General features: G+C 44.0%; 4 protein-coding genes and 2 long non-coding RNA genes across 7 annotated transcripts; 5 read left to right on the top strand and 1 right to left on the bottom strand.

Moving 5' to 3' along the window:
* The first annotated feature begins 76,002 nt into the window (after positions 1-76,002).
* On the top strand, positions 76,003-373,363 carry LOC121570264 (ribonuclease 3-like). The gene is given in 32 exon segments (XM_045221557.1): positions 76,003-76,463; positions 76,781-77,031; positions 152,790-152,853; positions 153,015-153,312; positions 153,626-153,767; positions 154,297-154,469; positions 158,085-158,165; positions 158,294-158,380; positions 158,666-158,756; positions 166,107-166,177; positions 168,097-168,178; positions 168,408-168,542; positions 169,554-169,698; positions 175,261-175,369; positions 187,491-187,589; positions 188,816-188,923; positions 234,308-234,350; positions 234,353-234,445; positions 234,562-234,623; positions 235,262-235,320; positions 243,143-243,146; positions 244,107-244,209; positions 300,082-300,185; positions 300,752-300,796; positions 322,399-322,556; positions 327,544-327,669; positions 327,999-328,012; positions 331,793-331,875; positions 343,400-343,503; positions 360,840-360,932; positions 362,260-362,307; positions 372,695-373,363. Coding segments are annotated over 32 exon segments (3,684 nt in total). The 3' UTR covers positions 372,843-373,363.
* Positions 373,364-378,000: 4,637 nt separating this feature from the next.
* LOC121569821 (cadherin-6-like) lies at positions 378,001-453,153 on the bottom strand. Of its 2 annotated transcripts, none has more exons than XM_041881040.2 (12): positions 452,916-453,153; positions 418,080-418,524; positions 394,187-394,481; positions 392,959-393,078; positions 391,330-391,497; positions 388,593-388,780; positions 384,540-384,793; positions 383,065-383,201; positions 382,321-382,442; positions 382,029-382,146; positions 381,538-381,789; positions 378,001-380,933 (listed from the first exon to the last, which is right to left on the bottom strand). In XM_041881040.2, the coding sequence occupies exons 2-12, from the start codon at positions 418,323-418,325 to the stop codon at positions 380,419-380,421; spliced, it is 2,415 nt and encodes an 804-aa protein (XP_041736974.2). In that variant the 5' UTR covers positions 418,326-418,524; positions 452,916-453,153; the 3' UTR covers positions 378,001-380,418. The 2 variants fall into 2 exon arrangements, with proteins under 2 accessions (XP_041736974.2, XP_045077378.1); XM_045221443.1 differs by lacking the exon at positions 452,916-453,153 and adding an exon at positions 435,106-435,220.
* A 19,645-nt stretch (positions 453,154-472,798) lies between these two features.
* LOC121569822 lies at positions 472,799-481,370 on the top strand. Its single transcript, XR_006001393.2, has 3 exons — positions 472,799-473,003; positions 480,729-480,804; positions 480,889-481,370. It is a non-coding gene; the product is annotated as an uncharacterized LOC121569822 (long non-coding RNA).
* A 20,387-nt stretch (positions 481,371-501,757) lies between these two features.
* Positions 501,758-503,722, top strand: LOC121570607. The gene is made up of 4 exons (XR_006001489.2): positions 501,758-501,999; positions 502,975-503,063; positions 503,315-503,461; positions 503,583-503,722. It is a non-coding gene; the product is annotated as an uncharacterized LOC121570607 (long non-coding RNA).
* Positions 503,723-504,107: 385 nt separating this feature from the next.
* On the top strand, positions 504,108-505,202 carry LOC121569820. Its single transcript, XM_045221558.1, has 5 exons — positions 504,108-504,188; positions 504,279-504,390; positions 504,479-504,702; positions 504,794-504,965; positions 505,099-505,202. The coding sequence occupies exons 1-5, from the start codon at positions 504,123-504,125 to the stop codon at positions 505,200-505,202; spliced, it is 678 nt and encodes a 225-aa protein (XP_045077493.1). The 5' UTR covers positions 504,108-504,122.
* On the top strand, positions 505,173-508,235 carry LOC121569819. Its single transcript, XM_041881037.2, has 2 exons — positions 505,173-505,225; positions 505,353-508,235. Exon 2 carries the CDS (start codon positions 506,531-506,533, stop codon positions 508,118-508,120), a length of 1,590 nt encoding a protein of 529 aa, XP_041736971.1. The 5' UTR covers positions 505,173-505,225; positions 505,353-506,530; the 3' UTR covers positions 508,121-508,235.
* The last annotated feature ends 40,802 nt before the right edge of the window (positions 508,236-549,037 follow it).

Raw genomic sequence — 549,037 nt, forward strand, 5'->3', positions numbered from 1 at the left:
CCAACAAGTGAGTCAGCCAGTCACTCACTCGTCCTATGACATGACATCCTCCCAGCAGCTAAGCAAATGTCTAGGTTACCTTTTAGTCTTGATTGCAGCAAAAACAAATCTAGACTATTTCGCCCTCTGGTTGGTATTATCATCGGAACAACTTAGTCCTACTTTATGAGCAGACTAATGCCAATTTATCTATTTGACAATCATTCCATACGACCTAATTTACCATGGCAAATCTACTGTGGCAATTTACCCGACACGTTGTATGAATAGAAAACTAATGTTGATGTTGTATCCTTCTCTTATTTTATTTGTTTCCAATCTATGTAATACATTAAATACACCTTTAAATTAAAATGGGCTGATATGGTCATTTCTTATCAAGATTGGGGTAAAATATCCATGGACAGCCCATATTTGAAATGTGTAACTAAATCAAGTAAATTGTGATTTAATAATATTATTAATGATCAAATGAAAATGTAGTATAAAGTTATTTCATATGGCATATATTATATTATTTTGCCATTTAATATAGGACTACTACCTCTATATTCTTATGCTCAAATAAGTATTTTACATTCATCAGCCTTACAGTTTCCAATGCTCCTGATAGGTATTTCTTAGGGGGCGGGAGTAGATAATCTAGACCAGCTGTCTGGTATTATAATCACTTGACACGATAACAACGAGAGATCAACTTCTGCTGGTTTATCTTTGGTGGTTTTTTGTTATGATCATAGTTTTTCCCACAGGTGCATGTCATCTCCCGTTAGTAGCGTTTTAAGAAATCCAGCGTTAACCTGCAGTAGCGCGTTAAGTTCTGCCTGTTTGTTGCAATTGAGCTGTTATGACTGACTTGTGGTCATTGCCCTCACTAGTTCAATTGTATTGCCATTCCCAGCCTTAACTACATTCGTTCGTTTTTGTCCAAAAAATATTGAGTGAGTATGCAGGTTTCCATTGACCCAGGTTTATTCGACAAAAGCAATGTCACAAAAATATTTTACACGTGTTTAATGGAAAAGGCAGAACCCCTTACAAAAATGAATTTGTTGCTGCACACTTCCTGCAAGTTTGTGGCAAATTTGCTGCAAACTAAATAGTGTGCCACAATGTTACCAGAAGCTTGCAAACGTTTGCCACTTAGTGTTGAATCTGCGACAAACCTTTGGCAACAAAAATATTTATTGGCACTAGTGGCAAACAGTTTACCAGAAGCCAATCAAGAGGATTAGAATCATCTGTTGGAAAATAGAAACCAAGCAATCTAGCTAGCTACAGTACCTATTTTTTTATATTTTTTGTAGGGGGTAGATCAGCTTTAATATTGCAGATAGATTGTAACTTCCATCAATGTAATTGTCTGCATCACTTCCAATCCCCCATATGTTTTTTTTCTTCTCACAAATATATATATATATATATATATATATATATATATATATATATATATATATATATATATATATATATATATATACTGTATGTACATAAACTCAATTGGAGTAAACTAGTGAACAACAATGCTTAAGTCTCTATTTTTTTTTTACATACAGTGAGGGAAAAAAGTATTTGATCCCCTGCTGATTTTGTACGTTTGCCCACTGACAAAGAAATGATCAGTCTATAATTTTAATGATATGTTTATTTGAACAGTGAGAGACAGAATAACAACAACAAAATCCAGAAAAACGCATGTCAAAAATGTTATAAATTGATTTACATTTTAATGAGGGAAATAAGTATTTGACCCCCTCTCAATCAGAAAGATTTCTGCCTCCCAGGTGTCTTTTAAACAGGTAACGAGCTGAGATTAGGAACATACTCTTAAAGGGAGTGCTCCTAATCTCAGCTTGTTACAGAAGCAATCAATCAATCAGATTCCAAACTCTCCACCATGGCCAAGACCAAAGAGCTCTCCAAGGATGTCAGGGACAAGATTGTAGACCTACACAAGGCTGGAATGGGCTACAACACCATCGCCAAGCAGCTTGGTGAGAAGGTGACAACAGTTGGTGTGATTATTCGGAAATGGAAGAAACACAAAATAACTGTCAATCTCCCTCGGCTTGGGGCACCATGCAAGATCTCACCTCGTGGAGTTGCAATGATCATGAGAACGGTGAGGAATCAGAACTACACAGGAGGATATTGTCAATGATTTCAAGGCAGCTGGGACCATAGTCGCCAAGAAAACAATTGGTAACAAACTACGCCGTGAAGGACTGAAATCCTGCAGCGCCTGCAAGGTCCCCCTGCTCAAGAAAGAACATATACAGGCCCGTCTGAAGTTTGCCAATGAACATCTGAATGATTCAGAAGAGAACTGGGTGAAAGTGTTGTGGTCAGATAAGACCAAAATCGAGCTCTTTGCCATCAACTCAACTCGCCATGTTTGGAGGAGGAGGAATGTTGCCTATGACCCCAAGAACACCATCCCCACCGTCAAACATGGAGGTGGAAACATTACGCTTTGGGGGTCATAGGACAACTTCACCGCATCAAAGGGACGATGGACAGGGCCATGTACCGTCAAATCTTGGGTGAGAACCTCCTTCCCTCAGCCAGGGCATTGAAAATGGGTCGTGGATGGGTATTCCAGCATGACAATGACCCAAAACACACGGCCAAGGCAACAAAGGAGTGGCTCAAGAAGAAGCACATTAAGGACCTGGAGTGGCCTAACCAGTCTCCAGACCTTAATCCCTTAGAAAATCTGTGGATGGAGCTGAAGGTTTGAGTTGCCAAACGTCAGCCTCGAAACCTTAATGACTTGGAGAAGATCTGCAAAGAGGAGTGGGACAAAATCCCTCCTGAGATGTGTGTAAACCTGGTGGCCAACTACAAGAAACGTCTGACCTCTGTGATTGCCAACAAGGGTTTTGCCACCAAGTACTAAGTCATGTTTTGCAGAGGGGTCAAATACTTATTTCCCTCATTAAAATGCAAATCAATTCATAACATTTTTGACATGCGTTTTTCTGGATTTATTTGTTGTTATTCTGTCTCTCACTGTTCAAATAAACCTACCATTAAAATTATAGACTGATAATTTCTTTGTCAGTGGGCAAACTTACAAAATCAGCAGGGGATCAAATACTTTTTCCCTCACTGTGTGTGTATATATATATATATATATATATATATATATATATATATATATATATATATATATATATATATATATATACACTACCGTTCAAAAGTTTGGGGTCACTTAGAAATGTCCTTGTTTTTTAAAGAAAAGCATTTTTTGGCCATTAAAATAACATCATATTGCCATTGGAACACAGGACTGATGGTTGCTGATAATGGGCCTCTGTACGCCTATGTAGATATTCCATTAAAATCAGCCGTTTCCAGCTACAATAGCCATTTACAACATTAACAATGTCTACACTGTATTTCTGATCAATTTAATGTTATTTTAATAGACAAAAAAATTGCTTTTCTTTCGAAAACAAGGACATTTCTAAGTGACCCCAAACTTTTGAACGGTAGTGTATGTTGTGGAATTGTTAGATATTACTTGTTAGATATTACTGCACTGTCGGAGCTAGAAGCACAAACATCTGCTAAACACGTGTATGTGACAAATCCAATTTGATTTGATTTATTATATCAACATTTTTGCATAAACGAGTTTCCACCGCCATTTCTCTCATAATTTATTTTAACAAATCACAAAGATCCCACCATGTCGAACGAACAAATGTCTGTAGGCATTTATAAAATTGTACCGGCATTTCATGTTTTCATCAGCCCGGTCGTGACTTCTTTAATGTCAGGTAATTCATCCGCAAGAAATGGTTGGATGGAACGATGGTTAATGTTGTGTTAATGAAACTCTGAGCCCTAGCCCCAAATGAATGGAAGATGTATGCATCAAACAGGGATTGGGTGTGGATTGATGTTAATGGCTATAAAATATACAAAATAAATTGTGTGTGGTGGCATTGTCAGTGTGGCTCCATGCTTTGCACAAGTCCTCATATTCTATAACCAAATGATTTCTCTAACAGGTTGGGACTGCCATGGTTGAGTACCTGCACCAGGCGGAGGTGACCAGACCCTACCCATTGTGTGTTGGCTCTTGGGGACTGCTCACAGGTGTTTACAGTCATTAGTGGACCGGCATTGGAGCAAGGTACACTGCTTGGGGAACTGGATGTGTGCTTCAAGTCCTACTTTGTGTTTGATATCAACTTTCCCACTGTGCCCCAGCATGGGAATTCCTACAGACCACAGTGTATCAGCTGCCAGGAACAGAATCCTCCGCAGTAAGACCGTTGCAAGAATGCCTTCTTTCCACTGAACAATAATAAATAAATATCTGCTCTTGTATGTAGTGTGAGAAGTAACAGGAGGAAGCACATCCCTCCGGCTGATGTGATCCTGTGAATTAATAGATCAATGGATGGATGAGCCATGAGTGTCTCATTCCAATGCTAATATGCTCTGAAGGCACTATTTATAGCTCTGTTAAATTTACTTTTCGTTTTTTAATACATTTGTGCCTGCTTTTTGCCTACAGTACGGTATGTGGCTCGTTTGCCTTTAGTTCAACTACTGAAGTGCGTTCTGGTACGCTTTCATTCTATCACAACAATTTATTTTAAATATAAATGTTACATTTTGGAGATGGTGGGAAAGTGCTTTATGAATGAAATACAGTTAAGTAATGCATCATTAGTCTATGTCCTTAGTAGAGTGACCTTCAAACGTAATATTTTACACTTGTTCTGTGTAACAATGTTTTAACTCGACCCAAATGTAGACCATTACTGTATGTTTGTGTGTGTGTGTGTGTGCTTGCGCGCTGTCACCTAAGATAGCCGAAGTGTGTCAGTGAATGTGAATATCTATTGATTAGCTCTGGCACTGTCTGACAGATCTGTGTTAATACCACTTAAGACAGACAGGGTCATACGCACACATGCTTTGTTTTTCTCAGATTGCAATCTGTGTGCACATCAAGTTCAACTGAGGCTTGTGTCTGATGTTTGGTTCATGAAATAATATAAATACATTCCAATAATTAATCCTATCTTATGAAATCTTATCTTGTGAAATAATACATATTTAGACAATATGGCCTTGTTTTAATGTGCTATTTAACTCTTTAGAACCCATAGCGGCCGTCGACTGCCTTTCTTTAAATTACTATAGCGGCCGCGAACTGCCTTGTTTTTCTAACATTAATATGTGTCAATATCGCAAAATGAACTTGCTAACAACCTGTTGTCGTATTCGCGTGGCTGTAGTCATCAACCAGAAACTTGAATCAGGGTATGCTTGTCATTTTACTTTTCAGTGTTTTTTTTTACTTCATTACTCAAAATGATGGCTCCGAAGCGGACTCAACTTTTCACTGTGAAAGAGGCTGTATCGCTGTGTTGGTTGGTGATACAGATTCGGACACGTCTTTGCACTTTGAAAAGTGATGATGTCGAGGTAAGTGAAATAAGTAAACAGAAGATATACATTTAGTGTTGCCGATGTTTGATGTTGTGAAACTTCGGGAATAGCGCTCAGATTAGCAAGTCCTGTCATGTCATGTCATGTCATGATGACTTGGTTGGTACAGGCAAGCACATCAGTGGTGGAGCTCAAATGATTGCTCTCTGTCTCATGGAAATAGTTGCAGTGTTTAGCTGTAAATAGTCAGCTATCTAGTTGGTTGTTTTGTATTGTTTCTACCGATGTAATTCATATGGAAACGGGCAATGCTGCTTGCTAAAGTTAGCTAGCAAGCTAGTTAGTATTTCAGGCAAGAAAAGTTGTGTGTAGCGGTAAATTTGAGCTATGCTCACAAAGCGTCAACCTCAGCTGTCACTTTCACTAGCTAACCATACAGACAACCAGCTAACTAGCCACCGAGAGGAAGGCTAGAGTAATTTGTGTTAATGTGTTGGGCTTAGGTTATGGTTTGTGATGTTTGCTAGGTGCAGATATTCATAGGCTATACATTGGCTCGTTTTCCTATTATTTTCCTATCATGTTAGGGTAGATGCCCACGCAGTGGAGCTCATATGATGAGTTGGATATCTGTTTACATAGCAAGCTAACAAGTTGTGTCCTGTTTCTACCGATGAGAGAGAGAGAGAGAGAGAGAGAGAGAGAGAGAGAAGAGAGAGAGAGAGAGAGAGAGAGAGAGAGAGAGAGAGAGAGAGAGAGAGAGAGAGAGAGAGAGAGAGAGAGAGAGAGAGAGAGAGAGAGAGAGAGAGAGAGAGAGAGAGAGAGAGAGAGAGAGAGAGAGAGAGAGAGAGAGAGAGAGAGAGAGAGAGAGAGAGAGAGAGAGAGAGAGAGAGAGAGAGAGAGAGAGAGAGAGAGAGAGAGAGAGAGAGAGAGAGAGAGAGAGAGAGAGAGAGAGAGAGAGAGAGAGAGAGAGAGAGAGAGAGAGAGAGAGAGAGAGAGAGAGAGAGAGAGAGAGAGAGAGAGAGAGAGAGAGAGAGAGAGAGAGAGAGAGAGAGAGAGAGAGAGAGAGAGAGAGAGAGAGAGAGAGAGAGAGAGAGAGAGAGAGAGAGAGAGAGAGAGAGAGAGAGAGAGAGAGAGATTCAGAAGTGGTAGGAACTTATAAATGATATGTTCCAGAGCTTGTAATGGATTACAACAAGTAAATGGGCAGGGTTGACCATCTTGACCAACTGAGGAGCTATTACAATGTTGGACGCACAGGCAGGAAATGGTGGAAGTATGTGTTTTGGGGGATGCTCAACATTGCCATCATAAATGTATACATTGTGTGGGGGATCCTGCAAAGGCCCCTTCCCAGAAACTGCTGGCGCTGGTCCCTGAAGGCATTCAAAATGCAGCTTGTGCATTCACTTTGTGATATGGCTACAGTGGCAGGAAGAGGGGAGCCAAGAGTTTGGCACCAGGGCGTGTGGACCGAGTTGTAACTCATTTGAAAGCAGGTAAAGTTTGAAGGGCACAAGAGAGGGTGTGTGGTGTGCATCCAGAGTGGATGCAGGGCATAGAGTGGGAGATATGTAGAAAACTCCTTTGGGTGCTCTACGTGTTATGTGCCACTTTGGAGCCGTGCTTCCAGAAGTTCCATGACATGTTTGTAGGCTAAATGACAGTGTGAAATATGAATTTGTCCTCTAAATCTTTTATTGTTTCTGAACAGTTGTGTTTTGTATCTTCTCTCTTTATCGGTCTCTATCTAATACTTGTTGCATTCACTGAATTGTTGTCAAAGTTGGCTACTATTTCAACATTTTATGTCAGGCCTAGTCTGTACTAAATCTTATTGAAAGAGGTCTACATTTTGAAATAATCTCTGAATAGTTGTTTGCATTTTTACATTGTTACAGAAGTAAGAATCGTTGTCAATCAAATAGTCTACTTTGTGTGGGTTCTGAAATACTTTCTGAATATTGTTCACTGGTCACATTTTGGATTTCCCAAAAAAATGTATATGTAAATAATATTGATAATGTATTATACTTGGTACTTTTTGAGTGAGTCATTTAGTCAAATTTACTACAATTTATTGGGGTCTAACGGGTTTAAAAATGTATATAATCTTGTACATTCTCTAACGTGATGTATGTTCTGAAATGCAGGCAATATAAATTAATTATTTGAAATTCAACATTGTATCTTGATTGTGTGTGTAGGAAAGGGAGGGGGTGGGATCGTAGAGAAGGCAGACACATGCAAGCAAATTCCGATGACATTAAAAATAAACCAAGGATTACATAAATTACCCAGTTGCTGGGTCAATCTCTCAACCCAATGTCCTGGGTTTATGTCACAACCCAACACACTGGGTTGTTTTAACCCAGCAATATAGTCTAATTTACCCAGCATTTGGGTCAAGCGCTCAACCCAAGGTGCCAGGTTAGAAACTCAACCCAAACCTGCTGGGTTGAATTTACCCAATGCTGTGTTTGTCCAAAATTTACCCAGCGCTGGGTTGTCGAAATTACCTAAATTGTGTTGTTTTTAACCCAGTATTTTTTTGAGTAACAATAATTAATTTTGGAAAAATAATATGAATTGCCATATTAGGCATAACTCAATTTCTAACTTTTTAAGATGCCAAAATATAATTGTTTTCAGTGTCCTAATGTTGTTTTGTTTTCTGATTGTTTCAGTGCATGCATTCAACAAGCTTTGGACGATGGACTTCTACAGAGCCGCCATCTGAAAAGTTCACTTCAAAAAAGGCAATAGTTCTGAACTGGGTTTGATTTAGTTTTTGTTGTTAATTATTAACATTTTGATAATTATCTTTTAAACTTCCGTTTGTTAATCTATTGCTCAGTTATCACCTGGGTCATGTAAATAATTATTTAGTTGTCCCTTTAAACATCCTAAGGTCAACATCCCCATAGTGTTCACATTTCTCTCATGTAAATGTTGTATCTACATAAAAATATTAAATAAACAATTTTTTTGGCAAATATCCAGTCTTTGGTATTTTCTTCAATACCATGCTGATGATTTCAAGTTGTAATGGAAATATGTTGTTTAGTATATTTACTACTTTTTTTCCCTCTGAAGTAAGTTCATTTCAAGTTATGTGATTTGGTTTAACACACATTAACCAAAAACCTGATCTAATTTGTGTATTCATACGGAGTTTGCAGAAAACAGAATGTTCTCCACAAGTTTCCCAGAAGTTCACAAGTTGCCGCAAATTTCCTGCAACCGTTTGCCACAAAACAAATGTGAAAATATGAGCTTGCCGCACATTTGTGGCAAATTGGGCAAAGGTTTGCCACAACTGTTTGCCAGAAGCCTATTTATTTAGTAATGGTATAGGAGAAACTTTCTAAAAGATCTATAACATTTCTATCCGTTCGACAGGGGTGGATTCTTCTTTTGTCTAACTTTATTGGGACAAATGATGATGGAAACTGTGTTTTTTGAATAAATGATGATTGCTGAATCATTTTGAAGTATGGGGGCACGTGATGTCACCGTGTAACTATAAAGCTCCATCCCACATTTAATTCTAAATGCCTACTGCTTGCAAAATAAAACAATTAAACTATACAAATATTTATTTGCAGGACAAGGATTGTCCTGACTTTCAAGAATGAATGAATGAACCTTGCTTTTCTGGTTGGCTGGCTAGATTCACCATCCAATTATTTCAGATCTACAGGAGTGCAAGTTGCACCATGGCACGGACATGGCGATACGTTGGAAAATGAGAGTTGGCTTTCGTGGGCTATACCTGAGACATGAAACAGATAGGTGGGAGGGCATACAGGCTGTCGCCAATTTATTAATGCGCAATTTGCCTAAATGGGTAATGGAAACACTGCAACCACAGAAATGTTATTAGACATTGTAGGTTTTTGCTTTTTTGTTTGGTGTGACGTCATTACGTCCAGCTGTTTTTATCGACACAAGATAGTTAAATGGAAACTTACCCTAGCAGGCAATTGTCACATCTATTTTCTATGCCAACTTTATAAATGTCGACAAAGAAATCACTGGACAAGTTAATGGAAACATACAGTAGCTACTGAAACAGAAACATCCCAAATGGCTGGAGGCAGCAAACAATGTACCAGACCAGTTGTAATTTACAACCTGATAGCAATATTTGTTGGACTACTAAGAAATGTATTGGTGACTTGTATTAATCATGCATTGAACTGCATCCATCTATTCTGGTTTTGTAGAATAAACTGGTAATTTAATATTTTTAACTGATATGATTGTCTCATGTTTCATATCTAAAAAGTAGTTAAATTGCTGTCAGTTCCACTTTAAAGGGTAGGAAGTATGAGTTTTTACTCACCAAAGTAACAACACAGTGTGGTCAAAGACTAAGTAACTTAGTTGTAGTCACGATCTGGTTAACTATAACTATTTTTTTGGGGTTATTACATATTTATTAACTTATTTCAGGATATCTTCTAAACTACCCACAACACACTATTTCTCAACGTCATATGGATAATCTACTCTTTGCTACCGAGTTTGCATCCTACCTCAGTAGCTAGTTCAAGTTGGCTAATGTTAGCCACTAGCCATGCTAGCATGTAATTAAATTCCATACCAAGTGTTGGCGGTGGTGAGGTACAATCCACCAATCACGAGGAAGTGTGATGGGGAACGTGCAACCATGCAGTATCCTCATGCTCTTCACTAGTGGAAACCCGTTAGCACAGAAGGCTCTGGTGCCTTCTTGTCTTGGCCTCAAAGCGAAAGAGAAAATCATACCTTCTTGCTCTAATTGTGTAGTTTACCATCAGATGGGCCCCAGCCATCAATATGTAAGTCTCCGCTCTCTCTTTGCTTTTGATCTGCGGTTATGTTTTATTTGTGTTGTGTTAGTGTTCTAGCTGGTCTCCAGTTGTTGGGCTCTGGCTTGCCTATCATAACCGTGGAGGTTGGCTAGGCTAATAGCTAGCTGGCTAAATAGCTAACGCTAGCAGGCTGGCTAACTTGCTGGCTAAGATAACTGCATATAGCTAACATTCTTTGAAAACTGGTTAGATGGCGTTATGTATTTCCAAAACGTTGGTTTACTTTAATGTAGCTGTAAATATTGTTTTACTGTCTTTTTTTGCAATTTATGAATGTGTTAATCAATGCATTTCTCTGAGCTATAGAAGTAAAGGCCAAATTCAATAATTTATCAAATAATTTTTTATATATTTTTTTACTGATACCTAAAGGGTTCCTAAAATTAAAAATGAAATAGCTAAATGGTCCATAGTATGACCATCTACTATGGATCCCCCAACGGCTCAAAGAATAGCCAATAATTATACAGCCATCTGGTGAACAGGAAATGCATATGAAACACTATCAGGGTAGGTTTGGTTTCTTATTGAAGGCACTCCAAACCACAATGATGGTTAGTTGGTCTTTCATTTTATATTACAATGGTACAAAGCACCCATAAACCAACAACACATGTCAAGGAATACTTGAAATGTACAGGACCATTCTTGTAAAACTATGGGCCCTATGGTATAGTTAATTGGAAAGGAAAAACTCATGGCCATCTGTGACATTCAATTGTTTTCTCTTGCTTTTCTGTATTGGATATCCAAGTCCAACCCATCCCTGCAAGAAACAGCTCAGAATTCAGTTATACCATGGAGGGACAAAAATCTCATATCCCTGCTTACATTCTCTTGTTGCGAGTGGAATTTAGTGGCAGAGCTGAAGCCTCAATTCGGGGTAGGAAAAGTTGAGCACATTGTTGTGTGATGGGTTACTGATGCCAGGATGAGATTGTGGACTGGGACTAACTCTCCTGAGTGGCGCAGTGGTCTAAGGCACTGCATCACAGTGCTAGCTGTGCCACTAGAGATCCTGGTTTGAATCCAGGCTCTGTCGCAGCCGGCCGCGACCGGGAGACTCATGGGCGGCGCACAATTGGTCCAGGGTAGGGGAGGGAATGGGCAGCAGGGATGTAGCTCAGTTGATAGAGCATGGTGTTTGCAACACCAGGGTTGTGGGTTCGATTCCCATGGGGGGCCAGTATGAAGAGAAAAAAAAAAAAATGTGTATTCACTAACTGTAAGTCGCTCTGGATAAGAGTGTCTGCTAAATGACAAAAATGTAAATGACTAGAGTAATCCCAGGTCACCTTCACACTAGACACATATCCTGCCCTCTCTCTCGTTGTCTTTGTGCTATATCTTTCTCGTTCTCCTCTCCTCTGTCCGTCTCTCTGGCATTCTCTCCCCTCCTCTCTCTCTATCCACCTCTTTTTTTCTTCTCTTGGACTTCTGTATCCCTGCATTGTCAGACAGATGTTTCTCTCTCCCTCAGATCCTTGATCCAAGTGTCATTAAAAAAGAACATACAAAAACAACAATTTGTTTGCAGTTGAATATAGTGTTGTCAATGTAATATCTGTGATGAAAGATTCCTTTAATGAGTGGGGGGTGAAAGAAAATATTAAAAGTTTTTAAAAGTTGGCAAAAGCATTTTTGAAGCGAGAGGAGTTCTTTCAAATTCAAATTAAGCTACAGTATGTATTCATTTTAAGTGGCTCGTCTCTTCTCAAATGGTGGCATTAATGTTTAATGAGTAAAACACCAGGGTGTGCAGCCAGGCAGCTGTGTGAGACTGAGGCATGGCAGGGTGGTTAGGCACTGAAGTCATATTTCAGAGTTTGCGTCCTAAATGGCACCCTATAAAAGGGTTCAATTTGAGATGCACACTTTGATACCCATGCATGCAGGCAGGTAGGGAGGAGCAGGAGACTGGGTCAAAGCCAACATAGACAAATATGGAACCCACAGCCCCGTTTAGAAAGAGACATGCCCTTCTTTCCTTCCTGCCCAGTGGAGTTGACTACCCAGTAAGAGCCTGAATGACATCAGAGAAAGATCATTCAGTTTATCAATATGGTTCAAATAAAGTTATTTGAATTTAATGGAACTGGTCATTGCTGCTCTATAGTTACTCTAAGGTAGTTTATATTTGTCCAAGAAGTCCTGGAAAAGTAGCATACCACATTGCCCTCTACTGTTGAATCTTTGATACAGCACTCGTTTTCCTCATTTTTCCCCTTTTATCAGATAGAACATTCGATGAAAATATGTACACTACAAAACCTAGTGTTTAGGATCTGAAAACATAACTAAAGATTTTTTAAACACGTCAAGGCATTTAGAATTTCAATGAAAAAGCATCAGTGTTTACATTGTAAACAAGTTTATTCAGCACAATGTGTTTAGGTGTAGTCCCGTGTAGCTCAATTGGTGGGCATGGTGCTTGCAATGCCAGGGTTGTGGGTTCGATTCCCATGGGGGACCAGTATGAAAAAAAAGAATGGAAATATATGCACTCAATACTGTAAGTCACTCTGGATAAGAGTGTCTGCTAAATGACGTAAATGTAAAATGTGTTAAACACTGGGGGTGTGCTTTTAACACTTTGGGGTAAAAAGCCATATTTGCCTATTTCTAGATATACCTTTCGAGTGAATGTGAGATATACCCATGACTGTGTTTGCTAGTGACAGAGACATGGTTGTTGCATTCAATATTCCTGAAGCCTTCACCAAGTGACTACCTAAGTGAATGTGTTTCAATTAAAAGTAAACCCTTTATGACCACATATTTGACATTTCATGAGGCGTTTAGTTATGGCCTAGTTGTCCTCGACATTGCAGTCTGAAAATCCTGGCTCATGGGCCACATCAGACCCGCAAGTCACAATACGCTGGTTTGTGAAGTGATTAGTAATTCCTTTCTGAATCCAGCCAGAGAGAATATCCAAGAATTTGAATATTTTATCACCCATAACCTGCTTTCAGAATGTCTGCAGACTTAACAAGCAAGACTACCTAAACCATCTTAACTGGAATAACCATCTCAGTAATGGGTGCAATAAGTCCAACCCATTACAGATTGGAGTGGTTTAGAAAAATGTAAGTCATTTATCTTTGTATTGTATAAGATCAATTAATCAATCAATGTGCAAGATATTAAAACAAACTATTCTAAAAATCAACTTACAACAAAGCATGCTGGGAAATATGATAATGACTCCACTCCCACATCATTTATACTTAGCGTTAAAGGAAATGAACTCAACACAGTCAAGTAACAACAACACAACGCGATTTAAAAAATATTTATTGACTCACATGTCCTGTTCAGTTGTGCCAAGTCTGCACAGAACTGCCAGGACCTCGGATCACTGGAGACAAGATGTTTTATCCTGTATCTCTCGACACATTCACTAAAATAGTCATGGCCTCCACCTTCCAGCTGTCTGCTGGACCCTATTCTAATTAAACTACTGAAAGAGCTACTTCCTGTATTTGTATTTCTTAATGATCCGCATTAGCTGCTACCAAGGCAGCAGCTACTCTTCCTGGGGTTCAGCTAAATTAAGGCAGTTTAAAAACATTACAATACATTCACAGATTTCACAACACACTGTGTGCCCTCAGGCCCCTACTCCACTATTACCACATATCTACAGTACAAAATCCATGCGAACGTGTGTGTATAGCGCGTATGTTATCGTGTGTGTGTATGCATGTGTCTGTGCCTATATTTGTGTTGCTTCACAGTCCCCGCTGTCCAAGCCTTGGGGCACACACTTTCTAGTAGGCTTAAATTGAAAGTATGGCAAATAGGAGTGGCAATATCGTCCGATATTATCCTCAATAATTTTCCATCCAAGTTGTCAGACCCCGGTGGCTTGTCATTGTTGATAGAAAACAATAATTCAAATCAATCAAATTGTGTTTGTCACATGCGCCGAATACAACAGGTATTACAGTGAAATGCTTACTTACAAGCCCTTAACCAACAATGCAGTTTTAAGAAAGAACACCAAAAAAATAAAATAATAATAATAATAATAATAATAATAAGCGTTATTAAAGTGACTATGCATAGATAATAAACAGAGAGTAGCAGCAGCATAAAAGAGGGGTGGGGGGGGGGCAATGCAAATAGTCTGGGTAGCCATTTGATTAGATGTTCAGGAGTCTTATGGCTTGTGGGTAGAAGCTGTTTAGAAGCCTCTTGGACCTAGACTTGGCGCTCCGGTACCGCTTGTCGTGCGGTAGAAGAGAGAACGGTCTATGACTAGGGTGGCTGGAGTCTTTGACAATTTTTAGGGCCTTCCTCTGAGAGCGCCTGGTATAGAGGTCCTGGATGGCAGGAAGCTTGGCCCCAGTGATGTACTGGGCTGTACGCACTACCCTCTGTATTGCCTTGCAGTCGGAGGCCGAGCAGTTGCCATACCAGGCAGTGATGCAACCAGTCAGGATGCTCTCGATGGTGCAGCTGTAGAACCTTTTGAGGATCTGAGGATCCATGCCAAATATTTTCAGTCTCCTTAGGGGGAATAGGTTTTGTCGTGCCCTCTTCACGACTGTCTTGGTGTGCTTGGACCATGTTAGTTTGTTGGTGATGTGGACACCAAGGAACTTGAAGCTCTCAACCTGTTCCACTACAGCCCCATCGATGAGAATGGGGGCGTGCTCGGTCCTCTTCTTTTTCCTGTTGTCCACAATCATCTCCTTTGTCTTGATCACGTTGAGGGAGAGGTTGTTGTCCTGGCACCACACGGCCAGGTCTCTGACCTCCCTATAGGCTGTCTTGTCGTTGTTGGTGATCAGGCCTACCACTGTTGTGTCATCAGCAAACTTAATGATGGTGTTGGCGTCGTGCCTGGCCTTGCAGTCATGAGTGAACAGGGAGTACAGTGTCCTCATGCTTCTAGACCTTAGTGCCGCTTTAAACAATTGATCACCACATTCTTTTAGAGAGATTGGAAACCTTAATTGGCCTACGTGGACAGGTTCTTGCCTGGTTTAGATCTTATCTGTCGGAAAGATATACATTTGTCTCTATGGATGGTTTGTCCTCTGACAAATTAATGGTACATTTCAGTGTTACTCCACTATTGTTTTTACTGTATACAGTACCAGTCAAAGGTTTGGACACACCTACTCATTCAAGGGTTTTTCTTTATTTTTACTATTTTCTACATTATGGAATAATAGTGAAGACATCAAAACTGTAAAATAACACATGAAATCATGTAGTAAACCAAAAAAGTGTTAAACAAATCAAAATATATTTTATATTTTAGATACTTCAAAGTAGCCACCCTTTGCCTTGATGACAGCTTTGCACACTCTTGGCATCTATACTCTACTTGTGTAAGTTGAGTCACTAACGTGATCTTCCTGTCCGGTTTTTCACCCCCTCGGGCTCGTGCAGTGGGGGAGATCTTTGTGGGCTATACTCTGCCTTGTGTCAGGGTAGTGAGTTAGTGGTCTGTTTATTGCTTTCGTGGTATGGGGGCTGTGTCTCGTCTCAGTCCCGAGTATCTATACTGCAACAGTCTATGTGCCGGGGGGGCTAGAGTCAGTTTGTCCTATCTGGTGTAATTCTCCTGTCTTATTTGGTGTCCCGTGTGATCTTAGGTATGCTTCCTCTAATTCTCTCTCTCTCTCTCACACCTGCTGTCCTGACCTCTGAGTGCTCGGCTATGAAAAGCCAACTGACATTTACTCCTGAGGTGCTGACTTGTTGCATCCTCTATAACCACTGTCATTATTATTTGAGCCTGCTGGTCATCTATGAACGTTTGAACATCTTGAAGAATGATCTGGCCTTATTGGCCATGTACTCATATAATCTCCACCCGGCACAGCCAGAAGAGAACTGGCCACCTCTCAGAGCCTGGTTCCTCTCTAGGTTTCTTCCTAAAGTCCTGTCTTTCTAGGGAGTTTTTCCTAGCAACCGTGCTTCTACATCTGCATTGCTTTCTCTTTGGGGTTTTAGGCTGGATTTCGTATAAGCACTTTGTGACAACTGCTGATATAAAAAGGGATTTATAAATACATTTGATTGATTGATTGATTGATTCTGTTGTGCTGAAATGTTGGTAAGGTGACAGACATTCCTAACCCTAATCTGAATAAAATGCAATCTAAACAGGATGATGGAAAAGTAAACACTAGTGTTTAAAATCTGGTTGGAAACTGACTGGGAAAAGCTGACTATTACATTTGACTATCATGTTTAATCTTGCATTCTAAATGCCTGTGTTTAAGATGAGAACACTTATTGGTAAATCTAAATGCGTAATGTTTAAGTTTTAATGTAGAGTGATTGTATGTCTCTTTGAAGGCATAGTTCTTGGAGAGCAAAAATATAACTGTCACGCCCTGGCTCTGGGGACTCTTCATGTTGAGCCAGGGTGTTAGTTTCTATGTTTAGTTTTCTAGGTTTATGTTCAAGATCGTGTGGATCTATGTTGGCCAGGTTGGTTCCCAATCAGAGGCAGCTGATTCTTGTTGTCTCTGATTGGGAACCATACTTAGGCAGCCTGTTTGGCACAGTTAATTGTGGGATATTGTTCCGGAGAGGTTTGTGTTTGTTAACCTTAGGACTTCACGTATCGTTTTGTTATTGTTATAATAGTACTCATTAAAAGATGTACGCATATCACGCTGCACCTTGGTCCGTTGCTTACGACGATCGTGACAATAACAAATAATGGGTAGAGTGAGAAGGCAAATTTAAAGTGTATAACTGAGCACCATCTTGTGGAAGTTACGTTGAAGTTCAATCATAGCTGTGGAGTTAAATCACAGATTGTAATTGTGTGATCCAGTATACATCTCTATGCACATTACTGAGTGACACATGCCCAGAATAATTTCAAATTGCTTGCCTCAGAAAAGGGACGTTGTAACTACTCGAAGAATGTTGTCACATGGCTTGCAAGTCAGTGAAATTACAAATGGCATCCTATTCCCTATATAGTGCACTACTACAGGGCTCTGGTCAAAAGTAGTGCACTATGTAGAGGATAGGGTGCCATTTGGGATGCACACATACAACTCCCTATGGAACTCCATACTGTCTCAGAAGTCTTTTCCCAATCCGTCCCTATGGGAACTGCCAACCTTCTGAGGGGTTCAGAAGGATGACCCTTATCTACCCATAATCCCGTTGGGTTCATGAGTAATAATGAAAGCTTAGCTACTCTCTAACACACTCCTATCTGAAAACGTTTCAGAGCTCAAGAGATTTACTTTTGTTAGGGGAAATGTAGAACAGAAACGTGAAAATGTGTTCCAGATGTTATCTTAGCTCATTGGTCACCATAGCAGTACCCACCCGTAGTCTGTGCTCCAGCAGGTATATCTCACTGGTCATTCCCAAAGCCAACACCTCCTTTGGCCGCCATTCCTTCCAGTTCTCTGCTGCCAATGACTGGAACGAATTGCAAAAATCTCTGAAGCTGGAGACTCTTATCTCCCTCACTAACTTTAAGCATCTGTTGTCAGAGCACCTTACCGATCACTGCACCTGTACACAGCCCATCTGAAATTAGCCCACCCAACTACCTCATCCCTATATTGTTATTTATTTTGCTCTTTTGCACCCCAGTATCTCTATTTGCACATAATCTCTTGCACATCTATCATTCCAGTTTTAATACTATTGTAATTATTTTTGCACTATAGCCTATTTATTGCCTTACCTCCATAACTTAATACATTTGCACACACTGTATATATATTTTCTGTTGTATTTTTGACTTTATGTTTTTTTACCCCATATGTAACTCTGTCTTGTTTTTATTGCACTGCTTTGCTTTATCTTGGCCAGGTCGCAGTTGTAAATGAGAACCTGTTCTCAACTGGCTTACCTGGTTAAATAAAGGTGAAATAAAAAAATAAAAAAAATAATTCAAGGATCTCTTAGTCGTTCCTTGGCATGGTACATAGTAAAAGATACTCAAGGAAAGGAGTGATGTAATAGAAACCTTAACTTTAATTATGTAACATGTAAAATGCAGCCCCTACAGATTCCTGAACCAGTACTCATTCAAATAGCGTCTCAGACTAGTGCTGATCTAGGATCAGTTTTGCCCTTCTACATCATAATGAGTAAGATGGGGAACCTGATTCTAGAACAGAATTGATGATGGTATAGACAACGAAACGTATGTGAGCATGAAATTAAGTATATGTTTTACACCACTGCCTACTTGGTTTGTCCTTTTAATGGTTTGAGTACTAGTACCTGCTGAACTCTACATGAATAGCTGATCACACAGGAACTCCAAATCAGTGATAAAACATCTGTCAAGCACTGAGATCACTATGCAGGGCTCAAAACTAAATGGACAACTGCTAGGTAGAACAAAGGCAAACACAAAGCCCAAGTCCTTGTAAATTCCAAATGGCACCCTATTCCCTATATAGTGCACTACATTATATACGGAGTGGGGTGCCATTTCGGACGCACATTGTTTACCAAGTAAACTGCAGTACAGTACACAATGTGGTTGGAAATACAGGCATAATGAATTGTTTTGTTTTCACTGTTTAGTATTCTTCTTAGGTATCCATTGGAGGCAACACAATTTGATTAGATGACATTTCAGTGAGGTAATGTGATGCAGTATTTAATTTACCTCCACTTCATTGTGACCTAGACACTCACATTCTTAAATTTTTTTATTATGGTAGTATTTTATGCAATTACCCTAAAACAAAAACATGCCCCAACACAGAGTGAGATGGAGGACATTTATCAATGGCCTATGTTCCTTATAGGCACGAAGGGCTTAAGTATGTAAAGTGTTAGTCCAATGTTTCATGAGCTGAAATAAAAAAATCCCTGAAATCTTCCATGTGCACAAAAAAGCACATTTTCTCATATGTTGTGCACAAATTTGTTTACTTCCCTGTTAGTGAATGTTTATCCTTTGCCAAGATAATCCATCCACCTGACAGGTGTGGCATATCAAGAAGCTGATTAAACAGCATGATCATTACACAGGTGCACCTTGTGCTGGGGACAATAAAAGGCCACTATAAAATGTGCAGTTTTGTCACACAACACAATGCCACAGCCCAGGACCTCCACTTCCGTATTTTTCACCTGCATAATCGTCTGAGACCAGCCACCCGGACAGCTGATGAACTGAGGAGTATTTCTGTCTGTAATAAAGCTCTTTTGTGGAAGACAAAAAAGTAATTCTGATTGGCTGGGCCTGGCTCCCCAGTGGGAGGGCCTGGGTCACCAAGTGGGTGGGCCTATACCCTCCCAGGCCCATCCATGGCTGCGACCCTACCCAGTCATGTGAAATCCATAGATTAGGGCCTAATGTATTTATTTTAATTTACTGATTTCCTTATATGAACTGTAAATTGTTAAATTTTTGTTCAGTATATATTACATAACATCCCAAAAATCCAAGAGTAAGAAATTGAGGCAAACCATTTTACATTTTAGATTTACATTTTAGTCATTTAGCAGACGCTCTTATCCAGAGCGACTTAGAGTAAGTGAGTGCATACATTTTCATACTGGCCCCCCGTGGGAATCGGGGTGGTCCTCTGTAGCTCCTCTGTAGCTCAATTGGTAAAGAATGGCGCTTGTAATGCCAGGGTAGTGGGTTCGATCCCCGGGACCACCCATACGTAAAAATTTATGCACACATGACTGTAAGTCGCTTTGGATAAAAGCATCTGCTAAATAGCATATTATTATTATTATATTATTAATCGAACCCACAACCCTGGCGTTGCAAGCGCCATGCTGTACCAACTGAGCTACCCAAAATGTGGGTTTCCAAAGTCAACCAGCAGATGTTTGACTCTCACACAAGAGAGTGAAAATTACTTTATTTATTTGACTTTCCCACATAACAAAATGTTACAGTTTACTATAGAATTCTGTAGTAAACTGTAGTATACTATACTATACACTGTAGTATCCCTCGATCATGTGTAGTACTTAGTATATACATTTGTAGTATACCTTAGAACAATATAGTAAATACTGCAGTATTATCCACAACAAAACACTGTAATAAATACAACAGAAATGTCCGCAAAAACACTACAGTCCGCAAAATACTACATAAACAAACTATAGTAAATACTACAGTATTTAATTTGCATATACCCTGACCATTCCCCTCCCCCACATCCCCATTTGTGCCACCCATAAGTGAGAAACCTACATGCCAAGTATAGACCATATATTGTGTTCCCTATAGGTTTTCTCAAAGAGAAATCCCCCCCACTTCTATGTCAAAGATAATAAAACAAAAACATTTTAGTAAATACTACAGTAAATGATAAATTAAAATACAGTCTGCAAAATATTACAGTATCATATACTACAGTCCACAAAAACACTACAGTAATTACTATAGTATTTACTCCTCTTTTTTACTACAATATTTATACTATAGTAAACTGTACATTTTTTATTTATGTTCTTTTACTAGGCAAGTCAGTTAAGAACAAATTCTTATTTACAATGACGGCCTACACCGGATGACGCTGGGCCAATTGTGTGCCGCCCTATGGGACTCCCAATCACGGATGTGATACAGCCTGGAATCGAACCAGGGGGTCTGTAGTGACGCCTCAAGCACTGAGATGCAGTGCCTTAGACCGCTGCGCCACTCTACAGTATACTACAGTACATACTACAGTATTCAGACTTCAGTCTGTAAAAATACTACAGTGAATACTATAGGAGTCCTACCATAGTATACACCAGGGTTCGGCAACCTTTTTTGAGTAGAGTGCAAATTTCAATTCATTCTACGATTTCTACCAATCTGCGTGCCAGTTATGATTTTCATATGTGCATTACAACTAATTGTGTCTATTGAATATCTAATTGCCCACAAACTGAACAATTCCATAGCTCGCTAAACAGAGGCGCTGTCCATTAGCAGCAAGGGCTTGAGCTTGGTGAATGATAGTGACATTTAACCACGGGGTGGCCAATCTTATCTTCAATCAGCTTTCCCCACCATAGCGGGGGCACCGTCAGTTGTAATAGCGAATATGTTTTTAATATCGACACCTCTCTCCTCAAAATGATCTGTGAAGGCTTTTGCTACATCTACCCCTTTAGTAGTACCATGCATGGCTTTTAGACAAAGCAGCTCCTCACTTACCTGCTCTGAGCCACAGTATCTTGCAACAACTGCCAGACGTGGAATGTCATTCACATCCACACGCATCAAGAGCCACACAGGTCTTTTAACGCTACAGTTGGCTGCTCCTTTACTTTTTCAACCATCTCAGTAACACGCTTTTCAACAGTTCTGGCAGACACAGGCATGTTGTTTATCTTAGAGATCATTGTGTCTTTGTTAGACAATCCGTCAAATAAAGCCGTCAAACTACTGAGGAAGGCCACCTTGATATATTCCCCATCAGTAAATGGTTTTCCATGTTTAGCAATGCACTGCGCAACTTTGTAGCTCCCCTCTGTAGCTTGATTTTTGACTGCATGTAGATTTGTAAACATACTGCTTTGCTTTTCATTCCTGGACATGGCCCTCTTGATTCCTTCAGCCTTGTCCACCTCATCCTTGAAGTTTTTCTCATGTCTCATTTCAAAATGACGCCATACACTTGTCTGACAAACAACAGTTTTACAACAGAGAGCGCAAACAGACCGGTCCTTCAGTAAAACGAATCCATATTCCTTTGTCCAAGAAGCAAAAAATGATCTGCCATATTTTTATTTGCTGCATTTTGCGCCCTGAAGTTTTTTAAATAACAAAAGAAGGCTTGCTAACTGCTAGCCATGTGAAAACGAATCTCTCATCTTCAGCGCTGCCTTGGTTTGAATTTGGCGGGAGAGGCGGGTCGTCTTGCACTGAACAAATAATATGAAACTCCTGCAAAATCATGAAAGCCCATTGGCTAATCAGAATTGACATACCTTGGGAACAACAACTTTGCAGTGAATACCAATGTAATTTCCAAACCAACGCATGCAATTTCTTTTTTTCTTTTTTTTTACTGCCCAAAATAAGTGAGATAATAAACGTCAAGCCAAGGCTTAGCACGCCACACAAAAAAAAAAAAAATATATATATATATATATATATATTTATTTTTTATTTTTTTTCTGGGGGGGTGGCTTGCCAAGCCTTGGCATGCCGAGACAAATACCCTCGCGAGCAAAGACTGCTGTCACGATCGTAGAAAGGAGCGGACCAATACGCAGCGCGTGGAGTGAACATGATGACTTTATTTATAAAGCAACCACGACAAAACAACAAATGACGATAATGAAGTCCTCAGTGACATGACTGAACACGGAACATGGAACAATAACCCACAAAACACAGGAGAAAACACACAGAATATATATGGCTCCCAATCAGAGATAACGAGCCGACAGCTGACACTCGTTACCTCCGATTGGGAGTCATTAACCAATCACCAAAAACACAAACAAATGAAACTCACCCAACCCAACACCACCAAATGAAATACACCCTGGCTCTAACACACAGTCCTTGGAGCCAGAGTGTGACAGTACCCCCCCCTAAAGGTGCGCACTCCGGGCGCACCAGCATACAGTCTAGGGAGGGTCTGGGTGGGCGTCTGTCCCCGGTGGCGGCTCTGGCCCCGGTCGTGATCCCCACCCCACCGCAGTCACAACCTGCTTCGGTAGCCTCCTCCCAATGACCACCCTCCAACTAACCCCACCTGGACTAAGGGGCAACACCGGACTAAGGGGCAGCATCGGACTAAGGGGCAGTACCGGACTACGGGGCAGTACCGGACTAAGGGGCAGTACCGGACTAAGGGGCAGTACCAGGCTAAGGGACAGCACCATGATAAGGGACAGCACCAGGATAAGGAGCAACACCGAGCTAAGGGGCAGCACCTGACTAAATGGCGGATCCTGGCTGGCTGGCTCATGGCTGGCTGACGGATCTGGCTGCTCATGGCTGGCTGACGGATCTGGCTGCTCATGGCTGGCTGACAGATCTGGCTGCTCATGGCCGACTGACGGATCTGGCTGATCCTGTCTGGCAGAAGGCTCTGGCTGATCCTGTCTGGCAGAAGGCTCTGGCTGATCCTGTCTGGCAGAAGGCTCTGGCTGATCCTGTCTGGCAGAAGGCTCTGGCTGATCCTGTCTGGCGGAAGGCTCTGGCTGATCCTGTCTGGCGGAAGGCTCTGGCTGATCCTGTCTGGCAGACGGCTCTGGCTGATCCTGTCTGGCGGAAGGCTCTGACGGCGTTGGGCAGACGGGCAGTTCAGACGGCGTTGGGCAGACGGACAGTTCAGGCCCCGTTGGGCAGACGGCAGACTCTGGCCGTCTGAGGCGCATCGTAGGCCTGGTGCGTGGTGCCAGAACAGGAGGTACCGGGCTGAGGACACGCATCTCAGGGCTAGTGCGGGGAGAAGCAACAGGGCATGCTGGACCCTGGGGGACGCACCGTAGGCCTGATGCGTGGTGCCGGAACTGGAGGTACCGGGCTGAGGACACGCATCTCAGGGCTAGTGCGGGAAGCAGCAACAGGGCATGCTTGGCCCTGGGGACGCACCGTAGGCCTGATGCGTGGTGCCGGAACTGGAGGTACCGGGCTGAGGACACGCATCTCAGGGCTAGTGCGGGGAGTCGGAACAGGGCATGCTGGACCCTGGGGACTCACCTCACGCCTAGTGCGGAGAGCAGGGACAGGCCGGGCGGGGCTGGCGACGCGCACCGTATCCCTGGTGCGAGTGGCCGGAACAGGCCGGGCCGGGCTGGCGAAGCGCACCGTATCCCTGGTGCGTGGAGTAGGAACAGGCCGGGCTGGGCTGGCGAAGCGCACCGTATCCCTGGTGCGTGGAGTAGGAACAGGCCGGGCTGGGCTGGCGAGCGCACCGTATCCCTGGTGCGTGGAGTAGGAACAGGCCGGGCTGAGCTGGCGACGCGCACCGTACACTTGGTGCGTATGGCAGGAACAGGCCGAACCGGGCTGGCGACGCGCACCTTACACTTAGTGCGAGGGACCGGAACAGGCCGTACCGTACGGGGAACACACACTACTGGCTGCACCTCGGGACTAGGAACGGGCCGGACCGAACTGGTTACACACCCCAGTACCTCACGCCGTGCCTCAACACCTTCCTTCCCTGCTTTACCCAGTAGCCCCCTTGACCTGGTAGCCCACTGAATCCGTCCCTTCTCTGCCTCCGTCAGCCCCCTTAACCTGGCAGCCCTCTGACTCTGCCTTGTGGCAGCCTCCTGCTGCTCCGTCGCCCAAGCCATGTGCCCCCCCCAAAAAATGTCTTGGGGTTGCCTCTCTTCCACGGGCTTCCAGCCTCGCCTTCGCGCTGCCTCCTCGTACCACCTCCTCTCGGCTTTGGCTGCCTCCAGCTCTTCACGAGGGCGGTGATATTCCTCCGGTTGTGCCCAAGGACCCTTTCCAGCCCGAATCTCCTCCCATGTCCAAAAATCCTTAGGAGGCGTCCATAACTCCTGTGTCCAGACCCTTTGCTCCTGGACGCGCTGCTTGGTCCTTTTTTGGTGGGTTATTCTGTCACGATCGTAGAAAGGAGCGGACCAATACGCAGCGCGTGGAGTGAACATGATGACTTTATTTATAAAGCAACCACGACAAAACAACAAATGACGATAATGAAGTCCTCAGTGACATGACTGAACACGGAACATGGAACAATAACCCACAAAACACAGGAGAAAACACACAGAATATATATGGCTCCCAATCAGAGATAACGAGCCGACAGCTGACACTCGTTACCTCCGATTGGGAGTCATTAACCAATCACCAAAAACACAAACAAATGAAACTCACCCAACCCAACACCACCAAATGAAATACACCCTGGCTCTAACACACAGTCCTTGGAGCCAGAGTGTGACAACTGCCTTAAGTTGCCGACCCCTGGTATGCACTATAGTATTTTTTCATGTTGGTGTAGTGTTATGTAGTTATGTTATTCAAGCATTTACAGTGGGGAAAAATAGTATTTAGTCAGCCACCAATTGTGCAAGTTCTCCCACTTAAAAAGATGAGAGAGGCCTGTCATTTTCATCATAGGTACACGTCAACTATGACAGACAAAATGAGAAAAAAAATCCAGAAAATCACATTGTAGGATTTTTAATGAATTTATTTGCAAATTATGGTGGGAAATAAGTATTTGGTCAATAACAAAAGTTTCTCAATACTTTGTTATATACCCTTTGTTGGCAATGACACAGGTCAAACGTTTTCTGTAAGTCTTCACAAGGTTTTCACACACTGTTGCTGGTATTTTGGCCCATTCCTCCATGCAGATCTCCTCTAGAGCAGTGATGTTTTGGGGCTGTCGCTGGGCAACACAGACTTTCAACTCCCTCCAAAGATTTTCTATGGGGTTGAGATCTTGAGACTAGCTAGGCCACTCCAGGACCTTGAAATGCTTCTTACGAAGCCACTCCTTCGTTGCCCGGGCGGTGTGTTTGGGATCATTGTCATGCTGAAAGACCCAGCCACGTTTCATCTTCAATGCCCTTGCTGATGGAAGGAGGTTTTCACTCAAAATCTCATGATACATGGCCCCATAAATTCTTTCCTTTACACAGATCAGTCGTCCTTGTCCCTTTGCAGAAAAACAGCCCCAAAGCATGATGTTTCCACCCCCATGCTTCACAGTAGGTATGGTGTTCTTTGGATGCAACTCAGCATTCTTTGTCCTCCAAACACGACGAGTTGAGTTTTTACCAAAAAGTTCTATTTTGGTTTCATCTGACCATATGACATTCTCCCAATCCTCTTATGGATCATCCAAATGCACTCTAGCAAACTTCAGACGGGCCTGGACATGTACTGGCTTAAGCAGGGGGACACGTCTGGCACTGCAGGATTTGAGTCCCTGGCGGCGTAGTGTGTTACTGATGGTAGGCTTTGTTACTTTGGTCCCAGCACTCTGCAGGTCATTCACTAGGTCCCCCCCGTGTGGTTCTGGGATTTTTGCTCACCGTTCTTGTAATCATTTTGACCCCACGAGGTGAGATCTTGCATGGAGCCCCAGATCGAAGGAGATTATCAGTGGTCTTGTATGTCTTCCATTTCCTAATAATTGCTCCCACAGTTGATTTCTTCAAACCAAGCTGCTTACCTATTGCAGATTCAGTCTTCCCAGCCTGGTGCAGGTCTACAATTTTGTTTCTGGTGTCCTTTGACAGCTCTTTGGTCTTGGCCATAGTGGAGTTTGGAGTGTGACTGTTTGAGGTTGTGAACGGGTGTCTTTTATACTGATAACAAGTTCAAACAGGTGCCATTAATACAGGTAACGAGTGGAGGACAGAGGAGCCTCTTAAAGAAGAAGTTACAGGTCTGTGAGAGCCAGAAATCTTGCTTGTTTGTAGGTGACCAAATACTTATTTTCCACCATAATTTGCAAATAAATTAATTAAAAATCCCACAATTTGTCTGTCATAGTTGACGTGTACCTATGATGAAAATTGCAGGCCTCTCTCATCTTTTTAAGTGGGAGAACTTGCACAATTGGTGGCTGACTAAATACTTTTTTTCCCCACTGTATGTAATTTGAGAGAGATACAATTACGTTATTGACACATTGAATTAACAAGTCAGGTAATAACAATAAATCAGATGCATAATATGCTCTAGTTTGTGCTAATTCCCAGTATGAGTTCATGATGGGTTTTATTAACCTTTATTTAAACAGGAAGTCATATGGAGACCAAGTCTCTTTTTCAAATGAGCCCTGCACCATACAAACACACATCAATACAAAACACAATAAAATACTAAATAAAAAAAGCACAATCTTCGCTTAGCATTCCCCACTAATGTTTTAAATTCCCTAAATGGCAACAGGCATTCAAACCTGAGCCTCCCCTGAAACACATTCCACATATTTGGAGCATAAAAGCTAAAAGCAGCTTTCTTAAATCAGAAGCCACCCTTGGAACCTCTAGCGCTATCCAGTCTTGTGCTCTTGTACTGTATTCTACTGTTTTGACCTTGACGAGTGTCGTCAGATACATCAACATTTCTGCAGGAGCGCTTTGTAATAAACCAAAGGGAATGCTGTTCTCTTCTTACATACAGAGAGGCCCAACCCACCTTTTGATACAATACACAATGGTGAGTTCTAAAATTATCATCAGTAATGAATCTAAGGGCACAATGGAAAACAGCATCTATAGGTTTAAGTGTGGAAGCTGCTGTGTGCATGTAGATTATATCCCCCTAATCTAAAACAGACATAAAAGTGGCCAGGACAACATCCTTTCTGTTATCAAAGACAAACATGCTCAAATTGTGATCTTCAATGTCTGTACCACCTCAGTAACATGTTTAAATGCCAATTTATATCATCTAGCCAGATACCAAGATACGTTTATTTAGATTTAACTGTGGGGTTCTATTTTCTCATAATTGGATCTGTATGTAAGGAATGCATTAATGATAAGCATAGGTTTGTACTATACTGATATAAATTGTTTCACATAACAGGCTGTGATTCATGTAAGGAACGTTAGGGGGTAAGACAGATAAGACTTCTTACAGATACGAACACTGCCTCTTTGTTGTCTGTGAACCGTTGTCTGTGAACCGTCCTTGGACGTAGGAACGTACAGTCTTTTGGGTGCTAACTCCACAGGTTGTTATGATAAAAACGTATGCCTGGCAACAGTGTGCAACAAGGGAGCGCCAAGAGGCTGGGACCAGCCGGTGCGCCAACGGATAGGCTGAGTAAGTCTAAACCACGCTCAGTCTCTACTCTGATTGGCCAATCAGTGGGAAAGTGGGAAATATCTCTGTCAGAGTATTTGAAGAAGAACCTGTAACAATGGATTAGTTCTCTGTCTGCCCTGCGTGGTATTTCAGTGAGCCCATATACGAACCATCATACTTATCATACATACATTTTGCATATAATAAATTTAGCTTGGATTGAATATCTCTTGATTATGTTTTCTCTTATTCCAATACCAGATTTGAATTACGCAATTTCTAACAATTGGTGACCTCCGACTGTGATCTGGTAGCGGAACTTCGCTGGAATTCACCCAGCCTATTGGACATTGCTGTCGTCGAACGGTGTGTTTCACAAAGTGCCCGGGCTTCTAAAAACAGGTAAGCAGACACCTATTGTTATGTAACTAAAGTTCTGCACATTGGCTTTATCCAAATTAATTTTTTTGAAGCACCTGTTTGATGTAAGTGAACCCTATTGTACTATAAATAACGATTACAGTATACTATTTCAATTTCATAATATACTATGCAAATGTTTGATAATTCTGATGGTTAAACCCATGGGATAGTAGAGGTGGCTGTGTGCCCCATAGTAGAGGTGGCTGTGTGCCCCATAGTAGAGGTGGCTGTGTGCCCCATAGTAGAAGGAGGCTGTGTGCCCCATAGTAGAAGGAGGCTGTGTGCCCCATAGTAGAAGGAGGCTGTGTGCCCCATAGTAGAGGAGGCTGTGTGCCCCATAGTAGAAGGAGGCTGTGTGCCCCGTAGTAGAGGTGGCTGTGTGCCCCGTAGTAGAGGTGGCTGTGTGCCCCGTAGTAGAGGTGGCTCTGTGCCCCGTAGTAGAGGTGGCTGTGTGCCCCGTAGTAGAGGTGGCTGTGTGCCCCGTAATAGAGGTGGCTGTGTGCCCCGTAATAGAGGAGGCTGTGTGCCCCATTGTATACCTTTGCTATCTGTGTGTCCTAAAAAACGTTAGTTGTGTGACAAAGAATTACGATTGTGTGTCGAGTGTAAGTGTGTCATTTATGACTGTGTGACATATTTGACTGTGTGATAGGATTATGACTGTGTATTGTGAGTGAGTGTGATAACTGTGTACTATTTTTGCTGTTTCATAACTGTATACTATGTTTAACTGTGTAATAACTGTGTACCATTTTGGCTGAGAATACAAACAATATTATAAAACAGTAAATAATGAGAATTTCAATTAGGAAATAAAGTTTAAATTGTGCAAACGTTAACAAAAGACACCCATAGGAGGTACTTTAAATAGATAGGCAGTGCGACGCTATGGCACATATCAGTTCAGACTAGATATGACTAGGTTCAAAGGAGACACTTAAAATTATTTAAGACAGGGGTGACGTATGCATGAGAGTGTGAATGATAAACCTGTATACCTTGATAGAAAACTATTTGGGAATCAAAGACGTCTGTGCCTGTCCAAACTGTATAATTTGGGGATAACTGTTGGGTTTGTGGTTGCTTAAACCGTATAACCTGTTAATAACAATTGGGACCATAAAGGTAAAGATAATGAATAACCAGTATGACTAAACTGAAACGTTTGAACTGATATAGCTGAACTGTAACGTTGGTGTTTGAAATAGCATGATACTGGTTTTAAATAATTAAGTTGAAGCAATTTGGTTTATTCTTTAATTTAACGTTTGATGTTTGACCCTGCAAAATACTGGTTAAATAATTAGACCAAAATAATTCGGTTTATCGTTGAAATATAAATATGCACCAACTTTAACTAATTAGGTGGGAATGATTTGATTTAAATAAATAGACTAAAGTACCTTAAATAACGGCAGGATATTGAAAACACTAAAACAAAAAACAGCTCCTCAAAAGAGCCTACTCCCACTGGACACGGAAAGTAGAGTTGCGAGGGGAGGGGCTGGAGACAGCGAAAGTGTGGCTTTTGGAGCAATGATAGACTCGGAGTTGGCTGGGAACACCACGGGGCATTGTTTGAGAGGTGCCTGTGGGTTTCTGACGATATATATGTATGAACTTGCTCACCCGAACGTAGACGTACGTCATGGGTGAGAAAGTAGAGAATATTTACATTTGCATTTTTGGTAATTTGGCAGACGCTCTTGTCCAGAGCGACTTGCAGGAGCGATTGGGGTTGAGTGCCTTGCTCGAGGGCACATCAGCAGATTTTTCGCCTGGTCGGCTCGGGGATTGGAACCGGCGACCTCTCGGTTCTTGGCGTGGCACTATTGGTTACTGGGCTACCTGCCGCCCCATATGAGTTTAAGGTTGTGCCGTTGTTTGATCATGTGATAAGGTTTAATGGGTAATCGGACGATAACGAATGTGGTTATGGAAGTAATGTATCAATAGTGGAGAGCCAATAGGGGGCTCCATTGAACTATTATGGTTTATTTGGCATTTCAATGGCATAAGGGGAAATCTGTATGTATGAGGGGAATTCAATTATGTATTATTATAGTATTATGGACACTCCGTAATAAATAAACTGAACCAAACAAGACTTTACTACAGCAATAGAGGATGGTTAATGTTGTTACGTTAGTTTTTAAACCCGATGATAGAGGTAAATGCAGAACGCTGTTAGAGAATGTGTTCTATTTTTCCTACTAGGGTGTTTGAGATGAGAGGGCTGGCTAGACGGGGAGGGATGACGTGGCTGGTTGTGCGACATGAAAGTATTTACTTTGAAAGCATCGCAGATGGTGTGGAGTGACTGGCGATGTATGTAGAGGGTTCCTGGTTCGAACACAGGTAGGGACAGTGGGTAAAGCTTTCACATTGGGGCTATAGACCTATGTGGATTGTGAAATGTGAAAGGTTGAATTAGATAGCTTAAGTAGAAGTATTCTAAAAAGGTCTATGAAAATATATTACAAGGTCCCCATGCACTTTCCCCGAAGGAGCAAGGGGAGGGTGAGAGATAGTTCAAATGTTAGGAACATCATTAAATGTATGCTTATCAACGATAGCAAGTATTTGTTTTATTAATTAGGGCCTAATCAGAGAGAACAGTTAAAGAAATTGAATAGCGAACTGACATGGGTTAGTGGGAAAATATAAATATTTGGTACATTTTAGAACGATAATTTATTTTGGTTACGGGGATGCAAGTGGCATTGGCTGTTGTGCTGGGGGAATAGCGCCAGCCTGTGGTGGGTTATGGATTTGTTATACAAACAAACTTGTATTTTAAACTAAAGTGATGGAATAGGCTACAATTATAACATTATCAGAAAAAAGGCACAATTTAATGTGAAATAGTTATTACAATTATTATTGATAGTTATTAAAGTTATTATCATTGATCCAGTAATGATAGAAGGACAGTAGAGTAAAGGCAGGGGATTAAATCTCATTTAGGGAAGTTATATTAGGGAGAAAATACCATTAACTTAGGGAACATTTGATGTAACCGTGATTGTATTGGCTAAAAACGGAAATATGACATTTACAGGGGGGACAGGAACAATAGAAGGGGAGACAGATTTTCCTAGGGGGTTGAACAAATAATTGATAATAGATCATTTGAGATGAGATCACATGTAGCAGAGTTAGGGTAATCAATTAAATAATCATTGTATACTCGAGGAATTTTGAGTGGTTTTATGGATTAGTTATGAGGAATTAGATTGATACAAACAATTATTGATGGGTTAAGACTGGGGATATCTGTATCATGTTTTGTGTGTACTACCATCTTTAGATTATAACCAGGAGAAAGAGATTAGCTCATCTCATTGGAATGTTTCCCAGGGCTAGGGGGAGCAGTAGTGAAGTTAGGCAGTATTTAGGTCATAAAAGTGAGCTACCAAATTAAGTGAGGCCTGGCTATTTGTGGTTGTTGTTTTTCAAATTGGGTTTTCATCAGGTCAAGGGTGATAGGTCTTAGAGGAGCACGCACAGTGAATTTTATGGAGTTTTTTAGGTTTTGGCTGAGTTTGTGGTATATATGATTTCTTATGAGAATGAATGTCATGAGGACTTAATGAACACTTGGGATAACTAACATTTATGAAATATTTAGAATAATGGTAATGTTTGGTATACTATGGGATGGAACAGTTCGTTGAATAATTTCAATTGCCTCTGAACTCTGTTTTAACCTTCTGGTGTTAATTAATCATCCACACTAGTAAATTCTAAAGGCATGAGAGGAGGACTTTAAGATAGTTTATTTTACTAAGTTGAGGGTAATTTATAGTACTGTGAAAAGTGTGAAGAAGATTATAATTTGGTAATAATATATATGATTTAAACCATAAAATAACAGAAGAGAGAGTGGAGGGATGGCAATTGGACAATGAATTACCAATATTACCTAAGTGATTGTTTAGGTAGGTGGTAATATTGACACATGGGCAAATCATGTGTCAAATGGGGGATGGATGGTATGGTAGGAGATGGTAGGATTAAATAATAAATATATACGAAGGAGATGACAAAATACTTTTTAAAAAAACAACAAGATTAGAAATTGAGAGCTGAACATGTATGTGTGAAGATAGTTTATTAACCACACCCGTATGTCAGAGGTTTTGTGCCCCACAGGTGAACTAAAGGAGAAGGTGACCAACTTTATCTAACCAGGAGACTGGTGAGTATCCAGTCCCTAAAAGAAGAAAAACTGGAAGCAGGCCTGTTGGGAAGGGCCCTACCAAGTCCTATTAGATCCACCTGGGTGCATGTCACACACTGCAAAGAGGTAAACCCAGTTACACCTGACGAACAAACACAGAGTTAGGAGAAAACACCGATCACCACTAGGGCTCGGGGGTTGGCTCCTTAATGAAGATTCCCTTACCCTGTCTGATCATCCCTTTGTGAGTTCGATAGAAGGTAAAGCAATGGGTTGGCCTCTGGCGTCTGACATGTTCTCAGGGCGAGGGTGGGGATTCACAGGTCTCCTGACGGTAGGTAGCTGTCTGATTGTGGGGGCCATATTCCTAACACACTCAAACCCTCCTGATCAGCCAGAAGTAGTAGTTAACCTAACACAAGTTGATAAAATAATACCTGAGCACAGTCTACGAAGGCATAGGAGACAGCTAGACGTAGGGAAAGGGGAAGTACTAGGGACTTTAGGGAAGGACATCACCATATGTATGTCACCATGTACATCCTGGGACTATGTAGTTGCTCTGCCAAGCGGGGGGGATATGTCAATCTCCATACACAGTTTAGGGACAGGTGTAGTATTGTGAAAGTAGGGAATTACCAGAAAATGGCAGTGCGACCCATATAAGGGTAGGTACTGTCTGAAAGTCTGAATTACGCTAAAACAGGTTACAGACCTGAACAAGTGAGATATCCTCTTCAACTGGGTCACCATATAGAGTAAACCTCTCTGAGGGAGGTAGTGAGACCGGGGCTGTGGTGAAGATAGTGCAAACTATAGACCTGAAGGAAGTAGTACAGGTGAAGACAGGGTGTAGAAATCTTGACCTGTGGTTGGAATGGATTCAGTATACGGCAAGAACTATGTCTAAAGAGGACTGTTATGCCTGTGGGACAGCCAAACCAGGGTTAACAACTACTCCGTTCCCCTTGACAGGCTTTGACTCTCTGTCAGGTTTATCCTCCATGCAAGCCACCTGGGAATGTGGTGAAAGAGTCTTGTAGTAACTTGCACTATCTGTATCCCCCGATAACAAAGTCATCCCGACCTAGGTTGCCTCTGTTTGAAGTCACAGGGGATTCTTATTGTTTTTCTAGGACTAGTAGGATAGTATACAGGGTAGGGCATCTTAGCTCCTGCTCCCACACAGAGAATATCACAACTAAAGAGACCATGACTAATCTCTCCTCTTTGTTGCAGCCAGAGGATTTTAGGAACCAAAACCAGGCACGTGCTGACATCTGATGGTTGTGTGGTGATAACAGATTGTGAACTCACCTACATACGCAAACAATCAAACGTGTCAGAGACTGGTGAGTTGTCACGTGGAAAGTGGGGCCTCCTCCCGGGATCCTTTGATTAAAGGATATATATTGATGGGATAGGAGTACCTCGAGGGGTTCCAGAAGAATTCAAAGCTAGGAATCAGATCGCAGCTGGGTTTGAATCAAGTATTTTCTGGTGGTCAACAATTTAAAAAAACGTCGATTGGATAAATTATATTTACTATAACCAGCAAAGATTTATATACCACACTCGTGATGCAATAAAGGGATTAGCTGAGTAGACAGCGACAACTAGCTTAATGACATGGCAGAATAGAATAGTTTTAGATATGCTTTTGGCTGAGCGGGACGGGGTTTGTGTTCTGTTTGGATCTATGTGCTGTACTTTCATCCCCAAACAACACAGCACCGGACGGGTCCGTGACCAAAGCGCTTCAGGGACTCACCACGCTGACGAATGAACTGGCTGAGAACTCTGGTATTGATAGTTCCCTAAACGGTTGGTTTGATAACATATTTGGTAAATGGAAAACTATTCTTGTAACTATTCTGGGTGAAGTTATAGCTTCTATGGGTATACTTGTTCTTTGTGGATGTTGTCTTATTCCCTGTGTCTGAGGGTTGGTGAGAAAAGGAGATTGAGAAGGCGGTTTCCCAACAGATGGTGAGATACGGCCCAATCCCGGACTCCGACCTAAGGAATGAAGGATATGACCTACCAGGCTTGGTGGAGTGACACCCTAGAGGGTGTCTAAAGGGGGCCAAAATGTACTTCCCTGTTCGTGTTTTATGTTTTAATAATCTTGTGTTTTGTGTTCTATTAATCCTGTGTTTTATGCTTTATTAATCAAGTTAACCATTGTGATTGTTTATTCCTCCTGATGTGAAGGTAAAGGATTCCTGGGTGGCTGGTAGCCAACTCAGTACATGTTAGGTGTAGGGGAGGATGGAAGGTTTTTAACATTTATTTTCTTTTAGAATAAAATTTTAGTGTGAATCAATTTTTGTTATGCTGTTATCCTCATGCTTACTTATGTGTTGTTCAACTATGTTATTTGGAGTGACACCATAATGGGTGTCAAAAGGGGAATCCAAATCTCCCTGAAATTTCATATTTTGGGTTTTCTTATTTTGGGTTCACACCCAGTGGGTGTGAAAAGGGGGATTGTGGGGTTCTATTGTCTCATAATTGGATCTGTATGTGATGAATAGCTTAGAAGGAATGCATTAATGATAAGCATAGGTTTGTACTGTACTGATATAAATTGTTTCACATAACAAGCTGTGATTCATGTGTGGAACGTTAGGGGGTAGGATGAGACAAAATGCTAGACTACACTGCTTCTTTGTGATCTGTGAACCGTCCAAGGACATGGGTACTGCAAAAAAGTGTTGACTCTACAGGTTGTTATGATAACAACTTATGCCTGGCAACAGTGTGCAACACTGGAGCGCCAAGAGGCTGGGACCAGCCGGTGCGCCAACGGATAGGCTGAGTAAGTCTAAACCACACTCAGTCTCTACTCTGATTGGCCAGCAGGGAGTGGGAAATATCTCTGTCAGAGTATTTGAAGAAGAACCTGTAACAATGGATTAGTTCTCTGTCTGCCCTGCGTGGTATTTCAGTGAGCCCGTATACGAACCATCATACCTTTCATACATACATTTTGCATATAATAAATTTAGCTTGGATTGAATATCTCTTGATTATGTTTTCTCTTATTCCAATACCAGATTTGAATTACGCAATTTCTAACATAACCCATCCACCCTCTTCTGAGGACATATTTCTTGCTTGTTTGTTTTTTACAGCTTTTTTGCTATATTTTACATATACATTTTGCATACACATTTTACATACATGGTACTTTTATATAAAGCAATCACATAACAATAATACATTACATAAACTCTTTAATCCCACCCTTCAGCCACTCTCAGCCCATCCCACCTACCACCATATACCATCCTCGTTTGGTTTCCATGTGCCATATATTTTTCAATTGTGCTGTGATGTTTTACATACATTTGAACCATTCTAATCGTATAGTATCCACAGATTGTGAGCTAAAGATGAAAACCTTTCCTACGAGTATTATTATATGACTATGGCGCTCAATTTGTGTTCGGTTCAGGCTAGTAATTTAAGTCAGACCTAGAAAATAGCATGTATTTTGTTTGGTTTGCATTAAGTACTAACTTAAGATCCAATAATGACTTCTGTAGCACTTGGAAATCAGACTGAAAATGTGAAAAGGCTTGGTTTACAGATGGTACAACAGAGTATAATACTGTATCATCAGCATAAAATGATTATAAAAATTGTTCACAGTATTTCCAATGCTATGTTTATACATTGTAAACAATAGTGGCCCCCAGAATCGAAGCCTGGGGTACCACTTTATACACTTCAAGGAATTCAGTTACTGAGATAGTTCTGAAACCACATAGCGTCAGTGCCCAGGCCTTTTGAGGACAACTTACTCAATAAAATAAAATGATAAACTGTGTCAAAAGCCCTTGACAAGTCCACAATATCATTTAGAACGAATGTTATTGCAGTAATACTACTGTGCCCTGGTCTAAACCCCGACTGAATATAATTATCAGATAAAAAGGAACAAAGTTGTACATTTACCAAAGATTCAAGAATGGAAATGAGCTGATAATGATCAAGAACACTGGTGTCCCAACTCTTATTTATCTGTTGTTCCATGTAGTGAATCTGTTATTCATTGCGTTTGTATGGGTTAATAGCAGTAAGGCCAAATAAAAAATAAAATATATATTTTTTAAATACCTCAAGGGGTCTTCAAATTCTAAATCAAATAGCAAAATGATCCTTGGTATGACCCTCTTAAAACAATTCCACATAGCTTAGTAGAACCCCACCCGGCTTATTTTATTTATTTTACCTTTATTTAACTAGGCAAGTCAGTTAAGAACAAATTCTTATTTAAAATGACGGCCTACACCGGCCAAACTCGGACGATGCCGCCCTATGGGACTCCCAATCACGGCCGGTTGTGATACATCCTGGAATCGAACTAGGGAGTTAGACCACTGCGCCACTCGGGAGACTAAGGCACTGCATCAAAGTGCTAGCTGTGCCACTAGAGATCCTGGTTCAAATCCAGGCTCTGTCGTCCGCAACTGGGAGACCCATGGGGCGGCACACAAGTCATCCAGGGTAGGGGAGGGAATGGCCGGCAGGGATGTAGTTCAGTTGGCAGAGCATGGTGTTTGCAATGCCAGGGTTGTGGGTTTGATTCCCATGGGGGGCCAGTAAAACTGTAAGTTGCTCTGGATAAGAGTGTCTGCTAAATGACTCAAATGTAAATGTCTGTAGTGATGCATTGAGATGCAGTGCCTTAGACTGCTGCGCCACTCGGGAGACAGGGCTTAGACTGTAATGGGTTAATGTTTAGGCTGTCACAATATATTATTTATACTGTAGCCTTTTCCTCAGCAACAAATTTCCCATATAACTTGTCATGAAGAAAACGTGTTTTCTGAGTGACATTTAACTTGGTAATTGGTTTTGCATCCACCATTAGTTTGCCTTTTGGACTGACATCATGTTATTTTTCCTGCATGTCGTTATCAGTCAAAGGATGTGTCCCAAATGGCACCCCATTCCCTATATAGAGCACTACTTTTGACTAGAGCCCTTTGGATCCTAGCAAGGTTGGGGTCAATTCCTCAAATTCCATTCCAAGGAGGGTTCTTGTTCAATTCCAATTAAATTCAAATTCAGACAGTCTAAATTCCAATTAATTCCAATTCCAATCCAGGGTTGATCAGTGGTGTAAAGTACTTAAGTAAAAATACTTTAAAGTACGACTTAAGTCGTTTTTTGCGGTGTCTGTACTTTACTTTACTATTTATATTTTTGGCAACTTTTACTTTTACTTCACTACATTCTTAAAGAAAATAATGTACTTCTTACTACATACATTTTCTCTGACACCAAAAAGTACTCATTACATTTTAAATGCTTAGCTGGACAGGAAAACAGTCAAGGATGATCAATGCAAAGGGTCTGAATACATTTGTAAATAAGGTATCTGTTTTTTATTTTTAATGAATTGGCAAACATTTCTAAAAAACAGTTTTTGCTTTGTCATTATGGGGTAGTGTGTGTAGATTGATAAAAAAATAAAGTAATCAATTGGATGTAACATATTGTTTTTGTGGAAAAAGTCAAGGGGTCTGAATACTTTCCGAATGCACTGTAAGCAATTTGAAATGATTTATACTTTTACTTTTGATGTTTAAGTATATTTTAGAAATTACGTTTTCTTTTGACACTTAAGTATATTTAAAACCAAATGCTTTTAGACTTACTCAACTAGTAATTTACTGGGTGACTTTCACTTTTACTTGAGTAATTTTCTATTAAGGTACTGTATCTTTACTTTTACTCAAGTATGACAAATTGGGTACTTTTTCCACCACTGGGGATGATTATATTTTACAATTCCAATAATAAATAAAATATTTGGCTGCAATTCCAATTAAATTCCAAGTAAGTTATCCACTTCAACTTCCACTGCTACTCTGACGATACCCATGTATCGATACCCCAAACCGGACAACATCTCAGCCGTTGCAAAACATCGCAGCTGCCTAGATGACATCAGGGCATGGATGAAAGAGTACTTCCTCCAGCTGAACAGCTGCAAGACTGAGGCTATGCATGTTGGGACACCCAAGCTGGTCACCAGTGCTGGAAACATCTGCCCTACAATTGATGGTCAAGGCATCAATCTGTCCTCTCATCTCCAAACAGGGAGTCACGTTTGATCCTTCTCTTTCCTTTGATGCCTGTTATGATGAGTTTCTCAGGTATCAAAGAATCAAGGATGCAAGGATATACTTAAACATTCTGTGGAGATTTCATACCAAGTATTTATTGAATCACGAGCTCGTGGGTTCATCTAACAAACGGACATGGCTTTGCCCTTCGTCAGTTGAACTACCTAACAAAGGAAACAATCTCCTTTATATGCCCTTGGTCATCTTGCTTTCACATACATCTGATAAGTCTCCATGGGCACTCCCTGTCTTTGATGTTCATCACTCTTTACCCCAAGTCACTATCCTAAACATCACTAATCTCCTTTGACATAATGGAATGTAGACTTCATGGCCCCAAACCACTCATCTCTTAACGCTTCCTCTGTCCTCACAACACTATGACATGACATCATTACGATCCTTTTTTTTTTGTGGTAAGTGACATGACTTAACCCAAACAATGCACATATAACTTTATATAAAATACAATATTCTCCAATCAGTAGTCCATACACCTCTGACTAGATCCTAAACTATGCTAGATAACTGAGAATTGATCCCTTCCACCTTTCATACCTGAATCCAACTCGATTCTCCATTTATTTAATCAACAAAGGTATAAATTCTCAGTCATCTATCTTATGCGATATCAAACCTCTCAAACCTCTATAAACTCAGTCTGAGTAAAACATAAACACATAATTAACTACTATGTATTCATGCTAATAATCTATGTAGTCAAAACCTTATTTTATATATATATAAGGAAAAAATCCCACATAGACATCCCCGCTTTTAAAATGACCCCTTTTTCTATACATGCTAATAAAACATACATAGAAATAAATTGTTAACATAATGACATCAACAATACATAACAATTATATATACTCATTACTAAATTACATGGATATGATAATCTATACACATTAATATAAAAATAACAAAAACATCCATCTTCATCATCCATGTGCTGTCAGAGGAACCCCAAGTTTCTGCATGGTCAGAAGGGGCTCTATCTGATCCACTGAGATATTCATCTGTCCATGATACAATCCTGTAAACCTTAAATTCCATGTTATACACTTCCAACTTAACATTCCCATACCTCAATCAACATTATCAATGGAATCTAAACTGGAACAAGATGACAAAGAAGAAGAATTATTCCTTTCCCTCCTTGCATTAACATTAACTGACACATCTCTAACTGTAATCACAGGCATGTTAATAATCGTTTGTACAGATCTTAAAATCAATCCCCAGAAATGTGAAAAAAACATCCCATAACTATGGCTACAATAACTACTATGGCCACTAGAGGACCTGGAATGCTTGGCATCCATGTTCCTATGGAATTACCACTAAAAAACCTTGAAAAAACTTCAACAGCATTCAAATTACCATATCATCCTCATCTTAATATAATATCATCCAATGCCCTGTGATTATCAATTACCCATTCCAATGATTAACATCTCAGACCCAATTCTTAAATCCCATGATTGTTAAAATAAACAATATTCAACTCCGACTTTGTTCTCCTATTATTCCTTAAATACAACATACACATTATAACACTCTATTATCACTCCCTGTTAAATCATCACATACCTAAACTATTCCTGCTTTAATAATTCAACCAAATTCAAATCATATGAAAATATCATAACCCCCTGATAATAACCAACTAAGTACTTGCCTATCAACATAAATATGTACTACTCTAAACATCCATATCAATATCACCCAATACTTCAAATCTATATCATTACTAATATGTTAATACTTTAACCAAATTAATCAACATATTCATTATTTCATTCACAATCCTCACCTTAACTTCCATTACAACTTCCAGAATGTATACTTATATTATCATACATTATAAACATCCATAATTCAATTATGACCTTCCTCATCCTGATAATAAATACAGATCATTATCTCAATGCATTCTTAATACTATCAATTTAGCAGTGTATATACCTACTACCCAACTTATCAAATTTAGATAAATCCAATTTTATTATGAACAAGCAACCACTTTATTCCACCCAGCACTTAAATCTTCTGGCGTCTCTTCATTATGTTCTTCAGACAGCTTCATATTTCAAAATGACTTGCCGATTACAATGTCACAACTACAATGTCTCATTCTATTCACCACCAACTCCACAACCTCAATGTCTTCTCCATTTGCCAACCATTATACCAACAACATGAGAAATGTTGCATTTGAACAGATCTTTCTCCATTCTCACTCAATGGTGGACTCCTTTCCCACTCCTTCGATATAAAACATGAGAAAATCCTTTGATATCTTCGATTGATTGTTGTAGACCAGTTGCATGTAGAAATTGTATTTTACAAAAACGTCTTCAATGCCTCTGATATTCATCTTCAGCCGGTTCATAGTTTGTTACATTTACTTATTTATAGGTACACACCATTCTATGCCAAATTATCCCTTATTATGCATCAAGATACCATCTTTATTTACCTCACTAGAAGACAAAAACACAACAATTTCATTGATTTCATTTCTAAACCAATAAATCCAAATAAACATTCATCATATGAAAAATTATTATGCTTTAACAATTATTCATAATACCAATTCCTAATATACTTCCCAATTTCTATTATATAAACTCTATAAATACATATAACCGAATGGAATGACAACCAGTTGATTCCTGAAAATCTGAAAAATCTTGAAATTATTGGAGGTCTATAGCTCTGTTCCTCCACTGAGGTAATCAGCCATAACCCACATCTCATCTGACATCGTCTTCCATCACCTGATAATTGTCATCAACCGTATCTCTAATCATCAGTTTCCTCGTAGCAATCCATTTCATTGGTTGACATGATACCTGTTCAATCTCCCCTCTATCCATACCTCCTTTGGTGTAGACTGTGTGATGCTGCATGAGCCTTCTTCCTTCACTAGTTCTATGATCATGCAGAGTCCTTCTCCATTTATCACCATCTCACTGTGGACTGTGTCCTTCTATCAGCGTACCAATATTCCCTGCTTCCAAAAACACACAAACAAAACAAAACAATGCTCCTCCTTTGGGTTAGAAAAGTCCTACAATGGTACATACAGATCTAGGAATCTCTCTTTTACTTGCCCCTCCATCAAGGTAGCCATCAACACCTATTACTAACCTTCCCACTTGGGTGTTGTCCATCAATGACTTCATTAATCCTTTACCACCACATAGTCTCCAAATTGCAGAAAATGTTCAGATTCTCCTGGTAGTTCTGTCAGAGAAGCCTTCAGCTTTTCTAAAGAAAGTCTGAATAACATTGTTAGTTGAGACACAGCATGCTACTTCATCCTTTCTTCTTATCATTCCTGATAAGCCTTTTAGATTAGGAAGTGCACATTCTTGCAGCTTGTTATGGTCACTAATGTCATAGAAAGGCCTCCTCTAAATTCTGCCTTATGCCACAAATACATTTTCCCCTAAAACATTTTATCTAACCCATAACACATTACTTACTACTGCTCATATTCTTAATACAATATGCAAATATACCAATAAATACTCATACCATCATACTACCCCCTTTTTTTAACATGAGTCACAACGTGATTCATGCTTTCAAAAACAAAACACCAACATTGTTTATTAAATCATAATAAAAATGAAATATAAAAGACAACCTTTGATAATACCTCAATTTACTTCTATCCCGTAAAGTAATCCAAGATTAGTATAATCAACTATCAACAGGTATCCCTCATTCAGGATAGCTCCCTCTCTCTTTAGTTATTTTATGGTTAGATTCATATATATTATTACCAAATTATAAACCACTTCACAATAGTCAGTTTTAATTAATTACCCTCAACTCAATAAAATGAACTATCTTAAATTCCTCAGCCCTTGTTTCTAGGATTACTAGTGTGGATGATCAGATCACACCAGAAAGTCAGAACAGAGTTCAGAGGTAATTGAAATCATTCAACAAATTGTTCCATCAAATAGTATACTAATCATTACCAACATTAAAAACATTTCATAAATGTTATGTACCCCAAGTGTACAGAAAATCCTTATGACATTTATTCTCATAAGAAATCATGTACACCTAAAACTCAGTCTAAAAATAAAAACTCCATAACATTCACTGTGTGTGCTCCTTTAAGACATATCACCTTTGACCTGTTGAAAGTCCTAACACTCAAAATAACCTTTTATAACATCATACTAGGTGTGTTGTGTGTTTATTTGAAAAACCCATTTGGAAAACAAATAAAACAAACATGGCCTTATTTAATTTTTTAGCTCCCTATGACAACCTAAAAATAAGACTACCTAATTTAACTAACTAGTTCCACCTAGCCTACAGACTCTTGAAACATCCCAATGAGATATAAAGAAATCCCCATGTTCCTGGAAGAGAAAGTATACATTTCGTTAACATATAATCAACAATCCAAAGAAAGTAATTACACACAAAACATGATACATATATCCACAGTCCTATCTCATCAATAATAATTTGTATCAATCTCCCCCTCATAACTACTCCATAAAAAGATTATATAAAACCTTTCACAAAATTAAAACCACTCAAAATTCCTCTGAGTTTACAATGATTATGTTGAATTGATTACCCTTCAGGTCATATCCTCTTTACATCTCACCATGATTATTGAACCCTTACATCTGCTCCTTGTGATCCCATATCAAATAAAGCATTATCGTTTACAGTATCAACAGCCTAGGAAATATCAGTTACCCCTGTTATTGTTCCTAACTTCCCTCTAAATGTCAAATTCCATACATTATCCAATACAATCACGTACTCCTCTTAAGTAAGACTAGATATCTTATCCCCAGCATCGATTAAAAAATGGTTTGATATGTTGTGTCTTACTTTACCCCTAACATAATATTATAGGAGACTTCCATCAATCCTGGAAGAGAAAACTCCCACTTAGAAGACACTAGATAATAACACGTTTCATTAAGTTAACTACACCTTCCACTATAAACCTATAACCCCTTTCTAGTAATTTAATCATCACAAACTGTTGCATTGATGTTATTAAAATATAAACCGATTGTTTCATAATCCAAAACCCACAAAAATATGTCTACTTAATCCATCAGGCCAACAGCAATAACTATCTCCCATCGTTCAACGTACTATAAACAGCCTATCGTTATCTGAAGTAATGAACCGTCGTCATAACTCACCGCTGTTTAAACAAACTATATAATGTCATAATAAAATGATCAATTATCAAATATCGTTCCTTATTCAACTATCTAGACATGTTCTTCATTAGTAAATCGTCTCCACAAAGCAATACTACCTAATAACATATTCTCATTCTCCTAAATATAAATAATTACTTCTATTAAACAATCCCATTCAACATCAATTCAACCTGTCTCATCACCCAATTAACTTACTTACTTTTTAAACCCTCTACAATATCTATCATACTCTACCACTAATTTTCCTCATAACGGTACCTCAACAGATGACAAATTAATTTAAAGTTATAGTCAAAACAAATAAAAGATCAAATTCAAAGCTATGCAACTTTAATTACTATGTTATCCTATCCGACATGGATTGGTAGGACAACATCTTTCCTATAATGTTATCAATGAAACCAGTAATTCACGTCAATAGCATCAATGTAAAATATTTGCTTTCTGTCCCTTCCTGGGCTCGAACCAGGGACCCTCTACACATAGACAACATTCACCATCGACACACCATACAAAATCTGCGATTCTTGCAAAGCAACTACTTCCAGTTCATAGAGCAAGTGACGTCACCTAATGAAAACCGCACTAGCTCTCACCACTAACTAGCTAGCCATTTTACATCAAACATTCAACCCCCTATGACTTCCTACAAAACACGCGATCCTTGTACACCTAACGTAACCCATAATGTCCCTTACAGCGCTCTCACGTTTCAGCAAGCCCCAATGGTTAACACCTGCAGACAAAAATTTAAATTCTTCAATTTTTACTAGCAGACCTAATAAAACACACTTTCAAACAGCGTTCTGCATTTACCTCTGTAGTACCTAAATAATGATGCTAATTATGCTGTGAGAACAAGGAATCCGCTGACACTGTCCTCGATTATAATAGTTTATTTACATTGAAGATTTCAGCGCCAATTTACAGACTTCTGCAGACATCTGGAGAACAACCGACCCAATCTCTAATATGTTGTTACTACCCGTCCTTTGTTTCAACCATGGTATTTATATCCTATGCCCTATGTAACATAATATGGGTGTTTTCCCTTAAACCAATCCCAGGAGGCCACCTAACAGACTTCCTCTAACACACCATTTGCAAACATCAACAAAGTCATAAACTGTTTAGACACTACATATTTCTCCCCTTCGAGACTAATTAAGTCTCGAAAACAAAAAGAATAGGATTATGACAAATAACAATTTTTCTTATTGAGTAACTTTAACAATAAACCAAAATGTATGGAGATTAAACACATTTTTCTATGGAGTGTAAATACATTTCTATGAAATATGAACAAATCTTTATGGAGTGTGAGAGCGAAAAACCTGTCTGGCAGCTTTCTTTCCAAATATCCATCAATCAATCAAGACAGTAAAATTCTCTCACGGCCCCTCTGCCCCAGGTGACCACCTAAGTACTCCAGATCAGTTCATAAATATTTATCAATGCATTTTAAACTATGATACAATTGAATACACATGAAAGCCTCAGAAAACAAAATACAATCAAAAAATGTCCACATTTAGGCTGGTCGACCCATCGGACCCTCCTGTGGATTCTCTCTGTCCCTGCCTAGACCCAATATCCCTAAGCATCCACGAAATAAACAAAAACATCTGAGATCCCCACATGTACCCAACAACAGAAACCATCATTCTTCAAAAATTAATACAGAAAGAATATGACACAAATTATGTATTACACATGCAAATATGTCTATATATCATTGCAGACACTGGAATGTAGTCCACTACACTGCATCTCCTCAGCAGTGTCGACTTTCAATGAAACGTAGATGATGGAATCTGAACATTTCCACACCTTCCTTGTTCCACTTCCTCCAGTCCATTCATATTGTCCATGTTTGAGTATTTGAATCCCCTCTACACATTCCCCCATATGCTTCTGGAAGAAAAGAAAAGACCAAACAGTATCTTTTGCAAAACAACACATGCAAATTAAAACATCAATATCAACAATAATATAAAAATGATATATAAAGTGAATCACATTCCATTTCCCCCCTTTGATTCATAACAAAATACTAAATATCACAATAATGTTTAAAAACATGTGAAAAATGATCGGATATTCAAAATGGATATCTATCCATCAATACTCCATCCAGTCCCACTTGTTCATCTCCATCTAGATCAGTAACAGTTAACAACGGCATCTGAGTGTTTTCTCCAGGCATCACATCTCCAACCCATCTCAATATCATAGCCTTCGCAAAAGTCAATAACAAAGTACAAAAGGCAAACATCACACACGACGCTATAAGAGCTGCTACTAAAATCTGAACTATCACTGCTCCCACTGGGCCTAACTGATCTTGCAACCAAGCCTTCACTGACCATCCAGCTCCTTCAGATCTACCAAACGCATCCCTTATATTCTTCAATGCATCTATAACACTAGTGACATTATCAGAACTATCGGGGATCAAAGTATAACAATCATCCCCCGTCAAGTTCATAGCCAAACATAATCCACCTTGTTTTGCTAAAATATAGTCAAGAGCCATGTCATGTTTCAACAGCGTCAGTCTGTGACTTCTTTGAGTATTTGACAGAAGGTTAAACCCTCTTATCGTTTCATTTGCAAAACCCTGTCAAGTATAGGTAATATTATCAATGTGATCTGCCAAAAATGTTACACCATACCATGGAAAAAGTCCAAGTCCCCACTTCTCTCCTAGACTTATCCTCCAATGGTAGGCTTCCAGACTATGAAATTTCGCCATGTCTCTTTTCACCCTATTTCCAAACCTAGAATCAGATTTATCTGTGTCCGGTGCTTCCCCTCTTCTAATGGTAAAAACCTAATATGGAAGCTTCAACGTCGACATGTAACAACATCCTGTCCATCCATAGTGTAAGAATATATATATTCTTTCTCACCACAAACCCCCTAAATTTCTCTAAAATTTCCAATAGTCACATTGTAACGATCCCGGCAGTCTGAGTCGGGTCCTGTCTGGTGACTAGGTTTTCTGTTCGTGATCTCCAGTTTCCCGAGGGTTCGGGAACGCTCCGGGGAGCTCTCTTGATTTCCGCACCTGCATCCCATCAGCAATCTGCACACCTGGTCCTGATCATCACCCTTCTTAGGCTCTGGCCTAACATCCAGTTCCTGCCGGATCGTTAGCCATGAACAGTATGTTTGTCAGTGTATCAGCCTTGGAGTGTCTAGCGTTAGTTTTGTTGTTTTGCACCTTGTTGGCTTGCCGTGTACTTACCTCCGTTTTGTTTCTATCTGCAGTCAATCTCCCGAACCTTCACCCAACCCCTGCCTGGTTGTCGGCGGCTGCCGAGCCATTCTTGGATCTACCACTGCACCTCCACCTACTCATCCCCGCCGTCCGCTCTGTCCCCTGGATTATTCTACATCGTTTTGGAATCTGTTAAATAAATACTCACCTTCGTTTCAACTCACCTTGTCCTGGTCTGCTTCTGGGTTCTGGCTTAGTAAACCGTGACAGAACGATCCGGCCAGTAATGAACCCAGCGGACCTGGACTCTGTTCGCCATGCCATTACCCATCAGGAGAAGATGTTGGGCCATCATAGCACGGAGCTACAGGAGATCGCGTTGGCAGTTCGGAACCTTTCTACCGTCTGACGGAGGTCCAGAACCAGCGCAAGTTTCCGGTGGAGGATCCACTACCGGTTTCACCCATCTCGCCTGCCGCGTCTGGAGCTGTGTCCTGCCGTGAGCCCAAGGTTCCGACGCGGATAAATATGAGGGGGAGCTGGGAAGATGCCGTTCTTTCCTTATGCAGTGTGGGTTAGTGTTCGATCTACAGCCCTACTCTTATGCCACAGACAAGGCTAGGATAGCCTTTGTGATTGAGTTGCTGCGTGGTCGAGCGCTGGAGTGGGCTTCAGCCGTTTGGGAACGACAAGACCCCTGCATGGCTTCATACCAGGGGTTCACGGCCGAGATGAGGAAGCTCTTCGACCATTCCGTCCGAGGGAGGGACGAGCTAGGCGCCTGTTTTCGCTTCACCAAGGAACTCGCAGCGTGGCCGACTTCGTGATCGAGTTCAAGACGTTGGCTGTGGAGAGTGGGTGGAATGAGGAGTCTCTGCAAGCGGCCTTTACCAGGGTCTGTCGGAGCAGCTCAAGGATGAGTTGATCTCCTATCCGGAGCCTAGTGACCTGGACAGCTTGGTAGCCTTGTCTATTCGGGTGGATAATCGAGTCCGAGAGCGAAGGAGGGAGAAGCAATGGGGTCCGCCCAATCGATCAGCTTCTCAGTTCCCAGTCGGGTCGGGTGGTGGACCAGAACACGTCGATCATTCTCCACCACAAAGGATTAGTGGAGAGGTCCTCTCTCCCGATTCTGAACCCATGCAAGTGGGGGCGGCACGGGTTAACCAAGGAGGAGCGTCAACATAGACGTAAGACCAACTGCTGCCTCTACTGTGGTAGCTCGGGACATTACATCTCCACTTGTTCCCGGCGGTCGTCAAACTGCCCGGCTCGCTAAAGTTGGGAGGACTTTTAGCGAGCCAGTTTCAACCTCTCAGTACCTCTGTCAGACCCCGTTCCCGGCTACCCTTGTGAACAGGAATCAGAGCTTAGCGATTAACGCTTTTATCGATTCAGGTGCCGATGGAAGCTTTCTTGATGCCGAAGTTGGTGGAACAGCTGGGGCTTTCCAAGGAGCAATTGCCGGAAGCCATTGAAGCGACCACTCTGAACGGCAGTAGTCTGGCACGTATCGCGATGAGGACTGAACCGGTTAAGATGCTGTTGTCGGGGAATCATTCGGAGATGATTTCATTCTTCATTCTGCCGTCTTCCCATGTTCCTCTGGTCCTTGGATACCCCTGGCTGAAGGAACACAATCCCACGTTCGATTGGGTGACGGGCAAGGTAACGAGTTGGAGCCTTGATTGTCATGCTAACTGTCTCAAGACTGCCTGTCCCCATTCGGTTCCCAGTCAGGTGATTGAGGCTAAACCCCCAGATTTGTCCCTGGTTCCCGAGACATATCACGATTTGGGGGAAGTGTTCAGTAAGCAGAAGGCTCTGTCACTCCCTCCCCACCGACCATATGATTGTGCCATCAACCTGTTCCCTGGAGCTGTCTACCCCAAGGGAAGGTTATACAGTATCTCCCGCCCTGAACGTGAGGCTTTGGAGACCTACATCAAGGAGTCCCTAGCTGCTGGTCTCGTTCGTTCCTCGTCATCACCCCTGGGGGCAGGATTCTTCTTTGTGGGTAAGAAGGATGGCTCTCTTCGACCGTGTATTGATTATCGGGGGTTGAATGACATCACGGTCAAGAACAAGTATCCCCTGCCCTTGATGAGTTCTGCCTTCGACTCCTTACAGGGTGCTACGGTGTTCACTAAGCTAGACCCTACGCAATGCGTATCACATGGTCCGGATCAGAGAGGGGGACGAGTGGTTGACGGGTTTCAATACACCGATGGGTCACTCGAGTATCAGGTGATGCCGTTTGGACTGACCAATGCTCCAGCGGTATTCCAGAGTATGGTGAACGACGTCCTGAGAGATATGATCGGTCTCTTTGTGTTTGTTTACCTGGATGACATTCTGATCTTCTCGAAGGAACCTTCCGACCACGTCCAGCATGTCCGGCAGGTTCTGCAGCGATTGTTGGAGAATCGCCTGTTCGTGAAGGCCGAGAAGTGCGAGTTTCACGCCCACACGACATCCTTTCCGGGTACATCATCTCCAGGGGAGAGATTAGGATGGACCAGGAGAAGGTTAGAGCGGTTCTGGAATGGGCCCAGCCCGGTACGAGATTGCAGCTCCAGAGATTTTTGGGGTTTGCGAATTTCTACCGCAGATTCATCCGGGATTACAGCCGGTGGCCGCTCCGTTAACTGCCTTGACTTCCAGTATCAGGACCTTCAAGTGGAATCCGAGGCGGATCGAGCGTTTCTGGATTTGAAGAGGCGATTCACCAACGCACCGATTCTCTCTCAACCGGACACGGCCCGTCAGTTCGTCGTTGAAGTGGGACGCGTCTGATGTGGGAGTTGGCGCCATCCTGTCGCAGCGATGCTCCACGGACAGTAAACTCCATCCCTGCGCCTACTACTCGCCGCCCTTTCGCCTGCGGAGAGGAATTACGATGTGGGTAACCGGGAGCTTCTCGCGGTGAAACTTGCCTTGGAGGAGTGGCGCCACTGGTTGGAGGGGGCGGAGCAACCGTTTATTGTCTGGACTGACCACAAGAATCTTGCTTACGTGCAATCGGCTAAACGCCTCAACTCCCGTCAGGCCAGGTGGGCGTTGTTTTTCGGACGATTCAAGTTTTCCTGACGCTCCGACCTGGATCTAAGAACGGCAAGGCGGACGCCTTGTCCCGGATGTTCTCCAAGACGGAGGAGAGTGGGTCCAAGACCGAGACAATTCTCCCCCGGAACTGCGCCGTGGGAGCAGTTATGTGGAAGATTGAGGAGGAGGTGCTGGCGGCCCTTCGGACTCAGCCCGGTCCCGGTAACGGTCCACCCGGTCGGTTGTTTGTGCCTGAGTCGGTTCGTCCTGCTGTCCTCAAATGGTCCCACGCCAGCAAGATGGCTTGTCACCCTGGCGTGGCTCGGACAATGGCGTTTCTTCGCAGACGTTTTTGGTGGCCTGCCATGGCCGAGGATACTCAGGGTTTTGTTGCTGCCTGTCCAGTGTGTGCGCAGAATAAGAGTACCAATCGGCCCAGCTCTGGACTACTTCACCCCCTTCCTATTCCCCGGCGACCATGGTCGCATCTGGCCCTGGACTTCGTCACTGGGTTGCCCGCTTCTGAGGGGAACACGGTCGTTCTGACTATCGTGGACAGATTCAGCAAGTTCGCCCACTTTGTGCCAATTGCCAAGCTTCCCTCTGCCTCGGAGACGTCCGAGATCCTGGTTAGGGAGGTTTTCAGGGTCCACGGTTTGCCCAGTGATATCGTTTCCGACCGTGGCCCTCAGTTTACCTCTGCTGTCTGGAAGTCCTTCTGTTCGGCCATTGGAGCTACAGTCAGTCTCACATCTGGTTTTCACCCCCAATCCAATGGTCAGGCGGAGAGAGCCAACCAGAAGATGGAATCCACGCTCACGCTGTCTGGTCTCTTCCAACCCCACCTCCTGGGTCTCTCAGTTGCCTTGGGTTGAGTATGCCCACAATACTCTCCCCTACATCTGCCACTGGGATGTCTCCCTTCCAGTGCCTGTATGGCTACCAACCTCCCCTGTTCCCTTCTCAGGAGAAGGAGCTCTCAGTGCCTTCTGTTCAGGCCCATATTCGTCGTTGCCACCGGACCTGGCATCGGGCCAGAAAGGCACTCCTTAGAGTTTCGGACCGGTATCAGCTCCAGGCGAATCGTCGCGGATCCCCGCTCCCACCTATACCATCGGAGATAGGGTTTGGTTGGCCACACGGGATCTTCCGTTACGGACTGAGTCTAGGAAGTTGTTACCGAAGTTCATTGGTCCGTTTGTGGTGGAGAAGGTGATCAATCCAGTGGCAGTTCGACTCAAACTACCGAGGACGCTCAGAGTCCATCCCACCTTTCATGTCTCCTGCCTCAAGCCTGTCTTCCTCAGTCCTCTGTTGCCTCCTCCGCCTCCTCCTCCTCCTCCTCGGATGATCGGAGGTGGTCCTGCCTACACGGTGCGTCGCATCATGGATTCCAGACGGCGGGGCCGGGGTTTCCAGTATCTCGTGGACTGGGAGGGGTATGGTCCTGAAGAGAGGAGTTGGATTCCGCGGCGACAGGTCCTAGATGCTGACCTCATCAGTGACTTCTACCGCCTCCATCCTGGCGCTCCGGGGAGTCCGCCCGGTGGCGTTCGTCGGAGGGGGGGTACTGTAACGATCCCGGCAGTCTGAGTCGGGTCCTGTCTGGTGACTAGGTTTTCTGTTCGTGATCTCCAGTTTCCCGAGGGTTCGGGAACGCTCCGGGGAGCTCTCTTGATTTCCGCACCTGCATCCCATCAGCAATCTGCACACCTGGTCCTGATCATCACCCTTCTTAGGCTCTGGCCTAACATCCAGTTCCTGCCGGATCGTTAGCCATGAACAGTATGTTTGTCAGTGTATCAGCCTTGGAGTGTCTAGCGTTAGTTTTGTTGTTTTGCACCTTGTTGGCTTGCCGTGTACTTACCTCCGTTTTGTTTCTATCTGCAGTCAATCTCCCGGAACCTTCACCCAACCCCTGCCTGGTTGTCGGCGGCTGCCGAGCCATTCTTGGATCTACCACTGCACCTCCACCTACTCATCCCCGCCGTCCGCTCTGTCCCCTGGATTATTCTACATCGTTTTTGGAATCTGTTAAATAAATACTCACCTTCGTTTCAACTCACCTTGTCCTGGTCTGCTTCTGGGTTCTGGCTTAGTAAACCGTGACACACATTGCCATGCAAAAGCTGATCTTTCACCATCAAAGTCCTTCTCTTCTTACTAAATGGAACATAAAAAGTTACATTATATTTCTCATTACTAACCTTATGTTCATGCTTACCCAAAGTCATCATATAATCATCACCATCTGATATTCCCCTAAACATACCTTTCCATCATATGTTTTATTTGAACAAAAACAGCTTTTAGCCCTCATGGGTTTCACCTCGAATGCTTCAGGAATCGCTCTTAACTGATTTTCCTTCCGATCTAACAAATTCACATAGGGTAATTCATTTAACCAAGAACACTTAAACCTAGGCCTAAACAAATGCTTCGACAACGACATTATTATATCTGTTAATGATTGTTGCTGATACAACAGCCATGATAAAGCATAAGATTGACACGTACTTGATAGAGGTTGAGCCACCGTCTCTAAGATTGAACCCCATGTGCCTGGTGCTGGAATTCTCAACGGACATGGAGCCTCAAGATTCCTCACTGATCTTACAGAATGAGTTAACTGCTGGAACCATAGATTCCTACCTGCCCATCCATCTTTAATTTGCAAAACAGAAGAATCAAATCCATATGCCTTCCATTTAGTTTCTCTCTTCCCTAACGAGTGGTATTGATCAGATATATCTTCTTGTCTTTCATCAAATCAAAGAACTCATCCTGTACCTCCATGACAGTATTCTCCACTATTTCAGATGAATCTACATCATTCTCTACTACCATCTGCTCTCCTATTTCAACACTATCCTTACTACCATTCACAGCACTCTCCATCCTTATCCTAAACTCCTGAGTCACTCTTACTACATCCTTTAGTTTCAGAAAAGTTGTTGTTGTTGTCTGTTTCACATTACCTACATTTGTTATTGCCATCGTAACATTAATCTCTTTCAAAGTTACTGTTAAACTAGTTGCTTTAGTTGATTTATTAACACTCTTAATTATTTCCAGTGGGAAAGTGACAGATATCCTCTGTGTATTATTTACTGTTGGAGTGGCTACTGTAATATACTTCTCCTGAACTCTAAATTTCCCTTCACCACTGTTCTCTCTCGTGCACGTACATGGAAGCTGAGCTGACTGTCCAAGAGTTACTTCAACCCTAGTTTTCATAACTTTTTTTAGTCTGACTTTTTCCCCTAACTTTTCAAAAACCATTTCACTGATTTATCCACAAAACTCTCCCCCTCTAATTTGAGGATATTTGATCGGGAAGACCCCACCTGCTTATGACTTCTTTACACAAGAACTTGGCAAACGATTGAGCATATTTTCGCTTAGTTGGACATCCTATGCACCTCTTGGTGTAGGAATGTAACCAAGAATAACAGTCACACCCCTGTAAACATTATTTTTCAGACAGATTGTGCACCTGCCTATGACATAGTCAATCTGTTCAAGCAAATATGGTTCCCAAAAACCATACTCCTTTGTGATCTTTCTCCTAACCTCCCCCCTTGCAACATTAGCTAACCCATAGCTTCCTAAATCATCAGACCTAATAAGTCTAGAGGCGCTACTATCAACCCCTCATGGTTTCTCCAAAGACCAGTAGCATATTTCAATGGATACTGATTCTTCCAAGGACGTCTTGCTCCTCGTCGAAGTTCAACTTTCACCGGTTGGGCTGATTTCACAAGTCCAATATCGGTACTGTGTTGAGACCACAAACATTCTGGAACTTGTTGCAACATCTCCTCTTTCATAGGGTCTGAATCCATCTTCACACTGCAAATAGATTCATGTGTCATCCGTACAGCTTGTGGCTCTCCTTGTCCCTGAGCCGAAATCATTATTTTGAGAAATCGCTGATCTTCACTCCTCCAAATCGCCAAATTCTCTTTCATCGGTACGAAAACAGCTTTCTCTGCTTCTGTCATCATTTCTCCTATTTGCTTCTGCTCATAGCCTTCAGAAACCAACAAGGTCACATGTGGCACACTCTTCTCAATCTCCAATTCTTTATCCAGATAATCATCTGTGTTTATCTTAATAGCTGCTCCTTGTGGTCCTAAAATTATGCAACATGAGCTGAGTTGAACTTTCTTTGGTTGATGACTCAACCATTCCTCTGAGTTCGATTGGGAAGCATTCTTGAAATACTTGAGCATACAATGAAATGGATATTCTGGAAGCCTCGCATCTGGCATATTTGCCACAATAAATTTCTCCCATATCTTAGCCTGCTTCAAAAAATCTTCACTGAGATTTCCAATCCAGAATACTGTAGAAGAATCCATCTCTGTCATCATCAACAATTGGTAAACCTTTTCCTTTGGCACTTCTACCAGACAGCCGTCTGGTGTACATTTAATTGTACAGTTCAACTTACACAATGCATCTCTTCCCAACAATGCAATAGGTGTATGTTCTGATACCAGTATGGGTATTGTAATTTTCTGATTTTTATAGCAGAGCTCAATTGGTTCGGTAAGAGGAATCAGCTGTTTCACTCCCTCAAATCCGATTGTCCTAATTTGTTGATTGGACATAGGGAGATGTGTAGCATCTTCAGGCCGAACACAGGTAAAAGCAGCTCCACTATCCGCCATCACTTCCAATGGTCGGTTGTTTATTTTCACCTCAATTGTTTGATCTTTTTCCGGTCCTGATGCTACCAGCTGACACCCCCCTTTCAGATCTTCTGGGCACCCCTAGAATCCTTGCTCCGGGCCCCTATAGGGGTTCACCGGTCCTCCAGATGATCTTGACTGGCCCCTGTATCTTCCTCTAAAATTCCCTCTGATGTTTCCTCCTGGCCCATTACACTCACGGGCAAAGTGACCAACCTGTCCACAATTATAACACACTTCTGAAGATTGCTGGAAGTATGGCTTAAATCTTCCTCCTCTTCCTCTTCCTAAGTCTTCTCGTCCTCTTCCTCTCCAATTCTGTGTCTGTCCAGAGACTGGCTGTGGATATGAAACAACTGGTACCGCTATTGGTGGCTGGTACAATTGCGGTTGGAACTGGTCCGGTTGAAGCTGTGGCAGTGATTGTTGATTTGGTGCACACTGATTCTGCATAACCAAAGCTTGTTTCTTCTCCTTCTTATTCTCCACCAGTTGTATTTGATTGAGTTTTCTGAGAGTTTCTTGGTCCTGTTCTTTCTGGTTGTGTTCCTTTTTCCTGTACAGATCCACTTGATGGGCTATATGATCTGTATAGACACCTTTTGTCATGCTTCCAAGTCCAACCACCTCTGCCAGTTTGCTCCTTACTGGTGAGGGCAGTCCCATCTGCAGTTTAGCTCTCAAAATTGACTGCTCAATTTGACTCACATCTGGATCATTTCCGGTAAAATTTCTCCACACTTGATGAACTCTTGACACATAGGCTCTCGGATTTTCTTGTTGTCCTAGTGGGTCAATCAGAATGTTGTCAGGATGCACATTTGTTGGAAACGTATCTTTCACTGCTCTCCACAGCCGATTTCTACTTGCAGCCAACAATTCAGGGTCATTCACCGCAGTCCCCACATATCTATCAAGTCCAGCTCACTGAAAAATGTATTCCATATCTGGAATCCCAAGGAGATTAGCCAAAAGTATCTTAATGACCGGTGAACCCCTATATCCAGGCTCTGTCGTAGCCGGCCGTGACCGGGAGACCCATGGGGCGGCGCACAATTGGCCCAGCGTCGTCCAGGGTAGGGGAGGGAATGGCAGGCAGGGATGTTGGTAGAGCATGGCGTTTGCAACGCCAGGATTGTGGGTTCGATTCCCGCGGGGGGCCAGTATGAACAAAAATAATAATAATATGTATGCACTCACTAACTGTAAGTCGCTCTGGATAAGAGCATCTGCTAAATGACTAAAATGTAAATGTAAATGTAAATGTCTCCTATGGCAGACTGTGTTCCCACCGTAATTTCTTCCAATTTTGAAATCCAAGGATATGCTCCATCTTGAAGGGTAGGCAGCTTCTCAAATATATCTGACATATCGGTAATCTGCAAAAGCTTATACTCTAGGTTCTGTCCTCGAATTATCACTGGCATCATATTTTTACTTGTGCTCTCTTTCCTTGGCCTCAATGTATACTTCTTCTCCAATTCTTGGGATCCTTTTCTCAGCAGTTTTTTCTTCTGTATCTTCAGCTTCTTGAGTTGTTCTTCCAGTTCTCTTACTTCTTCTAAATTATTCGCCTTATCCAGGCATGATACACATCGGTCTATATCTCTTTCTATTTCTTTTGTGCTAATCATTGTAGAATAAAATCCTCTTGAATATGAAGCACCTTTAATCTCCAAATCTTTATCGCTGTCTTCATCTTTACTTTCATCAGAACTCGAATATCTTGTATCCTCCTTCAAACATCCATCACCCCTTCTTTCCGCTCTGGCCAACTTCCGTCTGATCACAGGGTCTTATCCACCCATGATTTCTTCTGAATCACTCTGATCATCATCATCATCATCATCTTCAAGTTCCATCCTCCTGAACCTCACTCCACCCTTAGTTTCCAGACATCTGTCAAGAGTTGCTGTAGGTAGGTGTGGTGTGGAATCAGGCGCAGGACGCAGAAGTATATCCAAACAAAGTCTTTAGTAGAATCAACACAAAATAATCCAAGAACAGCCCGGAGGCGAGAAAAGCGAGCACAGGCGTAACCAAACGGGCGCACTAAACATGTGCGTAAATCTCTCCTAAAAACAACAAGGAGGCAAACTACTAAATAGCGCACCAAAAATAGGTAGCGCAGCAACACGACAAGGAAACAATTACACACAACACCTAACTAACAACAAGGAACTAAATAGGGTGCTTAATGAGACATAACACAAAACAGGTGTGACAAACAGACAAAACCAATCAAACAAGAAACATAGAACGGTGGCAGCTAGTACTCCGGAGACGACGACCGCCGAAACCTGCCCGAACAAGGAGGAGGGGCCGCCTCGGCCGAAACCGTGACAGTACGGCTCCAGCCATGCGCCGCCCCCGGCCTCGGGGACGACCAGGAGGACGCGGAGCAGGGCGCGTAGGATGACCACGATGGAATTCGGTCAGCAGGGACGGATCCAGAATGTCCCTCCTCGGCACCCAGCACCGCTCCTCCGGACCGCACCCTCCCACTCCACGAGATATTGGAGACCCCCATCCGGCGTCTCGAATCCAGGATGGTCCGAACAGTGTACGCCGGAGCCCCCTCGATGTCCAACGGGGGCGGAGGAGTCTCCTCAATCTCAAAGTCCTGGAGTGGACCAGCTACCACCGGCCTGAGGAGAGACACATGGAACGAGGGGTTAATATTCTTGTAATCAATGGGCAGTTGTAACCTGTAACACACCTCGTTCAATCTCCTCAGGACTTTAAAAGGCCCCACAAACCGCCGACCCAGCTTCCGGCAGGGCAGGCGGAGGGGCAGGATTCTGGTTGAGAGCCAGACTCGATCTCCAGGTGCGTACACTGGCCCCTCACTGCATTGTAGGTCGGCGCTCGTCTTCTGTCGACGGATGGCTCGCTGCAGATGGACGTGTGCAGCGTTCCACGTCTCCTCCGAGCGCCGCACCCACTCATCCACAGCAGGGGCCTCGATCTGGCTCTCATGCCAAGGTGCCAGAACCGGCTGGTACCCTAACACACACTGGAAAGGGGTTAGTCTAGTGGAGGAGTGGCGGAGAGAGTTCTGTGCCATCTCGGCCCAGGGCACATATCTCGCCCACTCCTCCGGCCGGCCCTGACAATATGACCTCAGAAACCTACCCACATCCTGGTTGACTCGTTCGACCTGCCCATTACTCTCCGGGTGGTAACCCGAGGTAAGGCTCACCGAGACCCCCAACCGTTCCATAAAGGCTCTCCAGACTCTGGAGGTAAACTGGGGGGCCTCGATCGGACACTATATCCTCGGGTACCCGTGAATGCCGGAAGACGTGAGTAAATAGAGCCTCAGCGGTCTGTAGGGCAGTAGGAAGACCCGGCATGGGAAGGAGACGACAGGCCTTCGAGAACCGATCCACAACGACCAGGATGGTGGTATTCCCTTGTGAGGAGGGAAGGTCGGTAACAAAATCCACCGAGAGGTGAGACCAGGGTCGCTGTGGAACGGGCAGGGGTTGTAATTTAACCCTGGGCAAGTGTCTGGGCGCCTTACACTGGGCACACACTGAGCAGGAGGAGACATAAACCCTCACATCCCTGGCTAACGTTGGCCACCTGTACTTCGTACTAAGGCAGTGCACTGTCCGGCCAATACCTGGATGTCCAGAGGAGGGTGACGTGTGAGCCCAATAAATCAGCCGATCCCGGACCTCGAGCGGGACGTACGTCCGACCCACCGGACACTGTGGAGGGCTAGGATCGGTGCGTAATGCCCGCTCGATCTCCGCATCGACTTCCCACACCACCGGTGCCACCAGACAAGACTCCGGTAGTATGGGAATGGGCTCCACGCACCTCTCCTCCGTGTCATACCGCCGGGACAGGGCATCTGCCTTCCCGTTCTGGGACCCAGGGATGTAAGTGATCTTGAACACAAACCGGGCGAGAAACATAGTCCATCGAGCCTGGCGAGGATTCAGTCTCCTAGCTGCCCGAATGTATTCCAGGTTACGGTGGTCGGTCAGAATGAGGAAAGGGTGTTGAGCCCCTCAAGCCAATGACTCCACACCTTTAGGGCCTGTACTACGGCTAACAGCTCCCTGTCCCCCTACGTCATAATTCCGCTCCGCCTGACTGAGCTTCTTAGAATAAAAAGCACAGGGGCGGAGCTTAGGTGGTGTGCCGGACCGTTGTAGAAAGAACTGCCCCGATACTGGCCTCAGACGCGTCCACCTCTACTTGGAAGGGTAAAGCGGGATCCGGGTGCGCCAGCACCGGAGCCGAGGTAAACAGGTCCTTCAGTCTCCTAAAGGCCCTGTCCGCCTCAGCCGACCACTGCAAGCGCACCGGACCCCCCTTCAGAAGAGACGTTAGGGAGCTGCCACCTGTCCAAAACCCCGGATAAACCTCCGGTAGTAATTCGCAAAACCCAAGAACCGCTGCACCTCTTTAACTGTAGTTGGGGTTTGCCAATTACGCACGGCAGACACTCGGTCCACCTCCATTCTCACCCCTGACGCAGACAACTGGTAACCCAAAAAGGAAACTGACTCCTGAAAGAACAGACATTTCTCGGCTTTGACATACAGGTCATGCTCCAACAGTCTCCTCAATACCCTGCGCACCAGGGCTACATGCTCGGCCCGAGTAGAACTGTACACAAGAATATCATCTATGTACACCACTACTCCCTGCGCCTGCATGTCCCGGAAAATCTCATCTACAAACGATTGGAAGACTGATGGAGCATTCATTAACCCATATGGCATGACGAGATACTCGTAATGGCCGGAGGTAGTACTAAATGCTGTCTTCCACTCATCGCCCTCCCTAATGCGCACCAAGTTATATGCGCTCCTGAGGTCCAATTTTGTGAAGAACCGTGCCCCGTGTAATGACTCCGTCATGGTCGCAATCAGCGGGAGTGGATAACTATATTTCACAGTCACCTGATTGAGACCGCGGTAATCAATACACGGACGCAAACCTCCATCCTTTTTCTTCACAAAAAGAAGCTCGAGGACGCGGGAGAAGTGGAAGGCCGTATGTATCCCTGTCTCAGAGACTCGGCAATGTAAGTCTCCATTGCCCTTTTCTCCTCCTGTGACAAAGGATACACATGGCTCCGCGGGAGCGCAGCTCCTATCTGGAGGTCTATCGCACAATACCCCTGTCTATGAGGCGGCAACCGTGCCGCTCTGGTCTTACTAAACACGAGTGCCAAATCCTCATACACAGGCGGAATGTGCAGTGCTGGCATCTGGTTCGGGCTCTCCACCGAGGTCGCCCCTACGGAAACACCCAGACATAGCCCCTCACACTGAGCAGACCACCCTTTAAGAGCCTTCTCTCGCCACGAAATCGTAGGATCATGGGTAATCAACCAGGGAAGCCCCAGTACCACCGGATACGCAGGAGAGTCGATCAGATAGAGTTGAATCGTCTCCTCATGACCCCCCTGCGTCATCATCCTAAGTGGCGCTGTGACCTCCCCAATCAACCCAGATCCTAACGGACGACTATCTAAGGCATGTACAGGGAAGGGCTTATCGACTGGAAGGAGGGGAATCCCTAACTTAACACAGAATTTACGATCTACAAAATTCCCAGCTGCGCCTGAATCGACTAGCGCCTTATGCTGGGAACGAGGTGCAACCTGTGGGAAACAAACAGGTACAGTGGGGGAAAAAAGTATTTAGTCAGCCACCAATTGTGCAAGTTCTCCCACTTAAAAAGATGAGAGAGGCCTGTAATTTTTATCATAGGTACACGTCAACTATGACAGACAAAATGAGAAAAAAAAATCCAGAAAATCACATTGTAGGATTTTTAATGAATTTATTTGCAAATTATGGTGGAAAATAAGTATTTGGTCAATAACAAAAGTTTCTCAATACTTTGTTATATACCCTTTGTTGGCAATGACACAGGTCAAACGTTTTCTGTAAGTCTTCAGAAGGTTTTCACACACTGTTGCTGGTATTTTGGCCCATTCCTCCATGCAGATCTCCTCTAGAGCAGTGATGTTTTGGGGCTTTCGCTGGGCAACACAGACTTTCAACTCCCTCCAAAGATTTTCTATGGGGTTGAGATCTGGAGACTGGCTAGGCCACTCCAGGACCTTGAAATGCTTCTTACGAAGCCACTCCTTCGTTGCCCGGGCTGTGTGTTTGGGATCATTGTCATGCTGAAAGACCCAGCCACGTTTCATCTTCAATGCCCTTGCTGATGGAAGGAGGTTTTCAATCAAAATCTCACGATACATGGCCCCATTCATTCTTTCCTTTTCACGGATCAGTCGTCCTGGTCCCTTTGCAGAAAAACAGCCCCAAAGCATGATGTTTCCACCCCCATGCTTCACAGCAGGTATGGTGTTCTTTGGATGCAACTCAGCATTCTTTGTCCTCCAAACACGATGAGTTGAGTTTTTACCAAAAAGTTATATTTTGGTTTCATCTGACCATATGACATTCTCCCAATCCTCTTCTGGATCATCCAAATGCACTCTAGCAAACTTTAGACGGGCCTGGACATGTACTGGCTTAAGCAGGGGGACACGTCTGGCACTGCAGGATTTGAGTCCCTGGCGGCGTAGTGTGTTACTGATGGTAGGCTTTGTTACTTTGGTCCCAGCTCTCTGCAGGTCATTCACTAGGTCCCCCCGTGTGGTTCTGGGATTTTTGCTCACCGTTCTTGTGATAATTTTGACCCCACTGGGTGAGATCTTGCGTGGAGCCCCAGATCGAGGGAGATTATCAGGGGTCTTGTATGTCTTCCATTTCCTAATAATTGCTCCCACAGTTGATTTCTTCAACCAAGCTGCTTACCTATTGCAGATTCAGTCTTCCCAGCCTGGTGCAGGTCTAACATTTTGTTTCTGGTGTCCTTTGACAGCTCTTTGGTCTTGGCCATAGTGGAGTTTGGAGTGTGACTGTTTGAGGTTTTGGACAGGTGTCTTTTATACTGATAACAAGTTCAAACAGGTGCCATTAATACAGGTAACGAGTGGAGGACAGAGGAGCCTCTTAAAGAAGAAGTTACAGGTCTGTGAGAGCCAGAAATCTTGCTTGTTTGTAGGTGACCAAATACTTATTTTCCACCATAATTTGCAAATAAATTCATAAAAAATCCTACAATGTGATTTTCTGGGAAAAAAATTCTCAATTTGTCTGTCATAGTTGACGTGTACCTATAATTAAAATTACAGGCCTCTCTCATCTTTTTAAGTGGGAGAACTTGCACAATTGGTGGCTGACTAAATACTTTTTTTCCCCACTGTAATGTAATGTGTACGACAGAAAGCTCTGGGTAAGTAGGGCGCCTACTCACCTGGGAGGACTCCCCAATGTGTGACCTGCCATCTCTCTCACCAGGGGACCCTCCCCAGCACCTAGCCGCGGTGTGCCCTCCGCGGCCACAGTTGGTGCAGGAGACTGCCCCCTTCGGGCTCCTTCCTCTCCTCCCTCTAGCGCCAGCACCTCCAAGCTCCATCGGGCTCGGCTCGGAGGCGCTGGAGGGTGGAATGGGAGGCCCCCACCTGGGACGTCCGCGGGTCGCGAGCAGGGTGTCCAGCCGAATGGCCATGTCCACCAACTGGTCAAATGTTAGTGTAGTATCCCTGCACGCTAACTCTCTGCGGACGTCCTCCCGAAGGCTACATCTAAAGTGGTCTATGAGGGCCCTCTCATTCCAACCTGCATCTGCCGCCAGAGTCCGAACTCCAGCGCAAACTCTTGAGCGCTCCTCATCCCCCTGTCGGAGGTGGAATAGACGCTCCCCCGCCGCCTTCCCCTCTGGTGGATGGTCGAAGACAGCACGGAAGCGGCGGGAGAACTCCGCATAGGTGACTGTGGCGGCGTCTATTCCCCTCCATTCGGCGTTGGCCCACTCCAACGCCTTGCCGGTGAGACAGGAGATGAGGGCGGAAACGCTCTCGTATCCCGAGGGCGCCGGGTGTATGGTGGCAAGGTAGAGCTCCACTTGTAATAGGGAACCCCTGACACCCGGCAGCGGTGCCGTCGTACGCCCTCGGGAGCGAGAGCCGAATCCCACTGGGTTCCGGTAGTTGGACGGGCGGGCTGTCCGATGGTGATGGTGCGATAGGTGGGGGTGTGGGTACCCCGCTTGTCTCCCATCGATGGAGGGTGTTCATGACGCGGTCCAAGGCGTGCCCGATCTGGTTGATTCGATCCTCTTGACCACGAAGACGCTCCTCCATGATGTCGGTGGGTGCTCCTGCTGATTCCATATGTGGTGTGTAATTCTGTCAAGAGTTGCTGTAGGTAGGTGTGGTGTGGAATCAGGCGCAGGACGCAGAAGTATATCCAAACAAAGTCTTTAGTAGAATCAACACAAAATAATCCAAGAACAGCCCGGAGGCGAGAAAAGCGAGCACAGGTGTAACCAAACGGGCGCACTAAACATGTGCGTAAATCTCTCCTAAAAACAACAAGGAGGCAAACTACTAAATAGCGCACCAAAAATAGGTAGCGCAGCAACACGACAAGGAAACAATTACACACAACACCTAACTAACAACAAGGAACTAAATAGGGTGCTTAATGAGACATAACACAAAACAGGTGTGACAAACAGACAAAACCAATCAAACAAGAAACATAGAACGGTGGCAGCTAGTACTCCGGAGACGACGACCGCCGAAACCTGCCCGAACAAGGAGGAGGGGCCGCCTCGGCCGAAACCGTGACAACATCTCAATTTCTTCTTACTTTTGGAGTTTGGATTCATCTTTATGGTCGTTTCTGCTTGTCCTCTCTCTATTATTCGTTCATCTTCATATCTGATGCAATAATCACCCTCCTGGATGATCATTGGAATCTGAGGATAGACCTCCTTAAACTCTACTTCTTTCTCGTAAGGTGGGGGTCTTTTTGCTGAATCCGTATGTGAGAAAGGTGTATTGACTTCTGCCATTAGTTTTTCTGTCACCTTCACCTCTTTTACAATTTTCTCTATACCTCTGTTTCTTTTATCGTTGGCATCTTTCATCAGTTTTTGTCCTTCATTTTCAAACAGCTTAAGAACACCCAGCTCTCTTTGTCTCTTTTCTTTACGTTGTTCCCTTTTTTTCCCCTTCTTTTGAGCTGCCTTATAAATTGACACAAGGACTTTCGTTATGTTGATGACGTCAGGGTTAAGAGTCCCTTCCACTGGCCATGGTTGTTCAATGTCAGGCCAACGTTTATTCCATTTTCCAGATAACCTTGCAATACCATTAACTAGAGGTTTACTATTTTCTACTACATCAACAAGAGTAATTACTTTCATAGTTTTTATGTCCTTTTTCCCCATTGTAACAACTCTTTTATATTCCTTTATTGTGAGTTATTTTATTATTTTAGACTATGTAGCTTATGGTTCCCTCCCTTATTTAAAAAAAAATAAATAATTAATTAATTAATTATTAATCAATCAATATATATATATATATATTTTTAATTAATTTATTTATTTTACCAAATTATTAATTAGTGGCAATCTTACCACATCCGATCAGGAAAAGTAAAGGAAAGTAGTCAACTTCAGAGCAATCCAAAAAAGAAAGACCTGTAATCCAGCAACCAATTGCTTAATAAGCACCCAATGACCTTAATTTTACAGAATAATGTCAATGCTGGATTTCCAACACAACTCTAATCAAACCAACTCATGCACAAAAAACTCCAATATGCAATTCTCAATTACATCAATTGATCAGTCTGTTGCCAAGTCCCTGTCAAATTGTCACAACATGAAATATGCTAGGCACACAAAATATCATGTATGGGAAGGTAAGTTTTGTAAACAGAACAGTACTGGCCTTAATTTGACTGGATCCGTTGCAGCCCACACTGTCACGTGAGGCACTCGTCAGCACCTTCTCTCTCTCTCTTTCTCCTCCTTATCGTCTCTCATATCACAGGAGAACAAAGGAACAGACAAGAATTTAGTATTTTATGCACTCACTGGGTTATTTCAACCATGCAATACTCCTCTAGTCATACTGATTTTCACACTCGCGCTAAGAAATAAGCAAACAGTTTAACTCAGGAATATTATAAATAGCTCAATAACATTTTATTTTATTTATTTTTAATCCGTCAACATATCTCTCATTTATCAATTCAATAGATCTCAATCAAATAGTTTCATCATTAAGCAACAGCCGATTTAACAAACAGAATACCTTATTCATGTGTAAGTCTCCCCCTTCTTCTCTGTCTGCATGTCACAGCAGCTCAGTGCAGGCAGGGGATTGGCATATTTGCTCTACGTAACTCTAAACTCATAAAATCCAACACATGCGCAGTTCATTCACCAGTGCGATTTCAGAGTGAGAAGAGCTCCCAAGCAGCTTTCTCCAAGCTAAACAACAGAAAGTAGACAGACCAGCTGTCCCTCCATTATTTCCCCAACACAGACAAACAGTAACACTTAACAGAACTCATAAACCAACACAAAACATAGAACACAAATCCTACTTTGAAGTTTCTTAACTTCACTTATCCTAATCTGCAGATTTATAGTTATTTTCTTATCCATTACAAAATATCTCTATACACTCTTTAAACTCCTCCCTGTAGGCTCATGATCTTCTAACAGTTATTAAACGTTCTCTTTTTATAGAGACTCATAAGATTTTAACCTTAACGTCCTTCCAGGTGGCTCATATATAGTTAACAATTATTAACGTTCTCACCAACGGAGGCTCATAAGATTTTAACCTTAACTTACATATTTCTTTACAAAAACAAAAACCCCTGTTCTCAACCAAAACATATATATGTATATATCTCTAACATAAATCTTATCCTAACATGAGTCGACACACAGTTTAAACACAACAGACGTCTTTATTATTATTATTTTTATTTTTTTTATTCCCACACACACTCATGCTCTCTTCCACACACACACACACACACACACACAATTCAATAGGCTTTTATCTGTTCCTACGGACCTCTAAAGCATGCTACCATCGTTCCTTATTTCTCATTGTTCCTTCCTAAATTTATGCTACCTCGAGTTTGCGGATATCCAAATGAGAGGTTAAATCGAACATATACCTCGTCAACTATAAGTCGAGGGGTAACTTGCAACCGAATGTATCTACCACAAACACCAGTCCCCGGAACTGACCTCAAAAATCAACCTAGTGAGTTTTCAGGATTTTCGGCATATCCTAATGATCGCCTCGTTTGAGGGCTTGCCATAGATCAACGACGTCCTAATTTGTATACATTTTTCCTTGGCCTTATTCCTTCATTGTATTCTTTTTAAAATTTTATTCAAGCAAAATATCCCTGTGTCCAGTATTATCAATACCTATAGACACTCCCCCCTGTTTTAGAAATTTAGAACGGACTCTTATCCCACAGCAAATAACAGCAAAGTGCACACATAAGTCTTTCAAACGGTACATCTCCCCAGCGCACACACCCACATAAGCAAACGAACCGACCAGCGCACAAAATTTTGAAAAATCTCACCTTATGTGCCGGGGTCTTGAGCGGGAGTCACTTCGTAGCTCATGAATGGAACGCTGGAGAGACGCAACACGTCCCAAAATTCCTCATCGCCATTCTGTGGTACCTAAATAATGATGCTAATTATGCTGTGAGAAAAAGGAATCCGCTGACACTGTCCTCGATTATAATAGTTTATTTACATTGAAGATTTCAGCGCCAATTTACATACTTCTGCAGACATCTGGAGAACAACCGGCTCAATCTCTAATATATTGTTACTACCCGTCCTTTGTTTCAACCATGGTATTTATATCCTATGCCCTATGTAACATAATATGGGTGTTTTCCCATAAACCAATCCCAGGAGGCCACCTAACAGACTTCCTCTAACACACCATTTGCAAACATCAACAAAGTCATAAACTGTTTAGACACTACACCTCTATCATAGGGTTTAAAAACGAACTTAACAACATTAACCATCCTAAATTGTGTTTGGTTCAGTTGATCTATTACCATATAAGACATTCACTTCTCCATGCGTTGTAAACTATCCTATTTCTCATGTAATCAACCAAAATCATAGCCACGTAATGAAACCATCACTCCACCATTATCAGAATGAATGAGATCTATTCAACTATCCTTTCTAAGTAGGCTACAAGTAACACCAAACACTTGTTGTAGTTTCCATCATATGTTGAAATCATCCATTTATCACGATCCAATTTATTTATAGACATATTCCACCATTCTCACTTGTATAATCTAGCAAAACCTTATTCAATGCCCAAAAAATAATTACTATCACGCACTCTACTCTCCATACCCGTTAACATTTGTACATTTTAGTCATTTAGCTGACGCTCCTATACCGAGCGACCTACAATTAGTGAGCTCATACATTTTTATACTTATACTAGCCCCCCTTGGGAATCGAACACACAACCCTGGCATTGCAAGCACCATTCTCCACCAACCGAGCTACAGGAGTCCTGCTATTTAAACCACACACGCTTCAAATCATACATTCAACATCACCAAACCAAATACTCCGCCTAACCCATTCAATCAACACATCAGCAGTGGAATTTACACTCATAAATGCAGATTGTTACTCCATGCCATTGAAATTTAATTAGATTCCACAAATAGCGCCATTACAATGATTTCTCATCTTAACCTCTGATATAAAATGAAGTTCCCTCACTTTACTACGTTAGCTCTACCATGATAATTAGTTCAATTGAACCCTATATTGGCTTTGTACTATATTATACACAGTCTAAAACAACATTACTTATGGTCAATTTATTCCACTATCACATGATCCAACAACGGTATAAACTTAGAAAATCCATATTAATTACTAATTTTTTCTACGTTTGGGTGAACAAGTTAATATATAATTATTATTCCAATTATTATTTTATGAAATCTCTAATAATCACCTACCCATACGTAAAATGGATCATATTTTCACATTTGTCACCAACTCCATATAGACCATTAGAAACTTCTAGATAATCACATCAAAGAATACTTCAGTTAGTTTAACAATCCTCATTCAACCCAAATCAGCCTCTCCTACATTCTCTCAGCAGGACCAAAAAAACAGACTGTATTTTGCAAGGACACTGCCATTCCTGTCCCAGAAAACAGACTTTCCACTACTCTCTAAAATAACATCAAGCTCTATTTACCCCTTTTAACTACTCTCCTGAGGATATTCATTATCACCCATGCAATGTTAGTAACATTCAATGTTAGTAATTAAATAATTGCATCAAATATTCACTTCTGATAATGTTTTTAAAATGTAGTTCGCCTTTAAATGTCATTTTGGTGCTATGATTCAATATGTTACATGTCATTGGTTCCATCTCCTGGTCGTTTTGAGTATTACAAAGGAATTTATTCTCCCTTCTGTTTATGACGATTTACCACATCAAAGGTCGGTAACCTATTCCTCTCTTTTATAATGTCTTTCACAATACGGGACTAAAAACCCACTACCTATATAATGTACCGTACATTAAGAGTGTCTTCCGCCCACTCTCTTTATAATATAATGTTTTAAATCATATTAAAGGTGCTCTGCGCCTAATCTCTCTTTATAATATAATGTTTTAAATCATATTAAAGGTGCCCTGCGCCTTATCTCTCACTATTCTGTTGCATTTACTCCTTACTTCGACCACACTCTAATTTGAATCATAGCACCATGTAATAGTCAAATTATATATTCCTCTTTACAACCCTTTACATAATTCAATACCACTCATCGTCCCCCTTCAAAACTATTGAATTTTAAAGTTTGTTATTTTTACATAATTCAAAAAATGAAAGTCTGCTTACCTGTTAGTTGAGCTGTGAACTGCATCCTGTTCGTTTAGACGCCAATCTGTTATGATGACTTTCTCAGGTATCAAAGAATCAAGGATGCAAGGATATACTTAGACATTCTGTGGAGATTTTATACCAAGTATTTATTGAATCACGAGCTCGTGGGTTCATCTATCAAACGGACATGGCTTTGCCCTTCGTCAGTTGAACTACCTAACAAAGGAAACAATCTCCTTTATATGCCCTTGGTCATCTTCCTTTCACATACTTCTGATAAGTCTCCATGGGCACTCCCTGTCTTTGATGTTCATCACTCTTTACCCCAAGTCACTATCCTAAACATCACTCATGCTATCCTAAACATCACTAATCTCCTTTGACATAATGGAATGTAGACTTCATGGCCCCAAACCACTCATCTCTTACAGTGGGGAAAAAAAGTATTTAGTCAGCCACCAATTGTGCAAGTTCTCCCACTTAAAAAGATGAGAGAGGCCTGTAATTTTCATCATAGGTACACGTCAACTATGACAGACAAAATGAGATTTTCTTTTTACAGAAAATCACATTGTAGTATTTTTAATGAATTTATTTGCAAATTATGGTGGAAAATAAGTATTTGGTCAATAACAAAAGTTTCTCAATACTTTGTTATATACCCTTTGTTGGCAATGACACAGGTCAAACGTTTTCTGTAAGTCTTCACAAGGTTTTCACACACTGTTGCTGGTATTTTGGCCCATTCCTCCATGCAGATCTCCTCTAGAGCAGTGATGTTTTGGTGCTGTCACTGGGCAACACGGACTTTCAACTCCCTCCAAAGATTTTCTATGGGGTTGAGATCTGGAGACTGGCTAGGCCACTCCAGGACCTTGAAATGCTTCTTACGAAGCCACTCCTTCGTTGCCCGGGCGGTGTGTTTGGGATCATTGTCATGCTGAAAGACCCAGCCACGTTTCATCTTCAATGCCCTTGCTGATGGAAGGAGGTTTTCACTCAAAATCTCACGATACATGGCCCCATTCATTCTTTCCTTTACACAGATCAGTCGTCCTGGTCCCTTTGCAGAAAAACAGCCCAAAAGTATGATGTTTCCACCCCCATGCTTCACAGTAGGTATGGTGTTCTTTGGATGCAACTCAGCATTCTTTGTCCTCCAAACACGACGAGTTGAGTTTTTACCAAAAAGTTCTATTTTGGTTTCATCTGACCATATGACATTCTCCCAATCCTCTTCTGGATCATCCAAATGCACTCTAGCAAACTTCAGACGTGCCTGGACATGTACTGGCTTAAGCAGGGGGACACGTCTGGCACTGCAGGATTTGAGTCCCTGGTGGCGTAGTGTTACTGATGGTAGGCTTTGTTACTTTGGTCCCAGCTCTCTGCAGGTCATTCACTAGGTCCCCCCTTGTGGTTCTGGGATTTTTGCTCACCGTTCATGTGATCATTTTGACCCCACGGGGTGAGATCTTGCGTGGAGCCCCAGATCGAGGGAGATTATCAGTGGTCTTGTATGTCTTCCATTTCCTAATAATTGCTCCCACAGTTGATTTCTTCAAACCAAGCTGCTTACCTATTGCGGATTCAGTCTTCCCAGCCTGGTGCAGGTCTACAATTTAGTTTCTGGTGTCCTTTGACAGCTCTTTGGTCTTGGCCATAGTGGAGTTTGGAGTGTGACTGTTTGAGGTTGCGGACAGGTGTCTTTTATACTGATAACAAGTTCAAACAGGTGCCATTAATACAGGTAACGAGTGGAGGACAGAGGAGCCTCTTAAAGAAGAAGTTACAGGTCTGTGAGAGCCAGAAATCTTGCTTGTTTGTAGGTGACCAAATACTTATTTTCCACCATAATTTGCAAATAAATTCATTAAAAATCCTACAATGTGATTTTCAGGATTTTCTTTCTCAATTTGTCTGTCATGGTTGACGTGTACCTATGATGAAAATTACAGGCCTCTCTCATCTTTTTAAGTGGGAGAGCTTGCACAATTGGTGGCTGACTAATAACTTTTTTTCCCCACTGTATCAATCTAAGCAACCCATGGCCATAGTGAAATTATTTTAGTCAGTAATGCAGAACCTATGTCTACTGATATGACAAGTGAATCCGGCAAATATCCCAATTACAATGGTTTGTAGTCTTAACATCTGGCACATAACACAATTACCAGAAAATAGCCTTACAGGTCGTCCAAGTGTTTCTTTGCAAAGATCTCACATGCTCAAAAGGAATAAATTATCAGTCAACGAATTAAATCTACATTTATTAATTTGGAAACAGATCTAACGAGTTTAATCAAATGGATTATGTTTTCTCTGGTGACATAATACAATTCCTTTACTACAAATCAGCTTATCATAATCCACTCCCAGTGGAACAACAACTTTAGCTACCCGGACCCTGCCGCTTAGTCATATGATCCTCCCAGAATCTTATAGACTAGTCACTACTCCCTAAACTAACATCCCGCTCTCAACATCATCCCGCGATATTCTATGATGGGCAGTGTTGTACAGAACCCCAAGATAACATTATATCAAAGCTTATTGTCCAAATTTATATCAAATTATCACACACACTTCTATATCTTGAGTGTGACTCATTTTCCACATTCATACCACTCATAACACATTCACACAATGTTGTTCTCAAACACGTTTAATCACTATTTGTATAACCTGCAGGAATATTTTCTTCTATAAAAGGGCCCAAATTTGGAATGTTAACCCTATCACATTTCTCATTTTACTATGGTCAATTTTACCATAATCCTAAATCACCTCTAAGTTTTCCAAATATAATGTCCGAAACACACCCTAAATGATTTTCCACACTCAGTTATTCAATGAATGCAAGATTGGGCACGCCCTCTCCCCACCAGAGACAGAAGCTATAAGCGACCTCAAATATAGTCCCTTTCCTGACACTTCCTCAACACATAAAAGGCTATTATTTGCAGGATTTCTTGTTATTTTCTGATCACCCATACAGATGAGCAGCCGCCCGTTCTGAAATGAATCAGACAGAATGACCAGCAGAAGAAACAATTGAATCAGACGAATTGAACAAAAACATCAGATGAACAATCAAGTGACTTCGACAAATTGAATGCACGAATTGAGTCATACCAGTTGACCAAGATAAAAGAGTTGCTTTCGCAAACTCAAGCAGGTCCAATAATCCAGTCTTGTACAAAAAGAGTCAGAGAAAACAATCGAATCAAACAAATTGATCAAGCTGACCAAATGAGCTACCTGAATGAGACAGATGAAACATTAAATCTAATCAAAACTGAATGAATCAGTCGCTCAATAAAACCATTCACCCACACGAGATGAGCAGACCTACTCTATTTAACGCTTTCTCTATATTTTGAAGCCCTGGTGGCTATTTCACAACTGTTCACCTACTCTGGATGACCAGCGCTATTTCCAATTATTATATCACTTACTCAGGATGACCTACTTCTTTACCTGATTGGCCCTGTCTAATTATTGCAGCACCACCATAGGATGATGCACCGCCTACCTGAGCAGCCTCTAATGCACTTCACGTTAGAGCGGTAACCATAGGCAACCTATTCACTCACACAGTACTTCTGGAATTCTAATTTTAGCTCTCCAAAACTGTATTCATAGGCACCTGTCTATGCAGTCCTCTAGTGTTATATTTTCTTAATATACCTAGAGCGATATTCACAGGATTTTTTAACTTACTTTCAATTATCAACAATCAATAACGCATGCATGCTTATTTTTCATTCCAGCAAAAACTCTGTACTTTTCCTAAATTTAGCCCTTAATACTGGAGAGACCCCCGGTACCTGACCTTCAGAATCAGCTTGAGCGAATCACACAATTTCTATGTTAAAAGTAAGAACGTTGCTTACCTATATTAACAGTGGCCACTGTATTTTTGTGTGTGATTGGTCCAGCCTCCTCCAGATGGCGCATCACCCCTGTGGTCTCTTTTCCCAGTCCCTCCGTGATCGCCAATTATGTCGTATATATTTATCACTATACTTATTAAAAATCTAAGTTCTTCCAGAGTTTTTGTAGAATCAAGATAGACTTTATTACACAAAGCAACAGACCCGAGCTGGTCTGCAGAGCAACTGCCTTCCCAACAATCAGCCCTCAGTTTATATACAATTCTATTCCTGCTCATTTTACATACTTTTTAGTTCCTCCACCATTGTTTCCAAGCTTTCATCTTTTGACCACTCCGCCCACTCTCTTAATTTATGATAGTGGCGAAATCTGACTTCTCCTCCTCCTATGTATTCACTCTCCTCCTTCTATGTATCTAGTTTAGAAACAATAGTGGCAGAACCAAGCTTTCTCATGTAAAAAATAACAGAGACATCTATGTTTAACATATGATCTACTGAAAAATACCAAAGATTTACTATGTTTAATATATAGTCTACAGAACAACACTCAATAAAACACACCACTGGAGGAAAATGCACATATTTTCTTATTTGCATGAAATTCGGTGTACAATTGGATCCTAGCTATTGATGTCAAATTGTTTTATACATCTCCCGTTTGGCATATCTCTGGTAATGCGGTTCACAGCAGCACTGACGGATGTGTTAACATGACAACTGCGTCAGCGTTTTGAGTGACCCTTTCCCCCCCTTTTGTTCCATGCTGGCTGAAGACCTAGCTAGCCAGTAACTAGTTAACACCAGACACAGATGAAAGGGGAGACATATAAGTATCTTTACCATGAATAGTGTAAACTTGTAATTATATTTGCTGACACCCTACTGTCAAATTTTGGCACCAGTAGAGTAGCTATCTAGCTATATAAACCATGCCATTCTGCAAACACGCCTTTTCTGATGTTGGTTACAAGGCAGTACTTATTTAAATTAGGTAACAGAATATCATGTTACCATTGGTGTATTAAAATGAGCGTTAAGGTGATGTCACCCTATCCCCTTAATAATCCTGCCTCCTGAATTAATGTGTTTGACATGGGGGAGGGGACCAGTAACTTTATGATCAAACTTTAGAAATGTAGAAGCAACAGTCATTTTTCATACTTTGGTGATCATACTTTGACCTGATTTCATCCAAATATCATCACATTTCTTGAAAAACACAATTTTGACTGTTCTTGACCTTTAAAAGGTCACAAGCAATAGACATTCTGTAATTTGTCCCTGTGGGGGAACCCTTTTGGGTGCCATGTAGGATCCTTTGATTTGTCCCTGTAGTGGAACCCCTTTGAGTTCCATTTAGAAACCTCTCACAAAGAACCCTCTGGTTCCAGGTAGAACCAATGACAGGTTCTACATGTGCTTATGGCACACACAGTTAAAAATTACCTGTATTTTGACAGTACATTACCAGCTACTGAGTTGCAGTAAAAATACAGGTGTTATTGTTGTAATATGACTTGCTGTTATTTACCTTACCTTCACTGCACTTTGAAATGTTGGTGGGGGCATGTGCTGGTGGGTGCTCATCATCATATTTGGGGGCATGGCTTAAAATATGTTGTTTTTGTGCCAACCTTTAGTGGAAGTGTTGTACCATTAAAAAAAAAATATCGTTATGTTGATGAATGTTGAGGGAGTGCATGAGACAAAAGAGTGTGTAGTTATGTTGGAAGAAGTGGAGTGTTACAATTGTGGGAGTGGCCATGCTGCTGGAGATCAGAAATGTCCTGTGTGAGTGAGACAGATTGACATTTCCAGGATGAGAGCAGTGCAGAAAGTGTCATATGATTTGGCAGTGAGGAAAGTAGAGGATGATGGGCAAAAGGTGAGGGAGTCTTAGAGTATCCCTGTGAGTAGTAGGCCAGTACAGAGTGACCTGAATAGTTTGTGTGTTAGTAAGGTTGGCTTCTTGCCATTTATTGCTATGGTCATTAATTGTACTGCACATATGATAAGGAAATCCCACAAGATTGATTGGTAGTAGCAGCAGCAGAGTAGTTTTTGGGTATCAGACATTTTAGTGCAGAAGAACTAGAGTGGGTTTTGAGAGAAGGGGTTCCAGCCTTCCAGGCCGACGGCCTGGTATAGGATCTGTTCGGTCCAAAGTAGTGCGAAGCGGTGGTGGGGTGTGTTGGGGATAGTGGAATATATGTATATAGGGTTAGATGGCGGTGCAATTTCCTTTTTTTCCCCATTTCCTTTTTTTTGTAAACAAACAAACAAACTGTGAAAGGCAGAAATACACAACATAGTGTCTAGTCTGCGGGAAAGACACACAAAGAAGAAGAGCACCTAATTTGTGTACTCCCAGTTCTACAATCTTTGGAAGAGCTTGTGACAATCAAAAGCTGCACTGTTAAGAGGTACATTTGCATTTTCCAGTAAATTAATGGGAGTTGGTCATCGGGAGTTAATGTTTAATTTTCAGTAACGTACTGTCTGCTTGCTGTAAGTAGTTATTGTAAAATTCACAGTATCTTATTGTGGCTGATTTCTGTCACGCTCACTGACTTGATGGTGTGTCAGGAAGGTCAGGTTGCTGCCAACCAAGAGGTTGAGGGCAGGTGGGTCTGGGTCCCAAGTGTGCTCACCATAAAGAATGGTAAGTATATAAAAAAATATAAACGCAACATGCAACAATTTCAAAGTTTTTACATAGTTACAGTTCATATAACAAAATCAATTAGGCCCTAATCTATGGATTTCACATGACTGGGCATAGGCCCACCCACATGGGAGCCAAGCCCACCCACTGGAGAGCCAGGCCCAGCCAATTAGAAATCGTTTTTCCCCACAAAAGGACTTTATTACAGACAGAAATACTCCTCGGTTTCATCAGCTGTCCGGGTGGCTTGTCTCAGAATGTCCCACCGGTAAAGAAGTTGGATGTGGAGGTCCTGGGCTGGCGTGGTTACACTTGGTCTGCGGTTGTGAGGTCGATTGGACGTACTACCAAATTCTCTAAAATGAGTGGGAGCCAGTTTTTAGAGAGCCCATACAATCGGAAAAACCTCACAACCCCTGTTCTCAGACAATGACGACCCAAACTGGACAAAAGTTACCAAACAGAAAAGACCAGACAAACAACAGACTAACAAGAGATCAGGTAGGGGGTTCTGGAGGATAAATACAGTAGTCAAGCACTCCTTCTCCAGATGCTACCTGGAGTGGAGAACCTTGAAAGAGCTATTTGACTCCCCGATAGAATAGTGGGAAATGGTCAAGGCCAGGACCAAGGGCTACTTCGGATGAATAGAGCTGAGGAAAGCTTGGGAAATCAGGGTCAGTTTTGAATGCCACAACAAGGCCCTCCAACGTCTTAGCCTCCTCCAGCTAGAGGGGTGGGACATGGCCCGAGAGCTGGCCAAAACCAAAGAACAACTTTCCACCCTCTATCAGGAAGAACAGAAGAAGATCCAGCACAAGTCAAAACTCCAGGGTCTGGAGGAGGAGGAGAAATGCACCCGCTTCTTCTTTTGCAGGGCACGGCAAAAACCCATCCTGTCCCTGTACAACAACCAAAGGGACTCTGTGACCAACAGTGATGACATCCTGCGGGTGGCCAGAGAGTTCTACGGTAGGCTGTATGCCATCAAGCCTACCGACGAGGCTCTCATGGCCACCTTTCTAGATGGTCTTTCAGAGTCACCGAGGGTGGAAGAGCGACAACCCAACTTATGTGCTGAGGAGCTCAACCGGGCCCTGCACTACCTGAACACAAAGCACAATGACCGGACGGGATCCGAGAAGAGTTCTATCAGACCTTCTGGGATCACCTTAAGGACGACATGGCGATGGTCTTCAGAGCAGTATAGACAGAAAACAGGCTGGGTGGGTCCATGCGACAGAGTACGGTTTCTGTCTCCTCATCAACCTCCTCTCCATCAGCTACAAAATCATGACCAAGGCCCTCAGTAATAGCTCCAGACCAGACCTGCAGGTCCATCAATAACAACAGCCTACACTGGGAAAAGGCATTTGACAGGGTTAGCCATGGCTTCCTGTAGAGGGTTCTAACCAAGATGAACTTCCCCCAACACCTCATCCACTGGACCGATCTCTGCTACCAGAATATCACAAGCAGAGTTCTGGTAAACAACCCCCTCACAGACCCATTCCCCATCAGATTCGGCATAGGCCAAGGTTGCCCCTTAGCCCCTCTGCCGTACGTCATATACCTAGAACTTTTCCTCCAGAAGATCAGGTCAACACCAGAAATCCCTGTCTACCAGATGCCAGGGGCCCAGGGAGAGAGGCTCAAAGTGGTGGCGTACATGGACGACATCACCATCGTCGGCATAAATAGTCACTCCATCGCCACAGCAACAAAGGTGGTGGACGACTATCGTGCAACCACTGGCGCCCTCGTCAACAGGGGTAAGAGTGAACTTGTTGTTGTCACAGAACTGGCATGAGACTCTCACCACCTCTTTCCCTGTCAAAACTGAGTGTAAGGTAAATGTCTGCATACTAGACCTGGGGAAACACTGGGGAAGTGCTTGGGCTCTTATCGAAGAGAGAATTTTGTCCGGCTCAGTAAAGCCTCAAACATAAATTGTCCGCAATAGTGAAATGGGCTTCTTCTATGTGAATTAATGAGAAGGCGGAACACACCTCAATTCAAATTGTTAGAGAATTAATGGAAATTGACAAGTTGAAACATAACCTCTAGATAATTAGCAGGCAGTGTGTCTTGGTTTGAACTGTCCTGTTGCGTAACAATCACATGTTGGAACAGTGAGTGGATTCTGACATCACGCGCATAAAAAAACTCACGCTTGGGCAACCATTAGAGATATTTGGAATGCATATCCAATTAGAATCTGTTCTTTTTCCTGCAGTCTGAATATCCAAAAAGCACATGGAATCTGATATTTCAAGCCACATTTCAAACCACCTTCGCAGGTGGTTTTAAGAGAGATACAAATCAGATTTCTGGCCATGTGACTTGTCCTGAACGGTCAAATCTGATTGATTTGCCCTCAAGTGGTTTTTAGACTGTTATTTAGCATATATTGTTGCTTGCTAGCTACTCTGTTGACAGTTTGACAAGAAATGTGGCATGTGGTAGCTAATTAGCTTGTTAATTGTTTACAAAAAAATTAGTGAATGTGCTAGAAAGCTAAATAGCAACTTCAGTTGAAGTCGGAAGTTTACATACACCTCAGCCAAATACATGTAAACTCAGTTTTTCACAATTCCTGACATTTAATCCTAGTAAAAAATCCCTGTTTTAGGTCAGTTAGGATCACCATCTTATTTTAAGAATTTGAAATGTCAGAATAATAGCAGAGAGAATGATTTATTTCAGCTTTAATTTCTTTCATCACATTCCCAGTGGGTCAGAAGTTTACATACACTCAATTAGTATTTGGTAGCGTTGCCTTTAAATTGTTTAACTTGGGTCAAACGTTTCGGGTAGCCTTCCACAAGCTTCCCACAATAAGTTGGGTGAATTTTGGCCCATTCCTCCTGACAGAGCTGGTGTAACTGAGTCAGGTTTGTAGGCCTCCTTGCTCGCACATGCTTTTTCAGTTCTGCCCACAAATGTTCTATAGGATTGAGGTCAGGGCTTTGTGATGGCCACTCCAATACCTTGAATTTGTTGTCCTTAAGCCATTTTGCCACAACTTTGGAAGTATGCTTGGGGTCATTGTCCATTTGGAAGACCCATTTGCGACCAAGCTTTAACTTCCTGATCGATGTCTTGAGATGTTGCTTCAATATATCCACATAATTTTCCTTCCTCATGATGCCATCTATTTTGTGAAGTGCACCAGTCCCTCCTGCAGCAAAGCATCCCACAGCATGATGCTGCCACCCCCGTGTTTCGCGGTTGGGATGGTGTTCTTCAGCTTGCAAGCAACCCCCTTTTTCCTACAAACATAACAATGGTCATTATGGCCAAACAGTTCTATTTTTGTTGTTTCATCAGACCAGAGGACATTTCTCCAAAAAGTACAATCTTTGTCCCCTTTTGCAGTTGCAAACCGTAGTCTGGCTTTGTTATGGCGGTTTTGGAGCAGTGGCTTCTTCCTTGCTGAGCGGGCCTTTCAGGTTATGTCGATATAGGACTCGTTTTACTGTGGATATAGATCATTTTGTACCTGTTTCCTCCAGCATCTTCACAGGATCCTTGGCTGTTGTTCCGGGATTGATTAGCACTTTTTGCACCAAAGTACGTTCATCTCTAGGAGACAGAACGCGTCTCCTTCCTGAGCGGTATGACGGCTGCGTGATCCCATGGTGTTTATACTTGCCTACTATTGTTTGTACAGATTAACATAGTACCTTCAGGCGTTTGGAAATTGCTCCCAAGGATGTATCAGAGTTGTGGAGGTCTACAATTATTTTTCTGAGGTCTTGGCTGATTTCTTTTCATTTTCCCATGATGTAAAGCAAAGAGGCACTGAGTTTGAAGGTAGGCCTTGAAATACATCCACAGGTACACCTCCAATTGACTCAATTGATGTCAATTAGCCTATCAGAAACTTCTAAATCCGTGACATCGTTTTCTGGAATTTTTCAAGCTGTTTAAAGGCACAGTGAACTTAATGTATGTAAACTTCTGACCCACTGGAATTGTGATACAGTGAATTATAAGTGAAATAATCTGTCTGTAAACAATTGTTGGAAAGATTACTTGTGTCATGCACAAAGTAGATGTCCTAACCGACTTGCCAAAACTATAGTTTGTTAACAAGAAGTTTGTGGAGTGGTTGAAAAACAAGTTTTAATGACTCCAACCTAATTGTATGTAAACTTCCGACTTCAACTTTAGCTAGCTAGTTGACTGCCTTGGCTAGCCAAAAAGGACTTGTTTTGAAAGTTGGATCATCTTATCATTTAAAGCTTTAAAAGTGTTCTTACACTATGGTTTTGAACATTCAAAGCAACTGGGAAACGTCTATGGCAGGCATTGTTGTCACCTTAGCTTGCTCCATAACTTCTGAGTGATAGGAAGCACGAGCACCACCACCAATCAGTCTACACAACTGTGCACACACTCGTCGTAACTATGACAACTAGCATAGCCATGTCAGCAAACTGCAACCGATTTGGTCACTTGTAACTTGCTGTTTAAACTGTCAGTATTAAAAAACGGATCAAAAAAATATTAATAATTTGAGCATTGCAGTGTGAACAAGGCTTTAGACCAGGGGTGTCAAACGTCCGGCCCGCGGGCCGGATCAGGCCCGCAAATGGGTTTAATCCGGCCCGCGAGATGATTTTGTAAAGTATAAAAATGAGCTATAATTTTTCAATAAAATAAACTGCTGTTCCAATTGTGTCCACTGGATGGCGCAATAGCAATTGTGTTAAGCAAGCAAACTGTTTATACCGGGGCAGAGCAAATAGGTCAAGCAAGTGCAGCCAGTCCGGATGAGCTACTTTGTTTTGCCCGCGATATTTATTACGGCTTCTACTTTTAACATTATGTGCTTTGGCACCCTCATTGCCCCAATATGTCTCTGTCAAAAAAGAGAAAAGTGGACGCAGAGTGCAGAGTGTTCCAAGAAAAATTGTCATCCTTCTATTTATTCACGGAATTGAATGGAAAGCTGTATGTTTGGTGTGTTCACAGCATGTTGCAGTGCTGAAAGAATATAACCTTCGTCGCGACTATGTGAGTCTTCATGCCGACAAATATGACAACTTTCAAGGACAGCGGAGAAGAGAGAAGGTGAATGAACTGTTGGTGGGTCTGAAGAAACAGCAGTCTGTGTTTACTCACAGCCGAGACATCAGTGACGCTGCAGTGAAAGCTAGCTACCTCATTGCTAATGAAATCGCAGTGGCTTCAAAACCATTTAGTGAGGGTGAATTTGTAAAAACCTGCATGATGAAGGCAGCAGAGATTGTGTGCCCTGAAAAGCACCAGGCTTTTGCAAATATCAGCCTGACAAGAAACACAGTTGCAGACAGGATTTCCGATCTTTCAGTGGATTTGGACAGCCAGTTGAAGCAAAAAGTAAAGTCATTTATTGCGTTTTCGGTTGCAATTGATGAAAGCACGGACATTACAGATGTTGCACAACTGGCCATTTTCATCCGCGGAGTTGATGACACATTGACCGTCACCGAGGAGTTCGTGGAGTTGGTGCCGATGACAGATACAACGACAGCAGCTGATATTTTCACTGCACTCGTCGGCGCACTGGACAGGGTCGGAGTGGACTGGTCCCACGCTGTCAGCCTGGCTACAGATGGTGCGCCCTCAATTATCGGGAAAAAAGCAGGCGTTGTGACAAAGTTCAGAGAGAAAGCGCAATCTGCAAATGGAGGACGTGATTTTTGGACTTTTCACTGTATTTTGCACCAGGAGGCTTTGTGTTGCAAGTCATTAAAGATGGATAACGTCATGAATAAAACAAAGCTGCGCTCAAGGCTCACGCACAAGCACTTGAATCACATCCTGAAGTTGGCTGCCACTCAGGATGTGACGCCTGATATTGATGTGCTGGTGAAAGCTAAAAGATGCCAGGTATCAGGAGTCAAATAAACTATGCAACCCCACTTAAAGTGCTGCATGAGACACCCTGATATAGTTCTGTGATCTGTGATATACTTCTGTGAATCACTGAGGCATTGTGTGTTTGTGTGTTGTTTGTCCTCAGAATTTCAAATAACTTGAGGTGTTTTATGATTAATAGTGATGTTGTGCTTTTGGACACACTGTCCTCAGGCTCCAGCTTTATGTTTTTATGTTTTTATGTTGATGTGCTATTGTTTTTAATTGATTTTATTTTATTTGTATATTTAACCTATTCTTGACTCTGTGGTTCTTGCACTTGTTTGGGGAACAGGATTTCATTATTTGTATCTACATTTCTGCCTGAGAAAAGACACCCGGATATAGTTCTGTGATCTGTGAAACAGTTATGTGAATCACTGAGGCATTGTGTGTTTGTGTGTTCTTTTTCTTTAGAATTTTCAAATAAACTTCAGGTGTTTTATGATTAATAGTGATGTTGTGCTTGTACTATTTTGGACACACTGTCCTCAGGCTCCAGCTTTATGTTTTATGTTGATAGTATTAAAACAAAGAAAACAATCTGAAATTGTTGTTTTTAAGTTATATATACCATGATTTTACCGGTCCGGCCCACTTGGGAATAGATTTTCCTCCATGTGGCCCCTGAGCTAAAATGAGTTTGACACCCCTGCTTTAGACCCTTCTTGAACCTTCTTCCTGGCCCTCATCGACAGCACACTTCAGAAGTTCAATCACAGGTGGATATACAGTGGGGAAAAAAAGTATTTAGTCAGCCACCAATTGTGCAAGTTCTCCCACTTAAAAAGATGAGAGAGCCCTGTAATTTTCATCATAGGTACAAGTCAACTAGGACAGACAAAATGAGGAAAAAAATTCCAGAAAATCACATTGTAGGATTTTTTATGAATTTATTTGCAAATTATGGTGGAAAATAAGTATTTGGTCAATAACAAAAGTTTCTCAATAGTTTGTTATATACCCTTTGTTGGCAATGACACAGGTCAAATGTTTTCTGTAAGTCTTCACAAGGTTGTCACACACTGTTGCTGGTATTTTGGCCCATTCCTCCATGCAGATCTCCTCTAGAGCAGTGCTGTTTTGGGGCTGTCGCTGGGCAACACAGACTTTCAACTCCCCTCCAAAGATTTTCTATGGGGTTGAGATCTGGAGACTGGCTAGGCCACTCCAGGACCTTGAAATGCTTGCGTCGAAGCCACTCCTTCGTTGCCCGGGCGGTGTGTTTGGGATCATTGTCATGCTGAAAGAACCAGCCACGTTTCATCTTCAATGCCCTTGCTGACGGAAGGAGGTTTTCACTCAAAATCTCACGATACATGGCCCCATTCATTCTTTCCTTTACACGGATCAGTCGTCCTGGTCCCTTTGCAGAAAAACAGCCCCAAAGCATGATGTTTCCACCCCCATGCTTCACAGTAGGTATGGTGTTCTTTGGATGCAACTCAGCATTTTTGTCCTCCAAACACGACGAGTTGAGTTTTTACCAAAAAGTTGTATTTTGGTTTCATATGACATTCTCCCAATCCTCTTCTGGATCATCCAAATGCACTCTAGCAAACTTCAGACGGGCCTGGACATGTACTGGCTTAAGCAGGGGGACACGTCTTGCACTGCAGGATTTGAGGCCCTGGCGGCGTAGTGTGTTACTGATGGTATGCTTTGTTACTTTGGTCCCAGCTCTCTGCAGGTCATTCACTAGGTCCCCCCCGTGTGGTTCTGGGATTTTTGCTCACCGTTCTTGTGATCATTTTGACCCCACGGGGTGAGATCTTGCGTGGAGCCCCAGATCGAGGGAGATTATCAGTGGTCTTGTATGTCTTCCATTTCCTAATAATTGCTCCCACAGTTGATTTCTTCAAACCAAGCTGCTTACCTATTGCAGATTCAGTCTTCCCAGCCTGGTGCAGGTCTACAATTTTGTTTCTGGTGTCCTTTGACAGCTCTTTGGTCTTCGCCATAGTGGAGTCTGGAGTGTGACTGTTTGAGATTGTGAACAGGTGTCTTTTATACTGATAACAAGTTCAAACAGGTGCCATTAATACAGGTAACAAGTGGAGGACAGAGGAGCCTCTTAAAGAAGAAGTTACAGGTCTGTGAGAGCCAGAAATCTTGCTTGTTTGTAGGTGACCAAATACTTATTTTCCACCATAATTTGCAAATAAATTCATTAAAAATCCTACAATGTGATTTTCTGGATTTTTTTTCTCAATTTGTCTGTCATAGTTGACGTGTACCTATGATGAAAATTACAGGCCTCTCTCATCTTTTTAAGTGGGAGAACTTGCACAATTGGTGGCTGACTAAATACTTTTTTTCCCCACTGTACATTGATGACATTGCAGAATGGATACGGGTGGGGCAGCTCTTCAGCCTTCAACATGTCCCGCCGGACACTTCAATCCGGCCCGTGAGACATTTTTTAAATGTATTAAATATGATTATATTTGAGTTACGATTTTTGCCCTAAAATTGCGTATTCCATGATATACAAACTACCTCCAATAGATGGCGCTGTAGCCTGGCAGCGTACTCTGTATTTGGGCCTACAGTCAGATTCAAAATGTGCTCAGTCATCATAGCCACTTCATTGCTTGATGACTTTGCCCCAACCAGGGGCTCTGACTTATATGACAGGGTGTCTGCCTGCTTGGAAAAAATGAATCTACCGTGGAGCAAACGGACAAACGTCACAACAGATGGATCACCAAATCTAACCGGTAAAAACATTGGCCTACTAAAAAGATTACAAGACAAAGTAAAAGAAGGAAGCCCTAACTAGGAGGAATTGATATTTATTCACTGTATTATTAATCAGGAAGCCCTGTGTAAAAGTGTGTTAAAGCTGGATAATGTTGTCAAAGTGGTTGTAAAACGTGTCAACTTTATACAGGCAAGGGGGCTTCCTGATGGGGACATCAGTTCATTCAATTTGATTTGATTTGATTTAACCATCATCAGTTCATTCAGCTGCTCAATGACACAGAGGCAGAGCACCAGGACTTGTTATACCATTCAAATGTGCGCTGGCTAAGCCTGGGAAAAGTATTTTGCCATGTGTGGGAACTGAGAGGGGAGATAGGTATGTTCCTTGATACGGTTGGTAAAGCTGACGACTTCTCCGAGTTGAAAGAAACAGACTGGCTGGGTGACTTTGCTTTCTGTGTGGACATATTGGGGCATATGAACAATCTAAATGTGAAACTGTAGGGAAATAGTGTTTTTATTCCAACGTGAAAGCATTCAAGGCCAAACGTATGTGGTCCTCCAGACAAATGAGCAGCCAGTCTCTTGCTCCTTTTCCGACACTGGCCGCACTGAACGCGCCCACATTGCAGTGCCGCACTGAGACATACAGTAGCACTTTGATCGACCTGCATGCTGAGTTGTCCCACCGCTTCTCAGACTTCACCAAGATTGAGACTGAGCTGGAGCTTGTATCATGCCCCCTGTCTTTCAACAGTGAGAAAGCACCATCATACACACAATTGGAGCTAATCGACATCCAATGTGACAGTGCTTTGAAGAAGAAGTACAAAACAGCAACAATAGACCAGTTCTATGGCTCACTGAATGAAACAAAGTTTCCAAACAATAAAAAGCACGCCCAAAGGATGCTTGTTTTATTTGGGTCCACATATGTGTATGAACAAATCCCATCACAGGTCAAATTTAACAAATTACCACTTTTCAGCTTTTCTGAGAATCTCTACATCAAAGATGACACCAGACTTTGATGCCCTTGCCAAGAGAGGTGACCTGACCCATTGTTCTTATTAAGACTTGAATAACAGTGACTGGGGTAGGCTAGGATTATGCTTTTTCATGGTGATGGTTATGCAGTGAGAATTATCCAGTAAAGCGCTTGGATACAGGTAATAATTAATCAGTCATATTTTTGAATAGTTTTTTTTACACATCTGCTGTTACATTTTGCATTATGATATGATGGCGCCGGAGAAGATGGCTGCCGATTTACAGCCCTCTAACCAATTGTACAATGATGTGTGTTTTTTCGCGTTATTTGTCATTAATTCTGTACATAATGTTTCTGCCATCGTCTCTTATAACCAAAAAGAGCTTCTGGATATCAGGACAGCGATTACTCACCTCGTATTGGACGAAGATTTTTTCTTCAACGAGGCAGCCGCGAAGGATATCCTACAGACACCCGACAAGGCCCAAATAATAAGGAAGTCTCTAGGTTTTGCTCGCCTGAGGTAGAGTACCTTATGATAAGCTGTAGACCACACTATTTACCAAGAGAGTTTTCCTCTATATTTTTCATAGCTGTCTATTTACCACCACAAACCAATGCTGGCATTAAGATTGCACTCAATGAGCTGTATAAGGCCATAACTAAACAGGAAAACGCTCATCCAGAGGCAGCGCTCCTAGTGGCCGGGGACTTTAATGCAGGGAAACGTAAATCCGTTCTACCTAATTTCTACCAGCATGTTAAATGTGCAACCAGAGGGGGAAAAAAACTGTACACCACCTTTACCCACACACAGAGACGCAAACAGAGCTCTTCCTCACCCTCCATTTGGCAAATCTGACCATAACTCTATCCTCCTGATTCCTGCTTATAAGCAAAAATTAAAGCAGGAAGCACCAGTGACTCGGTTAATAAAAAAAGTGGTCAGATAACGCAGATGCTAAGCTACAGGACTGTTTTGCTAGCACAGACTGGAACATGTTCCGGGATTCTTCAGATAGCATTGAGGAGTACGCCACATCAGTCACTGGCTTCATCAATAAGTGCATCGATGACGTAGTCCCTACAGTGACCGTACGTACATACCCCAACCAGAAGCCATGGATTACAGGCAACATCCGCACTGAGCTAAAGGGTAGAGCTGCCGCTTTCAAGGAGTGGGACTCTAACCCGGACGCTTATAAGAAATCCCGCTATGCCCTCCCTGCCACATCAAACAGGCAAAGAGTCAATACAGGACTGAGATTGAATTGTACTACAGCGGCTCTGACGCTCGTTGGATGTGGCAGGGCTTGAAAACTACTACAGACTACAAAGGGAAGCACAGCCGCGAGCTGCCCAGTGACACAAGCCTACCAGACGAGCTAAACCACTTCTATGCTCGCTTCGAGGCAAGCAACACTGAAGCATGCATGAGAGCACCAGCTGTTCCGGATGACTATGTGATCACGCTCTCCGTAGCCAATGTGAGTAAGACTTTTAAGCAGGTCAACATTCACAAGGACGCAGGGCCAGACGGATTACCAGGACGTGTACTCCGAGCATGTGCTGACGAACTGGCAAGTGTCTTCACCGACATTTTCAACATGTCCCTGACTGAGTCTGTAATACCAACATCTTTCAAGCAGACCACCATAGTCCCCCTGCCCAAGGACACTAAGATAACCTGTCTAAATGACAACCGACCCGTAGAACTGACGTCTGTAGCCATGAAGTGCTTTGAAAGGCTGGTTATGGCTCACATCAACACTATTATCCCAGAAACCCTAGACCCACTCCAATTTGCATACCGCCCCAACAGATCCACAGATGATGCAATCTCTATTACACTCCACACTGCCCTTTCCCACCTGGACAAGAGGAACACCTACATGAGAATGCTATTCATTGACTACAGTTCAGCGTTCAACACCAGTGCCCTCAAAGCTCATCACTAAGCTAAGGATCCTGGGACTAAACACCTCCCTCTGCAACTGGATCCTGGACTTCCTGACGTGCCGCCCCCAGGTGGTAAGGGTAGGTAACAACACATCTGCCATGCTGATCCTCAACACGGGGGCCCCTCAGGGGTGCGTGCTCAGTCCCCTCCTGTACTCCCTGTTCACCCATGACTGCATGGCCAGGCACGACTCCAACACCATCATTAAGTTTTCCGACGACACAACAGTGGTAGGCCTGATCACCAACAACGATGAGACAGCCTATAGGGAGGAGGTCAGGGACCTGGCCGTGTGGTGCCAGGATAACAACCTCTCCCTCAACGTGACCAAGACAAAGGAGATGATTGTGGACTACAGGAAAAAAAAGAGGACTAAGCACGCCCCCATTCTCATCGACGGGGCAGTAATGGAACAGGTTGAGAGCTTCAAGTTCCTTGGTGTCCATATCACCAACAAACTATCATGGTCCAAACACACCAAGACAGTCGTGAAGATGGCACGACAAAGATTATTCCCCCTCAGGAGACTGAAAAGATTTGGCATGGGTCCTCAGATACTCATAAAGTTATACAGCTGCACCATCGAGAGCATTTTGACTGGTTGCATCACCGCCTGGTATGGCAACTGCTCAGCCTCCGACCGCAAGGCACTACAGAGGGTAGTGCGTACGGCCCAGTACATCACTGGGGCCAAGCTTCCTGCCATCCAGGACCTCTATACCAGGCGGTGTCAGAGGAAGGCCCTCAAAATTGTCAAAGACTCCAGCCACCCTAGTCATAGACTGTTCTCTCTGCTACCGCACGGCAAGCGGTACTGGAGCGCCAAGTCTAGGTCCAAAAGTCTTCTCAACAGCTTCTACCCCCAAGCCATAAGACTCCTGAACAGCTAATCATGGCTACCCGGACTATTTGCACCCCCACCCCATCTTTGTATGCTGCTGCTACTCTGTTAATTATTTATGCATAGTCACTTTAACTGTACCCACATGTACATATTACCTCAACGACCTCAACTAGCCGGTGCCCCCGCACATTGACTCTGCACCGTTACCCCCCTGTATATAGCCTCACTACTGTTATTTTATTTTATTAATGCTCTTTTTTTCTCAACACTTTTTTGTTGTTGTTTAATTTTACTTTTTTATTAAGGAAATAATGCATTGTTGGTTAATGGCTGTAAGTAAGCATTTCACGGTAATGTCTACACCTGTTGTATTCGACGCATGTGGCAAATAAAATTGTATTTGATTTGATGTCTCAGTCATATAATATATATATTTAAGTTTGCATATTGTGACTGTAAGTTTGATTGTACTTTACAAGGGTAGAGATGTAGGATCTGTGTGTGTGTTTGACTGTGTCTGTGATGTTATAAATTATATCAATTTTGTGAAAATGTTGTGAAAAACACAAAAAAACAAGGGTAGAGATGGTACAAGCGTAGAATTGTTCTGCAAGCATATGTACACCTACAGAGCACTAGTAGTTGCGTGTCACTGTGAAAATGAATAAAGGCTTCACATGTTTTGTCACGCATATAGTATGTGGCCCTTCACTTGGTTTTAAAAACTCAATGTGGCCCTTGAGCCAAACGGTTTGCAACCCCTGTCCTAGGTCAATGAGCACTCCATGCAGTTCAACCCAAACAAGTGCAAAGTCCTGCATGTTTGCTTCACAAACAACTCACCCCATTTGGAACCCCTGTATAGAAATGGACACTCTGCAAACATCTGATATTTAACTGCTGGGACCCTGGCTCCGGGATGTCCAGTTGGAACTGCAGATGGAGTCCTTGGTGAAAAAGGGGAACCAGAAGCTCTTCGTGGTTCTCTGTGGCTCAGTTGGTAGAGCATTGGGCATTCAACGCCAGGATCATAGGTTCGATTACCACTGGGGCCACCCATATGGAGAATGTATGCACAGATGCTTTGGATAAACCTGTCAGCTAAATGGCATATATATATTACTTTATATATGTTTCTGCTGCACCGTCTCGAGTGTTTCAGTGTCAACAGACCCGGCCTGGTGACCATCTACACCACCAACTTTAGGCCTGTACTACAATACAGCGTCCCGGCATGGCACTCCTATCTCACATCAACCATGACTGCACAATTGGAGTGAACACAGAAGCGAGCATGCTGGAATATCCTTGGACCAACTGAGCTAATTGATCAGTTCAGTGATTGCCTAAATTCAACACACCTGGTCTTCCAGGTCAGTTAAATCAAAAACAGGACAAGGGTTGCCTACCCCTGCTCTACATGAATGTCAACTCTAAACAACATCCACAACAATAGTTCCCTAAATGTATGTTGCACATATGTTTATTTTAATTTTTATGTATCATGCAATTCAGAGTTCAATTGTATTCTGCCATGTGAATTAATTAAATTCATTTAAATATGTAATATCGAATTGGGATGTGGGGACACAAAGGATGATGACATTAGTACAATAGACTGACTTGAGGAGTTTAGTGTGCTAGATTGGGGCTTTACAATTGAAAGTGTCGTAAATTAGTGTGTATACGGTTTATTTGGCGTCTATTTGGTGGTTGTAATAAGAAGCTCCAGGGCCAAATCTAATGGCAGGGTATCACAGTATGGTCAGGCATAGATAGCAGAAGGTTATGCTAAGACAAACTCAGATTGAGGAGTACATTCAAACAGAGCACACGACACCCATGTGCATAACACTTCTCACCTCTTCACCCTGATAGCTGATGTAAGGTGAACATTCTGGCGCAATATGGTTGCTATACATCACCAAGTGGGTGCTACACATTGGTGGTGGATAAGGTGTATGTAAAGTGCTTTGAAAGGTCCTTCTGATTTAAACATTTATTTCACGTCTGCAGAAATAGTTTTCTTCAGACCTAGCGGTAATCATTTTTTTTTGTTAATTATCTGATTGTAGTCCCAGTCCTTCCTCAAAGATGGTCCAAAGCAGAGAAGACTAAGGGAGACGGCCCATGCAGTTTCCCAGATACAGGTATGCAGCAGTGGAGGCTGCTGAGGGGAGGACGGCTCATAATAATGGCTGGAACGGAGTAAATGGAATGGCATCAAACATATGTAAACCACGTGTTTAATGTATTTGATACCATTTTACTGATTCCGCTCCTGCCATTACCGTGAGCCCGTCCTCCCCAATTAAGTTGTCACCAACCTCCTGTGGTATGCAGTGTCCCGTTCATATTTATTTGCAGGATGCAATGTCATGAACTACACCAGGGTTTACCATACTTTTCCACGACATCCACCCATTTCACAGCTGATTAAATACCCCCACTCGCATTTAGCTTTAACATGAATAAATAGCTTATTTAGGAGTTGGAAGGATTAACCTAAAACATTCATTGATTGCTTAGTGTATTTAGGTGCACTGGGTTGTGACTATTATAACTTTCTTAAATATGAATTTTTATATATGTTTAAAATTGGGTATTTTGGTATTTTATTAGGATCCACATTAGCTGTTGCAAAAGCAGCAGCTACTCTTCCTGGGGTCCACACAAAACATGAAACATGACATAATACAGAACATTAATAGACAACAGCTCAAGGACAGCACTACATTATTATTATTATTTTTAAATTTTTTTAAAGGCACACGTAGCCTACATATCAATACATACACACAAACTATCTAGGTCAAATAGGGGAGAGGCGTTGTGCCATAAGGTGTTGCTTTATCTGTTTTTTTAAACCAGGTTTGCTGTTCACTTGAGCAATATGAAATGGAACGGAGTTCCATGCAATAATGGCTCTATAGAATACTGTATGTTTTCTTGATTTTTTTCTGGATTTGGGACTGTGAAAAGACCCCTGGTGGCTCGTCTGGAGGGGTAAGTGTGTGTGAAAGAGCTGTGTGTAAGTTGACTATGCAAACAATTTGGGATTTTCAACACATCAATGTGTATGTCCATTACATGAAACGCTAATACAAATCCATTTAAATTACAGGTTGTAATGAAACAAAATAGGAAAAACGCCAAGGGGGCTGAATACTTTTGCAAGGCACTGTATATGTCTATTTCGGATTTTGATAGACAACGATGCACTGAATTCATATCACGCAGATGGCAGTGCCATGATTTGTGTTTTAAATGTTTTATGACGTTTGCCAAAGACAAGTAGGGCTCAAGAAGATGGGCACGCATGTGCTCCATCCATGCGCATAAATTGCCTAAATGCTGCATCGCAATATGATGCAAGCACAAAAGCCTACCAGAGAGAATAAAGTTCATACACTTATTTTCAAGATTTTTATATAGTCAATGTCAACCTATTACGGTAGACCTAGACACGCCAATGAACTCCGCTATGAAGATCGGCGATTTGCACATTATGTCTATGGGCCTATACCTCTGCATTTGAAAGTAAGTTAAGCATATGAAAAGCTTGACTGATTTCTCTGTTACAATTCAATGAAAAACTGTAGGCTTTTTAGAAGTACGCTAGGTTTTTTTTCACCTTTATTTAACCAGGTAAGCCAGTTGAGAACAAGTTCTCATTTACAACTGCGACCTGGCCAAGATAAAGCAAAGCAGTGCGATAAAAACAACAACACAGAGTTACATATGGGGTAAACAAAACAAAGTCAAAAATACAAAGAGAAAATATATATACAGTGTGTGCGAATGTAGTAAGTTATGGAGGTAAGGCAATAAATAGGCCATAGTGCTAAATAGTTACAATTTCGTATTAACACTGGAATGATAGATGTGCAAAAGATGATGTGCAAATAGAGATACTGGGGTGCAAATTAGCAAAATAAATAACAATATGGGGATGAGGTAGTTGGGTGGGCTAATTTCAGAATGGCTGTGTACGGGTGCAGTGATCGGTAAGCTGCTCTGACAACTGACGCTTAAAGTTAGTGAGGGAGTTAAGAGTCTCCAGCTTCAGAGATTTTTGCAGTTCGTTCCAGTCATTGGTAGCAGAGAACTGGAAGGAATGGAGGCCAAAGGAGGTGTTGGCTTTGAAGATGACCAGTGAGATATACCTGCTGGAGCGCAGACTACGGGTGGGTGTTGCTATGGTGACCAGTGAGCTAAGGTATGACGGGGATTTGCCTAGCAGTGATTTATAGATGACCTGGAGCCAGTGGGTTTGGCGAAGAATATGTAGTGAGGACCAGCCAACAAGAGCGTACATGTCACAATGGTGGGTAGTAAATCGGGCTTTGGTGACAAAACGGATGGCACTGTGATAGACTACATCCAATTTGCTGAGTAGAGTGTTGGAGGCTATTTTGTAAATGACATCGCCGATGTCAAGGATCGGTAGGATAGTCAGTTTTACGAGGGCATGTTTGGCAGCGTGAGTGAAGGAGGCTTTGTTGCAAAATAGGAAGACAATTCTAGATCTAACTTGTGATTGGAGATGCTTAATGTGAGTCTGGAAGGAGATTTTACAGTCTAACCAGACACCTAGGTATTTGTAGTTGTCCACATACTCTAGGTCAGACCCGCCGAGAGTAGTGATTCTAGTCGGGTGGGCGGGTGCAAGCAGTGTTCGGTTGAAGAGCATGCTTTTAGTTTTACTAGTGTTTAAGAGCAGTTGGAGGCTACGGAAGGAGTGTTGTATGGCGTTGAAGCTCGTTTGGAGGTTTGTTAACACAGTGTCCAATGAAGGGCCAGATGTATACAAAATGGTGTCGTCCGCATAGAGGTGGATCCGAGCTTCACCAGCAGCAAGAGCAACATCATTGATATACACAGAGAATAGAGTCGGCCTGAGAATTGAACCCCGTGGCACCCCCATAGAGACGGCCAGAGGTCCAGACAACAGACCCTCCGATTTGACACATTGAACTCTATCTGAGAAGTAGTTGGTGAACCAGGTGATGCAGTCATTATGGAAACCAAGGCTATTTAGTCTGCCAATAAGAATGCGGTGGTTGACAGAGTCGAAAGTTTGGCCAGGTCAATGAAGACGGCTGCGCAGTACTGTCTTTTATCGATCGCGGTTATAATATCGTTTAGGACCTTGAGCGTGGCTGAGGTGCACCCATGACCAGCTCGGAAACCGGATGGCATAGCAGAGAATGTACGGTGGGATTCGAAATGGTCGGTGATCTGTTTGTTAACTTGGCTTTCAAAATACTTTCGAAAGGCAGGGCAGGATGGATATAGGTCTGTAACAGTTTGGATCTAGAGTGTCACCCCCTTTGAAGAGGGGGATGACCGCGGCAGCTTTCCAATCTCTGGGGATCTCAGACGTTACGAAAGAGAGGTTGAACAGGCTAGTAATAAGGGTTGCGACAATTTCGGCGGCTAATTTTAGAAAGAAAGGGTCCAGATTGTCTAGCCCAGCTGATTTATAGGGGTCCAGATTTTTAAGCTCTTTCAGGACATCAGCTGTCTGAATTTGTGTGGGGGGGGGGGGCAATTTGCAGCGGAGGGTGCAGAGCTGGTGGCCGGGGTAGTGGTAGCCAGGTGGAAAGCATGGCCAGCCGTAGCAAAATGCTTGTTGAAATTCTCGATTATTGTAGATTTATCGGTGGTGACAGTGTTTCCTAGCCTCAGTGCAGTGGGCAGTTGGGAGTAGGTGCTCTTATTTTCCATGGACTTTACAGTGTCCCAAAACTTTTTTGAGTTAGTGCTACAGGATGCAAATTTCTGTTTGAAAAAGCTAGCCTTTGCTTTCCTAACTAATTGTGTATATTGGTTCCTGACTTCCCTGAAAAGTTGCATATCGCGGGGGCTGTTCGATGCTAATGCAGTACGCCACAGGATGTTTTTGTGCTGGTAAAGGGCAGTCAAGTCTGAGGAGAACTAGGGGCTATACATTGGGGAAAAAAAGTATTTAGTCAGCCACCAATTGTGCAAGTTCTCCCACTTAAAAATATGAGAGAGGCCTGTAATTTTCATCATAGGTACACGTCAACTATGACAGACAAATTGAGAGAAAAAAAATCCAGAAAATCACATTGTAGGATTTTTTATGAATTTATTTGCAAATGATGGTGGAAAATAAGTATTTGGTCACCTACAAACAAGCAAGATTTCTGGCTCTCACAGACCTGTAACTTCTTCTTTAAGAGGCTCCTCTGTCCTCCACTCGTTACCTGTATTAATGGCACCTGTTTGAACTTGTTATCAGTATAAAAGACACCTGTCCACAACCTCAAACAGTCACACTCCAAACTCCACTATGGCCAAGACCAAAGAGCTGTCAAAGGACACCAGAAACAAAATTATAGACCTGCACCAGGCTGGGAAGACTGAATCTGCAATAGGTAAGCAGCTTGGTTTGAAGAAATCAACTGTGGGAGCAATTATTAGGAAATGGAAGACATACAAGACCACTGATAATCTCCCTTGATCTGGGGCTCCACGCAAGATCTCACCCCGTTGGGTCAAAATGATCACAAGAACGGTGAGCAAAAAACCCAGAACCACACGGGGGGACCTAGTGAATGACATGCAGAGAGCTGGGACCAAAGTAACAAGGCCTACCATCAGTAACACACTACGCCGCCAGGGACTCAAATCCTGCAGTGCCAGACGTGTCCCCCTGCTTAAGCCAGTACATGTCCAGGCCCGTCTAAAGTTTGCTAGAATGCATTTGGATGATCCAGAAGAGGATTGGGAGAATGTCATATGGTCAGATGAAACCAAAATAGAACTTTTTGGTAAAAACTCAAATCGTCGTGTTTGGAGGACAAAGAATGCTGAGTTGCATCCAAAGAACACCATACCTGCTGTGAAGCATGGGGGTGGAAACATCATGCTTTGGGGCTGTTTTTCTGCAAAGGGACCAGGATGACTGATCCGTGTAAAGGAAAGAATGAATGGGGCCATGTATTGTGAGATTTCTCATTCCATCAGCAAGGGCATTGAAGATGAAACGTGGCTGGGTCTTTCAGCATGACAATGATCCCAAACACACCGCCCGGGCAACGAAGGAGTGTCTTCGTAAGAAGCATTTCAAGGTCCTGGAGTGGCCTAGCCAGTCTCCAGATCTCAACCCCATAGAAAATCTTTGGAGGGAGTTGAAAGTCCGTGTTGCCCAGCGACAGCCCCAAAACATCACTGCTCTAGAGGAGATCTGCATGGAGGAATGGGGCAAAATACCAGCAACAGTGTGTGAAAACCTTGTGAAGACTTATAGAAAACGTTTGACCTGTGTCATTGCCAACAAAGGGTATATAAAAAAGTATTGAGCAACTTTTGTTATTGACCAAATACTTATTTTCCACCATAATTTGCAAATAAATTCATTAAAAATCCTACAATGTGATTTTCTGGATTAATTTTTATCATTTTGTCTGTCATAGTTGACGTGTACCTATGATGAAAATTACAGGCCTCTCTCATCTTTTTAAGTGGGAGAACATGCACAATTGGTGGCTGACTAAATACTTTTTTCCCCCACTGTATTTAACAGTCTGATGGCTGTTTTTCATTCTCTCGGTCCCATCTTTGATGTACCTGAGGTCTAGAATTTAGGGAATGATTTTTACCAAATACAATGCTCTTAGTTTTAGAGATGTTCAGGACCAGTTTATTACTGGCCACCCATTCCAAAACAGACTGCAACTCTTTGTTAATTGTTTCAGTGACTTCTTTAGCTGTGGTTGCTGATGCGTATATGGTTGAATCATCAGCAGACATGGTTTGTTTAATTGCAGCGGCAGGTCATTGGTAAAAATAGAAAAGAGTAGAGGGCCTAGAGAGCTGCCCTGCGGTACACCACACTTTAAATGTTTGACATTAGAGAAGCTTCCATTAAAGAAAACCCTTTGAGTTCTATTGGAAAGATAGCTCTGAATCCACGATATGGCAGAGGTTGAAAAGCCATAAAACAAACGTTTTTTCAACAACAATAATATCAACTGCTGCACTGAAATCTAACCGTACAGCTACCACAATCTTCTTATTAACAATTTCTTTCAACCAATCATCAGTCATTTGTGTCAGTGCAGTAAATGTTGAGTGCCCTTCTCTATAAGCATTCTGAAAGTCTGTTGTTAATTTGTTTACAGAGAAATAGCATTGTATTTGGTAAAATACAATTTTTTCCAACAGTTTGCTAAGAGCTGGCAGCAAGCTTATAGGTCTGCTGTTTGAACCAGGAAAGGCCGCTTTACCACTCTTGGGTGGCTGAATTACTTTGGCTTCCCTCCAGGCCTGAGGACAAAGACTTTCCTCTAGGCTCATATTAAACATACAGTGGGGAAAAAAAGTATTTAGTCAGCCACCAATTGTGCAAGTTCTCCCACTTAAAAAGATGAGAGAGGCCTGTAATTTTCATCATAGGTACACGTCAACTATGACAGACAAAATGAGGAAAAAAAATCCAGAAAATCACATTGTATGATTTTTAATGAATTTATTTGCAAATTATGGTGGAAAATAAGTATTTGGTCAATAACAAAAGTTTCTCAATACTTTGTTATATACCCTTTGTTGGCAATGACACAGGTCAAACGTTTTCTGTAAGTCTTCACAAGGTTTTCACACACTGTTGCTGGTATTTTGGCCCATTCCTCCATGCAGATCTCCTCTAGAGCAGTGATGTTTTGGGGCTGTCGCTGGCCAACACGGACTTTCAACTCCCTCCAAAGATTTTCTATGGGGTTGAGATCTGGAGACTGGCTAGGCCATTCCAGGACCTTGAAATGCTTCTTACGAAGCCACTCCTTCGTTGCCCGGGCGGTGTGTTTGGGATCATTGTCATACTGAAAGACCCAGCCACGTTTCATCTTCAATGCCCTTGCTGATGGAAGGAGGTTTTCACTCAAAATCTCACGATACATGGCCCCATTCATTCTTTCCTTTACCCGAATCAGTCGTCCTGGTCCCTTTGCAGAAAAACAGCCCCAAAGCATGATGTTTCCACCCCCATGCTTCACAGTAGGTATGGTGTTCTTTGGATGCAACTCAGCATTCTTTGTCCTCCAAACACGACGAGTTGAGTTTTTACCAAAAAGTTATATTTTGGTTTCATCTGACCATATGACATTCTCCCAATCCTCTTCTGGATCATCCAAATGCACTCTAGCACGGGCCTGGACATGTACTGGCTTAAGCAGGGGGGACACGTCTGGCACTGCAGGATTTAAGTCCCTGGCGGCATAGTGTGTTACTGATGGTAGGCTTTGTTACTTTGGTCCCAGCTCTCTGCAGGTCATTCACTAGGTCCCCCCGTGTGGTTCTGGGATTTTTGCTCACCGGTCTTGTGATAATTTTGACCCCACGGGGTGAGATCTTTCGTGGAGCCCCAGATCGAGGGAGATTATCAGTGGTCTTGTATGCCTTCCATTTCCTAATAATTGCTCCCACAGTTGATTTCTTCAAACCAAGCTGCTTACCTATTGCAGATTCAGTCTTCCCAGCCTGGTGCAGATCTACAATATTGTTTCTGGTGTCCTTTGACAGCTCTTTGGTCTTGGCCATAGTGGAGTTTGGAGTGTGACTGTTTGAGCTTGTGGGCAGGTGTCTTTTATACTGATAACAAGTTCAAACAGGTGCCATTAATACAGGTAACGAGTGGAGGACAGAGGAGCCTCTTAAAGAAGAAGTTAAAGGTCTGTGAGAGCCAGAAATCTTGCTTGTTTGTAGGTGACCAAATACTTATTTTCCACCATAATTTGCAAATAAATTCATTAAAAATCCTACTATGTGATTTTCTGGAATTTTTTTCCTCAATTTGTCTGTCATAGTTGACGTGTACCTATGATGAAAATTACAGGCCTCTCTCATCTTTTTAAGTGGGAGAACTTGCACAATTGGTGGCTGACTAAATACTTTTTTCCCCCACTGTATGACAGATAGGAGTGGCTATAGAGTCTACCATCCTCAGTAGCTTTCCATCGAAGTTGTCAATGCCAGGAGGTTTGTCATTATTTATCGATAACAATAATATTTCCACCTCTCCCACACTAACTTTGCAAAATTCAAACGTGCAATGCTTTTCTTTCATTATTTGTTTTTTTTATGCATGAATACGATGGCTCACTGTTCGTTTTTCACATTTCCTGCCTAAGTTTGCACACTTTGCCAATGAAGTAATCACCATTGTGATGAATAAGCCATCTGATTCGATGAAAGATGGAGTTGAATTGGTCTTTCTGCCCATAATTTCATTTAAAGTACTCAAAAGTTTTTTTCCATCATTCTTTATATCATTGATCTTGGCTTGATAATACAGTATATTCTTATTTTTGTTGAGTTTAGTCACATAATTTCTCAAATAGTGGAATGAAAAAAATAACTTGTTTAAAAAAATTCTAAAAAATCCATAACGGAAAAGTGATGCGTGCATATGTATTCACCCCCTTTGCTATGAAGCCCCTAAATAAGATCTGGTGCAATCAATTACCTCCAGAAGTCACATTATTAGTTAAATAAAGTCCACCTGTGTGCAATCTAAGTGTCACATGATCTTTCACATGATCTCAGTATATATACACCTGTTCTGAAAGGCCCCAGAGTCTGCAACACCACTAAGCAAGGGGCACCACCAAGCAAGCAGCACCATGAAAACCAAGGAGCTCTCCAAACAGGTCAGGGACAAAGTTGTGGAGAAGTACAGATCAGGGTTGGGTTATAAAAAAATATCAGAAACTTTGAACATTCCACGGAGCACCTTTAAATCCATTATTAAAAAATGGAAAGAATATGGCACCACAACAAACCTGCCAAGAGAGGGCCGCCCACCAAAACTCACAGACCAGGCAAGGAGGGCATTAATCAGAGAGGCAACAAAGAGACCAAAGATAACCCAGAAGGAGCTGCAAAGCTCCACAGCGGAGATTGGAGTATCTGTCCACAGGACCACTTTAAGCCGTACACTCCACAGAGTTGGGCTTTACGGAAGAGTGGCCAGATAAAAAACATTGCTTAAAGGAAAAAATAAGCAAACACGTTTGGTGTTCACCAAAAGCCATGTGGGAGACTCCCCAAACATATGGAAGAAGTTACTCTGGTCAGATGAGACTAAAATTGAGCTTTTTGGCCATCAAGGAAGACGTTATGTATGGCGCAAACCCAACACCTCTTATCACCCTGAGAACACCATCCCCACAGTAAAGCATGGTGGTGGCAGCATCATGCTGTTGGGAAGTTTTTCATCAGCAGAGACTGGGAAATTGGTCAGAATTGAAGGAATGATGGATGGCACTAAATACAGGGAAATTCTTGAGGGAAACCTGTTTCAGTCTTCCAGTGATTTTACATTTTCATTTTAGTCATTTAGCAGACGCTCTTATCCAGAGCAACTTACAGTTTGTGAATACATATTTTTTTTATACTGGCCCCCCGTGGGAATTGAACCCACAACCCTGGCGTTGCAAACGCCATGCTCTATCAACTGAGCTACATCCCTGCCGGCCATTCCCTCCCCTACCCTGGGCCAATTGTGCGCCGCCCATGAGTCTCCCGGTCGCGGCCGGCAGCGACAGAGCCTGGATTCGAACCAGGATCTCTAGTGGCACAGTTAGCACTGCGATGCAGTGCCTTAGACCACTGCGCCACCCAGGATTTGAGACTGGGATGGAGGTTCACCTTCCAGCAGGACAATGACCCTAAGCATACTGCTAAAGCAAAACTTGAGTGGTTTAAGGGGAAACATTTAAATGTCTTGGAATGGCCTAGTCAAAGCCTACACCTCAATCCAATTGAGAATCTGTGGTATGACTTAAAGATTGCTGTACACCAGCGGAACCCATCCAACTCTAAGGAGCTGGAGCAGTTTTGCCTTGAAGAATGGGCAAAAATCCCAGTGGCTAGATGTGCCAAGCTTATAGAGACATACCCGAAGAGACTTGCAGCTGTAAATTCATGTGTCTCTCAGGCCGGTGGTGGCTGGTCCACTCCAGGACTCTGAAGTGCGGGAGGTCCCTACGCCCACTCTGAACATCGAGGGGGCCCCGGCGTACTCCGTCCGTTCCATCCTGGATTTGAGGCGTCGGGTGGGGGGCCTTCAGTACCTCGTGTGGGAGGGGTACGGTCCGGAGGAGTGGGGCTAGGTCCCGGTGAGGGATATCCTCGATCCCTCCCTGTTGCGGGATTTCCACCGTCCCAGAGGCCAGTGTCAGCATGCTGCTGGAGCTGTTTATTACACACACCTGGTTCATATCCCCTGATACAAACCCCCAAAAAATCAATTTTAATTCCAGGTTGTAAGGCAACAAAATAGGAAAAATGCCAAGGGGTGTGAATACTTTCGCAAGCCACTGTATAGGACCTATGCTTTCTCAGCAATTTATGGTAAGTTTGCATAGGCTAATGCGCCTGCATGGGTATGTAATAGGGGGTTTAATACCCACATACAGTGCCTTCGGAAGGTATTCAAACCCCTTGACTTTTTCCACATTTTGTTACGTTACAGCCTTATTCTAAATTGATTAAATATTACTTTTTTTCTCAGCAAACTACACACAATACCCCATAATGACAAAGAAAAAACAGGTTTTTAGGATTCTTTTCAAATTTATAAAAAAATTAAAAAAGAAATACCTTATTTACATAAGTATTCAGACCCTTTGCTATGAGACTCAAAATTAGGTGGATCCTGTTTCCATTGATCATCCTTCAGATGTTTCTACAACTTGATTGGAGTCCACCTGTGGTCAATTCAATTGATTGGACATGATTTGGAAAGGCACACACCTGTCTATATAAAGGTCCCACAGTTGACAGTGCATGTCAGAGCAAAAACCAAGCCATGAGGTCGAGGGAATTGTCCTTAAAGCTCAGACAGGATTGTGTCGAGGCACACGTCTTGTGAAGGGTCCCAAAAAATGTATGTACCATTGAAAGTCCTGAAGAACACAGTGGCCTCCATCATTCAAAAATGGAAGAAGTTTGGAACCACCAAGACATTCTAGAGCTGGCCACCCGGCCAAACTGAGCAATCTGGGGAGAAGGGCCTGTGTCAGGGAGGTGAGCAAGAACCCGATGGTCACTCTGACAGAGCTCTAGAATTCCTCTGTGGAGATGGGAGAACCTTTCAGAAGGACAACCATCTCTGCAGCACTCCACCAATCAGGCCTTTATGGTAGAGTGGCCAGACGGAAGCCACTCCTTAGTAAAAGGCACGACAGCCCGCTTGGAGTTTGCCAAAAGGCACCTAAAGAATCTCAGACCATGACAAACAAGATTCTCTGGTCTGATGAAACCAATATTTAACTCTTTGGCCTGAATGTCAAGTGTCACGTCTGGAGGAAACCTGGCACCATCCCTATGGTGAAGCATCATGCTGTGGGGATGTTTTTCAGCAGCAGTTACTTGGAGACTAGTCAGGATCGAGGCAAAGATTAACAGAGCAAAGTACAGAGAGATCCTTGAAGAAAACCTGCTCCAGAGTGCTCAGGACCTCAGACTGGGGCGAAGGTTCACCTTCCAACAGGACAACGACCCTAAGCACACAGCCAAGACAACGCAGGAGTGGCTTCGGGACAAGTCTCTGAATGCCATTGAGTGGCCCAGCCTGAGCCCGGACTTGAACGCGATCGAACATCTCTGGAGAGACCTGAAAATAGCTGTACAGCAACGCTCCCCATCCAACCTAACAGAGCTTGAGAGGATCTGCAGAGAAGAATGGGAGAAACTTCCCAAATACAGATGTGCCAAGCTTGTAGCGGCATACCCAAGAATATTCAAGTCTGTAATTGCTGCCAAAGGTGCTTCAACAAAGTACTGAATAAAGGGTCTGAATACTTATGTAAATGTCATATTTCAGGTTTTTGCTTTGTCATTATGGGATATTGTGTGTAGATTGATGAGGGGAAAAAAACAATTTAATCAATTTTAGAATAAGGCTGTAACGTAACAAAATGTGGAAAAAGTCAATTTCAATCACGTTGTAAAGCTGAACATCTGCCTAAAGCTCTCTACAACCCTTAAAATAAGCTTTCCAGTCGTGAGCTGTTGACAATGGTCCAGATTTATAAAGCAAGAAGTAGTGATAACAATGCAAATTTTTCATCAATGTACACTTTCCAATCAATACAGTATAAGTACATCAAATTGAATTTTAAGAACAATATATGAAACAGACTAAAGAGCAGAAATATTCAACCGTAAACTTGATGCTGCTCTGTAGCTGCCATGTTGGGTTCATTGCCTTTCCACTGACAAAAAAAAAAAGACTATGAAACTGGGCATTGGAGGTGACATTTTGGATGTGACATATTGACAAATTCAGAAATGTCCTTGTTTCCTAAGAAGTTTAACTTACCACGCTTGGCATGGGATCCAACGTACAAGTACCTCTTGGAAGCCCTTTGACAGAGGGCAAGAAGTACAATATCATTTAAAAAAAATTATCAACAGTATTTGGCAAAATCAGAAAATAAGTGCATTGAGCCTACAACTAATTTACGGCCCTGCAACATTGACATCACTGCCTAAATACTGTCCATGTAAAGGTAATGAAAATAATCCTTGTCAGGGACAATTTAAGGATATTTTATTTGTATGGTTGTGGTGTAGATCCATTTACTCCTTTGTACTTCTTTAAAAGTACAGCCATATAGAAATACATGGTCAGACAGTAGGCCGCAGAGACTTTGAATACATGTGACTTGTGTACAATCTTTCCAGTTTTTCCATACTGTGTGTTGAGTTTGTGTATTTGTATGCTGACATCATGAAATCAATTTCCATGTACACTGAGTATACAAAACATCAATAACACCTGCTCTTTCCATGACAGACTGACCAGGTGAAAGCTATGATCCCTTATTGATGTCACTTGTTAAATCCACTTCAATCAGTGTAGATGAAGGGGAGGAGGTAGGTTAAAGAAGGATTTTTAAGCCTTGAGACAATTGAGACATGGATTGTGTATGTGTGCCATTCAGTGAGTGAATGGGAAAGAATAACCACTTTCCATGTCCTTTGAGAGGATACATTGGGTTCAGATTAAAGACAAGGATAACTGAAAATTAAGAATAAATTAAGGATAAATATTTTTCACTCAAAAGTTGAAATGCATTCCAAAGAAGGCCAGCATGGGCGAACGTTAACAGTGAATTTATCTTTTGTTTTAATTATTTTTTAAATATATCCTAAAGAGTTTTGAACTTTATATATGAATATGCAAATGTTATGTGGCTCTATCTCTGCCTTTAAAGGTAGACTCCGCTCGATGATGTAGATGTACAAAGTAAACAGCAGAAATGGGTCAATTTCTGAACAATTAAGAGCATTGAACCTCAATATCTTCACTTCTGGTCATGGCAACTTCATATCACTAAGTCTACCTTTAATTATTCAATGTAATGATATCAGCAAGTTCTACACTGTATATTCTTTTGTCATTATGTCACCTAGGAGGGAGAATGGCGAAGCGGTATTGTCACGGTTTCGGCCGAGGCTGCTCCTCCTCCTTGTTCGGGCAGGCTTCGGCGGTCGTCGTCTCCGGAGTACTAGCTGCCACCGTTCTATGTTTCATGTTCGTTTGGTTTTGTCTCTTTGTAACACCTGTCCCTTGTTTGTGTTTGATTGTGTTCCCTATTTAGTTTCGTTTGTTTGGGTCAGGTGTTATGCGTGATTGTATTTGTCAGCTTGCCTCCGAGGAGTTTGTCTCTCTCGTTTGTTGTATTTTTCGAGAGTTCGCACTGCGTGCGCTTTTTTCTTGTTTTCCGCACTGTGTGTTGTGCGTAATTGTTCGCGCCGCCCGGTTGGGTTAGCGACTCTTTTCCTGTATTGGATTTACTAAAGTCTGTTGAAGTCATCCTTGTTCCTGCGCTTGATTCCCTACACTCATCCACACACAGCACTCTGACAGGTATATACAGTATGTGGGCCAAAAGGAGGAGGTATCAGAAGAAAACGGTGCAAGGTACAGTATTATGTGACCGGAATATGAAATGAATACATACAGTGGGGGAAAAAAAGTATTTAGTCAGCCACCAATTGTGCAAGTTCTCCCACTTAAAAAGATGAGAGAGGCCTGTAATTTTCATCATAGGTACACGTCAACTATGACAGACAAAATGAGAAATAAAATTCCAGAAAATCACATAGTAGGATTTTTAATGAATTTATTTGCAAATTATGGTGGAAAATAAGTATTTGGTCAATAACAAAAGTTTCTCAATACTTTGTTATATACCCTTTGTTGTCAATGACACAGGTCAAACGTTTTCTGTAAGTCTTCACAAGGTTTTCACACACTGTTGCTGGTATTTTGGCCCATTCCTCCATGCAGATCTCCTCTAGAGCAGTGATGTTTTGGGGCTGTCGCTGGGCGCCCTCGGGACACGAGAGCGTCTCAGCCCTCATCTCCTGTCTCACCGGCAAGGCGTTGGAGTGGGCCAACGCCGAATGGAGGAGAATGGACGCCGCTACCACTACCTATGCAGAGTTCTCCCGCCGCTTCCGTGCTGTGTTTGACCATCCACCAGAGGGGAAGGCGGCGGGGGAGCGTCTGTTCTACCTCCGACAGGGGATGAGGAGCGCCCAGGACTTTGCCTTGGAATTCCGGACTCTAGCGGCCGATGCAGAGTGGAATGAGCGGGCCCTTATAGACCACTTCCGTTGCAGCCTCCGGGAGGACGTCCAGCGAGAGTTGGCGTGCAGGGACACCTCGTTGACCTTTGACCAACTTGTCGACATGGCCATTCGGCTGGATACCCTGCTCGCCACCCGTGGACGTCCCGGGTGGGGTTCGCCCATTCCACTCTCCAGCACCTCCGAGCCGAGCCCTATGGAGCTCGGGGGTGCTGGCGCTAGAGAACGGAGGAGTAGGAACCCGAGGGGGGCCGTTCCCTGCACTAACTGTGGCCGTGGAGGGCACACCGCGGCTAGGTGTTGGGGAGGGTCCCCCGGTGGAGGAGAAGGCAGGTCATGCATTGGGGGGTCCCCCCAGGTGAGTAGGCGCCCTAATTACCCAGAGCTTTCTGTCGTTCACCTAACCTTGCCTGTTTGTTTTCCACAGGTTGCACCTCGTTCCCAGCATAAGGCGCTGGTAGATTCAGGCGCAGCTGGGAATTTTGTAGATCGCCAGTTTTGTATAGAGTTAGGGATTCCCCTCCTTCCAGTTGATAAGCCTTTCCCTGTTCATGCCCTAGATAGCCGTCCGTTAGGGTCTGGGTTGATTAGGGAGTTCACAGCACCCCTTCAAATGATGGCGCAGGAGGGTCATGAGGAGACGATTCAGCTCTATCTGATTGACTCTCCTGCGTATCCGGTAGTGCTGGGCCTTCCCTGGTTGATGACCCATGACCCTACTATTATGTGGCGAGAGAAAGCTCTTAAAGGGTGGTCTGCCCAGTGTGAGGGGCGGTGTCTGGGTGTTTCCATAGGGGCGACCTCGGTGGAAAGTCCGAATCTAATGACAGCACTGCATATTCCCCCAGTATGAGGATTTGAAACTGGTGTTTAGTAAAACTAGGGTGGCGCAGCTGCCGCCTCATAGACGGGGGATTGTGCGATAGATCTCCAGTCAGGAGCAGCTCTCCCGCGGAGCCATGTGTATCCCTTGTCTCAAGAGGAGAGGAAGGCAATGGAGACGTACATCGCTGAGTCTCTGAGACAGGGATACATACGGGCCTCCACTTCACCCGCTTCCTCTAGTTTCTTTTTTGTGAAGAAAAAGGATGGAGGTCTGCGCCCGTGTATTGATTACCGCGGTCTCAATCAGATTACGGTGAAGTACAGCTATCCGCTTCCTCTGATTGCGACTATGACGGAGTCACTGCACGGTGCGCAGTTCTTTACAAAATTGGATCTCAGGAGCGCATATAATTTGGTGCGCATTAGAGAGGGCGATGAATGGAAGACAGCGTTTAGCACGACTTCCGGACACTACGAGTATCTAGTCATGCCATATGGGTTAATGAATGCTCCCTCAGTCTTCCAATCCTTCGTCGATGAGATTTTCCGGGACATGCAGGGACAGGGAGTAGTCGTGTACATCGACGACATTCTGGTGTACAGTCCTACCCGAGCAGAGCATGTAGCCCTGGTGCGCCGAGTATTGAGGAGGCTGTTGGAGCATGACCTATATGTCAAGGCAGAGAAATGTCTGTTTTTTCAGAAGTCGGTCTCCTTTCTGGGTTACCAGTTGTCTGCGTCAGGGGTGAAGATGGAGGTAGACCGGGTGTCAGCTGTGCGTAATTGGCAGACCCCAACCACTGTGAAGGAGGTGCAACAGTTCTTGGGTTTTGCAAATTATTACCGGAGGTTTATCCGGGGGTTTTGGACAGGTGGCAGCTCCCATAACGTCTCTGTTAAAGGGGGGGTCCGGTGCGCTTGCGGTGGTCAGCTGAGGCGGACAGGGCTTTTGGGAGACTGAAGGACCTGTTTACCTCGGCGCCGGTGTTGGCGCATCCGGATCCCTCTTTACCTTTCCAGGTAGAGGTGGACGCGTCAGAGGCCGGTATAGGGGCCGTTCTTTCCCAACGTTCTGGCACACCACCTAAACTCCGTCCCTGTGCGTTTTATTCTAAAAGCTCAGTCCGGCGGAGCGGAATTATGACGTAGGAGACAGGGAGCTGTTAGCCGTGGTACAGGCCCTAAAGGTGTGGCGGCATTGGCTCGAGGGGGCTCAACACCCTTTCCTAATTCTAACTGACCATCGTAACCTGGAGTACATCCGGGCAGCTAGGAGACTGAATCCTCGCCAGGCCCGCTGGACTATGTTTCTAGCCCGGTTTGTGTTTAAAATCACGTACATCCCTGGGTCCCAGAACGGGAAGGCAGATGCTCTGTCTCGGCGGTATGACGCGGAGGAGAGGTCCGTTGAGCCCACGCCCATACTACCAGAGTCTTGTCTGGTTGCACCGGTGGTGTGGGAGGTTGATGCCGAGATCGAGCGGGCGTTACGCACCGACCCAAGTCCTCCACAGTGTCCAGTGGGTCGGACGTACGTTCCGCTCGAGGTACGCGATCGCCTCATTTGTTGGGCTCATACGTCCCCCTCCTCTGGCCATCCGGGTATCGGCCGGACAGTGCACTGCCTTAGCACGAAGTACTGGTGGCCAACGTTAGCTAGGGATGTGAGGATTTATGTCTCCTCCTGTTCGGTGTGTGCCCAGTGTAAGGCGCCCAGACATTTGCCCAGGGGTAAGCTACAACCCCTGCCTATTCCACAACGACCCTGGTCCCACCTCTCGGTGGATTTTGTTACCGACCTTCCCCCCTCACAGGGGAATACTACCATCCTGGTCGTTGTGGATCGGTTCTCGAAGGCCTGTCGTCTCCTTCCCATGCCGGGTCTACCCACTGCCCTACAGACCGCTGAGGCTCTGTTTACCCATGTCTTCCGGCATTACGGGGTACCCGAGGATATAGTGTCTGACCGAGGCCCCCAGTTCACCTCCAGAGTGTGGAGAGCGTTTATGGAACGGTTGGGGGTTTCGGTAAGCCTTACCTCGGGTTACCACCCGGAGAGTAATGGGCAGGTTGAACGTGTTAACCAGGAGGTGGGTAGGTTTCTGAGGTCTTATTGCCAGGGCCGGCCGGAGGAGTGGGCGAGATACGTTCCGTGGGCCGAAATGGCACAGAACTCTCTCCGCCACTCCTCCACCCAACTAACCCCTTTCCAGTGTGTGTTAGGGTACCAGCCGGTTCTGGCACCTTGGCACGAGAGCCAGATCGAGGCCCCTGCGGTGGATGAATGGGTACGGCGCTCGGAGGAAACATGGAACGCTGCCCACGTACATCTGCAGCGGGCCATCCGTCGGCAGAAAACGAGCGCCGATCTCCACCGCAGTGAGGGGCCTGTGTACGCACCTGGAGATCGAGTCTGGCTCTCGACCAGAAACCTGCCCCTCCGCCTGCCCTGCCGGAAGCTGGGTCGGCGGTTTGTGGGGCCATTCAAAGTCCTGAGGAGGTTGAACGAGGTGTGTTACAGGTTAGAACTGCCTATTGACTATAGGAATATTAACCCCTCGTTCCATGTGTCTCTCCTCAGGCCGGTGGTAGCTGGTCCACTCCAGGAGTATGAGATAGAGGAGACTCCTCCGCCCCGTTGGACATCGAGGGGGCTCCGGCGTACACCGTGAGGTCCATCCTTGATTCGAGACGCCGGATGGGGGTCTTCAATATCTCGTGGAGTGGGAGGGGTACGGCCCGGAGGAGCGGTGCTGGGTGCCAAGGAGGGACATATTGGACCAGTCCCTGCTGACCGAGTTCCATCGGGGGTCATCCTGCGCGCCCTGCTCCGCGTCGTCCGGGTCGTCCCCCGAGCCCCGGGTCGGCGCACGGCTGGAGCCGCGCGTCAAGGGGGGGTACTGTCACGGTTTCGGCCGAGGCTGCTCCTCCTCCTTGTTCGGGCAGGCTTCGGCGGTCGTCGTCTCCGGAGTACTAGCTGCCACCGTTCTATGTTTCATGTTCGTTTGGTTTTGTCTCTTTGTAACACCTGTCCTTTCTTTGTGTTTGATTGTGTTCCCTATTTAGTTTCGTTTGTTTGGGTCAGGTGTTATGCGTGATTGTATTTGTCAGCTTGCCTCCGAGGAGTTTGTCTCTCTCGTTTGTTGTATTTTTCGAGAGTTCGCACTGCGTGCGCTTTTTCTTGTTTTCCGCACTGTGTGTTGTGCGTAATTGTTCGCGCCGCCCGGTTGGGTTAGCGACTCTTTTCCTGTATTGGATTTACTAAAGTCTGTTGAAGTCATCCTTGTTCCTGCGCTTGATTCCCTACACTCATCCACACACAGCACTCTGACAGGTATATACAGTATGTGGGCCAAAAGGAGGAGGTATCAGAAGAAAACGGTGCAAGGTACAGTATTATGTGACCGGAATATGAAATGAATACATACAGTGGGGGAAAAAAGTATTTAGTCAGCCACCAATTGTGCAAGTTCTCCCACTTAAAAAGATGAGAGAGGCCTGTAATTTTCATCATAGGTACACGTCAACTATGACAGACAAAATGAGAAATAAAATTCCAGAAAATCACATAGTAGGATTTTTAATGAATTTATTTGCAAATTATGGTGGAAAATAAGTATTTGGTCAATAACAAAAGTTTCTCAATACTTTGTTATATACCCTTTGTTGTCAATGACACAGGTCAAACGTTTTCTGTAAGTCTTCACAAGGTTTTCACACACTGTTGCTGGTATTTTGGCCCATTCCTCCATGCAGATCTCCTCTAGAGCAGTGATGTTTTGGGGCTGTCGCTGGGCAACACGGACTTTCAACTCCCTCCAAAGATTTTCTATGGGGTTGAGATCTGGAGACTGGCTAGGCCACTCCAGGACCTTGAAATGCTTCTTACGAAGCCACTCCTTCGTTGCCCGGGCGGTGTGTTTGGGAACATTGTCATGCTGAAAGACCCAGCCACGTTTCATCTTCAATGCCCTTGCTGATGGAAGGAGGTTTTCACTCAAAATCTCACGATACATGGCCCCATTCATTCTTTCCTTTACACGGATCAGTCGTCCTGGTCCCTTTGCAGAAAAACAGCCCCAAAGCATGATGTTTCCACCCCCATGCTTCACAGTAGGTATGGTGCAACTCAGCATTCTTTGTCCTCCAAACACGACAAGATGAGTTTTTACCAAAAAGTTATATTTTGGTTTCATCTGACCATATGACATTCTCCAAATCCTCTTCTGGATCATCCAAATGCACTCTAGCAAACTTCAGACGGGCCTGGACATGTACTGGCTTAAGCAGGGGGACACGTCTGGCACTGCAGAATTTGAGTCCCTGGCGGCGTAGTGTGTTACTGATGGTAGGCTTTGTTACTTTGGGCCCAGCTCTCTGCAGGTCATTCACTAGGTCCCCCCGTGTGGTTCTGGGATTTTTGCTCACCGTTCTTGTGATCATTTTGACCCCATGGGGTGAGAACTTGCGTGGAGCCCCAGATCGAGGGAGATTATCAGTGGTCTTGTATGTCTTCCATTTCCTAATAATTGCTCCCACAGTTGATTTCTTCAAACCAAGCTGCTTACCTATTGCAGATTCAGTCTTCCCAGCCTGGTGCAGGTCTACAATTTTGTTTCTGGTGTCCTTTGACAGCTCTTTGGTCTTGGCCATAGTGGAGTTTGGAGTGTGACTGTTTGAGGTTGTGGACAGGTGTCTTTTATACTGATAACAAGTTCAAACAGGTGCCATTAATACAGGTAATGAGTGGAGGACAGAGGAGCCTCTTAAAGAAGAAGTTACAGGTCTGTGAGAGCCAGAAATCTTGCTTGTTTGTAGGTGACCAAATACTTATTTTCCACCATCATTTGCAAATAAATTCATAAAAAATCCTACAATGTGATTTTCTGGATTTTTTTTCCTCAATTTGTCTGTCATAGTTGACGTGTACCTATGATGAAAATTACAGGCCTCTCTCATCTTTTTAAGTGGGAGAACTTGCACAATTGGTGGCTGACTAAATACTTTTTTTCCCCACTGTATGTCCTGATTCTCTACCCTTCACCCAGAAGTGTTGACTTGTTCACACCCCCTCATGCATTTGAAAGTGTTGGATTGATGAAAGAATGTCTTGAGGAATTTTCCTTACACCACTCCATACCTTTAAAATCATAATCATATATGAGTGTAAATCTCTTCCCAACTATTTTGCAATCTATATGGGACGGCTGTCAATCCTTTGGTCCTTAAATTAAACTGGTATACTTTTTAATATATCACAATTTTCTTTAACCAATTATGGTCTTTAATGCAGGGCTGACAGACATAGTTTTTCCCCCTTCCACTTTCATCTTCCATTTTTGCGGTAATGCTGCAATTATTTGGTTGTAATTTTGGGTAGAGCAGACATTTCCATATGTTTTTGTTAGTCCTACCTATGATTTAATTTAAGAAGATTGTACTTTTTTTTCTATTAAAAAAATAATGTTTTTTAATCAATTAGTATATTTGAGTTTAACCACAATATTTGTTCCATTATATTTGTTCCATTATCTGGAGGATTATATTTAAATTGCAACCAACTTTCTATGGTTTGTTTTAGAAATAGTGATATTTGGGAGATGAATTCCTTTTCAAATAACTGAAAGTGAGAGGTTGTAATCTGAATAAAGGGAAAACGGCCATTCTTGAACATGGGGCGAGACAATCTTACTAATTTGCTAGAGAACCAGTTTAGCTTTTAGTGATAGATCTAATGCTTTAATATTAAATAATTTATTTCCTCCAAATACATATTCATTATATAAAAAGGCCTGTTTAATTTAGTCTGACTTGCCGTTCCAAATAAAATGGAATATTTTTTTCTCACATAATTGAAAAAACTGTTAGCTAGGCGTAGGCAAGACCATAAGCAAATAGGTAAACTGGGATAATACTAAAGAGTTAATCCGGGTGATTTTTCCACAAATAGACAGGTATTTACCTTTCCATGGTAGCAAGATCTCATCTATTTTTGCTAACTTTCTATTAAAATGTATTGGAGTGAGTTCATATATTTCATTTGGGATATGTATTCAGATTATATCCATATCACCATCAGACCATTTTATTGGTAAACTACATGGTAATGTTAAGATTGTTTCTATAGACTTTGCACAGTAAGTAGTCAACGCCCCGAGTGAGGTCAGAGAGCGTGTCAGGTTGACGGGACCGCCCCTTTTTGAGCAGAGTGTATAAATGGTGGGTGAAGAAATTAACATACCAGACCAGAAAAACGTAAAGCAGCCGCTACACGTTTAAAATGGTTGGAACTCTGAATTGCAACACGGGGTGGAGAAGGAAAACTCACTTCCCGGACAATCACTGGTACAGCTGATTAGCTGTCCTAAGTAAAGTAACTTCGAAAGTGAATTTAAGTAGGCCCATCCTATTACTCTGCTCAAACCATCCTGTTACGCTATGCCCATCACCCCACTGGGAATCATTGATATGGCTGGCTAGCCTATCTTAAAATAAGTAATTTCAAGAGCGAATGGAAGGAAAATCTATTCTGTAGTCTTTTCAGGACTACATGACAAGTCACCAGACACCGGACAACTACAGAGTTGAACAACAGTAGAAGACTTGTTGGAACTTTTTGGACAATCAGAGACTTACAAGCGTGCCGCGAGAAGGCCTAACTCCCTGTCCAGGGCGGTCCTGTCCACCGAGAGAGATACACGGCGAACCAGGCATTTCACGAAATACATTCATGATTTCTTACTCAAAGAGGGCGGCGGTTCGTGTGCAAAGTATATGGTTACTATAGAGGAGAGTAGTTTCCGAATGTGGCAATGTTAAGTGTCTCTCTTCCTCTCTTCTTTAACAAGCATCAATGTTGTTGTGATTCAGCTAGGGACCTGTTTTCATCGTATTAAGTTTCCAGTCAATAACCGGTACAGTGTATGTGTGTTTATCCTGTGTTCCCATTTAATTAGCTAGTAAATAAATAATAAAACCAATTTGTGAAGGACTGAATCATAAGTAAGGCTCTGGTTTGTGCAGAAGCAAGGAGCTTAATTCTGCCGGAATGATGATATGATACGAGGTTATGATTAATAAGTTGACTGTTTATAGATGTGATAGGTAAATACCTTTTAGAGTTTAATTCGGGAGATGGTGACTCTTTAAAGAACCATTCTCGTGACGCCCCAGATACTAATGAGTTAATTGTTACATGATTAATTTACATCGGGTAACAATTAAACATAGTTAGTTAATTATAGATAACAGTCTTCAGATTAATGTTAAAGTCACATCACAACACTAGATAATGTGTGATAAACAAACGGAGAGGTCTACTGGTTTTCATCAAGCTGTCCGCACAAGAGGAAGCTTCTCACTGTAACCAGTGCCTGTAATCTGGTTCAGTTTATTAATAATCAACCTACCAGGGTGTTTACAAATACTACAGGAACTATATCATCCACCATGTATTGATAACATTTTTACTAATACTGTAGATCTTTGTTCTAAAGCTGTATCCATAGCCATTGGATGCAGTGATCACAATATAGTGGCTATATCCAGGAAAGCCAAGGTTCCAAAAGCTGGGCCTAAAATAGTGTATAGGAGCTCATACAACATATTTTGCTGTGACTCTTATGTGGATGATGTAAAACATATTTGTTGGTTTATTAGCCACTCCTTTTGCCCCATCTCTTTCATCCGTTCAGTTTTTAAATTCCTCATCAATCCAGGGAGCCTCAAAATTTCTAACAGTAAGTTTCTTAATTAACAGGTGCATGTTTATCAATATATGGAATTCTAGGTGCACATCTGACTGGATGACTTACTGCAAATTGAGAAATTATGTGACTAAACTCAACAAAAAGAAGAATAAACTGTATTATGAAGCCAATATCAATGATATAGAATGATGGAAAACAAACTTTGGAGTACTTGAATTAAATTATGGGCAGAAAGACAAATTCAAATCCATCTTTCATCGAATCAGATGGCTTATTCATCACAAAACTATGTGATGCTGCCAATTATTATAATGATTACTTAATTGGCAAAGTGAGCAAACTTAGGCAGGAAATGCCAACAATGAACAGTGAGTTATTTATTCATGCTTAAAAAATGAAAATGAAATAAAAGCATTGCAAGTTTGAATTTTGTCAAGTTAGTGTGGGCAAGGTGGAAAATGTATTGTTATCGATCAATAATGACAAACCTCCTGGCATTGACAATGTAGATGGAAAGCTACAGAGGATGGCAGCTGACTCTATAGCCACTCCTATATGTCATATATTTCATCTGAGCCTAGAGGAAATGTTTGTTCGAAGGCCTGGAGGGAACCCAAAGTAATTCCGCTACCCAAGAATGGTAAAGCGGTCTTTACTGGTTCTAACAGCCGACCTATCAGCTTGCTGCCAGCTCTTACCAAACTGAAGGAAAGAATTGTGTTTGAGCAAATACATTGCTAATTCTCTGTAAACAAATTAACAACAGACTTTCAGCATGTTTACAGAGAAGGGCACTCAACATGTACTGCACTGACATAAATGACTGATGATTGCCTGAAAGAAATTGATAATAAGAAAATTGTGGGAGCTGAATTGTTAGATTTCAGTGTAGCCTTTGATATTATTGACCATAAACTGTTGTTGAAAAAACATACAGTACCAGTGAAAAGTTTGGACACACCTACTCATTCCAGGCTTTTCTTTATTTTTACTAGTGTGCAAAGATGTCATCAAGGCAAAGTGTGGCTACTTTGAAGAATCTAAAATAAAAATATATATTTTTTGGCTACTACATGATTCCATATGTGTTATTTCATCGTTTTGATGTCTTCACCATTATTCTACAATGTAGAAAATATTAAAAAATAAAGACAAACTCTTGAATGAGTGTGTCAAAACTTTTGACTGGTAGTGTGTGTGTGTACAGTGGGGGGGAAAAGTATTCAGTCAGCCACCAATTGTGCAAGTTCTCCCACTTAAAAATATGAGAGAGGTCTGTAATTTTCATCATAGGTACACGTCAACTATGACAGACAAATTGAGCATTTTTTTCCAGAAAATCACATTGTAGGATTTTTAATTTAAAAAAAATCTAATTATGGTGGAAAATAAGTATTTGGTCACCTACAAACAAGCAATATTTCTGGCTCTCACAGACCTGTAACTTCTTCTTTAAGAGGCTCCTCTGTCCTCCACTCGTTACCTGTATTAATGGCACCTTTTTGAACTTGTTATCAGTATAAAAGACACCTGTCCACAACCTCAAAGAGTCACACTCCAAACTCCACTATGGCCAAGACCAAAGAGCTGTCAAAGGACACCAGAAACAAAATTGTAGACCTAAACCAGGCTGGGAAGACTGAATCTGCAATAGGTAAGCAGCTTGGTTTGAAGAAATCAACTGTGGGAGCAATTATTAGGAAATGGAAGACATACAAGACCACTGATAATCTCCCTCGATCTGGGGCTCCACGCAAGATCTCACCCCGTGGGGTCAAAATGATCACAAGAACGGTGAGTAAAAATCCCAGAACCACACGGGGGGACCTAGTGAATGACCTGCAGAGAGCTGGGACCAAAGTAACAAAGCCTACCATCAGTAACACACTACGCCACCAGGGACTCAAATCCTGCAGTGCCAGACGTGTCCCCCTGCTTAAGCCAGTACATGTCCAGGCCCGTCTAAAGTTTGCCAGAGTGCATTTGGATGATCCAGAAGAGGATTGGGAGAATGTCATATGGTCAGATGAAACCAAAATATAACTTTTTGGTAAACACTCAACTCGTCGTGTTTGGAGGACAATGAATGCTGAGTTGCATCCAAAGAACACCATACCTACTGTGAAGCATGGGGGTGGAAACATCATGCTTTGGGGCTGTTTTTCTGCAACGGGACCAGGACGACTGATCCGTGTAAAGGAAAGAATGAATGGGGCCATGTATCGTGAGATTTTGAGTGAAAACCTCCTTCCATCAGCAAGGGCATTGAAGATGAAACGTGGCTGGGTCTTTCAGCATGACAATGATCCCAAACACACCGCCCGGGCAACGAAGGAGTGGCTTCGTAAGAAGCATTTCAAGGTGCTGGAGTGGCCTAGCCAGTCTCCAGATCTCAACCCCATAGAAAATCTTTGGAGGGAGTTGAAAGTCCATGTTGCCCAGCGACAGCCCCAAAACGTCACTGCTCTAGAGGAGATCTGCATGGAGGAATGGGTCAAAATACCAGCAACAGTGTGTGAAAACCTTGTGAAGACTTATAGAAAACGTTTGACCTGTGTCATTGCCAACAAAGGGTATATAACAAAGTATTGAGAAACTTTTGTTATTGACCAAATACTTATTTTCCACCATAATTTGCAATTAAATTAATTAAAAATCCTACAATATGATTTTCTGGAAAAAAAAATCTCATTTTGTCTGTCATAGTTGACGTGTTCCTATGATGAAAATTACAGGCCTCTCTCATCTTTTTAAGTGGGAGAACTTGCACAATTGGTGGCTGACTAAATACTTTTTTCCCCCACTGTATATATATATATATATATATATATATATATATATATATATATATATATATATATACACACACACACAGTGGGGAGAACAAGTATTTGATACACTGCCGATTTTGCAGGTTTTCCTACTTACAAAGCATGTAGAGGTCTGTAATTTTTATCATAGGTACACTTCAACTGTGAGAAACGGAATCTAAAACAAAAATCCAGAAAATCACATTGTATGATTTTTAAGTAATTAATTTGCATTTTAATGCATGACATAAGTATTTGGTACATCAGAAAAGCAGAACTTAATATTTGGTACAGAAACCTTTGTTTGCAATTACAGAGATCATATGTTTCCTGTAGGTCTTGACCAGGTTTGCACACACTGCAGCAGGGATTTTGGCCCACTCCTCCATACAGACCTTCTCCAGATCCTTCAGGTTTCGGGGCTGTCGCTGGGCAATATGGACTTTCAGCTCTCTCCAAAGATTTTCTATTGGGTTCAGGTCTGGAGACTGGCTAGGCCACTCCAGGACCTTGAGATGCTTCTTACGGAGCCACTCCTTAGTTGCCCTAGCTGTGTGTTTCAGGTCGTTGTCATGCTGGAAGACCCAGCCACGACCCATCTTCAATGCTCTTACTGAGGGAAGGAGGTTGTTGGCCAAGATCACGGGATACATGGCCCCATCCATCCTCCCCTCAAAACGGTGCAGTCGTCCTGTCCCCTTTGCAGAAAAGCATCACCAAATAATGATTTTTCCACCTCCATGCTTCACGGTTGGGATGGTGTTCTTGGGGTTGTACTCATCCTTCTTCTTCCTCCAAACACGGCAAGTGGAGTTTAGACCAAAAAGCTATATTTTTGTCTCATCAGACCACATGACCTTCTCCCATTCCTCCTCTGGATCATCCAGATGGTCATTGGCAAACTTCAGACGGGCCTGGACATGTGCTGGCTTGAGCAGGGGGACCTTGCGTGCTCTGCAGGATTTTAATCCATGACGGCGTAGTGTGTTACTAATGGTTTTCTTTGAGACGGTGGTCCCAGCTCTCTTCAGGTCATTGACCAGGACCTGCCGTGTAGTTCTGGGCTGATCCCTCACCTTCCTCATGATCATTGATGCCCCACGAGGTGAGATCTTGCATGGAGCCCCAGACCGAGCGTGATTGACCGTCATCTTGAACTTCTTCCATTTTCTAATAATTGCGCCAACAGTTGTTGCCTTCTCACCAAGCTGCTTGCCTATTGTCCTGTAGCCCATCCCAGCCTTGTGCAGGTCTACAATTTTATCCCTGATGTCCTTACATAGCTCTCTGGTCTTGGCCATTGTGGAGAGGTTGGAGTCTGTTTGATTGAGTGTGTGGACAGGTGTCTTTTATACAGGTAACGAGTTTAAACAGGTGCAGTTAATACAGGTAATGAGTGGAGAACAGGAGGGCTTCTTAAAGAAAAACTAACAGGTCTGTGAGAGCCGGAATTCTTACTGGTTGGTAGGTGATCAAATACTTATTTCATGCAATAAAATTTTCTGGATTTTTGTTTTAGATTCCGTTTCTCACAGATGAAGTGTACCTATGATACAAATTACAGACCTCTACATGCTTTGTAAGTAGGAAAACCTGCAAAATCGGCAGTGTATCAAATACTTGTTCTCCCCACTGTATATATATACACACACTACCATTCAAAAGTTTGGGGTCACTTAGACATTTCCTTGTTTTCGAAAGAAAAGCAATTTTTATGTGGTTGACATAACTCTGCCTAGAATGTCAGCATCCCGGAGTCGCCTCTTCACTGTTGACGTTGAGACTGGTGTTTTGCGGGTACTATTTAATGAAGCTGCCAGTTGAGGACCTGTGAGGTGCCTGTTTCTCAAACTAGAAACTCTAATGTATTTGTCCTCTTGCTCAGTTGTGCACCGGGGCCTCCCACTCCTCTTTCTATTCTGGTTAGAGACAGTTTGCGCTGTTCTGTGAAGGGAGTAGATCTTCAGTTTCTTGGCCATTTCTCGTATAGAATAGCCTTAATTTCTAGGAACAAGAATAGACTGACGTGTTTCAGAAGAAAGTTATTTGTTTCTGGCCATTTTGAGCCTGTAATCGAACCCACAATTGCTGATGCTCCAGATACTCAACTAGTCTCAAGAAGGCCAGTTTTATTGCTTCTTTATTCAGCACAACATTTTCAGCTGTGCTAACATAATTGCAAAAGGGTTTTCTAATGATCAATTAGCCTTTTAAAATGATAAACTTGGATTAGCAAACACAACGTGCCAATGGAACACAGGACTGATGGTTGCTGATAATGGGCCTCTGTACGCCTATGTACAATTGAAGTCGGAAGTTTACATACACCTTAGCCAAATACATTTAAACTCAGTTTTTCATAATTCCTGACATTTAATCCTAGTAAAAATTCCCTGTCTTAGGTCAGTTACGATCACCACTTTTATTTTAAGAATGTGAAATGTCAGAATAATAGTAGAGAGAATGATTTATTTCAGCTTTTATTTCTTTCATCACATTCCCAGTGGGTCAGAAATTTACAAACACTCAATTAGTATTTGGTAGCATTGCCTTTAAATTGTTTAACTTGGGTCAAATGTTTCGGGTAGCCTTCCAAAAGCTTCCCACAATAAGTTGGGTGAATTTTGGCCCATTCCTCCCGACAGAGCTTGTGTAACTGAGTCAGATTTGTTGGCCTCCTTGCTCGCACAGTAATTTTCAGTTCTGCCCACACATTTTCTATAGGTTTGAGGTCAGGGCTTTGTGATGGCCACTCCAAGACCTTGACTTTGTTGTCCTTAAGCCATTTTGCCACAACTTTGGAAGTATGCTTGGGGTCATTGTCCATTTGGAAGACCAATTTGCGACCAAGCTTTAACTTCCTGACTGATGTCTTGAGATGTTGCTTCAGTATATACACATCATTTTCCTTCCTCATGATGGCATCTTGTGAAGTGCATCAGTCCCTCCTGCAGCAAAGCACCTGTAGTATCTGAGGAATTTATGACTTTGCTAATGGTTTCAAGTGGTTTTAGAGGATGTTGACTAAGCTTAAAGGGAGCATCTGGGGAGTAGTTCTATAGGGGCACCCTAAAGCCGAGGAAGTCTGTTAGGTGGCCTCCTGGGATTGGTTGGTAGGAATAACCACCCATATTATGTTACATAGGGCATAGGATATAAATACCACAGTTAAGACAAAGGAGGACAGAATAATCATATTTGAGATCGGGCGATTATTCTCCAGATATCGGTAGATATCTGTAAATTGATGCTGGAATACTCTGATGTAATAAATCTTTATAATCAAAGTACAGCGTCAGCGGATTTCCTGGGTCTCACAGCATAATTAGCAACGTTTTCTCGACACCACACACCCCTACAGCATGATGCTGCCACCCCCGTGCTTCACGTTTGGGATGGGGTTCTTCGGCTTGCAAGCAACCCCCTTTTTCCTCCTAACATAACGATGGTCATTATGGCCAAACATTTATATTTTTGTTTCATCAGACCAGAGGACATTTCTCCAAAAAGTACGATCTTTGTCCCCATGTGCAGTTGCAAACTGAAGTCTGGCTTTTCTATGACAGTTTTGGAGCAATGGCTTCTTCCTTGCTGAGCGGCCTTTCAGGTTATGTTGATATAGGGCTTGTTTTACTGTGGATATAGATAATTGTGTACCTGTTTCCTCCAGCATCTTCACAAGGTCCTTTGCTGTTGTTCTGGGATTGATTTGCACTTTTCGCACCAAAGTACGTTCATCTCTAGGAGACAGAACGCGTCTCCTTCCTGAGCGGTATGACGGCTGAATGGTCCCATGGTGTTTATATTTGCGTACTATTGTTTGTACAGATGAACGTGGTACCTTCAGGCGTTTGGAAATTGCTCCCGAGGATGAACCAGACTTGTAGAGGTCTACAATTATTTTTCTGAGGTCTTGGCTGATTTCTTTTGATTTTCCCATGATGTCAAACAAAGAGGCACTGAGTTTGAAGGTAGGCCTTGAAATACATCCACAGGTACACCTCAAATTGACTCAAATGATGTCAATTAGCCTATCAGAAGCTTCTAAAGCCATGACATCATTTTCTGGAAATTTCCAAGCTGTTTAAAGGCACAGTCAAGTTAGTGTATGTAAAGTTCTGACCCACTAGTATTGTGATACAGTGAATTATAAGTGAAATAATCTGTCTGTAAACAATTGTTGGAAAAAATGACTTGTGTCATGCACAAAGTAGATGTCCTAACCGACTTGCCAAAACTATATTTTGTTGAAAAGAAATTTGTGGAGTGGTTGAAAAACAAGTTAATGTCTCCAACCTAAGTGTATGTAAACTTCCGACTTCAACTGTAGATATTCCATTAAAAATCAGCCGTTTCCAGCTACAATAGCCATTTACAACATTAACAATGTCTACACTGTATTTCTGATCAATTTGCTGTGATTTTAATGGACAAACAATTTGCTTTTCTTTCGAAAACAAGGACATTTGTAAGTGACCCCAAACTTTTGAATGTATATACACTGCTCAAAAAAATAAAGGGAACACTTAAACAACACAATGTATCTCCAAGTCAATCACACTTCTGTGAAATCAAACTGTCCACTTAGGAAGCAACACTGATTGACAATACATTTCACAATCTGTTTTGCAAATGGAATAGACAACAGGTGGAAATTATAGGCAATTAGCAAGACACCCCCAATAAAGAAGTGGTTCTGCAGGTGGTGACCACAGACCACTTCTCAGTTCCTATGCTTCCTGCCTGATGTTTTGGTCACTTTTGAATGCTGGCGGTGCTTTCACTCTAGTGGTGGCATGAGATGGAGTCTACAACCCACACAAGTGGCTCAGGTAGTGCAGCTCATCCAGGAGTGGCAAGAAGGTTTGCTGTGTCTGTCAGCGTAGTGTCCAGAGCATGGAGGCGCTACCAGGAGACAGGCCAGTACATCAGGAGACGTGGAGGAGGCCGTAGGAGGGCAACAACCCAGCAGCAGGACCGCTACCTCCGCATTTGTGCAAGGAGGAGCAGGAGGAGCACTGCCAGAGCCCTGCAAAATGACCTCCAGCAGGCCACAAATGTGCATGTGTCTGCTCAAACGGTCAGAAACAGACTCCATGAGGGTGGTATGAGGGCCCGACGTCCACAGGTGGGGGGTTGTGCTTACAGCCCAACACCGTGCAGGACGTTTGGCATTTGCCAGAGAACACCAAGATTGGCAAATTCGCCACTGGCGCCCTGTGCTCTTCACAGATGAAAGAAGGTTCACACTAAGCACATGTGACAGACGTGACAGAGTCTGGAGACGCCATGGAGAACGTTCTGCTGCCTGCAACATCCTCCAGCATGACCGGTTTGGCGGTGGGTCAGTCATGGTGTGGGGTGGCATTTCTTTGGGGGGCCGCACAGCCCTCCATGTGCTCGCCAGAGGTAGCCTGACTGCCATTAGGTACCGAGATGAGATCCTCAGACCCCTTGTGAGACCATATGCTGGTGCGGTTGGCCCTGGGTTCCTCCTAATGCAATACAATGCTAGACCTCATGTGGCTGGAGTGTGTCAGCAGTTCCTGCAAGAGGAAGGCATTGATGCTATGGACTGGCCCGCCCGTTCCCCAGACCTGAATCCAATTGAGCACATCTGGGACATACATTTACATTACATTTTAGTCATTTAGCAGACGCTCTTATCCAGAGCGACTTACAGGAGCAATTAGGGTTAAGTGCCTTGCTCAAGGGCACATTAACGTCATTTAGCAGACGCTCTTAGCCAGAGCGACTCACAAATTGGTGCGTTCACCCTATAGCCAGTGGGATAACCACTTTACAATTTGGGGGGGGGGGGATAGAAGGATTACTTTATCCTATCCCAGGTATTCCTTAAAGAGGTGGGGTTTCAAATGTCTCCGGAAGGTGGTGAGTGACTCCGCTGTCCTGGCGTCGTGAGGGAGCTTGTTCCACCATTGGGGTGCCAGAGCAGCGAACAGTTTTGACTGGGCTGAGCGGGAACTATGCTTCCGCAGAGGAAGGGGAGCCAGCAGGCCAGAGGTGGATGAACGCAATGCCCTCGTTTGGGTGTAGGGACTGATCAGAGCCTGAAGGTACAGAGGTGCCGTTCCCCTCACTGCTCCATAGGCAAGCACCATGGTCTTGTAGCGGATGCGAGCTTCAACTGGAAGCCAGTGGAGTGTGCGGAGGAGGGGGTGACGTGAGAGAACTTGGGAAGGTTGAACACCAGACGGGCTGCGGCATTCTGGATGAGTTGTAGGGGTTTAATGGCACAGGCAGGGAGGCCAGCCAACAGCGAGTTGCAGTAGTCCAGCCGGGAGATGACAAGTGCCTGGATTAGGACCTGTGCCGCTTCCTGTGTAAGGCAGGGTCGTACTCTCCGGATGTTGTAGAGCATGAACCTGCAGGAGCGGGTCACCGCCTTGATGTTGGCGGAGAACGACAGGGTGTTGTCCAGGGTCACGCCTAGGCTCGTCGCACTCTGGGAGGAGGACACAGCGGAGTTGTCAACCGTGATGGCGAGATCATGGAACGGGCAGTCCTTCCCCGGGAGGAAGAGCAGCTCCGTCTTGCCAGGGTTCAGCTTGAGGTGGTGATCCGTCATCCATACTGATATGTCTGCCAGACATGCAGAGATGCGATTCGCCACCTGGTTATCAGAAGGGGGAAAGGAGAAGATTAGTTGTGTATCGTCAGCGTAGCAATGATAGGAAAGGCCATGTGAGGATATGACAGAGCCAAGTGACTTGGTGTATAGGGAGAAAAGGAGAGGGCCTAGAACTGAGCCCTGGGGGACACCAGTGGTGAGAGCACGTGGTGCGGAGACAGCTTCTCGCCACGCCACTTGGTAGGAGCGACCGGTCAGGTAGGACGCAATCCAGGAGTGAGCCGCGCCGGAGATGCCCAGCTCGGAGAGGGTGGAGAGGAGGATCTGATGGTTCACAGTATCAAAGGCAGCAGACAGGTCTAGAAGGACAAGAGCAGAGGAGAGAGAGTTAGCTTTAGCATCATGTCTCGCTCCATCCACCAACGCCACGTTGCACCACAGACTGTTCAGGAGTTGGCGGATGCTTTAGTCCAGGTCTGGGAGGAGATCCCTCAGGAGACCATCCGCCACCTCATCAGGAGCATGCCCAGGCGTTGTAGGGAGGTCATACAGGCACGTGGAGGCCACACACACTACTGAGCCTCATTTTGACTTGTTTTAAGGACATTACATCAAAGTTGGATCAGCCTGTAGTGTGGTTTTCCACTTTCATCTTGAGGGTGACTCCAAATCCAGACCTCCATGGGTTGATACATTTGATTTCCATTGATTATTTTTGTGTGATTTTGTTGTCAGCACATTCAACTATGTAAAGAAAAAAGTATTTAATAAGATTATTTCATTCATTCAGATCTAGGATGTGTTGTTTAAGTGTTCCCTTAATTTTTTTGAGCAGTGTATATATATATATATATATGCCCACTTGCCCATCAGCACAGGCATCATGACCCCCAGCACGGCCTGTAAATTTGAAACCCTCTCCCTCTTTTTTCCCCGCTCTCTCTTCTCTCCACTTTTTCCGCTGTAGGATGCAAAGATGAAGAAAGTAGTACATGCAAGAGGGTGTTGTTGATGACAACGGACAAAGGAAAAAATCAGAGACCCAAGCCAGCCGTCAGCCACTGGCATATGAGGTTGACATATGAGGTGTGCCACAAATGCACTGGCTGGCTAGCCTACATATACCTTTTCATTCAAAAATATATATATCAAATCACATTTTATTTGCCACATGCGCAGAATACAACAGGTGTAGACATTACCGTGAAATGCTTACTTACAGCCCTTAACCAACAATGCATTTATTTTTGAATAAAAAAGTCAAATAAAGCAACAACATCAAAAGAGTTTTGAGAAAAGAAGAGCAGAAGTAAAATATAAAACAGTAGGGAGGCTATATACAGGGGGGTATCGGTGCAGAGTCAATGTATGGGGGCACCGGCTAGTTGAGGTAATATGTACATGTGGGTAGAGTTAAAGTGACTATGCATAAATAATTAACAGAGTAGCAGCAGCGTAAAAAGATGGGGTGGGGGTGGGGGGGCAGTGCAAATATTCTGGGTTAGCTGTTCAGGAGTATTTTGGTTTGGGGGTAGAAGCTGTTGAGAAGCCTTTTGGACCTAGACTTGGCGCTCCGGTACAGCTTGCCATGCGGTAGCAGAGAGAACAGTCTATGACTAGGGTGGCTGGAGTCTTTGACAATTTTGAGGGCCTTCCTCTGACACCGCCTGGTATAGAGGTCCTGGATGGAAGGAAGCTTGGCCCCAGTGATGTACTGGGCCGTACACACTACCCTCTGTAGTTCCTTGCGGTCGGAGGCCGAGCAGTTGCCATACCAGGCAGTGATGCAACCAGTCAGAATGCTCTCGATGGTGCAGCTTTAAAACTTTTTGAGTATCTGAGGACCCATGCCAAATCTTTTCAGTCTCCTGAGGGGGAATAGGCTTTGTCGTGCCCTCTTCATGACTGTCTTGGTGTGTTTGGACCATGATAGTTTGTTGGTGATTTGGACACCAAGGAACTTGAAGCTCTCAACCTGTTCCACTACAGCCCAGTCGATGAGAATGGGGGCGTGCTCAGCCCTCTTTTTTTTTTCCTGTAGTCCACAATCATCTCCTTTGTCTTGGTCACGTTGAGGGAGAGGTTGTTATCCTGGCACCACACGGCCAGGTCTCTGACCTCCTCCCTATAGGCTGTCTTATCGTTGTCGGTGATCAGGCCTACCACTGTTGTGTCGTCGGCAAACTTCAATGATGGTGTTGGAGTCGTGCCTGGCAATGCAGTCATGGGTGAACAGGGAGTAAAAGAGGGGACTGAGCACGCACCCCTGAGGGGCCCCCGTGTTGAGAATCAGCGTGGCAGATGTGTTGTTACCTACCCTTACCACCTGGGGGTGGCCCGTCAGGAAGTCCAGGATCCAGTTGCAGAGGAAGGTGTTTACCCCAGGATTCTTAGCTTAGTGATGAGCTTTGAGGGCACTATGGTGTTGAATGCTGAGCTGTAGTCAATGAATAGCATTCTCACGTAGGTGTTCCTCTTGTCCAGGTGGGAAAGGGCAGTATGGAGTGCAATAGAGATTGCATCATCTGTGGATCTGTTGGGGCGGTATGCGAATTGGAGTGGGTCTATGGTTTCTGGGATAATGGTGTTGATGTGAGCCAAGACCAGCCTTTCAAAGCACTTCATGGCTACAGACGTCAGTGCTACGGGTCGGTAGTCATTTAGGGTACGGGGACTATGGTGGTCTGCTTAAACATGTTGATATTACAGACTCAGTCAGGGACATGTTGAAAATGTCAGTGAATACACTTGCCAGTTGGTCAGCACATGCTCGGAGTACACGTCCTGGTAATCCGTCTGGCCCTGCGGCCTTGTTAATGTTGACCTGCTTAAAAGTCTTACTCACATCGGCTACAGAGAGCGTGATCACATAGTCATCCGGAACAGCTGGTGCTCTCATGCATGTTTCAGTGTTGCTTGCCTCGAAGCGAGCATAGAAGTAGTTTAGCTTGTCTGGTAGGCTTGTGTCACTGGGCAGCTCGCGGCTGTGCTTCCCTTTGTAGTCTGTAATAGTTTTCAAGCCCTGCCACATCCGACGAGCGTCAGAGCCGGTGTAGTACGATTCAATCTTAGTCCTGTATTGACTCTTTGCCTGTTTGATGGTATGTCGGAGGGCATAGCAGGATTTCTTCTAAGCGTCCGGGTTAGAGTCCCGCTCCTTGAAAGCGGCAGCTCTACCCTTTAGCTCAGCGCGGATGTTGCCTGTAATCCATGGCTTCTGGTTGGGGTATGTACGTACGGTCACTGTGGGGACGACGTCATTGATGCACTTATTGATGAAGCCAGTGACTGATGTGGTGTACTCCTCAATGCTATCTGAAGAATCCCGGAACATGTTCCAGTCTATGCTAGCAAAACAGTCCTGTAGCTTAGCATCTGCGTCATCTGACCACTTTTTTATTAACCGAGTCACTGTTGCTTCCTGCTTTAGTTTTTGCTTATAAGCAGGAATCAGGAGGATAGAGTTATGGTCAGATTTGCCAGATGGAGGGCGAGGGAGAGCTTTGTATGTGTCTCTGTATGTGGAGTAAAGGTGGTCTAGAGTTATTTTTCCTCTGGTTGCACATTTAACGTGCTGGTAGAAATTAGGTAGAGCGGATTTAAGTTTCCCAACATTAAAGTCCCCGGACACTAGGAGTGCTCCCTCTGGATGAGCGTTTTCCTGTTTACTTATGGCCTTATACAGCTCATTGAGTGCAATCTTAATGCCACCATTGGTTTGTGGTGGTATATAGACAGCTATGAAAAATATAGATGAAAACTGTCTTGGTAAATAGGGTGGTCTACAGCTTATCATAAGATACTCTACCTCAGGCGAGCAAAACCTTGAGACTTCCTTAGTATTTGATTTTGTGCACCAGCTGTTGTTTACAAATATACACAGACCGCCACCCCTTGTCTTACCGGAGTAAGCCGTTCTATCCTGCCGATGTAGCGTATATCCTGTCAGCTGTATGTTGTCCGTGTCATCGTTCAGCCACGACTCGGTGAAACATAAGATATTACAGTTTTTAATGTCCCGTTGGTAGGATAACCATAATCGTAGGCCATCTAATTTGTTTGAAATGATTGAACATTGGCTAATAGGATTGATGGAAGAGGCAGTTTACTCGCTCGCCGTCGGATCCTTACAAGGCACCCCGACCTACGTCCACGGTATCTCTGTCTCTTTCTCCTGCGAATGACGGGGATTTGGGCCTTGTCGGGTGCTGTAGGATATCCTTTGCGTCCGACTCGTTGAAGAAAAAATATTTGTCCAATACGAGGTGAGTAATCGCTGTCCTGATATCCAGAAGCTCTTTTTGGTTATAAGAGACGATGGCAGAAACATTATGTACAGAATAAATTACAAATAACGCGAAAAAACACACATAATAGTACAATTGGTTAGAGGGCTGTAAAACGGCAGCCATCTTCTCAGGCGCCATCTCTATTTATTTATTTTTCCCCTTTATTATTTTCCACTAACCCTACCACCCCTCCCCTAATTGGAGTAAACTAATGAACAACAACACTTAGGCTTCTACATACTATATACATTTTACGGACACAATCTTTTGTTTGTTTTTACTCCTATCCTTCCGCTACCCTCAGCCCCTCCCATCTATTTCTGAAGACCATCCAGTTTGATTTCTATTTGCCATATATTTTTAACTGTGTTGTTTCACAAAAGTTTGGAACATTTTACAGACAGTATATTTTACATTAGTTAGGTAGCTACTGTGTGTGTTTGCTTATCCAGAAGGGCTGGGGCGGTCCTATGTAAAACAATAGACCATGATTAGTTCAATTTGAAATGGGGATATCCAACCAGCGTAGGGTGCCGCCTTGAAGTCTGATGGCACACCATCTTTGTGCTGACACATCAAAGCAGCCGTTCCAGACTCTCAAGTCAGGAAGAGTTCTAGAGCTGGTGTCAGCCAGACTAACGTGGCAAATGCATGGCCAGGATAAAAAGACACACCTATGCAAAGCTGCTAAACCAGCCTTGAGTAAGGGGAAGGTAGGATATGCTTGGTTTTTAATGAAATTAAACAAAATGGGGGGGGGGGACCAATCCTTTTTTTAATGTTTCTAAATACAAGATTCACTGGCACAAAAGGCACATCTCTCGCTCCATGGGCACTGTGGATAGGCTGCACTTCTGCTCTCAAAATCCATGTCATTACCAACAGAGTTACCGTTAAGACCTACTTTTGGTGGGTCTTAAAACATCCCTTTAGCGCTGCATAGAATTGTCACTTTTGCGCTTGTATTTAAGAACACACCTCAAATATTGCCACCCCTCCCACCTCAGCGCAACCGAGCTGATGTTAGACAGGTAAATTGCCAAAATTGCCGTAAGGCGTGGAAAATGGCAGCCCGCCAGTTTTTACATGACAAAATTGTAAACTAACGTGCGTCTGACACTTGTGCCTCAGCGCCAGCCGAAGATAGAGCCCAAAGTGTTTTCAAATGTTTTATGCTTCCTTTTATCCTGCTCAAAAGCCAGCACCCCTTTCATTTCTGCTTGCAGGGGGATGCAAGGAGTATGCAATTGAGATTCTCCCTGCTTTTGAGAGACAGAGAGAGAGAGAGAGAGAGAGAGAGAGAGAATAAGGGCCATGACTCACTCCTACTCTCAGTGAGATTGTCATTGTCTCATACTCTCTGTGAATTTCCCAAGGAGCCCGACAAACACTTCAGATAAAGGGCTTGGCTTTGTTCTACTGTGGGTGGAGGTGCACTACTCATTAGCTGGATTGGATTTGGATAGAGATTATGTGAATACTAACAGGAAGATGTGTTTTTGCCCTCTTTCCCTTTTTTCATTTCTCTTGAAGTGACTGATCTATTATTCTGCTATCCACACACAGTACATCTTTGGTTGCATAACTTGGGTTGTGTCCCATGGCACCCTAATTGTTAGTGCACTACTTTTGACCAGAGCATGGGCCCTGGTCAAAAGTAGTGCACTGCATAGGGAATAGGGTGCCATTTTGGACGCATACCTGAAATCTTTGAACGCCTGTATTTTGTGCAAATTCACCAAATAGTTTGTTGTTGCACCTCCTGTAGATAAAACGTCAAAGCCAGTCTTACAGAGAAACACAATGCCCCGTCAACAGACTCCTATCAACAAAGACTCCTATAGCACTACTACTATAGAACACAGAAATAAACTAAGACTTCCAAACTAATGTCAACTCAAGCCTCTGAGAGCGAACTCTTCTCATTTGCACGGTGTGTTAGTGCAGAAGTACAGAGCCTGCTTCCCAAATGGCACCCCATTCCTTTTATAGTACACTACTTTCAACCAGGGCCCATAGCTATGTTCAAAAGTAGTGCACTCTATAGGGAATAAGGCCTCCTTCTCAAAACCCATTGGATGAGAAAGCCAGAAGTCCCTCCTCTCTGACCTTCTCCTCCAATGGGTTTTGAGAAAGAGCCGATGAGTATGCAATTGAGATTCTCCCAGAGAAACAAACATAATATGTACTGTATGTACTGTATATGCATGCACTATACCGTGAGTAATGGTCCGGAGTGGACAATTAATATTAGTTTGCACGGTTTGCACTTTTTTACCAACAGCCATTTTGCACTATTTATTGGGATTTGACAGACATGATGTTTTAAAGTAACATATGTAGGCTACATTAGCTTAAAACCTACTCTATTTGGTCCCAACTGAGTTTTTTAAAAGTATACTTTTTCTTCCTTCACTCTATTTACTTGTGTAAAAAACAATTTGCTGCTGCACACGAATGAGGCCAAAGAGTTGGTATAAGGTGCCTCTTGAAATGACAGTACAGTTTCTCCCACAGCTGGTACCCTCTAATCCATTTTCTGTTTGTTTCAAGCTCAAGTGAATAAGAGGAGGAGGGATGTCTTCTAAGGCCATAGGAGGGGAAAAGATAGGAAAAAAAACTTGTGATGACGGTCATTTTCCATTTGCCTCTGCCTCAGAAGGATAGCTCCAATTCGCTTCAGAGAACATCTCTTTCATTAGATAAAAGGAGATAAAAGTGCACTCCAACAACGGTTGCTATTCAACTCTCAAACACTTCCACCAGTCGAATGTAAGTACTGCACACTACCTGGGGGCATTGTTGTTTGGTCTCACACAGCACGTATTTTCCATGGCATAATACACTTTCAAGAGCCATGCCATCTTTCACAAAAACACTATGTCCTCTAATTAACAAATAATTAATTTGTCATTTTAGGCCAATCATGTTTTCACTGAATAACATCTTCATCAGTCAGAAAAGTTACATACTTTTAAGCATGGACATGCGGGCACTCTGGTCAGGCACTTGAATGGCCACTGTTCTCTTGTTCTAAACTACAACACTGATCCAAATACCCTTAATTTTGTACTCCTAATTATTCTTACACCTCTGAAGAGTCACTTCCACTCTAGTCACTTCCACGCCAGTCGGAAGAGCTACAGTTTTAACTCTGAACACTCAAAAGTAGCTTTATCTCCCGACTGTTTGATAATGGGAACATGGTGTGTTAACACCACTCAAAGGAGACTAACGATCCTGACTGCCAATGTCTCCAGCCTGAGACATGCCCCCCACTTTCAAGACAATTTCACCACTAAAGACATTGACAGAGGCTGCAAGTTACCCATCATTATCATATTTCCCATCATGCTCTATTGCTGTTAAAGTTTTTGAATTGTTGGTTTCAATATCTGTTTTTTGCATGTACATTGATGGATTACTTAATCAATTAATGTATCTAATGCTAGACAAAGATAAATAACATATATTTTTCTAAACTAATCCAATCTGTTAGTTGGACTTACTACACCCGTTACTGAAATGTTTGTTCCAGTTTAAATGGTTTAGGTAGTGTCATTGATTCATCTTTTTAACGCTGGCAGTCATTCTGAATGCAGATTGTAGGATTCCATAATAGGAATTAAACATCACTTACAAACCAGCATAATGTGAGTTGATGGTGGTTTTGCTTTAGCTTATGCTGGTCACCAGTGTCCAAAATAATGCGAAGGCTGGCCACAGCAAAAACACAATGAAGGCTGGTCACCTGCGAAAACACAACGAAGGTTGGTCTGCCAGCATAACTGGCTAGACCAGCTTGACCAGCATCCTACTAGCTTAGGCCAACATTGACCAGCTTGAAATGTATGCTTGTGTATACTGTTTTTTTCAGCAGGGTATCTAGACAATCAAAACACCATTGTTACCATTGTTTATTCATGATTATCCATATTTTCTCCTCCCACTGTCAGAAGCACTTCTGGGTCATCCAACGTTGATGGATTCTTCCAAATTGCTCCCAAGGAAAGACCATTTAGATGCACATTTTATTTGTATATCTTACATTGATTTACAAATAACTAGGCATATATATTGCCTTCTTTAAAAAGGGGCAATCTGCAGTTGCTACACCCATTTTTGGACTTACAGTATCTCACAAAAGTGAGTACACCCCTCACATTTTTGTAAATATTTGAGTATCTCTTTTCATGTGACAACACTGAAGAAATGACACTTTGCTACAATGTAAAGTAGTGAGTGTACAGCTTGCATAACAGTGTACATTTGCTGTCCCCTCAAAAGAACACATTAATGTCTCAACCGCTGGCAACAAAAGTGAGTACACCCCTAAGTGAAAATGTCCAAATTGGGCCCAATTAGCCATTTTCCCTCCCCGGTGTCATGTGACCCGTTACTGTTACAAGGTCTCAGGTGTGAATGGGGAGCAGATGTGTTAAATTTGGTGTCATCGCTCTCACACTCCCTCATACCAGTCACTGGAAGTTCAACATGGCACCTCATGGCAAAGAACTCTCTGAGGATCTGAAAAAAATCATTGTTGCTCTACATAATGATGGCCTGGGCTATAAGAAGATTGCCAAGACCCTGAAACTGAGCTGCAGCACAGTGGCCAAGACCATACAGCGGCTTAACAGGACAGGTTCCACTCAGAACAGGCCTCGCCATGGTCGACCAAAGAAGTTGAGTGCACGTGCTCAGCGTCATATCCAGAGGTTGTCTTTGGGAAATAGACGTATGAGTGCTGTCAGCATTGCTGCAGAGGTTGAAGGGGTGGGGGTCAGCCTGTCAGTGCTCAGACCATACGCCGCACACTGCATCCAATTGGTCTGCATGGCTGTCATCCCAGAAGGAAGCCTCTTCTAAAGATGATGCACAAGAAAGCCCGCAAACAGTTTGCTGAAGACAAGCAGACTAAGGACATGGATTACTGGAACCATGTCCTGTGGTCTGATGAGACCAAGAAACTTATTTTGTTCAGATGGTGTCAAGCGTGTGTGGCGCCAACCAGGTGAGGAGTACAAAGACAAGTGTGTCTTGCCTACAGTCAAGCATGGTGGTGGGAGTGTCATGGTCTGGGGCTGGATGAGTGCTGCCGACACTGGGGAACTACAGTTCATTGAGGGAACCATGAATACCAACATGTACTGTGACATACTGAAGCAGAGCATGATCCCCTCCCTTCGGAGACTGGGCCGCAGGGCAGTATTCCAACATGATAACGATCCCAAACACACCTCCAAGACGACCACTGCCTTGCTAAAGAAGCTGAGGGTAAAGGTGATGGACTGGCATGTCTCCAGACCTAAACCCTATTGAGCATCTGTGGGGCATCCTCAAACGGAAGGTGGAGGAGAGCAAGGTCTCTAACATCCACCAGCTCCGTGATGTCATCATGAAGGAGTGGAAGAGGACTCCAGTGGCAACCTGTGAAGCTCTGGTGAACTCCATTCCCAAGAGGGTTAAGGCAGTGCTGGAAAATGATAGTGGCCACACAAAATATTGACACTTTGTGCCCAATTTGGACATTTTCACTTAGGGGTGTACTCACTTTTGTTGCCAGCGGTTTAGACATTAATGGCTGTGTGTTGTGTTATTTTGAGGGGACAGCAAATGTACACTGTTATACAAGCTGTACACTCACTACTTTACATTGTAGCAAAGTGTCATTTCTTCAGTGTGGTCACATGTAAAGATATACTCAAATATTTACAAAAATGTGAGGGGTGTACTTACTTTTGTGAGAGACTGTACATATTAATGATATGTACCTATTGATTCTTGATAACATTTAAATGCCTCATGAGCTTAGTTCAACTGTCGTACCCCATCAGGGTTCAACTGTCGTGCCCCATCAGCTTCAAGCTGCCTCTAACAGAGCAGAGAAGCTGGTGGGAGACATAGTGGAGGAGACCAATCGCTATGCCTTGGAGCTACAGGAGATGAGAGCCAGGAGTGAGGGGGAAGCTCGCTAAATGGGCGACAACACATCCACCACGCGGACCATCAATACGGGGTCCCCTCAAGGGTGTGTGCTTAGTCCCCTTCTGCACATCCTGTTCACCCGCGAATGCGTGGCCGCGCACGATCATCAAGTTTGCTGACGACACAACGGTGGTAGGACTGATCACAGACAACGATGAGGCAGCCTATAGGGAGGAGATCAGAGACCTGGCAGTGTGATGACAGGACAACAACCTTTCCCTCAATGTCAGCAAGACAAAGGAGCTTATCGTGGACTACAGAAAATGGAGGGGCGAGCACGCCCCCATCCACATCGATGGGGCTGTAGTGGAGCAGGTGTCCACATTACTAAATAATTAACATGGTCCACAAACACCCACACAGTTTTGAAGAGGGCACGACAGAGCCTATTCCCCCTCTGGAGGCTGAAAAGATTTGGCATGGGCCCTCAGATCCTCAAAAAGTTATACAGCTGCACCATTGAGAGCATCTTGACTGGCTGCATCACTGCTTGGTACGGCAACCGCAAGGCACCCGACTGCAAGGCGCTACAGAGGGTGTGTGAGTATGGCCCAGTATATCACTAGGGCCATGCTGCCTGCCATCCAAGACATCTATACCAGGCGGTGTCAGAGGAAGGCCCAACATTCTTTCAAAGACTCCGGCCACCGAAGCCATAGACTGTTCTCTCTGCTTTTTTTCGCACAGCAAGCGGTACCAGTGCACCAAGTCTGGAACCAACGGGACCCTGAAATGCTTCTACCCCCAAGCCATGACTACTAAACAAGACTGCTAAATAGCTAATCAAATGGCTACCTCCGGCTACCTGCATTTAACCTTTTTTGCTCTTGCACTGACTCTATGCACACACAGTGGACTCTATCCACACACTCACACATACTTACACTGACACCCCAAACACACACACACACACACACACACAGACACACATTCTCACTCACCACATACGCTGCTGCTACTGTCTATTATCTATCCTGTTGCCTAGTCACTTTAACCCTACCTACCTATAGTGAGGGGAAAAAAGTATTTGATCCCCTGCTGATTTTGTACGTTTGCCCACTGACAAAGAAATGACCAGTCTATCATTTTAATGGTAGGTTTATTTCAACAGTGAGAGACAGAATAACAACAAAAAAATCCAGAAAAGCGCATGTCAGAAATAAGTATTTGACACCCTCTCAATCAGAAAGATTTCTGGCTCCCAGGTGTCTTTTATATAGGTAACGAGCTGAGATTAGGAGCACACTCTTAAAGGGAGTGCTCCTAATCTCAGCTTGTTACCTGTATAAAAGACACCTGTCCACAGAAGCAATCAATCAATCAGATTCCAAACTCTCCACCATGGCCAAGACCAAAGAGCTCTCCAAGGATGTCAGGGACAAGATTGTAGACCTACACAAGGCTGGAATGGGCTACAAGACCATCGCCAAGCAGCTTGGTGAGAAGGTGACAACAGTTGGTGTGATTATTCACAAATGGAAGAAACACAAAAGACCTGTCAATCTCCCTCGGCCTGGGGCTCCATGCAAGATCTCACCTCGTGGAGTTGCAATGATCATGAGAATGGTGAGGAATCAGCCCAGAACTACACAGGAGGATCTTGTCAATGATCTCAAGGCAGCTGGGACCATAGTCACCAAGAAAACAATTGGTAACACACTACGCCGCGAAGGACTGAAATCCTGCAGCGCCCGCAAGGTCCCCCTGCTCAAGAAAGCACATATACATGCCCGTCTGAAGTTTGCCAATGAACATCTGAATGATTCAGAGGAGAACTGGGTGAAAGTGTTGTGGTCAGATGAAACCAAAATGGAGCTCTTTGGCATCAACTCAACTTGCCGTGTTTGGAGGAGGAGGAATGCTGCCTATGACCCCAAGAACACCATCCCCACCGTCAAACATGGCAATTTCCTGTAGTCCACGATCAGCTCCTTGGTCTTGCTGACATTGAGGGAGAGGTTGATGCTCTGGCACCACACTGCCAGGTCACTGACTTCCTCCCTGTAGGCTGACTCATTGTCGCTGGTGATCAGGCCTACCACTGTCATGTCGTCAGCAAACTTGATAATGGTGTTGGAGTCATTCATGGCCACACAGTCGTGGGTGAACAAGGAGGACAGACACCCCTGTGGGGCCCCTGTGTTAAGGGTCAGCGTGGTGGAGGTCATGTTGCCTATGCTCACCACCTAGGTTCGGCCCGTCAGGAAGTCCAGGATCCAGTTGCAGAGGGAGCTGTTTAGTTCCAGGGTCGTAAGCTTGGTGATGAGCTTGGATGAGACAATGGTGTTGAATACTGAGCTGTTGTCAATTAACAGCATTCTCACATGGGTATTCCTCTTACAGTGGGGAAAATAAGTATTTAGTCAGCCACCAATTGTGCAAGTTCTCCCACTTAAAAAGATGAGAGAGGCCTGTAAAATTGAGGAAAAAAATTCCAGAAAATTTTTGATTGGCGAACCCTCACCGTGGGTAAAACGTTGCAGATGCATTTTCTAATGAAGCCGGTGACGGAGGTGGTTAGCTCATCTGTGTTATCGGCGGAGTCTCGAAACATACTCCAATCAGCGCTAGCAAAGCAGTCCTGTAGCATACCCTCTGACTCTGGTGACCATTTCTCACCGTAGCGAATCACGGTTGCTTCCTGTTTCAGCTTCTGCTTGTAAACAGGAAGCAAGAGTATGGAGTCATGATCTGATTTTTACGAATGGCGAATGAGGGAGGGCCTTGTATGCTTGCTTTTGGGTAGAATAGCAGTGGTCTAGGATTTTATCGCCCCTAGTGGTGTTGGAGATGTGTTGATGGAAGTTGGGCATCACAGGTCTTAGTGACGTCGAATTAAAATCGCAGGCTACCAGAAAGGCAGCCTCTGGGTGTAGGGTTTCCTGCTTGTTTATAACCTTGTACAGTTCATGAAGCACCAGCTTGTTATTGTCCTGAGGTAGAATGTATACAGCAGTTACAATAACAGCTGAAACCTCCCCCGGAGGTAGAAGGGTCGGCATTTGACCATTAGATATTCCAAGACGGGTAAACAGTGGGTTGAAACTTCCACCGCGCTGGAATTAGCACACCAGGTGGAGTTGATGAAGAGGCAAACCCCTACCCCCTTGAGTTCTCTGACTCCACTGTCCTGTCCACCCGGTGAATGGAGAATCCATCGAGTTGGATAGCTGTGGGGGGTACCTTGTCTGAGAGCCATGTTTCTAAAGCAAAGAACATTGCAGTTCTGAGAGTCCCGTTGGTAACAAATCCATGATCGGAAGTCATCCATCTAATTATCAAGTGACTGTACATTAGCCAGTAGAATGGAGGGAAGAGGAGGCCGGATTTCCCTGCGCCTTAATCTCACCAGGATCCCACCTCTATTGCCTCTGTAACGCGTTTCCTTTTGGCTAGACTGAAAATTGGGTTAGAATTACAGAGAGAGCCCAGGGCAGATGAGTCGCAAGTAGAAGCCGGAATTGGGGTAAGTAACTGCCGATCTGATGTTCAAGAGTTCTTGTCGGTTGTAAGAAATAATAGCAGATACGTTTTGTGAAAATAGAGTAAAAATTTTATAATCACAAAATAGAAAAGTTGAGACAGAGCTTGCAAAACGGCGGCCATCCAGTACGGCGCCATCTTGATCAGGGATGAGCAGACAGTATTTGTCCAGGACATTATAGTCTACACAGGGTCCACCACTGACATCCAACATTATGAGGAGCTTGGGGTGTCCAGGTCCGTGGTGATGACTATGCTGGCTTCTCATCTCGGGAAGGGCCACCCTTTGTATGTGGACAATTGGTACAGCAGCCCCATACTCTTCCAGCATCTGCTCTCCAACAGCACATGTGCCTGTGGCACAGTTCGGTCGAACAGGAAGGGGATAACGGCATTCGGAAGCTGGAAGATGATGAGGGGGAGGTGGAGTCCCAGCTAGCACATTTGGTTCCTTGGAAGTTGTGGGAACGCATGCGTTTGATTTCCTATTGGTTCTGAGAACGAAGCCATATGTTTCTGACCAGTGACATGGAAAGTATTTTAAACGTTCTGAGAAAATGTTGCCTGTTCTGGGAACTTTCTGTAAATTGTTGGTTTGCAGGGAGGTTCTGAGAATGTTTTACTAAGGTTCCCTGAAAGTTTTCCTGGGAGGTGTTATTAACGTTCTGAGAATGTAAATCATAGGTTATTTGAAGGTAATTAAATAACTTTCTGAGAACGTTTCAATAAGACTTTTAATAACACTGCTAGCTTAGGTTAACAGTTTTTAACTCCAAGCACAGATAGGACACATGGAAATGCATTTGCTTAGGCATTAATCATGCAAACACATTTATTTTGTATTGTGGCACAGCGTCAGTGAGATTTGAACCTATACTCTTCTGTTACCATGGAATTAGTCCACTGCGTCACCAGGATGGAGCAAGCAGGCCATGCTTTTCTAACTCATACAAAACTGTTCATTTTAGTCTATTCAAACAGCCCTCATGTCAAAGGAAACAAGCAGTCATTAAAATCAGGTGTGGCCAATTAGTGGGCGTTGCCAACACACCTGTACACACTTAACAAGCTTTAACAAGTTTTTCAATAACATTCTTACAACAATCTTTGAACATTACTTTTTTCTTATGGTTTTTATGGAAAGTTTTCTGAAATGTTCTGAGAACATGCCTTTAAATTGAGCCATGAGGAAGCCTGCAGAAAACGTTATGCTGAAAGTACTGACATTTATGATGACGATATGCCATCATCCAGTTGACCAACTGTCTTGTGTCTGTGTGCATGTGTGTATCCAACTTCATTAGGTTTTGTTAAATAATATACTGTATATACAGTATATTATGTATTGCTATCCCCATAGATATGATGATGGAAGATGATTTACACAATTTGAAGAAAACCAAGCAGGCATTAACCTTGTAAACCTTAAAATACACAATATGTTTTATCCATGCTGTTTCGTGAAATTATTATCCCAATCTCCCCAGTAGCAGGGTTAGTGCTTGCCTTATATCATGGCTTCTCTAAGTGCGTGGGCAAATGCCCAAGGTCCATCACATAGATATTTCCAGCTGCAAACACACTGCTTGACAGTACAGTTGGGTGCAGCACTCAGGCAGGGAAACAGGTTGAGTGCAAATATTTAGTAAATGCTCATTTTAGCCTTTAGCAATAAGTGCAACAGTAATGGATTAAGTGTTATGGGTACAGTATGTAATCCTAGGTTCCAGAAAGGTATCCATGTTAGGTAGTCTAATTATCCCCCCAAGCATCCCTGTACCCCAAAACCCCTAGTCACTCAAACACACCTCTCTCGTACGTCTACAGTGCGTCAACAAATATGTCTCTGTAAATTAGAAGGTAATAATACATAAGTAATAGTTGACCATAACAAGATGTAAGCATTTAGCGGTATATGTTTGCCTGTTAGTCTCTTATAGTCAGTAGTCTCTCCACTCTCCCTTTTTTCTTTAGAATCTTTTTCTAAACCTGCCTGTGCTGTGCCTGTAGTCCTCTGCTACATTCTAGTGGTGAAACTTCATAAATATGCCACAGAGCATTAAATACATGTTTCACTTTTTGAATGTACTAGTAGGGCATATGAGTCACCATTCAGAAGAGTCTAGCTTTTTGGGGGAATTTAGAGCTTTTCTGTTGCAGAAATTATTTGTCTTTACTGCCCTGTTTTATTGCATAAAATTTCAGTTATATCACTATAATTCAATTGAGGGTGTTTTCAAGAGCTCAGCCAAAATGTCCCATCTAACTTTAGATTATTACTTTATCCGATAACCCCAAGCTGCCTTGCTATTTTCAGTGCCTGGAATAACCGAGGATACTAAATTCTGGAATAATGAATATTCATGAAATTACTGATAGCCATCCCTCTACTCTAATGCCAGTTCCTTCTATTACTTATGCCTGTACTTCATCTATGACGGTTAATATAATATGCCATTTAGCAGACGCTTTTATCCAAAGCGACTTACAGTCATGTGTGCATACATTTTTACGTATGGGTGGTCCCGGGGATCGAACCCACAACCCTGGCATTACAAGCGCCATGTTCTACCAATTGAGCTACAGAGGACCACAGTGGTTGGTGGTCAGTGGAAGGGGGATGCTGGCTGGTACTGGATTTATACTGACAAAAGCACATTATGACACAGTAGGCTGAGTCCTATCACATAGTAAGACTCAGGAAGAACATTGTGGTAAGGAAAACATTACTTTATTCACATGATAAAAATATTTGTGTCAAGATCTATATCTGTCACTACTTTTACATGTGTGCATGTATGTGTGTATTGGCATCTGAACCAAGTACTATTGTATCCGGACCTTATTATTAATAATTTTAGGTAAACACAAATTATTTGACATAGATCATTAAACAAGATGATTTGGTTATTTCGCTGTAGTGGACAGGTGCTTGTATCCATCAGATGAGTGTGGGTTGGGTTAGGCTATCTGAGAGGTCTCGTCTCGGTAGGTCTGTGACGATTATGGAATTTAGGGTAATGATTAATGTCATGCAAATGGTAATGGTTATTGTCATAATTGTTTTGAGCTTGTAATGCATTATAGTGCATCTGAAAAATCACTACGACATGCCTAATGAATACAACACAGCTTTGGTGATACCCCAGTCTCAAAAACAAATAGTTTTGAACGCTTGCAACTTTTGGAATTGAAGCTTCTCCTCCCGACCGTGCCAATCTGCTTGTATAATTATTACCAACTATACCCATTTCAATTAAAAATGAAAAACTGCTATTGGGTCAACTTTACCTACTTGAATATAAAGTTGAATCCCCCTTCTCTCTAAAAGTATTCATCCCCCTTGCGTTTTCCTATTTTGTTGCTTTACAACCTATAATTTAAATGGATTTGTATTTTAATTTCATCTAATGGACATACAAAAAATAGTCCAAATTGGTGAAGTGAAATGTAAAAATAATGGAAAAGTGGTGCGTGCATATGTATTCACCCCCTTTGCTATGAAGCCCCTAAATAAGATCTGGTGCAACCAATTACCTTCAGAAGTCACATAATTAGTTAAATAAAGTCCACCTGTGTGCAATCTAAGTGTCACATGATCTCAGTATGTATATACCTGTTCTGAAAGGCCACTAAGCAAGGGCCACCATCAAGCAAGCGGCACCATGAAGACCAAGGAGCTCTCCAAACAGGTCAGGGACAAAGTTGTGGAGAAGTACAGATCAGGGTTGGGTTATAAAAAAATATCTGAAACTTTGAACATCCCACGGAGCACCATTAAATCCATTATAAAAAAATGGAAAGAATATGGCACCACAACAAACCTGCCAAGAGTGGGCTGCCCACCAAAACTCATGGACCAGGCAAGGAGGGCATTAATCAGAGAGGCAACAAAGACAACCCTGAAGGAGCTGCAAAGCTCCACAGCGGAGATTGGAGTATCTGTCCATAGGACCACTTTAAGCCGTAGATTCCACAGAGCTGGGCTTTACGGAAGAGTGGCCAAAAAAAACACGTTTGGTGTTCGCTAAAAGGCATGTGGGAGACTCCCAAAACATATGGAAGAAGGTACACTGGTCAGATGAAACTAAAATTGAGCTTTTTGGCCATCAAGGAAAACACTATGTTTGGCGCAAACGCAACACCTCTCATAACCCCGAGAACACCATCCCCACAGTGAAGCATGGTGGTAGCAGCATCATTCTGTGGGGATGTTTTTCATCGGCAGGGACTGGGAAACTGGTCAGAATTTAAGGAATGATGGATGGCGCTACATACAGGGAAATTCTTGAGGGAAACCTGTTTCAGTCTTCCAGAGATTTGAGACTGGGACAGAGGTTCACCTTCCAGCAGGACAATGACCCTAAGCATACTGCTAAAGCAACACTCGAGTGGTTTAAGGGGAAACATTTAAATGTCTTGGAATGGCCTAGTCAAAGCCCAGACCTCAATCCAATTGAGAATCTGTGGTATGACTTAAAGATTGCTGTATACCAGTGGAACCCATCCAACTTGAAGGAGCTGGAGCAGTTTTGCCTTGAAGAATGGGCAAAAATCCCAGTGGCTAGATGTGCCAAGCTTATAGAGACATACCCAAAGAGACTTGCAGCTGTAATTGCTGCAAAAGGTGTCTCTACAAAGTATTGACTTTGGGGGGGTGAAGTTATGCACGCTCAAGTGTTCTGTTTTCTTGTCTTATGTCTTGTTTGTTTCACAATAAAACATATTTTGCATCTTCAAAGTGGTAGTGTGTGTTGTGTAAATCAAATGATACAAACCCCCCAAACATCAATTTTAATTCCAGGTTGTAAGGCAACAAAATAGGAAAAATGCAAATTAGGGTTAAGTGTCTTGCTCAAGGGCACATCCACCGATTTTTCATCTTGTCGGCTCGGGTATTCGAACCAGCAACCTTTCGGTTACTGGCCCAACGCTATGTAGGAAATAAAAAAAGGGGCTAAATTAACAACAAAAAAGAAATCGTCAAAAAAGAAAAGAAAACCTCAGTCATTCAAAATACACTCAGAGCCCTACTCAGATCCGGTGACCGCTCCAGCCAGGACGGAACCGCTCCAGCCAGCATGCATGCAGCTCCTCACCAGTTACATCAGGGTTTCCCAAACTCGGTCCTCGGGACCCCAAGGGGTGCACTACACAGCTGATTAAAATACTAAACATTAATCTTTGATAATTTGAATCAGCTGTGCAGTGTTAGGGCAAAAACCAAAACGTGCACCCCTTGGAGTTTGGGAAACGGTGTGTTGCATCCTTCAATCCCAAGAAGCATTCAGCTGCGGATATGATGATATTGATCTTTCTTGAGTTCTTATCCAATCCTGCAGTGCAGTTTCACCTTTCTTACAACGAGGGTATCTGGATCCTGCACCTTGCGAACGGCGCCCACAGCACTGGACTGCGGTGTCTCCTCAGTAACCGAACCACTAGAACTTTAACTTTTTCCGCTGCGTCGGCATATTATACACGCTGAACAGCTATTACCCTAGCAATCTCTGCCTCCTTCACCCTTACAGGGCCAAGGTCTAGACTTTCCCTCCAAAATCTTTGTTTTGATCTTAGTGGTTCTTCTGGTTATTTTTCTTCTTCCTCTGTGGATTTTAAATGGTGGTTGACAACCAACTTTAAAGGTGCATTACCGCCACCAACTGGACAGGAGTTTGGACCAGAGACAGGTAAGGTCTCTAGACCAGGGTTCCAAAGCCCTGTTCCTGGAGAGCTACTCTCCTGTAGGTTTTTTCTCTAACCCCAGTTGTAACTAACCTGATCCAGTTCATCAACCAGCTAATTATTAGAATCAGGTGCGCTAGATTAGGGTTGGAGAGAACCTACAGGACGGTAGCTCTCCAGGAACAGGGTTGGAGAGCCCTGCTCTAGACCCTACCCATGAATCCTGTCTCCCTAAGGAAACAAAATACATAATTAAATACATCTTTGAAGGTTTTCTTAACAGTTTAAATAAACTTTGCTCTTCAATACCTTTAATCCTTAAATCTAAAAACAAACTGTCCCATTCCCTCCCATACTGCTGGGACTGAAACAAAATGTGTTCCACTGTCTCCATCTTCTCCTGGCAGTGATCACACTTCCCAGTTGGATGTTTGTGCACCAGTCTCAGTGTTGTGATTACGTTCTCCTCCTTTCTCTCTCGACCTGAGGACTGCCCCCACCTTTTCCTGGATCTAATGCTGCGTTCATAACCAAGTGGGAAGGTGAAAATTATTAGTTGTGAAGTCATAAATGCCAGTTGGATGCATTCACGTGCTTTGAACTCATTGTAAAATGCTGATTGGCTACTGGCCAACAAGCTGCGTCAACCATAAACTAAAAGTACAGCTATCATGCTTGTAAACAAATTATAGTAATCAAAAACTATATTAATAGATTTATTTTTATAAATCATGTTTTGTTGTTGCATTAAACTGCAGAAAATGCTGTTATCGCGGTCATTTCCTTAGTAGGTGACGTCAGAGTTCAGCATGTGGGAGAAGTCAGAGCTCAGGGATGATAAGACGACTTTACCACTACTAATTACCACTTGGATTTTTCCCAGTCGTATGTGGTAAATACTACCTTCCTACTTGGTTATGAACGCAGGGTTTTATACAGGTGTCTTCACTTTCACTCATTAACCATGTTTAAATCAAACCATTTCATGCCGATAAATTACCTGACGCATTAAAAAATCGAAGACTGGGCTGATAGAAACATGAAATGCCAGTAAAATTTTATAAATGTCGAAAGACAATTTGTTCATTCAACATGGTGGGATCTTTTTTGTGTCTGTAAAATTAATTATGCGAGAAATAGCGGTGGAAACACCTTTATGCGCAAATATTAACATTTGTGTATTTGTGTTAGTCATCCTGTATCTTATTTGTCACATAAACAAAGCATACAGAGCCTATTTTGAGCTGAGTATCACTTCTCAGACAACTCGTTGCTGCTGGAGTGAAACATGCTTTTACAGTGCCTTCGGAAAGTATTCAGACCCCTTGAGTTTTTCCACATTTTGTTACGTTACAGCCTTACTCTAAACTGGATTAAATAAATAAAACATTCAGCAATCTACACACAATACCCCAAAATGACAAAGGGAAAACAGGTTTTTAGAAATTTGTGCACATTTATAACAAATAAAAAAAGAGACCTTATTTACATAAGTATTCAGACCCTTTGCTATGAGACTCGAAATTGAGCTTAGGTGCATCCTGTTTCCATTGATCATCCTTGAGATGTTTCTACAACTTGATTGGAGTCCACCTGTGGTAAATTCAATTGATTGGACATTATTTGGCAAGGTACACACCTGTCTATATAAAAGGTCCCACAGTTGTCAGTGCAGGTCAGAGCAAAAACCAAGCCATGAGGTCGAAGGAATTGTCCGTAGAGCTCCGAGACAGGATTATGTCGAGGCACAGATCTGGGGAAGAGTACAAAAACATTTCTGCATCATTGAAGTCCCAAAGAACACAGTGGACTCCATCATTCTTAAATGGAAGAAGTTTGGAACCACCAAGACTCTTCCTAGAGCTAGCCGACCGGTCAAACCGAGCAATCGTGGGAGAAGGGCCTTGGTCAGGGAGGTGACCAAGAACCTGATGGTCAATCTGACAGAGCTCTAGAGTTCCTCTGTGGAGATGGGAGAACCTTCCAGAATGACAAGCATCTCTGCAGCACTCCACCAATCAGGCCTTTATGGTAGAGTGGCCAGACGGAAGGCACGCCTCAGTAAAAGGCACATGACAGCCTGCTTGGAGTTTGCCAAAAGGCACCTAAAGACTCTCAGACCATGAGAAACAAGATTCTCTGGTCTGATGAAACCAAGACTGAAATATTTGGCCTGAATGCCAAGTGTCACGTCTGGAGGAAACCTGGCACTATCCCAACGGTGAAGTATGGTGGTGGCAGCATCATGCTGTGGGGAAGTCAGTATCGAGGAAAACCTGCTCCAGAGCGCACAGGACCTCAGACTGGGGTGAAGGTTCACCTTCCAACAGGACAACGACCCTAAGCACACAGCCAAGACAGGAGGGGCTTCAGGACAAGTCTCAATGTTCTGGAGTGGCCCAGCCAGAGTCCGGACTTGAACCCGATTGAATATCTCTGGAGAGACCTGAAAAATAGCTGTGCAGCAATGCTCCCCATCCAACCTGATAGTGCTTGAGAGGATCTGCAGAAAGGAATGAGAGAAACTCCCCAAATACAGGTGTGCCAAGCTTGTAGCGTTATAACCAAGAAGACTCAGGGTTTGTAATCGCTGCCAAAGGTGCTTCAACAAAGTACTGATTAAAAGGCCTGAATACTTATGTAAATGTGATCTCAGTAATATATTTGCTAACATTTCTAAAAACCTGTTTTTGCTTTGTCATGATGGGGTATTGTGTATAGATTGATGAGAAAAAATAACCAATACAACATGTGGAAAAAGACAAGGGGTCTGAATACTTTCCAAATGCACTGTATACTTAATTGTTTGAAACCTGAATGTTTTACGTCATATTATGAGGCATGTCTTACCTTGCTTCAAAGTAGTCTAGGCAAAATCCGACCATAGAAACGTGGAGGCAATTATTTTATAATGACTTCTTCATATGCCATTGAAACCAGCATTTCTCTCCTGTTCTATTGGTTTTCATATCAACTTTCTTTCGTTGTGCAGAAGCCAAAAGGCACAATCCTAGTCACATAGCAACCCATCATAGTTGCTGCATCTTTAGATTCCCCCTTTTCTAAGTTTCTAACAGAGATTTTCATCTCTGTCACATATGGAACAACTCGAATCAGGTGTGCTGTTTAGAATGGTATTTTCCCGTGAATTGCATTTTGGCAAATCTTTGAAAATGATGTTTTATTGGCTGCTTCATTATAGGAGTTGCATGTTCTGTAAAGATGAATTACCATAATCTAAATGTAATTTCTGTCATTCTGAGCAGCGTGGGTGGATGCCTTAATGGGTTACGCACACAATGCATATGGGTCTGGTAGATTTCTCAAATGGCTATTTAATTAAGATCTTCCTAGTCATGTTGTCCGGCGCCACATTTTCCTAACGGAAACCCTGGTCTGGGAGTGGTCTGAGTGGGGAGGGGAAAACTGAAAACTAGCTGTTATTGGCAGGAGGAGGTTTGGAACGCTCTTTGTTATTGGTCTATTAAAACTCATACCGCCTGGTAATGTCACCAGGCAAGCAAAAACTCCAACCAATGCAAAACTTGCTGACTAGTAGGTCCTATGTAGATTGTATTTTCAACCAGCAACTATCAGGAAATAGCACTGATAAAATGTTTTCACACTTTTACAGTGTTCCTTTCATCAGCTGTTGTACAATATCATACAAAAACACAGGAAAGATTACATTTTTATCACACTTGGCCTTTAACCACTGTTCTTATTAACCCATTGGCCTCTGCTTTGCTGATTGTCATTTCCATGTCAATATTAGAACATTTAAGAGCTTGCTTGGCGAGAACATCCACCTCCTCATCCCTCTACCCCCACATGTGCTGGCACCTAGAGGAACCTCTCAAATACCCCCATCTGTCTCACCCTAAACAGGCACTGCAAAATCTCATATAACACATCACATTGTCTGCTCAGTGACACAAATTGACTTAAACCAGAAATTATGGCCTCTCTGTTTTAACCAATGATATGTATTAATCCTATATGACTGACAGTGGGTGCTGTTTTGAAGCCACCGCGCAGCCATTTTAGTACTCCTCCACCTGTAAATTTTTTGGGGAAGCTATAGAACTGCATTTATTAAAAGGCCCAGTGCAATCAAAAACATGATTTTCCAGTGTTTGATATTTCCACACTATGCGGTTGGAATAATCCTGTGAAATTGTGAAAATGATGATGCCCTTTTAGTGTAAGAGCTAGGGTTGAATATTTTCCCAGTAGTTTACAAATGTTCCATCCCGAGAATAAATCACTTTTCTCCCAAGTAACCCAGTATTTCCCGCCAAAACCGGAAGTGTCATTCAAAAGCATATAAATAGCCTATGTCTGGATTTGATTAGAGCTTTGATCGAAAATACAAGCCTGATGCTACCTTAGCCTGATAAGCCATCAATTACATAAATTTTATGAGCCGAACATTAATTACATTTTATGAGCCCAAGCCCAAAAATTGCCAAATGATTGTGCCGTTAGCCAATAGATATGATATATAGGAGACTGCGCATTACGCACAACAGAAAAACAGAAAATCCCATAGATGTACCTAGCTATATGCTCTCTTGGGTAAATAAATGAAACAAGCTCCAGTAGGCTACTCTTTTTGAGTGTGAACTGTATTACTGTACTCTGTTGTATTATATGGACTGGAATGACACACCTCATTCAAACTTTATTTTTTTTATTTCACCTTTATTTAACCAGGTAAACCAGTTGAGAACAAGTTCTCATTTACAACTGCGACCTGGCCAAGATAAAGCAAAGCAGTGCGATAAAAACAACAACACAGAGTTACATATGGGGTAAAACAAAACAAAGTCAAAAATACAACAGAAATACATATATATACAGTGTGTGCAAATGTAGCAAGTTATGGAGGTAAGGCAATAAATAGGCTATAGTGCAAAATAATTACAATTAGTATTAACACTGGAATGATAGATGTGCAAGAGATGATGTGCAAATAGAGATACTGGGGTACAAATGAGCAAAATAAATAACAATATAGGGATGAGGTAGTTGGGCGGGCTAATTTCAGATGGGCTGTGTACAGGTGCAGTGATCGGTAAGGTGCTCTGACAACTGATGCTTAAAGTTAGTGAGGGAGATAAGTGTCTCCAGCTTCAGAGATTTTTGCAATTTGTTCCAGTCATTGGCAGCAGAGAACTGGAAGGAATTGCGGCCAAAGGAGGTGTCGGCTTTGGGGATGACCAGTGAGATATACCTGCTGGAGCGCAGACTACGGGTGGGTGTTGCTATGGTGACCAATGAGCTAAGATAAGGCAGGGATTTGCCTAGCAGTGATTTATAGATGGCCTGGAGCCAGTGGGTTTGGCGACGAATATGTAGTGAGGACCAGCCAACAAGAGCGTACAGGTCACAGTGGTGGGTATTATATGGGGCTTTGGAGACAAAACGGATGGCACTGTGATAGACTACATCCAATTTGCTGAGTAGAGTGTTGGAGGCTATTTTGTAAATGACATCGCCGAAGTCAAGGATCGGTAGGATAGTCAGTTTTATGAGGGCATGTTTGGCAGCATGAGTGAAGGAGGCTTTGTTGCGAAATAGGAAACCGATTCTAGATTTAACTTTGGATTGGAGATTCTTAATGTGAGTCTGGAAGGAGAGTTTACAGTCTAACCAGACACCTAGATATTTGTAGTTGTCCACATACTCTAGGTCAGACCCGTCGAGAGTAGTGATTCTAGTCGGGTGGGCGGGTGCAAGCAGCGTTCAGTTGAAGATCATGCATTTAGTTTTACTAGTGTTTAAGAGCAGTTGGAGGCTACTGAAGGAGTGTTGTATGGCATTGAAGCTCGTTTGGAGGTTTGTTAACACAGTGTCCAATGAAGGGCCAGATGTATACAAAATGGTGTCGTCTGCGTAGAGGTGGATCTGAGAGTCACCAGCAGCAAGAGTGACGTCATTGATATACACAGAGAAAAGAGTCGGCCCAAGAATTGAACCCTGTGGCACCCCCATAGAGACTGCCATAGGTCCAGACAACAGGCCCTCCGATTTGACACATTGAACTCTATCTGAGAAGTAGTTGGTGAACCAGGCGAGGCAGTCATTTGAGAAACCAAGGCTATTTAGTCTGCCAATAAGAATGCGGTGGTTGACAGAGTCGAAAGCCTTGGCCAGGTCAATGAAAACAGCTGCACAGTACTGTCTATTATCGATCGCGGTTATAATATCGTTTAGGACCTTGAGCGTGGCTGAAGTGCACCCATGACCATCTCGGAAACCGGATTGCATAGCGGAGAAGGTACGGTGGGATTCGAAATGGTCGTTGATCTGTTTGTTGACTTGGCTTTCAAAAAACTTTTGAAAGGCAGGGCAGGATGGATATGGGTCTGTAACAGTTTGGATCTAGAGTGTCACCCCCTTTGAAGAGGGGGATGACCGCGGCAGCTTTCCAATCTCTGGGGATCTCAGACGTTACGAAAGAGAGGTTGAACAGGCTAGTAATAGGGGTTGCGACAATTTCGGCGGCTAGTTTTAGAAAGAAAGGGTCCAGATTGTCTAGCCCAGAAGATTTGTAGGGGTCCAGATTTTGCAGCTCTTTCAGAACATCAGCTGTCTGGATTTGTGTGAAGGAGAAGCGGGGGGCATGGGCAAGTTGCAGCGGAGGGTGCAGAGCTGGTGGCCAGGGTAGTGGTAGCCAGGTGGAAAGCATGGCCAGCCGTAGCAAAATGCTTATTGAAATTCTCGATTATTGTAGATTTATCGGTGGTGATAGTGTTTCCTAGCCTCAGTGCAGTGGGCAGCTGGGAGGAAGTGCTCTTATTTTCCATGGACTTTACAGTGTCCCAAAACTTTTTGGAGTTAGTGCTACAGGAAGCAAATTTCTGTTTGAAAAAGTTAGCCTTTGCTTTCCAAACTGCTTGTGTATATTGGTTCCTAACTTCCCTGAAAAGTTGCATATCGCGGGGGCTATTTGATGCTAATGCAGTACGCCACAGGATGTTTTTGTGCTGGTCAAGGGCAGTCAAGTCTGAGGAGAACCAGGGGCTATATCTGTTCTTAGTTCTGTATTTTTTGAATGGGGCATGTTTATTTAAGATTGAGAGGAAATTAGTTTTAAAGAACAACCAGGCATCCTCTACTGACGGAATGAGATCTATATCCATCCAGGATACCTGGGCCAGGTCAATTAGGAAGGCCTGCTCGCTGAAGTGTTTTTGGGAGTGTTTGACAGTGATGAGGGGTGGTCGTTTGACCGCGGACCCGTTACGGACGCAGGCAATAAGGCAGTGATCGCTGAGATCCTGGTTGAAGACAGCGGAGGTGTATTTAGAGGGTAAGTTAGTCAGGATGATATCTATGAGGGTACCCATGTTTACGGATTTAGGGTTGTACCTGGTAGGTTCGTTGATAATTTGTGTGAGATTGAGGGCATCTAGTTTAGATTGTAGGATGGCCGGGGTGTTAAGCATATCCCAGTTTAGGTCACCAAGCAGTACGAACTCTGAGGATAGATGAGGTGCAATTAATTCACATATGGTGTCCAGGGCACAGCTGGGGGCTAAGGGGGGTCTGTAGCAAGCGGCAACAGTGAGAAATTTATTTCTGGAAAGGTGGATTTTTAGAAGTAGAAGCTCAAACTGTTTGGGCACAGACCTGGATAGTATGATGGAGCTCTGCAGGCTATCTCTACGGTAGATTGCAACTCCACCCCCTTTGGCAGTTCTATCTAGACTGAATATGTTATAGTTGGGGATGGAAATTTCAGAATTTTTGGTGGCCTTCCTAAGCCAGGATTCAGACACTGCTAGAACATCAGGGTTGGCGGAGTGTGCTAACACAGTGAATAACTCAAACTTAGGAAGGAGGCTTCTGATATTTACGTGCAGAAAACCAATACTTTTACGGTTACAGAAGTCAACAAATGATAGCTCCTGGGGAGTAGGAGTGATACTGGGGGCTGCAGGGCCTGGGTTAGCCTCTACATCACCAGAGGAACAGAGGAGGACTAGAATAAGGATACGACTAAAGGCTTTAAGAACTGGTCTTCTAGTGCGTTGGGTACATAGAATAAAGGGGCAGTTCTCCGGGCGTTGTAGAAAAGATTCAGGGCATTATGTACAGAAAAGGATATGGAAGGATATGAGTACAGTTCAGGTAACCCTAAGCGTTGGGTAACAATGAAAGAGATAGCGTCACTGGAGGCACCGATTGAGCCGGTCTCGGCGTGTATGGGGGGTGGAACAAAGGAACTATTTGAGGCAGTTTGAGAGGGACTAGGGGGTTCTACAGTGAAATTGTATAATAAGAACTAACCCAAACAGCAATAGGCAAGGCATAATTGACATGGGAGAGAGGCATAAAGCAGTCACAGGTGTTATTAGAGAGAGCTAAGACAACAACTGGAAATAGCGATAACGTTTGGGCTAAGGCTAAACAGAATAAACAGGACAGGGTACCGTGTAAAGGAACAGTCCAGCAGGCATCAGCTGTGCAGCTGAGTGATCATAAGGTCCAGTGAACAGCAATATGTGAGTCCGAGAGCAGTTCAAATTGGTGCTTCAGCACAGCTAGCAGGGAGCACAGTTGTAGTTTGCGTGTGCTAGCGGGCCGGGGCTGGCAGATGGATCTTCGTGGTCGTCGCAACGGGAAGCCTGTTGAAACCACATCAGACTATTTTGTAGAATCTATAATAGAATCCTTTCCACGTTGGGTGAGGCGGGTTGCAGGAAAGTATATTTAGTTAAAGAATGAAAAGTAAAAATTGAGAAATATATACAAAATAGACCAAAAAAAAAAAGAAACGGGATATTTACACAGGGACAATGAATAAAAGCGACCGCACTGCTACGCCTTCTTGGATCTATGAAACCATGATAAAGCTCAGAGAACATGCTATTCTGGTGCAGCACATGCGGCCTACAAAGTTACACACATGGGCAAGTGAATTTGATTTTAATTTCAAAATATAATAGGGCCTATTTGTATAAGTAGTAGGCTGACACATACACGTTTCATAATATTTCCCCCAATGTTATTAGCCTACCTCTTTCTCTCTCAACTGTTGCCTCATTCCTTCATCGCTTTCAACAGTTAAATTAAATAAGTTGCGTTGTACTTATCTTCATAATTCTAATGACATGCTTGAATAATATAGGATTATAATTAGATGCAGACAGCTATCACTTCTCTTCACAAAGATTTAATGGTTATGAGTCTGAATAAATAACTGCTATAGCCTACCGCCATCGCGCGTTCTCTCTTCTTTCAAACTACCTGTGAGTTCTATTGGCTGCTGTATTTAACATTCAGAAAACAAGAGCTTGCGTCCCTCTTCGAATTGTCTATTGGTATTAGAAATGCAAAGAAAAATGTCCAGCAACCTATTCTAGTCTAGCTTTTCCTGCATGGGACTCGAAGAGCTATGCAGAGAGAGGCCAGCAGAGCACAGGTGGATGCGTATTGCGCAAGAGACAGAGGCTTGTTAGAAGCTTATTATGCATAACCAATCATGCATTAGCTAAATATAAAGCTAATACTGCATTGAATGTATTACCTGAAAGAGGTAGGCTAGGACATAGACACACACACACACATCTTGAATAGGATTAACTTTTTGGATGAGAGAGAGAGGAAGATTGCTCGCGCTTGCTCTGATTTAAAGCAACAGTGATAGGCTGTTTCAAAACTCTGCAGCTGCAATAAATAAATACATCTTTACAAAAAAAAAATGAAGGTGACCCCTGACAGCCAGATGGAAATGTGTAAATTAGATGTGCATTTGGTCCTTATAATACTGTAGCACAGGCTATGCTGCAGCAGATGTACGCCTACCTGTCACAATAATAAAAGTTACCATGATGAGATGATAAGTCTGTTTGCAACAAGCTAATTAAGGAAAACTGTAAAAAATGAATACATTTTAGTCATTTAGCAGACGCTTTTATCCAGAGCGACTTACAGTTAAGTGAGTGCATACATTTTCATACTGGCCCCCCGTGGGAATCGAACCCACAACCCTGGCGTTGCAAACACCATGCTCTACCAACTGAGCTACAACCCTGCCGGCCATTCCCTCCCCTACCCTGGACGATGCTGGCTAATTGTACGCTGCCCCATGGGTCTCACGGTTGCGGCCGGCTACGACAGAGTCTGGATTCGAACCAGGATCTCTAGTGGCACACCTAACACTGCGATGCAGTGCCTTACACCACTGCACCACTCAGGAGACTCATACAAAGCGTTATGTTTGGGGCAAACACGACACATCACTGAGTACAACTCTTCATATTCTCAAGCGTCGTGGTGGCTGCACCATGTTATGGGTATGCTTGTCATCGGCAAGGACTAGGGAGTTTTTTGGGGGATAAAAAGAAACGGAATAGAGCTAAGCACATGCAAAATCCTAGAGAAAAACCTGATTCAGTCTGCATTCCAACAGACACTGTGAGACAAATTCACCTTTCAGCAGGACAATAACCTAAAACACAAGGACAAATATACACTGGAGTCACTTACCAACACGGCATTGAATGTTCCTGAGTGGCCTAGTTACAGTTTTGACTTAAATCGTCTTGAAAATCTATGGCAAGACTTGAAAAATATTGTGCAACGCTCTTAGAGACTTACCCAGAAAGACTCACAGCTGTAAACGATGCTAAAGGTGATTGTAACATGTATTGAGTCAGGGGTGTGAATACTTATGTAAATTAGATATTATCTGTATTTCATTTTCAATGAATTTGCTAAATTTTCTAAAACACATGTTTTCACTTTATCATCATGGGTATTCTGTGTAGATGGGTGAACAATATTTAATCAATTTCTAATTCAGGCTGTAACACACCAAAATGTGGAATAAGTCAAGGGGTATGAATACTTTCTGAAGGCACTGTACAGGTCCGTCCCCATGCCCAACCTATATGGCCGGTTTCCCGGACACAGATTAAGCCTAGTGTTGGACTAAAAAGCATGGTCAATGGAGAATCTGTTGAAATTGCTTTTTAGTCCAGGACTAAGCTCAGTCTGTCTGGGAAACTGCCCCATAATGTCCTTGTGTATTACCTTACTGTGTTACTGTACCAGGCTTTCAATACCCAATCTGTGTGTCTGTGTGTGTGCTCTCAGGGAGAGGCATCGGAGACAGTCGGAGGTCTCACTCACCTGACAGACACAGGAAGAGACCTAGAAGGTAATGGATCATGCTCACACTGACTCTATGGAAACCATTGTTGTATTTCACTCTCTCTCTCTCGATTACTCTCTAGGCCTATCTCGCTCTACTCTCTCTCTTTCGCTTTATTTCCCAATGTGACCATTTCCCACTCCCTTTGTGTGTTTCTTTCCCTGCAGTTGTTCAGAAAGCAGAGAAAGGAAGCGTGGTCGCTGGGAGGAGGAGAGTGACCGGAGGTCTGACGGGTCGGGGATGAGCAGAGAGGGAGAGCGCAGCTACACCTCCATCCGGAGCCAAGACACAGAGACAGAGGCCTCCATGGACCGAGACAGGGACAGAGACCAGGAGAGGGACAGGGAGAGAGAGAGGGAGAAAGGGGAAGGTGATGAGAAAGAGGAGGATGAGTTGCTGAAGCCTGCGTGGATCCACCGTATCCATGCTGAGAACTACTACTCCAGCGATCCCATGGACCAAGTGGTAGGAGGCTAATCCAGGCTTTTCTCTACTGTCTTTGCTAGTTTGACAAAAACATTGATAGGTTCATTCAGTATGAAAATGTAACAAAACCGTCCCAGATTTAGATTTTCCTGATACAGCATGCACCAGAAATGTATCTGGAAAATGTCTGAGGATACAAGGCAGCCAAATTCTTTGGCAAAAGCTCTGATTGGATTGGTCAAAAGACCACATAGTGGCAAAAGATCAGAATTGGGCTGCCTGTGTAAACGCAGCCATAGTGGTGCCAAGTTCCATGCTTGAAACTCTGTGTGACCCTGTTTGGTTGCCGTAGGGTGACTCAACGGTGGTGGGGACCAGTAAGCTAAGGGACCTGTACGAACGCTTTGAGGAAGAGCTGGTCAAGAGACAGGAGTGCGCTCAGTCAGCCCAGCCCAAATGGGACCCTCCCAAGACCAAGCTAGATGAGGAGCCCGGTACTGTATTGATATCAGATTGTGTCCCCAAAGGTATTTCAACTCTAACACTGGTTATGTAACAGGGGATTGTGAAAATGACAGTGTGTTGTGTTGAAGTAAAGACATTGCCGCTGTCATGGTTGTTGTAAACGGTGTGTATAACTTGACTTGGCATGTCTGAGATTGATAAATATGATTAGGACTTTAGATGTTTCAGACAACTAAGAGTTAAAAAGAAAGATTCATTAGCTACAACATGTTTAGTGCATTAAGACTGACACAGTAGCAATTACTGTCTTAGCTGTGAGTTCAGCCCTCTCTGTGTGTGGACTAGCCACTGACAACGCTAAAGAGAAACCCTGTGCACAGCAGTGTGTCTAGATCCAGGTGCTGGTTTTAGCAGGAACAACCAGTATTAAAAAACAAGTGTAAAAACCATACACTAGAGAAGACGGGCGACTGAAAGTGAGGTGTTATGGTGGTTGTGTTGAGACCTCTCTGTGCAATAGCCACTGACAGTGTCCTGGTTGTTGTGTGTCTGTTCCAGAGGAGTGTCACAGCCACAGCAGCAGTGAGTCAGACTGTGAGTCTGACGGGGGAGGCAGTACCTGCTCCAGTAGCTATGACTCTGACTTGTTTGACGTGATTGCTGAGATCAAGAGGAAGAAGGCCCATCCAGACCGTCTGCATGACGCGCTGTGGTACAACAACCCAGGACAGGTCAGCACCACATACCTTAAGCATCTCCGAATAGGACTGCTGGTCTAGGATCAGGTCTTCCCTGCCCATATAACTTTTGTGATCTAAAAGGCAAAACTGATCATAAATTAGCGCTTCTACTCTAAGACACTTGATACAACACAGACCCTGGTCCTTGAGCGCTATGGGGGTGCAGGGTTTCATTCCAGCCCTGCAGCCCTGATTCAAATGCATTGCTGGAATTAAAGCCTGTACACCCAGTTGAAGAAGTGTATTCTAACACAAAAACTAGTGTTGAAAGAGACAATATTACTCCAAAATACTTGTAATGGCATTTATTTTTAAACAACACCCACGACAGGACGACTATGATTTAAATTATGTGGTATTGGAAACACAGTGCATACAGTTGAAGTCGGAGGTTTACATACACCTTAGCCAAATACATTTAAACTCAGTTTTTCACAATTCCTGACATTTAAATCTAGTAGAAATTCCCTGGCCTAGGTCAGTTAGAATCACCACTTTTATTTTAAGAATGTGAAATGTCAGAATAATAGTAGAGAGAATGATTTATATCAGCTTTTATTTCTTTCATCACATTCCCAGTGGGTAAGAAGTTTACATACACTCAATTAGTATTTGGTAGCATTGCCTTTAAATTGTTTAACTTGGGTCAAACGTTTCGGGTAGCCTTCCACAAGCTTCCCACAATAAATTGGGTGAATTTTGGCCCATTCATCCTGACAGAGCTGGTGTAACTGAGTCAGGTTTGTAGGCCTCCTTGCTCGCACACGCTTTTTCAGTTTTGCCCACAAATGTTCTATAGGATTGAGGTCAGGGCTTTGTGATGGCCACTCTAATACCTTGACTTTGTTGTCCTTAAGCCATTTTGCCACAACTTTGGAAGTATGCTTGGGGTCATTGTCCATTTGGAAGACCCATTTGCGACCAAGCTTTAACTTCCTGACTGATGTCTTGAGATGTTGCTTCAATATATCCACATAAGTTTCCTTCATCATGATGCCATCTATTTTGTGAAGTGCACCAGTCCCTCCTGCAGCAAAGCACCCCCACAGCATGATGCTGCCACCCCCGTGCTTCACGGTAGGGATGGTGTTCTTCGGCTTGCAAGTTACTGCCTTTTTCCTCCAAACATAACAATGGTCATTATGGCAAAACAGTTATATTTTTGTTTCATCAGACCAGAGGACATTTCTCCAAAAAGTACAATCTTTGTCCCCATGTGCAGTTGCAAACCATAGTCTGGCTTTTTTATGGCGGTTTTGGAGCAGTGGCTTCTTCCTTGCTGAGCGGCCTTTCAGGTTATGTCGATATAGGACTCGTTTTACTGTGGGGATATAGATACTTTTGTACCTGTTTCCTCCAGCATCTTCATAAGGTCATTTGCTGTTGTTCTGGGATTGATTTGCACTTTTCGCACCAAAGTACGTTCATCTCTAGGAGACAGAACGCGTCTCCTTCCTGAACGGTATGACGGTTGCGTGGTCCCATGGTGTTTATACTTGCGTACTATTGTTTGTACAGATGAATGTGGTACCTTCAGGCATTTGGAAATTGCTCCCAAGGATGAACCAGACTTGTGGAGGTCTACAATATTTTGTCTGAGGTCTTGGCTGATATCTTTTGATTTCCCCATGATGTCAAGCAAAGAGGCACAGAGTTTGAAGGTAGGCCTTGAAATATATCCACAGGTACACCTCCAATTGACTCAAATGATGTCAATTAGACTATCAGAAGCTTCTAAAGCCATGACATCATTTTCTGGAATATTCCAAGCTGTTTAAAGGCACAGTCAACTTAGTGTATGTAAACTTCTGACCCACTGGAATTGTGATACAGTGAATTATAAGTGAAATAATCTGTCTGTAAACAATTGTTGGAAAAATTACTTGTGTCATGCACAAAGTAGATGTCCTAACCAACTTGCCAAAACTATAGTTTTTTAACAAGAAATGTGTGGAGTGGTTGAAAAACAAGTTTTAATGACTCCAACCTAAGTGTATGTAAACCTCCGACTTCAACTGTATGTGCGAATGCATGTCATTCAATCCTGTATCTGTTTATAGCAAACTTGTTTTGAAATACAGTTGAAGTCAGAAGTTAGGTACACTTAGGTTGGAGTCATTAAAACTTGTTTTTCAACCACTCCACACATTTCTTGTTAACAAACTATTGTTTTGCACTTTGTGCATGACACAAGTAATTTTTCCAACAATTGTTTACAGACAGATTATTTCACTTATAATTCACTGTATCACAATTCCAGTGGGTCAGAAGTTTACATACACTAAGTCTCTCCTAGCGAAGAACGTACTTTGGTGCTAAAAGTGCAAATCAATCCCAGAACAACAGCAAAAGACCTTGTGAAGATTCTGGAAGAAACAGGTACAAAAATATCTATATCAACAGTAAAGCGAGTCCTATATCGACATAACCTGAAAGGCCGCTCAGCAAGGAAGAAGCCACTGCTCCAAAACCGCCATAAAAAAGACAGACTACGGTTTGCAACTGCACATGGGGACAAAGATTGTACTTTTTGGAGAAATGTCCTCTGGTCTAATGAAATAAAATAGAACTGTTTGGCCATAATGACCATCATTATGTTTGGAGGAAAAAGGGGGTTGCTTGCAAGCCGAAGAACACCATCCCAACCGTGAAGCACGGGGGTGGCAGCATCATGCTGTGGGGGTGCTTTGCTGCAGGAGGGACTGGTGCACTTCACAAAATAGATGGTATCATGAGGAAGGAAACTTATGTGGATATATTGAAGCAACATCTCAAGACATCAGTCAGGAAGTTAAAGCTTGGCCGCAAATGGGTCTTCCAAATGGACAATGACCCCAAGCATACTTCCAAAGTTGTGGCAAAATGGCTTAAGGACAACAAAGTCAAGGTATTGGAGTGGCCATCACAAAGCCCTGACCTCAATTATATAGAAAATGTGTGGGCAAAACTGAAAAAGTGTGTGCGAGCAAGGAGGCCTACAAACCTGACTCAGTTACACCAGCTCTGTCAGGAGGAATGGGCCAAAATTCACCCAACTTATTGTGGGAAGCTTGTGGAAGGCTACCCGAAACGTTTGACCCAAGTTAAACAATTTAAAGGCAATGCTACCAAATACTAATTGAGTGTATGTAAACTTCTGACCCACTGGGAATGTGATGAAATAAATACAAGTTGAAATAAATCATTCTCTCTACTATTATTCTGACATTTCACATTCTTAAAATAAAGTGGTGATCCTAACTGACCTAAGACAGGGCATTTTCACTAGGATTAAATATCAGGAATTGTGAGAAACTGAGTTTAAATGTATTTGGCTAAGGTGTATGTAAACTTCCGACTTCAACTGTAAGTGTATTTTAAGTGATTATTTCTGTTTTGTTAACAACACCACTTTTGAGTGCTGTCAAAATGTCACCTCTTCTGGATGTATGCCACAACTCCCTTTATCACCTTTGAAAAATATGTCCCCTATTTTCGTTTATTAGTGAATATTTGGAAATGTTCTAAAATGTTTTACTGTTACGGTTTGGACGAGTGCATATATGGTATGATTTGGTAGTTGATGATCAGTGTATGTCCGTCTGGCCTGTGTTGGTGTGTGTGCAGATGAACGATGGGCCATTGTGTAAGTGCAGTGCTAAGTCCAGACGCACAGGGATATGCCACAGCATCTACCCTGGAGAGGAGGTACACACACACTACACTCTATACTAGAATGTTTTGCATTGATTCACAATAAAAGACTAGTAAGATTACGCTACAGACTATTAAACCTAGTCTTTCTACCACCTCTCTCTCTCACTCCCTCCCCCCAGTCTGTGAAGGAATGTCGCCCGATGAACAACAACTCTGGAAAGCTCTACCACTACAGAATCACTGAGTCTCCGCCTACTAACTTCCTGGTGAGTATACATCTGTGTTTCTCTCTCCCTCTTCATCCCTCTCACTCTTCTGTTTTAGTTTTTTTCCTAAACACATGACCCTACCTGGAAAGACTGGGCCCTAGTTAAAGTCTATGTAGGCTATATGACTAAGACCTTGAGTTTTTCCTGGTAAGGTGACATGGTAAGGAAAAACTTTGGGCCCTATTTGGACTTAAAACCAAGGCCATAGGATTAAGGATTTATCCTAAAGTTACATCCGACTTTGTGCTGACATTTCTGCTGTTTATGTGTTTGTTTTCCCAGACGGACAGGCCTACAGTGATTGAGCACGATGACCATGAGTACCTGTTTGAAGGTTTCTCTCTCTTCTCCCACATGCATCTCACTATTGTAAGCACCATGCCATGGAATCATTCTCTCTATCTCTCTCGCTCTCTCTCTCTCGCTCTCTCTCTCTCTCTCGATGCCTGTTGTTTTAAAGCATATGCGTACAGGGTTCTAGACTAACTTTTCTCACTGGTGGCACTGGTCCTAACAACTTTTTCAGTTGTTTTTACCAATCTAACTCCATAACAACATATTGGTAATCCTTTATTTCAATGGTACATCTCTATTGATAAACTGGGTAAGTCAAGATGTAGCCTATGCCTATTCACAATTTGATTTTAATGGGGCTACAGATGAAAAACAATCTGTTTTCTTTCCGTTTGGGACTTATTGTATTGTACTGATCAACAACAGTTGCGTAGAAGAAGCAAGCTATTATGTTATAAAAGTGCATGCTGTCTCTTAAGACCTAATGACCTCATTCACACACACAGTGAGAGAGACAGAAGAGACCTGAGGCGCGGGAGACGACGTGAATAAAAGTTTTTGGCAATGACTATGGTTTTTGGTGGCAATCAGCTTTGAAACCAGCAAATATTTCCCTATGGTTTGCATTAGGGATGTTAACTGTTAATCGGTTAGCTGCTGAAAATCTATTTGACCGGTCATGCTTATTGGTCTATAGGTTAATTTGCATAATATAGTGGAATTAAATTGGTGCATGTGTATTTCCGTTAGTCATCATGCATCCTATTTATCACAAGCGCACAGCATACAGAGCCTAGTTTGAGGAGCAGAATGGCATTATCACCTGTCACAGAGCTAGAGCAGCTCCTCAAAAAGCTGGTACTGGAGTGAAACGTGTTTTTATAAGCCCAGTCATTGCGCAACAACTAACAATTCTAAATGCAATCGCGTGTTAAAAATGCTTTTTGATGGTGACGATTAAAAATAGCTACTATTTATATTTCTTAATATCAACTGGTAATTAAAGCACGCCTCCCATTCGCCATTCGAGTGCATAGGTTATAGTCAACGGTAGGCAGGCTATCAGTGTGTCACCCATCACTTTACAATGTGAGCTTGAAGCAGTATAATTGTTTGAAACCTGAACATTTTACTTTACTTCAAATAATGAGGAATGTCTTACCTTGCTTCAAAGTAGCCTAGCCAAAATCCAACCATAGAAATGCGGAGGCAATTATTTTATATAGACTTCCTCATGCCTTTAACCAGCATTTCTCTCCTGTTCTATTGGTTTTCATATCAACTTTCTTTCGTTGTCCAGAAGTCAAAGGCACAATCCTAGTCATATTAGCAACCCATCCTAGTCATTGCTATTAGATTCACCCTCTTTCTAAGTTTCTAACAAGAGATTTTCATCTCTGTCACATGGAACCACTCGCATTAGGTGCACTGTTTAGAGCTGTGTTTTCCCGCAAATTGACGGTTTATTAGCTGCTTCATTACAGCAGTTGCATGCTCAATGATAGGCTATAGCCTTTTGACCGTAAGACGATAGGCTTGCTATTGTTGCATGTTTTCATTAAGCTCTTAATTAAACATTTCCGTTCCTTGTATGCATGCATAGTATTTTCTGTTGGTCATGTCATTTTACTGTTTGGGAACATTTTTATAGTTTGTTGACTGGTCATTGAGAGTCGGTTAGTCGGCAGCAAAATTGGCCGAAATGTGTATCCCTAGTTATCACAAACAAAGTTCTAGGGTAGTGAATTGATGTTAGCTTCGGTTGTAAGCTAGCAAGGAATCTTCTTATCTAGGAAGTTATCTTCTTGCATTGTAAAGTGTTCTAGCCTGTAATGGACATTTTTGTTTTGCGAACAGTAATTAACAGTTATAACATTTCTTCATGCCGTGTTGCATTATTCAAGTGTGTTAACTTCTGTGCAGCATGAGTGGGGAGCTAACATGATGCAGCCCAGACTCCCAGTGAGTGCAGTGGTTCCTCAGTACAGGGTAGAGCAGGGATGGGCCACGGGCCGCCCCTTTTGAAGGCCCTCAGATCAAATATATATATATATATATATATATATATATATATATATATATATATATATATATATATATATATATATATATATATATATATATATATATTGAAACTCAGTCGGTCACAACTTACTGTTGGAAGTTAGAACAGTAAAATACACAAGGTACATTTTCGAAATTTGGTTGCGCGTCGGCAGTTCTTCTGTTATGTCAGTCACTGATAGTCACTCAATTAGCCCATGTTAGCAAAACAATTTTGTATTGGTAAGTTAGTCTAGCGGCCAGCTATCTAAACTTAGTAATCATTTTTACATTTACATTTTAGTAATTTAGCAGACGCTCTTATCCAGAGCGACTTACAGTTAGTGAGTGCATACATTTTTCATACTATGTGTGGCGATTACTGGCCTCCGTGATCCGCTGCGAAACCATGCAGGCATTTTTTCCTGGGAGCTGGTTTCTAGCTGTATACGTCCTGTCCTGTATGTCTGTTTTATTTAAGCTTTACAAGTGTTCAGTTGTCATTGTATTTGTCCCATTTTTTGTTGTTGTTAAAGTCACTTTTACCTTGTAAAGTTTTTAATTGTGAATTAAAATTAAAAACATGGATTTTTACTTTAGAGATTATGTGGTCCGTTTTGTTTTGTTTTTGTTTTATCATTCAGCAAGTAGTCCAAGTCATCCATAGTTCTGTTACTCCGGCAGTGTTGATGCTGATGGGAAGGAAAAAATTATATTCCTGAAATGTATTGAAATCACTTATTAGCGCAAGTGTCAATGGCCTTTCCAAAACATGAGAGGTAGGTAATATATTGGCCATGGTCTCACCTGAGAGAGAGATGGTAGGTCACAGTAGGTTGGTGTCACCTTAATTGGGGAGAGGGGCTCATAGTAATGGCTGGAGCGGAATTAGTGGAATGGTAACAAATACATCCAGGTGTTTGATGCCATTCCATTTGCTCCATTCCGGCCATTATTATGAGCCGTCCTCCCTCAGCAGCCTCCCTTGTGGTAGGTAATATACCTGCCATGTTCTCACCAAGCCCTTTGCACTCATGGCCGGGGGGCCCCCAGTGATTTTGTTAGTCAGTGTCACTCAGATATTATATTAAGAACTGCAAACCCTATAGCAACATGTGTAGAATTGCAGATAATGAATTATACAATTTCAAAATCCTATGTCCGCCCCATGGCAAAATGTGTAGAATTGCAGGAAATTAACTCAAAAAATGGTTTCTCTCTGCTGTCAAGAGGGAGCTGAAATGTTTTGCTCGCACTGTTGGGGTGGGGGGGTATGCAGACCTGCGAGCAACTGCAGCCCCTCATGATGAGTTCAGATTTTCGGTTGCCCCCACCCCATCAAAGTTGCCTATCCCTGGGCTAGAGCTAGCAATGAGTAAGTGGAGCAGGCACGGTCCGCTCACTCTATAAGGGGATATCGGCTGCGCTGATAGACAGGCTGATAGAGAGGGATGTAACAATTCACCCGATACGTATCGGTCCGTGATTTAAATGTTTAAGATAAGACTGCATCGGTCTGCGGACCCCAAACCGATCCAAATGTAGCATGCATCGGTCAGAAAATCAATCAAAATGTTATGAATCGCCAAATCATATTTTTGGGGGGCTCATATTACTTTCTACCTTCTGAAAATACTTAATCTTTGTGACAAGTGATGCATCCTCTCCTTCAGTGTCAAACTAAGCATGTAACTGTGTTAACAGTCATTGATCTAGAAGTAATTTTGCATGCTGAACAACCCCAGGCAATATCAGAAGCCTAGTCAAACTGCGCACTGTGCCAGCTTCTCATTCTGACCAATGTGAGGTAGGCGGCCTGTTCCTGATCTTGCACATCTGCGCGGCACGTTCATCATTCAAATGCTAAGATGGCTAGTGCGATATTGTGTTATACTGGAATAAAAGTAAGCTACCGGAGACAGAACTATCATCTGGCTATACCTGCTGAACGGGGCTTACATTACATTTTATTTTGATTGTTCAGGTTCACCATCAGCAATAGTTTTGGTAGTTTTGCTTTAAACAATCAGTGTATATGGTCATTTTTAGATATACAGGGTGAAGCTGATAATTTCATAACTAGGACAGCAATCACTTTGTGGGGCGTACTGCATTGCCAAAGCGGGAGGAGAAAATAAACTTACAAAAAACTTCCAAATGGTAAAAAACATTTCATTTTGAGATGGGGATGGTGAAATCCAAAGTTGTGCTATGTATTCATTGGCTATGTCATAGCTAATTTGTAAACACTAAATATTGATACATTACTAGCTCAAACACTTAATCTGCAAAAAGTTAATCAGTGGGTGATGGTGTTGTCAGAATCAAAGTGGGGGGACAGAAAACAGGCTACATTGCCCCTCCTAATCTGATGGTGGTAGATGCCTAGTCTCCCTTATGGCTCAGATCAGGTGCCTACATAGTACATTTACCATAGACCAGTGTTTTTCAAACCTCTCTTCGTGGACCCCCAGACATTTCACAATTTTGTTGCATCCCTGAACTAGCTCACCTGATTTACCTAGTCAACGGCTTCATGATTAGTTGACAAGTATAATCAGGTGTGCTAGCTCTGTAGGTCAGCTGGTAGAGCACGGTGCTTGTAATGCCAAGGTAGTGGGTTCGATCCCCGGGACCATCCATACACAAAAAAATGTATGCACGCATGACTGTAAGTCGCTTTGGATAAAAGCTTCTGCTAAATGGCATATTATTATTATATTATCAAATACATGGAATGGCTGGGGGTCCCCGATGAGAGGTTTGACAACGACTGCCAGACATAGATCGCGCGTGCTCGCACACATGTCAGCTCCGACAGATCCAGCTCAGAAAGGCCTAACTCATGAGCTCCATCAGCAGCAGATTTTAATTTAGAATGGAAAATGAATATGTTTATGCAACAAATGTTCGCATCGAGTCGTACTCCAATCATACCGAATCGTTTTAATACTAAATTGTTCCTGTATTGTATCGGAGCACATGTATCTTAATGTGCATCGAATCGTCTTGAAAGGGAAAGATGCACATCCCTAATAGACAGACTTGATTCGCTCTCAATCAGTAGATGATGTGAGACACATTTCACATAAGGACCGAAAGTAACAACAATTTTAGTACCAAACTGTTTTTCATTTTCTAGTATCGAAAAAGTACCGAAGTTTCGGTATACCATGCAACACTAAACTAACGTGACCAGATCATTTTTTGCACTGGCACCCTAGCAACCAAAAAAAAATTGGTGTAGCACTGCCAAGTCAAAGGGTCGCAAATGCAAGTGTTTTGGTCGCAGTCTCGAACCCTGTGCATAGCTCAACACTTTTCTGTTCCCTCTCCTCTCTCTCTCCCTCGCTCTCCATCTCCTCTCTCTCCTCCATCATGTTCTCCCTCATGTCCTCCAATGGGACAACCTGTGCCGTGTCATCTGTGTGTGTGTGCTGCGTAATATGGATATGCTCTCCGTCCCAACAGGCAGGTTTATAAAGCAAAGCACATTAATATTTCACAACCAGCGATTTAGTGTTTGGCTTAAAACACCAACTTCAAATCCGCCCTTCGCTTCGGTCCTCTCCTTTGTTCCAGAGTCAACCTCAGATAAACTTAGCTTGTGTCCCAAATGGCACCCTATTCCCAATATAGTGCACTACTTTTGACCAGTGCCCATATATGGTGCACTGCTTTTCACCAGAGCCCTATGGGCCCTGTTCAAAAGTAGTGCACTATATAAGGAATAGGGTGCCATTTGGGAATGCACACTATTGTTCCGTCCCAGCCACACTGCTGATGGTGACCTTGTGTTTAAAGTCCTATCCCTCCCTCTCTACTTTTGAAGGCCCATCAGTATCTGTCAAATATTACAGAGGTTGGGACTTTAAAGGCCTCCTAAGTAAAGACAGAGGATCCCTCGATAGTCTCCCTCGCCACCTCCCGAGTGGCGCTGTGGTCTAAGGCACTGCATCACAGTGCTAGCTGTGCCACTAGAGATCCTGGTTCGAATCCAGGCTCTGTCGTAGCCGGCCTTGACCGGGAGACCCATGGGGTGGCGCACAATAGGCCCAGCGTCGTCCAGGGTAGGGGAGGGAATGGCCGGCAGGGATGTAGCTCATTTGGTAGAGCATGGCATTTGCAATGCCAGGGTTGTGGGTTCGATTCCCACGGGGGGCCAGTATGGAAATTAAAAAATAATGTATGCACTCACTAACTGGAAGTTGCTCTGGATAAGAGCGTCTGGTAAATGATGTAAATATAATGTAAATGTCTCTTGCGGTGTGACGTTCACTGCGGTCATGTGGGTCGTACTGGGGTATGGATAAAAAATATCCCTCAGTGTGCCATTGGTACCAGTCAAATAAGCCCCAAGGTTGCCTTGTTAAATCTTGTTCATTCTCTTAAATTAAATACCATGACTGTTTTCTCATTAGCTGGGAATTTAGTTTGAAATGTCTGATACAACGTACTTGGACGGGAGCTATAATCTAGTTATAATGAAAATGTTGTTTAACTATGTGTGTTGTGCACTGCTTTCAAAGGGGAAAAATTGCTTCCTTACCTCGCGCATTCCCGCTTGTTTGAATTCCGTTGAAAACTTTGCAGTGTGGACCTAATAGCAGTTTATAAAGTGTGAGGTGTGCCTCCCCAGGGGGGCGCCAGAGAGTTTCAGGGAGGCTTGATAGGGAAGCCAAGGTAAACTGCCATGAACTGTATTATATACATCAGTAAAGGACGGCAAATCGATGGCAGGCAAAGCCTGGCTGAATCAAGGCTATGAACGAGAGAGTTTTGTGTCTGTGTGTTAGAATAGTTGTGTGTGTGTGTATGTGTTTGAATAATGAAGCGAAATTCACAGTTTGTCAATCTTTTCATTTTGAAAAGAATCCAGCATGGATTAAACCCAGATTATCACAGGATAATTTAAACAACCCCTGGAAAAACCTTCATTACCAGGGGCGCGGTGATTAGAGAATCCCAAGCACAGCGATATTAGCCCCTGCTAGTTAGCCAGAGGGGTGGGCACCGCTGCATGTTGTACGGCGGGCAGCCAGGTTAATCCTACAAAATGGACACTCGCTCAGACAACAAAGAGCATGTAACTGGAAGATTAAACACAGAAGAGCGGGCTTATCTCCTTAAAGAGATTGGAGTCACTTAATGTTCAAAAGCCCTGGGTGAAGAGATGTTGGGTATGTGTTCAGTGTGTTTGTCCGGTGTGTGCACGTTACTCTGTGTGTTCGATGTGTGTGTTTTTTTGGGCTGCAGACCCTGCTTATGGAGATGAGGTTTTAATGAGTTTCCTTGAAGCTGTAACCTCTGTTTAACACCATGGTAATGACTGTTCCTCTTTTCTTCCCTCACTCCCTCTCGCTCTTCCTCTGTTTCATCATCCCAGATTCATTGTGCAGAGTGATTTGTTTCAACATAGATTACACCATTCACTTTATTGAAGAGATGACACCAGAGGTCAGTAAAGCCCCTCATCTCTTTTATGTCTGTCTGTCTGTGTGTGTGTGTTTAGTGTTTTCTTCTCCAAACGGTCGCCTATCGCTGTCTGTGAACACATCCAAAGCCCATGTAACCTACAGTACATTCAGAAAGTATTCAGACCCCTTGACTTTTTCCACATTGTGTTACATTACAGCCTTATTCTAAAATTGATTAAATTGTTGTTTTTTCTCGTCGATCTGCACACAATACTCCAAAACCAAAACAGGTATTTATAAATGTTTGCAAATGTAGAAAATAAAAAAAAACTGAAATATCACATTTACGTAAGTATTCAGATCCTTTACTCAGTACTTTTTTTAAGCACTTTTGGCAGCGATTACAGCCTTTAGTCATCTTGGGTATGATGCTAAAAGCTTGGCACACTTGTATTTGGGGCGTTTCTCCCATTCTTCTCTGCAGATCCTCTCAAGCTCTGTCAGGTTGGGTTGGGAGCGTCGCAGCACAACTATTTACAGGTCTCTCCAGAGATGTTCGATCTGGTTCAAGTCCGGGCTCTGGCAGGGTCACTCAAGGACATTCAGAGACTTGTCCCGAAGCCACTCTTGCGTTGTCTTGGCTGTGTGCTTAGGGTCGTTGTCCTGTTGGAAGGTGAACCTTTGCCCCCAGTCTGAGTTCCTGAGCGCTCTGGAGCAGGTTTTCATCAAGGTACTCCCAGTCCCTGCTGCTTAAAAACATCCCCACAGCATGATGCTGCCACCACTATGCTTAAACATAGGGATGGTGCCAGGATTCCTCCAGACATGACGCTTGGCATTCAGGCCAAAGAGTTCAATCTTGGTTTCATCAGACCAGAGAATCTTGTTTCTCATGGTCTGAGAGTCCTTTAGGTGCCTTTTGGCAAACTCCAAGCGGGATGACATGTGCCTTTTACTGAAGAGTGGCTTCCGTCTGGCCACTCTACCATAAAGGCCTAATTGGTGGAGTGCTGCAGAGATGCTTTTCCTTCTGGAATGTTCTCCCATCTCCACAGAGGAACTCTGGAACTCTGTCAGAGTGGCCATCGAATTCTTGGTCACCCCACTGACCAAGGCCCTTCTCCCCCGATTGCTCAGTTTGACCGGGCGTCCAGCTCTAGGAAGAGTCTTGGTGGTTCCAAACTTATTCCGTTTAAGAATGATGGAGGCCACTGTGTTCTTGGGGACCTTCAATGCTGCATAAATGTTTTTGGTACCCCTTCCCCAGATCTGTGCCTCAACACAATCCTGTCTCTGAGCTCTGCGGACAATTCCTTCGACCTCATGGCTTGGTTTTTGCTTTGACATGCACTCTCAACTTTGGGACCTTATCTAGACAGGTGTGTGCCTTTCCAAATCATGTCCAATCTATTGAGTTTACCACAGGTGGACTCCAATCAAGTTTTAGAAACAGCTCAAGGATGATCAATGGAAACAGGATGCACCTGAGCTCAATTTCGAGTCTCAAAGCAAAGGGTCTGAATACTTATGTAAATAAGGTATTTCTGTATTTTATTTTTAATAAATGTGCAAAGCAAAAACAGGTTATTTTGTATAAATTGATGAGGATTCATTAATAAAAAAAATCGATTTTAGAACAAGGCTGTAATGTAACAAGAATGCACTGTATATGCTATAATACCAGGTGGTTCAAGATCCAAAGCCTCTTAAGCAGTAAAAAAGTAGAGGCTGTTTTAACCTACACCAACTGAATGGACTGATAAGGAAGCTTTGGAAGCCAAGTTTAGAGAACTGAATTTGACTATCAGGTCACATCTTCCACATTTTAAGATGCTCATGTTTGTGCGGCTGTGTGTCTCTGTGGTGTGTGTGTGTGTGCGTGTCTATCTATCCATGCGAGTGTGTGTGCGTGCGTGAGATAGTATTAACACTTTTTCCCCCCCCTATGTCCATGTTCAGAACTTCTGTGTGAGAGGACTGGAGCTGTTCTCCTCCTATCTATTCCAGGATATACTGGAGCTCTATGACTGGAACCTCAAAGGTGAACAACACACCATACTATCCCCTAGCCTCTACCCTTCACCCCCTAGACCCTAACCCCTAGCCTCTAGGCACTTCCCAGTATTCCCTACCTACTGCCTGTTCCAGGATTTACTAGATCTTTATGACTAAACAACACATTACCCCCTATCCCCCAGCCCCTACCCCTAGACACTTCCTTAGCCCCTACCTATTCCCTATCCCCTACCTCCTACTTCTTTACCCACTAGGCACTAGATCTGAGAGGGATGGGAAGGTGTTTTCAGTGTCTTTCTTCTTTCCCCATGGAGGTCCAGAGTGGGACAATCAATCTCCTGGATGTCAGAAGTTCCACTTCATGCCTCGCTTTGTCTGCTTCTTACCTGGTGAGTCACTGTCCTTCCCGTCTCGATCTGTCCTCTACTCAGAGCACTCTGTCTCTCTCTGCTGGAAAATGTTGGTATCTGCTACTGTGTTTGAGTGGTATGTGCTTTGTCTGTGTGAGACACTATGCACACATGAGTTATTCTCGTAATGCATTTCTAAGATTGAGAGGCATAGCTGTAGGTTTTCTCTGTGTGTGTGTGTGTGTCAGTCTGTGTGAACACTTGTAAATGGAGGTCAAGTAATGTTCTATTCATGTCTATTAACCTGAGTGTGTATTTGACCCTGTTCATGTTCTCTCTCTGTTTATCTCTCTGATCGTTTTCGTGCCTCGTCTCGTCTGTATGTCTGTTTGTATCTGTGTCTGTCAGTCTTGTTTCTCCTGTGTGAATGTGTTTGTCTTTCTCTTTTCATGCTGTCTGTCTCTCTGTCTCTGTGTGTCTAGATGGTGGTTAGGATTTATTTCACTGTAGCTTTCAGTGAAAAACAACGGAGAAAAGCGGCCTGTCCGCTGTTTACCTCTGCCATGTGCATATGTGTCATTATGATTTTAAAAAATAAATAATTTACTCTCCGGATATCCCCCAAATATGTCATGATATTATGCTAATAGAAAGTAAAATGCCCATCCGTAGTAAGGACAAGGCTATGTACCAAATGGCACCCTATTCCGTATATACATGTAGTGCACTACTTTTGACCAAGGCCAATAGGGTGCCTGTGTGTGATTGACAGAACGCTAAATTGGCAGGGTTTGCACTTTTGAGTGGAAATGTTCTTGAATTCAGATGCTCTTTTTGTAACATAATAACATGTCACTGTACTTACAAAGTCTGAGACAATCTGGGGCCATATCAAGCATCTCAGAATAGGAGTTCTGATCTAGGATCAGCCTCCCCCAACCCCCGGTCCGTCAATGTAATCTTATACATTTTGAGCTAAAAGGCAAAACTGCTCTTAAATCAACACTCCTACTCTGAGACACTTCATATATATGAGCCCTGGTGTCATAGTCATTGTGTTGTTGTTTCAGAAGCCCAGCTCGGTGCGTATTGACCAGCTGGACAGAGAGCAGTTCAACCCGGAGGTCATCTTCTTCCCCATCATCGTCCACTTTGGGATCCGGCCAACCCAGCTCAGCTACGCCGGGGATCCCCAGTAAGATCCTCCCTTTACCCCTCAAACCCCAACCGCCCCCCACCACCCAGCAACTATACTTCCCTTGTCCCGCTACCCACCACCTCCGGCCCAGCTCAGCTACACTGGGGATCCCCAGTAAGACCCCAACCACCCAGGATCTAGAGCTATACTCTCCCCAGCCTCTCATCCCTGGCCACAAACACTACTGCATAGTCCCCTTCCTTAGACACACTCCTTCCCCTCCCCTCTACTCCTTGCCCCACACTCCTTATTTAAAGCATCTCTCAAAGGACGGGTTGATGGTGGCACTCTTCTATGTTTGTTGAGAGGGAGGCAGAGAAAGAGTGGCGTGACATTTTCACATGCGCCGTCACGGGTCCTAAGGTTCCGCCTGGCATTGTTGCTGTGGGAACGACACTGTCTGTCTCGTGAATAGCATTGACATGCAGACACACACAGACACACAGACAGTTTGGAGGTGGAGGAGAGGGAATACTGTACTGTGCCTGTGCATAATTACCAAAAGTATATTAAATTATCCTCTTCCATCGTCTCCAAGGTGTAGAGAGAAGCAACAACAACCAAAACAAAGCGCCAATCAAAAGTGAAACTCAACTAGTTTATTTTTGTTCACTGTGTCTGTTATAATCTGTTTGTTATCTGTATCCTGTCACATACTTCAAGGAGATCCCAAATGGCACTCTATTCCTTTTATAGTGCGCTACTTTTGACCAGAGCCCTGATTTTAAAAGTAATGCAGTATGAAGGGAATAGCGTGCCATTTGGGATACATACTTAGATGCCGATGACGAGGGATAGAAGGCTTTATAGACGGTAAACAGGAGATCTCGTTATTATGAAGCCCCATCGTTAGTGTGTTTGTGCTCAGATCTTTGTCCTTTGAGTAATGCTGTTTTTTGTCTGCCGGAATATTAGGAATGTCCTTCCCTCCGCGTCCGCCTGTCTCCCCGCGGTCACGCACGCACACTCTCACAATACACACACACACACTCCCCTTGGCTATGTCAAACCTCTCAGATCCACAGACGACACATTTATTGATGGACGGGGACATCATTAACAGGATGTCGCATACGTGGAAATGAAATAAGATGGAAAGCACTGGAACGTTCCTGCGACATAATGATGAGGGCAGAGCTGTCTTTAATTGCATTGATGGCAATGCCACTGAGAGGGGAGGGAGGGAAGGGGAGAGAGGACACGGACACCGCTGCATACGTTAAGCTGCCCCTTCCTGTTCCCTTACTTTAGAAATTAATGTTTAGGGTTGTTCTAACCCCAGTATCTCTATAGAGGGCCGCAGGGAGAGGGAGTGAAAAAGAAAGAAGAGAGAGAGAGACGAGGGAGAAATGGATAGTGGTGAATGAGTGTTTACTAGAGAGCGACGGCAGGCAGACACACACACACACACACACACACACACCAGAATGTGGTACCCTGAGAGCACAGAGCGGATCTTCTGAAAGGTCATGTGAGCAGGTTGGGGAGGGAGGCCTCCCAGGCTGCAGCTTTACCCTGCTCTCCTCTCCGCAGCCTCGACCTGTGCCAGACCATACGCATGCCGTTAGGCCAGCGGTGAGCCGATAATCATGGCGGTAAAGCCATCTGCCTCTCTCCACACCGTTCACTAATGAAGTCTCCCTATTAAACTACTTTAATTCTAATTCCCCTCATCTCCTCCATTCCTCTCGCTCTACTGCGGGTTGCTCTCTTGCTTTCTCTCTCTCTATACCACAGGTTTCGCTCTCTCTCTTGTTCTCTCTCTTGTTCTCTCTCTGGCTCTCTGTCTGGCTCTTTCTCTCTCTCTCTCTCTCTCTCTCTCTCTCTCTCTCTCTCTCTGGCTCTCTCTCTCCTTGCCGAGCCGCATACCAGTCATATAATTGAATAACTTTGGCACTCAATGAGGAAAGAGCTTTAATGGAGTGGCGCGGTCAGAGACGGAGATAATCACTCTATTATTACTAGAGTCTGGCAGTCCGGGGGGGGTTTCAATGGTCCGACACTGTGTCACCTTCCCCAAATCGATGTCCTTTTCAAATGCAAACAAAAGTCTAATAGAATAAATTGTAATTGGGGCATTTGGAGAGAAGTCGCTTCTCTTGTCACACACACGTAAACTGCAGTATTTTGCAGAAGAGTGACTAGTGAGTGAAGTAGTGTTACAAACACCAACCACCACTCATAAACTATTTTGTGTTTACTTCCTGGTGGTTGAAGGTGGCATCTCTGGTCGAAAACAGGAGGAAACCAGGCCACACACACACACACACACACACACACAGACACATACATAACAGACTAATGTAGGAATGTACTGTCAACTATGCCTCTGTCTATCCCTGTTCTCAGCACAGGCTATACAAACGCCTCACACCGCGTGGCTGCTGCCTCTCTAACTTGGTGGTCCCTGCACGCACGACCCACGTGGAGTTCCAGGTCTCCGGCAGCCTCTGGAGCTGCCGTTCTGCGGCCAACAAGGCAGAGTTCATCTCAGCCTATGCTACCCTCAAGTCCCTCGACTTCTTGGCGCTGACGGAAACATGTATTACCACTGAGAACACTGCTACTCCTACTGCTCTCTCCTCGTCTGACCATGTGTTCTCGCATACCCCGAGAGCATCTGGTCAGCGGGGTGGTGGCACAGGAATCCTCATCTCTCCCAAGTGGACATTCTCTCTTTTTCCCCTGACCCATCTGTCTATCTCCTCATTGGAATTCCATGCTGTCACAGTCACTAGCCCATTCAAGCTTAACATCCTTGTCATTTATTGCCCTCCAGGTTCCCTTGGAGAGTTCATCAATGAGCTTGACGCCTTGATAAGTTTCTTTCCTGAGGATGGCTCACCCCTCACAGTTCTGGGTGACTTCTACCTCCCTATGTCTACCTTTGACTCATTTCTCTCTGCCTCCTTCTTTCCACTCCTCTCCTCTTTCGACCTCACCCTCTCACCGTCCCCCCCCTACTCACAAGGCAGGCAATACGCTTGACCTCATCTTTACTAGATGCTGTGCTTCTACTAATCTCACTGCAACTCCCCTCCAAGTCTCCGACCACTACTTTGTATCCTGTTCTCTCTCGCTCTCCTCCAACACTACTCACTCTGCCCCTACTCAGATGGTAATGCGCCGTCGCAACCTTCGCTCTCTCTCTCCCGCTACTCTCTCCTCTTCCATCCTATCATCTCTTCCCTCTGCTCAATCCTTCTCCCTCCAATCTCCTGATTCTGCCTCCTCAACCCTCCTCTCCTCCCTTTCTGCATCCTTTGACTCTCTATGTCCCCTATCCTCCCGGCCGGCTCGGTCCTCCCCTCCTGCTCTGTGGCTTGACGACTCATTGCGAGCTCACAGAACAGGGCTCCGGGCAACTGAGCGGAAATGGAGGAAAACTAGACTCCCTGCGGACCTGGCATCTTTTCACTCCCTCCTCTCTACATTTTCTTCATCTGTTTCTGCTGCTAAAGCCACTTTCTACCACTCTAAATTCCAAGCATCTGCCTCTAACCCTAGGAAGCTCTTTGCCACATTCTCCTCCCTGCTGAATCCCCCCCTCCCTCTCGGTGGATGACTTCGTCAACCATTTTGAAAAGAAGGTTGACGACATCCGATCCTCGTTTGTTAAGTCAAATGACACTGCTGGTCCTGCTCACACTGCCCTACCCTACGCTTTGACTGCTTTCTCCCTCTCTCTCCAGATGAAATCTTGCGACTTGTGACGGCCGGCCGCCCAACAACCTGCCTGCTTGACCCTATCCCCTCCTCTCTTCTCCAGACCATCTCCGGTGACCTTCTCCCTTACCTCACCTCGCTCATCAACTCATCCTTGACCGCTGGCTATGTCCCTTCCGTCTTCAAGAGAGCGAGAGTTGCACCCCTTCTAAAAAAAACAACACTCGATCAACAACACTCGATCACCTTCTTTCTTTTCTCTCCAAAACTCTTGAGCGTGCCGTCTTTAGCCAACTCTCTTGCTATCTCTCTCAGAATGACCTTCTTGATCCAAACCAGTCAGGTTTCAAGACTGGTCATTCAACTGAGACTGCTCTTTTCTGTGTCACGGAGGCTCTTCACACTGCTAAAGCTAACTCTCTCTTCTCTGCTCTTGTCCTTCTAGACCTGTCTGCTGCCTCTGATACTGTGAACCATCAGATCCTCCTCTCCACCCTCTCCGAGATGGGCATCTCCGGCACGGCTCACTCTTGGATTGCGTCCTACCTGACTGGTTGCTCCTACCAAAGGGCGTGGCGAGAATCTGTCTCCGCACCACGTGCTCTCACCACTGGTGTCCCCCAGGGCTCAGTTCTAGGCCCTCTCCTATTCTCGCTATACACCAAGTCACTTGGCTCTGTCATATCCTCACATGGCCTCTCCTATCATTGCTACGCAGACGACACACAACTAATCTTCTCCTTTCCCCCTTCTGATAACCAGGTGGTGAATCGCATCTCTGCATGTCTGGCAGACATATCAGTGTGGATGACAGATCACCACCTCAAGCTGAACCTCGGCAAGACGGAGCTGCTCTTCCTCCCGGGGAAGGACTGCCCGTTCCATGATCTCGCCATCACGGTTGACAACTCCGTTGTGTCCTCCTCCCAGAGTGCGAAGAGCCTTGGCGTGACCCTCGACAACACCCTGTCGTTCTCCGCTAACATCAAGGCGGTGACCCGATCCTGTAGGTTCATGCTCTACAACATTCGGAGAGTACGACCCTGCCTTACACAGGAAGCGGCACAGGTCCTAATCCAGGCACTTGTCATCTCCCGTCTGGATTACTGCAACTCGCTGTTGGCTGGGCTCCCTGCCTGTGCCATTAAACCCCTACAACTCATCCAGAATGCCGCAGCCCGTCTGGTGTTCAACCTTCCCAAGTTCTCTCACGTCACCCCGCTCCTCCGCACACTCCACTGGCTTCCAGTTGAAGCTTGCATCTGCTACAAGACCATGACGCTTGCCTACGGAGCTGTGAGGGGAACGGCACCTCCGTACCTTCAGGCTCTGATCAGTCCCTACACCCAAACGAGGGCATTGCGTTCATCCACCTCTGGCCTGCTGGCCCCCCTACCTCTGCAGAAGCACAGTTTCCGCTCAGCCCAGTCAAAACTGTCTGCTGCTCTGGCACCCCAATGGTGGAACAAGCTCCCTCACAACGCCAGGACAGCGGAGTCACTCACCACCTTCTGGAGACACTTGAAACCCCACCTCTTTAAGGAATACCTGGGATAAGATAAAGTAATCCTTCTACCCCCCCTTACCCCACCCCCAAAAAAATAAAAAATAAAACATATTGTAAAGTGGTTATCCCACTGGCTATAAGGTGAATGCACCAATTTGTAAGTCGCTCTGGATAAGAGCGTCTGCTAAATGACGTAAATGTAAATGTTAAATTATGTTGTTTAATAATGGTGAGCTCCATTGGAATATGAATGTGTTGTTCTGAGAGACTTCTGACTTCTTTCTCTCTCTTTCACAATCTCTCGCACTCTCCCACTCTCCCCCCTCTCTCTCTCTCTCTCACACTCACTCACTCACTCACTCACTGACTGACTGACTGACTGTCAGGTACCAGAAGCTGTGGAAAAGCTATGTGAAACTATGCCACCTGCTGGCGAACAGCCCCAAGGTCAAGCAGATAGACAAACAGAAGCTAACACAGAGGGAGGTGGGTACCGCACACAATACAGCACAGTACATCTCACTGCCCACCTGGCCTCGTAATAATTAAGTATGACACATGCCAGCTTCATACAATTGAATGTCCTAGGATCATAAGGCTGAAACATGTCGCAGTGTAATTACTAGAACCATCTAACACCAGATTGTAGCCATGTGCTGCAGAGCTGAGGTCCTGATCCCTACACTGCCTGTAGCTTCTTTTCACCCTTGCTGATCCTTCTTAGGCTACTGCTATTAGTCTCTCCTCACAGCTGCTATATCTCCGGAGCGCAATGTGTCTGGCTAGTAATTTACTCCTTATTAAAGATCAAATCCGCATTAGAGGAAACAGCACCACTGTTCGCCCCCAGTGACTTTGTTTTTGTTTTGTTGATAAAAACGGAGGAGAGGAGCATTCTAGCTAGACTAGCTTTAAACCCTTGGAGCACTTTGAGCCACTATAGTGCTTGTTTATCCTTTTAGCTTTGGTTGCTCTTACTGCCTTTGTTGGTCCTACATGTTGTTATTGTCTGCAGTAGCTGCTGTCGAGGCTGTTTCAGCTCCAGGTCAGTCAGTGGATGTGTTTGAGTCTTAAGTGTGTGTGTGTGTATAGTATTTTATTAGTATCCCCACATAAAACAAAAAAACATGACATAAAATGAATAGACAACTACAGTGGGGGAAAAAAGTATTTAGTCAGCCACCAATTGTGCAAGTTCTCCCACTTAAAAAGATGAGAGAGGCCTGTAATTTCCATCATAGGTACACATCAACTATGACAGACAAATTGAGAAAAGAAAATCCAGAAAATCACATTGTAGGATTTTTTATGAATTTATTTGCAAATTATGGTGGAAAATAAGTATTTGGTCACCTAAAAACAAGCAAGATATCTGGCTCTCACAGACCTGTAACTTCTTCTTTAAGAGGCTCCTCTGTCCTCCACTCGTTACCTGTATTAATGGCACCTGTTTGAACTTGTTATCAGTATAAAAGACACATGTCCACAACCTCAAACAGTCACACTCCAAACTCCACTATGGCCAAGACCAAAGAGCTGTCAAAGGACACCAGAAACAAAATTGTAGACCTGCACCAGGCTGGGAAGACTGAATCTGCAATAGGTAAGCAGCTTGGTTTGAAGAAATCAACTGTGGGAGCAATTATTAGGAAATGGAAGACATACAAGACCACTGATAATCTCCCTCGATCTGGGGCTCCATGCAAGATCTCACCCCGTGGGGTCAAAATGATCACAAGAACGGTGAGCAAAAATCCCAGAACCACACGGGGGGACCTAGTGAATGACCTGCAGAGAGCTGGGACCAAAGTAACAAAGCCTACCATCAGTAACACACTACGCCGCCAGGGACTCAAATCCTGCAGTGCCAGACGTGTCCCCCTGCTTAAGCCAGTACATGTCCAGGCCCGTCTGAAGTTTGCTAGAGTGCATTTGGATGATCCAGAAGAGGATTGGGAGAATGTCAGATGGTCAGATGAAACCAAAATAGAACTTTTTGGTAAAAACTCAACTCGTCGTGTTTGGAGGACAAAGAATGCTGAGTTGCATCCAAAGAACACCATACCTACTGTGAAGCATGGGGGTGGAAACATTATGCTTTGGGGCTGTTTTTCTGCAAAGGGACCAGGACGACTGATCCGTGTAAAGGAAAGAATGAATGGGGCCATGTATCGTGAGATTTTGAGTGAAAACCTCCTTCCATCAGTAATAATAATAATAATAATATGCCATTTAGCAGACGCTTTTATCCAAAGCGACTTACAGTCATGTGTGCATACATTTTTTTTTTTTTGTGTATGGGTGGTCCCGGGGATCGAACCCACTACCTTGGCGTTACAAGCGCCGTGCTCTACTAGCTGAGCTACAGAGGACCACACAGAGGACCACACAGGTCAAACGTTTTCTGTAAGTCCAGCAAGGGCATTGAAGATGAAACGTGGCTGGGTCTTTCAGCATGACAATGATCCCAAACACACCGCCCGGGCAACGAAGGAGTGGCTTCGTAAGAAGCATTTCAAGGTCCTGGAGTGGCCTAGCCAGTCTCCAGATCTCAACCCCATAGAAAATCTTTGGAGGGAGTTGAAAGTCCGTGTTGCCCAGCGACAGCCCCAAAACATCACTGCTCTAGAGGAGATCTGCATGGAGGAATGGGCCAAAATACCAGCAACAGTGTGTGAAAACCTTGTGAAGACTTACAGAAAACGTTTGACCTGTGTCATTGCCAACAAAGGGTATATAACAAAGTATTGAGAAACTTTTGTTATTGACCAAATACTTATTTTCCACCATAATTTGCAAATAAATTCATAAAAAATCCTACAATGTGATTTTCTGGATTTTTTTCTCTCATTTTGTCTGTCATAGTTGACTTGTACCTATGATGAAAATTACAGGCCTCTCTCAACTTTTTAAGTGGGAGAACTTGCACAATTGGTGGCTGACTAAATACTTTTTTTCCCCACTGTACATCAAAAGGACAGAACTACATACATTAAAAATAATTATACATGCTTTCATACATTTATGCCTTCATAATCATGTGATTCATAGATGCTACTGAATGCAAGTGCAACACACGAAAATGGAAATGCAAGGAGATGCATTGCAAATAGGCTGACCACTTTTCGCCTTTTGTTACTGTTACCACACGCTATGGGTTTCATTAGGTAAAATGCAACATTCATGAACATGAAATAACCAGGCCTTGAATCTTGAGCCTTTTTACAGTCTATCACCCTTAACAGGTTAGCGAAGATATAGTGTAGCGTGTTACAGTCTACCACCCATGAAGGGTTATCTGAGGTATTGTGCTAGGCTTTGGACCTGCTCATAAAATGAACAAGGTCCCAATTTATTTATTTTATTTTTTTGTCTTCTTTTTTTAGGGGGTAGATCAGCTTTAATATTGCAGATAGATTGTAACTTCCATCAATGTAATTGTCTCATCACTTCCAATCCCCCATATGTTTTTTTTTTCTTCTTTTTTTCCCGCATATATAATACTTATTTCCCTCATTAAAATGCAAATCAATTTATAACATTTTTGACATGCGTTTTTCTGTATTTTTTTGTTGTTATTCTGTCTCTCACTGTTCAAATAAACTTACCATTAAAATTATAGACTGATCATGTCTTTGTCAGTGGGCAAATATACAAAATCAGCAGGGGATACTTTTTTCCCTCACTGTATATACATACATATCCTTTAAATATATATATAGATTTCCCTTTATTATTTTCCAACCCCACCATCCCTTCCCTAATTGGAGTAAACTAGTGAACAACAATGCTTAGGCCTCTACTTCATGCTTATACATACTATATACATTTTATGGACACAGTCAATAATTATATTTTGTTTGTTTTTACTCCTGAACTTCCTCCGATCATTTTCATGATGTCCATCTGGTATGCTTCTATATGCCATATCTTTCTAACTGTGCTCTTTCACGAAAGCTCACAATATATAACCTATATACTTATTATGGACACAGCATGTCTTACACTAGTTATCTTGTTGTTATTAGCTGTTGTTATTAGTGCCATCCTTCAGCTCCATTCAACACCTCCCATCTATCTCTTAACACCATCCATATTGGATTTCTATTTGCCATATATTTTTCAACTGTACTGTGATGTTTTACAAAAGTTCTGAACCTTTCTATTCTCATTGTTTCTACAGTTTGTGAATTGAATTTTTTTTTGTTGCTAAAAGTATTATTATATTATTGATCGATTGACTATGAATTTTCAGATCACCCAGTAGTGCTATCTGCAGGGTCAGAAATATTGCAATCCTTCAGCCATTCCTGGACCTGTGTCCAGAAACAAGCTACAAATGGACAGTACCAAAACAAATGATCTAATGATTCCATCTCTTCACAGATCTGCAGAGCTGGGAAGATTGTATCCCCCATACAAATAACATTCTATTGGTAGCAAGAATTTTATATAATAATTTAAATTGAAAAATTCTAAGTTTTGAATCCGGCGTCGTTTTGCGTATCAGTTCATAAACACTATGCCATGGAATCGGTATGTCAAAAATCTCTTCCCAACTATTTTGCAATCTATATGGGACGGCTGCAAACCTTTTGGTACTTAAATGAAACTGGTAAACTTTTTTTATTTATTAGAATTTTCTTTAACCAATTATGTTCTTTAATGCAAGGCCGACTGACAAGTTCCTTACTTTTTCCTCCTTCCACTTTCCTCTTCCATTTTTGCAGTAATGCTGCAATTATTTGGTTGCAATTTTGGGTAGAGCAGACATTTCCATATGTTTTTGTTAGCTGCATTTGCGACATAACTCCACCATTCCTACCGATAATATCATTTACGAAGATTATACCTTTTTTAAACATTTTCAAAAAAAAAACTATGTTTTTTTAAATCAATTAGTATATTTGAGTTTAACCACAATATTTGTTGCAATATTTGTTCTGTCATTACTGGAGGATTAAATTGAAATTGCAACCAATTTCTATGAATTGTTTTAGAAATAGTGATATTTGGGAGATTATTTCCTTTTCAAATACCTGAAAGTGAGGGGATGTAATCTGAATAAAGGGAAAAAGTCCCTTCTTGAACATTGGGTGAGACAATCTTACTAGTTTGCTAGAGAACCAGTTCAGATTTAAGTATACTTTTTGAATGACTGAAGCTTTTAGTGATAGGTCTAATGCTTTAATATTTAATAATTTCTGTCCTCCTAATTCATATTCATTATATAAATAGGCCCGTTTAATTTTGTCTGGCTTGCCGTTCCAAATAAAATTGAATATTTTTTTTCTCATATAATTTTAAAAAACTGTTCGCTAGGCGTAGGCAAGACCATAAGCAAATAGGTAAACTGGGATAATACTAAAGAGTTCATCAGGGTGATTTTCCACAAATTGATAGGTATTTACCTTTCCATGGTAGCAAGATCTTATCTATTTTTGCTAACTTTCTATTCCATTTTTTTGGAGTGAGATCATTTATTTCATTTCGGATATGTATTCTGAGTATATCCACATCACCATCAGACCATTTTATTGGTAAACTACATGGTAATGCAAAACATTTTTTTTTTTTTTGTGATCCAATACATAATATAGTAAATGTATCATAATTTGGTTGTAATCCAGAGAGGTTGGAACATGTATCTAGATCCTCTATGAGGCTGTGGAGGGAATCAAGTTGTGGATTTAAATGAAAACATGAATCACCAGCGTACAATGACACCTTTGTTTTTAAACCCTGGATTTCTAATCCCTTGATATTATTGTTGGATCTGATTTTAATAGCTAACATCTCGATGGCAATAATATATGCCGATAGTGGACAACCTTGTTTCACTCCTCTTGACAGTTTAAAACTTTCTGAGAAATAGCCATTATTTACTATTTTACACCTAGGGTTACTATACATGATTTTAACCCAATTAATAAGAGATTGTCCAGTCGTACTTTATCAAATGCCTTTTCGAAGTCTGCTATGAATAGTAGGCCTGGTTTCCCAGATTTTTCATAGTATTGTATTGTTTCCAGTACTTGCCTTATATTATCTCCAATGTATCACCCATGTAAAAAAACCTGTCTGATTAGAATGAATAATGTCCGACAATACCTTTTTAATTCTATGCGCTATACATTTTGCTCGAATTTTTGCATCACAACACTGAAGTATAAGGGGCCGCCAATTTTTTTAATGGACTGGATCTTTATATTTTCCACTTGTATCCTGTTTCAGTAATAATGAAATCAGACCTTCTTGAGTGTCTGATAATCTACCATTTACATAGGAGTGGTTAAAACATGCTAATGACGGTCCTTTGAGTATATCAAAAAAGGTTTGGTATACCTCGACTGGTATGCCATCCAACCCTGGAGTTTTCCCTGACTTAAAGTCTTTAATTGCATCCAGAAGTTCCTCATCTGTAATTTCACCTTCACCTGAGTCTTTCTGTATGGCTGTTAATTTTACATTATCAATAGAAAAAAAATCTCTACAATTTGCTTCAGTTAGAGGAGATGAAGGCGACTGAAATGAGAACATATGCTTAAAATACTTTGTTTCCTCCTTCAAAATATAATTTAGTGAATCATGGGTGACTCCGTCATTTGTAACCAGTTTCAATAAATTATTTTTGGTAGCATTCCTATGTTGAAGATTAAAAATGAATTTGGTGCATTCTTCCCTATATTCTGTCCAGTTTGCTTTATTTTTATAATATGTAACACTTGATCTTTCTTGAATAAGTTTCTCCATTTCTTTTAGTTTTTCCTCTAATTTATTCTGAGCCTCTATGTTACAATATTTATTGCTATCTATCTGTTCTGTTAGACCTTCTATTTCCTTTGTTAGTGTGGACTCTTTTGACCTAAATTGCTTTTGTATTCGAGATGAGTACTGAATTGCATGGCCTCTAAAGGCACATTTAAGGTGTCCCATACAATAAGGGGATTTGCTGTACCTAAGTTATGTCGGAAAAAATCTGTTATAAATTCCTCTGTCCTAGTTAAAAACAAGTTATATCCTCGCCCGCGTGGAAATTCAGTAAGAGTAATGTATATGCCAATTATATGATGGTCCGACCACATTCTGTCCCCTATCAACACTTTTTAAACTTTTGGTCAAGACGACTAGCTTGATTGAGTCTCCGCCATGAATATCTCACTAGATCAGGATATTTAAGCCTCCATATATAATAATAATATAATATGCCATTTAGCAGACGCTTTTATCCAAAGCGACTTACAGTCATGCGTGCATACATTTTTTTTGTGTATGGGTGGTCCCGGGGATCGAACCCACTACCTTGGCGTTACAAGCGTGTTACAAGCGCCGTGCTCTACCATATCTACTAGTTCTAATGTATCCATGACAATCACGATTACCTTAAGAGCATGAGGGTGATTGTTTGTAGTGTGATTTCCTTTACGGTCCATTGAGCTATTTAAAACGGTATTATAATCTCCCACCATAATAATACAAGGTCCCATTAATCAGATTGAGTTGTTACGCTCCTGCTCATATAAAATGAACCAGAATCAGATGGGAGTTTCACCTAAGGTCCTTGGCTCCCACTAATGCGTTCAACTCAGCCACAGACATGAACGTAGCAACCTTGAATTGTGTGGAGTTTCCTCCCTCTAAAGTTGAAACTTAATGGTTTCCAACCTCAGGAACTTGTCTTACGTTTTGTGTGTGTTTGTGTGCCCTGAGCTCACAGTCAATTAGCCTGTTTCCCAGGTAGCGCTGGCTAGGGGCTCTGGCATCGTCGCTAATGATTACTGATATTCCCACTGTCAACCCACAGAGCAATTAGTTCAACACACACCAAGCCATCACAGCTCCAAGGGCTAGCCATGTCAGCGAGTCAGCTATAACAATTCAGCAACACTCTTATTATCCTCAACCCCCTGGGAACATCATTAGTAGTGTGTGGTTTTGTGTACGTGTGTGAGCATGTGTGTGTGTGAGTGTCGTTTGTGTCACTTGTTCATCCACAGGCCCAGTAAACGTTCATCTGTTGTTTTGTGCTGAACCAAGTGTAAAATGAACGCTGTGCCCTTAAATTGGAGAGAGAGGCCTTTCATCCCATCAGAGAAAGAAGGGCTTTGTTAGTGTTAGTGGTGGTTGATGGTTGGTGCTCTAGTTCTGTGACTGCCAGTATGGCCCTTTAATATGTGCATCCCAATGGCACCCTATTTTCTACATAGTGCACTACTTTTGACCAGGTGCCATTTGGGACGTAGCTACTGTAGGGTAAGTGAGGAGTGGAGGCTGCAGTGTAGGGGGCTCTCTCCCCAGAGACAAGCCCAGATGGTGCCTCCGTCTGCATCTAGAGAGACTGCTTTGTGTTCCACCCCAGATGGAGGATCCACGGCCCCCGGCTGGCCGCTTTGATTCGCTTCAAACACCGCTGCCTGTCAACACACACACGTAGCGATGCCAACACACATGCAAATGTAGGAACGTATGTAGTGACGCCAACAACTGCATGCAGACATTCAGAATCTAATCCATAATCACTGGTTATCTCTTGCTCACGCGCGCACACACACATCACACCACACATCAGGCTGGTGAGGGGAGGATGGCTCATAATAATGGCTGGAATGGAGTGAATGGAGTGGTATTTGCTACCTTTCCATTGATTCTGTTCCAGCCATTACTATGAGCATGTCCTGCCCAATTAAGGTGCCGCCAGCCACCTGTGACACACACACACACAGACATATACAGTTAAAGTCGGAAGTTAACAAACACCTTAGCCAAATACATTTAAACTCAGTTTTTCACCATTCCTGACATTTAATCCTAATAAAAATTCCCTGTTTTAGGTCAGATAGGATCACCACTTTATTTTAAGAATGTGAAATGTCAGAATAATAGTAGAGAGAATTATTTATTTCAGCTTTTATTTCTTTCATCACATTCCCAGTGGGTCAGATGTTTACATACACTCAATTAGTATTTGGTAGCATTGCCTTTAAATTGCCTTTAAAACTTGGGTCAAATGTTTCGGGTAGCCTTCCACAAGCTTCCCACAATAAGTTGAGTGAATTTTGGCCCATTCCTCTCTAGCAGATCTCCTTCGCCTCCTCGACTGGGTCAAGCCGGGTGAGGAAGAGAAGGGCTTGACATGGAAGCAGAAGGGCGAAAGGCTGGCGAGGGACATGGAGACCTGGTCCACGGGTAGGAGAGACGCCCAGAAATTTTTTAGGGGGGGCTAACGCCGTGGACGACGGGCCAGCAGGAGACCGCGGCAGAGCGGCCCAGCGGGTTGGCAGAGGAGGCCGCCAGGTTACGGGGGCCACTGGTCGAAGAGGGGATGGAAGGTGTAGAGGCACGGCGAGATGTACTGGGGTGTGTTACCAGTCCGGTCCGGCCCATTCCAGATCCCTGCGTAGGACCAGTGGTGTGTGTCCCCAGTACGGTCCGGCCTGTTCCTGCTCCCCGTACCAGGCCAATGGTGTGCGTCGTCAGCCCGGCTCGGCCCGTTCCTGCTCCCCGCACCAAGTCAGTGGTGCGCTTCGTCAGCCCGGCTCGCCCGTTCCTGCTCCCCGCACCAAGTCAGTGGTGCGCTTCAGTCAGCCCGGCTCGGCCCGTTCCTGCTCCCCGCACCAAGTCAGTGGTGCGCTCGTCAGCCCGGCTCGGCCCGTTCCTGCTCCCCGCACCAAGTCAGTGGTGCGCTCGCCAGCCCGGCTCGGGCCCGTTCCTGCTCCCCGCACCAAGTCAGTGGTGCGCCCGTCAGCCCGGCTCGGCCCGTTCCTGCTCCCCGCACCAAGTCAGGGGTGCGTTTGCGTCAGCCCGGCTCGGGCCGTTCATGCTCCCCACACCAAGCCAGTGGTGTGCGTGCGTCAGTCCGGCACAGCCCGTGCCTGTTCCACTGGTGCCTGGTTCAGCACGGGTCAGCTGCTTCACGCCGGAGCTAGAGCAATCCGCTCCACCAGTGTGCAGTCCAGCTCCGGTCAGCAGGGCCAGACTGGACCAGGGGTACTTTGGGGGGTTAGAGAGCGAGTGGGGATCATGCCCGGAGCCGGATCCGCCGCCAAGGCGGAGTGCCCACCCGGTCCCTCCCCTGTGGTATTTGGTTGGCGCGGTCGGAGTCCGCGCCTTTAGGGGGGGGTACTGTCACGCCCTGGCTCTGGGGACTCTAGTATGTTGAGCCAGGGTGTGAGTTTTCATGTGTGTTGGTTCTAGTTGTTGTATATCTATGTTGGCCAGGGTGTCTCCCAATCGGAGACGGCTGTAGCTTGTTGTCTCTGATTGGGAGTCATACTTAGGTAGCCGTTAGGCATTCATTCATTGTGGTTTCTTGTTCCGTGTTGGTTTGTGTATGTAACCAGGGACGTCACGTTTTCGTTTTGTTGTTTTGATCGTGTGATCATTATATAAATAAATATGTTCGCATTCAACGCTGCGCCTTGGTCCTCCTCTGTTCCCGACGAGCGTGACACCTCCTGACAGAGCTGGTGTAACTGAGTCAGGTTTGTAGGCCTCCTTGCTCGCACACACTTTTTCAGTTCTGCCCACAAATGTTCTATAGGATTGAGGTCAGGGCTTTGTGATGGCCACTCCAATACCTTGACTTTGTTGTCCTTAAGCCATTTTGCCACAACTTTAGAAGTGTGCTTGGGGTCATTGTCCATTTGGAAGACCGATTTGCGACCAAGCTTTAACTTCCTGACTGATGTCTTGAGATGTTGCTTCAATATATCCACATCATTTTCCTTCCTCATGATGCCATCTATTTTGTGAAGCGCACCAGTCCCTCCTGCAGCAAAGCACTCCCACAGCATGATGCTGCCACCCCCGTGCTTCACGGTTGGGATGGTGTTCTTCGGCTTGCAAGCTACTGCCTTTTTCCTCCAAACATAACGATGGTCATTATGGCAAAACAGTTATATTTTGGTTTCATCAGACCAGAGGACATTTCTCCAAAAAGTACGATCTTTGTCCCCATGTGCAGTTGAAAACCGTAGTCTGGCTCTTTTATGGCGGTTTTGGAGCAGTGTCTTGTTCCTTGCTGAGCGGCCTTTCAGGTTATGTCGATATAGGACTCATTTTACTGTGGATATAGATACTTTTTTACCTCTTTCCTCCAGCATCTTCACAAGGTCCTTTGCTGCTGTTCTGGGAATTATTTGCACTTTTCGCACCGAAGTACGTTCTTCTCTAGGAGACAGAACACGTCTCCTTCCTGAGTGGTATGACGGCTGCGTGGTCCCATGGTGTTTATACTTGCGTACTATTGTTTGTACAGATGAACGTGGTACCTTCAGGCGTTTGGAAATTGCTCCCAAGGATGAACAAGACTTGTGGAGGTCTACTATATCTTGGCTGATTTCTTTTGATTTTCCCATGATGTCAAACAAAGAGGCACTGAGTTTGAAGGTAGGCCTTAAAATACATCCACAGGTACACCTCAAATTGACTCAAATTATGTCAATTAGCCTATCAGAAGCTTCTAAAGCCATGACATAATTTTCTGGAATTGTCCAAGCTGTTTAAAGGCACAGTCAACTTATTGTATGTAAACTTCCGACTTCAACTGTATACTGTATGTGGTTGTCCACAGAGGGCCACTGGTGTGTCTGTGTGTGTGTGTGTGACCATATTCCTTTGATGCGCAGGAGTAGGGTGGCATTAATATTTATTAATGTCTTTGTTCTTATGTCCTCGCTGCCGACTCAAAATCATGCCATTCCATTTCAGACTGAATCATGGGTAATTTAGGCACCGTGGCAGAGATACCATAGACACATGTCCTAATTCTGATTTGTAGATGCTGTCTTTCTCAGCCCAGACAAGGGCTGTGTCCCAAATGGCACGCTATGGGCCCTATTTCCTACATAGTGCACGACTTTTGTCAAATATATAGGGGCATTTGGTCCGCACCTGTCTCTGGTGCTAACCAGACCTCATCTCTCTGGTGTTGTTACCAGTTGTCTGCTCTGCTGCAGGGCTGACACTGTGTACACTTTAGCCCTATAACGAGAGATTTCTGGGTTTCTACACACCCAAGTGTGTGTGTGCGTGCATGTGCTCTGTGTTTCTGTGTGTGTGTCGGAGCCAGCGTTAGCTGCAGGTCCTAATGAACAGCCTGATGCCTCTGGGCACGCTGCCTGGGATTGGAGTCCAGGCTCCGACACACACACATACATATACACACTCACACACCCTCAGCCGCCATGCTGCCCAATTCAAATGCCTCAATTAGCCATGTCTAGTGGAGCTGTCTACTGCTTTCACTGTTATTGTGTCTGTTATGAGACACAGGGGGTCGGAGCACTACCTGGAGAGAGGGGAGGAAGGAAAGAAAGCTGTGTGTGTGTGTAAACCTCTGTATGTGTGTGTTCGTACTTTGTGTGTCTGCTCTCCGTGTGTGTGTGTTCATTCTGTATGTACCTGTTTGTGCGTGTCTCTGTGTATGCATATATCACTCTCTGTTCCTGTATCTGTAACTGTGTGTGACGTAAAGATGGTTGGCTGTCCCCTATAGCAGCAGCACTAACCCAGTAGATCAATAATGTACGTGTGTTTGTCAGGAAGCTCTTCAGAAGATCAGACACACAAACACATACCAAGCTTAATAATGTACGTGTATTGTTCTCTCAGGAAGCAGAAGATTCGACAGAAGAACACCATGCGCCGGGAGGTGACCGTTGAGCTCAGCAGCCAGAGCTTCTGGAAGACTGGCATCCGCTCTGACGTCTGTCAGGTAGGCAGGAGAGACGCTACGCTGCCACACCGCACCCACGCTAACACACACTTAGGCAGAGACGCAGAAAACCTATGCACAGGCACACACGCTCACGCAACACACAAATGCACGGACATGCACACAGACACAGAGACACACAAGTATGCACACTGTACGCACATACACACACTGTACCCACACTCTCACAGACACACATACCGAAAATATACATGCGCACACACACATGCTGATGTTGTCTGAGCCACTAAGCCAGCCAGGCAGGCAGGAAGGCTGTAGCCTAGTCTGATGAGTTGAGACACGGTCTTGCTTTGTTAATTGGCTGGTTAACGAGGCCTTGGAGTAGTGTGGCCATGCCCTGTGGTAGGGTGTGGGCAGGCGATGGCCGGGGGTGGGCTGACAGATGGGGCTGTGTGGGTTAGCAGTTAGCGCAGAGAGAGAGATGCAGCTCATTTGACTGACCTGTAGGAACCCTGGGCCCCCTGCAAGGCCCCCGGTAACACTAATTAAAACCTGCAGCTCAGCTTGCTCTTACGTGGTGGCGCGGGGTTAATGGGTCTTCCACCCGCTACACAACGCTCCTCACACTGTTCTCCAGTCCGGCTTGATAAGACTCCCGCTAATGATAGCTCACGTTTGTTAGTCTTTCTCTCATTTACTTGCTAAGTCTCTCTCACTCTCCAGCTCGGTCTCACTCTCTTTAACTCCCTATCTCTCTCTAGTTTTCTCTCCCTTTCTCAATCTCACTGACTCTGCATCTCTCCTCTCGATTTCTTTCTCTCTCCCTCACTCCTTTCCTCCTTTCTCTCTTTCTTTCTTTGTTTGACTCTTTTGAGAGATGTGACTCAGTGACAAAAACAGGAAAAAGTTTGTCTGTTAGTTTCTGCAGAGGCACATTTGTGTCAACATGTTGAAATAGTGGTCCTGATTCGTCCGTGTCAAATTGTGAATTTCCCTCACAACTCTCATTTCTCTTCACAGTGAGAACACACACATTTATTGGGCTTTTGATTATTGAATCTCCCTCTCAGTCGGAGCGCCACTTAATAAATAATGACCAGCTGATTGATTTTACATGTTCTCTCGCTCGCTCTCCTTTCCTTCATTCAGTCTCTCTCCATCTCCCTCCCTCCACCCATCTCTCGCTCGCTCTCTCGCTTTCTCTCTCTATGTCTCTCTCTCTCTTTCTCTCTCCCCTCTCTGTCTCCCTCCATCTCTCTCCACAGCATGCCATGATGTTGCCAGTGTTGACCCACCACATTCGCTACCACCAGTGTCTGAAGCACCTGGACAAGCTGATTGGCTATGTCTTCAAGGAGTGCTGCCTACTACAGGTGAGACACACAAACGCATACGCACACACACAGCCAGCCAATGTAGTCTTCCAGAGAAATGTAACCACTCTCAAATGAGTAGACCGATGCAAGGACTGTTATCAAAATTGTAGTTTTAACCATATTTTGAGGCTTTATATGGTTTGTTTACAAACATTGGAGTAAAACAAGCTTATATTTTGGGTTCTGATGGGGTACACAGTTGATCTAAGCTCACGAGGCATTTATAAGTTATATTTAAGCACTAAGGCACGAGGGGTTGTGGTATATGGCCAATATACCACGGCGAAGGGATGTCCTTTTGCACGATGCAACGCGTCGTGCCTGGATACAGCCGTTAGCCATGGTATATTGGCCATACCCCACAAACCCCCGAGGTGCCTTATTGCTATTATAAACTGGTTACCAACGTAATTAGAGCAGTAAAAATAAATGTTTTGTCACTTGCTGAGTGAGTAGTCATGCTGTACTTCGCTCCGCAGGTAATATGACACATTACATTACAATGGAACGATTTGATTAGTGTAATGTTAGCTAGCTACATAGTTGTATTTATATCAAAGATAAAGGTGTAGTATAGAGAAACTATCGAGGTTAGCTAGCCAGCTACATTCGTTCACAGCGACGCCGTTTTTCAAACAAAGTCAACACCGCAGCCATTGCTAGCTAGCCAACACTACCAGCTAGCAGTACTGTAGCAACTAAATACAATATCCTTTTAGCCAGCTACATTCGTTCGCAGCGACGCCGTTTTTCAAACAAAGTCGACACTGCAGCCATTGCTAGCTAGCCAACGCTACCAGCTAGCAGTACTGTAGCAACTAAATACAATATAATTTTAGCCAGCTACATTCGTTCGCAGCGACGCCGTTTTTCAAACAAAGTCAACACCGCAGCCATTGCTAGCTAGCCAACGCTACCAGCTAGCAGTACTGTAGCAACTAATTACAATATCATTTTAGCCAGCTACATTCGTTCGCAGCGACGCCGTTTTTTCAAACATAGTCAACACCACAGCCATTGCTAGCTAGCCAACACTACCAGCTAGCAGTACTGTAGCAGCTAAATACAATATAGTTTTAGTCAATGAGAATTTTGCAACATAAAGCTTCCCTTTCTGAACATTCGAGATGTGTAGTCCACTTGTGTAGCTAGCATGACTGACTCTGTGCTAGCTAGCCAACGTTTAATTATTGCTGCGTTATGAAAGGAACTAGACACGGACACGAATGATCTGTTTAGTGTGTTAACACACTATTGGTAGTTTGTTGTAACCAAGTATTGGTGCTAAACCGTGTGTTGTTGGATGCTAGCATGCTAGGTAGCTATGGCGTCATAGGATACGGTGCCCTGGGCGGTTTTCATGGAAGAATACTGTACCAAGTTAGCTAGCTGAATAAAGTAAGTTAGAGTCTATTCCTAGAAACATTGAACCGCTGTAGTTTACAACAATTATAATTTCTAAAGTGGAAGTTGGGAGAGTTATATTCGGGTGTTTCAGTGAAACAATTATGGTTTCTGAGGTGGAAGTTGGGAGAGTTATATTTGGGAGTTGTGGTGAGGGGAGGCCCCGCTCTCTCCTTTCCCCCAGATGTTTAGTTCATTTCATTCCGATCTCCTCTGCATTATTGTAGCCATTTGCTGCAGCCTGTCAACTATGCCTCTGCCTATCCCTGTTCTCTCCTCTCCGCACAGGCTACACAAACGCCTCACACCGCGTGGCTGCTGCCTCTCTAACCTGGTGGTCCCTGCACGCACCACCCACCTGGAGTTCCAGGTCTCAGGCAGCCTCTGGAACTGCCGTTCTGCTGCCAACAAGGCAGGGTTCATCCCAGCCTATGCTACCCTCCAGTCCCTCGACTTCTTGGCGCTGACGGAAACATGGATTACCACTGAAAAGACTGCTACTCCTACTGCTCTCTCCTCGTCTGACCATGTGTTCTCGCATACCCCGAGAGCATCTGGTCAGCGGGGTGGTGGCACAGGAATCCTCATCTCTCCCAAGTGGACATTCTCAATTTTTCCCCTAACCCATCTATCTATCTCCTCATTTGAATTCCATGCTGTCACAGTCACTAGCCCATTTAAGCTTAATATCCTTGTCATCTATCGCCCTCCAGGTTCCCTTGGAGAGTTCATCAATGAGGTTGATGCCTTGATAAGTTCCTTTCCTGAGGATGGCTCACCCCTCACAGTTCTGGGGGATTTCAACCTCCCTACGTCTACATTTGACTCATTTCTCTCTGCCTCCTTCTTTCCACTCCTCTCCTCTTTTGACCTCACCCTCTCACCGTCCCCCCCCTACTCACAAGGCAGGCAATACGCTTGACCACATCTTTACTAGATGCTGTTCTTCTACTAATCTCACTGCAACTCCCCTCCATGTCTCCGACCACTACTTTGTATCCTTTTCTCTCTCGCTCTCCTCCAACACTACTCACTCTGCCCCTATACAGATGGTAATGCGCCGCCGCAACCTTCGCTCTATCTCTCCCGCTACTCTCTCCTCTTCCATCCTATCATCTCTTCCATCTGCTCAATCCTTCTCCCTCCAATCTCCTGATTCTGCCTCCTCAACCCTTTGACTCTCTATGTCCCCTATCGTCCCGGCCGGCTCGGTCCTCCCCTCCAGCTCCGTGGCTTGATGACTCATTGCGAGCTCACAGAACAGAGCTCCGGGCAGCTGAGCGGAAATGGAAGAAAACTAGACTCCCTGCGGACCTGGCATCTTTTCACTCCCTCCTCTCTACATTTTCTTCATCTGTTTCTGCTGCTAAGGCCACTTTCTACCACTCTAAATTCAAAGCATCTGCCTCTAACCCTAGGAAGCTCTTTGCCACATTCTCCTCCCTGCTGAATCCTCCTCACCCCCCTCCCTCTCTGTGGATGACTTCGTCAACCACTTTGAAAAGAAGGTTGACGACATCCGATCCTCGTTTGATAAGTCAAATGACACTGCTGGTCCTGCTCACACTGCCCTACCCTATGCTTTGACTTCTTTCTCCTCTCTCTCTCCAGATAAAAGCTTGCGACTTGTGACTGCAGGCCGCCCAACAACCTGCCCGTTTGACCCTATCCCCTCCTCTCTTCTCCAGACCATCTCCGGTGACCTTCTCCCCTACCTCACCTCGCTGATCAACTCATCCTGGACCGCTGGCTATGTCCCTTCCGTCTTCAAGAGAGCGAGAGTTGCACCCCTTCTCAAAAAACCAACACTCGATCCCTCTGATGTCAACAACTACAGACCAGTATCCCTTCTTTCTTTTCTTTCCAAAACTATTGAGCGTGCCCTCTTTAGCCAACTCTCTTGCTATCTCTCTCAGAATGACCTTCTTGATCCAAACCAGTCAGGTTTCAAGACTGGTCATTCAACTGAGACTGCTCTTCTCTGTGTCACGGAGGCTCTCCGCACTGCTAAAGCTAACTCTCTCTCCTCTGCTCTTGTCCTTCTAGACCTGTCTGCTGCCTTTGATACTGTGAACCATCAGATCCTCCTCTCCACCCTCTCCGAGCTGGGCATCTCCGGCGCGGCTCACTCTTGGATTGCACCCTACCTGACCGGTCGCTCCTACCAAGTGGCGTGGCGAGAAGCTGTCTCCGCACCACGTGCTCTCACCACTGGTGTCCCCCAGGGCTCAGTTCTAGGCCCTCTCCTATTCTCGCTATACACCAAGTCACTTGGCTCTGTCATATCCTCACATGGCCTCTCCTATCATTGCTACGCTGACGATACACAACTAATCTTCTCCTTTCCCCCTTCTGATAACCAGGTGGCGAATTGCATCTCTGCATGTCTGGCAGATATATCAGTATGGATGACGGATCACCACCTCAATCTGAACCTTGGCAAGACGGAGCTGCTCTTCCTCCCGGGGAAGGACTGCCCGTTCCATGATCTCGCCATCACGGTTGACAACTCCATTGTGTCCTCCTCCCAGAGTGCGAAGAGCCTTGGCGTGACCCTGGACAACACCCTGTCGTTCTCCGCTAACATCAAGGCGGTGACCCGATCGTGTAGGTTCATGCTCTTCAACGTTCGGAGAGTACGACCCTGCCTTACACAGGAAGTGGCACAGGTCCTAATCCAGGCACTTGTCATCTCCCGTCTGGATTACTGCAACTCGCTGTTGGCTGGGCTCCCTGCCTGTGCCATTAAACCCCTACAACTCATCCAGAATGCCGCAGCCCGTCTGGTGTTCAACCTTCCCAAGTTCTCTCACGTCACCCCGCTCCTCCGCACACTCCACTGGCTTCCAGTTGAAGCGCGCATCTGTTACAAGACCATGGTGCTTGCCTATGGAGCTGTGAGGGGAACGGCACCTCTGTACCTTCAGGCTCTGATCAGTCCCTACACCCAAACGAGGGCATTGCGTTCATCCACCTCTGGCCTGCTGGCTCCCCTTCCTCTGCGGAAGCATAGTTCCCGCTCAGCCCAGTCAAAACTGTTCGCTGCTCTGGCACCCCAATGGTGGAACAAGCTCCCTCACGACGCCATTTGAAACCCCACCTCTTTAAGGAATAGCCCCCCCCCCCCCACCGATTTTTTTTAAATAAAAAAATAAATGTAAATAAAATGGGGCCATGTATCGTGAGATTTTGAGTGAAAACCTCCTTCCATCAGCAAGGGCATTGAAGATGAAACGTGGCTGGGTCTTTCAGCATGACAATGATCCCAAACACACCGCCCGGGCAACGAAGGAGTGGCTTCGTAAGAAGCATTTCAAGGTCCTGGAGTGGCCTAGCAAGTCTCCAGATCTCAACCCCATAGAAAATCTTTGGAGGGAGTTGAAAGTCTGTGTTACCCAGCGACAGCCCCAAAACATCACTGCTCTAGAGGAGATCTGCATGGAGGAATGGGCCAAAATACCAGCAACAGTGTGTGAAAACCTTGTGAAGACTTACAGAAAATGTTTGACCTGTGTCATTGCCAACAAAGGGTATATAACAAAGTATTGAGAAACTTTTGTTATTGACCAAATACTTATTTTCCACCATAATTTGCAAATAAATTCATTAAAATCCTATAATGTGATTTTCATATGACCTCTTCCTCTTATCTCATTATATTGGTGGCAGACCCTTTCTCAAAAATAATACACATACATACATTAAGGCATGGTTACACACTGTATTGGCTATATTCCTTATTTAAACATACATCTGAATTATAGAATGTCAATCATGTTTACTAAATTTTATCTTTGACATTTCCCAACATTTTCCTTAATGATACATAAAATATTACCATATAATCCCCCCTTTGGGACATTCCAACAATGTCCCAAATAATACAAAGATTAATTTTTAAACGAATGTAAGCATGCGCATTTACTTATTCTTAGCCTTGCCATATGTGGTTTCATTTTACACGCATATATTTAAACCAATATATCTTCCTCATTACTTGACCCATCCTGATGAGGACCCATAACCCAGTCAGGTATTGGATACTGCAAGGTTTTCCTCTATATTAACCTCCACATTTTCCTGTTGGGCTTTGTAACCATGGCAGGCCCATCCACCACCAGGAACAACTTCATACAAACATTCAGGATTCCCAAATTCCCCAAATGTCCCATATTAATTTACCTACTGTCCCGGAGCTCCCTGAACTGGGTGTATTTCTTTATAAACATTGCTCCCCACTTTTTTTTTGTTATAGCATTCCCATATATGTATTAGTATCCTAACACATCAACATATGCAACTTTGTCTTAACAATAATATATAGGACATTTTAAGAATGGTGTCAATATCTTTAGCTTACATAACCTTTTTCACCCATATCACAAGTATTATAACAATCAAAATAATCAATATCAATATCTAATCCATTAATTGCAATGTCAGCATCACTAAGCATTAATAGTAATAACTTATTCAGATCAATCAGTCCACTTATAATTTATAATCATAATCAATTGAATTACCCAAAACAACTTTGGAATGACAATTATTAGTTAGTCACCTTTGTTCCATCATTCAAAGTTAAAACTCTCACCTTGGCACATATTGACACTGGCGGAATGTATATTTATATTATAATAATTCTAGCATTAACTTCCTCATAACGAGAATTACAACAGATCAGTATCTTAATGCATTCCTAGTCCAAATTACTATACATTTAGTAGTGTATAATACCTCCTTAATCAACATACTACCTCAACTAACAGTCCCTTCCTCTACCGGCACTCAATCTTCTGGCGTCTTCATTATGTTCTTCAGATAGCTTCATAGTTCCTATTGGATTACCCATGGCAATGTCCCAATTCCAATGTCACACCTGAATCGCCCCACCTCCACCATCATTCTGTTTTGTCCATTTGCAAACCAGTATACCCAAACTAGGAAGAACGTTGCATTTGCATGGACCTCTCTCCTCCTGCTCACTCCACATGGACTCCTGTCACATTCTTGAGAGAAAAGGCACAAAAGAGAAGGCAATTGATCGCTTTGATTTGATGCTGGATTCAGGTCTCCTGGCAGAGGTGGTGTCGGACAGGAACGTCTTCACCGCCTTTGTTGTTCCTCTTCAGCCGGGTAGAGGGTTTTTGGTTTTTATTGAGGTTTACACCGCTCTGGACCGAATTATTTCTGCTATGCATTATGACACCATCCGTAGTAACCACAGGAAAGGACAGATCATAACAGTTTAGTTGAGTTAATTTCCAATCCAAAACATCCCTATTAACATTGTCTACATGACAAATCATTATGTTTCATCACTCATTCTTAATACCCATTTCTATCTAATGCCTGATAGATTTTTCTTTGAGGGGTCCCTGTATTCCAAAGGCTATCTGTTTAAACACCCCCTATTTTCACATTCTCCCTTGAATTCTCCCAAACTATATAACCCAATTGTTTTACTTTAACAGTCCTATATTTTTGCTCATAATCTATTTGACATTACTCTGGTGTTTCCCTTTTCCTTGTTCCTATTCTAACAATTGCTTACACTTCTCTCCTCATCCTGGTTGATCATAAAATTGTTTATAGTTAGAATTTCCTAAATATTACAAAAGTTATGATTGAATCCTATCACACAGTCCTAGTAACTGTAAAGATGTTGAACCACTGTTAACTATTTAAAATGGAGATGTGGTGCATATTAGACTATTTTATTTTATTTAATTTTTATGCAATATATTGTACTCATCTACACCAATCAATGTTTAACGACTCCTTCAATTCCCTTTCTTCTGTATTTGGTATGGCTCTAACATGTACAGGGTTCAGTGCACTTTCCCAAAGAATATCTACTCCAATAACACTTCCCCCTGGAAATCTAACACTAAATACTACATCAAATTGTTTATCTAAGTCGTGGACTGTTCTCCTTATGTCTGTGATTCACCTGTCTCTTTCTTTCATTATCTTAACCCTCCCGTTGTCCTAGGGTCAAAATGACCCGCCACTGTGTTGAACCAACTTTATTTAATTTTTATATTTTTTGGATCATTTGTGAGAAGGAGGCAGTGATACTTTCTTTAAAGTCTCACTGCCTCCTTCTCACAAATGATCCCAAAAATATAAAAATTAAATAAAGTTGGTTCAACACAGTGGCGGGTCATTTTGACCCTAGGACAACGGGAGGGTTAAGGTCACACTACCCCATGTGACTTCCCCATACTCTTTGTGCTGGTTCCTCACACACCAATAATATTTTAACCCTTGTATTTTAATAGTGATCCCTTCCTGCATTTTAGTTATGGTTCCTGCCTGTGCAAGAATATACATTATAATCCTGTCTATATCCCTTCTATGTCTTGTTCTTCTGCTCTCTACTATTATCAGTACCCCATTCCCCTTATTCTCAGGGAACTAGTCAAGTACAGAGAAATCAATGATGAGGATTTCTGGTGCGTCTTGGAGGTCTTGAATGTCTCGGCGGTCTGGAAGGTCCTGGGAGGTCCTGAAAGTCTCGGTGGTCTCTTAGTCATCAGTTCCCTCACTCTGGTACAATGGTTTAGATGATACCTGATCGCGCTCCCCTCTATCCGTACCGCTGTTGGTGTAACCTGGATGACGATGTATGATCACTTTAGCTGTTAACCTTCTTCCAGCACTAGGGTCTCTGGATCAGCCAGAGTCCCTCTCAATCTATCGACATCGGTCTGCGAAGAGTGTCCTTCAATCAGCCTACCCATAAGGAAGCTCAGAGTTACTGCTGCAAAGACACAAGCACAGAAACATACAAAAGACAACAATGCTACCCAATGGCTGAGGTTGGAACACTCCTATAGTGGGAAACATGGATCTAAGTATCTGTCTCCACCACTTTTACCATCATTAAGGTAGCCAACAACACCTGGTACAGGCCCCTCCACATAGGGTCTTTCCAGCTCTTTCTTCTGTAGTCTTTTGCCATCACATAGTCTCCAGGGCGCAGAGAATGCTCAGACTCTCCTACTTAGTTGGGCAGAGTTATCTTCACCCATGAAAAGAAAATCTTAAGAGCATTGTTAGGTTAGGTGAGACACAGTATGCTACTCATGTCCTCTCATCCGTCAAGAGAAGCCTTGAGATTATGAAGCACACCTGCTTCCAGCTTGTTGTAGTCCACTTATCTCATAGACAGACCTCCTCTACACCATGCCTCCTATCACAAAAACAAAAAAGATTTAACCTAACCCATAACACATTATTACTATCCTTAATACACCTTGCATATTTCGCCACAAAACCATTATAAAACATTAAAACCTCTGTAAGCCCAACTTCCCCCCTTGGACACATGCATCACATCGTGATTCATGTGTTCAAAAAACAAAACAACAACAATATTGCCTATCAAACCAAAAATAATAACTAAACTTAAAATGACAACCCTTGAGCATATCTTTACTTAACTGTATCCCATAACACTATTCAAGGAATACCTCTCCTTCAGGACTAACACTCTCACTTCATCCTTGTCCTGTTTGGACTAATTTATATATAGGATTTTTTCCAAATTATAAACTTCTTCACAATTATCCTTATTATATCTAACCCCCTAATTCAGCATGCCTCTAGAATTTACAGTGCGGGTGATCAGGTCACACTATAAAGCCAGGACAGATTTCAGAGGTCATTGAAATCATTCAATGAATTGTTTCATCCAATAGTATACTACTCTTAACAACCATCAAGACATTTAATAAATGTTTTATCCCGAGTGTACAGTAAGTCCTTAGTACAGCTCTTTTCAAAATAAATCACACATATTTACTTATCCCTCAGTAAATAAAAACCCAAATTACATGTGTATGCCCCTTTAAGATATTTCACTTCCATCCCGTCAAAAAACCCAAAATATAAATAAAAATCATATACAGCTAACATTTCATACTAAGTAGTTTGTTTGCGGTTATTCGAACAACATATAGTAAAACAATAAACAAACAAAAAATGGCCAGGCCTTATTTATAGTCTCAGAAAATATTTCAAAGAAAAAATAATCACTCCCCCCTTTTTCCTGGAAGAAAAAGTACACATTTAGTTAGTTTTCATTTTGATACCTCTTAATCAGTCCACACAATCTAAATTCGAAATTCTCACTCTCTTGCCACATCTCCTGATCCCTCCTTTCAGACAACCCTCAAGAACATCACTTGTGACTGCTCCCTTCTCCGGTGAATTCCACAATTCAGCGCACATAAAACGAAATAAAATCCCATAAGACTTAAACCCCTAGGCTTTTCCTTAGCCGCACTGCTACCACTCCATCACCCCCAACATGCTTCGTTACCTCGAAAACTCAAATATGCTATCCCTTGCCTCGTTTGATGTACATTCCCACATGCCTGTGGCCCTAGCAGAGCAAGGGAAACAGCTACTTCAAGGTCTCAGAGCGAGTGACGTCACCGATTGAAATGCCACTAGCGCGCACCGCTAACTAGCTAGCCATTTCACACCGGTTACACTCACCCCCCTTTTGACCTCCTCCTTTTCCGCAGCAACCAGTGATCTGGGTCAACAGCATCAATGTAACAGTGTTGCTTCCATCCCTCTCCTCGCCCCTACGTGGGCTTGAACCAGGGACCCTCTGCACACATCGACAACAGTCACCCTCGAAGCACCGTTACCCGTCGCTCCACAAAAGCCGCGGCCCTAGTTTACTAATGTGATGATGGTTTCCCCATTACCTTCTGTGGACATACCCCTTCCTTAACTATTATTAGTCCCTCTGACCTGCATTTAATCTGGACCCCCATTCTACACAGTGTATCTCTTTCTACTAAATTAACTGGAATTTGTTCTGACACTAATATATGTATACGTAACTTTTTCCTGCTTTTTATTCTACTGGAACTGTCATATATACAGTGGGGAAAAAAAGTATTTAGTCAGCCACCAATTGTGCAAGTTCTCCCACTTAAAAAGATGAGAGAGGCCTGTAATTTTCATCATAGGTACACGTCAACTATGACAGACAAAATGAGATTTTTTTTTCCTGAAAATCACATTGTAGGATTTTTAATGAATTTATTTGCAAATTATGGTGGAAAATAAGTATTTGGTCAATAACAAATGTTTCTCAATATTTTGTTATATACCCTTTGTTGGCAATGACACAGGTCAAACGTTTTCTGTAAGTCTTCACAAGGTTTTCACACACTGTTGCTGGTATTTTGGCCCATTCCTCCATGCAGATCTCCTCTAGAGCAGTGATGTTTTGGGGCTGTCGCTGGGCAACACAGACTTTCAACTCCCTCCAAAGATTTTCTATGGGGTTGAGATCTGGAGACTGGCTAGGCCACTCCAGGACCTTGAAATGCTTCTTACGAAGCCACTCCTTCGTTGCTCGGGCGGTGTGTTTGGGATCATTGTCATGCTGAAAGACCCAGCCACGTTTCATCTTCAATGCCCTTGCTGATGGAAGGAGGTTTTCACTCAAAATCTCACAATACATGGCCCCATTCATTCTTTCCTTTACACGGATCAGTCGTCCTGGTCCCTTTGCAGAAAAACTGCCCCAAAGCATGATGTTTCCACCCCAATGCTTCACAGTAGGTATGGTGTTCTTTGGATGCAACTCAGCATTCTTTGTCCTCCAAACACGACGAGTTGAGTTTTTACCAAAAAGTTATATTTTGGTTTCATCTGACCATATGACATTCTCCCAATCCTCTTCTGGATCATCCAAATGCACTCTAGCAAACTTCAGACGGGCCTGGACATGTACTGGCTTAAGCAGGGGGACACGTCTGGCACTGCAGGATTTGAGTCCCTGGCGGCGTAGTGTGTTACTGATGGTAGGCTTTGTTACTTTGGTCCCAGCTCTCTGCAGGTCATTCACTAGGTCCCCCCGTGTGGTTCTGGGATTTTTGCTCACCGTTCTTGTGATCATTTTGACCCCACGGGATGAGATCTTGCGTGGAGCCCCAGATCGAGGGAGATTATCAGTGGTCTTGTATGTCTTCCATTTCCTAATAATTGCTCCCACAGTTGATTTCTTCAAACCAAGCTGCTTACCTATTGCAGACTCAGTCTTCCCAGCCTGGTGCAGGTCTACAATTTTGTTTCTGGTGTCTTTTGACAGCTCTTTGGTCTTGGCCATAGTGGAGTTTGGAGTGTGACTGTTTGAGGTTGTGGACAGGTGTCTTTTATACTGATAACACGTTCAAACAGGTGCCATTAATACAGGTAACGAGTGGAGGACAGAGGAGCCTCTTAAAGAGGAAGTTACAGGTCTGTGAGAGCCAGAAATCTTGCTTGTTTGTAGGTGACCAAATACTTATTTTCCACCATAATTTGCAAATGAATTCATAAAAAATCCTACAATGTGTTTTTCTGGATTTTTTTTTCTCAATTTGTCTGTCATAGTTGACGTGTACCTATGATGACAATTACAGGCCTCTCTCATCTTTTTAAGTGGGAGAACTTGCACAATTGGTGGCTGACTAAATACTTTTTTTCCCACTGTATATTAGCTGCGTTTGTCATGAAAATTCTATTGTCTATGCATCTTTGCCTGACATGAGGTTGGTGAGAGGCATAATTTGGATTTACACATGAGTAAATTGCTCCAGTATCTATCATCATTGGGGTGCCTCTATTCTTCACTTGAACCTTTAGCATAGGTTCTTCATCAGCCTGCATAGTTACTGCCACTAGCTGACCCTCCCCTTTAGGATTCTCTGGGCACCCCTAATATCCATTATTTTTCTGGGTTTTTTATTGTCCTTCTGTGTCTTAAATTAGCTTTTTCCAGATAATAATAATATGCCATTTAGCAGACACTTTTATCCAAAGCAACTTACAGTCATGCGTGCATACATTTTTGTATATGGGTGGTCCCGGGGATCGAACCCACTACCCTGGTGTTACAAGCGCTGTGCTCTACCAACTGAGCTACAGAGGACCACAGATGAGCGTATAGTGCCTTTTTCTGATAATGTTATAATTGTAGCCTATTGCATTACCTTAGTTTAAAATATAAGTTTGTGTATTCAACAAATCTAGAACCCACTATAAATTGGTGCTATTCACTCAGCATAATAGCCAAAGCTCCTTGCATCCCCTGGTTCACGTAATGAAAATAAATTATCGTTCTAGAATTCACCAACTATTCGCATACATCACTGGTGTCACGCAAACTATAGAATAAAGTAATAACAATTAGAATTTGTCAAATAAAGGTTTTCCATCCAACTATTCAAACTTGCTTCAAATATCTCTTTCAGCTCGATACATTCAAGCAAGTACGACTCTCTTTTACCCGAGAACTAGATCATGGCATTAGTAAAGTCTATTCACAACCCAACAATAACTAATAGTACATTTATATTCATATTATTAAAAGACCTTACTTTCATTCCAGTCTACATAAACAATTCAAATTATGGCCATAACTCTATCGCAATTGCCAGTCCGCTATTCAAATGTATGTAACTGTCCTTTCTGATTAAACTGTAGTCACTCCTCCTTCTTTCCCATTGAATAAGTGAGTCCTTCAGTCTGAAAAGACTCAGGCTGCTAAATCGTCCAGTATTATCCTGACTGTTCCTTCAATCTAAACAACCCACAACCATAGCTGAACTATACTTAGAAAACCTAGACTCTAATCAGCGATGCAGAATCGATGCTTTATTGAAATGACAAGTTAATCGTCCTTTATTCCAATGATAATGGTCAGTAGTTTTAGTATCTGGCACATACCACACTTTATCAGAAAATAGCTTTGAAGGACACAGATCTCAAACGCTCAACGTAAACAACTTAACAGTCAACGAGTCAAACCCCACATTAATTGATTTGGAAACAGATCTAACGACCTAACCAAATGAATTATATTTTCCACTAATATACTAAAATTCCTTGACTATATCACCTCTGCTTCTGAAATAATAGAAAGTTTATTATAATGCTTAATTCTACCACATGCCCTATGTACTTTCTCCCATTCCCACGTACGTCTACGTGTTTGGGCAAGTCAACACCTATAATTTTATCCAATCCCTCGTATTAAATTACACTCACATAAAATTCATTCTATTCCAATATATTCATATCTACCTAACCATTCATGTTTCTAATGATTCTTTATTGCCACAAATCAGTTAATCACAATCTTGTCTCAGCGGAACGAACAACAAATTACCCAAATCCTTCCCCTCAGTCATAGAATCCTCCCAGAATCGTATATGTTGGTCACTATTCACTGATCTTACGAAATTCTATGACAGGCATTGTTGTACGAAACTCCAAGATATCATTTACAAGAAAGCTTATTATTCCAACGTATATATATAATTGTCATACACACTTATATATCTCATCATTCAAACTTCAGAGTGCGACTCATTTACACCATTTATACAACTCTCATTCCATATTTATACAATGTTGTTCTCAAACACGCTTAACTACTATTTGTATAACCTACAGGAATATTTTATTATATCAAAGGGCCCAAATTTGGAATGTTAACCCTATCCCAGTTATTATTTTACTGTAGTCAATTTATCATAATACTACATCACCTCTAAAGTTTCTAAATATAATGTCAGAAACATACCCTGAAAGATTGATCAAAATACAATGCATAGACATCATATGATCACACCGGTACACGTGACCTGTTCCTCCAACAGGATTTATTCTACCCCTCTTGGTAACGTGAATTTTCTACACTCAGTTGGTCAATGAATATCCACGTACCATTTATTCTTCTCTTTGCTAATGTGAGATTAGGCACGCCCTTTCTCCATCAGACAGAAGCTTCAAACGACCTCAAATATATTTCATTTCCTTACAGAAAGGCTATACATGCATTTGTTACTTCTAGGTTAGACTACTGCAATGCTCTATTTTCCGGCTACCCGGATAAAGCACTAAATAAACTTCAGTTAGTGCTAAATACGGCTGCTAGAATCCTGACTAGAACCAAGAAATTTGATCATATTACTCCAGTGCTAGCTTCCCTACACTGGCTTCCTGTTAAGGCAAGGGCTGATTTCAAGGTTTTACTGTTAACCTATAAAGCGTTACATGGGCTTGCTCCTACCTATCTTTCCGAGTTGGTCCTGCCGTACATACCAATACGTACGCTACGGTCACAAGACGCAGGCCTCCTAATTGTCCATAGAATTTCTAAGCAAACAGCGGGAGGCAGGGCTTTCTCCTATAGATCTCCATTTTTATGGAACAGTCTGCCTACCCATGTGAGAGACGCAGACTCGGTCTCAACCTTTAAGTCTTTACTGAAGACTTATCTCTTCAGTAGGTCATATGATTGAGTGTAGTCTGGCCCAGGAGTGTGAAGGTGAACGGAAAGGCTCTGGAGCAACGAACAGCCCTTGCTGTCTCTGCCAGGCCGGTTCCCCTCTCCACTGGGGTTCTCTGCCTCTAACCCTGTTGCAGGGGCTGAGTCACTGGCTTGCTGGTGCTCTTTCATGCCGTCCCTGGGAGGGGGTGCGTCACTTGAGTGGGTTGAGTTACTGACGTGATCTTCCTGTCTGGGTTGGCGCCCCCCCTTGGTTTGTGCCGTGGTGGAGACCTCTGTGGGCTATACTCGGCCTTGTCTCAGGATTGTAAGTTGGTGGTTGAGGATATCCCTCTAGTGGTGCGGGGGGCTGTGCTTTGGCAGAGTGGGTGGGGTTATATCCTTCCTGTTTGGCCCTGTCCGGGGTTTCTTCGGATGGGGCCACAGTGTCTCCGGACCGCTCCTGTCTCAGCCTCCAGTATTTATGCTGCAGTAGTTTATGTGTCGGGGGGCTGGGGTTAGTTGGTTATACCTGGAGTACTTCTCCTGTCTTATCCAGTGTCCTGTGTGAATTTTAGTATGCTCTCTCTAATTCTCTCGTTCTCTCTTTCTCTCTGAGAACCTGAGCCCTAGGACCATACGTCAGGACTACCGGGCATGATGACACCTTGCTGTCCCCAGTCCGCCTGGCCTTGCTGCTATTCCAGTTTCAACTGTTCTGCCTGCGGTTCACGAAACCCCTACCTGTCCCAGACCTGCTGTTTTCAACTCTTAATGATCGGCTATGAAAAGCCAACTGAGCGACCTGAGCCCTAGGACCATACGTCGGGACTACCGGCCGTGGTGACTCCTTGCTGTCCCCAGTCCGCCTGGCCTTGCTGCTATTCCAGTTTCAACTGTTCTGCCTGCGGTTATGGAACCCCTACCTGTCCCAGACCTGCTGTTTTCAACTCTTAATGATCGGCTATGAAAAGCCAACTGAGATTTATTCCTGATTATTATTTGACCATGCTTGTCACTTATGAACATTTTTGAACATCTTGGCATGGTTCTGTTATAATCTTCACCCGGCACAGCCAGAAGAGGACTGGCCACCCCTCATAGCCTGGTTCCTCTCTAGGTTTCTTCCTAGGTTTTCGCCTTTCTAGGGAGTTTTTCCTAGCCACCGTGCTTCTACACCTGCATTACTAGCTGTTTGGGGTTTTAGGCTGGGTTTCTGTACAGCACTTCGAGATATTAGCTGATGTAAGAAGGGCTATATAAAATAAAATTGATTGATTGATTGATATTTACTTGCAGGATTTCTTATTATTCTCAGTCACACAGATGAGCAGCCACTTGTGCCCAAATGAATCAGACAGTTTAATGACTCACAGTAGCCCAAGCAAACCACTCATCCACATGATCAGACCTACTCTATTTAACATTTTATCTATATTTTGAAGCCTTAGTGACTGTTTAACCCGTTCACCTACTCAGGATGATCTAACTTTTTTACCTGATCGACCCTGCCTAACTTTGGCATCACCACAACACAGGATAATGCCCCAACTACCCGAGCAGACCTCTAACAATGAATTCCTCATTAGAGTGGTAACTGTAGGTCCCAAATGTAGCTAGCCACCTGCCCGTTCAGCCCTCTGGAGCACTAATTTTAGCTCTCCAAAGCGGTATCCACAGGATTTCTATTTCTTTAGCCCCTTAGGTGATACACTTCCTCGACACACCTGGACTTTTACTACGCTTTCCTAAGCGACCTGTAAATTCTTCCCTTCTTCTCTGATTCACTTCCTTGACACAGAAAATAAGCAGTATTGCACAGGATTTCTGCCTATCTAAGCAGCCTATAAACGATACACTTCCTCGACACGTTTATAGCGGTATTCATAGGACTTAACATGTTATTGTCTGATCGCTCAACCAGATGGACAACCGCCTGTGCCGAAATGACCCAGACAAGGCGATCAGCTGGATTAATCAAATGAATCAAATGAATCAAATGAATCAAATCAATTGAACAGACGGTTCATACGAACAACAGAGTGACATCGACATGTATTCTTACATTCAAAAGCTCCCGGTCTCTAATTTTCTGGTTCTTAAATTTGGAGAGACCTACTTGTTATTTCTGCAGCTGATGCCGTGCCCCGGATCGAACCACACAAACGTTATACTATATAAGTAAGAACTTGGCTTACCTATTAAAAGCATCCGCTTTTGTTTGTATGGTCCGTCCAAGCCGTTTCATAACTGCAGATGTACACCGTCTCTTGCCCTGTTTTCAACTCCTGGCAAGCTCGCCAAATATGTCAGAGAAATATTTGACTCAAAAGTAGTCAACTCAAAAATATCTCTCAAGAGACTGGAGCTTGTGAATCCAAAAATTATACTTTATTATTGCGTAACAAAGCCGAGCCACTCCATGGAACGGCTGTCTCTCTTTGGCTTAGAGATCTCTTATATACACACACAAATGCACAGTCATGTTTACATAGCATACAAAGCTACTCCCCTTAAGATAAATGACTAACATCTTTTAGTGCCACTCTACCCTTATCTTTCAACGTCCAGATGTCACATGTTGTTTACTCCAAAATACCATGGGCGCTTTTCCATATGACCTCTTCCTCTTATCCCATTATATTGGTGGCAGACCCTTTCTCAAAAATAATACACATACATACATTAAGGCATGGTTACACACTGTACTGGCTATATTCCTTATTTAAACATACATCTGAATTATAGAATGTCAATCATGTTTACTATATTTTATCTTTGACATTTCCCAACATTTTCCTTAATGATACATAAAATATTACCATACCACAAATGCAGAGATCATCCGTTCACCCACACCGCGTCTCATAAAGACACAGCGGTTTGAACCAAAGATCTCCAATTTGGACTCCAGACCAAAGGACAAATGTAAATTGCTCGTGTTTCTTGGCCTAAGCAGTTCTCTTCTTCTTATTGGTTTTCTTTAGTAGTGGGTTTTTTGCAGCAATTTTTCCATGAAGGCCTGATTCACACAGTTCCCTCTGAACAGTTGATGTTGAGATGTGTTTGTTAGTTGAACTCTGTGAAGCATTTATTTGGGCTGCAATTTCTGAGGCTGGTAACTCTAATGAACGTATCCTCTGTGGCAGTCCTCATGAGAGCCAGTTTCATCATGGCACTTGATGGTTTTTGTGACTGCAGTTGAAGAAACGTTCAAAGTTCTTGAGATTTTCAGTATTGACTGACTTTCAGGTCTTAAAGTAATGATGGGCTGTCATTTCTCTTTGCTTATTTGAGCTGTTCTTGTGATAATATGGACTTGGTCTTTTACCAAATAGGGCTATCTTCTGTATACCACCCCTACCTTGTCACAACACAACTGATTGGCTCAAACACATTAAGAAGGATAGAAATTCCACAAATTAACTTTTAACAAGGCACACCTGTTAATTGAAATGCATTCCAGGTGACAACATCATGAAGCTGGTTGAGAGAATGCCAAGAGTGTGCAAAGCTGTCATCAAGGCAAATGGTGGCTATTTGAAGAATCTCAAATATAAAATATATTTTGATTTGTTTAACACTTTGTTGGTTACTACATGATTCCATATGTGTTATTTCATAGTTATGATGTCTTCACAATTATTCTACAATGTAAAAATAAAGAAAAACCCTTGAACGAGTAGGTGTGTCCAAACTTTTGACTGGTAGTGTATGTTAGAGTCTCAGTAATCGAGGAAAACATTGATTTCACCAAAGCGGCACCAATCTCATGACCTGCTGCTGATACTGTATCTTTAAGTTATCAATGACCTCCATCACCTCCATTACATCAGGAGGATCAAACTGAAGCAGAGAAGGGAAATGTCCCTTAATGTAGTCCAAGGGATTTCCATCAGTTTTCTCAATTTTCTTTGACAGAGAGGAACCCACATTCACCAAAAAAGTTATTAAATTCACATGAAATAACATCAGGATCACTATAGGTCTTATTTCCAACAATACATTGAGATGGAATAGTTGTAAATGTATTTTTCTTTTTCAACAGTTGATTGATGATTTTCCAAGTTGACTTTAAATATTTAGTAAAATATATTTTTTTGGGATATCCGAAGTAGATTACTATTTTTTTTTTTTTTTTACTGAGGATATTTTGAGACCAGTTGTAAACCAAGGTTTCCAGAACCCTTCTGCTGCTCTCTTACGTGGTTTAACTAAGGGAAAGCGGTAGTGAAATGCAGAATTGAAAGATATGAGAAAAGTCTAGTAAGCAGACTCTACATCGGCCTGATTATAAACATTTTCTCATGAAATATTATCAACACCTTAAAGCACTCACAATTACTTTTGTTAAATATTCTAAATTGAATGCTATTAATCATTCCCATCTGTTCATTTCCAGCTGGCAAAGAGTAGTGGAAAATTGGAAAGTGATCAGAAACGTCAGTATAGGGGCCTCCCGAGTGGCACAGCGGTCTAAGGCGCTGCATCGCAGTGCTTGATTCATCACTACAGACCCGGGTTCAATCCCAGGCTGTGTCACAACCGGCTGTGACCGGGAGTCCCATAGGGCGGCGCCCAATTGGCCCAGCGTCGTCCGGGTTGGGGGAGGGTTTTTGCCGGGGTGGCTTTACTTGGCTCATTTAGCGACTCCTTGTGATGGGCCGGGTGCCTGCAGGCTGACTTCGGTCGTCAGTTGAACTGTGTTTCCTCCGACACATTGGTGCAGGTGGGTCATGTTTCAGAGGACGCATGACGCATGACTCGCATGACTCGACCTTCGCCTCTCCCGGGCGTTGGGGAGTTGTAGCGATGAGACAAGATCGTTATTGAAATTGGAAGAAAAAGGGGGTAAAATACAACAAAAATAATAAATGTAAAAAGTCAGTATAAAGTACCTGTAATACCTATATTAGCCACATTATTCAACTAATTTGTTGGCATATTATCATTAAGGGTAGTAGATGAACTGATCACTCTTGTGGGCTTATAGATGAGGGAATACAGATAGCTGGAGTATAAAGTATCACTTTTAAATAAATGTATGTTGTAATCACCCAATAGATAACACATTTGATCTTAATTATTAATAAAATCCAAGGTTGATGCAAAGATCTAAATAAAACTACCTACAGTGCATTCGGAAAGTATTCAGACCCCTTGACATTTTCCACATTTTGTTATGTTACAGCCTTATTCTAACATGGATTAAATTGTTTTTTCCCTCATCAATCTACACACAATACCCCATAATGACAAAGCAAAAACAGGTTTTTGTACATTATTGTTAATTTATAAATAAATAACTCAATTATCACATTTACGTAAGTATTCAGACCCTTTACTCAGTACTTTGTTGAAGCACCTTTGGCAGCGATTACAGCCTTGAGTCTGCTTGGGTATGATGCTTCAAGCTTGGCACACCTGTATTTGGGGAGTTTCTCCCATTCTCTGCAGATCCTCTCAAGCTCTGTCAGGTTGGATGGGGTGTGTCACTGCACAGCTATTTTCAGGTCTCTCCAGAGATGTTCGATCGGGTTCAAGTACGGGTTCTGGCTGGGCGCCCCTCAAGGATGTTCAGAGACTTGTCCTGAAGCCACTCCTGCATTGTCTTGGCTGTGTGCTTAGGGTCGTTGTCCTGTTTGAAGGTGAACCTTTGCCCCAGTCTGAGGTCCTGAGTGCTCTGGAGCAGGTTTTCATCAAAGATCTCTCTGTACTTTGCTCCGTTCATCTTTCCCTCGATCCTGACTAGTCTCCCAGTCCCTGCCGCTGAAAACATCATTAGAGCATTATGCTGCCACCACCATGCTTCACAGTAGGGATGGTGCCAGGTTTCCTCCAGACGTGATGCTTGGCATTCAGGCTAAAATAGTTCAATCTTGGTTTCATCAGACCAGATAATCTTGTTTCTCATGGTCTGTGTCCTTTAGCCTTTTGGCAACCTCCAAGCGGGCTGTCATGTGCCTTTTACTGAGGAGTGGCTTCTGTCTGGCCACTCAACCATAAAGGCCTGATTGGTGGTGTGCTGCAGAGATGGTTGTCCTTCTGGAAGGTTGTCCCATCTCCACAGAGAAACTCTGGAGCTCTTTCAAAATGACCATCAGGTTCTTGGTCACCTCCCTGACCAAGGCCCTTCTCCCCCCGATTGCTCAGTTTGGCCGGGTGTCCAGCTCTAGGAAGAGTATTGGTGGCTCCAAACTTCTTCCATTTAAGAATGATGGCGGCCATTGTGTTCTTGGGTACTTTCAATGCTGCAGAAATGTTTTGGTACCCTTCCCCAGATCTCTGCCTCGACACAATCCTGTCTCGGAGCTCTACGGACAATTCCTTCGACCTCATGGCTTGGTTTTTGCTCTGACATTCACTGTCCTTACATAGACAGGTGTGTGCCTTTCCAAATAATGTCCAATCAATAGCGAAGTCACTTGCCATAGGCCTACGAGAGAGGGTGGGGATCATATGCGATGTTGCCTTCTTTTCATTCTTCAATTAGTTGTGGCAGCAGTTCCTTTTTTTTGAGGTGAACCTTTTCGGAGAAGTCTTCATTGATGAAGATTTTGGTTCCCTTCAGGCACTTGGCTCTCCTGGAATCTCCTCCTTGTCTTTGAACTTGAGCAGTTCACCACTATAGATCTGGGCCTTCCATCGGGGAAGAAAGTGATATTCCTATGCTCCCTCTCCATCTCGATGAGTTTAGGGACTAGTTTGAGTTGATCTGCCAGGTGTTTCTTGGCCTTGACTTCTGTGTCATGCCAAGTTTCAGTCTTTATGTCCTCAATTCCATCAATTTAAAATGTCATTGTGCTTCGATTGGTTTTCGAGGTAGTCTCCTTTGGAAAAGTGCTTGTGAAGTGTTGTTTGGAAAATTGCGAAATCCTCAGACATGGTTTGGAATTCGGTCTGGCTGGTGACATTCGCGCCCTTTAGCTCCTCCACCTCTGACTGCGTAAACTCCAAACTGTGTTTAAATTCCATTACATCCTTAAACAGATCATCAACCCTTTTGTTGGCAGAATCCATAAGGAGTTGTAGGAAGGACAAAGTTATTTTCCTGCAGATCTATCTAATAAGGGATTAAATACATGTGAATAAAATAATATAAGAAAGATCATGAATCATATTACTATGTCTCAGATATAGGAAAGACACTTCAGAACAAACTTCCTATTTTTTAGGGCGGGACTGTCTGTTCCATGTAGTGAATCTGTTATTTTATGTGTTTGTATGGGCTAATAGCACGAAGGCCAAATAATAATGTACATCAAAACATTTTTTTAATGTACTATTTTTTAAATATGTACTTCAAGGGATCTTACATTTCAAAATCAAATAGCAACAATTTTCTTATAGAGAAGGGCACTCAACATGTACTGCACTGACACAAATGACTGATTAGTTTAAAGAAATTGACAATAAGATTGTGGGAGCTGTACTGTTAGATTTCAGTGCAGTCTTTGATATTATTGACCATAACCTGTTCTTGAGAACTTGTGTTTTATGGCTTTTCAACATCTGCCATACTGTGGATTCAGAGCTATCTAATAGAACTCAAAAGGTTTTCTTTAATGGAATCTTCTCTGTCAAACCTCTAGGGTGTGGTGTACTACGGGGCAGCTCTCTAGACCCACTACTCTTTTCTATTTTTACCAATGACCTGCCACAGGCATTCAACAAAGCCTGTGTGTCCATGTATGCTGATGATTCAACCATATACATGTCAGCAACCACAGCTAATGAAATCACTGAAACCCTTAACATGGAGTTGCAGTTTTGGAATGGGTGGCCAGTAATAAACTGGTCATGAACATGTCTAAAACTAAGAGCATTGTATTTGGTACAAATCATTCCCTAATCTCTAGACCTCAGCTGAATCTGGTAATGAATGGTGTGGCTATTGAACAAGTTGAGGAGACTAAATGACTTGGTGTTACCTTCAATTGTAAACTGTCATGGTCAAAACATATAGATTGATGGTTGTAAAGACGGAAAGAAAAGCTCTGTTTTTTTGACGCCACACTCCAAAAAGCAAGTCCTGCAGGCTCTAGTTTGTCTTATCTTGATTATTATCCAGTCATGTGGTCAAGTGCTGCAAAGAAAGAACTAGTTAATCTGCAGCTGGCCCAGAATAAAGCGGCATGTCATGCTCTTCATTGTAATCAGAGGGCTAATATAAATACTATGCATGCCAGTCTCTCTTGGCTAAGAGTTGAGGAAAGACTGACTGCATCACTTCTTTTTTATAAGAAACATTAATGTGTTGAATTCCAAATTAGTCAATTTACACACATCTCTGACACACACACACATACTCCACCAGACATACCACCAGGAGTCTTTTCACAGTCCCCAAATGCAGAACAAATTCAAGAAATCATAAAGTATTATATAGAGCCATTATTGCATGGAACTCCCTTCCATCTCAAATGAACAAAAAAAGATGAAGCAACACCTCACGGCACATCGCCTCTGCCCTATTTGTGTCATGAGCCCTCTCACTCCACCGGGTTACCACCTTAATGTGTTTCCACTATCTTCCACTCTGCTCATCTCTCTCTCTCTACTCAGCCTAACGAGCTCCACCTGTCCCTGCTCTGCTCGGCTCTAATTACTCTGCCAGCTGCGCTGCATTACCCACTAACCTCTCCCAGTATTTTAAGTCCCGTCTCTCAGCTCTCCTTTGTCAGATCGTCTGCAAAGCTCACACCCGGAACCTGTGTGCTCGCGCTTCTGGCTCACCCTTGTTTTGTGACCCCGGACCTGCCTGATTCTTGGATACTCTTCTGCCCCAGGAAAACCAGACCTGCTTTCTGCCATTACGACTCCTGACTACTCTTCGACCCCGGTAACTCTGACCAGCCTTCTGCCTTGCTACAACGTATTTGGATTTCCCTTGAACTGTACTTCTGCCTTGTTTCATCCGCCCCGTTGTGTCTGTGTTTCCTCCCCCCCCCCAGGACTTCTGGACCACCAACCACCGGCGTCATCGGACGCACCGCTGCCACTGGGGGGGGGGCACAGACCCAGCACATTGGACGGGATAACCCCTGGAGCCTTCACTCACTCCCTACTTCCCTTTTCCCTTAAGTTTTAATAAACTTTCTGGTGTGACGCAATTGTGGTCCTCTTGTCGTCTGTCTGAACCGTGACAGTACGATCTGACCATCATGGACTCAGCGCACACTTCCCCCGACATGGAAACCGAAGAACCTGAGCAACCCACCGCCATGCTACGCCTGGAACACACTGAGAGAGAGCTAGGCCGCATGAGCGGCGACATCACCTCTCTGCTTCAGGTCGGCCACCAACAGCATCAGCAGTTCCAGCAGCACCAGCAGCAGTCCCAGCAGCAGCAACAACAACTCGCCAGGATCATCCAACTCCTCACCAACCTTACCCCAGCCAGTCTGCCCACCAGCCCTGCCTCCGAGTCACCTGCCCCGGTCATTTCAGCCGCTGCCCCGGAACCCAAGATTGGTAACCCCGAGCGGTTCAACGGCGATTCTACCCAGGTCCGGCCATTCCTGACTAGCTGCCGACTTCAGTTCTCCTTGCAGCCAAGGACCTTCGCCACAGAGGGGGCTAGGGTCGGGTATGCCATCACTCACCTGACGGGCCGAGCTCGACTCTGGGGAACAGCAGAGTTCGAACGTCAAACCCCCGCATGTGCAACCTTCGACCTGTTTGCTGAGGAGATGCTGAAGGTGTTTGACCTGGATTCACCAACCGCAGAGGCGTCTCGTGAACTGTTCAGTATTCGACAAGGCAGACGTACAGTCGCAGACCATTCCATCGACTTCCGAACCCTGGCAAGACGAAGTTCTTGGAACACACCATCGTTGGTGGACGCGTTCTTCCATAGCTTGGCTGACTATATCAAGGACGAGTTGGTCTCCCATGAACTGCCTTCCACTCTTGATGAAGCCATCGCACTGACTGTCCGGATCGACAGAAGGATACAGACCCGTCGCCGTGAGAGGGGGCGCCAAGGTCCACCAACTACCGGCATTCGGAGAGATCCGACTGGGCTCCTGTCAGCTACTGCCACTCACCCAAGTCAGCTTGATCAGTCTGAGCCTATGGAGATTGGGCGAGCCTCTCTCACTCCTGCAGAGCGCCAGCGCCGCTTCACCTCAAACCTCTGCCTCTATTGTGGAGGTGATGGACATCGTGTGGTAACCTGCCCTTTAAAGCCGAAGCTCACCGGGCATAGGGGAGTCCGGTTGAGCTCAATGACCATCCAGTCCTCCGACCGCAAACCCTTGCTGCAAGTTCACCTCCGCCTCTCTGACTCTACTCACACCCTGGCTGCTCTGGTGGATTCTGGCGCCGAAGCCAACATAATGGACATCAAGCTGGCACGCCAACTGGGACTGGAGAACCTCCGTTTGACACCTCCTATTCCTGCCCGGGCACTGGACGGACACTTACTCGGATCGGTCACTCATGTCACGGCCCCGGTCTTGATGGGTCTGTCCGGAAACCATCAAGAAACTATCCAGTTTCACCTGCTCCCCTCTCCAGGCCAACCCCTCATCCTGGGTTACCCATGGCTCCGCCCGGCACAACCCTCAGCTCGACTGGGTGACCGGGGTGATCAGGGAGTGGGGAGAGGACTGCCACCGAACCTGCCTGCTTGCTGCCGCACTACCCCCTCGGCCAGTACCTACTAACTCCGCCCCTGACCTCTCCCATGTCCCAGAATGCTACCATGGTCTCAGAGAAGTGTTTAACAAAGCAAGAGCCACATCTCTGCCCCCTCACCGACCGTACGACTGTGCCATCGACCTCCTCCCTGGAACAGCCCCTCCAAGGGGCCGTCTTTATTCGTTGTCTGCTCCTGAAAGAAGGTCCATGGAGGACTACATCAATGACTCTCTGTCCACAGGATTGATCCGTTCATCTTCATCTCCGGCTGGTGCTGGCTTCTTCTTTGTGGGGAAGAGGGACGGATCTCTTCGCCCCTGCATCGACTACAGGGGACTCAACGACATCACAGTGAAAAACCGTTACCCTCTCCCTCTGCTCACCTCTGCTTTTGAGTTGCTCCAGGGAGCCACTGTTTTTACCAAGTTGGATCTCAGAAACGCTTACCACCTAGTGCGGATCCGGGAGGGAGATGAATGGAAGACCGCATTCAATACACCAACAGGCCACTACGAGTATCTGGTTATGCCTTTTGGCCTCACCAATGCTCCTGCTGTGTTCCAGGCTCTAGTGAATGATGTACTGCGGGACATGTTAAACAAGTTTGTCTTCGTTTACCTGGATGACATCTTAATCTACTCCAGAAACCTGTCTGAACACACCCGCCATGTCCAGCAAGTCCTTCATCGTCTTCTGGAGAATTCCCTCTACGCCAAGGCAGAGAAGTGTGAGTTTCACGTCAAGACAGTGGCCTTCCTGGGGTACATAGTGGCAGAGGGAAGTATCCAAATGGATCCTGCCAAAGTATCAGCAGTCACGTCATGGCCAGTTCCGGAGAACAGAAAGAAGCTGCAACAGTTTCTGGGGTTTGCTAACTTCTATAGAAAGTTTATCCGGAACTACAGTACCGTTGCTGCCCCTCTCACTGCTCTAACCAGCACCAAGCAACCCTTCACCTGGACCCCAGCAGCCGACAAGGCCTTCAGTACCCTCAAGGTAAGGTTCACCTCCGCTCCCATCCTCCAGATGCCTGACGTGGACCGGCAATTCATTGTGGAGGTGGACGCCTCGGATGTGGGAGTTGGTGCTGTGATTTCTCAGTGGGCTGCGGAGGATAGGAAGCTCCATCCCTGTGCCTTTTTCTCACGTCGGTTGTCCCCCTCTGAGTGCAATTACGACATAGGGAACCGAGAGCTGCTGGCTGTGAAGCTTGCCTTGGAGGAGTGGCGTCACTGGCTGGAGGGGTCCACCACTCCATTTCTCGTTTGGACCGATCATAAGAACTTGGAGTACATCCGCACGGCCAAACGGTTGAACTCCAGGCAGTCCCGCTGGGCCCTGTTCTTCACCAGGTTTAATTTCACTCTGTCATACCGGCCTGGATCACGCAACACCAAGCCAGACGCCCTCTCCCGTCAATTCCAGAAGGATGACAACCCCTCCAAGGATCCTGTGTCGATTCTGCCAAGTCCCTGCATCGTAGCAGCTCTGACCTGGGCTGTTGAGGAACAGGTGCTGGAAGCTCTCCGTAACCAGCCCGGTCCCAGCACTTGCCCAGCTGACCGCCTTTTTGTCCCCGAAAACCTAAGGTCCCAGGTCGTTCAGTGGGGACATGACTCCCGCCTAGCTTGTCACCCTGGCTCCACCCGCACTTACAACCTGCTCGCCCAGAGGTTCTGGTGGCCCGCTCTGAGAAAGGATGTACGGGAATTCGTCCAAGCCTGCCCCATCTGCAACCAACACAAGTCGTCCTGCCAGCCCCCCAGCCGGATTGCTGCAGCCCCTGCCTGTGCCCAGACGTCCCTGGTCTCACATCGCCCTTGACTTTGTCACGGGGCTGCCCCCTTCAAGGGGCAAGACCGTCATTCTCACCATAGTTGACCGATTCAGCAAGATGGCACACTTCATTCCCCTCCCCAAGCTCCCAACCGCCAAGGAGACCGCCCAGGTGGTCCTGGAACACGTCTTCCGGATCCACGGACTGCCAAAGGATGTAGTTTCTGACCGTGGTCCACAATTCTCCTCCGCTTTTTGGAAGGAGTTCTGTCACCTGCTGGGAGCCACAGTCAGTCTGACTTCCGGATTCCATCCCCAATCCAATGGGCAGTCAGAGCGGGCAAATCAGGAGCTCGAGAAGGCACTGCGATGCATGACTTCACGCAACCCCCACTCCTGGTCGCAGCAATTGACATGGGTGGAGTACGCACACAATTCTCTGACCTGCTCTGCCATCGGTATGTCCCCTTTCCAATGTGTTTATGGATACCAGCCTCCTCTATTTGCCAGTCAGGAAGGGGAGGTTACTTGCCCATCTGCACTTGCGTTTGCCCGTCGATGTCGCCGCACCTGGTCACAGGCCCGAGCCACACTTCTCAGATCCGTTGCCAGCTACACTACCGGGGCCAACCGTCGGAGAATCCCTGCTCCCACCTACCATGTTGGTCAAAGGGTGTGGTTGTCGTCAAGGAACCTGCCACTCAGGGTGGAGTCGCAGAAGTTGGCACCTCGGTTCATTGGCCCATTCCCTATCATAAGAGTGATTAGCCCAACTGCTGTCCGGCTCCAACTGCCTAATTCCATGAGGGTGCACCCCACTTTCCATGTGTCTAAGATTAAGCCCATTCATGAGAGTCCGCTGGTCCCTGCTGCGCCTTGTCCTCCTCCTCCACGGCTCGTCGATGGTGGTCTGGTTTACACCGTCCGCCGCCTGCTTCGGTCCAGACGGAGGGGTAGGGGTCTCCAGTACCTCATTGACTGGGAGGGCTATGGACCTGAGGAAAGGACCTGGGTGCCAGCTAGTCGGATTGTGGATAGGACTCTCATCACCGCCTTCCACCAACGGCATCCTGATCAACCTGCAATCCGTAGGGGCCGCCCCAGAGGGATCCCTAACCGTCCTGCCCGCTCGGCTTCCTGTCCTGTGCCTGATCCTGTCTCGGGACCTGTCCCATCTCCCCGACCACGGCCCTCCGGCTTCCTCCGAGGATGAGGGCGTTCGCTCGGACCGTTCGGAGGAGTTCTAGCCCTCCTCCGGCTCCCCTCCTCCCGCCCGGCGTGGTGTTGCTCTTGGGACTTCTGGGGCCGTCCCTTGGGGGGTTCTGTCATGAGCCCTCTCACTCCACCGGGTTACCACCTTAATGTGTTTCCACTATCTTCCACTCTGCTCATCTCTCTCTCTCTACTCAGCCTAACGAGCTCCACCTGTCCCTGCTCTGCTCGGCTCTAATTACTCTGCCAGCTGCGCTGCATTACCCACTAACCTCTCCCAGTATTTTAAGTCCCGTCTCTCAGCTCTCCTTTGTCAGATCGTCTGCAAAGCTCACACCCGGAACCTGTGTGCTCGCGCTTCTGGCTCACCCTTGTTTTGTGACCCCGGACCTGCCTGATTCTTGGATACTCTTCTGCCCCAGGAAAACCAGACCTGCTTTCTGCCATTACGACTCCTGACTACTCTTCGACCCCGGTAACTCTGACCAGCCTTCTGCCTTGCTACAACGTATTTGGATTTCCCTTGAACTGTACTTCTGCCTTGTTTCATCCGCCCCGTTGTGTCTGTGTTTCCTCCCCCCCCAGGACTTCTGGACCACCAACCACCGGCGTCATCGGACGCACCGCTGCCACTGGGGGGGGGCACAGACCCAGCACATTGGACGGGATAACCCCTGGAGCCTTCACTCACTCCCTACTTCCCTTTTCCCTTAAGTTTTAATAAACTTTCTGGTGTGACGCAATTGTGGTCCTCTTGTCGTCTGTCTGAACCGTGACAATTTGACCTAGATATTTTGTGTGCATGTATTGATATGTAGGCTATGTTTGCTGTTTTTAAATGGATGTAGTGCTGTCCTTGAGCTGTTCTTGTCTATTAATGTTCTGTATTATGTCATGTTTCATGTTTTGTGTGGGCCCCAGGAAGAGTAGCTGCTGCTTTCGCAACAGCTATTGGGGATCCTAATAAAATACCAAAATGATTGTGTCTGTGTGTGTGTCTTTTTCAGTGTCTGTGTAGGTTAACCTTATGGAGATACACATTTTAAATTAATAGATATCTATGTATGTGTATATGCAGTGCATTGAGAAAGTATTCAGACCCCTTGACTTTTTCCACATTTTGTTACATTACAGCCTTATTCTAAAATTGATTAAATAAAATAAATTCTTCATCAATCTATACATAATATCCCATAATGACAAAGCGAAAACAGGTTAGATTTTTTTGTGTGCAAATTTATAAAACATAAAAACCAGAAATACCTTATTTACATAAGTATTCAGACCCTTTGCTATGAGACTCGAAATTGAGCTCAGGTGCATCCTGTTTCCGTTGATCATCCTTGAAATGTTTCTACAACTTGATTGGTGTCCACCTGTGGTAAATTCAATTGATTGGACATAATTTGGAAAGGCACACGCCTGTCTATATAAGGTCCCACAGTTGACTGTGCATGTCAGAGCCAAAACCAAGCCATGAGGTTGAAGGAATTGTCCGTAGAGCTCCGAGACGACAGGATTGTGTCAAGGCACAGATCTGGGGAAGGGTACCAAAACATTTCAGCAGCATTGAAGGTCCCCAAGGATGCAGTGGCCTCCATCATTCTTAAATGGAAGAAGTTTGGAACCACCAAGACTTTTCCTAGAGCTGGCCGCCCGGCCAAACTGAGCAATCGGGGGAGAAGTGTCTTGGTCAGGGTGGTGACCAAGAACCCGATGGTCACTCTGACAGAGCTGCATAGTTCCTCTGTGGAGATGGGAGAACCTTTCAGAAGGACAACCATCTCTGCAGCACTCCACCAATCAGGCCTTTATGGTAGAGTGGCCAGACAGAAGCCACTCACAGGTGCACCCTGTGCTGGGGAAAAAAAGGTCACTCTTAAATGTGCGGTTTTGTCACAGAATACAATGCCACAGATGTTTCAAGTTTTGAGGGAGCGTGCAATTGGCTTGCTGACTGCAGGATTGTTGATCAGAGTTGTTGCCAGATAATTTAACGTTCATTTATCTATATAAGCTGCCTCAAACATCATTTTAGAGAATTTGGCAGTACATCTAACAGGCCTCACAACCGCAGACCACGTGTAACCATGCAAGCCCAGGACCGCCACATCCGGGTCCTTCACCTGCGGGATCGTCTGAGACCAGCCACCCGGACAGCTGATGAAACTGACATTTTTGCACAAACTGTCGTAGGGAAGCTCATCTGCGTGCTCGTCGTCCTCATCAGGGTCTTGACCCGACTGCAGTTTGGCGTCGTAACTGATTTCAGTGAACAAATGCTCACCTTCGATGGCCACTGGCACGCTGGAGAAGTGTGTTCTTCACGGATGAATTCCAGTTTAAACTGTAGCGGGCAGATGGCAGACAGTGTGTATGGCATCGTGTGGGTGAGCGGTTTGCTGATATCAATGTTGTGAACAGATGGCCCCATGGTGGCGGTGGGGTTATGGTAGGGGCAGGCATAAGCTACAGTCAATGAACACAATTGCTTTTTATCAATGGCAATTTGAATGCACAGAGATACCGCGATGAGATCCTGAGGCCCATTGTCGTGCCATTCATCCGCCACCATCACTTCATGTTTCAGCATGATAATGCACGGCTCCATGTCGCAAGGGTCTGCACACAATTCCTGGAAGCTGAAAATGTCCCAGTTCTTCCATGGCCTGCATGCTCACCAGACATGTCACCCATTGAGCACGTTTGAGATTGACATTTACAACAGCGTGTTCCAGTTCCTGCCAATGTCCAGCAACTTCGCACTGCCATTGATGAGGATTGGGACAACATTCCACAGGCAACAATCAACAGCGTGATTAACTCTATGCGAAGAAGATGTGTCACACTGCATGAGGCAAATGGTGGTCACACCAGACACTGACTTGTTTTCTGATCCACGGCCCTACTGTTTTCTTTTTTAAGGTATCTATCTATGACCAACAGATGCATTTCTGTATTCCCAGTCAAATCCATAAATTAGGGCCTAATGAATGTATTTAAATTGACTGATTTCTTTATATGAACTGTAACTCAGTAAAATCTCTGAAATTGTTGCATGTTGCATTTATATTTTTGTTCAGTATATGTAGTATATGGATGACCGCGGCAGCTTTCCAATCTCTGGGGATCTCAGATGTTACAAAAGAGAGGTTGAACAGGATAGTAATAGGGGTTGCGACAATTTCGGCGGCTAGTTATAGAAAGAAAGGGTCCAGATTGTCTAGCCCAGATGATTTGTAGGGGTCCAGATTTTGCAGCTCTTTCAGAACATCAGCTGTCTGAATTTGTGTGAAGGAGAAGCGGGGGGCATGGGCATGTTGCAGCAGAGGGTGCAGAGCTGGTAGCCGGGATAGTGGTAGCCAGGTGGAAAGCATGGCTAGCTGTTGCAAAATGCTTGTTGAAATTCTCGATTATTGTAGATTTATCGGTGGTGATAGTGTTTCATAGCCTCAGTGCAGTGGGCAGCTGGGAGGAAGTGTTCTTATTCGCAATGGACTTTACAGTGTCCCAAAACTTTTTGGAATTAGTGCTACAGGATGCAAATTTCTGTTTGAAAAAGTTAGCCTTTGATTTCCTAACTGCTTGTGTATATTGGTTCCTAACTTCCCTGAAAAGTTGCATATCGCGAGGGCTATTTGATGCTAATGCAGTTCGCCACAGGATGATTTTGTGCTGGTCAAGGGCAGTCAAGTCTGAGGAGAACCAGGGGCTATATCTGTTCTTAGTTCTGTATTTTTTGAATGGGGCATGTTTATTTAAGATTGAGAGGACATTACTTTTAAAGAACAACCAGGCATCCTCTACTGACGGAATGAGATCTATATCCATCCAGGATACCTGGGCCAGGTCAATTAGGAAGGCCTGCTCGCTAAAGTGTTTTAGGGAGCGTTTGACAGTGATGAGGGGTGGTCGTTTGACCGCGGACCCGTTACGGACGCAGGCAATAAGGCAGTGATCGCTGAGATCCTGGTTGAAGACAGCTGAGGTGTATTTAGAGGGTAAGTTAGTCAGGATGATATCTATGAGGGTACCCATGTTTACGGATTTAGGGTTGTACCTGGTAGGTTTGTTGATAATTTGTGTGAGATTGAGGGCATCTAGTTTGGATTGTAGGATGGCCGGGGTGTTACGCATATCCCAATTTAGGTCACCAAGCAGTACGAACTCTGAGGATAAATGGGGGGCAATCAATTCACATATGGTGTCCGGGCACAGCTGGGGACTGAGGGGGGTCTGTAGCAAGCGGCAACAGTGAGAGACTTATTTCTGGAAAGGTGGATTTTTAAAAGTAGAAGCTCAAACTGTTTGGGCACAGACCTGGATAGTATGATAGAGCTCTGCAGGCTATCTCTACAGTAGATTGCAACTCCACCCCCTTTGTCAGTTCTATCTAGACGGAAAATGTTGTAGTTGGGGATGGACATTTCAGAATTTTTGGTGGCCTTCCTAAGCCAGGATTCAGACACTGCTAGAACATCAGGGTTGGCGGAGTGTGCTAACACAGTGAATAACTCAAACTTAGGAAGGAGGCTTCTGATATTAACGTGCAGAAAACAAAGGCTTTTACGGTTACAGAAGTCAACAAATGATAGCTCCTGGGGAGTAGGATTTATACTGGGGGCTGCAGGGCCTGGGTTAGTGTCACGATCGTCTGACGAATGAGACCAAAGCGCAGCGCGTTGAGTGAACATGACTTTATTAAATTAAAGTACTCAATGCCAAAACAACAAACAATGACGATATGTGAAGTCCACAGTGACAAAGACTGAATACGGAACAAAAACCCACAACACTAAGGTGAACACTGACAGTTTAAATATGGCTCCCAATCAGAGATAACGAGCCGACAGCTGACACTCGTTACCACTGATTGGGAGTCACACGACCAAACAAGGAAACCCAAACAAATACAACACAACCAATACCACACACAACCAAATGAACACACCCTGGCTCAAAATACACAGTCCCGGAGCCAGAGCGTGACAGTACCCCCCCCTAAAGGCGCGGACTGCGACCGCGCCTCAAAAACCCCAAACAGGGGAGGGCTGGGTGGGCATTACTCCTCGGAGGCGGCTCCGGCTCCGGCCTTGACCACCACCCTACTACAATCCCCCCGTAGTGCCCCCAGTCCGATCTGACCCAGTTAGCTGGATCAGGACTGCCGACGCGCACCCCTGGCTTGGCGCGTGAGGCAGGAATGGACCGGACCTGGCAGACGATACGCACCCTAGGCTTGATGCGTGGAGCCGGAATGGGCCTCACCAGGCTGACGACTCGCATCCCTGGCCTGGTGCGAGTAGCAGGAGTGGGCTGGATCAGGCTGACGGCTCTCACCCTTGGCTTGGTGCGAGTAGCAGGGACGAGCTGAACCAGGCTGACGACTCGCCTCCCTGGCTTGGTGCGAGTAGCAGGAATGGGCTGGATCAGGCTGACGGCTCGCACCCTTGGTTTGGTGCGAGTAGCAGGGACGAGCTGAACCAGGCTGACGACTCGCACCCTTGGCTTGGTGCGAGTAGCAGGAACGGGCTGAACCAGGCTGACGACTCGCACCCTTGGCTTGGTGCGAGTAGCAGGAACGGGCTGGACCAGGCCGACGACTGCACTCCCCTGGCTTGGTGCGAGTAGCAGGAACAGGCTGGATCCGGCTGACGACTCGCACCCTTGGCTTGGTGCGAGTAGCAGGAACAGGCCGGGCTGGGCTGGCGACGCACACCGTAGGCTCTGTGCGTGGAGCAGGAACAGGCCGGGCTGGGCTGGCGACGCACACCGTAGGTTTTGTGCGTGGAACAGGAACAGGCCGGGCTGGGCTGGCGACGCACACCGTAGGTTTTGTGCGTGGAGCAGGAACAGGCCGGGCTGGGCTGGCGACGCACACCGTAGGCTTTGTGCGTTGAGCAGGAACAGGCCGGGCTGGGCTGGCGACGCACACCGTAGGCTTTGTGCGTTGAGCAGGAACAGGCCGGGCTGGGCTGGCGACGCACACCGTAGGTCTGGTACGTGGAGCAGGAACAGGCCGGGCAGGGCTGTCGACGCACACCGTAGGCTTTGTGCGTGGAGCAGGAACAGGCCGGGCTGGGCTGGCGACGCACACCGTGGACTTGGTGCGTGGAGTAGGAACAGGCCGGTCCATACTGGGAACACACACCACTGGCCTTAACCGGGGATCAGGAACGGGCCGGACCGGACTGGTAACACACCTCAGTCTCTCACGCCGTGCCTCAACTACTTCCCTCCCTCTACTCGCCAATGGCTCCCGTAATCCGGTAGCCTTCTCTCCACGTCTCCCTGTGGCAGCCTCCTGCTGCCCAGCCGCCAAGCCATGTGCCCCCCAAAAAACGTTTTGGGGTTGCCTCTCGTCCTTCCGACGATGACCCTGCTGACGCCGTTGCTCCTCTCCATCCTGGGTCTCCCCCTTCATCGCCCTCCGGTACCGGACGGCCTCCTCCTTCGTAATATGCCCCCAGCCGAGGAGGACATCCACCAGCGTTACCTCCTGCGTGAGTTCCTGGACACGCTGCTTGGTCCTGGTACGGTGGGTTTTTCTGTCACGATCGTCTGACGAATGAGACCAAAGCGCAGCGCGTTGAGTGAACATGACTTTATTAAATTAAAGTACTCAATGCCAAAACAACAAACAATGACGATACGTGAAGTCCACAGTGACAAAGACTGAATACGGAACAAAAACCCACAACACTAAGGTGAACACTGACAGTTTAAATATGGCTCCCAATCAGAGATAACGAGCCGACAGCTGACACTCGTTACCACTGATTGGGAGTCACACGACCAAACAAGGAAACCCAAACAAATACAACACAACCAATACCACACACAACCAAATGAACACACCCTGGCTCAAAATACACAGTCCCGGAGCCAGAGCGTGACAGTTAGCCTCTACATCACCAGAGGAACAGAGGAGGACTAGAATAAGGATATGGCTAAAGGCTTTAAGAACTGGTCTTCTAGTGTGTTGGGTACAGAGAATAAAGGGGGCAGATTTCCGGGCGTTGTAGAAAAAATTCAGGGCATTATGTACAGACAAGGATATGGAAGGATATAAGTACAGTGGAGGTAAACCTAAGCGTTGGGTAACAATGAAAGAGATAGCATCACTGGAGGTACCGATTGAGCCGGTTTTCGGCGTGTATGGGGGGTGGAACAAAGGAACTATTTGAGGCAGTTTGAGAGGGACTTGGGGTTCTACAGTAAAATTGTATAATAAGAACTAACTGGAACAGCAATAGGCAAGGCATATTGACATGGGAGAGAGGCATAAAGCAATCACAGGTGTTATTAGAGAGAGCTAAGACAACAACTGGTAATGGCGATAAAGTTTGGGCTGAGGCTAAACAGAATAAACATGACAGGGTACCGTGTAAAGGAACAGTCCAGCAGGCATCAGCTGTGCAGCTGAGTGATAAGGTCCAGTGAACAGCAATATGTGAGTCCGAGAGCAGTTCAAATTGGTGCTTCAGCACAGTTTGTGTGTGCTAGCGGGCCGGGGCTAGCAGATGGATCTTCGTGGTCGTCGCAACGGGAAGCCTGTTGAAACCACAGATGATTAGGTCGGCAGACCAGTCGTGATGGATCGGCAGGGCTCCGTGTCGACTCTAGGAGGTCCCGTCCGGTTGACAGAGAGGTAGATAGCCGGGAGATGTGCCTGACTCAAGGCTAGCTCAAGGCTGATTAGCCAACAACAACGTTCATTTGGTTGCAGCTAGCTAGTTGCGATTATCCAGTGTTAATGGTCCAGTGATTCAGTGATTCCGGCAGAAAATCTGATAGGTTCTGGGTCGATAACTCGCTGTGCAGACAGTGCAGACTGGCCGATAATAGTCCAGGCTAGAGCTGGCTGGTAGGTAGTGCAGGCCACGGACAATGGAGAAAAGCCGCTAACGGTGGCTAATAGCAAGTAGCTAGTTAGCTGGTTAGCTGGCTACTCCCGTCCGGTAGACAGAGAGGTAGATAGCCTTGAGCCTTGAGCTAGCCCCGGCTAACTGGTGCTACGGGGGCAGTGGTGATTAGCCTACAGCAACATCCATTTGACATCCATTCGGTTGCGGTTAGATAAGAAAATATATACGTAAAATACAAAAACAAATACAAAAAACAGGCTATTTACATGGACACACAAGAGAACATGACCGCACTCCTACGCTATCTTGTATGTCTGTTTGTAGCCTACTGTAATAAAAAATGAAATGAGTAGTCTAGACAATGTTTCGGAATTCACGGGCAGTCTGCTGACAAGTCCACAACAATTTGCCATTATTTTCTCTTTCAGAAACTGTCAGTCTTTTGCCAAATACAGCATCATTTACTGCAAAAGGGAAAAAAAATGTCTGCCAACAAAGTAAATAGACCTGTAGCTTATGTAAAATGTTTGACAGTATGGGTAGGCTAAAGTATTGTTGTGCGATAGGAGCATGACATCAGAGCCTATTCCAAGGCAGGACATGGAAACACAAACTATTGATAAACAAAATATTGAACAAGTGTGGGCTGTAATATGTTACTTTTAAATTGTCTAAAACCCTTAAACTCAACTCTGGACCTCAAAGCCAGTTCCACTGCTTTTAAAAAATGGTCCCCCTCTAATCACAGACTTATTTAGACCTGGAACACCAGGTGGGTGCAATTAAGTATCGGGTAGAACAGAAAACCAGTGGCTCAGGACCTCGTAGGGTAAGAGTTGAATACCCCTGGTATATAATATACAATCAATCACGTTGTTTTGCACTCGCTATAGGCAGCATGCATGTTTCAGACAGGAAATGCCACGTGCTTGGTTAACCATTTATTAGAAAAGATTACAATACATGCAATAGGTTAGTCTTGGCGTTAGGCTCTGCTCCTTCGGGGTAGATCACTGCCAGAGCATGCATGATGTTAAGATAATAATAATTACAGGCAGAGAGCAAGGTACACTATACCAATCCCTCTGCAGGAAGGGAAGAAGAACCAAACAGGTGGAGGCTGGTGGTGGGAAAGCAGAAAACAGACGTTCATGCGAGTAATGTATGTTACAGCAATAGCATGGCACCAAGCACACCAGCGCAAAGCTTGTGCACGGCAGTCATCAGAGAAGTGTGTGCAGAACCTGGTGGACTAAATAGGCCACAATATGAATGTAGAGTGATGATCTAATTGATGCAATATCAGCTGATGCTTTTAGAAAGTAACTGCTTTTTTTCTTTACTTATGTATTATTTTCAGCATTCTCACATAGGTGTTCCTCTTGTCCGGGTCGGATAGGGCAGTGTATAGCGCAATAGCGATTGCCTCATCTGTGGATCTGTTTGGGTGGTATGCAAATTGGAGTGGGTCCAGGGTGTTAGATAAGGTGGAGTTGATGTAATAATAATAATAATATGCCATTTAGCAGACGCTTTTATCCAAAGCGACTTACAGTCATGTGCGCATACATTTTTACGTATGGGTGGTCCCGGGGATCGAACCCACTACCCTGACGTTACAAGCGCCATGCTCTACCAATTGAGCTACAGAGGACCACACATGTAGTCCTTGACTAGCCTCTCAATGCACATCATGATGAAAAAAGTAGTCATTTAGGCGGGTTATCTTAGTTTGCTTGGGTACAGGGTCAATGGTGGATATCTTGAAGCATGTGGGGATCACAGAGTGGGACAGGGAGAGGTTGAATATGTCCGGGAACACTCCAGCCAGCTAGTCTGCACATGCTCTGAGGTCACGACCTTGGATACGGTCTGGGCCAGCTGCTTTGTGAGTATTCACTCGCATGAAGGTCTTACTCACGTCGGCCACAGATATCGAGAGCTTACATTCCTCTACAGCAGCAGGGGGCCCACGTAGGAGGATTGGTGTTAATTACCTCGAAGCGAGCATAGAAAGTGTTTATGCTCGTTTATGTTATTGTCGAAGTCGACCTGGAACATTTCCCAGTCCACGTGAGCAAAGCAGTCTTGTAGCATAGATTCTGATTGGTCAGATCTTACCACAGATACTTCCTGCTTACATTTTTGCCTGTAGGCTGTTAAGAGCAGGATGGAGGTGTGGTCTGATTTGCCGAAGGGGGGGCAAGGGAAGGCTTTCTATCCGTCTCGGAGTGGAGAATAACAATGATCCAGGGTATTTTTCCCGCGAGTGAGGCAGGAGATATGTTGGTGGAATTTCAGGAGTGTTTTTCTCAGATTTCCTTTGTTAAAGTTCCCAACCAAAACAAATGCAGCCTCAATATATGCGGTCTCCAGTTTGTTTAACACTAGGACCGCTGGGCCTCGAAGGACTCCCCTTTGCGCTAATGAGCAGTCATTCTGACTGCAACATTATAACAGTTTAATGCATTTCAGATATACTATCTCAGTTGTTACCATGCACCCGCAACAAAGATAGCTCAGATGTGTGAATGCCTTTTTGAATATATGCGATCTCAAAAATAGTTATTTGGTTGTGTCTTGGATAACAATAAAATATGAAAACAAATATTTCCTATAACACAATAGCATTTTCTTTAGTTTATGTTAGGGATGTGACAAATCACAAAAAAAAAAATTACGTTATGCACAATGCAGCTGTGCTGCTGCTAGCAACAGTTTTTGTCTCACGGTGCTTCCCTTTCAGATGGTTAAGCAATGCACCTGTACTACCATTGCCGTACCTCAATTCCACCTCACAAAGTTTGCATTTCCTTCTCATTTAAGTTCTCAAAGTACACTACAATTACCAAAAGTATGTGGACACTTGCTCGTCGAACATCTAATTCCAAAATCATGGGCGTTAATGTGGTTTGTCCCCCTTTTGGTTTGGTTTGTCCCCACTTTGCTGCTATAACAGCCTCCACTCTTCTGGGAAGGCTTTCCACTAGATATTGGAACATTGCTGCGGGGACTTGCTTCCATTCAGCCACAAGAGCATTAGTGAGGTTGGGCACTGATGTTGGGCGATTAGGCATGGCTCGCAGTCGGCGTTCCAATTCATCCCGAAGGTGTTTGATGAGGTTGAGGTCAGTGCTCTGTGCAGGCCAGTCAAGTTCTTCCACGCCGATCTCGACAAACCATTTCTGTATGGACCTCGCTTTGTGAACGGGGGCATTGTCATGCTGAAACAGGAAAGGGCCTTCCCAAACTGTTGCCACAAAGTTGGAAGCACAGAATCGTCTAGAATGTCATTATATGCTGTAGCATTAAGATTTCCCTTCACTGGAACTAAGGGGCCTAGCCCGAACCATCAAAAACAGCCCCAGACCATTATTCCTCCTCCACCAAACTTTACAGTTGGCACTATGCATTGGGGCAGGTAGCGTTCTCCTGGCATCTGCCAAACCCAGATTCGTCTGTCGAACTGCAAGATGGTGAAGCGTGATTCATCTCTCCAGAGAGTCCAATGGCGGCGAGCTTTACACCACTCCAGCCGACGCTTGGCATTGCGCATGGTGATTTTAGGCTTGAGTGTGGCTGCTCGGCCAATGAAACCCATTTCATGAAGCTCCCGCAAACAGTTATTGTGCTGACGTTGCTTCCAGAGGTGGTTTGGAACTCGGAAGTAAGTGTTGCAACCGAGGACAGACAACAATTTTCACACGCTACGCGTTTCAGGACTCGGCAGTCCCGTTCTGTGCGCTTGTGTTGCCTACCACTTCGCGACTGAGCCATTGTTGCTCCTAGACGTTTCCACTTCACAATAACAGCACTTACAGTTGACCGTGGCAGCTCTAGCAGGACAGACATTTTACGAACTGACTTGTTGGAAAGGTGGCATCCTATGACGGTGCCACGTTGAAAGTCACTGAGCTCTTCAATAAGGCCATTCTACTGCCAATGTTTGTCTATGGAGATTGCATTGCTGTGTGCTCGATTTTATACACCTGTCAGCAACAGGTGTAGCTGAAATAGTCAAATCTACTAATATGAAGGTTTGTCCACATACTTTTGTGTATATATAGTGTATATCCTTACAGGACTTTGCTGCTGTCGCTTGCCTTTCTCTGCAAACTGTTAATGACGATGGTGTAGTGGTGAAGAGTCGACTCTAAAAAAAAATATTCCTTGCACCTCGACTCTCGGTGTCGACTCCCATTTCAGAGTGTCAAGATTCAGAATTGACTCCTAAGATTCAGTATTTTTGGAACGGAGGAGACTGATTAGTTGCCGTACTTCCAAGATCACAAACACTTGCATCTTTCATAGAGAGCTAGCGAGGGACTAAGAGCGAGGGGAGGGGCACAGTATAGGCAGGTCGGCCACCAGGCATACAGTCAGAACATTGCACTAGGCCTATCTATCGGCAATCAAAAGCTGTATCTCGCAATTTCAGTAAAGAAGGGGCTATTATCAATGAAAAGGCTAGGATATTGAGATGAGCGAGATGCAACATTTCACTCTCACACAGTCACACACAGTATCTGCGCATATGCATGAGTTTGAGATTATGGCCCACCCTATTCGCCATTCACAATTGGTGATTACATAATTATGCATCGTTCGCTTCCCCTCACTCATCAACACACCCATTTCCCCCCTTTCTCCTTTCTTTTTTTTAGGGAAAGTTAAGGACTGAGGGCAGCATGACTTTAAAAATGTCAGAGTAATACTTTTTTTAAATTCATGAGCACCGATGTAAATTCTCTCAGCAGATAATGGGGTCGGCATTTGATTGTGAGGTATTCCAGGTCGGGAGAACAGAAAGTCTTAAAGGTGCACTATGCAGAAATCGCTCTGCCATTTTGTTAGATTAATTTGTATTTTAAGAATAATGACTAAAGGATTTCACCCCAAATACAGTATAAATGTGTGAACTGTGTTAGAATTATAATGTATTGTCAACCTACTAACAGAGGGGGGCGGGACTAAACATTCCAGGGTGAAGGGGACTGAGAAAACGGGTTACAGGGGGCCTCCTAGAGGTGGGCGGAGCAGGGTGCCTTGGTGTGTCGAGGTATAAAACAGGAGTGTATGTGTTTTGGGCGGCAGAGCTCTCCATGAATAAAGATACAGATAATCCTTGTGGGTTGTGGACCTTGAATCATTGATGATTAAAACCAGAGCCTTACAACCTCTGGTAATGATTCAAGCTTAGGTTGAATTAGAGATAGAAATCTCGTAACACATTTCTTTGTTGCTAAAATTAGAATAGTTCGCCGAATTTCAGTGTATTGTCCAGAGACTATACATTAGCAAGTAATATACTAGGAAGCGGTGGGTGGTTTGCCCTACTCCTTATTCTGACTTGGAACGCCGGCTCTCCTTCCTCTTCTCCGGCGACAACTTTTTGGAAGGGCTCCCGTGATGAGTGGGACTGCTTCGGATAATCCAAACAAAGGATCCAGGTCTGGAAAGTCAAATTTGATCTGATGTCCAGAGGTGCTTGTAGGTCATAGGAAATTATACCAAAAATGTTCTGAGCAAATAAAGTAAGAAATAACACCCTCTCACTCACCCCTCCTCTCCATTCTCTTCTCTTCTTCCTCCCCCCTACCCCTCACCCCTCCTCTCTATGCTCTCCTCACCCACCTTCTCCCCTGACCTGTGATGAAACAGAGACGGCCCAAAGGGCCTCAATAATTCAACTGTACCACAGCCCCATCTCAGATGTCATCTCACTCTGTGTGTGTGTGTGTGTGTTAGTGTGTTTTTACATGCTGGTGACACGAGACACATGCAAGAGGCACCTGAGTGGATCATGTTTTCGTATTTCTAATTTCCAACGTGATTAACGTAGTCTAATTTATGCTATTTTTTGAAATTATTTTTTTGTTTCTTTCACAATTATTGATAATGTGAAAGGGAATCTTTGCATTGATCGAGAGTCAAGATAACATGTTGCTGCATATACTTTTGACTTTATATCAATTTTACTGTATTCATATAGGAAAGTAATGTTGTTTCAAAATGTATCCCAAATGGCACCCTATTCTCTGTGGGCCCTGGTCAAAAGTAGTGCACTGTGTAGGGAATAGGGAGCCATTTGAGACACACACTCAGGAGGAAAGTCTAAGTTATTATGATTACTCGTGTTTAGCCAAAGGCTGTTGAGCAGCCTAGACAGTGCAATGATCAGTACATCCAAATCTCCATACTTGATGCAATCATCATTTTGACAGACTAGTGTCCTGTACAGTGGGTGTACTTGTACGTTAAGCTGCCTCACGCTAAATAAACAGGAGATTGGCTCCTGCCCTATGGGCCATTCTTGCTCGGACAAGGATTACTTACTTAATAATGTTGACATCTACATAAGCCCAACTACTTGTAAGCTAGAGCATTTTTGTAAACATTCCAAGGTAAAAAATATATATACAGTACCAGTCAAAAGTTTGGACACACTTACTCATTGAAGGGTTTTTCTTTATTTTTTATATAATAGTGAAGACATCGAAACTATGAAATAACACATATGGAATCATGTAGGAACCAAAAAAGTGTTAAACAAATCAAAATATCTTTGAGATTTAAGATTATTCAAAGTAGCCACCCTTTGCCTTGATAACAGCTTTGCATTCTCTCAACCAGCTTCATGAGGTAGTCACCTGGAATGCTTTTACAACAGTCTTGAAGGAGTTCCCACATATGCTGAGCACTTGTTGGCTGCTTTTCCTTCACTCTGCGGACCAACTCATCCCAAACCATCTGAATTGGGTTGAGGTCGGGTGATTGCAGAGGCCAGGTCATCTGCTGCAGCACTCCATCAGCCTCCTTCTTGGTCAAATAGCCATTACACAGCCTGGAGGTGTGTTTTGGGCATTGTCCTGTTGAAAAACAAATGATAGTCCCACTAAGCGCAAACCAGATGGGATGGCGTATCGCTACAGAATGATGGGGTAGCCAGGCTGGTTAAGTATGCCTTGAATTCTAAATAAATCACAGACAGTGTCACCAGCAAAGCACCCCCACACCATTACACCTACTCGTCCATGCTTCACGGTGGGAACCACACATGCGGAGATAATCCGTTCACCTACTCTGTGTCTCACAAAGACACGGCAGTTGGAACCAAATTGGACTCAGACCAAAGGACAGATTTCCACCGGTCCTAATGTCCATTGCTCGTGTTTCTTGGCCCAAGCAAGTCTCTTCTTCTTATTGGTGACCTTTAGTAGTGGTTTCTTTGCAGCAGTTCGACCATGAAGGCCTGATTCACACAGTCTCCTCTGAACAGTTAATGTTGAGATATGTCTGTTACTTGAATTGCCAACACAACGCAACTGATTGGCTCAAACGCATTAAGAAGGAAATCAATTCCTCAAATTAACTTTTAAGAAGGCACTACCTCATGAAGCTGGTTGAGAGAATGCCAAGAGTGTGCAAAGCTGTCATCAAGGCAAAGGGTGGCTACTTTGAACAATCTTAAATCTCAAATATATTTCGATTTGTTTAACACTTTTTTGGTTACTACATGATTCTTTATGTGTTATTTCATAGTTTTGATGTCTTCACTATTATTGTACAATGTAGAAAATAATAAAAATTAAGAAAAACCCTGGAATGAATAGGTCTGTCCAAACATTTGACTGGTACTGTATATATTTTACCTTGGAATGTTTACAAAAATTATTGAGGTGTTGCACTTGATACACTTCATACGCACTTTCCTAAGAATCTTTAAAGAACACCAAACTGAGAAGTAAGACTTTAGTGTACTGTCTTTGCCACTCGATTGTTTTAGTCCCAAATGGCACCCTTATTCCCTTTACATTGCACTACTTTTCACCAGGGCAAATAGGGTGCCATTTACGACACAGTCAATGTGTCTGACATTTCTCTGTTTTCACAACAGGGCTGAGTTAGAATTCCAAGTAACAGTTTTTTTCTGTCAACCTGTCAGAGAAGAGGACAGAGTTGTGCTTGAATGCTAGACTTCTACTTGTACAATGTCAGATAGTTCTGAAAAACTCTTGCTGTTCTGTTCCTTTTAGTTACAATGAAAATAGATTTTCGGTTGAATTTGTTTCTGTTCAAGGATACAACCCCGGCTGTGTCTGCAGCAATTATACATATCGAAACCCCCTCTCTTAACATTTTACATGTATTTCTCATTGGAGCTTGAAATTGATTTGAAGTTTGCTGAACGAAGACAAGCATTTGAAACCCGAGCAGCCCAGTGAGAGGAGAAATGAGTTGGAAAGTGTTTTTTGCTGAGAGAAGCTACATTCTGATAATGTTAGATTGATAAATGCTCGACACGTCTTACTGGGCAGTACTACAGCGATCTTCTCTTTTCCCTCTTTCTCCTCGGATGACAATGTTCAATTCAGACAGACACCCTGCTTTCCAAGCTCTGTAGTTTGCCCTGTCTCAAAACAGAGCAGAGTTGTGGGGAATATGTGTAGAGCTTCTGCTGTGCTATTGGCTTTTTGTTATAAAAGGCTTGATTTATTTATACTTTCTTTCATTTGATTTATATTTTTTGATGCTCACGTCCATATTACATACTGTAGCTCAATGTTTCAATGATCAATCCTTCAGATGGTTAGTGTTCTAGTCTAGTCATATCTAGGAGGTCAAGGAAAGCCAAGTATGCTTCATGTTTCAGCCAGATGAGTTGATCAACAGAGTAGGAGTTCTGATTTAGGATCAGTGATACCTTTTTAGATCACAAAAATAGGGTTATATTGGCGTGGAAGACCTGATCCTGGATCAACAGTAATACATTTATTTTTGCTACTGTGGGTACCATTAGCTAGCGCTAGTCGGCTGTACCTGCGCCAAAACACAGGTATTTTTCATCCTATAGCTTGTTCTCCATCTTCTTTTTAAATAGTGAGCCAACATGTTTTCAGCACTTTTAATTCCCTGACTGATCAAAACGTGTTTTCTAATGCTCCCTCTTGTCTCTCTGAAGCAGACATATTGTGAGCAATATGTTTGGAAAATTAAATTGCAGTAAAATCACAGTATCAAATGGCAATACATATAGAATCATGAGAATCGCAATACATATCATATTGGCACCTAAGTATAGGGATAATATCGTATCGTGAGGTCCCTGACAATTTCCAGCCCTATCAGACTGTCATCATCACCACCAGATTTAGACTTTTCTTCCTCCTCTCTTCCCTCTCTCTCCAGCTGGCCATGACTCACCCCAGCTACCACCTGAACTTCGGCATGAACGAGACCACGCCCGAAACTCCCTGTCCAACTGCGGCATCTGCCAGCCCAAGTATGGAGACAGGAAGGTCCACCACATGTACATGAGGAAGAAGGGTGGGTACCTACAGTACAACACATACGCGCGCACACACACAGACACTCCATCAATATTAATTAATGGATGTAACTGCTATCTATGCTGACTAACCAACCTCTCTCTGGTTGGTCAGGAATCAACACCTTGATCAACATCATGTCTCGTCTTGAACAAGACGACCCCTCCCCCTCCAGGTAGACTCTAATTCCATAAGGAGGTCTAAGCAATGTCACCAACCACTGATGCAGGGGCCATTCTTAATCCATTATCTAATACATACTTAGCAAATGCATAGTCCCTAAATCAACCAGTTGCTGTCCTGCTATGCCCTAGTGTTTGTAGGCCCTGCATTTATTTCCATGAGTGAGCCTAAGAAATATCACAAACCACTAACGCAAGGGCCATTCTTATTCCAATACACCTTTGCATTGTGTGCTAATAAATGTGTGCTATTAGATTTGTGAAAGTTTGAGACAGAATAAATACACTTGAGCAGAATTAATCAACTTCATTCAAACCTGTATAGGTCATATTTCAGGTCACTATTGGATTTTCACCTGTGATATTTGTCAGATTGTGTTGATTTGGTCTGTCTTAGAGACCTGTGGTTCCTGTGTAAATGTCTGATATAGTGTAGACTGAGATGCCCATTAAATTATCTCTCTCTCCCTCATCTCACTCTCTTTCTCCTTCCCACCTCCCTCCCTCCTCTCTCTTACTCCTCTCTTTCTCTCTCCCCATCTCTTCCTCTCTCGGTCGCTCTCCTCTCTCTCTCCCTGTCACTCTCTCTCCCTCCCTGTCTCTCGCTTTCTCTTCTCAACCCCCCCCCCCCTCTCTTTCACAACGAGCGGCTGGAGTTTCTCTGCGATGCAGTTGTGGAGTTTCTCACCAGGTGAGATTTATGTCCGTCAGCTCCCTCGCTCTTTTTTCTTCAATTATTTTGACGGACACCTTTGCTAATCAAACATGGCGAAGACTCTCTCCCCCTCTTCTCTCCCTTACTCTGCTCTGTGATTTCACTCTTAATTGGGGATTGGGTTGTAATTTCACCATAGCCCTTTTCATAGGGCCTTGCTGAAAGTCTCCATGACAACTAGCAATTAGCTGTGTAAATGCTGTGTGTGTTATTGACTGACTCACTCCCAGGTGAGAGGGTACCGCTGTGGCCCAGGTACCACTCAGCTTGCACTGCCATACTACTAATTACATGGAGCTATTATTACTACAGTCAGTACCTCCCTACCTAGCTACCTTGTCTGTGTCCCAAATGGTACCCTATTCCCTATGTAGCCCTGTGGGCCCTGGTCAAAATGTGTGTACTACATAGGGAATAGGGAACCATTTGGGACGCAAGCTTCCTTTGGCTAGAAAGGTAGCTGGAGAGGGGAAAATGTCTGGGCTAGCCCAGCTTAGCTCATTAGGTAGTTTCTGCACGTCAAACCATATAAGCCTCACTGGGAAAAAGGTGAGCTGAGGGCTGCCCTGTTCGTTTTCAAATGAAAACCTTCCTAGGGATGAGTTGTTGTTTTTCACTTCTCCCTGTTTTCCATTTCCGGCTGTTTGTTATTAGAGATGGGAGCAAGTAATTTATTTCACCCCGTGCCAATATATAGCCTTGAATAGAACTAGCCCCGACTGCAAGAGTTTGACTGTAATAGGAGATGACTGTTAGGAGTGGATGGTCTGCGTCCCAATTGGCACCCTGTTCCCTTTATAGTGCACTACTTTTGACTAGGGCCCTCAGTGAACTATAAAGCAAATAGGGTGCCATTTGGGATGCAGCCATGGATGGTGTGAGTGAGGAAAGGGGTGGTTAACTGCTGTTTCTGTGGACTTGGGCAGTTCCTCTCATCTTGTGTTGCTCCTCTTCTGATGTAAGCATTTATAAGGACCCGTTTGGCCCACACTCCTCGCTTTGGCCCTCCTCAGAGAGAGCTGTGAATAATGTATCACTCTCTTGTCTAGTTAACTGACGGAGCAAATCCCGTTAACCACCCTTGCTTCCCCTGGCATGCACTGGACCAGCACTGGACCTGCTCTGGATCACTCTCCCTTCCTATCTCTCTCTCTCTTTTCCTCCCTCCCTCCCTCCATTCCATCACTGCTGTCTCCTGGACTGAACATTTGTAAAACCGGACTACCAGGAACCGGGAATATAGAATATTTAAGTTTAAAAGAGCAAGCGGGCTGAATTGAGATGAGGTGTTTTATTTGTTTTGAGATCTATCATGGAAATTTGATGCCACGTTGATTCATCACAGGCAGACTTACCTACTGTCAAGGAATAATAACTTGTGGTAGGGAGAGATAAATAACCCTAGGGAATGGGACATCACTACATCACTCGCGCACATCAGAAACCACCAATGGATAGCCTACCACCATTAATTGATAACGAGCCTTGTGTTTTTCACAATGGCTGTACTGGCGGCAGTAATAGCTTTCCTTATATTTATCATGCAACGAATACGTACTTACCATATGAACAACACATCTGAGAACAGCAAAACAACAATGTGCCGTAATGTACCCATCCTCTGGCTGTGGTTTCAATGTGGAGTAGTACTACTACTGAAGCAGGACTTTCATTCATTAATAGCAGCTTGACATGTAACAGTCACACTTCACTCAGTCATTTTATGCAATTTCTTGGGGATTAATGATTCAAGCATTGTAGAACAATTAAAACCACTGTTCAGAACTAATATTTATACTAAATGTTTTAAGGTCCATACACAGATTGGCGTCATACAGTGGCTTGCAAAAGTATTCAACCCCCTTGGCATTTTTCCTATTTTGTTACCTGATTTTTGGGGGGGGGTTATCATTTGATTTACACAACATGCCTACCATTTTGAAGATGCAAAATATTTTTTCTTGTAAAACAAACAAGAAATAAGACAAAAAAACAGAACTTGAGCGTGCATAACTATTCACCCCCCCCAAAGTCAATAATTTGTAGAGCCACCTTTTGAAGAAATTACAGCTGCAAGTCTCTTGGGGTATGTCTCTATAAGCTTGGCACATCTATCCACTGGGATTTTTGCCCATTCTTCAAGGCAAAACTGCTCCAGCTCCTTCAAGTTGGATGGGTTCCGCTGGTGTACAGCAATCTTTAAGTCATACCACAGATTCTCAATTGGATTGATGTCTGGGCTTTGACTAGGCCATTCCAAGACATTTAAATGTTTCCCCATAAAGCACTCAAGTGTTGCTTTAGCAGTATGCTTAGGGTCATTGTCCTGCTGGAAGGTGAACCTCTGTCCCAGTCTCAAATCTCTGGAAGACTGAAACAGGTTTCCCTCAAGAATTTCCCTGTATTTAGCGCCATCCATCATTCCTTAAATTCTGACCAGTTTCCCAGTCCCTGCCGATGAAAAACATCCCCACAGAATGATGCTGCCACCACCATGCTTCACTGTGGGGATGGTGTTCTCGGGGTTATGAGAGGTGTTGCGTTTGCGCCAAACATAGTGTTTTCCTTGATGGCCAAAAAGCTCAATTTTAGTTTCATCTGACCAGTGTACCTTCTTCCATATGTTTTGGGAGTCTCCCACATGCCTTTTAGCGAACACCAAACGTGTTTTTTTTGGCCACTCTTCCGTAAAGCCCAGCTCTGTGGAATCTACGGCTTAAAGTGGTCCTATGGACAGATACTCCAATCTCCGCTGTGGAGCTTTGCAGCTCCTTCAGGGTTGTCTTTGTTGCCTCTCTGATTAATGCCCTCCTTGCCTGGTCCATGAGTTTTGGTGGGCAGCCCACTCTTGGCAGGTTTGTTGTGGTGCCATATTCTTTCCATTTTTTAATAATGGATTTAATGGTGCTCGGTGGGATGTTCAAAGTTTCGGATATTTTTTTATAACCCAACCCTTATCTGTACTTCTCCACAACTTTTTACCCTGACCTGTTTGGAGAGCTCCTTGGTCTTCATGGTGACGCTTGCTTGGTGGTGCCCCTTGCTTAATGGTGTTGCAGACTCTGGGGCCTTTCAGAACAGGTGTATATATACTGAGATCATGTGACAGATCATGTGAAACTTAGATTGCACACAGGTGGACTTTATTTAACAAATTATGTGACTTCTGAAGGTAATTGGTTGCACCAGATCTTATTTATGGGCTTCATAGCAAGGTGGGTGAATACATACGCACGCACCACTTTTCCGTTATTTATTTGTTTGAAACAAGTTTTGTTTTTTTCATTTCACTTCACCAATTTGACTATGTTGTGTATGTCCATTACATGCAATCTAAATAAAAATCTATTGAAATGACAGGTTGTAATGCAACAAAATAGGAAGAACGCCAAGGGGGATGAATACTTTTGCAAGGCACTGTAGCTACACATCCATAGGCATATAGGTATTGTTATCCTCCACTACACAATAAGCAAGATAATAGTCAGCTAGCTACAGTGAGGGAAAAAAGTATTTGATCCCCTGCTGATTTTGTACGTTTGCCCACAGACAAAGACATGATCAGACTATAATTTTAATGGTAGGTTTATTTGAACAGTGAGAGACAGAATAACAACAAAGAAATCCAGAAATTTTTTATTAATTGATTTGCATTTTAATGAGGGAAATAAGTGTTTGACCCCTCTGCAAAACATGACTTAGTGCTTGGTGGCAAAGCCCTTGTTGGCAATCACAGAGGTCAGACGTTTCTTGTAGTTGGCCACCAGGTTTGCACACATCTCAGGAGGGATTTTGTCCCACTCCTCTTTGCAGATCTTCTCCAAGTCATTAAGGTTTCGAGGCTGACGTTTGGCAACTCGAACCTTCAGCTCCCACCACAGATTGTCTATGGGATTAAGGTCTGGAGACTGACTAGGCCACTCCAGGACCTTAATGTGCTTCTTCTTGAGCCACTCCTTTGTTGCTTTGGCCGTGTGTTTTGGGTCATTGTCATGCTGGAATAACCATCCACGACCCATCTTCAATGCTCTTACTGAGGGAAGGAGGTTGTTGGCCAAGATCTCGCGATACATGGCCCCATCCAACCTCCCCTTAATACGTTGCAGTTGTCCTGTCCCCAAAGAATGATGTTTACACCTCCATGCTTCACGGTTGGGATGGTGTTCTTGGGGTTGTACTCATCCTTCTTCTTGAGCAGAGGGACCTTGCAGGCGCTGCAGGATTTCAGTCCTTCACGGCGTAGTGTGTTACCAATTGTTTTCTTGGTGACTATGGTCCCAGCTGCTTTGAAATCATTGACAAGGTCCTCCCGTGTAGTTCTGGGCTGATTCCTCACCATTCTCATGATCATTGTAACTCCACGAGGTGAGATCTTGCATGGAGCCCCAGGCCGAGGGAGATTGATAGTTATTTTGTGTTTCTTCCATTTGTGAATAATCGCACCAACTGTTGTCACCTTCTCACCAAGCTGCTTGGCGATGGTCTTGTAGCCCATTCCAGCCTTGTGTAGGTCTACAATCTTGTCCCTGAAATCCTTGGAGAGCTCTTTGGTCTTGGCCATGGTGGAGAGTTTGGAATCTGATTGATTGATTGCTTCTGTGGACAGGTGTCTTTTATACAGGTAACAAGCTGAGATTAGGAACACAGAGTGTGCTCCTAATCTCAGCTTGTTACCTGTATAAAAGACACCTGGGAGCCAGAAATCTTTCTGATTGAGAGGGGGTCAAATACTTATTTCCCTCATTAAAATGCAAATCCATTTTTTGTTGTTATTCTGTCTCTAACTGTTCAAATAAACCTACCATTAAAATTATAGACTGATCATTTCTTTGTCAGTGGGAAAACGTACAAAATCAGCAGGGGATCAGAAACTTTTTTCCCTCACTGTACTGTGTATTTTTTTTTAAACACTGTTTTATATATATACAGTGGGGAGAACAAGTATTTGATACACTGCTGATTTTGCAGGTTTTCCTACTTACAAAGCATGTAGAGGTCTGTAATCTTTATCATAGGTACACATCAACTGTGAGAGACGGAATCTAAAACAAAAATCCAGAAATTCACATTGTATGATTTTTAAGTAATTAATTTGCATTTTATTGCATGACATAAGTATTTGATACATCAGAAAAGCAGAACTTAATATTTGGTACAGAAACCTTTGTTTGCAATTACAGAGATCATATGTTTCCTGTAGGTCTTGACCAGGTTTGCACACACTGCAGCAGGGATTTTGGCCCACTCCTCCATACAGACCTTCTCCAGATCCTTCAGGTTTCGGGGCTGTCGCTGGGCAATACGGACTTTCAGATCCCTCCAAAGATTTTCTATTGGGTTCAGGTCTGGAGACTGGCTAGGCCACTCCAGGACCTTGAGATGCTTCTTACAGAGCCACTCCTTAGTTGCCCTGGCTGTGTGTTTTGGGTCGTTGTCATGCTGGAAGACTTAGCCACGACCCATCTTCAATGCTCTTACTGAGGGAAGGAGGTTGTTGGCCAAGATCTCGCGATACATGGCCCCATCCAACCTCCTCTTTATACGTTGCAGTCGTCCTGTCCCCTTTGCAGAAAAGCATCCCCAAAGAATGATGTTTACACCTCCATGCTTCACGGTTGGGATGGTGTTCTTGGGGTTGTACTCATCCTTCTTCTTCCTCCAAACACGGCGAGTGGAGTTTAGACAAACAAGCTCTATTTTTGTCTCATCAGACCACATGACCTTCTCCCATTCCTCCTCTGGATCATCCAGATGGTCATTGGCAAACTTCAGACGGGCCTGGACATGCGCTGGCTTGAGCAGGGGGACCTTGCGTGCGCTGCAGGATTTTAATCCATGATGGCGTAGTGTGTTACTAATGGTTTTCTTTGAGACTGTGGTCCCAGCTCTCTTCAGGTCATTGACCAGGTCCTGCCGTGTAGTTCTGGGCTGATCCCTCACCTTCCTCATGATCATTGATGCCCCACGAGGTGAGATCTTGCATGGAGCCCCAGACCGAGGGTGATTGACCGTCATCTTGAACTTCTTCCATTTTCTAATAATTGCACCAACAGTTTTTGCCTTCTCACCAAGCTGCTTGCCTATTGTCCTGTAGTCCATCCCAGCCTTGTGCAGGCCTACAATTTTATCCCTGATGTCCTTACACAGCTATCTAGTCTCGGCCATTGTAGAGAGGTTGGAGTCTGTTTGATTGAGTGTGTGGACAGGTGTCTTTTATACAGGTAACGAGTTCAAACAGGTGCAGTTAATACAGGTAATGAGTGGAGAACAGGAGGGCTTCTTAAAGAAAAACTAACAGGTCTGTGAGAGCCGGAATTCTTACTGGTTGGTAGGTGATCAAATACTTATGTCATGCAATAAAATGCAAATTATTTACTTAAAAATCATACAATGTGATTTCTGGATTTTTGTTTTAGATTCCGTCTCTCACAGTTGAAGTGTACCTATGATAAAAAATTACAGACCTCTACATGCTTTGTAAGTAGGAAAACCTTCAAAATCGGCAGTGTATCAAATACTTGTTCTCCCCCACTGTATATAGAAAAACAACAAAAATGTGATGTTCTAAGTCCACCACAATGCTTAAACCACATCAGGAGACCTTTTTAGCATTTAGCATTTACTGGGAGATATCATATGTTGAAACATCTTTCCTACCTACCCATCATTGGGAAATGTAAAAAATATGGAACTACCCAGACTCTGCCTAGAGTTGGCTGTCTGACCAAACTGATCAACCGGGAAAGAAGGACCTTGGTCAGGGAGGTGACCAAGAACCCAATGGCTACTCTGACAGAACTACATAATTCCTTGGCTGAGATGGGAGAACCTGCCAGAAGGACAACAGTCTTTACAGCACTTCACCAATCTGGGCTTCATGGGACAGTGGCAAGACGGAAGCCACTCCTGAGAAAAAGGCACATGACAGCACAAGTGGAGTTTGCAAAAAGGCACGTGAAAGACTGAGATCATAAGGCAAAAGATTATGTGGTCTGATGAGACAGAAATGTAACTCTTTAGCCTGAATGCAAAGCGCCATGTCTGGAGAAAACCAGGCACAGCTCCTCACCCATCTAACACCATCCCTACCGTGAAGCATGGTGGTGGCAGCATGCTATGGGGATGCTTTTCAGCAGCAGGGACTGGGAGACTGGTAAGGATAGAGAGAATAATGAATGGAGCCAAATGCAGGTAAATCCTTGATGAGAACATGCAAATTACCTTAGACTGGGGCGAAGATTGACGTTGCACTAGGACAATGATCCTAAGCATACAGCCAAAGCAAAGCTGGAATTGATTCAAAACAAGAATGTAAAAGTCCTTGATTGGCCCAGCCAAAGCCCAGATTTGAAGACTTGAAGATTGCTGCTCACCGCCACTCCCCATCTAATTTAACAGAGCTTGAGAAAATCTGCAAGGAAAATGGGAGAAAATCCCCATATTCAGATGTGCAAAGCTGATACAGACATACCCAAAATCACTCAAAGCTGTAATCGCCGCCAAATGTGCTTCTACAAAGTATTGACTCGGGTGTGAATACTTATGTAAATTAGATATTTCTGTATTTGGTTTTCAATACATTTGCTAAAATTTCTAAAAACATGTTTTCACTTTGTCATTATCATTTTACATTTTACATTTTAGTCATTTAGCAGACGCTCTTATCCAGAGCAACTTACAGTTAGTGCATACATTATATTATGTTTTTCATACTGGCCCCCCGTGGGAATCGAACCCACAACCCTGGCGTTGCAAACACCATGCTCTACTGAGCTACATGGTGGGGTATTGTGTGTAGATGGGTAAGAAAAAAAAATCATATCATCCATTTTGATTTCCAGCTGTAACGCAACAAAATGTGCAATAAATCAAGGGGTATGAATACTTTCTGAAGGCACTGTATGGTTGAGGAGTTTTTTGTTTTACAGTATTTTCTTTCCTGTGACTGTCCCCTCTCTTCCTAATGATAACCTATTCCCTATATAATAAGGTACAATTTTCCTGCCTGGTGAGTGCTCTCTCCTCTCATGACAGCAAAGCTTACAGCGGACACAGTACAGGGCACAGCTGGATAACACATGGCCACATTTATCTCTCTCTCCTACAGATTACAGGCCTTTACACTGTGTGTGTGTGTGTGTGTGTGTGTGTGTGTGTGTGTGTGTGTGTGTGTGTGTGTGTTCTGTAGCTGAGTGCCATACAGAACAGTACAAGCATTCCGCTACACCCGCAATAACATCTGCTAAATATGTGTATGCGACCAATAAAGTTTGATTTGATTTGAGAGACAGGTTGACGTTTATTATTTTCCCTTAGATAGGCCAGCTGTAAAGTTCAAATTGGCTAAAATGTATGAAAATAAAAAAAGGTTTGGGCTAGGCATTAGGGTTAGCAGTGTGGTTAAGGTTAGGTTTAAAATCTGATTTTATGACTTTGTGGCTGTGCTAGCTAGTGACAACTCTACAGAGCTGCCTCCAGAACAAGATTCATGACAAAAAAAACACTACTTTTTGTTCACCACCTCGCCCATCTCTGTATCGGGTCAATATCAAAGTGGCACTTATCAAAGACAAAAATAAAGTCAGGAGAAACAGCGATTGTGTTATTTGCTCCCATAATTGTGTGTTAAACCATGTCGGGATGGAAATTAAGTTAGCCCGCTAGCCCGAACTAGCCAATCAGGCCAGCAAACGGTTGTCGTTCCCAGTATTGCATGGCACAGATTGTGACTGTATGTTTTGGTATGTTTCGTGCTTTACCAGAAACTGGAGCTGGATCGCTTCATGTTGTATGCCCACGGACCAGACCTCTGCAGGGAGTCAGACCTGAGACACGCCATGGGCAACTGCTTTGAAGCACTCATAGGTGTGTGTGTGTGTCCGTCCATCCATCTGTCTCTGTAATTCACATGTACCGTAGCTAAATACATAGTGTTGTATCTAGGTGTGTGTGTGCGTGCGTGACCATGCTAGAACCAGAGTGTTGTATCCAGGTCAGTGTGTGTGTGTGTGTGTGTGTGTGTGTGTGTGTGTGTGTGTGTGTGTGTGTGTGTGTGTGTTGTGTAAGTAGCAGCAGTATAACACCCATTAGGTCTAGACACATTAAGCAGCTTTATTGATCTCTCTATAGATGGGCTTTGACCTCTGGCTGGACAGGCAGTCCCTAGAGCACCACACATACACACACACACACACATACACACACATCCCCCCCCACACACACTAATCTCTCTGTAGGGACAGTCTCCTCTCTATCCCCCTTGGGCGGCAGGCAGCAGTAGGGGAGCTAAGCCGCGCTCGGTCCTGGGGAGAGTGCAGTGTCGGCAGCTTTCCCATCTTATCACCATCTTGATTAAACCAGATCAGCCATTCCTCCACTCCCGTGATGGGCGATGGAGTCTGCGTCCCAAATGGCACCCTTCTCCCTATATAGTGCACTATTTTTCATCAGAGCCCTATGGGTTTCCCGATTGGCTCTGGTCAAAGGAAGTGCACTGTGTAGGAAATAGGGTGCCATTTGGGACATAGCCGGGTGGCTTTAAAAAGTGGGCAAGAAACGAGAGGCAAACACTGTTGAGAGTAGTGCTGTGTTGCATCTTGGATCGGAGTGGTCCCTCTCCTCTCTCTGTTTCTGGGCCCCGGGGCCCCCAACCATACTTGTTCATTATCGGCCACGAGAGCAGCGTAGTAATCTATTCAGTTCCATAGCTGTCGCCGCCTCATCACCACCACTGAGAGAGCGAGAGCAACCGACCGAGCACCGCCACGGCAACTCAACTGCCACACGCCACACGAGTCTCTCTCTTTCTCTCCCTCTCATTTCCTCTCTCTCATCTTTCTCTCTCTCTCTATGTTTACATTGTCAAAGCAAGTGAAATAGACAATAAACAAAAGGGAAATAAACAGGGGAAATAAACAATCCACCCAAAAAATATATTTAGTTTTTTCTTTCAAAATACTGCAAAACGCAGCATCAAATTATGCAAAATCCATCATACGGGCCATATTTCTGTATTTTGAAAGTTACATATCATGAAAACTTGATTGCTGACAAGCAACACATTTTGAGACTATATCACCAATGGACTAATGAAACAAATACCAAATGACAGTTTTTGGGTGGAATTTTCCTTTAACAGTAAACATTACACTCACAAAAGTTTTAAAAGAATATAGACGTTTCAAATTTTATATTATTGTGTATGTACAGTGTTGTAGCAATGTGCAAATAGTTGAAGTATGAAAGGGAAAATCAATAAACAGATAAATATAAGTTGTATTTACAATGGTGTTTGTGCTCTGCTAGTTGCCGTTTTCTTGTGGCAATAGGTCACAAATCTTGCTGCTGTGGTGGCACACTGGCATTTCACCTAATAGATATGGGAATTGATTAAGATTAGATTTGTTTTCAAATTCTTTATGGGTCTGTGTAATCTGAGGGAAATATGTCTCTAATATGCTCATACATTTGGCAGGAGGTTAAAAAGTGCAGCTCGGTTTCCACCTAATTTTGTGGGCATTGTGCACATAGCTTCTCTTGAGAGCCAGATCTGCCTATGGTGGCCTCTCTCGATGGCAAAACCATGCTTACTGATTCTGTACATAGTGTGACGTCACGAGAGGCTACACAGCTTTCAGCGGGATTGCTCAAGTAGTGCAAGGAGACAAGGTTCAAACAAAACAAGGATTTTATTATAGGTCTTGGGAAATTAACGAAAATATAACCAAATTCTGTTCTCTTGTGGCTCTTTAAGGGTTAACAGTTCAGGGATGTCTCTTCCACATCCAAAACATAATTCTCACTCGCTCAGATAACTTTTCCCCAGCCTTACTGTAGTCCACGTTGCAGCTAGTGGCCAACCCAGCAAAAAGTCCTTCCAAATGTCTCTCACGTATTTCCACAGGTGCATATATCCAAAGGTGAGTATTTCCCAAAGGTAAGTATCTCCAAATCCTTATATTCCTCATGGAAGTGGACGTGCAGCACTCTTGTCCTCCAGAGAGCCCAGGTTGGAGACCGTGTCTCTTCCCTTCCCCAAACCTTCAGCTCATCAGCTCCTCATTTGTTTCAGCTGCGTGGGAAGATTGGCCACAGAGGGGTGGAGTTCCCGACCATACCAGCAGATGGAGCCATAGCTGTCTGGGTTTGCAGCCACCTCAGGGGGATGTAACGTCCCTCCAGGACACAGCCTCTCGTGACATCACACATCCCCCTCCTCGGGACCGACGTCCTCGTCGGGGTAAAGGCAGCGAAGAAGGCATCACGCCGGGAGAGGGCATCCGCATTGCCGTGGTGCTTGCCAGCCTGCTCTCTCTTCAACTCCTCCAACTCTAGGACCAGGGACTCAGCCTCCTGTTGTCTCTCCTTGAGTTTCTTACTGAACGCATCAGCCTTGGTTTTAGCAGAGTTTAGCTTCTGTTGAGCAGCTTTCAGTTCCTTCTCTCTCTCTGCCTCCGCATTCTTCATCTTGTTCTCCAACACCTTGTACTTCTCCTCTGCCTTCTTCTGGACCTCCTTACTACTGCGCAGGGTCTCCTCACACTCCTCGATGGTCCTGCGCAGCATCTCCAGCTCCTCCTGTTGCTTATGGAAGGAGCTCTGTTGGAGTTTAGCCTGGAGGATATCTAACTCTTCTGTCTTCATGTCTAACTGTTGCTTTAACAAACGATACCTCTCAGCGGTCCCCTTCAGACCAGACAGTTCTTTGTCCAGATTCTGTAGCTCTGTCTCTGTGTCGGTCTGGGCACCTGCCATCCCTATCAGAGCCCGGGCGGGAGTGAGTAATTCGGAGGATTGCACCGGAGCCTTCCCAGGATGAGTCTTGCCTCTCCGTTTCCGAGGTACTCGGGTTATCCTCTCCTGAGACTCTCTCCAGAGTGGGTAAAAGGCTGGGCAGTCTCGTCCAATTAGGACAGGGACGGGGAGGGAATCAACCACCCCCGCCGTCGTGTGTATGGTTCCCCGTGTGCTGGTCATTGTAAGTTCAGTAATGGGGTATTCTCTGGTGTCCCCATGGACACAGCAAACTGGGAGGACTTTCCCCGGGGTCAGACACGTTGGGCCCACCAAATCCTTACGCACCAGGGTGGCCCGGCTACCAGAATCCAGTAAGGCCTCCACATCATGGTGATTCACAGTTACCGGGCAGGTGGGGGTCGATCTGGGCCGCCATCTACGACTCCCAAGAGCGAGGCAAAACGGTGTGTGGGTGCTGAGCTGGAGGACTCCGCAGTGGGCATAGGTTCATCGGCTGGTTTCCCACACTGCCAGGAGATATGTCCCATCTCCCCACACCGGTAACACTGTCGAGTTTCCCCCCCTCCTGGTGTACTCTTCTTGGACCCGCCTGGTTTCTGGCTCCCCCTGGAGCCGGGATAAGTCCTGACGTGGCTGGGTTCGAGACCTTGGGGTCCTTTGGACGGGTTCTTCCCATTTGTGGTGGGGCCGCACTCCTGGGGTCTTTTCGGGAAGCATTCAGCATCTCCGCTGTGGCCTGGTACTTTTCCACAGCTTCCACGGTCAGATCAGCCGTGGTCAAGGCCTGTTGACTGATGAACCGTTTTGCCTCATAAGGCAGGGCGCGTAGGTAACGATCCACCACAACGGCCTCCACCACCGCCGCTGCTGTATTCCTCTGCGGATCCAGCCATTTCCTTGCGATTCGGACAAGTTCATGCATCTGCGCCCGAGGAGGTTGGTCTGGTTGGAAGGTCCAGCTGTGAAAGCGCTGGGCCATACCAAACTTTGTGAGTCCACATCTGCTGAGGATCTCAGACTTCAGGGCATCATAGTCAGTAACCTGGTCAGGGCCCAGGTCCCGGACAGCATTCAGCGATTCCCCGGTTAGAAAGGGGGCTAACAGACCAACCCACTGTTGCTTGGGCCAGGCTTCCCCTAGTGGCCGTGGCCTCAAATGCATGCAGGTATGCCTCAATGTCATCGGTAGCTCCCATCTTAGATATAAAGTCACTTGCCTTTATTGGGCGGGTATTTTGGACAACCCTCTGTCTCTGCAACTGCAATTCCTCTGCCTTCAGAAGGTTGGCTTTCTTTTGCTCCTCCAAGAGAGCCACGTTTGCTTGCATCTGGGCTTGCTGGCCAGCAACAAGGGCTTTCAATATGTCCTCCATTTCAGTCGGGCGGGGAGCCTACGGCCAACTTGGAAAACTGGGTGATCAAACCTTCGGTATCCTCCTCTGACATGCACTATTAACGCTTGAGCGTGCCCGTATTCTCCACCACCTGTGACGTCACGAGAGGCTACACAGCTTTCAGCGGGATTGCTCAAGTAGTGCAAGGAGACAAGGTTCAAACAAAACAAGGATTTTATTATAGGTCTTGGGAAATTAACGAAAATATAACCAAATTCTGTTCTCTTGTGGCTCTTTAAGGGTTAACAGTTGAGGGATGTCTCTTCCACATCCAAAACATAATTCTCACTCGCTCAGATAACTTTTCCCCAGCCTTACTGTAGTCCACGTTGCAGCTAGTGGCCAACCCAGCAAAAAGTCCTTCCAAATGTCTCTCACGTATTTCCACAGGTGCATATATCCAAAGGTGAGTATTTCCCAAAGGTAAGTATCTCCAAATCCTTATATTCCTCATGGAAGTGGACGTGCAGCACTCTTGTCCTCCAGAGAGCCCAGGTTGGAGACCGTGTCTCTTCCCTTCCCCAAACCTTCAGCTCATCAGCTCCTCATTTGTTTCAGCTGCGTGGGAAGATTGGCCATAGAGGGGTGGAGTTCCCGACCATACCAGCAGATGGAGCCATAGCTGTCTGGGTTTGCAGCCACCTCAGGGGGATGTAACGTCCCTCCAGGACACAGCCTCTCGTGACATCACAATAGTCAAAGCTTTTCTTAATTTTGGACTCAGTCACAGTGGTCAGGTATTCTGCCACTGTGTATTATTTGTTTAGTGCCAAATAACATTCCAGTTTGTGTGAAGTAATTATCTTTTTGTTTTCTCATGATTTGGTTCGGTCTAATTGTGTTGCTTTCCTGGGGCAATGTGGGGTGTGTTTCTGAACAGAGTCCGAGTACCAGCTGGCTAAGGGGACTCTTCTGCAGGTACATCTCTCTGTAGGTGAGGGCTTTGTTATAAAAGGTTTGAGAATCACTTCCTTTTAAAAAAAGTGGTTGTAGAATTGAATTGCTCTGTTCTGGATTTTGATAATTAGCAGGAATCGTCCTAATTCTCCTCTGCATGCGTTATTTGGTGTTTTACGTTGTACACTGAGGATGTTTTTGCAGCATTCTGCATGCAGTCTAAATGTTTTGTGTTTGTCCCATTTTGTGAATTATTGGTTGGTGAGTGGACCCCAGACCTCACAACTATAGAGGACAATGGGTACTATAACTGATTCAAGTATGTTTTGCCAGATCCTAATTGGGATGTCAAAATTGATGTTCCTTTTGATGCCATAGAAGACCCTTCTTGCCTTGATCGTTCACAGCTTTGTGGAATTTACCTGTGCTGCTGATGTTTAGGCTGAGGTAGGCATAGTTTTTTGGGCTCTGGACCTTTTTTTGGAACACCATTATTTTTGTCTTATTGAGATTAACTGTCAGGGCCCAGGTCTGACAGAATCTGTGCAGAAGATCTTGGTGCTGCTCTAGGCCCTCATCTGCAAACAGTAAACATTTGACTTCAGAGTGTAGTAGGGTAAGGCTGGGTGCTTCAGACTGTTCTAGTGCCCTCGCCAATTCGTTGATATAAATGTTAAAGAGGGTGGAGCTAAAGCTGCATCCCTGTCTCACCCCGGTGTATTCAAACAACCACACACTTGTTGTTTGTATACATGGATTTTATAATGTTGTATGTTTTCCTCCCAACACCGCTTTCCATCAGTTTGTATAGCAGACCCTCTTGCCAAATTGAGTCAAAAGCTTTTTTGAAATCAGCAAAGCATGAAAAGACTTTACTTTTGTTTTGTTTGTTTGTCAATAAGGGTGTGCAGTGTGAATATATGGGCTGTCGTACGGTAATTTGGTAAAAAGTCAATTTCACATTTGCTCAGGACATTGTTTTCACTGAGGAAATGTAGGATTCTGCTATTAATGATAATGCAGAGGATTTTCCCAAGGTTGCAGGTGATACATATCTCACGTTAGTTATTGGGGTCGAATATGTCTCCACTTTTGTGGATTGGGGATATCAGTCCTTCGTCCTAAGTATTGTGGAAGATGTCAGAGCTGAGGATGATGTTAAAGAGTTCAAGTGTAGCCAATTTGAATTTTTGGTCTGTATATTTTATTATTTAATTTATGATACCATCAACACCACAGGCCCTTTTGGGTTGAAGGGTTTGTATTTTGTCCTGTAGTTCATTCAGTGTAATTGGAGAATCCAGTGGGTTCTGGTCTTTAATAGCTGATTCTTAAGATTTTTAATTGATCATTTATATATTTTTGCTGTTTGTTCTCTGTTTAAGGCCAAAAAGGTTGGAGAAGTGTTTTACCTACACTACATGACCAAAAGTATGTGGACACCTGCTCGTCGAACATCTCATTCCAAAATCAAGGGCATTAATATGGAGTTGGTCCCCCCTTTGCTGCTATAACAGCCTCCACTCTTCTGAGAAGGCTTACTACTAGATATTGGAACATTGCTGCGGGGTCTTGCTTCCATTCAGCCTCAAGAGCATTAGTGAGGTCGGGCACTGGCTCGTAGTCGGCGTTCCAATTCATCCCAAAGGTGTTCGATGGGGTTGAGGTCAGGGCTCTGTGCAGGCCTGTCAAGTTCTTCCACACCGATCTCGACAACCATTTCTGTATGGACCTCGCATTGCGCACGGGGCATTGTCATGCTGAAACAGGCAAGGGCCTTCCCCAAACTGTTGTCACAAAGTTGGAAGCACAGAATCGTCTAGAATGTCATCGTATGCTATAGAGTTCCATTCACTGGAACTAAGGGGCCTAGCCCAAACCATAAAAAACAGCCCCAGACCATTATTCCTCCTCCACCAAACTTTACAGTTTGCACTATGCATTCGGGTAGGTAGCGTTCTCCTGGCATCCGCCAAACCCAGATTTTTTCGTTGGACTGCCAGATGGTGACACGTGATTAATCTCTCCAGAGAACGCGTTTCCACTGCTCCAGAGTCCAATGGCGGCGAGCTTTACACCACTCCAGTAGACGCTTGTCATTGCACATGGTGATCTTAGGCTTGTGTGCGGCTGCTCGGCCATGGAAACCCATTTCATGAAGCTCCTGACGAGCAGTTCTTTTGCTGACATTGCTTCCACTCGGTAGTGAGTGTTGCAACTGAGGACAGACAATTTTTACCCGCTACGCGCATCAGCACTCGCCGGTCCCATTCTGTGCGCTTGTGTGGCCTACCACTTCGCGGCTGAGCCGTTGTTGCTCCTAGACGTTTCCACTTCACAATAACTGCACTTACAGTTGACCGGGGAAGCTCTACCAGGGCAGAAATTTGACGAACTGACTTGTTGGAAAGGTGGCATCCTATGACAGTACCACGTTGAAAGTCACTGAGCTCTTTAATAAGGCCATTCTACTGTCAATATTTGTCTGTGGTGATTGCATGGCTGTGTGATCGATGTTATATACCTGTCAGCAATGGGTGTGGCTGAAATATCCGAATCCACTAATTTGAAGCGGTGTCCACATACTTTTGTATATATAGTGTATATATATCCATTTAGGATAGATAGCTCCTCATGTTGTTGTCTGTTTAGTGTGTTCCAATTTTCCCAGAAGAGGTTAGATTCAATGGATTCTTCAATTACATTGAGCTGATTTCTGACGTGCTGTTCTTTCTTTTTCCTTACTGTATATTAGGGCTGCACGATATATTGTTTCAGCATCGACATTTCGATGTATGCATCCGCAATAGTCACATCACAGAACGTGCGATTTAGTAAGGTAAACATATATCAGTCTACAATATATATTGTTTTTAAATGTTAAACTAGCATTATATCTGTCTGATATAACGTAATTTACTCCGATTTATGGGTTATTGGATACACAGTTTATTATAAATAATATAATAATATGTCATTTAGCAGACGCTTTTATCCAATACATATTATTATTATTATTATTATTATTATTATTATAAACACCGAGTTCGTTGCTGCACGTGGTTGACATGCAGGCTCTGCTTGCGCGTGACGAAATGATGAGCGAGGAACAGGCAAAAAAGGCAGAAATTGAGAATTTGGTTGCAAAAAGAAATGCATCGTCAATTATATGGAAATATTTTGGCTACAGACAGGATGATGTTGACAAAAAACAGGTACTTTGTCGAGAGTGCCTTGCAGTTGTTGCCACAACACGAGGCAACACGACCAATCTGTTCGATCATTTAAGGCGGCACCACAAATCTTCGTATGATGAGTGCAAAGCATCTCAATGCCCTCCAAAGCAAAAATCGATTTCGGATGCCTTTGCCAGTATTACACCATACGAGAAAGGTTCCAAACGGCAGTGAGAAATCACAGATTCATTTCACGTCGCCAAAGACATGGTAAAAATTAACACGGTTACCAAAGAGGGTTTTAAAAACATGATCCGGTCGCTTGACAAGCGATATGTAATGCCATCACGCAACTATTTTTCTCAAGTTGCCATCCCAGAGTTTTACGAGATATGAAAGGCACAAGTTGAAACAGAGCTGTCACAAGTGTAATATTATACAGCAACAACGGATTTGTGGTCCAGCCGGACAACGGAGCCCTACATAAGTCTGACCGTACCCTTTATTAATGAGGACTTCCACCTGAAAAGTCGCTGTTTGCAAACTGCATTTTTCCCGGAGGATCATACATACATCCTGTATTTTTTCATATCGCAATATATATCGCAGAAAAACAAAATATCGCAATGTCAGTTATTTCCAAAATCGTGCAACCCTACTGTATATCTGTACTGTTTTAGTGTTTCTAGTGAAGGCGTAGCCTCAGGTATTCTGGGTCTCTTAGGTTCCTCAATCTTTTGCATTCTTCATCAAACCATTTGTCATTGATAATTTTAATAGGTTGTCTGGTTGAAATATTTAGATTTGATAGGGAAGCTGAGTGGTCAAATATACTGTTTAGGCTTTCTACTGCCAAGTTTACACCTTCACTATTGCAGTGAAACGTTTTGTCCAGGAAGTAGTCTACACTACTTTCCTTCCATGCATAGCATTTCTTAATAGTATGCATTTTGTTCAGCTTTGATGCTTCATGATTGAGTATTGCTTTATTGAAGTAGGCTGTGATTTTGCTGTGATCTGATAGGGGTGTCAGTGGGCTGACTGTGAACACTCTGAGAGACTCTGGGTTGAGGTCGGTGATAAAGTAGTCTACAGTGCTGCTGCCAAGAGTTGAGCTGTAGGTGTACCTACCATAGGAGTCCCCTCGAAGCCTGCCATTGAATATGTACAGTACCAGTCAAAAGTTTGGACACACCTACTCATTCAAGGTTTTTTCTTTAATTTGACTATTTTCTAAGTTGTAGAAAAATAGTGAAGACATCAAAACTATGAAATAACACATCATCAAATAGCTACCTTTTGCCTTGATGACAGCTTTGCACACTCTTGGCATTCTCTCAACCAGCTTCACCTGGAATGCTTTTCCAACAGTCTTGAAGGAGTTCCCACATATGCTGAGCACTTGTTGACTGCTTTTCCTTCACTCTGCCGTCCGACTCATCCCAAACCATGTCAATTGTGTTGAGGTCGGGGGATTGTGGAGGCCAGGTCATCTGATGCAGCACTCCATAACTCTCTTTCGTGGTAAAATAGCCCTTACACAGCCTGGAGGTGTGTTGGGTCATTGTCCTGTTGAAAAACAAATGATAGTCCCACTAAGCCCAAACCAGATGGGACGGTGTATCGCTGCAGAATGCTGTGGTAGCCATGCTGGTTAAGTGTGCCTTGAATTCTAAATAAATCACAGACAGTGTCACCAGCAAAGCATAAGACCTCCTCCTCCATGCTTTACGGTGGGAAATACACATGCGGAGATCATCCATTCACCCACACCGCGTCTCACAAAGACACGGCAGTTGGAACCAAAAATCTCCAATTTGGACTCCTGACCAAAGGACAAATTTATACCAGTCTAATGTCCATTGCTCGTGTTTCTTGGCCCAAGCAGGTATCTTATTCTTATTGGTGTCATTTAGTAGTGGTTTCTTTGCAGTAATTCGACCATGAAGGCCTGATTCACACAGTCCCCTCTGAACAGTTGATGTTGAGATATGTCTGTGACTTGAACTCTGTGATGCATTTATTTGGGCTGCAATTTCTGAGGCTGATAACTCTAATGAACTCATCCTCTGCAGCAGAGGTAACTCTGTGTCTTCCATTCCTGTGGCAGTCCTCATGAGAGCCAGTTTCATCATAGTGATTGATGGTTTTTGCAACTGCACTTGAAGAAACTTTCAAAGTTCATGTCTTAAAGTAATGATGGTCTGTCATTTCTCTTTGCTTATTTGAGCTGTTTTTGCCATAATATGGACTTGGTCTTTTACCAAATAGGGCTATCTTCTGTATACCCCCGCTACCATGTCACAACACAACTGATTGGCGCAAACGCATTAAGAAGGAAATAAATTCCACTTTTAGGCACACCTGTTAATTGAAATGCATTCCAGGTGATTACCTCATGAAGCTGGTTGAGAGAATGCCAAGAGTGTGCAAAGCTATCATTAAGGCAAAGGGTGGCTATTTGAAGAATCTCAAATATAAAATATATTTTGATTTGTTTAACACTTTTTTGCTTACTACATGATTCCATATGAGGTATTTCATAGTTTTGATGTCTTCAGTCTTATTCTACAATGTAAAACATTTTTATAATAAAGAAAAACCCTTGAATGAGTAGGTGTGTCCAATCATATGACTGGTAGTGTACAGTGCCAGGTTGTGCCTAGGGGGGCATATTGGGGAGGAAATGCTGTCAATTTCAGGTAGGTGTTTGTCCCCCTTTGTGGTGAGGGTGTCAGGTTCTTGTCCACTTCTGGCGTTGAGTCACCATAGACTAGTTCATGTCCCTGGGCCTGGAAATGGTTGATCTTCCCCTCTAGGATGTAGAAGCTGTCTTCATTAAAGTATGGGGATTCTAGTGGGGGGATATAGGTAGCACACTGGAGGACATTTTTCTCTGTTGAGGTTATTTCCTTATTTATTTCTAACCAAAGGTCCTGTTCTGATTATTTTAATAGAGTAGGTTAGGTTAGGTCTGCTCTATACCAAATTAGCGTGCCACTGAGTCTCTTTTCTGTTTCACACCTGGTAGTTTGGTGGATGGGACTACCAGCTCTCTATAACCTAATCTCCTCTAAATCATGTTTCTTTTAGGATGAATGTGTCTGTATTTCCAATTTATCTGGTGAGGTCTGGGTTCCTACTCTTTATTCCAAAGGCAAATGACCTCAGACCTTGTATATTCCAGGATGACATAGTAAAAGCTTTGTGTTCCATAGTTTCCATTGTTGTTATTTGTATGGTTTCGGCTCAGACCATTAGGTGTGAGCAGAGCATGCTAAGCATCTGGTGCAAGCCTCTTAGGTCGCAGGATGTGGCTTGGGTGGGTGTATTTCTTAGGCCTGTTTCTGTTCTCACGGCCTGGGCATCAAATCAAATCAAATGTTATTTGGCACCTTACAGTGAAATGCTTACTTACAAGCCCTTAACCAACAATGCAGTTTTAAGAAAAAAAAGTGTTCAGTAAAAAATAATAAATAATTAAGTGCAGCAGTAAAATAAAATAACAGTAGGGAGGCTATATACAGGAGGTACCGTTACAGAGTCAATGTGGGGGGGCACCGGTTAGTCGAGGTAATTGAGGTAACATGTACATGTGGGTAGAGTTAAAGTGACAATGGATAAATAATAAACAGAGTAGCAGCAGCGTAAAAGAGAGGGTTGGGTGTGGGGGATAATGCAAATAGACCGGGTAACCATGATTAGCTAATCAGGAGTCTTATGGCTTGGGGGTAGAAGCTGTTAAGAAGCCTTTTGGACCTAGACTTGGCGCTCCAGTAGCAGAAAGAACAGTCTATGACTAGGGTGGCTGGAGTCTTTCACAATTTTTAGTGGTATAGAGGTCCTGGATGGCAGGAAACTTGGCCCCAGTGATGTACTGGACCGTACGCACTACCCTCTGTGCCTTGCGGTCGGAGGCCGAGCAGTTGCCATACCAGGCGGTGATGCAACCAACTTTTTGAGGATCTGAGCACCCATGCTAAATCTTTTCTGTCTCCTGAGGGGGAATAGGCTTTGTCGTGCCCTCTTCACGACAGTCTTGGTGTGTTTGGACCATGATAGTTTGTTGGTGATGTGGACACCAAGACACTTGAAGCTCTCAACCTGTTCCACTACAGCCCCGTCGACGAGATTGGGGGCGTGCTCAGTCCTCTTTTTTTCCTGTAGTCCACAATAATTTCCTTTGTCTTGATCACGTTGAGGGAGAGGTTGTTATCCTGGCACCACACGGCCAGGTCTCTGACCTCCTCCCTATAGGCTGTCTCATCGTTGTCGGTGATCAGGCCTACCACTGTTGTATCGTCGGCAAACTTAATGATGGTGTTGGAGTCGTGCCTGACCATGCAGTCATGGGTGAACAGGGAGTACAGGAGGGGACTGAGCACGCACCCCTGAGGGGCCCCGTGTTGAGGATCAGCGTGGCAGATGTGTTGTTACCTACCCTTACCACTTGGGGGCGGCCCGTCATGAAGTCCAGGATCCAGTTGCAGAGGGAGGTGTTTAGTCCCAAGGTCCTTAGCTTAGTGATGAGCTTTGAGGGCACTTTGGTGTTGAACGCTGAGCTATAGGCAATAAATAGTATTCTCACGTAGGTGTTCCTCTTGTCCAGGTGGGAAAGGGCATTGTGGAGTGCAATAGAGATTGCATCATCTGTGGATCTGTTGGGGCGGTATGCAAATTGGAGTGGGTCTAGGGTTTCCGGGATAATGGTGTTGATGTGAGCCATGACCAGCCTACAGATGTGAGTGCTACCGGTCAGTAGTCATTTAGGCAGGTTATCTTAGTGTTCTTGGGCACAGGGACTATGGTGGTCTGCTTGAAATATGTTGGTATTACAGACTCAGTCAGGGACATGTTGAAAATGTCAGTGAAGACACTTGCCAGTTGGTCACGCATGCTCGGAGTACACGTCCTGGTAATCCGTCTGGCCCTGCGTTCTTGTGAATGTTGACCTGCTTTAAAGTCTTACTCACATCGGCTATGGAGAGCGTGATCACATAGTCATCCGGGACAGCTGATGCTCTCATGCATGCTTCAGTGTTGCTTGCCTCGAAGCGAGCATAGAACTGATTTAGCTCGTCTGGTAGGCTCGTGTCACTGGGCAGCTCGTGGCTGTGCTTCCCTTTGTAGTCTGTAATAGTTTGCAAGCACTGCCACATTCAACAAGCGTCGGAGCCGGTGTAGTACGATTCAATCTTAGTCATGTATTGACTCTTTGCCTGTTTGATGGTTCGTCTGAGGTTATAGCGCGATTTATTATAAGCGTCCGGGTTAGAGTCCCACTCCTTGAAAGCAGCAGCTCTACCATTTAGCTCAGTGCGGATGTTGCCTGTAATCCATGGCTTCTGGTTGGAGTATGTACGTACGGTCACTGTGGGGACGACGTCATCGATGCACTTATTGATGAAGCTGGTGACTGATGTGGTGTACTCCTCAATGCCATCGGAGGAATCCCGGAACATATTCTAGTCTATGCTAGCAAAACAGAAGGGGCATAGGCTGTCAGACAGGATGAGAGGAGAGAAAGGAGCCTCCAGTGATGATTTTGGATCGCTAACTCGAAATAGTCCCCACATGCCGAGACGTACGCTGATGAGCGACCGTACACACACGCGAGCATGCACACATGTACACACACACACACACACAAGCACTTGTGTAAATTGCTTGTCTTGATGTTCCTTTTCTTTTGTGACACTTCTGTCATCTCAATTTCTGTTTTAGCTCCAAGGGCTCCTGAAGACCCCCTTGTCTTGCTGTCTTTCTCTCCTTCTACCCTCTCTCTCTCTCTCTCTCTCTCTCTCTCTCTCTCTCTTCAATTCAAAGGGGCTTTATTGACATGGGAAATATTGCCAAAGCACATGAAATAAACAGAAATGAGTAGAAACAAAAAACTACAAAGCAAAAAACTATTAGAACATTGCACTCACAAAGGTTTAAAAAAAAATAATAGACATTTCAAATGTTATGTTATCAGCTGTGTACAGTGTTTTAAAAATATGAAAATATTTGAATTATAAATGGTAGGGGAAGATAAATAAACAGATACATATTGGTTGTATTTACAACGTTGTTTGTGCTCTCAATGCAACGGGTAAAAAATCTTGCTGGGAGTTTTATCAATGTTTGATTTGTTTTCAAATTCTTTGTGGGTCTGTGTGATCTGTGGGAAATCTGTCTCTAATATGGTCATACATTTGGCAGGAGGTTAGAAAGTGCAGCTCAGCTTCCACCTCATTTTATGGGCAGTGTGCACATAGCTGGTCTTCTCTCGATAGCAAGGCTCTCTTAGTCAGTACGTGGTCAAGGAATTTTCTTAATTTTGGGTCAGTCACAGTGGTCGGGTATTCTGCCACTGTACTCTCTGAGTGTGTCAAACAGTTATCTTTTAATTTTCTCATGATTTCACGTTTTAATGTCACGTGCACAAGTACAGTGAAATGCCTTTTTTACAAGCTCTAAACCCAATAACAATGCAATACTAAAAATAACATAAGGTAGAACAAAAACACACGAGAAGCAGAAAGAGGAAGAACACTAGAAAGTAAGCAAGCATACTATATACAGGGTCAGTCAGTTCCAGTACCATATTTACAATGTACAGGGATACTGGAGTGATAGAGGTAGATATACAGTGGGGCAAACAAGTATTTAGTCAGCCACCAATTGTGCAAGTTCTCCCACTTGAAAAGATGAGAGAGGCCTGTAATTGTCATCATAGGTACACGTCAACTATGACAGACAAATTGAGATTTTTTTTCTCCAGAAAATCACATTGTAGGATTTTTAATGAATTTATTTGCAAATTATGGTGGAAAATAAGTATTTGGTCACCTACAAACAAGCAAGATTTCTGGCTCTCACAGACCTGTAACTTCTTCTTTAAGAGGCTCCTCTGTCCTCCACTCGTTACCTGTATTAATGGCACCTGTTTGAACTTGTTATCAATTTTATAAGACACGTGTCCACAACCTCAAACAGTCACACTCCAAACTCCACTATGGCCAAGACCAAAGAGCTGTCAAAGGACACCAGAAACAAAATGGTAGACCTGCACCAGGCTGGGAAGACTGAATCTGCAATAGGTAAGCAGCTTGGTTTGAAGAAATCAACTGTGGGAGCAATTATTAGGAAATGGAAGACATACAAGACCACTGATAATCTCCCTCGATCTGGGGCTCCACGCAAGATCTCACCCCGTGGGGTCAAAATGATCACAAGAACGGTGAGCAAAAATCCCAGAACCACACGGGGGGACCTAGTGAATGACCTGCAGAGAGCTGGGACCAAAGTAACAAAGCCTACCATCAGTAACACACTACGCCGCCAGGGACTCAAATCCTGCAGTGCCAGACGTGTCCCCCTGCTTAAGCCAGTACATGTCCAGGCCCGTCTGAAGTTTGCTAAAGTGCATTTGGATGATCCAGAAGAGGATTGGGAGAATGTCATATGGTCAGATGAAACCAAAATATAACTTTTTGGTAAAAACTCAACTCGTCGTGTTTGGAGGACAAAGAATGCTGAGTTGCATCCAAAGAACACCATACCTACTGTGAAGCATGGGGGTGGAAACATCATGCTTTGGGGCTGTTTTTCTGCAAAGGGACCAGGACGACTGATCGGTGTAAAGGAAAGAATGAATGGGGCCATGTATCGTGAGATTTTGAGTGAAAACCTCCTTCCATCAGCAAGGGCATTGAAGATGAAACGTGGCTGGGTCTTTCAGCATGACAATGATCCCAAACACACCGCCCGGGCAACGAAGGAGTGGCTTCGTAAGAAGCATTTCAAGTCCTGGAGTGGCCTAGCCAGTCTCCAGATCTCAACCCCATAGAAAATCTTTGGAGGGAGTTAAAAGTCCGTGTTGCCCAGCGACAGCCCCAAAACATCACTGCTCTAGAGGAGATCTGCATGGAGGAATGGGCCAAAATACCAGCAACAGTGTGTGAAAACCTTGTGAAGACTTACAGAAAACGTTTGACCTGTGTCATTGCCAACAAAGGGTATATAACAAAGTATTGAGAAACTTTTGTTATTGACCAAATACTTATTTTCCACCATAATTTGCAAATAAATTCATTAAAAATCCTACAATGTGATTTTCTGGATTTTTTTTCTCATTTTGTCTGTCATAGTTGACGTGTACCTATGATGAAAATTACAGGCCTCTCTCATCTTTTTAAGTGGGAGAACTTGCACAATTGGTGGCTGACTAAATACTTTTTTCCCCACTGTATATAGGGGTAAGGTGACTTGGCATCAGGACATATGATAAACAGAGATGCAGCAGCGAATTTGATAGTTGTACGTGAGTGGGTGTGCGTGTGTGTTGAGTCACTATAAATGTACACTACCATTCAAAAGTTTGGGGTCACTTATAAATGTCCTTGTTTTCGAAAGAAAAGAAAAAAATGTGTCCATTAAAATAACATCAAATTGATCAGAAATACAGTGTAGACATTGTTAATGTTGTAAATGGCTATTGTAGCTGGAAACGGCTGATTTTTTATGGAATATCTACGTAGGTGTACAGAGGCCCATTATCAGCAACCATCAGTCCTGAGTTCCTATGGCACGTTGTGTTTGCTAATCCAAGTTTATCATTTTAAAAGGCTAATTGATCATTAGAAAAACCTTTTGCAATTATGTTAGCACAGCTGAAAACTGTTGTGCTGATTAAAGAAGCAATACAATTGTCCTTCTTGAGACTAGTTGAGTATCTAGAGCATCAGCAATTGTGGGTTCGATTACAGGCTCAAAATGGCCAGAAACAAATAACTTTCTTCTGAAACTGAAGATCTCGTACAACGCTGTGTACTACTTCCTTCACAGAAAAAGCGCAAACTGGCTCTAACCAGAATAGAAAGAGGAGTGGGAGGCCCTGGTGCACAACTGAGCAAGAGGACAAAAACAGTAGAGTGTCTAGTTTGAGAAACAGGCGCCTCAGAGGTCCTCAACTGGCAGCTTCATTAAATAGTACCCGCAAAACACCAGTCTCAATGTCAACAGTGAAGAGGTGACTCCGGGATGCTGACCTTCCAGGCAGAGTTACAAAGAAAAAGCAATATCTCAGACTGCCCATATTAATCTTTTCTTTTTATTGGCCAGACTGAGATATGGCTTTTTCTTTGCAACTGCCTAGAAGGTCAGCATCCCGGCGTCGCCTCTTCACTCTTCATTATGTGTGTGTGAGCAAATGCTTAAGTGAGTGTTTGTGTGTTGGGAGTAGGGCCCTGTGATTGTGTATAGAGACAGTGCTACATTAAAATACAAGGGTCAACTCATAGTCTGTGTAGTCATTTTGTTAACTATTTAGTAAGCTATTTAGCAGTCTTATGACTTGGGGATAGAAGCTGTTCAGGAGCATGTTGGTGTCAGACGTCATGCACTGGTACTGCTTGCTGTGTGGAAGCAGAGAGAACAGTCTATGGCTTGGGTGCCTGGAGTATTTTAAGATGTTTTGGGCCTTCCTTTCACACCGCCTGATATAGAGTTCCTGGATGGTAGGGAGCTCGACCCCAGTGATGTACTGGGCTGTCCGCACCACCCTCTGTAGCGCCATGCGATCAATGGAGGTGCTATTGCCATACCAAGCAGTGATGCAGCCAGTCAAAATGTTCTACAGCTGCACCATCGAGAGCATCCAGACTGGTTGCATCACCGCCTGGTATGGCAACTGCTCGGCATCCGACCGTAAGGCGCTACAGAGGTTAGTGCGTACGGCCCAGTACATCATTGGGGCAAGCTTCCTGCCATCCAGGACCTCTATTCTAGGCGGTGTCAGAGGAAGGCCAAGAAAATTGTCAAAGACTTCAGCCACCCAAGTCATAAACTGTTCTCTCTGCTACCACACGGCAAGCGGTACCAGTTCACCAAGTCTAGGTCCAAAAGGCTCCTTAACAGCTTCTTCTTCATGACTGTGTGTGTGGACCATTTTAAGTGATTTGGACACTGAGGAACTTGAAGCTTTCAACCCGCTCCACTGCAGTCCCGTCGATGTGGATGGGGGCTCCTTGGTCTTACTGATCTTGAGAGATAAGTTGTGGTGCCAGGTCACTGACCTCCTCCCTGTAAGCTGTCTTATCGTCGCCGGTGATCAGGCCTACCACCGTTGTGTCATCAGCAACCTTAATGATGGTGTTGGAGTCGTGCGTGTCTACGCAGTTGTGGGTAAACAGGGAGTACAGGAGGGGACTAAGCACACACCCCTGTGGGGCCCCCTGTTTTGAGGGTCAGCATGGCGGAAGGTGATGTTGCCTACCCTCACCACTAGGGGTCGGCCCTTCAGGAAGTCCAGGATCCAGTTGCAGAGTGTTCAGTCTAAGGGTTGTAAGCTTGGTGACGAGCTTGGAAGGGACAATGGTTTTCAATGCTGAGCTGTAGTCAAGGAACAACATTCTAACGTAGGTATTCCTCTTATCTAGGTGGGTGAGAGCCTTGTGACGTGCAATTGAGATTGTGTCGTTTATGGATCTGTTGGTTCGGTATGCAAATTAGAGTGGGTCTAGGGTGTCTGGGATGATTTATTATTTATTTTTATTTTTATTTCACCTTTATTTAACCAGGTAAGCCAGTTGAGAACAAGTTCTCATTTACAACTGCGACCTGGCCAAGATAAAGCAAAACAGTTCGATTAAAAACAACAACACAGAGTTACATATGGAATAAACAAAACGTACAGTCAATAACACAATAGAAAATCTATATACAGTGTGTGCAAATGTAGCAAGTTATGGAGGTAAGGCAATAAATAGGCTATAGTGCAAAATAATTACAATTAGTATTAACACTGAAATGATATGCAAGAGATGATGTGCAAATAGAGATACTGGGGTGCAAATGAGCAAAATAAATAACAATATGGGGTTGAGGTAGTTGGGTGGGCTAATTTCAGATGGGCTGTGTACAGGTGCAGTGATCGGTAAGGTGCTCTGACAACTGATGCTTAAAGTTAGGGAGGGATATAAGAGTCTCCAGCTTCAGAGATTTTTGCAATTTGTTCCAGTCATTGTCAGCAGAGAACTGGAAGGAATGGCGGCCAAAGGAGGTGTTGGCTTTGGGGATGACCAGTGAGATATACCTGCTGGAGCGCATACTACGGGTGGGTGTTGCTATGGTGACCAATGAGCTAAGATAAGGTGGGATTTGCATAGCAGTGATTTATAGATGGCCTGGAGCCAATGGGTTTGGCGACGAATATGTAGTGAGGACCAGCCAACAAGAGCGTACAGGTCACAGTGGTGGGTAGTATATGGGGCTTTGGTGACAAAACGGATGGCACTGTGATAGACTACATCCAATTTGCTGAGTAGAGTGTTGGAGGCTATTTTGTAAATGACATCACCGAAGTCAAGGATCGGTAGGATAGTCAGTTTTACGAGGGCATGTTTGGCAGCATGAGTGAAGGAGGCTTTGTTGCAAAATAGGAAGCCAATTTTAGATTTAACTTTGGATTGGAGATGCTTAATGTGAGTCTGGAAGGAGAGTTTACAGTCTAACCAGACACCTAGGTATTTGTAGTTGTCCACATACTCTAGGTCAGACCTGTCGAGAGTAGTGATTCTAGTCGGGTGGGCGGGTGCCAGCAGCGTTCGATTGAAGAGCATGCATTTAGTTTTACTAGTGTTTAAGAGCAGTTGGAGGCTACTGAAGGAGTGTTGTATGGCATTGAAGCTCGTTTGGAGGTTTGTTAACACAGTGTCCAATGAAGGGCCAGATGTATACAAAATGGTGTCGTCTGCGTAGAGGTGGATCTGAGAGTCACCAGCAGCAAGAGCAACATCATTGATATACACAGAGAAAAGAGTCGGCCCAAGAATTGAACCCTGTGGCACCCCCATAGAGACTGCCGTAGGTCCAGACAACAGGCCCTCCGATTTGACACATTAAACTCTGTCTGAGAAGTAGTTGGTGATTGAGTTGATGTGTGCCACAACCAGCCTTTCAAAGCACTTCATGATTACATATGTGAGTGCTACAGGGCGGTAGTCATTGTGGCATGAAGCCTTATAGTTCTTGGGAACAGGAATGATGGTGGTCGTCTTAAAATATGTGGGGATTACAGGCTGGGATAAGGAGAGGTTGTAAATTACCGTGAATATGCCTGCCAGCTGTTCCACGCGTGCTCTGAGAACGCGCCCTGGAATACTGTCGGCCCCCACGGCCTTGCGGGTGTTGACCTGATTTAAAGATCTTATTCACGTTGGCATCGGCGAGCGAGATCACCCAGTCCTCTGGGTCGGTGATGGCCCTCACCCGGCACAATGTTGTTATTGTGTATACTTGCAATAAATGCATTGAGTTCGTTGAGCTGATTACAGCTGGGTCATCCTTTGTAATCCATAATGGAATGTAGTCCCTGCCACATGCGGCAGGTGTCGGAGCCTGGGTAATTTGATTCCATTTAATTCCTATATTGTCCTTTTGTTCGTTTGATGACTCTGCAGAGGTCATAGCGGGACTTCTTGTATTTGTTCCTGTCCTCAGCTGTAGCCTCAGGGTTGTCTGCGATAGCCCTGTGTGCAGTAGCCCTGTCCTTTAGTTTAGCGCCAACCTCATGTTAATCAGTTGGAGCAGCAGGAGGAGGAGGAGGTCGTCGGGTAAGCTTGGCTTTATACATAGCTTGGCTTTGTCGAGTAAGGCTTAAAACTATGTATTTTGATTGTAGTTAGGTATTGTAGGTGGGTATCGTGGGTTGTTGTAGGTAGTTGTTGTATGTAATTATTGTAGGTTAAGTATTGTATTCGGCGGTGCCGGGTGTAGCACGAAGCTAGCTAGCTAGCTAACTCACCACCTGGACTAGCTGGCGAGTAGCTATTAGCAACGGTATAGTTGTTTCACGCCTGAGAGTGCCTATAATTACGCCAGGTGGCTGCCTGCAATAATTACATACAATAATTGCCTTCCATTCAGCTGTTTTCTAACCTCATTGTCTGAACCGTTAACGTTAGGTAGCAAGTGGCTACTGCGCTTGAAAATTAGTAAGCTTGTTGCAACCTGGATAGCTACTTGTAAACAATAGCTGGAACGACCGAGTGAACAGACGCGAACTGGCTGAGTCAATTCAGTGGCTAGCTTTGCACTTGGCTAGCTAACACTAGCTGCTAGGGGTAAGTCATAACCTACACTTGTGTTTTTTTTTTTACATATTGATAGCCCGAGTCGCTCAAGGAATTCGGGACATGGGTGACTAGTTAACGTTAGTTTGGCTCTCTCTGTGTATTCGTGCCGTGAAAGGAGAGGTTCTTCTTTGTCTGAAAGCAATGGCTAGCTAGTTTGCTAACTATTCTAGCTAGCTAACTAACTAGCTATCAGCAACGGTATAGTTGTTTCACGCCTGAGAGTGCCTGTAATTACGCCAGCTGGCTGCCTACAATAATCACATACAATAATTGCCTACCATTCAGCTGTTTTCTAACCTCATTGTCTGAACCGTTAACGTTAGGTAGCAAGTGGCTACTGTGCTTGAAAATTAGCAAGCTTGTTGCAACCTGGATAGCTACTTGTAAACAATAGCTGGAACGACCGAGTGAACAGACGCGAACTGGCTGAGTCAATTCAGTGGCTAGCTTTGCACTTGGCTAGCTAATAGTAGCTGCTAGGGGTAAGTCATAACCTACACTTGTGTTTTGTTTTTTTCATATTGATAGCCCGAGTCGCTCAAGGAATTCGGGACATGGGTGACTAGCTAACGTTAGTTTGGCTCTCTCTGTGTGTTCGTGCCGTGTGTTATGACGAGGTGCCCGGACGTTTTCACTGAATAATACTGCACCTAGTTAGCTAGCTGAATAAACTAGGTTAGTCTATTCCTAGAAAACATTGAACCGCTGTAGTTTACAACAATTATAGTTTCTGAGGTGGAAATTGGGAGAGTTATATTTGGGAGTTGTGGCTCTCTCCTTTCCCAGATGTTTAGTTCATTTTATTCCGATCTCCTCTGCATTATTGTAGCCATCTGCTGCAGCCTGTCAACTATGCCTCTGCCTATCCCAGTTCTCTCCTCTCCGCACAGGCTACACAAACGCCTCACACCGCGTGGCTGCTGCCTCTCTAACCTGGTGGTCCCTGCACGCACCACACACCTGGAGTTCCAGGTCTCAGGCAGCCTCTGGAACTGCCGTTCTGCTGCCAACAAGGCTGACTTCATCCCAGCCTATGCTACCCTCCAGTCCCTCGACTTCCTGGCGCTGACGGAAACATGGATTACCACTGAAAAGACTGCTACTCCTACTGCTCTCTCCTCGTCTGACCATGTGTTCTCGCATACCCCGAGAGCATCTGGTCAGAGGGGTGGTGGCACAGGAATCCTCATCTCTCCCAAGTGGACATTCTCAATTTTTCCGCTAACCCATCTGTCTATCTCCTCATTTGAATTCCATGCTGTCACAGTCACTAGCCCATTTAAGCTTAATATCCTTGTCATCTATCACCCTCCAGGTTCCCTTGGAGAGTTCATCAATGAGCTTGACGCCTTGATAAGTTCCTTTCCTGAGGATGGCTCACCCCTCACAGTTTTGGGGGATTTCAACCTCCCCTACGTCTACATTTGACTCATTTCTCTCTGCCTCCTTCTTTCCACTCCTCTCCTCTTTTGACCTCACACTCTCACCGTCCCCCTACTCACAAGGCAGGCAATACGCTTGACCTCATCTTTACTAGATGCTGCTCTTCTACTAATCTCACTGCAACTCCCCTCCATGTCTCCGACCACTACTTTGTATCCTTTTCTCTCTCGCTCTCCTCCAACACTACTCACTCTGCCCCTACACAGATGGTAATGCGCCGCCGCAACCTTCGCTCTCTCTCTCCCACTACTCTCTCCTCTTCCATCCTATCATCTCTTCCCTCTGCTCAATCCTTCTCCCTCCAATCTCCTGACTCTACCTCCTCAACCTTCCTCTCCTCCCTTTCTGCATCCTTTGACTCTCTGTGTCCCCTATCCTCCCGGCCGGCTCGGTCCTCCCCTCCAGCTCCGTGGCTTGATGACTCATTGCGAGCTCACAGAACAGAGCTCCGGGCAGCGGAGCGGAAATGGAAGAAAACTAAACTCCCTGCCGACCTGGCATCTTTTCACTCCCTCCTCTCTACATTTTCTTCATCTGTTTCTGCTGCTAAGGCCACTTTCTACCACTCTAAATTCCAAGCATCTGCCTCTAACCCTAGGAAGCTCTTTGCCACATTCTCCTCCCTGCTGAATCCCCCCTCTCTCTCTGTGGATGACTTCGTCAACCACTTTGAAAAGAAGGTTGACGACATCCGATCTTCGTTTGTTAAGTCTAATGACACTGCTGGTCCTGCTCACACTGCCCTACCCTATGCTTTGACCTCTTTCTCCCCTCTCTCTCCAGATAAAATCTTGCGACTTGTGACTGCAGGCCGCCCAACAACCTGCCCGCTTGACCCCATCCCCTCCTCTCTTCTCCAGACCATCTCCGGTGACCTTCTCCCCTACCTCACCTCGCTGATCAACTCATCCTTGACCGCTGGCTATGTCCCTTCCGTCTTCAAGAGAGCGAGAGTTGCACCCCTTCTCAAAAAAACCAACACTCGATCCCACTGATGTCAACAACTACAGACCAGTATCCCTTCTTTCTTTTCTTTCCAAAACTATTGAGCGTGCCGTCTTTAGCCAACTCTCTTGCTATCTCTTTCAGAATGACCTTCTTGATCCAAACCAGTCAGGTTTCAGGACTGGTCATTCAACTGAGACTGCTCTTCTCTGTGTCACGGAGGCTCTCCGCACTGCTAAAGCTAACTCTCTCTCCTCTGCTCTTGTCCTTCTAGACCTGTCTGCTGCCTTTGATACTGTGAACCATCAGATCCTCCTCTCCACCCTCTCCGAGCTGGGCATCTCCGGCGCGGCTCACTCCTGGATTGCGTCCTACCTGACCGGTCGCTCCTACCAAGTGGCGTGGCGAGAAGCTGTCTCCGCACCACGTGCTCTCACCACTGGTGTCCCCCAGGGCTCAGTTCTAGGCCCTCTCCTATTCTCCCTATACACCAAGTCACTTGGCTCTGTCATATCCTCACATGGCCTCTCCTATCATTGCTACGCTGACGATACACAACTAATCTTCTCCTTTCCCCCTTCTGATAACCAGGTGGCGAATCGCATCTCTGCATGTCTGGCAGACATATCAGTATGGATGACGGATCACCACCTCAAGCTGAACCTTGGCAAGACGGAGCTGCTCTTCCTCCCGGGGAAGGACTGCCCGTTCCATGATCTCGCCATCACGGTTGACAACTCCGTTGTGTCCTCCTCCCAGAGTGCGAAGAGCCTTGGCGTGACCCTGGACAACACCCTGTCGTTCTCCGCTAACATCAAGGCGGTGACCCGATCCTGCAGGTTCATGCTCTACAACATTCGGAGAGTACGACCCTGCCTTACACAGGAAGCGGCACAGGTCCTAATCCAAGCACTTGTCATCTCCCGTCTGGATTACTGCAACTCGCTGTTGGCTGGGCTCCCTGCCTGTGCCATTAAACCCCTACAACTCATCCAGAATGCCGCAGCCCGTCTGGTGTTCAACCTTCCCAAGTTCTCTCACGTCACCCCGCTCCTCCGCACACTCCACTGGCTTCCAGTTGAATCTCGCATCTGTTACAAGACCATGGTGCTTGCCTATGGAGCTGTGAGGGGAACGGCACCTCTGTACCTTCAGGCTCTGATCAGTCCCTACACCCAAACGAGGGCATTGCGTTCATCCACCTCTGGCCTGCTGGCTCCCCTTCCTCTGCGGAAGCATAGTTCCCGCTCAGCCCAGTCCAAACTGTTCGCTGCTCTGGCACCCCAATGGTGGAACAAGCTCCCTCACAACGCCAGGACAGCGGAGTCACTCACCACCTTCCGGAGACATTTGAAACCCCACCTCTTTAAGGAATACCTGGGATAGGATAAAGTAATCCTTCTACCCCCCCTAAAAAAAATAAAAATAAAATACAATAAAGAAAAACAAAACAAAAAACAAAACAAAAAAATTGTAAAGTGGTTATCCCACTGGCTATAGGGTGAATGCACCAATTTGTAAGTCGCTCTGGATAAGAGCGTCTGCTAAATGACGTAAATGTAAATGTAAATCAAGGACCTCCCAGCAAACCTTCACTGGGAGGACAACGTGGTTATGTAGTTAGCTCGTCGATGTTATCAGCGGAGCCTCAAAACATATTCCAATCAGCGCTAGCAAAGTGGTCCTTTAGCATAATCTCTGATTCTGGTGACCATTTCTCAATAGAGCGAGTTGTGGTTACTTCCTGTTTGAGCTTCTGCTTGTAAACAGGAAGCAGGAGTACAGAGTCATGATCTTATTTGCCGAATGGCGGACCAGGGAGGGCCTTGTTTACTTGCTTGTGTGTAGAATAACAGTGGTCTAAGACTTTATCGCCCCTAGTGGCAAAGGAGACAAGTTGGGCATCACGTGGCTTAATGAAGCAGAATTAAAATCGCCGGCAACCAGAAAAGCAGCCTCCTGATGCAAGTTTTCCTGCTTGTTTATAGCCTCGTACAGTGCCAGCTTGTTATTTTTCTTGTCCTGAGGTGGAACGTTTACAACAGTCTCGATAACAGCTGAAAACTCCCTCATTGAGGTAGAAGGGTCGGCATTTGACCATCAGGTATTCCAAGATGGGTAAACAATGGGCCGACACTTCCACCACACTCGAGTCATTATACCAGTTGTTGTTGATGAAGAGGCAAACCCCTCCCCCTTTCAATTTTCCTTGACTCCACTGTGCTGTCCGCACGGTGAATAGAGAATCCAGCGAGTTGGATAGCCATGGGGTGTATCTTGTCTAAGATACATGTTTCAGAAAAGCAGAGAATATTGCAGTTTCGAGAGTCCCGTTGGTAGCAAATCGGCGATTGGAGGTCATCTATCTTATTATCAAGTGATTGGCCAGTAAAATGGAGGGAAGAGGTTGCCGGTTTTCCCTTTGCCTTAATCTCGCCAGGATCCCCCCTCTCTTGTCTCTGTAACGCTGGCATTTCCTTTTGGGTAGGCCGAAAAATTGGGTCGGAATTACAGAAAGAGCCCAGGGCAGATTAATCGAATTTGAAGGCAGATTTTGTGAAAAGAAAGTACAAATAAACGACAAAAGAGTCACAAGTAAGCAAAGTTGGCTCGGAGCTTGCAAAACGGCGGCAATCCAGTACCACACCATCTTATCTACACTGAGTATACCAAACATTAGGAACACCTTCCTAATATTGAGTTGCACCCCCCGTCTTTTGCCCTTAGAACGGCCTCAATTTTTCTGGGCATGGACTCTACAAGGTGTCGAAAGCGTTCCACAGGAATGCTGACCTATGTTGATTCCAATGCTTCCCATAGTTGTCAAGTTGGCTGGATGTCCTTTAGGTGGTGGACCATTCTTGATACACATGGGATACTGTTGAGCATGAAAAACCCAGCAGCGTTGCAGTTCTTGAAACAAACCGGTGCGCCTGCACCTACTACCATACCCCGTTCAAAGACACTTAAATGTTTTGTCTTGCCCATTCACCCTCTGAATGGCACACATATACAATCCATGTCTCAATTGTCTCAAGGTTTAAAAATCATGCTTTAACCTGTCTCCTCCCCTTCATCTACACTGATTGAAGTGGAATTAACAAGTGACATCAATAAGGGATCATAGCGTTCACCTGGATTCACCTGGTCAGTCTGTCATGAAAAAGCAGGTGTTCTTAATGTTTTGTATACTTGTGTACTCACTCACTCACTCACTCACACAGACTCACTCACAGACACACTTACTCACTCACAGACACACACCCACACTTAAACATCCCTGAGAATTAGTTGCTATTCTTCTTTAGATGTGTCTTCCATTTTGGAACGTATTATTTTTATACGTATCTGATCTTTCCTGTGCCTTCTCTTATTCACATAGAATTCAGATGTGTTTCTCGGATCTTTAATTTGTCTTTTGTAAGAAGAGAGATGAAATCTGACATGCATCTACATCTATATTTGAAGAGCGTAGCGAGGAGCGGAAGGTTTTAAGTGGTTGTTGGATGTGTTTTGTGACCCTTGTTTTATTTGTTTATGTGCCACGGTGACCTTTGAACCCTGACTATGCAGGAAGCAATCGGAAGCGGCAGATAATCTCCTACTTTGCATAGACCGACTGACTCTCCTGTCTCACTGTGGTACTGGTACAAACGCACGCACCCACATGCAATGCCTATATCTGCTTGCCCTGAGGCAGGGCCACTCTGTGGCGGGGAGCGAGGAGGGAGAGGAGGGAAAGGAGGAAGGGAGGGAGAGAGAGAGGTGGAAAGGCAAAGCGGCAAATGCACGCCCGCAAGCCTGCATTATTCAAAGTGTTCAATGGAAAATTGAGCTTTTTTGATCTCTCATCATTAACTTCCTGGCAGAGTCGTCCATTCTCATTTGGGCTCTTTTGACCCGGTTCGCCTTTACATTCCTCTGTCTCTTTTCTTTCTCTCCTTTCTCTCTCTTTACCTCTCGTAATGTAAACAAAATACTTTCTCCTGCAGCCTTTTTGGTGGGGCTGCCACACGCTTTCTCTCCCCCTTCCTCTCCTCTCTCCCTCCATCCTCCCCTCCTCTCTTTGAGGTCTTGACTGATAAGCCCTCTCGTCTTCTTTCCTTCCTTCCATCCTATTGAACCGTTTGAAAAGAGAAAATAATTGAAAGAGCTGCGTTCTGTTTTATGGCCCTAATTTCCTTATATAGTTGATCTGTGGATTATAGTGTGCCAGCAGGCACCGCCGCGATGCGATGGATATGGTGGATCGTTGTGAGTGTCTGTCTCTCTCTCTCTCTGTCTCTGTCTCTCTAGCTCTCTCTGTCTCTCTCTCTCTCTTCAGCCTCAACGCTCTTCAATCTTAACACTCTTCCTATTAAGAGAGCATTGAAAAGGATTATGTTTCACTTGTCTGAATGTCAGATTTGCACAATGCAGAGACGGTGAATTCATTGAGTGAGCACAGCTCCATTGTTAATTGCTGTGGATGGTGGCAATGGAGGAATAGTTATCTCTGTGCTGCTCCTCTCTCTCACTCTCTCTCACTCTTTTTCTCTCTTTTCTTTCTCTCTCTTGCTCTCTCTCTCCTTTGTTTCCCTCAACCCCTTTTAGTTTGGAATAGTTAAGATGTTTGATGTTGGAATGCAATCAGCAGTCTCGGTGCGGCGACGACGACAAAGTTTCATTTTTCCATTAATGTGCCTGCACAGTTTTGCCCGTCGGTTGGTTGGGCTGCCGGGCCGGAGCAAAACGGAGCAGAGGAGAGAGGGAAAAGCGGCTTTATTTGTATTTGATGGATTAGAGCCTGAGCTTTTTTGAATAATTCATTTGAAGTTATTAATGTGACTGTCATATATTTTGAGCTCTGGACCCTGTTTATCAGAAGGGCGTCTCAGTATCCCAATGCTTTTCCCTAAAGAGAACTGTAGCGTGCAGCAGCACAGAAGCATGTCTGCCTAAATAGTCGCTCTGGATAAGAGCCACTGCTAAATTACTAATGTAAATGTAGCACCTGCTTTTCCCTAAATCTGACGCAAAGACAACAGGCATATTATAGTCGTTAATGAAATGAATGGCCCTGGCCTGCATCCCAAATGGCACCATATACCCTTTATAGTGCACTGCTTTTGAACAGAGCCCTATAGGCCCTGGTCAAAGGAAGTGCACTTTAAAGGGAATAGGGTGCCATTTTGGATGCATACTAAATCGATGTGTTCTGGCTTCAGTGACTGCCGGGGTATTAATATGAAACTATACAGTGACTCTGTGGGTTGTTCTGGCCAGTGCTGCAGCCTAGATGATTTGGCCAGGTCATGACGTAAGTCAAGGTTATGTACCGGTAATTGCTGACTAGGTTGGCTAGCTAACTAGTGAGGGAGGGAGGGTGGGAGAAAGGGAGGGAGGGAGCGAGCGTTTGCTGGGTGTGTGTGTGGGTTGCTGAGCTCTTGAGCTGCGTCTGCTGCCTGGCGCCGTATCCCAAATACATAGTACACCACTTTTGACTAGAGTCCTCCCCATCTCTCCCTTCTCTCTCTCTCTCTCTCTCTCTCTCTCTCTCTCTCTCTCTCTCTCTCTGTCTGTCTGTCTGTCTGTCTGTCTGTCTGTCTGTCTGTCTGTCTGTCTGTCTGTCTGTCTGTCTGTCTGTCTGTCTGTCTGTCTGTCTGTCTGTCTGTCTGTCTGTCTGTCTGTCTGTCTGTCTGTCTGTCTGTCTGTATGTCTGTCTCTCTCTCTCTCTCTCTCTCTCTCTCTCTCTCTCTCTCTCTCTCTCTCTCTCTCTCTCTCTCTCTCTCTCTCTCTCTCTCTCTCTCTCTCTCTCTCTCTCTCTCTCACTCTCTCTCACTCTCTCTCATTCTCTCTCACTCTCTCTCACTCTCTCACTCTGTCTCTCTGTCTCGGTTGGCAGGCAGTGTAAGTTGCAGCAGCCAGGCTGGTTAGCCTGACGATGGATGAATCTGACTTGACTGGCTCCATCTAATGATCGCTGCATGTTGTGCGATTGGTTGGACCGCTGCAGGGCAATCTTTCCACGGACAGGATTCTTGTCAAAGTGCTCTGTTTCTCTCTCTGAGTCTCTTTCCATCCCTCGCTAGAATTATCTTCATTTTCATCTACCGGCTCTTTGATTGACACCGAAGGTGTTACTTTGAGATTTTTTAATACATTTGTCCTTCCCTTGAGGTTCCCACTACCCTATTCTTGGGAAAGTTTGAGAAATGCAATAAGAGGCAAAACTCTTTGAGTCGTCAACTTTCCGTCCGTAACTTCTACTTTCTGTAACTTCCAGGGAGTCCTTATCAGTGATGTATCATCAAAACCACAGGAAAAGCCCTTAGCTCTTGAAATATAGTCTATATTGTAGTCAATATCAATAGGAAAGATACCTGTAGAGAGAGAAAGCAGCCAGGGGTGTGTTTCTCCTCATAGCTGCCTTATAATCTTCAGTAGAAAAATCTGCTGTGTTGGAGCATCCAGATCTGTGGTCGACTCACGGTCCAACTGAAAATCTAAGCACAAATCTGGGAGTCGGAGGATGTCCTTTAGACGCGGTGGTTCTCAACCCTCTCCTCGCGGACACCCAGACGTTTCACAATTTTCTTGTAGCCGTGAACTACCACACCGGATTCCCTAACCAAGGGCTTGATGATTAGTTGAGAAGTTGAATAAGGTGTACTAGCTCTGGAATAGATCAAATGGATCAAATACATGGCTGGCAGTCCCCGAAGAGAGGTTTAAGAACCATCTGCTGTGTAGGTGCGTCTCCAAAGCTGTGGTCGAATCATGGTCAAACCACAAATTTCAGCACAAATGTAGGAGTGGGAAGATGTCCTTTAGAGGAACTACTCCCCCTCTTTGGGTCCCCTCCTTGCAGTGAGGATCTAGCGGGCACACACACACACGCAAACCCTCACACTGTCATGGGAAGATTAGAGGTCTCGACCTCCGAGGCAGCTGGAAGAGGTTTCATCACAGATAAGATGTGTTCCATTTTGTGTGTGTGTGTTCTCGAACGAGTGTGTGCGAGCATGTGTTCTCACGTGTGGGCCCGTGTGTTTTGGTGGTTTGTGAGGCAATGGGCCTGTTAGCCATCTGAAAGCTGTTTCCTCTCCCGGAGGATGAATCTAACATATCTGCGTTTGATGTCGTTTATAAAAGCACTTTGAGCAAAACCGCACATCACAACCATCTCCAATGGGCTCATTTATGCACATAAAAGAAGCACTACACAATTGTATTTCCAATTTGCCAGGTTTTTATTGCTTTTTTGAAATTGAATGAACCTTTGTAAGTGTGATGTGGGATGAAGTTATAGGCAACTTAACAGAAGAAGATTGCACCACATCAATGTTAATAAAAGCCCCAACGAACAAGAACAACTTTTGTCGAGAGTAAATGATTGGTGTTCTCAACCACTGGTTTGTGGCCGAAGTAGCTCCCTCAGTACACCAGAAATAGAGACAGACACAGAGGGAGAGACAGAAAGAGAACAATGGAGAAGGAGAGTGAGATATGGGGATAAAAGAGAGAGATCGGGAGCGCAACGAGAGAGTGGGATATAGAGATGGAGGGAGAGAGAGGTGTATTATTACAACAGCAGATGCTCTCGCGTCGTGCTGTGACAGAAAACAATTTGTTTTTTGTTTGTCTCCTTGTTTATGTGTATGTTTCCTCTCAAGTGTGTATCTTTTCAACATTTTGAAACATTGTACACTGTCTCCCCTGTGTTTGTGTGTGGGTGTGGTTTTGTGTGTGTGTGTGTGTGTGTGTGTGTGCGCAGCTCGTATAAGAGTTGTGATTGTGTGTGTGTGTGCATGCACTTTTGTGTGTTCGGCGTTCATATGAGAGGTGTGTGTGTGTTTGCACAGCACATCTTGTCACACAGAACGCAGGCCTGTTGTTTATGTGACCTTGGTTAGTTTCATCTCCTGTCACCGTGGTGATGAACCCATCCCATTTCTCCCTGCCTCCTACTGCACTCCGTGACAGAGGGGGCTAACACACACACACACAGGGAGGAGAGACACATACAGTGGGGTCATTTTAACATAAAAAAGCTATAAAAAAAACACTTACTTTTAAAAAGCAATTATAACAAATTCTGCAGAGTTCAATTAATGTCAAGTTTTCCATCGGGGAAGTGGTTGTCAGACAGTGATTGCTCAAGTTTGAGCTACGAAGGAAATGTTGTAGTAAAAAGCACATGTGATTTGTCATCCCTCCCGAGGTGTTTGTGGGTGGGGGTTAAGGGGGTAGTGGCTGTGAAATATTTATCTGTCTGTCTGTCTGTGTGTGTGCGTGTGTGTGTGTGTGTGTGTGTGTGTGTGTGTGTGTGTGTGTGTCTAGCCAACAGCATTCCTAGACACAACATATATTTTCCTTATCTGAGACTTTTTTTATTTTTCATTAATCCCACCTTCTCTCTTTTTTCCCTCCCTTTATTCTGTCTCTCTTTTAGGAGCAGTGTATTTGGAGGGCGGTCTAGAGGAGTCTAAGCAGCTGTTTGGGAGGCTGTCTGTAATGCAGTGTTCCTACCTCCTCCTTGTGTGTGTATGATGTGTGTGTTTGTGGGGATCTGTATGTGCGCCTGTGTGTGTTCACTCGTTCTACTTTCGTTGTGTGGATTGATTCAACGTCCTTGGATCTGTCTATGACTGCCCTCTGGCCATGCAGCTCAACAACAGTCTATTGAGTTAGTGTGTGATGCAGGGTCTGTGTTTCAGCAGAGTGTGTGTGCGTCAGGGTTTCTGTTAGGAAGATGTGGAGCCGGACATTTGACCGGCAGCATTTTAATTTGGACCCATTGTCATTGGTTGAGTAACCGGATTAGGGCGTCCACCCACGGTTCTCAGAATGACAGAAATCACATTTAGTTTATGGTAATTCATCTTAACAGAACATGCAACTCCGATGCAATGGCGTGTGTCATTCTTACTGAATTCCAATTAGCAATTTTAAATAGGTGGTGTGTCCATAAGGCTAGGGCAAACTTTCCCTAAAGTAAATACAGTAAAATTGCCAAAATTATGTAGCCTAATTAGATTACTCCTGTCTATACAGAAATAAATAAAATCATTCAAAATAGGTTACTATACCAGAAAACATGATTTGGCCACAGAGGATTATTAGCTTCTTAAAAATAATAATAATAATAATTGTTTTAAATCGCATAGCCTACAGTCGGAAGGGCCTGCAATATGGGCAGAGCTCGCGGCAAATACCAAATAGATGATTGTTGAGTTGTGACTCAGTGAAAAGCAGAGCGACCAAGCCAGGCATATCGCAATATTAAAAAATACAGTTGTGGAAAAACAATTTGGAAAACAAATGGCTATTGCTGTAAAGAGAAGACAATGAAAGGTAGCCTATCTTATTGGCACCAGCGGAGAACATCTGCCATATCCCCGGTGAGTGTGCATATTCACTGTCTTTATCATTGGGTCCGTGCCACTTTTGTTTGTTTTTGGACAATCATTTCATCCTCCAGGTTAGATGAACGTCATATTGTATTTGACTCCCCTTTTCGTAGGCCTAATATATGGATCAGAAGTCATTTTTATCCATCTGTTTGTCAGTGTCAGCAGAGTAGGCTACCCTGTAATTTTTGTTGTATTAAAAAAGATTCTGCTAATGTCTCCAGTCATATAAAGTGTAGTAGAATTGCATGAAATGTTTTTAGAAAAGGCCCACATTTTCCTGTGCAAAGAAAGGAGAAGTGTAGATTATCTGATATAGCCTATAGCCTAGACCTACTCTAAACCACTACGCGCTGCATTGAACAGTATTTTTTGCAAACTGTGATTGATATATTATTAGCCTAAATTATTACTATCCAATCTAATCATCACATTAGGAATAGTAGGCTATCTTACATCAGTCTGCAAATGTGAGGATGCATGGAATGCTTTGTTATAAAGGTGCATTTTTATGGTGAAAATTAGCTTCCCCAAACTTGAAACCCACACGCAGCCTATGTTAGAATAACTGCCCACATTTACTTTTTTTCAGCCAACAAGATGCGTAACGAACAGCAAAATCACTAGGCCTATGTCAATCTACTATCCCCCATAGTAGACAACTTGACCTATTCTATTGGTCAGCTTGTCGTTCTGTGCGAGAAATAAATAGTCTATTCAAAACAGACTCTAGGACAGTTGTGGCACGATAGATCCCAAATTCATACAACCAGTAGGCCTAGGCGCTATCCAAAAAAAACTTTAAAAAGCAATGAGGCTCATGCAACAGATCAGAACGTTTAGCATAACATTTTGTCTTCACATTATAAGCGCAGCAATACGCACAAGGCAGTAGGCTACATGTGAATGTTTGTTCCATGCAATTAGCGGGAAAACACCATTGTGAGTGGTTTCATGTGACAGAGATGAAAATATCCTTTAGAAATGTTGAAAGGGGATATCTAAATAGGCTAGCATGGGTTGTTAATATGACTAGGATTGTGCCTTTGGCTACTGGACAATTAAAGAATGTTGATTTGAAAACCAATATAACATGAGAGAAAAAGGCTAAGAGTTTCAATGGCATATGGTTGTCTTTATTAAATAATATAAAATTGGTTGGATCTAGGCAACTTTGAAGCAAGGTAAGACACCTCATATGTTCAGGTTTCAAACAATTATTACTGCCTCCAGCTGATTGCAAAGTGGTGTGTGATGCGCTGAAGCCTGCCTAGTTGCCTATGCACTTGAATGGCGAATGGGAAGCATGCTTCAATTACCAGTTGATAAATAAAAATAGTAGCTCTTTTCAGTCATGAACATTTTCTTTTTTTACACACGATTGCCTTTAGAATTGTAGTGTGATGATTGATTGGGCTTCTTAAAGCATGTTTCACTCCAGCAGCAACCAACAGCTGTATCAGCAGTTCTCACACGACATCAACTGCTAGTTTTAATGGTGCCGAAGGAGATGGCTGCCTTTTACAGGCTCCTAACCAATTGTGCTATTGTGTGTGTTTTTTCGCGTTATTTGTAACTTATTTTGTACATAATGTTTCTGCCACTGTCTCTTATGAACGAAAAGAGCTTCTGGATATCAGGACAGCGATTACTCACCTCATACTGGACAAAGATTTTTTCTTTAACGAGTCGGACGCAAAGGATTTTCTTCAGACACCCGACAAGGCCCAAATCCCCGTCATCCGCATGAGAAAGAGACGGAGATATCGGGGACGTAGGTCAGGGTGCCTTGTAAGGATCCGACGGCGAGTGCGTAATCTGCATCTACCATCAGTCCTATTAGCAAACATACAATCATTGGATAACAAAATAGACGAACTAAGATCACAGATATCCTACCAACGGGACATTAAAAACTGTAATATCTTATGTTTCACGAGTCGTGGCTGAAAGACGACATGGATAACATACAGCTGGCGGGATATACGCTGAATCGGCAAGATAGAACAGCTGCCTCCGACAAGACAAGGGGTGGCGGTCTGTGTATATTTGTAAAGAACAGCTGGTGCACGAAATCTAATATTAAGGAAGTCTCTAGGTTTTGCTTGCCTGAGGTAGAGTATCTCATGATAAGCTGTAGACCACACTATTTAACAAGAGATTTTTCATCTATATTTTTCGTAGCTGTCTATTTACCAACACAAACCAATGCTGGCACTAAAACCGCACTCAATGAGCTGTATAAGGCCATAAGCAAACAGGAAAACGCTCATCCAGAGGCGGCACTCCTAGTGGCTGGGGACTTTAATGCAGGGAAACTTAAATCCATTTTACCTCATTTCTACAAGCATGTTCAATGTGCAACCAGAGGGGAAAAAAACTCTAGACCACCTTTACTCCACACACAGAGACGTGTACAAAGCTCTCCCTCACCCTCCATTTGGGAATTCTGACCATCACTCTATCCTCCTGATTCCTGCTAACAAGTAAAAACTAAACCAGGAAGCACCAGTGACTCGGTCAATAAAGAATTGGTCAGATGACGTGGATGCTAAGCTACAGGACTGTTTTGCTAGCACAGACTGGAATATGTTCCAGGATTCTTCCGATGGCATTAAGTAGTACACCACATCAGTCACTGGCTTCATCAATAAGTGCATCGATGACGTTGTCCCAACAGAGACCGTATATACCCCAACCAGAAGCCATGGATTACAGGCAACATCCGCACTGAGCTAAAGGGTAGAGCTGCCGCTTTCAAGGAGTGGGACTCTAACTCAGACACTTATAAGACATCCCGCTATGTCCTCCGACGAACCATCAAACAGGCAAAGCGTCAATACAGGCCTAAGATTGAATCGTACTACACCGGCTCCGATGCTCGTCGGATGTGCCAGGGCTTGCAAACTATTACAGACTACAAGCAACATTGAAGCATGCATGAGAGCATCAGCTGTTCCAGACGACTGTGTGATCACGCTCTTCGTAGCTGATGAGAGTAAGACCTTTAAGCAGGTCAACATTCACAAGGCCCCAAGGCCAGATGGATTACCAGGACGTGTACTCCGAGCATGCGCTGACCCACTTGCAAGTGTCTTCACTGACATTTTCAACCTGTCCCTGACTGTAATTGCAACATGTTTCAAGCAGACCACCATAGTCCCTGTGCCCAAGAACACTAAGGTAACCTGCCTAAATGACTTCCGACCCATTACATTCATGTCTGTAGCCATGAAGTGCTTTCAAATGCTGGTCATGGCACACATCAACACCATTATCCCAGAAACCCTAGACCCACTCCAATTTGCACACCGCCCCAACTGATCCACAGATTATGCAATCTCTATTGCACTCCACACTGCCCTTTCCCACCTGGACAAAAGGAACACCTATGTGAGAATTCTGTTCATTGACTACAAATCAGCGTTCAACACCATAGTGCCCTCAAAGCTCATCACTAAGCTAAGGACCCTGGGACTAAACACCACCCTCTGCAACTGGATCCTGGACCTTCTGACGGGCCGCCCCCAGGTGGTAAGAGTAGGTAACAACACATCTGCCACGCTGGTTATCAACACGGGGGCCCCTCAGGGGTGCGTGCTCAGTCCCCTCCTGTACTCCCTGTTCACCCATGACTGCATGGCCAGGCACAACTCCAACACCATCATTAAGTTTGCTGACGACACAACAGTGGAAGCCTGATCACCGACAACGATGAGACAGCCTATAGGGAGGAGGTCAGAGACCTGGCTGTGTGGTGCCAGGATAACAACCTCTCCCTCAACGTGATCAAGACAAAGGAGATGATTGTGGACTACAGGAAAAAGAAGAGGGCCGAGCACACCTCCATTCTCATCGACGGGGCTGTAGTGGAGCAGGTTGAGAGCTTCACGTTCCTTGGTGTCCATGTCACCAACAAACTATCATGGTCCAAACACACCAAGACAGTCGTGAAGAGGGCATGACAAAGCCTATTCCCTTTCAGGAGAATGAAAAGATTTGGCATCGGTCCTCAGATCCTCAAAAAGTTCAACAGCTGCACCATCAAGAGCATTCTGACTGGTTGCATCACTGCCTGGTATGGCAACTGCTCGGCCTCAGACCGCAAGGCACTACAGAGGGTAGTGCGTATGGCCCAGTACATCACTGTGGCCAAGCTTCCTGCCATCCAGGACCTCTATACCAGGCGGTGTCAGAGGAAGGCCCTAAAAAGTGTCAGACTCCTGCCACCCTAATCATAAGCTGTTCTCTCTCCTACCGCACGGCAAGCGGTACCGGAGCACCAAGTCTAGGTCCAAAAGGCTTCTTAACAGCTTCTACCCCCAAGCCATAAGACTCCTAAACAGCTAATCAAATGGCTACCCCCCTCTTTTACGCTGCTGCTACTCTCTGTTTATTATCTATGCATAGTCACTTTAACTCTACCTACATGTACATATTACCTCAATTACCTCGACTAACCTGTGCCCCCACACATTGACTCTGTACCGGTACCCCCTGTATATAGCCTTGGTAATGTTATTTTACTGCTGCTCTTTAATTATTTTTATTTTTTTATTTTGTACTTATCTATTTTTTACTTAACACTTATTTTTCTTAAAACTGCATTGTTGGTTAAGGGCTTGTAAGTAAGCATTTCACTGTTGTATTCGGCGCATGTAACAAATAAAATTAGATTTGTAGTTTTTGTCTTGGACTGTTATGCCCTGGCTCTGGGGACTCTTTAATGTTGAGCCAGGGTGTTAGTTTCTATGTTTAGTTTTCCAGGTTTCTGTTCTAGTATGTTGTATGTTCTATGTTCATGGTCTAGTTTGTGTATTTCTATGTTGGCCAGGGTGGTTCCTTATCAGAGGCAGCTGATTCTCGTTGTCTCTGATTGGGAACCATACTTAGGCAGCCTGTTTGGCACAGTTAATTGTGGGATCTTGATCCGTAAGGTTTGTGTTTACACCTAGGACTTCACGTATCGTTTATTGTTTTGTTGTTGGTTAAGTACTCATTAAAAGATGTACGCCTATCACGCTGCGCCTTGGTCTGCTTCTTATGACGATCGTGACATGGACAATTGGCCGGAGCCTTTTTATTTGTTTTATCGGCAAAAAGCTGGCTATGGCTAACGGAAACTCTGGTGTGTGTGTTTTTGTGTGTGTGATGCTGGGGTCTGTGTGTGATGTTGGAGTCTGTGTGATGCGGGGGTCATTTGTGAAGCGTGGGTCTGTGTGATGCGGGAGTCTGTGTGTGTGGGATGTTGGAGTCTGTGTGATGCAGGGGTCTGTGTGATGCGGGAGTCTGTGTTTCTACATAGAGAGATACGTGCTGCTGATGTTGCTATCCCTCTTACTCAGACTGAGGCGTACAGAATAGAGGATGTGTCCCAAATGGCACCCCATTCCCTATATGACCCTATGGGCCCTGGTAAAAAGTAGTACATTATGTATGGAATAGGGTGCCATTCGATGCAGAGAGTGGGATCAGTGACCATAGGCTGCCTCTGTACACAACCTATTGTGACGGTTTCAGCTACAGTAAATAGATACAATAAATGCACCTGGATTTGCTGAATGGTTGTGGATTAAGGCAGTAACTCGGGGTGATAAAAAATAAATTGCATTATCAAAAGTTTCCACCTAAAACAAATGTTACTGAAGAATTAGCAAACAACTTCCTCCCGGCGAAGAAAGGGAGGCTGGTTCGTCTCCTAAATCCACAGAAAGGCATTCTGAGTCTCAAATGCACAGAAAGCATAAACAGACTCTCACACACACACACACCCTCTCCTAGATGCGTAGACCGTAGAAACAAACAGTGCAGAGCAGAGAAGAGCAGAGCGGATAAACATCCCTTGGCTATAGCAACAAGACACTGCCTACTGCACTCTCTGTTTATCTCTCATAGCAGTAGTCTAAATGACACACACACACACACTGTTTCTCTCTCTATAGTCATTATCTAAATGATGATGGCACTGATAACACAGGTGTTGGTTTCACTGGTGTCGGGAGATGAGGACAGGGAAATATTTCTGGGAAGGAGTGAGAGAGGGAGGGTGAGAGGAGGTGTAGGGAGTGGGTGTACAATTAAGTGAGGGTGTACTGGAAAATGGAGGGAGTGAGTGGGAGGGAGGGAGGTAAGGAATGTAAGAGTGGGTGTAGTAATTTGTGTATGAGGGAGGGAGCGAGGGGGTGTAGAAGTGAGTAATGAGGGAATGAGGGAGGGATAGAATGAAGGACCATTTAAATGTGCTGGAGTTTAAAATAGCAGTGTCATCACCAACACCAGCTGAATTCTCCCCATGATGGAACAATAAGATGAAGATTTACACTTTGTCTGCCGTACCAGTTACAGAAAACTCTGTCTATAACTTAACACTCCCAAATGGTCTTTACACACCACATTGCCAAAGTTATAAGACGAGGGCTGTGTTGCAAATGGCACCCTATTGCCTATGTAGTGCACTAGTTTTAAGGGAAATCTATAGGGCTCTGGTCAAAAGTAGTGTACTATGTAGGGAATAGGGTGCCATTTGGGATGTTTCAAGCTGAAGGCCTCTCCATTTCTCTCAATGTGGTGTTCTCTGCCCACTGAGGGTTGTGTCTCTGTTCGGAGTGGTGTTACATTCACACATAGATGCTCATGGGCCTATACACTGTCACTTACTCACCACTCACCGTCTGTTTCTCTCTTTTATTTATCTCCCACTCCATCTCTCTCATTCCATCCTTCTCTCTCTCTCCCTATCCCTCTGTTTCTCTGCTGTCACTTCCACAGCGTGTTATTATGGTCAGAGAACTTCAGTCCCATACCAGTTGTTTATGACAGACCAAAACAAAATGGCTGCTTCTCAAATGGCACCCTAATCCCTATACAGTGCCTTACTTTTGACCAGAGTCCTATGGCCATGGTCAAAAGTAGTGCACTGTAAAGGGAATAGGGTGCCATTTGGGATGCATCCAAAGTCTATTTTTTTATTTTTATTTCACCTTTATTTAACCAGGTAAGCCAGTTGAGAACAAGTTCTCATTTACAACTGCGACCTGGCCAAGATAAAGCAAAGCAGTGCGATAAAAACAACAACACAGAGTTACATATGGGGTAAAAAACATAAAGTCAAAAATACAACAGAAAATATATATACAGTGTGTGCAAATGTAGCAAGTTATGGAGGTAAGGCAATAAATAGGCTATAGTGCAAAATAATTACAATAGTATTAACACTGGAATGCTAGATGTGCAAGAGATTATGTGCAAATAGAGATACTGGGGTGCAAAAGAGCAAAATAAATAACAATATAGGGATGAGGTAGTTGGGTGGGCTAATTTCAGATGGGCTGTGTACAGGTGCAGTGATCGTTAAGGTGCTCTGACAACTGATGCTTAAAGTTAGTGAGGGAGATAAGAGTCTCCAGCTTCAGAGATTTTTGCAATTCGTTCCAGTCATTGGCAGCAGAGAACTGGAAGGAATGGCGGCCAAAGGAGGTGTTGGCTTTGGGAATGACCAGTGAGATATACCTGCTGGAGCACAGACTACGGGTGGGTGCTGCTATGGTGACCAATGAGCTAAGATAAGGCGGGGATTTGCCTAGCAGTGATTTATAGATGGCCTGGAGCCAGTGGGTTTGACGACGAACATGTAGTGAGGACCAGCCAACAAGAGCGTACAGGTCACAGTGGTGGGTAGCGTATGGGGCTTTGGAGACAAAACGGATGGCACTGTGATAGACTACATCCAATTTGCTGAGTAGAGTGTTGGAGGCTATTTTGTAAATGACATCGCCGAAGTCAAGGATCGGTAGGATAGTCAGTTTTACGAGGGCATGTTTGGCAGCATGAGTGAAGGAGGCTTTGTTGCGAAATAGGAAGCCGATTCTAGATTTAACTTTGGATTGGAGATTCTTTATGTGAGTCTGGAAGGAGAGTTTACAGTCTAACCAGACACCTAGGTATTTGTAGTTGTCCACATACTCTAGGTTAGACCCGTCAAGAGTGGTGATTCTAGTCGGGTGGGCGGGTGCCAGCAGCGTTCGATTGAAAAGCTTGCATTTAGTTTTACTAGTGTTTAAGAGCAGTTGGAGGCTACTGAAGGAGTGTTGTATGGCATTGAAGCTCGTTTGGAGGTTTGTTAACACAGTGTCCAATGAAGGGTCAGATGTATACAAAATGGTGTCGTCTGCGTAGAGGTGGATCTGAGAGTCACCAGCAGCAAGAGCGACATCATTGATATACACGGAGAAAAGTGTCGGCCCAAGAATTGAACCCTGTGGCACCCCCATAGAGACTGCCATATGTCCAGACAACAGGCCCTCCGATTTGACACACTGAACTCTATCTGAGAAGTAGTTGGTGAACCAGGCGAGGCAGTCATTTGAGAAACCAAGGCTATTTAGTCTGCCAATAAGAATGCGGTGGTTGACAGAGTCGAAAGCCTTGGCCAGGTCGATGAAGACGGCTGCACAGTACTGTCTATTATCAATCGCGGTTATAATATCGTTTAGGACCTTGAGCGTGGCTGAAGTGCACCCATGACCAGCTCGAAACCGGATTGCATAGCGGAGAAGGTACGGTGGGATTCGAAATGGTCGGTGATCTGTTTGTTAACTTGGCTTTCAAATACTTTCGAAAGGCAGGGTAGGATGGATATAGGTCTATAGCAGTTTGGATCTAGGAGTGTCACCCCTTTGAAGAGGGGGATGACCGCGGCAGCTTTCCAATCTCTGGGGATCTCAGACGTTATGAAAGAGAGGTTGAACAGACTAGTAATAGGGGTTGCGACAATTTCGGCGGCTAGTTTTAGAAAAAAAAGGGTCCAGATTGTCTAGCCCAGCTGATTTGTAGGGGTCCAGATTTTGCAGCTCTTTCAAAACGTCTGCTGTCTGAATTTGTGTGAAGGAGAAGCGGGGGGGGCATGGGCAAGTTTCAGCGGAGGGTGCAGAGTTGGTGGCCGGGGTAGTGGTAGCCAGATGGAAAGCATGGCCAGCTTTAGCAAAATGCTTGTTGAAATTCTCGATTATTGTAGATTTATCGGTGGTGATAGTGTTTCCTAGCCTCAGTGCAGTGGGCAACTGGGAGGAAGTGCTCTTATTCTCCATGGACTTTACAGTGTCCCAAAACTTTTTGGAGTTAGTGCTACAGGATGCAAATTTCTGTTTGAAAAAGTTTGCCTTTGCTTTCCTGACTGCTTGTGTATATTGGTTCCTAACTTCCCTGAAAAGTTGCATATCGCGGGGGCTATTTGATGCTAATGCAGTACGCCACAGGATGTTTTTGTGCTGGTCAAGGGCAGTCAAGTCTGAGGAGAACCAGGGTCTATATCGGTTCTTAGTTCTGTATTTTTTGAATGGGGCATGTTTATTTAAGATTGAGAGGAAATTACTTTTAAGGAACAACCAGGCATCCTCTACTGACGGAATGAGATCTATATCCATCCAGGATACCTGGGCCAGGTCAATTAGGAAGGCCTGCTCGCTAAAGTGTTTTAGGGAGCGTTTGACAGTGATGAGGGGTGGTCGTTTGACCGCGGACCCGTTACGGACGCAGGCAATAAGGCAGTGATCGCTGAGATCCTGGTTGAAGACAGCTGAGGTGTATTTAGAGGGTATGTTAGTCAGGATGATATCTATGAGGGTACCCATGTTTACGGATTTAGGGTTGTACCTGGTAGGTTCGTTGATAATTTGCGTGAGGTTGAGGGCATCTAGTTTGGATTGTAGGATGGCCGGGGTATTAAGCATACCCAATTTAGGTCACCAAGCAGTACGAACTCTGAGGATAAATGGGGGGCAATCAATTCACATATGGTGTCCAGGGCACATCTGGGGGCTGAGGGGGGTCTGTAGCAAGCGGCAACAGTGAGAGACTTATTTCTGGAAAGGTGGATTTTTAGAAGTAGAAGTTCAAACTGTTTGGGCACAGACCTGGATAGTATGATAGAGCTCTGCAGGCTATCTCTACAGTAGATTGCAACTCCACCCCCTTTGGCAGTTCTATCTAGACGGAAAATGTTATAGTTGGGGATGGAAATTTCAGAATTTTTGGTGGCCTTCCTGAGCCAGGATTCAGACACTGCTAGAACATCAGGGTTGGCGGAGTGTGCTAACGCTGTGAATAACTCAAACTTAGGAAGTAGACTTCTGATGTTTACGTGCAAGAAACCAAGACTTTTGCGATTACAGAAGTCAGCAAATGATAGCGCCTGGGGAGTAGGAGTGATACTGAGGGCTGCAGGGCCTGGGTTAGCCTCTACATCACCAGAGGAACAGAGGAGGACTAGAATAAGGATACGGCTAAAGGCTTTAAGAACTGGTCTTCTAGTGCGTCGGGTACATAGAATAAAGGGGGCAGATTTCCGGGTGTTGTAGAAAAGATTCAGGGCATTATGTACAGACAAGGATATGGAAGGATATGAGTAAAGTGGGGGTAAACCTAAGCGTTGGGTAACAATGAAAGAGATAGTATCACTAGAGGCATCAATTGAGTCGGTCTCTGAGTGTATGGGGGGTGGGACAAAATAGCTATCTAAGGCAGGTTTAGCTGGGCTGGGGGATCTACAGTGAAATAGTACAATTAGAAATAACCGAAACAACAATAAGCTAACCATGTTTGGGCTGAGGCTAATTGTTCTGAGGCTTCTAAAGCACTAGCAGGTAAGAGGCCACGGCTAGCGTGTGCTAGCGGGCCGGAGCTAGCAGATGGAATCTTCGTGGTCGACGTCGTCGCAACCACATCAGATGATTTCGTCGGCAGACCAGTCGTGTAGGATCGGCGGGGCTCCGTGTCAACACTAGGTGGTCCCGTCCGGTTGACAGAGAGGTAGATAGCCGGGAGATGGGCCTAGCTCAGGATGATTAGCCAGACCACAGCGTCCATTTAGTTGAAGTTGAAGCTAGCTGGTAGCGATGAATCCGGAGTTAAAGGTCCAGTGATTCAGTGATTCCGGCAGAAAAACTGATATGTTCTGGGTCGATAACGCGCTGTGCAGACTGGCCGAATATCCGGTGATTAATATCCAGTGATTGAATTAATCCCGCAGAAAAAAATCCAATGTTCTGGGTGAAATACCGCTAACTGTGGCTAATAGCAAGTAGCTAGTTAGCTGGCTAGCTGGCTAGCTAGTTTCAACTGGAGATTCTAGATAAAAGGTAAGTCAATAATAGAATCCGTTCCACATTGAGTGAGGCGGGTTGCAGGAAAGTATATTTTGTAGAAGGATGAAAAGTCTGATAGGGAAATATGTACGAAAAATACAAAAAAACAGGGTATTTACAGGCTATTTACAGACACTCGACAAAAACAGAACTGCACTACTTCGCCATCTTGGACATCTATACCAGCAGAGGGGGAAAAAACTGGTTTGGGTACCACTGCATAAACTATCCAAAATTGTTGCATCAACTGCAGCCTCATGCAGACAACAGCTGTGTCCCAAATGTCATCCTATTCCATACAAAGTACGCTACTATTGAACAGAGCCCTGTGGGCCCTGATCAAAAGTAGCACATTACATAGGGAGTGTAGTACCATTTGGGACTCAGACATTGTCCCTAGTGGGTTTAATATGAATCCCTAATTGGTATCACATTCATGCCTGTTTCACACAGAGAGACAGTTAAACGTGAGTTTCCTTTTTACACAACACCTTGCCTTCCACTAGTTTCTAAATGACAGTACTGTCATTCAGTACAGGAAAATCGTACATATCAACTCTCCATAGGGAGCCTGTGAAATATCTCGATGTGAATGTCTTAATGATGTTAGCTTGTTATAGAAATAGCTCAAGGTTATTATGCCGTCTTACAGGTGAAGGAAGGGCCTCTAGACAGACGTACTGTGTTTCTCTCAGCCTTCACAGTGTGTGTGCGATTGTACTATATTAGATATTGTTTAGAAGATGCATGCTGCTCCATTCTTAGAAAAGTGGTTATTTGAGCAGTAATCACCATAATGACGATCTCACTCACTGCCCATAGGCTAATCCACTACTGCCTATTATCAATCCCCATCCTCGACCGTCCTATGAAAATGTTCCAGGGGTTGCCGTGACAACAAAGGTGGTCGCCACAGCGCAGTGTGACTGTCTGTAGCTTTTTGTTGGTTTTGTACAGCAGCAACAAACAGCCCTCACCCCATCACGAAGTCCATGGCCACACTGAATGGAACGATGCTGGGTTTTTAATAACAGCTTGGAGAGAAGAAAAAACTAAACAGAGTGGTACCTGAAAAAAAACATTCAAATCTAACCCCTCAGTAAAACAATTCTAGATTTTAAATTGTCTGCTGATTCAATGTTCACAAATGTCCATTTTGGTGCTCACTGGAAATGCCTGAAAACCTATGGGCTATGATCAAATTGATTCCCTTGAATGGAATACATAGGACATGAGAGTTGAGCACATTAAAACATCCCTGTCAAATCAATTTATACAATATCACACGTTTTATTGTGATTGTGTATTTGTTCTTGTTAGATTTGCACAACCACTCTTTTAGCCTGTGGTACTTGGTTTCTGGACATGGGCTACCAGTAGAGTGTGCTAGGCTTACACGCTGCAGGCAGGCAATGCTGAACACACACACACACACACACACACACACACACACACAGGTAGGAGCTGGTTCTGACAGCCCCACTCCACTACCTCAGCCAGCTAACAGTGCCGAGCCGAGCGAGGGGAAGAAAATAAATGGCTTCCTAAAACTCACCATCACCACAGCCTGCCTCTATCTCAATTAATTTAGCCCTGTGCTACATAAGTGTGCTTTGTTCCTTTAGCATAACCAATGTGTGCGTCTCAGACCCAACTACTAATATCTACCCACGTCTAATTGTACTGGAGCGCACTCCCCTCCATCCCTCTCTCTCACTGTTTATTCTCTCTTATTATATTTATTTTTCACCTCAGTATTAAAATTTTTTATTGAATGTGCCTACAGTACTTTCAAAATGTTCCTTTGTCTGACTTTGTGTTTGTTGAATACATTGGTTTGGTTTGTTTCTTCAGACATATCAACATCTCTCTCCAGGGTTGTTCGTATTCTTCTCTTCTATTTGAGGGACTTGTGTGTGTGTGTGTGTGTGTGTGTGTGTGTGTGTGTGTGTGTGTGTGTGTGTGTGTGTGGGCTTTCTTTTGCTCTTTTTCTTGGCTTTAGTAGGAGCTCTGAAAAACACCACATACAAATACATACAGTACATTCGAGAAGTATTCAGACCCCTTGACTTTTGTTACGTTACAGCCTTATTCTAAAATTGATTAAATTAATTTTTTCCTCATCAATCTACACATAACACCCCATAATGACAAAGCGAAAACAGGTTTTTAGAAATCTTTGCACATTTATTACAAATAAAAAACAGAAATACCTATTTTACATAAGTATTCAGACCCTTTGCTATGAGACTCGAAATTGAGCTCAGGTGCATCCTGTTTCCATTCATCATCCTTGAGATGTTTCTACAACTTGATTGGAGTCTACCTGTGGTAAATTCAATTGATTGGACATAATTTGAAAAGGCACACCCCTGTCTATATTAAGTTGACAGTGCATGTCAGAGCAAAAACCAAGCCATGAGGTTGAAGGAATTGTCCGTAGAGCTCCGAGACAGGATTGTGTCGAGGCACAGATCTGGGGAAGGGTACCCAAAAATGTCTGCAGTATTGAAGTTCCCCAAGAACACAGTGGCCTCAATTATTCTTAAATGGAAGATGTTTGGAACCACCAAGACTCTTCCTAGAGCTGGCCGCCCAGCCAAACTGAGCAATCGGGGGAGAAGGGCCTTGGTCAGGGAAGTGAAGGACAACCATCCTTCAAGAAGGACAACCATCTCTGCAGAACTCCACCAATCAGACCTTTATGGTAGAGTGGCCAGACGGAAGCCACTCCTCAGTAAAAGGCACATGACAGCCCGCTTGGAGTTTGCCAAAAGGTACCTAAAGGACTCTCAGACCATGACAAACAAGATTCTCTGGTCTGATGAAACCAAGATTGAATTCTTTGGCCTGAATGCCAAGCACCACGCCTGGAGGAAACCTGGTACCATCCCTACGGTTTAGCATGGTGGTGGCAGCATTATGCTGTGGGGATGTTGTTCAGCGGCAGGGACTTGGAGAGTAGTCAGGATGAAGTGAAAGATGAACAGAGCAAAGTACAGAGAGATCCTTGATGAAAACCTGCTCCAGAGTGCTCAGGACCTCAGACTGGGGCGAAGGTTGACCTTCCAACAGGACAACGAACCTAAGCACACAGCCAAGAGGCTTTGGGACAAGTCTCTGAATGTCCTTGAGTGGCCCAGCCAGTGCCCGGACTTGATCCCGTTCGAACATCTCTGGAGAGACCTGGAAATAGCTGTGCAGCGACGCTCCCCATCCAACCTGACAGTGCTTGAGTGGATCAGCAGAGAAGAATGGGAGAAACTCCCCAACTACAGGTGTGCCAAGCTTGTAGCGTCATACGCAAGAAGACTCGAGGATGTAATCGCTGCCAAAGGTGCTTCAACAAAGTACTGAGTAAAGGGTCTGAATACTTATGTAAATGTGACATTTCAGTTTTTTATTTTATAAAATGACAACCCCCCCCCCAAAAAAAATGTTTGCTGTGTTATTTGGGGGTATTGTGTGTAGAATGATGAGGGGAAAAAACTAATCAATTTTAGAATAAGGCTGTAATGTAACAAAATGTGGGTCTGAATACTTTCTGAATGCACTGTATAAACAGACTCACAAATAGATAGAGATATGGGGCCTATACACAACACAATCTTACGTTGTATATCACATTTAACCAATGAAAAATACAATGAAGATTGCTTTATTGTCCAATTGTACACAAGGTCCAATTGAAATTAAACTTCTGCTTTATCTTAATGCTTCATCCCAATTCATATCCAAATTCAATTACCAGAAAACATTTAGCTCAAACTTTAGCCAAGTTTGAGGGTTATTTCTCATCATTCTGGTTACAAAGAGCTCTGAATCCCTATACTGACCATATACGGTATGTTCTCCTATTGATTGTTATTGATCTGCAGTTCTTTGGTGTTATTGATTTGAACTGGCTCTAGACTGCGATTTGATAGATTGACAGCCAGTCACAGTAGACTAATTTGTCAGGGTCCTCAGGGAGAGGGAGGAGAGAGGAGTACGAGAGATAAAGAAGGAGAGAGTGCAGAGATGGAGAGGGAGATAGAGGGATGGAGAGAGGGAAGCAAAGAGAAAGCGCACCATTATGTCCCAATCATGGATGTCCAGTTATCCCAGGAGGTCCCAGCCAGCATGATTGAGAGGAGCCGTGTTGGTGTGTGTCTGTCTGTCTGTGTGCGTACGTGCTTGTGTGTTCGCTCGCACCATGTAGTAGTGTTGCATGGTATACCAAAACTTTGCAACTTTTTCGGTACTCAAATTTTTGTTACTTTCGGTACATCTGTCAAATGTGTCTCACATCATATATGGATTCAGAGGATCGAGTCTGTCTAGTCATTAGTTTGAATCTTCTGAAGGGGGCAGTATTAAGCTAGCCAGCCTACTTGCACATGCAGCTGACACAGCACCAGTGTTGCTTGAAAAAGTAATGTATTACATATTACTTGTTACATTTAAGAAAAGTAACATTTTACTTTACAATATTACTTTGTGTGAAAAGTAACACATTATATTACTTTGCATTACTTTCATTAAAAAAATCAGTTTGTTTGACTGTCGGAGGGAGCAAGGCGAGTCGCACGTGCTCAACCAATGATAGGCTACTTACTAACTCAGGTTTGATCACTAGTTTCTCTTTTCATCTGTAGCACTGTTTTCCTGTGCTAGTCTACAAGTTCTGCATGGCTTCTTCTAATGAAAACATCATACCACCACGCCCACTGCTTGTTGACAAAACTGGCTCCAGAAGCAAACTATGGGAATACTTTGCTTACGGAGCCGATGCTGAGGGCCAGCTAATGTATTATATATATACAATAGATGACTGATGGGGGGCGCTGTTTTGAAGCCACTGTGCCTCCATCTTGGCACTCCCCCACCATTGTAAGAAAATACATATTTGGAAGCATGTAAATGCATTTATTAATGTCTACATTCATTTTTGCCATTTTTATTCTATTACAGACAACTTAATGCATACTTTTAAAATATATTATGTGAGCTAAACATAAGAATTAAAAAATATATAAAAACATTTTCCTTAAAGTATCATTTATTTGGGGGGGATTACTAATGTTATTGTCCCCACTACAACAAAAAAATACTTAAATACATTAGTTTTTTTGTTTAATTTTGTCCTTATATACTGTAGAGTTCCATTCATTCCTATGGAGGACTGCTCTTACTGGGGAATGCCAATATGGGCGACCGGTGGCATCAAAGCCTCTTAATGGCCAATACATAGCATTAGCAATCCAGGGTTTATATACATTATTGGGGCCAGTCCACCAAAACAACTAAGCAAAAGGTGTTACAAAGCAGTGCAGTGCAAGGTAGGTTTAGTTCCAAAACAACCTAAAAAAACTACTTTACACATGACCTTTGCTTTGTAACGTTATTCTACTAACATCAAACTTTATTTGTCACATGTAGACCTTACCCTGTTGTATTAAGGTGTAATTGTTAAATTATTTTGCATGCTCAGATATGGTTTTGCATTAGTAAAACTGAATATATTCTTCTGTTATTTAATATGGTGTTTTATTTGTTTAAAGAAATTAAATAAAGAATAAAATATATGATATTTTTTATTTTAGTTGTTTTATCAGTTATCAACATATTGTTCAATATAAAAAATCTATATACTAAAATATAAAATAGGATCACTTTATTGGTCAATTTGTCTTCTGCTTTTAACTGAATCCCTTTGTAAGACACACATATAAATACAGGTTTTGGGGAGGTGCACAATAGCAGGTACTGGCATCTACAATTCGAACTGGCAACCCTCTGGTTGATACTAAACCTGGTATTGGTATCAAAGTCAAGATTCTGGTATCTTGACAACACTACCATGCAGTGCCAGGGCTGTGCTGAGCCTTGGTCTGAGTGGGTTGTGAGAGATTGATTCTCTCAGGGGGTTAGAGAGAGCAGCACTGATTGAAGCCTAAGACTTCTTCAATACGTTACCGGTTGTTCAATAGCCTGTTTTCATTTACACTCTCATTATGAGAAGAAGTCATCATTGCGGTTCAAATAGTTGTGCGTTTGCGTGTATGTTTGTGGCAGTTCATTTTTGAGAGAGACGGGAAGATAGAGGGATGGAGAGCGAGGGAGGGAGGGAGGGAGGGACCAGGAAGAGGGAGCTGGAGAGTGATCCTGCACCTTCCTAGCAAATGGCAGTGATTCACCTGTACATTTGTTCCCTGTAATAATACCTCACTCAGGAAAACATTGTTATTCTTAAATCCCCACTCGATGTGGGCGTAATCATTTGAACCTGTTGTCTGGTTTGTCTTAGGAACGCAGCCTGTAATTGAAACATTAGTGCTTCTGGTCTATATGCGGCTGGTGAGGCGGCCCGCGTGCACCCCACGTTCCCATTTTAATCACACGCCTTGATCAGAGACGACTGTCAGGTGTGTGTGTGACAGAGTGAGTGTGTGTGTATTAGGGTTGGGCGATATATCAAATTAATTTGATTAATTTGAATGTATGTTTTAGCGCAATGTTCCAAATGCCTGTATAGCAGGAATCAATGTTTTTTATATTTTTTGTGTTAGTCTTTTTGGTCTCATTCGCTCCTTCTATGCTGTGTGCACTGTGCACCTTCCCACTTCCCACTTACAAAGACGAAAGATAATCTTACATTTACATTTTTGTCATTTAGTGGACGCTCTTATCCAGAGCGAATTACATGAGCCATTAGGCTTAAGTGCCTTGCTCAAGGGCACATCATCAGATTTTCACCATTTGGCTCGGGGATATCTTTTTTAAGATAACAAAAAGTTTCAACTCGCTATTTGCATTTGAGGTTTGGTCCAAAATAATCAATCAAATGGACACCAAAACACATTGAGATGTTATTTTACTGTAATAGAGACTAACTTGACCTTTGTAACAATACCCTTTTTATGTCTCAACTCTCAACATTTAGAACAGAGCAGACCCTACTAAGACGGGAGTATCAATTAACATGATTGTGGAAAATTAATGCTCTGTTTCTGTTGCGCGACATTGTGGTTTCTGTTGCGCGCGACCAGACTTTTGTGCTAGCTGTCTAGTCTGTCTTTTATAAGTGTGCAATGAGCATATAAATACACATTTAATAAACAATTGGCAACTCGTTCTCATTCTGAGAAATAAGCATCTTCTTTTCCAGGTAGGCCACTTGATTTAAAAATCTTAACAAAGTGAACAGGTTATGTTCTTCAAACAGTTGGAGATGGACAGGAGGGTGTATGCTACCCTCCAGTCCCTCGACTTCTTGGCGCTGACGGAAACATGGATTACCACTGAAAACATTGCTACTTCTACTGCTCTCTCCTCGTCTGACCATGTGTTCTCGCATACCCCGAGAGCATCTGGTCAGCGGGGTGGTGGCACAGGAATCCTCATCTCTCCCAAGTGGACATTCTCTCTTTTTCACCTGACCCATCTGTCTATCTCCTCATTTGAATTCCATGCTGTCACAGTCACTAGCCCATTCAAGCTTAACATCCTTGTCATTTATCGCCCTCCAGGTTCCCTTGGAGAGTTCATCAATGAGCTTGATGCCTTGATAAGTTCCTTTCCTGAGGATGGCTCACCCCTCACAGTTCTGGGTGACTTCAACCTCCCTATGTCTACCTTTGACTCATTTCTCTCTGCCTCCTTCTTTCCACTCCTCTCCTCTTTTGACCTCACCCTCTCACCGCCCCCCTCCCCCCCCCTACTCACAAGGCAGGCAATACGCTTGACCTCATCTTTACTAGATGCTGTAATTCTACTAATCTCACTGCAACTCCCCTCCATGTCTCCGACCACTACTTTGTATCCTTTTCTCTCTCGCTCTCCTCCAACACTACTCACTGCCCCTACTCAGATGGTAATGCGCCGTCGCAACCTTCGCTCACTCTCTCCCGCTACTCTCTCCTCTTCCATCCTATCATCTCTTCCCTCTGCTCAATCCTTCTTCCTCCAATCTCCTGATTCTGCCTCCTCAACCCTCTCTCTCCTCCCTTTCTGCATCCTTTGACTCTCTATGACCCCTATCCTCCCGGCCGGCTCGGTCCTCCCCTCCTGCTCCGTGGCTTGACGACTCATTGCGAGCTCACAGAACAGGGCTCCGGGCAGCCGAGCGGAAATGGAGGAAAATTAGACTCCCTGCGGACCTGACATCTTTTCACTCCCTCCTCTCTACATTTTCTTCATCTGTTTCTGCTGCTAAAGCCACTTTCTACCACTCTAAATTCCAAGCATCTGCCTCTAACCCTAGGAAGCTCTTTGCCACCTTCTCCTCCCTGCTGAATCCTCCTGACGACATCCGATCCTCGTTTGTTAAGTCAAATGACACTGCTGGTCCTGCTCACACTGCCCTCCCCTATGCTTTGACTTCTTTCTCCCCTCTCTCTCCAGATGAAATCTTGCGACTTGTGACGGCCGGCCGCCCAACAACCTGCCCGCTTGACCCTATCCCCACCTCTCTTCTCCAGACCATCTCCGGTGACCTTCTCCCTTACCTCACCTCGCTCATCAACTCATCCTTGACCGCTGGCTATGTCCCTTCCGTCTTCAAGAGAGCAAGAGTTGCACCCCTTCTCAAAAAACCAACACTCGATCCCTCTGATGTCAACAACTACAGACCAGTATCCCTTCTTTCTTTTCTCTCCAAAACTCTTCAGCGTGCCGTCTCTAGCCAACTCTCTTGCTATCTCTCTCAGAATGACCTTCTTGATCCAAACCAGTCAGGTTTCAAGACTGGTCATTCAACTGAGACTGCTCTTCTCTGTGTCATGGAAGCTCTCCGCACTGCTAAAGCTAACTCTCTCTCCTCTGCTCTTGTCCTTCTAGACCTGTCTGCTGCCTTTGATACTGTGAACCATCAGATCCTCCTCTCCACCCTCTCCGAGTTGGGCATCTCCGGCGCGGCTCACTCTTGGATTGCGTCCTACCTGACCGGTTGCTCCTACCAAGAGCGTGGCGAGAACCTGTCTCCGCACCACGTGCTCTCACCACTGGTGTCCCCCAGGGCTCAGTTCTAGGCCCTCTCCTATTCTCGCTATACACCAAGTCACTTGGCTCTGTCATATCCTCACATGGCCTCTCCTATTATTGCTACGCAGACGACAGACAACTAATCTTCTCCTTTCCCCCTTCTGATAACCAGGTGGCGAATCGCATCTCTGCATGTCTGGCAGACATATCAGTGTGGATGACGGATCACCACCTCAAGCTGAACCTCGGCAAGACAGAGCTGCTCTTCCTCCTGGGGAAGGACTGCCCGTTCCATGATCTCGCCATCACGGTTGACAACTCTGTTGTGTCCTCCTCCCAGAGTGCGAAGAGCCTTGGCGTGACCCTGGACAACACCCTGTCGTTCTCCGCTAACATCAAGGCGGTGACCCGATCCTGTAGGTTCATGCTCTACAACATTCGGAGAGTACGACCCTGCCTTACATGGAAGCGGCACAGGTCCTAATCCAGGCACTTGTCATCTCCCGTCTGGATTACTGCAACTCGCTGTTGGCTGGGCTCCCTGCCTGTGCCAACCCCCTACAACTCATCCAGAATGCCGCAGCCCTTCTGGTGTTCAACCTTCCCAAGTTCTCTCACGTCACCCCTCTCCTCCGCACACTCCACTGGCTTCCAGTTGAAGCTCACATCTGCTACAAGACCATGGTGCTTGCCTACGGAGCTGTGAGGGGAATGGCACCTCCGTACCTTCAGGCTCTGATCAGTCCCTACACCCAAACGAGGGTATTGCGTTCATCCACATCTGGCCTGCTGGCCCCCCTACCTCTGCGGAAGCACAGTTCCCGCTCAGCCCAGTCAAAACTGTTCGCTGCTCTGGCACCCCAATGGTGGAACAAGCTCCCTCACGACGCTAGGACAGCGGAGTCACTCACCACCTTCCGGAGACACTTGAAACTCCACCTCTTTAAGGAATACCTGGGATAGGATAAAGTAATCTTTCTACCCCCCCTTACCCCACCCCCAAAAAAAAAGAAAAAAAAAAGAAAAACATATTGTAAAGTGGATATCCCACTAGCTATAAGGTAAATGCACCAATTTGTAAGTCGCTCTGGATAAGAGCGTCTGCTAAATGACGTAAATGTATTCATAACAGTTCAACTGTTCTACCTTGTTATCAAGAAAAAGATCCAAGTTGGCTAGACTTTAAATATAAAGATTAGCTAGCTGCTCACTAGCAGGTGGGCTTGTGCTTGAGAGATTGTCTATGAGACCTATGTTAATTTTCTATATTGTCTGCTACCAGAAGTTGGTGATTGTTAGTGGATGTGGATCAAACATGGTTCTAGTAAAATGTTTAACAAAAAGGGCATTTTCATAGACAGACTTGAAAGCCAGATCAGTGATTTATTGCAACAAAAAAAGCAGGTTAAACTATTTTGATAAAATAATAAAATTATTAGGGGGTCTTATGATTGAATCCTTATATTTAGCCTAGGCATAATTTCACAAGCCCTGAATTCATTCGATTATTCTCGATTGTTTGAAATGCAGTGTATTGACCTTTAATTGTGCAACAAAGGTTATGTAGAGAGAACGTAAAAAAAATCGACAAACTGTACACTGAGTATACAAAACATTACGCTTTTTTCATGACAGACTGACCAGATGAATCCAGGTGAAAGCTATGATCCCTTATTGATGTCACTCGTTAAATCCACTTCAATCAGTGTAGATGAAGGGGTGGAGACAGGTTAAAGAAGGATTTTTAAGCCTTGAGACAATTGAGACATCGATTGTGTATGTGTGCCATTCAGAGGGTGAATGGGCAAGACAAACTATTTTAAGTGCCTTTGAACGGGGTAAGGTAGTAGGTGCCAATCACACCGTTTTGTGTCAAGAACTGCAATGCTGCTGGGTTTTTCACACTCAACAGTTGCCTGTGTGTATCAAGAATTGTCCACTACCAAAGGACATCCAGCCAACTTGACACAACTGTGGGAAGTATTGGAGTCAACATGGGCCAGCATCCCTGTGGAACTCTTTCGACACCTTGTAGAGTCCATGCCCTGACGAATTGAGGCTGTTCTGAGGGCAGCTATAGCTAGTGTTATTGACTCCTGAGTGATGCCATCTACCATCTCACCACGGCTGTGGATTTTTCGCTCAATACGATGTTGACTCAATACGTGCTATGTACTTAGGGCCTTTTTACCTTTGAAGAGATGTGAAAACAAATGAAAGCATTTGCTCAAACATATTGAGCACTTTCATGAATTTTTCATCACCTCAGTACCTTACCGTGAAGGCGGTAGGGTTGGTGAGTAGTTGAGTTGTGTGTGCTCATTGCGGCCAACCAGAGGCTTAGCATCTTTAAAGGTTGATCTATTTATCCCTTCGAAAAACCCTTAAACGCCCCCAATGACAGACTCACCGGCCCTGTCATGTCTCTCTCGCTCTCTCTTTCTCTGGAATGATTCACCCAGTATGAAACCAGCACCAAACTGCGTCCTGGCGACCTGTCTCCCTAGCAACCGGGCCGTCTCTGCGGCGTTACCGCTGCGTTATCCTGGCGTTATCCTTCAAAGTTATTCCTGTCGTGTGGAGCCCACAGTATGGCACACAGCGCGACTATGTGAGCCAACGGGAGGAATGCACAGCACAAATGCATATTTGTCTCCACAGGCCAGTGTCTGTCAGTGTGGGGTGATGGGAGCTTCCAAGTGTGTGTGTGTGTGTGCGTTTGTATCTGTGTGTGTGGTGATGGCTGTGTCTCAGGACCTGGTGTGTTGTGATGGTTCATGAGGAGATCTCTGTGCTCAGAACAACACGCTGCTATCTCATTCAGTCTGCATCTCAAATAGCACCCTATTAAGAGAGTGCACTATATAGGGAATAGAGTGCCATTTCAGACACAGCCTGAAGCATCTACTGCCTGGTGTCTGTCTGACTGTCTGTGTCTCCATTGGCACCCTATACCCTATATAGTGCACTGTTTTAATAGGCACACTATTCCCTATATAGTGCACTACTTTACTAGGGTGCTATTTAGGACACAACCTTACTGTTATTTTATCTCCCTCCATGGAGGTGTGGGGGGTCCTCAAAGCACTTTCACTCAATAATCTCTCCCCCCCGTCTCTCCTTCACCCTCCCTCGCTCTCCATCTCTCCCCATCGCCTCCTCTCTTCCCTTTTACAGGACCTACGGGAGGTTTGGCTCAACTATCCGCCCCACCCTCTGCAGGTTGGTTGGAAATAATCTATTTTGTTTGTCCCTACATTCTGTATCCATCTAAAAAATTATGTATAAAATATAAATTATGTTCAGAATACAGTGAGGGAAAAAAGTATTTGATCCCCTGCTGATTTTGTACGTTTGCCCACTGACAAAGAAATGATCAGTCTATAATTTTAATGGTAGGTTTATTTGAACAGTGAGAGACAGAATAACAACAAAAAAATCCAGAAAAACACATTTCAAAAATGTTATAAATTGATTTGCATTTTAATGAGGGAAATAAGTATTTGACCCCTCTGCAAAACATGCCTTAGTACTTGGTGGCAAAACCCTTGTTGGCAATCACAGAGGTCAGACGTTTCTTGTAGTTGGCCACCAGGTTTGCATCTCAGGAGGGATTTTGTCCCACTCCTCTTTGCAGATCTTCTCCAAGTTATTAAGGTTTCGAGCCTGACGTTTGGCAACTAGAACCTTCAGCTCCCTCCACAGATTTTCTATGGGATTAAGGTCTGGAGAGTGGCTAGGCCACTCCAGGACCTTAATGTGCTTCTTCTTGAGCCACTCCTTTGTTGCCTTGGCCGTGTGTTTTGGGTCATTGTCATGCTGGAATACCCAGGATTTCAGTCCTTCACAGCGTAGTGTGTTACCAATTGTTTTCTTGGTGACTATGGTCCCAGTTGCCTTGAGATCATTGACAAGATCCTCCCGTGTAGTTCTGGGCTGATTCCTCACCGTTCTCATGATCATTGCAACTCCACGAGGTGAGATCTTGCATGGAGCCCCAGGCCGAGAGAGATTGACAGGTCTTTTGTGTTTCTTCCATTTGCGAATAATCGCACCAACAGTTGTCACCTTCTCACCAAGCTGCTTGGCGATGGTCTTGTAGCCCATTCCAGCCTTGTGTAGGTCTACAATCTTGTCCCTGACATCCTTGGAGAGCTCTTTGTCTTGGCCATGGTGGAGAGTTTGGAATCTGATTGATTGATTGTTCTGTGGACAGGTGTCTTTTATACAGGTAACAAACTGAGATTAGGAGTACTCCCTTTAAGAGTGTGCTCCTAATCTCAGATCATTATCTGTATAAAAGACACCTGGGACCCATAAATCCTTCTGATTGAGAGGGGGTCAAAAACGTATTTCCCTCATTAAAATGCAAATCAATTTATAACATTTTTGACATGCGTTTTTCTGAATTTTTTTGCTGTTATTCTCTCTCTCACTGTTCAAATAAACCTACCATTAAAATGATAGACTGATCATTTTTTTGTCAGTGGGCAAACGTACAAAATCAGCAGGGGATCAAATACTTTTTTCCCTCACTGTAGATATTGTATATATGCAACCCCCCCTCCTGTCATCCACATTAGTTTTGCTGCCTGCTGTGAGATATGTCAATGTTGATAAGACCATAGAAGACAAAAGGACATGTCTGGCGTGTTCCAGACAGAGCTTGTTGTGTGTATACGTGCTGAGCAGACACACCAGGGTATCCGTTAGCCTGTAATTGCTGGCTTTTGGCTGATTTAAAATAAATTAAAAGCCGATGAATAAAATTGTAGCCGGCCAAATTGTCCATGGCTGCCTATATCATACACCCCGATTTAGCACTTCAGCACCTTTCTGTCACTCCTTGCACATTGCCTTACGTGCATGCACCTGCTGCTGAGAGGGAGAGGGCGAGAGAGGAGCATTGGCCTAGGCTATTGTTGATTGCGAAGATTTACATTTACATTTTTAGTCATTTAGCAGACGCTCTTATCCAGAGCGACTTACAGTTAGTGAATACATATATATATATATTTTTTTTTTTATACTTGCCCCCCGTGGGAATCGAACCCCACAACCCTGGTGTTGCCAACGCCATGCTCTATCAACTGAGCTACATCCCTGCCGGCCATTCCCTCCCCATACCCTGGACGACGCTGGGCCAATTGTGCACCACCCCATGGGTCTCCCGGTCACGGCCGGCTGCGACAGAGCCTGGATTCGAACCAGGATCTCTAGTGGCACAGTTTGCACTGCGATGCAGTGCCTTAGACCACTGCGCCACTCAGGAGATGGAGGCCTTTTTTTATTGAAGTAAAATGAAAGTTAAATATGCCTCTAGTGAAAAGCCTACAAGGGGAATGTCCTCCATATGGACAACTTTTAATATTGTAGTAGACAAAGATTTGAAGAACGTTGGCACAGCCAAATGCAGGCTGATGTGCAACTTTGGAACTTATTTATGTTTTCGTATATATAATAATTTATTTTACATTATTATATGTCATTGTTATTATCGTATACATATTTATTAATCTAAACAAGTTAATTAAATATGCAAACGTGTTTTGTTTTGTTCTGTTGAGACATTTTTGTTGGCTAAATTAAGTTCAGTGTCTCTTTTTAATTGTGTCCTCCGTATTTATACTGAACAAAAATATAAACGCAACATGCACCAATTTCAACGATTTTACTGAGTTACAGTTCATATAAGGAAATCAGTCAATTGAAATAAATAAATTAGGCCCTAATCTATGGATTCAGTATCTGGTGACACATCTCCTTCGCATAGAGTTGATCAGGCTGTTGATTGTGGGCGAAGTTGCTGGATATTGGTGGGTACTGGAACACGCAGTCATACACAGCCTATGCCTGCCAATACCATAACCCCACCGCCACCATGGGGCACTCTGTTCACAACGTTGACGTCAGCAAACCGCTCGCCCACACGACGCCATACACGTGGGCTGCGGTTGTGAGGCCGGTTGGACTTACTGCCAAATTCTCTAAAACAACATTGGAGGTGGCTTATGGTAGAGAAATGAACATTTAATTCTCTGGCAACAGCTCTGGTGGATATTCCTGCAGTCAGCATGCCAATTGCACGCTCCCTCAAAACCTGAGACATCTGTGGCATTGTGTGACAAAACTGCACATTTTAGAGTGGCCTTTTATTGTCCCCAGCAAGGTGCACCTGTGTAATGATCATGCTGTTTAATCAGCTTCTTGATATGCCACACCTGTCAGTTGGATGGATTATGTTGCCGAAGGAGAAATGCTCACTAACAGGAATGTAAACAAATTTGTGCACACAATTTGAGAGAAATACGATTTTTGTGCATATGGAAAGTTTCAGCTCATGAAACATGGTACCAACATTTTACATGTTGCATTTATATTTTTGTTAATTGTAGTTTAAGATAGGTTATAAGTAGACCTGTTGTAAAATAAATATCATAAGCCTATTGCTGTCATTTGTTGGGTACAGTAGGCACTAGCCTTTCTTGATAATTTCTGCAATATAACCTGTTCAATTCTGAACATAAATGTACGAATTAGCCTACTTCTGTACGCCTATATCTGTATAGCAGACGCAGTAGCCTATTTGACAAGGATAAAGAAATGCATGTCGGTGTCGTAGCATGCCGTCGGCATATCTCTCTCTCTCTTTGGGGCTAGGCCTAAGCTTCTCTTCCTTTTATATAAATGTTTTAAATATTAATAGGCTATCATACAGTGGACGCCTAAGCCTAGTATAGGTCTATGCATGCAATGCCCTGATGCATTTAGTGCTCAAATTTCCAACAGCTGAACCGTGAGGTAGATTCGGATTAAAGTTCTCCATCACTGCGACAGATTTATGCCATATGGATTCGGGAGAGGTCGTTTTTGAGATCAGTGTAGATCCGCTGGTTTGTTGACATGGCCTAATATAGAAGTGTGTCTGTTCTGTGAAATACACTGAGTGTACAAAATATTAAAGTCATTAAAGAAGGTTAAATAAGGATTTTCAAGCCTTGAGACAGTTGAGCCTTGGGTTGTGTAAGTGTGCCATTGAGTGTGAATGGGCAAGACAAAATATTAAAGTGCCTTTGAACGGGGTATGGTAGTAGGTGCCAGGTGCACCGGTTTGAGTGTGTCAAGAACTGAAACGCTGCTGGGGTTTTCACGCTTAACAGTTCCCGGTGTGTATCAAGAATGGTCCACATTCATGATTGTTGCTAACCATAGGCGGCGAGTCCATAAGGCTAGGTAGGGGCTAAGTTTCCCTAAAGTAAATGAAATGAAATTGCCCAAATTATATAGCCTAATTAGCCTACTCCTGTCTATACATAAATACATAAAATCATTCAAAATAGGCTACTACACCAGAAAGCATGATTTGGAGGATCAGATCATCATTAGCTTCTTTTTTTTAAATAAGCTGATGATTGTTTTAAATCGCATAGCCTGTCGAAAGGGAAATATTCCTCTCAAGGTACATTCACACTAGGTGAAAAAATCTGTCGATGTGCCCTTGAGCAAGGAACTTAACCCTAATTGCTCCTGTAAGTCGCTCTGGATAAGAGCGTCTGCTAAATGACTAAAATGTAAATGTAAATTCAAGTTACGAGAGCCATAGGAAGGGAAACATATATTCTGACAAGCAGTCAATGCACAACAATTTGTAATGCAATCTCAGGAGAACACTTTTGAAAGCAGTTTTGCTCTTTATTTAGTTTGAAAGCATTTTTGTCCTTTGTTTAAAAAGAGGGGCATCCCAGTTTTCCATAGCTACCACGTTTATTTCTCTACACCTTCAATTACGCAAGTGGCATCGTTTTTACAAATGCAGTTACAACTGGAGTTTCAAGCATGGTTTAGGCGCAGCGGCACAACAGAGTTCTTCTTAATTGGGCAATGATGTCTTAAAATGGCAGTTACATACTTTCTAATAGAAACTCCAACATTTACAGTTTTCGAGTGAATAATATTCATTTATATATTTATAATACAATTATTATTATTATTATTATTATTATTATTATTATTATTATTATTATTATTATTATTATTATTATTATTATATAATAATAATAATAATAATAATAATAATAACATAAATCAGGGTGTTGTGTCCAATGGGGTAAATGCAGATGGACAAACCCCATGCTTCAGCGGCAGCCTATGTACATTTTTAACCACTAACGTTATGCGGCATCAGTTGGGCTACAGGTGATAATGCTTATTGCTAATAGCACATCTGATAATTTAGACCATGCATAGTCCAATATGTTAAAATAATTGTATATGTAATTGGGCTCATTTCTGGAGGTGGAAATTATATTTTAGATGGTGTCAGCATCATTTTATTTTCACTCATTTTGGAGTAGAATGTCCTTTTTAAAAATTCACCAGCAATGAGCTTCTCAGTCCTAAGGAGACTGGAATTGGTAAGACTTGCAGTTTAATACATGTACAAAAGTATCCTCTTTCCCTAAAAGCATGATGGCCATGACTTTCTTACATGAAAGGGGAGGTTAACTTGGCCCCAGACAATTGATCTAAGATCGACTTAAGTTTCATCATGAGTTTTTTTTTTTTTTGCTTTAACCCCTGGGTCGACAGTTATTGTTTTAGGAATGGAAAAACAAATAAAAAATTGGCTATAAAGTTTTGCATATGCTTCACAAAGAAACACAAGGAATAGTGTTTTTGTAATTTTTTTGGACATGGCCAATATCCCTCGTTTATTGATGGTGCTGGCTGCGTGGGTGGACGCCCTACTGGGTTATGCACCCAATGTATATGGATGACCGGTAAATTTTTCCGACAAATGTAAATATTCTCGGTCACTTGTCCAGTGCCAAATTTTTGTGACGGAAACCCTGACACACACTCACACACATACACAGGCTCAGTTAGGCTGTCTGTCTGTCTCTAGCTAGTCCCTCTATTGTCTAGCTGCGGTTTCTGCTCTCCATAATCCGCTTTCTCACCGTTACTCAGACACTCTCTCGCTCTTTTATTATCTTGTCTCTCGCTCTTTCTCTCTTTATATACTATCATTCTTTCTCGCTCTCTCACTCTCTCTCTCCCTATTTCTTTCCCTCTCTCTCTCTCTCTCTCTCTCCCTATTTATTTCCCTTTCTTCTTCTCACTCTCTTCCCCTTGCAGTGCATGATCTGCCTAGAAACATTGAGAGTAGGGCGAAGAGAGAGAAGAGGATGTTTATTTGAAAGTAGGATTTGGAGGAAGAGATCAAAAATAGTGTAACAGGATTACACTCGGTCCCAAATCACATAGGGCCTCCAGGGACCCAAACACTGCTTCTCTGTGTGTGTGTGTCTCACAGTGCGTTTTGTGCATGTTTTTCTGAGCATATCCATGTTTGTTTCTAAATCCCACTCTGATCTTTGCGACTTGGCTGATGTGTGTGTAGCTATGTTTTTATATTTGTGTGTGCTCTCTGTAGGCCTATATCATTTGATGACAGAGATTTTGAGACATGGTTTAGAGAGCTTTTGGCCCGCTTTGAAAGTATAACTGAGCCCCAACCGTTTGACTGTCCTTCTGCCTATATGCCTGCCACTATGCCAGTGAATATAATATTGTTTCAGCTGCTGCCATAGTCATATAAATATAATCACTAGAATGGGCTTCCCTATACAAGTCAATGGGTCATTCTATTAAGCCACAGAATGCCATAGAAACCCCACCAGCAAGGTTTGGCAGATTTTTTTAGGGTCTACCAGAATCTTCCAGCCACTCATTCTTCACTTGTTACCAGCATCTGATGACAGTAGCTGGTGTTCATTTCAGACATGCCCTTCCCTTCCCACTAGCAGCCTTGGAGGTCAACGTCTAGGTAAGGGTGGACCCTTGGGGTCAATACCACAATCCTCAGTGGTCAGGGACGGACCACCGCTGGGTGCTTCTGGGTAAGGTTTATGCTAGGCGGGATCCTGGATAATTATGGGGTTTAGAACGAAGGCCATCCTTCCATCTCTCCATATTTCCAACCTGAGTCAGTCTGCTGTGGGTTAGTCAGGGTGGTCTCCTCCTTCTCCTCCTTCTACTTACCTTACATGCTTAGCTTAGTTTATGGACCCGTGACTTAAATTGAAATGACCTTTAACATGAATTAATAATCTTACGATAAGATTATGTTGTTGAAGCCTAAAGGTAAGCAGGGAGAATCCACATCTGGCTCAAGGGCGCGCTCGCTGAGCATAAAGGGTTACCAGTTGCCTCTCTCTCTCAGCCTACCGGGTAACAAGATGCCTCTGGCCCCAGGCAGGACATAAAGGCTGATGATCGTCAGGAGTTAGTTAGCTGAAAGCGATTCACCAATAATGAGGCCCAAGCTTATGGTGATGCCAAGCTATCTTAGTTTTTATTTTTATTAAACTTTTATTAAATAAATAAGATACAGGATTTTGTGTGTGTGTACATGTGCGTGTGCGCTGGCCCATGTTCATACATCAGCATTAACACCATGGGTTAGCTCTACCTGCCTGCTAGGTTTGGGTGGTATATAGATCTTTGTATATTCATTCCGTTTCTGTACCATACTGTGTTATACGGTATTACCGGCAGTGCGCACAAGGGGGTACTAATTCTTTCCAAACGTAACAAATAAAAAAAATAAAAAGTAGCGGTGCAAGCAGTGCAAGCAAACATAAACAAATTGCAAGGACAGACACCCCAGCTCATAAAGTTGTACAACTATCTCAATAGGTTTGCTGCACTCACAAAACAAATAATAGACAGCAGGGATCTTGATCCCAGAGGGGATTGATTTTGTCTGCTGTAACCAAGAAGCTTGATCTTGCAAACTACCCACTTCGCTTACAAGTTAGCAAACCAAATGCATAAGCTGGAAATAATTTATTTGGTACATTTTAGATAGTTAAACTTATAGTTAAAAACAGAGTTTATAAAACATTAAGAACACCTGCTCTTTCCTTGACATGGTGGCCAGGTGAATCCAGGTGAAATCTATTATCCCTTATTGATGTCACTTGTTAAGTCCACTTCAATCAGTGTAGATGAAGGAGAGGAGACAGGTTAAAGAAGGATTTTAAAGCCTTGAGACAATTGAGACATGGGGATTGTGTGTGCCATTCAGAGGATGAATTGGCAAGCCAAAACATTGAAGTGCCTTTGAACGGGGTATGGTAGTAGGTGTCAGGCGTACCAGTTTGTCAAGAAGTGCAACGCTGCTAGGTTTTTTCACAGGCAACAGTTTGTATCACGGATGGTCCACCACCCAAAGGACATCCAGCCAACTTGACACAACTGTGGGAAGCATTGGAGTCAACATGGGCCAGCATTCCTGTGCAACGCTTTCCCTAGCTTGAAAAGTCCATGTCCAGATGAATTGGTGCTGTTCTGAGTGCAGATATAGCTAGTGTTATTGACTCCTGAGTGATGCAACTCAATATTAGGAAGGTGTTCCTAATGTTTGGTATACTCATTGTATATAAGTTACGAGTTCCAACCCGACTTTTGCTATTTAGTTACTTTTTTCGTGTTTGTTTACTTACTTTGTACAGAATGTTCATACTATTATCACACATGACCGCCAAGCACTTTTGGACATCAGATCGATAATTACTAACCTCGATTTTGACCTCAAATCCGACTTCAACTCTGACTCAGCTGTTCCCTTGGTTACACCGGATGCTATTCCTTTGTTTCATGGGCTACCAAAACGCTGCATACGTAGTGAAAATCGACTGGCACTCTCCTCCGTTTTATTGACTAATGTCCAGTCTGTCACGCCCTGACCTTTTCTTATTTATTTTTTTATTTCACCTTTATTTAACCAGGTAAACCAGTTGAGAACAAGTTCTCATTTACAACTGCGACCTGGCCAAGATAAAGCAAAGCAGTGCGATAAAAACAACAACACAGAGTTACATATGGGGTAAAACAAAACAAAGTCAAAAATACAACAGAAATACATATAATATACAGTGTGTGCAAATTTAGCAAGTTATGGAGGTAAGGCAATAAAATAGGCTATAGTGCAAAATAATTACAATTAGTATTAACACTGGAATGATAGATGTGCAAGAGATGATGTGCAAATAGAGATACTGGGGTACAAATGAGCAAAATAAATAACAATATAGGGATGAGGTAGTTGGGCGGGCTAATTTCAGATGGGCTGTGTACAGGTGCAGTGATCGGTAAGGTGCTCTGACAACTGATGCTTAAAGTTAGTGAGGGAGATAAGTGTCTCCAGCTTCAGAGATTTTTGCAATTTGTTCCAGTCATTGGCAGCAGAGAACTGGAAGGAATTGCGGCCAAAGGAGGTGTTGGCTTTGGGGATGACCAGTGAGATATACCCGCTGGAGTGCAGACTACGGGTGGGTGTTGCTATGGTGACCAATGAGCTAAGATAAGGCGGGGATTTGCCTAGCAGTGATTTATAGATGGCCTGGAGCCAGTGGGTTTGGCGACGAATATGTAGTGAGGATCAGCCAACAAGAGCGTACAGGTCACAGTGGTGGGTATTATATGGGGCTTTGGAGACAAAACGGATGGCACTGTGATAGACTACATCCAATTTGCTGAGTAGAGTGTTGGAGGCTATTTTGTAAATGACATCGCCGAAGTCAAGGATCGGTAGGATAGTCAGTTTTACGAGGGCATGTTTGGCAGCATGAGTGAAGGAGGCTTTGTTGCGAAATAGGAAACCGATTCTAGATTTAACTTTGGATTGGAGATGTTTAATGTGAGTCTGGAAGGAGAGTTTACAGTCTAACCAGACACCTAGGTATTTGTAGTTGTCCACATACTCTAGGTCAGACCTGTCGAGAGTAGTGATTCTAGTCGGGTGGGCGGGTTCAAGCAGCGTTCGGTTGAAGAGCATGCATTTAGTTTTACTAGTGTTTAAGAGCAGTTGGAGGCTACTGAAGGAGTGTTGTATGGAATTGAAGCTCGTTTGGAGGTTTGTTAACACAGTGTCCAATGAAGGGCCAGATGTATACAAAATGGTGTCGTCTGCGTAGAGGTGGATCTGAGAGTCACCAGCAGCAAGAGCGACGTCATTGATATACACAGAGAAAAGAGTCGGCCCAAGAATTGAACCCTGTGGCACCCCCATAGAGACTGCCATAGGTCCAGACAACAGGCCCTCCGATTTGACACATTGAACTCTATCTGAGAAGTAGTTGGTGAACCAGGCGAGGCAGTCATTTGAGAAACCAAGGCTATTTAGTCTGCCAATAAGAATGCGGTGGTTGACAGAGTCGAAAGCCTTGGCCAGGTCAATGAAAACGGCTGCACAGTACTGTCTATTATCGATCGCGGTTATAATATCGTTTAGGACCTTGAGCGTGGCTGAAGTGCACCCATGACCAGCTCGGAAACCGGATTGCATAGCGGAGAAGGTATGGTGGGATTCGAAATGGCCGGTGATCTGTTTGTTGACTTGGCTTTCAAAAACATTTGAAAGGCAGGGCAGGATGGATATGGGTCTGTAACAGTTTGGATCTAGAGTGTCACCCCCTTTGAAGAGGGGGATGACCGCGGCAGCTTTCCAATCTCTGGGGATCTCAGACGTTACGAAAGAGAGGTTGAACAGGCTAGTAATAGGGGTTGCGACAATTTCGGCGGCTAGTTTTAGAAAGAAAGGGTCCAGATTATCTAGCCCAAATGATTTGTAAGGGTCCAGATTTTGCAGCTCTTTTAGAACATCAGCTGTCTGGATTTGTGTGAAGGAGAAGCGGGGGGGGGCATGGGCAAGTTGCAGCGGAGGGTGCAGAGCTGGTGGCCGGGGTAGTGGTAGCCAGGTGGAAAGCATGGCCAGCCGTAGCAAAATGCTTGTTGAAATTCTCGATTATTGTAGATTTATCGGTGGTGATAGTGTTTCCTAGCCTCAGTGCAGTGGGCAGCTGGGAGGAAGTGCTCTTATTTTCCATGGACTTTACAGTGTCCCAAAACTTTTTGGAGTTAGTGCTACAGGATGCACATTTCTGTTTGAAAAAGTTAGCCTTTGCTTTCCTAACTGCTTGTGTATATTGGTTCCTAACTTCCCTGAAAAGTTGCATATCGCGGGGGGCTATTTGATGCTAATGCAGTACGCAACAGGATGTTTTTGTGCTGGTCAAGGGCAGTCAAGTCTGAGGAGAACCAGGGGCTATATCTGTTCTTAGTTCTATATTTTTGAATGGGGCATGTCTATTTAAGATTGAGAGGAAATTACTTTTAAAGAACAACCAGGCATCCTCTACTGACGGAATGAGATCTATATCCATCCAGGATACCTGGGCCAGGTCAATTAGGAAGGCCTGCTCGCTGAAGTGTTTTTGGGAGCGTTTGACAGTGATGAGGGGTGGTCGTTTGACCGCGGACCCGTTACGGACGCAGGCAATAAGGCAGTGATCGCTGAGATCCTGGTTGAAGACAGCGGAGGTGTATTTAGAGGGTAAGTTAGTCAGGATGATATATATGAGGGTACCCATGTTTATGGATTTAGGGTTGTACCTGGTAGGTTCGTTGATAATTTGTGTGCGATTGAGGGCATCTAGTTTAGATTGTAGGATGGCCGGGGTGTTAAGCATATCCCAATTTAGGTCACCAAGCAGTACGAACTCTGAGGATAGATGGGGGGCAATCAATTCACATATGGTGTCCAGGGCACAGCTGGGGGCTGAGGGGGGTCTGTAGCAAGCGGCAACAGTGAGAGATTTATTTCTGGAAAGGTGGATTTTTAGAAGTAGAAGCTCAAACTGTTTGGGCACAGACCTGGATAGTATGATGGAGCTCTGCAGGCTATCTCTACAGTAGATTGCAACTCCACCCCCTTTGGCAGTTCTATCTAGACGGAAAATGTTATAGTTGGGGATGGAAATTTCAGAATTTTTGGTGGCCTTCCTAAGCCAGGATTCAGACACTGCTAGAACATCAGGGTTGGCGGAGTGTGCTAACGCAGTGAATAACTCAAACTTAGGAAGGAGGCTTCTGATATTTATGTGCAGAAAACCAAGACTTTTACGGTTACAGAAGTCAACAAATGATAGCTCCTGGGGAGTAGGAGTGATACTGGGGGCTGCAGGGCCTGGGTTAGCCTCTACATCACCAGAGGAACAGAGGAGGACTAGAATAAGGATACGACTAAAGGCTTTAAGAACTGGTCTTCTAGTGCGTTGGGTACATAGAATAAAGGGGGCAGTTCTCCGGGCGTTGTAGAAAAGATTCAGGGCATTATGTACAGAAAAGGATATGGAAGGATATGAGTACAGTTCAGGTAACCCTAAGCGTTGGGTAACAATGAAAGAGATAGCGTCATTGGAGGCATCGATTGAGCCGGTCTCAGCGTGTATGGGGGGTGGAACAAAGGAACTATATGAGGCAGTTTGAGAGGGACTAGGGGTTCTACAGTGAAATTGTATAATAAAAACTAACCCAAACAGCAATAGGCAAGGCATAATTGACATGGGAGAGAGGCATAAAGCAGTCACAGGTGTTATTAGAGAGAGCTAAGACACAACTGGAAATAGCGATAACGTTTGGGCTAAGACTAAACAGAATAAACAGGACAGGGTACCGTGTAAAGGAACAGTCCAGCAGGCATCAGCTGTGCAGCTGAGTGATCATAAGGTCCAGTGAACAGCAATATGTGAGTCCGAGAGCAGTTCAAATTGGTGCTTCAGCACAGCTAGCAGGGAGCACAGTTGTAGTTTGCGTGTGCTAGCGGGCCGGGGCTGGCAGATGGATCTTCGTGGTCGTCGCAACGGGAAGCCTGTTGAAACCACATCAGACTATTTCGTCGGCAAACCAGTCGTGTTGGATCGGCGGGGCTCAGTGTCAACACTAGGAGGTCCCGTCCGGTTGACAGAGAGGTAGATAGCCGGGAGATGGGCCTGAGGCTAGCTCAAGGCTAACTGGTGCTTGCTATAGGGCAATGGTAATCAGCCAACAACAGGTTGCAGCTAGCTAGCTGGTTGTGATGATCCGGCGTTAGGGTCCAGTGATTCCGGCAGAAAGTCCAATAAGCTCTGGGTCGATAGCACGCTGGGTCGATAGCACGCTGTGCAGACTGGCCGACGAATTGTCCAGGCTAGAGCTAGAGCTGGCTGGTGGATAGTGTAGGCCACGGACAGTGGTGAAGACGCTAACGGTAACTAATAGCAGGTAGCCATTCAGATTGCGGCTACACTCGTTTCAGCTTAAGGTTCTTGATGAAAGTTATAAAGAAATAATAGAATCCTTTCCACGTTGGGTGAGGCGGGTTGCAGGAAAGTATATTTAGTTAAAGAATGAAAGTAAAAATTGAGAAATATATACAAAATAGACCAAAAAAAACAAGAAACGGGATATTTACACAGGACGATGAAATAAAAGCTGTTGTTTCTCGTTGGTTTGGTCAGGGTGTGAATTTCTATGTATAGATTCTATGTTATAGTATTTCTATGTTGGCCGGGTGTGGTTCCCAATCAGAGGCAGCTGTCGATCATTGTCTCTGATTGGGGTTCATACTTAGGTAGCCATTTTGCCTACCTATGTTGTGGGATCTTGACTCTTGTTTGGCTTGTTTGTGTGTAGCCATTGTGAGCTTCACGTTACGTTGCTTTTGTTGTTTTGTCGTGTGTGACTTCGTTAATAAACATGTATGCATTCCACGCTGCACCTTGGTCCAATCCTGTACTCAACGAATGTGACACAGTCACTCGAGAATAAGATGGATGAGCTTCAGTTGAGAGTCTCCTATCAGAGAGATTTGAAAAACTACAATATCATATGCCTTGCAGAAACTTGGCTGGCTCAATCTATGAACATAGAACTCAGTGGTTTCTCTATGCAGCGGCACAATCGGAAGACAGCAGCCTAGGGCAAGTCCAAAGGGTGAGGGGTTTGCCTCTTTCTAAACAACAACTTGTGTTGTGCTTCCAGGGTGAAGGAAGTCTCGATGTTTTGCTCAACTGATATAGAATACCTCATGGTAAGCTGCAGACCTTTTTATCTACCAAGAGAGTTCTCATCCATAACTATCACGGCCAACACCACTTTGGCACTCAACGAACTGTATGGGGACATAAACACCCAGAGGCAGAGGTGGGCGGATACTTTAACGTGGGAGACTTAAAACCGTTCTACCCCACTTTTATTCTACCCACAGAAACGCATACAAGGCTCTCCCTCGTCCTCCCTTCGGCAATGTTTACTATGACTCCATTCTCCTGTTTCCTGTTTACAAACAAAAGCTCAAACAGAAAGTACCAGTGATCTCTCAATATGAAAGTGGTCCGATGAAGCAGATGCGAGGCTGGCACACCCCTCACCCGAGGCTACAAGACTGTTTTGCTAGTACAGACTGGGATATGTTCCGGGATTCATCCGATAGCATTGAGGAGTTCAATAAGTGCATAGACAATGTCGTCCCCACAGTGACTATACGAATCTACCCAAACCAAAAACTATGAATTAAAGGCAATGTCCTTGCTGGGCTAAAGGCTAGAGCTACTGCTTACAAAGAACAGAACACGGACATGAACGCATACAAGAAAGCCCGCTACGACCTCCAACAAGACATCAAACATGCAAAGGGACAATATTGGAGGAAGGTGGAATCCTATTACACCGGCTCCGACACTCGTCAGATGTGGCAGGTCTTTCAGACAAGGATGCCCAGTGATGCATAACTCCCAAATTAGCTAAATGACTTTTATGCTCGCTTCGAGGAAAACAACATTGATTCTTGCATGAAAGCCCCGGTTCCGGATAACTGGGTGATCTCACTCTCCATGGCCGATGTGAGTAAAGCTTTTAAATGTCTTCACGGACATTTTCAGTCTCTTCTTGTCCCAGTTGGTAATCCCAACATGTTTCAAGCATACTACCATTGTCCCTGTTCCCAAGAACTCCAAGTTAACCTGCCTAAATGACTATCGCTTTTTAGCACTCACATCTGTAATTATGAATTGCTTTGAATGGCTTGTCATGACACACATCAACAGCATGCCAGACAACCTGGACCCACTCTAATTCGCATACCGCCCCAGCAGATCCACAGATGGCGCAATCTCAATTGCACTTCACACTGCTCTCTCCACCAAGCTCGGGACCCTGGGACTGAAAACTTCCCTCTGCATCTGGATCCATCTGTACTCCTGAGTGGCGCAGTGGTCTAAGGCACTGCATCACAGTGCTAACTGTGCCACTAGAGATCCTGGTTCGAATCCAGGCTCTGTCGCAGCCGGCCGCGACTGGGAGACTCATGGGCGGTGCACAATTGGCCCAGGGTAGGGGAGGGAATGGCCGGCAGGGATGTAGCTCAGTTGATAGAGCATGGTGTTTGCAACGCCAGGGTTGTGGGTTTGATTCCCACGCGGGGGGGGGGCAGTATAAAAAACAAAACAAAAAATTTATTCACTAACTGTAAGTCGCTCTGGATAAGAGCGTCTGCTAAATGACTAAAATGAAAAATGTAGACTTCCTGACACAAGTCCTCCCTGTTCAGCCATGACTGCGTGGCCACGCACGACTCCATGGACGACAGAGCCTCTTTCCCCTCAGGAGGCAGAAAGGATTTGGCATGGGCCCTCGGATCCTCAAAAGTTCTACAACTGCACAATCAAGAGCATTTTGACTGGTTGCGTCACCGCTTGATATGGCAAATGCACAGCCCTCGACTGCAAAGCTCTACAGAGGGTGGTGAGGACGACCCAATACATCACTGGGGCCGAGCTCGCTGCCATCCAGGACCTCTACATCAGGCGGTGTCAGATGAAGGACCGAGATGGCTTCTATCCATAAGACTGCTAAATAGCCATATGACTGTTAAATATTTAATTAACCGCTACGGGATCGGTGTCCTGTATACGGGACGGTTAAGCTAAAGTGCGCTAATGTGATTAGCATGACTGTTGTAAGTAACAGCAAACTTTTAATATGGGCAGAAAGCTTAAAATCTTGTTAATCTAACTGCACTGTCCAATTTCCAGTATCAATTACAGTGAAATAATACCATGCTATTGTTTGAGGAGAATGCACAACAACAACAAAACGTATCACGGCAACTGGTTTGATACATTCACCTCTGAATGAAACTAATGTACTTACATTCAGTAATCTTGCTCTGATTTGTCATCCTAAGGGTCCCACGGATAAAATGTAGCATAGTTTTGTTTGATAAAATCAATTTTTATATTCAAATGTTGGAACTGGGTTCTACAGTTTGAACCCCTGCTGTCTCTGGCTCCACACCCACCCCGCCCGGCCATCTAGATGTGTGAAAGTTAGTGTATACGCTAATGAACCATCATGTATGACATTCTTGGGAGTGTGTAAACTTACATTTTGTATTACCATATCATTTGTGTATGTTCTCTATAGGTATGTACTTGAAAATGTATCAATTGACCAATTCGGCACATTTGGGCAGACTTGATACAAAATAGTCCAGTATTGCAATGCTTCACTGGATCAATCTGAAACTTTGCACACATACTGCTACCATCTAGTGGTCAAAATCTAAATTGCGCCTAAACAGCAATATTATATTGTGGCCTTTCTCTTGCATTTCAAAGATGATGGAACAAAAAAATAAATAGAAGACACATGTTTTTTTGTTTGTATATTATTTTACCAGATCTATCAATGTATTATATTCTCCTACATTAATGTCACATTTCCACAAACTGCAAAGTGTTTCCTTTCAAATGGTATCAAGAATATGCATATCCTTGCTTCAGTTCCTGAGCTACAGGCAGTTAGATTTGGGTATGTCATTTTAGGCGAAAATTGAAAAAAAGGGTCCGATCCTTAAGAGGTTAAATGGTTACACGGACTATCTGCATTGACCCTATCTTGCACTGACTCTATGCACACTCACAGGACTATACACTCACCAGCCAGTTTATTGGGTATACCACCCCGTTCACGAAGATGGATCGCTCCTACAGACAGTGAATGTTTTTCTGGCACATGTTATGTCCCTTGATACGAATTGAGCAACGATTGAACGCCACAGCGTATCTGAACATTGTTGATGACCAAACCCAAGAGAGCATCTTTGGGAAGAGCTGGAATTGGTTGTTCGCAGCATGAATGTACCACCTTTCAATCTGCAGCAACTGCGTGTTGCCATTGCGTCAGCATGGACCAACATCCCTGTGGAACGTTTCCTACACCTTGTTAGAATCCATGCCCCGAATAATTCAAGCTGTTCTGGAGACAAAAAAGGGGGTACTAGTTGGGTGAACCTAATAAACTGTCAGGTGAGTGTATACACGCACTATATACACACACACACACACACACACACAACACACACACGCATACCGACACAACACACACATACAAACACACTTTCACACTCATCATATGCTGCTGCTACTCTGTTCTTTATTCTTACTCTTATTATCTATCCTGATGCCTAGTCACTTCATCCTGCCTTTATGTACATATCTAACTCAAATACCTCATACGCAGAGTAAAAAATTAATAAACAAATTATAGTAACACAAGAGGAATAAAACACACAAGAATTAAGCTATATTACAGGGAGTACCAGAACCAGATCAATGTGCAGATCTGGTTCTGCACATTGATCTGGTTCTGGTACTCCCTGTATATAGCTTAATTCTTGTGTGTTTTATTCCTCTTGTGTTACTATAATTTTTTACTCTGCGTTGTTGCGAAGGGTTTGTAAGCAAGCATTTCACGGTAAAGTCTACACCCGTTGTATTCGGCTCATGTGAAAAATACAATTTGATTTGAGATATTTAGCTGGCAGACATTAGTTGTGAATTTCAAGTGTAACTTGATCACCTCTCTTGCGCTGCACAACAGTGAATCATCACGTCACGAAAGCTACCGTTTTCTCTTTGTAAACAAACATACCATGTGACTTGCTCAATCAGCTCTTTGGGGAACGGCTGCATAATGAACAAATAATGCAAAAGTTGAAATGAAGAACGCAATCTGCTTTATTTATTAACCTAGTGCACAAGTTGACTGCAGGTATTTATTAAAACATCTTTATACTGTATACCGTCCAAGCCTACTGCCTGCTCTGCACTCCTGGCTCAGTCAGTCTGTGAAGAGAGTGACCAGAGCAGAATGGTTCCTGGTTGACAGCATGCACATCTTCATGTCCTCCCTGTCGCCCTTCCCTTTCTCTCTGCACCAGTGCCTGCCTCGCTCATCACCCCCAGCTCTCCAAAATAATTGACCACTGTGTCATTTACGTCCGCACGCAACGCAAGCTTAACATCCCCCTTTGGTTCAGTTTGAATTGGTATGAATACTGAGACTGAGACTACTCTCTATGCTTTAGGCCGGGTCTGTGAGAGCTACAAAGCTCAGAGGGCCAGTAGGGCTCTGGTTTTCTGTATGGTCGGAGTGTTCTGAAATGGACACTTTGAAGCTGGTTCCGACCTTTGTTTTTATTTATCAGAATTGATTAAACTTTTTTTTTTTTTTTGAAGCGTTGCTACCAGCCATCATCCCCTTAAGAAAAACTCACATGGAAATCAAGTCAGAAAAATAATTCTAAATGCCAGACTGAAAGAGTGTGTCTGAGCGTGTGCATGTGTGTGCGCTACAGTGTTATGAATGCTGGATTCATCCAATGTCGTTAGTGGTGACGTGTGGCATTTAAAGAGTTTTTGTTAATTAAGAGGACGGCAGAATTCTTCTTTGGGGCTAAAGTGGGAAGACGGAACCATGATATTATCAGCAGCCGTCCAATTAAAATGTAGAGTTTAAAAATACATCTCTGACTAGCTACCAACCACTCTGTTTGTTTGACACTGGGCATCTAGCTATTCGACCGCTGCTTAGTCTATATTGCTTAAATGAAAGCAAACATAAACTCAAAGGTTCAATCTGCAATATTTACTGCTCTCCAGTGGTCATTGGAATCCATGATATATATGTATATATATATATATATATACAGTGAGGGAAAAAAGTATTTGATCCCCTGCTGAGTGTCATGATTTAACTGGATTAGAACCCAAATGCAGACAAGTACACCAAGCCAGAGAAGGTTTAACAGGTTTATTTACAATGTTCAAAAAGTCCAGGTTTCCAATAATAGGGGAAGAGCAAGTCCAGGTTACAGGGAGGGTAACAGATCCAGGTCAGGGCAGGTGTGGTACCGTAATGTCCTAGTGTCCGTGGTGAGTCCAAAAGGGAGGTCCGGTAGTGGGGAGCAGGATGGTGGTGGCAGGAGTGAAGCGGAGGCAGAAGTCAGGTTCCCATAATCTGTGGCACAGGAGAAAAGTAAATAGAACAGGCCAAAAACACAAAGAGCGAAAACAAACAGGTTGAGTCGGCAGCGAGACTAACATGGTCGTCTTGACTATGATCTGACGATGAGTGGAAAGTTTGACCGGGTCTTAAAGGCTGAGGTGATTATGGTGAATGAGCTGCAGCTGGAACCCTGACTCCCGCACACCAGACTTCACTCCTGCAATCAAGGACAGACAGAGGGGAGGGGGAGAGCAGAGAGAGAGCTACCTAGCAGCAGTAGGCCTAACACTGAGTTTGTATGTTTGCCCACTGACAAAGAAATGATCAGTCTATAATTTTAATGGTAGGTTTATTTGAACAGTGAGAGACAGAATAACAACAAAAAAATCCTGAAAAACGCATGTCAGAAATGTTATAAATTGATTTGCATTATAATGAGGGAAATAAGTATTTGACCCCCTCTCAATCAGAAAGATTTCTGGCTCCCAGGTGTCTTTTATACAGGTAACGAGCTGAGATTAGGAGCACACTCTTAAAGGGAGTGCTCCTAATCTCAGTTTGTTACCTGTATAAAAGACACCTGTCCACAGAAGCAATCAATCAATCAGATTCCAAACTCTCCACCATGGCCATGGCCAAGACCAAAGAGCTCTCCAAGGATGTCAGGGACAAGATTGTAGACCTACACAAGGCTGGAATGGGCTACAAGACCATCGCCAAGCAGCTTGGTGAGAAGGTGACAACAGTTGGTGCGATTATTCGTAAATGGAAGAAACACAACAGAACTGTCAATCTCCCTCGGCTTGGGGCTCCATGCAAGATCTCACCTCGTGGAGTTGCAATGATCATGAGAATGGTGAGGAATCAGCCCAGAACTACGCGGGAGGATCTTGTCAATGATCTCAAGGCAGCTGGGACCATAGTCACCAAGAAAACAATTGGTAACACTATGCCGTGAAGGACTGAAATCCTGCAGTGCCTGCAGTGCCCGCAAGGTCCCCCTGCTCAAGAAAGCACATATACAGGCCCGTCTGAAGTTTGCCAATGAACATCTGAATGATTCAGAGGAGAACTGGGTGAAAGTGTTGTGGTCAGATGAGACCAAAATCGAGCTCTTTGGCATTAACTCAACTCGCCGTGTTTGGAGGAGGAGGAATGCTGCCTATGACCCCAAGAACACCATCCCCACCGTCAATCATGGAGGTGGAAACATTATGCTTTGGGGGTGTTTTTCTGCTAAGGGGACAGGACAACTTCACCACATCAAAGGGACGATGGACAGGGCCATGTACCGTCAAATCTTGGGTGAGAACCTCCTTCCCTCAGCCAGGGCATTGAAAATGGGTCGTGGATGGGTATTCCAGCATGACAATGACCCAAAACACATGGCCAAGGCAACAAAGGAGTGGCTCAAGAAGAAGCACATTAAGGTTCTGGAGTGGCCTAGCCAGACCTTAATCCCATAGAAAATCTGTGGAGGGAGCTGAAGGTTCGAGTTGCCAAACGTCAGGCTTGAAAACTTAATGACTTGGAGAAGATCTGCAAAGAGGAGTGGGACAAAATCCCTCCTGAGATGTGTGCAAACCTGGTGGCCAACTACAAGAAACATCTGACCTCTGTGATTGCCAACAAGGGTGTTGCCACCAAGTACTAAGTCATGTTTTGCAGAGGGGTCAAATACTTATTTCCCTCATTAAAATGCAAATCAATTTATAAAATTTTTGACATGCATTTTTCATGATCATGTCTTTGTCAGTGGGAAAACGTACAAAATCAGCAGGGGATCAAATATTTTTTTCCCTCACTCTATACACACTCAGGATTGTGACTTTAACTGTACTGTACCATATGCCTCAGGCAGACTGGAGTTGATAGATACTGTTATAGAAACTTTACTTAAATACTGTACTTACGTACTTACAGTACAGTGTTTATACATGTGAAGCCAGCCAAGCGAACAAGGTGAATTCATGTATATATTTCCCATGAATGTCTACATTAAATGATGACTACAAAATGAGATCCTATTCCCTATATAGTGGACTACTCTCGTCAAAATAACTGATCTAGGGGATAGGGTGCCATTTGGGACTCACAGCCGATGTAACTCGATGTTTGTTTTCAGTGAGGGAAATGTCTTGGTCAAACCTCCAGCAGTAGCAAGCCAGAGACCAATTAGATACTGCTCTCTGCTAGAGGCTAATGCATGCATCTATAAGTATCTCTCCTGATTGAACACACCACACACATACACACACACACACACACTCACTCAGCCCTCTCCTGATTTAACACATGCATTTTAGCATATTTCTTCCCCTAATAAGGGAGGTCATCATAAGTATTCAGTGTCCCGCCAGGTTTAGCCTTTCTGTCTCTGTTAAAACCCTATATTCTCCCAATGCACTGAACAACCAAGCAAGCCTATAGCCGAGCCATAATCCATGATCCCAACCCTATACTGTAGTCCAGGGATAGTCTGCTCCGGTCCTGGATGGCTGAAATCACTTTTAGATTGGTTCTGTGGGGCAGGTAAAAGACAGACTTACCTATTCAGTTTTACTTACAAAACTGATATGTTCAGTTTCGTAAGTTCCTAGAAACCGCTCGTTTCCTGAAGTGTTTAGCTGTAAATGTTGTGTTCCCAGGTGCAGGAGCCGCAGACGGACAGGCAGCTGATCGAGACGTCTCCGGTGCTTCAGAAGCTGACGGACTTTGAGGACGCCATCAGTGTTATGTTCACACACTGTCGCCTGCTGGCCAGAGCTTTCACACTGAGGACCGTGGGCTTCAACCACCTCACACTGTGAGTATGGGATGGGTGTGTGTGTGTGTGTGTGTGTGTGTGTGTGTGTGTGTGTGTGTGTGTGTGTGTGTGTGTGTGTGTGTGTGTGTGTGTGTGTGAGCATGTGCATGTGTGCGTGTCATTCAGAATATTCTCTCATAACACTATTATCAATGTCCAGTGCTAATACACCACCATCAATGTACCACTCTATATCTTTAGCTAGGTCCTAGTTCATCTTCCACTAGTTCTCTGGTCAAAGGTAATGCACTATATAGGCAATAGGGTGCCATTTGGGAAGCACACTATATATCCCCAGCCTTGTACAGTATGAGGCATCTAGTCTACAGTAGGAGTGTCTTCCAGTCTTCAGAGCCTTGTCCACATGGTCACAGGGCCTGCTGCCTGCCTCTCCGCCCGGTCCATCCTCCATCCCAGTTCTGTAGTGATGGATGGACTGTTTAACTCCTAGTTGGCCCAATGCCTAATTCTGGGGCTTTTACAGCATGTGTAGTCCTCCCAGGGTACGCTAAAGCCCCTCTCCATCCATGGCCCGACTCCGCTAGTGAGGTCACAGCCCCACTCCCCCATGGGAAATTGAATTTTGAAATGTCGTTGATTATATTTACTGGCTGGCCCGCGGCTTTGGTTGTTAATCCTTCTCTCTCGTGCGAATAGAGTCTTTCTCTTTCTCCCTCTGTTAATTTGTCTCTCTGTTTCTGTCTTTCGTTCTCTCTCTCTCTCTCTCTCTCACAGCTCTGTGAGGTCTTGGAGACCCATTTAATTTGATTTAATTTATATTCATAGTTTGTAGTTTATAAGTTAATAACTTTGCTTTTTCATGTTTTAAACCGTTACTTGCAGGGAGTGTATTATGTATATTTACAGTAAGCATGCACACATTCTGTTAGCTTACTTTATTAAAGGTTTAATTTAATTATGACACTTTTATTGTTGTTGTTGTTGTTGCTATGGAGACACATTTTTACGAATACTGTCTGAGATATTGTTAGACTTGATTTGACCCCAGAGCTCATTTCAGATGCCAACATCGGTAACATTGTCTCCAAAAGCTTTTATATAAAATCAAACTGCATGTTTAAAATAATGGTGAAAATCACTGATTTTATAAAGTTGCTTACATTTCAATCAGGTCGATTTAAATCGGGTGAAGACCCGCTGTGTTTCTCTTTCCTGCTTATTACCTTTAATAGGAGGCTTTAATTGCTTGCGACTTACAGTAGTTTAAAAAAAATGGGTCATTTTACTCAAGTGAGTGCAGAGTTCAGACAATGTGTTATTGAGTGAGTCAGCTTTGAATCACACTTGTTTCGAGTTACCCTGTTACCTTTGGTGTTTCAGTTTCAAGTTTCATGTTTTATTAGTTGTATGTAAGAAATAATAAAAGCTAAGAATACGAACATAAAGTCAATTGCTCAATAGAATAGAATAAACAATTTAACATGTTTTACTGTGTTATACAGTAGCATTGTTTTAAATTAAAGGAAAAGCTTCACTAGTAGCTCTGATGCAATACTGTATTCACCAACGTTTAAACAGAAAGCTATCTTCAGGGTTTCATCAACTGTACTGTACTTAGCGTTCCTCATTCATTGTGTTTAAAATGCTCTTAAAAATGACATGTAATGGAAAATAATTGCGTAGGTCATGCGTCTTTTAGGAGATGTGCTTCACTGTGTAGAGTATATGAGGGTTAAATGTTTGATCCATTCACAAAAGTGAAATGTTAGCAACACAATAGTGAATTTGACAGCTAGACCAAATTAGCCTTGACAGTACATCTCTGATATCTTATTGGCAGGCTGCACTCGGTAATTGCTTTTAGATTTGTTTCAGGGTGTGTGTGTGTGTCTGTGTGTGTTGTGTCATTGTGTTTTTTAATCCATCACTTTAATGTCAGAGCCTTTCACCACTCATGGTCAGTGAAGTCGATTAGACGGCTGAGCTGTCAAGGTTAACTTTGAAGGTTTCTCTTCCTTCTCAAAGTACAGACCGACGCCTGCAATGCTAACCCTATTATTAATGCCCAACTTTTATTATTAGACTCAGTTCTTACACTAATTCTTAACCATTAAATAATAATAATGATTAATTGGATTTATATAGCGGCTTTCCACCTACAGTAGGTGCTCAAATCGCTTTACAAAATAAGGGGGAAACTCACCTCTTGTGGTGATGCACGGCACAGGTGGCTGCTGAGGGGAGGACGGCTCATAATAATGGCCAGAACGGAGCACATGGAATGGCATCAAGCGCATGGAAACCATGTGTTTGATAACATTCCACTCATTCTGCTCCAGCCGTTACCACAAACCTGTCCTCCCCAATTGAGGTGCCACCAACCTCTTGTGATGCACTGCAACCATTTTGTGCCAGAACACTCACCACACATCAGCTAGCATGGTGGAGGTGAGGAGTGATATATGCCAATTGGGAATCAGCAGAATGATTAGGTGGCCGTGACTGTGAAGATTACGATACAAACCCTTTATAACTCAGTTTGTCTTTGGCCAATTCTTTACCATTAGCTTGTGATTATACCTAGTAGTCAAGCCTAATGCTGATATTTTTACTCAAAAGGTATTAGTGGATGTGTAAAAACAAATCAACTGTTTGTAATGAAGGTCTTCTAAAAAAGTAAGTTTGAAATTGAATCTGGGCGTTGGGGTCAATGCAGTTCTCGCTTCAGATAGAGTGAATTGTGTCCATTGAGAACAAGAGGTCGGTAGCAATGTGAGTCTGCCCACCTCCAATGTAGGACAACCTTTAGACCCCTATCTCATCACACTGGAAACCGAAATGAAGGTCGTACAAAAGGATAGTACAGGAGGTAGAGGAGACAGGACCCCACACACACACACACATATACGCACACTAACCTAATTTTGGTAGTGTAAGTAGATAGATAGAACACATACTCAGTAACCTCATAGTAGTAGAAGTAGCTAGATAGAGGCTGACCTAGAGGAAGTGGAGCTGTGTGTTGACTCCTTTTAGAGATCCTAGAGACAGTAGACAACGGCAGAGAAACACAGACGGAGAAACTCTGCTCCCCCGACTCTACCCTCTAAATCCCCTTGGCTGCCTCCCAAATGGTACCCTTATTCCATATATAGTGTACTACATTTGATCCGAAAGTAGTGCACTATAAAGGGATTAGGGTGCCATTTGGGACACAATCTTTTTATCATAGGCCCCTAATGATCAGGACACTCAATGGCTGCCATGATCAATGATCCCAAACCACTAGAGACTGCACCGCTCCTCTCATCCTGCCCCGCTCCGCTCAGGTATATATAGCCTACCCAGTCAGATCAGGCCCAAACAACCTCCCGGACCCCTGCTGAGCCGGGAAACGCTATAAAAAAAATTAAAGAAAACATACCTCCCAAGTTGCAGAGGAGCCACATACACGAACACACACACAGGTGTTCCAAAATGGAGCAGTCATCCCTGGAACACGGCACTCCTGAAGCTGTTAAATGTGTTTTAGATCAGTCAGGGCAGAATAAAGACCTGGGATTCAGAATAAAGACCTGGGATTCACACTTTACTTCAATTTCCACCATCCTTTACCTTCCCACTACCGCTGCATTGTGCCTCCTGTGTTGGAGAGATGGCTCTTTGTGGCTTTCACACTAAAACGCTTTCCTTCTGCCCTGACCCTCTATCTCTCTCTCCTTCTCTCGCTTTTTTTTTCGATCTCTTTTTCTCTCATTTTCTCTTTCCCTCGCCCTTTTTCCTTCTCTCTAGAACACACATGCACACTGTCATCTTAACACACACATATTGACGTTCAGCAGCACTCTCTCTCTATCTCTCTCTCACCCTCCTAATGAATCACATTCCAGGAGAGTTTCCCAGTTCAGATATGCCGCATAACATAAAATGTGCCAGTCGACGCCGCAAAAATGGGACAATAAACTCTGACCTTTGATGTGATAATTTCCCCTCCTCATCCCTCCTCTCTTTCCTCCACCTCTCTTTACCCCCTTCCCTCTCAGCTATCTCCTGCTCTAACCTGCTAAACCTCATATTTCTGTCTGTGTCCGAAATGGTGCCCTATTCCTCCCTATACAGTGCACTACCTTTGACCAGAGCCCTATGGTCCCTGGTCAGAAATAGTGCACTAAAAAGGGAATAGGGTGCCATTTGGGACTCAATACATGTCTACATATCTCGTCCTCCGCTCCGCTCTGCCCACTGTGGTCTGTGCTGCCCGCCCTGGCTCCTTGGCACAGCACCAAGCTACATCTGCAACACTAATCTATAATTCTGTTTAATTAAAGAGCAACGCTGTGCAGCGCTTCTCCTCCATCTCCTACTACACTGCAGTACAGTACACCCCCCTGTCTAGCACAGTACTACTGCATAGGGAGTAGAAGGCTCTGAATATGATCAAACACATACATAGATATAAGTGGGGGTTCAATGTTGGAAGGTGTGTGTGTGTGTGTGTGTGGGGAGAAAGGGTGGGGGGGGTTACTGTGCATGCCTGCTTGTCCTAGTTAATTCAACGCAATCGACTGAAACTCACCTACGTGCAGCGGTATCATTGATCCGATCCAAGCTTACCATTCTATTTAACCTTAACGGTATAATCTTCTCTCCATGCGGGTAATAACATTTTGCTTGTCACTGACTGTCAGGGCCTGCTCTCGTCTCTCCCCAGGGCTGCCCATGAGTAGTGCATGGGTGCACACGCGCATTAGTGCTTTAGTGCATCACATTCAGCACGTCACTCTTAACTTACAGATGTATAGACTAAGGCTAAAGCCCCTGTGGATTTGACTGAGAGTTGAAGACGCATCTGACTTGAAGGCCTGAGGCTGTGCACCTAAATAACCCCTCTTTCCTCTCCCTCACCCCTCTTCACCCCTCTCTCCCGGCCTTCATTTCTCTCTATCCCATCTCCCCCATCCCTCACTCCTCTCTACCCCTCTCCCCCCGCTCACCCATCTCTACCCCGTTTCTCTACCTCTCTCAGGGGTCACAACCAGAGAATGGAGTTCCTGGGAGACTCCATCATGCAGCTGGTGGCTACAGAGTACCTCTTCATCCATTTCCCTGACCACCACGAAGGACACTTAACAGTAAGGAGAAACCCTCTAATGTCTCTCTCCTTCTCTTCTTCCTCCTCCTGATCTCGTTCCCTCGCTCTTTACATCTTTCTCTGTCTCGCTTTCCTTCTTTCTCTCTGTCTCTTCTTCCTCCTCATCTTGCACTCCTCTCTCTCACTGTGGTCTCTGCTCTCTCTCTCTCCTCTCCGGCTCTCTCCATCTTTTTCTCCCCATATGTTCCTCCCTCTGTACATAGCTCTCTGTTTTCTCTGGTCCATCTCAGTGTTATTCACTGCATCCTTTTCTCCCCTGCTGCACTTGCATACTTCCTCGTCTCTTTGTAGCCCTCCCCCTTTCTTTCCATGTCTTTGTGTGCTGAAAGGAAGTGTTACAGAGGTAAAGAGAGAGCGAGATGGGTAGCCTATTGTTGTATGGGAAAGTGTGTCTTTAATAGCAGGTCTTTGTTGGTACTCTTTTGTGATTACTGTGGAGTACAGATGAAAACAGATAGACCGTCTCCATCCATGGATGTTGCTGTAACATTGTGTGTGGGTATAGGGGTGTCTCTGTGTGCCTCTTATACAATAGTACTCGCCGGAACATTCCAGTCATGCATTTTCCATCCTGTCAATCAATATTGAATGGTGGAAAGGAAAATAACTCAATTTCCACTCTTTAGTTTTGGTTCCTTTTCCTTCAATACTCTGCAGCAGAGAGAGGGGGGGGGGGCATGCAGTGCAGTGCTGCTGTAACCAATTTGTCATAGAAAAGTCCTAACTAAAAGCTGCTAAGTAAAAACAGATCTGCAGTTAGATATTTATTAGTGGAGAGTAGATGTGACATCAATGGGATAAAAGCTATGCAGTGAAGCATAGCTAAGAGACTGAGAGCTCTACTGATGATGTGATGGTCCCGGCCTGCCCGAGAGTAGAAACAGACTTGGACTCAAATGGATTTCAAATTGAAGTGCTCATTCAACACATCCACTTTTTATATAGATATGTATGTGTGTGTGTGTGTGGCATTAAGAACGAGTTAGCTTATACGTCCCACAGCATTTTATCTATTCTATCTCTACTTTCCCCTCTGCTATGTTTATATTTATCATGTTTTTGCCGTCTCTTTTAGAGCGGGCAATGCACTCGTCTTGTTTTGACATATCTTCATCTGCGAAGCTTTGAATCTCAATGTAATATTTAACAGTCCAATGATATGAAAAGTGAGTGAAACATTAAATAGCCTGGCGTGATCCTACACGCTACAGGGTCTGTGATGTATTAGTCCATATGGTGTTTATTTAGCTTTTCTTTTCTTTTTTGTATGTACGTGGATGTTCTTCAAAGACCAAGCCACAAGAGGATGACATGCACCGTGCGCACACACATATACAAACACACGTCCTCACACACCTGCACACACACACACACACACACGCTCACATGTACACACACACACACACAATGTGCAAAGGCAATATTCAATAGCGAGACCTTTGTACTGGGTCCAAATACACGTAAGTACGCACACACTAGATTATTCGCATCCTCATATATTCTTCTAAGGCCAGGGCAGAGCAAAGCAGAGATGATGACAGCGGGGTTGAGGGGTCTGGGCTGAAATGAGTGCTGCTTTTGAGCATATAAACAGTCATGCCCTCTAGCTAGCTACATACAGACAGTGTACCTAGAGCCTAGATTCTGTCTCGTTGCATCTCAAATGACACCCTATTCCCAAATGGCACTACTTTTGACCAGATGGCTCTACTTTTGACTAGGGCGTAAGTACTGCTAAATGGCATATATTAGATATTACACTGAACAAAAATATAAACGCAACATGCAACAATTTCAAAGATTTTACTGAGTTATAGTTCATGTAAGGAAATCAGTCAATTGAATAAATTAATTAGGCCCTATTCTATGGATTTCACATGACTGGGAATACAGATGTGCATCTGTTGGTCACAGATACCTTTAAAAAAGGTAGGGGCGTGGATCAGAAAACCAGTCAGTATCTGGTGTGACCACCATTTGCCTCATGCAGCGCAACACATCTCTTTTGCATAGAGTTGATCAGGCTGTTCATTGTGGCCTGTGGAATGTTGTCCCACTCCTCTTCAATGGCTGTGCGAAGTTGCTGGATATTGACGGGAACTGGAACACGCTGTCATACACGTCGATCCAGAGCATCCCAAACATACTCAATGGGTGACATGTCTGGTGAGTATGCAGGCCATGGAAGAGCTGGGACATTTTCAGCTTCCAGGAATACTGTACAGATCCTTGCGACATGGGGCCGTGCATTATCATGCTGAAACATGAGGTGATGGCGGCGGATGAATGGCACGACAATGGGCCTCAGGATCACATGTGTTTGTGTATTTGTGTAAAATGCAATTGTGTTCGTTGTCCGTAGCTTATGCCTGCCCATACCATAACCCCAACGCCACCATGGGGCACTCTGTTCACATCGTTGACATCAGAAAACCACTCGTCCACACAACGCCTTACACGTGGTCTGCGGTTGTGAGGCCGATTGGACATACTGCCAAATTCTCTAAAACAACATTGGAGGTGGCTTATGGTACATAAATTAACATTCAATTATCTGCCAACACCCCTGGTGGACATTCCTGCAGTCAGCATGCCAATTGCACACTCCCTCAAAATGTGGCATTGGGATGTTTTGGCAAAACTGCACATTTTAGAGTGGCCTTTTATTGTCCACAGCACAAGGTGCACCTGTGTAATGATCATGTTGTTTAATCATCTTCTTGATATGCCACACCTGTCAGGTGGATGGATTATCTTGGCAAAGGAGAAATGCTCACTAACAGGGATGTAAAACATTTTTGGCACAAAATTAGAGAGAAATATGCTTTGTGTGTGTTTGGAACATTTCTGGAATCTTTTATTTCAGCTCATGAAACATGGGACCAACACTTTACATGTTGCATTTATATTTTTGTTCAGTATGTAGGGCCTGCTGCATTAGGTTATATTACCCTTTTCACACTACAGTACCACTAACTTTACTACTATGGCTGAAATATTTTATTTTCATATTGTCCTTTCCAGCACAGTTCCAGCAACTATGGTGGAAGATCATATTTCTCTGTATATTTTATATTATCTCCAATTTCCATTTAATGCAGCTTTGATGGTAGCTGTTATTATTAAGTCCAGGACCCGTATCCACAAACTATTTCAGAGTAGGAGTGCTGATCTGTCCATATAATCTTATACAAAAGGCTAAACTGATCCTAGATCAGCACTCCTACTCGGAGACACTTTGTGGATATGGGCCTTTATAGGCAACAGGAGCCAGCCAGCATTGTCTATTTTATTTGTATTTTACCCTTATTTTACCAGGTAAGTTGACAGAGAACACATGCTCATTTACAGCAATGACCTGGGGAATAGTTACAGGGGAGAGTGTAGCTCAGTTGGTAGAGCATGGCGCTTGCAACGCCAGGGTTGTGGGTTCGATTCCCACGGGGGACCAGTATGAAAATGTATGCACTAACTGTAAGTCGCTCTGGATAAGAGCGTCTGCTAAATGACTAAAATGTCAAATGAGAGGAGGGGGGATGAGTGAACCAATTAGAAGCTGGGGATGATTAGGTGGCTGTGATGGTATGAGGGCCAGATTGGGAATTTAGCAAGGTCACCGGGGTTAACACCCCTACTCTTACGAAAAGTGCCATGGGATCTTTAGTGACCACAGAGAGTCAGGACACCCGTTTAACGTCCCAACCCGAAAGACAGCACCCTACACAGGGCAATTGCCCTGGGGCATTGGGATATTATTTTAGACCAGAGGAAATAGTGCATCATACTGGCCCTCCAACACCACTTCCAGCAGTATCAGGTCTCCCATCCAAGGACCGACCAGGACCAACCCTGCTTAGCTTCAGAGGCAAGCCAGCAGTGGGATGCAGGGTGTTATGCTGTCTACCCGGTTCCATTCAGTCAAAGTAAACACGCTTCGAGTATAGCCATTCCATAACTTCCCCATTTCTTCCTCTCTTGTGTTAATGTTGTTCTTAACCACAAAGCAGCCTTTATATGTGTCCTCTTAAACATCAACTTTCTCTTTATCCCCTCTGTTAAGTAGCCTAGACCTCTCTTCCTCTCTCTTTCATCCCTGGTTCATTGTTGTGTTCCCCCTCCTCAGCTTTCATCGCAGCGCTCTACATCGATAAGGACCTGGAGTACATTCACACCTTCATGAACGTCTGCTTCTTCCCTCGACTGAAGGTGAGCGTGTGTGTGTTTGGTGTGTCTGTGCATTCTTGCGTGCGTGTGTAAGCATGCATGCCTGAAGGTGAGATCTCCCTCTCTCTCCGATCCCAACGACAGCCCAGCCTCCCCTCGCCCGCAAGAGAGGCCACTCACTCACAAATCAATGAGCACTCTTCTCTTCTCTCTGCACCGCGGATAGAGAGGGGAGGCGAGAGGAGCTAATGGCTAAACACTAATAGCTCTAGCATTGACGAGTGGCGGGCAGGTGATGCTTGACTACTTAACGCTCTTATCATGGCTGTGCGGTCCTATTTTGGTCATCTTTAACACTAGAACTGCTGGGCCTTTCAGCCTGTAAGTACCCACTAGAGAACGTTGCTGGGCATAACCTTTAGCATACGCATCAGATGCATATCAACCCGCAAGGTGCGCAGGTCAAATTATTTGCCGTATTCCTAAACAAAAGCACTAGTGCATGAACAATTGTAAAGGTTGAATTGCATAAATAAAAATGTGTGGAAATACAGTGCCTTCGGAAAGAATTCAGACCCCTTGACTTTTCCCACATTTTGTTAGGTTACAGCCTTATTCTAAAATTGATTAAATAGTTTTTTTCCCTCATCAATCAACACACAATACCCCATAATGACAAAGGAAAAACAGGTTTTTAGAATTTTTTGCTAATTTATTACAAATCAAAAACGGAAATATTACATTTACATAAGTATTCAGACCCTTAACTCAGTACTTTGTTGAAGTACCTTTGGCAGCGATGACAGCCTCGAGTCTTCTTTGGTATGACACTACAAGCTTGGCATAACTGTATTTGGGGAGTTTTGAGCAAAATGTTTTCTGGTAATTTAATTTGGATATGAATTGGGATGAAGCATTAGGATAAAGCAGAAGTTGAATTTCCGTTGGACCTTTTACTCAGTACTTTGTTGAAGCACCTTTGGCAGCGATTACAGCCTCAAGTCTTTTTGAGTATGACCCTACAAGCTTGGCACACCTGTATTTGGGACCAACACTTTACATGTTGCGTTTATATTTTTGTTCAGTATGTATAATATTGTTAAATTAAGACAACCTGAAGTAGGGCCTGCTGCATTAGGTTATATTACCCTTTTCACACTACAGTACCACTAACTTTACTCCTCTGGCTGAAATATTTTATTTTCATATTGTCCTTTCCAGTAAGTCCAGGACCCGTATCCACAAACTATTTCAGAGTAGGAGTGCTGATCTGTCCATATAATCTTATACAAAAGGCTAAACTGATCCTAGATCAGCACTCCTACTCGGAGACACTTTGTGGATATGGGCCTTTATAGGCAACAGGAGCCAGCCAGCATTGTCTATTTTATTTATATTTTACCCTTATTTTACCAGGTAAGTTGACAGAGAACACATTCTCATTTACAGCAATGACCTGGGGATTAGTTACAGGGGAGAGGAGGGGGGATGAGTGAACCAATTGGAAGCTGGGGATGATTAGGTGGCCGTGATGGTATGAGGGCCAGTATGGGAATTTAGCAAGGTCACCGGGGTTAACACCCCTACTCTTACGATAAGTGCCATGGGATCTTTAGTGACCAGAGAGAGTCAGGACACCCGTTTAACGTCCCATCCGAAAGACAGCACCCTACACAGGGCAATGTCCCCAATCACTGCCCTGGGACATTGATTTGTCCCATTCTTCTCTGCAGATCCTCTCAAGCTCTGTCAGGTTGGATGGGGAGCGTTGCTGCACAGCTATTTTCAGGTCTCTCCAGAGATGTTCGATCGGGTTCAAGTTCGGGCTCTGGCTGGGCCACTCAAGAACATTCAGAGACTTGTCCCAAAGCCACTCCTGCGTTGTTTTGGCTGTGTGCTTAGGGTCGTTGTCCTGTTGGAAGGTGAACCTCTCTACCATAAAGGCCTGTTTGATGGAGTGCTGCAGAGATGGTTGTCCTTCTGGAAGGTTCTCCCATCACCACAGAGGAACTCTAGAGCTTTGTTAGTGACCATCGGGTTCTTGGTCACCTCCCTGACCAAGGCCCTTCTCCCCCGATTGCTCAGTTTGGCCAGGTGGCCAGCTCTAGGTAGAGTCTTGGTGGTTCCAAACTTCTTCCATTTAAGAATGATGGATGCCACTGTGTTCTTGGGGACCTTCAATGCTGCAGACATGTTTTGGTACCCTTCCCAAGATATGTGCCTCAACACAATCCTGTCTCTGAGCACTACGGACAATTCCTTCGACCTCATGGCTTGGTTTTTGCTCTGACATTCACTGTCCTTACATAGACAGGTGTGTGCCTTTCCAAATCATGTCCAATCAATTAAATGTACCACAGGTGGACTCCAATCATGTTGTAGAAACATCTCAAGGATGATCAATGGAAACAGGATGCACCTGAGCTCAATTTCGAGTCTCATAGCAAAGGGTCTGAATACTCAGTTTTTATTATATTTTTAATTTTTTGCTAAAATTTCTAAAAAACAGTTTTTGCTTTGTCATTATGGGGTATTGTGTGTAGATTGCTGAGGAAATTGTTTTATTTAATCAATTTTAGAATAAGACTGTAACGTAACAAAATCTGGAAAAAGTCAAGCGGTCTGAATACTTTCCGAATGCATGACAAGATATTTTTTTATAATTTTAATTTTTTTTATTGTTTGGATAGAGTCAAGGATATGTTAGCCTATTTTTCTTTTGCCTATTAAAAACGTATAGACTATTTCCCTTACATTAAGAACATTACTGTGTAATGCATTTTATCAATTTTATCTGTAGATTCGATTAGTAATAGGGTTATAATAAGTAATATGAATGAATGGCGCCGGAGAAGATGGCTGCCGTTTTGCAGCCCTCTAACCAATTGTACTATTATGTGTGTTTTTCCACGTTATTTGTAATTTATTTTGTACATAATGTTTCTGCCATCATCTCTTATATCCAAAAAGATATTCTGGATATCAGGACAGCGATTACTCACCTCGTATTGGACGAAGATTTTTTCATCAACGAGGCGGCCACAAAGGATATCCTACAGACACCCGACAAGGTGCAAATCCCTGTCATTTGCATGAGAAAGAGACAGAGATATTGTGGACGTAGGTCGGGGTGCCTTGTAAGGATCCGATGGCGAGCGAGTAAACTGCCTCTGCCATCAATCCTATTAGCCAATCTTCAATCATTTGAGAATAAATTGGATGACCTAAGATTACGGTTATCCTACGGGACATTAAAAACTGTAATATCTTATTTTTCACCGAGTCGTGGTTGAACAACGACATGGACAACATACAGCTAGCGGGCTATACGCTACATCGGCAGGATAGAATGGCTCACTCCGGTAAGACAAGGGGTGGCGGTCTGTGTATATTTGTAAACAACAGCTGGTGCACAAAATCAAATACTAAGGAAGTCTCGAGGTTTTGCTCGCCTGAGGTAGAGTATCTTCTGATAAGCTGTAGACCACACTATTTACCAAGAAAGTGTATCTATATTTTTCATAGCTGTCTATTTACCACCACAAACCAATGCTGGCATTAAGATTGCACTGAATGAGCTCTATAAGGCCATAAGTGAACAGCAAAACGCTCATCCAGAGGCAGCGCTCCTAGTGGCCGGTGACTTTAATGCAGGGAAACTTAAATCCGTTCAACCTAATTTCTACCAGCAATGTGCAACCAGAGGAAAAAAAAACTCTAGACCACCTTTACTCCACACACAGAGACGCATAAAAATCTCTCCCTCGCCCTCCATTTGGCAAATCTGACCATAACTCTATCCTCCTGATTCCTGCTTATAAGCAAAAACTAAAGCAGGAAGCACCAGTGACTCGGTTAATAAGAAAGTGGTCAAATGACGCAGATGCTAAGCTACAGTGAGGGAAAAAAGTATTTGATCCCCTGCTGATTTTGTATGTTTGCCCACTGACAAAGAAATGAACAGTCTATAATTTTAATGGAAGGTTTATTTGAACAGTGATAGACAGAATAACAACAAAATAATCAAGAAAGAACGCATGTCAAAAATTTTATAAATTGATTTGCATTTTAATGAGGGAAATAAGTATTTGACCCCTCTGCAAAACATGACTTAGTACTTGGTGGCAAAACCCTTGTTGGCAATCACAGAGGTCAGATGTTTCTTGTAGTTGGCCACCAGGTTTGCGCACATCTCAGGAGGGATTTTGTTCCACTCCTCTTTGCAGATCTTCTCCAAGTCATTAAGGTTTTGAGGCTGACGTTTGGCAACTCGAACCTTCATCTCCCTCCACAGATGTTCTATGGGATTAAGGTCTCGAGACTGGCTAGGCCACTCCAGGACCTTAATGTGCTTCTTCTTGAGCCACTCCTTTGTTGCCTTGGCCGTTTTGGGTCATTGTCATGCTGGAATACCCATCCATGACCCATTTTCAATGCCCTGGCTGAGGGAAGGAGGTTCTAACCCAAGATTTGACGGTACATGGCCCCGTCCATCTTCCCTTTGATGCGGTGAAGTTGTCCTGTCCCCTTAGCAGAAAAACACCCCCAAAGCATAATGTTTCCACCTTCATGTTTGACGGTGGGGATGGTGTTCTTGGGGTCATAGGCAGCATTCCTCCTCCTCCAAACACGGTGAGTTGAGTTGATGCCAAAGAGCTCGATTTTGGTCTCATCTGACGACAACACTTTCACCCAGTTCTACTCTGAATCATTCAGATGTTCATTGGCAAACTTCAGACGGCCCTGTATATGTGCATTCTTGAGCAGGGGGACCTTGCGGGCGCTGCAGGATTTCAGTCTTTTACGGCGTAGTGTGTTACCAATTGTTTTCTTGGTAACTATGGTCCCAGCTGCCTTGAGATCATTGACAAGATCCTCCTGTGTAGTCCTGGGCTGATTCCTCACCGTTCTCATGATCATTGCAACTCGACGAGGTGAGATCTTGCATGGAGCCCCAGGCCGAAGGAGATTGACAGTTCTTTTGTGTTTCTTCCATTTGCGAATAATCGCACCAACTGTTGTCACCTTCTCACCAAGCTGCTTGGCGATGGTCTTATAGCCAATTCCAGCCTTGTGTATGTCTACAATCTTGTCCCTGACATCCTTGGAGAGCTCTTTGGTCTTGGCCATGGTGGAGAGTTTGGAATCTGATTGATTGATTGCTTCTGTGGACAGGTGTCTTTTATACAGGTAACAAGCTGAGATTAGGAGCACTCCCTTTAAGAGTGTGCTCCTAATCTCAGCTCGTTACCTGTATAAAAGACACCTGGGATCCTGAAATCTTTCTGATTGAGAGGGGTCAAATACGTATTTCCCTCATTATAATGCAAATCAATTTATAACATTTTTTACATGTGTTTTTCTCGATTATTTTGTTGTTATTCTGTCTCTCACTGTTCAAATAAACCTACCATTAAAATGATAGACTGATCATTTCTTTGTCAGTGGGCAAACGTACAAAATCAGCAGGGGATCAAATACGTTTTCCCCTCACTGTACAGGACTGTTTTGCTAGCACAGACTGGAACATGTTCCGGGATTCTTCAGATAGCATTGAGGAGTACACCACATCAGTCACTGGCTTCATCAATAAGTGTATCGATGATGTCGTCCCCACAGTGACCGTACGTATATACCCCAACCAGAAGCCATGGATTACAGGAAACATCCGCACTGAGCTAAAGGCTAGAGCTGCCGCTTTCAAGGAGCGGGACTCTAACCCGGACGCTTATAAGATATCCCGCTATGCCCTCCAACGAACCATCAAACAGGCAAAGAGTCAATACAGGACTAAGATTGAATCGTAATACACTGGCTCTGACGCTCGTCGGATGTGGCAGGGCTTGAAAACTATTACAGACTACAAAGGGAGCACAGCCGCAAGCTGCCCAGTGACACAAGACTTCCAGGCGAGCTAAACCACTTCTATGCTCGCTTCGAGGTAAGCAACACTGAAGCATGCATGAGAGCACCAGCTGTTCCGGATGACTATGTGATCACGCTCTCCGTAGCCGATGTAAGACTTTTAAGCAGGTCAACATTCACAAGGCCGCAGGGCCAGACGGATTACCAGGACGTGTACTCCGAGCATGTGCTGACCAACTGGCAAGTGTCTTCACTGACATTTTCAACATGTCCCTGACTGAGTCTGTAATACCAACATGTTTCAAGCATACCACCATAGTCTCCGTGCCCAAGGACACTAAGATAACCTGCCTAAATGACTACCGACCCGTAGCACTGACATATGTAGCCATGAAGGCTGGTCATGGCTCACATCAACACCATTATCCCAGAAACCCTTGACCCACTCCAACTTGCATACCGCCCCAACAGATCCACAGATGATGCAATCTCTATTGCACTCCACACTGCCCTTTCCCACCTGGACAAGAGGAACACCTACGTGAGAATGCTATTCATTGACTACAGCTCAGCATTCAACACCATAGTGGCATCAAAGCTCATCACTAAGCTAAGGATCCTGGGACTAAACACCTCCCTCTGCAACTGGATCCTGGACTTCCTGACGGGCCGCCCCAGGTGTTAAGGGTAGGTAGCAACACATCTGCCACACTGATCCTCAACACGGGGGCCCCTCAGGGGTGCGTGCTCAGTCCCCTCCTGTACTCCCTGTTCACCCATGACTGCATGGCCAGGCATGACTCCAACACCATCATTAAGTTTGCCGACGACACAACAGTGGTAGGCCTGATCACCGACAACGATGAGACAGCCTATATGGAGGAGGTCAGAGACCTGGCCGTGTGGTGCAAGGATAACAACCTCTCCCTCAACGTGACCAAGACAAAGGAGATGATTGTGGACTACAGGGAAAAAAAGAGGACTGAGCATGCCCCAATTCTCATCGACGGGGCTGTAGTGGAACAGGTTGAGAGCTTCAAGTTCCTTGGTGTCCACATCACCAACAAACTATCATTGTCCAAACACACCAAGACAGTCGTGAAGAGGGCACGACAAAGCCTATTCCCCCTCAGGAAACTGAAAAGATTTGGCATGGGTCCTCAGATCCTCAAAAATTCTACAGCTGCACCATCGAGAGCATCCTGACTGGTTGCATCACCGCCTGGTATGGCAACTGCTTGGCCTCTGACCGCAAGGCACTACAGAGTGTAGTACGTATGTCCCAGTACATCACTGGGGCCAAGCTTCCTGCCATCCAGGACCTCTATGCCAGGCGGTGTCAGAGGAAGACCCTCAAAATTGTCAAAGACTCCAGCCACCCTATTCATAGACTGTTCTCTCTGCTACCGCACAGCTTCTACCCCCAAGCCATAAGACTCCTGAACAGCTAATCATGGCTAACCGGACTATTTGCACTGCCCCCCCACCCCCACCCCCCACCCCATCTTTTTACACTGCTGCTACTCTGTTAATTATTTATGCATAGTCACTTTAACTCTACCCACATGTACATATTACTTCAACTACCTCAACTAGCCGGTGCCCCCGCACATTGACTCTGCACCGGTACCCCCCTGTATATATAGCCTCCCTACTGTTATTTTATTTTACTTCTGCTCTTTTTTTCTCAACACTTTTTTTTGTTGTTTTATTTTACTTTTTTATTAAAAATAAATGCACTGTTGGTTAATGGCTGTAAGTAAGCATTTCACTGTAATGTCTGCACCTGTTGTATTCGGCGCATATGACCAATACAATTTTATTTTATTTTATTTTGAATACAGTTCAGTCTTGCCATCTGTACGAGTGCATACACACCAACCTATTGCGTTAAATAAAATAGAATAGAAAAGGTTGAAATATATATAATAATAATACTAACATTAATAAGAGTAATATTAATGTAATATAATAAAAGGAGATCATATTTGGTGTTTGGCAGATGGAAAGGCTATCTGTATATGGCAGAGACCTTTGTCACGTCTCCATTTTTTTCTTCTGGTCACTGCCGATGGCAACAGTGGGATGCATGGTGCTGAGGATGCAAACATTTATTTATTTTACATCTGTACAGTGTGAGTGTTACTTTACCACTCTCCATCACTGATGTGGAGTACAGCACCGCTGGTATGTTGTTTTGCGCAGAGGGTGGCAGCTCCTGTCTCTGTTCACGGTTCCGAGCAGGCTAGTCTTCCTTGCAATCAACTAGTCTGACAGGGAAATTGATGTGAAGAATTTGTCCAGGGTCACATTTCTGCAGTCTCAGATAGTCTCTCACCCGCTGGCCTAGTTTCATCTTTCCCCAGATATGGAAAGCCATTGAGCTAGAACTTGGTTTCGACATCGGCGGGTAACCAAAACTTAATTCCAAATTTGTCCGGTTTGTTGGCCATGTATTGGGTAAAATGGCACCGAGCAAAGTTGGGAACCGTTGCTCATCGACAGTTATGATCTCTTCTGGCTCGTAACAAGCAATGCATTCGAATAGCCAACGCACTTCCCGCGGTTACTTTGTTATTGTCATGCCACTCAAGATTGGAAAATGCCGCCAAATGCACACAAATTTTAGTTGAGAAATAAATCATACATCACTGAAAACGGAAGCATTTAGCTGCCGAAACTCAATTGGAAATGCAAATAGTAAAATGATAAATCAATATGTTTGCAATTCCTTTTCCTAAATGGGTATGCATTTTTTGGACAAAATTCTAATTGAAATGCCAAAAAAGATATTGCATTATAGCTTCCATGATTGAGTATGCATAATGTCTGCCAATTTGAAAAATGTTACTATCCAGTACACCACTGACACATTTAATGTAAATGCTTAAATTACAAATAATTTCTCATGTTTGCCATTTAATTTCCTTGTTGTGATAGCATGAATTGTGACAAAAAGCAGCTGCTTGGAGTATTGCTTCTTCAACCTTTGTAATGTATTCCCTGTGGATCTGATGATGTTTTTTCCCACTGTTCAGAGAAATTATCCATTGAAGTTGCTTGCATACTTTACCATACATTTGTGTGAAAGTGCCAAGTTTTGCCCACTAGATGCCGCTGTTCCTGCTACTCCCACCACACCATTTTATCCATTTTGCTGGTCTCTTGTATATATTAAATGTAAACATTTTCTTTGCAACTTTGGGTAGAAAATGAATTGCTTTTGCTCATGATGAAAAATAAATTGTGTGGGCTATTGTGTCGTCAAGCCAACCCTCCATGAAAGCCATTCAGTTGGTCCTTCTCTTAGCAACCTAATACTTAAACCCAAATCAGCTTGAATAGTCCAATCCAATGCCCTTCGGCACATTTGTCTTGTCACCTCAAGGTAATAATAGCAAAGAAAATAAAAAGGTAAACAGCCTCTGAATACTTTTCTGTTTGTGATTAAAACATTCTGACAACTGAGCAATGTAAAATATTATTATTATTATATTTAGGAAAAGTCAGGGAAGGTTCTAGTGTTAATGGGCGCCGGTTGCGATCGGGTCTATGTTAGCTAATGTTATTAGGTTGTTGGTGTCTGTTTAGATATTGATCCCCGACCGGTAGTCAGTGCTGTTCTGTTCTAAGCCGCTGTTGATGTTGTTTCTCAAGTGTTTCAGGGATGGGTGAGGTGGGTGTTAATTCAAAAACAGCGTCAGTTAAGCCTCCTCTCGTATTAGATGGCAGGGGATGTGAAGTAGCAGTAAGATTTTGAGAATGGAATCTGTCTGGAGAATGAACAGGTTGGACATGCTCCCTCCCTCCCTTTAGAGAAGGGATTATGTCTCTACAATGAACAGGTTCGTGGACCTGCTTCTTCCTGTTAGAATGGTTGAGAAAAAGACTATGCTACTTCCATCACAAGTGCGCGCATACACACACACACACCGTGGCCTTGTGTGAAGGCCATGGCACAGCCTACAGTGGTGTGCTAATTGCTGTGTGTGTGGATCTCCTGGGAGGCTGGGTGTCCATTCATGGAGGAGCTGAGCCCTGTGTGTGTGTGGGTCTGGTATCAAAACAACCAGTACACATCGAGAGAGCGAGAGACCCTCCAACCCAATACAAACCCTCCAACCCAAAAAGGCCTGTTGTGTTGATGGTATCCTCAATGAAATGATAAAATATACAGACCACATATTCCAATTAGCTATACTAAAACTCTTTAACATCATCCTTAGCTCTGGCATCTTCCCCAATATTTGGAACCAAGGACTGATCACCCCAATCCACAAAAGTGGAGAGAAATTTGACCCCAATAACTACCGTGTGATATGCGTCAACAGCAACCTTGTGAAAATCCTCTGCATTATCATTAACAGCAGACTGGTTCATTTCCTCAGTGAAAACAATGAACTGAGCAAATGTCAAATAGGCTTTTTACCAAATTACCATACGACAGACCACGTATTCACCCTGCACACCCTAATTGACAAACAAACAAACCAAAACAAAGGCAAAGTCTTCTCATGCTTTGTTGATTTCAAAAAAGCTTTTGACTCAATTTGGCATGAGGGTCTGCTATACAAATTGACGGAAAGTGGGGTTGGGGGAAAAACATACGACATTATAAAATTCATGTACACAAACAACAAGTTTGCGGTTAAAATTGGCAAAAAACACACACATTTCTTTCCACAGGGACGTGGGGTGAGACAGGGATGCAGTTTAAGCCCCACCCTCTTCAACATATACATCAACGAATTGGCGAGGGCACTAGAACAGTCTGCAGCACCTGGCCTCACCCTACTAGAATCTGAAGTAAAATGTCTACTATTTGCTGATGATCTGGTGCTTCTGTCATCAACCAAGGAGGGCCTACAGCAGCACCTAGATATTCTGCACATATTCTGTCAGACCTGGGCCCTGACAGTAAATCTCAGTAAGACAAAAAGAATGAAATGTCTTTATTCTTTTGAAACTTCTGAGTGTAATGGTTACTGTTAATATTTATTGTTTATTTCACTTTTATTTACTATCTACTTCATTTGCTTTGGCAATGTTAACATACGTTTCCCATGCCAATAAAGCCCTGAGAGAGAGAGAGAGAGAGAGAGAGAGAGAGAGAGAGAGAGAGAGAGAGAGAGAGAGAGAGAGAGAGAGAGAGAGAGAGAGAGAGAGAGAGAGAGAGAGAGAGAGAGAGAGAGAGAGAGAGAGAGAGAGAGAGAGAGAGAGAGAGAGAGAGAGAGAGAGAGAGAGAGAGAGAGAGAGATTTGTGAAACAGACAGTTCTAGATTCAAAGTGTCCCTTTTATAACAAGGCTGCTTTCCTGTTAATGGAAGTGCTTTTAGAAGTTCCTTTGGATGTATCAGGCCTGTACACCTGGGAGACTCCCAGACAGACCTAGAGAGAGAGCGATCTGTATTTCTGGCTCAGCTAGAAGCAGGCAGGAGACGCTTTTTTCTTAAGTAGCCTGTGATTTGTGCCCACTGCGTAGAGAGAGAGAGAAGTCAGGGAGATGGAGAAAGCAGAGAAAGTCAGAGTAGAGCAATAAGTGAGAGTAGAGCAAGAGGTTGAAAGAGGGAAAGAGAGTCAGGGAATGAAAGAAAGCATGGGCAAGGAAGAGGGGGAAAATGAGAGAGATTGTTGCTGTAATGGTTGCTGTACTATATTTGTGTCAACTTTGTTTTGTCTTTATTTTTGGTGTGTGTGTCAGGAGTTCATCCTGAACCAGGACTGGAACGATCCTAAATCCCATCTCCAGCAGTGCTGCCTGACCCTGCACACAGAGGGCAAGGAGCCCGACATCCCCCTCTACAAGTAAGCTACTGCTCTCGCCATCCCTCTCTCCCTCCAAATCAAATCTTATTTGCCAAATGTGCCAAATACAACAGGTGTAGACCTTACAATGATATGCTTACTTACAAGCCCTTAACCAACAATGCAGTTTTAAGAAGAAAAAAAAAGTCTTAAGTAAAAAATAATAATAGCAAATACAGTGGGGAGAACAAGTATTTGATACACTGCTAATTTTGCAGGTTTTCCTACTTTCAAAGCATGTAGAGGTCTGTAATTTTGATAATAGGTACACTTCAACTGTGAGAGACGGAATCTAAAACAAAAATCCAGAAAATCACATTGTATGATTTTTAAGTAATTAATTTGCATTTTATTGCATGACATAAGTATTTGATCACCTACCAACCAGTAAGAATTCCGGCTCTCACAGACCTGTTAGTTTTTCTTTAAGAAGCCCTCCTGTTCTCCACTCATTACCTGTATTAACTGCACCTGTTTGAACTCGTTACCTGTATAAAAGACACCTGTCCACACACTCAATCAAACAGACTCTGACCTCTCCACAATGGCCAAGACCAGAGAGCTGTGTAAGGACATCAGGGATACAATTGTAGACCTGCACAAAGCTGGGATGGGCTACAGGACAATAGGCAAGCAGCTTGGTGAGAAGGCAACAACTGTTGGCGCAATTATTAGAAAATGGAAGAAGTTCAAGATGACGGTCAATCACCCTCAGTCTGTGTCTCCATGCAAGATCTCACCTTGTGTGGCATCAATGATCATGAGGAAGGTGAGGGATCAGCCCAGAACTACACGGCAGGACCTGGTCAGTGACCTGAAGAGAGCTGGGACCACAGTCTCAAAGAAAACCATTAGTAACACACTACGCCGTCATGGATTAAAATCCTGCAGCGCACGCAAGGTCCCCCTGCTCAAGCCAGCGCATGTCCAGGCCCGTCTGAAGTTTGCCAATGACCATCTGGATGATCCAGAGGAGGAATGGGAGAAGGTCATGTGGTCTGATGAGACAAAAATAGAGCTTTTTGGTCTAAACTCCACTCGCCGTGTTTGGAGGTAGAAGAAGTATGAGTACAACCCCAAGAACACCATCCCAACCGTGAAGTATGGAGGTGGAAACATTATTCTTTGGGGATGCTTTTCTGCAAAGGGGACAGGACAACTGCACCGTATTGAGGGAAGGATGGATGGGGCCATGTATCGCGAGATCTTGGCCAACAACCTCCTTCCCTCAGTAAGAGCATTGAAGATGGGTCGTGGCTGGGTCTTCCAGCATGACAACGACCCGAAACACACAGCCAGGGCAACTAAGGAGTGGCTTCGTAAGAAGCATCTCAAGGTCCTGGAGTGGCCTAGCCATCATGGAGGGAGCTGAAAGTCCGTATTGCCCAGCGACAGCCCCGAAACCTGAATGATCTGGAGGTCTGTATTGAGGAGTGGGCCAAAATCCCTGCTGCAGTGAGTGCAAACCTGGTCAAGACCTACAGGAAACGTATGATCTCTGTAATTGCAAACAAAGGTTTCTGTACCAAATATTCAGTTCTGCTTTTCTGATGTATCAAATATTATGTCATGCCATAAAATGCAAATTAATTACTTAAAAATCATACAATGTGATTTTCTGAATTTTTGTTTTAGATTCCGTCTCTCACAGTTGAATTGTACCTATGATAAAAATTACAGACCTCTACATGCTTTGTAGGTAGGAAAACCTGCAAAATCGGCAGTGTATCAAATACTTGTTCTCCCCACTGTAATTAAAGAGCAGCAGTAAAATAAAATAACAGTAGGGAGGCTTTATACAGTGGGTACCGGTACAGAGTCAATGTGTGGGGGCACAGGTTAGTCGAGGTAATTGAGGTAATATGTACATGTGGGTAAAGTTAAAGTGACTATGCATAGGTAACAGAGTAGCTGCAGTGTAAAAGAGGGGGTGGGGTGGGGGGGACAATGCAAATTGTCCGGGTAGCCATGATTAGCTGTTCATGAGTCTTATGGCTTGGGGGTGGAAGCTGTTAAGAAGCCTTTTGGACCTAGACTTGGCGCTCCGGTACCGCTTGTCGTACGGTAGCTGAGAGAACAGTCTATGACTAGGGTGGCTGGAGTATTTGACTATTTTTAGGGCCTTCCTCTGACACCGCCTATAGAGGTCCTGGATCGCAGGAAGCTTAGCCCCAGTGATGTACTGGGCCGTAAGCACTACCCTCTGTGGTGCCTTGCGGTCGGAGGACGAGCAGTTGCCATACCAGGCGGTGATGCAACCAGTCAGGATGCTCTCGATGGTACAGCCGTATAACATTTTGAGGATCTGAGGACCCATGCCAAATCTTTTCAGTCTCCTGAGGGGGAATAGGCTTTGTCGTGCCCTCTTCACGACTGTCTTGGTGTGTTTGGACCATAACACCCCCCTCTATAAGTAAGCTGCTCCCTCTCTCCATACAAGCTGTTCTCCCTCTCTTTTTCTCCCAGACTCTCTCTTTATCTCTGTTGTTATCTTTTTCATTCTTTTACATGCGTCTCTCACCCTGACCGCTGTCGTTCCATTCAGAGAGGGGCTGAACTGCTTGGGTCATGGATTGTGCTGGAGGAAGGATGGTGAAGCACTCTGATTTGTCAAAGAGAAATGAAGTAATGAAAAGCCACTGGAGGTGTGTGTGTGTGTGTGTGTGTGTGTGTGTGTGTGTGTGTGTGTGTGTGTGTGTGTGTGTGTGTGTGTGTGTGTGTGTGTGTGTGTGTGTGTGTGTGTGTGTGTGTGTGTGTGTGTGTGTGTGATTTTTCATAATTCTTCTTTATGTATTGCTCCCCCGACACACACACACACTTTTTTGTCCACACAGGTTTTGTCCATGGTAACCTTAACAGGCTCCCCTAGCATAACATAGGGAATGGCAGTGCTGTGTTGTGTAAAGCTATTTGTTGTTGGGATAAATAAGCACTGCTCCCAAAGATACATTTTATTTGAGAAAAGGTCAAGGAGCAAGTGTCGTTTGACTGACGGCTTCCCAAGTCCCACAGCGAAATAAGCTAGGCTAAATGTCCATGGTAACTGACAAACAGTGTTTATGAGTGGGTCTGGGTGGGTGGATTCCCTTAAAGGACCAGCCTGTTTGGAATTCATCACAATGTATACTTGACTCTCTTGTTAAAAGCACTTGAGAAATTTGATTCTGATTAAGGTCTGAATATTTCATGAGAAGCAACAGGGGGGGTTCTGATAGCAGAGTTTGGGATGTGTCTCAAATGGCACCATAGTTCCTATATACAGTGCATTTGTAAAGTATTCAGACCCCTTCACTTTTTCCACATTTTGTTACGTTACAGCCTTATTCTAAAATTGATGAAATCATTTTATTCCCTCATCAATCTACACACAATACCCCATAATGACAAAGCAAAAACGTAAATATCACATTTACATAAGTATTCAGACGCTTTACTCAGTACTTTGTTAAAGCACCTTTGGCAGCGAATACAGCCTCGAGTCTTCTTGGGTATGACGCTACAAGCTTGGCACACCTGTATTTGGGGAGTTTCTCCCATTCTTCTCTGCAGATCCTCTCAAGCTCTGTCAGGTTGGATGGGGAGTGTCGCTGCACAGCTATTTTCAGGTCTCTCCAGAGATGTTCGATCGGGTTCAAGTCCAGGCTCTGGCTGAACCACTCAAGGACATTCAGAGACTTGTCCCGAAGCCACTCCTGCGTTGTCTTGGCTGTGTGCTTAGGGTTGTTGTCCTGTTGGAAGGTGAACCTTCGCCCCAGTCTGAGGTCCTGAGTGCTCTGGAGTAGGTTTTCATCAAGGATCTCTCTGTACGTTGTTCCGTTCATCTTTCGCTCGATCCTGACTAGTCTCCCAGTCCCTGCCGCTGAAAAACATCCCCAGAGCATGATGCTGCCACCAACATGCTAGGGATGGTGCCAGGTTTACTCCAGACATGGCACTTGGCATTCAGGCCAAAGAGTTCAATCTTGGTTTCATCAGACCATATAATCTTGTTTCTCATGGTCTGAGAGTCCTTTAGGTGCCTTTTGGCAAACTCCAAGCGGGCTGTCATGTGCCTTTTACTGAGGAGTGGCTTCCATCTGGCCACTCTTCCATAAAGGCCTGATTGGTGGAGGGCTGCAGAGATGGTTTTCCATAATTGCTCAGTTTGGCTGGTCAGCCAGCTCTAGGAAGAGCCTTGGTGGTTCCAAACTTCTTCCATTGATAGAGGCTACTGTGTTCTTGGGGACCTTCAAAGCTGCAGACATTTCTTGGTACCCTTCCCCAGATCTGTGCCTCGACACAATCCTGTCTCGGAGCTCTACAGACAATTCCTTCGACCTCATGGCTTGGTTTTTGCTCTGACATGCACTTTCAACTGTGGGACCTTATATAGACAGGTGTGTGCTCTGCCATTTTGATCCAGCATTACAACGTTGGATTCCTCCATTTTAGAATTTTGTGTGAGTCATAACCTTTATACAATATGTATATGAAGCCTTTCCGTGATTCCTCACATCATATTGCTTTGCCTCCTTCTAAACCGTATTGGAGGAGAACATCCAAGGAGATAGGGGTAGATAGGATGCAAGGATTCAAGAAAATATACATTGGGGAAAAATACCTATGCAACAAGGGAAAGACCCCCTCACACGTTTCATACACCATCTGGTACTCTGACAGTTTGATCATCAACACCCTTCCCTCTGTCAAATCTCAGAGAGAAAGCACTCAGGGTGATTTTAACATTGGCGTCAGCATACAATCCTTCAAGGGGCAATCTGCAATTCAAATAACAACAAAGCAGATACCCCGCCACCTTTTTAGGTAAACAGCTTAGAGAAGGGTCTGGAGAAATGTAACCACTCTCAAATTCATAGACTGGGATATGGATGCAATACCCATATGTTGTTTACAATTACATTGTTTACAAACAATGGAGTAAAACAAGCTTATATTTTGGGTTCTGATTGGGGTAAAACAGTTTAACTAAGATCATGATATATTTATAAGTTATATTCTTCAAGAATCAATGGTTATATATAATTAATTTGAAAGTACAAAAATGGATGTCGCAATCGCATATTGGCCCTTTAAGCTTTCCCACTACAGTGTTAGAAATCTCCTCACCAGGGGTAGTACACTACAGACTGCAGTGGCCACAGTAGAAACACTATCGATTTGCTTCATTCAAACATTTCACCCAATAATCTAGGTGTTTGCGTGTTGGAGTGGGGTGAGACCTTCACTTGCTGAGAGTTCTAGTGCAGACTGGAATGTAACCAACCACAACCCTGGTAGAGTTTGACCTGGTCAACTTGACATTGATGACCCCTCACCCTGAACCTGGACCCTCAAATTCAAATCAGGAACTCAAATCCAGTTCCACTACTGTTCATTCTTCCCCTCTAATCAGGGACTGATTTAGACCTGGAACACCAGGTGGGTGCAATTATTTATCAGGTAGAACAGAAGAAAACAGAAGTAGTCCGGACCTCGAAGGGTAAGATTTGCATACCCCTGGTCTAGGCGGGCCTTATGTGAACAGTGATACTACATTTCAAATCAAACCCTTAGTCCCTACTCCCTTGGTAGACAACAATGTAACCAACACCCCTGGGCTAGGGCTCAATTTGGAACGCAACTTGACAGTGTTTGTAAGGGAGGGTTCTGAGTCTTCCATGATGAGCCCATGCAGACTGAAATCTAACCAACGAACTGACATGGGCTGTGTCCCAAAAGGCACCATATTATCTTCAGTATACAGTGCATTCGGAAAGTATTCAGACCCCTTGACCTTTTCCACATTTCGTTACGTTACAGCCTTATTCTAAAATGGATTAAATAAAACAAATCCTCATCAATCTACACACAATACCCCTTAATGACAAAGTGAAAACAGGTTTTGATATTTTTTTGCTAATTTATTAAAACTTAAAAACAGAAATACCTTATTTACGTAAGTATTCAGACCCTTTGCTATGAGACACAAAATTGAGCTCAGGTGCATCCTGTTTCCATTGATCATCCTTGAGATTTTTCTACAACTTGATAAGAGTCCACCTGTGGTAAATTCAATTGATTGGACATGATTTGGAAAGGCACAGACCTGTCTATATAAGGTCCCACAGCTGACAGTGCATGTCAGAGCAACAACCAAGCCATGAGGTCAAAGGAATTGTCCTTAGAGCTCCGAGACAGGATTGTGTTGAGGCACAGATCTGGGGACGGGTACCAAAACATTTCTGCAGCATTGAAGGTCCCCAAGAACACAGTGGCCTCCATCGTTCTTATATGGAAGAAGTTTGGAACCACCAAGACTCTTCTTAGAGCTGACTGCCCGGCCAAACTGAGCAATTGGGGGAGAAGTTATTTGGTCAGGGAGGTGACCAAGAACCCGATGGTCACTCTGACAGAGCTCCAGAGTTCCTCTGTGGAGATGGGAGAACGTTCCATCTGTGAGTCTCCTGAGTGGCGCAGTGGTCTAAGGCACTGCTTCGCAGTGCTAACTGTGCCACTAGAGATCCTGGTTCGAATCCAGGCTCTGTCGCAGCCGGCCGCGACCGGGAGACTACATCCGGCAGGGATGTAGCTCAGTTGATAGAGCATGGCGTTTGCAACGCCAGGGTTGTGGGTTCGATTCCCACGGGGGGCCAGTATAAAAAAATATATATGTATTCACTAACTGTAAGTCGCTCTGGATAAGAGCGTCTGCTAAATGACTAAAATGTAATGTAAATGTTCCAGAAGGACAACCATCTCTGCAGCATTGCACCAATCATGTCTTTATGGTAGAGTGGCCAGACGGAAGCCACTCCTCAGTAAAAGACACATGACAGCCCGCTTGAAGTTTGCCAAAAGGCACCTAAAGGACTCTCAGACCATGAGAAACAAGATTCTCTGGTCTGATGAAACCAAGATTGAACTCTTTGGCCTGAATGCCAAGTGTCATGTCTGGAGGAAACCTGGCACAATCCCTAGCATGTTGGTGGCAGCATCATGTTCTGGGGATGTTTTTCAGCGGCAGGGACTGGGAGAACAGTCATGATCGAGGGAAAGATTAATGGAGCAAAGTACAGAGAGATCCTTGATGAAAACCTGCTCCAGAGAGCCCAGCCAGAGCCCGGACTTGAACCCGATCGAACATCTCTGGAGAGACCTGAAAATGGCTGTGCAGCAACACTCCCCATCCAACCTGACAGAGCTTGAGAGGATCTGCAGAGAAGAATGGGAGAAACTCCCCAAATACAGGTGTGCCAAGCTTGTAGCATCATACCCAAAGGTGCTTCAACAAAGAACTGAGGAAAGGGTCTGAATACTTATGTAAATGTGATATTTCAAGTTTTTTTTTTTCTAAACACCTGTTTTTGCTTGGTCATTATGGGGTATTGTGTGTAAAATTTGTGTGTACAAGTTTCATTTCATAAATTTTAGAACAAGGCTGTAACGTAACAAAATGAGGAAAAAGTCAAGGGGTCTGAATTCTTTCCGAATGCACTGTATAGTGTACTACCAGAAGCCTTATGGGGAATATATAGGGAATAGGGTGTCATTTGGGCTTAGTCACCTAGACAACCATGACACCTCACTCTGAACCAGCTCTCTACATGAGGTCATGACTACAGAGACTAGGGGAATTGGTTTAAAGTGCATTCCATACACACTTTCACTCACACACACACAAAATTCCACTCTCCTCTTAGACAGGAAAATGTGTCCAAGTCGGCGATTTATTAAAGAGTGCTTTTAGCGTGAAGGAAAATGGAGAGTCACACAGAGTGTTCTAGGCCCCTAACAAAGAGACTAGCTGCACAGAGAACTTGACTGAGTCTGTGGCCACTACTACAGACTCTAAGAGCCTTCTGTACTTTGCATATCTGTCTGCATTTTCATTCATTCATTGTATATATTTATGCAGGGCAATCTACTCAGTAACAATTGCCTGAGTCCTGGGATCCATCAAATCAATACAAACACACATATTATATACTGAACACTAATATAAATGCCACATGCAACAATTTCATTGATTTAGCGAAGTTACAGTTCATATGAGGAAATCAGACAATTTATATAAATTCAATAGGCCCAAATCAATGGATTTCACATGATTGGGCACACAGATGTGCATCTGTTGGTCACAGATAACATTAAAAAAAATTGCCTCAGGATCTCGTCAAGGTATTTCTGTGCATTCAAATTGCTGTTGATAAAATGCAATTGTGTTCGTTGTCCGTACCTAATGCCTGCCCATACCAATACCCCACCACCAGCATGGAGCACTCTGTTCACAACGTTAACATCAGCAAACCGCTCGCCCACACGACGCCATACACATGGTCTGCGGTTGTGAGGCCGGTTGGATGTACTGCCAAATTCTCTAAAACGACATCTGTGGCATTGTGTTGTGTGATTGATAGAGGAATTATGATTGTGACTAAAATTGTTAACCCCAATACTGATGATGACTGTGTGAACTGTGTTAGGGTTATCATTATAAACCCACTAACAGAGGGGGTAAGTTAGAAACTGCTGAGACAAACATTCCAGGATGAAGGGGACTGAAAAACTGTTTAAAGGCCTCCTAAAGGTGGGCGGAGCAAAGTGCCTTTGTGTGTCAAGGGGTATAAAAGCTGTATATGTGTTTTTTGGCGGCAGAGCTCTCCATGATTAAACATACAGATCATTCTTGCCGGTTGTGGACCTTTGTTTAATTCATGATTAAACCAGAGCCTTACACCCTCTGGGAATTATTCAGAGCATTAAGTTTGATTAATTAGAGATATAAATTCTCGTGGCAAATGGTCCTTCGAGCGGAGCTCAAAATACGTCTTTATCGTTCTGAGGACACCGAAAACCGTGCACGGGCGGATGATAGCATCCGTATAGAATAGACCTGGCTTTTGACGTTAAGGTTATAAACAGGCCAGTGATTAACCTAATGAACGATAAAGACGTTGACGAAATCTGAAAAAATATTTAAATCCCAACTGCAAGGATGAGGTCAGTAATTTTTATTCATGGATTTTGGTGAAATGATTTGAACTTGTGTGAAGGGCAGAGAAGTTACCAAAATCTCATAAGGGTATAAAAGAAGGAAGGGGGGTCCGAAAATGACTCTGGGTAATAGGCCTATACCAAAATAAACTAGTTAATATTGAGATTGTACAAGATACAGTCTTTACAATATAAACAGGAAGGGAGATAATTATCATCGTGTGAGATAGCTACATTAAACAAGTCAAGAGTCATAAACAACTGGGGATTTGCTCTAACTCTGTCTATTTCATAAAACTAGAGCAGTTACGACCTCTGGGTCGCGTATAAGGTTGTATACGTGTGAGACCTAATGATCCATCGAAATATGTGATCATTGTTTCAAGGAAGGGACTAAAATAGGTTGCGTGAGAAAAAAAAAATGGTTGTCCCATCCGTTTCATGAAATGGGGGTCTTAAAAAACTCTGGCTTACGGGTTGAATAATTTAAATGGTTGATTACAAAAGCAGATCATAACAATTACTCAAAAGTCGCACCTAATAATAAGTCCCAAAGAAAATAATTATTGATTGAATTATTACTAAACGGGGGGATTTCTTCTTTTTCTACCATGGGAAATAAATATTCTAAAGGGATCCGAGAATTAATGGGGGATGAAAGATATATGTTAGGAAGGGATCAAAGAAATATGTATGGATCCATTTGGGAGAAGAGGTATGGATTTATTGGGCATCTCGATGTAGAGAAATTAGAGGCTATGATTAGACAGATGCATGTAAACTGTGGAACGGATTTCAAGAAACAGCGAGGGGAGGGGCTAGAGACAGCGAGAGTATGGCTTTTGGAGAGTCAGGAAAGACTAGAGAATTTAAACACAGAGTTGAAGAGATTAGATAGCTATAATAAATCAGGGAGGCAGAATAGGGGAGGAGATAAGAGGAAGTGCTTTAACTGTAACAAGGAGGGTCATTTTGCCAGAGAGTGTGAGGCCCCGTGTAAATACTGTAACAAAACAGGTCATAACCATCGCGACTGCAGAGATAAAGGAAAGGGCAGTGTCCGGGAAATGACAGTCCATTTTTTTGGTTCCACGGGTAAAATGTTTGAAGAAGTGATTTGTGTCGATTAAGAATTGGCTAAAAACACACAAAGCGATTATTTGAGAGGTACCTATACATTTCTAACGATATATAAGTATGAACTTTCTCACCCAAACGTAGACGTACGTCATGGGTGAGAAAGTAGAGAATATTTACATTTACATTTTTAGTCATTTAGCAGACGCTCTTGTCCAGAGCGACTTACAGGAGCAATTAGGGTTAGGCCTTGCTTAGGGGCACATCGACAGATTTTTTGCCTGGTCGGCTCGGGGATTGGAACCGGCGACCTCTCGGTTGCTGGCACGGCGCTCTTGGTCACTAAGCTACCTGCCGCCCCATATGAGTTTAAGGTTGTGCCGTTGTTTGATTATGTGATAAGGTTTAATGGGTAATCGGACCATAACTAATGTGGTTATAGAAGAGAGCTGGGATCACAGTCTCAAAGAAAACCATTAGTAACACACTACGCCGTCATGGATTAAAATCCTGCAGCGCATGCAAGGTCCCCCTACTCAAGCCAGTGCATGTCCAGGCCCGTCTGAAGTTTGCCAATGACCATCTGGATGATCCAGAGTAGGAATGGAAGAAGGTCATGTGGTCTGATGAGACAAAAATAGAGCTTTTTGGTCTAAACTCCACTCGCCGTGTTTGGAGGTAGAAGAAGGATGAGTACAACCCCAAGAACACCATCCCAACCGTGAAGCATGGAGGTGGAAACATCATTCTTTGGGGATGCTTTTCTGCAAAGGGGACAGGACGACTGCACCGTATTGAGGGGAGGATGGATGGGGCCATGTATCGCAAGATCTTGGCCAACAACCTCCTTCCCTCAGTAAGAGCATTGAAGATGGGTCATGGCTGGGTCTTCCAGCATGACAACGACCCGAAACACACAGCCAGGGCAACTAAGGAGTGGCTCCGTAAGAAGCATCTCAAGGTCCTGGAGTGGCCTAGCCAGTCTCCAGACCTGAACCCAATAGAAAATCTTTGGAGGGAGCTGAAAGTCCGTATTGCCCAGCGACAGCCCCAAAACCTGAAGGTCTGTATGGAGGAGTGGGCCAAAATCCCTGATGCGATGTGTGCAAACCTGGTCAAGACCTACAAGAAACGTATGATCTCTGTAATTGCAAACAAAGGTTTCTGTACCAAATATTAAGTTATGCTTTTCTGATATATGAAATACTTATGTCATGCAATAAAATGCAAATTAATTACTTAAAAATCAAACAATGTGATTTTCTGTATTCTGTATTACAGACCTCTACATGCTTTGTAAGTAGGAAAACCTGCAAAATCGGCAGTGTATCAATACTTGTTCTCCCCACTGTAGTTGTGACTATTAGGATGATGGATTGGATAAACATTGGTTATAAGTATGAAGTTATTAAACAATAGGTTTATATTTTAAAAACATCAATGCAACAGGTTGTGATGATTAAATTAATAGAAAGGGGTTACAGGGTTATATTAGAAGGTGTAGTGAACCTAATGAAACGTGGTATTATATAGTGTCTTTCAGGATTGATGGAAGTCTCCTGTAGCATTATGTTAAGGGGATACCTGGGATAAAATATAATGTCTTACTTACACGTATGTGATTGTATTGGCTAATGAATGAAATATGACATTTACAGGGGCGAAAGGAACAATAGAAGGGGAGACAGATTTTCCTATGGTGTTGGTAAAATAATTGATAATGGATCATTTGAGATGAGATCACATGGAGCAGATTTAGGGGTTCAATAATCATTGTGAGATTAGTTATGAGGAATTAGATTGATACAAACGATTATTGATGAGTTAGGACTGGGGATATCTGTATCATGTTTTGTGTGTACTTACCATCTTTAGATTACTGATGGTAATTGAAGGTTAACAAAATGTATAACCAGGAGAAAGAGATTAGCTTATCTCATTGGAATGTTGCCTAGCGCTAGGGGAGCAGTAGTGAAGTTAGGCAGTATTTAGGTCGTAAAAGTGAGCTACCAAATTAAGTGGTGCCTGGCTATTTTTGGTTGTTGTTTTTCAATTGGGTTTTTCAAATAAAAAACAACACACCTAATATGATGTTTATAAAGGGTTGTTATGTTGAATTTAGGGTTTTTCAACAGTTCATAGGTGATGGGTCTTAAAGGAACACACACTGTGAATTTTATGGAGTTTTTCAGTTTTTTTTTACTGAGTTTAGGGTATACATGATTTCTTATGAGAATAAATGTCATGAGGACTTAATGAACACTTGGGATAAGTAACATTTATGAAATATTTAGAATGATGGTAATGTTTACTATACTATGGGATGGAATAGTTTATTGAATGATTTCAATGGCCTCTGAACTCTGTTTTGACTTTCTGGTGTTAATTAATCATCCACACTGGTAATTCTAAAGGCATGAGAGGAGGGCTTTAAGATAGTTTATTTTATCAAGTTGAGGGTAATTTATAATACTGTGAAAAGTGTGAAGAAGATTATAATTTGGTAATAATATGATTTGAAACATAAAATAACGGAAGAGAGAGAGAGAGCTTTCCCTGAATGAGGGATACCTGTCAATTGTACTAATCTTGGATTACTTTTACGGGATAGAAGTAAGTTGAGATATTATCAAATGTGGTCATTTAAATTTCATTTTTATTATGGTTTAATAAACAATGTTGGTATTTTGTTTTTGAAAGCATGAGTGACGATGTGACTCATGTGTTCAGAAAAGGGGGTAGTAATGATGGTAAAATAATTTATTGGTACATTTGCAGATTGTAGCAAGAGAATGAGCTGTAGTAAATAATGTGTCATGGGTTAGATTAAATGTTTTAGAGGTGTGTAAGTGAAGTGGGAATCCATGGCTGTCCTACGGCTGTCCTACGTTATCAGTGAATGAAAGCAGAAGGGAGCCTTTTGCTTCTCTCCTCAAACAGAGAGGAACAAGCTGCCAGGGTTGAGCAGAGTTCAGGCTAAAACCTTTGTCTCTCCTTTACTATCTTCTTGATTGATTACAGCATGAAGGGGGGTTTGTGTTAGGTTTGAAAGATTTAAGTATGGACCTGTCATGTCCAACCATCAGTCTTCAGGTCAAGCCCGGGAGAGCCGGGATAGAACAGAGTTTGAACTAAACATGAGTGTTTTTACAAGATAAGGGATTGAATGATTGGATTACTATTGATTCTGAACTGAATGAAAGTCGAATTTAGCTGCCATAAGAGACAAGGGAAGTGGGAGGAGCAGTAAAGAAGCATGGGACATTCTCAAAAATAAATAAGGGATGGCAATTGAATGATAAATTACCAATATTACCTAAGTGATTGTTTAGGTAGGTGGTAATATTGACACATGAGCAGAACCATGTGTCAAAAGGGGGGATGATAGTAGATGGTAGGATTAAATAATAAATATACGAAGGAGAGGACAAAATACTTTAAAAAATGTTTTGTTTTAGATACAGTCTAGAAAGAGAATACTGATGTGAACGGTATGATTAGAGAGGGGTTAAGGAAAACACACAGGAGAGCAGGAAGAAATGGGGTACAAGGTCTACCGATAGTATTAATGACGATCAGGAGAACTCCAGATGAAGAAGGGTTATTGCCATTGGAGGAGGAATTTGGTAGACCATATAGAATGGCCGAGTTAGGAGGACCAGAACAGGCAGAAATATAAATTAAGATCACCCTAGCAGAAAACGTGAGAAGGTAGTTTATTAACCACACCGGTATGTCAGAGGTTTTGTGCCCCACAGGTGAACTAAAGGAGAAGGTGACCTACTATATCTAACCAGGTGACTGGTGAGCATCCAGTCCCTAAAGAAGAAAGACTGGAAGCAGGCCTGTTGGGAAGGGCCCTATCAGGTTATATTGGTCACTGCCTTTGCCATTAGAATAGCAGAAAGAGCAACCTGGGTCCACGTTACCCACTGCAAAAAGGTAAGAACACATACAAGCACCACTGAACACACGCAGAGTTAGAGAGAAGAACTGGCCAAATAAGGTCTGGGGATCACCTCTGTTAACGAAGATCTCCTACCCCGGTTTTTGGGAATAGGGGTGACTTGAGCTGCATCATAGTCTCTGCAATAATCTTGATATGTCAAGATCCACCACCAATTTTGCTATGCCCTTACCATTGTTAAATAAAAGATAAGAGAAGCGACCCGACATACTGACCGTCAAGGACGAGTGGCCTACAAAATGGGAGTCAGAGAAGGGCAGACTGTCGGATTCAAAATAAGGGTTAGGGACGTAGCCAACGGGTGGGTTACATGTCAATAAGCAACTTGGGATTATAAAATCCCATTATATTCGTGTTCGGCCCCCACGGCGGATTGTTCCTAGACTCAAGTGTTTAAACACACTTGGGGACAGGGATATGAGACCGGGCGGGACTGAACATCCAGATGGGGGGTAAAGAGAAACAAAGACATCACCAATTATCAATTGGAGATAGTAGTAATGTGATTGACTTAAGTTCAGAAGCACAGGAGAGAATTCTGAACCTTACAGCCCCTGTAACCGATGTGTGGTGGGCGTGTGCCAGTAAAGGCAGTATAAGGCAGAGAATTCCAAAAGGGTGGCTAGATACGTGCGCCCTGGTTCTACTGATTCAGCTAGTTAGAATTAGTCACCAGGAACCAAGGAAAGTGTTAAACAGACGTAGGAGGAGTTTAACAAGAAGGAGAATAGCCCTATTTAGATGGATGCGATTGGGGTATCAAGGGGGGTACCGGATGGATACCAAGCTATGAAAGAATTAGGGGAAGGATTTACTACCACGTTCTTTTGGTGGGTGACAATAAATAAAATTGTGGATTGGATTAATTATATCTATTATGACCAACAACGATTTATTGGCCAGACTAGGGATGGAGTAAAATGAATCTCTGAACAATTATCCACCATCTCACTCATGACTTAGGAAAAGAGGTTGGCTCTAGATCAGGCAGAAAGGGGCGGTGTCTATAGAATGATAAGCCATTGTTGCACATTTATCCCTAACAACACCACACCGGATGGGACGGTCACCAGAGCTCTTGCAGAAGAATGAGCTGAGAACTCAGAAGTTAGTACATCGTGGATAGGGTGGTTTGATGAAATGTTTGGTAAATGGAAAACCATAGCAGCCACCATCTTGGGGGCAGCCAGCGTTTATATGGGTATTCTTGTATTATGTGGTTGTTGTCTTGTTCCCTGTGTCCGAGGGTGAGTAAGGCGTTGGAGAATGCAGTGTCTCAACCGATGGTGAGATATGGAGGGAATCCGGACTCTGACCAGTGGAATGTGAAAAACGATCCTCCAGGCTTGGTGGATGACGAGGACTTTGACCCTGAAAGACCGCAATTGGATGAAATAGTTATTAGTTCTGACGTATGAAGATCAGATTGGTCATGCTTGTAAATAAATGTATCCTAAGGGTGTAAAAATGTAGTCAAAGGGTGGACTGATAGAGGAATTATGATTATGACTAAAATTGTTAACCCCAATACTGATGATGACTGTGTGAACTGTGTTAGGGTTATCATTATAAACCCACTAACAGAGGGGGTGAGTTAGAAACTGCTGAGACAAACATTCCAGGATGAAGGGGACTGAAAAACTGTTTAAAGGCCTCCTAAAGGTGGGTGGAGCAAAGTGCCTTTGTGTGTCAAGGGGTATAAAAGCTGTATATGTGTTTTTTGGCGGCAGAGCTCTCCATGATTAAACATACAGATCATTCTTGCCGGTTGTGGACCTTTGTTTAATTCATGATTAAACCAGAGCCTTACACCCTCTGGGAATTATTCAGAGCATTAAGTTTGATTAATCAGAGATAGAAATTCTCGTGACAGTGATAAAGCTGCACTTTTTAGAGTGGCCTTTTATTGTTCCCAGCACAAGGTGCACATGTGTAATGATCATGCTGTTTAATCAGCTTCTTGATATGCCACACCTGTCAGGTGGATGGATTATCTTGGCAAAGGAGAAATGCTCACTTACAGGGATGTAAACAAATTTGTGCACAAAATTTGAGAGAGATACACTTTTTGTGCGTATGGAGAATTTCTGGGATCTTTTATTTCAGCTCATGAAACATGGGACCAACACTTTACATGTTACGTTTATGTTTTTGTTCAGTATGTCTGTCTGTCTGTACTGTATGTGTGTGCTGCTTGGAACTGACAGCCTGGCTAATGCTTCCCATATTGCAAAGTTTTCTTTGGTTTCTGCTGCTTTCAGAGATAGTCTAATTCCAAGTGACCGTTTTTCTGTCGGTTTGGTTTAGAATTCAGAAGTCCAGAGGAACAGTTAGTATTAGTTTGGAACATGCCACATGCCTCTTCATTTGTAAGTGAGAAATAGGATTGAATTATTGATAAAGTGGCATAAGTGACCACATTGCATTAAAAATGAATAGCACTCCTGAAAGTAATATGGTAAATTGGCTGTTAATAATTTAGGGTACTCAAAACCCTGGGTGTTTTGTGTCTGTGTGGTTTATGCTAATGTTAACATTTTAGACATCTACAAATGTTGTTTGTTTACTTGTTCTTGCTTCCCCCTGCTGAAATCTAACCAAAATCAGTAAAATATATCTTTAAATGTTTTATATGATATGAATATGATCATATGATCTTACCTTGTCCTTTATCTTTCTCCCTGATTGTGCTGCTTGCTCACATTCTACACAACACCAAACCTTGATGGGGCATTGTCTTTCTCTTATGTATTTATTTTATCCCTCCTCCCGACATGTCAAATTTGTAGCGGAGGTACACACATCTTCTTCCCATTCAGAGATGTTGGGGGTCTATATACTGTTTATATGTCCCTCAGAAGGCTTCAATACACTGTCAAACCACGCTGCCGATCATCATTTCATCATTTACATCATTTAGCAGACGCTCTTATCCAGAGCGACTTACAGGAGCAATTAGGGTTAAGTGCCTTGCTCAAGGGCACATCGACAGCTAGTCGGCTCGGGGATTAGAACCAGCGACCTTTCGGTTACTGGCACAACGCTCTTAACCACTAAGCTACCTGCCGCCCAAAGCTCTTCTCCAGCTCAGGGTGCCTCTCTCCATCTTTCTATCTTTCTATATCTCTCTCTCTCTCTTTCTCTCTCACTTTTTCCTCTCTTCTCTCTCTTTCTCTCTCTGTCTGATTTTATTTTTGTTATTTTCCAGAAGGACAATACCAACGTCGAGTGTCCTTTAGCTTTCTCATATCTGTTATTATTTCTCTCTCTTGTCCTCTCCCTCACTCATCCCACCCTTCTTTTCATCTATTTGTTGCAGGACCTTGCAGACAGTGGGGCCATCTCATGCGCGGACCTACACTGTGGCTGTGTACTTCAAAGGAGAGAGGATAGGCTGTGGCAAGGGCCCAAGGTATGTGGACCCACGGCACCCACCCAATAGGCAGAGTTAGCATGCAACTCAAATGGCCCCCTATTCCCCATGGGGCCCTGGTCAAAAGTAATGCACTATAAAGGGAGTAAGGTGGCATTTGGGACGCATTCCTTAGTGTGCTCCGCTCTGCTCAATGCACTGCTAATGGGCTCTAGAAATAATGGCCATGTTTTATTGATGGTGTTTATTATAGCAATTAAGCTTTCAGTGGCTGTTCTATTGGGAGCGACATTATGCAGAATAAAAATTAATCGATTAATTATTGGATTGACATAAATAGTATTATAGAAACATCACTTTGAAGAGGGGAAATGCCCTGTGACGAAGCGTGAGAGACCGCACACAGTGAGTCTCTCTCCGGAGATAGCTTAGCTCTGGTCCACGGAATAAGTGCGGCTTGCGGACACTGAGCCTTCCTTCACTCACACCCTGGACTAGATCTAGGGCTAGCTGCGAAGAGAGACGGCACACAGTGAGTCCCTCCAGTTGCATCCCAAATGGCACCCTGTTCCCTATATAGTACATTACTTTGACCAGGGCCCATAGGGCTGTGGTTGTAGGGCTCTGGTCAAAAGTAGTGCACTATAAAGTGAATAGGGTGCCATTTGGGACACATTCTCTCCGGGGCTAAGTGGGGTTTGGTTTGGTTCAACCTGTGATCTGTCTCTTCACAGGGACAGGGCGGAAGGGGTGGGGAGGGCTTTTGTGAAGAAGCCTAGGGTAAAGAAAGTGTGAATCGCTGCATGAAGGAAGGTCCTTTCAGGGTGGAGGAGAGGATAAGAGATAAAACTCTTTGGCTCAGCTTAGGAGGAATAAAACGGAAATGCATCAAACATCTCTCACCCCTCTGCATTGAAAATCCCTCTCCATGGCCCCCTTGAAAGAGCTCTCTGCCTCTAAGCTGGTGATAACTTTGTCCCCTCCATAGTATCTCTACCCAGCTTACTGTTTTTATATTTACTCAATTTTAAGCCCCACTACCCCTCTGCCTCTTGGCTATGATCACATAATGCATAATATAATATATACAGAGAGAGGTACGGTAAACAGTACACATGCAGAGTGCCTGGCCCAAAGGCTTAGCTACCTCTGTAAGATGTATGCATGGTGCTAGCTACCTGGGATTGTTGGGAGGAAAAAAGGGCTTTGGGGAAAAAATCATTTTTATATAATCCTCTGTCTTTGGCCTGCTCTCAGACTACAGTATATGAAAAGGATGTTTTGAATATGCTAAAGACCTTTTTTTCTTGTCTGTCTTTCTCTCTTTTTTTATTTTATTTATTAATTTTTCTCCTTTTCAATCCAGTATCCAACAGGCAGAGATGGGGGCTGCTATGGACGCGCTCGAAAAAATGTAAGTTGTTTGAAGAAGAAGAATTTGGATCCACCACTACATCTTCTGTGTTTAAGTCCTTCGCAAACAGTAGTACCCTGCTTTGGTGCTGTTCAATATTAGCTTTGTCTATAGAAGAAAGAAAAAAATGGCTGCCAATGTACGGTGGCCTGTGCAGTCATTTGAAGAAGTTGGAACCACCACCACATGTTTAAGCACTTCACATATAGCCTATACCTTGGCCTGTGCAGTCGGTTGTCTGGTTGATACGGAGCATTAGCCTGTTTGAAGTGCTAGTCCAGAGCACAGCTAGCATATGTGACCTTGACCTGCCTGCATTGTGGGCCAAGAATGCTAAGCTAACAGCAGCTAAGAGCCCTCTTCCATGCTAATAGACTTGGAGGACCATGTTGAAGTCTCTGTTTGTTTAGTGTATTTAGCTAATAGAAAAAAGGGACATAATAAGAATAAGCCTTGGTCTGTGTGTGAGGCTGTGAGAGGAGAGGACTCTTGTGTTGAGCATGGCTCTGGCCCTTGAGCTGTGTAGTGGACGACATGTTGACTCACCCTTTAGGGCATAGGGTGTAATTTGGTATGCAGCCTATTTAGAGCCCTATGTTTAACCAGAGGGTAGCCATTTGGGACTCACTTCTAGCCTACACTGCTTCAGTTCTTGGCCGTTAGTCATTAAACAGCACTTAAGGAAAATCTATGAATGTTTTAGCATTAATAACCATGCATCATTCACTGCCAGGTAAAACACAATTACAGGCTCTCAGAACCTGATCGGAAAGTTATCATCATCATCTCCTATCTCCTGCATATGTACAGTTGAAGTCGGAAGTTTACATACACTTAGGTTGGAGTCATTAAAACTAGTTTTTCAACCACTCCACAAATTTCTTGTTAACAAACTATAGTTTTGGCAAGTCGGTTACTTTGTGCATGACACAAGTAATTTTTCCAACAATTGTTTACAGACATATTATTTCACTTAGAATTCACTGTATCACAATTCCAGTGGGTCAGAAGTTTACATACACTAAGTTGACTGTGCCTTTAAACAGCTTGGAAAATTCCAGAAAATGATGTCATGGCTTTAGAAGCTTCTGATAGGCAAATTGACATTGCTTGAGTCAATTTGAGGTGTACCTGTGGATGTATTTCAAGGCCTACCTTCAAACTCAGTTCCTCTTTGCTTGACATCATGGGAAAATCCAAAGAAATCAGCCAAGACCTCAGAAAAAACATTGTAGACCTCCACAAGTCTGGTTCATCCTTGGGAGCAATTTCCAAACGCCTGAAGGTACCACGTTCATCTGTACAAACAATAGTACGCAAGTATAAACACCACGCAGCCGTCATACCGCTCAGGAAGGAGACGCAAGATGAACGTACTTTGGTGCAAAAAGTGCAAATCAATCCCAGAACAACAGCAAAGGACCTTGTTAAGATACTGGAGGGAACCGGTACAAAAGTAGAAGCCACTGCTTCAAAACCACCATAAAAAAGCCAGACTACGGTTTGCAACTGCACATGGGGACAAAGATCGTACTTTTTGGAGAAATTTCCTCTGGTCTGATGAAACAGAAATAGAACTGTTTGGCCATAATGACCATCATTATGTTTGGAGGAAAAAGGGGGTTGCTTGCAAGCCGAAGAACACCATCCCAGCAGCATCATGCTGTGGGGGTGCTTTGCTGCAGGAGGGACTGGTGCACTTCACAAAATAGATGGCATCATGAGGAAGGAAAATGTTGTGGATATATTGAAGAAACATCTCAAGACATCAGTCAGGAAGTTAAAGCTTGGTCACAAATGGGTCTTCCAAATGGACAATGACCCCAAGCATACTTCCATAGTTGTGGCAAAATGGCTTAAGGACAACAAAGTCAAGGTATTGGAGTGGCCATCACAAAGCCCTGACCTCAATCATATAGAACATGTGTGGGCAGAACTGAAAAAGCGTGTGCGAGGAAGGAGGCCTACAAACTTATAAGGCCAAAATTCACCAAACGTATTATGGGAAGCTTGTGGAAGGCTACCCGAAATGTTTGACCCAAGTTAAACAATTTAAATGCAATGCTACCAAATACTAATTGAGTGTATGTAAACTTCTGACCCATTGGGAATGTGATGAAAGAAACAAAAGCTTAAATAAATAATTCTCTCTACTATTATTCTGACTTTTCACATTCTTTAAAATATAGTGGTGACCCTAACTGACCTAAGACAGGGAATTTTTACTAGGATTAAATGTCAGGAATTGTGAAAAACTGAGTTTAAATGTATTTGGCTAAGGTGTATGTCAACTTCAGACTTCAACTGCATGTGCATGGCTAATGCATTAGTGTGAATATATTGAGAGGTGGTTAGTGTTTGTGGTGAGTTAGTAAGTGCGGTTTTGGACTGAACCGAACCAGCGTTGTCCGCGCCGACCAGCAACACATCAATCAAACAGTACAATTTGTCCGTCTTCACTGGAACTAATTACCGGGTAGCTGGGTAGAGTTAACCTTGCTGGAGGAAGGAGTAAGCAGGCCTGTAGGAAGTTGGGAAGGTCAAAGCTTTTATTTGGTTGGGCCCGTAAATGATGCCCCTAGCGGCCTGTGAGATTGATACTGTTTGGGCGATCAAACCCTCACTTTTATGAAACATTAGTGTCTTACGGTGTTGTTTTTTACACCCCCCCACACACACCTCTCTTCTTATTGGAGGCGTAGAGGAGAGAAGATTATCTCTCTCTTCCTCCCCCCTCTCTATCTCTCTTCCCCTCCTTACCCCTCTCTCTCTCCTTCTTTCTAGTCTTTCTCCCATCGTTAATTATCTCCATTCTCTCTCCCCACTGTAATCCCCCTGTCATAGTGATTGATAAATGCTCATTGCTAGTAAATTAACATTTCCCTCATAAATTTCAGTTTCAAGTGACTAGATTAGCAATGCCTCCTGAAAAGGTCAGTTCATTTAAAATCATCTCTCCCCTGCAAAGCCTCTTCCTCTCACTCCTTCAGACAGTACAAACTGTCCAGGACTGCATCCCAAATGGCACCCTATGCACTATTATATAGTGCACTTCTTTCATATAGGGGATAGGGTGTCATTTGGGATGCGGACCAGGTCTGTGTTGTTTCCTTAATAAAGCTAGCTACCTCCTGGGAGAGAGCGAGCCCCACTGACACCTCCCTACAGGATGACTGAGACATTTAAAAACTTCTCAGACTTCTCAAGACTTTTGAACATAGCCATAGTTTGTCCAGGTTATGACTGAAATATGTATTAATTACCAGGATTAGTCATTTCTCTGTGTTGGGTGCCCAATTATAGATACATTGACCTCCGAAAGTATTGGGACCGCAACACTTTTGTTGTTGTTTTGCTCTGTACTCCAGCACTTTGGATTTGAGATGATACAATGAATATGAGGTTAAAGTGCAGACTCTCAGAGGATATTTACATCCATATCAGGTGAACCGTTTAGAATTGACAGCACTTTTTGTACATAGTCCCCCCATTTTAGGGGACCAAAATTATTTGACCAAATTCACTTCTGTATTAAAGGAGTCAAAGGTCCCATATTCCTAGCACGCAATGATTACTTCAAACTTGTGACTCTACAAACTTGTTGGATTCATTTGCTGTTTGTTTTGGTTGTGTTTAAGATTATTTTTGTTGCCCAATAGAACTGATTGGTAAATAATGTATTGTGTCATTTTGGAGTCACTTTTATTGTAAACAGTAATATAATGTTTCTGAAAACATTTACATTTTAGTCATTTAGCAGACGCTCTTATTCAGAGCGACTTACAGTTAGTGAGTGCATACATTATTTTCTTTATTTTTATTTGTATATTTTCTTTTTCTTTTTATATTTTTCATACTTGCCCCCCGTGGGAATTGAACCCACAACCCTGGCATTGCAAACGCCATGCTCTACCAACTGAGCTACATCCCTGCCGGCCATTCCTTCCCCTACCCTGGACGACGCTGGGCCAATTGTGCGCCGCCCCATGGGTCTCCCGGTCACGGCCGGCTACGACAGAGCCTGCGATGCAGTGCCTTAGACCACTCTGCCACTCGGGAGGTTATCTCTACATTAATGTGGATGCTACCATGATTATGGATAGTCCTGAATTAATCATGAATAAAGATGAGTGAGAAAGTTAGACGCACAAATATCATACCCCCAGGACATGCTGATCTCTCACCATTATAATAACAGGGGAGGTTAGCATTTTCTGGGGGGTATGATATTTGTGCATCTGTAACTTTATATTTATTATTATCATTATTGACGATTCATTCAGGACTTTCCGTGGACATTGTCACTCTTGGGTTCTTGTCTTTTTAAACCCTGGTCAACTAGAGGGTTGCCGGTTCGAATCGCAGCTTCGAGGGATGAGCCGACAACTGGAATGAGCCTACAACTGGAGGATTGCTAGCATCATCCTTGATACCATTCACCTGCTGATGTAGTCTTTTGCATGGCACTAAACCCCTGCAAGCCTCCTCTTCCTTCAGTACAAACTGTGTTGGACAGTTGTTTCCTCTATTAATAAGGCTAGCTACCTCCTGTGAGAGAGCCGCCTCCCTACAGTACAGCTGGGACATTTAAAAACCTCTGAAGACTTTTGAACATAGCCAAAGTTGAGTTAAATGAGGGATACAACGTATATTGAAAGCAGGTGCTTTCATACAGTGGAATTAATTAAGCAATTAACATCCCATCATGCTTAGGGTCATGTATAAAATGCCCAGTTGCCCATTATTTTGGCTACCATGGCTAGAAGAAAAGATCTCAGTGACTTTGAAAGAGGAGTCTCAAAGGAGCGTGTGTGTGTCAGTCATCAGATCTCAACCCAATTGGGAGATGCTGGAGTGGTGCCTGAGATGGTGTGTTCCATCAACAAAACACGAAATTATGGAATTTCTCGTGGAAGAATGGTGTCGCATCCCTCCAATAGAGTTCCAGACAGAATCTATGCCAAGGCACATTGAAGCTTTTCTGGTGGTTCTTGGTGGCCCAATGCCCTATTAAGACACTTTATGTTGGTCTTTCCTTTATTTTGGCAGTTACCTGTAAGGTAGGGAGTGGACACTGTGCTGCGTCCCAAATGGGACCCTATTCCCTAAAAATTGCACTACCTTTGACCATGGTCTGCATATGGCTCTGGTCAAATGTAGTGCACTAAATAGGGAATAAGGTGCTATTTGGGATGAAGCCAGTGTATCTATATTAAAAGGGGGATCTGTAGGTGGGAGTGGACTGTCTTGTGTTCTGTTTGTTTACACCCCGGTAACACCCAGGGATCACAGGACAGATATTCCACTGATAATACGGGTAGAAAAGGAGTGTAGTCATAAATCTTAACTCTTCTGTATTGAGGATCCAACTTTCATTAGAGCGTTCAATTTCAAGTTTTATTTATTTGCCATTTGTACGTTGAAAAATTATCTGAAATGCCATTTAAATGTATCTAACATGCTGACCAGAACGCTCGCGCTCGTGCGTCCGATCAGGACACGCAGGTTGAAATATCAAAATGAACTCTGAACCAACTATATTAATTTGGGGACAGGTCGAAAAGCATTAAACATTTATGGCAATTTAGCTAGCTAGCTTGCTGTTGCTAGCTAATTTGTCCTGGGATATAAACATTGGGTTGTTATTTTACCTGAAATGTACAAGGTCCTCTACTCTTACAATTAATCCACAGATAAAAGGGTAAACCGAGTTTGTTTCTAGTAATCTCTCCTCCTTCGGGTTTCTTCTTTGGACTTTAAATGGCGTTTGGCAAAGAACTTTAAGGTGCATTACCACCACCAACTGGACTGGACTGTGGACCTCAGTTCATCTTTCAATCACCCACGTGGGTATATGCTCCTAAAAACCAATGAGGAGATGGGAGAGGCGGGACTTGCAGCGCGTCAAGCGTCACAAATAGAACCAAGTTCTATTTTAGCGCCTGGCTACGCAGATGCTCGGTTTGGTCAGCATGTTAGACGAGAGTTCAATAGTGTGATCATATTGTCTCCCATGTGTTTGCCGGGGGCCTTTATTCCTTTATTTCAATACCAACACTAATCGGATCTACTGTGTGCATCATTTGATTAGTCATCGGTAGTCTTATTGTATTGAGCATTGAATGCATTTAACTATGGGTCGTTCCACCAATTTGGTGTCGTTTGAGAAGTGCAACTTAGTTTAAAAACATGTTTTCCCATTTCAAGATGTTAAATAAAAAAGTAAGTGTCTATTTAAGTGCCAAATAAAGTAACAGGGTTGACCGTAACCGGGTTGACGATTTCATTTGAAATCAACCATAAATCACCTTGTAACAGGGGGAATGGTAGCTGCTTGTGTGCAGCAGGGAGTGTCAATTGAATGCAAGCTTCACAGGATTGACGTGTTATGCTCAACCTGCTCAGTTTCCCACCAGACAATGGCTAAAAATAGTAGATTTTATTTTGAAGGAATAGTTTCACTATATTAAATCAAGAGTTCAGTTCATGTAACAGGGTTGACCTTAAAATGAGAGCAGACGTAAATGAATCACTAATCACATTAAATAAATAATCATCTTCAGAAAGTACTTTGTCAAAGCAACAAAATAACTAGGGTTTTACAATGATGGTGAAAACTTGGAGAAATGTTGAGGTTAAGTGGGTTAAAATCTTCCTTGAAGTCACAGAGGGTGCTGAGGGTGCTGAATTTTTGCACTTTACCAAGTCAGATTTATTTAATATAACAAGCTTTTAAAATTCAATATTGGTGCACAATTTCTACTTAAAATATCAAAGGCAATCTTTTCGTGGAACGATCCATATATAATAAAGGGACATAGAGGCTGGGATTGGAAACCACGCAGCTAGGCGATTGCATAATGTGCAGAGGGTGCGTGGCCTTAACCACTCGACCAACCTCGGGGCACGCATGCATTTTCTCCCCTTACACTTAGTGTCTTACTCTAGTTACATACAGTACGTCTCAGACTGTCCAAATGGCTTCCTACGGTACTGTGTAATCCTTTCTGTCAGGATTCATTTCCATGTTTTATTTAAGGCCTTCTTGGGTATCAAACCTTTTGTTCGAAGGCACCACCACCACACCCTCCTCACTCTTTCCTTCCATCTCTCCTTCCTTCCTTCCCTCCCTCCCTCCCTCCCTCCCTCCCTCCCTACCTGACAGGCAACATAGCTGTAAAAGGGAAAGGGAAAGGGGTTACCTAGTCAGTTGCGCAACTGAATGCATTCAACCGAAATGTGTCTTCCGCATTTAACCTACGTCATCGGCGCCCAAGGAGCAGTTGTTGGTGAGGGTTAACTGCCAGCAGTAGAGGAGTAGAGAGGTGAGAAAAAAAGCAATGCTAAGCCCTCACATAGACGGCTCCGGGCTCATTAAAGAGAAATTGGCCCAATAGTTGGTATTTTGCATCGCTTTGGTGGCTCTGGGCGGCAGGTAGCCTAGCGGTTAAGAGCGTTGGGCCAGTAACTGAAAGGTCATTCAAATCTTGAGCCAACTAGGTGAAAAAATCTGCCGATGTGCCCTTAAGCAAGGCACTTAACCCTAATTGCTCCTGTAAGTCGCTCTGCATTAGAGTGTCTGCTAAATGACTAAAATGTCAAATGTAAAAAAAAATATCTGTCGAGGCAGAATTAAATGTTCACCAAGGCCTGAACTGGAGGTGGAGGGGGGGAGCAAATGGATAGAGCTGAGCCTGCCAGGTAGGCGGGAGAGATGGGAGGGAGAGAGGCGTCCCAGCGGCCCCACATACCTCGGCCCTGAAAGGTCAGAGAACATGAAATATACTTGGGGAGACGAGTTGACCATTTATCAACGCATCGCTCATCCTTTTTAGAGCAACCGGAGATTTGTTGTTTTGTTCTCTCCCTCTCTCTCTCTCTCTCTCTCTCTCTCTCCTCTCTCTCTCTCTCTCTCTCTCTCTCTCTCTCTCTCTCTCTCTCTCTCTCTCTCTCTCTCTCTCTCTCTCTCTCTTTCTATTATGCTCTCAATCTGTTTTACACACTTTCTCCCTCTCTCTCACTTTCGCTCCCGCACTCTCTTTTCTTTATCACCACCACATCGTTCGATCCTCTGTCTCTCCTGCAGCTGCATGTTTCCTAAACAAAACTGTTTCTTCTTCTCCTGGATACGCCAGGAAATAGTCTCTGAATGTTTCACAAATGACACCCTATTCTCTATATAGTGCACTACTTTTGACCTGTGCCCAATTGGATTTTGGGACGCAGCGCCTCTATCTGTTTGGCTGTCAGCGAGCAGGGAGGGGACTGCAACATCTCTCCTCAGGTGTCACTAAACCCTTAATCTCTGGGTAAAGGCTTGTGTGAATTCACAACAAGTACAGTACAGAACAGTATGGAGGACGGGTGGCGGGATGGAGGATCTCAATGTACTGGTTCTGTGTGTGTTTATTTATTTGCCCCTTGGCGAGATAGGGAGGTATGCTATAGGGAAATCTTATCTCATCAACAATGGTACATGGGTAGATGCAATGTTAGTGTTGGTTAGATGTGGTGTGGGTGGGCTATAGGTGATAGATATGTGTTTACACAGTCTGATCTATTGTGGAGCAGCCGTAATAAAGCCGAAGCTTAGTGCTGGAGAGATATAGACTACTGTAAATGTGTTGGTTCATTAGTAGGGCTTTAAATATGTTTGATGCCCATAAAAGCAATAAGCATGCTGTTCTGTAGTCAGTGTGTGTTGTGTTTGTGTGTGTATTCCGCAGCACCCCTTGAGGGAGTCGTGTTGCTAGCTACATTCCAGAGTGTTGGTTGTCGTGTGGCACAACAAGCTGCGTTGTTGCCAGGGTCCCAAACTCAAACCCGCTCCCTTCTCTCTCACCGAAAACACTGCATTTAGAATCTCAAGACCGCCAGTCGCAACCCTGTCCTTGAAAGGAATTACCAGATTGTCGATAAACAAAAGACTCAAGTCAAGCTAAGTGGGCTAACGCCTAACACTGATGTGATCAGTATGCAGTTATGATTTTCTACATAACGCCGGATCACAGAGAATGATCTATGTCTCTTCATGCAATACCTCAACACAACACAGAGACCCTGTTGTTTTTTCTGTCTTCTGCTGCCAGACCGGGAGCTTTGGAATAATTGAAAACCTTGTCATATTCTTTAGGAGTCTCAATCGCTGGTCCCTTTACACTCTTTATGTAACTGCATGTTAAACAATGCAAATGACCAAAGAAGCATTTCTTGCTCTCTCTCTCTCTCTCTCTCTCTCTCTCTCTCTCTCTCTCTCTCTCTCTCTCTCTCTCTGTTATTCTCATCTCTTAAGTCATCTCCAGACTGAAATGCTGACAGTGATTTCCATATTTTAACTGCAATATGTAGTTTTATTTTCTCTCTGAGGCTCATCAAGTGTTGCTAAGTCATCTAAGGCCAATCGCACTACAGTGTATCCCTCACTGTTCGTTGGAGTGAATATGTTTGCTTATACTAGATGTTGGCCTCTCATTGCTGTAGAGAGACAATGGGGCATTTGGCTGTACATTTTACGTATTAGTCATTTAGCAGACACTCTAGAATGTTTTTACTGTCTGTAAACTACATGAAATGGTTGAGTGACCAAAGATCCAACCTGGGGTCAAAAAGTATTAGTTTTCTTTCAAATAGAATGTGTTTGATTGAGATTAAAGTGAAGAGGAAATTAAGCAACTCTTGGAGGACAGTGGCAGTTGATAGAAATGCTATTGATATTGTTAAAACCAACACGTTTCGGCCTGTGGCCTTTATCAGGGTTTTTATTGATTGAGCTTGACACAAAGACAGTTAGTCAAAAGGCTACTGTAAGTCTTAGAGCCAGTGTGAGATCTGGGAACGGAAATACCTACAGTACAGAACAAACATGGTCTACACAACTAAACTGTCTGTTGATCTTTCATGATATCCTAATCGACACAATCTAAATTTGTGACTTAAATACTTTGACACAGAAGACCTGGCGTCCCTTCATGGGTACGGTTTTAAATTGAAACGTAAATACCTACGCAGATTTTAAACATTCATTTTCTGTTCTCTTTATTACAGATCTCATTTGGAGATGTTATGTTGTAATTAGCTTATCAGATCCCATTCTCATCACAATGACATCAAATGAGGACTGTGGAATTCCATGTTATTTTGCTCATATTAAGAAGGAAAATAGAGGTACTAGGGCCATTCAGTGCTAGTAATGTTTGCAGTGTTTCACTAATTATAACTAAAATGACAACATGTAGGAGTATGTATACATTACAATGTCAACACATGCTAAACACTATACTAAACACTGTCCTCTATCGGTCGTAGACTGACCTTGTCGCTCTCTTTATTCCTCTCTTTATCTTTTATATTTTCCTTGGTCCATCTCTCTTTTCTTATGTCTCGCTAGTCCTCTCCCTGCTCCAGATAACTTCCCTCAGATGGCTCATCAGAAGTGATTCATTGAGTGGAAGTACAGACAGGAGCTGAAAGAGATGAAACGAGAGAGGGAGCGCCAGGAGAACGAGGGAGACGAACCAGAGGACAGCAGGAAGTAACAGAGCCCTTCTCTGACCAATCGAGATGGAGGATATTGAATAGTGTATGGAAGGGGCAGGAAGTGGAGAGATGAACAATTTACAAACACTCTGAATTGCAAACATAAAATGCATTTTCCTCTAACAACTCCCTTCATCTGCATCTGCATGGAGAATATTTGACAGGTGTAAACAATATGGTGGCAGCTTATCTCTAGACTGGCTTTCACCTGGTCAGTTCTTTCAGATCAGTGCAATGAAGGAGAGGATGCGAGGATAGGACATATTTCTAGGCAATTGAGAAATATTTCTAGACAATTTAGAAAGACCACTAGTCTACAGTCCACCCTGTACTGTCTCGTCCCATTTTTATTGTGTTTGGTTGCGTTTGTGGTTGTTTTGAGCTGCTTTCATGTGTAGGTCTTAATCAATTGAATGTTGTTTATGTACAGTCAGTTTTTTAACTAAATCTACAACACTGTTGGTCGTCGATCATGGTAATGAACGGCATCAACAGAAATACTTTGTTTTAAATGTCTGTTTTTTATTTGTACCGCAAGTGACATTGATAATAATTTATATTAATAAAAGTATTTGAAATCTTGATAGATTTTTCATTATAATGACATCTGTCCTTTTGATAGCCATACTCTTCATAATCAGTGTCCGACATCAAATTGCTTAATGGGAAAACTAGTAGTGGCATATCACATGCGCGTTATGAGGAGGGGAAAGCGTTAATATGATTTAATTACATTAAATATGTAAAATGCCACCATCTGTCTCGCATCTGCTGCCTCTTCTTCTAACAATGAAAAAAGTGTTTTTCCACCCTCTCTCCAAATCCGATTGGCAGATTTGAAAGATCTTAATTATAGATTGTATGTAATTAATGATTGCTTCGGTTCAGTAGCCACAGGATCCATGCTATTAACCACTTTGTCTTGAATTTCAACCTACGTCAGAAGAACTTGAGCTACGGTACCTTCGAGTCTGACGTCATCCTAGGCAAAAACTAAGGGAATATGGCTAATGTGCAGACAGATTTTTTATTTCCAAATTGGTTAAAATTTGGTTAGTGTTAAGGTACGTTTTAGATTTTGGCTAGTCGGGCTGTCAAGTAGTCCCCAACTTTCTCACTTCCTATGTCTGTTAAATTGCCCTTTGTTGGAACAGCAAAGCTTATCTGATTCCGAAACACTGATGTTTACGCATAGAAACAGAATAAGGATGAATGCATGATTTTGAAGAAATTTAATTGTGTTGAATCATATAAATATCCAGTACAAAATCACGTTGTACAAAGCAGAGAGATGAATTAATGGGCATCGGGTCATGACAGGGCCCCTTTAACTACTTCACCTACTATAAGCGCTCATAGTGTTAATCCACATAGACAAAAATGTGTCTGCATCCCTATTCTCCATCCTTCTCCTGAAGTGTGCACTTGCATACTTTCTCGCATAGTAAGTAGGCCTTTGTCCGAGCCAGAACGGCCCATGGGGCAGGAGCCTATCTCCTGTTTCTGTAGCGTGAGGCAGCTGGACAGCTGGACAGGACGCTACTTTCTCGCATGGATTTAACATTCAAATGCTTGTGTGGTCCTCTGTAGCTCAATTGGTAGAGCATGGCGCTTGTAACGACAGGGTAGTGGGTTCGATCCCCGGGACCACCCATACGTAAAAATGTATGCACACATGACTGTAAGTCGCTTTGGATAAAAGCGTCTGCTAAATGGCATATTATTATTATAAATCCATGACTGGAAATGTGCAAGTGCACTATTTAGGAGAAGGGTAGGGAATTGGGACACATCCATAGACGGCTCAACAACATAGTCAGCAACATAATATAAAGGCAACCTTAAGGCTAGCCAACTGTTACATTAACATATCTATAGAAAGAGGATATCAGTACTGTATACTGTAGGCTAGCTCTGGTCCAGGGTGTGAATGGAAGCATCAGCGTTAGCAGGCCGCACTAACGCCCTGGACCAGAACTTACTGTAGGCTAGCCATATCTGACAGCTAACTCTTCTCTAGAAACCCTCAATAGCATTGGCTTGTGTTGTGACATGATGCTTGATGTACTGTTTGTTTAATTTGTGTCCTTAGCTGAGCATGGTGTTAATGCACAAACATGTATTTATACTGACATTATGCTGCTGACACCCTGTATTAAATAGAGACAATGGATGTACCAATCCCAGATTGCCCCTTTAAAGGAAAACAATGAGGGGGAATTAATAATGCAGTCTTCTGTTGTCATTTCCCCTTCTGATTTAAACTAGATGTCTACCCTTCAGGGCAGAAGAACAATAACAGTTGTTTTTCAGTGTGAAGGGTTTAGAAACCCAAATAAATGCTTATCAAAGCTACATTTGCCACAATCTCAACTAGTCACTTACACAGTGTGCTCAATGATCAATATTTCTTTTTTTTAAGAACACATTTACTTATTACAATATTGAGCATATTACAGTAGTATACATTTTTAACATGTGTGTTCTAGACTTAGAGGATTGTCTAAGCTACCACACCATTTTCATCAAATTATAATATTGTTTACATCCATGGGAAAATAAAGTCTCAAGTGTGAATTGTGAACGCTGCAGACAGAGAGAAAAATATCATTGTCATTGTGCCAGTTACGTCAGTTGTGTTTGAAATGTCTGATAAATGTAACCCGTCCTCAGGGTGCCCTTTAGTAGAGAGAGGCCACTGCTTGTTTTAGCTAGGCTGAATCCCAAATGGCAGCCTATTCCCTATAAAGTACATGACTTTTGACCAGGGCCCTGGGCAAAAGTAGTGCACTATAGGGAATAAAGGGCCTTTTAGGACGCATCTCTCTTTTTTTCTCGATATGCCACTGCCCTCTGAGTGATCCCTCATATATTCCTCCTCTTATCAGCCAAACGATATCAGAGCTGTTAGTTCATAAATCGTAGAAAAATAAAGCTTGGAGGCAATATTTCACAATGCTACTAGTGTTCAATTTGTCAGTTTTGGCCTTGGACAATTTGGGGTTGCTTTGCTTAATTTGAATTGCTATATTTTCTTACTACGTATATGTCAACCCATTTCATGATCATTATATTGTATTGACCTTTACCTCTCATGTCAAGGACAATCCCAAGGGAATGTCGACCCTCTTCCTCACAACAGAAATGTCATATTCCCCTTAATAGGCAGCCTTTTTCCCCACATAGTCCCAATGTGTCAGGCCTGAGAATGCCCTTTTTGTCAGTTTGCACATCACAAATATATAGTCAACCATCAATCAATTACTACATTTGAATTAAAAGGAAACTCTTTTAAAATACAAAAAAGCATACAGAGTAAAACACTAAGTAAGGAATGAATGTTTAATGGGAACTGCATGTTTAGTTTATACAAAGCAACACACTGCTACTGTAACCCTCTATGCTCTCATGTCTATAGACAGACAGTCTTCCAATATGCAATAATTATTATAATAATAACAATAACTATATGTATAGCGCTTTTTAATATAAGTAAAAAAGTGCTTCACATCATCAAATAATAAAATAAAATAGAAGTACTAACAAAGAACCAAAGACAGGAGGAAGGAGAATGACAAAATATACAGTTGAAGTCGGAAGTTTACATACACTTAGGTTGGAGTCATTAAACCTTGTTTTTCAACCACTCCACAAATTTCTTGTTAACAAACTATTTATAGTTTTGGCAAGTCGGTTAGGACATCTACTTTGTGCATGACACAAGTAATTTTTCCAACAATTATTTACAGACAGATTATTTAACTTATAATTCACTGTATCACAATTCCAGTTGGTCAGAAGTTTACATACACTAAGTTGACTGTGCCTTTAAACAGCTTGGAAAATTCCAGAAAATTATGTCATGGCTTTAGAAGCTTCTGATAGGCTAATTGACATCATTTGAGTCAATTGGAGGTGTACCTGTGGATGTATTTCAAGGCCTCCCTTCAAACTCAATGCCACTTTGCTTGACATCATGGGAAAATCAAAAGAAAGCAGCCAAGACCTCAGAAAAAACATTGTAGACCTCCACAAGTCTGGTTCATCCTTGGGAGCAATTTCCAAACGCCTGAAGGTACCACGTTCATCTGTACAAACAATAGTATGCAAGTATAAACACCATGGGACCACGCAGCCATCATACCGCTCAGGAAGGAGACGCGTTCTGTCTTCTAGAGATGAACGTACTTTGGTGCAAAAAGTGCAAATCAATCCCAGAACAACAGCAAAGGACCTTGTGAAGATGCTGGAGGAAACCGGTACAAAGTATCTATATCCACAGTAAAACGAGTCCTATATCGACATAACCTGAAAGGCCACTCAGCAAGGTAGAAGCCACTGCTCCAAAACCGCCATAAAAAAGCCAGACTACGGTTTGCAACTGCACATGGGGACAAAGATCGTACTTTTTGGAGAAATGTCCTCTGGTCTGATGAAACAAAAATAGAACTGTTTGGCCATAATGACCATCGTTATGTTTGGAGGAAAAAGGGGGATGCTTGCAAGGCGAAAAACACCATCCCAACCGTGAAGCTCTGGGGTGGCAGCATCATGCTGTGGGGGTGCTTTGCTGCAGGATGGACTGGTGCACTTCACAAAATAAATGACATCATGAGCGAGGAAGATTATGTGGATATATTGAAGCAACATCTCAAGACATCAGTCAGGAAGTTAAAGTTTGGTTACAAATGGGTCTTCCAAATGGACAATGACCCCAAGCATACTTCCAGAGTTGTGGCAAATGGCTTAAGGACAACAAAGTCAAGGTATTGGAGTGGCCATCACAAAGCCCTGACCTCAATCCTATAGAAAATGTGTGGGCAGAACTGAAAAAGTGTATGCAAGCAAGGAGGCCTACAAACCTGACTCAGTTACACCAGCTCTGTCAGGAGGAATGGGCCAAAATTCACCCAACTTATTGTGGGAAGCTTGTGGAAGACTACCCGAAACGTTTGACCCAAGTTAAACAATTTAAAGGCAATGCTACCAAATACTAATTGAGTGTATGTAAACTTCTGACCCACTGGGAATGTGATGAAAGAAATAAAAGCTGAAATAAATCATTCTCTCCACTATTATTCTGACATTTCACATTCTTAAAATAAAGTGGTGATCCTAACTGACCTAAAACAGGGAATTTTTACTACGATTAAATGTCAGGAATTGTGAAAAACTGAGTTTAAATGTATTTGGCTAAGGTGTATGTAAACTTCCGACTTCAACTGTAGCTAATGAAACTCATACATTGAAATCATACATTAAAAGTATCTTTATAAAAGTGTGTCTTCAGCAGGGATTTAAAAAGAGGCACTGAATCGGCAAGCCTGATATCCTCTGGCAGACTATTCCAAAGCCTGGTCTCCTTTCGTTTTCAACCTAGACTTTGGAATAGTCAGCAATTCCCTGCCAGAAGATCTCAGGCTGTGTTCTTGCTCGTAGGGAGATAAAAGATCTGAGATATAGGATGTGGCTAAACCAAGCCTTAAATGTGATTAATACCATTTTAAAATATATTCTAGAAGTGACTGGTAGCCAGTGTAGAAAAGCTAAAATAGGTGTGATATGGTTACATTTTCTGGTGCCTGTTAAAAGCCGAGCTGCAGAACTTTGAACTAACTGTAGACAATGGAGTGATTTCTGACTGAGACATGCATTCAAAGAGTTAAAGTAATCTAGGCATGAGGAAATAAAAGCATGAATAACTTTCTCCAGATCAGTGACTGAAATAAGACTTGACTTTAGCTATATTTCTTAGATGATAAAAGCAGGACTGGACTACCTTCTTTACATGCAGGTCAAGGTCAAAGAAGACATCAAGGTTACTGGCCGTAGGCTTTACATTGGTGGACAAATGACCAAGGTTATTTACAATCTGGGTTCTACCAAGGTGGGGGCCAAATTAAACAACCTCTGATTCTGTGTCATTGAGCTGGAGAATATGTTCAGACATCCAACTTTTGATGTCGGCAAGACACTTGTGAAAGGTAGCTACGCTTGCTTGATCACTGGGTCTGATTGGAAAATAAAGCTATGTGTCATCCGCATAGCAGTGAAACTGAATGTTATGATTGCGGATGATGTCACCAAGGGGAAGCATGTACAGGTAAAAAAGGATGTGGCCCAGATTTGACCCTTAAGGGACCCCATAGTGTATAGATGCTGGGGACGATACGGAACCACCCATGCTCACTGAGAAACGTCTGCCACATAAATATGACCTGAACCAGTCGAGGGCAACGCCGGAGATTCCCACCCACCTCTCCAGCCGGTCAACAAGGATGTTATGACAGACAGAGTAACACTTTATAAAGAGGGCACCTTAAAGGTAAAGCGTTATCGACATTAGTTCTTCAGATACAGTCAGGGCTCTGAGGAGCTTTTTGGTCCAGGTGTTTCAGCTCCCCCCACAGAAAATACAGTCATGACCAAAATTATTGACATCCTTGATTTTTAAAATTAATTTAACCTTTATTTGATCAAAATGAGCAAAGAATACTGAGCTATATTGTATGATAAAAATGGTGACAATTATATTAATTTTGAACCCTATCTTTTTGAGAAATTGTTTTATCTTTCTCTGAGCAATTGTATTAGTATTATCAAAAATAATTAGCATACAATACAGCTCAGTCTTTTGTATGTGTTTGTCCCAAATGGCACCCTATTCCCAATATAGTGCACTACTTTTGACAAGAGCCATATGTACCCTGGTACAAATGTAGTGCACTATGAAATAGTGTGCCATTTGGGACGTAGATTATGCAAAGCTATAAGGAGGTATTGACAGTCAGAAAGGTGCGTTTTGTGACGTCCAACCCATAGAAATAGAATGAGTAGAGCGGTTGTCCCCATTCAAGTCAATGATGCCATAGTGGGTGTACTGGTTTGAGTGTACCCATTGCATTCCATTTTCTATGGTCCAACCCCTCAGCCTCTCATTATGGCTTTGTCTGACCTCAAAAGTACATTGTGACATACACAGTCAGTGCTATAAGGGGGTGGATGGGATGCTAAAACCTGATAAAACATAACTGTACACTGTATTGTATCGATTTACAGATACACACACAAGCTACGATATAACTCACAAAATGCAGCTTTTTTGTCCCAGAAACACTGAAAAATTAATAGGCGTTGTCTGTCTATCAAGTTCAGCACAAAACTGCTTGCTGTTATTCCATCGCAGGCAGCTTTTGAAAAAGAAAAGAGAAGAAGTTTGTTTGTATATAGAGATACTGTGTATGTGGGCCTGGTGTACTTTACACCAAGTATTTTTCTCAGGAGTCCCCTGCTGCCTTGCAGAGAAAGATAAAGTCCACTAATACTGACAGGATGCACCTAGCTTCTTACTCCTAGTCCTCCAAAGAGGTCAAACATCAACGGTGATCAACGACGGTAAAATAGCACTTTGACAAATACTGCCTCGTGTCTGTTTGTGTCCTCTTTGTTTTGTTCTATTGTTTGCCACTTTCACAAAGTACCAGGAGTTAAGTTCACTTTAGCTAGTGTGCGAGTGTTTGTTTGTTTGTTGTACGTTTTCCTTTAGCTCCCCTCTTACGAGCTCCCTCTCTCTCATTAGGAATCCCTGCAGCCATCACTGTCCTCTCCCCCATACATGTCAGCTAGTTTCTTAAACCTGGGTCCCCACTCGCTCAGGTAGTTATAGTCCTGGTCTACTTCTGTGGTCATGGAGCCCAGGGAGCTGAGGGACTCAGCAACCGAGCCGCTCCCCTCGTAGGCGTAGGTGGCCAGGGAGTCGTAGGGCGGCGCGGTGGGGTCCTGGTCGTTATCCTGAAGCCTTTGGTTTATGAAGTTCCTGACGTCCGCGTTGTCCCTGTGGGCCGGGGGAAGGATCACAGTCCGACGGACGGGAGGGTGCAGGGTCTCGGGCTTAATGTCCCTGCGCGGTTTGCTCTCCTCTGTGGCCTCTGGGTTACGCAGCGTGCCGATATCAAAGGCCTGGGTGTCCTCCTCTCCGCCCCCTTCATCGTTGTAGCTGACGACGTTGTCTCTCACATCCTCTTTGGAGATGATCAGAGGCTCCTTCTTCCTCTGCTGCCTCCTCAGGGCAGCGAACAGCACCACGATCACTATAGACACAAAGAGAGAGGGAAAGAGAGAGAAGAACTTGAGTATGAGATGGGATAGGAGAGGCGAGGAAAGGAAAGGAGAGCTGAGCAAAGGAAAGGAGAGGAGTATGCTTCGACAATGTGGAATGCATCGATCATGATCACTCCAGAAACAAGACAAAGAAAGGCAGTGTAACTTTTGTTATTTTTCCTTCCTGGGTTCCTCTATTTTCTGAAGGATAGCTATTGTCTGTTGGGAACCATTGGTGGTGTGAATATATGATACACTCACTGATGTACTTTGGTGGGCTGAGACAGGCTTGAGCTGCCACATAGGACGTGTGGTCTGGATTTGTACCATCTATCTAGCACAGTGCAGTTGCAGTGAAGAACACAAATAAATAAAGAGCATGGATAGGTTTGGCTAACAGAGATCAGAATATAACATGGCGTAAGTCAATGTCCTCTGAATGTGATACTTATCATTTATGTGTGTTGTTGTGATTGATGCTTTTAATGTGCTCTATGTAAGCCACATGCCAAAGAAAATGTTCTGTCATGTAAAAAAATATATGGACAATAAAGCTATTTTTTTTTTTATTGAACTGAATTGTACATTACTCACTGAGCAGTATGAGGACACAGACAATGATGGCCATGAGGGCTCCAGTGCTGAGCCCTGTGGTGAGGACCAGAGCTTCCTGGTTACACAGCTGCATGTTCCCCTCGCGGTCGCATGTACAAACGCGCACCGTCAGGGTGTTGGTGCTGCTCTGCATGGGGAAGTCGCCGTCCGAGATCACCACGGGAACCAGGTAGGTACTCCTCTGTAGCCGGCTATAGCTGTTCCGTCTGGTCAGGATACCTGCCGTGTTGTCTGTTGGAGAGGAAAGTGTTAGAGTTAGCTACTATACAAGTTAGATGGGGGAACGTTCACCAATTTTTTAAGAGGCTTGTTTTCTTTCAATTTATCTTGTCTCAAATGTATGGCTTAATGTGTGTGCTTAATTGTGATCATGACTGCTGTGGAATACATATGTTATGAATACACAAAATCAAAGACACTGACAATTAAATGTGTGTCAACTGTTGTTCTACAGGAGGAAGCGCATGTACCTTTATTGTCTCTGACGGTAAAGTTGGCTTTCACAGAAGCCTCATGTGCTAGACTGAAGAAGAACCTGTGTCCACCAATAGGCTTGTCAGCGTCTGTAGCACTCACTGTCTGAATCCTCTTAAAAAGGTATGACAAATATGATCAAGCACGGATAACATATTTTATCTCGAGGAACAAGACAAATGTGTTAACTGATGAAGGTTCTAAACTGATAAATGTTAGATCAGTTGGGGACCTTAGGTGGCAAAGAAGACCTGCTGTAGTGGTTTAAAATAATAGTACATTGTTTACCTGGTTAGCCTTGGCATTTTCACAGACGAATGTCTCGTAGTAAGTGGCGAACGTAGGAGCGTTGTCATTAACGTCCAGTACTCTAACATATACTGGTACACGGCTCATCAGCCGTGGGTTGTCTGTGGAACACAGGGACATGACATTTAATAACAACACCAAGTAAAATACAATAACTGCCTTGATACGATTATGATACTGTTCTGTGTCTCGGAAAGCACCTTGGTGTAGGTCCCTCAAATTCAAATCTAGACATTGAAGCCAGTTCCACTGATTTAGACCTGCGACAGCAAGTGGGTACAAAAATGTATCAGGTAGAACAGAAAACCAGCAGTAGTCATGACCGCATAGTGTAAGATCTGAATACCCCTGCTACACTACGACAGTGGCGCGACCCCAGAAGGGGGAGATGAACAAATGGAAAATAAATAAATTGGGAAGAACTGCCCTACGAGGTCTGGAGTAATGCTGGTATTTTGTAGTACCTGATAACTAATTGCACCGATCTGGTATCCCAGGTCTGAATCAGTCCATGATTACAGAGGAAGAATAAAACATAAAAACATGTGGAACTGGCTTCAAGGTCCATATTTGATTTTGAGATGTCTTGCTGATACAATGATGCTAACTCAACTGCTCATAGTACTGTACATGTAACTAGAAAGTACTGTAGTAATTCACCACACACACACACACGCACGCACACAAACACACACGTACATCGATGATCAACATGGTACTTACTGAATTCAGTGGCGATGACAGAGATGTTGTGCCAGGCGTTGTCCTCTCTGTCCAGAGTCCTCAGCATGAACACTGAGCCGTTGCCCGGGTGCACGTTGAACACCCTGTCCATGTCTGTACGCCGGTCAATAGAGTACCTGCACATAGCAAACAAGTATAAGCTTCCTCTCTTTCTCACCATGTCTTTGGCTGTGGGGCAGTGTATTAGGAGTACCTGCAAAACACAAACAACAAAAATAAGCTTCCTCACTTTCACAGGAATATTATGCACCCTGTCTTTGTCTGCACAAAACCAGTGCAGCAGTATCACAACAATACATCCTATTGCTACATTTATCATCCAATTTGAAAGCAATTTGGATGACTGACAGTTGTGGTCCGGTCGTTCGGTAAAAAATAGAACGACTCCAACAAATTGTATCTATGCTATCATGGTGAAGTGTAATGGCTGTTTGGACACACACACACACACACACACACACACACACACACACACACACACACACACACGAATGCATGCACATGTACGCATACACATACAAAATGAATGTGCATGCACGCACACACACACACAACATTTATGTGCACCCACACACACACAGATACACACAAACAGACACACACACACAGACACACACACACAGGTAATCCAGTTGTGTTGTGTTTCTCCACTTCCTGAGAACGAGTGTTATATATCAGTTTGATTAATGGAGGAGCGGATGTAGGCAATGTCCCAAATGCACCCTATTTCCTATATAGTGCACTACTTTTGACCAGGGCCCATAGGGTGTCATTTGGTTGCAGATGTTGATGGGGAGAAGAGGGAAGGGGAGCGGAGGAGGGAAGCATACCCCCAGGGGGAAGACAAATGTGAACCAGGGCGATCAGTCGCTCAGGTAACATGTACCACCGCACCCCTACCCCAATCCCTCCTCTCTTCCTCTCCCATCTCCACCCTCTTCCACTCTCTCCTTTCACAACCACTATTTTTACTCATTTTTTCTGAACAACCAACCGTTTCAGCGTCTATCTATCTATCTATCTATCTATCTATCTATCTATCTATCTATCTATCTATCTATCTATCTATCTATCTATCTATCTATCTATCTATCTATCTATCTATCTATCTATCTATCTATCTATCTATCTATCTATCTATCTATCTATCTATCTATCTATCTATCTATCTATCTATCTATCTATCTATCTATCTATCTATCTATCTATCTATCTATCTAAATGACCCCTACACACTCACAGACACACACAGACACACGTACAGACACACACAGACACACTATTTGCCCCCCTCGTTTCCGACAGTAAGTCTAAGCTTGTTAAATCTGTTGCTGTTGGGGTGCTAATTGCCTTTCTAATATTCTCTATAATTTAGTTGGCTGGGCCTGGCCCCTGGCTGATTAATAACAGCAGATAAGTGTGTGTGTGTGTGTGTTTGTGTGCGTACATAGTACCTGACTGGACTGCGGCTGCTGTCTGGATCTGTGGCGCTGACTGATCCGATGATGGTGCCTACTGCCACGTCCTCTTTGACCTCCATGATGTAGCTGACCCGGTCGAACACGGGCGGCTCATCCACATCCTCCACGATCAGTTTGACCGTCGCCCCGTCCGTGGTCGCCGCATAGCGCAGGAACCGAGGGTCAGGGTTGGAGTTCTCAACCTGGATCCTTAGAGTGTAGGACCGCTTCCTCTCAAAGTCCAGAGACTGAGGAGACAGAGGGAGAATGGAGAAGAGAGGGTTAACAACTCACACACACTCACTCGCCACTTTCTTTCCTTTTCACACAGACAAATCCTGTGACATGCAACACCCTCCTCGTCTAAGCAACACACACACGCACGCACAGACACACAGACACACCAAATAATGTGCACTCTATCAACAATTGAATTGATTCAGTGTGACTCAACCTCTCTGTCCCTCGTCAGTTGACACATTTTTATTTCACTTTCTTTCTCCTCTCACACAGACAAATCATGTGACATGCAACACACTCCTCGTCGAAGACACACACAATATCAACAATTGAATTAATTCAGTGTGACTCAACCTCTCCCTCTTTTTCTGTGTCTGGGTGCTTTCCTTTGTCTGGGGTGGCAGGGAGCCTAGTGGCTAGAGCGTTGGGCCAGTAAGTAACCAAAATGTTGCTAGTGTAGTAGAAGAACGTGAGAAGGTGATACACTCGCGACTAGTGACTTGCTGACGCAAGCCTGGTGTGTTGATTCAATATGGCATTGTCCGGATGGATGGCTGTATATTTGCATCTCACAGGAGAGAGTCACCTTTGACATGGCAATCTCCAGGATGAGATGTTCTTGCAGAAATCCTAGGGTCACTGTCACCAGGAGAGGTGTGAAGACTGATGATGAAATGATGACTTGAATAAAGAGCTACACATTTTGATATGTCTTATTCCATTGTATGTTTTCTGGTTGATGTATTTTTAAAGTGACTGGATTGAAATTGTATGTTGGGTTGACTGGTTATCAGGCACATTCCTGTTGTCTGGTCATAACATTCAAATTGAGTTGTCTTTTGTTTTCACTAGCAAAGTGTTAAGTAATGTTAATTCAAGCTCCTGTGTGTATCAGACACACATTTTTTCTCTTAGAGATGATTCTGAACTGAAGACATGTAACCACATTAAGTCTTAGAGTAAATGACTATCACCAATAGGCTGTGTTATTTTGTAATGTATCATGTATTTCATGTGCACTGTAATTGTTTGAGTGTCAATTATTTCGTAATACATTCCATTAGTTGAATTGAGTAAATGCATTCCTCGTTTTACAGAGTAATTATTTGATTGACTATATGCCTATAATTTAGTAGGTCTATTGATAGTTGTTAATTACACTATACACATAGCATTTACAGTATGATTGGTCTCTAACTGTGCATCTCTGAGCTGAGGTTAACTCAATCATTTAATGCTAGGACATTGATTACAAAATATTAGCTCCTTGTTCCTCAGCCTCTTAATACGGTAATTGCATAACTGTAAACATAGACACGTGTATCTTATAGTATTCCGAGTGGTGATGCAAGGCTCGCAACCTTAGCTATACCCACTGGATATGGTTATGGGCCTATAGCATTCACATAATAATGGAGTCAGATTGATAAATGTAGTTTATTATTATTCAACATAATTTTTACATACAGTATCTGTCACACCCGGGCTCTGGGACTCTATATGTTGAGCCAGGGTGTGGTCATTCTATGTGGTGTATTTCTATGTTGGGAGTTCTAGTTGTGCTGTTTCTATGTTGGCTAGAGTGACTCCCAATCAGAGGCAACGAGTGTCAGCTGTGGCTGGTTGTCTCTGATTGGGAGCCATATTTAAACTGTCTGTTTTCCCTTTGTATTTGTGGGATCTTGTTCGAGTTGGTTTGTGTTTGACCGTTGACTGTCACGTTATCGTTTTCTTGTTTTGTTCGTGCTTTCACTTAATAAAGAAGTATGTTCGCAACTAACGCTGCGCATTGGTCTACTCCATACGACGATCGTGACAGTATCTACATAATGGAGACCCCTCATTCTCAGTCGATGGGGATTTCCACCAACCTACATAATTGGTTGGATAATTTCCACCAAACTAAATGGTGACTCCAGCTAATGGCGATTTCTATATTACATTACACTAGTTAAAATTCCCAAGCCGACAAGGTGAAAAATCTGTTGATGTGCCCTTGAGCATGGCACTTAACCCTAATTGTTCCAAGGTCGCTGTTGATAATGGCAGCCCCTGGCAGTAACCCCACTCTCAGAGGGTGTCTCAGGGAGAGTTGGGATTGCAAAAAACATTTCCAATTCACACATGCGTGTGTGAAAATAGGACAAATATAAGCACCACAAAATTATTATTATATTCTGTCTTTAGTAAATGAACTCAGGTATGCAGTGTAAAAAAGGTTTAAAGCTCCCTCCTCTTCTCTCTATCTGTGAGCATCCCAATAATCTCTCCTTTCTCCTGAAGTGTGCACTTGTTCGCTTCTAAGCGACTTTGGGTTCATGAAAAGCGTTATATAAATACCATGTATTATTATTATTATTATTCTTCCCTTCATGGATTTGAAAGGAAATTACTGGTATATGCTATGGAAACTCTAGCCATGGGATGAAACCTCTGGCTCTGTGCTTCATCTTTAAGAGTGTCATCACACCAATGCTGTCTGGAGAGAACACATCTGACGTGTGACTTTAGCTGTGAGGGAGCTACTGCCAAATCAAATGCAGTCATTTAACCAGAGAGTTGTGTGTGCGTATGTGCATCCGTGCAGGTTTTTCGATGCCAATGAGCTTTCAACTGGCCACTGTCTGCCTGTACCGAACTTGATATCAAAGAAATACAGTCATTTGATATGACCCTTCAAACTCAATATATCGTTGATTGATTTTGTCCTGCTTGGCTTTACCTCAAGACAGGGGTTTGATGATTTCAACATGAACATGTGTTGTTCGGTGACAGTGTGAGCGGTACAGGAGAAATGGCATGCCCTTTACCTAGATGAGCCATTTAATTAAAGTAGGCTCGGATGTACCAGACCCTATACACAAACACAATAACATGCACGAGCCCGCACAAACACACAGAGAGAGAGAGAGAGAGAGCGCACTTAGATCCCTCCAATATCATTACAACATTAGCATCAGCAGAAGGTAATTACATCTCCCTCCACTCAATGATGACCTGGTGGAAGTGACGTGATCGATTTAAAGTCACACTAGGGGATAAGGGGGCGCTTGATAAAGCAACAATCTGATTCTGTTTAATATGTCAAAACATACTATAGCTCAGAGCACCCAGAGGACCACTGGCTGGTTCTGGTGAAATAAATACCTAGCATCAATCTGATCTGCACTCAGAAACCGTGACTAAGAATACATCCTATCTGAGCATGTGAATGTACAATCTGACACGACTAGATAGCAATGTAGCAAAAACCAACCATTAGAAAGGCAAGGTGAAGCAGTTACCATATCACTTAAATCTATCAGATACTTTTAGGGCCCTGGGAGTACCGGCTAGGGGTGGATTGGGAATCCAGACATATTGAACGAGTGTACACGGTAGTAGGGTCTAGCGCAGCGTTTCCCAAACTAGGTCCTCGGGACCCCAAGGAGTGCACGTTTTGGTTTTTGCCCAAACACTACACAGCTGACTCAGTTATCAAAGCTGGAGGATTAGTTGATTATTTTTGTCAGCTGTGTAGCGCTATGCCAAAAACGAAAACGTGCACCCCTTGGGGTCCCGAGGAACGAGTTTGGGAAACCTTGGTCTAGTGTCTATAGAGGTTACGGTTCAATTTGGAATCCAGCCATACTGACATTTCTGAGTGTGATAACACCTAGGGAGTAGGGTCGATTGAACCATGAACGAGGGACTAGGAGTGATTTGGAATCGAGCCATTCTGAAGGAGTGTCCTAGGGATTAGGGGCTAAGGAATAGGGACTAGAGACATAGGCTAGTGGTAGATTTGGAATCCAGCCAATCACTGACCTTCCTGAGGGTGATGACACCATCCTGTGTGCTCCTATTGGTTGAGATGTCGAACATGGCGGGGCCATCGCTGCTGGTGATTCGGTAGTTCATCTCAGCGTTCCTGCCGATGTCAGCGTCCGTAGCTCGCAGCACGGCCACAGTCGAGCCCGGCTCTGTCGACTCGGGAGCTTTGAACTCATACAGACCTGGAGGAAAGACACACACACATTCGTTATTGTTGTTTTTTTCATCTGTAACACCTGGATCAACCCCTAAATTCATACTTTTAAGTACATCTTAAAAGCCAACATCAATAAATCATGCATAATTTATTCAACGTGAATACATTGGCCCATACATACAGTTGAAGTCGGAAGGTTACATACACCTTAGCCAAATACATTTAAACTCAGTTTTTCACAATTCCTGACATGTAATCCTAGTAAAAATTCCCTGCCTTAGGTCAGTTAGGATCACCACTTTATTTTAAGAATGTGAAATGTCAGAATAATAGTAGAGAGAATGATTTATTTCAGCTTTTATTTCTTTCATCACATTCCCAGTGGGTCAGAAGTTTACATACACTCAATTAGTATTTGGTAGCATTGCCTTTAAAATTGTTTAACTTGGGTCAAACGTGTCGGGTAGCCTTCCACAAGCTTCCCACAATAAGTTGGGTGTATTTTGGCCCATTCCTCCTGACAGAGCTGGTGTAACTGAGTCAGGTTTGTAGGCCTCCTTGCTCGCACACGCCTTTTCAGTTCTGCCCACAAATGTTCTATAGGATTGAGGTCAGGGCTTTGTGATGGCCACTCCAATACCTTGACTTTGTTGTCCTTAAGCGATTTTGCCACAACTTTGAAAGTATACTTGGGGTCATTGTCCATTTGAAAACCGAGTTTTAATGACTCCAACCTAAGTGTATGTAAACTTCCAACTTCAAATGTAGCTAGTTATTTTCACCAGATGATTTCCTGGTTTGAGCCAGATAAATTGATGCGTCCCTGTCTGCCAGCTCGAGCACCCCACTGTATCTCATATGCTTAAATAAATAGCTGGTCTAGTCTGCAGAGGGATGGACGTGATATACACAGGCTGCATAGACAAACACCACTGACACCCTTATAAAACATGCTGACATCGTTCTGGCAACGCCTGAGTCGGCAGGTCCCACACACACATCTTGCATGCACACATGCAAGTGTACACACACACCAACAAAAGCACACACACACATACACACACTCAGACATGTTTGTTTTAATATCCTTGTAGGGACCAAACAATTAATTCCCATTCAATATCCTATTTTTCCTAACACTTAACCTAACCCTAACCTTAACCCCTAACCATAACTTCTAACCCTATTTGTAACCACTAAGCCTAAAATAGCCTTTTTCCTTGTGGGGACCGGCGAAATATCCCCACTTGTCAGAATTTTCCTTGTTTTACTATACTTGTGAGGATTTCTGGTCTCCACAAGGACAGTAAAACCACACACACATACACACACACACACACACACATACACACACACACATCCCACTATGGAGAAGTTTCCCAGGCTAACAAGTATTTAGTATTGGGTTGAGAGGTATAATATAAACAAATTATATCGCTGCCTGACACTGGGTGTCTCATTACAATATCCACTTGCTCTCACTCTGTCTTTATTTTTCTCCCTGCCCCCTCTCTTCATCCCTCCCTCCATTTATTCCTCCCCACCTCAACTTCTCTTCCTTTCTATCCGTCTTTACCCCCTCCATCCCTCCCTTCCTGTTCTGTCCATTGAGGTGAGGTGCAGTGACAGTGTTTGTCTCCCTGTTGGAGAGGGTGATAAATGGAGGCAGGGTCTCTACGTTTGTGTGCATTTTGTGATGTGAAGAGCTATTTGGCTTGTATGCATTGATTCTATCCAAGTGTAACACGCCCACACACACACACACACACACGCAAACACACAAAGATAAACACAGAGACACAGAAGCACACACACTGGTGTTATTGAGGGGAAACAAAATGACACCAGTAATCTGTCAATCTGATGCAGCTGCCTTTGCAATTTGCCAGATGCACCAGAGAGGGACAGGAGACAGTGTTTGAGAGGAGATTGAGGGAAAGTGGGAGAGAAGGGGGTGGGAGAAAAAGATGAATGGCAAAAGAAACACTCTGAAAGAGAGGACGAGGAAGGAGTAAAAAACTAGAAACAAAGGACAGTAGCCGAGAGAGAGAGCGAGAGAGAGAGAGAGAGAGAGAGAGCGACAGAGCGACAGAGAGAGAGTGAAGAAGATAAAACCCACAGTGTACTCTTTTCATTTAATAGGGATTAGCAGGCTGATCTGATGCACTGTGCAGGACCCTTCACTCTCTCGTATGGCTCTACATTTAATTATGCCAAGCCTTCAAGAGAGTGGCGCTGCCACACGCACGCACATACGCGCACACACACACACACACATGCCACAGCAGCACAGTAATACTTGCTGCAATAATCCACATTCATTTTGAAATTGGCACCAGATGGAGGCTGCCTGGTTGGCACAAGCCTGTATAGTGAACTGGGTTTTATATTCAGGGGACTGATGCGTGTGTGTGTGAGAATGGGTGCACGTGTGTGTGTGTGCGCATCCCTGCGTGTGTGTGTGTGTGTGTGTGTGTGTGTGTGTGTGTGTGTGTGTGTGTGTGTGAGTGAGTGAATGAGTGAGTGAGTGCATGCGCGTACACACATCTGTCTGTTTGTGTGCACTATACTCACTCTTGGGGAAGCGTGGTGGGTTGTCATTGACATCAGAGAGGGTAATGCTGACTGTGGTGGTCCCTGATAACCCACCCATCTGTCCAGCCATGTCTTTAGCCAGGATCACAACCACATAGTTCTCCTTGGTCTCCCTGTCCATGTTAGGCAGGGCTGTCTTGATCACACCTGAAAGAAAAGGACAGACAGTCAGGACAGACGCCCAGAGAGATGTAAGATTAGATACTTCTGATCGATATAGATATTTATTGCACTAACACTTGCACTTGTATTTTCTTAAGTTGTTTGACTGTGATGTGGTTGTCTTACCTAGCTACCTTATGATGAATGCACTAACTGTAAGTCATTCTGGATAAGAGCGTCTGCTAAATGACTAAACGTAAAGTTTGTATGCATGTATGTATGTTTGTATGTAAAGTTGTATCATTGCTTTACATTTTTCCAAGTGTATGATGCACAAAACATAACTTTTGCACAGTTATTTAGAGCTCAGACAAAGACATTAAGGTGAATGGAGATGCTCTGTCTTTCTCTGGTATACAGTACAGTTGCATTCTATATAGGTTAACATGTTTGATCTCTAGTTTTGAAGTCAGGACAGAGGTTCAGTGATACTCTAATTGACTGTATTAAAAGCAGCTCTCTGCTTCCTTCTCCTCTCCTCCTGTCTGTCTGTCAGACATTGAGCTGCCGTGGCTTTTGTCATCCATTACATGTTCTACATTTGAAGCATCACAACTACAGAGACTATGTTACAGTAGATTACAGCAGAAGAGGAAAAAAACACCAAATATATTGCATTGACAGAGTTCACAGGTTACAAACTATTTTTCTAAAGAGGAAATTAATTGAATATCAAACAATAGGGGATGTGAGGGCTGATGGTGCACATCATTCAAACCTAGTTCTGAGCAGCGTTGGTGAAACGCACGGTGAACGCAGGGGTATAGAACTCTCATCTTGCTCTTTCATCACATAGGATGTGGCAGCAGGGGAGGAGCGAAACGCAGAGGTGAGCGAGAGAGAGAATCATGCTTATGATGTCCAAGCCTGCCTTTGTGTAGGGGGGATGTCAGTTTACATGGCACATCTGGCATAAACCATATTACTGTTAATCCTGCTCTAATCTGCAAATATATTTTTTAGTTGCCATTTCCCTTTTGTTTAAGCAAAGAACACATTCGAGATCCGTTCCAAAGCACGCATTACAAATGATTAAATATAGCAGTGATGACTGAGCAGTGGGATTGAAAAGCGGCGGTTGGCGGAGATTCTGCCCTTCTTTTCTGTCATGTCTCTTCAGTCTGACATGAGAGTTAATAGCCGTGGTGAACGCACACACACACAGTCTCCAGCCATGGTAGTGACGGAGTAGTGATCTGTTCATATCCTGGTTCACTCGCAGTATGAATTTGGGTTCATTTCAGGTGCTAGTTGAATCTTCAGTGAGGCAGGTTAATGGCACCTTGTGTGCTGTTCCTTGTTCACGCTCTGGGAACATTGCTCCCTTGAGCCACAGATAGACTGTAGAAGGTAAATATGATAGAACTCTGTATTTGCATTGGAACTGACCCTACCTCTCCTTTCTGTCTACAGAAAAGCAGAAAGACAGGGTCTGTTGACACTAACCTGTGTTGAGCTCCACAGAGAAGTATGGCTGTCCTTGCAGGATGCTGTAGACCACCCTGGCACTGTTACCATACGTAGCATCGTCAGCGTCTGTAGCGGTCACCTGCATCACCACCGTGCCTAGGGAAGGAAGGAGGAGAAGAAAAAAGAGGGTAACTTGGTGAGCAAAGTTATACACATAGAATGGAGTCAGAGGGCGTTGGGGAACACTCAATAACACAAGATTCAAGACAACTTCCTGAATAAGGCCAATAAAGTGAACTGGACTGAACTGAAGTCGTTTGTGGCGTCACAAATGGCACCATATTCCCCCCAAAATATAATAGTGCACTATATACGGAATAGGTTGCCAATTGGGACGCATACTATTTATTCTATGCCCTCTATACATATATTTTTCCTATTCTCTATACAAATCTCACAAGCACCGTACGCAGCAGTACTGCTTTTCTTATTTAGAGGTTGTAAACAGGCTGACAGTTTGTCACCTGTCGGTGTTATGTGACCAATTTCACTCTAGTGTTAAGTGTATACTTCACATACCCAAGAATACCTCATATCTGAACTGCATGATTCATCGTCTTGAATTTCCACTACATTATTGACATACACTAGGCAAAAACAGACAGTTTCGTCCATTGTTTAATGTGTTGTAATTGAAAACTGAACAGTGTATTCAAAAGATTAGCTCAAGTATATAATATAATCAGCGTCATTGGGCCGCTTCACATTGTTTGTTTTGCTGTAATAAAACAGTTAATGGCCTGTAATCAATCTAATTTAATTACTGCCCAAATGGCAACCTATTCTCTATGGGCCCTGGTCAAATGTAGTCCACTACATAGGGAATAGGGTGCTATTTGGGATGTAGAAAATCTTTCCTCTCATTATTATGATTGATAAAGCTCTCATTGATCCAACAGGATAGGCGTTTGTTTGTAACAATTCTAATCCTGCTGTACATTGCAGCTACAAGTATGGAATATATTATTACCACTGACTGCATCAAATCCCCCTCTCAAATCCCTGTTTTTAAACTGTGGAACTGTTTAACAACGGTCAATCAGGCTATGAGTTACAGATACACACAGGGCAAAACTGGTTGAGATGATTATGACTTGACAACTAGAAACATTTCAACCACTTCTGCCCTGGTAGGTGTCTTTGGTAAGAAGTGAGTGAGATAGATGTAGGGCTGTTCTCTGTAGCCTACTTCTCTCATACGTACCCAATGGGGACATCTCAGGTACCTCTGTGAAGTAGGGGTCCTTGGTAAACTTGGGCTCATTGTCGTTGATGTCATGGATCTTGATGATAAACTCTGACTCTCCCTCTAGAGAGGTGTTAGTGATTCTGTTGACGGCCTTGGCCCGGAGCGCGTAGTAGGCCTTCTCCTCCCGGTCCAATCTCTTAGTGGCATGGATATCCCCAGAGTTCTCATCGATGATGAACAGACTACCGGCTCCGTCGCCGGTCAGGACGTACCGTATGCTACCGTCACCCCGGTCCCCGTCTGAGTGGAGCTGTGGAGCAATGAGAAGCAAAGGGGACGAAGTCATTTCACAGTAGCACTCAATCACAATACAAATGATTTGTAATGAATATTAGCATTTCAATAACTGGACCCCTCTTGGGCTAAACAAAGAAACTTTAATAGTTTAATGGCACTCTGTGCTAGTGACTGATTGAAAATTATCTGAAGACAAATAATCTAATTGTGACACAACGATATCCTGTACCATTTACATATTTTTCAGAAATTACTTTTTAGATGTTTGATTTCAGATATTTGTGTTGTCCCAATTTCCTATGCCATTTACAGAAATAATTATAATTTCATAGAAAGGTTGTGTGTGACGTGTGACCCATGTCTGTTCTTACTGCCTGCCATTTACTAACTCTGAGGAGATCAGATTTCTCTAACATGCTGTAGAAACATGACATGATATTTCCACTTCTTACTGGGTCTCCTCTCTTCTTCAATACTCTTCAATCATCTCCTCTCCTTTCCTATTCAATCTCCTCTCCGCTCCGCTATTTGCTCGCTCTCCTGATGTGGCCTGTTTCTGTCTGCATGAACAACAGCTTAGCTTGCTCTGACATTTTAATTCAGCCACCAAATCTCCTCAACATATTTATCACTGGGAACTCATCAAAATCTTCCCAGCGTCCTGAATGGCAACATATTCCCTATATAGAGCACTACTTTTGACCAGGGCACGTTGATATCTGGTCAAAAGTAGTGCACTATACTGTATAGGCAATAAGGTACCATTTGGGACACAAACCTTGTCCTTCCTCTCTTTCTTCCTGCTGTTTTCCCTCCTTTGTTATTTATTTTAACCACCGAGGACATGGCAACAGGGTAATAATTGCAGATGAAAGTAAAGGACAGAGGCATACAAATGTTTGCATGCAGACAAACACAGTGCACATCATGTATATGCAAATAAACATACAAGTGACTAAATACATCTTTCCACATAGATACAGACATACAGTACATTCGGAAATTATTCAGACCACTTGACTTTTTTCACATTTTGTTACGTTACAGCCTTACTCTAAAATTAATGTAATTGTTTTTTTCCTCATCAATCTACACACAATACCCCATAATGACGAAGCAAAAACAGATTTTTAGAATTATTTGCTAATTTAAAACATTTACATAAGTATTCAGAGCCTTTACTCAGTACTTTGTTGAAGCACCTTTGGCAGCGATTACAGCCTTGAGACTTCTTGGTTATGACGCTACAAGCTTGGCACACCTGTATTTGGGGAGTTTCTCCCATTCTTCTCTGCAGATCCTCTCAAGCTCTGTCAGGTTGGATGGGGTCGTCGCCGCACAGCTATTTTCAGGTCTCTCCAGAGATGTTTGGTCGGGTTGAAGTCCGGGCTCTGGTTGGGCCACTCAAGGACATTCAGAGACTTGTCCTGAAGTCACTCCTGTGTTGTCTTGGCTGTGTGCTTAGGGTCGTTGTCCTGTTGGAAGGTGAACCTTTGCCCAGGTCTGAGGTCCTCAGTGCACTGGAGCAGGTTTTCATCAAGGATCTCTCTGTACTTTGAGCCGTTCATCTTTCCCTCGATCCTGACTAGTCTCCCAGTCCCTGCCGCTGAAAAACGTTCCCACAGCATGATGCTGCCACCACCATGCTTCACCATAGGGATGGTGCCAGGTTTCCTCTAGACGTGATGCTTGGCATTCAGGCCAAAGAGATCAATCTTGGTTTCATCAGACCAGATAATCTATTTTCTCATGGTCTGAGAGTCCTTTAGGTGCCTTTTGGCAAACTCCAAGCGGGCTGTCATGTGCCTTTTACTGAGGAGTGGCTTCAGTCTGGTGGAGTGCTGCAGAGATGGTTGTCCTTCTGGAAGATTCTCCCATCTCCACAGAGGAACTCTGGAGCTCTGTCAGAGTGACCATCGGGTTCTTGGTCACCTCCCTTACCAAGGCCCTTCTCCCCCAATTGCTCAGTTTGGCCGGGTGGCCAGCTCTAGGAAGAGTCTCGGTGGTTCCAAACTTCTTCCATTTAAGAATGATAGAGGCCACTGTGTTCTTGGGAACCTTCAATGCTGCAGAAATGTATGCGTACCCTTCCCCAGATCTGTGCCTCGACACAATCCTGGCTTGGTTTTTGCTCTGACATGCACTGTCAACTGTGGGACCTTATATAGCCAGGTGTGTGCCTTTCCAAAACATGTCCAATCAATTTAATATACCAAAGGTGGACTCCAATCAAGTTGTAGAAACATCTCAAGGACGATCAATGGAAACAGGACGCACCTGAGCTCAATTTCGAGTCTCATAGCAAAGGTTATGAATACGTATGTAAATAAGGTATTTATATATTTTATTTGTAATACATTTGCAAAATTTTCTAAAAACCAATTTTCGTTTTGTCATTATGGGGTATTGTGTGTAGATTCATGAGGAAAACATTTTATTTAATAAATTATAGAATAAGGCTGTAACGTAACAAAATGTGGAAAAAGTCAAGTGGTCTGAATACTTTCCGAATGCACTGTGTGTGTGTGCGTGCGTGTGCGTGTGTGTGTGTGTGCTCTTGCGTACGTGCGTACGTACAGTGCCTTGCAAATGTATTCATCCCTCTTGGCATTTTTCCTATTTTGTTGCATTACAACCTGTAATTAATATGCATTTTTATTTCGATTTCATGTAATGGACATACACAAAATAGTCCAAATTGATGAAGTGAAATGAAAAAACTAACTTGTTTAAAAAACATTCTAAAAAATAAATAACCGAAAACAAGTGCGTGCATACAGTTGAAGTCGGAAGTCTACATACACTTAGGTTGGAGTCATTAAAACTCGTTTTTCAACCACTCCACAAATGTCTTGTTGACAAACTATAGTTTGTTAACAAGACATTTGTGCAAGACACAAGTAATTTTTCAAACAATTGTTTACAGACAGATTATTTCACTTATAATTCAATGTATCACAATTCCAGTGGGTCAGAAGTTTACATACACTAAGTTGACTGTACCTTTAAACAGCTTGGAAAGCGTCTGATAGGCTAATTGACATCATTTGAGTCAATTGGAGGTGTACCTGTGGATGTATTTCAAGGCCTACCTTCAAACTCAGTGCCTCTTTGCTTGACATCATGGGAAAATCAAAAGAAATCAGCCAAGACCTCAGAAAAGAAATTGTAGACCTCCACAAGTCTGGTTCATTCTTGGGAGCAATTTCCAAACGCCTGAAGGTACCACGTTCATCTGTACAAACAATAGAATGCAAGTATAAACACCATGGGACCACGCAGCCGTCATACCGCTCAGGAAGGAGACGCGTTCTGTCTCCGAGAGATGAACGTACTTTGGTGAGAAAAGTGCAAATCAATCCCAGAACAACAGCAAAGGACCTTGTGAAGATGCTGGAGGAAACAGGTACAAAAGTATCTATATCCACAGTAAAACGAGTCCTATATTGACATAACCTGAAAGGCCGCTCAGCAAGGAAGAAGCCACTGCTCCAAAACCACCATAAAAAAGGCAGACTACGGTTTGCAACTGCACATGGGGACAAAGATCGTACTTTTTGGAGAAATTTCCTCTGGTCTGATGAAACAAAAATAGAACTGTTTGGCCATAATGACCATCATTCTGTTTGGAGGAAAAAGGGGGTTGCTTGCAAGCCGAAGAACACCATCCCAACCGTGAAGCACGGGGGTGGCAGGAGACGCGGTGCACTTCACAAACTAGATGGCATCATGAGAAAGGAACATTGTGTGGATATATTGAAGCAATATCTCAAGACATCAGTCAGGAAGTTAAAGCTTGGTCACAAATGGGTCTTCCAAATGGACAATGACCCCAAGCATACTTCCAAAGTTGTGGCAAAATGGTTTAAGGAAAACAAAGTCAAGGTATTGGAATGGCCATCACAAAGCCCTGACCTCAATCCTATAGAAAATGTGTGATGAAATAAATAAAAGCTGAAAGAAATCATTCTCTCTACTCTTATTCTGACATATCACATTATTAAAATAAAGTGGTGATCCTAACTGACCTAAAACCGGGTATTTTTACTATGATTAAATGTCAGGAATTGTGAAAAACTGATTTTAAAAATATTTGGCTAAGTTGTATGTAACCTTCCGACATCAACTGTATTTATTCACCCCCTTTGCTATGAAGCCCCTAAATAAGATCTGGTGCAACCAATTACTTTCAGAAGTCACATGATGTGCAATCTAAGTGTCACATGATCTGTCACATGATCGCAGTATATATACACCTGTTCTGAAAGGCCCCAGAGTCTGCAAAACCACTAAGCAACGGGCACTGCCCACCAAAACTCACGGACCAGGCAAGGAGGGCATTAATCAGACAGGCAACAAAGAGACCAAAGATAACCCTGAAGGAGCTGCAAAGCTCCACAGCAGAGATTGGAGTATATGTCCATAGGACCATTTTAAGCCATACACTCCACAGAGCTGGGCTTTACAGAAGAGTGGCCAGAAAAAAGCCATTGCTTAAAGAAAAAAATAAGCAAACACGTTTGGTGTTTGCCAAAAGCCATGTGGGAGACTCCCCAAACATATGGTAGAAAGTACTCTGGTCAGATGAGACTAAATTTGAGCTTTTTGGCCATCAAGGAAAACGCTATATCTGGCGCAAACCTAACACCTCTCATCACCCTGAGAACATCATCCCCACAGTGAAGCATGGTGGTGGCAGCATCATGCTGTGGGGATGTTTTTCATCGGCAGGGACTGGGAAACTGGTCAGAATTGAAGGAATGATGGATGGAGCTAAATACAGGGAAATTCTTGAGGGAAACCTGTTTCAGTCTTCCAGAGATTTGAGACTAGGACGGAGGTTCACCTTCCACCAGGACAATGACCCTAAGCATAGTGCTAAAGCAACACTTGAGTGGTTTAAGGGGAAACATTTAAATGTCTTGGAATGGCCTAGACCTCAATCCAATTGAGAATCTGTGGTATGACTCAAAGATTGCTGTACACCAGCGGAACCCATCCAACTTGAAGGAGCTGGAGCAGTTTTGCCTTGAAGAATGGGCAAAAATCCCTGTGGTTAGATGTGCCAAGCTTATAGAGACAAACCCCAAGAGACTTGCAGCTGTAAATGTTGCAAAAGGTGGCTCTACAAAGTATTGACTTAGTTTTCTAACGCTCAAGTTCTGTTTTTTTGTCAAATTTCTTGTTTGTTTCACAATAAAAAATATTTTGCATCTTCAAAGTGGTAGGCATGTTGTGTAAATCAAATGATACAAACCCCCAAAAAATCAATTTTAATTCCAGGTTGTAAGGCAACGAAATAAGAAAAATGACAATACTTTCGCAAGCCACTGTATGTGTGTCAGTTGAGGAACTAGACCCCAGAGTGTTGTGTGTGTGTGTGCATGTGTGTGTGTAATCTCTGAGTGTGTGATCATTATGTGACTGAATTCAGGAAGGTGAGTTTATGTACAATTTTCGATTAATAATCGTTCACACCCTCTTAAGCCTTAGCCCCACCCATCTCTTTAAGAATTCACATGTAAAAGTATGAGTCAGCATGGCATTGTCCTCCAGAAAGTACACTCTAAAAATTAGGGGTTCAACAAGGGTTCTTCTAAGATCCTCAAAGTTCTTCGAAAAACCTTAGGGTTCTTGACACTGAAAATTGCCCCCAAAATGTTATTTCAAGAACCCCATTGAGGAACCTCCTTAGTTGGTGTGGGTTCTTGCAAGAACCTAACTGCTCAACTGAAACATTTGGATTTGAATTTGAAAGGACAGCAGGTGCAGGCACTTAACTGAAAAATGTAAAGATCTAAGGTAAAGTTTGTCCCTTTCATGATCTAAATTGATATTGTTTCATGATGATACCATCTATCTTTTCATATTTGTGCAAATCTTTCTCAAACAGAAAATGGACACAATTCAATGGATATCAATCAACAAAGCGCTAATAATATGTAGGCTATAAGAATATGTTGAAGGCTAGCTGTATTGGGTGCAGAGGACTGAACTGCTCACTTTTGTGTCTGTCTCTCCAGGTATACAGACGAGGAGGCATACAAAGGTATGTCAATTGGTATTGGGATGTTATGCAGATCACATGTACCTCTTCAATGAAAATCCCATAGGCCTCTACATTATGGACATTTTTAAAACAGTTTTTTTCATTCACATTTACCACAAAAACCAAGGTATGAATAGTGTTGTGTGCATGTTTTGTTAAACATCTGTATAATTACTATTTTTTGGATTCACAGGAAACCTGTTAGATCACCATGCACTGCAAAACCATTCTGTCAATGGATACGGAGAACATCAACACATTAATATCAACAGGCCAGAGGATATACCCATTGGACATGGGGCTCTGCTGGGAGTTTACCTCATATTTTGATTGATTAATTCTGCTTTGCCACTAAAATCATAATAAACACTGACAACTAAAATATAGTGTTATTGTTAAGCGTATTACTACTACTACTACTACTAATAATAATAATAATAATAAGGGAGTGGGGTGCCCCAAAAGGTCCTTCAAAAGGTTCTTCGAGGATCCATTAAAAGGGATTATTTGAAGAACCCTTTAAAGGGTTTTTCGAAGATCTGATAGGGGTTCCCCTACAGTTTCAATTTGAAGAACCCCTAAAGGATACTCCAGGAACCTTTTCTTTTTAGAGCGTAGTCTGTATTATGTCCCTCCATTATCTCAGCCAATCATGGATCCTTGTAACGATCCCGGCAGTCTGAGTCGGGTCCTGTCTGTGTACTAGTTTTTCTGCTCGTGATCTCCAGTTTCCCGAGGGTTCTGGAACGCTCCCTGCCTGGTTGCCGGGCAACGTTGCTAGGCGGGAGCTCTCTTGATTTCCGCACCTGCATCCCATCAGCAATCTGCACACCTGGTCCTGATCATCACCCTTCTTAGGCTCTGGCCTAACATCCATTCCCTGCCGGATCGTTAGCCATGAACAGTATGTTTGTCCGTGTATCAGCCTTGGAACTTCTAGCGTTAGTTTTGTTGTTTTGCACCTTTTTGACTTGCTGTATACTTACCTCCGTTTTGTTCTATCTGCAGTCACTCACCCGGAACCTTCACCCAACCTCTGCCTGATGGTCGGCGGCTGCCGAGCCATTACTGGACCTACCACTGCACCCTCAACAACCCATCCACGCCACCCGCTCTGTTCCCTGGATTATTCAGCCTCACTCGTGGATCTATTAAATAAACACTCACCTTTGTTTCAACTTACCTTGTCCTGGTCTGCTTCTGGGTTCTGGCTTAGTAAACCGTGACAGAACGATCCGGCCAGTAATGAACCCAGCGGACCTGGACTCTGTTCGCCATGCCATTACCCATCAGGAGAAGATGTTGGGCCATCATAGCACGGTACTACAGGATATCGGCGTTGTCAGTTCGGAACCTTTCTACCGGTCTGACGGAGGTCCAGAACCAGCGCAAGTTTCCGGTGGAGGATCCACTACCGGTTTCACCCATCTCGCCTGCCGCTTCTGGAGCTGTGTCCTTCCGTGAGCCCAAGGTTCCGGCGCCGGATAAATATGAGGGGGAGCTGGGAAGATGCCGTTCCTTCCTTATGCAGTGTGGATTAGTGTTCGATCTACAGCCCTACTCTTATGCCACAGACAAGGCTAGGATAGCCTTTGTGATTGAGTTGCTGCGTGGTCGGCGCTGGAGTGGGCTTCAGCCGTTTGGGAACGACAGGATCCCTGCATGGCTTCATACCAGGGGTTCACGGCCGAGATGAGGAAGCTCTTCGACCATTCCGTCCGAGGGAGGGACGCAGCTAGGCGCCTGTTTTCGCTCCGCCAAGGAACTCGCAGCGTGGCCGACTTCGTGATCGAGTTCAAGACGTTGGCTGTGGAGAGTGGGTGGAATGAGGAGTCTCTGCAAGCGGCCTTTTACCAGGGTCTGTCGGAGCAGCTCAAGGATGAGTTGATCTCCTATCCGGAGCCTAGTGACCTGGACAGCTTGGTAGCCTTGTCTATTCGGGTGGATAATCGAGTCCGAGAGCGAAGGAGGGAGAAGCAATGGGTCCCGCCCAACCGATCAGCTTCTCAGGTTCCAGTCGGGTCGGGGATGGGACCAGAATACGTCGATCATCGTCCACCACACAGGATTAGTGGAGAGGTCCTGTCTCCCGATTCTGAACCCATGCAAGTGGGGCGGCACGGGTTAACCAAGGAGGAGCGCCAACACAGACGTAGGACTAACTGTTGCCTCTACTGTGGTGGTTCGGGACATTACCTCGCCACTGGTTCCCGGCGGTCGTCAAACTGCGCGGCTCGCTAAAGTTGGGAGGACTTTTAGCGAGCCAGTTTCGACCTCTCAATACCTCTGTCAGACCCCGTTTCCCGGCTACCCTTATGAACAGGAATCAGAGCTTAGCGATTAACGCTTTTGCTCGATTCAGGTGCCGATGGAAGCTTTCTTGATGCCGAGTTGGTGGAACAGCTGGGGCTTTCCAAGGAGCAATTGCCGGAAGCCATTGAAGCTACCACTCTGGACGGCAGTAGTCTGGCACGTATCACGATGAGGACTGAACCGGTTAAGATGCTGTTGTCGGGAATCATTCTGAGATGATTTCATTCTTCATTCTGCCGTCTTCCCATGTTCCTCTGGTCCTTGGATACCCCTGGCTGAAGGAACACAATCCCACGTTCGATTGGGTGACGGGCAAGGTAACGAGTTGGAGCCTTGATTGTCATGCTAACTGTCTCAAGACTGCCTGTCCCCATTCGGTTCCCAGTCAGGTGATTGAGGCTAAACCCCCCAGATTTGTCCCTGGTTCCCGAGACATATCACGATTTGGGGGAAGTGTTCAGTAAGCAGAAGGCTCTGTCACTCCCTCCCCACCGACCATATGATTGTGCCATCAACCTGTTCCCTGGAGCTGTCTACCCCAAGGGAAGGTTATACAGTATCTCCCGACCTGAACGTGAGGCTTTGGAGACCTACATCAAGGAGTCCCTAGCTGCTGGTCTCGTTCGTCCTCGTCATCACCCCTGGGGGCAGGATTCTTCTTTGTGGGTAAGAAGGATGGCTCTCTTCGACCGTGTATTGATTATCGGGGGTTGAATGACATCACGGTCAAGAACAAGTATCCCCTGCCCTTGATGAGTTCTGCCTTCGACTCCTTACAGGGTGCTACGGTGTTCACCAAGCTAGACCTACGCAATGCGTATCACATGGTCCGGATCAGAGAGGGGGACGAGTGGTTGACGGGTTTCAATACACCGATGGGTCACTTCGAGTATCAGGTGATGCCGTTTGGACTGACCAATGCTCCAGCGGTATTCCAGAGTATGGTGAACGACGTCCTGAGAGATATGATCGGTCTCTTTGTGTTTGTTTACCTGGATGACATTCTGATCTTCTCGAAGGAACCTTCCGACCACGTCCAGCATGTCCGGCAGGTTCTGCAGCGATTGTTGGAGAATCGCCTGTTCGTGAAGGCCGAGAAGTGCGAGTTTCACGCCCACACGACATCCTTTCTCAGGTACATCATCTCCAGGGGAGAGATTAGGATGGACCAGGAGAAGGTTAGAGCGGTTCTGGAATGGGCCCAGCCCGGTACGAGATTGCAGCTCCAGAGATTTTTTGGGGGTTTGCGAATTTCTACCGCAGATTCATCCGGGATTACAGCCGGTGGCCGCTCCGTTAACTGCCTTGACTTCCAGTATCAGGACCTTCAAGTGGAATCCGGAGGCGGATCGAGCGTTTCTGGATTTGAAGAGGCGATTCACCAACGCACCGATTCTCTCTCTCAACCGGACACGGCCCGTCAGTTCGTCGTTGAAGTGGACGCGTCTGATGTGGGAGTTGGCGCCATCCTGTCGCAGCGATGCTCCACGGACAGTAAACTCCATCCCTGCGCCTACTACTCTCGTCGCCTTTCGCCTGCGGAGAGGAATTACGATGTGGGTAACCGGGAGCTTCTCGCGGTGAAACTTGCCTTGGAGGAGTGGCGCCACTGGTTGAGGGGCGGAGCAACCGTTTATTGTCTGGACTGACCACAAGAATCTTGCTTACGTGCAATCGGCTAGACGTCTCAACTCCCGTCAGGCCAGGTGGGCGTTGTTTTCGGACGATTCAATTTTTTCCCCTGACGTTCCGACCCTGGATCTAAGAACGGCAAGGCGGACGCCTTGTCCCGGATGTTCTCAAGACGGAAGAGAGTGGGTCCAAGACCGAGACAATTCTCCCCGGAACTGCGTCGTGGGAGCAGTTATGTGGAAGATTGAGGAGGAGGTGATGGCGGCCCTTCGGACGCAGCCCGTCCCGGTAACGGTCCACCCGGTCGGTTGTTTGTGCCTGAGTCGGTTCGTCCTGCTGTCCTCAAATGGTCCCACGCCAGCAAGATGGCTTGTCACCCTGGCGTGGCTCGGACGATGGCGTTTCTTCACAGACGTTTTTGGTGGCCTGCCATGGCCGAGGATACTCGGGGTTTTGTTGCTGCCTGTCCAGTGTGTGCGCAGAATAAGAGTACCAATCGGCCCAGCTCTGGACTACTTCACCCCCTTCCTATTCCCCGCGACCATGGTCGCATCTGGCCCCTGGACTTTGTCACTGGGTTGCCCCGCTTCTGAGGGGAACACGGTCGTTCTGACTATCGTGGACAGATTCAGCAAGTTCGCCCACTTTGTGCCAATTGCCAAGCTTCCCTCTGCCTCGGAGACGTCCGAGATCCTGGTTAGGGAGGTTTTCAGGGTCCACGGTTTGCCCAGTGATATCGTTTCCGACCGTGGCCCTCAGTTTACCTCTGCTGTCTGGAAGTCCTTCTGTTTGGCCATTGGAGCTAGAGTCAGTCTCACATCTGGTTTTCACCCCCAATCTAATGGTCAGGCGGAGAGAGCCAACCAGAAGATGGAATCCACGCTACGCTGCCTGGTCTCTTCCAACCCCACCTCCTGGGTCTCTCAGTTGCCTTGGGTTGAGTATGCCCACAATACTCTCCCTACATCTGCCACTGGGATGTCTCCCTTCCAGTGCCTGTATGGCTACCAACCTCCCTTGTTCCCTTCTCAGGAGAAGGAGCTCTCAGTGCCCTCTGTTCAGGCCCATATTCGTCGTTGCCACCGGACCTGGCATCGGGCCAGAAAGGCACTCCTTAGAGTTTCGGACCGGTATCAGCTCCAGGCGAATCGTCGCCGGATCCCCGCTCCCACCTATACCATCGGAGATAGGGTCTGGTTGGCCACAGGATCTTCCTTTACGGACTGAGTCTAGGAAGTTGTTACCGAAGTTCATTGGTCCGTTTGTGGTGGAGAAGGTGATCAATCCGGTGGCAGTTCGACTCAAACTACCGAGGACGCTCAGAGTCCATCCCACCTTTCATGTCTCCTGCCTCAAGCCTGTTTTCCTCAGTCCTCTGTTGCCTCCTCCGCCTCCTCCTCGGATGATCGGGAGGTGGTCCTGCCTACACGGTGCGACGCATCATGGATTCCAGACGGCGGGGCCGGGGTTTCCAGTATCTCGTGGACTGGGAGGGTATGGTCCTGAAGAGAGGAGTTGGATTCCGCGGCGACAGATCCTAGATGCTGACCTCATTCGTGACTTCTACCGCCTCCATCCTGGCGCTCCGGGGAGTCCGCCCGGTGGCGTTCGTCGGAGGGGGGTACTGTAACGATCCCGGCAGTCTGAGTCGGGTCCTGTCTGTGTACTAGTTTTTCTGCTCGTGATCTCCAGTTTCCCGAGGGTTCTGGGCAGCTCCCTGCCTGGTTGCCGGGCAACCGTTGCTAGGCGGGAGCTCTCTTGATTTCCGCACCTGCATCCCATCAGCAATCTGCACACCTGGTCCTGATCATCACCCTTCTTAGGCTCTGGCCTAACATCCATTCCCTGCCGGATCGTTAGCCATGAACAGTATGTTTGTCCGTGTATCAGCCTTGGAACTTCTAGCGTTAGTTTTGTTGTTTTGCACCTTTTTGACTTGCTGTATACTTACCTCCGTTTTGTTCTATCTGCAGTCACTCACCCGGAACCTTCACCCAACCTCTGCCTGATGGTCGGCGGCTGCCGAGCCATTACTGGACCTACCACTGCACCCTCAACAACCCATCCACGCCACCCGCTCTGTTCCCTGGATTATTCAGCCTCACTCGTGGATCTATTAAATAAACACTCACCTTTGTTTCAACTTACCTTGTCCTGGTCTGCTTCTGGGTTCTGGCTTAGTAAACCGTGACAATCCTTCCTTTCTTCCTACATAGCTCATTTATTAATATTTACGGATCCCAGACCAGTTTGTAATTAATACATATGAAAGTTCACATGTTAAAGAAGGCATTTCTGGAAAAAAAGTTAATACAATAAATAAAAAAATCTAACAGCCCTCCTTTGAAGTAGGAATTAGCATCAAATGCATGCGATCCTGAATCCGGTCACATATGTGGTGTGTGACTTGCTAGCTTCTGGTGCTGGACAGATGGAGTATGTTAGATTGTGCAGTCAGTAGAGTCAATCAGGTGGATGAGCACTGCAACAGTATGGCTATGTCCCAAATTGCATCCTATTCCCTATGCAGTGCGCTTCTTTTGACCAGAACCCTATGGGTCTATGGGCCCTGGTCAAAAGTAATGCACTACATAGGAAATAGGGCGACATTTGGGACGAAGCCAGTATACACCCTACTCCTACCTCTCTCTCTCTCTGAAATATTAATGGCTTTTTATTTCAGGTGCTGGAAGGCTTTATATAACTAATTCATTGTGTTCTGTGTGAGAACAAAGCGGTGGAAGCAAAATGGCTGACTTTTAAGATTAGTATCTTTAACATTTCTGTGATTGTTGTACACACTGAAAGATATGATCGTCGTGTTTTCCATCTATCTAACCAGGTTGTGAGAAGCTAGCTACTGACTGTCTATAGTTGTGCTGACCATGTACCTCCCCTTGGGTGCGGCAGGTAGCCTAGTGGTTAAGAGTGTTGGGCAAGTAACCGAAAGGTTGCTGGTTTGAATCCCTGAGCTGGCAAGGTGGAAAAGTCAGCCATTTTGCAAGGCACAACAACAACAACTGCTCCACAGGCCTCGTGGACATTGATTAAGGCTGTCACCTACACCTCTCTGATTCAGAGGGGTTGGGTTAAAGGCAGAAGGCACATTTCAGTTGTGCAACTGACTGGGTATCTTCTTGTTCCTCTCCCATCACCACCTCCCTCTGCTGATGAGATACATTTACATTTTAATCATTTAGCAGACGCTCTTATCCAGAGCGACTTACAGGAGCAATTAGGGTTAAGTGCCTTGCTCAAGGGCACATCAACATATTTTTCACCTAATCGGCTTGGGGATTCAAACCAGCGACTTTTGGTTACTGGCCCAACACTCTTAACCGCTAGGCTACCTGCCACCAATAGACAGACACTGTGACATATTCCATCCAATCTTGTTTGTATGGACACAGAGAGAGCGCTCGGGGTCTGCTCGTTTGGTTTTGAGGGGTTCAGCATCATTCCCTCATTCCCCTGAAGGATATTACACAGCCAGCTCAGTGTATCAAACCCCTGCTCTCCTCTCCTGCTTACTGCACTAAGGTTTGTGACCCCTTCGTCTCCCTCCTCTTCTAGTCACCTACCCTACCCCTTTCTATGGTGGAAGTGAATTTACAGCCGCCCACCCGGGTCCCTGCTACTCAAATTAGGAGAAAAACCTCTCCTGAAAATCAATCTGGCAGCCAGATGTGCATCCACAATGGCCCCTGATAAATGTGTCTTGAAAATTCAATGAAAGCATCACCAGGGGGAAGAGAGCATTGATCATGGCTACCAGGATACCTCCACACGTCGATGCAGAGCCCTTTTGCCTCTGTCCTCCAAGATATCAAATCATAATGGATGTGTCCCAAATGGCACTGTATTCCCTGTTTAGTGAACTTCTTTAGTGTGCCCTACCAAGGTGATAAGCTGGGGATGGGGGAGCATGAAAAGATGCAGAGAGCAGAGCCAAGCCCCCCCTTCCCCCACCACTACCACCCTGGGAGCCTCAGAGAATGGGCTGCTCCCCACAGATCCCCACATACAGTGCCTTGCAAAAGTATTCATCCCCCTTGGCGTTTTTCCTATTTTGATGCATTACAACCTGTAATTTAAATTGATTTTTATTTGGATTTCATGTAATGGACATACATAAAATAGTTCAAATTGGTGAAGAGAAATTTTAAAAATGACTTGTTAAAAAAAACTATTTACAAAAATAACGGAAAAGTGTTGCGTGCATATGTATTCACCCCCTTTGCTATGAAGCCCCTAAATATGATCTGGTGCAACCAATTACCTTCAGTTGGACTTTATTTAATTAGTTAAATAAAGTCCAACTGTGTGCAATCTAAGGGTCACATGATCTGTCACATGATCTCAGGTATACATACACTTGTTCTGAAAGGCCCCAGAGTTTGCAACACCACTAAGCAACGGGCACCACCAAGCAAGCGGCACCATGAAGACCAAGGAGCTCCCAAACAGGTCAGGGACAAAGTTGTGGAGAAGTACAGATCAGGATTGGATTATAAAAAAATATCAGAAGCTTGTTTTTGGACACAGGTCCAGGAATGGCTAAAGGATTGCAATATTTACCTGGAGCTAACCCTGCAGATACAATTGAAGTCGGAAGTTTACATGCACTTAGGTTGGAGTCATTAAATCTTGTTTTTCAACCACTCCACAAATGTCTTGTTAACAAACTATAATTTTGGCATGTCAGTTAGGACATCTACTTTGTGCATGACACAAGTAATTTTTCCAACAATTGTTTACAGACAGATTATTTTCCTTATAATTCACTGTATCACAATTCCAGTGGGTCAGAAGTTTACATACACTAAGTTGACGGTGCCTTTAAACAGCTTAGAAAATTCCAGAAGATGATGTAATGGCTTCTGAGTCAATTGGAGGTGTACCTGTGGATGTATTTCAAGGCCTATTTGCTTGACATCATGGGGAAAACAAAAGAAATAAGCCAAGACCTCTGACATTTTTTTGGGAGCAATTTCCAAATGCCTGAAGGTACCACATTCATCTGTACAAACAATAATACGCAAGTATAAACACCATGGGACCATGCAGCCGTCATACCGCTCAGGAAGGAGACGTGTTCTGTCTCCTAAAGATGAACGTTCTTTTGTGCGAAAAGTGCAAATCAATCCCAGAACAACAGCAAAGGACCTTGTGAAGATGCTGGAGGAAACAGTTACAGAAGTATCTATATCCACAGTAAAATGAGTCCTATATCGACATAACCTGAAAGGCCGCTCAGCAAGGAAGAAGCCACTGCTCCAAAACCGCCATAAAAAAGCCAGACTACGGTTTGCAACTGCACATTGGGACAAATATCGTACTTTTTTGAGAAATGTCCTCTGGTCTGCTGAAACAAAAATAGAACTGTTTGGCCATAATGACAATCATTATGTTTGGAGGAAAAAGGGGGTAATTTGCAAGCCGAAGAACACCATCCCAACCATGAAGCACGGGAGTGGCAGCATCATGCTGTGGGGGTGCTTTGCTGCAGGAGGGACTGGTGCACTTCACAAAATAGATGGCATCATGAGGAAGGAAAATTATGTGGATATATTGAAGTAACATCTCAAGACATCAGTCAGGAAGTTAAATCTTGGTCGCAAATGGGTCTTCCAAATGGACAATGACCCCAAGTATACTTCCAAAGTTGTGGCAAAATGGCTTAAGGACAACAAAGTCAAGGTATTGGAGTGGCCATCACAATCTTATAGAAAATTTGTGGGCAGAACTGAAAAAGTGTGTGCGAGCAAGGAGGCCTACAAACCTGACTCAGTTACACCAGCTCTATCAGGAGGAATGGGCCAAAATTCACCCAACCTATTTTGGGAAGCTTGTGGAAGGCTACCCGAATCATTTTGACCCAAGTTAAACAATTTAAAGGCAATGCTACCAAATACTAATTGAGTGTATGTAAACTTCTGACCCACTGGGAATGTGATGAAAGAAATAAAAGCTGAAATAAATCATTCTCTCTACTATTATTCTGACATTTCACATTCTTAAAATAAAGTGGTGATCCTAACTGACCTAAGACAGGGAATGTTTACTAGGATTATATGTCAGGAATTGTGAAAAACTGAGTTTAAATGTATTTGGCTAAGGTGTATGTAAACGTCCGACTTCAACTGTAGCACTACTGGGTGATCTGAAAAGTCATAGTCATTCGATCAATAATATAATAATACTTTTAGCAAAAATGTTTATTTTCAATTTACTATCTGTAGAAACAATATATGGCAAATAGAAATCCAATATGGATGGTGTTAAGCGATAGATGGGAGGTGTTGAATGGAGCTGAAGGACGGGACTAATAACAACAACTAATAACAACAAGACAACTAATGAAAAGCATACTTTGTCCTTAATAAGTATATAGGTTATAGGTTGAGAGCTTTTGTGAAAGAGCACAGTATGAAAAATATGGCATATAGAAGCAAACCAGATGGGCATCATGAAAATGATCGGAGGAAGTTCAGGAGTAAAAACAAACAAAATGTAATTATTGTAGAATTTGACTGTGTCCATAAAATGTATATTGTATGGGCTGGAAGTAGAGGCCTAAGCGTTGTTGTTCACTAGTTTACTCCAATTGGGGAAGGGGTGGTGGGGTTGGAAAGTAATGAAGGGAAATATAATGTAAAAAAGGATATGTGTGTGTGTGTGTGTGTGTATGGATGTATGTATATATGTATGTATGTATGTGTATATATATATATATATATATATATATATATATATATATATATATATATAGTTATGCACACTCAAGTTTTCAGTTTTTTGGTCTTATTTCTTGTTTGTTTCACAAGAAAAAATATTTTGCATCTTCAAAGTGGTAGGCATGTTGTGTAAATCAAATGATACAAACCCCCGTAAAATGAAAATAAAATTTCATTCCAGTTTGTAAGGCAACAAAATAGGAAAAATGCCAAGGGAGGTGAATACTTTTGCAAGCCACTGTAGCATTTTGTGACTCCCAAATGGCACCCTAGTCCCTTTGTAGTGTACTACTTTTGACCAGGGCCCATAGGGCGCTGGTCAAAAGTAGTGCTGTGCATTATGTAGGGAATAATGTGCCATTTGGAACACAGCCTATGTACGTTTCAGGCAGGTGCTGACTCACACACAGCTAGACTGGCTAGGGAACAGCGAGTGGGAACCAACCTAGCCTGATGCTTTATGTTCACTTGCTTTTCTCCTTACATTTTCCCTGATTTCCAGCCCATTACTGTGGGGTAAACAGGGCCAAGCAGTGAAGGAAGTGTAGCAAAGGGGAGCAGAGGGAGAATATAGATAGAATATAACTGCTCGCTTGGGAGGCGCAGAGAGACCATACCCACCAGGCCTAGCAAACCATTGGGGCCTATCAGGGTCTGTAAATACTTTATGAGATATGATGGTACAGTACAAATACTCCTCAACCACAGGCCATTAACAATTTTCACTGGGAATGTGCCCTTTGGTAAAGCAGGAAAATAATGAAATAAACAAACAAACTCTTCCCCAATGACAGCCCAGGCTCTCTGTGGGCCGATATGTGGCTTGACTGCTAATGAGACTCCATGTACGATGATTCTCTTCTTTTCCTCCAGGAAAACCAACCAACCGGCCCATACACACACCAAAATAACAGCCAATGGTTGCGTCCCAAACGGCACCCTATTCCCTATTTAGTGCAGTACTTTTCACAATAGGGCTCTCAGGGGTCTAAGGTGATTAGGGTCCCCTGGGAAACACTGACCAACACTTTGGTTCCTACCCTATCATAAAATCGCTCAACTGGAGATGTATAGGCCTTGACGTACTATGTATGCTGACATTCAATTGGCACAAGCCTCCTCAAAGACTCCTACGTCATCAGAGTGCAACACATGCTGAACGTGGAACGAGAGAGATCTCGGTTTGTTGTTTTGAAGGTTTCTGAGAAAGTGTTTGTTTACTAGTCTACCTGTTTAGTTTGGATCCCGCTACGCTGTAAGCCTCAGTTGCTGGGACCGCTACTATCTGTCCCGGGATACTGCCAACCCCTAAAGTCTGAAGAGCTGCTGCTTGGCGATGCTACCCAGACTTCCTTGACAGTTTGAACACAGCCGGCAATACGGTTAGCCCTCGTGGCTGGGACTGCGGATAGTCCTGGGCTTGTGGCTGTTTGTTGCTGTTTCCATTGGCCCTGCGAGCTGTGGTGGCTGGAATTGTGTGGAGTACCAGCATTAGCCTACATTGCTACCACCATGCCGCCCAAAGTTAAAGAAGGTTGGAGAAATGGAGAGTACAGTGTTTTGCTATCACAGGTGCGTGATCTTTTAAATCAACAAAAATATGTGTACAAGCAATTATTACAGCAAAAAGAAAATAACCTTAAGAGCTTTGTCCAAATACTGGTAGACTCAACTAACAAAAGAATGGCTGATCTGACCAGAGGTCCAAGACCTTAAGATAGTTTGCAGTTCTCCCAGGGAGAGGTGGATGTCCTGAACACAAAGCTTGTTGACATCAGCACTGTCTGTGAATCATTAATACAGATGACTGGGAAAACAAACAATCTAGAAGGACAAACCAGGAGGAATGACATTGCTGTGGATGGCATACCAGAGTCTCCACATAAGACCTGTATGGAGTCTGAGGAGAAAGTGAGAATAATTTTTCATTAAGTTTTCATGTACAGAAAAAAAATCTAAAGTTTAATGTGTTTCTATCGCATTTTCAACTCTAGGCTAGTGTACATGATAAGGTTATTATGGATCAGAGCAAGATGATTTGTATTTGTCAAACCATAGTCAAGCATCGATCATCATGTCTCCAGAATAAGACCCTCAATATTGATTGAAAAGAAGCATCAAGTTCATCACCGTGCACTTTCACCATTCTGTGAAGTTCATCATAACTTATTTAATCTGTAGCCTAATAAACTGCATGGCTTCCTGAGTTGTAGTGGGAGGACAACATCGCGTGACTCCAAGTTTAGTTCGAAATGATGGTAATTATTTCAGTATTTGCGCATAAAGGCATTTCCAACCCCATTTCTCGTATAATACATTTTACAGACACAAAAAGATCCCACCCTGTCGAACAAACAAATTGTAGCATTTATCAAATTGTACCGAAACGTATTGTTTGCATCACAGCTGTCGTGATAAATGTTTTATACGGTATGACTTTACTTGCATAGAAACTGTGGATGGAAATGTGGTTACTGTGACAAAGCCGTTAGTTCCTTACGAGTGGCAAAAATGAATCATTGTACATTATGGTGGGTATTGAGGGTACAAAACATACATTTGTACCCTGGGAAACAGAAATGTGCCTTCACCGTAGAGTGTGATGATTGTACACTATATATACAAAAGTATGTGGACACGCCTTTAAATTAGTGGATTAGTCTATTTCAGCCACACCCGTTGCTGACAGGTATATAAAATCGAGCACACAGCCATGCAATCTCCATAGACAAACACTGGCAGTATAATGGCCTTAATGAAGAGCTCAGTGACTTTCAACGTGGCCTCGTCATAGGATGCCACCTTTCTAACAACTCAGTTCGTCAAATTTATGCCCTGCTAGATCTGCCCCGGTCAACTGTCAGTGTTGTTATTGTGAAGTGGTATGCCACACAAGCTCACAGAACTGGACCGCCGAGTTCTGAAGCATGTAGCGGGTAACACTCACTACCGAGTTCCAACCTGACTCTGGAAACAACGTCAGCACAAGAACTCTTCGTCGGGAGCTTCATGAAATGGGTTTCCATGGCCGAGCAGGCGCACACAAGCCTAAGATCACCATGCCCAATGCCAAGCGTCGACTAGAGTGGTGTAAAGCTCACCTCCACTGGACTCTGGAGCAGTAGAAAAGCGTTCTAAATCACACTTCACCATCTGGCAGTCCGACGGATAAATCTGGGTTTTGGAGGACGAATAATGGTCTGGGGCTGTTTTTCATGGTTCGGGCTAGGCCCCTTACTTAGTTCCAGTGAAGGGAAATCTTAATGCTACAGCATACAATTACATTCTAGACGATTCTGTGCTTCCAATTTTGTGGCAACAGTTTGGGAAAGGCCCTTTCCTGTTTCTTGCCCCTGTGCGCAAGGCAAGGTCCATATACAAATGGTTTGTCGAGATCGGTGTGGAAGAACTTGACTGGGCTGCACAGAGCCCTGACCTCAACCCCATCGAACACCTTTGGGATGAATTGTAACGCGACTGCAAGCCAGGCCTAATCGCCCAACATCAGCGCCCGACCTCACTATGCTCTTGTGGCTGAATGGAAGCGAGTCCCTACAGCAATGTTCCAACATTTAGTGGAAAGCCTTCCCAGTAGAGTGGAGGCTGTTATAGCAGCAAAGGGGGGACCAACTCCATATTAATGCCCATGATTTTGGAATGAGATGTTTGACGAGCAGGTGTCCACATACTTCTGGTCATATAGTGTACCTTTTATATTCAAAATTCTGGGTACAAAAATGTAACGTTATAATAAATTATCCTCACATATACCCTAAAAGGTACCAAACAGTACCATGTGAGATCATTATGTGTACTTCTGAAGGTACATTATGTATATTTAATATTTTTTAAATAATTTGTACCCTAACCGTACCCTTATTTCTAAGAGTATAGAGGACAACATTGCGGCATCTGTGTGTACTTGAGAAATAACACACATCGCTCAGAGAGGCTTGATTAACATTAACATTTACATTTTTGTCATTTAGCAGACGCTCTTATCCAGAGCGACTTACAAATTGGTGCATTCACCTTATGATAGCCAGTGGGACAACCACTTTACAATATTTTCTGGGAAGGCTTTTTTTTTTTTTTTTTTGGGGGGTAAGGGGGGGTAGAAGGATGACTTTATCCTATCCCAGGTATTCCTTAAAGAGGTGGGGTTTCAAGTGTCTCCGGAAGGTGGTGAGTGACTCCGCTGTCCTGGCGTCGTGAGGGAGCTTGTTCCACCATTGGGGTGCCAGAGCAGCGAACAGTTTTGACTGGGCTGAGCGGGAACTGTGCTTCCGCAGAGGTAGGGGGGCCAGCAGGCCAGAGGTGGATGAATGCAATGCCCTCGTTTGGGTGTAGGGACTGATCAGAGCCTGAAGTTACAGAGGAGCCGTTCCCCTCACAGCTCCATAGGCAAGCACCATGGTCTTGTAGCAGATGCGAGCTTCAACTGGAAGCCAGTGGAGTGTGCGGAGGAGCGGGGTGATGTGAGAGAACTTGGGAAGGTTGAACACCAGACGGGCTGCGGCGTTCTGGATGAGTTGTCTGCCAGATATGCAGAGATGCGATTCGCCACCTGGTTATCAGAAGGGGGAAAGGAGAAGATTAATTGTGTGTCGTCTGCGTAGCAATGATAGGAGAGGCCATGTGAGGATATGACAGAGCCAAGTGACTTGGTGTATAGCGAGAATAGGAGAGGGCCTAGAACTGAGCCCTGGGGGACACCAGTGGTGAGAGCACGTGGTGCGGAGACAGATTCTCGCCACGTCACCTGGTAGAAGCGACCTGTCAGGTAGGACGCAATCCAAGAGTGAGCCGCGCCGGAGATGCCCATCTCGGAGAGGGTGGAGAGGAGGATCTGATGGTTCACAGTATCAAAGGCAGCAGATAGGCCTAGAAGGACGAGAGCAGAGGAGAGAGAGTTAGCTTTAGCAGTGCGGAGAGCCTCCGTGACACAGAGAAGAGCAGTCTCAGTTGAATGACCAGTCTTGAAACCTTACTGGTTTGGATGAAGAAGGTCATTCTGAGAGAGATAGCAAGAGAGTTGGCTAAAGATGGCACGCTCAAGAGTTTTGGAGAGAAAAGAAAGACGGGATACTGGTCTGTAGTTGTTGACATCGGAGGGATCGAGTGTAGGTTTTTTGAGAAGGGGTGCAACTCTCGCTCTCTTGAAGACTGAAGGGACATAGCCAGCGGTCAAGGAGCAGTTGATGAGCGAGGTGAGGTAAGGGAGAAGGTCTCCGGAAATGGTCTGGAGAAGAGAAAAGGGGATAGGGTCAAGCGGGCAGGTTGTTGGGCGGCCGGCCGTCACAAGTCGCAAGATTTCATCTGGAGAGAGAGGGGAGAAAGAAGTCAAAGCATAGGGTAGGGCAGTGTGAGCAGGACCAACGAGGATCGGATGTCATCAACCTTCTTTTCAAAATGGTTGACGAAGTCATCCACAGAGAGGGAGGAGGGGGGGGGGTGGGGGGAGTGAAACACTCCTCAATGGCTTGATACCTTAATGGTGTATATCTTCAGTAGAAAGGCTCTTAGGGCCGCGGCCCCACCGTAGCTCAAGGGTTGTTGCTGTGAGTATGTGAGTCTCTAGTGTGTGTGTGTGCGTCTCTAGAGTGTGTATTTTTAATGTGTGTGTGTGTGTGCACGTGCGAGTGTGCAAAACATGTTCTGATAATCCATATACCCTCCCCGTCTATTAGCCCTTTACACGCTAAATGACGAGCCGAAACATCAATCAACGCTCAAAGGAGATAAAGTTGTTTGATTATGCTCCAGTGGTTGACTTTTGACCTCAACAGTCTTGTATTTTCTTGTATTTTTTTTTCTTTTCTTCTTCTATCTGTCTTTTTTTGTTCTCTGTTCTCATATTTGTTCATCTCTACCTCCTACGCTTCGTTCGTTCACGAGCTCTGTAATCCTTTTAGAAGCAAGGCTGAAAGTCAAGCCTCGCTTGGGGAAGATGTTATGTTGTGGAATCTTATTTGGTTTGGATGGTTCTATCCTCTGGATGGACGGAGAGACCGACTGCACCACAGGAATGCAAAGCAACCAGACCCTATTCATCCAGGGCTGCATCCCAAATGGCACCTTATTCTTTATATAGTGCACTACTTTTGACCAGTAGTGCACTATATAGAGAATAGGCTGCCATTTGGGACATGTCCCAGTCCTCACAAGAAACCCTTTATTCCTTGTCACTTGTCCTGACCTTAGCTGGGATGCTTGACATTCACAATCTCCTCAATTACAGTACGTTGTATGACGTTGCAAACAAACAGAGTGATATCTTGACTTCCTCAACTCTCTTGTCTAGCTATATAAAGCATTTCCTATTTGATATTCTTTACTGTAGGCCTACTCTTCGTTATGTTATCTAGGTCGACATTGTGTTTTGATTTTGTTGGACAAATAATGGTCGTAAGAAGCCTGTGTGTTTGGCAGTAGGGCACCACTAGTCCACTACCTCCTTAGGATGCTTTGATATGAGTGGAGTGGACATTGGCCGAGCTACCACATAGCTGACAGTCAGCACTAAATACATCAGACAACACAACATCCGAGTCAGCCTAGGAGGCAGTGCTCAGGGGTGAAGTTTCCTCTAGGTACAGACCTAGGGAGTAGTACATGGAGGAGTCTCCTTTACCAGTGAAAGTATTGTATCTCAATTTTAGGTTAATCTGAGAATGATAATATGTGGTGTGTATCCTATTGCAAAATAAGTGTTATGGCTGGAATTCTGGCTATAACTGGAATGTCTTATTCAATTAACCAATATCAGAATAATAATATAAGTCCCCACCTTTCATCCTGTCGAACCCAGACAATGAGATGAGAATAATAAAACAAGAATGAATAGAAAACAAAGGAGATAGTTAACATCACACCGTACCTTGCCAACATACTGGTGATCTAACCCTGTGTACTCCTCCAGCAGGAAGAACTGGTTCCACATCCATCCTCGTTTGGAGCGTCTCAGAGGCACTCCATTGGTGTCCTGTCCCATCAGCGTCAACCCCACCCCTGCGCCCCCCCGCCTCCCCCCTGTAGTCCTCCTCAGGGCTCGCAGTCCGTCCCCATGGGAACACAGGTACGCCCAGAGGACCAGCAGGAGAAGGACAGTTCTTCCTCTCAACATGGTCAGGCCAGTAGTTACAAAGCTCCAAATACAGCTTGGCTCAGCTAGATGTTCTCTTCCCTCTGTGTGTTAGTGTGAAGTGGTCAGTGGACTTTAGTCAGAAGTTTAGTCATTGGGTCACTCCTCCTGGTCTGGGTGTGGGTCTGCAGTAGCAGCACGGGGTGTCAGTCTGCCATTGGGGCCCAGGTCCAGCCAGTATCTGGAACATAGAACACACAGTCAGGATGTTAGTACTGGGAATACTTGGAACAGTTTACTACTATGATATTTGGTGCAACAATCTCACTCTGTAGGAGCTAAGCCAAACCTTTCTTCTCCTCTTGTCCTGTCTCCCTTCTTCACAGCAACATAGGCTTTCCTCCTTTCACCCCCCCGTCTCTTTGTTTTTCTCTCCCTCACACTCTGTCTGTCTGTCTGTCTCTCGCTCTCTCTCTCTCTCGCTCTCTCGCTCTCTCTCTCTCTCAATTCAATTCAAGGGGCTTTATTGGCATGGGAAACATATGTTTACATTGCCAAAGCTAGTGAAATAGAACATTACACAAAAGTTCCAAAATAATAAAGACATTTCAAATGTAATATTATGTCTATATACAGTCTTGTAACGATGTGCAAATAGTTAAACTTCAAAAGGGAAAATAAATAAATATGGGTTCTATGGGTTCTATTTACAATGGTGTTTGTTCTTCACTGGTTGGCCTCTCTTGTGGCAACAGGTCACAAATCTTGCTGCTGTGATTGCACACTGTGGTATTTCACCCAGTAGATATGGGAGTTTATCAAAATTTGATTTGTTTTTTTCGAATTCTTTGTGGGTCTGTGTAATCTGAGGGAAATATGTGTCTCTAATATGGTCATACATTTGGCAGGAGGTTAGGAAGTGCAGCTCAGTTTCCACCTCATTTTGTGGACAGTGTGCACATAGCCTGTCTTCTCTTGAGATCCAGGTCTGTCTATGGTGGCCTTTCTCAATAGCAAGGCCATGCACACTGAGTCTGTACATAGTCAAAGCTGTCCTTAATTTTGGGTCAGTCACAGTGGTCAGGTATTCTGCCACTGTGTATTCTCTGTTTAGGGCCAAATAGCATTCTAGTTTTTGTTAATTCTTTCCAATGTGTCAAGTAATTATATTTTTGTTTTCTCATGATTTGGTTGGGTCTAATTGTGTTGCTGTCCTGGGACTCTTTGGGGTTTGTTTGTGTTTGTGAACAGAGCACCATGACCAGCTTGCTTAGGGGACTCTTCTCCAGGTTAATCCCTCTGTAGGTGATGGCTTTGTTATGGAAGGTTTGGGAATCGCTTCCTTTTAGGTGGTTGTAGAATTTAATGGTTATTTTCTGGATTTTGATAATTAATGGGGTATCATCCTAGTTTTACGTTTTACACAGAGGATGATTTTGCAGAATTCTGCATGCAGAGTCTCAATTTGTTGTTGGTCCCATTTTGTGAATTATTGGTTGGTGAGCAGACCTCAGACCTCACAGCCATAAAGGACAATTAACTGATTCAAGTATTTTTTGCAAGATCCTAATTGGGATGTCAAATGTTATCTTCCTTTTCATGGCGTAGAAGGCCCTTCTTGCCTCGTCTCTCAGATCGTTCACAGCTTTGTGGAAGTTACATGTGGTGCTGATGTTTAGGCCGAGGTAGGTAGAGTTGTTTTGTGTGCTCTAGGGCAATGTGTCTAGGTGGAATTTGGGCCCTGATATAAATGATGTTCAGCTTATAAAGGCTTCATAAAGCCTTCATAATGTCTTTATTAGCACTACATAAATGTGTTACAAAGCATCTATAACCGTATGTCATGCTTTATAAAGAGTTCATGCATGTGGCATAACTGTGTGACAATCACCAATGTCAAATGTGACATAACCCACTATGTCGAATATGATATAAATATGTGCTTTATAAAGGGTGACATGTGGTGCTGAAGGATGGCACGCGCTCTAAAGTAAAGTCATGTTAGTCACATTACACCTAATCTCATTCCCAGGCACATCAGCTCATTTGGTCATTGAAAACAAATACATAAATGCCTTACATCATATTTAACATTTAACATTTAAGTCATTTAGCAGACACTCTTATCCAGAGCGACTTACAAATTGGTGCATTCAACTTAGGATAGCCAGTGGGACAACCAACACTGGGGGAGGGGGGGTGTAGAAGGATTACTGTCATATGGCGGTGTACTTATTATAAAGTCAGACACCTTTGGTCATTCATAACACATATATAAAGGCTTAATGATGTAAACACAGATGTATTAATACTTAGGGAATTATCACTAACAGCTAAAACAAATAAACATTAAACACATGTTTAAACCATATATTTCCTTTTATTTTTACATTTTCAAAACAAAACAAATACATTAAGTTTCAGAAAGTCCAGCATTGCAACATTAAACAGGGCTGTGAATAGTGTAGCTTGTCCCTGAGCTGGCGTACAAATGGTTTTTGCCTCTCTGCCTGATGCAGGTACTGCATGTTGGTTCTAACCTTAAACGAAACAACGAAGAAAGTTAGCAGGTCTGTTAGTAAATGCCTTTGTCACACCATCTGTATAAGGGCATTTCTGTGCTGTGCCAGAAATACTCTAAATGGGGAGATGGGAAACTCTGTTTGATTCGTATTATCATATTCCTCTTTCATTTACAAATCTCATGACTTGACTATGAGACGTGGCTGTATCTAGGCAGATTTAAACCTGGAAAAACAATACGGAATTTTGGAAAAATACAGAATTAGGCCAAAAATAAAAACAGATTTCAAAAAGGCCCTACCAATGTTTTTTGCTGTGCATGACTGCACTTTAGACTGGGGGGAAAGTTGAGGTCAGGTTCAATATTGGCTATGCACCCAAGAGGGAAAGAGGTTGGGCCATCCTATAAATATTTTAGTTCAATATAATATATACAATTTAGCAGACGCTTTTATCCCAAAGTGACTTACAGTCATGCGTGCATCTTTTTTTAACGTATGGGTGGTCCCGGCAATCAAACCCACTATCCTGGCATTGTAATGCTCTACCAAGATACATGACAATGTTATAAATGCTTTGTGAAACCACCATTTAATATGATTTATAAGGCCTTTATTAAGTGGTGCTCATGCCACCGTTTATAAAGCACAGGTTTTGTCATATTTGACCTAGTCACGTTTGACATTGGTGGCTATGTCACACAGTTATGCCACATTTATGAACCCTTTAAAGAGCATGACATACGGTTATAGATGATTTGCAACACATTTATGTAGTGTTTATGAAGGCTTTATGAAGCCTTTATACGCTGCACATCATTTAAAGCGGGACCATAATGGTCATTTGTGGTCCTGGCAACTGGACCTTTTTTGGAACACCATTATTTTTGTCTTACTGAAATTCACTGTCAGGACCCAGGTCTGACAGAATCTGTGCAGAAGATATAGGTGCTGCTGTAGGCCCTCCTTGGTTGGGGACAGAAGGACCAGATCATCAGCAAACACTAGACATTTGACTTCAGATTCTAGTAGGGTGAGGCCGGGTGCTGCAGACTGTTCTAGTCCCCTGACCAATTCACTGATATATATGTTGAAAAGGGTGGGGCTCAAGCTGCATCCCTGTCTCACCCCATGGCCCTGTGGAAAGAATTGTGTGTGTGTTTTTGCAAATTCTAACTGCACACTTGTTGTTTGTGTACATTGATTTTATAATGTGTTTTCCCCCACACCACTTTTCAATCAATTTGTATAATAGACCATCATGCCAAATTGAATCAAAACCTTTTTTTAATCAACAAAGCATGAGACAACTTTGCTTTTGTTTTGTTTTGTTTGTTTGTCAATTAGGGTGTGCAGGGTGAATACGTGGTCTGTCGTACGGTAATTTGGTCTGCTGTTAATGATAATGCAGAAGATTTTCCCAATGTTGCTGTTGACGCATATCCCACAGTAGTTATTGGGGTCAAATTAGTCTCCACTTTTGTGGATTGGGGTGATTAATCCTTGGTTCCAAATATTGGGGAAGATGCTAGAGCTGAGGATGACGTTAAAGAGTTTAATTATAGCCAATTGGAATGTGTGGTCTGTATATTTTATCATTTATCAGGGTTTGTATTTTGTCCTGTAGTTCATTCAATGTAATTGGAGAATCCAGTGGGTTCTGGTAGTCTTTAATAGCTGATTCTAAGATTTGTAATTGATCAGGTATATGTTTTTGCTGTTTGTTCTTTGTTATAGAGCAAAATAGATTGGAGATGTTTTGGATAGATAAGTCTTCGTGTTGCTGTTTGTTTAGTGTTCCAATTTTCCCAGAAGTGGTTAGATTCTATGGATTCTTCAGTTACATTGAGCTGATTTCTGACGTGCTGTTCCTTCTTTTTCCTTAGTGTATTTATGTATTGTTTTAGTGATTCACCACAGTGAAGGCATAGGCTCAAGTTTTCTGGGTCTCAATGTTTTTGGTTGGATAGGTTTCTCAATACTTTTTTTTAGGTTTTTGCATTCTTCATCAAACCATTTGTCATTGTTGTTAATTTTCTTAGGTTGTCTGCTTGACATTTTTTTAGATTTTATAGGGAAGCTGAAAGCTCAAATATTCTGTTTAGGTTTTTTACTGCCAAGTTTACACCTTCACTATTGCAGTGAAACATTTTGTCCAGGAAGTTGTCTAAAAGGGATTGAATGTGTTGTTGCCCAATAGTTTTTTGGTAGGTTTCTACATGACTTTCCTTCCATCTATAGCATTTCTTAATATTATGCAGTTCCATTGGCTTTGATGCCTTATGACTGAGTATTGCTCTGTTCAAGTAGACTGTGATTTTGCTGTGATCTGATAGGAGTGTCAATGGGCTGACTGTGAACGCTCTGAGAGACTCTGAGTTGAGGTCAGTGATAAAGTAATCTACAGTACTACTGCCAAGGGATGAGCTGTAGGTGTACCTACCATAGGAGTCTCCTAGAAGCCTACCATTGACAATGCACAGACCCAGCGTGCAACAGAGCTGCAGGAGTTGTGACCCATTTATGTTGGTTAATTTGTTGTAGTTTTGTCTAGGAGTGCATATTGGGGAGGGAACGCTGTCACCTCTCTCTCTCTCTCTCTCGCTCTCTCTCTCTCTCATAAATGAGACTTCAGATTGCCCCTTTAAAGGAATATGACTCGACATAATGAGTCTACATCTCCATCCACACGTTGACACAGCTACAAAGGGCTACATGTATGCATACGGCGTGTATTGCCTTTAATCATATCTGAATAAAGAAACTAAACTGAATAAACTTTTAATAGACTAACAGGTCTACATGTTCAGCTTCTTGAATCTCTTTAAACAATCTGCTTGGGCACACTATGTTATCAGAGCAAGCAGGCTGTCAGTGGAGACCCTGAGCAATGTCAACCTGAGTTTATTACCTTCAGATCATTGTAAAGATACTGAGCAAAATGGTTGTTTGCAAACCACACAATGAAAGCACAGAGCATACAGTGCCACACACATACTCTCACTCATTCTCTCGCTCTCTGGCTCGGTCTTCCTCCCTCTCTTTCTCTCTCTCTCTGGCTCGGTCTTCCTCTCTCTCTCTCTCTCTCTCTCTCTGGCTCGGTCTTCCTCTCCTCTCTCTCTCTCTCTCTCTCTCTCTCTCTCTCTCTCTCTCTCTCTCTCTCTGAAGACATGGTTAGACAAACATGGAGGGGAGAAAATGGAACAAGATGGAGAGATGAAGAAGGGCATGACTTCTTCTTCTATGCTCATTATTCCTGTCTGGGTACTATCCAGGCTGATGGTGTGGTACCACTGGGGTCCGGGCGCTGGGTTTATCAGTGGGCGCACTGGGAACTAGCAGCACCATCGTCACTATCACACACAGACTACGTCCCAAATGACATCCTAGTGCACTACTTTTGACCAGGACCCATAATTTTACTGGTCAAAAGTAGTGCACTATATAGGAAATAGGGTGCCATTAAGGACACCCACACCCACACAGGCTCAGCTCAGATAGAGAGATGTAGAATGCTGTTTGGCAGCTCTACTTTTCTCACAGGACATAAAGGAAGAAATCTCTGTGCATTCTGCTGAATTAAGTGCTTTGAACTGCATGCAGAAAGTGGAGTGAGATTGAGCTAGAGAGGGAGAGACAGACCGGTCGAGACACATTGAGAGGGGTAGAGAGATGGCGGGAGAGGCTCAGATGGAGAGAGAGGGAGGGTCAGGGTAGGTTGGGCAGAGAGAGAGATGGAGGGAGAGAGATGGAGAAAGAGAGAGAGGGAGAAAGAGGCAGAGACAGTTGTTGAAAGGGGGAGAGGGTGGGTCAGGGAATGGTAGGGAGAGAGCGAGAGGATGGAGAGAAAGAGAGAGATGGAGGGAGTGAAGGAGAGGTAGAGACATCCTGTCAGAGCAGTGTCAGCAGGACAGTTAAGAGAGGACATGTGTGTGTGTGTGAGTGAGAGCTTGTGTGTGTCTAGCACATCCATTACCCTACCTGTCTTCTCTCTCTCCTTTAAGCCTTCCAGGCCAAGGCCTCTCTCCCTGCCCTTCCAAGCCAAGGCCTCTCTCCCTGCCCTTCCAAGCCAAGGCCTCTCTCCCTGCCCTTCCAAGCCAAGGCCTCTCTCCCTGCCCTCCCTCCCTACCTGCTTTCAACCCTGCTTTCCCCTTATGAGGCAAAACGCAAATGGGAAAAGCTGAGGGGTTAGGTCCCCCTTTCTCTTTTCCCCCATGCCTTGCAGTTTATTATAGCCCATGCCAAAGCTCCTCTCCTTTATGCCTGCTGCATGCGCTTCAGCTGATATGCATTATTGTGGGGGATTTTCAGATGCTTGCGATGCTAAAGTCACTTTGAATGTGTCCTTTGCATGCCTCAGCAGGGGGAATAAGAAACCATAGGTCACAACAGGCTCTCTCTGGGCCGACGGAGCAGGTGAGAGTGACTGCCTGTCTCAAATATAGTGCTTTCCTTTTGACGAGCGCCCATAGTCGACCAATAGGGCTCTTTTCAAAAGTAGTGCACTATGTAGGGAATAGGGTGCCATTTGGGACAGAGCCATAGAGTACCCGAAGCCACAGCCCACTCACAATCTCTCTCTAAGTAACTCTCACGTGGAAAACTCTGGTTCAAATACATTTTTTGCTAAAAGTATTTTTTCCTCTCTTTTATTTCCTCTCTTCTATTTCCCTCCTTCTCTTTCCCAAGTCCTCACACGCTTGACTTTATGAATTTCCTTAATTGACCATGGTGAGGGAGCGTGGGCGACTGGGAGCTATTGATTTGCTGTAGGACTCAGCAGTGTGGTAGGAAATACCATGCGGTCTCCGGGGTTGCTTCTCAGAGCCTTCTAATACCTCCAGTCTTCAGTTCCTCAACACACACGCACGCACGCACGCACACACACAAGCACACACACACACACACACACACAAACACACACACACTGCTCTGCTCTGGTGGGAGGCAGACAGTCAGTCCTTTCAATAGATTTCTTCATAATGTCACTGTGGAAGGCTGGAAGCTAATGCCTCACTGACTGTATGGAAAGGCCCTGCCTGCTGTCCCTGAGGAGCGCTCGCACCGCTGATCAAATTTTGTCATGCCCTGGAATCCATGTTGTCCCAAATGGCACCCTATTCCCTACACTGAAAAAAATAAAGGTTCTTAAATTGTTCTTCCTCAGCTCTTAAGGTTCCTTGGGAGAACTCTTGCCCGATAAAGAACCTTTGAGTTAAGTTTGGGGCATCTTGATGTGGCATCTACGGTTCTTCAGAATTCTAAAAGGTTCTTGAAATGTGGAAGCCTTCAGATGTGTCCCTTTCCGATGTGTCCCTTTCATAGTACACAGCTATGGCCAGTGTTAACTAGTGTACATTTTTATGTGTAACATTTCTAGTGATGATTCAATAGTTAAATGAACACTGTAAAGAGTTAAATTAACACTCAGTGTGGTACAAGAAACCCAGTGTTAGTGTTAATAATAACCAGAGTTGAACCAAAACCACCATCATTATCATATTTCCCAGCATCCTCTATTGCAGGTTAATTTTTACAATTGTTTGTTTCAATATCAACATTTTTGCATCTACATTGATTGATTAATGTATCTCATGCTAATAAAATAGAAATAACATACATTTTTCTAAACTATTCAAATCTGTTACTTGGACTTATTCCACTCGTTACTGAAATGGTTGTTCCAGTTTGGATGTTTAAGTTAGTCTCATATCTTAGTCTTCCCAACCCTGGCCGTCATTCTGAAAGCACGTTGTGGGTGAATAAAAATGTTGGCTGGCTGAATTCTAATAGGACTTACACATCACTTTGCAAACCAGCATAATGTGACTTGCAGGCTTGATGTGGCCTGCAAACTTTCAGGCCACTGTATTAGGGTAAAACTTGGCCATCTAAAGAAGGCCTTATGAAATATGTAGTGTATTGCCTTAAATGATACAATTTTAATGACAACATATTCACTTAGGATCTCACTTGGTGAAGGCCCCAGGACTGAAAATGTACTAATGCAACAACCATGTCTCTGTCACTAGCAAACACAGTAATGGGTGGTACTGGTAACTCTAAAATTCACTTGAAAGGCACCATGGGAAATATGCAAATAAGGCTTAAAACCTTACAGCAGGGCTATTCAATTCCGTTCCTGGAGGGCAGAACTACTTCTGGTTTTGGATTGTTGCATGGTTCTTCAAAGAACCATCACATTTATGGTTCTTAAGAGACCCTAAAATGGATCCCCTATGGCATCGCTCTCAAGAACCTAATTTGGTTCCAACTTGCACCTTTATTATTAAGAGTGTATGCAGTTACTGCTACTGGTCCACTGTTGATGGAGAATTAAGGGGTCAGAGAGCTGTAGCAGTGTCTCAAATGGAACCCTATTCCCTACATAGTGCACTACTATTGTATCCTCCCAATTTAAAGTAGTGCACTATGTAGGGAATAGGGTTCCATTTGAGACACTGCTACAGCTCTCTGACCCCTTAATTCTCCATCAACAGTGGACCAGTAGCAGTAAGTCAGTTACATCCAGAGCTTAGTTTTCTCTACATCTGTGTGTACCGGTGTGTACATGGCTCTGTGTGTGTATGTGTTGAGTAGCTCTCCTCTCTTTTCTTGGTACACAGCCCCAGTAATTGTCAGCGTCATAATGAACCTGTGTAATAGAACATGACACCGCAATTATATCTTTACAGTTAAGAGAAAGTGTTTACAACAACCCTGACACTGCTTGATTTTCTCCCTCTGCTCCCTCTTTCTCCTTGCATCCATCTCTGTGCCATTTAATTGCAACTGTAAAAAAAAAGGCTATAAATTGCCTGTCACCGATTATCTGGAGTCAGTACATATGGCAATAATACTACTGCATTGCGTTCTGTGCAGGGTTAGCAAGATGAATGTGTCTGCCGGCAATTTGGAGCGTGGGCCCAAGGATTCTAGGCTCATAGAATTGCATGAAATAATATTTAAACTCATAACAATTAGCTATTAAATGTATCTATTGCTTTAATCGAACACAGGGACTCATAGATAAAGACGGGGACACAGCGAGACACACAAATGTATCCATCATATTGGATGTAGAAGACTAATAGCTCTTCTAGTGTTTTATGTGTAACTACACCAAATGGCTTCGGGGGCATTTCGTGTATAGTCTGGAGCCATGCAGGCAAAACTGACCTATGAACGGCAGTACTACTCATCCTCCTCTTGTTTTCTCTCTTCTTCCTCGTTCCCTCTTTCTCTCTCTCTCTGACTTTCTCTCTCTCCTTCTCTCTCTCTCTCTCTCCCTCTCTCTCTCCTTCTCTCTCTGTGTGTGTCTCTCTGTGTGGGTCTCTCTCTGTCTCTCCTCTCTCCCGCTCTCTCTCTCTCTGTCTCTTTTGTCTCCTAACGAGAGAAGATAAGCGACACAGAGAGGCAGTACCCTATCGCGCCCATTAAGCCACGGCAACCCAACCTTCACGGCAATGCAGAAGGAGCCCCCGGAGGGGGCAATTAAAAGTGAGATAGGAGAATGTCAGCCACGGGCGAGGGGGGTTGAGGGGGGTTGGCAGGTACATGGCCCTGGTACAAACCAAAGAAGAGGCCCTTAAAGGCTGCTAATGTGAGACACTGTCAGTGACAGGTTGTTTCATAGTTTCCCTTCTTTCCCTTCGCCTTGACACAACGTTGTCACCCTCTGAATTCATTTTATTATTTTATTAAGAGGACATGAGCTACATCCCAAATGGCACCTTATTCCCTATGTAGTGCAACCAGGGCCCTGGTCAAAAGTAGTGCACTACATAGGGAATAGGGTGCCATTTGGGATGCAAACACGGATACAGACCAAGAGAGTCACTCCCTCACAGTATCGTTCTCCATGCTATTATTCTCTAGTGCTTCTTCTTGGCTAAATGTATCACTAAATCCCACTTGGTGCATTGGGAATAGAGCATCTGACCCACATATAACGCTTTAGTTTTTTTGTGTGTCTTTGTTTCAGTTATTGTCTGTGGGAGCATTGAAACCCAACGGATGGGTTACTGGGTAGGGTTTAGGTTTCCTTGTCCTCAAGTCACAAGGATATAAAGTAAGTAGCGTAGGACGAGCCAGGACGGCCCATAGGGCAAGAGCCTACCACTTGTTTTTGCAGTGTGATGTACATCACCTGGACAGGACACTACTCTGTCACAAGGTTTTTAGTAATGAGCCAAACCATTGGGAAGAGAGTGTTTGGCTGGCTGTTCTTGTTTCGCCAATCTCCTCGCCTCCTCTCAGTAACAGAAGAAACATAACACCTTCTATATTTTTCTGTCCATATACTGTATATTGATCTTTGGCTCAACTGGGAGAGTCTGTCTTTGTCTTGAAAATGACTTTTTTTGCTGCCTTACTTTAATGAAAGAGGATTTAGAAGAGAAGCTGGAGGATGTTGAGAAGTATGTGGCAGCATGTAGCAGACAGAGTACTTCCCCTTTATAGAGCAGTAATTCTCCTTCACAAAGCGTGTACATGTACACGCTTTCTCTCGATAGAAAGTCTGAGGGTCCTTCCCTTGTTTGTACAATTTTTTGGCTTTGCTTAGGTTGTTTAGGTTAATTAGCAGAACCTGTTTATTCTCTTAGGGTCCCCTTAAGGCTGAACCATAATCACACCTTAGTCACATCTCCTAAAGGCGTCCACATGCTTCCCAGCCTAAACAGTTTGGGAGAGTTTGTACATATATTTTGACGACATTTTGTGCTGTTTTTGTTCGTTTTGAACTTCGGTGAGGGTTTTTCGGCAAAAGTTTTATGGAGGCAAGCCGAAGTTCAGAGCCAAAGTCTTCTTCAATAAAGTCTGTTGTCATTCAACGAGAGACGACTTGTTTTCATGCAAATTTTTTCATTGAGAAATACTGCACCAAACATCTTAATTTGATGTAAAATTGTGCGACTAAGATGTCCTCGGCAAAAACATCAAAATTAATGACCGATTTCTTTAGTTATTTTAGATTAATTTGGACTATTCTGAGGAAGTGTATACTGGCTATGGCGTCTCAAAATGGACAAACAGTACTATTGCCAATTATTTCTTGTTTTTCAAGCGATGGTCTTTTAAGGGAGTATGCGAGCACACTCGTTCAGTTTGGCTAGCCGAGTTTGGCTAGGCGCCAGCCGAACTGAAGCATACTGACGCCTTAACTGTAATCAAGGGAGGATAATCAACCCTCACCTCTAACTGAACCAGGTTAATAGAAAGGAGCGGGTATGCAGAAGTGCATATAAAATATTATGGTTTATTGTATATCTTGACAGAGGAGACAACATTACTCCTTGCTAACATTTCTCCATCTGCACCCGCTCTCAGGCTAGCAGAGGTAATATCCAGGCCATTAACCAATGAGGGCCTATCAATTAAGACAGTTATAACCAATAAGGACGATGCATTCTTCGATCATGCCCTGAACAAGTGCATAATAACACTGATGCATATTCTCATACACAACACAAACAAATTAACCTGTACCATCCTTGTCAGGGGGCAGGGGTGTGTTAGTCCGAACCATCTCTGTCAATGTTCTGGGGGTGTTCCCTCAGCAATACATCCACGTGTAGCACTCCAGAGCTCATTGCAAACACCATTACCTTGCCTGGCTGCTCAAATTCTTACCAAATAACCTGATAAATCATAAGATCTGGGCCAAGTCAATGTGACTGGGCCATTTCCCTGGTGCATCCCTAATGACACCCTATTCGCTATATAGTGCACTACTTTTGACTAAAGCCCTATGGGCCCTGGTCAAAAGTAGTGCACTATATAGGGACTAGGGTGCCATTTGGGACGTAGACCCTGTTTCTCGTTATATCCAGCCCCACTATCATTCAGAGACGCCCCCATCACTCAACCCAAGCAGGATCTCCACAGCCGCCAACTTCCAGAGCGCCACCGCCGCTCACATTCACAACACTTGTCTTCACCACATGTATGGCCCAGTTTCGATACTGCAACATAGGCTACTGGTGTAACCCTTTCTTTCCAGTCTTTGTATTGCCTTAGCCTCTTTAGCTCAGGTCGTGTGTGTTAAAATGGGTCTACTACTATACTGGCTTCTCAACATACTGTTCTTTGATCCCAAGTCTTTGTTCTCTTTCTTTCTTTTCAATCCTCTCTCTGTTTATATACAGTGGCTTGCGAAAATTTTCACCCCCCTTGGCATTATTCCTATTTTGTTGCTGTGGGGATGGTGTTCTCGGGGTGATGAGAGGTGTTGGGTTTGCGCCAGACATAGCGTTTTCCTTGATGGCCAAAAAGCTCAATTTTAGTCTCATCTGACCAGAGTACCTTCTTCCATATGTTTGGAGAGTCTCTCACATGCCTTTTGCTTATTTTTTTTTCTTTAAGCAATGGCTTTTTTCTGGCCACTCTTCCGTAAAGCCCAGCTCTGTGGTGTGTACGGCTTAAAGTGGTCCTAAGGACAGATCCTCCAATCTCCGCTGTGGAGCTTTGCAGCTCCTTCAGGGTTTTCTTTGGTCTCTTTGTTGCCTCTCTGATTAATGCCCTCCTTGCCTGGTCCGTGAGTTTTGGTGGGCGGCCCTCTCTTGGCAGGTTTGTTGGGGGCGGCAGGTAGCTTAGTGGTTAAGAGTGTTGTGCCAGTAACCGAAAGGTCACTGGTTCTAATCCCCGAGCTGACTAGGTGAAAATCTGTTGATGTGCCCTTGAGCAAGGCACTTAACCCTAATTGCTCTGGATAAGAGTGTCTGCTAAATGACGTAAATGTAATGTAAAATGTTGTGGTGCCATATTCTTTCAATTTTTTTATAATGTATTTAATGGTGCTCCGTGGGATGTTCAAAGTTTCGGATATTACCCAACCCTGATCTGTACTTCTCCACAACTTTGTCCCTGACCTGTTTGGAGAGCTCCTTGGTCTTCATGGTGCCGCTTACTTGGTGGTGCCCCTTGCTTAGTGGTGTTGCAAACTCTGGGGCCTTTCAGAACAGGTGTATTATATACTGAGATCATGTGACAGATCATGTGACACTTAGATTGCACACAGGTGGACTTTATTTAACTAATTATCATTATTCTGACGGTAATTGTTTGCACCAGATCTTATTTAGGGGCTTCATAGCAAAGGGGGTGAATACATATGCACGCACCACTTTTCCGTAATTAATTTTTTTGAATTTTCTTAAACAAGTTATTTTTTTCATTTCACTTCACCGATTTGGACTATTTTGTGTATGTCCATAACATGAAATCCAAATAAAAATCAATTTAAATTACAGGTCGCAATGCAACAGAATAGGAAAAACACCAAGGGGGATGAATACTTTTGCAAGGCACTGTAGTGGATGGCACTGTGAACATGTCCCTGTGTTACTGTTTACTGTAGTGGAAGAGGCTCCCCCCCCTCGTCTCTGTGAATAATTTAATCCTTTACATTTTAGCAGACGCTCTTATCCAGAGTGACTTACAGTTACTGGCCCCCCGTGGGAAACAAACCCACAACCCTGGCGTTGCAAGCACCATGCTCTACCAACTGAGCTACAGGGGACTAGTTTGTTTGTTTGTTCTTGTCTCCTTAGCTAGCACAGACTCAAAAAGGAAATCAAAAGGAGGTTTGTTTTGAAGTGTCTGTCCTATATCTGAGATATAAGAAAGCTCAACATTTATTTATTTATACCGTGGAATGACCCGTATACCTTTGATGTGGAAATGCACAATTCACTTCTAATAATTTTTACGTCCCGGTAATGGGTAACCTTCAGACGAGTCCTGTGAAGCTGAAATGTCCGTGTTCGTGAGTCTCAACTATCGATAGTGGGGTCCAAATAGATTCTCGCTCAAACCATTCGGACTTCATATGCGAATGGCAGCACATCGGCAGATTCAATTAATTGCGACGTAGCCCATGCAAAAACAGGAAGTCTCTAGCGTAAACACACAGGGTTTTATGTAATAAAATGTGATGACGTCACCGATTTCCACAGGGGCACAGATATATACCTTTGAGGTTTGGTATTTAGTCTGCATTCAAAATGGTGTCCTATTCCCTAAATAGTGCACTACTTTTGACCAGGGCCCAAAGGGACTGGTCGAAGGTAGTGCATTATGTAGGGAATAGATTGCAATTTTGTTGTTTACAACAGAGAAGGAGGAGAGAACTCAGCGGGGGGTTCGACTGGTTCCCCTGCCTTACTCATTACTTATTTCCTGTCTGCCCATTGTGCTTCGGTGGTGGGTACTGTATGGGAGCCTCTATTCCTATGCAAATGACCTGTGTGTGTTTGTGCCAAGTGTGTGTGTGCGTGTGTGTGCATGTGTTTGTGTGTGCCAAGTGTGTGTGTGTGTGTGTGTGTGCCGAGTGTGTGTGCCTGCCATGTGTAGTCAAGTGTGAAAGCCTATTCTCTCAACAATTATCCCAATACACAGTCCACAGAAAAAATAAAACACCCCAAATATATCAATACAGAAATAAACACACTCAAAGCAAATGTAATTAAAAAAGGTGTTGTTATTATCCATTATTCATTGTTTTGTTTGTTCTGCTTTAATAATGTACCTGGAGATTAGATCGACTGCTAACAAATCCTTACTTTTTTAAATGAATGGTGCAATTTAGAAGCGGACGCATTGATTCAGCAACACAAAGGTCAAACAGCGAGCTGTGAATTGAAAATCAGAGTGGCCGTTGCATTCCCACGTTTAGTTTGTTTCATTTCCCTCTCTTCCTCTTTCTAGCCTGGTGGTGACAATTACAAACAGGGGGACCTTTGTAAAAACACATCTCCATTCAAGCGTCTATTGACGCTGTAAACAGCAGGTCAGCTACATAAAACAGATAAAGCAACCGACCCAATTGTCACACAACACTACATAATTCATGGAGCCAAAACAGAAGACATTACAAATCTAAAGTATTAGGGCTTCTTCTTCCTCCTCTTCCGCCGGCCGGAGAAGAAGAATGTATTTTCCTGGAAGCTCCCAGTAAAACAGCTGCTTTTACATTATTAATGTTTTAGTCAGAGGGTTGAGTCATACATGCACTTTGTAAAGGCGTACTGTATACTTTATACAATTATAACATTGTAAGGATATGGTATATGTCCTTGTCCTAAATAAACGTGTGATTACCATGCTTCCATTCAGAAAGTAATAGTGGTTATCCTACAGCAGCAATCAATTTCTCTCAGTGTTTGATTGTGCTCCAATGAATGGCTTGGTGGAATTCGCCTCTTTCATTTCTAACCACTCTGTCTGTGAATTCCTTAGAGATGTGGCCTGGCGTAACCTCTGTTGACCCTAACAGTGACTCATGATGACTTACGGCAATATGTTATTCCTATGGCTTGAGTTGCCTAATCATTGAAATGAAGTGATTTGAATGTGTTTATTTTTTTTATAGGCACTCTAATGAATGAACCACACACACAAACACACACACACACCAATAGAATGAATGCCTAAACAGTATACAGGACCCCCCACCACTCTAAACACACACACACAAACAGACACACACTTTTTAATAATGCTCACCTCTCCTAGTGACCAGGGTGACTTCCAGTGCATGTTTAATTACCAGGCACTTCAGGGGTCTGGCTGAACAACAACCCCAGCCACAGGTCACTGTGATACACTGTATCTGACCATATGGGCTGGAGACCCAGGGGCCATTGGCAGAAAAGAGAGGGTGCAGAGAGGGGTGGATGGTGGACACAAGCCCTTGGCACCAGGCAAAGCCAACAGGCAGCCACTAGACTAGGGCATAGGATTTAATATGAATTTGTGGATGCCTTATCGAACATGAGCCACATTGCTAACATTTCAACCTCAGTTTCTATCCCATTTAAGATCTGGGCCGTTAATGTACTGTGCTGATAGGGTGGAACTTTGTTTTCCTGTACTAAGATACAGGATCACAACCGGTCTAGTCAAAGGAGACAGTCTGTAAAGCGTGTCTGTATATCCATCATAACCTTACCACCCAGCCTTTCTCCCCCACTGCCCCTATCCACCCTCTACCCAAACCCCATTGCCACCAACACAGCTCCAGCACGGTGTTATTTCAGATAAACAATCAATACCACAGTAAAGAGGCAGAGGAGGCTACCTGCTTTTAAACAGCTAGATGAGGAAAATCATTCAGCCCAATGTCATGGGTGGACTACAGGCAACCAATCCCCTCATGAACTTTCATTATCCCCCACCGTCATTTATTTGTATTTGAGGTCAACAGATACACTCACTCACTCACACAAACGTTCTCTTTTTTCCCCTGGCCTTAGTCTCAGAATGAAAGACCCCACAGCATAAAAAAAGTAATACCTTACTTTTTGCTTTTCGATCGATGTCACAGGGCGAGGAATGGATGTTTTAACACGACTCCCAGGCCAAGCATTTCCACTCCAAAGTATCTGACCCTTTTCTTTTTGATGATTGCTTCTAATCCACATATCTGGCCACTCCATTTCTACACTGTGACGATGATGACTCTATCTATAAAAGGGCAGAGCGAGGCGGATCCTGCTGCTGTTAGCTCTAAGGCCCCTTCTTGCCCTTTACAATGCCTGTGTGTAATCAATACATTCCCTGCTACAGTCCATGCACAGCCATCGAAATAAGCAGTTATTCGGAACTTCTGTGAATATCTGACAACAAAGCTGTATTTATCAGAAGTCCCACCAAATACCCCCTCCATACTTGGATTAAACTATTTGTATTCATCCCCAAGTAAAACCCCCAACTGCCCACTTCCATTCAGCTTTTGTTTTCCTGGATATGGCTCGTGGAAGTCACGCATGCACAGGCATGCACACACACACACACACACACACACACAGAGGAGAGGCACGTTGCTAGAGCTGGGACCTGGCTGAATGATTCTAGGTTATGTTTACTAATACCGCAGCTCACTCTTAGCTATATTAGGGAGCACCAGGATTTCTATTACAGAGGGAGAAGGGGAGCCGGCCGGGAGGAGGAGAACCGGCCGGGAGGAGGGTGAGCCGGCCGGGAGGGGGGAGGAGAGGAGGACATAGGAGTAGAGGGGAGGCAGGCAGGCTGGGAGGGCCGCAAACGTCAGATAAAAAAAAATACTCAGTTGATTTGCACCTTCATTACTCTCCCTAACTCTGCTTATTTCAAATCATGATGCTGTTTTATGAGCTGAATCCTCCATTAGGACAAAACTGGGGAGACAGTGCTCTATAGTCCATAAACCAGCTATAGCAGTACAGCCGTACAGTACAGTACACCCTGCTTTTGTCCCAAATGGCACCCTATTCCCTATATAGTGCACTACTTTTGACCAGGGCCCAGGTCAAAAGTAGTGCACTATATAGGGAATAGGGTGCCGTTTGGGATGCAAAACCTGCCACCACTCGTTCTACTCAGCACCTCGACAGGGGTGAGCAGGGAGAGGCGTGGAAATGACAGCAGCCATGAAAACAGAGATTCAAAACGTCCTGAGACATCTTTTACTGCCTCTTTTACCCCTATGTCAGTGAGCATAGAGGTATGTTGGTTCATTGAGCTAAGCTGCCTACAGAGTGAGAATGTGAGATCATAGACAACATGCTCACTCACAGATTGTTCATAAAAAATGTGTGGGGAAATATTGAAGTTTTTCTTTGGAGTGCTGTCCATTTCACTGTTCAAGAAGAGTAAGAGTGCCCTCCATAAATTTACAGACCCAGAGGGCATCAGAGGCTTATGTTTATTCTACAGTCACACATTCTGAAGACGTTACGTTACTGACAAGTTTCCGGGCGGCAGGTGCCAGTTTGTTTGTGCATGTGCATATGTATGTGTGTGGAGGGGAGGGGAGGATGGTCGATTTAGAGACCTAGGCCCTCATAAATTCAGCAGATAGGATCAAGAATGTAGGTGGAGGTCGGGAGAGATGGCGGAAGTGGATGCTGAGTTCGAATCAAGCAGCACGTCCAGCAAAGTTGGTGAAGCTGAATGTCCTGAATGGACAACAGTAGTGTTGAAAAATGGAACAAAAAGGAAATTGTCTAAAATTGGAGTGGAGGATACATGTATGAACGATAATGAATAGTTTCTTGTTGGGATGCCTTTGTTGAGTAAGGATGCATATGTGGGAGACCTGTTTGAGGTGTCGAAAATGGTGAAGTATGCACTGTGAAACATTGAGTCTGTTAGAGTGACCAGGAGTGGTCTTATTTGGATGTATTGTATTTCTGAAGAACAGAGGAAGATTGCAGTGGGCCTCAAAAGAATCCGGACAACAGAAGTATCGTGCTTTGAACTTTGGAGCAGTGCACCCATCAAAGGGGGTGACAACAGATGTTCAGGATGCATACCTGAAGAGAATTTCTGGTGTGGTTGGTGCCCGGCGTCTGACTCGCTGGGTGAATGGAGAAAAATAAGAAAGTCTGTTGTTCCTGTTGTTTTTTGATAAAGAGCAGTTACCTACGCATGTGAAGCTTGGTTATGTAAGATACGCTGTAAAAGCTTTCGTCCCCAAACCACTGCAGTGTAAACATTTTAAAAGATTTGGCCATGTTTCAAGTGTGTGGAGGCGGACGGAGTATACTGAAGAACGGTGTGGATAATGGACAACGGTGTTGCAATTGTGGTGGGGACCATGATCCCGAGTTCCTGGAGTGCCCTGTAAGGGTGAAGGAGATAGAGGTGGCAAACGTTAGAGCGGTCAATCTAATCCCCTATCCTGTTTCCATCCCGCACAGTAGGTGGCGGAATGCACATTGAAGTGTGCGAACGCCAATATACCATAGAAGAAGAAGAAGTGTGTAGGTGAGCAGGGATGTCAGTGTGTTGATGTAAACAGGCCTGGGGTGCAGGAGAGAGACACACGGGAGCGGACAAGGGGTTTATTATTTGTAGGCTGCGCCCCAAATGATACCCTATTAACTACATATTGTACTACATTTGCCTAGGGATGGGCATTTGAAATTATTTCACTATTCGAATGCCATGATCTTTTTGGGGGATATCCAGATAGTCGAAATGGGGACTTGGAGAAGCGGTGCATTCTGTTTGTTGTTTCAGCACAGACGGGGGGCAAGAGGAGCAGTGGCTGGTGTGTCTGATATGGAGGGAGAGAGAGAGAGAGAGAAAGTAGCCAAACCGACTTGTGCAAGTTAAACAAACTTGTTGTAGCTCAGCTGGTAGAGCACGGCGCTTGTAACGCTAAGGTAGTGGGTTCGATCCCCGGGACCACCCATACACAAAAATGTATGCACGCATGACTGTAAGTCGCTTTGGATAAAAGCATCTGCTAAATGGCATATTATATTATTATTATATCATCTCATATGGTAGTGTCTGTCTTGACAGCATCAAATCGATGTAAAGAAGCTAGCTAGCTACACTAGCCAGCTAAGTTACTTAGGCTGCGCTCCCCGCATCCTTGTCTACAACAACTCCATTCATATTAAACAACAGCTTACCTGTTGGTTGATCATTGTAGCCTACTCCTTCTCATTTAGCCAAATTAATTGTAATTCCATTTAGCATTGATTAGAAATCTCCCACTTCACTTGCTACATTTGGAGCCTCTGAAGCAAGTGCTGCTTTGACTGACTGACATGGTCTATCCTTGTATTTAGCAATGTCACATAAATCATTTAATAACATTTTACACAAAGCATTTTCATTAAAATAGCATTTTTTCTTCTTCTAAATAATTAATAATCTGGCAAGTAATTTTATATTAACGCCCATTCGGATATTCTAATATTTGAATAACCGTGCCCATCCCTACTTTTGACTAGAGCTTTATGGTAAAAAAGTAGTGCACTATGTAGGGAATAGGATGCTATTTGGGACGCATCATGTGTGTGTACCATCACATTGCTCCCTCCTGCCCTGCTCTGCCTGACTCTCATCTGGAACAGGTTGACAGAATAAGTTGACAGATGCTTCGCCTGCGTCCATTATTTATGAGGTTGAAGAGGGGGGATACGAGATATGGATGGACTGCATTGCATTTCTACAACTGGTCTGCAACTCTGCATCTGTTAGAATTCAAGATCTGACTTTGAAATGGTGTGTATGTAGTGTAGTCTTAGGCAAGTCCATGAATAAGGCCAGGTTTGAAGTTGTGTGTTTGTAGTGTAGGATAAGCGAGTCATGAATAACCACTACACCTGACTGTGTGAATCCAACCCCTGACCCTTTGGAGTAGTTCTCATTCTCTCAAGACAGAAAGAGGCCTAGCTCTTTAGCTCTGGTGTGAAGGGCCATACACACCCACAAACATAGTCTCCTTCTCCATCCCAAAAGTAGCTCTGGTCAAAAGTAGTGCACTACAAAGGGAATAGGGTGCTATTTGGGACGAATACTCAGTCTCCAGCTCTCTTAAAGCCACTTAGAGAGGCTGAGCTGTGAGCGTCGGCCATTTGATTGAATTAAGAGGATGATTAATTTAATCTGCTGGTGAAGAGCTTGAATGACTGAGGACGTCCCACGGGAACAGACGTCCCACGGGAACAGAGGTCTAAACATTATAATTCACAATATACCAACTGCTGGATTCACTTAGCTTGTGTCCCAAATGGCACCCTATTCCCAGTGAACTACTCTGAGTGTCCCAAATGGCACCCTATTCCCAGTGAACAACTTTTTACCAGGGCCTTAGCCACATAAAATTAGCTTCTGGTTATTCTAATGCCTCTACAGCAGGATTCTCCAACCCTGTTTCTGGAGAGCTACTGTCCTGTAGGTTTTTGCTCCAGCCCTAATCTAGCACACATGATTCAAAAAATTAGCTGGTTCATAAACTGAATCAGGTTAGTTTCAACTGGGGTTGGATCGAAAACCTACAGGAGGGTAGCTCTCCAGGAACAGGGTTGGAGAGTCCTGCTTTAGTTATCCCTTACCACTGCTTGTCTGTGTCCCAAGTGGCACCCTATTCCCTATATAGTACACTACTTTTGACATAGGGAAAAGGTTATCATGTGGGAAATAGCCTTAAACTGCTGCTCTTTCTGCTGCTAGTAAGAGTAGCACACCACAGCTACTAATAACAAGCACAATATCATTAATACAAATGGAATGTTTAATGCAATTTGTCAATTTCAAAGAAATTCCCCAAGCATCTTACATCAAATTCAACGTTGTATTGTCCTCGGGGCTAAAACTAACTCTCATTTGGCATCGCCTTCATTAGATCAAACTCAATTAATGAGGAGTACCCTGCAGCCCCTCCACAATGATAGGGGTTCGTGGACTTTTAGGCACACACGCACGCACACACACACACACACACACACACACACACAGTATTGTACAACTAACCTTGTGGGGACACACAATTCAGTCCCATTCAAAATCCTATTTTCCCTAACCCCTAACCCTAACCCTAAAACTAACCCTAACCCTAAAACTAACCCTAGCTCCTAACCCTAAACCTAATTCTAACCCTAACACTAATTCTAACCTTAACCCTAAACCCCCTAGAAATAACATTTGACCTTGTGGGGACCAACAAAATGTCCCCATTTGGTCCAATTTTTGTTTGTTTCCTATTCTTGTGGGGACTTCTGGTCCCCACAAGTATAGTTAAACACGACCACACACACACACACACACACCAACCTCCCTGACAGGTCCTTGCTCTCTTTCTCTTTGATGGACAGACGCATCAGAAAGTAATTGGAGGCCTTTGCAGCCCAAACAAATCCGCCTGTCAGTTAAGTGTGTCACGGCGCCATTTTCAGCTGTTTTGGGTCTCAAAGGGTGACCTTTTCACAAAGGGACTGACTGAGGACATGTAAAGTACAGAAGGGACCCCAGCCCCTGGCCCCACCGATAGGCCTACGTATACACTGTGGTATTGTTGAATTGTTATTAGTACATGGTCATTTTCATTCCAACAGGCTTGTAGGGCCACATCTGGGATTACATATAGGCTGTGTACATTCTCTCTTTCTCGCAAACTCTATTATTAGTGTCCATATTATGACGTTAATTAATTGTCTAACAGTTAGTAGAAACACTTCAAATCGATGAAACGCCAAACTGTTCTGATATGAAAAAGGGAGCAAGGTCAGCTTTGTTTGTGGTCAAAGTGACTGTGGACAGCTATGGATAAAGATTATTATGAGAGATTATTCACAGTCAGGGGCGTCATGCACAGCAGAAATCTGAGGGGGGTACAAAGTACGTGAGGATGGCTTGGGGGGGTGGTCCAGATGCCCCCCGCCCCCCCCTCCCCACATTCCTATGCAACCCTGCCGTAAGTTGGAGATTTTAGCATTTTTCAAACACCTGAAACAACGTTTTCCTGCAATCTAGAGCCATAATTATTATGCTTAATTTCAGGTCCAAAATATGTATATTTTTCTGCATATCTAAGCATACCTCTGTATCCTCCTGACTGGTGTTTCTTTTTTTTAAGACACTAAATATCTTCTCTGCATCTTTGCTCAAATCTGGGTAAAGGATTGAAAGGAATGTGAGTTTTATTAAGTATTAAGTAGTTATTGCTTGCTTTTCTAAAGTCTACAAACCTTTTCCAGCAGGCAGGCCAGCTAAGATACAGTGGGGAAAAAAAGTATTTAGTCAGCCACCAATTGTGCAAGTTCTCCCACTTAAAAAGATGAGAGAGGCCTGTAATTTTCATCATAGGTACACGTCAACTATGACAGACAAAATGAGAAAAAAAATTCTAGAAAATCACATTGTAGGATTTTTAATGAATTTATTGGCATATGATGGTGGAAAATAAGTATTTGGTCAATAACAAAAGTTTCTCAATACTTTGTTATATACCCTTTGTTGGCAATGACACAGGTCAAACGTTTTCTGTAAGTCTTCACAAGGTTTTCACACACTGTTGCTGGTATTTTGGCCCATTCCTCCATGCAGATCTCCTCTAGAGCAGTGATGTTTTGGGGCTGTCGCTGGGCAACACAGACTTTCAACTCCCTCCAAAGATTTTCTATGGGGTTGAGATCTGGAGACTGGCTAGGCCACTCCAGGACCTTGAAATGCTTCTTACGAAGCCACTCCTTCGTTGCCCGGGCGGTGTGTTTGGGATCATTGTCATGCTGAAAGACCCAGCCACGTTTCATCTTCAATGCCCTTGCTGATGGAAGGAGGGTTTCACTCAAAATCTCACGATACATGGCCCCATTCATTCTTTCCTTTACACGGATCAGTCGTCCTGGTCCCTTTGCAGAAAAACAGCCCCAAAGCATGATGTTTCCAACCCCATGCTTCACAGTAGGTATGGTGTTCTTTGGATGCAACTCAGCATTCTTTGTCCTCCAAACATGACGAGTTGAGTTTTTACCAAAAAGTTATATTTTGGTTTCATCTGACCATATGACATTCTCCCAATCCTCTTCTGGATCATCCAAATGCACTTCAGACGGGCCTGGACATGTACTGGCTTAAGCAGGGGGACACGTCTCGCACTGCAGGATTTGAGTCCCTGGCGGCGTAGTGTGTTACTGATGGTAGGCTTTGTTACTTTGGTCCCAGCTCTCTGCAGGTCATTCACTAGGTCCCCCGTGTGGTTCAGGGATTTTTGCTCACCGTTCTTGTGATCATTTTGACCCCACAGGGTGAGATCTTGCGTGGAGCCCCAGATCGAGGGAGATTATCAGTGGTCTTGTATGTCTTCCATTTCCTAATAATTGCTCCCACAGTTGATTTCTTCAAACATAGCTGCTTACCTATTGCAGATTCAGTCTTCCCAGCCTGGTGCAGGTCTACAATTTTGTTTTTGGTGTCCTTTGACAGCTCTTTGGTCTTGGCCATTGTGGAGTTTGGAGTGTGACTGTTTGAGGTTGTGGACAGGTGTCTTTTATACTGATAACAAGTTCAAACAGGTGCCATTAATACAGGTAGCGAGTGGAGGACAGAGGAGCCTCTTAAAGAAGAAGTTACAGGTCTGTGAGAGCCAGAAATCTTGCTTGTTTGTAGGTGACCAAATACTTATTTTCCACCATAATTTGCAAATAAATTCATAAAAAATCCTACAATGGGATTTTCTGGATTTTTTTTTCTCAATTTGTCTGTCATAGTTGACGTGTACCTATGATGAAAATTACAGGCCTCTCTCATCTTTTTAAGTGGGAGAACTTGCACAATTGGTGGCTGACTAAATACTTTTTTTCCCCACTGTAGTTAGACAAGCTCACTCAGCATTTCCCAAACTCGGTCCTGGGGACCCCAAGGGGTGCACTTTTTGGTTTTTGCCCTAGCACTACACAACTGATTCAAATAATTAACTCATCATCAAGCTTTGATCATTTGAATCAGCTGTGTAGTGCTAGGGCAAAAACCAAAAAGTGCACCCCTTGGGGTCCCCAGGACCGAGTTTGAGAAACGCTGAGCTAGCTACTCTTGATTGATAGCCTGATATGTCTTATTGGTAGCTAGTTATGAGATTGGGAGATTGGGAACCTATCTGCGCTAGCTAAAGCCAACTTCATAAAACTGCTAAGTGTCTAGTAGTATTACAGAGAAAAAACTAAACATTTTCTATTATTATTACTGTTATTATTATTATTATTATTATTAATATTATTTAAACAGGACAAATCTGAGGAGGCATGTGCCCCTGAGCCCCCTATGGGCATGACGCCTCTGTTCACAGTGTTTGTACTAACTGTAATTGAGATCATGAATGGACAATAATAAGAGCAAGTGAGATAAAGAGATACTCTGAAGCAGGGGAGCAACTTTTACTGGGGACGGGTGGACATGTCCCCCCCACATTCTGAAATTGCATTTCTGTCCCCCCCAGTTTTATCATTGGAATGTGATTGGAGTGTTTATCCGACTGGATAAAAAAAACAAAAAATAGAAAATCCCCCCCATTTCTAAAACCAAAGTTGTGCCCCTGCTCTGAAGAATATGGGTTATTAAATGGTTCTTCCTCAGCTCTTAAGGTTCCTTGGAGTACTCTTGCCCAATAAAGAACCTTTGAGTTAAGTGTGGTGTTCTTGACATGGCATCTACAGTTCTTCAGAATTCTGAAAGGTTCTTGAAATGTATGGTAGCCTTCAGATGTGTCCCTTTCATAGCACACAGCAAATTGGCCAGTGTTAACTAGTGTTGATTTTTCAGTGTAACACTTCTAGAAAAAAATACAAATAAACATCCGTAAAGAGTTCAATTAACACTCAGTGGTGTAAAAGAACCCCAGTGTTGGTGTTCATAACCAGAGTTGAACCAAAATCATGCCCATTATTATCATATTTCCCAGCATGCTCTTCTGCAGGTAGATTTTTTTAATTGTTTGTTTCGATATCTATGTTTTTGCATGTACATTCATTGATTAATTAATTGTATGCTACTCAAATATAAATAACATATATTTTTTCTAAACTATTCCAATCTGTTACTTTGACTTATTGCACCCATTACTGAAATGGTTGTTACAGTTTAGATGTTAAGGTAGTCTCATATCTTAGTCATTTTGAATGCAGGTGGCGGTTGAATAAAAATTCCAAATGTTGGAATTGCTCATCACTTAGCAAGCTAGCATTATGTGACTTGCAGGCCTTATGTGGTCTGTAAACTCTGAGTTTCAGGCCACTGTAAAAAAAGAAGACCTTATGAAATAATTTAATTTTAATGACAACATATTCGCTTAGGATCTCATTTGGTGAATGCCACATAACTGAAAATGAATAAATGCAATAACCATGTCTCTGTCACTAGCAAACACAGTCATGAGTCGCACTGGTAACTCTAAAATTCACTTGAAAGTAGTGATGGGACGATTGATACCGGAACTCAGATGCTCTGATGCAGTTTCCAAAGCACTACTGATTCGACACAACGTAGCGATGCTTGTACCAAAGTAACAATACCACACTATGATGGCGTTCGAAAGCAGGTCAATACCACGTGATGATGACGTTTGAAGCAGGTGTTGGAACTCGGAACTGAGAGCGCTAACCTCTGTTGGAAGCTTTTTGTTTTATCTAGACAAATCTATCATAGCACACCAGTATTGAAATGAGAGAACCTATTTAGATTGTTTTCTTTCTCAAACAGTGATTTTAAATTAAACAGCACTTGTAGTTGTTATTGGTATTTATCAAATTATGGATCCAAAGTTTTTTGTTAATATGTAAAAGTGAGTTGAACAAGTTTAATTCAAACCCAAAGCAAACTTGACAAAGCTTTGTTTGATCCCTCAGTCAATGGATCCTGCTGTGGCTTCCAAAATGTCGATCTCTGCTGGACACTACGTACAGACTTAAGTCTAGATATTCTTTATTTATCACATGACAGTTGGCTCAGTCTGTAGAGCAGTGACTCTCATCTTGTGGAGGCACAGGATCAAATCCACATATAGATTGCATTTGTTTTGTAAATAGTTGAAATGATGAGTTTCAATTAGCATAGGCTGTTCAGTTTTTTATTTAACATCATGTACTGTCTTTTGCAAACTTTTTTTTGTAAAAAACAAAAACTAGGTTGCTCGTTTCAAAGCATAGGCGGATAGTTTCAAAGTAACATTACCACGTGATCAATAACGTCCGACGCTTCGTTTGATCATGTGCTTTTTCTAACCGTGTGTTGCAAAATGTGAGATCCACGAATTTCGCCATGGTTCAGATGCTTTCTTCAATGCAAAGTTGCAAACGCTGACTTCTACGGAACACCTTATTTACCAATTTACTTAGATTTTTTCTGAATGGTAGCTCAGCAGGTAGGCATGGCACTTTGGGATCAGACACCAACATAGGCACATGATCATATATTTTTTTGTGAAACCACCATATCTTACCATTGTTGCTAAAATAATTGGTTTTATTTATCCAGCATCCTAAATAATACTCTGGATGCATAGTTTATGAAAAAAGAGTGAACCTGGAGGCAAAAAGGTAAAGTAGGATGTGAACCCCACATTCTAACTAGATTTAGTACAAAGTTGTGATGGATGCAATGGGAAAACAAGTGTATATAAACAGAGATAGAGAGATGCTATAAAATTCTACAGAGGTTTCAGGTGTTGTTGCATGAACGAGAGAGAGAGAGAGAGAGAGAGAGAGAGAGAGAGAGAGAGAGAGAGAGAGAGAGATTTGCTTGGAAATAATATTCTGCTTTCTGACAACTGACAGTCAATCTAACCTTGACTCCTCCCCTTTCTGATTGGGATATCTAGGAATTTTTTGAACCATTTCTACCCTCCAGTATTTGATAGTTCAGTCGAGATAGGATGCTAACCAGTTTTGCCTTGGGAAATAAAAGAGAAATATTGACATACTTCCTGTGAAAATTTTATCATGCAGATTTGATGAGATCATGTTGACGTGCCACTGCGAACATGTGTGAATGTGCTACTACAAAGTGTGTGTGAGTGTGAGTCTAGAGAGAGAGAGAAAAAAATAATAAAATAATGACTGCCTGCCTGCCTGCCTGCCTGCCTGAATGGGCTGGGTGTAAGAGGAGGGTTTTGACCGGCAGCAGGACAGAAGCACAGCCCCTAAAGGCTAATGTACAAGGACAGCCTGTCACACTGTGAACGTCCACTTAGCCGACGTGTTACAAGTCATATGCAATAACCTGCATAATTACTTCTGAAGACTATTAGGGTGTGGAAATCATATCACTCCCCCTCTGCTGCCAACTTACAGTATATATACACATACACACACACACACACATACACATACACAGACACACACACACACACACACACACACACACTGACAGACAAACAGTCTATCGCACACACATACACCTTCCTTGGTCTTAGCGTTCTCTGGAGTTCCCAGTTCTCTGCTGTGCTGACAGAACCATGGCAGGCCATGCAGGAGTAAGCATGTGTCATTATCAGCCTATTCAGCTAGATCCATCTCTCCTCTCCTCTCCTCTCCCAAAGTCCCTGCTCTAGCCAGTCAGACACAAACACACACACGCGCACACACACCCCGTCACTGCCCCATTCCTCATCTATGTATCACAGCTAGCCACTAATACTTCTCGTCTTCTGCTTGGATATGTGATCCCTTCTTATTGCCCCCTTCTTATCCAACGGTCAATAGGATCCCTTTCTTTTCTCTAACACCAGTCAGACCCTCCTGTGCTGTACAGTATGTTGAGTTAGACAGACAGACATTGCTGTTGTCTGTTCTTTGGCCTCCACTTGGTCTTCTTCTCAACACTTATTAACTGGCTGTCATGTTCTGTTCTGCCCCCCAGACACTGTTTAACATCCTCAGTCCACTTAGTGCAGTATGTGCCTTCGTCCCAAATGGCACCTTATTCCCTACATAGTGCACTACATTTGACCAGGTCCCTATTGGACCTGGTCAAAAGTAGTGCACTAAATCGGGAATAAGGTGCCATTTGGGACGTTCCCTGTGTGTAGCATTGGAGTTAAGCCTCTGGGCTGTTCACTGCCAGGAATCCTTATAACCAGACAGAGTGAAGCAGATGGACACAAGGTATGATCTGAGTACGTGTGAGTGTGTGCTGCTGTTCACTCACACTCTTCAACTACAGTATCTGTCCACACCTTATAGCTCACAGCACAGATTAGACACATACTATCATACTACTGAGAGAACACACATGATGAGTCATAGAAAAGTCCAAACACACCTCTTTAGCTAAAACCTGCATTGCATCTCTTGATTGGACCAATACTGACTTTGTGAATCTATAATTATGCCCACCTGTCTGTGGCCTGTATTGTTGTCATAACATTGATTGCTATTGCCTCCTATGCGCGCTGAAGAAGGGCTCATACCCGAAACGTTTGTGCGGCAATACAAATACGTTCATTTCAGTTTATTCAGAGTGCTGTCCTATTTTTGTTGTTTGGACTATATACAGTACGAGAATTCAGCACCTGATCTACATTTATATAAGGTGGAGTTGTTTATCTTTTCATACCTTATAGCTCACAGCATAGAGCAGACACACAGATCATACTACATTTACATTTTAGTCATTTAGCAGACGCTCTTATCCAGAGCGACTTACAGTTAGTGAATACATTTTATTATTTTTTTATACTGGCCCCCCGTGGGAAACGAACCCACAACCCTGGCGTTGCAAACGCCATGCTCTATCAACTGAGCTACATCCCTGCCGGCCATTCCCTCCCCTACCCTGGACCAATTGTGTGCCGCCCATGAGTCTCCCGGTCGCGGCCGGCTGCGACAGAGCCTGGATTCGAACCAGGATCTCTAGTGGCACAGTTAGCACTGCGATGCAGTGCTTTAGACCACTGCGCCACTACTGAGAGAACACACACGATGTGTCATATAGAAAAGTCCAAACACACCTCTTTAGCTAAAATCTGCATTTTAGCCATCATAAATCCCCCTTACCCCAATTCCTACTTTTTCCAAGCCCTTTTCCCTAAGAAAAAATAAAAAGAGATAACTAGCTACTGTATGTGTGGGCTTTCACGGCCATACCTCAACCATGTGACTTCCCAGCCTCTGAAATGGTGCTATGGTCTACAGGGCTTTGTGGTAAATCACTATCTCTCTTCCCCAGTCAGAGCCCAGTCTGCTGAGCACTATGGACGGCTGGCTTTTTGCTGCCTCCTGGGTGACTAATATATCTTGTTAAATTGTGCTGAGAAGCGTGTTGAGAACTTTATACCTTTTGCTTCGCGCTGTCTCTGGTGTGTGTGTGTGTGTGTGTGTGTGTGTGTGTGTGTCAGGGTTTCAATTCCACTCAATTCAGAAAGTAAACGAAATTCCAATTCCTTTTAAAAGCATTGGAAATAATTGGAATAGGAATTTCAGTGTACTTCCTTAATCGACTGGAATTGAAATGGAATTGACCCCAACCCTGGTGTGTATGTAATTGTTGTTTTGTTACCATCATTAGCTCAAGATGGTATCAACCTTGGGATTAACTGGGGATTTGATGGTAGCGGCACCGTGTGGTTACATGTAGCAAGGTCACAATTTATTGCCCGTTATAAACATGTTAATTCACAGTTGACTTTTAAACGTGTTATTACAAAACATAAATTACATAGTGGAACAAGAAAATGTGTAATAACAATAGTAATGGGATAACCTTCAGCAAGTGCAAAAATCACCTTTTCCTAAAAACCCCTGTCAGAACAATTGTCTTTCTGTGGTTTTACCCGAACCCATCTTTACCTCTCAGTCTTCTGTAATTATGGTAAATGAGACGTGGGACCAGAGTTACTGACCTTCCAGGGGTAAAGAACACTGACCTCCACAAACACTGGGAATAACCAAAAACAGACGTCTCAAATGTTTGGGATGTCAGCACTACATCTTAACTGTTATTTTGCTTGTGTTCAGTTACAAAAATGTTCTGACTATACCTTTCTGAATGAAGATACACCATTAGCACATAGTTACCAGTTTGTAATTGTTCTCAAAGAAACTTCAAAATACTTAGTTTTGGTGACAAGTCAGCAGTCATAAACACCTGTCATATAGTTTCCATGTCTCTTCTGTTTTTTTGTGTGGGAAAAACACTAAAGGCCATTCTTCAAACACTATCGTGAGTCCATCCTCAATACAACCCCAGCCATGATAATCACAACATATATGGACCTTGACTAATGCACAGAAACAATCAAGGTGCCCCAAGGTCTGTGACTGACTACTAATACATCAAAACATATGCATGTGCTCACACACACAGACACATACACTCATGAGCACACACACACACGCACGCGCGCACACACACAGGAAGAACAAGATTTGTTTTGTGTGTCACTGTGCAGTGATACAGACAGACATACAGACAGACAGACAGACAGACAGACAGTCAGTGGACATGGGGATGTGATTTCATTAAGACCAGATGCTGCTGCTTGGAGGACTGAGGACTTGAAAGGTTCAACATTATGATTCTGGAGCAGGACACATCAAAATGACGCTGTCCATCTGGAGCGGACATAATGTAATCAGCAGTGGGTCATTGGTCATCACAGCAAGCCCGGCCATCGGGTTTACCCACATCCTGTGATGTCATCATTCTCACACTAACACTCAAGACAGGAGAGAGAGAGAAGACAGGAGAGAGAGAGAGAGAGAGAGAGAGAGAGAGAGAGAGAGAGAGAGAGAGAGAGAGAGAGAGAGAGAGAGAGAGAGAGAGAGAGAGAGAGAGAGAGAGAGAGAGAGAGAGAGAGAGAGAGAGAGAGAGAGAGAGAGAGAGAGAGAGAGAGAGAACAAGCAGATTGAGAAGACAGGCAATCAGCGTCACATCATAACAAAATCCAGCCTTTGGATTTGCCCTCAACTGATGATGCAAATGACCTGTGGAATATACTAGATAGTTGGTAAAAATATGGATTGATGAAATGTTGACTCCAAAGCATTCATTTCAAACTATTGAAGGATAATGGTTTTGATATGTCTATTCCCTTACCTGTCAAACCAAATTCCATGATATTACTTTCAACATCTTTAGCTAACCCCCACCCCCCCACCCCACGTACAGTACACACACCCACACATGCACACCCACGCAACAACATTCACCACACACACGCGCGCGCACACACAATCACACACACGCTTCCACATACACACGGACATACACCACACACACAGTACACACACATCCATGCACGCACATACACACACACACATGCATGCGCACACCCACACACAGAGGAAAGTCTATTTGCAGAGGCTATAAATATTCAGTCCCTGACATGTTTTCTGTATGTCTTTGATCAGACACAGATCTTATGCTACTCTCTGTCTTTCATCTTCCAACTTCAAACCAAAATGTATGTAAAAACTGAGCCATAAAATCTGTTCTGTTGCAAAAGCCTTGGTCTCGTCACACTAGTAAGTTATTTTACAGTACCAAACTGCTGTCATCTGCCTTATGCAAACAAAACGGTGATAAGTAATTTTCAAATGCAGATGGGTGAATTATGAAAAACATATCAGCATTAGACCTATTACACAACTCCTTGCAAGTGTCAATGTAAAACGTATTTGATTTCCAAAGCCAAAATCTTAATGTAATGCATGATCTACCCATTGCACAAGTCTCAGTCAACAGTGTAAAATCTTTATGTTTTTTTGTAAGCATTTATACTGTAGTACATGATCTGCTCATTGCACAAGTCTCTGTTGGTAATTTGAATGTGTGAGAGAGGGTGATATTATTGCAGCATATTCCCTTGGTAGCCTACTTTGTCAACTCCCCCTAACAACTTCTTGGCCTCCTCCAGGCATATCACTGCAGGCTTTAGGGAGCTAGAGCAATATAACCAACATGAAGCAATCTGGAGGCTAGAGGAAGGCCTGGATAACTTTATCAAGCATTCAAACACAAAATATGGATGTTTGAATAATTAATTACTTTGACATATCAACTTTAATTAAACAGTGGTTCTTTTTTATCTTTGTGTATTTTTGTAGTCACAGTGAGGTAGGCCTAAATAGTTTTTTTTTCTTCAAAAGTTTTGAGGAATAGGCAGATTGCCAGAATGCAGTGCACATGACCAATAGCATGGTCATGTCTAGAAAGGATACAGTTTACACCAAATTGACGTCAAAAGTTAGTATTTTAGCTAACCCTAACCATTTTCCTAACCTTAACCTAATTCTCCTAACCTGCTGTGTAAGTTATCCTAACCAGCTACAAAATGTCAATTTTGACATAAGCTGTATCCCATCTAGACAGCACCCAGTAGCACTCACCAGAAGTTTCCACAACCTGAGAATGTAGTTTCGAATCTAATCCTTTTATTAAGCGCAATATTTTTCACAACTTAAGCATGAAACATTAAGTAATTTATATGCTGCACAAGCGAAGGCGTACAGAACAAAGGGCCTGTTAAGGGTCAAGTTTGTGATATAGGCTAAATGGCACCAAAGAAAAGAAAACCAAGTGGAAAGAAGCAACCGCCATGTCTTCCAAGCAAGCTGCACGAGGTAGGCCAAACCAACCCAAAGAATACAGCTCAATCAAACTCATGCAAGCAATGAAAGTTATTAAGGTTCCAGGCATAAGCGACATAAGTGGTCGTTTAGGGCCCCCGGCAGCTAGGCGGCCCCCGACCAAATTATTATATTTTTTTTTGTGGGGGGTTAAGTCTAGGTCTCAAAAGTTTTCTCTTCCTATGTCAGTCACTGGGAGTCACTCAATTAGCCATGCCAGCTAACCATTTCTTGATTGGTAGTTAGTCTAGCCAGCTATCATGTCCGAATACTGACCGGGCATGTAGGGCACATGCCTAGGGGCCCTGACCTCCAGGGGGCCCCATTGATTTTGTTAGTCATTCTCATTCAGATATCATATTAACGTGGCATAAGTCATTACAACATGTGCAGAATTGCAGGAAATTAGCTTTAATACTGCAAAAATCTTACTCCACCATATGACAAAATGGGTAGAATTTAAGGAAATTAGCTGTAAAACTGTAGAAATTGTGTAGAATTGCAGGCAATAAAATATATTTTGTTGGGAGGTGACAGGAATGCAAAGATGTTGAGGAATTGCATGTCCTACAGGCCTACCCGAATGTACCTAGTCCAAATGAATATGGTGAAAGCCACAAACTTTGTGATTTAATATAATATGACTGAGGGCTCACTTGAGGAGGGATACTTGGAAAACTCCAGGCCAGAATTTCATATTTTCATCAGCGCATGTAGCCTATTCTACAGTAGCCTTTAGGCTACCTGCATCGATAGCCTATAATAAACGAAAGCCTAAAGTTGGCGCAGTGGTCCATAATGTCGAATGCCACGTTTATGTGCCAGTCGGAAATAGGAAACTCGTAAATGTCCACCTTGCCTACCGTTTAGTTATAGGCTACACGTGCCATGTTCAACCAGTTAGCAAGTCAGACATTTCCGAGTTCCGACGGGTAAGTGAATGCGGCATAATGCATTGCACATCGAGTGATATTCCAAGCAACTTCCAGCGATGTAGGCTAAAGTTAAGTCGCCTAGACTTACCCTTATTTATGAATCACCTATTGAACATATAATGTATAATGCTACCTGGAAATCAATTCATGCGCAACGGTCAATAAATTACACCAATAGCCTAACCTCTAGGTCGCAATGCCACTTGACTCGGCAGTTTTCAAACAGCAGCCTTCTCTATCGGGATCCCCTTTCATTTGGCCACGAAGCACAAAGCTGGAACGATTTTCACAGCGATATATATATATATATAAAGTTGATTTGATCGCTTCACTCACCTGCCACAGGAGTTCTTATTCAGTTAGAGAAATCCCACGAAAGCGAAGGGGCAGTTGGTGAGATGAGGGCGAAGTGTATCCTTTCGTTCACTGCAGCAGTTCCAAAAGAGCTTCAAGGCTGTTCCTCAACTGCGTTTAGCTTTTTCACGCAGGCAGCATCACTTCTCTGTGTGTATGTCGGGGAGGCTGAAGGAAAGGGGACTGAGCCTCCGATTGGCTGTCATTCACAAGTCCCTGATTCAGGGCAGGGGGAGAAATCGTCCGACAGAAAATAATGAACAGCTTGCTGCGCTGAGGAGGCAGGTTTGAACGGACTGATGTAGGCTAGTTCAAAGGAGGGATGGAGAGCAATTATATATTATTCCCAGCTCAATTTGAAACCCGCAGCCTGAAAGTAAGACTGCTAACATCTACGTGGTCGCAAATAATATAGGCCTAATAAAGTAATGTCCAAATATATTGACATATCCCACGAACTGACGTCTGTGACCAGTGGGATAGGCCCGTTTAGCCTGTAAGAATAAGGTAGATTACTGTTTGCATGCCTTTTTGTAAGTATTCAAATGTGAAATTTGAAGTGTGGATAATATAGAAAACTGTGGCAATAATATGTTGTTCCCCTAAACAGAAATAAAAAAATCTATAGTGTGCAAAATATGTACATGATTTAGTTTATGGTTTCTCATTTTATTCACTAAACTATAGGGAGTTCTTTAAAAATGGTCACAAACAGCAGGCCTATGAGAGTTGTTCCCTCCACAGGGTGTTAGTTGCATGAGTTTAATTCCTGGAACTCCCCCAAGCATTCACTTTGGAGCTGTCCTCCCAACCAAGCATCAAACCCCTTGCCTAGCGTGGCTATTCACTGAGCCAGAGGGATTTCTACATTTGGCATCATGTTCTATCAAAAGATCAGCCACTGATTGACAATGACTGACTGTGGCTCTTGACCAAATCATCCCAACTGAATGGGCCTGGATAGCCTCAGTTTTTATTTTGTGAATGTTCATGATTTCTGTTTTGGTCTTGGTCTTGGTCTCAACTAGCTCTCACAGTCTCACGTCAGAATTAGAAGTTCATCCATGTTCCTCAAACGTCAAATTTCGAAATTCTTCTTAACGTCAAATTTGTGTTTAAGGTTAAGTTTAGGCATTAACTCAGAATTTTTAAGGTTAGGCATTAACTCTGATTGGTTAAGGTAAGGGTTAAGACTTGAGATAGGCTTAAAACAAAAATAAATTACTTTCTATCGCTGGATTCGAACATTCAACCTTTGGCACCATAGGTCCCAGTCCACAACGCCCTAGCAATACCGAAACCTACTTGAAGGTAACAGCGCTCACTGTTGCCCCTGGTGGACGGTCTCCACACCATCTTCAAGCATGGGTGGACGTCGAATACTGACTTGTATCATGGCTGCTTGGTCTCTCGCTCTCTCTCTTACTCTCTCTTTCTCATTGTCTCCCTCTCTCTCTCTCTCTCTTTCTCTCTCTCGCTCTCCCTCTCTCCTTCTCTCTGTCTCTCTCTCCCTCTCACACTTTCTTTCTTTCTTTCTTTCTTTCTTTCTTTCTTTCTCTCTCCTTTTCTCTCCTAACCATTTCAGACAGAAGACGTGGTATATTACCTGTAAATATGTATGCCTTTTATACATATAAGTGGTTAACTGGCAAATTAGGATGGGTGAAGGGTGTTGTTAAACCATGGGGGCTGTTTGCATTTCAAATTAAGGAGGTGTTAAACAATGGAAGTGTTAATGAATTTACTGGCAAAAAAGCAGAGAACCATTCACACAGACCGAATACCTGTATTTTGGTTACAGGGTCTGTGAAAATGCATGAATAATGACTAGGTCTTTAGGCGGCTTTTAATTTGCCATGTTTTTAACCCCTTACCCCTTTCAGACATACCTAAAAGCAGGTAAAAAGAAGCAGGCACGGTAAATTAGTGGGATCTTTGTCTGTTTATGAAAGGGGTATCTGTCTCTCACTCACTCTCGCTCTCTCTCTGTCTGTCTGTCTCTCTCTCTGTCTCTCTGACACACAACATGAAAATGGTATAAAAAAAAAAGTATATCCTGATATACATCATAGTCCACAAACACACCAGTAAAGATCAATGGCAGATTTACATTTTAGTCATTTAGCAGACGCTCTTATCCAGAGCGACTTACAGTTAGTGAGTGCATACATTTTCATACTGGCCCCCCGTGGGAATCAAACCCACAACCCTGGCGTTGCAAACGCCATGCTCTATCAACTGAGCTACACGGGACTACAGGAAAATGAACAAGAGCGCACAGGAGAGTCAGGCACCAAAAATAGCCATATCTGGGATATCATAGTTCCTTTTAGAAAATATCAGATACCCTGTTGTTCTGTGAAGCAAAGATAACTTTTTATCAACTAGTTTTACAACCCTATGGGGAAATGAAATAGCAAATGTTTTGGATCTGGCTGGTGGGGAAACTCTATGGTGTAAATCGTCTCACTGTCACAATGGTGCATCTTCTGCATACATTTAGATGAAGTTTAAATGCTTTTTCATGATAAAAAAAAAAGAAATAAATATAAGGACAAAATAGTGAATTATGCCTATATCTGGTTTGAATGAATATCAAAATGTAGCTATTTATTTGAGCTAAGAATGAGCTACATTGATTACGTGAAACATTACAAGCAATGTGCTTAAATAATCTTTGGAATCAAAGATCAGTAATAAAGCTAATCAAATTATCCAGTGGCCATCTTGTGACCTCAGTAGAGTTATGGCAATGTGTTTTCACATTTCAGCCTATATCATGACCCTTGACCCAAATATGGGATGCATCCCAAATGGCACCCTATTCCGTATGTAGTGCACTACTTTTGACCAGGACCCATAAGGCTCAGGTCAAAAGTAGTGCACTATAGGGAATAGGGTGCCATTTGATCCACATTTCACTGCTGACCAAGCTGAGTGGACCACTCTCTGACCCGGTGTTAAAATAGCTGTGGCCAGCACAACTCCTCCTGACTAGGTGAAAATCCTGCATATTCAGACAAAAATAGAAACACTATATTTGATGTGCATTTAGATTGGTGTTCAGATTAGCGGAGAGTGCAGTGGGAGCACTGATAGAGACTGCATATACAGTAGAATCATGCATTAATTAAGATGTAAATAGGATACTGTTCAGACACACACGCCTACATTATGCAGATGCACGCACGCACACACGCATGCATGCACGCACACACACACACACACACACACACACACACACACACACACACACACACACACACACACACACACACACACACACACACACACACACACACACACACACACACACACACACACACACACACACACACACACACACACACACACACACACACACACACACACACACACACTCACACACACACACACACACACACCCACACACACAGTAAAACATTTCCTGTAAAATTTACAGGAACTTACTGGCAGCAATTGGCCAGCAAATTACTGTAATTTATTTTTACAGTACAGCTACTGTAATCAATTTAACGGTAATCAATTTTACGGTACATTTTGTTTTACTGTAATCTAATTTACAGTATTTAACTCTATTTGCTCTATAACCTGTTAGTTAATATGCTTTGTGACCGTTATATATAGGCCCAAAGTCGAGACCATAAGAAGACACAGTGGCAGGATAAATTCAACCAAACCTTTGTTTCATCACAAAACTGGAGAGCAACCTCTGTCCGGTGAAGTCCACAAAGCATGTTGCATGTAACAAATAGTTACATGAAATACAGCACAGTGGAGATGGATCTGTGCGTAATGCCTGCTCTATATCCGCGTCCATCGCCCATACTACCGGCGCCACAATGCAGGAAGCCGGGAGTATGGGGGTGTTGTCTCTGGGCCTCTCCTCTGTGTCATACAGCCGTGACAATGCGTCTGCCTTCACGTTCTTCGTACCCGGGATGTATGACAGTGTAAAATCGAACCGGGTGAAGAACAGGGCCCACCTGGCCTGGCGAGGATTCAGCCTCCTCGCTGCCCAAATGTATTCCAGGCTACGGTGGTCCGTCCAGACGAGGAAAGGGTGTTTCGCCCCTTCGAGCCAATGCCTCCACACGGTCAAAGCTTGGACTACAGCCAACAGCTCCCGATCATCAAGGTCGTAGTTCTGCTCCGCCGGGCTGAGCTACTTAGAGAAGAAGGCACAGGGGCGGAGCTTGGGTGGCGTGCCCGAGCATTGAGATAGGACAGCGCCTATCCCTACCTCGGATGCATCCACCTCCACTACGAACGGTAGTGATGGATCGGGGTGGACCAGTACTGGGGCTGAGGTGAACAGACCCCTCAGTTTCCTGAAGGCCAGGTCAGCCTCAGCAGACCAGCGGACCCGGGACGGCCCACCCTTCAACAGAGATGTAATGGGAGCTGCGATCTTGCCAAAGCCCCGGTAAAACCTCAGATAGTAGTTGGCAAAGCCCAGAAAGTGCTGCACCTCCTTAACCGTGGTGGGAGTCGGCCAATTATGCACGGCTGAAATGCGATCCCCCTCCATCTCCACCCCTGAGGTGGTAATGCAGTATCCGAGGAAGGAGACGGACTGCTGGAAAAACATACACTTCTCTGCCTTGGCATGAATGTCATTTTCCAACAGTCGGGCCAGCACTTTGCGAACCACGGACATATGCTCGGCGCGCGTAGCGGAATACACCAGAATGTCATCGATGTAGACCACTACACCGTGACCAAGCATGTCCCAAAACACCTCGTTCACAAAGGACTGGAAGACGGATGGATCATTCATCAAACCGTAGGTCATCACCAGGTATTCATATTGCCCCGTGGTTGTGCTGAGTGCTGTCTTCCACTCATCCCCCTCCCGAACACGCACCAGGTTGTACGCACTCCTGAGATCTAATTTGGTGAAGAAGCGCGCCCCATGCATTGACTCGATCACTGACGGAATGAGGGGGAGAGGATAACTAAACCTGATTGTCTCCTTGTTCAGTGGTCGATAATCAATGCAAGGGCGCAGACCGCCGTCTTTCTTCTTCACAAAGAAGAAACTTGAGGAGGCGGGTGAAGTGGAGGGACGTATATACCCCTGGCGCAGGGACTCGGTGATGTATGTTTCCATAGCCACCATTTCAGCCTGCGACAGTGGGTACACATGACTCCTGGGAGGTACAGCGTCTACCCGGAGGTTTATCGCGCAATCCCCCGCCCGATGAGGTGGTAACTTGGTAGCCTGCTTCTTTGAAAATGTGTGCGCCAAATCGAGGTATTCAGGGGGAATGCGCACAGTGGAGGTACTGTCTGGACTTTCTACCGTGGTTGCACCAACAGAAACACCTAGACACCTACCCTGACACTCTCGCGACCACCCCGTGAGAACTCTCTGCGGCCATGAGAAGGTGGAGTTGTGGAGTGCTAACCAAGGGATACCTAATACCACAGGGAAAGCAGGGGACTCAATAATAAAAAAAAGTGATCTGCTCACAATGAGTCTCCTGGGTAATCATGGTGACTGGTGCAGTAACTTCCTGAACAAACCCGGACCCTAATGGTCGACTATCAAGTGCTCTGATGGGGAGTGGAATGGATAGGGGAACCAATGAAATACCTAGACGGCGTGAGAATGCCCTGTCCATAAAGTCCCCAGCTGTGCCTGAATCGACTAGCGCCTTACACTGGGGAACTACCATGTGATCGGGAAAGTAGATGGGTAGGGTACAGTGCACAGCAGAGGGCTCTGAACGAGTGTGGGTGTTCGATACCTGGGGTGATGCGAGAGTGCCCTGCCTGCCGCCTCCAGACCCAAAAGAGCGTTGACGACTCCGTGTGGTGTACTGTCGCTGTCGTCCTCCGCTCTCTCGGATGGCGGCTCCACCCAGCTCCATCACCTCGGGATCTGAGTCGGCCGGGGTGGGAACGAGCAGACCCCTTCCAGGACGTCCTCTGGCTGCCAGCAGGTTGTCCAAACGGATGGCCATGTACACCAGTTGCGTGAAAGACAGCATAGTATCCCGGCAAGCTAGCTCCCGTCGGATATCCTCCCGCAGATGGCACCGGAAATGGTCGATAAGGGCCCGCTCGTTCCACCCAGACCCCGCTGCCAGAGTCCGAAACTCCAAAGCGAAGTCCTGCGCGGTCCTCATCCCCTGCCTCAGGTGGGCCCGCCGCTCGCCGGCCTCTCGACCCTCGGGCGGGTGATCGAAGACCGCCCGAAAGAGGCGAGCGAACTTCCCGTAGTTCTCCAACGCGGCTCCTCCTTCCTTCCACACCGCATTGGCCCGCTCCAGGGCTTTCCCCGAGAGGCAGGAGACGAGGGCGGACACCTTCTCCCGCTCCAATGGGGCCCGGCCTGATGCTGGAGAAATAGAGCTCCAGTTGGAGGAGGGGGCAGAGGGAACACTTATACCTGTACTAATGAGGGGATATGAACCAGGTGTGTGTAATTGACAAGACAAGACAAATGGAATGATGAGATATGGAGTGGCAGTAGCTAGTAGGCCGGTGACGACGAACGCCGGAGCCTGCCCAAACAAGGAGGGGAGGCAGCTTCGGAGGAAGTTGTGACACTCTAAGAGCTTTCCACACCTGGATTGTGCAACATTTGCCCATTATTCTTTTCAAAATTCTTCAAGCTCTGTCAAATTTGTTGTTGATCATTTCTAGACAACATTTTCAGGTCTTGTCATAGATTTTCAAGTAGGAATATTCACTTTCTTCTTAGTAAGCAAATCCAGTGTAGATTTGGCCTTGTGTTTTAGATTTCTGTACTGCTGAAAGGTGAATTCACCTCTCAGTGTCTGGTGGAAAGCAGACTGAACCAGGTTTTGCTCTAGGATTTTGCCTCTGCTTAGCTCCATTCCGTTTCTTTTTTATCCTGAAAGACCCCAGTCCTTAACAATTAAAAGCATACCTGTAACATGATTCAGCCACCACTATGCTTGCAAATATGGAGAGTGGTACTCAGTAAAGTGTTGCATTCACAGGAGGTTGGTGGCACCTTAATTGGGGAGGACGGGCTCATGGTAATGGCTGGAGGGTATTAGATGGAACGGTATCAAATACATATAACACATGATTTCCATGTGTTTGATGCCATACCATTTGCTCCGTTCCAGCCATTATTATGAGCCGTCCTCCCCTCAGCAGCCTCCACTGGTTGCATTGGATTTGCCCCAAACATAACACATTTTGTATTCAGGACCAAAAGTAAATTCCTTTGCCACATTTTTTGCAGTATTACTTTGGTTGCAAACAGGATGCATATTTTTTTATTCTGTACAGGCTTCCTTCTTTTCACTCTGTCAATTAGGTTAGTATTGTGGAGTAACTACAATGTTGTTGATCCATCCTCAGTTTTCTCCTATCACAGCCATTAAACTCTGTAACTGTTTTAAAGTCACCATTGGCCTCATTGTGAAATCCCTAACCGGTTTCCTTCCTCTCCGGCAACTGAGTTAGGAAGGACGCCTGTATCTTTGTAGTTACTGGGTATATTGCTACACCATCCAAAGTGTAATCAATAACTTCCCAATGCTCAAAAGGTTAAGCAAATGTATACTCCTGAACTTATTTAGGCTTGCCATAACAAAGGGGTTGAATACTTATTGACTGAAGTCATTTCATCTTAGAATTTCTTTACAAATGTGTAAATATTTCAAAAAACATAATTACACTTTATGGGGTATTGTGTGTAGGCCAGTGACCAAAAAAATCTCAATTTAATCCATTTTAAATTCAGGCTGTAACACAACAAAATGTGAAAAAAGTCAAGTGGTGTGAATAGTTTTTGAAGGCACTGAAATTTTAATATTTAAGGGACTACTACTGCATATCCTTCAAGTTGGTACAGGACTCTCACTAATGGGTGAAACAAATATAGCCACTTACAAGGCACTCCTTAAAATATGTTAATGAGCCAGTGATTATTTCTCCTCCCACAATATTTCTCCACAATGCACCATCATTTACTGTATGCTGCAGTAAATATATAGCAAAACTGCAATATAGTACATTACTGTTGAATTGTATTGAAAATAAAATCAGCAATTGCTAATAGTGAATATTTAATTATATATTATAGCATACCAACTGATATTTGGTGTTTTATATGACTTGCACTTTAGGCCTTAACAAAGGCTTCTAAACTGACAGTGACTTCAGGGCAAAACAGGTCAAAAGGACTTGGCAAAACACTCAACCATTAAAGTTTTGAGACTTGCTGTCACTCTGATCTCTCCCCTAAATGTAATCGCTAGGGAACCACTACCACATACGGGTGCAACAAATATAGCCTCTTACAAGACATCACTCAAAATAGGTTCATGAAAGAGAAACAACAATATCATGCACCCACTAGTGTTCAAATGATTTTTGGCACTCCAAAAATGCGATATGGTACTGTATTCTGAATTACAGTAAATTACTGGCAGCAATTGGCCAGTAAGTTACTGTAGAGTTTCAGGACAAGGTTTGTAGAATTCAGAAAATACAGTATACAGTATTACCTTATTCTGTAGGGGTACAGCATTCTCACTCACAGGTGCAACACATATAGCCTCTTACAAGGCACATCTTCAAATATGCTAATGAGCCAGAGACTCTTTCCCCACCGACAACGTGTTCCCACAATGCACCATAATTAATACTGTAAAACGCATTTACAGTATTTTACTGTGCAGTCTACAGTGTTTTACTGTTGAACTTACAGAAAGGTCTTAGTGTGCTGTAAAACAAATATACAGTATTTTACTGTGAATTCTACGGTATTCTACTGTATTCAGTTTATACAATATCATACTGTTCATTTATACATGAAGTTGCTAATACAATTATAAAAACATCTAGCATTGAAGCAACAGAAGCATATTATAACTCAAACCACTACGCAGGCAGGTAGGCAAGCCCACACACACACCCACACCCAAGCCATAAGACTGCTAAATAGTTAACCAAATAGCTACCCAGACTATCTACATTTATACTTTTTGACTCTATGCTGGACTCTACCCACACACTCACACATACTGTACTTACAATGACAATCCAACACATACACACACACTCACAAATAACACATACACAAAGGAACACATTCGCCACACACACACTTCCACACTTCCACACTCATCACATACACTGCTGCTACTGTCTATTATCTATCCTGTTGCATAGTCACTTTACCACTACATTACTTACATACACTACATGACCAAAAGTACATGACCTGCTCGATGAACATCTAATAACAAAATCATGGGCATTAAATGGAGTTGGTCCCCCCTTTGCTGTCATAACAGCCTCCACTCTCCTGGGAAGGCTTTCCACTAGATGTTGGTACATTGTTGCGAGGACTTGCTTACATTCAGCCACAAGAGCATTAGTGAGGTCGGGCACCGATGTTGGGCGATTAAGCCTGGCTCGCAGTTCTTTGCTGAAACAGGAAAGGGCCTTCCCCAAATTGTTGCCACAAAGTTGGAAGCAAAGAATCGTCTAGAATGTCATTGTATTCTACAGCGTTAAGATTTCCCTTCACTGGAACTAAGGGGCCTGGCCCGAACCATGAAAAACAGCCCCAGACCATTATTCCTCCTCCACCAAACTTTTCAGTTGGCACTATGCATTTTTGTCTGTTGGACTGCCAGATGATTAAGCCGTGATTCATCACTCCAGAGAACGCGTTTCCACTGCACCAGAGTCCAATGGCGGCATGCTTTACACCACTCCAGCCTATGCTTGGCATTGCGCATGGTGATCTTAGACTTGTGTGCAGTTGCTCGGCCACGGAAACCCATTTCATGAAGCCCCCGACGAACAGTTATTGTGCTAACGTTGCTTCCAGAGGCAGTTTGGAACTCGGTAGTGAGTGTTGCAACCGAGGACAGACAATTTTTACGCGCTATGCACTTCAGCACTCGGCGGTGCCGTTCTGTGAGCTTGTCTGGCCTACCACTTCGCGGTTGAGCCGTTGTTGCTCCTAGACATTTCCACTTCTAAATAACAGCCGTTACAGTTGACCGGGGCAGCTCTAGCAGGGCAGAAATTTGACAAACTGACTTGTTGGAAAGGTGGCATCCTGTGACAGTGCCACATTGAAAGTCACTGAGCTCCTCAGTAAGGCCATTCTACTGCCAATGTTTCTCTATGGAGATTACATGGCTGTGTGCTCGATTTTATACACCTGTCAGCAACGGGTGTAGCTGAAATAGCCGAATTCACAAATTTGAAGGGGTGTCCACATACTTTTGTATAAACAGTATAGTGTATCTACCTCAATGTCCTTGTACCACTGCAAATCGACTGGGTACTGGTACCCCATGTATATGGCCAAGCTATCATTGCTCATTGTGTATTTATTCTTTGTGTTACTATTTATTTTCTATTATTATTATTATTATTATTTGTATTAGATTTTTTATTGTATTCTGCATTGTTGTACAGTAAGTACAGTAGTGTAAAGTAGTTAAATAAAAATACTTAAAAGTACTACCTAAGTAGTTATTTGGGGGTATCTGTACTTTACTATTTACCTTTTTTTTTTACAACATTTACTTTTACTCAACTACATACCAAAAGAAAACAACGTTTTACTCCATACATTTTCCCTGACATCCAAAGGTACTCGCTACATTTTGAATGCTTAGCAGGACAGGAAAATTGTCAAATTCACGCACTTGTCAAGAGAACATCCCTGCATCCCTACTGCCTCTGATCTTGCGGACTCACTAAACTATTTTTTTGGTACATTATTTCTGAGTGTTGGAGTGTGCCCCTGGCTATCAGTAAATGAAGAAATAAAAATGGTGCTGTCTGGTTTGCTTAATATAAGGAATTTGAAATAATTCATACATTTACTTTTGATACTTAACTATATTTTAGCTATTACAGTGCATTCGGAAAGTATTCAGACCCCTTGACTTTTTCCACATTTTGTTTACGTTACAGTCTTATTCTAAAATTGATTTAAAAAAATAATAATTTCCATCAATCTACACACAATACCCCATAATGACAAAGCAAAAACTGGTTTTTAGAAATGTTTGCAAAATAAAATAAAATAAATAAACTGAAATATAACATTTACATAAGTATTCAGACCCTTTACTCAGTACTTTATTGAAGCACCTTTGGCAGCGATTACAGCCTCGAGTCTTCTTGGGTATGACGCTACAAGCTTGGCACACCTGTATTTGGGGAGTTTCTCCCGTTCTTCTCTGCAGATCCTCTCAACCTCTTATCAGGTTTGTCTTGGCTGTGTGCTTAGGGTTGTTGTCCTGATGGATGGGTGAACCTTCGCCCCAGTCTGAGGTCGTGAGCACTCTGGAGCAGGTCTTTATCAAGGATCTCTCTGTACTTTGCTCCGTTCATCTTTCCCTCGATCCTGACTAGTTTCCCAGTCCCTGCCGCTGTAAAACAGCCCATAGCATGATGCTGCCACCACCATACTTCACCATAGTGATGGTATTGGCCAGGTGATGAGCATTTCCTGGTTTCCAACAGACGTGACACTTGGCATTCAGGCTAAAGAGTTCAATCTTGGTTTCATCAGACCAGAAAATCTTGTTTCTCATGGTCTGAGAGTCCTTTAGGTGCCTTTTGGCAAACTCCAAGTGGGCTGTCATGTGCCTTTTACTGAGGAGTGGCTTCCATATTTGTATTATATTTGTATTTATTAGGGATCCCTTAACCAGCATGGCTACCACAGCATTCTGCAGCGATACGCCATCCCATCTGGATTGGGCTTAGTGGGACTACCACTTGTTTTTCAACAGTACAATGACCCAACACACCTCCAGGCTGTGTAAGGGCTATTTTACCAAGAAGGAGAGTGATGGAGTGCTGCATCAGATGACCTGGCCTCCACAATCCCCCGACCTCAACCCAACTGAGATGGTTTGGGATGAGTCGGACCGCAGAGCGAATGAAAAGCAGCCAACAAGTGCTCAGCATATGTGGGAACTCCTTCAAGACTGTTGGAAAAGCATTCCAGGTGAAGCTGGTTGAGAGAATGCCAAGAGTGTGCAAAGCTGTCGTCAAGGCAAAGGGTGGCTATTTGAAGAATTTCAAATATAAAATATAAGGCCTTATATTTTAAACCCATACTCAGTGCCTATTTGCTTGACATCATGGGAAAATCAAAAGAAATCAGCCAAAAAGTGTAGACCTCCACAAGTCTGGTTCATCCTTGGGAGCAATTTCCAAATGCCTTAAGGTACCAAGTTCATCTGTACAAAAATTTTACGCAAGTATAAACACCATGGGACCACGAAGCCATCATACCGCTCAGGAAGGAGACACGTTCTGTCTCCTATAGATGAACGTACTTTGGTGCGAAAAGGGCAAATAAATCCCAGAACAACAGCAAAGGACCTTGTGAAGATGCTAGAGGAAACAGGTACAAAAGTATCTATGTCCACAGTAAAACGAGTCCTATATCGACATAACCTGAAAGGCCGCTCAGCAAGGAAGAAGCCACTGCTCCAAAACCACCATAAAAATGCCAGACTACGGTTTGCAACTACACATGGGGACAAAGATCGTACTTTTTGGAGAAATGTCCTCTGATCTGATGTAACAAAAATAGAACTGTTTGGCCATAATGACCATCGTTATGTTTGGAGGAAAAAGGGGGTTGCTTGCAAGCCGAATAACACCATCCCAACCGTGAAGCACGGGGGTGGCAGCATCATGCTGTGGGGGTGTTTTGCTGCAGCAGGGACTGATGCACTTCACAAAATAGATGGCATCATGAGGAAGGAAAATGATGTGGATATATTGAAGCAACATCTCAAGACATCAGTCAGGAAGTTAAAGCTTGGTCACAAATGGGTCTTCTAAATGGACAATGACCCCAAGCATACTTCCAAAGTTGTGGCAAAATGGCTAAAGGACAACAAATTCAAGGTATTGGAGTGGCCATCACAAAGCCCTGACCTCAATCCTATAGAACATTTATGGGCAGAACTGAAACAATTTGGCAACAAGGCAATGCTACCAAATACTAATTGAGTCTATGTAAACTTCTGACCCACTGGGAATGTGATGAAAGAAATAAAAGCTGAAATAAATCTCTCTCTACTTTTATTCTGACATTTCACATTCTTAAAGTAAAGTGGTGATCCTAACTGACCTAAGACAGGGAATTTTTAACTAGGATTAAATGTCAGGAATTGTGAAAAACTGAGTTTAAATGTATTTGGCTAAGGTGTATGTAAACTTCCAACTTCAACTGTACCTACAACGTATACTCAGGGAGTCATGAAACAGGTGCAGAAGGTGAGTTTAATAGTAATAAGAAGAAGATATGAAGATAATACAAAACAGGAGAAGCGTACTGAACGTAACGAAAACCAATACTGCCTGATGACTGAGGCTTATTGAGGGCTATATGAAGGGAGAGTAATCAGGGTGGTGTTGAAGTCCATGTGTGCTTAACGATGGGCTGCAGGTGTGTGCAATGATGGTTGCCAGGTGTGCGCAATGTGGGTTGCCAGGACCGGTGGTTAGTAGACAGGCAGCGTCGAGCGCCAGAGCGGGGGTAGACATGACAGTACCCCCTCCCCCAATGCGCGGCTCCAGCCGCAAGGGGACGCCGGCCAGGGGGACGGCCCCGAGCGTGAGGAGCGGGCCGGTCGGCGAAGGTGGAAATCTCAGATGATGTTGGGATCTAGAATATCATTCATTGGAACCCAACACCGCTCCTCTGGACTTTACCCCTCCTAGTCCACCAGGAACTGGAGCTGAGCCTCACGATGTCGGGAGTCCAGGAGGGATCTGACTGCATAGACAGGGCTTTCCTCGATGTCCAGGGGAGGTGGAGGGGTGTCTTGGGGGACGGCATCAGCCAGGGGTCCAGGAACCACCGGCCTGAGGAGGGAAACATGAAAAGAGGGTGAGATCCGGTAGTTAGTGGGGAGCTGTAATCTGTATGTCACCTCGTTGACCCTCCGGAGGACCTTGAAAGGCCCAACAAACCTTGAGTTTAGCTGCGGTCAGGGCAGGCAGAGAGGGAGGTTCCTGGTGGAGAGCCAGACACAATCACCAGGATGGAACTGCGGTGGCGGTCCGCGGAGCCAGGGCTGGCTGAAATCCCAGGACGCACTGGAAGGGAGTCAACCTGGTGGAGGAGTGACAAAGTGAGTTCTGGACATATTCCGCCCAAGGAAGGGCACACTCCCTCTGCCGGTCCTGGCAGTGACTCCTTAGGAACCTCCACAGCTCCTGGTTGGTCCTCTCCACCTGCCCGTTAGACTGAGGCCGGTACTCGGATGTGAGGCTGACCGTGACCCCAAACTTCTCCATGAAGGCTCTCCATACCCATGACATGAATTGGGGGCCACGGTCAGAGACGATGTCCTCCGGAAGGCCATAGTGCCGGAAGACCTGCTGGAACAGTGCCTCAGCGACCTGGAGACCGGTATGGAGACCAGTGAGAGGGATAAAATGGCAGGACTTAGAGAATCTGTCCACAACAACCATAATAGTGGTGAAACCATCAGACGGAGGGAGATCAGTAATGAAATCTATGGACAGACCAAAACCGCTGAGGCACGGGAAGGGGGAGGATTTTCCCTGCTGGAGCGTGCCGGGAGATTTTGTTTGGACACATACGCATCATGAATTGACATAGCGGGTGACGTCCTGTGCCAAGGTGGGCCACCAGTACTTCGCAGAGATGGATTGAATAGTGCGGGTGATACCTGGGTATCTAGCGGCGAGGGATGTGTGCGCCCAGGTCAACAGCTGACACTTCACCTCTGTGGGGACGTAGATGTGCTTAGGAGGGCAGGTTCCCTTACCTTGTGTCCACATCTATGTCCCAAAACATGGATCCAACGATATGGGAGGACGGAATGATGGGCTGGAGGGCACTCACAGGACTCTCAACCAACGTGGAACCACAAGGTAAGGGAAAGCAGATCCGACATCTTTGTGCCCAGGCGGTGATTTTCATCCTCGTCCAGGAGATGGTGGGGTCATGACGTTGGAGCCATGCAAGGCCGAGGATGACTTTGTGTACAGGAGCAGTGATGATGAGGAAGGGAAGGCTTTCTTGGTGCATGGGTCCCACGGTGAGGGTGAGCAGTGCTGTGATGTGCGTGATAGTGCCGGATCCCAATGTTTTTTTATCCAGGGCTTGGACCGGAAAAGGAGAGTGGGTATGCAGTGATGTTCAGGTTCTCGTCTCCTCCCTGGTTGATAAAATTCCCTGTGGCACCAGAGTCTACTAGAGCTGTAGAGACAACACCTGAGGGACAGCCAGTCAGTGAAATGGAAACCAGGAAGGGTTTGGCGGAAAACGATGAAGGAATAATCACGCCTACCCTGGGAGACGGATGATCACAGGGCTGTTCCTCTGCCCAGTGGACTTGGGGTTGGGACTTACCGGACACCGCTGGAGCCGGTGCCCCTCCTGGCCGCAATAGGGACACAGCCCCAGCTGCCTCTGGCGACGTCGCTCTGCCGCGGGGAGGTGTGTGACCCCTCTCTCCATGGGTTCAGGCTCTGCCCCAGGATGGCCAAAGAAGGATGTCCAGACGGAGGCCATAGCAATGAGCACGTCCAGGGAAAGGTTGTCGTCTTGGCATGCCAACTCCGTCTGGACCTCCTCGCGCAGTCCTCTTCAGAATAGGGTGCGGAGCGCCGGCTCATTCCATTCGCTGGAGGCTGCCACGGTCCGGAAGGTGAGGGCGTACTCCGCAGCGGTCTGGGCAGCCTGCCGGAGCTGGAGTAGTCGCTCACCTCCCTCCTTGCCCTCTGGTGGATGGTCGAAGATCGCCCTGAACAGAGCCATGAACCCCTTGTAGGAACCCAGCTCGTCTTCTCCTCTCTCCCAGACAGCCGTAGCCCAGACCAACGCCCACCCAGTCAGCAGGGAAATGACCGTGGCAACCTTGGACCTCTCGATGGTGGGGGCACTGGAGTAGGAAGCCACGGCATTTGGATGGAGTCCCATCATACTTGTCCTGGAGGGACAGTTGGACATTGCTGACCTGGGCGTACTGCTGGGTAGGCTGGGGGACTGGCTCGCTGGGACGGCTCGTGGTAGAAGGCCCTCCGCTAGTTGAAGGTGAATTCTCTCAGGTGGTGTCGAGGAGGTGGAGGACGGAGAGGACCTCATCCATAGCCGCACCCAGTTGCAGCAGCTGATCGTGGTGTTGGCAGATAAGGTGTGTCCTTGTTTGTCGACCGTCTGGGAGATGTCCTTATCTTCTGCTGCTTCCATTTTTGAAGAGGCAGTATTCTGTAACGTATACGCAGGGAGTCAGGAAACAGGGGTAGAAGGTGAGTTAAATACTAATAATAATAATAATAAGATAATACAAAACAGGAGACGCGCACTGAACGTAACCAAAACCAATACTGCCTGATGACAGAGGCTACTGAGGGCTATATGATGGGAGAGTAATCAGGGTGGTGATGAAGTCCAGGTGTGCTTAACGATGGGCAGCAGGTGTGCGCAATGATGGTTGCCAGGTGTGCGAGATGTGGGTTGCCAGGACCGGTGGTTAGTAGACCAGCGACGTCAAGCACTGGAGCGTGGGAGCGTCAGTAGACGTGACAATACCTGGGTTAAATACATGGGAGTGCAAGTTATCTACTTGTTTTGAAATGCATTGAAAAGTAATTGAAATATCTGAAATAGTATTTGAACCCAGGTCTGATGGGCCCTTGGCAAAGGTAATGCACTACATAGGGAATTAGGTGCCATTTAGGATGCAGCCATGGTAGTCTTTGTTTAGCATCTTCCCAATTGACCAAGTGTTTATAATGACCATAGCACAGGGTCTTAGTGTGGATTACTATGGCAATGATACTAGGTCCTCATGATAACTCCATGTAGCATCAATGGGTGGATGGGTTTTAATGCGGCCCACATGCCAACCGACTCTGAGCTTCTTTTATTAAAGGCCAATTAGGTAACTCAAACTGCAACTGCGGAGTAGCTTAACAGCAGCAACAAAACGTGGGTATGCGTCCGTGTTGTAGCGTCATCCTAACTCTGCCTCTGGCTAATTGTAAAACTGATAAGGTCTTTGGATGTCCTTGCTGTGTTGAAATGTTTATATATAGTGAACATGGTAATGTAAGTTCAGTAGAGCAGTACAGTAATGAAGATTACCTTTCTGCTTGCATGAATAAAAAACTATAAATTGTGTGAAGAATGGAATAAAAAGAAGATGCTAATAAGAGTGATTGTCTGTTACACGACTTTCATAAATATAGTAATTCTAAAAATGTGTGGTAAAGGCATCAGACCATGCGAGGTAGGTCAGTATCAAGGCTGCAACAACATTTGAGCCATATTCTAATTGTGAATTATCTCGATGTTCATAACACCACACAAGTACATTGTTATTACTCTTTAATAATCAGTGTAATAGCGGCTTTAGAAAAAATGCAGAAGAGAACAGATTGTCGGACATTGTGCAATAATCAACGTAATTCTCTGCTGACAAAATGGCCACTCCTCCTCATACTGATCAGCAGATTAGACAATGGAAATATTTTAATGATTCTCAATGTCTTAGAGGGCCAAATGAATAGCGTATTGGCTAGCGCTCAAGTTCGCTCCTAACAAAGAACTCCGTCCCAAATGGCACCTATTTTCTATTTGTGCACTACTTTTGACCAAGGCCTATAGGGTCTGGTCCAAAAAATTGCACTGTATAGGGAATAGGGTGCCATTCGGGACACAGCCCTACAGATCAAAGCCAACATGGGTCACAGAGTACATTATGACAAAATTATTTTGTTTTGGTCTCTGAATTTTGAAACGGCTTCCAGTGAAGTTATAATACTCCATTTTGGAATATAAAAAACAACTACAATATACTGGTGTTAATTGGTTTAACCAAATTCTAGTATATGTGATTGAGGCACCAAAACAACAACAACAACAACCAAAACACAGCCATCCAATCAATGTCCTGTGTATCACCAGGGACAGTTTATATTTGCATGACTCTGTTGACACCATGTGTTTATAAGCATGCAATCACAGCTTCTGACCATACACACACACACACACACACACACACACACACACACACACACACACACACACACACACACACACACACACACACACACACACACACACACACACACACACACACACACACAGAAACCAGAATCCATTCCACCCCTTTAACCATGGGCTAGGCATCCGGGCATGGGGCATGCTCAGGCAGCGTAGCTAATCAGTGAAGCCAACTTGCCTCCTTTGACTGAGAAAAATCCCACTCTGGGTCTGTTGACACATACGCGCACGCGCACACACGCGCACACACACACACACGCGCACACACACACACGCTGCACATGACTGGCGGCCACGTGGCTCTGGCAGGGGATGAAATGAATTAGACACACATCTAAATGGACCCTGTCATGTTGCATTGCACTTACTCACAGACATTTTTACAGGGAAATGTTAAGAAGTCTCCTATCACCTTCAAATACTGATAACCTTCTGTTACTTGGTATTTTGCAAGGTGTGCTGAAGAGTTTTCACCTTACTGCAGATTTGCTTTGGATATAACTGGCTACAGTAGTTCTGGAGAATGTTAACATTTTGATATTCCCTCTCAAAGAGATGCACAGCTCTCCTCCCATTTCTATGAATTGATGTTAACATCTAAACATGGGCATATATACAGTATAGCTAGCCAGAATATGACATACCGACTTGGTCTAGTAGTAACCAAGGAGATGATCACAGCATAATCAAACAATGTTATCAATACTGTTATTGCATGTGTTATGATAAAAGCATGACATGAAAATAAAATTACTGTTCGTCCCTCTTGAGACGCTGTAGCCAGTACAATTCCTCAAATTAGTCTGAATTAATCTAAGATAACTCAAGAAATCTGTAATTAATTTCCATGTTTTTGCCAAGGCTAGACTTCAGCTACCAAACTTCGGCTTTCCTCAAGAAAAAATGTTGCGTGCTTGAACAGACGAAAATAAAAAAATGATTAACACTGCCGAACACCAAAACGTCACCATATGTCCTAATAATACATTTACATTTTAGTAATTTAGCAGACGCTTTTATCCAGAGTGATTTACAGTTAGTGAGTGCATAAATTTTCATACTGGCCCCCCGTGGGAATCGAACCCAAAACCCTGGCGTTGCAAGCGCCATGCCCTACCAACTGAGCTACACGGGACTCCATATATGTGCAAACTGTTTTCGATTGGGAAGCAAATGGTAAGCTTAAGAAGTAGGCCTTTAAGACTGCATGTATGTGTGGGGTCTCTTATTCTACACTGTTTTGATGGAAAATAGACATCAGAGATCAGTTTCCGTTGAATGTTTTGTTGAATTATTGCCTTTATACATGGGATTGCATTGGGGTGACATTTTCTGCCTTTTTTTTATTTTGTTTTCTTCCTTTGGATTATATTTCCTTGGCTTTTGACTTGCACTCCCATCTCAAAGACTCCAAAGCTGAACCAAAGGTTCAGACTAACCTTTTTATTTACATTGTTGATTTGCTCATGTTGATAAAGCTCTTTGGACTGTTGGCTCTGACATTGGTTGCCTAATAAATCAGACTGTGATACCAGCTTTCTGGTTAGCTAAATAATCGTAACAGGATATGTGATGCTCCATACCTGTTACAGCTTGTCTTGTGTAAAGTTTAGCAAGGAATTTTTCAACTAACCTGTTCTTGGCGATACTTTATTTGTTCTCGATTCGGAAGAAATATCTGTGTCCAGTTTCAGGTGCTTCTCCAAAAAACATATTAAATCCACGTTTTGGACCAAGTGAGGAGTTCCCTAGCCATTTTAGCTGCAAGACATCTTGCATTTCCCAACATCTTTGCAGGAATTAGTCGTTTCTATGCGACTCGGCCGCGCTTAGAAGTAGATGATAGCATGTCACACAGTGCGACCAAAAAAAAGATCTCCACACATGCAAATAGGTATTTCTTACTCGATACAAAACGTGGAATTAATATCTTTCTGAATTGTATCTGTTTTTTGGAGAACCACATGCAACTGGACACGGACATTCATAAGATACGCTTTCCTCCGAATCGAGAACGAAGAAAGTATCTCCAAGAACAGGTTAGTTGAAAAGAATACTTGCTAAACTTTACATTAGCCAGGCTGGAACGTTTATGGAGCATCACATATCCCGTTACAATTCTGTAGCTACTTTCTGGTATACAGTCTGAAATAAAGCACTGCAAAAACGTGAATCGTTTCCTTACACGCCAGAATGTTGAATAGAGTTAGATTTGAACTTACTCTATCAGTTGTCTGTGTAGTTGGTCCTTATTCGGGTCGAAATTTGAGAAAAATATCCACAGGAAACTATTATTTACCCAACTTTTTAGAGCGCTGGTACCATTGTGTTTCTATCACCTGGCACACGTGCAAAACCATGTAAACACCTGCAAGGTTTCGGTTAGTATGCATGCACAAATCGCGATAGCCACACACAGAGACCTGCGTTTTGAAGTCGGTTTAATAATACTCTACGAACATGGGAGTATAGGTTTTTGTCAATACAAACGTATCTATGTTGTCCAAGGGACAAGGGATATAGGAACATCGGGGCTAGCTCTGACAATACTATTAATTTGTTGATGTTTCTTTTGTAACTTATTTTTAACCCCTATGATTTCCCAATCAACACACTATTATTGCACTGACCAAGTTCCCTAACCTTTTATTGCTGGCAAGTTAGTGGTTTATGCAAGTTTGTTACAGCATCATGTAATCATTGCATCATTAATGATACTTCCAGTATACCTTTGAGACAGAGCCTGAATTGACCAGTGCAGTTTATTTGAGATCTGTAATACAACTTTCAAACCAAGACGTTTCTCCGCCAACTTTTGCATCCCGCCAACCTTTTGCAGACTTTTCTTTATACAGAGCATTCGGAAAATATTCAGACCCCTTGACTTTTTCCACATTTTGTTACATTACAACCTTTTTCTAAAATATTATTTTTCTCCATCATCAATCTACACACAATACCTCATAATGACAAAGCAAAAACATAGATTACAGCCTCGAGTCTTCTTGGGTATGAAGCTAAATGCTTGGCACACCTATATTTGAGGAGTTTCTCCCATTCTTCTCTGCAGATCCAGTTCTGGCTGGGCCACTCAAGGACATTCAGAAACTTGTCCCGAAGCCACTCCTGCATTGTCTTGGCTGTGTGCTTTGGGTCGTTGTCCGGTTGAAAGGTGAACATTCGCCCCAGTCTGAGGTCCTGAGCGCTCTGGAGCAGGTTTTCATCAAGGATCTCTCTGTACTTTGCACCGTTCATCTTTCCCTCGATCCTGACTAGTCTCCCAGTCCCTGCCGCTGAAAACATCCCCACAGCTTGTTGCTGCCACCACCATGCTTCACCGTAGGGATGGTGCCAGGTTTCATCAGACCAGGTGACGCTTGGCATTCAGGCCAAAGAGTTCAATCTTGGTTTCATCAGACCAGAGAATCCTGTTTCTCATGGTCTGAGAGTCCTTTAGGTACCTTTTGGCAAACTCCAAGCGGGCTGTCATGTGCCTTTTACTGAGGAGTGGCATCGTCTGGCCACTCTATCATAAAGGCCTGATTTGGTGGAGTGTTGCAGAGATGGTTGTCCTTCTGGAAGGTTCTTCCATCTCCACAGAGGAACTCTGGAGCTCTGTCAGAGTACCCATCGGGTTCTTGGTCACCTCCCTGACCAAGGCCCTTCTCCCCCGATTGCTCAGTTTGGCCGGGCGGCCAGCTCTAGGAAGAATCTTGGTGGTTCCAAACTTCTTCCATGTAAGAATAATGGAATCCCCTGTGTTCTTGTGTACCTTCAATGCTGCAGAAATATTTTGGTACCCTTCCCCAGATCTGTGCCTCGACACAATCCTGTCTCGGAGCTCTACGGACAATTCCTTCGACCTTATGGCTTGGTTTTTGCTCTGACATGCACTTTCAACTGTGGGACCTTATATAGACAGATATGTGCCTTTCCAATTAATGTCTAATCAATTGAATTTGCCACAGGTGGACTCCAATCAAGTTGTAGAAACATCTCAAGGATGATCAATGGATACAGGATGGACCTTAGCTCAATTTCGAGTCTCATTGCATTTGTCTGAATACTTATGTAAATAAGGTATTTCTTTTTTTCCCCCTCTTTGTTATTATGGGGTATGGGGTGTAGATTGATGACGAAATAAGACTGTAAGTTAACAAAATGTGGAAAAAGTCAAGAGATCTGAATACTTTCCAATTGCACTATACAGTGGGGGGGGGAAGTATTTAGTCAGCCACCAATTGTGCAAGTTCTCCCACTTAAAAAGATGACAGAGGCCTGTAATTTTCATCATAGGTACACGTCAACTATGACAGACAAAATGAGAAAAAATATCCAGAAAATCACATTGTAGGATTTTTAATGAATTTATTTGCAAATTATGGTGGAAAATAAGTATTTGGTCAATAACAAAAGTTTTTCAATACTTTGTTATATACCCTTTGTTGGCAATGACACAGGTCAAACGTTTTCTGTAAGTCTTCACAAGGTTTTCACACACTGTTGCTGGTATTTAGGCCCATTCCTCCATGCAGATCTCCTCTAGAGTAGTGCTGTTTTGGGGCTGTCGCTGGGCAACACAGACTTTCAACTCCCTCCAAAGATTTTCTATGGGGTTGAGATCTGGAGACTGGCTAGGCCACTCCAGGACCTTGAAATAATTCTTACGAAGCCACTCCTTCGTTGCCCGGGCGGTGTGTTTGGGATCATTGTCATGCTGAAAGACCCAGCCACGTTTCATCTTCAATGCCCTTGCTGATGGAAGGAGGTTTTCACTCAAAATCTCACGATACATGGCCCCATTCATTCTTTCCTTTACACGGATCAGTCGTCCTGGTCCCTTTGCAGAAAAACAGCCCCAAAGCATGATGTTTCCACCCCCATGCTTCACAGTAGGTATGGTGTTCTTTGGATGCAACTCAGCATTCTTTGTCCTCCAAACACGACGAGTTGAGTTTTTACCAAAAAGTTCTATTTTGGTTTCATCTGACCATATGACATTCTCCCAATCCTCTCCTGGATCATCCAAATGCACTCTAGCAAACTTCAGACGGGCCTGGACATGTACTGGCTTAAGCAGGGGGACACGTCTGGCACTGCAGGATTTGAATCCCTGGCGGCGTAGTGTGTTACTGATGGTAGGCTTTGTTACTTTGGTCCCAGCCCTATGCAGGTCATTCACTAGGTCCCCCCGTGTGGTTCTGGGATTTTTGCTCACCGTTCTTGTGATCATTTTGACCCCACGGGGTGAGATCTTGCGTGGAGCCCCAGATCGAGGGAGATTATCAGTGGTATATGTCTTCCATTTCCTAATAATTGCTCCCACAGTTGATTTCTTCAAACCAAGCTGCTTACATATTGCAGATTCAGTCTTCCCAGCCTGGTGCAGGTCTACAATTTTGTTCCTGGTGTCCTTTGACAGCTCTTTGGTCTTGGCCATAGTGGAGTTTGGAGTGTGACTGTTTGAGGTTGTGGACAGGTGTCTTTTATACTGATAACAAGTTCAAACAGGTGCCATTAATACAGGTAACGAGTGGAGGACAGAGGAGCCTCTTAAAGAAGAAGTTACAGGTCTGTGAGAGCCAGAAATCTTGCTTGTTTGTAGGTGACCAAATACTTATTTTCCACCATAATTTGCAAATAAATTCATAAAAAATCCTACAATGTGATTTTCTGGATTTTTTTCTCTCAATTTGTCTGTCATAGTTGACGTGTACCTATGATGAAAATTACAGGCCTCTCTCATCTTTTTAAGTGGGAGAACTTGCACAATTGGTGGCTGACTAAATACTTGTTTCCCCCACTGTATATATATATAGCCTCTACTTTTATGTCCACCAACCAACCTAGTCATGATTGCGATAAAGTTCTGCCTATGGCTTAGTATGAAATGTAGCCGTAATGCTGAGGCAACATTGGTATGCACTATGTTCTTATGCTCTTGACGGTTGTTCGGCAGCGCCCATTACTACTATGCTCCTTCCTGGCAGTTTTAAATTTGATCATCTCTTCGCATAGTCCACCACATGCATTGTTTTTCTTAATCACAACTGGATGGATCCAAACCAAATTACTGCAGGAATAAATATCACTGAATGACGAAAATATTGCAATTAAGTAGGCTAATGCAATTGAAACTCCCAAATTCATCCAATTATTATAATACATTTTAAGCAATAGCCTACCCGCCTGTGGTCAACTATTCCAGCACTGTTTCACACTGCTTTGAGAGAAGCGTGGGGACTCAATCAATCCGATGTTTATTTTCACTGAATCTCCATTTTGGATATTGGTTGGGCTACAATTAGGCTATGGAAAAGTTAGCTAAGTTGAGGTGAGTGCTGCTCATGATCATCTTGTCTAGTTGGCTCATTTATTAGCACTGATCATAACATTTTGACAGCATGTTATGTAGCTTAACAAGTGGATTATTTTGCGCTTCACGCGCAGTCGCTTAGTCGCCTAGGCCTACTCCCTACCAAAAGCCTGTGACTTGTCTTAATCAATAATATGATTTGGTTCCACTGAATCTATGTCTGTATATTTGGTTAATTATCTGGATGGGCAAATAAGTGGAGGTGGTATAGCTTACATATTCGTTTGCTCATCTATCACTGATCAGAAACATTAAGCATGCAATAATGTAGCCTAAATCAAGTGTAGGCCTATTATTTTGCTCTATTGCATATAAGCAGCTCCAAAAGCCTATGGAGGTTGTGAAATATGAACACAAGATTCACAAGCTTTTGAAAATATAGATATCTATTCATTTTAAAGGGCATAAGAGAGAGAGCATCATATTACAGTAGTGTGAGACAGAGGCATACAGTAAACTGTACAACAACACAGTGACCCTTGGTAAAGTACAAACAAAATAACAGTGTAGGTTTTGACGGCATCATAAATCATAGTCCTAGTGGCAGGCAGTGAGCCCAATAGTGTTGTGAGGACACATGGAGTCTACTATCCTTCCTCCTCCCCTGTCCCTTGGCTACGGCTGTGTCCCAAATGGCACCCTGTTCCCTATTTAGTGCAATACTAGTGCATAGGGCTCTGGTCAAAAGTAGTGGACTATATAGGGAATAGGGTGTCATTTGGGACGCACAAAACGTCTGCTCTTCTTCTGCGATAGGCTGCAGAAAGTCAGACAGAACATGTCGGCTCTTTCTCTTTTTACATTGATCTCCTCTGGGTCATTCCACCTCAAAGCACAAGAAAGAGGATTTCGACAGATTGTTAATATCTGTAGTTAGGAACAGATACGATTAGCGTTCCTGAAACATTATTTTGTTGAAGTATAATTTGATCTCTAAGAAATTTAACTAATTGATTGCACCCAAATTGTCCCTTTTTAATTCATAGGATTCATATAATCTTCAATAAATATAGTACAATGAGAAATTAGCCATTGAAGTTGCTTGCATTATTTACCATAAATTAGTGTGAAAGTACCAGGTTTCACCCTCCAGATGCCACTGTTCCTGCTACCGCCACAACCTTTTATCAATTGTGCTGGTCTCTTGTGTTTATTAAATGGATCACAATAATATAATAATAATAATAATAATAATAATAATAATAATAATAATAATATGCCATTTAGCAGACGCTTTTATCCAAAGCGACTTACAGTCATGCGTGCATCCATTTAAAACATTTTTGTGTATGGGTGGTCCCGGGGATCGAACCCACTACCCTGGCGTTACAAGCGCCGTGCTTTACCAGCTGAATTACAGAGGATCACAACATTTTCTTTGAACTTTGGGTAGAAAACCAATAGATTTTGCTCATGATGTAAATACATTTTGTGGTCATCCTCACAATTCAAGCCAGTCCTCTATGAAAGCAATTCAGTTTGTCCTTCTCTTAGGCTTAATCTGTGTCCAGGCAACAGACCTTGTGTGTGTGATTTATTCCCTTCAAAATAGGTCTGGATTAGTTAGACCATTCCTGGTGAACAAGCAAACCATAAGGCTACAGCAGTTCTAATGGTTTCAATGTTATGGTCTCTATTGGTAAAAGTCCCAAACACACACTGTATATAGGCCATGCAGCCGAAACGCGTCAGAGTTTTTAAACTTTGTTTCCATTGAACATGCCATACAAATAAAGGCATTTTAATTAATCATATGAAGAGTGCCTTGGTCCTCCTTTCGTTTTGATGACCAATTTACCCCTTTTACCAAAGAGCACCTTCTGTCTACCTAAATCTACTATTGTGTACCTTAGCAGTGCTTCCCTTCTTTTTTTTCTACACACTGTATAGTGTTTTGAAATACATTTACATTACATTTTAGTAATTTAGCAGACGCTCTTATCCAGAGCGACTTACAGTTAGTGAGTGCATACATTTTTCATACTGGCCCCCCGTGGGAATCGAACCCACAACCCTGCCGTTGCAAGCGCCATGCTCTACCAACTGAGTAATGGTATTGGTTTTGGCTGGGTTTAATAGTAAATGTCACTAATCACACTACATATAGATATAGTTTCTAATAATTGTATTGAAAAACATATAACTGCCATGCAATTGTATTATTTTATTAGCGATTGTCACAACATTTTAGTCACTAACCCATTTCTCTATCAAAGTTTTGGGCTTGTAAGAAAAGCCTTCATATGAGAATTGCACTATAGGGATAGCCCTCTCAGAGAGCTGCCATTTGTTAGACTGTTTAAGGAGAGTTGGTTTGAAGCATTAGGTTGCTAAGAGAAGGACAAACTGAATTGCTTTCATGGAGGACTGGCTTGACTTATTGTTAATATGAGCAAAATCTATTGGTTTTCCTACCCAAAGTTGCAAATACAATTTGATGCATTTAATAAACACAAGAGACCAACAAAAGAGATAAAATAGTGTGGCGGTATAGCAGGAACAGCAGCATCTGATGGGCAAACACCTGATACTTTAACACTAATTTATGGTAAATAATGCAAACAACTTCAATTACTATTTTCTCTGAACAGGGGGAAAAAAACATCACCAGATTCACAGGGAATACATTACATAGGATGAAGAAGCAATACTCCAAGCCGCAGCTCCATATTACTTGTCAGACATAGAGAACTGATACCATATACTGGTTGTTGGGGTGGGATTGGCATGGAGTGTGGGGGGTCCGTGGGTGGCTTTTGACCATTCCTCATGTCTTGCACAATGGTAGGAAGAATGATGGTCCAAATTGGATGTTGGGTACTATATAAAATCACATGATTTTGTGTAGTTAATCGCAATTTTATGAATTTATTAAAATGTGGCTCTAAATAAATATTTTTCATTTAAAAAGCAGTGCATTGAGTTAGGCAGACTATGCTTTGATTGTAAGGGACGGAAACACAAATAATCTATCAGAATGTTTTTAATAGCATTTTCACCAGAGCATAAACCTGTCAGCATTCACTTCAGTCCTCCTATTACTTTCCACTGAGCCAGTTGCTACGACAAACAAGCCTGCTGACATTTTCAGATGATAAAGCTACTCTTTTCTTCTGTACAATATGCCCAGAGAGTGAAAACAACCTCTCACAAGGTACTGCTGTGGCAGGTGTTGCCAGGGTACTGCATGCAATGCGGGCCAGCCTGTTGTGTACCCCTGCATGCTGTGACCCCCACTGTAGTCGACAGTCCTCCATGTTGATGCTGGGCTCTGCTTTGTAACGCTCCACACATTTCTCAATGGACTCCTCTTCATCAGACTCAGACTCTGAACCCAACAATAAGGCCTCTTTTTTCTTTTTTAGCTCTGACTCTGTTGCTTCCTCAGGTTGCTGTACAGGCCACTCTTCTTTCAGCAAGTTGTTAACCAGAGCCCACACCTCCCCCCTCTCAGCTCTGGGAAGGTACTTCAGTTCTTTAAACCTTGGGTCGAGTGTGGTGGCGATCTTCAGCCATGTGACGTTGGTGTTTTCCTTGTGTTTCTCCAGGTCTGTTGTGAATGTCAGCTTGAATCTTATCAGCGGAGCTGTCCATCACCCACAAGAGATGGCACAAAGCAGGCAACACCACTGAGCTCAAGAGTTCAGTCAAGTACATGTACATGCAGTGGAAGATAATTAAAAAAAAACAATTCAGTCAATTGTTTCTCCAGTTCGGCTGTTGTTGGCATGGTGATGTTGGTCTTCTGTTGGGCCAGAGCATCTCTGTGGTTGTTGGTTTCTATGCACACGGTTGACCATTTCCAGAGTGGAATTCCATATTGTTGTGATGTCTTGTGTGAGTGTGTCACGTTCGTCTAATGACGGGTCAGTCCAAGGCGCAGCGTGATATACGTACATGTTTATTTACACTGAATAAATACACAACAAAACAACAAACGACCAAACCGTGAAGTCCTAAGGTTGTACATACAACGAACCTTACCCAGAACAAGATCCCACAACTCAATAGTGCCAATAGGCTGCCTAAGTATGGGCCCCAATCAGAGACAACGAGCGACAGCTGCCTCTGATTGGGAACCACAACGGCCAACATAGATCCGCAAATACTAGAATATACAACATAGAACATACACAACAAAGAATATACACACCCTGACTCAACATATAAGAGTCCCCTGAGTCAGGGCGTGACAGAGTGACTCCTTCTGTTGCCCATTTGCGACTTGTTGTTGTCCTAACTCTGCAGCGTTTGAAAATTAATGGCGTTATGCATTTTAAATTAATCACACACGTTAACTTTGACAGACGTAATATTTATTGAATGTTATGTGAATCCTATTTTTAAAAATGGCAAATTTGGGTACAATCAATTAGCTTAATTTCTCAGAGATCAAATGAAATGTCAAATGTTTTAGGAATACTAATATTATCTGTTTCTAACTACATAAACAATTTCAGAATGATCTGAGATGGTGGGTGTCATCACTTGCTGAAATTACATGGAACGTCTCCTTTTTGGTGTTGTAAGTGGCCATTCAGCGAGCCACACACACAGCACAAACAGGCAGTCACATCACCTTTTTGTGTGGCAGAAAAACAATATATCCACAAATAACCTATGATCCATCATAATCACATGTTTGGGTCCTACAAAATCCAGTGCATGGTTGTTTCTCAGGTTACTGCTGAAATGTATTGATATAGTGAAGAAAAGCAATGACAGTGTCTCTCCTTTTTTGTTTCGTGTGTGTGTGTGTGTGTGTGTGTGTGTGTGTGCGTGCGTGCGTGCGTGCGTGCGTGCGTGCGTGCGTGCGTGCGTGCATGCGTGCGTGCGTGTGTGCGTGTGTGTGTCTTTGAGTGTGTCTATATGCGTTTACTTGAGAAAGTAAAGAGAACAAATATAATCATTATATATTTTAAGTGAAAGTCTGTGTAGCCTGATGATCACAGTGAACAACACTATGGGGCCAGGGCCAGGGCCAGGCTGTGTTGGGCCTCTCTCTGATTGAGTTGTCTCTGGGGGTATAAGACCAGAGGGTGTGGGCCTGGGCTTTGGATGCTCTCCATCCTCCACTATGGAGAGGAGAGGGGAGAAGAGATGAGAGGAGAGCGTCCAAAGCCAGGCTCACTCCCTCTCCTCTCCTCCCACTCTTGTTCCTGTTGACATGGGCCATCAGAGGAAAGGAGTTTTTAATGTACAGTCTCATTCACTGGGTAAGGGATTAGTCCAGTGCTCCGCCACAGATGGACTCAGACTGGCCCCTATTACTAAATCCTCCAGTGATGCTGTCGTATAATCATCTGGAAGGTTTTTTTTTTCCACGGCTCCTAGCGGATGGACATGGACTACTGGCGTGACACTAATCTGCCTGTTACAAAAGTAAAAAAAACTGACATGACGAATTGAAAAGGGGATGAAGGGAGAGAGTAGAAAAAAATGTTAAAAAAACAAAATTCCCAGCTGCATAATTTAGTTCCCATTAACAACATCATTCGGAAATCTGGGGTTGGCACTGCTAATCCAGCAGCATTACACTTTGCAGAGGGATTACTGAGTGACAACTTCAAGTGAAACTAAAGATGTAAGGGACTCTTAAGCCGTTTTCCTATTAGAAGTCACAGTACGATGTGACACTGTAGCAGGCTTCATTGCACACTTGCCAACTAGTTGTGTTCAACAATTATTGGTACCCCTAATAAAGATGGGAAAAAAAATACTTTTAAATGAAATTTGCAGAACATGGAAGGGATCTTAGACCATTCCTCCATACAGAACCTTTCAGTTGAATGCATTCAGTTGTACAACTGACTAGGTATCCCCCTTTCCCTTTCCTTTTTCCAGATCCTTGATATCCTTCATCTGTGCTAATGGATGGCCCTCTTCAATTCAAACCACACGTTTTCAACGGGGTTCAAGTCCGGAGATTGAGATGGTCATTGCAAAATGTTGATTTTATGGTCAATTAACCATTTCTTTGTGGATTTTATGGAGTTATTTTCTGCATATGTATCTTTCTTTCAACGCCAAACCCACGACTAGCGTGCGTGGCCAAATACCTCTATTTTTATATCATCTAACCATAGCACCGAATCCAATCCAAGTGTCAATGTCGTTTAGAGTTTACATTTGTTGGATGACATGCAAATTGAGCTCTTTGGTCACACACACCGGTGGTGGGTTTGGCATCGAAAGACACATGCCTGTGCAGAAAATAACCCCATACCTGCAGTGCCTTCGGAAAGTATTCAGACCCCTTGACATTTTCCACATTTTGTTAAGTTACAGCAAAATTCTAAAATGGATTAAATAAATAAAACATCCTGAGCAATCTACACACAATACACCATAATGACAAAGTGAAAACAGGTTTTTAGAAAAACAGAAATACCTTATTTACATAAGTACTCAGACCCTTTGCTATGAGACTCGAAATTGAGCTCAGGTGCATCCTGTTTCCATTGATTATCCTTGAGATGTTTCTACAACTTGATTGGAGTCCACCTGTGATAAATTAAATTGATTGGACATGATTTGGAAAGGCACACACCTGTCTATATAATGTCCCACAGTTGACAGTGCATGTCAGAGCAAAAACCAAGCCATGAAGTTGAAGGAATTGTCTGTAGAGCTCTGAGACAGGATTGTGTCGAGGCACAGATCTGGGGAAGGGAACCAAAACATTTCTGCAGCATTGAAGATCCCCAAGAACACAGTGGCCTCCATCATTCTTAAATGGAAGAAGTTTGGAACCACCAAGACTCTTTCTAGAGCTGGCCGCCCAACCAAACTGAGCAATAGGGGGAGAAGGGCCTTGGTCCCTGACCAAGAACTCGATGGTCACTCTGACAGAGCTCCAGAGTTCCTCTGTGGAGATGGGAGAACCTTCCAGAAGGACAACCATCTCTGCCGCATTGCTCCAATCATGTCTTTATGGTAGAGTGGCCAGACGGAAGCCACTCCTCAGTAAAAGGTACATGACAGCCCGCTTGGAGTTTGCCAAAAGGCACCTAAAGACTCTCAGACCATGAGAAACAAGATTCTCTGGTCTGATGAAACCAAGATTTAACTCTTTGGCGTGAATGCCAAGCGTCACGTCTGGAGGAAACCTGGCACCATCCCTACGGTGAAGTATGGTGGTGGCAGTATCATGCTGTGGGGATGTTTTTCAGCGGCAGGGACTGGGAAACTAGTCAGGATCGAGGCAAAGATGAACAGAGAAAAGTACAGAGAGATCCTTGATGAAAACCTGCTCCAGAGCACTCAGGACCTCCGACTGGTGCGAAGGTTCACCTTCGACCCTAAGCACACAGCCAAGACAATACAGGAGTGGCTTTGGGACAAGTCTTTGAATGTCCTTGAGTGGCCCAGCCAGAGCCCGGACTTGAACCCGATTGAACATCTCTGGAGAGACCTGAAAATAGCTGTGCAGCAACGCACCCCATCCAACCTGACAGAGCTTGAGAGGATCTGCAGAGAAGAATGGGAGAAACTTCCCAAATACAGGTGTGCCAAGCTTGTAGTGTCATACTAAGAAGACTCGATGCTGTAATCACTGCCAAAGGTGCTTCAACAAAGTACTGAATAAAGGGTCTGAATACTTATGTAAATGTGATATTTCAAATAGTTTATTTTTATAAATTAGCAAAAATGTATAAAAACCTGTTTTTACTTTGTGAATATGGGGAATTGTGTGTAAATTAGCAAACATTTATAAAAACCAGTTTATGCTTTGTGAATATGGGGTATTGTGTGTAGATTGATGAGGGATTTTTTAAAATCAATTTTAGAATAAGGCTGTAATGTAGCAAAATGTGGAAAAAGTCAAGGGGTCTGAATACTTTAGCTTTGGCTATTTTGTTTCCACTGGTCCCGGGGCCCTTGTTAAGGTCAGCGGCATCAAACTTGGCCGAAAGTGGATCTTCCAGCAAGACAATAACTCCAAAATGCACATAGAAATGGTTAATTGACCACAAAATCCAAATTTTGCAATGGCTATCTCAGTCTGAGGACCTGACGCTCCAGTGCTCAAAGGCAAAACCTTATCTTTAAAAAAATTTATGTATTTCTTTTTCTGGCTAGTTTGCAACTACTTCCACACATATCACTTTTCACACTTATTTTTTGGGGTAGGGGATAGGAGGCTAAAAGTGTTCTTTTGATACTCCAACCCATCAACCTCTCTGCCTCTGCCATTGACCTTCACTATCCGTAGGAGACGTTTAATGCCAAAGGTATGCTGCCTTATCCCGGCCCAAACTCCCAGCAAACAGAGCTAGTTTAATTAGGTTCTACTTGCCCTGAACCAGCTAAAATCCTCTCAGGTGTTTATAGCGTTTTTAATCCTTTGCTTTTAACAAAATCATAAAAAGTTGTATATTCTTTCAAGGACGTTGAATGCTGTATGTGGTAAATCACCTCAATGTAATTCATTTTAGAATGACCCAATCATGCCCCCTCTCTCTCTCTCCTCTAAAAAGGAGGAAGTGAGAAGAAGAAAAAAACACCTTCCAATAGATTCTCTCAAAATGTTATTTTACCCTGAGGCAACCATCAAATAAGACTGATTCTGACACCAAATTACGAAAAAAAGACACACAGGAGGGTAAGAAGAGAGGAGAGGGGAAAACAGGAATCTTGCAACCAGTTCAAGACACATCGCTTTACTCTCACGTACTTGTGTGTGTGTGTGTGTTTCGCCCAGGGGAGGGCCAAAGTAACTGCTCAATCCCAGGTAATTAACCCAGGGAACAATCTAGCTCAACACACACACACCGCAATCCTTGAAGCACAACACTCCACTAGTCATATCCCACAAGGCATTGCAAATGGCAGGTAGGACAAACAGAGGGGGGATCCTAGGGTTGTGGCAGTAGTACCAGGAGGGAGGGAAGACTTACCCGTATCAACACACTTGGGTGTTGTTAATTATAAAAGGTTGCGTAGAGGCCAGTTTAAAACTATGAAATTGCATCTGATTGAAGTGTGCAGAGACTACTTTTTCACTCTGGGTGGGTAAAGATCACAAAGTTTAGGAATTCCACTAGAAGAGTATTATGGAACTACAGTATTTGTCTCCATTTGTGACTTCAGAAATGTTTGGGGAAAGACGTATCACAGTAACACAGGATAGGTCAATGTAAACCTACAGTACCAGGGCATCACTTTTTTCCTCAAATATACAGCTTTCGGTCTCAACAGTCATCTCAGTAAGACACGATTTACGCTTGAGATGTCACAAATTGACATTTTAGCAAACTTTCCCTTTAAGTGACAGAGCTGTTGCCAGGCAGTCGGTAGAGTTGCTCAGTGACCCTGACACTTGAGGTGAGCTTTGATATTTATAAAACATCCAAGCAGTCTGTTGAAAGGATATACAGTACCTACACCTACACTCTTAGAAAAAAACTGTTCCTCAAGGGTTCTTCAGCTGTCCCCATAGGAGAACCCTTTTTGGTTCCAGGTAGAACCCATATAGTTTCTATATTAAACCCAAAAGGGTTCTACCTGGAACCCAAAATGATTCTTCAAAGGGTTCTCCTATGGGGACAGCCGAAGAACCCTTTTAGGTTCTAGATGGCAACTGTTTTTCTAAGAGTGTACCATAAGTATTCACCCCCTTGGATTTCTTCAAATGTTATTGTTACAAAGTGGGTTTAAAATTGATTTTGTCAACAATCTAGACAAAATACTCTGTCAAAGTGCAAGAAAAATTATATCTTTTTTTTTGGTATGAAAAAATTAATCACAAATATATCTTGATCAGATAAGTATTCACCCCCTGAGTCATTAGATTTTAAAACACCTTTGGCAGTGATTACAGCTGTAAGTCTATTACAGCTTTCACACCTGTATTGTGCAATATTTGACCATTATTCCTTTCAAAATTCTTTAAGCTCTGTCAAGTTGGTTGTTGATCATTGCTAGACATCCATTTTCAAGTCTTGCCATAGATTATCAAGCAAATTCAAGCAGAAGTCAAAACTGTAAAGATTCACTGTCTTCTTGTTTAAATATGAATTTGTCTCTCAGTGTCTGGTGGAAAGCAGACTGAATCTAGACTTTGCCTGTGCTTTGCTCCATTCCGTTTCTTTTTGTCCTGAAAAACTGTCACGATCGTCGTATGGAGTAGACCAATGCGCAGCGTTAGTTGCGAACATACTTCTTTATTAGTGAATAACGAACAAAAACAAGAAAAAACGATAACGTGACAGTCAACGGTCCAACACAAACCTAACTAGAACAAGATCCCACAAACACAAAAGGGAAAACAGACAGTTTAAATATGGCTCCCAATCAGAGACAACCAGCCACAGCTGACACTCGTTGCCTCTGATTGGGAGCCACTCTGGCCAACATAGAAATACAAACTAGAACTCCCAAACATAGAAATACAACACATAGAATGACCACACCCTGGCTCAACATATAGAGTCCCAGAGCCCGGGTGTGACAGTACCCCCCCCCTAAAGGCACAGACTGCGACCGCGCCTCAACTAGAACCAAACAGGGGAGGGCTGGGTGGGCATTCCTCCTCGGCGGCGGTTCTGGCTCCGGGCTTGCCCACCACCCTCCAATCATCCCCCCATAGCGCCCCTGGTCCGATCTGGCCCCGCTGGCTGGAGCTGAACTGGACATAGTAGGAGCGGATAGCTTCAGCTCCGCTGTGGAGCAGCTGACCGGTACCTGATTAGGCACCGGTGACCCAGGCACGGGTTGTGCGGACTGACGACGCAGCGCACCCTGGCTTGGTGCGTGAGGGCAGAAACGGACCGGACCCGGGCTGACGATGCGCACCCCTGGCTTGGTGCGTGGAGCAGCAACGGGCGGACCGGGCTGACGATACGCACCCCTGGCTTGGTGCGTGGAGCAGGAACGGACGGACCGGGCTGACGATACGCACCCCTGGCTTGGTGCGTAGAGCAGGAACGGGCCTTACCAGGCTGACGACTCGCACCCCTGGCTTGGTGCGTGGAGCAGCAACGGGCCGGACCGGGCTGACGATGCGCACCCCTGGCTTGGTGCGTGGAGCCGGAACGGGCCTCACCGGACTGACGACTCGCACCCCTGGCTTGGTGCGTGGAGCCGAACGGGCTTTACCGGGCTGACGACTCGCAACCCCTGGCTTGGTGCGTGGAGCAGCAACGGGCTTTACCAGGCTGACGACTCGCACCCCTGGCTTGGTGCGAGTAGCAGGAACGGGCTGGACCAGGCTGACGACTCGCACCCCTGGCTTGGTGCGAGTAGCAGGAACGGGCTGGACCAGGCTGACGACGCGCACCGTAGGCTTGGTGCGTGGAGCAGCAACGGGCCTTACCAGGCTGACGTCTCGCACCCCTGGCTTGGTGCGAGTAGCAGGAACAGACCGGGCCGGGCTGGCGACGCGCACCGTAGGCTTGGTGCGAGTGGCAGGAACAGGCCGGGCCGGGCTGGCGACGCGCACCGTAGGCTTGGTGCGTGAGGCAGGAACAGGCCGGGCCGGGCTGGCGACGCGCACCGTACACTTGGTGCGAGGGGCCGGAACAGGCCGGACCGTACTGGGGACACACACCACTGGCTCTACCACGGGATCTGGAACGGGCCGGACCGGACTGGTAACACACCCCAGTACCTCTCGCCGTGCCTCTACACCTTCCTTCCCTACTTTGACCAGTGGCCCCCGTAACCTGGTGGCCTTCTGAATTCGCCCCTTTTCTGCCTCCGTCAGCCCCGTCGTCCATGCCCTGTGCCCCCCCCTACAAATTTTTTGGGGTTGCCTCTCGTCCGTCCGACGCCGACACTGATTACGCCGTTGCTCCTCTCTCCGTCGCGCTTCTACCGTCTCACTCCATGGCCGGCGATCCATCCCGGCCAGGATTTCCTCTCAGGTCCAGGACCCCTGCCCGTCCAAGATCTGCTCCCACGTCCAGGCTGCCTGCTCCTGGACACGCTGCTTGGTCCTGGTATGGTGGGATCTTCTGTCACGATCGTCGTATGGAGTAGACCAATGCGCAGCGTTAGTTGCGAACATACTTCTTTATTACTGAAGAACGAACAAAAACAAGAAAAAACGATAACGTGACAGTCAACGGTCCAACACAAACCTAACTAGAACAAGATCCCACAAACACAAAAGGGAAAACAGACAGTTTAAATATGGCTCCCAATCAGAGACAACCAGCCACAGCTGACACTCGTTGCCTCTGATTGGGAGCCACTCTGGCCAACATAGAAATACAAACTAGAACTCCCAAACATAGAAATACAACACATAGAATGACCACACCCTGGCTCAACATATAGAGTCCCAGAGCCCGGGTGTGACAAAAACTCCCTAGTCCTTGATGATGACAAGCATATGTAGAATGGTACTCAGTGATATGTTGTTTGATTTGCAGTCATACTCTAGTGCTGTGTTGCAAACAGGATGCATGTTTTGGAATATTTTTACTCTGTACAGGCTTCCTTCTTTTCACTCTATTATTTAAGTTCATATTTTGGAGTAACTTCAATGTTGTTGATCCTTCCTCAGTTTTAATCACAGCCATTAAACTCTGTAACTGTTTATAATCACAATTGTTCTTATGGTGAAATCCCTGAGCGTTTTTCTTCCTCTCCGGCAACTCGGTTAGGAAAGACACCTGTTGTTGTAGTGACTTGATGTATTGATACACCATCCAAAGCCGAAATAATAACATCACTCAAAGGGATATTCAGTGTCTACTTTTATTTTATTTTACCCATCTACCAATTTGTGCCTTTTCTTGCAAGGTATTGAATAAAGCTCCCTGGTCTTTGTAGTTGAATCTGTGCTTGAAATTCACTACTCGACTGAGGGACCTTACACATAATTGTATGTGTGGGGTACAGAGATAGAGTAGTCATTGAAAAATCATGTTAATCCTATTATTGCACACAGTGAGTCCAAGCAACTTATTATGTGATTTTTTAGCAAATTTTTACTCCTGAACCTATTTTAGCCTTGCCATAACAAAGGGGGTGAATACTTATATAACCAAGACATTTATATAATTTTCTTTTCACTTTGACATTATGGAGTATTTTGTGTAGATCAGTGAACAAAAAAAATCACAATTAATTCCACTTTAATCCCACGTTGTAACACAAGAAAATGTGAAAAAATCCAAGGGGGGTGAATACTTAAGATAGGCACTGTGCATGACCATATAAACCATCATTAAGTTTGCCGACGACACAACAGTGGTAGGCCTGATCAACGACAACGATGAGACAGCCTTTGGGAGGAGGTCAGAGACCTGGCCGTGTGGTGCCAGACTAACAACCTCGATGGACACATTTGGGTTTGGCGGATGCCAGGAGAACGCTACCTGCCCGAATGCATAGTGCCCACTGGAAAGTTAGGTGGAGGAGGAATAATGATCTGTGGCTGTTTTTCATGGTTCGGGCCAGGCCCCTTAGTTCCAGTGAAGGGACATCTTAATGCTACAGCATACAATGACATTCTAGACGATTCTGTGCTTCCAACTTTGTGGCAAAAGTTTGGGGAAGGCCCTTTCCTATTTCAGCATGACAATGCCCCTGTGCACAAATTGAGGTCCATACAGAAATTGTTTGTTGAGATCGGTGTGGAAGAACTTGACTGGCAAATTGGATGTAGTCTATCACAGTGCCATCCGTTTTGTCTCCAAAGCCCCATACACTACACACCACTATGACCTGTACGCTCTTGTTGGCTGGTCCTCACTACATATTCGTCGCCAAACCCACTGGCTCCAGGCCATCTATAAATCACTGCTAGGCAAATCCCCGCCTTATCTTAGCTCATTGGTCACCATAGCAACACCCACCCGTAGTATGCGCTCCAGCAGGTATATCTCACTGGTCATCCCCAAAGCCAACACCTCCTTTGGCCGCCATTCCTTCCAGTTCTCTGCTGCCAATGACTGGAACGAATTACAAAAATCTTTGAAGCTGGAGACACTTATCTCCCTCACTAACTTTAAGCATCAGTTGTCAGAGCACCGTACCGATCACTGCACCTGTACACAGCCCATCTGAAATTAGCCCACCCAACTACCTCATCCCCATATTGTTATTTATTTTGCTCATTTGCACCCCAGTATCTCTATTTGCACATCATGTCTTGCACATCTATCATTCCAGTGTTAATACTAATTGTAATTATTTTGCACTATAGCCTATTTATTGCCTTACCTCCATAACTTGCTACATTTGCACACACTGTAGATATATTTTCTGTTGTATTTTTGACTTTATGTTTTGTTTTACCCCATATGTATCTCTGTGTTGTTGTTTTTATCGCACTGCTTTGCTTTATCTTGGCCAGGTCGCAGTTGTAAATGAGAACTTGTTCTCAACTGGCTTACCTGGTTAAATAAAGGTTAAATAAAAAATAAATAAACTGGCCAGCACACAGCCCTGACCTCAACCCCATCAAACACCTTTGGGATGAATTATAACGCCGACTGCGAGCCAGGCCTAATCGCACAACATCAGTGCCCGACCTCACTAATGCTCTTGTGGATGAATGGAAGCAAGTCCCCACAGCAATTTTCCAGCATCTAGTGGAAAGCCTTCCCAGAAGAGTGGATGCTGTTATAGCAGCAAAGGGGGGACCAACTCCATGTTAATGCCCATGATTTTGGAATTAGATGTTCGACGAGCAGGATCCACATACTTTTGGTCATGTAGTGTACCTTAGGGTTATCCACTTTAGCTCTTCTTTGGCAATGATCATATAGAGATAGGCCTATGTGTCTGTGCCAAATTATTCTTGCTAACTTGGGCTTGGCTGAAAGAGCCTGCCATGTATGTAACGATCCCGGCAGTCTGAGTCGGGTCCTGTCTGTGGACTAGTTGTTCTGCTCGTGATCTCCAGTTTCCCGAGGGTTCTGGAACGCTCCGGGGAGCTCTCTTGATTTCCGCACCTGCATCCCATCAGCAATCTGCACACCTGGTCCTGATCATCACCCTTCTTAGGCTCTGGCCTAACATCCATTCCCTGCCGGATCGTTAGCCATGAACATCACTCGTCCGGAACCTTCATCCAACCTCTGCCTGGTGGTCGGCGGCTGCCGAGCCATGATCGGATCAACCACTGCACCCCCAACAACTAATCAACGCCGCCCGCTCTGTTCCCTGGATTACTCAGCATCACTCTTGAATTTGTAAATAAACACTCACCTTCGTTTCAACTTACCTTGTCCTGGTCTGCTTCTGGGTTCTGGCTTTGTAACTCGTGACAGAACGATCCGGCCAGTAATGAACCCAGCGGACCTGGACTCTGTTCCGCCATGCCATTACCCATCAGGAGAAGATGTTGGGCCATCATAGCACGGAGCTACAGGAGATCGCGTTGGCAGTTGGAACCTTTCTACCGGTCTGACGGAGGTCCAGAACCAGCGCCAGTTTCCGGTGGAGGATCCACTACCGGTTTCACCCATCTCGCCTGCCGCGTCTGGAGCGGTGTCCTTCCGTGAGCCCAAGGTTCCGACGCCGGATAAATATGAGGGGGAGCTGGGAAGATGCCGTTCTTTCCTTATGCAGTGTGGGTTAGTGTTCGATCTACAGCCCCTACTCTTATGCCACAGACAAGGCTAGGATAGCCTTTGTGATTGAGTTGCTGCGTGGTCGAGCGCTGGAGTGGGCTTCAGCCGTTTGGGAACGACAAGACCCCTGCATGGCTTCATACCAGGGGTTCACGGCCGAGCTGAGGAAGCTTTTCGACCATTCCGTCCGAGGGAGGGACGCAGCTAGGCGCCTGTTTTCGCTTCACCAAGGAACTGCGCAGCGTGGCCGACTTCGTGATCGAGTTCAAGGCGTTGGCTGTGGAGAGTGGGTGGAATGAGGAGTCTCTGCAAGCGGCCTTTTACCAGGGTCTGTCGGAGCAGCTCAAGGATGAGTTGATCTCCTATCCGAGCCTAGTGACCTGGACAGCTTGGTAGCCTTGTCTATTCGGGTGGATAATCGAGTCCGAGAGCCCGAAGGAGGGAGAAGCAATGGGGTCCGTCCAATCGATCAGCTTCTCAGTTCCCAGTCGGGTCGGGTGGTGGACCAGAACACGTCGATCATTCTCCACCACAAAGGATTAGTGGAGAGGTCCTCTCTCCCGATTCTGAACCCATGCAAGTGGGGCGGCACGGGTTAACCAAGGAGGAGCGTCAACATAGACGTAAGACCAACTGCTGCCTCTACTGTGGTAGCTCGGGACATTACATCTCCACTTGTTCCCGGCGGTCGTCAAACTGCCCGGCTCGCTAAAGTTGGGAGGACTTTTAGCGAGCCAGTTTCAACCTCTCAGTACCTCTGTCAGACCCCGTTTCGGCTACCCTTGTGAACAGGAATCAGAGCTTAGCGATTAACGCTTTTCTCGATTCAGGTGCCGATGGAAGCTTTCTTGATGCCGAGTTGGTGGAACAGCTGGGGCTTTCCAAGGAGCAATTGCCGGAAGCCATTGAAGCGACCACTCTGAACGGCAGTAGTCTGGCACGTATCACGATGAGGACTGAACCGGTTAAGATGCTGTTGTCGGGGAATCATTCGGAGATGATTTCATTCTTCATTCTGCCGTCTTCCCATGTTCCTCTGGTCCTTGGATACCCCTGGCTGAAGGAACACAATCCCACGTTCGATTGGGTGACGGGCAAGGTAACGAGTTGGAGCCTTGATTGTCATGCTAACTGTCTCAAGACTGCCTGTCCCCATTCGGTTCCCAGTCAGGTGATTGAGGCTAAACCCCCAGATTTGTCCCTGGTTCCCGAGACATATCACGATTTGGGGAAAGTGTTCAGTAAGCAGAAGGCTCTGTCACTCCCTCCCCACCGACCATATGATTGTGCCATCAACCTGTTCCCTGGAGCTGTCTACCCCAAGGGAAGGTTATACAGTATCTCCCGCCCTGAACGTGAGGCTTTGGAGACCTACATCAAGGAGTCCCTAGCTGCTGGTCTCGTTCGTCCCTCGTCATCACCCCTGGGGGGCAGGATTCTTCTTTGTGGGTAAGAAGGATGGCTCTCTTCGACCGTGTATTGATTATCGGGGGTTGAATGACATCACGGTCAAGAACAAGTATCCCCTGCCCTTGATGAGTTCTGCCTTCGACTCCTTACAGGGTGCTACGGTGTTCACCAAGCTAGACCTACGCAATGCGTATCACATGGTTCGGATCAGAGAGGGAGACGAGTGGTTGACGGGTTTCAATACACCGATGGGTCACCCGAGTATCAGGTGATGCCGTTTGGACTGACCAATGCTCCAGCCGGTATTCCAGAGTATGGTGAACGACGTCCTGAGAGATATGATCGGTCTTTTTGTGTTTGTTTACCTGGATGACATTCTGATCTTCTCGAAGGAACCTTCCGACCACGTCCAGCATGTCCGGCAGGTTCTGCAGCGATTGTTGGAGAATCGCCTGTTCGTGAAGGCCGAGAAGTGCGAGTTTCACGCCCACACGACATCCTTTCTCGGGTACATCATCTCCAGGGGAGAGATTAGGATGGACCAGGAGAAGGTTAGAGCGGTTCTGGAATGGGCCCAGCCCGGTGCAGATTGCAGCTCCAGAGATTTTTGGGGTTTGCGAATTTCTACCGCAGATTCATCCGGGATTACAGCCGTGTGGCCGCTCCGTTAACGGCCTTGACTTCCAGTATCAGGAGCTTCAAGTGGAATCCGGAGGCGGATCGAGCGTTTCTGGATTTGAAGAGGCGATTCACCAACGCACCGATTCTCTCTCAACCGGACACGGCCCGTCAGTTCATCGTTGAAGTGGACGCGCGTCTGATGTGGGAGTTGGCGCCATCCTGTCGCAGCGATGCTCCACGGACAGTAAACTCCATCCCTGCGCCTACTACTCTCGTCGCCTTTCGCCTGCGGAGAGGAATTACGATGTGGGTAACCGGAAACTTCTCGCGGTGAAACTTGCCTTGGAGGAGTGGCGCCACTGGTTGGAGGGCGGAGCAGCCGTTTATTGTCTGGACTGACCACAAGAATCTTGCTTACGTGCAATCGGCTAGACGTCTCAACTCCCGTCAGGCCAGGTGGTCGTTGTTTTTCGGACGATTCAATTTTTCCCTGACGTTCCGACCTGGATCTAAGAACGGCAAGGCGGGACGCCTTGTCTCGGATGTTCTCCAAGACGGAGGAGAGTGGGTCCAAGACCGAGACAATTCTCCCCCGGAACTGCGTCGTGGGAGCTGTTAGGTGGAAGATTGAGGAGGAGGTGATGGCGGCTCTTCGGACGCAGCCCGGTCCCGGTAACGGTCCACCCGGTCGGTTGTTTGTGCCTGAGTCGGTTCGTCCTGCGGTCCTCAAATGGTCCCACGCCAGCAAGATGGCTTGTCACCCTGGCGTGGCTCGGACGATGGTGTTTCTTCGCAGACGTTTTTGGTGGCCTGCCATGGCCGAGGATACTCGGGGTTATGTTGCTGCCTGTCCAGTGTGTGCGCAGAATAAGAGTACCAATCGGCCCAGCTCTGGACTACTTCACCCCCTTCCTATTCCCCGGCGACCATGGTCGCATCTGGCCCTGGACTTTGTCACTGGGTTGCCCGCTTCTGAGGGGAACACGGTCGTTCTGACTATCGTGGACAGATTCAGCAAGTTCGCCCACTTTGTGCCAATTGCCAAGCTTCCCTCTGCCTCGGAGACGTCCGAGATCCTGGTTAGGGAGGTTTTCAGGGTCCACGGGTTGCCCAGTGATATCGTTTCCGACCGTGGCCCTCAGTTTACCTCTGCTGTCTGGAAGTCCTTCTGTTTGGCCATTGGAGCTACAGTCAGTCTCACATCTGGTTTTCACCCCCAATCTAATGGTCAGGCGGAGAGAGCCAACCAGAAGATGGAATCCACGCTTCGCTGCCTGGCCTCTTCCAACCCCACCTCCTGGGTCTCTCAGTTGCCTTGGGTTGAGTATGCCCACAATACTCTCCCTACATCTGCCACTGGGATGTCTCCCTTCCAGTGCCTGTATGGCTACCAACCGCCCTTGTTCCCTTCTCAGGAGAGGGAGCTCTCAGTGCCTTCTGTTCAGGCCCATATTCGTCGTTGCCACCGGACCTGGCATCGGGCCAGAAAGGCACTCCTTAGGAGTTTCGGACCGGTATCAGCTCCAGGCGAATCGTCGCCGGATCCCCGCTCCCACCTACACCATCGGAGATAGGGTCTGGTTGGCCACACGGGATCTTCCTTTACGGACTGAGTCTAGGAAGTTGTTACCGAAGTTCATTGGTCCGTTTGTGGTGGAGAAGGTGATCAATCCGGTGGCAGTTCGACTCAAACTCCCGAGGACGCTCAGAGTCCATCCCACCTTTCATGTCTCCTGCCTCAAGCCTGTTTTCCTCAGTCCTCTGTTGCCTCCTCCGCCTCCTCCTCCTCTTCCTCGGATGATCGGAGGTGGTCCTGCCTACACGGTGCGACGCATCATGGATTCCAGACGGCGGGGCCGGGGTTCCCAGTATCTCGTGGACTGGGAGGGGTATGGTCCTGAAGAGAGGAGTTGGATTCGCGGCGACAGATCCTAGATGCTGACCTCATCCGTGACTTCTACCGCCTCCATCCTGGCGCTCCGGGGAGTCCGCCCGGTGGCGTTCGTCGGAGGGGGTACTGTAACGATCCCGGCAGTCTGAGTCGGGTCCTGTCTGTGGACTAGTTGTTCTGCTCGTGATCTCCAGTTTCCCGAGGGTTCTGGAACGCTCCGGGGAGCTCTCTTGATTTCCGCACCTGCATCCCATCAGCAATCTGCACACCTGGTCCTGATCATCACCCTTCTTAGGCTCTGGCCTAACATCCATTCCCTGCCGGATCGTTAGCCATGAACATCACTCGTCCGGAACCTTCATCCAACCTCTGCCTGGTGGTCGGCGGCTGCCGAGCCATGATCGGATCAACCACTGCACCCCCAACAACTAATCAACGCCGCCCGCTCTGTTCCCTGGATTACTCAGCATCACTCTTGAATTTGTAAATAAACACTCACCTTCGTTTCAACTTACCTTGTCCTGGTCTGCTTCTGGGTTCTGGCTTTGTAACTCGTGACAATGTAGTTATTTAATTGTAATGTTATATGACAATCATCCTCTCTAAACCATTTTATAAAATGTCACAGGAAATACAAAACCTTTCTGTGCATTGCTGGAATAAAATCAGAAACCACTTAAAGAAACCACTAGTAGAAACCAATAGAAACCACAAATAGTACAATGCCTACAATTAGAAGCAGGAACATTTAAAAGTTGTATGAACAGAGTTCAGTTCAGAACAAGTTAAGGTGAACTGTCTCACCTTCTGATAGTTTTGTTTGGACAGATGATGTCTGATGAGGAGACCAAGGTAATAAACTTCTCACCTCCCTTCATCCCTGACAGGTAGATGGGTACCTACCCCCTCCTGCTCCCTCCAGTCTCCCCACCCCTACACCTGTCAGCTAACCATTTACCAAATGCCACCTCCAATTACTTTAGATATTACTAATGATTACACATTGTGTGAAAATGCAAATCTAAGTAAGAGGGAATGATGACAAAGAGCTGAGAGTCAGTCGTACCATGACTAATGATGTGTGGAATTAAGCATTTTACTTTCCATGGTTGTCTTAGAGTGGCATAGATTGGTTGCATCCCAAATGACAGCCTATTCCCTATATAGTGCACAACTTTTGACCAGAGACCTATGGGGAATAGAGTGCCATTTGGGAAGCAGACTTTTAATTACTCCTCTGTCTGGCTGGCTGGTAGGTGACCTTTTCTCAAGACCTGGACAGAAGTCAATTATTATGATGATACCCAGCAAACCGGGAACTTTTCCAGAACATTAGCTAAGATTCACATTAAGTTCTAGTTAGGGTTCTATCCAACATTAGGATGATAACAAAACATGTTTTTACATTAAGTTTCCTTGGAATGTTCTAACATTCACTAAAATGTTCCCAGTAAACAAAAATTGGTTCTATGAAAGTTAGCAAAACATTTGTCAAGTTGCGGCAAATGTTCTTATAACACAAAAACTGTCCAGTCTTGCTGATGATTATACAACGTTTCTATAAAACATTCGCCTGACGTTGCAAGAACATTCCCAGAACGTTCTCATCTGTTCTTTTAAAGGCTCCCAGAATGAATCATTAAGTTGTGGGAACAGTCTGGTGGGAAAATTGTGGGGACATCACAAAAGATGAGCTGTCCAGTTGTGTGGATGATTATACAATGTTTATTTTAGGGTGCAAAAAACATTCACCTGATGTCACAAGAATGTTCCCAGAACACATTGTTTATGTTCTTTAAAAGTTCCTAAAACATTTATTTTAGGTTGAGGGAACATTGTGGGGATATGACGAGATTCTCTGCTGCCAATGACTGGAACGAACTGCAAAAATCTTTGAAGCTGGAGACTCTTATCTCCCTCACTAACTTTAAGCGTCAGTTGTCAGTGCAGCTTACCGATCACTGCACCTGTACACAGCCATTCTGAAATTAGCCCACCAAACTACCTCATCCCCATATTGTTATTTATTTTGCTAATTTGCACCCCAGTATCTCTATTTGCACATCATCTTTTGCACATCTATCATTCCAGTGTTAATACGAAATTTTAACTATTTTGCACTATGGCCTATTTATTGCCATACCTCCATAACTTACTACATTCGCACACACTGTATATATATTTTCTGTTGTGTTTTTGACTTTATGTTTTGTTTACCCCATATGTAACTCTGTGTTGTTGTTTTTATTGCACTGCTTTGCTTTATCTTGGCCAGGTCGCAGTTGTAAATGAGAACTTGTTCTCAACTGGCTTACCTGGTTAAATAAAGGTGAAAAAAAAAATCCCAAAACACTAAAACTGTCTAGTTGTGCTGACATGCAGATAATGTTTGTATCAGGGTGCACAAAACATTCTGTTGATGCAAGAATGTTGACAGAACAGCCTTTCTGAGTTCTTGAAAGGTTCAGAGAACATGTAATTAGGTTGTGGGAACAGTGTGGGTATATTACAAGAGAAAAATATGCTCAGTTGTGACGGCATTCATACAATGTTTAAGTTAGGTTGCACAGACCATTCCCTTAATGTTGATATTCCCTTAAGAATGTTGACAGAGCACTTGGTCCAAGTTATTTAAAGGTTACCAGAACATTTACATTATGGGAGTTGTCTGGGATGCTGTAAGAATATTGTGATATTCACATATTGTACTTAAGAGGTTACACAGAACATTCCCACAATGTTGCACATGTTCCACAATTTCCAAATGTCCATATCTATGATGTTCATAGCATATTTGTTTTAGGTTTATCATAATATTCCATTGATGTTCACACAATGCACATTTTACTTTGTCTTGGAGGTTCTCAGAACATTTCAAGAACATTTCAAAAATGTTATATTTAACTTGTAAATCTAATATTACCACAGCATTCTCAGCATGCACATTTCTAGTTCCTTAATGCATAAGAAAGCAGATTGGTATACATCCCCATTATCTTTCCCTTGTAGGCCCACTATAAGGTGATCTAGACACACGTGGCATTTCATTTCATTCACAGGACATTTTAACAGCATTTAATCAGATAAACACCATATGTTTTACACTTCAGATGTTGACAACATGTGGTGTTTAAAACGGCAATATTCGGATTTGCAGCAGCCAGATCATTAATTCTCTGCGCCACAGGGGTGGGGTGAGGGGGTTCAGTCTATATACAGTAGATAGGGTAATATGGTCAATCAGGACATTATTAAATGTTCCCATCTTTATGTGCTGTGCATTTATACCACTGTAGTTTAGTTGTTATTGTTGTTTAAAGTATTTTGAAATATGATTTTAGTTGCATAGATATTTATAAAATAACGTGTATTCCTTCAAATAATGTCTTCCGGGTTATGAGTGAAGTGGGTGACGTTGACCTGTGGGCACTGTACAACTACAAGGGGCGGAATGGGAAACGATCATTTGAAAATATGAAAATATGTGAAGTCATAATCTGTGAATTTTTTTGGCAACTTTATTAAAAATAAATTAGACATGGTTTGGAAAGGCCCACAACTGTCTATATAAGGTCCCACAGTTGACAATGCATGTCAGAGCAAAAACCAAGCCATGAGGATGAAGGAATTGTCTGTAGAGCTCCAATACAGGATTGTGTCGAGGCACAGATCTGGGGAAAGGTACCAAAAAATGTCTGCAGAATTGTAGGTCCCCTTTTTGCTTTGTCATTATGGGGTATACATTGATGAGGAAAAAATATATTATTTTTTTCTCCATTTTAGAATAAGGCTGTAATGTAACAAAAAAAATCAATGGGTCTGAAAACTTTTCAAATGCACTGTAAGTGCATGCAGTTGTAATCACAGAAATGTGAAGGTGAAAGAACTGAAACTGAGGACAATGGTGCTCATCTGAAGAATATATCATTTTGCACAGTAAACCAAATTCTCTTCAATTGTGTGCTAAATCACCAGAGTCTTTTCATATTAAATAATTAACTGTTTTTGTATCCTTGAAGGTGCTATATTAAGATATTATTGAACAGGACAGCACAGATCCTGAATTTGAACCTGAATTTGTTTTTGTACATGTTTAATTTTTCAGAATGGGTATTGCCTGCAATTGTATGTGTTTTCATAGAAATTGAGAAAAGGTAAAATTATTTTGTATTTAGTTTGAAGGTTCTGAGCCTGTATTTAAGAAGCAGGTGAATACAGAAGAATAAAAGTCATTTAAAGAAAATGTTATGAAATTATTTTAGTTGGATAGATATTTATAAGACTTTCAACACTTGATTAAGAAAAAGCTATCCCCTGGTGGCGCAGAGGGTTCATGATCTGGCTGCAGATTTGCTGCAGGGCCGAAGATTTGCTGTGCAGATTGTCAACATACGAAGTGTAAAAAGTATGGTTGTCTTTGTATGATAAAATGTTCTTCAAATGTCCTATGAATGAAATGTTTGTCTATATCACCTTGTAGTGGGCCACAATACAATTCTCAAATATGACTGACCGGCTCGACCTTATGTAGCAAAATTTGAAATTGTGTTTTTTACATTGGATAAAAGTAGAGACTCAGAGCTATAAAATGGTATATCATACAGTACAGTTGAGGAACAATGGGAAATAAATTCTGCTTTGAAAGTTGATAAACTTGTAACCTCACTTTTGAGGAAATGGCCCTTGAATGTTTTCGTACCTACTGGAGTGCTCTTCTTTGTCTACACCCATTCAGCATTGTTCACACCCTTTTAAGCTTTAACTTAGGCTATAACTAGCAATGCATATGGCTCTGAGATATGAATAATATTACTACACAGATCATACACGTAACATTAGCTAGCTAGCCAGCCAACTAACGTTAGCTAGCTAGCTAACAGCACACTTTAACTTGAAATGAAAATGACTTTCTGACAAAATTAGAAACTTTTAATATCTGAAAATGTAGCTAGCTACACAGTAAAAAATGGGGTGTTAATATTTCAGAGTAAAGTTATTTTAACCCAGATAGAGTATTTTCAACATTTTTGAGAGTAAAGTTGCTCTATCAGTGGAGTTAAAAGTGAGTGTAAAAATCTGCAGATACGCAGTGACAATTTCAACTCTACAGCAGTGATGAATACCCGCCACTCTGCTTTGCTGAAGTTTGGCACGTACGTTGGTGGAGGAAGATTGCGAAGGAGTAGCTAGGCCACAGATATTGCTAGGTAAGTTACATCCCCGTTTTTCAACACCAAACCGGTATTTTTAACTTTACATAATTTTAGAGTTGTGCTGATGTCAAGGTCATATTTTAAGTTCACGAGTTCCATGCGGCGGTCCCCCTTGCAGTGACCTCGTCATCAGCCAGCTAAATTAGCTTGTAAGTTCAGATGGTTGACAGTAATAACTGTTATATGATATACCCATGGAATATGTTTGATATTTTTGTGAATGGCTTGCTGTTTCATATGGCTAAAAATAGGTAACGTTAACTTAGCTAATCAGTTCGTTTGAAGGACACCACCGTTTGGCATGAGCGCAGATTGTGCTTGTCATGCGGTTAGCTAGCTTGCAATCAGTATCGGTAACTGTCTTTCTTTGTGTTGCAATATTTTCACGAATGAAGTTTGTCAGAATGGTAAATACGTAAAATAACGTTCGCTAACAACAAAACATTTATACAGATAGTATTGTTAGCTAACGTTATTGTATAGCTTCCCAGGCTTCCTTACACTAACGTTAACTGTTTTTATAAAGCTATATATAACGGTAATGTTAGCATGCTTCTGATAGTTAGCCAGCTAATGTTGGTGTTATAAAACGATAACTTAGATCACTGATTTGCATGACGGGTTTGTTTAACATTGCTTAACCATTTTAATGGTTAGCTACTGTTCGAACTAAAATGGCTAATGAGCTAGCTAACTTTGACACATAGCTAGTTATTTGGTAGCTAATGGGACAATGTGCCTCTAAACTTGAACTAGCCTACACCCATTTGCTGCAGAAAATGGCAGCTTAACGTTATATTCAACCAGCACAACTTTGTCTACTTCAGCCTTTGTAATTGCAGTGTAACGTCTAAGTAATGCATAGTGCATTGCGTAGCTAGTACTACTGAGATAAATGGATAGTTAGCTAATGCTTAGTTGAACCAGCACTAAATGATGATTTTGAATATATATTTTCTTTGTTAACAGAGGCAAAATGCTGTTGCGTGTTCAGCTCGGGGAAGAGCAGAAATACGTCAAGCTGTCTGAGCTGACATTCAATGCTTTCTTGAAAGAAGGTAGGTATAATAGGTTAAAGCAATACATATCACCCTAATGACAAAATAATACAGCATTAAGCTATTATCTTATGATATCTATTTAGGTCTATAGTCATTTCTGCTGTGCTTTATATTTTCAGTAATATAAAATCAGGTGCAGATCCTTGTCTTTCATCATTTTGTGAACACATGAGGCAACCTTAAGTATGAACTTGGATTCTTGTGAGAAGGGAATGCATGTTTTTCTTTTTTTCTTCTTTTTTTAACAGTGTGTCTAAAATTCAACATACCAGAAAGCAGAAAGCCAGACATTAAGGTGTATGACCAGTCTGACACAGAAGTTGACTCAGATGTTTTTGAAGAATTAGTAAAGGAGTCACCTGGAACTTTCAGAATCATGCTGGGCAATGGACTTGGTATTCATTCATTCAATTAGTTTTTTTAGTTTAAAGGCCAGAATGAGAACCTTTATTGTCTTAAAAATAACAGTTTATTGTAATATGTTTCTATGTTTTGCACAAATTTCATAATGAACAGATACCTCTCATTCATCATCATGCTCGGGTACATCTGATGACACCATCATTCTGAATTTCACTGTGTGTGACGATGTTGAAGAAGTAGCGGCTGGCGAAGGAAGCCAGCCTAAAAGGCCATGCCACATAAACTATGAGGCAAAAGAAGTAAGTGGTGAACATTGCTGTTAAGTCCAATCTGAATGTTGTTTCATCATGTGACAGCATTACATATTGTTTTACAATTACGGAAAGCACATTTCTTTCCACCTATAGCTGATTGAAAAAATCCTAACATCAAAGCCTGGTGGTGAACGCATTATGCAAGAGTATGGAAAAACCAAATCTCTGACAGATGCCACCAGAAGACAGATGATCAACATACTTGCTGCTGAGATGACAGAAACACATGGGTAAGCATTAAGCATATAGATGGGCTGTAAAGAAACATGTTATTATTTTCCGGTTATTAATTATGTAAAATGTGTTGTGCAATATCAATTCAGTGTGATGTTAACTTTGAATTCATATGCTAGGACATCCCCCCAAAAGTGTCAGAGTGATGTATGCACAGGGGATAGTAGCTTTGTTTCCCTATCTAGAAGACCCATACTCACAACATGGATATGTAAGTAAATGGGTTATTGCAACATTATGCACATATTCACTCTATGAAATGGGAATAGTACTCCTTTATAATTTATTTATAATAATATAGGATCATTACTACGATCCGGAGAGTGGTTCCGGATACCTTGCATGGCGATTGAAGACCATACAAAGAAAAACAGCAGAGGAAAGAGGTGCCTCAGTCAGCAAATCTCCTAAAGGTATGTTTTCTGATCAGTGACATGTAATTATAATGGTGACCTGTGAATTGTACAGAAAGGATTTCTTAACACTGTATTTTGTCTTAAGTTGGTGGGCCAGGCCGTGATCGTCAGCCCTTCACCTATGACAGAGAGCCATCTGATGAGGATGTGGAAGCAGCTATTGCTGTTTTGAGACACTCTGCTGATGAAAACACTGTCCGTGAGAAGATGAAAATGACCTTCATATATCGGCAAGCAATGGTCAACGATGAAGCCAAATCATCAGATGTCTTCTCGGTCTTCCCAAGATTTCTGGACACACCAGGACTGGTATGACAACTTAATTCACTGCATCACCAAAAATATCCAATGAAGAATAAGGTAACACTCATTATTTCTGTCTTTGTGTGTTACATTGCAGATAGAACAAGATTTCAGACTTCTGTTTGGTGAGGCCACAGCCAACAAATTCTTGGAGAAGTGGCCAACCACTTTCAAAGCAAAAGTAATAAAGGAAAGCCATGGACTTGTATCCACCACAGAACTCTTGGATTTGATGCGCAATGCTGAGTCAGCTGCTGAAGTTGAGAATGGTATGAATGAACTGTTTTACTTTTTATGTGGATAATGTAGGTGTGCATTATATGTCCATAATGGTGCAAGTTGTGAATAAGAATGTTATGCTACGGCACAATGTTAACCAGGTTTTTATTTACTTATTTGTAGGCTGGGACAGTGACATGTCTGCCATCTTGCTGCTGCTACATTTGCTACCACCATCTGCACAAGGTAGAAAGAGGCGGGAAAGATGTCTGCATATCAAGCTGTAGATCAGCTCATCAGATTTCAAAAGGTATGCTTAACAGTTGTTTAAAATATATATTCCATCATCTCAATCTTGTGCACAGTTTGAGGTGATCTTATCTATTGTCAGAGGTTAGTCACCAAAACAATTCTGTTGAATGTGTTTTTTTTTGTAGGTTGGAACCAGTGTGCAGCAGCATCTTGACAACATCACCCAAAGCAGTCAGCCCTACCTTCTCGCCCAGGGATCCACACAGAGCAGCATTCACTCCTACTTCATTGTGGTTGACAAGCATGCTCTTCCATGCAAGGCAACAGGTTCAGTAGGAGCTTTTGACGAAGTCTTTAAAGCCCATTACGTATTTGGTACGTCATACAGTTCTTCCTTGAGCAGCTTTTTCACTTTTGTGCAAACAACCATCTATAACATCGACATGGGGGAAACAAAGGAGACTCCTAGAGTTGCTGAGTTGCGAGCAAGAATGGTGCGTTAGTTGAGATAAAACTATGAAGTGTTTTCTTTGCAAAAGTGACCATGGAAGTCCAAACAACCTTGTTAAGCACCTTAAGATAATTCATGGGCTATGTACAGGCAGGACTCTTTTTCTGAAATGTGGTCAAGAAGGATGCTCACGTTCTTTTGGTAGCTTTTCTGGTTTTAGAAAACATCTTAACAAGTGCCACGGAGAAAGTTTAGTAGATTCTATAGAAGATGATCTTTCAGACCCTCAAAGTACCGTCAACACCAGTAATATTTCTCATGTTGAAGTGTCGACTGAATGTTTAGAGGCTGAGTCAGAGTTATCTTCGCCATACATTGTAAATAGTTGTGCAGCTGTTATTTCTGATCTAAAGGCAGCAGGTGTTGGTCAAAGTACAGTAAATACTGTAGTGATTTCCATGGAAGAGATTGTTCAAGATATTCATCAGCATGCTAAAGAAACAGTGATAAAGCATGTATTTAGTAATGAAAGAGAAACAGAAATGTGCAAGAAAGTTGAGGCGTGTTTTGAGGGGTTAGAGAATCCTTTCACAGTTCTAAATTCGGAATACAAGCGATCAAAATTTATGACTGCCAAGTGGGAAATAGTAGAACCAGTTGAATGTGTGATTGGTTCAAGATTTGACACAAGACGAAATAAAAAGACTGGAACATATGATCAGGTAGTAGTTCAAGATAAATTCATGTATATTCCAATTTTATCTACACTGCAGTCAATATTTAAAAGTCAGTATTTTGCAGAAATGTTGCAAAGCTCAGCTACCAGCAACTAGACTGAGAGATATTTGTGATGGATCTTTTTTTAAAAGTCACCCCCTGTTCTCAACTGAGAAGCAGACAATACAGGTCCAGATGTTCTATGATGATTTTGAGGTCGCCAACCCATTGGGTTCCAAGCGAGGTATTCATAAATTGGGTGGAGTATATTTTACTTTAAGAAACTTCTCTCCAAAATGGAATTCTTTTTTGGCTAACATACACCTGTGCGCCTTATTTCATACTCAAGATGTTAAACGATATGGTTTTAGTGAAATTTTTGCTCCCATTGTTCGAGACATTAAAGTGTTAGAGAGCGATGGTATTGAGATTCCATTATACAGTGGTTATGTACGTGGCACTGTAGTACAGGTAACAGGTGATAATTTGGGTTTGCATAGTTTGTTTGGTCTGGTGGAGTCTTTCAGTGCAAGGTACTGTTGCAGGTTCTGTTTAGCAGGAAAGGAGGACTTTCAAACAGAATTCTCTGAAGATTCTTCCAAAATAGTTTTACGCACCAAAGATATGCATACTGCTCACTGTCAAGAAATGGCTTGTAATCCATCCCTTCCGTATGTTTTTGGTGTGAAAAGGTCATGCATATTAAATTCATTGAGGTATTTTCACACAACTGAGAACTTCTCAGTTGATGTGATGCATGATGTGTTAGAAGGGGTTGGCCAGTACGAATTGAAGTTATTATTTCTGTATTTGAATGAAAAACATGTTACATCAGGAGAAATACATTCAAGAATACAAAGTTTTGATTATGGTTTCACAGAGAGAAATAACAGGCCTGTGACTGTTAATTTAAGTGAAGGATCTAATGATCTGGGACTGAATGCAATTCAGTCCTGGTGCTTACTTAGGAATGTTCCTCTTATCTTTGGAGATTTGGTAACTTCTACTGACCAACACTGGGGCCTGCTTCTTTTATTATTGCAAATAATTAACATTATATTCTCGCCCATGTTATCTCAAGGTCTATGTGTATATTTAAAACATTTGATTGTTGATCACCATACACTGTTTAAGAAGTTGTATCCTCAGAAAAAACTTTTACCAAAGCACCATTTTCTTATCCACTATCCCCGCTGCATCCAGAAAATAGGGCCTGTACTTCATAGTTGGTGTATGAGGTATGAAGGCAAACATAATTTTTTCAAAAAACAGCTTAAATCGTTTAAAAATATTACCAAAACGCTGGCAAAAAAGCATCAGAATCATATGGCATATAGTTGGCGAAGATCAACAACTTTTAGTCGGTTAGATATTGGTCCAGGAAAAATGGTGGCTTTAAATATGGTAAAAGGAGGTTCTGAAATTGCTTTGGCAATGCAAGTGCCCAGTAGCATTCAGGTTATGAAGGTTAATTGGGCTAAACATAATGGGTATGTTTATCGCCCACACTTGGTTATCTGTGGCGAAGTTGACTCTGAAGTGCCCTTGTTTTATCAGATTGAGTCAGTTCTGATAATGTGTGAAAAACTGTTACTACTCACAGTGCCTTTAGTTACAGTAACTTTTCAAGAACATTTCCATGCATATGAGGTGATCAGATCAAAGCATGATTTAGTTTTTTTTCATGTCGACAACCTGCACTACCCTAGACCTTTTGACATACAAAGGTCATATGGAGGAAATGACACAGCTCTCCTTGTTGTGCCATATTGCTTTCTCTGGTGAACATTTTTATGATGTTATACTTCTGTCATAGACAAGGCAATGGGTGTACAATGTAAATTCACGGACATTGAAATTATACTTTTTTTTTTCAATAAATGTGGGTGCTCTCATCTTGTATTATTGTGCTTTGTTTTATTTGATAGTATTGATATTTCTATAATTCAGTAACACTACATCATATGATTTAAAAAAAAAAAAAAAAAACACTGTAGAGAAATGAAAAGTAAATATCATTACACTTTAAAGTGTCATTTTTTAAAGTAAAATTGTAGTTGACTTAACTCTATACAGTGTAATCATATTACTCTCAACAGTGTGATTAAACTACAGTGTTAAATATTTTGACACATTTCATTGTTATTTTTTACACAATATGGAGTAGAATTAACTCTAAAAGTTTTACACTGACCAAAGAGTACATTTTACACTGATTTTGAGTGGGACCAAATGTTATCTGAAACAGAGTTAAATTCAACTCGATAGGAGTTAAATTAACACTTCTGTTTTTACTGTGTAGACTCTCTTACCCGTATACATGGATGGACGCTTCTCCCTCTCTGTCACGGATGCCATGTGTCACGATCGTCTAAGGAAGCGGATCAAGGCGCAGCGTGTTGAGCGAACATGTTGACTTTATTAAATTAAAGCAACCACGAAACAACAAAACAAATGACGATACGTGAAGTCCTCTGTGACACTGACAGAACATGGAACAAAAACCCACAACCCCAAGGTGAAAACACACAGTTTAAATATGGCTCCCAATCAGAGATAACGAGCCGACAGCTGACACTCGTTACCACTGATTGGGAGTCACACGAACAACCAAGACAACACACCCAAAGACAACCAACCAAAACACAACAAAACGAACACACCCTGGCTCAACATACAAAGTCCCGGAGCCAGAGCGTGACACCATGGTTGCCCTTAGTTTGAATATGTAATCCGGAGCCTTCTGTGTGTTCTCTTTTCGACTCCGTCTGCATATTCGCAATCAAATGCCAGAATTTTCCACTGATTTCAAATCTCGGTCCTCCATAAAGTGGAGAGCAACACTTATGCAGTTCTACTACGTGATATATTTTTTTTAAAGCTGTGTTATAAAGGATTACATGGCAGACCAATCCGAACTCATGTTTAACCCTTTTTTTTAGCACAAAAGTACTTCCATTCATTTTTTTTTAACAGTACTGGGTTACCTTCAGATGAGTCCCGTGACACTTGTCAGGGTCGTAGAACAAAACGGAGAACACCATCGTGTTTGTCACGCCCTGGCTCTGGGGACTCTGTTATGTTGAGCCAGGGTGTGTAGAGTCTATGTTTTGTGTTTCTATGTTCAGGATCTAGTTCATTGTGTTTCTATGTTGGCCGGGGTGGTTCTCAATCAGAGGCAACGAGAATCAGCTGTTGCTTGTTGTCTCTGATTGGGGACCATACTTAGGCAGCCTTGTGTGCATTTGGTATTTTGTGGGATCTTGTTCCGTGTTGGTTTGTGTTGTTAACCAAGGACTTCACGTTATCGTTTGTTGTTTTGTTATTTGTTCGTGTGGTGTACTCTAATAAAAAGAGATGTACGCTTATCACGCTGCGCATTGGTCTACTCCTTTCGACGATCGTGACAGTGTTCGTGAGAGTTGCCACTTTCCATGGAGGGTGCAGAAACCGTTTTAGCACAAACCGTTCGGATGCGGAAAGCTGACATCGGCGGATGCGCTATATTGAGATGTAGCCCATGCAAAAAAACATATAGCTTAAACCAGGGTTGCCCAACCCTGTTTCGCTCTGACCCCCGGTGTTACTAACCTGATTAATTTTATCAACCAGCTAATTATTAGAATCAGGTGTGCTAGATTACGGTAGGAGCAAAAACCTACAGGACGGTAGCTCTCCAGGAACATGGTTGGGCAGTCCTGGCTTAAACAGATGGATTATGATCCAGATGTTTTTTCATGCCAATTAGATTGACGCGATGGCGAGTCATGAAACCTAAAACAAATGTGCTATGAACGTCATAAAAACTGACTTATTTGGAAATTGTGGAACATTGTGCAACATTGTTGGAATGTTCTGTGCAACCTTCTAAGTACAATATGTGAATATCACAATAATATTCCTGCAACATCTCAGACAACTCCCATAACGTTCTGGGAACCTGTAAATAACTTAGACATGGTGTTCTGTCAACATTCTTACAACATTAATGAAATGTCCTGTGCAACCTAACTTAAACATTGTATGAATGTCATCACAACTGAGCATATTTTGTGCTTTGGAAACCTCTCTTTTGTATTGCACCCACACTATTCCCACAACCTAATTGCATGTTCTGGGAAACTTTAAAATAACTCAGAAAGTATGTTCTGTCAACATTCTTGCAACATCAACGGAATGTTTTGTACACCCTGATGCAAACATTATCTGCATGTCAGCACAAGTAGACAGTTTTTGTGTTTTGGGAACCTATCTTGTCATATCCCAACAATGTTCCCACAACCAAAATAAATGTTTTAGTAACTCCTAAAGAACATAAATGTGGTCTGGGAACGTTGTTGTAACATCAGGTGAATGTTTCATACAAACATTGTATAATCATCAGCACAACTAGACCATTTCTGTGTTATGAGAACATTTGCTGCAACCTACTGTAATGAATGTTCTGGGAACTTTGACAGAACCAATTATGCTATCTCATTTTCTCATAGAGTATTAGAATACCTGCAGATAGATCAGTTATATAGAAATGTAAAGAGGTCGTAACGAGACTAATTTTGCAGGGTGGAGAAGTTAGTGATCAACAATGTCCAAATAAATTATTGATAATATAGACAGATTGCATGAGTTCTTTGTTTGATACCTACTCAATAAATGGTGTTTGTAAGCATGCAATTGGTGTTAGAGTAAATTAGTTAAGTGCTAACATACTAAACTAAAGTGCATAGGGGCAGTTTCCCTGAAACAGATTAAGTCTAGTCTTGGAATAAAACGCAAGCTCAATAAAACATATGTGTCTGGAACTCTGCCCCATAGTGATTCATATTGAAGTGATCTAGCACTATTTTTTATTTTTTATTTCATGACATCTAAGCAGAGTTACGATAAATACATGCACTCTCTGTCTGCCGTGGTGTCATGCACCACCCACTCCACAGCTGCATTCAACTGCTGTTTCTACCAGGAAGTGGCTCGTTGGAGTCTATTTGTCTTTAGTAATTACGATTCAATAAAATAAACACCCTGTTATTATCTCTGGGCCAACCAGCTAGTGCCCAATGCTGCAGTCTAACCATTCATGTTGAGTTAACATAAACACACATCCACTTTAAAGGGGGTTGATTATTTAGGTCTGGGCGGGTGGGCAGCTGGGTAGGCTGTGGTGCGGCGGCTACAGCTCTGGGACCTGTGATCTGTGCTCAGATCAAACAGACAGGAAAATGAGAGACCCCATCTGTGGCCATGACACCTTCGGAACCCTGGAGGAGAGGGGGAAGAGGAGGGGAAGAGGGAGGATGAGAAGAGGAGGAGTGATGTGACTCCCAAGGTTCAGCAAGGAAGCCATGCCAGGGTTGTGTCCCAAATTGCACCATATTCCCTACGTAGTGCACTACTTTTGACCAGGGCTAGGGACAAAGACAGGGTCATGGCCCCTTCCCAAGGTTCAACAGGGGAACCATGCCAGGCCTGCAGTCAGTCCACTGAGGAGTCACATCAGTCCCCTGTAGCTCAGTTGGTAGAGCATGGCACTTGCAACGCCAGGGTTGTGGGTTCGTTTCCCACGGGGGGCCAGTATGAAAATGTATGCACTCACTAACTGTAAGTCGCTCTGGATAAGAGCGTCTGCTAAATGATTAAAATGTAAAAAATGTGTGTCAGCAGCCACAGGGTCCACATGCACGCGGACACGTGCACAGAGTACCGTCACATGGGTTTAACTTCAGTAAATGGAAGAGGGAAAGAAAACGGGAGGGGAGGGGAGGGAGTGGGGGTTAAAGAATTTACACTCCAAGAGAGCGACAAGGATATTTTGTTTGCTGGTGTTGTGTATGGCCTAAATATTTATGTTTAAGCTCTGAAAGCCATAAGACTGAATAAACTGAGTTGAAATTAAACTTTTTCCCCTATCGACATATTCTATTAAAATTCTTAAAAATACAGTTGAGAGAACATAATTATCATCATGACTCATTCCTGAATTGATATCAAAACACAAGTGCACTTTACTTTATCTCCACTTGGAGGAAGGGGAGCTCCTCTGCGGAAGCATAGTTCCCGCTCAGCCCAGGCAAAACTGTTCGCTGCTCTGGCACCCCAATGGTGGAACGGGCTCCCTCGCGACGCCAGGACAGCGGAGTCACTCACCACCTTCCGGAGACATTTGAAACCCCACCTCTTTAAGGAATACCTGGGATAGAGCGTCTGCTAGTAATAATAATAATAATAATAATAATAATAATAATAATAATAATAAATTGTAAAGTGGTGATCCCACTGGCTATAAGGTGAATGCACCAATTTGTAAGTCGCTCTGGATAAGAGCGTCTGCTAAATGACGTAAATGTAAATGTAAATGTGTTTTTCCAGCCAAATAGATACAATTTTTTACAAATAAAAGACACTGCAGTCCCTCTCAGAGATGTAACTGTGTACTGTAGTTCTCTAGTTAGGAGTTGCAGAAGTATCTATCAATACACTGCCCTGACACATACACACTCCACCCCTTTCTACCTCTGCATTGTCGAAACCCACCTCACCGCAGTCCTATCTGGGCTTTTATCTTGGCGACATGCCTTGGCACTGACATCTACATGAAAGCCCCAGTCTTCTATGGGAATAATCTGCACTTATAGGGAATGTATTACCGCTCAGGAAAAATAAGAGTGGGGGGGATTCCACTGAATGGGAAGGGGACCTCATCTGCTGAGTCTGCCTAGTCTGGCGTACTGCCTAGCTAAATCCTGAACCACTTCTACTGCAGTGTATGAATATAAGGTTGTGTCCCAATTGGTACGCTATTCCCTTTATAGTGCACTACTTTTGACCAGAGCCCTATAGGGTGTCATTTGGGACTCAACTGTAGACTAGAGGGATATGAGCAGCAGGGATCTAATTCATCAAGCATAGCTTGTCAGTGGGTATTAGCACCAACACATTTCTCCATGAATGCTGTGATACTCCTGAAGAGTCTGAGGGGAAGCCATAGCTACTTTCTTTACTATTCAAATAGACATGCTATATTGTTTTTGTGTGAAATAAAAAGAAGCCTTAGGCAAAGACAAGCAAGTTGTGAAAGAAAAAAATAATGATACCCTTTTTTAACATTAGGGATGGGCCTTAAATAAAAGGGCTGCTTACAAAATGCTTTAATCACTGAAACTTTCACATAATTTACCCTAAACAAAAATCCCCTAATAAACGCTAATTGTTGAAAATTGGTGCAGAATTAATCTGGCAACATGTCTGTGTGAATAAATTGTATCATTACTACATCAGACTGGGAGAGCGGTATTTACACAGCATTATAATCCAATCAGTTAATTCAATGGCTATGTCCCAAATGGCACCCTATCCAATAGTGTACTACTTTTAACCAGGGCCCATATGTCTCAGGTCAAAAGTAATGCACTATGTAGGGAATAGGGTGCCATTTGGGATTCAGAAAATGTCTTCTTCTCTGTCCTGAAAGTTCAGCAGGCACGTTAGACTGCATGTGCATCATGTTTTGCTCTTTTAAATTCCTGATGTTATTCATATAATTACTACAACATCAACGCATGCATGCATAAATTCAAAAATGTATGTTGATTCAACACATAACACGCAACAGTGACTTACGAAGCCACAATATCAATGTCAATATTTTAACTCTCCTCTTTTGTGTGTCACCATGTCATGGAAAGGAGGGTGGAAAGGAGGGGAATAGAAGGACAGAATGAGAAAAGGAGGACAGAATCTGACTATCATTTTCAGGTAGGGCTGTTGAGGCAGAACATTTCTTTTGACCTACATAGGAGCTTTGGCAGAGAGGAAGGTTAACGCTCCGACACCTCGCTACCACTCATGTGATCATTAGTGTACGTCTGTATGCTACGGCTGCTGCCAAGTGCTTTGATGCCACGTCTCCGGTGAAATCATGCTTAGAGTGGAGAGAGATGGGGCGGCCCATTTTTCAAGGCTTGTGCCAAAGTGCATATTTTTATGCTATGGATGACCCACTCTGTTTGTGTCTGTCTGTCTCTCTCTCTCTACCTATTTCTCTCTAACCCTTACCCCCCCTCTCTCTCTCTGCCCAGCTCTATCTCTCCCTCTTCCTCTCTCTCTAACCCTACCCCCCCTCACTCACTCTCTCTCGCTATCTCTTTTCTTTCTCTCTTAATCTCTCGCTTTCTCTCTCTCTCCATCTGTATATATATGTGAGACGTGGAGATGTGAAATTGTCTGGGGTGCAGACCCGGCGCCAGGATAAAGTGACTAAGGGGGGCACAATTTTTTTGGGGTTCTTGCATTGGAATTATATAAATTCTGCTCATATTACGCTATACCACAATAAACATAAAGGTCAAATGCTGAGACTCCGAGACCATTGATTGAGTGCTCTTGAAGTGACAGGTTCGCAAGAAATCTGTAGCCTATCTCCGCTGCGCTGTATCAGCACAATAGCCATAAGCCATAAGCCTACACACTAAAGCAAGGCCGTTTTGGTAATGAATATAGGCTACAAGAAAGGGTAATTCACCTATTACAAACAGCCTATGTGAATTCAATAATACACACAGCTGTCTTACCAAAATAATGCAAACTAAATGCTGAAAGTAGTAGCCTAGTTATTCATGCATGCAAACAAAAATACTGATTAGCAGTTTGGCTTAGAATACCGACACAACTGCGAATGCGAACAGAACAAAACAACAGCGGTAGAAAACAAAATATCAGATCGATAAAGGCATGACACAATTTATATTTAGGCTAGTTACATTAACAGTAAACAAACGCAGTAAACGAAAGGCGAATGGAGATCCAAATAACCAAAACAGAGCCTACTACAGTGAGATGAAGCCATGCACAGCTGTGTTGTCAAACATATAGGCCTATAGGCCGGCTTCAAACATGGAAAACCATGCCACTGATGAGTACAGCAACACGTTATGATATGGCACAATTGTAACGATCCCGGCAGTCTGAGTCGGGTCCTGTCTGTGGACTAGTCTTTCTGCTCGGGATCTCCAGTTTCCCGAGGGTTCTGGAACGCTCCGGGGAGCTCTCTTGATTTCCGCACCTGCATCCCATCAGCAATCTGCACACCTGGTCCTGATCATCACCCTTCTTAGGCTCTGGCCTAACATCCATTCCCTGCCGGATCGTTAGCCATGAACAGTAGGTTTACCAGAGTATCAGTCTTAGAGCTTCTAGCGTTAGTTTTGTTGTTTTGCACCTTGTTGGTTTATTGTTTACTTACCTCCGTTTTGTTCCATCTGCAGTCACCCGTCCGGAACCTTCATCCAACCTCTGCCTGGTGGTCGGCGGCTGCCGAGCCATGATTGGATCAACCACTGCACCCCCAACAACTAACCAACGCCGCCCGCTCTGTTCCCTGGATTATTCAGCATCACTCTTGAATTTGTAAATAAACACTCACCTTCGTTTCAACTTACCTTGTCCTGGTCTGCTTCTGGGTTCTGGCTTTGTAACTCGTGACAGAACGATCCGGCCAGTAATGAACCCAGCGGACCTGGACTCTGTTCGCCATGCCATTACCCATCAGGAGAAGATGTTGGGCCATCATAGCACGGTACTACAGGAGATCGCGTTGTCAGTTCGGAACCTTTCTACCGGTCTGACGGAGGTCCAGAACCAACGCAAGTTTCCGGTGGAGGATCCACTACCGGTTTCACCCATCTCGCCTGCCGCTTCTGGAGCTGTGTCCTTCCGTGAGCCCAAGGTTCCGACGCCGGATAAATATGAGGGGGAGCTGGGAAGATGCCGTTCCTTCCTTATGCAGTGTGGATTAGTGTTCGATCTACAGCCCTACTCTTATGCCACAGACAAGGCTAGGATAGCCTTTGTGATTGAGTTGCTGCGTGGTCGAGCGCTGGAGTGGGCTTCAGCCGTTTGGGAACGACAGGATCCCTGCATGGCTTCATACCAGGGGTTCACGGCCGAGATGAGGAAGCTCTTCGACCATTCCGTCCGAGGGAGGGACGCAGCTAGGCGCCTGTTTTCGCTTCGCCAAGGAACTCGCAGCGTGGCCGACTTCGTGATCGAGTTCAAGACGTTGGCTGTGGAGAGTGGGTGGAATGAGGAGTCTCTGCAAGCGGCCTTTTACCAGGGTCTGTCGGAGCAGCTCAAGGATGAGTTGATCTCCTATCCGGAGCCTAGTGACCTGGACAGCTTGGTAGCCTTGTCTATTCGGGTGGATAATCGAGTCCGAGAGCGAAGGAGGGAGAAGCAATGGGGTCCGTCCAATCGATCAGCTTCTCAGTTCCCAGTCGGGTCGGGTGGTGGACCAGAACACGTCGATCATGCTCCACCACAAAGGATTAGTGGAGAGGTCCTCTCTTCCGATTCTGAACCCATGCAAGTGGGGCGGCACGGGTTAACCAAGGAGGAGCGTCAACATAGACGTAAGACCAACTGCTGCCTCTACTGTGGTAGCTCGGGACATTACATCTCCACTTGTTCCCGGCGGTCGTCAAACTGCCCGGCTCGCTAAAGTTGGGAGGACTTTTAGCGAGCCAGTTTCAACCTCTCAGTACCTCTGTCAGACCCCGTTTCCCGGCTACCCTTGTGAACAGGAATCAGAGCTTAGCGATTAACGCTTTTATCGATTCAGGTGCCGATGGAAGCTTTCTTGATGCCGAGTTGGTGGAACAGCTGGGGCTTTCCAAGGAGCAATTGCCGGAAGCCATTGAAGCGACCACTCTGAACGGCAGTAGTCTGGCACGTATCACGATGAGGACTGAACCGGTTAAGATGCTGTTGTCGGGGAATCATTCGAGATGATTTCATTCTTCATTCTGCCGTCTTCCCATGTTCCTCTGGTCCTTGGATACCCCTGGCTGAAGGAACACAATCCCACGTTCGATTGGGTGACGGGCAAGGTAACGAGTTGGAGCCTTGATTGTCATGCTAACTGTCTCAAGACTGCCTGTCCCCATTCGGTTCCCAGTCAGGTGATTGAGGCTAAACCCCCAGATTTGTCCCTGGTTCCCGAGACATATCACGATTTGGGGGAAGTGTTCAGTAAGCAGAAGGCTCTGTCACTCCCTCCCCACCGACCATATGATTGTGCCATCAACCTGTTCCCTGGAGCTGTCTACCCCAAGGGAAGGTTATACAGTATCTCCCGCCCTGAACGTGAGGCTTTGGAGACCTACATCAAGGAGTCCCTAGCTGCTGGTCTCGTTCGTCCCTCGTCATCACCCCTGGGGGCAGGATTCTTCTTTGTGGGTAAGAAGGATGGCTCTCTTCGACCGTGTATTGATTATCGGGGGTTGAATGACATCACGGTCAAGAACAAGTATCCCCCTGCCCTTGATGAGTTCTGCCTTCGACTCCTTACAGGGTGCTACGGTGTTCACCAAGTTAGACCTACGCAATGCGTATCACATGGTCCGGATCAGAGAGGGAGACGAGTGGTTGACGGGTTTCAATACACCGATGGGTCACTTCGAGTATCAGGTGATGCCGTTTGGACTGACCAATGCTCCAGCGGTATTCCAGAGTATGGTGAACGACGTCCTGAGAGATATGATCGGTCTCTTTGGTTTTGTTTACCTGGATGACATTCTGATCTTCTCGAAGGAACCTTCCGACCACGTCCAGCATGTCCGGCAGGTTCTGCAGCGATTGTTGGAGAATCGCCTGTTCGTGAAGGCCGAGAAGTGCGAGTTTCACGCCCACACGACATCCTTTCTCGGGTACATCATCTCCAAGGGAGAGATTAGGATGGACCAGGAGAAGGTTAGAGCGGTTCTGGAATGGGGCCAGCCCGGTACGAGATTGCAGCTCCAGAGATTTTTGGGGTTTGCGAATTTCTACCGCAGATTCATCCGGGATTACAGCCGTGTGGCCGCTCCGTTAACTGCCTTGACTTCCAGTATCAGGAGCTTCAAGTGGAATCCGGAGGCGGATCGAGCGTTTCTGGATTTGAAGAGGCGATTCACCAACGCACCGATTCTCTCTCAACCGGACACGGCCCGTCAGTTCGTGCGTTGAAGTGGACGCGTCTGATGTGGGAGTTGGCGCCATCCTGTCGCAGCGATGCTCCACGGACAGTAAACTCCATCCCTGCGCCTACTACTCTCGTCGCCTTTCGCCTGCGGAGAGGAATTACGATGTGGGTAACCGGGAGCTTCTCGCGGTGAAACTTGCCTTGGAGGAGTGGCGCCACTGGTTGGAGGGGGCGGAGCAACCGTTTATTGTCTGGACTGACCACAAGAATCTTGCTTACGTGCAATCGGCTAGACGTCTCAACTCCCGTCAGGCCAGGTGGTCGTTGTTTTTCGGACGATTCAATTTTTCCCTGACGTTCCGACCTGGATCTAAGAACGGCAAGGCGGACGCCTTGTCTCGGATGTTCTCCAAGACGGAGGAGAGTGGGTCCAAGACCGAGACAATTCTCCCCCGGAACTGCGTCGTGGGAGCTGTTAGGTGGAAGATTGAGGAGGAGGTGATGGCGGCTCTTCGGACGCAGCCCGGTCCCGGTAACGGTCCACCCGGTCGGTTGTTTGTGCCTGAGTCGGTTCGTCCTGCGGTCCTCAAATGGTCCCACGCCAGCAAGATGGCTTGTCACCCTGGCGTGGCTCGGACGATGGCGTTTCTTCGCAGACGTTTTTGGTGGCCTGCCATGGCCGAGGATACTCGGGGTTATGTTGCTGCCTGTCCAGTGTGTGCGCAGAATAAGGGTACCAATCGGCCCAGCTCTGGACTACTTCACCCCCTTCCTATTCCCCGGCGACCATGGTCGCATCTGGCCCTGGACTTTGTCACTGGGTTGCCCGCTTCTGAGGGGAACACGGTCGTTCTGACTATCGTGGACAGATTCAGCAAGTTCGCCCACTTTGTGCCAATTGCCAAGCTTCCCTCTGCCTCGGAGACGTCCGAGATCCTGGTTAGGGAGGTTTTCAGGGTCCACGGGTTGCCCAGTGATATCGTTTCCGACCGTGGCCCTCAGTTTACCTCTGCTGTCTGGAAGTCCTTCTGTTTGGCCATTGGAGCTACAGTCAGTCTCACATCTGGTTTTCACCCCCAATCTAATGGTCAGGCGGAGAGAGCCAACCAGAAGATGGAATCCACGCTACGCTGCCTGGCCTCTTCCAACCCCACCTCCTGGGTCTCTCAGTTGCCTTGGGTTGAGTATGCCCACAATACTCTCCCTACATCTGCCACTGGGATGTCTCCCCTTCCAGTGCCTGTATGGCTACCAACCTCCCTTGTTCCCTTCTCAGGAGAAGGAGCTCTCAGTGCCTTCTGTTCAGGCCCATATTCGTCGTTGCCACCGGACCTGGCATCGGGCCAGAAAGGCACTCCTTAGAGTTTCGGACCGGTATCAGCTCCAGGCGAATCGTCGCCGGATCCCCGCTCCCACCTACACCATCGGAGATAGGGGTCTGGTTGGCCACACGGGATCTTCCTTTACGGACTGAGTCTAGGAAGTTGTTACCGAAGTTCATTGGTCCGTTTGTGGTGGAGAAGGTGATCAATCCGGTGGCAGTTCGACTCAAACTCCCGAGGACGCTCAGAGTCCATCCCACCTTTCATGTCTCCTGCCTCAAGCCTGTTTTCCTCAGTCCTCTGTTGCCTCCTCCGCTTCCTCCTCCTCCTCCTCGGATGATCGGAGGTGGTCCTGCCTACACGGTGCGACGCATCATGGATTCCAGACGGCGGGGCCGGGGTTTCCAGTATCTCGTGGACTGGGAGGGGTATGGTCCTGAAGAGAGGAGTTGGATTCCGCGGCGACAGATCCTAGATGCTGACCTCATCCGTGACTTCTACCGCCTCCATCCTGGCGCTCCGGGGAGTCCGCCCGGTGGCGTTCGTCGGAGGGGGGGTACTGTAACGATCCCGGCAGTCTGAGTCGGGTCCTGTCTGTGGACTAGTCTTTCTGCTCGGGATCTCCAGTTTCCCGAGGGTTCTGGAACGCTCCGGGGAGCTCTCTTGATTTCCGCACCTGCATCCCATCAGCAATCTGCACACCTGGTCCTGATCATCACCCTTCTTAGGCTCTGGCCTAACATCCATTCCCTGCCGGATCGTTAGCCATGAACAGTAGGTTTACCAGAGTATCAGTCTTAGAGCTTCTAGCGTTAGTTTTGTTGTTTTGCACCTTGTTGGTTTATTGTTTACTTACCTCCGTTTTGTTCCATCTGCAGTCACCCGTCCGGAACCTTCATCCAACCTCTGCCTGGTGGTCGGCGGCTGCCGAGCCATGATTGGATCAACCACTGCACCCCCAACAACTAACCAACGCCGCCCGCTCTGTTCCCTGGATTATTCAGCATCACTCTTGAATTTGTAAATAAACACTCACCTTCGTTTCAACTTACCTTGTCCTGGTCTGCTTCTGGGTTCTGGCTTTGTAACTCGTGACAACAATACACTTCAAATTCGACCCACGTCATCAAGTAAGCAATTCCAGCCTACCATAAACAGTTCGATTTACAACCACAAAAAACAATAGGCTACCAAGAAAACCATAAGAGAATGCATATATTTCTATGATGAAACATTCTGATATGTAGCTATACCCAGGGGCGTCATTTGGGTTCTTGCATTGGAATTATATAGAATTCTGCAGTAACCGAGAATTGATATTAAATGAATGTTTTTGGACAGAACTTGAGGCTAGGGTAGGATTCTAGGCTAATCTGGGCATGCTCCTCTGAGCCAAGATCGTCAGGAACAGTCGGAGGTGGAGGGGGCTGTGGAGCCATTATTCTAGTTGGAGCTCAGCAACATCATCGCTGCTGGGCTTGGCGGTGACCTCGGTGGTTTGATGCTGCTGCTCATTGCTCTCCTTCCCCTTTTGGCTTTGTTTGGGTACTTTAGCGAAGCCAATTTCTGATATCCATCGTGGCTGGTTCGAACTAGCTAAATAGGCTAAGGCTAATAACACTAATGCTTTTTACAGCTGGATAAGAAGCTAACTAAACTATGTAGTGGTGGGGCGTGAGGCAGAGTTGAGTGAAGCAGCTTCAACTGTAAACTTGACCCCGCCCCCTTATAAATCTAAATAAAATATTACAGGTGGAAGTGTACCATGCTGTTCACTTAGCCTACCACAGATGAGAAGGGTTTTTTCCCCCTCTTTTTATGGAAACCCAAAGGAGTCATACCAGTCCATTGTGCTGATTTTGAGCCAACCTGTCACTCAATAATTTGAATTGTTTTGCTATTTTTATATAGTAGGGACTGAGGGGGTACAATTTCAACTGAGGGGGCTAAGCCCCTTATGGCTCTCTTGAGGATCCGGGCCCGCTGGGGTGTCAACACCTCTCCTTTCATCATCACCAGGGAGTGCATTACCTCCAACAATAAGTGACACATCACACAGAGATTAACCAAATACCTAACCAACCATCCATTCATGGGTTTAGAATGAGAGTCACATATTGTTTGAGAGGTGAACAGGGGAGGATTTCAAGAAAACAACAGATATGTTCAAGAAAATGGAACTCTGACGCACAGGGGGGCAACTCGGCTTTTCATGAATATCTTTCAGCCTCTCTCCTGAGTACCAGCAGCACTTAGACTTGCTGTTTGTCAAGCACTTCTTGACGTGCTATTCAGACGGGGATTTCAAGTGTTGGTTTTGTATACATTTTGCACTGCAGGTCTGTATACTTTAAAGAAGAAAAGAAAACAACAAATGGGATTGACTCACATCCCACATCTCACAAACCGACTGACAATAACAATGAGTTTCAGCAATTTCCGAATTTTTTACATTTTTTGTTCAGATGTAATCTATTCCCCCTACACACATACCTGACATACACATACCCACCAGGATGCATTCAGACTGATAAATACATTTCACATGTCTAGCAGGCTCCAGATTGACTGACATTTGAGGATCGGGGCAAAACAAGGCCATAGAATGTGATAAGCTACAGCATGAGGTCCCATCTGCATGTATAAAAGCATGGACCTGTCTGCCATGTCCTGGCTGCTCCTGACCAATCTACAGTGAGGGAAAAAAATATTTGATCCCTGCTGATTTTGTACGTTTGCCCACTGACAAAGACATGATCAGTCCATAATTTTAATGGTAGGTTTATTTGAACAGTGAGAGACGGAATAAGAATCCAGAAAAAACGCATGTCAAAAATGTTATACATTGATTTGCATTTTAATGAGGGAAATAAGTATTTGACCCCTCTGCAAAACATGACTTAGTACTTGGTGGCAAAACCCTTGTTGGCAATCACAGAGCTCAGATGTTTTTTGTAGTTGGCCACCAGGTTTGCACACATCTCAGGAGGAATTTTGTTCCACTCCTCTTTGTAGATCTTCTCCAAGTCATTAAGGTTTCGAGGCTGACGTTTGGCAACTCAAACCTTCAGCTCCCTCCACATATTTTCTATGGGATTAAGGTCTGGAGACTGACTAGGCAACTCCAGGACCTTAATGTTCTTCTTCTTGAGCCACTCCTTTGTTGCCTTGGCCGTGTGTTTTAGGTCGTTGTCATGCTGGAATACCCATCCACGACCCATTTTCAATGCCCTGGCTGAGGGAAGGAGGTTCTCACCCAAGATTTGACGGTACATGGCCCCGTCCATCGTCCCTTTGATGCAGTGAAGTTGTCCTGTACCCTTAGCAGAAAAACACCCCCAAAGCATAATGTTTCCACCTCCATGTTTGACGGTGGGGATGGTGTTCTTGGGGTCATAGGCAGCATTCCTCCTCCTCCAAAAGTTGAGTTGATGCCAAAGAGCTTGATTTTGGTCTCTTCTGACCACAACACTTCCACCCAGTTCTCCTCTGAATCATTCAGATGTTCATTGGCAAACTTCAGACGGCCCTGTATATGTGCTTTCTTGAGCAGGGGGACCTTGCGGGCGCTGCAGGATTTCAGTCCTTCACGGCGTAGTGTGTTACCAATTGTTTTCTTGGTGACTATGGTCCCAGCTGCCTTGAGATCATTGACAAGATCCTCCCGTGTAGTTCTGGGCTGATTCCTCACCGTTCTCATGATCATTGCAACTCCACGAGGTGAGATCTTGCATGGAGCCCCAGGCCGAGCGAGATTGACATTTATTTTGTGTTTCTTCCATTTGTGAATAATCACACCAACTGTTGTCACCTTCTCACCAAGCTGCTTGGCGATGGTCTTTTAGCCCATTCCAGCCTTGTGTAGGTCTACAATCTTGTCCCTGACATCCTTGGAGAGCTCTTTGGTCTTGGCCATGGTGGAGAGTTTGGAATCTGATTGATTGATTGCTTCTGTGGACAGCTGTCTTTTATACAGGTAACAAACTGAGATTAGGAGCACTCCCTTTAAGAGTGTGCTCCTAATCTCAGCTCGCTACCTGTATAAAAGACACCTGGGAGCCAGAAATCTTTCTGATTGAGAAGGGGTCAAATACTTATTTCCCTCATTAAAATGCAAATCAATTTATAACATTTTTTACATGCGTTTTTCTGGATTTTTTTGTTGTTATTCTGTCTCTCACTGTTCAAATAAACCTACCATTAACATTATAGACTGATCATTTCTTTGTAAGTGGTCAAACATACAAAATCAGCAGGGGATCAAATACTTTCTTCCCTCACTGTATATGATATGTCGCAAATGGCACCCTGTTCCGTATATAGAGCCCATAAAAGCAGCGGACTATATAATAATGGTCTCTCTCTCTCTCTCTCTCTCTCTCTCTCTCTCTCTCTCTCTCTCTCTCTCTCTCTCTCTCTCTCTCTCTCTCTCTCTCTCTCTCTCTCTCTCTCTCTCTCTCTCTCCCCTGTTTATCCATTGATGTTTAGTTTCCCTCTCTGTGCATTGCAGTCAGTCAATATTATAGAGAGTGACATGGGCAGGGTCTTACCATCTCATTACACATTCTCCAGTTGCCGGACTCTTCCTCTTTCTCTCTTCCTCTCTCACTCTCTCTCTCTCTGTCCCTGTCTCTTTGTATCTCTCTCACTCCCCCCCCCCCTCTCTCTCTCTCTCTCTCTCTATTTCTCTCTCTCTGTGTCTCTGTTTCTCCCTCCCCCCTCTCGCTCCCCATCAGCTTAAATAGCCTCTCACCCTCCCTCCTTTTCCCAGCCCGGCTCAGATACTTCGGCCTCTGTCTCCGTGCTCCTCTCTAATCCCTGTATGCTCCTGCCACCTGCGGTTACACACTGCTTCCATTACGGTCCATCAGCACCCTGTCCACTGTCACAGTATCATACACACGCAGTGGTACTACTGTTAATGCCATGAGTATGTATGTCTGAAGTGTATTACTGTTACCTGCTGTCAAAACATTTTAGTAGTATATGGGGAAATAAAACAGAATATGAACTCTACTGTATTTTAGCAGGGTTGTGTCTATGTGGCCCACATTTTGAGCCTCTCATAGGTTTTAACATTGGTTTAGCATTACATTATAACACAACCGACTGCAGACAGCAAAGATCCCTCGATGGTACACTTCCTATTTTTATACCACATGGCCTCTAATTATAAAGAAGGAAAACATTGGGAAAATGGGGTTCATAAGATGACAGAATATTAGAGAGGTGACTTGAGAGCAAGAGAGAGGTAGAGAGATGGGGTAGAGCGAGAGATCTAGATTTCTGTTTGATTATTGAACTTAAATTTGTCTTGCCAAATATGTAATACCAAAGGTTTTCACTACAGATGTCACATAACATTCCTGTGGCAGAGAGTAGACACAGTAAAAACAAGCAGCTTCATAAGTTCTGACTGTGGGTGCATCCCAAATGCCACCCTATTCCCTACATAGTGCACTACTTTTGACCAGAGCCCTATGGGCCCTGGTCAAATGCAGTGCTACATAGGGAATAGTGTGTTATTTGGGATGCAGACAGAATCAGAGTCCCGAGGAGCCACAACACACATCTCTACAAAGACATGATGGTGGGGGAGAGAGACTGAAACGTAAGGGCAACATACAGTTGAAGTCGGAAGTTTACATACACTTAGGTTGGAGTCATTAAAACTTGTTTTTCAACCACTCCACACATTTCTTCTTAACAAACTATCGTTTTGGGAAGTCGGTTAGGAAATCTACTTTGTGCATGACACAAGTAATTTTTCCAACAATTGTTTACAGACAGATTATTTCACTTATAATTCACTGTATCACAATTCCAGTGGGTCAGAAGTTTACATACACCAAGTGTCACGCCCTGACTCTGAGGACTTGTATTTGTTGAGTCAGGGTGTGTATTTTCCGGGTTGTGTGTTGCTATATTTGATTTCTATGTTTTAGATCTAGTATGTGTAGATCTATCTAAGGAGCGGGGGTTTATAAGGGAACCCAGTCCCGCTCCTCGCACCAAGCAAGTGGTGCATGTCGCCAGTCCGGTCCGGCCCGTTCCTGATCCCCGCACTAAGCCAGTGGTGCGTGTTCCCAGTACGGCCCGACCCGTTCCTGCTCCCCGCATCAAGCCAGTAGTGCGTGTTCCCAGTATGGCCCGACCTGTTCCTGCTCCCCGCACTAAGCCAGGGTGTGTGTTCCCAGTACGGTCCGGCCCATTCCTGCTCCTCGCATCAAGCCAGTGGTGCGCGTCGCCAGCCTGGCCCGGCCCGTTCCTGCTCCTCGCATCAAGCCAGTGGTGCGCGTCGCCAGCCCGGTCCGGCCTGTTCCTGCCCCTCGCACCAAACCAGTGGTGCGCGTCGCCAGCCCAGCCCGGCCTGTTCCTTTCCCTCGTACCAAACCAGTGGTGCGCGTCGCCAGCCCGGCCTGTTCCTGCCCCTGGTTAGGCAGCAGAAGGAGCGGGGGTTTATAAGGGAACCCAGTCCCGCTCCTCGCACCAAGCAAGTGGTGCATGTCGCCAGTCCGGTCCGGCCCGTTCCTGATCCCCGCACTAAGCCAGTGGTGCGTGTTCCCAGTACGGCCCGACCCGTTCCTGCTCCCCGCATCAAGCCAGTAGTGCGTGTTCCCAGTACGGCCCGACCTGTTCCTGCTCCCCGCACTAAGCCAGGGTGTGTGTTCCCAGTACGGTCCGGCCCATTCCTGCTCCTCGCATCAAGCCAGTGGTGCGCGTCGCCAGCCTGGCCCGGCCCGTTCCTGCTCCTCGCATCAAGCCAGTGGTGCGCGTCGCCAGCCCGGTCCGGCCTGTTCCTGCCCCTCGCACCAAACCTGTGGTGCGCGTCGCCAGCCCAGCCCGGTCTGTTCCTGTCCCTCGCACCAAACCAGTGGTGCGCGTCGCCAGCCCGGCCCGGCCTGTTCCTGCCCCTCGCACCAAACCAGTGGTGCGCGTCGCCAGCCCAGCCCGGCCTGTCCCTGCCCCTCGCACCAAGCCAGTGGTGCGCGTCGCCAGCCCGGTCCGGCCTGTTCCTGCCCCTCGCACCAAACCAGTGGTGCGCGTCGCCAGCCTGGCCCGGCCTGTCCCTGCCCCTCGCACCAAGCCAGTGGTGCGCGTCACCAGCCCGGCCCGGCCTGTTCCTGTCCCTCGCACCAAGCCTGTGGTGCGCGTCACCGGCCCGGCCTGTTCCTGTCCCTCGCACCAAGCCTGTGGTGCGCGTTGCCAGCCCGGCCCGGCCTGTTCCTGCCCCTCGCACCAAGCCAGTGGTGCGCGTCGCCAGCCCGGCCCGGCCTGTTCCTGCCCCTTGCACCAAACCTGTGGTGCGCGTTACCAGCCCGGCCCGGCCTGTTCCTGCCCCTCGCACCAAGCCAGTGGTGCGCGTCGCCAGCCCGGCCCGGCCTGTCCCTGCCCCTCGCACCAAGCCAGTGGTGCGCGTCGCCAGCCCGGTCCGGCCTGTCCCTGTCCCTCGCACCAAGCCTGTTGTGCGCGTCACCAGCCCGGCCCGGCCTGTTCCTGCCCCTCGCACCTAACCTGTGGTGCGCGTCGCCAGCACGGCCCAGCCTGTTCCTGCCCCTCGCACCAAACCAGTGGTGCGCGTCGCCAGCCCGGTCCGGCCTGTTCCTCTCCCTCGCACCAAGCCAGTGGTGCGCGTCACCAGCCCGGCCCGGCCTGTTCCTGTCCCTCGCACCAAGCCTGTGGTGCGCGTCACCGGCCCGGCCTGTTCCTGTCCCTCGCACCAAGCCTGTGGTGCGCGTTGCCAGCCCGGCCCGGCCTGTTCCTGCCCCTCGCACCAAGTCAGTGGTGCGCGTCGCCAGCCCGGCCCGGCCTGTTCCTGTCCCTCGCACCAAGCCTGTGGTGCGCGTTGCCAGCCCGGCCCGGCCTGTTCCTGCCCCTCGCACCAAGCCAGTGGTGCGCGTCGCCAGCCCAGCCCGGCCTGTTCCTGCCCATCGCACCAAGCCAGGGGTGCACGTCGTCAGCCCAGTCCGGCCCGTTCCTGCACCAGGCTAGTGGTGCGCGTCGCCAGTCCGGTACGGCCCGTTTCTGCTCCCCGCACCAAGCCAGTGGTGCGCGTCGTCAGCCCAGTCCGGCCCGTTCCTGCTCCCCGCACCAAGCCAGGGGTGCGCGTCATCAGCCAGCTCCGGCCCGTTCCTGCTTCCCGCACCAAGCCAGTGGTGCGTGTGTCCAGTCTGGCACGGCCCTTCCCTGTTCCACCGGTGCCTGGTCCGGCACCGGTCAGCTGCTCCACTCCGGGGCCAGAGCAATCCGCTCCACCGGGGTCCAGTCCAGCTCCGGTCAGCGGCTCCACTCCGGAGCCAGAGCAGTCCGCTAGAGGAAGGAGAGGGGAAGCAGCGCTCCGAGGTCCAGACCAGACCAGGGGCGCAACGGGGAGGTGGAGAGTAAGTGGTGGTCACACCCGGAGCCGGATCCGCCTCCGAGGCGGAATGCCCACCCGGCCCCTACCCTGTTATGTTTATGTGGCGCGGTCGGAGTCTGCACCTTTGGGGGGGGGGTACTGTCACGCCCTGACTCTGAGGACTTGTATTTGTTGAGTCAGGGTGTGTATTTTCCGTGTTGTGTGTTGCTATATTTGATTGTTATGTTTTAGATCTAGTATGTGTAGATCTATGTTGGCCTGTGTGGTTCCCAATCAGAGGCAGCTGTTGCTCGTTGTCTCTGATTTGGGACCATACTTAGGCAGCCTTTTGACACCTGTTAGTTGTGGGATCTTGTTCCGTGTAAGGTATGTTGTTTGTATGCTACCTTGGACTTCACGTTTCGTTTGTTGTTTTGTCATGTGTTTATTTGTTAAATAAACATGTATGCTATTCACGCTGCGCCTTGGTCCTTCTCGTTCGTAAACGAACGTGACACCAAGTTGACTGTGCCTTTAAACAGCTTGGAAAATTCCAGAAAAATTATGTCATGGCTTTAGAAGCTTCTGATAGGCTAATTGACATAATTTGAGTCAATTGGAGGTGTACCTGTGGATGTATTTCAAGGCCTACCTTGAAAATTCAGTGCCTTTGCTTGACATCATGGGAAAAACAAAATAAATAAGCCAAGACCTCAGACGTTTTTTTGTAGACCTCCACAAGTCTGGTTATTCCTGGGAAGTTAAAGCTTGGTCGCAAATGGGTCTTCCAAATGGACAACAACCCCAAGCATACTTCCAAAGTTGTGGCAAAATGGCTTAAGGACAACAAAGTCAAGGTATTGGAGTGGCCATCACATAGCCCTGACCTCAATCCTATAGAAAATGTGTGGGCAGAAGTGAAAAAGCTTATGCAAGCAAGGAGGCCTACAAACCTGACTCAGTTAAACCAGCTCTGTCTGGAGGAATGGCATAAATTCACCCAACTTATTGTGGGAAGCTTGTGGAAGGCTACCCAAAACGTTTGACCCAAGTTAAACAATTTAAAGGCAATGCTACCAAATACTAATTGAGTGTATGTAAACTTCTGACCCACTGGGAATGTGATGAAAGAAATAAAAGCTGAAATAAATAATTCTCTCTACTATTATTCTGACATTTCACATTCTTAAAATGAAGTGGTGATCCTAACTGACCTAAGACAGGGAATTTTTACTAGGATTAAATGTCAGGAACTGTGAAAAACTGAGTTTAAATGTATTTTGCTAAGGTGTGTGTAAACTTCCGTCTTCAAATGTAGGTATGTCAATCAGATCATAGTCGGGGCCCTGCCTTGAAGTTTCATCAGTAATGTCTTCAATAAAAACTACCATTGGACACATGCGCGAACACACACACACACACACACACACACACTACCCAGCTGGCCTCCACAATGCTGTACAAAATTACCGTGTCATAGGGCCATGCACCCATACTAGGAAGATAATTTATTTCTACTACTTTATAGGCAGCCCTCTGAAAGGCAACTTTTTCCCTAGACGTACCACACTGGCCCAAGCCTTTGTCAAGAGGTCAGGTTTAAAAGAAAATAGAGAAATAGAAAAATGAAACACAAATCAAATTGCATTTTCTGGGTTGAGGGACCTGAGTTGCTCTAAGGGAAGTTTCTGAAATACTAATTTAATCTTCCATAGAGGTACCTATAATTCACTGGTCCTCACTCCCTGACTCACTCTGTCCACAGGAATAATTCTCAAAAGTGCCCACTTCCTCTATAATTTGTTGAAGAGAGAGAGAAAAAAAACAGCAACCGTTGAAGTTTCTAGAATTTGAGACTTGCTCAGTTTGAACCCCAAAAATAACCTTCTACACCTTTTTAGTTGCATTCTGGGAAAAACATTAATGCCGCTTACCTCACCTTGTGTTGGGATGTTATCTGGTGACTGGAGTTATACTTCATTATATATGAAAGAGTTCCCAACCTAAAGCCAGTTTTTTTGGATTCGACTAAACATGCTTCCTCATTCCAATTCCCTATGCTTTGCTGGTGGGAGTAACATTTTTATTTTATAGGCTCATTTTATGTATTATTAAATTATTATTTATTATGTTTTGCTTATAATGTATGCCGCGGTCATTCAGTCAATAGTCATTCAGAAAGAAAGAGTCTAAGTGAAAGAGAGACTGTAGTTTATAGTTTGTGTATACTTGGTTGTGTCCTGCCACTATAGAGTCCACCTCTGGAGTGCCTTCGATTTTCATTAGACGCCAGAGTGTATGTGAGTGTATGCTTCGGCTGCTAATAGTCCCAAGCTTTCAATCTTGGATTGACATGTTTTTCAATATATTACAAAAGGGCTGCAGTGTCAAGATAATGGAGATTAGCCAGGCCTGCTCAGAGAACCATGACATGGTAGCAGCACCCTGTGAATAGCCCAGACTCTGGACTACAACACTGTCTGGAGCTTCATTGGCTTGCGAAAGTATTCATCCCCCACCTTGGCATTTTTCCTATTTTGTTGCCTTACAACCTGTAATTAAAATTAAATTTTTGGGGAGTTTGTATCATTTGATTTACACAACATGCCTACCACATTGAATATGCAAAATATTTTTTCTTGTGAAACAAACAAGAAATAAGACAAAAAAACTGAAAACTTGAGCGTACATAACTATTCACCCACCCAAAGTCAATACTTTGTAGAGCCACCTTTCTCTTGGGGTATGTTTCTATAAGCTTGGCACATCTAGCCACTGGGATTTCTGCCCATTCTTCAAGGCAAAACTGCTCCAGCTCCTTCAAGTTGGATGGGTTCCGCTGGTGTACAGCAATCTTTAAGTCATACCACAGATTCTCAATTGGATTGAGGTCTGGGCTTTGACTAGGCCATTCCAAGACATTTAAATGTTTCCCCTTAAACCATTCAAGTTTTGCTTTAGCAGTATGTTTAGGGTCATTGTCCTGCTGGAAGGTGAACCTCCAACCCAGTCTCAAATCAAAAAGCTCAATTTTAGTCTCATCTGACCAGAGTACCTTCTTCCATATGTTTGGGGAGTCTCCCACATGCCTTTTGGTGAACGTGTTTGCTTATTTTTTTATTTAAGCAATGTTTTTTTTCTGGCCACTCTTCCGTAAAGCCCAGCTCCTATGGACAGATACTTCAATCTCCGCTGTGGAGCTTTGAGCTCCTTCAGGGTTATCTTTGGTCTCTTTGTTGCCTCTCTGATTAATGCCCTCCTTGCCTGGTCCGTGAGTTTTGGTGGGCGGCCCTCTCTTGGCATGTTTGTTGTGCTGCCATATTATTTCCATTTTTTAATAAATGATTTAATGGTGCTCTGTGGGATGTTCAACATTTCAGATATTTTTTTATAACCCAACCCTGATCTGTACTTCTCCACAACTTTGTCCCTGACCTGTTTGGAGAGCTCCTTGGTCTTCATGGTGCCGCTTGCTTGGTGGTGCCCCTTGCTTAGTGGTGTTGCAGACTCTGGGGCCTTTCAGAACAGGTGTGTATATATACTGAGATCATGTGACAGATCATGACACTTAGATTGCACACAGATGGACTTTATTTAACTAATTATTATACTTATTTAGGGGCTTCATAGCAAAGGGGGTGAATAGATATGCACACACCACTTTTCCGTTATTTATTCTTTAAATTATTTTGAAACAAATATTTTTTTTCATTTCACTTCACCAATTTGGACTATTTTGTGTATGTCCATTACTTGAAATCCAAATAAAAATCAATTTAAATTACAGGTTGCAAAGCAACAAAATAGGAAAAACGCCAAGGGGGATGAATAGTTTTGCAAGGCACTGTATAGATCTCACATTAACTACCCACCCAGAATGATTATACTGTACGTGAAAACTCAATGGGGATTATTCATACAACATTTTCGGCTATTTCATTTGTGACTTACTAAAGTTACTGAAATGCTTGCAAAAACCTGCATTAAAGTATGTCTTAATCTAACTGATTCATAGATGTATTATATAGTGTGTGATGGATGATTGTAATAATGAGAATAAATTACCTTCATGAAATGTAAATGTTGAAAGAGAATTGGTTTCGACGGTATTATGAATGTAACAGGACCGAGAGTGAGTGAGAGACCGACTCCATTTTAAGGTAAATCTCAACTGAGTTTATTTCCGGTTTTACATCATTGAGTCTCTGCCCTCCACAACTACAACAAGACATAACTCACGTTACCACAGATAAGACAAGGCCATAATTCACTGTTATGTTTTTTTTATAATAATCCCTGTAACTGTGCCTCTTCCATAGATAGTTAATATCCCTGCCCCCCTGGAGCAGTGGAGTCTTCTGCTGAAGCCATTGATGGATGAGTGACATTATTTTTATCAGTGTAACACAATCTGCACATAATGTGGCCGCTGTCTAAGCCGTCCGTATCCTCAGTTAACTAAACAAAAAAGATATCAATGTAATGTCTCATACATGCTCTCTCTATTTATCAGGTGAAATCAGAGGTGAAACGCCATTTACTGGATTAAATATGTAAGACTCCTTACCGATCCGGCAGCAGACATGTGCATCAATCATGTCTCATACTAGAGGGGTAATGTAGTTTACCTAATGTTTCCAGCGTTGAAACCACTCTGATCTAATTTCCTACAGCCCTCTACCTAAGCTCATGCTATCGGATAATTTATACATTTAGAACAATATGGATATATTGAGAGGGAAAATACAGGTAACTGCCAAAATAATGGAAACACTTGAGTAAACGAGGGATACAAAGTATATTGAAAACAGGTGATTCCACACAGGTGTGGTTCCTGAGTTAGTTAAGCAATTAAACATCCCATCATGCTTAGGGTCATGTATATAAATGCTGGGCAGGCCATTATTTTGGATACCATGGCTATGCCACCATAGGATGACAATGCCCCCATCCACAGGGCACTGAATGGTTTGATGAGCATGAAAACGATGTAAAACATATGCCATGGCCGTCTCAGTCACCAGATCACAAACCAAATGAACACATATTGGAGATTCTAGAGCGGCGCCTGAGAATTTTTTTTCCACCACCATCAACAAAACACCAATTAATGGAATTTCTTGTGGAAGAATGACGTTGCAGCCCTCCAATAAAGTTTGAGACAGTTGAAGAATCTATGCCAAGGTGCTTTGAAGCTGTTCTCGCTATAGCCCAATGCCCTATTAAGACAATTTATGTTGGTGTTTCCTTTATTTTGGCAGTTACCTGTAAGTTACAATACATGACCAAAAGTATGTGGACACCTGCTCGTCGAACATCTCATTCCAAAATCATGGGTATTAATACGGAGTTGGTCCCCCCTTTGCTGCTATAACAGCCTCCACTCTTCTGGGAAGGTTTTCCGCTAGATATTGGAACATTGCTGCAGGGATTTGCTTCCATTCAGCCACAAGAGCATTAGTGAGGTCGAGCACTGATGTTGGGCGATTAGGCCTGGCTCACAGTCGGCGTTCCAAATCATTCCAAAGGTGTTCGTTGGGGTTAAGGTCAGGGCTCTGTGCAGGCCAGTCAAGTTCTTCCACACCAATTTCTTACAAACCATTTCTGTATGGACCTCCCTTTGTGCACGGGTGCATTGTCATGCTGAAACAGGAACTTTCACAAACTGTTGCCACAAAGTTGGAAGCACAGAATCATCTAGAATATAATTGTATGATGTAGTGTTAAGATTTCCCTTCACTGGAACTACTAAGGGGCCTAGCCCGAACCATGAAAAACAGCCCCAGACCATTATTCCTCCTCCACCAAATTTTACAGTTGGCACTATGCATTCGGACAGGTTGCGTTCTCCTGGCATCTGCCAAACCCAGATTCAATCTATCGGACTGACAGATGGTGAAGCGTGATTCATCACTCCAGAGAATGCATTTCCACTGCTCTAGAGTCTAATGGCGGCAAGCTTTACACCACTCTTGGCATTGCGCATGGTGATCTTAGGCTTGTGTGCGGCTGCTCGGCCATGGAAACACATTTCATGAATCTCCTGACTAACAGTTCTTGTGCTGACGTTGCTTCCAGAGGCAGTTTGGAACTCGGTAGTGAGTGTTGCAACCGAGGACAGACGATTTTTAAGCGCTACACACTCCAGCACTCGTCGGTCCCATTCTGTGAGCTTGTATGGCCTACCACTTTGCGGCTGAGCTGTTGTTGCTCCTAGACGTTTCCACTTCACAATAACAGCACCTACAGTTGACCAGGGCAGCTCTAGCAGGGCATACATTTGACAAACTGACTTGTTGGAAAGGTGGCATCCTATGATGGTGCCACGTTGAAAGTCACTGAGATCTTCAGTAAGGCCATTCTACTGCCAATGTTTGTCTATGAAGATTGCATGGCTGTGTGCTCGATTTTATACACCTGTCAGCAACGGGTGTGGCTGAAATAGCCGAATCCACTAATTTGAAATGGGTGTCCACATAATTGTGTATACATAGTGTATATGACATGAGAAGGACATGATGTCACCATGCATATTGGGAGTTCCCAATTCTTCAGGATGAATGCAAAGATGCTATCCTTATACAAATCTCTGAATCCGCTTTTGTAGAGCCCCCTTGATGAGCTAGGCTATTTGAGATGTCCCAATACATGTGGATCCTAACACTCAACATACCCAAATCAGGCTGATTTGAGAAAAATATTGTTCCCTTTCCAAAGCTGATAAGATATAACTAGAGGGTTTCTACCAAATAAAAGATACGTTTGAGATAGAGATAAAGCATTCAGATCCAATATTAAATCCTCTGTAAATTATTTGGGGATGTATAATTGAAGAGGCCATGTAGGAACATCAGGCAGGCTGAGAGCAGACACACTAATGAGGAAAGGAAGAGAGGTAGCTGAGGATGTAACCTCTGGGCTGCGCTTCAATAGTCTTTAGTGGCTTCCTCCTAGGGTTGCAGCATTTCCATAATGTTTTTCCAGAAATCCCAGTTAGACAATTCCTGGAATAGGAGGGAATAAACAGGCAATCTGGGAATTTTCCAACCAGGATTTCTGGAAAACTGGGTAATTTTCGAAAAAGTTTGGATGTTTTGCAAACCTACTCACTGAGCTGCATCTTAAGTCTTCAGTGACTTCACCCATATGAGATAATGTCACTGGGCTGAGATGTTGGGTGAATCTTAAAATACCTTCCTTGATTCCTCACAACCTCTCACCCTGCCTCCTTCTCAAAAACCTCAGAGGGAAGCAAGGAGAGCATTGGAGGCTAAGAAAAATCCTCCAATGAAGGGAAGTGGGGAGAGGACACAAGGAACCGAGGAAGGACTTTTGAGATTCACCCAATGTCTCCCACATATACATCTACTGCATGCACTCTGGACAGCCCGAAACACAGAACAGCAAAGCACAGCTTGCAACCGTAAACACACAGCAGCACAGCATAGTACAGCGAGTCCAAACATAGTTTATCATCCACAGAGTAGAACATGCCCATAGCACTACTCATGTTTCCACAATATTGGCAGACACCTGCTGTGCATAGCATAGTAAAGGAGTGCAGAGCTGTAGGGGTATCTGACCCCTTGGACATACTATGGACAGGCAAGGAGATGTGAGAGGGTTAGAGATCAGGAGGTCTGACTTCCACACCATGGACTCCTGTTGTTCTATACACTACAAGTGTGCTTTTGGAGTGTTAGTATGGACTGTGTATGAGTGTCTCTGCATGCGGTCACGCAAGTCTGTGCATGCTAGGTATGTATGTGTGCTGTCGGTGCAGCAGGCAGTGGAATGAGAAGGAGAGTGGGTGGAAAGCTAGTCGCCGTGTGTGTGAGTATGTGTGTGTAATTACCTCCTCTGTCTCAGCGGCGCTGGTCTTGTCTCATTACCGTCATGGTGGGGTGTCCACGATGCCACTGAGCAGCAGGGTGTCTATCTACCTGTCCGCTGCTTTCCTCCCCTCCCATTCTCCCTCAGCCTGCTCATTCCAGGTCCAAGGCGATATTCGACGTTAGTCCATGTAACCAGGACGTCTGGTGATGACTCCAAAACCGGCCACTAAGTATGCTGCATGCTCCGGCTCCGAGAGTTCAATCCCAGTGCTAGGATCTCGTTTTTGTTTTTGTTTTGTTTTGTTTAAACCCTCTCCCAAACCTTAACCCTTATCTTAACCTTTCGGAATTAATGCCTAAACTTAACCATAAAAATGTTACACTTATCCCCTTGTGGACAAACGTTGAATCGTGAAGTCAAACCATGAGATCTGGTTGCCTCCCTGCCAGTCTCTGATCTGGGGACACAGGCTGCAGCCCAAACGGCACCATTTTCCCTATATAGTGCACTACTTTTGACCACAGCCCAGCCTCTAGTCAATAGCAGTGCACTATATAGGGAATAGGGTGCCATTTGGGAAGCGCCACAAGCACAAAGGTGGCCAGTCATCTCCCAGCTACCCCCATCGTGCTTATGCCAACACCTGAAAACGAAATAGCTAATGGGCAGTTCCTGTCCACAAATAAGCCCCCATCCGTTTGCGTTACTGGTGGTTTCAGCAGCAAGTCCGCTTGCACTCACTTTGCCTTATCTATTAAGCTCTTCTGTCGTCCTAGCGTTTATGTGACTCTCCCACTCTCCCTAGACGCTGTCCCTGTGTGTGTGTGTGTGTGTGTGTGTGTGTGTGTGTGTGTGTGTGTGTGTGTGTGTGTGTGTGTGTGTCGTGAGCAATTCTCCTCAGTTAGGGAGTCGTTATCTTGATAATAACGAGACCAATTTGAGAAACATTTCCATGGCCAGATGGTAACAAATAGAGTGGTTCTGAATCCGGAACACTGGTGCAGGTCAGAATCTCTGGACCGATTTTGTAGGGAAGATTTAGAAACTATTCTGGAGTGTTCTCGAACTGAACTGTGCCCTAGGGTGGGTGAGAGAGAATCAGACTCCAAGGCCCAGTTACTTATATTCTCACCTCAGTAACACATCTGGTATCCCTGGGCTGGGCCTGTGGAGGTGTCTGCAGTCGCTCAGCGGTAATTGCTAATGGTAATTACTGACCTTTTCCATGAACCAGGAGACATATACAAATAAATGACTTGTAAGGTTGGCCGGTTGGCCAGGCAATTTTCCCCCCACACCACCACCACACCATCCCTGTTCTTTCTCTAATATACCGGAGGGGTCCTGCCTGCCTGCAGATCAGATAGTCTGCAAGTTGGGACCCGTGTAGCTCAGTTGGTAGAGCATGGCTTTTGCAACGCCAGGGTTGTGGGTTCGATTCCCACGGGGGGCCAGTATGAAAAATGTATGCACTCACTAACTGTAAGTCGCTCTGGATAAAAGCGTCTGCTAAATGACACAAAAAAAAAAAAAAAAAAAAAAAGTTGGAGCCGTATTATGTCCAACGGCTGGGCCCATTGCCCCAACAGACTACTGGGATCTGTGTGACTCTATTGTCCTTCTCGTAGGTGTGTGTGTGTGTGTGTGTGTGTGTGTGTTTGTGTGTGTGAGAGACAGAGAGAGAGAGAGAAAGAGAGAGAGAGATGTGGCTAATCTGATCCCTCCAGCCCTAGCGATCTCTCTCCCTCATTTGCCCCACAGCCCCGGGTGTGTGCTATAGCTTCCAGCCCCATTAATAACCCCTAAAGAGGGCTGTGTGTATCTGTGTCTTCGTTCCAAATGGCACCCTATTCCCTACATAGTGCACTACTTTTGACCAGGGCTCTGGTCAAAAGTAGTGTCCTTTGTAGTGAATAGTGTGTCTTTTGCCAAGTACACTGTGTCTCTCCTCTCTGGTGGTCCTCCAGTAATCTGGGTAGCTACCTGCTCTACTCTGTTCTGTTGTCCCCACAGCTCGGCTCCATCTGGTGTGGCTGAAGACTCTAATCTGCATGAACGGTCCCCCCCCCCTGGCACGGCACAGAACAGAGAGACAAAATTGCTGAACTGAAACGGCTGCAATATCATCATATTAATGTTAAGCTACATGACTGTTTCACTGGCACCGACTGGAATATGTTCTGTGATTCATCCGATAACATTGAGGAGTTTACCACATCAGTCTCCGGCTTCATTAATAAGTGTCATCTTCCCCACAGTGACCGTACGTATATTTCCTAACCAGAAGCCATGGATTACAGGCAATATCCGCACTGTGCTAAAGGCTAGAGCTGTCGCTTTTAAGGAGTGGGACACTAATCTGGAACCTTATAAGAAATCCTGACCTCTAAGCCATCAAACAGTCAAAACATCAATACAGGACTAAGGTTGAATCCTTCTACGCCAGCTCTGACGCTCGTTGGATGTGGCAGAGCGTGCAAACTATCACGGTTTACAAAGGGAAACCCAGCTGCGAGTTTGTGTCAGAGCTCAGGCCTATCGAGAACAACATATTCAATAAAATAGCATGATCAACAGTATCAAACATTTTTGACAGGTCCACAAACAAAGCAGCAAATATCATTTTAGTGTCTAAAGCATTGACAAGATCATTAAGAACTAAAGTGGTTGCTGTAATAGTGCTATGCCCAGGTCTAAACCCTGATTGGTTTATATTCTAAATAAATTATCAGAAATGTTTTGCAAAGTTGTACATTTACCAAGGATTCAAGAATCTTAGCTAGACAATGAAGCCTTGAAATGGGACAATAATTATTAAGATCACTACTATTCCCACCCTGGGGCAGCCCAAGAGCTGATTTCCATACTTTTGGAATACTTCCTGATAACAATGTTAAATAAAACATTTTGGTTATTGAGCCAACAATGATGGGCACTGCACACTTACGCAGACCAGGATCAAATTGGTTGGCCCCTGTGGATTTCTTGTTGTCTATTGCTAGCAAAGCATCAAGGACTTATTTTTCTATAAAAGGCCTAAAAGAAAAGCTTTGACTGTCATTTCTCTGATCATTCAGCAAGTTTCCCCTATCAGCATCCAGCCCAATATCATTGTGTATAGGCTTAGCAGTTATTTCAAAGAGAGAGACCGCTGAAATAAAATGGTGATTAAATGCATAAATGGTGGCATTCCTTTCCGTAATGAGGCCAGTGTCTGAATTAATTTGTTGTGGCAGAGAGGAGGAAGTAGAACCCTTCAGGATATTTTACAGTTTTCCAGAATTTAGCCGGGTTCCCATTACAATCCGAAAGAGTGGTTACATAATAATCAGATTTAGCCTTTCTGATTTGTCTTACTTAGCATCATATCTTCTATTAATTACTTCAGATAATTCCGGAGTGTACCAGGCATTCGATTTACCTTTAACCCTTCATTTTTTTAAGGGTGCATGATTATCCATTATAGTATAGAAGACATCTGCAAAAAGGCTCAAAGCTAAATCAGGTTCAGGGATAGCTGAAATACAATCAAGGTCACAAAAATAAAGATAATGTAAAAAAAACCTGTTCACTTAAGTTTTTAAAGTTCCTCTTTGTGATGATCCGAAGCTTAGATTTTTGTATTCTCACAGCTCTAACACAAACAACTGGGCAATGGTCACTAATGTCTTGGGCGAAGATACCAGTAGAAACATATTTCTTTGATCTTATTTTAACGAATACACCAATCAGAGTTGACAGAGGGCCGTGTAGGATTAGTCACCAGCTGGGTTAGGTTTAGATCATTACACGTGTCTTTTAGAATGTCTGAAGCCTGCATTTACCAATCATAATTTAGGTCACCCAGGACAATAATTTATGATTTAATAAAAGAAGACAACAAACTAGTTAACTCCTCGAGTGCACAAAGGTTAGATTACATAAGATTGAATAGAACTGCACCATTTGGTCTATCCCTATTACAGTAGCAATAGAGGAAGGAGTAGAAATTGAAATTACTTTTCCAAGGTTAGCACCATAGGGCCAATGTCAATATGAGGAACTCTGAGTAACAGACTTACATGGGCTTTGGTTGCTATCACGCAACTGTCATGAGCCCTCTCACTCCACCGGGTTACCACCTTAATTTGCTTCCACTCTGCTCACCTCCCTCTCTCTACTCAGCCTAACTAGCTCCACCTGTCCCTGCTCTGCTCGGCTCTAATTACTCTGCCAGCTGCGCTGCATTACCCACTAACCTCTCCCAGTATTTAAGGCCCTGTCTTTCAGCTCTCCGGTGTCAGATCGTCTGCAAAGCTCACACCCGGAACCTGTTTGCTCGCGCTTCTGGCTCACCCTGGTTTTGTGACCCCGGACCTGCCTGTTTTTTGGATACTCTTCTGCCTCAGGAGATCCAGACCTGCTTCTGCCATTACGACTCCTGACTACTCTTCAATCCCGGTAACTCTGACCAGCCTTCTGCCTTGCTACTACGTATTTTGGATTTCCCTTGAACTGTACTGCTGCCTGGTTTCATTCCGCCCTGTTGTGTCTGTGTCTCCCCCCCCCCAGGACTTCTGGACCACCCACCACCGGCTTCATAGGACGCATCGCTGCCACTGGGGGGGGCACAGACCCAGCTCATTGGACGGGATCCCTGTTACCCCTGGAGCCTTCATTCACTCCCTACTTCCCTTTTCCCTTAAGTTTAATAAACTTTCTGGTGTGACGCTATTGTGGTCCTCTGGTCGTCTGTCTGAACCGTGACAGTACGATCTGACCATTATGGACTCAGCGCACACTTTCCCCGACATGGAAACCGATGAGCATGAGCAGCAGTTCCAGCAGCAGCAACAACAACTCGCCATGATCATTCAACTCCTCACCAACCTTACCCCAGCCAGTCTGCCCACCAGCCCAGCCCCCGAGTTACCTGCCCCGGTCATTGCAGCCGCTGCTCCGGAACCCAAGATTGGAAACCCCGAGCGGTTCAACGGCGATTCAACCCAGGTCCGGCCATTCCTGACTAGCTGCCGACTTCAGTTCTCCTTGCAGCCAAGGACCTTCGCCACGGAGGGGCTAAAGTTGGGTATGCCATCACTCACCTGACGGGCCGAGCTCGACTCTGGGGAACAGCAGAGTTCGAACGTCAAACCCCCGCATGTGCAACCTTCGACCTGTTTGCTGAGGAGATGCTGAAGGTGTTTGACCTGGATTCACCCACCGCAGAGGCGTCTCGTGAACTGTTCAGTATTCGACAAGGCAGACGTACAGTCGCAGACCATTCCATCGACTTCCGAACCCTGGCTAGACGAAGTTCTTGGAACACACCATCGTTGGTGGACGCGTTCTTCCATAGTTTGGCTGACTATATCAAGGACGAGTTGGTCTCCCATGAACTGCCTTCCACTCTTGATGAAGCCATCGCACTGACTGTCAGGATCGACAGAAGGATACAGACCCGTCGTCGTGAGAGGGGGCGCCAAGGTCCACCTACTACCGGCATTCGGAGAGATCCGACTGGGCTCCTGTCATCTACTGCCACTCACCCAGGTCAGCTTGATCAGTCTGAGCCTATGGAGATTGGGCGAGCCTCCCTCACTCCTGCAGAGCGCCAGCGCCGCTTCACCTCAAACCTCTGCCTCTATTGTGGAGGTGATGGACATCGTGTGGTAACCTGCCCTTTAAAGGGCCGAAGCTCACCGGGCGTAGGGGGAGTCCGGTTGAGTTCAATGACCATCCAGTCCTCCGACCGCAAACCCCTGCTGCAAGTTCACCTCCGCCTCTCTGACTCAACTCACACCCTGGCTGCTCTGGTGGATTCTGGCGCCGAAGCCAACATAATGGACATCAAGCTGGCACGCCAACTGGGACTGGAGAACCTCCGTTTGACACCTCCTATTCCTGCCCGGGCACTGGACGGACACTTACTCGGATCGGTCACTCATGTCACGGCCCCGGTCTCGATGGGTCTGTCCGGAAACCATCAAGAAACTATCCAGTTTCACCTGCTCCCCTCTCCAGGCCAACCCCTCATCCTGGGTTACCCATGGCTCCGCCCGGCACAACCCTCAGCTCGACTGGGTGACCGGGGTGATCAGGGAGTGGGGAGAGGACTGCCACCGAACCTGCCTGCTTGCTGCCGCACTACCCCCTCGGCCAGTACCTACTAACTCCGCTCCTGACCTCTCCAATGTCCCAGAATGCTACCATGGTCTCAGAGAGGTGTTTAACAAAGCAAGAGCCACATCTCTGCCCCCCTCACCGACCGTACGACTGTGCCATCGACCTCCTCCCTGGAACAGCTCCTCCAAGGGGTCGTCTTTATTCGTTGTCTGCTCCTGAAAGAAAGTCCATGGAGGACTACATCAATGGCTCTCTGTCCGCAGGATTAATCCGTTCATCTTCATCTCCTGCTGGTGCTGGCTTCTTCTTTGTGGGGAAGAAGGACGGATCTCTTCGCCCCTGCATCGACTACAGGGGACTCAACGACATCACAGTGAAAAACCGTTACCCTCTGCCTCTGCTCACCTCTGCTTTTGAGTTGCTCCAGGGAGCCACTGTTTTTACCAAGTTGGATCTCAGAAACGCTTACCACCTAGTGCGGATACGGGAGGGAGATGAATGGAAAACCGCATTCAATACACCAACAGGCCACTACGAGTATCTGGTTATGCCTTTTGGCCTCACCAATGCTCCTGCTGTGTTCCAGGCTCTAGTGAATGATGTACTGCGGGACATGTTAAACAAGTTTGTCTTCGTTTACCTGGATGACATCTTAATTTACTCCAGAAACCTGTCTGAACACACCCGCCATGTCCAGCAAGTCCTTCATCGTCTTCTGGAGAATTCCCTCTACGCCAAGGCAGAGAAATGTGAGTTTCACGTCAAGACAGTGGCCTTCCTGGGGTACATAGTGGCAGAAGGAAGTATCCAAATGGATCCTGCCAAAGTATCAGCAGTCACTTCATGGCCAGTTCCGGAGAACAGAAAGAAGCTGCAACAGTTTCTGGGGTTTGCTAACTTCTATAGGAAGTTTATCCGGAACTACAGTACCGCTGCTGCCCCTCTCACTGCTCTAACCAGCACCAAGCAACCCTTCACCTGGACCCCAGCAGCCGACAGAGCCTTCAGTACCCTCAAGGTGAGGTTCACCTCCGCTCCCATCCTCCAGATGCCTGATGTGGACCGGCAATTCATTGTGGAGGTGGACGCCTCGGATGTGGGAGTTGGTGCTGTGATTTCTCAGTGGGCTGCGGAGGATAGGAAGCTCCATCCCTGTGCCTTTTTCTCACGTCGGTTGTCCCCCTCTGAGTGCAATTACGACATAGGGAACCGTGAGCTGCTGGCTGTGAAACTTGCCTTGGAGGAGTGGCGTCACTGGCTGGAGGGGTCCACCATTCCATTTCTCGTTTGGACCGATCATAAGAACTTGGAGTACATCCGCACGGCCAAACGGTTGAACTCCAGGCAGTCCCGCTGGGCCCTGTTCTTCACCAGGTTTAATTTCACTCTGTCATACCGGCCTGGATCACGCAACACCAAGCCAGACGCCCTCTCCCGTCAATTCCAGAAGGATGACACCCCCTCCAAGGACCCTGTGTCGATTCTGCCAAGTCCCTGCATCGTTGCAGCTCTGACCTGGGCTGTTGAGGAACAGGTGCTGGAGGCTCTCCGTAACCAGCCAGGTCCCAGCACTTGCCCAGCTGACCGCCTTTTTGTCCCCGAAGACCTGAGGTCCCAGGTCATTCAGTGGGGACATGACTCCCGCCTAGCTTGTCACCCTGGCTCCACCCGCACTTACAACCTGCTCGCCCAGAGGTTCTGGTGGCCCTCTCTGAGGAAGGATGTACGGGAATTCGTCCAAGCCTGCCCCATCTGCAACCAACACAAGTCGTCCTGCCAGCCCCCAGCCGGATTGCTGCAGCCCCTGCCTGTGCCCAGACGTCCCTGGTCTCACATCGCCCTTGACTTTGTCACGGGGCTGCCCCCCTTCAAGTGGCATGACCGTCATTCTCACCATCGTTGACCGTTTCAGCAAGATGGCACACTTCATTCCCCTCCCCAAGCTCCCAACCGCCAAGGAGACCGCCCAGGTGGTCCTGGAACACGTCTTCCGGATCCACGGACTGCCAAGGGATGTTGTTTCTGACCGTGGTCCACAATTCTCCTCCGCTTTTTGGAAGGAGTTCTGTCACCTGCTGGGAGCCACAGTCAGTCTGACTTCCGGATTCCATCCCCAATCCAATGGGCAGTCAGAGCGGGCTAATCAGGAGCTCGAGAAGGCACTGCGATGCATGACTTCACGCAACCCCCACTCCTGGTCGCAGCAATTGACATGGGTGGAGTACGCACACAATTCTCTGACCTGCTCTGCCATCGGTATGTCCCCTTTCCAATGTGTTTATGGATACCAGCCTCCTCTATTTGCCAGCCAGGAGGAGGAGGTTACTTGCCCATCTGCACTTGCTTTTGCCCGTCGATGTCGCCGCACCTGGTCACAAGCCCGAGCCACACTCCTCAGGTCCGTTGCCAGCTACACTACCGGGGCCAACCGTCGGAGAATTCCTGCTCCCACCTACCATGTTGGTCAAAGGGTGTGGTTGTCATCGAAGAACCTGCCACTCAGGGTGGAGTCGCAGAAGCTGGCACCTCGGTTCATTGGCCCATTCCCTATCATAAGAGTGATTAGCCCAACTGCTGTCCGGCTCCAACTGCCTAATTCCCTGAGGGTGCACCCCACTTTCCATGTGTCTAAGATTAAGCCCATCCATGAGAGTCCGCTGGTCCCTGCTGCGCCTGGTCCTCCTCCTCCACGGCTCGTCGATGGTGGTCTGGTTTACACCGTCCGCCGCCTGCTTCGGTCCAGACGGAGGGGTAGGGGTCTCCAGTACCTCATTGACTGGGAGGGCTATGGACCTGAGGAAAGGACCTGGGTGCCAGCTAGTCGGATTGTGGATAGGACTCTCATCACCGCTTTCCACCAACGGCATCCTGATCAACCTGCAATCCGTAGGGGCCGCCCCAGAGGGGTCCCTAACCGTCCGGCCCGCTCGGCTTCCTGTCCTGTGCCTGATCCTGTCTCGGGACCTGTCCCATCTCCCGACCACGGCCCTCCGGCTTCCTCCGAGGATGAGGACGTTCACTCGGACCGTTCGGAGGAGTTCTAGCCCTCCTCCGGCTCCCCTCCTCCCGCCCGGCGTGGTGTTGCTCTTGGGACTTCTGGGGCCGTCCCTTGGGGGGTTCTGTCATGGGCCTCTCACTCCACCGGGTTACCACCTTAATTTTCTTCCACTCTGCTCACCACTCTCTCTACTCAGCCTAACTAGCTCCACCTGTCCCTGCTCTGCTCTGCTCTAATTACTCTGCCAGCTGCGCTGCATTACCCACTACCTCTCCCAGTATTTAAGGCCCTGTCTTTCAGCTCTCCGGTGTCAGATCGTCTGCAAAGCTCACACCCGGAACCTGTTTGCTCGCGCTTCTGGCTCACCCTGGTTTTGTGACCCCGGACCTGCCTGTTTTTGGATACTCTTCTGCCTCAGGAGATCCAGACCTGCTTCTGCCATTACGACTCCTGACTACTCTTCAATCCCGGTAACTCTGACCAGCCTTCTGCCTTGCTACTACGTATTTTGGATTTCCCTTGAACTGTACTGCTGCCTGGTTTCATTCCGCCCTGTTGTGTCTGTGTCTCCCCCCCCCCAGGACTTCTGGACCACCCACCACCGGCTTCATAGGACGCATCGCTGCCACTGGGGGGGGCACAGACCCAGCTCATTGGACGGGATCCCTGTTACCCCTGGAGCCTTCATTCACTCCCTACTTCCCTTTTCCCTTAAGTTTAATAAACTTTCTGGTGTGACGCTATTGTGGTCCTCTGGTCGTCTGTCTGAACCGTGACAGCAACAGCCCAAGCCCTCTACATTCATTAGAAAACCAAGGGGGTATTCAAGTTTATGGAATTCACATTTTAACTACACCATCAGCATTAAGTTTGCTGATGACACGACAGTGGTTGGCCTGATCACCGACGATGATGAGACAGCCTATAGGGAGGAGGTCAGTGACCTGGCAGTGTGGTGCCAGGACACCAACTTCTCCTTCAACGCCAGCAAGACACAGGAGCTGATCTACAGGAAACGGAGGGCCAAGCACACCCCCATTTACAGTGGGGGAAAAAAGTATTTAGTCAGCCACCAATTGTGCAAGTTCTCCCACTTAAAAAGATGAGAGAGGCCTGTAATTTTCATCATAGGTACACGTCAACTATGACAGACAAAATGAGAAATAAAATTCCAGAAAATCACATAGTAGGATTTTTAATGAATTTATTTGCAAATTATGGTGGAAAATAAGTATTTGGTCAATAACAAAAGTTTCTCAATACTTTGTTATATACCCTTTGTTGGCAATGACACAGGTCAAACGTTTTCTGTAAGTCTTCACAAGGTTTTCACACACTGTTGCTGGTATTTTGGCCCATTCCTCCATGCAGATCTCCTCTAAAGCAGTGATGTTTTGGGGCTGTCGCTGGGCAACACAGACTTTCAACTCCCTCCAAAGATTTTCTATGGGGTTGAGATCTGGAGACTGGCTAGGCCACTCCAGGACCTTGAAATGCTTCTTACGAAGCCACTCCTTCGTTGCCCGGGCGGTGTGTTTGGGAACATTGTCATGCTGAAAGACCCAGCCACGTTTCATCTTCAATGCCCTTGCTGATGGAAGGAGGTTTTCACTCAAAATCTCACGATACATGGCCCCATTCATTCTTTCCTTTACACGGATCAGTCGTCCTGGTCCCTTTGCAGAAAAACAGCCCCAAAGCATGATGTTTCCACCCCCATGCTTCACAGTAGGTATGGTGCAACTCAGCATTCTTTGTCCTCCAAACACGACAAGATGAGTTTTTACCAAAAAGTTATATTTTGGTTTCATCTGACCATATGACATTCTCCCAATCCTCTTCTGGATCATCCAAATGCACTCTAGCAAACTTCAGACGGGCCTGGACATGTACTGGCTTAAGCAGGGGGACACGTCTGGCACTGCAGAATTTGAGTCCCTGGCGGCGTAGTGTGTTACTGATGGTAGGCTTTGTTACTTTGGTCCCAGCTCTCTGCAGGTCATTCACTAGGTCCCCCCGTGTGGTTCTGGGATTTTTGCTCACCGTTCTTGTGATCATTTTGACCCCATGGGGTGAGAACTTGCGTGGAGCCCCAGATCGAGGGTGATTATCAGTGGTCTTGTATGTCTTCCATTTCCTAATAATTGCTCCCACAGTTGATTTCTTCAAACCAAGCTGCTTACCTATTGCAGATTCAGTCTTCCCAGCCTGGTGCAGGTCTACAATTTTGTTTCTGGTGTCCTTTGACAGCTCTTTGGTCTTGGCCATAGTGGAGTTTGGAGTGTGACTGTTTGAGGTTGTGGACAGGTGTCTTTTATACTGATAACAAGTTCAAACAGGTGCCATTAATACAGGTAATGAGTGGAGGACAGAGGAGCCTCTTAAAGAAGAAGTTACAGGTCTGTGAGAGCCAGAAATCTTGCTTGTTTGTAGGTGACCAAATACTTATTTTCCACCATCATTTGCAAATAAATTCATAAAAAATCCTACAATGTGATTTTCTGGATTTTTTTTCCTCAATTTGTCTGTCATAGTTGACGTGTACCTATGATGAAAATTACAGGCCTCTCTCATCTTTTTAAGTGGGAGAACTTGCACAATTGGTGGCTGACTAAATACTTTTTTTCCCCACTGTACATAGATGGGCTATAGTGGAGCGGGTCGAGTGCTTCAAGTTCCTTGGTGTACACATCACTAAGAAATGATAATGGTCCACACACACCAACACAGTCGTGAAGAAGGCACGACAAAGCCTCTTCCCACTAAGGAGATGGAAAAGATTCGACATGGGCCCTAAGATCCTCCAAAAAAGAGATATACAGCTGCACCATTGAGAGCATCTTGACTGGCTGCATCACCGCTTGGTATGGCAACTGCTTGGCATTTGAAGCCCAAGGCGCTACAGAGGGTAGTGCGTATGGCCTAGTACAGAGTTCTTCAATTCCGGTCCTGGAGGGCCGAAACACTTCTGTTTTTTATTTCTACCTGGTAGTTAATTGCACTCACCTGGTGTCCCAGGTCTGAATTAGCCCCTGATTAGAAGGAGAGGATGAAAAACAGAGGTGTTTCGGCCCTCCAGGACCGGAATTGAAGAACCCTGGCCTAGTACATCACTGGGGCCGAGTTCCCTGCCATCCAGGACCTCTATATCAGGCGGTGTCAGAGGAAGGCCCTACAAATTGTCAGACTCCAGCCAACCAAGTCATAGACTGTTCTCTCTGCTACCCCAAGTCTGGAACCAACAGGACCCTGAACAGCTTCTACCCCCAAGCCATAAGACTGTTAAATAGTTAGTCTGGGAAGCTATTGGTTAACTATTTAACTATCTGCATTGCCCCTTTTTGCACTAACTCTTTTGACTCGTCACATACACTGCTGCTACTGTTTATTATCTATCCTCTTACCTAGTCATTTTACCCCTACCTATATGTACATACTGTATACTACTAACGCCTATAATAAATACTACAGTTCTACAAAGGGAATACTTGCATATGGTGTGTTTGGGTGGTGCTGTGAGGTGTTCGGAGTCACTTTGATACAAGGGAGATTGTTGTTATGGGACCTTTCACATCTCCTCTTGAGAGTCATCAGCTTCTTTGTATCCTAGCGGTATTGTCTGTGAGAGAAAGACGAAAACACTATTACACATTCATTGGCAATCGTTGTGTAATGACTTTGAGATGTTCCACATACTTTTGGCCATGTATTGTATCTACCGCAATTACCTCATACCCCTGCAAATCGACTATTTTCTGGTATCCCGTCTATATAGCCAAGTTATCGTTACTTGTTGTTTATTTATTCCTTGTTACTATTTTTCAATTTCTCTTTTTTTCTCTCTGCATTGTTGGGAAGGGCCCATAAGTAAGCATTTCACTGTTAGTCTACATCTGTTGTTTATGAAGCACTTGATTAGTTCAGTGGCGTAGCACAGTCTTTTGTTTTTGGTTGTGGGCCCCTTAAGCTCGTGGGCCCCTGCCTTGCGGGGGGCTGCTGGAGTGTGTGCTACATCAGTGATGTACATGGATATATGGAATTGGTTGGAAGCAACCAAACTACATTAACTGCATTGTGATACAACCTCCCCCCACCGCCCAACACCCACCCCCTCAGTAGAGGTAGCTAGTTTACTCGTAGAGATTTGAGG

This window comes from Coregonus clupeaformis, chromosome 7, assembly GCF_020615455.1.
Source record: "Coregonus clupeaformis isolate EN_2021a chromosome 7, ASM2061545v1, whole genome shotgun sequence".
Classification (NCBI taxonomy): domain Eukaryota; kingdom Metazoa; phylum Chordata; class Actinopteri; order Salmoniformes; family Salmonidae; genus Coregonus; species Coregonus clupeaformis.

Bases quoted from the DNA above. Each gene is read 5' to 3' on its own strand.
- LOC121569821 (XM_041881040.2), bottom strand. From the start codon at position 418,325: ATGTTGAGAGGAAGAACTGTCCTTCTCCTGCTGGTCCTCTGGGCGTAC. The intron at 391,498-392,958 runs GTTAGTGTCAAC...CTTTTCTTTCAG, and splicing joins CTCTGTGGAGCTCAACACAG to GTGTGATCAAGACAGCCCTG. The intron at 382,147-382,320 runs GTAAACAATGTA...TACCTTTTTAAG, and splicing joins AAAATGCCAAGGCTAACCAG to AGGATTCAGACAGTGAGTGC.
- LOC121569820 (XM_045221558.1), top strand. From the start codon at position 504,123: ATGTATGCACAGGGGATAGTAGCTTTGTTTCCCTATCTAGAAGACCCA. The intron at 504,189-504,278 runs GTAAGTAAATGG...ATAATAATATAG, and splicing joins CATACTCACAACATGGATAT to GATCATTACTACGATCCGGA. The intron at 504,966-505,098 runs GTATGAATGAAC...ACTTATTTGTAG, and splicing joins AGCTGCTGAAGTTGAGAATG to GCTGGGACAGTGACATGTCT.
- LOC121569819 (XM_041881037.2), top strand. From the start codon at position 506,531: ATGTTCTATGATGATTTTGAGGTCGCCAACCCATTGGGTTCCAAGCGA.